General features: G+C 37.7%; 59 protein-coding genes, 1 long non-coding RNA gene, 4 other non-coding genes and 3 pseudogenes across 110 annotated transcripts; 29 read left to right on the top strand and 38 right to left on the bottom strand.

Moving 5' to 3' along the window:
* Window positions 1-2,008: 2,008 nt before the first annotated feature.
* Window positions 2,009-3,306, bottom strand: LOC135628375 (F-box/LRR-repeat protein At3g48880-like). Its single transcript, XM_065134999.1, has 2 exons — window positions 2,978-3,306; window positions 2,009-2,876 (listed from the first exon to the last, which is right to left on the bottom strand). The coding sequence occupies exons 1-2, from the start codon at window positions 3,304-3,306 to the stop codon at window positions 2,009-2,011; spliced, it is 1,197 nt and encodes a 398-aa protein (XP_064991071.1).
* A 2,165-nt stretch (window positions 3,307-5,471) lies between these two features.
* Window positions 5,472-23,752, bottom strand: LOC135628710 (uncharacterized). Of its 8 annotated transcripts, none has more exons than XM_065135559.1 (10): window positions 22,988-23,752; window positions 22,812-22,905; window positions 22,615-22,723; window positions 22,457-22,538; window positions 9,572-9,633; window positions 8,954-9,098; window positions 8,513-8,687; window positions 6,925-7,260; window positions 6,663-6,837; window positions 5,472-6,576 (listed from the first exon to the last, which is right to left on the bottom strand). In XM_065135559.1, exon 10 carries the CDS (start codon window positions 6,567-6,569, stop codon window positions 5,670-5,672), a length of 900 nt encoding a protein of 299 aa, XP_064991631.1. In that variant the 5' UTR covers window positions 6,570-6,576; window positions 6,663-6,837; window positions 6,925-7,260; window positions 8,513-8,687; window positions 8,954-9,098; window positions 9,572-9,633; window positions 22,457-22,538; window positions 22,615-22,723; window positions 22,812-22,905; window positions 22,988-23,752; the 3' UTR covers window positions 5,472-5,669. The 8 variants fall into 8 exon arrangements, with proteins under 8 accessions (XP_064991631.1, XP_064991632.1, XP_064991627.1 ...); XM_065135560.1 differs by having other exon boundaries at window positions 6,695-6,837; XM_065135555.1 differs by having other exon boundaries at window positions 5,472-6,837; window positions 22,988-23,081; window positions 23,305-23,752.
* Window positions 23,753-24,445: 693 nt separating this feature from the next.
* On the bottom strand, window positions 24,446-31,012 carry LOC103983058 (cysteine protease ATG4B). Of its 2 annotated transcripts, XM_009400208.3 has the most exons (9): window positions 30,704-31,012; window positions 29,573-30,038; window positions 29,339-29,424; window positions 29,191-29,241; window positions 28,668-29,053; window positions 27,177-27,315; window positions 25,149-25,204; window positions 24,959-25,029; window positions 24,446-24,863 (listed from the first exon to the last, which is right to left on the bottom strand). In XM_009400208.3, exons 2-9 carry the CDS (start codon window positions 30,033-30,035, stop codon window positions 24,637-24,639), a joined length of 1,479 nt encoding a protein of 492 aa, XP_009398483.2. In that variant the 5' UTR covers window positions 30,036-30,038; window positions 30,704-31,012; the 3' UTR covers window positions 24,446-24,636. The 2 variants fall into 2 exon arrangements, 1 of the variants encoding a protein (XP_009398483.2); XR_001978478.2 differs by lacking the exons at window positions 24,446-24,863; window positions 24,959-25,029 and having other exon boundaries at window positions 27,177-27,296.
* Window positions 31,013-34,924: 3,912 nt separating this feature from the next.
* Window positions 34,925-50,550, top strand: LOC135629559 (ABC transporter F family member 3-like). Its single transcript, XM_065137094.1, has 18 exons — window positions 34,925-35,203; window positions 36,943-37,158; window positions 37,425-37,617; window positions 39,337-39,545; window positions 39,651-39,809; window positions 40,676-40,804; window positions 40,876-40,977; window positions 41,104-41,250; window positions 41,967-42,029; window positions 42,268-42,314; window positions 42,427-42,486; window positions 44,950-45,032; window positions 45,979-46,073; window positions 48,213-48,299; window positions 49,236-49,323; window positions 49,531-49,616; window positions 50,051-50,113; window positions 50,178-50,550. The coding sequence occupies exons 1-18, from the start codon at window positions 35,000-35,002 to the stop codon at window positions 50,304-50,306; spliced, it is 2,160 nt and encodes a 719-aa protein (XP_064993166.1). The 5' UTR covers window positions 34,925-34,999; the 3' UTR covers window positions 50,307-50,550.
* Window positions 50,551-51,243: 693 nt separating this feature from the next.
* Window positions 51,244-53,908, top strand: LOC135628511 (uncharacterized). Its single transcript, XR_010492883.1, has 2 exons — window positions 51,244-53,552; window positions 53,632-53,908. It is a non-coding gene; the product is annotated as an uncharacterized LOC135628511 (long non-coding RNA).
* Window positions 53,909-58,665: 4,757 nt separating this feature from the next.
* LOC135628373 (F-box/LRR-repeat protein At3g48880-like) lies at window positions 58,666-59,421 on the bottom strand. The gene is made up of 2 exons (XM_065134997.1): window positions 59,324-59,421; window positions 58,666-59,242 (listed from the first exon to the last, which is right to left on the bottom strand). Exons 1-2 carry the CDS (start codon window positions 59,419-59,421, stop codon window positions 58,666-58,668), a joined length of 675 nt encoding a protein of 224 aa, XP_064991069.1.
* Window positions 59,422-68,595: 9,174 nt separating this feature from the next.
* Window positions 68,596-71,333, top strand: LOC103983085 (catalase isozyme A). Its single transcript, XM_009400246.3, has 8 exons — window positions 68,596-68,779; window positions 69,182-69,278; window positions 69,351-69,628; window positions 69,709-70,485; window positions 70,577-70,666; window positions 70,752-70,819; window positions 70,911-71,004; window positions 71,089-71,333. Exons 1-8 carry the CDS (start codon window positions 68,765-68,767, stop codon window positions 71,146-71,148), a joined length of 1,479 nt encoding a protein of 492 aa, XP_009398521.2. The 5' UTR covers window positions 68,596-68,764; the 3' UTR covers window positions 71,149-71,333.
* A 182-nt stretch (window positions 71,334-71,515) lies between these two features.
* On the bottom strand, window positions 71,516-75,494 carry LOC103989140 (splicing factor-like protein 1). The gene is made up of 2 exons (XM_009407912.3): window positions 75,338-75,494; window positions 71,516-74,278 (listed from the first exon to the last, which is right to left on the bottom strand). The coding sequence occupies exon 2, from the start codon at window positions 74,221-74,223 to the stop codon at window positions 71,986-71,988; it is 2,238 nt and encodes a 745-aa protein (XP_009406187.3). The 5' UTR covers window positions 74,224-74,278; window positions 75,338-75,494; the 3' UTR covers window positions 71,516-71,985.
* A 291-nt stretch (window positions 75,495-75,785) lies between these two features.
* LOC135584095 (putative threonine aspartase) lies at window positions 75,786-86,416 on the top strand. Of its 3 annotated transcripts, none has more exons than XM_065137387.1 (11): window positions 75,786-75,979; window positions 76,614-76,664; window positions 77,633-77,750; window positions 77,892-77,976; window positions 78,974-79,055; window positions 79,204-79,342; window positions 80,846-81,015; window positions 82,568-82,731; window positions 83,798-83,918; window positions 83,988-84,092; window positions 86,025-86,416. In XM_065137387.1, the coding sequence occupies exons 1-11, from the start codon at window positions 75,836-75,838 to the stop codon at window positions 86,106-86,108; spliced, it is 1,263 nt and encodes a 420-aa protein (XP_064993459.1). In that variant the 5' UTR covers window positions 75,786-75,835; the 3' UTR covers window positions 86,109-86,416. The 3 variants fall into 3 exon arrangements, with proteins under 3 accessions (XP_064993459.1, XP_064993460.1, XP_064993461.1); XM_065137388.1 differs by lacking the exon at window positions 86,025-86,416 and adding an exon at window positions 84,297-84,605; XM_065137389.1 differs by having other exon boundaries at window positions 75,841-75,979; window positions 77,655-77,750.
* Window positions 86,417-86,591: 175 nt separating this feature from the next.
* Window positions 86,592-99,186, bottom strand: LOC135629632 (uncharacterized). Its single transcript, XM_065137307.1, has 14 exons — window positions 98,756-99,186; window positions 97,440-98,220; window positions 97,242-97,365; window positions 96,735-96,852; window positions 96,444-96,542; window positions 96,065-96,358; window positions 95,865-95,972; window positions 94,510-94,581; window positions 94,330-94,416; window positions 89,841-89,912; window positions 89,661-89,750; window positions 88,534-88,641; window positions 88,320-88,388; window positions 86,592-86,858 (listed from the first exon to the last, which is right to left on the bottom strand). Exons 1-14 carry the CDS (start codon window positions 98,969-98,971, stop codon window positions 86,787-86,789), a joined length of 2,310 nt encoding a protein of 769 aa, XP_064993379.1. The 5' UTR covers window positions 98,972-99,186; the 3' UTR covers window positions 86,592-86,786.
* Window positions 99,187-99,476: 290 nt separating this feature from the next.
* LOC135584092 (V-type proton ATPase subunit F) lies at window positions 99,477-104,272 on the bottom strand. Its single transcript, XM_065135354.1, has 6 exons — window positions 104,161-104,272; window positions 103,846-104,008; window positions 103,033-103,118; window positions 102,036-102,117; window positions 100,137-100,219; window positions 99,477-99,879 (listed from the first exon to the last, which is right to left on the bottom strand). The coding sequence occupies exons 3-6, from the start codon at window positions 103,093-103,095 to the stop codon at window positions 99,715-99,717; spliced, it is 393 nt and encodes a 130-aa protein (XP_064991426.1). The 5' UTR covers window positions 103,096-103,118; window positions 103,846-104,008; window positions 104,161-104,272; the 3' UTR covers window positions 99,477-99,714.
* Window positions 104,273-104,822: 550 nt separating this feature from the next.
* Window positions 104,823-109,030, bottom strand: LOC135628752 (pre-mRNA cleavage factor Im 25 kDa subunit 2-like). The gene is made up of 7 exons (XM_065135640.1): window positions 108,747-109,030; window positions 107,884-107,929; window positions 106,568-106,661; window positions 106,421-106,494; window positions 105,727-105,813; window positions 105,523-105,633; window positions 104,823-105,140 (listed from the first exon to the last, which is right to left on the bottom strand). The coding sequence occupies exons 1-7, from the start codon at window positions 108,863-108,865 to the stop codon at window positions 105,069-105,071; spliced, it is 603 nt and encodes a 200-aa protein (XP_064991712.1). The 5' UTR covers window positions 108,866-109,030; the 3' UTR covers window positions 104,823-105,068.
* Window positions 109,031-113,440: 4,410 nt separating this feature from the next.
* Window positions 113,441-115,457, top strand: LOC135628372 (MYB-like transcription factor EOBII). The gene is made up of 4 exons (XM_065134996.1): window positions 113,441-113,449; window positions 114,067-114,262; window positions 114,337-114,466; window positions 114,757-115,457. The coding sequence occupies exons 1-4, from the start codon at window positions 113,441-113,443 to the stop codon at window positions 115,289-115,291; spliced, it is 870 nt and encodes a 289-aa protein (XP_064991068.1). The 3' UTR covers window positions 115,292-115,457.
* Window positions 115,458-116,155: 698 nt separating this feature from the next.
* LOC108953017 (uncharacterized) lies at window positions 116,156-117,144 on the top strand. Its single transcript, XM_018826862.2, has 2 exons — window positions 116,156-116,424; window positions 116,493-117,144. The coding sequence occupies exons 1-2, from the start codon at window positions 116,170-116,172 to the stop codon at window positions 116,883-116,885; spliced, it is 648 nt and encodes a 215-aa protein (XP_018682407.2). The 5' UTR covers window positions 116,156-116,169; the 3' UTR covers window positions 116,886-117,144.
* Window positions 117,145-117,712: 568 nt separating this feature from the next.
* LOC135628332 (protein REPRESSOR OF VERNALIZATION 1-like) lies at window positions 117,713-125,949 on the bottom strand. Its single transcript, XM_065134942.1, has 8 exons — window positions 125,478-125,949; window positions 125,327-125,389; window positions 122,803-123,558; window positions 122,054-122,188; window positions 119,694-119,777; window positions 119,199-119,258; window positions 118,858-118,947; window positions 117,713-118,197 (listed from the first exon to the last, which is right to left on the bottom strand). The coding sequence occupies exons 1-8, from the start codon at window positions 125,844-125,846 to the stop codon at window positions 117,910-117,912; spliced, it is 1,845 nt and encodes a 614-aa protein (XP_064991014.1). The 5' UTR covers window positions 125,847-125,949; the 3' UTR covers window positions 117,713-117,909.
* Window positions 125,950-131,003: 5,054 nt separating this feature from the next.
* Window positions 131,004-133,533, top strand: LOC135628473 (5-amino-6-(5-phospho-D-ribitylamino)uracil phosphatase, chloroplastic-like). 2 transcript variants are annotated; one of them, XM_065135139.1, is made up of 3 exons: window positions 131,004-131,210; window positions 131,549-131,681; window positions 132,149-133,533. In XM_065135139.1, the coding sequence occupies exon 3, from the start codon at window positions 132,165-132,167 to the stop codon at window positions 133,320-133,322; it is 1,158 nt and encodes a 385-aa protein (XP_064991211.1). In that variant the 5' UTR covers window positions 131,004-131,210; window positions 131,549-131,681; window positions 132,149-132,164; the 3' UTR covers window positions 133,323-133,533. The 2 variants fall into 2 exon arrangements, with proteins under 2 accessions (XP_064991211.1, XP_064991212.1); XM_065135140.1 differs by lacking the exon at window positions 131,004-131,210 and having other exon boundaries at window positions 131,401-131,681; window positions 132,030-133,533.
* Window positions 133,534-139,987: 6,454 nt separating this feature from the next.
* LOC135584074 (beta-amylase 2, chloroplastic-like) lies at window positions 139,988-149,744 on the top strand. 3 transcript variants are annotated; one of them, XM_065135767.1, is made up of 10 exons: window positions 139,988-141,227; window positions 141,781-142,077; window positions 142,163-142,240; window positions 142,354-142,557; window positions 143,713-143,907; window positions 144,543-144,707; window positions 144,926-145,186; window positions 145,732-145,950; window positions 147,745-147,964; window positions 148,506-148,597. In XM_065135767.1, exons 1-10 carry the CDS (start codon window positions 140,778-140,780, stop codon window positions 148,532-148,534), a joined length of 2,118 nt encoding a protein of 705 aa, XP_064991839.1. In that variant the 5' UTR covers window positions 139,988-140,777; the 3' UTR covers window positions 148,535-148,597. The 3 variants fall into 3 exon arrangements, with proteins under 3 accessions (XP_064991839.1, XP_064991840.1, XP_064991841.1); XM_065135768.1 differs by lacking the exon at window positions 148,506-148,597 and adding an exon at window positions 149,322-149,744 and having other exon boundaries at window positions 139,989-141,227; XM_065135769.1 differs by lacking the exon at window positions 139,988-141,227 and adding an exon at window positions 141,462-141,684.
* Window positions 149,745-150,205: 461 nt separating this feature from the next.
* LOC103983173 (uncharacterized) lies at window positions 150,206-156,157 on the bottom strand. Its single transcript, XM_009400367.3, has 5 exons — window positions 155,204-156,157; window positions 152,772-152,830; window positions 152,089-152,217; window positions 150,878-151,013; window positions 150,206-150,764 (listed from the first exon to the last, which is right to left on the bottom strand). Exons 1-5 carry the CDS (start codon window positions 155,906-155,908, stop codon window positions 150,447-150,449), a joined length of 1,347 nt encoding a protein of 448 aa, XP_009398642.2. The 5' UTR covers window positions 155,909-156,157; the 3' UTR covers window positions 150,206-150,446.
* A 2,715-nt stretch (window positions 156,158-158,872) lies between these two features.
* On the bottom strand, window positions 158,873-163,659 carry LOC135629429 (signal peptide peptidase-like 1). 3 transcript variants are annotated; one of them, XM_065136757.1, is made up of 5 exons: window positions 163,354-163,659; window positions 163,123-163,190; window positions 162,175-163,019; window positions 159,289-159,489; window positions 158,873-159,144 (listed from the first exon to the last, which is right to left on the bottom strand). In XM_065136757.1, exons 3-5 carry the CDS (start codon window positions 162,973-162,975, stop codon window positions 159,028-159,030), a joined length of 1,119 nt encoding a protein of 372 aa, XP_064992829.1. In that variant the 5' UTR covers window positions 162,976-163,019; window positions 163,123-163,190; window positions 163,354-163,659; the 3' UTR covers window positions 158,873-159,027. The 3 variants fall into 3 exon arrangements, with proteins under 3 accessions (XP_064992829.1, XP_064992830.1, XP_064992828.1); XM_065136758.1 differs by lacking the exon at window positions 163,123-163,190; XM_065136756.1 differs by having other exon boundaries at window positions 162,175-163,132; window positions 163,354-163,658.
* Window positions 163,660-166,348: 2,689 nt separating this feature from the next.
* LOC108952913 (uncharacterized) lies at window positions 166,349-168,436 on the top strand (annotated as a pseudogene).
* Window positions 168,437-170,224: 1,788 nt separating this feature from the next.
* On the top strand, window positions 170,225-177,759 carry LOC103989149 (U-box domain-containing protein 33-like). Of its 2 annotated transcripts, XM_009407922.3 has the most exons (10): window positions 170,225-170,643; window positions 171,244-171,368; window positions 171,591-171,712; window positions 171,842-171,946; window positions 173,009-173,118; window positions 173,206-173,456; window positions 174,012-174,152; window positions 175,541-176,071; window positions 176,191-176,931; window positions 177,412-177,759. In XM_009407922.3, exons 1-9 carry the CDS (start codon window positions 170,361-170,363, stop codon window positions 176,896-176,898), a joined length of 2,376 nt encoding a protein of 791 aa, XP_009406197.2. In that variant the 5' UTR covers window positions 170,225-170,360; the 3' UTR covers window positions 176,899-176,931; window positions 177,412-177,759. The 2 variants fall into 2 exon arrangements, with proteins under 2 accessions (XP_009406197.2, XP_018681348.2); XM_018825803.2 differs by having other exon boundaries at window positions 173,009-173,456.
* A 696-nt stretch (window positions 177,760-178,455) lies between these two features.
* Window positions 178,456-183,778, top strand: LOC135628221 (V-type proton ATPase subunit D-like). The gene is made up of 3 exons (XM_065134787.1): window positions 178,456-178,596; window positions 178,685-179,557; window positions 183,444-183,778. Exon 2 carries the CDS (start codon window positions 178,740-178,742, stop codon window positions 179,529-179,531), a length of 792 nt encoding a protein of 263 aa, XP_064990859.1. The 5' UTR covers window positions 178,456-178,596; window positions 178,685-178,739; the 3' UTR covers window positions 179,532-179,557; window positions 183,444-183,778.
* A 1,135-nt stretch (window positions 183,779-184,913) lies between these two features.
* On the top strand, window positions 184,914-192,183 carry LOC135629508 (uncharacterized). 3 transcript variants are annotated; one of them, XM_065136966.1, is made up of 10 exons: window positions 184,914-186,113; window positions 187,681-187,805; window positions 189,105-189,734; window positions 189,832-190,135; window positions 190,583-190,751; window positions 190,993-191,095; window positions 191,191-191,439; window positions 191,550-191,747; window positions 191,852-191,903; window positions 192,036-192,183. In XM_065136966.1, the coding sequence occupies exons 1-7, from the start codon at window positions 185,112-185,114 to the stop codon at window positions 191,306-191,308; spliced, it is 2,451 nt and encodes an 816-aa protein (XP_064993038.1). In that variant the 5' UTR covers window positions 184,914-185,111; the 3' UTR covers window positions 191,309-191,439; window positions 191,550-191,747; window positions 191,852-191,903; window positions 192,036-192,183. The 3 variants fall into 3 exon arrangements, with proteins under 3 accessions (XP_064993038.1, XP_064993037.1, XP_064993039.1); XM_065136965.1 differs by having other exon boundaries at window positions 191,852-192,183; XM_065136967.1 differs by having other exon boundaries at window positions 184,916-186,113; window positions 190,586-190,751; window positions 191,852-192,183.
* On the bottom strand, window positions 192,116-193,238 carry LOC135629509 (RING-H2 finger protein ATL57-like). The gene is made up of 2 exons (XM_065136968.1): window positions 192,416-193,238; window positions 192,116-192,284 (listed from the first exon to the last, which is right to left on the bottom strand). Exon 1 carries the CDS (start codon window positions 193,114-193,116, stop codon window positions 192,451-192,453), a length of 666 nt encoding a protein of 221 aa, XP_064993040.1. The 5' UTR covers window positions 193,117-193,238; the 3' UTR covers window positions 192,116-192,284; window positions 192,416-192,450.
* A 2,725-nt stretch (window positions 193,239-195,963) lies between these two features.
* LOC135628755 (uncharacterized) lies at window positions 195,964-196,730 on the top strand. Its single transcript, XM_065135645.1, has one exon. The coding sequence runs from the start codon at window positions 195,980-195,982 to the stop codon at window positions 196,649-196,651; it is 672 nt and encodes a 223-aa protein (XP_064991717.1). The 5' UTR covers window positions 195,964-195,979; the 3' UTR covers window positions 196,652-196,730.
* A 225-nt stretch (window positions 196,731-196,955) lies between these two features.
* Window positions 196,956-203,265, bottom strand: LOC103983258 (serine/arginine-rich SC35-like splicing factor SCL30). 5 transcript variants are annotated; one of them, XM_018829600.2, is made up of 9 exons: window positions 203,057-203,257; window positions 202,706-202,891; window positions 201,075-201,224; window positions 200,848-200,925; window positions 199,834-199,998; window positions 199,698-199,738; window positions 198,064-198,136; window positions 197,812-197,994; window positions 196,996-197,370 (listed from the first exon to the last, which is right to left on the bottom strand). In XM_018829600.2, the coding sequence occupies exons 3-9, from the start codon at window positions 201,215-201,217 to the stop codon at window positions 197,247-197,249; spliced, it is 807 nt and encodes a 268-aa protein (XP_018685145.2). In that variant the 5' UTR covers window positions 201,218-201,224; window positions 202,706-202,891; window positions 203,057-203,257; the 3' UTR covers window positions 196,996-197,246. The 5 variants fall into 5 exon arrangements, with proteins under 5 accessions (XP_064991715.1, XP_064991716.1, XP_018685145.2 ...); XM_018829602.2 differs by having other exon boundaries at window positions 202,706-202,823; XM_065135643.1 differs by lacking the exon at window positions 202,706-202,891 and having other exon boundaries at window positions 196,956-197,367; window positions 203,057-203,264.
* A 1,175-nt stretch (window positions 203,266-204,440) lies between these two features.
* LOC103983277 (oxysterol-binding protein-related protein 3A) lies at window positions 204,441-213,959 on the bottom strand. Its single transcript, XM_009400505.3, has 11 exons — window positions 213,752-213,959; window positions 213,543-213,665; window positions 211,654-211,747; window positions 210,380-210,496; window positions 208,346-208,418; window positions 208,144-208,262; window positions 207,809-207,930; window positions 207,432-207,608; window positions 206,889-207,033; window positions 205,068-205,246; window positions 204,441-204,862 (listed from the first exon to the last, which is right to left on the bottom strand). The coding sequence occupies exons 2-11, from the start codon at window positions 213,653-213,655 to the stop codon at window positions 204,616-204,618; spliced, it is 1,386 nt and encodes a 461-aa protein (XP_009398780.2). The 5' UTR covers window positions 213,656-213,665; window positions 213,752-213,959; the 3' UTR covers window positions 204,441-204,615.
* Window positions 213,960-224,997: 11,038 nt separating this feature from the next.
* On the bottom strand, window positions 224,998-229,508 carry LOC135628129 (CASP-like protein 5B3). Its single transcript, XM_065134603.1, has 3 exons — window positions 229,089-229,508; window positions 227,041-227,173; window positions 224,998-225,296 (listed from the first exon to the last, which is right to left on the bottom strand). The coding sequence occupies exons 1-3, from the start codon at window positions 229,217-229,219 to the stop codon at window positions 225,096-225,098; spliced, it is 465 nt and encodes a 154-aa protein (XP_064990675.1). The 5' UTR covers window positions 229,220-229,508; the 3' UTR covers window positions 224,998-225,095.
* Window positions 229,509-230,902: 1,394 nt separating this feature from the next.
* LOC103983296 (PRA1 family protein A1) lies at window positions 230,903-236,127 on the bottom strand. Of its 2 annotated transcripts, none has more exons than XM_009400527.3 (8): window positions 235,735-236,126; window positions 235,394-235,434; window positions 235,194-235,272; window positions 232,999-233,085; window positions 232,820-232,908; window positions 232,654-232,725; window positions 232,433-232,560; window positions 230,903-231,114 (listed from the first exon to the last, which is right to left on the bottom strand). In XM_009400527.3, the coding sequence occupies exons 1-7, from the start codon at window positions 235,890-235,892 to the stop codon at window positions 232,457-232,459; spliced, it is 630 nt and encodes a 209-aa protein (XP_009398802.1). In that variant the 5' UTR covers window positions 235,893-236,126; the 3' UTR covers window positions 230,903-231,114; window positions 232,433-232,456. The 2 variants fall into 2 exon arrangements, with proteins under 2 accessions (XP_009398802.1, XP_018685071.1); XM_018829526.2 differs by lacking the exon at window positions 230,903-231,114 and adding an exon at window positions 231,222-231,524 and having other exon boundaries at window positions 235,735-236,127.
* Window positions 236,128-238,952: 2,825 nt separating this feature from the next.
* LOC135630084 (U5 spliceosomal RNA) lies at window positions 238,953-239,070 on the top strand. Its single transcript, XR_010493610.1, has one exon. It is a non-coding gene; the product is annotated as a U5 spliceosomal RNA (small nuclear RNA).
* A 4,351-nt stretch (window positions 239,071-243,421) lies between these two features.
* LOC103983307 (tubulin beta-2 chain-like) lies at window positions 243,422-245,420 on the bottom strand. The gene is made up of 3 exons (XM_009400536.3): window positions 244,786-245,420; window positions 244,431-244,700; window positions 243,422-244,336 (listed from the first exon to the last, which is right to left on the bottom strand). Exons 1-3 carry the CDS (start codon window positions 245,177-245,179, stop codon window positions 243,657-243,659), a joined length of 1,344 nt encoding a protein of 447 aa, XP_009398811.2. The 5' UTR covers window positions 245,180-245,420; the 3' UTR covers window positions 243,422-243,656.
* Window positions 245,421-247,495: 2,075 nt separating this feature from the next.
* Window positions 247,496-247,589, bottom strand: LOC135630106 (small nucleolar RNA snoR27). The gene has a single exon (XR_010493631.1). It is a non-coding gene; the product is annotated as a small nucleolar RNA snoR27 (small nucleolar RNA).
* Window positions 247,590-247,982: 393 nt separating this feature from the next.
* On the bottom strand, window positions 247,983-248,073 carry LOC135630105 (small nucleolar RNA snoR26). The gene has a single exon (XR_010493630.1). It is a non-coding gene; the product is annotated as a small nucleolar RNA snoR26 (small nucleolar RNA).
* A 240-nt stretch (window positions 248,074-248,313) lies between these two features.
* Window positions 248,314-248,407, bottom strand: LOC135630107 (small nucleolar RNA snoR27). Its single transcript, XR_010493632.1, has one exon. It is a non-coding gene; the product is annotated as a small nucleolar RNA snoR27 (small nucleolar RNA).
* A 2,696-nt stretch (window positions 248,408-251,103) lies between these two features.
* Window positions 251,104-254,997, bottom strand: LOC103983319 (calmodulin-binding receptor-like cytoplasmic kinase 1). The gene is made up of 6 exons (XM_065136146.1): window positions 254,525-254,997; window positions 253,420-253,649; window positions 253,072-253,240; window positions 252,832-252,921; window positions 251,742-252,040; window positions 251,104-251,649 (listed from the first exon to the last, which is right to left on the bottom strand). The coding sequence occupies exons 1-6, from the start codon at window positions 254,826-254,828 to the stop codon at window positions 251,425-251,427; spliced, it is 1,317 nt and encodes a 438-aa protein (XP_064992218.1). The 5' UTR covers window positions 254,829-254,997; the 3' UTR covers window positions 251,104-251,424.
* A 1,774-nt stretch (window positions 254,998-256,771) lies between these two features.
* Window positions 256,772-259,532, top strand: LOC135629004 (sedoheptulose-1,7-bisphosphatase, chloroplastic-like). The gene is made up of 8 exons (XM_065136082.1): window positions 256,772-256,965; window positions 257,057-257,176; window positions 257,257-257,442; window positions 257,555-257,636; window positions 258,428-258,649; window positions 258,726-258,826; window positions 258,897-258,968; window positions 259,052-259,532. Exons 1-8 carry the CDS (start codon window positions 256,849-256,851, stop codon window positions 259,334-259,336), a joined length of 1,185 nt encoding a protein of 394 aa, XP_064992154.1. The 5' UTR covers window positions 256,772-256,848; the 3' UTR covers window positions 259,337-259,532.
* Window positions 259,533-259,686: 154 nt separating this feature from the next.
* LOC103983341 (protein OCTOPUS) lies at window positions 259,687-264,356 on the bottom strand. 3 transcript variants are annotated; one of them, XM_009400566.3, is made up of 3 exons: window positions 262,361-264,356; window positions 260,189-260,575; window positions 259,687-260,110 (listed from the first exon to the last, which is right to left on the bottom strand). In XM_009400566.3, the coding sequence occupies exon 1, from the start codon at window positions 264,176-264,178 to the stop codon at window positions 262,382-262,384; it is 1,797 nt and encodes a 598-aa protein (XP_009398841.2). In that variant the 5' UTR covers window positions 264,179-264,356; the 3' UTR covers window positions 259,687-260,110; window positions 260,189-260,575; window positions 262,361-262,381. The 3 variants fall into 3 exon arrangements, with proteins under 3 accessions (XP_009398841.2, XP_064992153.1, XP_009398849.2); XM_065136081.1 differs by having other exon boundaries at window positions 259,687-260,018; XM_009400574.3 differs by having other exon boundaries at window positions 262,435-264,356.
* Window positions 264,357-265,835: 1,479 nt separating this feature from the next.
* On the bottom strand, window positions 265,836-272,796 carry LOC103983358 (uncharacterized). Its single transcript, XM_009400583.3, has 5 exons — window positions 272,331-272,796; window positions 271,808-271,923; window positions 267,880-268,123; window positions 266,409-267,578; window positions 265,836-266,306 (listed from the first exon to the last, which is right to left on the bottom strand). The coding sequence occupies exons 1-5, from the start codon at window positions 272,655-272,657 to the stop codon at window positions 266,097-266,099; spliced, it is 2,067 nt and encodes a 688-aa protein (XP_009398858.2). The 5' UTR covers window positions 272,658-272,796; the 3' UTR covers window positions 265,836-266,096.
* A 5,944-nt stretch (window positions 272,797-278,740) lies between these two features.
* Window positions 278,741-281,488, bottom strand: LOC103989155 (alanine--glyoxylate aminotransferase 2 homolog 3, mitochondrial-like; annotated as a pseudogene).
* Window positions 281,489-283,045: 1,557 nt separating this feature from the next.
* LOC103983379 (non-specific lipid-transfer protein 1) lies at window positions 283,046-284,294 on the bottom strand. The gene is made up of 2 exons (XM_009400602.3): window positions 283,879-284,294; window positions 283,046-283,275 (listed from the first exon to the last, which is right to left on the bottom strand). The coding sequence occupies exons 1-2, from the start codon at window positions 284,220-284,222 to the stop codon at window positions 283,266-283,268; spliced, it is 354 nt and encodes a 117-aa protein (XP_009398877.2). The 5' UTR covers window positions 284,223-284,294; the 3' UTR covers window positions 283,046-283,265.
* Window positions 284,295-291,553: 7,259 nt separating this feature from the next.
* On the bottom strand, window positions 291,554-301,680 carry LOC135629513 (U-box domain-containing protein 62-like). Of its 9 annotated transcripts, XR_010493254.1 has the most exons (10): window positions 301,064-301,680; window positions 300,694-300,970; window positions 298,993-299,074; window positions 297,537-297,594; window positions 293,376-293,464; window positions 293,169-293,264; window positions 293,017-293,087; window positions 292,083-292,220; window positions 291,959-292,003; window positions 291,554-291,864 (listed from the first exon to the last, which is right to left on the bottom strand). XR_010493254.1 is itself a non-coding variant. In XM_065136990.1 (9 exons), coding segments are annotated over exons 1-8 (1,116 nt in total). In that variant the 5' UTR covers window positions 301,506-301,680; the 3' UTR covers window positions 291,554-292,220; window positions 292,838-292,876. The 9 variants fall into 9 exon arrangements, 5 of the variants coding, with proteins under 5 accessions (XP_064993062.1, XP_064993059.1, XP_064993060.1 ...); XR_010493255.1 differs by having other exon boundaries at window positions 291,554-292,003; window positions 292,083-292,233; XR_010493256.1 differs by lacking the exon at window positions 291,959-292,003 and having other exon boundaries at window positions 291,554-291,922; window positions 292,083-292,233.
* Window positions 301,681-303,994: 2,314 nt separating this feature from the next.
* LOC103983418 (metallothionein-like protein type 2) lies at window positions 303,995-304,791 on the top strand. The gene is made up of 3 exons (XM_009400636.3): window positions 303,995-304,142; window positions 304,291-304,368; window positions 304,490-304,791. The coding sequence occupies exons 1-3, from the start codon at window positions 304,090-304,092 to the stop codon at window positions 304,581-304,583; spliced, it is 225 nt and encodes a 74-aa protein (XP_009398911.2). The 5' UTR covers window positions 303,995-304,089; the 3' UTR covers window positions 304,584-304,791.
* Window positions 304,792-306,305: 1,514 nt separating this feature from the next.
* On the bottom strand, window positions 306,306-307,094 carry LOC103983430 (metallothionein-like protein 2A). The gene is made up of 3 exons (XM_009400647.3): window positions 306,940-307,094; window positions 306,709-306,786; window positions 306,306-306,620 (listed from the first exon to the last, which is right to left on the bottom strand). Exons 1-3 carry the CDS (start codon window positions 306,993-306,995, stop codon window positions 306,530-306,532), a joined length of 225 nt encoding a protein of 74 aa, XP_009398922.2. The 5' UTR covers window positions 306,996-307,094; the 3' UTR covers window positions 306,306-306,529.
* A 980-nt stretch (window positions 307,095-308,074) lies between these two features.
* On the bottom strand, window positions 308,075-312,556 carry LOC103983441 (small ribosomal subunit protein uS8-like; annotated as a pseudogene).
* Window positions 312,557-314,651: 2,095 nt separating this feature from the next.
* LOC135629448 (probable WRKY transcription factor 3) lies at window positions 314,652-317,279 on the top strand. 2 transcript variants are annotated; one of them, XM_065136812.1, is made up of 6 exons: window positions 314,652-315,122; window positions 315,257-315,568; window positions 315,653-315,757; window positions 315,838-316,409; window positions 316,482-316,646; window positions 316,741-317,279. In XM_065136812.1, the coding sequence occupies exons 2-6, from the start codon at window positions 315,362-315,364 to the stop codon at window positions 316,925-316,927; spliced, it is 1,236 nt and encodes a 411-aa protein (XP_064992884.1). In that variant the 5' UTR covers window positions 314,652-315,122; window positions 315,257-315,361; the 3' UTR covers window positions 316,928-317,279. The 2 variants fall into 2 exon arrangements, with proteins under 2 accessions (XP_064992884.1, XP_064992882.1); XM_065136810.1 differs by having other exon boundaries at window positions 314,653-315,122; window positions 315,254-315,568.
* A 736-nt stretch (window positions 317,280-318,015) lies between these two features.
* On the bottom strand, window positions 318,016-324,237 carry LOC135629447 (transcription factor GAMYB-like). 2 transcript variants are annotated; one of them, XM_065136808.1, is made up of 4 exons: window positions 324,063-324,237; window positions 322,967-323,342; window positions 318,674-319,676; window positions 318,016-318,542 (listed from the first exon to the last, which is right to left on the bottom strand). In XM_065136808.1, exons 2-4 carry the CDS (start codon window positions 323,330-323,332, stop codon window positions 318,241-318,243), a joined length of 1,671 nt encoding a protein of 556 aa, XP_064992880.1. In that variant the 5' UTR covers window positions 323,333-323,342; window positions 324,063-324,237; the 3' UTR covers window positions 318,016-318,240. The 2 variants fall into 2 exon arrangements, with proteins under 2 accessions (XP_064992880.1, XP_064992881.1); XM_065136809.1 differs by having other exon boundaries at window positions 318,016-318,533; window positions 324,063-324,236.
* A 5,770-nt stretch (window positions 324,238-330,007) lies between these two features.
* Window positions 330,008-338,692, bottom strand: LOC103983491 (protein ALTERED PHOSPHATE STARVATION RESPONSE 1). Its single transcript, XM_009400707.3, has 4 exons — window positions 337,647-338,692; window positions 335,224-335,396; window positions 333,317-333,540; window positions 330,008-330,950 (listed from the first exon to the last, which is right to left on the bottom strand). The coding sequence occupies exons 1-4, from the start codon at window positions 338,626-338,628 to the stop codon at window positions 330,146-330,148; spliced, it is 2,184 nt and encodes a 727-aa protein (XP_009398982.2). The 5' UTR covers window positions 338,629-338,692; the 3' UTR covers window positions 330,008-330,145.
* Window positions 338,693-342,497: 3,805 nt separating this feature from the next.
* LOC135628801 (pentatricopeptide repeat-containing protein At4g02820, mitochondrial-like) lies at window positions 342,498-346,654 on the top strand. 2 transcript variants are annotated; one of them, XM_065135712.1, is made up of 3 exons: window positions 342,748-342,884; window positions 345,003-345,113; window positions 345,226-346,654. In XM_065135712.1, the coding sequence occupies exons 2-3, from the start codon at window positions 345,039-345,041 to the stop codon at window positions 346,480-346,482; spliced, it is 1,332 nt and encodes a 443-aa protein (XP_064991784.1). In that variant the 5' UTR covers window positions 342,748-342,884; window positions 345,003-345,038; the 3' UTR covers window positions 346,483-346,654. The 2 variants fall into 2 exon arrangements, with proteins under 2 accessions (XP_064991783.1, XP_064991784.1); XM_065135711.1 differs by lacking the exon at window positions 345,003-345,113 and having other exon boundaries at window positions 342,498-342,884.
* A 1,642-nt stretch (window positions 346,655-348,296) lies between these two features.
* LOC103983507 (protein LNK2) lies at window positions 348,297-356,223 on the bottom strand. Of its 2 annotated transcripts, none has more exons than XM_009400717.3 (11): window positions 355,987-356,223; window positions 352,454-352,838; window positions 352,252-352,372; window positions 352,076-352,181; window positions 351,854-351,949; window positions 351,707-351,772; window positions 350,870-351,598; window positions 350,619-350,776; window positions 348,882-349,021; window positions 348,658-348,735; window positions 348,297-348,550 (listed from the first exon to the last, which is right to left on the bottom strand). In XM_009400717.3, exons 1-10 carry the CDS (start codon window positions 356,011-356,013, stop codon window positions 348,659-348,661), a joined length of 1,905 nt encoding a protein of 634 aa, XP_009398992.2. In that variant the 5' UTR covers window positions 356,014-356,223; the 3' UTR covers window positions 348,297-348,550; window position 348,658. The 2 variants fall into 2 exon arrangements, with proteins under 2 accessions (XP_009398992.2, XP_009398993.2); XM_009400718.3 differs by having other exon boundaries at window positions 350,870-351,589.
* A 1,414-nt stretch (window positions 356,224-357,637) lies between these two features.
* LOC103983516 (probable magnesium transporter NIPA6) lies at window positions 357,638-364,699 on the bottom strand. The gene is made up of 9 exons (XM_009400728.3): window positions 364,362-364,699; window positions 364,214-364,270; window positions 363,772-363,862; window positions 363,509-363,669; window positions 363,273-363,400; window positions 363,020-363,157; window positions 360,213-360,305; window positions 358,439-358,556; window positions 357,638-358,337 (listed from the first exon to the last, which is right to left on the bottom strand). The coding sequence occupies exons 1-9, from the start codon at window positions 364,489-364,491 to the stop codon at window positions 358,207-358,209; spliced, it is 1,047 nt and encodes a 348-aa protein (XP_009399003.1). The 5' UTR covers window positions 364,492-364,699; the 3' UTR covers window positions 357,638-358,206.
* A 540-nt stretch (window positions 364,700-365,239) lies between these two features.
* Window positions 365,240-367,890, top strand: LOC103983532 (wound-induced basic protein). Its single transcript, XM_009400758.3, has 2 exons — window positions 365,240-365,384; window positions 367,521-367,890. The coding sequence occupies exons 1-2, from the start codon at window positions 365,311-365,313 to the stop codon at window positions 367,591-367,593; spliced, it is 147 nt and encodes a 48-aa protein (XP_009399033.1). The 5' UTR covers window positions 365,240-365,310; the 3' UTR covers window positions 367,594-367,890.
* Window positions 367,891-369,798: 1,908 nt separating this feature from the next.
* LOC135628821 (probable UDP-N-acetylglucosamine--peptide N-acetylglucosaminyltransferase SEC) lies at window positions 369,799-386,171 on the top strand. The gene is made up of 28 exons (XM_065135747.1): window positions 369,799-370,246; window positions 370,512-370,657; window positions 370,784-370,882; window positions 371,036-371,086; window positions 372,441-372,557; window positions 372,636-372,692; window positions 376,185-376,304; window positions 376,811-376,873; window positions 376,965-377,043; window positions 378,354-378,463; window positions 378,568-378,621; window positions 378,706-378,773; window positions 378,860-378,962; window positions 379,113-379,315; window positions 379,418-379,514; window positions 380,466-380,537; window positions 380,631-380,707; window positions 380,820-380,936; window positions 381,010-381,094; window positions 381,169-381,336; window positions 382,882-382,992; window positions 383,091-383,177; window positions 383,259-383,386; window positions 383,560-383,642; window positions 384,613-384,718; window positions 384,810-384,956; window positions 385,041-385,161; window positions 385,369-386,171. Exons 1-28 carry the CDS (start codon window positions 370,033-370,035, stop codon window positions 385,480-385,482), a joined length of 2,997 nt encoding a protein of 998 aa, XP_064991819.1. The 5' UTR covers window positions 369,799-370,032; the 3' UTR covers window positions 385,483-386,171.
* An 858-nt stretch (window positions 386,172-387,029) lies between these two features.
* On the bottom strand, window positions 387,030-387,549 carry LOC103983548 (putative lipid-transfer protein DIR1). The gene has a single exon (XM_009400782.3). The coding sequence runs from the start codon at window positions 387,485-387,487 to the stop codon at window positions 387,176-387,178; it is 312 nt and encodes a 103-aa protein (XP_009399057.1). The 5' UTR covers window positions 387,488-387,549; the 3' UTR covers window positions 387,030-387,175.
* Window positions 387,550-390,144: 2,595 nt separating this feature from the next.
* LOC135628474 (small heat shock protein, chloroplastic-like) lies at window positions 390,145-391,067 on the top strand. Its single transcript, XM_065135141.1, has 2 exons — window positions 390,145-390,403; window positions 390,492-391,067. The coding sequence occupies exons 1-2, from the start codon at window positions 390,205-390,207 to the stop codon at window positions 390,950-390,952; spliced, it is 660 nt and encodes a 219-aa protein (XP_064991213.1). The 5' UTR covers window positions 390,145-390,204; the 3' UTR covers window positions 390,953-391,067.
* A 1,311-nt stretch (window positions 391,068-392,378) lies between these two features.
* On the bottom strand, window positions 392,379-395,124 carry LOC135628475 (protein VERNALIZATION 3-like). 2 transcript variants are annotated; one of them, XM_065135143.1, is made up of 5 exons: window positions 394,832-395,124; window positions 394,384-394,445; window positions 393,995-394,035; window positions 392,721-392,873; window positions 392,379-392,631 (listed from the first exon to the last, which is right to left on the bottom strand). In XM_065135143.1, exons 1-4 carry the CDS (start codon window positions 395,027-395,029, stop codon window positions 392,764-392,766), a joined length of 411 nt encoding a protein of 136 aa, XP_064991215.1. In that variant the 5' UTR covers window positions 395,030-395,124; the 3' UTR covers window positions 392,379-392,631; window positions 392,721-392,763. The 2 variants fall into 2 exon arrangements, with proteins under 2 accessions (XP_064991215.1, XP_064991214.1); XM_065135142.1 differs by having other exon boundaries at window positions 392,379-392,873.
* Window positions 395,125-398,646: 3,522 nt separating this feature from the next.
* On the top strand, window positions 398,647-399,760 carry LOC135628683 (uncharacterized). The gene has a single exon (XM_065135494.1). The coding sequence runs from the start codon at window positions 398,752-398,754 to the stop codon at window positions 399,616-399,618; it is 867 nt and encodes a 288-aa protein (XP_064991566.1). The 5' UTR covers window positions 398,647-398,751; the 3' UTR covers window positions 399,619-399,760.
* A 621-nt stretch (window positions 399,761-400,381) lies between these two features.
* Window positions 400,382-409,564, top strand: LOC135628233 (peptidyl-prolyl cis-trans isomerase CYP71). Of its 2 annotated transcripts, XM_065134806.1 has the most exons (14): window positions 400,382-400,622; window positions 400,727-400,812; window positions 402,629-402,717; window positions 403,004-403,243; window positions 403,345-403,466; window positions 403,687-403,762; window positions 404,120-404,227; window positions 404,308-404,484; window positions 404,946-405,163; window positions 405,475-405,607; window positions 405,844-406,067; window positions 408,664-408,817; window positions 408,898-409,007; window positions 409,185-409,564. In XM_065134806.1, the coding sequence occupies exons 1-13, from the start codon at window positions 400,453-400,455 to the stop codon at window positions 408,979-408,981; spliced, it is 1,881 nt and encodes a 626-aa protein (XP_064990878.1). In that variant the 5' UTR covers window positions 400,382-400,452; the 3' UTR covers window positions 408,982-409,007; window positions 409,185-409,564. The 2 variants fall into 2 exon arrangements, with proteins under 2 accessions (XP_064990878.1, XP_064990879.1); XM_065134807.1 differs by lacking the exon at window positions 400,382-400,622 and having other exon boundaries at window positions 400,770-400,812; window positions 402,996-403,243.
* Window positions 409,565-410,430: 866 nt separating this feature from the next.
* Window positions 410,431-416,537, top strand: LOC135629483 (monodehydroascorbate reductase 3, cytosolic). Its single transcript, XM_065136915.1, has 10 exons — window positions 410,431-410,526; window positions 410,825-410,896; window positions 413,400-413,451; window positions 413,842-413,922; window positions 414,402-414,520; window positions 414,623-414,842; window positions 415,062-415,180; window positions 415,275-415,400; window positions 415,767-415,907; window positions 416,048-416,537. Exons 1-10 carry the CDS (start codon window positions 410,476-410,478, stop codon window positions 416,369-416,371), a joined length of 1,305 nt encoding a protein of 434 aa, XP_064992987.1. The 5' UTR covers window positions 410,431-410,475; the 3' UTR covers window positions 416,372-416,537.
* Window positions 416,538-417,219: 682 nt separating this feature from the next.
* Window positions 417,220-420,924, top strand: LOC135629541 (nuclear pore complex protein NUP50B-like). 3 transcript variants are annotated; one of them, XM_065137052.1, is made up of 2 exons: window positions 417,220-417,378; window positions 419,299-420,924. In XM_065137052.1, the coding sequence occupies exon 2, from the start codon at window positions 419,348-419,350 to the stop codon at window positions 420,722-420,724; it is 1,377 nt and encodes a 458-aa protein (XP_064993124.1). In that variant the 5' UTR covers window positions 417,220-417,378; window positions 419,299-419,347; the 3' UTR covers window positions 420,725-420,924. The 3 variants fall into 3 exon arrangements, with proteins under 3 accessions (XP_064993124.1, XP_064993126.1, XP_064993125.1); XM_065137054.1 differs by having other exon boundaries at window positions 417,239-417,378; window positions 419,324-420,924; XM_065137053.1 differs by having other exon boundaries at window positions 417,241-417,378; window positions 419,306-420,924.
* Window positions 420,925-435,466: 14,542 nt separating this feature from the next.
* Window positions 435,467-436,655, bottom strand: LOC135628685 (momilactone A synthase-like). Its single transcript, XM_065135496.1, has 2 exons — window positions 436,505-436,655; window positions 435,467-436,430 (listed from the first exon to the last, which is right to left on the bottom strand). Exons 1-2 carry the CDS (start codon window positions 436,540-436,542, stop codon window positions 435,671-435,673), a joined length of 798 nt encoding a protein of 265 aa, XP_064991568.1. The 5' UTR covers window positions 436,543-436,655; the 3' UTR covers window positions 435,467-435,670.
* A 10,389-nt stretch (window positions 436,656-447,044) lies between these two features.
* LOC135628495 (fructose-1,6-bisphosphatase, cytosolic-like) lies at window positions 447,045-449,573 on the top strand. The gene is made up of 12 exons (XM_065135176.1): window positions 447,045-447,271; window positions 447,352-447,399; window positions 447,482-447,556; window positions 447,637-447,698; window positions 447,778-447,844; window positions 447,943-448,056; window positions 448,142-448,228; window positions 448,305-448,375; window positions 448,456-448,521; window positions 448,593-448,679; window positions 448,958-449,033; window positions 449,147-449,573. Exons 1-12 carry the CDS (start codon window positions 447,113-447,115, stop codon window positions 449,258-449,260), a joined length of 1,026 nt encoding a protein of 341 aa, XP_064991248.1. The 5' UTR covers window positions 447,045-447,112; the 3' UTR covers window positions 449,261-449,573.
* A 152-nt stretch (window positions 449,574-449,725) lies between these two features.
* Window positions 449,726-450,658, top strand: LOC135628496 (uncharacterized). The gene has a single exon (XM_065135177.1). The coding sequence runs from the start codon at window positions 449,929-449,931 to the stop codon at window positions 450,571-450,573; it is 645 nt and encodes a 214-aa protein (XP_064991249.1). The 5' UTR covers window positions 449,726-449,928; the 3' UTR covers window positions 450,574-450,658.
* A 670-nt stretch (window positions 450,659-451,328) lies between these two features.
* LOC135628766 (small ribosomal subunit protein eS10z-like) lies at window positions 451,329-453,930 on the top strand. The gene is made up of 5 exons (XM_065135663.1): window positions 451,329-451,389; window positions 451,490-451,538; window positions 451,623-451,905; window positions 451,995-452,133; window positions 453,660-453,930. The coding sequence occupies exons 1-5, from the start codon at window positions 451,387-451,389 to the stop codon at window positions 453,735-453,737; spliced, it is 552 nt and encodes a 183-aa protein (XP_064991735.1). The 5' UTR covers window positions 451,329-451,386; the 3' UTR covers window positions 453,738-453,930.
* A 3,460-nt stretch (window positions 453,931-457,390) lies between these two features.
* On the top strand, window positions 457,391-458,621 carry LOC135628815 (photosystem II 22 kDa protein, chloroplastic-like). Its single transcript, XM_065135740.1, has 4 exons — window positions 457,391-457,651; window positions 457,746-457,859; window positions 457,927-458,170; window positions 458,281-458,621. Exons 1-4 carry the CDS (start codon window positions 457,433-457,435, stop codon window positions 458,523-458,525), a joined length of 822 nt encoding a protein of 273 aa, XP_064991812.1. The 5' UTR covers window positions 457,391-457,432; the 3' UTR covers window positions 458,526-458,621.
* Window positions 458,622-459,080: 459 nt separating this feature from the next.
* LOC135628814 (protein disulfide-isomerase-like) lies at window positions 459,081-470,001 on the bottom strand. The gene is made up of 11 exons (XM_065135738.1): window positions 469,715-470,001; window positions 468,882-468,912; window positions 468,493-468,777; window positions 468,219-468,407; window positions 467,930-468,055; window positions 466,553-466,690; window positions 466,339-466,458; window positions 465,506-465,623; window positions 463,196-463,308; window positions 460,820-461,019; window positions 459,081-459,352 (listed from the first exon to the last, which is right to left on the bottom strand). The coding sequence occupies exons 1-10, from the start codon at window positions 469,921-469,923 to the stop codon at window positions 460,825-460,827; spliced, it is 1,524 nt and encodes a 507-aa protein (XP_064991810.1). The 5' UTR covers window positions 469,924-470,001; the 3' UTR covers window positions 459,081-459,352; window positions 460,820-460,824.
* A 1,042-nt stretch (window positions 470,002-471,043) lies between these two features.
* Window positions 471,044-480,203, bottom strand: LOC135628464 (GDP-mannose transporter GONST1-like). 3 transcript variants are annotated; one of them, XM_065135113.1, is made up of 10 exons: window positions 480,020-480,203; window positions 478,427-478,609; window positions 476,900-477,131; window positions 476,683-476,822; window positions 475,363-475,492; window positions 474,878-474,976; window positions 473,905-474,059; window positions 472,495-472,611; window positions 471,509-471,606; window positions 471,044-471,417 (listed from the first exon to the last, which is right to left on the bottom strand). In XM_065135113.1, the coding sequence occupies exons 1-10, from the start codon at window positions 480,028-480,030 to the stop codon at window positions 471,359-471,361; spliced, it is 1,224 nt and encodes a 407-aa protein (XP_064991185.1). In that variant the 5' UTR covers window positions 480,031-480,203; the 3' UTR covers window positions 471,044-471,358. The 3 variants fall into 3 exon arrangements, with proteins under 3 accessions (XP_064991185.1, XP_064991187.1, XP_064991186.1); XM_065135115.1 differs by having other exon boundaries at window positions 478,427-478,595; XM_065135114.1 differs by lacking the exon at window positions 478,427-478,609.
* An 8,453-nt stretch (window positions 480,204-488,656) lies between these two features.
* Window positions 488,657-496,909, bottom strand: LOC135584009 (1-phosphatidylinositol-3-phosphate 5-kinase FAB1A-like). 4 transcript variants are annotated; one of them, XM_065135733.1, is made up of 13 exons: window positions 496,779-496,909; window positions 495,643-495,908; window positions 495,499-495,532; window positions 494,376-495,059; window positions 494,135-494,279; window positions 493,722-494,066; window positions 492,259-493,065; window positions 491,834-492,159; window positions 491,609-491,735; window positions 491,325-491,492; window positions 489,722-491,212; window positions 489,378-489,638; window positions 488,657-489,290 (listed from the first exon to the last, which is right to left on the bottom strand). In XM_065135733.1, exons 2-13 carry the CDS (start codon window positions 495,785-495,787, stop codon window positions 488,958-488,960), a joined length of 4,866 nt encoding a protein of 1,621 aa, XP_064991805.1. In that variant the 5' UTR covers window positions 495,788-495,908; window positions 496,779-496,909; the 3' UTR covers window positions 488,657-488,957. The 4 variants fall into 4 exon arrangements, with proteins under 4 accessions (XP_064991805.1, XP_064991804.1, XP_064991806.1 ...); XM_065135732.1 differs by having other exon boundaries at window positions 496,711-496,882; XM_065135734.1 differs by having other exon boundaries at window positions 496,758-496,879.
* Window positions 496,910-497,317: the final 408 nt, after the last annotated feature.

Below are 497,317 nucleotides of genomic sequence, written 5' to 3'. Positions count from 1 at the left end.
TTGATGTTGCTTGTCTCGTTTTAGAAATTAGACGATAGAAATTTTGTATCTAAATCTTACGTCCTTTATTTTACATCTAATTTCAGTATCGTTCATATAATCATTGGATTAAGAAAGGAATTATATCGTTTAGATGATATATCGATATCACATGTCAAACAAATTTTCTTTCGTATCTCTAGTCAGTATAGCATGCTCGGTAGGTATCGATTGGTTTCTACTTATCCAATTTTGATTGGTTTCTACCTATATGCATTTCACACAAATAAGTGATTTATTTATTTTTATCCTAAGCAATGAATATAATGCTTAGGGTTACGTTGGGGTTTAGGGTTTTTATGGAAACCTACAAATGGGCTTTGGTCTTGGGTGTTTTAGATATACTTTTTATGTTAACCAAGTGCATCTTGTGTAGTGTAAAGCGATGCGTTGATAGTATCAGTGCTTCAATAATTTATTTAATTAGGTGAACTTATCATCCCAATAATTTATTTAATAGTATCAATGTCATAAGCACAAAAGCAACTTGTGTATATTTGTGTTGTGTGTTTTGACATAAATACTTATATTGTGTACATTTGTGGTGGTAAGGACTTTTAGACAATTCTAAGTCGAAGAGTGATTATGAATGTCTTTTCTTTTCTTTTTTTTGCTTGCTTGCAAGAAATGGAGGGTGCTTTGGTCAAAATTGAGTCGACCAAAATTGACTCCACCTATGTTGATTGATCAAAATTGACTTAACTTGAGCTAGTCGATCAAAATTTACTCAAATTGAGTAGACCTCGTTTGATCAGTTCAAATTGATTTGACTTGAACTAAATATTTAAAATTGATCTGAACCGTACTGTTCTGACAAATTAATCTGATGTTAGCTAATCAATCATAAGTCATCTAAGGTTGATCCAATAAGAGGAGATATTTCAGCAGTATTAGAGAATGAGATCAAGAGTTAGAACATGACGACTCTATCAAGTCTAAGAAAAGTTTGAAAAGTGCATATCAAAATCTTGAAAAAGGAAGGATAAAAAAATTGATGATGTGAAGATTAAATGATCAGAAGAAAATTATGAAGATAATAATTTACTGAATCAGAAGGAGTTCTGACCGGTATGATTCATCGTCAGTTCAAAATTAAGCTTAAATTGTTAGACACATATAGTAAGTATTAAGTATTGCGACGAATGAAGATTAAGATATGAAATATCCATTGGAACCTTTATTGAATATCTAATAAATTTTTGAATTACTTAAAAATCATCAAAAAAGAAAAAAATTAATATCTTTTTAAACCATCAGCATTTCATTATGTTTGTCTAAGATATAAAAAAAATATTTAAATTATTTGATACATCTTAGAATATCTCATTTGTATATGATATCCGCGACGAAACAATCGATACATCTTAGAATATCTTAAAACATCCTATCTTACGTGAACAATTGTAAAAACAATAAACACATGTCTTGATGACATTAACACAAAATCCCAAAAAAGTTTGACCTAATATGTTCAAATTTGATAATCAAATTGACGAAATATAAAGGTCATTGGAATATTCAAAACATAGACAAGGGACATATTTTTCCTAAGATGCAAAACATCTATATTTTATATCCTATATCTCACTTCGGTTGGAAGGTGAAAACTTCGGTTGAAAGGCGAAAGATGTCCGTGTAAAGTCTCATTAACAGTGACAATAATAAATTATTAATCGTGACAATAAAAAAAAAAAAAAAAAAAATAATAATAATAATAATAACAGTGACAATAATAAATTATGAATCGAGAGATCGGACTAAGACTGAAATTAAACAGTTTTCATAGTTTTTTATAAGATCAATAGCAGCAACAATCCAGTACAAATACAATACTTGCAATAAATAGATTACCCACGTAGAAATCCCTCTACACATTTTAGCTTTAAAAAGGGGTATGGAATTACTATTCTTTTGACACCAGCAAAACAAATTGATCACTACTACTTCTTCTTCTTCTTATATATACAACTCATGGTAGGTACTGGCAAATGAAATCTCTTCTTCTTCTTCTTCGTGCATCAAAAGAGTTGTTGGCAAAAGGAAATAAAGTCTCGTTGTTGCTCGCCGTAGTAACATCACAAGTATTATCATCATCATCATAATCATAATAGTAATAATCTTTATCATCATAATCAAAATAATAATCATCGTCGTCGTCATGGTCATCTTGTTGTATATCATCACCATCATCATCATCATCATCATCATCATCTTCTTCTTCTTCTTCTTCTTCTTCTTCAACATCATCAGCGTCATCATCATCATCATGAGCCTCTTTGCCCAAGTCTAGAGAGACCACCTCATCGTGCCACCAGAATCCATTCTCGTGCCTCAGGCGACGATCCATCATCCTCCTGCAGCCACCACACGATACATAGTTCTCACAGTACCAGAAGCTACTCAACATGGAAGAAGCCTTTTCGAGCACAAATTTGCCTGCCATCTCCTCAAACCCTTTCGCTAGTGGCATGACTTCCGATCCCACCTCGAGTTGCACCAGCGCATGCGACAGATTAAGCACTTCAAGATGGTCCATGCTTCCCAGAATCATCTCGATTGCTACCATGGACGTCCTGCAACACCGCAAGCTCAAGACCTTCAAGCCGGGTAGATACAATGCAACTGTCATGCCAAATCTCCTGGGAAAGCAGCCTATGACCTTCAACTCAGAGAAGCTCTTGCAGGACACACTCATCGTCTTCATCATACGTAGCGAACAAGCGTTCCCAGGCATGGTCAACGACTCCAAATCTCTGCAGTTCTTCATGGCATTGCACATTCCATTCTTGCTGATGACTTCCCAACGTGGCACGACCAGCCTTTTAAGACGAGGGCATCTGCACAAACCAACAAATCATGTAAATGAAGGAATATATATGTCTATAGATGACCATCAGATTATGGATCGAGACACAGAAGAGAGACCAATATTTTTTACCCTCGAGCAATGAGGTTGAAGTGTTCATCCTTGACGTGCAGGTGGGGATGAAGTATAATGCACCGGATGTTTACATGACCATAAATCTCCATACTCCTCAGTGCTTGTGACAGCCTAAGATTTGTGTCTACCCAGACAAGGTTGGACCGTAGAGACCGGAGATCGACCATTCTCCAGACTGATGAATCCCGACAAGCCTTTCGCCATGAGTGACAGACTCGGCCTACCGCACCCCGATCGATTGGATTTAGTTCTTTAACTATCTCTAAAAGGATATCCATGGACAAAACCCCCCATGCTTTTGGTTCAGAGGCAATGATGTGTGTCATTGTCCTGGTTTCAGCTGCATTGAAAAGCATATTAGACAACAATTTGGTAAGTCAATGATATATATATATATATATAAGCTTATTTTCTATGTTAAATTCATCTCTATCACACACATTAATCGTTAAGTCAATACATGAAATATTCTCAAGACAGAAAATAGTCGTATCAAAGTAGAAGAACTATATAAACCTAAGAGATATCTAATATATGAGGAATGCTTTTGATGATTTATCGACAGCGAGAAACTAGTATCTGATTAAAAATTATAAAAAAATTAAATCATCAAATTAAGAAATCAAAATAAACATGAAAAAAATTATAAAAGTCATATAAATTTTACCGGATCTACGGGCATAACCAAAAGGAACCTTCGGATAGATCATCAAAAATGAACCCTGGAAGTATATCAGTTTGCCTATCCTCTCTTATTTATATGGAAGAATAGAGGAGGTAAAAAAAAGATGAAGTTACTTGTCTTTCTCTCCATGTCCAATTCTCTCTCTTAATATGATTGTAAATAGTAACAACAAATCATATATGTCATAAAGGAGATTTACCAAATCTTGCCATACCTCGTATGAGTCCATATTTTTTTAATTTATTTTCTCTAGAACATTAAATTCATCATTAACTTGGATCCATAAATAACCTTCATGTTTTGATACGATTGAAAAGAAATCCTACTATGGAAAGACTTTTAAATAATAAAAAAAATTTTAAAAAAATCTAGTACCTCATGTATATATAATTTTTGATAAGAGGTGTAAGCATAAAAACCATCCTTATACTATTATTATGTGAAAGATTTTAATGTCAAAACCTGAAATCAAATAACAATAGATCAATTTTACGACATGTACTTTTCGATGTCATTCTGAAAGTTTTTATTTGATCTACAGACACATCATCGTCGGATCTAAAAATTATAATAATGCTGATCTATAAAAAGAACTAAACTCATCTTTTACGAGTGAATGACTAGAGACGGGCAATAGATGAGAGAAACCAAAACTTCTACGGCAAGCGAAGGGCCTGTTCGAAGATGTTCTTGATGTGGAGTCAGATAATTTGCTCGCAAGAGAAGCTCCATCTTCGTGCCTACCGGAACTTAATCACTCTCCATGGGCAGCGGTGATCATCTGTTTGATTCTTGACACGGTTCCATCTGGTTCTTGGCCGGAGTGGAGTGCATGAATTGCTTTTTGAGCTCCTCCAAAGATAGTCGAATGCCTCGAAGCCTTTGATCATCATCCGAGGTTCTGCAGCCTGTGCTGCGTGAATGCTGGACCTAACAACAAGGATAATTTCTGTGCCTGGAAAACACAAGTGCTTTGTGGGCAACCTGTTTGTTCCCCCTACATTTTTTGGTCGGCAAACAAATTTGGTTGCGTTGCAAGCACCAATTAATAGGCAGCTCGCTTCCAATTCTTGTAAGGCACCAATTAATTCTTTTCCTCTTGTAATGCTAAAATCATGCCTCATCTTCTCTCTCTGCCGGTAGCCGATTCACACTGTACGTCGCCTTGTCTTTGATACCGCAGTCGACTTACTGTCGTACCAACGTTGCGAGACTATGAGAAAGACGATGCATCTAGTGAACTTAGATCCAACGGTTAAACATTTCAACTATATATAATTTATATCTTCGTCATCGTCGACATCATTGCATTGGTTTCTTGATGATGATGATGATGCCGACGTTCTTGATATCCTAGAGCCGGTGCTAGTGACAGGTTCTTGTGTTGGTGGCGATTGGAGTGTTGGGATGAGACGAGTAGCCCGTCAAGTACTGTATCGGCGAGGTAGGTCGTCGGTCCGAGGACAAGGCCAAAACCCGACAGCAGCGTCAACGGAGCTGGTTTCTCGGGTGGGGGAGCTCATGTCTACCTCGTCGGGCTTGGGAGGAGACCAGGAACCTATCGGTAATGGTGGAGCTCATTTCTTGCACTGGGGAGCCCATGTCCATAGCAGCTAAGACTGGTGGAACATCACCGAGGAGAGCCAGAAAGAGAGGAGCGGAGGGCAAAGAGAAGGGGAGAGTGAGGGAGGAAAGCCATAAGGGATATAATAAAGATAATGATAATAATAATAATAATAATAATAATAATAATAATAATAATATAAATAATAATAATAATAACAATAATAAATTATTAATCAGCAATAGTCATGCACAAATACAATACTTGCAATAAATAGAATAGGCACGTAGAAATCCTTAAGTATTTTACACCGAGTGACTTAAAACATTAGTTTTAAAAGGGGAATGAAATTATTATTATTTTGACACTAGGGAAATAAATTGATCGCTGCTGCTTCTTCTTCTCGCATCACAAGAGCTGTTGGCGGAAGGAAATAAAGTCTAATTGCTCTTTGGCAGAAGGAAATCATCATCATCATCATCATCATCATCATCATAATCATCATCATCATCATCATCATCATCATCATTATAATCATCATCATCATCATCATCATCATCATCATCATCATCATCATCATCATTGACATCATCATCATCGTTGTCATCATCATCATCGTTGTCATCATCATTATCATCGTTGTCATCATCATCATCATTGACATCATCATCATCGTTGTCATCGTCGTCGTCATCGTCATCGTCATCGTCATCATCATCATCGTCGTCGTCTTCATTTGTGTCATCCACAACATCATCATCGTCATCATCAACATCATCCTCGTCGTCGTCGTCTTCATTTGTGTCATCTACAACATCATCATCATCATCATCATCATCATCATCCTCGTCGTCGTCTTCATTTGTGTCATCTACAACATCATCATCATCATCATCATCATAGTCATCATCATTGTCGTCTTCTTCGTCATCACTAACATAATCATAATCATTATCATCATCATCATCATCAGCATGATCATCATCATCGAGGTCTTCATCATCACCACGATAATAATCATAAACACCATCGTCAACATTATGGTGAGTGTCTTTGCGCAAGTCTAAAGAGACCACCTCATCGTGTCGCCAAAATCCATTGTCATGCCCCAAGCCACCATCCATCATCGTCTTGCATTCACTACATGATACATAGTCCTGACAGTACAAGAAGCTCCTCAATGTGGAAGCCGTTTCGAGCAGAAATTTGCATGTCATCTCCTTAAACCCTTTTGCTATTGGCATGACTTCTGATCCCACCTCGAGTTGCACCAGGGCATGCGATAGATTAAGCACCTCGAGATGGTTAATGCCTCCCAATATCATCTCGATAGCTACCATGGATGTCCTGCAACACCGCAAGCTCAATACCTTCAACCCAGGTAGATATAATGTAGCTCTTATGCCGAATCTCTTGGGAAAGCAGCCTATGACCTTTAACTCAGAGAAGCTCTTACAGGACATACTCATCATCTTCATTATATGTAGTGAAGTGTTCCCGGGCACGATCATCGATTCCAAATCTCTGAAGTTCTTTATGGCATTGCACATTGCATTTTTATTCATGACTTCCCAACGTAGCACGACAAGTCTTTTAAGATGAGGACATCTGTACAAACCAACAAATTATGTAAATGAATATATATAGATGACCATCAGATTACCAATCAAGACACAGAAGAAACCAATATTTTACCCTTGAGCAATGAGGTTCAAGTGTTCATCCTTGATAAGCAATTGGGGATGAAATATAATGCACCTGATGTTTACACGACCATAAGTCACCATATTCCTCAGTGCTTGTGACAACCTAATCCTTGTGTTTACCCATATAGAGTTGGATCGTAGAGACCCGAGATCGACTATTCTCCAAAGTGATGAATCCAAATAAGTCATTCGCCATAAGTGACAGACTCGGGCTACCGCACCATGATCGATTGGATTTAGTTCTTTAAAAATCTGTAGAAGGAGATTGATGGGCAAATCCTCCCATTTCATTTTTCCTGGTTTAAGGTGCAATCAAAAAGTGATGCTGTGAAAGATGAAATAGGAAAAGCATATTAGACAACAGTTAGGTGTGTTGATCAAAAGAATATCAATGCTTGTAGTAGAGTAAATATATGGTTCACATAAATATTTTAGCTCATTTTCCATGTTAAATTATTGATCATTGTTAATCCATCTAAAAACCTAGTCAAAATATTCTTTTAATTCATCTCCTTTCATATTACAGACATTATATGAAATATTCTAAAGACACAAATAGTCATATCACAGTAGAAGAACCATTTAAACCTAAGAGATATCTAATATGTGAGAAATACTTCCAATTGCAGTAAGAAACTAATATATGGTTAAAAAAAAAATAAAATCATTAGATTAAGAAATCAGAATAAACATGCAAAAAAATATTCTAAAATAAATTTAATTTTACCGGATCCACAGAGACCACCAAAAGATAACCCTGGAGGCATGTCAGTTTGTCTCTCTCTCTCATTTATAAGGGAGAATAGAGGAGCTAGAGGAGATAAAAGTCAAACTAGTCTTCCTCTCCATGTCTGATTCACTATCTTACTATGATTGCAAATATTAAAGATAAATCACATATGCTATAAATGAGATTTACCAAATCTTCACATACCTTTTATGAGTCCATATTCTCCACATTTATTTTCTTTGGAACATTAAATTTATCATTGATTTGATACTACTTTGAATCCATAAATAACTTCCATGTTATGAAGGGGATGAAAAGAAATCCTACTATGGAAAGGCTTTTACGTGAAAAAAAAGTAGTTTGATTGTTCTATAGATTCCTCGTGTATTTCTAATTTTTTATAAGGGGAGGATAAAATACTTGAAGTGCTCTTAACTCTTGGATTTCTCTTTTATTGATCTAGTGAGAATAAGAAAAAAGAAAATTCTCTGTTAGAAAAAAATAAACTAAAATTCTTAATGATTTATATGAGAAGACATAATTTGTTTCACATGATATGTGATGAAGAACTAGACTTTTACAGAAAGCGACAAACTATATAAATATTGTATCAGCTTTTATTCTGCAACTTTTATGAATTTCGTATCTTCTTTATTCAAAAATGGTGATTTTAATGGGCCTGGGATGTATTAATTGTTGAAACACATATTAAAAGGCCAAAATGAGAAGACTTAATTGCCCAATCTGGACAACATCCAAGTACAGAAAAAGCTTATCTAAGTTCTGATGATTAAATAAACAGCCTGATAAAGTGCTTCACAAAACGAGAGTATTGTAACTGTCTAACCTGGTCAATATCTGACCTCAGTTCCTTCATGTCTCCCTTGAATTATTATACACATTCTCAACTAAAGACGCAAAATTATTCATCTTCAACAGGATCAAAATCTTTGATCTTCACATCAGCATCATCTTCACCAAACTGGATGCAGTTGTCGATGCATGATAGCACATACTGTATGCTGCATTAAGAGAACAATGTAAGGTCGTAAGTGATACTCTTCAAATGTTGAAGGTATATGCATGACTTATCTATCCACTTTGGCCATGGGCAAGAGTAGCTGCCCATGGGATACAAATATAATTGGTAACCTTGGAAAGCATAGATGCAAGAAATAAAAAGATCATTTTCCTTGATTAGTAAAGTTTAAATATATGATCATTTTCCAAATGATACGGATGGTTATTAAGCAGCAAAAGAACCTGCAAGACAGTCATAAAGAAGAACCTCAAATATCAATTATGGATGGATAAAACCGCAACATGTCTCAACGAGATTAGCCATGCCCCCTTGGTAGTCATAATCAAGTAGGTCAGTGCATGAAGTCGATGACGAGGGCCAATGATAGAACAACGACAGATGCAATATCTTCCTGCAATTACAAGAATCTACTTTGGTGATTTTTTGTTTGATCCAAGATCACACAAACAGACACACAGACACACAAAAAACATACAAAACAAAAGAAAATCCATCTCTTCTTTTTTTCTTTCATCATGGTGTCTTTATTTTTGTAAATTAAAATCTAAGGACCATGAGACCAAATATCAACCATGAAGAACCAGTTGCATTTGCATGTTTGAAAGGTAGTCTGGTCTATACATATATTTACACCAAACGAAGGATACAGAAGTACAGAAAAGAATCTCCTTATAGAATAATTCCTGAGTTTTCTATTTAATTCAATTTGCATGTATGTCTGCTTGTCTGTCTATATTTGTGATGAAGCAAAATATAGTTATATACTTACTGATTTGGAACCAATGAAAATTGAATAAAACATCAATCATAAGAAACTATTTAAATAGCCTCAAGGCACAAGGTCTTTCCTAGGATGTGGGTTACCTGCTCTCCTTCTCAAGTCGAGTGGTATAAACTAGAAAGTTGACCATGCTAAAATCATCAACCTAAACATAGAACAAAGATTACAACAATCAATTGCATGATTAATAGCATAACTAGTGTAAACTGAAGTAACAATTTCAGTACCAAAGTAGACATTATAAGTTTGTTTCTACCATGAGAGCTAGCAACTAGTTATTATAATAAAAAAAATAGATATAATACAAGTCATAGGTTTTTCAAACACTCTTCATGGCTCAGAATTCAGTCTATAGCCAAGGACTGATGTATCAAGTCACTGCAAAGTCTTCTATCAAACAAGCTGCATCATTTTCTCTTAATGTGGTTATTAGCAAGAAGCAATACATCTCAGAAAGATAAGCTGATCATTATCAGCTCAACATGAATGTTTGATCCTCATATATATATATATGTATATATATATATATATATATATATATATATGTATATATATATATATGTATATATATATATATATATATATATGTATATATATATATATGTATATATGTATACATATATATATATATATAAATATATATATATATGTATATATGTATACATGTATATATGTATACATGTATACATATATATATATATGTATATATACATGTATACATATACATGTATACATGTATACATATATATATATATATAAATATATATATATATATATACATAGATATATATATATATATATTTATATATATATATGTATACATGTATACATATATATGTATAAACATGTATATATATGTATACATATATATGTATACATATATATATTTATATATATATATATACAAGGGATTTACCATCAAATACACACAAACACAATATCAACTTAACCAATCCTAGAGTGAGCCACCCAGCTGGATGTAGATTGTCTTAATTTGTCATGTGAACATCCAAACATGATGGATTGTCTTGCCATAGGTTTGAACATGTTTGCAGCTTTTGACAATCTTTCACCAACTTAAGAAATCAACAGAGTTACTATAAACTGGGCCCTGTTCTTTTTTTTTTTCTCGCAATAGAAAATAGAAGTAAATGTCATAAGAAAATTTAACTGAAAGCAGCCCCATCACATATGGAGGAGTTATATGCAAAATAACTATATATGCTCAAAATAACTGAAAGCATTATTAAGCTTTGCAAACTGCAGTGTCATATTGTCACGGACAAACTTCTAAACAAGGTGTTTGATGTAATGCTTATATATGTCCGTGTCTTTTGGGATGTTCATGCCTTGTACAGCATGTAAAGGGGCGGCCGAAGGCTTAATAGTCCCATTTTAGTTGGGTTGGTGGCCTCTTTAGGCTTGTAAATAAAGGTTGTGTCATGTAGACACATGCGAGAGATTTTCGATCTGTAATGGACCATTTTACCCTTTTGTCACGAACGGTCGTCGCGCACCCGCAACAACTCCGTTCAACGAACCGTTCGTCGCTCACACCCGCATGCACAGCTGCTTGACAGCATGTTTTCTCATGGTTTTGGGTCATTTTGCTTGTAAATATGTAAGTTCGAACAAGCTGCAGCGTTGCAAAGCGACCGTTCACCGAACCGAGCAAAACAGCCCCAAAACAGCCCAAAACAGCTCCGTTTTCGCGTGCCGCGGGAGGTGAGCGGAGAGCTGCCTCCGCTCACCAAAATGTTAGCCATCTCAGACCCCAGGAACCCCCCGGGTGGCACATGGCTGGATGGGGCTTCGGTTATATACCGGGCGTTGAACACTCTTTCGCAAGTTCGCACGTGACCTTTACGGGAACTTGGTTTTGCGCCCGGGACCAGGTGAGCGGCTGTTTGTGGGCTTGCAGCTGTTCGTTCATCCTTGAAAGCCTTGTTTTTCTCCCTCTCCCTCTTTTCTCTTGTGCACACAAGGTGTTCGACGAATTGCTTGTAAAGCTTCCCTTTTCGCGAGACTTCGGGACTTGTCCGTTGCTCGTTCTTTCGAACTAACTTCTTTCTCTTTTACAGGTCCTTCGGGACCTGCGAGAGGTTACAAAGTGGGCTGATCCTTGCGGAGCAAGATCGCAAGGGCGAAGCGCGACTTAGGCAACGCAAGCTAAGTTCGCGTCTTTGCCACAAGGGTGACTCGCGACTTAGGCAACGCAAGCTAAGTTCGCGTCGTTGGCCGCAAGGGTGCCTCACGCCTTAGGCAATTCCAGCTAAGGTCGTGACATTGTGGTATCAGAGCGGGCAAGCTCTTCGATCGAACAGCGAACGAACTTCGTAACTTCGCCATGGCAAAGCATCGTGACGAATCAAGCAAGACGGGGCAAGCCGGACCCTTGCCCCAAGCAGCCGCAGGTGGGCTGCATGTGCACACTCGCTCTCATGCTGTTGGAGCCGCTCACGAGGATCGCGGCAGCGAACAGGATGAGCGAGAAGTTGGCAACTCTCCGCGAGCGGAGGAAGCGTAATCTGATGCGCTAACTGGGAAAAAGAGTCATAAGGAGAGACTCACGACGGCGAAAACCCGCCTGGATGTTCTGGAAGCGAGCATGGAGGAACTCTACCATGGCCAACAAAGACTTGTTGGGGTAGAGAGCTCGCAAGAGGAAGCGGAGTCCCGGATCGACAAGGTCGAGGCCCTAGTCGACCGATTGTCCGATGACACCAAGGACTCCGTGCAGCACTTACAGGATGTTGTGGCGGAACTCACTGCAAAGGTGGCCATGCTCACAAGAACGCTAAATGCGGGAGGAGGCAACACCCGTGCTGCACCGCCACAAAATTTGAGGGCACCTGAGCCTCATGGATATGGAGGGGCCAGAGATGCCAAAGAGCTCGAGAACTTTCTGTTTGACATGGAGCAATACTTCCGAGCTACGAGGCCCGATTCTGAAGATACCAAAGTTTCTATAGCAACAATGTATCTGAACGGAGATGTGAAACTTTGGTGGCGAACTCGTTGGGAGGAGATCCAACAAGGTCGGTGTCGAGTCGACACATGGGAGGACTTGAAGCGGGAGTTGAGAACTCAGTTCCTACCGGAGAACACAGAGTTCGTCGCAAGAAGGAAGTTGAGACAACTCCGCCAAAGTACCACCATCCGAGACTATGTGAAGCAGTTTTCTGCACTAATGCTGGACATACAGGACATGTCCGAGAAGGACAAGTTGTTCAGCTTCCTTGATGGTTTGAAACCATGGGCTCAACAGGAGCTGAATCGAAGGAATGTTACCGACGTGGTCAGGGCAATTGCAGCTGCAGAAAGGCTCACCGACTTTGTTTCCTCTGAAGACCCAGCGAGAAGGAAACAATCTTCAAGCAATCGCCGTCCAAAACATTCTCGAGGGAAGGAGCTCGGGGGCGAACAGAAGAAGAAGAGCTCCCACAAAGGGCCAAACCCGAAAGGCAAGGCCTCAAAACCTAGAGGATGCTTCTTGTGCGGAGTACCGCACATGGTCAGGGAGTGCCCACAAAAACAGGCACTCAATGCTTTAACGGCTTCCATACACCCCCCTCGATCGGACAAGGGCAAAGTTGTTGCTCTTAGTTCGAGCAGTTCAGAATCCAGCAGCGACGACGAGGAGTCGCAAGGACCCCGAATGGGAGCAATGCGTTTGTTGAACACTATGCGGGGTCAAGTGGGGGAGAACATGAAGACAAAGGCACAAAAAGCAGGAAGTAGTGAACTGATGTACGTGGACATCAAGCTGAATGGCCAAACGACCCGTGCAATGGTGGACACGGGCGCTACCCACAACTTCATAGTCGATCGTGAAGCACAGCGACTTGGGTTGACATTGGAGAAGAGCCCAAGCCGAATGAAAGCGGTGAACTCGGAGGCCAGGCGAATCTCCGGGTTGGCGAAGGGAGTTCCCATCAAAATCGGAACATAGAGCGGGAACACCAACATGATGGCCGTGCCACTGGACGACTTCCAAGTGATTCTTGGAATGGAGTTTATGCACGCGGCGAAGTTGGTGCCGATGCCGTTCTTGAATTCCCTATGTATGATGGGAGGCGATGACCCGCGTGGTTCCCGTCTCTCGGAGAGGAACCAAGGAGCCCCAACACATTTCGGCATTACAATTGAAGAAAGGGGTGAGAAAGGGCGAACTGACATTCGTGGCTGCTATGAAGCTAGAGCCACTCAATGAAGAGGCCATTCAAGAACCTGCTGTGGTGGCGAACGTCCTGAAGGAGTTCAAAGACGTTATGCCACCCGAGTTGCCGAAGACTCTTCCACCACGCAGAGGCGTGGATCACAGTATCGAGCTGGAGCCAGGAGTGAAGCCTCCAGCGAGACCACCCTACCGCATGCCCCCGCTAGAGTTGGCAGAACTCAGGAAGCAGTTAGGTGAACTGCTAAGCGGTGGTCTCATCCGCAGCTCAAAAGCACCTTTCGGAGCTCCAGTTCTCTTCCAGAAGAAACAAGATGGGAGCCTCCGATTATGCGTCGACTACCGAGCCCTCAACAAAGTAACAGTGAAGAACAAGTATCCCATCCCGCTCATTGCGGACTTGTTCGATCAATTGGGCAAGGCGAAGTATTTCTCAAAACTCGACCTTCGGTCGGGATATTGGCAGGTGCGCATTGCTAAAGGCGACGAAGCAAAGACTACTTGTGTGACCAGATATAGAGCGTTTGAGTTCTTGGTGATGCCTTTCGGCTTAACCAACGCTCCGGCCACATTCTGTACTCTCATGAACCAGCTATTCAAGGAGTATTTGGATAAGTTCGTGGTCGTCTACTTGGACGATATCGTCGTCTACAGCCAAACGCTCGAGGAGCACGTCAAGCACCTTCGGACGATTTTCAAGGTTCTCAGGGAGAACACTTTGTTCGTAAAAAGGGAGAAATGCTACTTTGCTCAAACTGAGATCCTATTCTTGGGGCATCGAATCGGTGATGGCTCCATTCGGATGGATAAGTCGAAGGTGCAAGCAGTTGCGGAATGGCGAACTCCAAAGAAGGTGCCAGAGTTGAGATCCTTCCTTGGTTTCGTCAACTACTATCGACGCTTCATTGCGGGATATTCGAAGCGAGCAACCCCACTGACGGAGTTGCTGAAGAAGGAGCAGCCTTGGAAGTGGTCTGACAAATATGAGATAGCATTCCAAGATCTGAAGGCTGCTGTTCTGGAAGAACCAGTGCTCAAATTGCCAAACTATGGAGAGCCCTTTGAAGTCCATACAGATGCTTCGGACTTTGCTATTGGTGGAGTACTCATGCAAGAAGGTCATCCGGTGGCCTACGAGAGCTGCAAACTCAACGAGACCGAGAGGCGGTATCCAGTGCATGAGAAGGAGATGACAGCGGTGATCCACTGCCTACGAGTTTGGCGACACTACCTCCTCGGGTCGCGATTTGTGCTGAGGACAGACAACATCGCCCTGAGCTATTTCCAAACTCAGAAGAAGCTCTCCCTAAAGCAGGCATGGTGGCAGGACTTCCTGGCTGAATTTGATATGGCAATGGAGTACAAGCCCGGGAAGGCGAATGTCGTGGCCGATGCGCTGAGTCGGAAAGTGGAATGCGTGAATGTTGCACAACTGGAGGGCAGAGGCCAAGCAAGTCAGTTACACTCCAACTTCCTTTCCCGAATCAGAGATGGACTGTATAGTGATCCCCAAGCAGTTATCCTGATGCAGCTCATCAAAGAAGGCAAGGCACGACGATTTTGGGTCCAGGAGGGACTTGTTTACACAAAAGGGAATAGGGTTTATGTTCCCCGAGTGGACAATTTAAGGCGTGAACTCTTAAAAGAGTGTCACGATTCCCTTTGGGCTGGACATCCCGGCATTCACAGAACGTTGGCTCTCGTAGAGAGGGCCTTCTACTGGCCAAAGATGGGGATTGATGTGGAGGAGTATGTTCGAACATGCCTTACTTGCCAACAAGACAAGGTGGAGCAGCGGAAGCCGGTGGGACTTTTGGAGCCGTTGCCCGTACCAGAAAGGTCATGGGAGAGCATTTCCTTAGACTTCATATCAAGCTTGCCGCCTGTAGGGGGACTTGGATCGATACTTGTGGTGGTCGATCGGTTTTCAAAGTATGCAACTTTCATTGCTGCTCCCCTACACTGTTCAGCTGAAGAGGCGGCCAGACTGATGATGAAGGGTGTAGTGAAGTATTGGGGAGTCCCACACAATATCGTTAGTGATCGAGACGCTCGGTTCCTGGGACGATTCTGGACCGAGCTATTCAAATTGTTGGGGTCAAAGTTATACTTCTCTACAAGCCTCCACCCCCAGACGGATGGCCAGACTGAAAGAATAAATTCGCTCTTAGAGCAGTATCTTCGGCACTACGTGAGTGCCAATCAACGAGATTGGGTGAAGCTGTTGGACATCGCCCAATTCTCCTACAACTTGCAGCGGAGCTCTGCATCCAACAAGAGCCCCTTCGAAATTATCACAGGATAACAACCGTCGACTCCGCACACTATGGCAATTGGGTATACTGGGAGTAGTCCATCAGCCTATCATTTCGCAAAGGAGTGGCATCGAAATGCAGATATTGCGCGGGCTTACTTGGAGAAGGCGACAAAACGGATGAAGAAGTGGGCAGACTTGGGAAGGCGACCACAAGAGTTCAAAGTTGGCGATTTGGTGTTGGTAAAGCTCCAACCAGCATCACTCCAATTCTTCGGGAAAAGAGTCCACAAAGGATTGATGCGTAAGTATGAAGGGCCCTTCCCAATTATCAGCAGGGTAGGCAATGTTTCTTACAAGTTGCAGCTGCCGGCGTGGTTCAAAATTCACAACGTTCTTCACGCCAGCAACCTGAAGGCCTACCATTCGGATCCGCAAGATGCTTCTCGAAGTGTTCTAACTCGGTTACCTCCCATCACAGCCTCCTACAAGAAGCGAGTGGAAACCATTCTGGCGGATCGCAAGATAAAGCTACCCAACGGAGCGGAGCAGACAGAGTACTTGGTGAAGTGGCGAAAGCTTCCCCGAACTGAAGCCAGTTGGGAGCCTGAAGACGCCCTGCGACATGAAGAAGAAGTCATCAACAACTACCAACAAGCGTCGACGAGGGCGTCGACAGTTTAAGTGGGGGAGAATGTCACGAATGGTCGTCGCGCACCCGCAACAACTCCGTTCAACGAACCGTTCGTCGCTCACACCCGCATGCACAGCTGCTTGACAGCATGTTTTCTCATGGTTTTGGGTCATTTTGCTTGTAAATATGTAAGTTCGAACAAGCTGCAGCGCTGCAAAGCGACCGTTCACCGAACCGAGCAAAACAGCCCCAAAACAGCCCAAAACAGCTCTGTTTTCGCGTGCCGCGAGAGGTGAGCGGAGAGCTACCTCCGCTCACCAAAATGTCAGCCATCTCAGACCCTAGGAACCCCCCGGGTGGCACATGGCTGGATGGGGCTTCGGTTATATACCGGGCGTTGAACACTCTTTCGCAAGTTCGCACGTGACCTTTACGGGAACTTGGTTTTGCGCCCGGGACCAGGTGAGCGGCTGTTTGTGGGCTTGCAGCTGTTCGTTCATCCTTGAAAGCCTTGTTTTTCTCCCTCTCCCTCTTTCCTCTTGTGCACACAAGGTGTTCGACGAATTGCTTGTAAAGCTTCCCTTTTCGCGAGACTTCGGGACTTGTCCGTTGCTCGTTCTTTCGAACTAACTTCTTTCTCTTTTACAGGTCCTTCGGGACCTGCGAGAGGTTACAAAGTGGGCTGATCCTTGCGGAGCAAGATCGCAAGGGCGAAGCGCGACTTAGGCAACGCAAGCTAAGTTCGCGTCTTTGCCACAAGGGTGACTCGCGACTTAGGCAACGCAAGCTAAGTTCGCGTCGTTGGCCGCAAGGGTGCCTCACGCCTTAGGCAATTCCAGCTAAGGTCGTGACACTTTGTTGTGCCACTGTTCAGAGCTTGTAAAGTCTGTTTGTAATTTGCATTGTCTATGAAGTGTTTTTCGGAGATGTTTGCTTGTGGATCCCGATTGAGACGTTCTCTCTAGCCCGTTCTCTCTTTTGTTGGTCCTAAGGGACAATGGAAGACTTCGGGGAGGCTAACCTTTGCGGACGGACACGCAAGGGTGCCGCACGACTTAGGCAAAACCAACTAAGTCCGTGACAGATGGTATCAGAGCGGGACAAGCACTCATAGAAACACTTAGCATGCAAACGTGGGGGACCTAGCGGGGATGCGTTGAGGGCAATCAACACACGCGCGACCGTTTGGGGGAAAACGGGTATGGAGATGTAGGGAAAAGGAGTCGCTCAGAGGAGCGGGCATCCGAGATTGGCATTCAGAGGAATGGCCAACCCTTCGCGCAAGAGGCACCACGAGAACAGGCAAGCTTGGAAGAATGTGGAGCGCAAAAAGGTTGGGATGGCTGAGTTTGAGCTACGGCTCAACGTTGACAACTATACTTGATGGTGCTCAAGCCAAGCGAGGCGCTTGGTAAAGGACGAGACCATCCAAGGTGGAATGAGTTGCTCAACGACCAAAAGAGTTATGCAAAGCTCATAGAGATGAGGGGAATTGCTAACTCAAAGAATTTGGTACTCATGCATGGGCTTGTATGCGGACGATGGAATGTTCGTGGCCATCCCAAGGCGACCGAAACTCGGTGCCAAGGAGCATTGAAACTTTCTCTTCGGCATGTGAATGATACGTCCGTAGGAGGCTGAAGTGTGCAACGAGTTCAGCATGTTGCTAGGCCTTGAGGGGTGCAGTGGGGACTGTATTGACGGGGAGTCGCAATCTAGCAAGTGCGTTTGAGGCAGAACAATGCACAGTTTGTTCAGTAGATCGGAGTAGTCCAAGGGGATGGTGGTCTCCGAAACGAAGAGAGATGTTGCTTCAACGAGATAGTTATCCAGGAGGGGTAAGTCCCGGCTCTCCAAAGGGAGAATCATGTGAGACGGACCTCACATGTTGAGGAGTACCTCAACAAACAACAACTCCACGAAGCTCGATGGACCGAGCAAGCAGCGAGGAGTCGTCGCATGATCTCGTTTGAGAGATTGCATTGGTGGATGCATTGCGAGATCAAGTGGGGGAGCGACCCAAAGCAACTTAAATGAAGGCACACTTGGAGTCGATATGGAGATCGGACTCAAGGGAGGGCTGACCCGTGGAATGGTGGGCGCGAGGGCCACCATCAACTCAATGTGAAAACGAAGAGCGGAGCAACTTGGGTGTAACTTGGCGAAGTACTCAAGCCGCATGAAGGGAGCCAGCATAGAAGTTGGAACGTGGAGCAGAGGCACAGTGCTTTCCTTAGACAGAGGTCAAGGACATGAACTCTTGCAGAGGCATGGGTCCTTCATTCTGACGGAGCGGACTCATCTTGCATGGTGCCAAAGACGAAGGGAGCTTCGGGGCACATGCACCTTATCTCGGAGAAGCATTTGATAGAGGAACTAAGGCGACTCAATTTGCGGAGGCGAAGTTGGGTACAGAAGGCCTTAGCACGGGGCAAGAGGACGCAGAGGCGGGTACTCTTGAAGAATATGCCACAGTGTTGCCATTCGAGTTGCTATGAAGGAAGCGGTGCGCAGCAGAGATTGTGCTGGTAGGGGCAGAGGCCCAGGATCCAGACAATGGTGCACAAATTACAGTGAAGTCGGTGGACTTCGGGAGCTACTAGGCGACGGACTGTCCTAGAGTGGTGCTTCATCTAAGTGTGACCCAAGAGTGGGTGGATGAAGGTCGATTGCTAAAGGAGCGAACAAAATCGAAGGTGGAGACCCTGCGATGTATTGGCAGAGGCCACACATGGAGGGTTCACAATTTGAGTTTATTCCACAAGGATCAGAATGCAATGGAGATGTCACTAGGAGGCGACATAGTGCAGCGGATCGTGGTGGAACAGTTCGTGGGAATGCGATACACACGACTTAGTCCCGGGAGGGACTAGATCATATGGAGGTATGATCGGGAGCTACTGAGAGCTCCACTTCGGTGAACAACACGACGGCAAGAAGGGCTATGGATTCAATGAGTGAAGGCCATGGTACCGCAGAGGCAGGTCTTTCGTACGTGCATCGAATTTTGCATCAGATGAAAACCTTGGTCATCAGCATATGGGGGCTGGGTTCCACCAAGGGAAAAGTTCGAATGCAAGTACCAGTGAGTTCCATGGGAGGAACTTGATCATGCAGAGGTATGATCGAAGCAGCTGGAGAGTTGGACTGCTCCAGAGCTCATATTCGCTTAAGGGAGCCCGGCAAGTTAGAGGACAAGGCCGAGTAAGCGAACGTTGCTACCAAGGAAGCTAAGGAGAACAGAATCGGTGCAAACCCTACAACGTGATGGCAGAGGCCATGCATGGGAGTTGCAGTCTGTCTTTCCATCGACCAAACTGACTGCTTGGAGAACACAAAGGTGTTGAAGCAGGGGGTCGAAAGGGGCGAGGAAGCGACGACGAGTCCAGAGGGACTTAGCTACCCAAAACCAAGCATCAGTTAGAATGGAGGTGGACTCGGAGGAGTGCCACAGAGGCATATCTACTGATTGTGAAAAAAAGGGATGCAGATGCGAGGCGACGGATAGTAGGGTCATGGGCATGGCAGCGCCATGGTACCGCAGAGGCGGGACTTCCGTGAAAGTCATTGATCCATTGCTCTCATGGAGGGAGAGCGCTTGGTCGTGAAAGGGGCCGAGGAGGTGGAGCATGCAGAGGCAATCTCCAAGTACCGAGACAAGGCTGAAGGGCAGAGGCCGAGGAACTTCGTAAGACCGGTGTCAATGTGCTTCTCATCAAGATAGCCGAAAGTGAAGGACTTCGGGTCATGCAAGAGTGCATAACCAAGGAACGAAGCAGGCAGTACGCGGTGCTGTACCTTTGCTACTCAGTGGAGTAGGCGGCAGGGTTGATGGAGAAGACGGTACAATCCCAGAGGCGACCAAACCTATGAGCGAATTACTCCAAGTTGGGGTGAAAACTTCCTGCATTCCAGAAGTTCGATGGCATTGAGAAGGTGAATCACAGTAGCTAACTCAACGCAAGGAGTGCAAACACTTCAAGTGCTTCAGAAGTGTGAGCAAAGAGCAGGCGAAGGCCAGTAACCAGCTCGATGCATGAAGTACAACCTCGAGGAGGCGGGCGAAGTCAAGTAACCTTTGCCTTCTCAACTCTTAAGAGAATGGGCGAAACCGAGTACCCCAATTCTCTTATCTATCCAGCAGAGGAGCTCTGCATAAGTTCAAAGACCCTTCGACGATAATGGAAGACAATAGTTGTCAAATCCTCACCAACGGTGATCAGTGCTACTGAGAGTAGATTGTCCGCTTCATTTCCTAACGAAATGTCAATCGAAAGAGGAAGTGATGCGAACCTACTTGGATGTGACAACTAAGTGAAAGAAGAGTCAATGAGCAAATTTTGTGGAGGAAGGACCCAAAACTTCAGAAGTTTGCGAGACAATGCTCATTAAAGCTCCAACAAGCATCCACCCAGTTCAAGCAGCATGAGGAATTTGAGAGACTGGCGCAGTAAGGATGGTCTTTTCCTTCATCTGGGGGATCCGCAGGAATCAACAAGGATCAACACAACTCAGCCAACCCCACACCAGAGTCAGAGTCATTGGTGAGTTGAAGCAGCATGGCGGATCAAAGGTTCGACTACTCAAACACAGCAGCGGAGAGCAGCAAGGAGCCAAGAGGCGCATTATAGCTGGAGCAGAAGATTGAAGACTCAGCAAAGGCGAGGAGTTGCAGTGTCGACAAAGGCTTCAACGAGGACGTCGAAGGAATAAGTGGGGGAGAATATCACGGACAAACTTCTAAACAAAGTGTTTGATGTAATACTTATGTATGTCCGTGTCTTTTGGCATGTTCATGCCTTGTACAGCATGTAAAGGGGCGACCGAAGGCTTAATAGTCCCATTTTAGTTGGGTTGGTGGCCTCTTTAGGCTTGTAAATAAAGGTTGTGTCATGTAGACACGTGCGAGAGATTTTCGGTCTGTAATGGACCATTTTACCCTTTGTTGTGCCACTGTTCAGAGCTTGTAAAGTCTGTTTGTAATTTGCATTGTCTATGAAGTGTTTTTCGGAGATGTTTGCTTGTGGATCCCGATTGAGACGTTCTCTCTAGCCCGTTCTCTCTTTTGTTGGTCCTAAGGGACAATGGGAGACTTCGGGGAGGCTGACCTTTGCGGACGGACACGCAAGGGTGCTGCACGACTTAGGCAAAACCAGCTAAGTCCGTGACAATATGCTGATTCAACTCCGACAGCAGAATCCTTGCCTCTGGATTTAAGTAACTAGAATCAAATGATCAAGGATTTAAGTCACTCGACTCATGTAGCAAGAGGACTCTACAAACAGTAACAAGCACCAAAGGAAATTCAGAAAGTGCAACAACTTGGAAATATAGCTGATAGATGACAAATCAAGGACAAGTTCTTCAGTTGGAATATGGGGAAGCTATGGACTTGCTATTGTAAAGGAGTCCATAATATGAAAGTTGAGGTTTTTTTTGTCAACTGCTCCATACTTTCTCGTCACTCATTAAGCACATGATTCAGATGTCTCACCAGCCAGTCACTATTTTCCGTAGTTGAGATCATGACCCCCAAAATGTGCTTCGATCCTCAATAGACTTCAACAAGCAGAAAGCTTGATGAAATACAATGAAAGATGAATTACATATACTGTCACAGAGAAGTCTAAACCGGGTTACCAGGATTTGTTTTTCCAAACGAAATGTCTGGACAATGTCCTGATAATCTTTGATCCTTTTAATGTTTGCAGATAGTCATGCTTACCAGACATTATTCCATCTTCCACTAAAATATTCAACATAGTTCTCTACTATTCCAAATTTCCAACGAACTATTATCATTCAATTATAGTCGTTCAGGTTATGAATTCCAATTTTGAGATGCTTTGAATAAAATAAGGGCACACATCACTAGAAGAAAAGAAAATGAAGTAAAACCATACTTCTTGCAATAAATGAGCCCCCCATTTTGGCCCAAGCCAAGTTTCTCCATGAGGTCATCCAGACATATGAGCTCTCTGATATCTGCAATAAGACAACAATGCATCACAAACAATCAGTTAAGCTAAAGAACATAAAGAAGCAATAGAGGAACACACACCCACAGCGGCAGGATAGTCGAAATGTTCAGCCGCTGGATCTAGGTTCACTATATGCACAGTCCTTCTCGTAGTCTCGCAATGTTGGTACAAGCTAGAGCAGTAAGTCGACTGCCGAATAAAAGAAAAGGCAAAGGAATCAACGATCGACGGAGAAGACGTGCATGATTTGAGCACAGAAAATAAAAGAATTCATTACCTTGCGGATTCCGGCAGGTCGGATCACCGGATGTGCATAACCCATCGTTGATGTTTACAATCAACGACTTCTTGTGATCTGGATGTTGCCTTTGCTGCGGCGGCGAATAGTACCAAATCAGTGGAATAGGAAAAAAATGAGGCTCAGGAAAACGGGGAAGCCCATGCTTGCATTACCGGCTAATGATTGCGAGGGTTGAAGAACGATGATGGGTTTCCAGGTAAGTTCTCGTTGTCGTGATGAATAGATGGATCGCAGGCCAAACCGTTTCTACCAACATCAGAAACCTATCTTTAATGTATCAGAAGGAAGAAGAACCCAAAACAACAAAAAGCGAAAGATCGGAGAGGAAGGAAGAGAAAGCCACATATCGTTCGGAAATTCAAGCTGAGCATCCAACTTTCAAAAAAATCTCAGAGCATTCCAACTTAACATTTAAAAATTCTCGCCCTTATTATGTGAAAAATAATTTTGCCCTTTGCCCCCACCAAACCTGCCTCCGTCTTGCACCGCCCTTGCGCCGCCTCCACCACCACCTCCCCTCCCCTCCCCTCTGTCCTGTCTGACCAATCGTTGTCTTCGTAGACCTGCCCCTGCCCGCCTCGCCCTCGCACGAGGAAGAAGGGGGCGCGGAGGCGATGGCAGCCCTCGCCGTCCCCGCCCGCAACACTTGCACGAAGATCGTCGTCACCTCCGCCAACCCCATTAGCCCCTCTCGGACCCGTCGTCGCCTCCGCGCCCCTCCTTCCTCAAGCAAGGGCCTCCAGCGCGAGGCGCGCAGGGGAGGATCCGGCGGGGTCCTCTCCTTCCTCGCGTGAGGGCTGCGGACGATGACGCTAGCCGCCTGTGCAGCAAGCCAGGACGACGAGGGTGATGCGGCGGAGGCGACGGCAGGTCAAACGAGGCAGAGGGGAGGGGTGGCGGTGGCGGGTACGGGGGGGGGGCCGAGGGTTAATTTATTATTTACTAAAAGAAAGGGGACGTTCTAACAAAATTTTTAGGCTTTTTTCGAGAATTCTCCTAAAATATTATGCTTTCTTTTCTATATAGTCCTTTAAATCTTTAATTTTAAATATGACTCCTTCAATCCTTATTCTTCATACCAAAAGGCCCTCGGTTTAAATGTGATAAGTATTCTTCTCATATTCCACTGTATATTTATATTATGATATTATAATAATATTTTTTATTTAACTATATTTAAAATATTTTCTAAATAAGCTTCAAAATGTGATTAGTAAATAAAATGAAAAGTGATAAAATAAAAAATACCAAGATTCAGGGTTAATATTTTTTGTATAAGATAAATTATGAAGACAAGATTCGAGACCTTCAATTTCGTGCCGCAAGAAGATGAGGGCTTTGTCGCTCTCTTATTGGGTTCGGATGCAAACAGGACCCTCCACCACCCCTAAAGGTGAAGAATTGTCGCTCCACTTTTGCTCCAGGCAGGGTTTAAGCAAAGGAGAACTCCCAATTGGTAGAACTATTGGCCCGCACAAGGTACTCAAACACCATGAAAGATGGGTTAGGGATCGTCGTCACTCAAATTACAAACCCGGATCCCTTCCAACACACCCAACAAGCAACAGCCGAACACAAACACTAATAACAGACGGCAAGAATGCAACAAGGAACAGAAAATAACTCTTTTACTTGTACAATACCAATCCAAATATATTACAAAGAATGTATGAAGGATATGAAATCCAACATAGTGCAGATCAGATTCTTCGACCAAATAATTATCGCACTAAGTTGATGAGTGCAGGGAGATGACATGAGCTATCATTGACCAAACATAGCTTCAAACACGCATAGCGCTTTATAAGATTTGCCATTCATCTTCACCGGGTTGGGCATCATCATCACCAAAGTTCTCCACATCAAAGGTGTTATCCATCATGCAGTTGCGAGAATTGCCTACATTATCTCCATCACAATAAGGAACTGCTTTTGAAGGTTGAGGAAACTGGGTCACGGTAAAAAGTGGTGCTCCATTGGACTTGTCCCCAAGCTGAGAAGCACGGGAGCAGAAATCTTCGAAATCATCTGCAACGGTTAAACAAAATCAAGCGGGCGAAAGCTTATGGATGCATAGAATTCTTATTTGAAAAGAAAAAATAATCTATCAAATACCAGCTGACCTTTATCTCGGCAATGGAATCCGATGGCCAAAGAAGGATCTATCAGGTCAAATGGCACATGTCGGACAGTTCTGGAACCGTTAATCACCAGATGGCAAGGGAGAAGAAATGGTTAGAGAAGACAGCCACTTGTGATGGAAAAAACACTATAGATACTAATGTGGTCAAAGTGTAGGTTGACACAACTTACCTGCAGTGATACGAAATATAATCGGCTTCTGAGCTATCACTCTTGAGATCGACAGCCTGTTTCATACATTGTCAATAACTCAGTGGCTCCAAAAGGCTTGTATGTGAAGAATTTGCCATTGTAGATAAGAGAACAGAAAACATGAAAGTGCATATGTCATTATCTGAAAGCCAGGTAGACCATCGTGAAAGAAGGAATTAATATTTGGCCTTTTTTGGGCTGCTAGGTTTATGTTTGCAGACTTGCAGTAGTTTTGGACTGAGCTTGTTTCAACCAAAACAGGCAGCAAGAAGGTGGAAGGGGGAAAGGACTGATATAAATGTGTTATATGTGAACTAATTGTGCATATTTTATTCATACAGAAAAAGTAGAATATTTATTGTTCCTAACATGATAACAACGAACCCTGTCATTCTCTGAAAGCCAAGACCATGGCAAAAGGAGGAATTGATATGTATGTATGTATGTATGCATGTATATCGGGTTTGCATCCCTTTTCTTCCCTGACAATGCCTACTATTCCATATGACCTTATTGCATACTCTCTTTTGGGCTTCAAATAAAGCTTGATGACCTTAAGGAAACTGATTCTTACGAGTGAACCTAACCAAATTGAATCTTCTCTTGCTGAGGTTTTGTTTCCCACTGGCACATTCCACTTGGCAGATTGCACGGATAGAATGGCCAGAGAGTGGTCCGAAAGGCCCATGGGAAGGAATTTGACTGATGCTTCAGGAAATCACTGCATCCACTTGAGATTACCCATAATACGATAAAGCTTGCAGTTATGGACTGAGTTTTATGTTTCAACCAAAAGCAGCAGCAAAAAGGTGGAAAGGGGAAAGAGGTCACAAAAATGTATATAAATGAACCAGTTGTGAATATTTTCTTCATACAGAAAAGAAATAGGTGATCTAATTGTTCGTAATATAATATGTCAATTTTTTGCATACTCGATGAGTATAACAAAACTAGACATAAGAACCACAGTTGGAATTGGCATAAGGCACAGTAGTTGAGCATTACAAAGCTTTGAAAATCTACCTACATCTTAGGTTAATACCACCAGCAGAACAAATTATAAATTCCCATAAGTAATTCAACTTCAGATAATAGAAAAAACAAAATTCTATAACCTCTTTCCCTTGTGCCTAGGTCTACATCAAGAGCTTCCAAGTTTTTTGTTCCTTTTTTCATAAGGAGTTAAATTTGCGCATATTTTAGAGATCATATTCAAGGTGACATTGAAAAGAACATAGAACACATAGGACATCTAAGATGTGGGATGATATAGAATGATAAGAACGAAAAAATTGGAAAGATATTATCCTCCCTAAAGTCAATAGTTATTCAGTATGAGCTTCCTTATCATTCAATTGATTTTCTTTCGACTTTAAAATTGTACATTTGTTCTTTCATATGCTGTGCTCATTCTAAGAATATAAACTAAGAGTTGATCCATAGCAAGTATTGCCATTCTGATCAGCATGTTATGGTCCGATTGTCTTGTAACACCCATATAATGTGGTCTGGAACATGTTGTGGTATGTTGGCATGTTCCTTGCTGACCAATGCAAAAGGTGTATATATGATTTCTAGACCAATTACAATATAAAAACAGGGGAATGTCGACTGGCATGACATGGTAACGTTCCATTTCAAAAAATTATTGGCATGCCCCCTATTCAACAACGTAGCAATCCTTGATACAAAGTAACTTTACAAGACATCGGAGCAAGGTGTATATTTTGATGTTCATTATCATGTACATTTAATATAAAATGTTATTTACTATAACTAGAAAGGTGTACACAATGATGCAAGTTTCAAAAACTTTTAACAAGATAAACTCAATCTTCTAAACAAAATAAAGTGGTCAACTAGTTATACCAGTGGCACAGATCAATACATCAAATATAATAACAATAAAATACAGCAATCATTTGGAAGTGACCAATTACATAGAAGCACAAACAAATGACAATTTCTAAACAAATACAGTTCTTGTTCTATATTTGACAAGCATACCTGTTGGACTTCATGAGGATCCAGATACAGTGCCTTGTCTTCCTGTACCCCAACAATGTAAGTTGAGGCACCAGGTTTTCCACCTAAAATGCCCAGACTTTGTGGGAATGAAAATGTCTCCTGTAGCAATGGGATGTATCTAAAATGATGTGGCACCATAAGTACCAGATAAGGGAATACCATAGAAAAGAAACAAAGCAGGAAAATGTCATGCAAATGACAAATTTTTATGAATTTCATCATATAAAACTGATACTTTATAGAAGATTGAAAAAGTTAAAACACTCATTTGCTAGTGATTTACCAAATATAGACCTCAAGTACAACCTTGTGAAATAAGGTTTCAGGAAATATAACTAAAGTTTGAAAAAATCAAGTAATTCACAAATTTTAGAAGTCCAATCACATATCAGAGGACCACTGCTTATAAAGCAAAAACATTAAGGCACCTATTTCTTAGTGATCATAATAAGTAAACATTAAAAACAAAAATTAGTATTAAAAAAGTTTCTTTAGCTTACAATATTTCAGTCTATGAACATTTAGTTTCTTATTCTTATTTAAACTGCCAACAACAGTTCTTCACTGTATGAGTGCGTGTGCAATTAAAATATAGTACAAGCTTACTCTCATATGAAGATTATTCTAATCAACTGATGAGGTATCACTGAACTAAACCTGCTATCTACTACTACAATACATAACTACTATACTGAAAATTTTTGTTTTATAGTTAAGCTAAAAAAGATATCAAGCAAATCTGAATTGATTATACACCAAAGGAGCCAACAGGCAAAAAAATGTGTAGCTTGCAGAAAAAAAAATGATTTGATCTATTCTTGCAACTATGCAACAATCTAATACCCACATTATTTCCACCACTTTATTTCCTGGAGTCCGTAGTAACAAAATTTTGCTACAATTTCCATAGGAGAGAGATAGAGACAGAGAGAGAAGGATAAAGAGATGTGGAAGACATTTCATCCTCTTGATGTCATCTTAGTATGCCAGGGCCAGTATCCAATGATGGACAATGCTTAGGCATCAGAACTTCTTGCTCAAGCCACCAACATTACTCGACCCCTTAGGATTTCCTGAAGTAAGCATGCTGACACAACATAACATGGGTACTACCTTGAGTATGCATCTCTATATGAAAACAAATAGAAAAACCTCATGCTTCAACATACTATCGTAACTAATTAGTTCCCAAGCCCATTTGATATAGAAACGTGATAGCTCCTTTTTGCATAAATTAACAAAGTTACCTCTTCTGGGTTTTAAGTCAGTAAAAGACCTATCATGTTTAGTAGTCTTTGTTAGTTGCTGACATCTTAGAAAGATACACAAGCTATAAGAACTACAAGGTACTAATAGCATGTTATGAAAGAATGAACCTTTTACTTCAAACTTAAAGTTCACCATAATAATGTTAAAGGAAATGGGAAGTCATGACTTCATTAAGATGTCTTTAGAAGGACAATCATTTACCTGGGATTGATTCTTTCTAAACCAAGAACCAATGGAACTAACAAGAGAATAGGTGCCCATGCATGTAGAGCCATATTAAAAGATGAACAGAGTCTTGCAACTACATCAGTGCAGACAACAGGAGCTCCACCTTGTTCCCCATCTTCATCACCAGAAACGATATACACAACCATGGGCAAGCTTTCTTTGCCTTTATGAAGGTTAGCTTGCTCCCTATTGGCACGTGTGATGGTTTCCCATGTCCGGCACATGGCATAAGGACCCAACCATGATCCAGCGGCCAAGCCATAATGCCTTCCAGCTCGGAGCAGATTGTGCACAGAAAAAGCACATGCCTCCGAGTCACCAAAAAGTTGTAATATCTCGATATATTTGGGATCATATGGCTGCATAACCAACAGGGGACCATCATAAGCAATCCTACATTGCAAGTTAAAAAAGCTTCCATCACTCTCTCTATACAAACTTAAGCATTTTCCACGGAAGAAATTTTTTGTCGGCCGACAGTAATCATTCATGTCACCTTCTGAGAGGGCTTCCTCCAAGATCTCCCCAGATGATGAGAAAGCAATGCCTGTTTGAAATTTTAACAAACAAGAAAATTTCATTTGATTAATCCTTCAAGCACAATTTTAGGTCTAGATTGATATTTTGACAGGTTACACAGATACCTGGGCGACAAGCATCTGACTGCTTCTTATCATGCAGCCCCAGTTGACATCACTTGTAAATTTTGTGTCACCAATGGGTTCAAAACCTGTGGAAAATCCACTACTCAGGGCCTAGCTTCTATGTTTCATTATCTGCTAACTTTTGTATAAACAAATAAGAGAATTCTATACTGAAAGCAAGGGTAATGTTAGACAGCTGGTGATACAAAAGACAGAAACCTTCTGCGAACAAACCTTTCCTGTATGTGATCCAAATTCTCGATGAGAAGTCCTCTAAAAATTCAGCATAGCTATTACCAGGATCTTCACCACCAGACGACTCCTCTGCTGATGCATTATAACACTTCCCAAGAAGCCAAATTTCACTGGTTGAGCTCAGTGCTTCCATTCTAGTAGTTCCCAGTATATGCTCCTGAAGCCTCCTAATTGGGCCACTAATCATGACATTTGAAACTGCTGTACTCAAGCCATAGCTTGTGGGTTTGGTCGCTTTACAGTCATCAGAAGAAGACTCCATGCGTGTTTCAAACATAGCCAAAGTGGATGAAAGAAAACTTGCCAAAATAGAAGCCTTTGAAGACTTTGTGTCAGCAGACTTTTCTTCTGACACAACGGCTATGGGGTCTTTGTCTCTTGAATCATCTGAGTTTCCTGCAGGGTTTTCTGAATCTAAGGCTCTCTCAGGCAAGTCCCTCATTACCTAGACAAGCAAGTAAATATCATAAACAAATCGCTTAAAAGGAATTATCTAATTGAAACATTGAAACTCCAAGTGAAAAAGCTGAAAGGAAGCTCAAAGCCCCATCATTTTCTGATGGCATTGACCAAAGTTGTATATAGAGTTGCCCTCAATTTATAAAAATAATAAAATAATAATAGCATCGTACATATGTGCACTTGTATACCACAAACTATATTAAAAGTACCTGTCTTAGAAATTCACAAACATGCACTTCCTTCTAGTTAATCCAAATTTTCCTGGCTAAAATATCCCGAATCATGCAAACAAAAAAAGAAGTTTCCTGTGCACAACGGACTGCACCAAGACAAAATTTCCTCGAAATAACCACCACAAAATCATAACCTGTATTCATGGTTATCTAAATCGTAGTGCTTGAAATAAATTCGTCGTTTTCTGTTGTCTTGAGGTTTCATTTTATGACGAAATCGGGTTACACGACACCAGTCACAGCAAAATTGAACATGTCGATTCTAATAGAGGAAAAACTAAACAAAAATTTCCTAATGACAGATGACACATAGAAATTGCCAAACTTGGAACCGTGCCAAAGAAGAAAAATTCGATCTTGTTCGCCTCCAACAAAATACAAATCCGAACTTTCTCGAAGAATTGGGAGCAGATACCAGAAGAATAGTTGGAATTCGTCGGGCGGCGAGGTCAGAAGCCTTCTGAAAGAGATCTTCTTCCTCACCAGGTCGACCCAAATCCACAGGTGATCTCAGTCCCCGATTCGATTGACAGATACAACGCCAAAGAATCCCCAAATCGACAAGATTGCTGCTTTCTCCTCGGCGCGCGATCTACCTCCGATCACAGAAAGCAAGGATTGAGCGATTTCGCGGTTCCTTTCGAAGAACGGGTTTCGTGCGGGAGGAAGAAGAGAGCAGTATCGTTGAAGGCGCATCCAAATTGCGATGGGAAGGAAAAGAAGTCCAGACCCGCAAGTATGCCATCGTAACGGGGAATAATAGACGATTTATCTCCGTATCGTCTCGGAAACCGATACGAAACGTTATAAATGCTCGTAACGTATGCGACGGAGACGCGGACGAGCATAAACCGGAATGTTTATGATTGTGATGGATCGTTATCAGCCGTTGAAATCGTTTTGATGATTATTGCGAAAAGGACGGTCACCATTGGAATAGAAGAAGAGTTGTTGGGTGAACCAAATGATTGGCACGGCAATAGACGTAATGCGAGTTGTCATCGAGAAGCATTCCATTTACAATTCTTAGTCAAAATCAATAGCAAAAGTATGCCATTTTATAGACATTCAATTACGCGTGACATATTATTTTTGTAATTTAAGATCCCACCGAATCTTATTTGATTGACAAATATAAATGGAATAAATTGTTAAAACCCTTAAAGGACACGTAATCTATTTATAGATTTTTTTGTTTATAAACAAAATGAATACTAAAAACTTGTTTATAAACAAATTTTTGTTTGTAAACGAAAAAAAGTCTAAAACGATAGTTTGGATATATATATATATATATATATATATATATATATATATATATATATATATATATATATATATATATTGTTAATAAGTATGTGAGAGAATATCTTTAGTTCGCATGAGTGTTTCATAGATATAGAAAGAGAGTAAGAAAAGATTAAAGAATTTTTTGGGATTTGAGTTTTTCATTTATAGAAATATTTGTTTGTAACGAAATAAACCCCAAAATTATAGTTTGGTTATCTATATAAATCTTATGTATGGTTTGTCTCTGATGAGTAAGTACACGAGAGAATAACTTTCAGTTTTTTTTGTAGAGAGAGTATGAGAAAAGATTAAAAAAAAATTTGGGATTTGTGTACTTATAAAAGGGGATGTGTGATTGATTAGGTTAAAATTAATTTAAATGTATTTGTGATTTGATCTCCTATAATAAATGATTTAATTTTTTTCATGAATTTATATCCGAAGTGTCAATCTATGCAAATATTATGTTAATATTTTTTATTTATGTTATATCATTTATTCTTTGGTTTTCTCTTGTGACTAAGCTTTATATTTCAAAAAAAATTATATCTTATCAAATGTTAAGAATTTAATCACAATTTTTTATTATCCATAGTCGATGTCTTTTATCAGTTAAGGTGTTAAACATTTCTAACACCTTTGTCTCTCTTAATTATGAGTTTAAGTTTGTTGTCTCCTTAGAGCATGCAATACAAAGACTTCAAAATATTTCTTGATAAAAAAAAAATATTTTTAAAATAAAAAACTTTTAATATCAAGTTTTTGATAGATCATGAGTATTGTTGACTGATAAGTCAGCACGATTGGTTTACTATCAAAGGTTATGTTCTCCTCCGTGCCAATATGGGAGTGTTGACATGATAAACCGACGTACGAGGGCAAGGTGATTCACGTGGGGCCGATTTGTCTTTGGAGTGGTGAGATCGAGTAGAGGAATTAGGATTTGCTCAATTGTGATGTCCTCTCTTTTGCATGGATGAGTTATCCTCTGGTCAAAGGGTTATCTCATGGTTACGAGGCTACGTTCTGGTAGTGGAGTCATCTCCTTACCATCGGTGGTTCTGCACAATAGATCTGCGTCGTAGGTTTCTCGGCTTGACCCATTTGACACGTAAATCAGCGAAAAACGAAGGGGGAAGAAGACAACATTATCAACTATGTAAATGAGAGAGTAAAGAGGCTATTGCTTACTTAGCCTCCCTCCTCCTGGCATTTGCTCGAGGGTATTTTTTATATCTCTCCGGGGATCGACCATTTGTAGGTTGTTAGCATCCATCGATATTTCAGGTGGGCGATTTGTTTATAATAAGATGATTGTTCTAATCTCGTATTATGCAAGACTGTCTACTCACTTTAAGGTGTCGCTTCGTGTGATTTTCAAGCCGATATGGATTCTGCTTTGTGTCGTTTCATGATGTAATCGTCTCTGAATCGAACTATATCATTTCGTACTATTTTGAGACATGTGCATGGCTTCGGTTGAAGTAGTACCACGTGTGATCTAAGGTGAGTGCTAGTTTGATGGTACCAGAATATCCTCTATCAAACGTATTTTTTAAATAAGTTTAAGATGTATCTTCTCGATAATAAAAAAAATATAAGATATATTTTAAATCTAGAAAACTTTTAATATTGAGTTTTTATTCGATGATAGTCTCATAATTGATTTTTACTTGGAGATTTTTTTTATCGCATCAATGAAAATACCTTTCATGGGTTTAAGTTTGTTATCTCCCTCAAACGTAAAAAAAAACTTCGATATATCTTCTCGATAAAAAAAAACTGTTTTTTAAACTAAATTTTTTTTTAATATTGAGTTTTTAATTCAAATACCCCCGTAATTGATTTTTAGCCACCTCCTTTGTTTCCCCCTTCGTCTTCTAACAGAACTGCCACCACCCCGTCCTCCACCAGGCGTCCCCTTTGCCTTCCAGTGCCACTCCACCCAACCCCTTCTCACTGACGGCAAGTGGCCCTTCCTCCTCACCGCCGCTGCTCTCCAGGTCGCCTGCTCATGGGGCCTCCGCCCTTCCAACCACAACTGCAGCCTCGGCGTCGCCAGCCCGGCCCTCCGCCGCTTCCCTTTCCTCATCGCCTGCCGTGCGCTACCCTGCACCGCTCCATGATCCTCGTGGACGGAGATTTTCAATCCCTCTTCCTCGCGATCAAAGAAGGAGGCGACACTGTCCCAAGCGAGGAGCGCTTCAATCCCTCTTCCTCGCCCTTCGAAAATGGCGAGGAGGAAGCCCCCTCTGCCGCCAGTGAGAAGGGGTGGGGTGGCGGCAACACTATATGGCGAAGGGGGCGGCGGTGATGCTGGAAGGTGGGGTGGCGACGACGGCGCTGGAAGGTCGAGGGGGGAGCCGGACAAGGCGGCGATGATGCTGGCGACAGTAGCAAGGAGGGGCGACGGTAGTGGGTGCGGCGTCGCTCGCGGTGGTAGTAGGTGGCGGAGGCGATGGACAGAGGCGGTCGTCGACGCCACTCGCGGTGGATGGCTAGTGGAGAGGTATTTTCATCTATTCAACGAAAAAAAAAGTCTCCAGATAAAAATTAATTAGGGGTGTCATCAGATAAAATATTTAAAAATAAATTTAATTTATATATTATATTTTTAAATCAATTTAAAATTTTAAATTAAAATATTTTTTATTATATGCAACAGTACACTAATTAATTCAGATATCTCAATAAAAATAATTAAAATTAATTATGATTAAAATAAGCTAATTTGAATTTATTGAGAAGAAGATCTTAACATTATAAGGGGCATATATACTACATTAAAAATTCCAAGAAAAATATAATGCTTATGTAAATCATAAAAAATCTCATATATACATGGGTATTTGTTGGAATGACGATTTCAACCAGAGATCATGCTGCACCAACTCATCTATCTCGATCAACCAAGTTTAACTCGTACTATAATGAATTTTTATCAAATTTAAAAACTATTGATATATATTAATTAATATAATTAAAGATGGCGAGTCGATACTTTTTTACTCTGTTAGAGTTCGAGTCAGACGGGAATTGACGGAAGCTTCGTATATTAGATTTATTTTATTTATTTATAATATTATATTATTATAATTTATTCATGTCGAGTCTTAGTTCAAGAAAAAACATAGACCATTGATTTCTGTAGCGGTCGGGTGTAACAGTGGGTCGGACCGCTTTCCGTTGTAACTCTTATGCTTACATTGTCATTACCCAATAATGCAATCCACAGTCTCGGGCTCGGTCTATACAACGCAAGAAAGTGAAGTGCATGGGCTCGACCCGAGGCGCTCCGGACCGCCATTCTTGGGCCCTATTTAAACCCACGAGTAATGGAGGCACCGTTACGGTCGCCTCATAGTGTAACCTCGGTTGGGGCCGATAGAGGAAAGGAAGCCAAGCGAAGCGAGAGGTGGCGATGGCGGAAGTGGCGAGCAGGGTGGTGCACGAGGTGCTGGGGCGGAGGGTGGAGGACGTGGACGCGCCCATAATCAACTACATCATCAACGTCCTCGCTGACGACGACTTCGACTTCGGGGCCGACGGTGACGGCGCCTTTGATGCTGTTGGCGAGCTCCTCGTCGACTCAGGATGCGTACAGGACTATGCCGAGTGCCGATCTGTAAGTCTCTGCCAGCTATCGTTGAAGAAATTCCGTCTAACCCGCTACAGAGATTTGTGGCGGAATTTTGAATAGCTTCCGAGTTCGTAAATCGATCATCATCCAATTCTTTGAAAGAAACAGGAATCGTGATTTGCTGCTACTTTAGATTGTGTGGACATTTGGGTTTGTTTTTGCGGAGATCCATTTTCTTTATTGTATCGGGTTCATGGGGTCTTATTGCAAGGAATCTTTGATAGTTCTGGTGGTTATTCAGATTATTAGTGGTAGATTTGATCAGATTATTCTGCCCTGTCGCTTATGATCGCAAAACCCATAATATCCATGCTACTGGATCGTCAATGGCACAAAGTTAACAGAATGAACATGGTCTTACTCTTTTGGATGAATATTGGCAGAAGATGGTTTGATGACCTTCTGTCTTTCGTCAGATAAGAATGTGACACATCTTGAATATCACTATATATTATATATATCTATTTTCATCTCATGAAGATGGCTAATTGGCCCATATTTGACAACTATTATCTTAGATTTGAGTTGAAGTTTCTGATAATTACATTGAGATGGAGTAGAGTTAGATTTGGCTTAAAGTTCAACCCATTTTTAGTTTAGGTTCGTCCATGGAATACTGAGCCAAATAGATACATAAAGCCTTTTTTTGACCACCATCCACTTGGAAGGAGATGCTTGTAAGGTTGTGAATTACCATTTTTGTGCAAAAGGTTCTTGAACTCTTGCTTATAAAGAAGGCTGTAAATTTGGTTTCTTTTCGATAAAGCAACGAGCAAAATGTTCTCATTAGACATGGCCTTATGGACCAAGGTATTATTTAATAAAGTCTCTAACAGTATCCGAACGTTCCGTGTTGTTCCATTTATATCTCACCAGAACAAGGGTATTTTATGGGAACTTCTAGAGTAGTTGTAGTTATCATCTTCTTCATTATGCTTAAGTTTGCAATCCTGGAATTCTAAGGTTGATAAAGAACTTCCAATTAGTTTACAGAGTGACTAAAGCTGCCTATTACTTGCGTTTATTTATTTAATCTTCATTTTAACAATGTCTTATCTTACACTGAAGTTTGACATCCATGATTTCTCTGTAAGTCTACTTTTGGAGTTCACCCAAAATACTGAAAAAATATAATTGCCAAAAGAATCAAAGAAATCGGAAGCATGATTTAGAAGTGAAGGACATGAGTTTCACCATAACTTTATTGTGATTTGAAATAATGATTGAGATATAGGGTTTGTCATGTTTGATGATAATGTTCTAACTGTCTTATGGAAAGTATGAATTACTTAATATGAGATTTGAGTCATGAATTTCAATGATTCTGCTGACAACTTTAGGTTTTAATCTCCGCGTTTATACTGTCATGCAATTGGGAATTTTTTTTCTCAATATTAGTATAACTGAATAAAAAGGATAAGCAAGAATAGTAACTAGGAATTCTATTTAGTTTCTTTTCTTGGGCTGCACTTTGAACTTAACACTGTCGATCCCTCATTTATGAGTTTTTGCCAGAACATAAATCCATAGTTTTATCCATAGACATAAGCAAACTGTTGTTTATGCTTTCACTAAAAGAAAAACCCTAGTTATTCAGTTATTATGGACGAGATGGTTCTGATAATAAAACTCTGTACTGAGAGCTTATACTCTCAAGAGTATGAATGATGAATTTTGCTTTTACCTTGGTGACATGTCTTTGATTGTTCATTCTGAAAATACAGGTTTGCAGCAAGCTTTCAGAAAGATTTGGAAAACATGGTTTGGTGAAACCTAAACTGGCTGTTCGAAGTTTAGCAACACCTTTGCGAATGAATGATGGGATGGATGCAGATGAAACACCAAAGAAACAGCAGGAAGTGCTTGATGGTCCAATGCTATCTGAACGTGATAAAGCGAAGCTAGAAAGGAAAAAGAGGAAGGAGGAGCGACAAAGAGAGGTAAAAGTTCAATTAGCTTGTCTTGATATCCTTAGGATAAGTAAAGTTGCATTGATCATTATTTTGTCTTGCTACTTGTAGCATTTGATTCTGTATTCCATGTCTGAAGTAGCTTGATCATATATCAAAGTAAGCTAGTTTATCAACTTTGCCACCTGGATTCCGGCAGCTTCTACTCACCATGCACTTATTTAGTTAGGTTTATTTGATTAAATACTCAGATTGTCAATTTTTCTTGTGCTGATCAATAATTTGTTGTTCCTCAGGCTCAATACCAAGTGCATTTGGCTGAAATGGAGGCTGTAAAAGCTGGGATGCCAGTTGTGCTTGTAAATCATGATGGAAGCAATAATGGTCCAGCTGTCAGGGACATCCACATGGAGAACTTTACAGTTTCAGTCGGTGGTCGGGATCTCATTCAAGATGCTTCAGTGACCCTCACATTTGGAAGGCACTATGGTTAGTTCCTGATCATGATGAGATTTAATTTTTTAAGTTTAAACTTTTGGTCTAAACTATAATCGTGCAGTGAGCAAAATATGGTCAGGTGTACCTATATTGGCAAGTCCACTTTCTTAGGAAAGTTGAATCACCCATGTTGACTTTCATCTTTGCATTTTGTTATGGATGAAAACTTCCCTGTATTCATCTCTGAAATATTACATTCATTTTCTTTAAAAAAACTTGCAGCATTAAACCTAAGTTGCTGTAATGTTGGTTCATTTGAGTGTGACCTGTTGCTGGTATCATCAAATGCTAGTGAAAAAAGAACCGACGTCTCTTATGTATTCTTGGCATATTGACGGAAAGATGAAAATCCTATTTCCTAATTAACTCATCATTGCTGTTCATAGTTGAAGTCTCAACCAAAGTAATATGTGACTTGTATCTCAGTGAATAATGACTAGTTTGCAATTATGTTGGATTTATACTTGGATATGTCTAGGACCTATGCTAGTGTTCTTTCTTTCCAGGAAGTCAAATTTATCTGGTTAGTGTTGTGATGAAAAGGAATTAAAGAATAAGACAACATAATATAACACGGCTATGACATGCGCAATATGTAAAGAAACACAATATATTATAGGTCTTGTATGCTCACATATATTGATGTACTCAGTATGTGTTATGAATGTTTGACTAGAGAAAGACTGCTTGAAGGTTTCGTTGCCATCTCTATGAGTTACATTATCATATCAGACACTTGTCTTCTCTTCTTTTTTCACCTTGCCTTTAGTTCTTCTTTCTGTATATTTTGTCTTGTTCAGTGAGATTGCCCCTGAGAGGTAAGGATCAACAATGTAGATCTTCTAGTTTTGTTGAATTACTGTGTTTGTAATATTGGGATTGGTGAAGAGGATTGCCATAAGGATCTTGGAAGGGAAGCATTGGTTCTAGTGTTAAAAGAGTGGAACACTTGGGATTACTTATCTTTAGTAATTTGTATCAGGCTGATAGCTAACTTGCTTGATGTTATCAACATGGGGACATCTTTTGACAGGATTCTTTGTGCATTAGACAATGTGACTGTAGGTTGCACTAATAATTTGTCAAATATTTTCAAAATAAAATGGAGAAAAAGTGTACATTTACATATCTAAAGTAGCCATGCAAGTATACTTTTATTTCAAAGGGGATCTTAATCAAATTTTTGGATACATGATTTTGGTGTACTTGTTGTGTCTAAATGGAAAGAGTTGCTGATCATTAATATACTGAGTTTAACAGTAGAGCTGCTGATGATTGGTGTATTTGAGTTTAACAAAATTCTGTAAGTGAGGTTGAGAATATTGGAAAATTTCAGGGTTGAAGAGTTTCTCACAATTATCGCCTGGCCCCTTTTCCATCTTTTTGTCATATATGTTCAGCATTTCCCAAATTTATATGAGGCGACCAATAATATACCTAAGGTACAGGTACGACTGTTACATTTATTCTGAAGATAAAGAATTCCATACTTGTTATTTAATTTTAAACTGAATGTTGAAATTGTACTTTGTTGTTAGTTAGTTTTAAACTGAAGATAAGGAATTACATTTATTCTGAAGATAAGGAATTCCATACTTGTCATATATGTTCGGTTACCTTTGCTTTTGTGATATCATGTGTATGTAAGGATCATATGATTGAGATTAATTGTTTCACATGATTATTTTTTTCATGCTTTTCCTGAATCAGGTCTTGTTGGGAGAAATGGTACTGGGAAAACATCTTTTCTGAGACATATGGCCATGCATGCTATTGATGGTATTCCTAAAAACTGTCAAATATTACATGTGGAACAAGAAGTTGCTGGAGATGATACAACAGCTCTGCAATGTGTCCTAAACTCCGATGTTGAGAGGATGAGGCTCTTGGAAGAAGAAGCTCATTTACTTTCTCAGCAGGTTATTGCTGTTCTATTCGCTTTCTCTGCTTTTCAACTGTATTTTCAGTTTTTTTGCTGATTTCTTACTCTATTACTAATTTGGTATAATTACTATTCCCTGAAGAGAGAACTAGAATATGAGGAAGAAACAGGAAAGAGTAATGGTAAAGTTAATGGCGGGATGAATAAAGATGCAATTTCAAAGAGGCTTGAGGAGGTATACAAAAGGCTTGAGTTCATTGATGCAGATTCTGCAGAGTCACGTGGCTCATCAATTCTGGCGGTCAGTCCTAAAACCTATCCAATTATTGGTTACTAAACAAGTTTTCTTTTTTATATTGAACTAAAATTTATTTCTGCTACATCTGTTTTGTGATGAAACGACGTTATTTCTTAGGTTTATTGGAAGCAGTTTTTGTTTTAATGCCAAGAAGGATCCTTTGTTAGATTATAAGTTGCTATAACCTGCATTACTCAGATAACAAGTTGCTGGATCCTGTAACCTTTCTTGAGTAGGAAGATATAATCAAGGAATAAGATACAGGAATTTGTAGACTGATTTTCCTTGTATATTTGAGTTTTTGGAGTTGAATTAATACAATCCATTATTTAAAAGAAAAACCTGTCCCATTGGTTAGCCAATTGGTAGCAACATTTTCTCCTCTAATGTGATGCTTGGGCCCGGTCCCTGGCACTTGGTGCAACTGGACCCCACCTAGTCCACTCTCAGCTGCCTGGTTTCTTCTGCCAAAAAGAAAGAAACACCTATTTAGAAATTTGGGGACCAAGTGATCTTTCATGGCTCTTGATCCATTAGCCTCTTAAAAAACTTCTACTTGCATGAGAGAAACCCCATTAACATGCTGGTTGTGGCCAATATGATCCTTCTATTCTAAAAAAAATGTCACAGGGATATGCTTCACGCACTGCAAAATGTTAATATGGTTATGAATTTATGTTGACATCCATGAAATTTTCCATAACTGCTGCTACATGTGCTACTTACTATATCCATAGCCAATCTTTGAAAAGAAAGAAGGATTAAGTATTTAAGTCTATTTATTATTTTGTTTGATTATCCACAGCTTTCTTCTAATTGTTCATATTAATGACAGCTGCATATGATTGCATGTTCATGAATGTTTTCAGGGTCTTAGTTTCACTCCCGAGATGCAGAAAAGGCCTACAAAAGCATTTTCTGGTGGATGGCGTATGCGTATAGCTCTAGCACGTGCACTATTTATTGAGCCTGATCTTCTATTGCTTGATGAACCTACGGTAATTTATTATGGTTGTATACCTTTTCTTTATTCTTCATGGTTGAATTTAATGAAGATGTGACTCTGCAGAATCATCTTGATCTTCATGCTGTATTGTGGTTGGAATCCTACCTAGTGAAGTGGCCAAAGACGTTTATTGTAGTTTCTCATGCAAGAGAGTTTTTGAATACGGTAGCTATCTATTCACGTTCTCAAAAAAAAAAAAAGTTCCATAAAGTTGTTTGTGTTCTGCAAAATCTTGTATGAAGAGGGGAAATCATATTCTTATCCCGTAATGACCAAGTTAACATATTGCAGGTAGTTACAGATATTTTACACTTACATGGAAAAAAGCTTACTGCTTACAAAGGGGACTATGATACGTTTGAGAGGACAAAAGCTGAGCAGCTCCAAAACCAACAAAAGGCCTTCGAATCAAGTGAGAAGGCTAGAGCACACATGCAGGTGTGCCTTTTTCCATGCAAATTGTTATTTCTATGGCAGTGCAGATCCTCTAGAGACTTATTCATGATTTACTATTTAAGTTATTAGAGTTTGGTGTTCTAATAACAACCTTTCAGGCTACACGAAACAACTGTCTGATATGTGGGTTTCCTTGTGTTAGCCATTTGTCGTTTGTGATGGCTTGGAAGAAACGATATGAAAACACCGAAAATTGTTATGATGTTAGACCAGGAACTATTTTGGGGATGAATTTTAGCTGCATTATTTTCAGCCTTTTTTGAAATGATTCAGCAGTAAAATCAAATCTTGCCTCATGATAGCAAAAGAAAATTTTTGTATTGTTTTGCAGTTATCAAGATGTGAATAACTCTAAAATTATGGCAAAGAAATGCTTGACTTGTGTATAAGATGCATCTGGATCATTATTAATTGAAAATACCATATTCTGTTTAATAGCCTTTTTTTTATAGTTGTTTTTGTCAATATAGCTTTCATATGAATTAAAGCAGACTAAAAAAGATGATCCCAAGCTGCATACATTTTGAACTAATATATTCTTTTATGTATGAACCTATTGCATGATTTTTTTTTTCATAGAACAGTATGATTTTTTTTTTCTCTGTAAATCAGACTATTTTGAAATTAAACATTGATAATTGTTATAATTTTTTTTCTTGCAAATGATTCATAATATAAATTTATCTTTCTTTATGCAGGCTTTTATTGATAAGTTCCGGTACAATGCCAAGCGGGCATCTCTTGTTCAGTCAAGAATCAAGGTGCTTATCGACACATTCCATTAGGATATCAAAACTTTGATAACTTTAAGTCTAAAATTATTGTAACTTCTGTCAGACGTGTGTTAGAAGATGATTGCGATCCTCAAATGCTGTTTCAATTGCCTTTGTCATCTAATATGTGGATTTTGTTCATCCTAGTATGAAGTGTTTTTTAATTTTTAGTCATTTGCTACCTCTGCAATGCTATTACTGATGATTGAAATTGTAAATTATCCAGGCACTTGACCGAATGGGTACTGTAGATGCAGTTATTAATGATCCAGAGTATTGCCTCTTTTCATAATAAAGATGATTTATTTGCACACTGACATAATCTTTTTTGCTTATTCAAGTTACTTATATATTACTTAAGCTGAAATTTTCTATTCTTTTTCAGCTACAAATTTGATTTCCCAACTCCCGATGATAGACCAGGGCCTCCAATCATAAGTTTCAGGTATTATTTTGTATATGAACGATGATTATCATCTTCTTTATGCATGGAGGGAGTAACACTTATAATCTATACATTTCCATTATGAAGTAATAATGTCTTCTGTTGAAGTCTTTGGCTTTCATATGCTTAACGGTATTATGCGAAAAATCAGTTAGTCTAGGTACCCAATTAGTGTGTTTCTTTTATAATTTAGCTAACCCTTTTGTAATATGGCCCCTATTTACTGTTTTTAGTTTGCTCTGAGCCTGCTATTCCTCCTCATCTTATTGTCTAGGATTACCATGTAAAACAGTTTCTTTGTCAAAATTTGACAAATGGGAGAAACTACTACTTTATTAGTGTAGGGGTAGGTGAAGTAATAGAAAAAATGTTTTGACATAAGAATTTAAATCTCAGTCCAATAGTGGTTTTGGTAACGCGCCAGGCTGAGAGGATATCGATATACCAACCCGTAACACTTGGATTTGAGCTATATCAATTATTTAGTAAAATAATTTTATAATAATGAGCAAGGTTTGACTTACCGGTCCTAGCTGGTGTGCCAGCTGGTCAGCGGCACAACACATGCCACTCCGTACTGGTATATCGACATATGGTATGTCGGTGCATACTGATGTTTCGACGAGGAAGAAAAAGAGGTCGAAGAGGAAAGTCCAGTAGAGGAATAGAAGAGGAAGAAGGAGAAAGGAAGAAGGAAGAAGAAGAAGAAAGAAAAGGAGGAGAAGAAGTGCAGCGATACCTGGGAAGCAGCGGTAGCAGCGGCAGCATTGAAGGGAAGCAGTAGCATTACCGCGACGAAGTGGCGGTGTCGCTGCAGCATTGCAGCGGTGAAGAGGTAGCGTCGCTACAGCATCGCAGTGGCGAAGAGACAGCATCGTTGCAGCATCGCCATGGTGAATCAGCAAAGAGGTAGCGTCGCTGCAGCGGTAAAGCGGCGAAGAGGCAATGTCACAGCTTCGTATGCGAGAAGAGCCCTAATTTATTTATTTTTTAACATTGAAATGGATTGGGGTTACCACTTTTTGTTTTTTTTATTATTTTAATGCAGACTGCCCGAAACGGGGTGGTTTGCTTATTGGTCCACACCCGGACCGGTACATACCTCTAAAACCATACTATTTCGGGCGGTACAACCAGTGATTGCAAAAGGCGCTCGGGCGCTCGCCTAGGCGCTCGGGCGAGGCGAGGCGAGGCCCGAGCGCCTCGCTAATGTCCCAGGCGGCGCGCTTCAAACAGGCACCGCCTAGGCGCTCGCCCGAGCCCAGGCGCTGGGCGCTTCGGGCGAGCGCCTCGGTAAACCAAGGCGACCGAACCAGAATTTTAGGTCTGGTTCGACCCTGGTTCGGTTGTTAGTTGGTTCAATCGAACCAACTAAACCAATATAACCCCAACCCTAACTCTAACCCTAACCCAACACTAACCTGCTGCCGCTGCCGCTCTCGATCCCGATCCCGATCGCGATCTCGTCGCTCGCTGCCGCTGCTCGCGCCTCCCGCGAGCCCTCTCGCTGCTCGCGCCTCCTGCGAGCTCTCCCGCTGCTCGCGCCTCCCGCGAGCCCTCCCGCTGCTCGCGTCTCCTGCGAGCCCTCCCGCGAGCCTTCCCGCTGTTCGCGCCTCCCTCGAGCCCTCCCGCTGCTTGCGCCTCCCGCGAGCCCTCTCGCCTCCTGCGAGCCCTCCCGCGAGCCTTCCCGCTGCTCGCGCCTCCCTCAAGGCCTCCCGCTGCTCGCGCCTTCCGCTCCCTTTCCCTTTCCCGCTGCTGCCACTGTCGCCGCTCGCCGCTCGCCGCTGCTGCTGCTGCCGCCACTCGCCGTTGCTGCTGCCGCCGCTCCCCGTTGCTGCTGCCGCCGCTCGCCGCTGCTTCCTCGTTTCTCCATTAGGCTCAATATACTCTTAATATTAAGTTTATTTGAATTTTGAAATGATTAATTTTCTGTTAATAGATTAATAATATATTATTTTGATTTTAATGTTATTAATTTTTATTTATTTAAAATTATTAATTATATTATATATTTTTATATTTTAGCGCCTCGCTTCGCTCGGGCGAGCGCCTGGGCAAGCGCCTAGCGCCTCGGGCGTTTGTGGACCTTGGCGCCTTTTGGCGCCTAGCACTTTTTAAATCACTGGGTACAACAATCCCTGATAATGAGTCATATTATACTGATATTGAGCTATATGTTACCATACTAGCACTTGGTTGGACTTGTAAATACTCGTCCGTGCCAACTAGAATGGCACTAGAATGCTCGAGATTTGAAATCTTGGTTTAAGGTATATGACATTTTTGTTCTTATCATTTGTTTCTGTTCTATTAGTAGTTATGATTTTTTTATAAAATATAATTGTTTTATCAGTGTTTGCTTTCTACATTGGTTTTTTTTATTACCAAAACTTTGAACTATGTTTTTCCAACTTTATGATCTGAGTTTTATCGAGAAGTTTACAATCTTGTATGTGGTTGCAGTGATGTATCATTTGGTTATCCAGGAGGGCCTCTTTTGTTTAAGAATTTGAATTTTGGAATTGATCTTGACAGCCGCATAGCAAGTAAGAACTTACTCATTATGATTCTGATGTGCAGCCAAAATATATACTTAGATCTCTTTAATAAAATTATTACTTCTCTGTTGTTGGTATGTTTCTCTATTATTGTGAAGGTATAGTTTATCATGACTATTTGTATGATGTGAACTTGCATTAGGTCTCAGGGAGGTGAAAATGACAGCTTTGTAGCTGTTTGTTGATGGTCATTTTCTTGTCAAAGCTATAATAAATCTCATTGTCTTATTTTATATGAATATTATTTTCATATGGTGTCATGGTCTAAATTATCATGACAGTTCTTCAACTTTGGATGTTGTTCTGAATTAGTTCTTAGATTATATTTTTTCTGTGAAAAGGGATACTTGAACTATTGATCCATAGAAATCATATCCTTCATTTTTTTATTGACAATGTTACTGATGGAAAGATGAGTTATATTCACAATGAGCTTAATTTTTTGCCAACATCGCTTAAAAAATGCACATGGCATCCATGTGATATCAATCACTAGTTTAATGCTTAAACTAATCTGAAAACCTAAGTTTATGATCTTAATTCCAAAATCTTCAATGTTTGATTTTAATTTTTCCATTGATCTATTGCTGACTGTACACTATTTGGATGGTTAATTCCAAGTCAGAAAAAATACAAAGTTACTTGTGACTTCACAAGTGACTGAAGGATTTGATTGCTATGGTACTAATAGTACCAGGACCACTTAAAACAAGAACCAATTTGATGTGGCACCCAAACAATGAAGGATTTATCTAGATAAGTTAGCCTGTCAATGCCATTTTACTTTGCTTCTTGGTAGTTTGGTTCATATTACTTCTAGTCAATATGTCTTGTATTTATAAAATAGAAATTTTGTTTATTGTTGGAATTTTTTCTATTACTTCCTGTCAGTTTATTTTCTTTTCCCCTAACAAGATATCTTAATTGAATTCAGTGGTTGGTCCAAATGGTATTGGCAAGTCAACCATACTCAAATTAATATCCGGAGAACTTCAACCAACTTCCGGAACAATGTTTCGTTCTGCAAAGGTACTGTGCTATTCAATCCCTTGATTATATTGTCTTTCCAGGTGGAGCTCTCTTTTTAATTTATTTTTGCGGGATCATAGTGGAGCTCTGGTGGGAATCTGAACTAAACATATTCCTACTATGGTTTTCTTCCCTGGATACATATGCAAAGTGCATTTGATTGATGTGGATTGAGCATTTGATATAGGAAATTTCTTGATTTTAAGTGCTTCTGCCTTACCAAGTATTTAATTTCCATGATGTATTGTTGTGCTGAATTGTGGTTGTAAGAAGAAAAAAAAACAACCAAGGGAAGGGGAGGGAAAAATGATAGATAAAGAAAAACTGCACCACCTTTGATCTGGCTTATTTATGGACAAACTTTTGTACAATCAAATACATTTGTTTTCACTACATTAAGAGAAGGCAAAATGGACAAAAAGCAGATACTGCAATTGAGTTTGACCAAATTTTCTGGTTTGTTTTGAACCTTCAGGTTTCTATAACAAAATATAAATGAAAAATAGTGGAAAATCTCGGTTCTTCCCTGGCTTTGTTGATCTGGTGTTACACAATCCACATATACATTGAGTAGCCATGTCCTCTTTGTTGCAGCTGGATGAATAGAAATGTGTTGGGCTTTTTGGAGGTCACTAGAGTTGTGATGGTGTGTATAAGATATTTGCTTTGCCCTCAATTAATGTCGTCTTTTGTGCACTTTGGTCAGGACACCTCTTGACCCTTTGACAAAGGAAATGACAGTGTGGACACCCTTTGACAAAGGAAATGACAGTAAGAACACGAGATCAACAAAAGCTTGGTAGAGAAAATGTGTCTCAGATAAAAAAGGAAGAGAGAGAGAGTCCAAAATAAAACAGTGACGGGGAAAGGAATAAGGTGGGAAGGTTTCTAGGAATTCTGGGTAATGGGAGACAATTTGATGGTTGTACTCTCTTTGCATGCAATTTATTAATTGAGGAATAGAAAAGGATGTTCAAAATTGTGATATATTTTTTTTGTGTGTGACAGATTGGTAATGGGAGGAATAAAGAGGCAGATGTGCCATGTGACTTGCCAGTATGACTATAGGATCTGAGTGGAATATTATTGAGAACATCATATGGTTTATTAAAATTTAAATAATAGACGAGGTTGCTTAATTCTAACCATGCTATCGTGGGTCATGAAGACTCTTACAATGTACAACTGATGCTTATGTCCTGCTTTGACAAAAGCTTGTGAAACTAGCTGGCTATAGATTTGTTTTTTTTCCATAGTTTGTCTTTATTTATTATTTGGCTTATCAACCCTTCAGTTACTGATGGTCTGGAATAGGGCATATGTTTTTTTTTGGTGTGCCAATGCAAAACTTAGCATCATTTTGCATCATCATTTTAAAGTTCCTACATAAAATATGTTAATCAGAATTTGTAAGTATAAAGGTAAGTTAGTGTTAAAAAATAACTTTGATTTGTGGTTATGTTTCTGCTTGGTAGAAATTTCTGTTCTTTTTTTATAATCTGCTGCGGCTTGCCACCTTGTGGTCCCAAACTAGAGTGATGGTGGAGATAAGCTATGGGACAGTGGCAAAATTAAATGTGCTTGAACAAAATTTTAACCTAGGGTGTAGGGTCGGTAATTAAGAAGACCTGAATTGTATGATGGTAAGGGTAGGTTTCCATGGCTATCTGAATAACACGATGCAAAAGGTAGGTTTCCGTGGCAAATGCCAGTGTGCAGATATCAGTACACACTTTTTATACGTTAATTTGAGTGTAATCAAGGGTTTTGCTATTAGGGGTTTCAACGTGGTTGCTATAGGGTTTTGCCATATATAAAAACAGAAATTTGTACAACATGGCTTCTTATTGCATTATTCAATTTCTTCTTACTCTCCCTTGCTTTCTGATGATTGGGTGGCTTCCATGCTGAGGAGAGGCATGCAAAACATAGCAATCAATATGCATTTCTTTCTGTGGGTGTGAGCCCTTGAGCTGTTTATTTCTTTGTGCTTCAGTTGGCAACCTGATATTGAGGTTGACTCGTCTCTAATTTGCATTAGGATTGTATTATATGTGAGCAATTGAATATCTATCTCTATTTGTGCAAATTATGATGTTCTTGGACCATTGCTTTGACAATTTAAATTTGTTTCCACAGGTTCGCATGGCTGTATTTAGTCAGCACCACGTAGATGGGCTTGACTTATCTTCAAATCCCTTACTCTACATGATGCGATGCTATCCGGTAAGGACTACTCGTAATTTGTCTTGGCTTGTTGCTTCATATAAAAAAACATACTGACCAACAACCAACCTTGAAATGGACCCAGACACAAGGACTGCAAAATGATCTTGATGAAATGGAATCTTTTGTTTTAGTTCCTCTACTAGATACCATCAGGTGCCATGGGTATCTTACTTGGGATTTTGGATTTCTTAAGGAACCTTTAGTGTTTCATGAAAAGTGTCATAAGTATCTTAAGAATATTAGAGTTACATAGTATTGCATCAACTTGTGAAACAACTTATTTTTTCTCTAGATTTGTGCGAAAAACTTCGACCATTAGACTTAAGAAAGCTTATATAGTTCTTAGCTTTAAATGCTTTTTTGATTGCTGAAGCTATGTTTTCTGTGTTTTACATGTTAAGTCAGATTGCATGATGATATCATGATGCTGGCCTTTTGGATTTTATAGATCTTTGTTAAAATGGATATACAACTGTACATTGTTATAGTTTTAACTAGAGGGAATGGTTAGTGGAACAGCAAAGAGCTTCTAGTTGGTGGTTAAAAATAGTTGGACAATTGAGTGACAAACTGGAACATCTGTGATCTACAGATGTATGACTATCCAATTGAAGTAATGTCAAAGCTATTTTCGCTGGTTTGATGGGCAAATTGAGTGACAAGTCCATTTACCTCTCAATGCATAAGAGGTACTTGATATTGAGTGTTTAAGTTTGTTTTAGATTGTGCAAAACTGTGGTTTTTTGGGCGCTTTCTGAAGCACAATTCAACTTGATGCTGATTATTGACTTGGAAACTCTCTGATAGGTATTTAAAACCCAGAGTCTTGGAACGATTAGTAGACAAACTATTGATTACACTATAGATGTGAACATTCACTGCCTTCAATTGGTGTATTGCCATATTTGTAATTGGTATTTTCATACATTGCAGGGAGTACCTGAACAGAAACTTAGGGCTCATTTGGGTTCGTTTGGCGTGACTGGCAATCTTGCACTTCAGCCAATGTACACACTATCAGGTAACTGTTAAACTGGTTTTGTCTATTGATGAAACTTGGCAAATTGTTGGTCAGTTGTCTTAAAATATGCTGCTTTATGATTTTTTACTGTGTTCATGCCTATTGTGTTTCTGGATTTCTAAGAACTTACTGAATCTACTCAAATTCAGGCTTATTTAACTATATTGTCCACAGTTTTGAGCTCCAAATTCTTCCCCTTTTATTCAGGTGGTCAGAAGAGCAGGGTGGCATTTGCAAAGATCACTTTCAAGAAGCCACATATAGTTCTGCTTGATGAGCCATCCAACCATCTAGTAAGTAGATCAGAGTAAAGAGTAGTAGTTTCATACCTTCCTTCATGTTATACATTTAGTATTTAGTATTTCATTTATGACAAATGCAGAACATCAGGACCACCGGATTAAATAAATACTAGATGTTTAAAAATATTAACTTTAGTATATTCCTGAATAATCTGACCTATATATATTTTTGTATTGCAAAACCTTCCCTACCTCTTGGTGCTGTGAACATTCTGACTCTCCATCTTTCTTACCTATGGTCCTGAAACATTGTGCTTTTTTGTAACCACCACCTTTATCTTGTATCAATTCATGGAAAACGTACTATTCCATTAGGCCGAAGATTAAACTGTGGCACATGTTTGATTCCATCCTTGATTGATGTGTTGCAAGCTTACATTACAAGGAATTGGTCATTGCTGTGACATGTAATTGATGTTTTCCAGGACTTGGATGCGGTTGAAGCACTCATCCAGGGTCTTGTGATCTTCCAAGGAGGGGTTCTAATGGTATAATATCTTGCCACAACCTTCTAAATAGTTAGTTCAATAGTAGATGACGTGTTTTGTGCAGGTGAGTCATGATGAACATTTGATATCTGGGAGTGTGGGCGAGCTGTGGGTGGTTGCGGAGGGCAGGGTGGCACCTTTCTCGGGGACATTCCAGGATTACAAGAAGAAGCTCAAGGCTTCTGGAATTTAGGTCATTAACCAACTAAATGTGCCATCCCGTAGCCCATAAAGTAAAATTGTTTTTTCCCATAAATTTTGTTGTTTCACATAGGACATCCGATGTATTGTGATTTTGGGCTGTGTCGAAGATTCTTGTGAACAATATAAAATGTTTGGTTTACAAAAATGTTTGAAGTAAACCAAATCAGTTAACATTAAAAGAAACATACTGCATCAAATCAATATTAGTTTATATATTTTAGGGCATTATATTACGTGTTATGTTAATTTATATACTTATTATATTAATAAAGATAAATTTTATCAGAAATTATATATTTCTGAACTTAATTCTTTTACTTGTTATTTCACTGTCTGATTCGGTTTAATTGGATGGGTTTTCTTAAGGGTGATTTCCTTGAAAGTCATTTTTAGGGTTTTTTTTGGTTGATGCCTTCTATTTTAATTTTTTTATATGATATTTATTTTTTTAATATTTTAAATGTTTTTCGATAGAGGCATATGATTATGCGACTAGGGATATTTAGAATATTAAAAAAAAGACACTAAATGTGATAACTAAAAAGAAATTTGTTATTAGGAACCCTCTCGTTGCTATTGATATTCCTTTATTATTGGTAATAATTTTTAAAATAATAAAAATATAAATATACTATTTTAACTTTAAATTTTATTTTTATTAATAATAAATATATAAAAATCTACTTCTCCCCCCTTTGCCTCCCCTACTCATAAGTGTATTTCGTTCATTTTGTATAGTGATATTTTTAGGATATTAAAAATTTTTAAAATAAATTTATAAATAGTAAAAGTAAAGAAAAATTACCAATAGATTTTTACAACTAAAAATAGGACATTCAGAAATCAACTTTTCAAATCAAACCAGAGAGAGGAAATAAATGCATCAATTTGGTCGTTTTCCCGGTTTGGTCGGTTTATTCGCACAACTCGTAAGAACTCTTGAGTCGGTCGCCATTGCCCGCACGCATCCATTTGCTTGACCGACCGACCGACCGCAGGCCAAGACATGATACAGCGGCCAAAACACCCTCTCGTGTCCTTCTCCCAATTAAAACTCTGCCGGCCTTCTGTTTCCTGTGTGTCTTTCTTCTAGGGTTCCGCTCTTAAGAGACGAAACGGAAATAAGTCTTCAATTCTCTACTCCTCGATCTCGGTCTCACCTATGGCGATGGAGAGCTCGAGCTTCCTGTCCTGCGACAAGCTGGACCGCGTTGTGAATTGGGTCGGGGCGAGCGTCTCCTCAGCGTTCTTCGCCTCCCTCGAGCGCTGCTCATGCATCACTCTCAGCACCACCGACAACGACGACGAGGTGGAGGAGGAGGCTAAGGACCGCCCTCTGATGCTCACCAAGCCGGTTGCCATCGACGGCCCCGACGACGCCACCTCCCCTGCTGTTTCCACCAACCCTAGCGTCGTTGACAAGCTGCCCCCTGTCTAGTTCCTGATCCTTGCATCATCGGTGCACCATTCGGTAATCGAAACTAGTTACTACGCTTCCTGCTTGCATGCTCGGACGAAATTAGCGACCTGTAGTTATCAACTTGTATGAGGTAAGGGGATGGTGTGAATATATAGTTATGTGTTTATATACAAGTTTGAATCTTGCATTAGTTTTAAGTTTCTCAAGGTGTGCGATGTTATGTTATGTATTCTTCTATGGTTGGACACAACAGATTTGAAGTATATGAAATCTGTACGTAATGCTTGTGGTCTTTATATATCAATTGAGTATCAACTATGCATGCTATTTTGTGTTGCCATAAATTCTTTGTAATCCTTCTCTACTTATCAGTATACTACACTGGGATGTCCGGTTTTTAAGTGTAAGGATAAGAGGTTTTATCCGTGGGTTTTTGCATAATAACCTGCTCTCAGTGGCCAACCTGATCGCTGCTGTTGTCGTTCTTTTTCTACCATGTATGCGGTGAAGGAAGAATATTGAGGTAATTCGAGTGTTTTGGTTTATCTCTTCACCTAGTTGTATCCCGTTAGGGCAGGTGGGTATAAGAAAAATCTGTCGAGTGTGAAGTTATTGGTTTTTACCTCTGGAATCTTGCATATTATGTCTTGGATCATTGAATGCATAGCTAGTTAATGTTTTCTATAGTGTCGATTAACTAATGACATTTCTATTTTGATTTCCATGATCTTTTTCCAATCAATATCTAGTTATTACCAAGTTGCAGCGGGATACAGGGGTTTTTTTTTCGTTTGTGAAACTGCTCTCAGTAGATAATCTGATCACTGCTATTAACACTCGTTTTCTAGTATGCTTGCAGTGGAAGCAAAATGATGAAGTTATGCAGTAATGTTCATTCATTTCATGGTTCAAACCAAAAAAAGCAACACTGTTGCTATTAGAATTTTGACCAAAAAGTGAATAATTTGTTATTTTTATTTTCCAATGTGACTTGGACGTTTTGCCTGAGAGATTGATTCTGGAGCTAACATTTCCTAGAATCAACCTATGCATATTTAAATGCTAAATTTCTGACTCTAGGCATTGTAACAACTAAGATACTTTGTGCCACGTATTCTTGTGTGTTTCTTTGGGGCTGAGCTTGATATCAATTAGTCTTTTGATGAATGACCAAGCAGAGTTTACATGAGAGCTACAATGGCTTTTGTAATCGGCTATTGGCAAGAAACTCTAATGGGTTAATTAGAATCTTGTAGGGCCATACATTATTTATTCAACAACCAATAGTTGTCATGTCAATAAAACAAAAAAAAAAACTATAGAGAGAACTGAATCTTACAAAATGTAGATGATATTAGCTTCCGATATTAAACTTCTAATGCGTACCAAATATTCTATAAATGAGTTTCAGAAGGGTTAGGCACAAATATAAAATTGATATACATATTTCATTGGCAATACAATGTTTTCTATCTATTGTCAAATTGAAGTTGCAGTCAATTTTATTTGCTCAAGTTCATTCTTTTCGAAGTTCCATGTCACAGTGGGTTTGACATTTTCAAGGCAATTATTCAGACCAATCTCAAATTATGGTTCAACAGTTTTTAGTCTGTTTCAACTAAAGTGGGTTTGAAACCTCATGTTATTTTACTAAGAACATCAAGAGCCCACACCGAGGTTAGTTATCGACTCTGATTATACATTTTGCAATGTCCCATGTGAATTTGGCTTATGTTTTTGTTACCAGTGCAGAATATAATTACAATGAGCCAATTTTTGGAGCACAGGTTTGTTGGTGTTCAGCTGAAATAATTTGTGAGCAATTAAATATTTAAGCAGAAAATAGAAGATGTTAATATTGGATTCTATTTGGTCTAATTATAATTTTGTGTAGGAATCTGGCAATGCTTTTTTACTCAGATATCATTGGTATTTCATTCATGGAGGGCATATTTAATTGTGCAACAAGTTCTTTTTATAGCAGATGCTCAACTATTTATGTTGAACTGCAGTTAGTTTCTCTCTGATGCCAACAGGATCTCTCTCTACCTATTTGCCCAATACTTTTAGCTAAGTTATGTGGGAAGAGAATCTATGTTATTGATGAAATGCAGTTAAACATTTTATTGTCAAACATGCATGAAGCAACAGATATAGGAGCATTAATTTCAGCTATATGCTCCCAACTTTATATGCTTTTTGCTAAATTTTAGGTCAGTTAATTCGATGTTTGATGATGATTTTTTGCATAAAAAATTTCAGCCTTTTCAGGGAGGTCAGGGGTGGAATATAATGCACTGATGTGTCTGTCCATGACAACAAGCCACCACATTCCTTTGGTCCTTGTGAGATGACCTAAACCCAGTGTTCACCCTTGCGAAATTGGAGCATAGAAACTCAGGCTATCAGTTCTTTAAATATCTTGAAAAGGATATCAATAGGCAAAATCCCTTGCTATCAATATGTACAGAATAAAATAAAAAAAATAAAAAACCTTAAATAATACTAATTTAATAAAATAAAATAAAATAAAATTATCAATAATATGCATCTCTTCTTGATCACATTGGGTGCTTTGGATTTTTTTTATCCTGATGCATCAATTGTAAGAAGAATATTTTTATCAAGTCACTTGCTGTCAATATGGGCCGAATAAAAAGGAAGACAAAAAAAACTTAAATATCAATCATTTAAAAATAATAAATAAAATAAAAAACCTTAAATATCAATAATATTGCATTCCCTCTTTGGATGGTTTTTTTTTTTTTTTTTTTGAGTAGATGTATGATGAACGCTTTGGCCAAGTCAATCATGTAAGACACTTGTAATAATTATTGTCTTAATGGATGCATCAGTTATCTTTTTGTCACACAGCCGATGTCAAATGCTTAGGAGGCATTTTGTCTCGACAGATGCATGCAAGAGGGATATTATAACTATATATCAAGCACTTACTATATTTATTTGATCTTGCACAAAAGGGATATTTTGAATTGCGTCAGTGATATTGGGAATAAAGAGACATCTTATATATTTATGTTGTTGATAAGTGAATATATGGTGGAGTGGTAAAGGATCATCTCTATATTGGACAACAGGGCTGAAAAAAACACCCCTCTTTAGGCATAAGCAACTCTCTTATTCTACTAAAGTGTCTTCTTAAAAAGAAAAACCTTCAAAATAGGGTGCATGCCCTATTTGTTCTAGTGAATGGAGGTCAGGCCTAGATTGGCCTCATGCCTCATCTTGTTCCTATCTACGTTCATTTCACATTCAAATTAGGATTCGTTTAGTGCACCTCTCCAACCTTACTATCAACGATCAGATTGTAAATGGTAAACACGGTATTTGATTTTAAATTCTTGCTATCCACCGTCAAAGACTTTAACAATTATGCCAATTAACATCTCCTAAGCTATAATATGAGGATTTTTGTCATAAACAAAAGGGGTAAATGTTTATGTACTCTCATACTAGTAATTCATCATCGATACATGTGTCATGCATTTGTTTGATCCCCGATATTATGTGTCTAATTATTACATTTACACACACATTTGCCTCTCATACACAATTCAGAGTGAAATACGTTATCGTCTATATATATATAATGAATAGGGATGATGGTAAAATGCGACAATATAAATTTATAATGAACATCACCAACGACCTTTAGCGGAGAGAGCCTCTTGCAAGATCCATCAATAGTCAGCATGGTTCGGAAGGAAGAAGTGAAGCTAGGCATGGTCATTGATTCCAATTCTCCCCCGTTATTTATGGAGTCACTCATTGCAGTTATACTAATAGAACTGCATGACGAGTCTTTTAAGCTAAGAGCATGTGTGTACATATAACCATCAAATCATAAGAGAATAAGGTAGAGAAGAAGAAGTTTACCCTCGACCGATAATGTTCATGTGCTCATCGTTCATAGGTAAGTTGGGATGGAAGGCAATGCACAAGATGTTTCCATGACCATTGGCGACCATAGTACTCAATGCTTGTGACGACCTAAGCTCTGTGTCCACCCTTATAAGGTCGGACCATAGAATCAGGAGATCGATCGTTCTCCAGAGTGATGAATCCAAAGAAGCCAGTCGCCATGAGTGAGAAACTTGAGCTATAGTACATCGATCGATCAGATTCAGGGTTTCAAATATCTCTAAAAGAATATCAATGGGTATACAGCCCCATCCTGCTAGTTCAGGAGCAATGTTGCCTGTCATGTTCTTAGTTTATGGTACAGCCAAAGAAGATGACACCGGAGAAAGAATAAATATATCATCAAGAGAATGTTAATGCTTTTGGAAGAGTTAAGCCTTATTGCCTTAATAAAGTGAATGAGGATATGGATGCCTTATTTAATTTCTTGGTCTTTCACATTAAGATGCCTTATTTATATCACATCTCTTAAACATTGCAGGCAAATTTTTTTTTTGTCATAATTTATATCATATTTAAGAAATATTTTACATGGGATTGGGTATTAATGCAATCTAAAAACTTAATTTTTCATGTTATGGACCAAATCCAATACATATATGATGACCCTATCAATTCTTAACAATATTAGGTTATTTTTAATTATTTCTCAATGTTAATTTAATTATGTATATTTCTGTTTTATACTCAAGCCAAGGATTATCATACCATCTAAAATGGTATGAAAGGAGCGGTACATACCGATCCAAACATACACTAATAAGTGGCCCATCCCTATTTTGAACAGCCCGATCCAACTTAAGAAAATAAGAAAAAACTTAAAATAGTAGTGAGGCTCATGCAACTTGATATTAAAAATAAAATAAAAGTAAGCTATTCAACGTTGTTGCCACCATCATTCGGGATGCTATTGTTGTTGTGTTTCTTCTGCTTCGTTACACTTTCATCTATTCTCCTTTACTATTTCTTTCTTTTTTTTTCTTCTCTATGGCTTTTTTTTTTCTTTTTTTTTATTTTTTCTCTTCCTCGATCTTTCTTCCTCCACTCGCCCTTCCTCTTATCCTTATTTCTCTTCTTCTTCAAAATATCAATATGTACCATTGTATCGAAATATGATTTACCGGTATTAACCAATATACTAGTCTAATCAAATCATCAAAATGGGTTTGATACTCGAAACAATGATCGCTGCTCAAAACTATGAAAAGTTTTATATATTTCAATAAAATTACAAATTATATTATTTTTTCTTAGACAAAAAAAACTATATAAATTATTATCCTTTTGTAGAGGATATATAATTCATACACAAAAGTTGGCATGTCTATTGACATAAGAAAAATTAATCACATTTACATATCCTTCCTACGTGTATTCCTTATCAGCAATTGCAGGATTGAAGGGATGTATATCTTGTGTTTGAGTAAGTTGGCATAAGTGATATCTCTCACTTTTTGCTCTCAAGAGTACTCTTTCTAAGATAGCATGACTCTTTCTAAGGTATTAAAAAACAATACATCTAAAATCTTATTAAAACTAAATCATTAGCTCAAAATACATAAGCTCAAATAAATAATAGTATTAAATCATCTGTTTAAGACTTAATCCACTCTCGAATTGAATCGAATTATTACAATATCCTTCAGCATCAAGGCTCTAAACTCTGAGTAATCTTGTCATTATACGGGTGGTTTAATTATAGAACCTAAAAATAAAAGCAGATTAAACAATAAAATCTCCGGCAATAGATGGATGGATTAGTCCAGTTTAAGAGTTGCTTGACGTCTTCTTCTTCTTCTTCTTCTCATTTCACTGCTTATAAATGTTTGCAGTGATTAATGCAGTCGCATCAACTAATGAATGAACACCTTCGAGCTGTAGAGATCTCTCAATATATATATATATATATATAATATCTATTCACGCATGTGTGTATTTATTAAGATCAATTATATTTTTATTTTTTGTTATAAAGAATAAGTAATGAAAATGAAATTGAAGTCAACATCTTACTATATAGTCAAAAATTTTATTAGGTAAACTAATTGACATCTTAAAAATTAGGTTTCGAACTCTTAATTTCGATGATAACGGAAAATATCATACATACGTGGGTCAAACATACTATCATTATATCAATATTTTAGGTGTATCATTGTATCGAATGGATTTGATACATCATTATTAGAAAAATATTTTATGTTAAAAAATTATTAAATGATATTTTAAACTTTTGATCGATATAAAATGGATCTATTATATCATCATTAGACTAATATCTTAAGTATACAAAATTACTTTTTTATGATACATATAATTAAGATTCTGACATATTAAAACTTTACAAATAATGCAACCTTACATAAATCTAAATGTCAACATCTAATTAGGAAGGTAGAAATGGTCAGATAATAACTTTTAGATGGTGATATGGGGGGAGGAATCTAAAATGTGTAGGTTTTAGAAGGCGATGGGGAGACACATTTGTCGTTGCTCATTCGTTTTCCATTGTTTGGTTGATTAGAATGATGAGATTAGTTCTTGGAAGTTTCTTCATTATTTTTCCACCCTTCCTCTTGTAAGCATTGGGAAACATTTGGCCTCCGAATACTAAGATCAATAGGAATCCCATTCGTTTTCTATCCATACTTTTCTCAAATCGTTTAAATCTTTGAGAAAAAATAATATTAAATCAAATTTTATGATTAATGATTATTGTCAGGTTAATATTGTTGGAAAGAATAAGAAGAATTATTAAAGAAACTTCATTGAAAAAGCTTGAATGCATTAATATTTCCTTCTCATATTTATACAGATTATGAGAGAGAATTTTTCTCAATACAATAGATTTTCATCAATAGAATAAAGAAATTTTCGAGAAAATCTTATTTACTATCAAATATAATAATGCATTGATCAAAGAAAATATCAGAAAATATAATATATATCATGTGAGACATCAATTCAATTCGATCCAAAACTCAAACTATATATCATCGGACTCTCTCAAATTCAAAGGGGCCACCTCATCCGGCCTCCACCAACCATCACTGTGCCTCGTGCGACCTTGCATCATCCTCCTGCATTCATTGCATGATGCGTAGTCCTCGCAGTAGAAGAAGCTACTCAACCTGAAAGCTTTCTCAAGAATCAACATGCCTACTGGGTTGTCGAACAATTTCATCAGTGGTACGGGATTCATACGCTCATCAAGATGCAATAGTACGTGTGACAGATTAAGCACCTCGAGATGAAGATGCATGTCCATTATTGTCAGTAGACCTCCCAAGGGCACCAAGCAACATTGCAAGCTCAACACCTTCAGCTCGAAGGGGAAGTTTCCAAAAGGCGATGATAGAAATCCATCATGAACGACACCGACGACCTTTAGCTGAGAGAGCCTCTCGCAAGATCCATCAATGGTCAGCATGGTTCGGAAGGAAGGAGTAAGGCTAGGCATGGTTATCGATTCCAATTCTCCCCAGTTATTTATGGCATCACTCATTGCAGTTACGCTGATGGAATCCCAACACGGCATGACGAGCCTTTTAAGATGAGGGCATCTATATACGAATAACCCATCAGATTATAAGGGAATAATAAGGTAGAGAAGAAGAAGATGCTAATATGAATGTGTAATTTACCCTCGACTGATGATGTTCAAGTGCTCATCCTTTGTAGGTAAGTTGGGATGGAACACAATGCTGGTGATGTTTCCATGACCATAAGCTACTATAGCCATCAGTGCTTGACAACCTGAGCTCAGTGTCCACCCTTATAAGAAGGTCGGACCATAGAATCCGGAGATCGATCGTTCTCCAGAGTGATGAATCGAAACAAGTCATTTGCCATGAGTAAGAAACTTGAGCTACCGTACACCGATCGATCATATTCAGGGTTTCAAATATCTCCAAAAGAATGTCAACGCGTAAACAGTCCCATCTTGCTTGTTCATGAATAATAGTATTGTCTGTCATGTTCTTAGTTTATAGTGCAGCCAAAAAAGAGACACTAGAAAAGAAAGAGAAAGTACATCATCAAGAAAATGTTAATGCTTTTGGAAGAGTGATGCTACGAGTCACCAAACAAGAAAAAATCGGTCATGATATGTGAATAAGGATATGGATGCTCCGATATCACTTGTTTGAGGATATAAACCCAATAATAAAAAGAGGAGAAAAGAAAAAAATTCATATGTCAATAATATGTAAGAAGAACAATTGAAAAAATAGAGTAAAAGAAAATATTTACTAAAGAACTTGAAAGTATATTGTTTTATCGTATCAAATTTTATCAACCTAAATACGACCGAGATTAGACATATGTTACATGACTCTTTTCGTACTTAAGAATGTGAAATATTTTTTTTATATCACACATGAATTGTTGTAATCCATCTAAAAAAAATTTAAGTCAATATATCAAAGTTCATGAGATATCATATTTATGAGAAATCCTTCCGATTATCTATTAGTCATGAAAAATCTGATTAAAAAAATAAAAGAAAAAAATTCAATCCCCACCATGAGGGACCAAAATAAACATGTAAAAAAATCTAATAGAATAAATAGAATTTAACCTTATCCACCAAAAAAAAATTTTAACCTTTTGTTCGTGGAAGATTTTTTTTTTCTCTCTCTCTCTCTCTAATTTATAAACATGGCCAACAGGATACTGTGGAGGACATCAAGTTGGATTCATCTTCCTCAACACTATAAAGCGATTTCTTTTTACCAATTCTTAACAAAGTCCAAATTGTCTGAATCTTTTGTCCTTGCAACGCTAAATTTATTAGCAATTTGATATTACGTTGTTGCCATAAAGAATAGTAACATTCATATCATTATAAGTTTTAAAGGATACTAATGTTAGAGCTCAACTAATAGCCATAGTAACCAGCAATTGATGAATATTAATTACAATAAATATCTGTAATTTTTTTGTTATTTTTTGCACAAAGGCATACATATGAAAAATCACTGACTTCATAGGAATACAAGTTAGAGAAGGATATACAAAAATGTCTCTAAAAACACTGTTTAGAGATAAATTTGTAAGATGAATGTTATCAATTTGATGTGTCTCTCTAAATTTATACCTCTTGGAAAATTTTTAATTGATTTCTTGGTTTTTGGCATTAAGATGCCCTCTTTACATCACGCAGTGCTTGCAATATTTTGTAGCCATAAATTGTATTATATTTAAGAAATATTTTACATGGGATTGGATATTAATGCAATCCAATAACTTAATTTGGACCAAATCCAATACATATGTGATCCTTTCAATTCTTAACAATATTAGATTATTACTAATTATCTCTCAATTTTAATCTAATTATGTATATTTCTTTTGTATACTCAAGTATCGTACCGTCTAAAACGATATGAAACGAACGGTATATATTCATCTGAATGTAACTGATATGTGGATCATCATCATTTTGGATAGCCCGATTCAACTTAGAAAAAAAAAAAAAAAATTTAAAATAACAATGAGACTCATCCAACTCAATATTAAAAAAAAACCTAAAATAGAAGCAAGCCCTCTTCTTGCATTTAAAGCTGTTGCCCTTTGGTGATGCCACTACCACCACATTCCTTCAAGATACTAATGTCATCGTATTCCTTCTTCTTCCTACTTGCACTCCCACCTATTCCCCTCTCTCTTCCTTTTTTCTCTCCTTCACCACTCTCTTTTCGTTTCTTCCATCTTAATCTTCTTCTTCCTCGTTCTTTCTTCTTCCTATTCCTCCACCCACCATCCCTCTTATCCATTCTTTTCTTGTTCTCTTCAAAATATCAATATATACTATTATATCGATACATGGTACATCAATATTGACCGATATATTGGTCTAATGAGATCATCGAAACGAGTCCAATACTTGAAACGATGATCCTTGCTTAAAACTATAAAAAGTTTCATATTTTATAATAAAATAATAAATTATATATATTTTTAGACAAGAAAATTTGTATAAATTATTATCCTTTTCTAGAGGTTAGATAATTCATACACAAAAGCTGGCATTTCCATTCACATGACAAAAATTAATTACATTTACATCTTTCCTAGTTTTATTCCTTATCAACAATTGCATGATTGAAGTGATATATATCTTGTCTTCGAGTAAGTCGTTAGTATCCAAAACAACATATTTAAGTGGCATCGCTCTCTTTTTTTACTCTCAACGATACTTTTCCAAAGATAACATGACTCTTGGGTTGATTCACATTTCAAATGAACTTCGTAATGCGAACCCCAACTAAATTATCTTATTATTTTTCTAAAAATAATTTATTACTTAAAGAGAATCATTGGATGTCATGGGTATTAAAAATTAATAATCAATATATAATAGAAAAAAGCTTGGCATTGCCAGCTCCCTCCAATCGCCAACAGGGATCTACCCTACTTATTCTTACTTTCTAAAGTGGGCACATAAGACATATTCTATATTGATACCATAGCTAAAGAAATCATGCCCCATATTAATGATTGACAATATGCCCTAATTTCCCTAGTCACCTCATGGCTGACATCTCAGTAGAAGCTATGCCTTCGCATTAATGATTGACAACATGGCTAAGCTTCACCAGTCTTCCCTTTCGGATAGCTGATAGAGGGATCATTCCCTATCTAATCTAAAGCGGTAAGAAAGTGGATGCAAAAATGTCCCAACGGTCTACCCAAGATGCCAGAGGACACACATAAGTTAGTCGCCCTCATTAATGCCTCCACCATAGGTAAGAGAGGCTTAGTAACACATGTCCAAACCGCTCGATGCCTAGGTATAAAAACTAAGCCTTAGATCAAGATGAGTAGGTACAGGCAAAAATCCTCTATTCTCTCATTTACACTGCTCATACTATTGTCTTTATCTCTCTTTGTCTTTCGTTAACTTAAGCATCGGAGGGATCGAACCGGGACACCTCCAGCGTAAACTAGTTGTGTAGGATCCTTGCACCATCTAAAGACATGACCAAGAGATGGCTCAACAACTAGGAGAATCCAGCTCTCCAACCCAGCTTCCCTATACCAACGTCAAGTCGCTCCCAACGAATCACCTCTCTAATGGGCTCTTTATACATCAGCTTACTATATTAGCTCCTCTAATCAGTAACGAGGAGTTATTAAGAAGGACATGTGCGTTTGATAATAAATCAATCGGATTGACTCACCAGTCGATGATCTTTATGTACCAACAACATCTAAAATATTACTAAGACTAAATATTCAAAATTAACAGTAGTCTTACATCCATCGATCGATCTTTTGTAAATCTATTTAAGACTTAATCCACTCTCGATAGGGAATTAAGTTGAATTATTACAATACCCTTCAGAATCAAGGCTCTAAATTCTGAGTAATCCAGTCATTGTATGGATGGTTTAATTATAGAACCTAAAAATAAAAGCAGATTAAACAACGAAGTCTCCGGCAATAGATTAGAGGATGGATTAGCTCAGTTTAAGAGTTCCTTGTGGATTTGTAATGAATTGTCTTCTTCTTCGTCTCATTTCATTGCTTATAAATGTTTGCAGTACTGATTAATGCAGTCGCATCAGCTAACGACTGAACACCTTCTCGCTGTATAGATCTCTCAATCAAAGGGAAGTGAAGGGATGGGATGGGACATAAAGTTAATGCAGGACAGCTAATTTGAGATGATCTATCGGTGATTCCCTCAAGACCGAGAATTAGTAAACGATATCTTAAACTTGCCTTTTGTGTTATCATGAGTTGGATCTTCGAGAAGTGACAAGTGAATTGTCATAAAGACAGTCGGAGTACATGTCGCAAAGTGATGATTCAAACTTACAACCTCAACAAAAAAAATAATATATATATATATATATATATATATATATATATATATATATATCATTCTTAATGACTTACTCCACTGGTCATTTAAATATTCTTTTATTATGATGAATGTATGTATCGAAATATTTAAGCACATATGTTGGTTTTAATAATATCTATTCACACACATGTGTATTTATTAAGATCAATTATAGTATTTTTTATTATTATAAAAGATAAATAATGAAAATGAAATCTGATGTTAATATATTATTAGATAGTCAAAGTTTTTATTAACTAAACTAATTGACATCTTGAAAATTTTTCAAATGAGGTTTTAAACTTTTACTATTATATCAATATTTTAGGTGTACCAATATATCAAGTGGGTGGGTTTGATACATCATTATTAGAAAAATATTTTATGTTAAAAAAATTATTAAATAATAATTTAAACTTTTGATCGCTATAAAATGAATCTAATATATCATCATTAAATTAACATTTTAAATATAAAAATTACTCGTATATGATACAAATAGTTAAGATTTGGACATATTTAAACTTTATAAATAACACAATCTTACATGAATCTAAATGTCATCATCAATAATTAGGAAGGTAGAAATGGTCAGATGATAGCTTTTAGATGGCGATGGGGAGACATTTGTAGTTGCCATTCGTTTTCCATTATTTGGTTGATTAGAATGATGGCATTAGTTCTTGGAAGCTTCTCCCTTGTTTTTCCACCCTAACTCTTGTAGCCATTGGGAAACGTTTGGCCTCGGGATACTAAGATCTACAGAAATCGATCTCCATCCATACTTTTCTCACCATTGATCTTTTCACTCTCTATACAATCCCATCACAGTTGACTCGTCGCAACGTAATTATTAATTCTAAGACATGTTATTATTGGGTTCTTTTAATCCTTAATAATATGAAATAAAATTTAATTTAATTTTTATTATTATGAGTTTAAAGTTTATTAATGTGTGGATTTGGTCGTCAATCAATTTCTCTTTATTCTAATCTTTTTATCTTATGGATAGTTTACTCATCCGTGTCTATATATATATATATATGTTGATCAAAGATTAATACGATCTAAAAATTAAAAGGTTAAGTCGTGTCCTCCTTAAGCACAAGATGTGCAAACCGAAGAAGACTCAAATGAAACTGCTGTCCACATCTGGATCGAGACAGAATAGACAATAGCATGCAACGACCAAGGAGCAAATGCCGCTCTAATTTTCCATGCACTGCATTAGATTTGGATAGGTGCATACGTTCGTCTGCAACACCAATGAGGGAAGAAGAAAGGTGAAAGAGACTCGAGAGTGAACTCACTCGCCAATAGCAACGAACTCGTGATTGACCAACAATAACAGATACGAAGATAAGGATGAGATTATTGCACTTGACCATCTTCCGAAGAGGATATCCCCTACACGTTTGATGCGAATAATTTTTTTAATTAAAATTTTTTATTACGTCAAATATCATACATATGATGTTTACATATGATTCGAATGAATTCGAGACCTATCACTTGTGTAATAATATATTAATCAATTCAAATATTTTAAAAAATTAATATGAATGAGGATGTAATCAAATCAGATAAACATATAATTTTAATAATTAAAAGTTTTACGTACTTTAAATCAGTAATTTAATAAGATAGATAGAATAACTAATAAAGATATTGTTAATAGAATGTAGATTGTATGATTAAAATGAAAATGATCATCAAGAATTTTGTGTTATCAACATATAACTATAAGCCTTATTAATTTTATAAGACAGTTTATTTAGGTAAACAAGCGAAACCTATAGGGCCCAAAAATTTCATAAATTTTGAGAATTTTTGTTAGCTAATCATAAACATAGTTGAGATAATAAAACTTATTATTACTGTTATTCGTTTTATAACAAAGAAAAAAAATTTGTATGATCAGATTTTTCGACTTTGAAGCGAAGATGAGTCGGATACATCACATCAAATCAGGCTAATATTTCTTGAAGATTAATTTATGATGTCTGAGTGAGTCTTTCGTTAGGTCACTAGAAAAATATCTGCCCCATGCATTATGATTCTCATAATTTATTTGCTGCAAAATGTTAGGTTGGTCCATACAAGTGGAGGTTGGTGTCATGCTACATGATTCCACTGTGCATGATGTCTACGTTGTTGTCGAGCTTCCACGGATCAGAACTAGATCATGATTTCCCCAAAATATCTCATAGCGAATTAGGGATTGTGTGGCTCATCTTTATTGTTCTGATGTAAGGATCTCAGGATCACAAGAAAAAATTGCAAGAAGAAATTATATGTTATATAAATTTTTTGCCATTTGGAGAATCCTGATTTAATTTTAATATAAGAAAAAGGGTTTAAATGGGCTTCTAAGAATACTATCAAATTACATATTACTTGTATTATTAAGATTTCTTATATTTATAAAAATAAATTATTTAATCTAGTTATTTATTTTTTTACTATATAAAATTATCCTTTTAACTATGTATATGGATTTTAATGTTTTAAGTATAAGGATTTTACTATAAATTTTAAAAATATAAAAATTAATGAATTATGTAAGATAATATATAATTAATCTGTTTGATGAATTATCATGATGATGTGATGGAAGATTCCTCCTTTATTTTATGGAATACACAGTGAAAGTTAAGCTATCATGCTTTTGAAAAGTCATTGGAAACGCCAAAAGTTGGTTCTTGCAAGATGGATGGTTGCTTGATTTCTTGGAAGAAAAAAAGACGCACATCTCGAGACGCATACTTGGCGTTGTGTGGTTTGAGGAGAGTGATTTAGCTTATCTACTCTTGTCAGAGAACGAAAGCCGGAGAATTGTCCTTATCATTTGATCTCCGCACGCCAAGGTAGATTTTGACGAAATCTACCACGGTAAAGGAACATGCATTACGTGTAACATCTCAACACTCTGTCCTCCTCCGATATGCCACCGCTGAACCCCAATAATTGAGATGGCACATTACCGACAACGCAATCTGGTGGCGATAAGAGAAAGATACGCGAGGGCCCCACTTGGGCTCACGAGACACTATACAGCTTGCTTGATTGGTTGTGTAGATTGGCTTTATCATTTATTATTTATTTATTTAGGAAATAAAAGTTAAACTTATGTATAATCCAAATATCAACACAATCTATGCAATCTATCAATGATAAATGGGATGTAATATTATCACGTAAGATTTTTTAAGAGTTGGATAAATTTGTTTTTCGAATGTGATATTTAGTTTCAGTGATTAATCGAAAAGATTAAATTTTATTGGTTCTCCCTCTTTCTTTTTAATTTCGATAAAAAAAGTAGATCTTAATATCCTATCAGAATGACTTAAAAAGATTGAAACCTGAAAACAATGATATTAAAATTTGAATGAGTCTATTATCGTTAAGGTAAAAAGTTTAATCAATTATTTCATCGGATCAGATCGTATTAGAGCGTATGTACACAATACTAAAGTTTGATCTTTAACAAATCCTTAAGAATATAAGAGTATTATAGCGTTTCGATTTAATCTTATTTATCAAGTAGGAGAAGACTTGGATGAACTTATAATAATTAAATAAATTTATTATCATTAACTTGCATATAATGAGATCATGACATACCACCCAACTAAAATTAAATCTTTTTTATTTTAAATTATGATATTTTTAATACATCCTTCGAAATTTCAAAATCTCATTCGATATATTTTTTTATAATATTAATTAATTTAATTAATGAGAAATTAATAATTTATCATAAGATCTTACTTTTCCTCATTTATTTTTTAAAAAAATTATCTAAAAGAAAATCGAATAGCAACGATGACAAGCTGTCTTATTTCTGGTGGGTGTGAGATCAAATCAAGCTCAGTCCCTACCACTATTTCTAGAAACAATGGTCGTATTTTTATTCTAATAATAAATTACTTTTTGCTCGTCCCATTTCTAGAAAATGATCTTAGAAACAGTGGTAGGGCGTTGAAAATTTCAACATCCAGTCCATGTTCCCTGCATTCATACGTCAACAACAATTCTCTCCTTGTCCTCACCTCCCAGTAACTTCGCTGTCAACATTTGGAGCCACAGGAGGACTCCACCCACGGCACTGCAATGCATGCTGACGAGTGGAACGACGATGCATTCTCTCTCTATCTTATCCTTTGTAGGGCTGCTGGACCTGTGTCAGACACACTGCTCGTTCCTATCTTTATGGGGCTTCAGATCACCGATCACACTATTTATGGCGACTGTCTACTTGTTCGGTTTAATAACTTCATATTTTTTGTTAATATATGTGATTATATTCGTTTTATTGTTAGTAACATTAGACCTTTTTTTCCCGTTTATTCTTGTTGTGGAAACAGCCTCGAGCCGTGGCCTCAGGGCTAATGCGGCTCGGTTCAGATCCGGACGATGGGGTTCTCCCTGGGGCGTGCCTCGAGCCCGCGGGGTCGGTTCGATGCGATGGTCCGATCGGGACGGGGTCGCCGTGTCCTCCGGGCGGGAACTCCTCGTCCGTGCATCCGGTGGGGGCCCTCGGCTTCGCACCTGTACAGGCCGGAGCGCTCGGCCCGACCACTCCGACGATCAAGTTAGAAGATGTGAAGGAGGTTTCATGAGAAGAAGTGTTTGTACTGTCACTCCCCCTTTTTTCTATGATGAAAGAGAGGATATTTATAGGGAAACTTACTGCTGTTTGATGTGCCCGCAGAGGCAGGCTGATAGCGTCTGACATGGACGCTGGCGTGGCGTGAAGAACCGTGCCTGAGTAGGCGTTAATGTGCCTCGGTCGGTGTTCCGGTTCGATTGACTGAGCGCAGTTACACCGATCGAGGCATGAGGAGTCGGTTGACGTCGACCGAGTTTTATCATAATTACTATCCTCATCAATTCTCATCCATAATATTTTCTAAACATCTCTGCTTCTGTCTCTCTCTCTCTCTAAGCCCACCTTCAACTCTTCTTAACCACCGTTGCCTCTCGTCGGATGGGAATTGTAGGATTCTAATTAAAAGTACGATTGGAGGGGAAAGATCGAACTCCTGATAAGTCTGGATCGACATCACCGGTTGTGTCCCAGCTGCGCTGGCAAGACCCAGGCGAGTGGTCTGACCGGGGAGGTGAGGAGAAGCAACTCTCTCTCTATTTAAGAGACCTTGGAGAGGGGGTGGGAGCAGCAATAAGCACCCCCAAACTGCTCTCTCGTACTTCCCTCTCCTCCTCAGAGGTCATGGATCCTTACAAGGTATGAACCTCTCTTCCTTCGCTCCTGCAGCCATTCGCAGTCCGTGGCAGCACTTCTCTGCTCATACGTATTAACTCATGTTGCACGTAGTTATCGGTAGATCTCATGTGATGGTGTAGCGCAGCTGTATCCACCGAGGCAGGATGTTGCTCCGATCCTGCAGCTCGTTGGTCCAAACAGGGGCCCCACAATCACACTGAAAGCAGATAGCCGGAGCGGATTGTGGGTCCCTCTTGTTTGAACCAATGGCTGCACCATCCATGTAGCTCGCTGCGCCGGTGGAGACAGCTAAGCCGTACCCTCGGGAGGAAATCTGCCGGAGATCTAACGCGATATCGAAACGCTTTAAGTATGTATATGTATTCCGAACTCTGATTTATATTCTCTTTTTATTGTTTACAGTTCCGTCCCTCGAGCTCCTTCGACACCAACTTTACCACCACCAACGCTGGTGCGCCCGTATGGAACGATGACCAGGCCCTCACCGTGGGATCCAGAGGTATGGGAATGGTGTCGAAGAGAAAGCCATCCTTAGTCATGTGAGCTGCTGAAAGCTTATCGTTGCTCTCAGGACCCATCCTCCTTGAGGACTACCATCTGGTCGAAAAGATCGCTCACTTCGCCCGGGAGCGCATACCGGAGCGCGTCGTCCATGCCCGAGGCGCGAGCGCCAAGGGCTTCTTCGAGTGCACTCATGATGTCACTCACCTCACCTGCGCCGACTTCCTCCGGGCGCCCGGCGTCCAGACGCCGATCATCCTCCGCTTCTCCACCGTCATCCACGAGCGTGGCAGCCCTGAAACCATCAGAGACCCCCGCGGGTTCGCCGTCAAGTTCTACACCCGAGAGGTACCTACTGTGATCCACCCTTGCGCCGAAGTACTCGTGCTCGTCTCCCCAAGGTCTCACCGCTTGTCTCATGGCGTCAGGGAAACTGGGATCTGCTGGGGAACAACTTCCCCGTGTTCTTCATCCGCGACGGCATCAAGTTCCCGGACGTGATCCACGCCTTCAAGCCAAACCCCAAGTCCCACGTCCAGGAGTACTGGAGGGTGTTCGACTTCCTCTCGCACCACCCCGAGAGCCTCCACACCTTCTTCTTCCTCTTCGACGACGTGGGCGTCCCGTCCGACTACCGCCACATGGAAGGCTTCGGCGTCAACACCTACACCTTCGTCAGCAAGGAAGGGAAGGTCAACTACGTGAAGTTCCACTGGAAGCCCACGTGTGGAGTCAAGTGCTTGCTGGAAGACGAAGCGATCGTGGTGGGCGGCAAGAACCACAGCCACGCCACCCAGGATCTGTACGACTCCATTGCCGCCGGAAACTACCCGGAGTGGAAGCTCTTCGTTCAAGTCATGGATCCGGATACCGAGGACCGTTACGACTTCGACCCGCTCGATGACACCAAGACATGGCCCGAAGACCTTCTGCCGCTGCAGCCGGTGGGAAGGCTGGTCTTGAACCGCAACATCGACAACTTCTTCTCGGAGAACGAGCAGCTAGCGTTCGGCCCGGGTCTGGTGGTGCCCGGCATCTACTACTCCGACGACAAGATGCTTCAGTGCAGGGTGTTCGCCTATGGCGACACGCAGCGGTATCGGCTCGGCCCGAACTACCTGACGCTCCCGGTGAACGCGCCCAAGTGCGCTCACCACAACAATCACTACGATGGACTGATGAACGTCATGCACAGGGACGAGGAGGTAATCTATATGTTCCGAGCTAGCAAGCAATCACTAGTTCTTGTTTCTGAATCTTGCCTCTGATGATCTACCACTGGATCTGTTTCTCAAGGTCGATTACTTCCCTTCAAGGCATGCTTCCCTCCGTCATGCAGAGAGATTCCCCATTCCAAATCGTGTCGTCACTGGCAAGCGTGAGAAGGTGAGATTCTTGTGGGATTAATCCTCTTATAAATCCACATCAAATGTTTCATGTTTCTGATGAAGTGCTCCTTCGATAAGCGCAGAATGTGATTCCCAAGCAAAACGATTTCAAGCAACCCGGAGAGCGTTACCGTTCCTGGGCACCTGATAGGTATCGCCTTTGTTATTCTCTGTTCAATCTTTACGTCGAAGATCTTTTTGTTCTGCTTGGCGTTTCAACGAGAGAGACATCTGCTCCTCAGGCAAGAGCGTTTCGTCCGCCGTTGGGCCGAGCAATTAGCACACCCAAAGGTCAGCTATGAGCTCCGCAGCATCTGGATCTCGTTCCTGTCGAAGGTAAAGCTCCTCTTTCTCTCTACCTGATAGAACGCTGATTAGAGTTAGTGTGCTGATCGTGGGCTTGTGGGGGAATGGTTGCAGTGCGACACATCGCTGGGACAGAAGGTGGCGAATCGCCTCAACATGAGAGCAAACATCTGATAAGGAGTATGCATGTAAAAGCCTGCAGTATATGCGTACACAGAGTCGTTCCGATCTGGTTGTTTATGTCGTAAATAAACCATGTCAAGTCCGCGGCATGTTATCATCTAAATGGGACGTTTAAGTACTCGGTTCTCTTTGTAATCATAAAGGAAACAGATGATAAATATATGTATCTTTGCCCTCGTGCTTTTCTTGCCGCATCCTGCGACCAAATTGAATTTATCTGTAGGCCAAAATTGATAGTCCAAGCAAATCGTTGCAACCTCCCCTACCTTACAGCAATGATCCTTTAAACCACATTTTAATAGTAAAAACTAATGCTACCGGTGCACTAATATAAAGCTGAGTAGATCACCGATTCCAAGTTTAATATTGAGACTCAGAGGAGTTGATGGCTCAGAAAGCAGCAAAAGATGCTCAACACATCAAAAGAGTTTGTCGTTCAGAAGACTTCAGTTTGAACGACCAAGCGTCAATCATGTCAGAGAAGAGCATATGGTCGAGTGAGAGGAAAGAGATACAGATTTGGTCTTCGTGTTGGTACTGGTGTCCACCAGGACAGTACCAGGAAACACAAACACTAGGGTATTGCCTCTCTGGTTCCGTGGGCATGAGAAAAAGAAAAAGAGCTCAAACACTTCTACAACTCTGCTCCCGAAGATCGAATAGGATTACGGGGGCCTCGCTCGCCGTGAAAGAGTGAAAAAAGTAGGCCCTCTAAACCTACTAACATGGCTAATAAGCATCATCTTCATGCAAAAATTCCATTGCTAATTTCTGTACATATCCTATAACAGAGCACAAACGGTAGCAGACATTGTGCTGCCATTGGCTTCAAGGTGGAGGCATTTGATGAGCAAACGATGCTCGATAGCTATCATGGGTCTGAGTTGGATGAACATACTTTGATGGCAGTCTGTAATGATATCTCGAGCAGTACGACTGATCCTGGAATTCAATGTTGTTCGGATAACCAGGAAACTGCTCAGGCTCCTTGAATGATGTGACAGCATCTGGAATCAAAGGGGGTACCGAATTTTGATTTGAGGCACCAAAAAAGAATGGAGGTCCACGGATAAAACCAGCATGCGAGATAAAGCTGCTATTCTTAGGAATAGAAGCACGAGTCTCGGAAATCATAGATCCTGGATGACCTGGCCAGGTCATAACACCGGGTTTTCCTTGAGAAATGGCTGTAGTTGGATAAGGTGGTAGCTTGTTGCAGTTGTTGAGCAACCATGGAAAAGTGCAAGTCTTGGATGCAGATGAAGGCTGATTTGCGACCTGAACTGATAGCATCTTTCCCTCGATCCTGCACCCATTCATGCTTGCCGCAGCCTCAGCAGCAAAGGCGGGATCCCTGTACTTAACAAAACCATATCCTTTGCTTAAACCTGTGGTCTTGTCTCTGATCACTATAGCTTCGGAGATGCATCCGAAGGGCGAAAAGAGTTCCAGTAGCTTGTCATCATTCACGGATAGGGGAAGATAGCACACGTATAGTTTAGCTTCATCAATCTCTTTTAAAGGTTTGTTGTTGGATGATGCTGGAGCATGGAATTGTTGATTGGACATCAGGCTTGATATGGAACTAGCAAGTGGTGGATAGTTGAAGGGACCAACTCCACTACTTCCCAACTGTACAAAGAATTTATCACTCTTGCCGATTCCAGTGTTTGATGCAATCAAAGGACAAGCAACGCTCTGATGAAATGCTATTCCACAGATGTCGCATGAAGTACTGGATCTTGGTGTTGTCTTCTGGACTTCACTTGAATCTTTGCCAAGTTTTCCATTCAACACAGCAAGCTCCCTCAGCTGAGCTCGCTTGTGTTCGTTCATTTCTTCTTCCACGGGAACCAGCAGTTTTTCCACCATTTGCACTGCAGAATCAAGAGAATTCTGAGTATCTGCCTTAATGTAGACATGCAAGTCATCATCTTCAGATGACTCGCATCTGGAATCTTTATATGTCAGGACTCTTCCTTTTCTAATAGAACCTTTACCTCGCAGTGATATCTTGGCGCCTGTTTCCATCTCCATTCTCTTTTGTGTGTTTCCACGAGGACCAATTATAAGGCCAATAAAATTGTAACTGGGATATTCTTTTACTGGAATATAAAGCTTCTTGGACAGCTTTGGGGGCTTGATATCAGGAGGATCAAAAGTGGGGTTCCTCTTAATCAGCTCTAAAATGATCTTTTGCCGATGCTTTATGAGTCTGGTACGGAGTCTGGCCACTCTTGAATTTATCTGGATATCCGACTCATGTACCTTTGGTTGGTCATCAACAAGTACGTGAGCACTCAGCATCCGATTTACCTCAAAGAGCTGCGAGTTCAATTTCTCTGTTACCGGATCAACAGAAGTGCCACCTACAGGAATCTTGTCAAAATCTGGAAGCTTTAAAGGACCTAACAATTTCAATTTGGCATCATTATTAACCGATCTGGTTTTCCTCTTTTTAGTAGCCAGATCGATATCAACTTCTACCTTGTAAGTTTCAGGCTCCATATTGCTTCTACTGCGTTTTCTCTTACCAGAACTTCCAGTATTTTCCTTGTCTGCAATGTTTTCATCACAACTCGAGCTCCTAGCTTTGTCCTTGAAGATCACGCCGGTCGCATAAGAATATATCTCTAGCTTGGAGTCATCCTGCTTCTGCCTCTTTTGCATATTGCCTTGGGATTCATCAGCTGACCTTCTTTTCTTATCTGAACTGGATGGTTTAGAGCCCAATTCACATTCTTCGTCGTCACCATTGGAAGATGACTGACTTCTGAATCCTTCTGATACATCTTCCTGATAGTGCACTCCAATTGATTCCTCATCTAGCACTTGTTCCTGTGGATCTTCTTCGGTAGGCTCTGTCCAATATAGTCCTTCAATAACTTCTCTCTCAGATAGTTTAGCCTCTCCATCAGGATCTTCTTCTTCAGCAATTTCTTCACCATTGGATTCTTCTTCATAGTTGCTCTCTCGAGTACCACATTCTGGCTCGCTTTGGTTTTTGTGTTCACAATTAGGAGTCTCTTTGTCATAATCAGTTTCAATGTGCAAGTTACAATCCATTGTATTTTTCGGCTTTCCAATACTTATGCTGGTTCCAGATATCGCAGCTGGTTTCCTATCAAACAAGCACATCACAATGAATATGACTCATTCACTATGCAACAACAACTCAATTCACTATGAAGACCAAATTAGATTCACCGAGAATAGATATCAGAGTTCATGGATCGATGCACCATATGAATCAATCAATTATGATGATTATTGTAAACAATGTGTGACTTACTGCTTCTAAACATCTAAGTTTGGCCAATTTACAACAATTACACCACTCACCATTCTCCAAATTCTTGGCTGAGTTGATGAAAGCTTAACATTTTGTGTCAACATCTCTAATACGAAAGAAAGATATCCAACTGAATGGTGTTTGACATCGAATCAAGTGCAAATACATCAACATTCAGAAGTAAAAAAAGAAAAAAGAAAACAACTTATAGAACTACAAATCCGCCAAAATTTAATTCGAGTCAGAACATTTCGTATACATGTTCTCTTACTTGGTCTAATTTCTTTCCAAGAAACTATAAATGAACGTGCATGCCTGGATAGATAACTGAGAACTGTGAGGTGAAAACCAATAATTATTTGAGATTAGCTGATTGTGGTGTATCCTGTTATTGGTTTTCATCTTGCAGTTCTCAAACCAAGAACGGGATACACCACAATCAGCTAATCTCAAATAATTCTTGGTTTTCGCCTCACGGTTCTCAGTTATTTATCCGTATACGCCACAAAAAAGACGAAAAATTCTTCGCTGACACGTTCATTTACAGTTTCTTGGAAAGAAATTAGACAAAGTAAGAGAAGGAGTATAAGAAAGATTGCATCTTTTGTGTCCAAGAAGCCAAACATTGAAATTCCCAAGAAGACAAACAGCGAAACAGGAAAATTCGGGGTTTATATTTCCAAATTTCGGCAAATCTAACAACATAAAATATCAATATAACTGAACGCAAGAACTACAGATGTGAAAACAACAATTATTATCCGGCGAAGGTATATTCAAGAAAGCATAAACAAGTGATCAGAAAAGGGCGAACGAGATCTTCAATCGGTCCAATAAACCCTAGAAATCAAGGGAGCAGCAGAAAGAAACAAGCGCGCCGCGTCAAACCTTTGGAGAATCGACAGGAAAAGAAGATTGAAGCCTCGGATATTCGATCGAAGAGTCGCGGAGCTGAGGAAGACGAGGACAATTGCGAAACCTTGACGTGATTAGCGATTACCACGCAATGCCTTCTTCTGAGAAGGCAACCGATTCGCATTGATATCTGTTTTGGAGGATTATCGAGTGTTCAATTTTCATTATTTTGAAAAAAATGTGGCATTATTCCTAAATCATTTTTTATTGGGAGATATTCACATAGATCCGGATCCTATAAGGACTCTTACAGGTGATAGTTATCGGATTCGGATCATATAAAGAGATGCACACGGATGCATATCAAGGTCGGCTTGGAAACTTCGTCTTGTATTGTACTTGTTGGACAGCTTCTATACGAAACGTATACAACGTATAAAAAGACAAGACGTATGGGGAGTATTTTCCCCCTCTTGTCCACGAACATAAGATTCTATTCTCTCCTTCCTCCGCAGGGGCGAGCGACGAAAAATGGCGGGCGAGGGCGAAGGAAACCCTAATCGGTTCTTCGTGGCGGTCCATGTGGGCGCTGGCTTCCACTCACCAGCCAACGAGAAGGCCTACAGGGGAGCCATGAAGCGCGCCTGCCATGCCGCCGCCGCCGTTCTTCGCAAGGTAGTCTTCGACCGGTCCCACGGAGTTTGTTCTCTTTTCCTGGGGTTTGCGTCTTTTTCACTTCTAGGTTCTTGGTTCCGGGATTTGCTTCGCGATGGTGTCGATCGATGATCCTTGAGGAAGGTGGTGATAGCTGATCGATTGAACCAACGACTAGCGCTATACATGTTATTGTCACTAATAAATTGGGCCTTCCGTTTTTATCTAGAAGACAATATTGAAAGAAAACTCTAACGCCACATTAGACTTTTCATTATGGTCCTGAAGCTGTTCAAATCTCTCTCTTTGGTCCGTCAGATCCTTTTACAGGACTATTGGATTGTAGGTGTATGTTCTGTTTTGTTTTGGTATCCCATTCATTTGGACATAGGTTGTGTATGTCTTCACTAGGGTTTCACAGCCTTCGTGTGTTACATGATTATACTCCAATGATCGAATATATACTCTGGTGATGGATTATTAGGTGATCACGAAACTAGTATTTCTTTTATTCTCATTTTGTGCTAGGTAATAATTATCTACCTCTGAAGCTATTTCTTGGTATGTAATGCTTCTTGTATTGTGGTGAAGCACTTGGTAATGTGTTGTGCACTAGTTATTCATTGTATTAGCTGATGTTTTCTATTGTTTCTAGGGTGATGGTGGATGTTTAGATGCTGTTTCAGCTGCTATTCAAGTGTTGGAGGTCTGTAATCACTTTCTTGTTTTCTTTTTTTGGCTTAATAGTAATGGGTTTATTTAAGCCAGGTTTTAGCCAAAAGATCAATATGAATTATCTTGTTAACATAGAATATGCCTGCTGCCAACAAGCATTTTCTCATATCTCATGGCAGCTAAACAATGTATTTGCTATCTTTTTTTAAAGGAAAATTATAATAATATCTGTTATTGCTAGAGGTGCTAGTAAAATTATTTGGGTTAGAGTCACTAGATATGGAATTATGGGATAGCATTAACAATTACGAGTGCAGAAAGTACATAATCTGGGTCCTCGGAAAGTGTTCATCATGTTAGTGTGAGAAGAAGATAGAAAAATAGACAACCTGGAAATTTTTAGTCATGCTACGACAAATAAGAATATAGAGAGGAAGAGTTTGGACTGTTTGCTTCTTGATTGAATATTAAGCGATCTACAAGATTGGCACATCACCTGCATCACTTCTGTAACATACTTTTTGGGTAGTGCATGGTGATCAAGTTTTCATGAAGTTAATGAAATTAATATGTTTTTTTGTTTTTCTGGTTCTTGGACCTTTTTGTTCGATATGAAGAAATATTTTATAAGCATCTTTGGCCCATGTTGTGGGCAAAGATTGGACAACAAACAACTATCCTAATGTTATTGTATTAGGAGTATTCAGTTTAAGGCCAAATATATTTGTAAAGTCAAAGACAGGGGATAGAGTGATGATATGAGATAAAATGAAACTAATGATATATTAGGAATAGCGCTTGCGGGTGCTGTTGATATCTTTTGCATGTATCTTGTGCTATGAAATATTGGTGCTTCTTACTGGACAATTCTAGTCCATTTCTTGGAATAGATGAGATGCAGACCAGTAATAAAGACTCCAGGTTATTTTGCTACTACACTGGAGGGATGAGATACTTGCATGCTTGTTATATAAATATAATGTGTATATATTTCCATAGGATGATCCGACCACAAATGCAGGCCGGGGTTCAAATTTGACAGAGAAAGGTCATGTAGAATGTGATGCAAGTATCATGGATGGTTCTGGAGCATTTGGAGCAGTTGGAGCTGTAAGAGGTATTTCTAATGGATACTCATCTGTAGCCAGACACCAAATATAGGTTATTGGTATTTACATCATATTTATGGGACGTAAATTTCAGATTTTGTTGTGCAACATAACTATGAGGTACTGAACCTTTTATTCTCATAGACCAGGTGTACGAAATGCCATTCAAATTGCCACTTGCTTGGCTAAAGAACAGACAACTGGGTTGTCCTTGCTTGGTCGAATACCTCCAATGTAATATGTGACTTCTTTCGACAAAACTGAAATACATATTTCTCAGTAGATTTTGTATTTCATGGTCATCCTTAATGTTTTGGAAGTGCCTGTTTATTTCATGATTTTCTAACCAAACAAATCTAACAACTTAATTTCACAAACAAATATGAAGCTTTTGTGCCAGGATTAGTGTTAATAGTGTATATTATGTAGTTATGGCCTCTGCAGAAATTTGAACTTATTGATCTGTCTATTGTTGTGTTACCTGGAAAACATATAAATTTGGACAGTTGAGTTTTTGTTTAAATTAGACCTTTCTAAGGTTGATCCTTTTTTTCAGTTGAATATTCGACACTTTTCTGTGCTAATCTAGGATTTTATACTGAATAGACAGTCTGCAATAGAAACAGAACCTGTTTTTTCTATCTTTCTTAAACTGTTAATATCTTTAATTAACAATCACTAAGTCCTTATTTACATGCAACTGTGCATTTTTTTATTTTTCTTTAAAACATGTTATTTAGTCATGCTATTTCTTATACATAACTAGAATTTGTTGAGAAAGAATCCAGCACACATTGATGTCAAACTATGGTCATCTTTAAGTGTTGACAAAAGCCGTGATTGCTCATTCGATATGAATTTTATTTGTTCAACTTGCAATGGAAAAGACAGATTGTGTTGCATTGGTGGATTCATACCTTGTGTCCATTCCATCTGTTTTTAAACTGATCCATTAAGTTAGATGGCTTTACAATTTTACCGGACCTATTCGGATCTTGATTTTGAGTTTTCCTAAAACAGCTACACGTGAGTCAACAAATGTTCAGATTTTTATGCAAAATTGTTGGTGCTCAGATGTGGTTGGACCGCATGATATATGACATTGTTCTATACCACTACTTTATCTGTGATGAAATATATTTTTTGCTTTTTATTAAGTTTAATTTTCTTTCTATCTCTCTACTGTACTTGAAGTGCTATCATCTTCTTTTTTTTTCTTTTTGTTCTCCAGGTTCTTGGTTGGTGAAGGAGCACGTGAATGGGGAAAGTCAAAGGGCTTAACCATACCTTCAAGTATTTTAGAAGAAGATTCTGTAATATCTTCTTCTTCTATTTGTCTTTCCATTTTTTCCATTCTGTTAATGGCAAAATTTTATTGTGTTTAACTTATTTCTTGATTGAAGTGTTGTTGCATTTTTTTCTGTTGGGCTTACCTGCTAGTTCCTTGTTGATTCTGAACAGTGGCTGGTGACAGAAAAGGCAAAGTCACAGTGGATGAAGTACAAAGCAATGCTTGCCGATGCCAAGAAAAAGAGTGAATGCTCTACGGAAGTGCCTACCTTAGCATGTAGGACTGCATCATTGCCTACAGACACAGAAGGTGGTTTTTGAAATCTTACTAGCTGCATACCTAACAATTTCAAAATATTAGCTGCATAGTATATAAGTTAGATGACATTTGACTTTTACAATATTTTACAGGCTAGTAAAATGTTATATATCTTCAAGTTTCTTTCCTACTAAATGTTCTTGTAACACATTTGTCAGTCAATTTGACTTAGTTGAAGATCCTAGTAAGCTTAGCTAGTATGGACTGATAGATCACCACAGGTTTCTGGACCTTCACCACTGGCCCTTTGCATTAAAAAAAAAAGATTTGGTTGAAGAATAAGAAATCTTTTATATTTGTGTTTTTCATTAACCATTTGGGTGTACCATGTATAGATTCTACACTATTTGTGTTGGACAGTGTAGAGAAGTAAGATACCATATGACATCCTTATTTTATATATATAAGCAACACCAACTTTTGGTACTTAATTCTGACTTCTTGAACATCTTTCTATAAATAAGCTATTGTAACTAAGTACTCTGTCATTGTTGCATTAGTTAAATTTATAATTTATTGTTTGTGGTTGAATATAGCTGACCCTGAACAGTAGGGATATTACAGCTTCTTGTTGTTTGTGGCTAAATTGCTTGTCTCTTGTTATCATTTTAGAATTAAATTAAGAATATTAACCCTTTTTTATTAACTAATAGGCCAAAATTAACATTTTAGTTAGTCACTAGTGAATAGTAGTTGAATACTGTTTTGTAATTTCATTTTATTTCTAAATCTTATTAGCATTAATTGTAATCAGACTTTGCTTTGCTTTAATGAGCATGTGCCTTTCCTTGCACTTAGCTCCACGAGAACTCTTAAGTGTTCTATTGCAACTTGAATCTTACATGGTTGGCAATCATACCACCTGGTAATGCTAGGTATTAATATATTCTTATTAGCTTTTTAAGATATTAATTTAATATCATTAGAGGATTGATAAAGGTATAATATAAGACTTATATAGAAATAGCAGTTATTTCCCATGATGGTTAGCTTTAGAGCACAATTCAAATTTGAGAAGGCACAATAAATTTTTTGATAGGACTTTATTCATTTGATTGCTTAACTATGCCATCAGTAAAAGTTTGTTCTGGAGTTCTAGCTGAGGCATATATTGGTGAGAATGAGATTTATCTTCGGTCCAAGATGTTAGTTAGAAAATGTTATAGTTTAGGTTTGTCCAACCAAGGAACAACATGTCAACATTCCCCAAGCTAGGGGAAGTGGGATGAAAATTGAAATTATATGTTCTGCACCATCCTAAAGTCAACCAATAGGAAACAATCCACAATTACTAGATCTATTTGGTATCATCCTACCACTTTGCCTATTCTTGTTTAGACACACAGACATGAATAATTGTCCTTATAAGTGTATTCCTTTTACTCTAGATAGTCATGGTTTGTGCCGGTTGTTTGATTGTTTCTTTTCTGTGCATATTTGGTTACATAAAACTATAGCAGAACTAACACCAAGTTTAATTTACCTTATGAACAGTGGATGAATCACAATCTTCAATAGTTGGGCAAAATAAGGAATTGGATGGTCATTCATTTATGAAAAACAATGACAAAGAGGATTTTGTTATGGATACAGTGGGGGCTGTATGTATTGACAGCAATGGACATGTAGCATCAGGGGCATCTAGTGGTGGCATTGCATTAAAGGTAGTGATTGTGGTTTAATAATTTATTTTTAAGTTCTCTGTCTCTTATGAACTGTTCCAACAAGATTTTGATCTTGAACAAAAGTTTACTTCTTTTATATATTTTATCTATTTCATGATAGGACATAGGGGATGCACATCACACAACAATTTTGAATAAGAGAGATATCAAGAAATGACATATCTATTTACTCAGTCAATAACCAAGCTGGATCTGGTGTTTTATGTTCAATCTGCCTTTTCTTGAGTCCTGCAGATTAGATCAAAAAATTTATTGAATGATGCATTCAATCCCATAAATGAATTAAAAAAAAAGGTTTGTTTTACATCCTCTTTTTCTACAAGAACAATGAATATTTTTATCTAAGGATGAAAAGAAAGATGGATTTGGTTGATACAACTAAATAGACACAACACACATTTCACCTGTACTTTCTAACGGGTGGGATCTATAAGAGTTCTGGATGTAAAATCGAATGCCAGCTCTCTTAACTTGACAGTAGTTTCTGGATCTAAACTCTGTCAGCAACTTTATCTGAAAATTTGATTCTGAACGTGAATGTTAATCAGGTTGGTGTATAACATGATCCTATGGCAGCTTTCTTCTCAAAGTTAATTTTTCTTACAGAAATTCTTCTGCTTTTCAATGTTAATCCTGTTCTTTCTATTTTTTTATACTCATTCATTTGACTTCCTTTATGACGTGATACCTATTCCATTGGTCTTTTTATGTAGAAGTTAACTCTCTGGTGCAAATCAACCAACTGTAAACCACACCTAATGGTGGTCCATTTTCTATAATCTTTAATTCCATGATAGAATGATGGATACTATGGATTTATCCATTTAAATATATTCGTTCTGGCAATTATGATTAACAATGCAAGTTTGCCCTGTGACCTATTTGTATCAGTTATGGCCAAGCTTTTTATATCTACCTATAATGTTCTTATGTGTTGTGGACTAGGACTTTAAATGGCTGCTTACTTTATATTTGGAACATGGAATGCTACCCTTACTATGGCTACTAGAACATATTACAGTTTAGGCAAGTTATTCTCTCGATTTTAGTGCCTATTATCCTTTTTTCAGTTTGTGATGATTACTTTGTCTTTAACATATTAATATGGTGTCAGTGTTAATACAGTTATTTGCATAGTGGAAGGCTAATGATTTCTGCTTGACAGTTGAAAGCGATGGAGTAAAACGATTGTAACATTGACACTTACCAGATGTGATTATTACTAAATTGCATAAAATTAGTATGTTCCTGATAATAGTTTCTTTTTATTGCACATAAGAAGATGCTATGCTGGAAGATTGTGTTATATGCTAAATCCAACCCACTCATGCCTTTGATTTCCATAGCCATAATCTTTTAAGTGCTTGATTCTGATTAAAAGCTAGTAACAAATTTTTTTTTGATATTTTAGCTTATATTACTAAATAATCTGCTTGGACTGGAATTGTGTCTGTTGTAATGCATGACTATAATATACTCTATTTGCTTCTAGTTGATCCCACACATGTTAAAATATTAGACGGGCTTTTAGGTTGATGGGCGGGTTGGATTGGCAGCAATGTATGGTTCAGGATGCTGGGCTTCAGTGAAAGATCCCTTTGGCTCTCCATTTGTTGTTGGATGCTGTGCAACTGGTGTTGGAGAGTGTTTGATTAAAGGGTTTGCAGCACGTGAATGTTGTGTGTCATCATCATTGTATGTTCTATGACTTAATGCCATTTGTTATGTCATATTAAGATTAGATATATATGTCTAATGTGTAAGTTTGTTTTAATGGGCAGTATCGTTTTTGTCATTATTACAAAATTTCATTTTCAATGATCAGAAATTTATCAAGTTTATTGTGCTTCATTGATGAACATGTTTATAATGCTTTCACTGGTGAACATGTCAGCGTTTTGATCTTCTGCTAGGTTTCCTAGATGATATACTTGTGTATTCTCCACACATGTATTAAAACTTTCCTATAGGATGTACATGCATTGATGCATTTGGATCGTGACTTTAGAGGGGTACCCTTATGGCTATTTAGGTGAACTATTACCTGTATCTATACTCCTGTAATGCAGGAAAAAGTAGTCAGTGATATGAACAGTTTGTGGTTTTGTTTCTGTGAGGTCTCTCTTTGGACCGCACATGACTGGATCTAGTTTAAGTATGAGTATGCATTTTTCTCTTAAACAGATAGGTGATAACTCTCTTATAAATGTTTGGATTTAAGGCCTATAGACTTTAATTTCCTTATTTCACCTGTCCTCCACTTCAGTAAAATCTTAAGTAGAAAATCCAAGTCACCTTTAAAAATTGAAGTGAGATCTCTGGAGTATGCATGCAAGTGAAATTCGCCCTCATAAGTCGAGTGAGTTCTGTTGCCCATTTGAGGTGGCTAACTGGCAGTGTCATTAAGCAGCCCAACAGACTCGGGTAAATATAATTCTTATTGCTTATTATGATTATATTTGATTATTTGTAGATGCTATATGCATTTCAGTTATTAGTTTGAATAAAGTGGAAAATTCAAGTCACCCTTAAAGTTTATGTGAGATCTGTGGAGGATTCAAGTGAGATTCAATCTCATAAGTCTACTGAGTTGTATCACCTATCTGAGGTGGTTAACTGAGTGTCATTAATCATCCGACAGACTGGGGTACCATAAATCTCATCACTTATTATGGTTATATTTGTAGGTGTTATATATGCATTTAAGTAATTGTTTATTGTATTTTAATGCTCACAGTATCGGTGTCTGTCCTATGTTTAGGTCACAGTCAGGTCCTGTATCTGCCTGTATGAAAATTCTCCATTCTCTTATCCACAGTAGCAGTAAAAAATCCCATGATACAGGTGGTGGTGTGTTGCTACTGCAGGCTGATACTGTGAAGGTGTGTATCCAATTATATTGTCTTTCTTTATCACATTATATGGCAAGATCCATGATTTTTTTTCTGCAGATTGCAGAAAATTTATCTTCTTTGAAAGCAGTCGAGGTTGTAGCTGCCTATTCGTCATCATCCTTTGGGGTAGGCTATTTTGGAAGCTTCATGGATCATCCAAAGGTATCCATCCCAGTTTAGTCCAGTATCTGTTTGAAATGTTGTCTATACTGTCTTAGAACTTTGTAATTGGAAATTTGTTTTGATTAGCTTGTCATATTTGAGGCTTTCAGAATCAAACTCGAATTATTTTCACGGATACTTCTATTTAATTTTTAAACATTCACCTTTTCCTGGGTTAAAATTATTATTGGCTATCTGAATCAGGGAGGACAGCACATGGTTTTGAGTACCTTGGTGTATCGTCTGGTATATTGGGTATGCTAAGGTCTGAGTTAGGTCAAGGACACTGGTTTATCATGGCTACACTTCAAGTTCTAATAGACATTTGATGTGTTATTATTATTTGTGGTTCAGTCCAAGCAGTCTGGCACCGTATCAATTGCCAATCTGATTTGGGTCTGGTAGGGTTACTAGTTCCTTTTTCTTAAACCTTTGGACAATGTATTAGAAAAATAATTGTGGTCTCTGTACAACATTTTAGTTTCTGACCTGGCAGATAAAACATTGATCTTATGCCTTTTCTTTTCAGAAGCATATTGAAATTTGACAATATGCGGCAGAGAATTCTTTGAGCTTCTTTTGCTTTCTTTCATTCAGTATCTGTATCTAACCCTTTTGGGAGGCAGATTTAAATTTTGGATCATATGAATACCAAGTTATATTGGAATTTCCCTGTAATTTGTAAAACTTAATTATAAATCTGCTCTGTCTCTTGATCTTAATAAGGTTCATTCAATTTTGATGGTAGGTGAGAACAAATTATCTAGAGATTTTTTATTAAGACTGAAACCAGCTTTCATCTTCTTTAATTAATGGATCAACTGTCATCTTTGTCCATCAAATAGCTAAAGGTAGTGATCCATGTAGTTGACCCAAATAGTAGTGCATTATGGCCTTTTTTTTTAATGGCAGACCATGGTTTAAAATATTGGACGCGTCATCCTGAATGGTGTTTACTTGTCCAAAAAAGCATTGATAATGGACCATACAACATGCTACTGCCCTTTATTGTTTCCTCCAATTATAATGGGGATCCAGGTTGGCACACATCTTGATGTCTGAGGCATCATACCAGTCTGAATTGGTGTCAGACTTGTATGTTATGTACATTGTGGCAAACTATTTATTACATATACAAATTTCAGAAATACTATCTGTTTTTCTCTGGAACTATGCTTTTGTTTAGTTCAATTTCTACATAATGTTATTTATCTGAGCAAGGGTTTTGATTATTGTGTGATTAGATTTACTGTCTTGATTTTATTTTCATTTTTGTACATAGTTCCCATCTATCTTTCCATCTTATATTAATTTGGAAGCTAATAGATTATCAAAAGAAAAAAAAGATAGCTAGTACCAGTTGTTCATGCATCATCTTGTTTGTCTATCTACTTGTCAGAGAGGATGACTGCAAAAATGCAGCCAAAAGAGAGTAGAATAATTAATATTGTGACATTTTTGTTTTCGAAGGCTTATAATTTGTCGGGAAAAAAAAAAACTTTCTTGTCTTAGTTGTAATAATTCAATGGTATCATAAGATTGCAAATATTGTGCTTCTTGCTGAAGCAAATTGACTGTAGGTGATGCTATTTGACTACAAAAGGATGCTATTTCTCTTTTCACGGAAAATGCTTTTCTGTCATGTTCCGAGGCTCACATATGACATTACTTAAAGAAATGGTTTAGTAGGAGAGTGCTGGGTAAAAACGGTCATCATCAGCTCAGTATGAGAATGCAATTTATTGCATTGTTTCGCAATGTGATGTTTTTAGGTGTTTGTCAATTTGTTTTGTGGAGCATAAAATGCATCGTTGATTAGCTTTTCTGGATTAACAACGAGAGATATGGTTTGATTGAAGGGAGTAGAACAAACGGAATGAGATAGATAGCTGTCTGTCTTCTGATATATTTGTTGTCTTGTGATTCTTATAGGTGTCAGTACTTAGAGCTGCGGAACCACGTGACAGCAGCAAAGTCAGCCAATTTGCAACACGAATTAATTTTGATGCTTTATGATGGAAGTCGCATGGCATGGTCTGCTACATGTTAGGTCATGATATTTTCAGCAACGAATCCCTGCCCAGCCAGATTCTCTAATTCGTCCAAGATAGGAAGAACAAGTCTGAACGAGATGATTGGTGTTTTGTCGGCCCTGATGTGTGTCATCATCGCGCTCTATCATTTGTGCTTTTCTTATTTGTTGTCTGGTACTACAAGTAGAGCGCAGCTGTCTTTGTGAATGCTGAGAAGAGGATGGTAATGCTTTTGGATTAACGGTGACATTCTGATTTTAAGATTAATATTATTCACAGCACATGACTTTATCCGAAGGTTTCGTGTGATGCTATATATATATATACTATATAAAGTGTATAGATGCTAGTGGTTGCAGGGCTTCCGTACACCGAACCTCTAGGATTTTTATTTATGCCTTTTTCTTTTCAAATATTCGTTGCAAAATTTCCATATGTAATTTGGATGTACAACATGTTCTAAATCTCAAAATAAGAAGGGTCAGTCGAAATGTTATTGGGAGGAAACTTACAGAAACAACATTTACTCTCATCTGTGTTAAAGAATTAATCTCTAGGTTGACTATCTACCAAGACCTATAACAATGCAGCACTTGCGACATTTGAAATGCATGTCGGATGTAGACTTTTACCACGAGAGCTATTGCTCGCCAAACTCCGACTAAACCCTATTAATACATGTTAATATCGCAGCTTTCATCTGTTCCTTGTCCAAGGATGATTCCACCACAACCTGCACAAGGAGAGCAAGGAAAAATCATCTGCAAGAACTAAATGAAACATATGGAAAGTTTGTTACACCGACGTTGAAGAGATGTCTGTTCCGTGGAACAAACGAATGAATGAGTGGGAACATCGGCAATTGAGAAATTATGTTCACACATCCGACTATTTCAACAGCATGGATCAAGAAACTTCCTAAGGTATGTCTATTGTCTCCAAATCTAATATGACTACCTTCATTCAATAAGCCAGCTAGTACTTACTAGCTGCTAAAAAAGTTGAATTGATTGTGTACTCCACAATAATTAAGTTTGCCCTCGTCTTTGAGAGCAGAAGACAACTAAGAGCAGTTGCCATTATTTCTGGGACACTCGAGAGAACCAAGAATGTCTAAGAATCAGTCTACATCGAGAAGCCTAAATGATAGTAAAACCAAGAATGTCTAAGAAACAGTCTACATCCAGAAGCCTAAATGATAGTCAACCAAAAAAAGGATAATCTTCATAGCGAAACATTTTTTGTCCCTACAAAAGATGCATGTTGTGCACACACAACAAGGCACAAGATTCCATAACTCAAAAACAATAAGAAGCTGTGAGTTCCAATAGCCTTGTCTATTGCCATCTCACTAGACAGAAGGGAAAACAAAACAAGTCCAAGGCTTTGAGACATCAAACTTAAGTCTTCTTAGGATGCTAAATATTTTTAATATAGGCTGTGAGCTCAACAGACAAATTATGAAACAAACCAACAAATAAATAACACTTTTAGACATAAATTACTGGAGACTGAGTACCAGGTGAGATGGCAAGAAAAAGGGATCCATACTCAGATAGTTAAAAAGTAGCTCTGAGTTGCAGACTTTTTTTTTTTTTTTGGTAAGTATGAGTTGTTGCAGACTTATAACAAAGGATTGTCTTATTGATTGGTACTAGATGGCACTTGCTGAACATTGCCACTCATGTTGACACAAGGCTGTTCCAATTTTTAGCTTGTGCTTGCCAACACCTTATTGTACCATAATATTCCAGAAAGATAAATAACATCGACCTAATGCCACAAATCTTCGATGTTGACAACCACACGTGGCAGCCAGGATCTGTCTTTTAGAAGGCATTATTTGATTCTTGCAAGTTGTACAGAGAAAGAGACCAGACAATGTCATCAACTAGACAGGCAACTTGATATGACTATTTGAAACACTAACAGATCAAAAAATGATTTTCATGCTTCCTGGAGAAGTTTAAGATGATTCTTTTTAGCTGAAGCAGATGAAGAAATCAAATTTATTTTCCAAATTTCCTTAATTAGTCACAGCTAAGAGATTTGGCATTGGAAGGGGAAAATTGGTCTTTGTTAAGAGAGTGAAATTTCCAATTTAAAGTTATCAACTGTTAAAGTGAGAACATCTGGGCATTTTAGTAATTTGTGCTTTATCGAAACAGTTATATCCACTCAGAAAAAGTCATACCTCTTGGACCATGTTCTCATAACGAGCAAGCAACTTGTACTTGTTGTCAAACATAGAAGCCATATACACCTGAATATAGAAAATTTTGAACACCAAATTGAGCAATTTTTACTTGAAAAGTGCAGCATATATGGAATACAAGTTACCAATTAGTTATAACATGAAAACGAAAAGCATCTTAATGAATACAGGAAAAACAACTGTGCTCATTAACCTGAAATGTTGGAGCTAAACCCGGGCTTATAAAGAAACGACCTTTAGAAACACCACTAATTCCATCAATTTTCTGCAGCTCTTGGATGAGTGAGTCCACATCAGCCCACTGATAGGAAAAGTTTAAACACTTTGTCAGAATACTGTGAGGCCATGATCTGTAAAGCTAAGTTGGTGCCACTGTAACAAAAGACCTTTCTTCACAATATCTATAATCATTTACTATTATCTAGAATTGCTTTTGGATCATTCAAGGCATCTCAGGGATACTGGTAAGATATATCACAACATGATGTCATGATGTACCTAGAGTTGAAACAACTGATGAACAATATGATAATATAATTGGAGACTCGAAAACAAAGAGAGTACTGAACTAGGATCACAAAGGTGGAAAAGTCCATAATGCTTAGTCATTATTATTGTATTCTCATAATTGGTACAAAAGTATCACAATGATCAAATTCAAGGTTTAAAAAACTGGCAGTGGTGTCTATACCAAACTTGTTTGAACCGGTAACCACGTGACCCGAAAAAAAGCTAAAAGAAAAAATCAAACATGTCGAAACGGGACCTGCACCACATCATATGCAGTTTGGACCATAAGCTACTAGCCATATCACCTATTACATTAGGGGTATTTTAAACCAAGGATCTGACAGCTAGGGGGTCTTTTTGCACATTAAGGTCACTGATAAACAGAAGGAAAAAAAGCTACAAATCTTGATTTAGGATCCAGAGAGGATATATTTTGTCATCGGCCTAAGGTTCCAAGGACTTGTATTATTTTGTAGACATGTTCTCAGAAAAGAGAAGTTTATCAACAGAAAGGTTTCCTATTTCCTAACTTACATGCACTAAAAGTATTGAACATGAATGGTAGCAACAAAGCTTCTAAGATCAACTATTTAAAGTGGGATTCATGTAGCCCACAATTTTGCTTTACTATCATCACTTCAGTTATTTGTCTTCATTTTTAATCCTTTAAACAAAAGAAAATTCATTATTGGTCAATACAACTTTAAATTCAACTATTTAAAGTTAAATTACTAATGCTGTAAGTGCATTTATACAAAAATGAAATATTTAAAACATAGAACGAGTAATTAAGTTGAAAAAGGTTAACACCTCAGCATCAGATTGTGTCGCTTCTAGTCTTCCACCCAAAGATGCATGATCTCCAACAACAGACTCCAAGGCCTCTATTAATGGGTCTGGCTGAAAGTAAATTCATGACCACAGGTCGAAGCATTATGTTCAGACTTATCTTACTCCATGAAACTCACGATAAATAGTATGTCAGAATACCATTATATCTTTCAATGATAACATGATCCGTTCAAGAGTATAATCCAGTTGATGAACTTTTGCCTCGACAATCTGAAACAAGAAAATAAGCTCATGAACTTCGAGAGCTTCAAAGAAAATGGAGAATGCAACATGGTATCAAGAATTAAAAAGGAAAGACTGCTAGCAAAACATGACACCTGCTTTAGTTATAGTAAGAATAGGCTTTGGAAACATCTCCAGAAAGTATCAGTCAACAAGTACCGGTGCATACCATACACACCTACTAGTATGAATTTGATATGGTCATCCATGTCTGAAGCAAGCGCAAAAATTCTTATTTTATTAATTGATGAAACATAGAAAATGTATACAAAAAGATCATATCCTCTTCTAAAATCAGGGTACTGATCTATCATTTAATATCCCCATGATTTATCCACTAGGGAGACTAGAAAACAAAGCTTCATCAAATGCTTGTTCAATCCATGCCAGACACATATTATCGCACCAAGGCTACTTATCAGATTGGCAGGTACATGCCCAAATCTTCATTTGCTGCATCTGTTCTTTAAACATCTATTTAAGACATCTTTATGATACCTATGGAAACTACTACGTTTTGTGGAGTTCTGCTTTCCTTCATTAAGGTTGACAGACGTGTAAATTATGTAGTTTGTTGTGATCCAAGCTCAAATCACATAGTGCTTCCCACTAAAAGGGCACACAAAAGTTGCTTTTCTAAACCAGAGCAACAACTTATATGCTAAGTCACCTCACTTCCTCTGTCATTGATGGACGGCTCCGAAGGTCTAGCTTTCATGCGCAATTCCCTCCACCGTCGCTGCTTCCATGTGCAGCTCCTTCCACCATTGAGAGAGAGGACCGCAGCTTCCTCTGCCACCAACAAACACATCTAAAGCTTCTTCCACCCACAACATCATCATCTGAAGCTTTCTCCATCGCTGCTGCTATCGTCCGCAACTTCCTCCGCCGCCATTGTTGTCGTTTGCAGCTTCCTCCATCGCCACCGTTGTTGTCCGAAAGTTCCTCCATCATCGCCACCCTCTCCTTCCCCACTTTTTTTTCCCTCTAACTACTATTAATAATGGATTAAATATTGTTAACAATATATTGTTAACTATTATTACCATATAATAGTCCATATTTAGATTTTAGCATTGCTAATCTCTATTTATTTAGAATTGTTATTAGGGTTTCAAGATTAATAGCAAATGTACAAAACGATTCAGAAGATTCATCATAAAATTCAAGAAAGGATCCTACTTGGAAATACAATTATCTAAAGGATCCCAAAGATCCTAATACAATTACTTGTATCTTCTATGATAAAACTACTAGAGCTGATATTTTTTATGCAAAGCAGCATCAAGTAAGGAACTTCAAGAATGTATCAGTATGCAAGAAGTGTCCACCTAATGTAAAAGAAGAGTTGTTGGCTTATCTGACTGAAAAAAGATGCAATGGAATAAATCTTCTAGGAATTTATCCGAGGATAATGCTCAACATATTAGAGATGATGAAGAAGAAGATTATTCAGAAAGTGTCAATGCTAGTGGGAAAATAGTATATGATAGGAAAGAAAAAGAAGTTATGATTGTTAAGAAGGGTAAAAAGAGACCGATGGACTTATATATGTATCAAGGATCATAGTAACAACAAGGTCAAGCAAGAGCAAAACTAAGACAAACAAATATAAGTGATGCTTGTGATAAGGAAATAAGGGGAAAAGCGATATAACACATTGCTCGCTTCTTCTATCAGACTGGCCTTCCCCTCAGTATTTGTTGTTTGGATAATTTTAAACCGATGATTAAAACTATTGGAAGATATGATGGCGGATTAAAACCTCCAAGTTATTATGAGTTGCTAGTTCCATTACTGAAAAAAGAATTAGATTATACAAATGACTTATTAAAAGATCACAAAGAATCATGAGTAAAGCATGGTTATTCTATTGTATCATATGCTTGAATCGACAGAAGACATAGGAGTATAATTAATTTTATGGTCAATTGTTCTTTAGGAATCATGTCTGTGAAGTCAATAAATGCATAATCTTTTATGAAATTTGGAGAAAAAATATGAGTTAATTGATAAGTTTGTGGAAGAAATTGATGAACAATATATCGTCCAAATTATAACCGACAATGGAAATAACTATGTGTTAGCCAATAAGATTTATCTTTTAAATTTTTTAATTTTTAATTACCATGTCTCCAATTTGAATGGAAAAACTATGTGACTTCTAAGTCTTATCAAATTATTATCCTTTGTCTTAGGTAAATTACTTAGAGCAAAAAGACAACACATATATTAAATTTCATGTACGACACATTGCATTGATTTAATGTTAGAGAAGATATTAGAAAGATCTCTAACATCAAGAAGACTTTAGAAAGGACAATCTTTGTCGTTGGATTTCTCTATAATTATATTGGGGCTTTAAATATGATGAGAGAATTCACAGATAAAAGGAATTTGTGACATATAGTGTCACCCGATTTGTTACTTCCTTTTTGACATTACAGAGCGTGCACTGTAAAAAATATAACGTAAGAAACATATTTACCTTGGAGAAATGGATGACAAGTAAATGGACAATAAAAGCGAAAGGCAAAAGGGTTGGTGATATCATCTTAATATCGTCCTTTTTGAATCTTATAGTTTATACATTAAAGGTAATGGACTCTCTTGCTCGAGTCCTTTGGTTGGCAATTAATGAAAAGAATCATGCAATATGATATATTTATGAGGTTATGGATAAAGTAAAGAAAACAATTCAAAAGTCTTTTGATGAAAATGAAGAAAAGTATAAGAACATATTTACAATCATTAACGAAAGATGAAATTGTTAACTTCATCGTCCATTACATGCAGCAAGATATTATTTGAATCCAGAATTCTTTTATAAGAACACGTTCATTGAGTATGATGCAGAAGTTGTAATTGGGTTATATAAGTGCATTGTAAGATTGGCTCCAAACCTTGAGGTATAAGATAAAATCATATATGAATTATCTTTATAAGAGAATGTTAATGGTCTTTTTGGAATTCCAATGGTAATTCGATATAGAACAATTAAATCCCTAGGTATTTATAAATTTATATAATTAATTTCATATATAGTATATTATTGTTAATAATAAAGTAAATTTTACAACTGAATAGTAGAGTATATTTAGAAAATTCACCCCGAACTTGCAGCAATTGACTATTAAAATTCTTAGTTTGACTTGTAATGTCGTATGTTGTAAATGAAACTGAAGTGTCTTTTAACATGTAAGGATCACATAATATTTTTATTGTAATTAATTTATTTTTTTTAGATAGATATATTAATATATTTTTAAATTATATGATATGACAGATTCACACAAAGAGAAAAAATTGGTTAGAGCATCAATAATTGCATGATCTGGTTTATATAAAAAGTATAATAAAGCATAGAAGGCTCGTTATGATTTATGAAATGATATTGATCTAATCTCATTATAAGACATTGATGATTTAAATGAGTGATTGGTGAGGAAAATAGGTGCGAACTTGCAAGATGCCGAAGATGAACTTATATTTGCAGATGGACGGCTTGGCATGGGGAGATGTGATAAGAGTCTCAAGTGTTGGAGAATTACAAACATATATAAAACAAATGACGAAAGCAAAAATGAGTGCAAAAGCCTCAAGTTCATCTCCTGCCATTGTTGAAGAGGAAACATATTTTGATGAAGATGGACAAGAGGAAAAGAAAGATGATAATATGGTTAAGAATGATGATGTTGATTATGACGATGATTGACTTTGATGTAAAGCTTTATTGTTTTGAATCTTTTAACATTTTTATTATTAGAAGATGGATAATGTGACTTTGTACTTTAAATCTTTTCAACTTAATGTCATATTTTTATTTATATAATCGTATTTATTAATTATATTATATATTTTTTATATTTTAATATTTTAGAATGCCTCATTTCGCTCGAACGGGCGCATAAGCCTAGGCGCTTGCCTAGCGACTCAGCATTTTAGGACCTTGGCACCTTTTGGTGCGTAATATTTTTTAAATCACTGATATGTACCATGACTTGTTTATCCTTGAATTAATACACTATTGTGTATTTAAGCAAACCTACATATATTTAGTTCAATGCTGAATAAAATCACCAATATCCACTTTTTCAGATGAATATAATTTCTACATTGTTTTTTAAGTAACATGTATGTTACATCTAGACAAAGGGTTGTTTGACAAATGGTTGTTTTCTTAGGTTAGCTCATTCGATAGTAGGAGACTTTTTACTTAAATAAGCATGAACACCACCTTCTAGAATTTTGCACTATCATGGTAGGCTTAATTAATTCCAAGTCAAAATCTGTGATCAAGAGCACAGTCAAATGGCTTCCTAGTCTGGGTTAACAACCATTTATCATCAAAAGGTTTTCCCACAACCTCCCAAGGAAAGTAATTACAAAATTACTTATTTTATACCTGCCCAACTTTAAAGTACGATGATGGATCCAAAGTTGCATCCCATGGAACTTCTGACTGGTGAATAAGTGCAGTTACTCCTTCAACCTATTAATTAATAATCAGGAATAATCAGCTTCTCATGTCCTACCAGAAACTACTGGACTATGGTTAAACAAAAGAATCATGAACAATGATTACCTCCACAAATATGCCAAAGTATGTAATTTTCTTGATAGAGCATTTCACAACATCCCCAATACTAAGTCTAGCCTGCACAAAGACTCATAGAGAATAGATTATCAATACCAAACTCGAGTCAAATTTGAAGATGAACAAGTGGAGTTAGTATAATATAATTCATGATCTGTTCAACCAAGAAAAGACAAAGCATTAAAACAAATGTCTTCTGAGACATAATCATGAAACAAAGCAGAAGTGAATATCAAGAGTCCATTTATAAACATAAGAACATGGAACCTACTTACTGGTAAAGAAAGCTAAACCATCAAACACTTTCATAAAAATAGTAAACAAAGGATCCTATTGGCATTGACTCTTAAAAGCAGAAAGAAAAGGATTAATTCATGATGTTCAACATAATAAGTCGAGTTTTATCATGTCTTGACATTTAGAGATGAACCTAAAATGCTGGTTAGTTTAGCCAATCTTTATATATAATTCCTACTGGATTAGACAATATATATGCATGTATGTGTGTGATATATAATATATCACTGAGATTTGTCATCTTTACAGCCATGAATTCATGATATCCAAGTAAAACCATAGGTAATGGTGACAAAATAACTAGAATGTTTATCTTCTTATTTTAATTTTATCAAGTAGATCAGGACACTGACCACATGTACAAAGGTTGAACAGTTTGCTGGGCTGAATATATCAAAAGCCCAAAACTACATTTGCCAGGGGAACTTGGAATTAGGCCTAAGTAACGAAGTATTAGAAAGCAAGAGAAACCAAAACAGTGACTTGAACAGAGGAGAACTCACAAAACTAAGCTTTATTACAGCTTATCATCTTGTGGATATTTAGAAAGACCTAGGTTACCAAAATAAACGACCAAAAGAATTATTTATAGGAAAAACCATGAGACACCATCTTGGTAAGTGATTTTTTGCAATCTCAAAAAAATCTCATAACAATCTAAAATGATCCTGCCTTTGGACTGATCCCAATCCCTTTGCCCAAATAATGATAATATATAATTTCTTTTCACCTTTGCCCTCATCCTATACTGTGATATGCTGTGCTGGTAGTTGGTTGTTGGTACCTGGTATCCATTCTTTAAATCCTTTGGTTCACAATATGCCTCACATTTCAGGCCTATAAAATTATGAATAGGTTCTCTCCTAGCATGAGTTTAGCAAGCACAAGATCAACCCTGATAATAGAAACAATGTTTTGGACTAGTTTGTGAGCTGGAATCTGGAAAGCTTTGATCCAGGTTCCCAGACAACTAAATTTGCTCCATGCTTCTTAACCAAAGAGAAACTACAAATAAGTAGCAATTGATTTATCACGTAGTTACATACCATAAGACTTCTCTTTTTCTCAACCACCTCTTCCTTTTCTTTTGGCCTCCCAGAGAACATTAACTTTCTGGAGTTTTTATCAGCCAGAATCACAGAAACTTTAAGTCTCTGCAATTTCAGATGTAAACCATTGCAATAAAAAAATTACAACAATGAATTAAATGGACTAAAATCTGATGAATTAAGCATGTTCTTCAAACCTGACCAATGAATGATGATAGAAATTTGTTTTTTTCTTGGTCATATGTCTCATAAAGATCTTCGAATTTCACTTTTGTTGGTGACACTTCACTGTTCTGATTTTCTTTTCCTGATGTAGACTCTAGTCCAAGATCCTTACTTCTAGCATCATAGCTTCCTAGAATGCTCAGATTCTGCCTGTATAAGGAGGGATCCACCCCTTTTTTTCTTAACCATGACTCAAATGCTAAGAATTTCCATTTGGCACCAAGATTTCGGTAAGGTAAGAAACCTATCAAAGACCCAAATGATACCTGATAATAAAAACGATAAAAATTAGAAAAGTATTTTGGGAACAAATTAAAGATATATGAATTCACAAAGACTAGGCAAACTCACAACAAAACCTCTGCTGCTACAACTAATCAGTTCCACTTCAGCTTTCTCTCCTGTATGCAGCAGATGCCCTGCCCTTTTCCAGTCACTTTCTTCAATTTCCTGCAATTTCCTATCTCCAAAATCTAAGCCAACTCTTTTACACAAGTTTCAAAGGAGTTTGTACATCAAACTTCTTTCCATCAACTATTGTAGCTTCATCAGATCACATTTATTAATGTGATCTTTTCTTAACCAAAAGTATGCAAGGATGCTTTAGTCAAAATGAAGAAAAATCATTGTGCAACAATTTACCTCTTGATCTGCTGATATAACAGGCTCAGTTCCAGAAGTGGAAACATGGCCATCATGCTGCAAAACAATCTTCTCCTCTCTAAATGGACGGGACGTTTCTTTTAATGGCGAGTCCAGCCTAAAGATTGTTAAATTCACAGTTAACAAATATATGGATTTGCAATAAGACAAAAGAAAACAAAAAAAAACTTTATCCAAAAAATTCAAGTACTCAGAAGTGTATCTGTAGCTTATATGACTGTAAATAGATGATCATTGCACGTCCATATATGACACCAGCCAAAAAAATGTAAAATCATGCATGAAGGCACAAGGAAATAATGTTTCATAAAATTCAAATAAAGTTACATAGGCCAATGAGAGTACCAAGTGGGATACTGTCATGACAGAGATACCAATTTGGATAGAACAGCATACAAGACACTATCCATGATAATACGACAAAAAGCATGTCAGAAGCCTGTCATGATTGAAATGGACAACAGAAAGTTCAAGTCAGTGAACCACCTCTGAGGCTTTCCTAGCAGGGCAGCTTGCATAGAAATAGCATCGGCAGAGTCATTGTCCAAACGTGTAGATGAAGCTTCAGCCACATTAGCTTCAGCAGCACTTTGATTAGGTGGCTGCAATCCTTGAAAAGTTGAATGCAATATAAATATTCATAACTTAATACAGAGCACATGAGTAGGCAAGCTAGCATATTACCTGCAACCACACCATCATCAAGATTGGATGAATCTGAAATGTCAGCATCCTTGTCATCTAAACGTCCTTCAATAACATCATTTTCCAGTGGCATACTGGAGCTTGAAGATGCATCCAAGCCGGTTACTTGAAGTTCATCCAAGTTTGCTGCTGTTGTTACCAAGTCTGTATTATTCATTGACATATTTCCCTCATGTAAGATCTTCACATCCTTATCTGGGGCCCTCATTTCAGTGAGACTTGACTGAGAAGAATTCCCAGAAGGCACACTCTCTTGTTCAGAACCTAAGGGTACTTTAACAACTTCCGGCTTCTTTAGAAGGGATACATTACTTATGTTTTCACTAGTATTTTTTCTCATTTTCAAGACTAGGTTTGGTTTAAATTTTAATTTTGAATTCATTTCAATATCATCATCTTGAGTGATAGAGGGCTTTCGCAAAGAAATGTTGGGATCTGTGCTTCTGTCTTCAGTATCTCCTAGGATTTGGTTTGGCTGTGACTGAATTGATGTGGGTTTTTCAGGGGGTCTCATTTCAATAGCTCTTATTCCTCTATTCATGGTTGGACGGGAAAGATTTACTTGTCCTTCCACTGTAACATTTCGGGCATTCTTCTTGTTTGATGTATCTTCCTTTTTTGATGAAACAGAAGGTGGTTGCTTCACTCTCATGTCTTCTGGAACATTGATCATGTAATCATCTAGCTTACCTTTATTTCTTCTAAATGATTTTTCAACTTCAAGATAAGAGACATCAGGGTTTGACTTTCTTGCCATTATCTGCAGGCAGGTGCACAAGTTTCATTTATCTCAAGCAAAAAGGAAAAAGGAAAATTGCAATAAAATAAAGAAACATTCAAGCATTCAAACATAAAACCTTTGTCTAGGAAAGGTAAATGAAAAGGAAATAATAATATGGAACAAAGAAATCATCACCTAACAGAAAGGAAAGATGACTAAAAAATATATCAAGATGCAAAAACAATGATGCGCAATTTCTTCCCACTTTCACTTTCAAAAGCCAAAAACTATTTGCTTGTTTTTTTTTCCCTGCGCACATAAATTCCTTCAATGGGTTCACTACTAAACACTACAAATAACGTTATTCAGTCAATATTCTGAATTCCTTTTGATCATGAGTCATGATTTACAAGTGATAACTCGCTCCTAGGCAAAAGGTTTTCCCTATAGCATCCAAGAAAACAAACCAAATAAGTACTGTATTACCCTACAAGATTCCCTAACCGTTTTCTATGCTACCCCAAGCAAGATTGAAGAACGAACGGCACCACCTATATGTTGATCGATTTTCTACCTTAGCTAGGGTAAGCTTAGGGTCCTCGCCGAGAAGGCGCCCAAACTTGAGCTCCATTTGGTCCCACTTGTCGAGCTCCGGCCCGTCTTTAGATGAGGTGCGGAAGACGGGGAGGAGGCCGGGGCGGCGCCCGACGCTCCTCCGCCGAGGAGGGAAAGGGAAAGGGAGGAAAAAACCGCCGCCAATAACGCTGGAGACAGTGCGGGCGGCTTCCATCTTGACGGGCGACGTTGCGAGAAGTCGATGCCGCGGAGCCCAGGGCAGGGGTCCCCTGCGCTGCTCCTCACGCCAAGGTAGCTACCGTCATCGCATCGCGTCGCGTAGAAGAAGGGTTCGTGCGCCGAGGGAAGACGATGCGCGCGCGATAAGGAGCGTGAGATGGGATGGAGTGGAAGAAGAGACCAGGATTTTATCCGATGCCATGAGCTATATTTACGAATAAGGCCCCCCCAGCGATACACAATGTCATATGGTTGGTGGAATTTCTATATCTTCGTTGATGTTTTTATCTAATTCATTTTTTTTGTTACGAATAAAATCATTCCTATAAGTCAAAACCTTTTCGATAAATTTATTTTTCTTTTTTCTGCTATTCTTATTTTTTTTTATTCTGATAAAAAAGATCAATGAATACGCAAGTCGAAGAACAATGAACATCTTCCGTTGCAGCCAACATGTCTCACCACCAGGCCAGAGTATTTAGTAGTTACAAATGTCCACATAAATTAATATACTATGGAATTCTGATTATTTATCGAGGTCTTTTATACATCAATCCGCTCATGTCTAAGTTGACATCATATATTCGAGACAATACAGTTATAGTGATGCTTCCAAAAGTCAATAGAGTAATTGTTCCTCCGAAATGAACGGAAGCTTATACACATTAAAACAAAGAACAAAAACGACAGGCCATTGAGAAGTACAGATCGATTAGTTGCGTGGTTCAAGCAAACATTTCAGCGCCTTCCTGAGGCAACTGATTCTGCAGAGAAAAGGTACCTCACTCGAGATAGAACCGAATCATGAGCAGGGTCATACGGATGATCCTTGGAAGGAATCTCCAAGATCGCAGGCACAGGCTTGTTGTAGCTATCAACTAGAAACCGTATCATGCTTGCAATCTGAATGGGGCAATAAAGTGCATGTCAATTAGTAGTCAATAAACAGTGAACATTTTTACTATGTGTCCACAAACATTTTTCCCTTTTAACAGAGAACAGAGATAACCATGTGACAGAATTATATATATATATATACATATGTATATATATATATATATATATATATATATATGTTGCCCAAAGGCCTAGAATAGACTAATAGCAATATTTAAGCACATATGAACAAACCAAAGAAAGGAACCATTCAAATCACTTACGTATTGGCTAATCAGCACAACAGCAATATCCTCCCTTGCGGTGAACTCTTTGAATGCATCTTCTATAGCTTTTACTGTTGTTTCTGGTTGAATAACAATAAACACACGAGCATTACTTTAAGAAAGAATCGAAGAAATAGGGATATCAACTATAAAATGGAGAGTTAAACAATACAAAAATTATAAGAGCCAAGAAGAAAAATAATCATTTACTTACCTTAGAATGCAAAACGAAATAAAGAATTAAGTATTAGGAAAAAAAGGACTAATTCAGTTATCCAAGAAGAAACACTCACAAATTTGATAGAGAAAAATAATTTCATCCTAGCAATGGCCAAGAAAATTAACATCTGAGACAAAAACATCAAGATGCCAAGAAGAAAACTGACAAAGATTATACTATCTAGTATCTACTAAGTCAGATAAGTATAGCATGCTCGCTCAGACACTCTTCCACAACAAATCCAGAACTTGTAATTTGTACAAGTCAGCAACATTATCATCCATTAAACAATCAGGTACGCAATATGCCCAGCAATAACAATGTATAATGATCATTTCTGATGCCAGTGGCATTCTGCAAGTGCTGTTGATTCAAACTGTGTATCTCGTGACAAACAACATATGGTAATTACAGAAACAAACAGTATATTTGTGGTCAATAAATGAATCATTCCTATGTTTAGTTATACCATATGCACTACATATCTACAATGCACTGACAGCGTATGGTACATTTTTATTATTTTCTATTGACACATCGAAAGTTAAACATGTAAGTATGTAACCGACAAGCCTTTTACGACTATTTAGAATTACCTTCATCAGTCACTTGCGACTAATAATCCAGGACATTATCTGTAATTGTTCCAAATGAAACAAATCAAAATTAATTTTTGATGCCCCTTTTTATTTTTTCCCGACTCAAGTGAAAAATCAATGCTTCTCATCTGCTAAAAGAATAGATCCCGGATCTTGTTCCACAAGCCCTGCATACTGGTAAATGTTCCACCATTGTGTTCTTAATTGTCATGGATACCACTTGTTTAGAATAAAATTCTCAACACATTGTCACATCATATTCAATGTCATCAACTTCTGGTAGCCTTTTAATAAGTCACTTATGGCATTAATACTTGCATAACAGATGAATCTGTTCATCACATGACACCTTAGGCATCTTCATTCACCTTATCATAAAACTCTACCGCTCATCAAACTGAAACAACTCTCTAAAAAGTATGTTTGTGTTCAGCTGATTGATACGATATCACCCACGAAGTCCTTGGAATACAGACCAGAGACAATATCCATCACCATGTCAATTTATACTTGTACGGTGTCAACGAGCCAATTACACATAAAACTTGAACCAAACCAAGTCCCAAAGTCTCGGCTACAGTTCAATTTTTTAGGTAGTCTTATCATTAAGGGCCTGATTAAGAGAAGCCAAAAACTTGGCTGGATGGGCCCATGTTGATGTTTGTAAGGGTCCCCACAAGCCTAAAGATGTGAAGACAAGGGAGCTAGAACCAGGATTAGCTCATTCTCGAGTATGAAATGCCAGGCAGAAAGAAATTTAGTTCATGGGACGGCTTTGTCCTACCATGTTTGTCATTTTGTTTTTGGATTGGTAAAATATCCCCTAATATAGAGTATGGACAGCATGTTTTAAGACTCTTTTAGTTTTTTTTTACAACCAAAGATCAACTAGCTATATTCAACTATTCATAAAGTGCTTTTTATAGAGTCTTAAATCAAAAAATGGTTACTAATAAAAATATGACCATACGAAAAAGTCATCTGAAGTACAAATTCTAGCATTACAGTGTTCCATATAGTCATAAAAAAAAAAATGACCAGAAAAGCAAATCTAATCTACTGAATTCATAAACATACTTGAGTCCACGATAAGGTAATTTGTCTTTCTTCGTAAATCAACATTGCCAACTCCAGCCAGCAAAAAGCCAGTAACAGTGTCCTTGTACCACAAAGCATCTGATTAGCTTTATATTTGCAAACGTGTATAAAATATATAGTATTACGAAGGATTTAAATCTCAGTCCAGTACTGATCTTGGTAATATTACTGGACAGTATACAATCCTGTATAATACTAGTAGATCAGGAAGTGTGCTGCCATGTTCCACCCAGGATCGCCCGAAAATCAAAATAAAATAACGACCAGTACCGAACCATATAGTCCAATACTGGTCAGCTATTTGACACCATGGTACCATGAACAGTTTGTATGATGATTACAAATAAATTAGCAACTTGTCATCCTTTTAACACCATCATCTAATTCTGCATGGAAGATATTACCAAGTGAAATCATACATTTACCAGAGATGGGGCTTACTGACTGGTTCAAGCAAGGAAATAATAGACAAAACTTGGATCTTGTGAATGTTAAGACCTTAGAACTTGAAAGAAAAGCAATAAACATGACTATAATGGCCCACTTCTAAGCATGGTGTGATCAACTTGGAAAATTTAAACGCATTAATATGATAAAAATGCATGCCTCATTCTATGGCATACCGAAGAAACCTTCTCTTTTTTACTTTGTAGTACAAGACAACAAACCTATGATGCTCAGAAGTCAGAAATAAACTGTCTGAATGCACTCATGCTAATACATTTCAAAATTTTCAAGATGAATATATAGGAAAAATTATTCAAAACTAAGTTCAATAACTTGGTTCCCAATCTGCAATTCGTCTCTGTCAACAAGTAACTAGATGTTTTGGAATCCTACTAACTAATCTTAGCCATCCCCTTTCTGAATTTCACAATTAATTGTCTTCATTTTCTCATTTAAAAACATCAAAATAATATGGCATTAGCAAAGTGTTGCGTCTCATATATTTACCAAACAACAAAACTATGTTTACCTCATCAGCAATCATAGCTATAAGGGCAGAGTTCTTGGTCGGGATCTGAGCTCTCCCTGCCATCACAAGCAACTCCTAGTGAAGACCTGCCCGATATTAGAAACAACAAAGGATCAGTAATCAAGGAGCTTCTTAACGAGTAATAAAACTTATAGCCAACAATTATCAATCGATTACACCTCTAACCAATATAAAAAATAAAATGCTTGGAATTGAGATAGAAATCAAATCTAACAATCTACTATCTAGTATCAGATTTTTGGAATCAAAGTCAAATCTCCAGAGCAACTATCCTATACATCGAACGAAGAGGAACTATTGAAAAGAATTAAATCGCATCCATATAAAATTTTTTGGCTCCTTTTCAGGAATCCATCAAATTTATATAACTGACGAACTTTCAAACACACAATTCGCATCACAACCAACAAAAAGCCTACCAAATTATGATGGGTGAATACGAACCAAACCACCCTGCGAAACCCTAAGCAACAAAACTTACAACTATTCAGAGTGATCTTGAAATTAAATAAAAAAAGACGTCATCTACTTTTAATCAATCGCTAATAATACAAGATCGTGCCCAGACTTCGCCAGATGGGACGATCGCGGCCCAACTCAGATCCGGATCCGAATCAGCGGGTTCCGATCTTGTTTCCACGAAGCGCTTGGCTACGATCAGCCGGAAATTAGACCCGAGAGATCCTACGGATTCCCTCCAGCGATCACGCGTGTAAAAGGAAGAAGAAGAAGAAGAAGAGAAGAGAAAGGCAGGAAGACGACGGGGAGAGGAAAGATGGAGAAGAACATTACCCGCGCCGCCGACCCCTACAGCAGAACGCTGCTCTTTGGTTGCCGCCTCTCCTGTTGGCCGTTCGTTGGCGGTGCCGGGACGACGAATTCTGAAGGAGAGGAGGGAGAGGGAACGCAAAAGCGGCACGTTGTCTTCTTTTACTTTCTCAGCACGGGTTTGTTTCTGGGGCGAATTACGGTTAAAAATTCTTGTTACTTTTTAAAAAATTTTCGAATAACGCTTTAACTTAAAAAAACATTAAACAGAATCTTTTTTTTTTCTAAAAATGAATATTCTGTCTATGTCGCTCGTCGCTCTTTCGGAGGGGTGCCCACCTCCACCGTCGCCCGTTGTCGTCCATCATCCACCCGTCATCCATGAGGGAAGGGAAGGGAAGGGAAGGGAAGGGGGAGACGACGAGGAAGGAGGAGAAGACAAGACGAAGGGCGATCGGGAATCAAAACCGAACCAATAGTTTCTGATTGACTAAATATGAAAAATAGAAAATTAAAATATAAATTGATGGTATGATGAAGTGGTTAATACTCCAAACATGAAGTGTAATGACATGGGTTTGAATCTCATCTCGAGGAGATAATTTTTTTATCAATTGAAACCGATAAATTGAATCAAAACTGAATGAATATTAACCGCTGGTTCCAATTATGAAATCGGAACCACCGAAATCACCGAAATATATAAAATCGAAATCGATGGTTCTGAAATCATGATCACCTGTTGACAATCCCAGAAGTCTAGCCTAAGTAATCACTAACTCAAGTAAAACACGACGATTGACAGAGTGAAGACCAAATTTACTCAAAATGAGACAACTGCGATACAAACCAAGGCAAGCACAATCATCCACCCCCCGGTAGTATGACCAGAAATCCATAATCTGAACATGGAATATGGCTGTCTCTGATTCATTAAGATCATTGCATACTTGTTTTTGAGATAAGCACCAGGATCATGATCAAGCAGCTCCATTCCAACATGTACAATTTTCTCAGCATTCAAATAAAACCTCAGGACATCAATACAGAAAACATGAGTTAGAAGTTAATTATAGACGAGTGGTGTTTCGTGTTCATATGAGTAAATGTCAAATATACATGATGATTCAGAGTCTTATGTAAAGGGCAGGCTCGGGATGGATTCACTTCAGAATTTTGCGACTGCATTAACGTCAATTTGACTCCATTGCTGAAGAATTATGTTTCATAATTTGTTCGCATCAGCTTCATGAGGAGACCATGTTGAACTGGAATCTCGACAACTGTTGTGGGATGGTCGAGATAACAGGACCATATCTCTGCATGAATTTCAAAAGTAATGTTTATACAGATTCATGTTTAACAAATTCAAATTACTAATAACAAAACAAAAGCAAATATGACTGAGATTTTCCACCATGTAGAAGAAAAAAACATTAATAAAACAAAAGGTTACGATCTGAAGATCACAACTTGGGACTGGTAACTGTGTTGGTTTAAGTTAGTAGCTCAGAATCATATGATTCTTGAAGGAAATAACACTAAAAAGCTAACATAACAAAATGTACAAACATACAATCATATGTAGGAATTTAAAGATTTCATAATGGACAACAATGAGTCTGTAAATGCCAAAATGCCAGCTTTTAACCACTTCTCCCAAACCCACACAATTTAAACTGCAAATGGAACTGCTGGTACCTGAACATTGTCATAGAGTTCAAATAAGGGAACAGCAAGCAACTTCAAATTTTTTGGAACAGCAAAATATTCTCTTTCTGACAGATGAACGAGGAAAAGCTTCTTACACTCCTGTGTCAGAAAATTATTTTAGAAAAACAGAAAGAGAAAGTGATCATCATCTAAAATTATCATTTGATCTTTTTAGACTATAAAGCAACTGACCTTGGGCTTGGTAATATGAGGAGGACAATATGGATACATAACAGTTTCAAAATTGGGTCTCCACCAAATGGCAACACACTCACCAATCTGCAAGTTAGTATAAAATAGGACCTGGATCACACCCGTTTCATCATATGGTACATAATCAAATGTGTACTTCAGAATGATTCAACAACAATAAAGATAATGTAATGGAAGGGGTAATCTCATCACAATTATATTGGTCGAAAGATATGAAACAATTCGAAGCATTGGAGTATGGATTTCCAAAAAGCTTTATGATTCAGATCACATAAAATATCAGAGATGATACTACAATATAAATATATATTAACAAATGGACAAGGCAAGTGGAACTATATAAACATATCACAAAAGATGTACAAATAATTGTCCAACATGTTTCATTTTTTCAGAGATAAATGAGATGATGCACTGTAACTATATAAACATCTCTAACAATATGGAATAAGTTGAGATCGGTGCAAGGTAGAGGTCAAAACATACAGCAGATCACATGGTGTATTTTCCTGCATCCTTCTTTCCTGTTGCTATGATTAGGTATGTAGGGTAATGCTACGCAATAAATTGTGCAAATTTGCTCATATTTTAAAACTATTTCAAGCATATAACACATTAAGTACAGAAAGTAGCAAGCAATGGACATAAAAAGAAGCTAAATCCAGTGAAATACCTGCCAGTTCGGTTGAAATGAAGGTGAATTTGCAGCAAGTTTGCTACAAAGCTTTCGCCTCAGACCTTCAATCTCTGTCAATTTAGCCAGACACACAAGTGAATAAGCTGATGGATTCAAATCATTTTCAGATACACAAGAACATACCGTTCTCTCCAGGCTTTAAACGTCCACCAGGGAGCTTACAAAATGTATTTCCTATTTGCAGTAACAATATATGGGGATGATTGTGCTCCTGAACCTGCATGATTGTAATTTGACAACTAAGAAAAATTGGAGTTTAGGCAACTTCCTTTATATCGATGATGACCACAGTTACATCCAAACCTATTACCAATAAGTTGGCCAGATTCAAGATTATCGGTGGGAGTGCAGATCTAGAATCTTTCAGGTTGGTGTCAGATTGGTTTTGAGGGAGTTAAAGCTTATAGATGTCAATGTGTTCATTAAAGATCTAACCTGACTTTTTATGTTATTTAATATCTTAGTAATTAACATTACCATCTTGTGGTGGATTGGGAAAGCTTTTTGTGGGACAAGATAGGACTATTTTTAAAAATCACATACTCTGTGATCAATGAGTTAAAAATACTGGTGAAGTAAATTCCTAGAATAGAAAAAACTTCATTCTATAGACTACCACAAAGGTCAAACCACTACTATGCTAGTAGCTGCAACACTAGTTCAGTACTAGTGTAAGATTCTCATTTCTGGAAAGAATTTTTTTTATTAATGTCAACGTTCTAAAAATGTTTCTCACAAAAGCATAGGTAAAATCAGCAATGGACAACAAAATTCAATAGAAAAGCAGGGACGCAAGTGAAACATAAAGAACAAAATCATTTGCCTGCATCATTCAGATCCATGGATTCTCTTATCAATGTGGTGTCAGCAAGAGAGTAAAATCAACGTCAAACTCAATAAAACATGTTTAAAATAGAATTGTGTTCAGGGGCTGAAAATGACCTTCGTGCATTCTTAAAGCCTTCAACCTTGTAAGGAATTTGTAACATGAATTTACTAATTCCATTTGAGATTGTAACTCTAACTACCAATTGGCTACAAAAATAGCTTCATATAATTTAGATCTAAGTAGATACTGAAATGACATCTACTCGACTTAATTCATTTTTGCACCTAAAACAGATGCCCAAAGATGGAAGAAGTTTGATGGCTATGATAGTTGTGGCATTATTTTTTAATTATCAAATGTTCAATAGGCATATCATCATCAAAAGAAGGGAGATCAGGATTCCAGGAGCTGAATTCAGAATCCAAAAATTCTTTACAGATACAGGTATCATAGTCTTTACTCTTAACACAAGCTACTATCCGAGCATCATGGGATCTCGGGCATTCAGCTTAGTTATCAAACAAAGTAAATAAACGATAAAAACTATTGTCCTGGGGAATTTTTTTTTAAATGTTAACAATAAGTAAATGTGCTACGTGTGGATTGTTACCAGTAGAATACCCTCAACACTTGTCCGCATTCCTTCCTTCATATAGCTGAACACAAAAGGAAGGAAAAGAAAAACAAGCCAATCAAGATATAAGTTGTAATAAACTCTCATAAATAAGAAGCAGAAATGTGTAGATCAGATTGAGAAAAACCAACACATGGAAGCCTTTCACCAGAGCAAACTTTAAAATTCTCTAAAAGAAACATACAACATCAGATGCATCAAAATTCATCAGAAGCATTGGCTCCTTTACTAATGAATAGTTTCAAGGAAAAAAGTCATCAATCAGTACTTGAGGCACTCGATTGAGATTTGGAAAAACCAAAGCTTGCAGATTGTGGAATGTCACTACAAGAGGTTCGCACTGTAGGTCTTAACAAGTTCAATCATAAATTTCCCCTTCATCTTCGCCACCTTCGTTGCTGTTCTGTATACAACCCAGATTAGAATGACTTCAAATAACTAAGCACCGGATGCATCAAGCGATGTCCCCAACAAGAGACGAAACCAACTCCAACTCCAAACAACTTCAAAGTACCAAGCGTAATGTCAAGATAAAACCGAAAAGAAGGCGGTTACTATTTCCTCACACAAAACAGGCGTTTTTGGCCGCGATCATCATCTCAAAGCACTCAAAGCAACTACACATATAATCGGTCAAGATCCAATCTTTATCAATCATCAAACTGGGAAAATAAGTCATTATCGAGGGAACAGGAACAACAGAAAAGCCTCGAATAAAGGGGAAAAACTCTTTTTGATGAGGGTTTCACCCATCGACGACGATACGTGGATAAAAGAATAGGAGTTAAAACAAGAGATATCGGAACCTAGGATTTCCGAGGTGAAGACGGAGGACTTACTTGACCTTCATCCGGGCCAAGCGATCAGCGACGGACGTGTCCTTCTCCATCTTCGCCTCCTTCGTGCCGAACGTGTAGTTCGATAGTGGGTACATGTTCACCACCGATGAGTTTACCATCTCTCTCTCTCCTCTCCTCTCCTCTCCTCTTCTCCCCTCCCCTTTTCTCCCTCCTCGCCTCCGCTGGGTCTCTCAGGTGATCGGCCGCCGGCAGCGTCTGAAAGAATCCGATAAATTGCAGCGTAATAGGTAACACGTCCCTGTTGAGTTCAACTTGGATCCATTCGGAGTTGATGTGCTTCTTCCACATGCCACTAACATGATGATCATGATATGCATATAAAGACAAAAATATCCCTGTCATCCTCTTGTATCTCCATCCGAATCCAATATACACTTGATCGAACCAGACCCAAACCCTATATATATATATATATATATATATATATATAATTTGATGGAAGCTAATGATTAGGATATAACAAATTAAAACTATTTTCTAAGCTATTAGAAAATAGCTTAACTTAATTCGGATGAGTTAACTTAGAGGACTAATAATATCTCATCCTTTGTTTACAATGATTAAGTCCTAACCATCTAGATAAGAATTTTTTTTATATCTAAAATATTAAAATGAATAATATGTAGTTCGTGTTGACTTGATAAATAAGCTAATTGATTTGAATGAGATTGATTGTGGTGAATGATTTTATACTCGCATATCGTACTAAAATGACTTACACTCCGATGCTTATCGATTTAAAATAATATTGATAATTAACAAAGAACAACATCGATCAATGCATAAAAATATAAGTATGTAATTTTCTTGTTTATTCCCTTGATTGTATGTAATTTACCATGATCATTACTTAGTTAAGGAATAAAACAAATTGATTTGTTCTTCTCTAAGCACATTGTTTAATTAGAGAACAACGTTTCTACCCTATGCAACTCTAAACAAGTTAATAGGCTCTCGTTACATATGCAATATTATAGGCCAAGCTTTAGATTAAGCAATTATGGGTTTATTATGAATAAACATGTTTTTTTAGAGCTAATTATATATTATACTTTGTAATTAGCTATTTTTATCATACCGATTCCTATACTTTTAAAATTATATTAAATTTTTTATATTTATAAAAATAAAATATTTAATCATATTTTTTCTCGCGTCATTGATTCTGTTGATGAAAATACTACACGTGCTTATGATAAACCAAAGTGAAATAGAGTCAACATATCCTTAGTGTTAAACCTTACAATATTTTCATCAATATAATCAACAATATAAGAAAAAAATATGATTAAATGTTTCACTTTAATACGTATAAGGATCTAAATATAATTTTTAAAAATATAAGAATTATGTTATTTATGGTATTGAGATTATTTATTTATTTTCATAAATTAATCACACTAGAAATGCTTTTCACACCTCTCAACGATGAGTGTGGTGTTATAGTCAAGCTAATGCATATGGTTCTTTTTTCACCACATGACATTTATTAGTTAATTAGATTTTATTTTCTTTTATTAGTTGCGAGAATAATGTCATGGATAATGAATATATAGTTAATTAATCATGAATTTCTTAGTATTAAGAGTCATGTATAATAATCCAAAATAAAAAAAGGAGCTTCAAATTAAGATTAACTCCTACCCGAAAACCTACAAATGAAAAAACTAACAAAAAATAATAAGTCTTTTCAATAATTTAATAACTATATATATATATATATATATATATATATATTTGTATTCAATCGATTTTATATTAACTTAATTAGTATAAAATAACTAGAAATCATCTCAGCTTTGATTTTTGTGTGATCGAGTAACATAAATCAATCCCATAAATTTTACACCTAAAGTGTTAGTCTGATCATGTTATACTTAACTTATTTGAATAGCTAATAGGATAGTGTTATATCTCACCCATATACCTTAGGTCGAGCTCAGAATTATAACTAAGACATTATAGTATTTGACTTATTTTTCTCAGAAATTCTCAATCTATAATTTTTAATATATAAAATATTAATATGATGATATCATATCATATCTTACTCATTTATCCTATATTATTAAGTGTTTGAATCCTCATTTACAATGTCTTACTTATAAAAAGAATATAAATCATTCCCAACACTGAAACATTAAACTATAGCTTGATATGTCTCCTCATTTACTGCACTATCTCAATCTCACCCAATGCTTTCTTTAAGGGTTCATGTCACTCTCAACTTGATTAAGTACTGCTAAACTTGATTATCACCCACTTCAAGGGTAAAAGAATTAAAGGAAAATAAAAATCCTCACCAACTTCAAGAATCCTTTCTTAAGGCATCAATTTGTACTTAATGATAGAGGTCGTAAAAAAAATTATATTTATATTTTTTATTTTCTAAATATCAATCTCTAAATAACAATGCCGACCTTCTTACGAAGAATAAGAAATCTCTTATTGTCGTAATCTCATGGATTATTTTATTTCTTTAATAATCTAAAATTTTTTTAGTATTTTAACTTGTGGTATGAAAAAGAATCTTCAAAAAGTATTCAAACTTGAGAATATTTTAACATATAGTACCAACAAGAATCTTGAAAAGTATCTAAACTTAAATATATCATGAAAAAAAGTGAGAAAGACGAATAATTTAATTAAGATTTAGATCACAAAACAAAACTAAAAGTAAGTAGAGAGGAGAGAGAGACAATATAAAAAGAAGTACATGGCAAGATTTCTTATAAGAGCCAATGGATGCTTCCATTCATACCTAAGTCAAATTAGTGGTTCAAACTTGCATTTATATTCTTCTTTTAATGATAAAAGATAGTAATTCTTGTACTTTGAAGGACAAGAATTTTTTATAAGCTTGTACGGCCCTAATTATATTTACATGCAAGTTGGTTGCATGTCATTCATTACAAACAACATGGTAAAGAAGGGCTTTGAGAAAAGATACCAAGTTCTACTCTACCCTCTATGCGGTCAAGCAGATAAAAGACTTCAAAAAGAACTCTTAAATGGATTTGTATTTTCTTCCCAAGAGAATAAAACCTAAATTACTTTTAAGAATTTTACATAAAACATCTCATGCTCTTCAGGTTAGTCTTGACTCCGTATAATAAATATACATTTGCTAGTTATCCTTTCTAGTATATTTTTCAATTAATCCTCTACTTACTGCAAGATAAGAAGCGAAGCTTGTAAATTCTATTTCAAAACTATGCCCAAAGAGTATATTAATACATAGCTAACGGGGGTATAAAACTCCTTGTCATTCATTACGAGAGGAGAAGATAAGTCTAATTTTTTTTGTAAATCGATAATACTATAGATCTTTAATCCAAGGATGGTGTACTTACGGATCAGATAATGATTTTCTAAGCAACATTGAAATATATGATTATTTGATTTTAAAATTTGATATTAAAATTCTTTCATTAAATAATAACATATTATGATTTTCATACTTACCGTCTTTTTAATATATCTTCAATTAATCCTTTACTTATTGTAAGATAAAAAAAATTGTAAATTCTATTTCAAAATTAGCATAGTAATTCATAGGTGACACCAAATGGATAGACACAAGATACTTCATTCAATGATTTAAATTTTTAAATAAAATAATAAGATTCAAAATGATATGAGGAGAGTGACTCAATTCAATTTATATACATGCAGTTTTGAGTTTGAATAATTTGCTATCTTAAGAAAAAAAACATAAAGAGAAAAAAAAAAACACAAAATTTGAGAGCCTCTCTTTGCCCAGGCAAGTAAGTACATATGTAAATAAACAATATGTATTAAGAAATGAGAATATAAATGTGTAGATAATGTCTTATTCATAGGTTTATACTTTTGGAAGCAATTGCATTGACCAAAATTTAAAATGGTTGTCGTAGTGAAAGGTCATGTCAATTGATTCCAATTCCGTGTTAGGTGGAATCATCTACCACCCACATGTGTCGAATATATATATATATATATATATATATATATATATATATATATATATATATATATATATATATATATATATATACACTGAAATTTGAGAGACTGCTGCATGAACTCTATCCACTTTCTTCTGTAGATAAATTGTAGAAGATTTTGCTTGACACTTCAATTATTTTCATATTCTTTGAGTCAGAATTTTGGTAGAACAAGAAATTCTTATAGAAAAAGAGTCATCGTAAAAAAAAAAAATCTGATAATTAAGGTTTGATTCTTATTTAAATATCTAATATATCTTTAAGTCTTAATAGAGTAGAGCAAGATATGAGAAATATTTTTGGTATTGCTAAATATTATTCTAAGTTATCTAGAGATGACGAGAGAAAATATATAAGTTCTTTAGAACCGACTCAAAGGTAGTGTATTAATATCACATGATAAAAATTTGAACTTTTTAACAAATATAAATAAAAATTATCAAACCATGTTAACTTTAGATTCCTCAATTTCTTTTAATTTTGAAAACCCTTCTCTTTCTTCCCCCAACACATCCACTGTAAACATTTCATTTTTAAGTGAACACATCGTCCTCTTGGTCAATCAGCAGTCCCCAGTTGCAGCTTGAGCACCCTTCTTAGCCCATGATTGCTACAATCATACAATTTACCTCTTAGTTAGCTGTTGTAGCATTTAAAGTGTCCAAAGAAGTGATCATCAAATAAGGGATGGTGCATGTTGGTCCTTTTCTTTACACAATCATACAATTTACCACAGCTTGTGTCTCTCCAATGCCATTCTTACCACTCCTTTGACAAAGAGAGAAAGAGACAAAACCTTGTAAAAAACATTATTCCAAAGCCTTCAACTCTTTTTTGTTTAACGTGGTTACCAAACTATCCATGTACTTCCACAATAATTGAAGAAGAATTCCAAAGAGAGAGAGAGATAAAGAAAGAACAACTCTCCTACTATCCTCATCATTGGTTTTGAGAGACCAAACAGCTCATTCTTTGTGTCGGAGAAAGCAGGCCGACCGTGATTGGAACAAGCATCCCAGTGCCAGCAAATTATAATTAGAGGATAACTGCAGCTCAGGCACTGCATTTTTATGATGCATTAATGATAGTTTCTTTCATGAAGAAGAAACATGCAGCAAACCAACCTGGAAGAGAGAGAGAGAGAGAGAGAGAGACAGAGAAAGAAACAGTGGGTGCATCAAAAGGTTCTCTCGTAGTTTAATCGCATGTGCTGCCACATCCTTTTATTGTATGCACAAACCATAAACAAATCGAGGTACGCGTCAGAAGTCCCTTTAAGTATCAGTACATGTTCTTGTCCATCATCTCACCAGGTCAGAGAGTTTTTGAAGCACCGCGTAAGGGCTGCAGGCTTTGCGAGGCGAGGCAAAGGCACGGGGTGTAGGACCTGCGAGAAGCCAAAGATGAACTATAAGAAAGGCCTGTGGTCGCCTGACGAGGATCGAAGACTGAGAGACTACATCCTCAAGCATGGTCTCAGCTGCTGGAGTGCAGTTCCTGGCAGCGCCGGTAAACCCCTAGCAGCCGTGTCAACTGCTGCAACCTTTTCCCTGCTTGCATATGACAACTTGCTTGATCCATAGGCCTGCAACGAAATGGGAAGAGCTGCAGACTGAGGTGGATCAATTACCTGCGGCCAGGCTTGAAGCGTGGGAACTTTTCTCCAGAAGAGGAGGAAACAGTCATCAACCTTCAAGCCAAGTTGGGGAACAGGTGAGTGTTCGATGCATTTTGTCAGTGACATATGCTTCTGCCGATGTGAATCTGTTTAGATTAAGTAGGAGATTATCTGATGAAGAAAGGCAGTGAGTTACCAAAGGAAGCAAAAAAAAAGAAAAGAACAGTATGTTGCTAACAAAGAATTCCTCAGACCGAACCTTATGATGCTTTAACTCTTCCAGAACTGTTTGATTAGTTCTGAAACGAGTCCTTCTTTTCTTGGACTTGTTTCTGTAGTTCCTGCAGGAGACCCAAATGAAGTGCTCATGAGTTTGATCTTTCAGGTGGTCACAAATAGCAATGCATCTCCCTGGAAGAACTGATAATGAAGTCAAGAACTACTGGAATTCATATCTCAAAAAGAGAGTTACCAAGGCTCAGAATTCAGATCCTCATGCCTCTGCAACCTCCTCCTCGGACTGCACCAACCAAGGTCCGGTCAAACATGAAGAAGAACCAAACAGCCAGATGATTTCACCTGCAACGCATGTGGACATTGGAGGTTTCTCTCCAAAGTTGACTGCTTTAAATGGCTTGCCTAGGGTTCTGTTTGGAGGTTGTCTCCAGGCTAATGGTGGTGATAGCTTGCATGACCGGGGGGAGGTGACGACCAACCCATGGCACAACACCAATCCACATGGAGAGGCGTCTGGGCAAGCTACTGATGGCACCACAAATGGATATGCTGGTGCTTGCATGAATGGGGAGATGCAAGCACAACCCGAAGCTTTGCTCCAGAATCAAGAAAATGGATTCTTTGATATCTTATTCACTGGCTTGGTCTATGATGGAATGGACTTCTGTGACAGGGAGTTTTAGTTAGGGTTGGGAGGTGGGAGGAATACTATGGTTTGTGTAACATCTGCAATAATTCCAATTTGTTCTTGTGCAGTCCCTGTTGTTCATTTTGTCACATACTGATGCAATGTATTGTCCACATACCAAAAGTCTGGCTAATTTTTTTTGGCAGAGTGTAAGGGATAATAATGTATGGTTCTATTTAATCATACCATATGGATTTAACAGAAAATAATTTTATCATGATTTTTATATCATTGAACCTAAAAGTGAAAGTGATAAGGAATATAAAATTAGTTAGTCATCATTCGACACGCCAATGTCATAACACGCCAATAGCTTTATATCTACGAAGATAGCTCGAGTCAATTATCGAGTTGTCGAGCTATCTCTCGGAAAAATATTTGTAAGAATATTTTCAGAAAATCGGATCGATTATGAATTGACTGCTTATCGAATATTCGTAGGAATATTTATAATAGATCAAAAGTTACTTCGAGTCAATTACAAATGGACTCCCCTCTAGAATATTTATAAAGGATTGATTTGAAAAATCTTCCTTAATTTTGGTCTTTGTGCAAGAACAAGACAGGAAGAGACTCCTCTATCTTATATGGCTCTTTGCATACGGATCAGATCATACCGTTTTCATACTGATGTCAATAATATTTTTTTCTAATATAAATTTTTTTTATCCTAATCGATAAATAAAAACATCCAAATAAAAATAATTATGAGGAATATCACTTTTATATTTGGATGGATCTGATACGGATTAATATTCAAGTGTAAAGGTCATTGGAGTCCTTTGCTGTGTGGTCTCGCGACAGCTATAAATAACTTTCCTACAGAGTTTGGACACTCTCCTTTCTCTGTTCCCGCTCGCCAAGCCGGCAGCGATGAAACCCGGCCTTCTTCAAACCCCGAGACGAACTCCGAGCCCGGCGAGCCATGGGGGGCGACCCAAGGAAATCCCTCCTCCTTCGAAGCACAACCCGAAGGTTCTCCCGAGAGCCTTAATCCCTTCCTTGCTCCCCGATCTCCTATGCCCGAGCTCCGACTTCTCCGCCGTTCTGGAGGATGTCCCTCTCGAATCCCACGATCTGATCGAGTCGTCGCCAGAGGCGAGTAGCACCGTCGAAGATCCAGCGGAGGTGAGTTCGAAACCCTAGTTGCTTTCGAAGATTTCATGCGCGCCGATCTCTCTGCTTCCCGTACGCAGAGGACTCCGGTCCCGCCATCTCCATTACCTGTAGCACTGGAGCACGGATTACAAGAATCCATCGAGATCGACGTGAAGAAGGCAACGGAGGAGGAGAAGGTAGCTATGGTGGATCGGCTACGAGAGGCAATGCTCGAGGTGAGGAAGTCGACGGACGTGAGCGCTGGATCCAAGAAGCTTCTGGCTGCTCTGGTGGAGGTGGCGATGGGAGACACGGGCGGTGATCCGCGTGAGGAAAATGGACGTTGGGATTCGGCATTCTGGGCAAAGGTACGGATCGGGATCCTTGGTTTCCTGATTCTGCTGGTGGCGCTGATGGACCTCCTGGCGATCTCGACGGTCCCGATCGGTGGCGAAGGAAGGGATTTCTCCGGCCTGCCTCCTCCTACTTGAAGGGAATCTCTACCATATCATCCGTGGAAGTACTCTGTTGCTCGCGGAGGAGGCGACGGGTAGTGATGTTGCGATGGTAATGGAGTGGGCTCGATCCATTACGTTGACGTGACAGCTAATAAGGCTCGCTATTAGAACCAATTAATGACAGAATTAGGGAGTGAGTGCTTGCACTTACGTTGTGCTTTGCGAAGCCTGTAAATGGAGACGCATGACAAACACAACTGAGAATTAAGTGTTAAGGGTGAACTTGGATGGTTGGCGCTGGAACTCGATCAAAACATTGCTTTACTTGTCTTGAACTATTCTTAAAACCCTCTTTAGTAACATCTATCAATCGTCTACGTGAATCAGGAAAACAAATTAAAGCATGCCATTTCTCTTCTGAGTGGTGACAGCCACTTGAGAAGAGAATATGATGGGGTCAGGTTTCATTTGGATTTGGCCTTGTAACTAAATTTAGCTGAATGATTTATCTTTTGACCAAATAACTAAGTTTTGCATGCGCAGCATTAAAATTCATCATGTCAGAAGCATATTTAAGCCAACAATAACAGAGATTATAATTGTCCCTTTAATATGAAATATTTAAGCCAACAAGCATATTTATCTTTCAATTACAATATTTTCTTCATTTGTTGTTATAATTGTACTTTTAATATGAAATATTTTGGCTTATTTCCTTCATTTATATATTTTTTATTCATAGATCTTGATGGTACTTTTGACAAATAGATAAAAGTGATAGCTTTAATGATTTTCTTGCAACTTTTGTCAGATCCAAAAATAAATAAAAAAAGGGCTCTCCATCTGAGGACTGCCTATAATGAAACAACCAGCGAAATTGACGGCGTTGATCATTTGATATATTAGTGAAAACAAAGATAGCCGAACAAGATAACAATAAATCCTATTAATTTAATTAACAGAAAACTTTACAAAAAATCCTACCAACCATCGATGAAACTTTGACCTTTGAACAAAAAACGAAAACGTAACTTAGCACTAGAGTTCCTCCTATAGTCTACTCACGGTGACCTGCAGGGGCAGAAGCATCTTCAGTCTTTGATCTGTTGAATGATCTCTGGGTTTCGAGCACAGGCATATAAGCTGCAGTAGACTTCTGAAATAGATCGGTGGCCGGCTTTTCAGATTCCCGGGGGCTCACCAATGACTTCTCGACAGCATCAAATTTGGCAGTGGCCCAAGGGGCAGCACCCACATTTCCAGCTACACTTGGAGCATCAATGGTGAGTGATGAGATGGCATCTCGAGATGCATACCACGTATACCCACAGGCAATACACTCCAGCTGGTTCATTTTAGCATAAGAGATTAGAACACCACATTTCACAACTAGAATATGCATATAAAACAAGAGTTCAGGAACATGACTTATGCTTAGTATGACGGTGTCAGTGAACTCGGTAAACCTTTGGCACCCAAACCACAACAGAGGTGAAGCTTATAGCTTATTACCATGAACTAAAATCCTCTTAACTCAAAAGTCTGCTGGGTGAACAATTTCTGACACTTCCCTCAGTGACATTTCAGTAGTTATATAACAAACTAGACATGCGGTTTTAAGGTGTTTTTCTGTGTCTTACTACTCAAAACACTTCTTCAGGATTTGCTTTCACAGTGTCTAACTACCGCAAACAGTTTCGCATCAATTACTTTACCACGGAGTTTACTATCATAACAAACTTAGATATTCCATCCCTTAAACATCAGCATCAAGTATATTGTAGACTCATCAAATGACATATTCTTATCATTCTTAACTCTAAAGAAACAAAGATCAACCAAAATATTTCATGCTGGCTATCAACCTATATAAGCAAATTATTCAGCAGCCTAAATTTTATTTTTGGATCAAAATGATTGCTGGTTCGCCTAGTTTACTTCGAGTACAAGTCAAAAGCAGAAAGAACAACCCAAGTAAAAACAGATACAATATATGCTCACCGACCTGATATCGATCCCCGTGACCACCAGCTTGAATAATGTCTGCAACACCTACTTTCTTCTCAGTGCATCTTGAACATCGTGCATCAGTCATCTGGTGGGGCAAATGAAGTAAGCACATATTGAACAAATAGAAGGAATGGTTCTTTTACCAACTCATGGCCCAAGGGCTACTTGTGGTACCTCAACTGTTAATAATAGCCCATAACCTCACATTAACTTGAATCGGAAATCTTTTATTATGCTATATACATATCTCTTCTGATATAGATCAATTTTGTATCAGCATCATCACTGATCACTTTGCATGCCAAAGAGATAGAAAGAGAGAGAATAAAGTTTTACCTGCAGCTGTTTTGACTCTTCAGGTTCTTTTGGTGCTTTTTCTTGTGCAGTCAAACCATCCTGAAATGCTCAAGAATCAGTCGGTTAACGAACTTCACATACATGGACCACAATAACAAGACCAACGGCTGGTGGAAAAAGCAAGACAATTGACCAGCAAATATTTAATAGATATAAATTCTTCAATTTCACTAATGGACATTAAATTCCACTCCATGCTTTACAGATGCATCATGTTGATCTAATGGAACAATTTCATCATTCTTTGTTAAGAAAAATCACTAACGATTTTGCCTCGACAAAATTAATAATTGGTTGCCATATATATAAATGTTCAAACATGCAAACTTCACATGAAAAATGTATACATACTCAATCTAAGCCTTCATCGGCCTAAAAGGCACAAGTGATACTTAGAAATAGGAATATTGCATAGGCAGAAGAATATCAACTACCAAAGAAATCTAAAACAACTGTCTGGAATAGGAGACAGACCTTTAGCTCATTGGGAGACATGGATAAAACCGTCACAGGGTCCAACTCTTTATTCAGCAAACGTCTAGCTAATACAGCACCATTCTGCACAATCAGATTAGGATGTATAAACCTATTTCTCAAACCAAAGATTACAACAACCTATCAGAATTCACATTGCACAAAATCATAGAAAAAATAGAATTTAAAATTAAATAGCAGAAAAAAATCCAACATTATACATCATAAGCAAGAAAAAAAAAATACACACATAGAGAAAAAAAAAAAGATAATGATACAAAATTAACTAAATAATACTCCTGACGAGTGATGTAAAGTATGTGTAATCAGGTCAAGTGCCTTCTTAACAATTTTCATCAATTCAAGAGTCTGAATATTGTTATACTTCAGTAACATGCACCAAGCTTGGATCATGACATCTTAATATAAAGTCCACCAAGAATGGGTTGACTTCTGCAAATCAACCTGAAACCATCTGAAATTATGAGAAGTTGCTTTAAATACATCAAATTTCAGTTTGGTACTAGCAAACACCAATTCTGATGAAATGTTTGGCAACTTCACTTCAAACAAGACCAAAAACTATGACCACCTCTAAATTGTACTCCCTTCTGGTTAATTCAATAGCAGGGTAATTCTTTCTTCAAACTCGCAGGTAAATTGATGTTCGGTGCATACAAAAATTAAAGGTCCAATTATAATTGTAAAGAAAATAAGTGACAAAATAGGAAGATGGGGGATATAGAAAAAGGATAAAAGCAGAAAGAAAAAAGTGACAGAGAGAAGAAAAGTAATGAAATAGAAGAAAGATTGAAATGTCTAATAGCTTTAGCTCTTCACAATTGGTCTCTCCTTAAATTATTCTAAGCAATTACAGATCAAGCAAAATTAAGTCTTGGATAAACAGGCACAGAATACTTCAATGTGACACCAAAAGAATAGAAAGGCAGGCAGAAATATGAAACTCCTATCTTCTCTCTCTTCTAATTCAAATGATATGCCTTCATCTTTTACTGTAGCCAGGAGTCCTAGGTCTTCTAAAATTTTTCAAAGCACTTTGAAGCTTTAAATGACTACATGAACTGGTAAATATATGGTCTGACATAAACTCATTATATGTGTCTAAAACCTCCTATTATAATGTAAGCATTCAACGCTAAAAATATCATAAACATTTGTCCAGGTTGACAAGAGTCACAAGACCATCAATATCATTCTAATGTAACTCAATGACTCGCTTCTGTAAGCTTTAAAGAAAAAAAGAAAATTGAAGGCAGCTGCAGGAACATACTTGAACCTGCTTCTTTGATGAATATGAATGATATTTCAAGATGAAAGAGGTAAGTCTAAATTTTGTAGTTCTAGAATGTTATATTATGAAAAAAAGAAAATTAAATTGGAAGCAAGTTATATAAGAGGAATGTCTAATGTTTTCTCATATTACCAATTCCCATGTCATGTTGCCTGATTCAGGCTCTTCCTTGATTTTTAATACTAAAACTAAAAAAATGGTTATGCAAGAGTTAAAAAGGAAATCAAATGAGGGTGTGCCTTTAATACAACACTAAGGTTTCTCCTTTAAAGCTTGGATGACTAGGGTATGACACACAAAAGCAATATCTTGATTTGTAAGAGAAAGAATGTGTTCATTGATTCTCACCCAAAATCTTGCATTTACGAGAGCGTCATGCATTGTATTCGACCTTTTTTACACGAAGAAAATCAAATGTTGTATCACATCTAGCTTTTTTTATAAGATCAAGTTCACCTCTTTTCATATCAGCTAGCTATAAAAGGATGTAACAAAAAATGTAATTAAATGACAACTGTGACAGAACAGCAATTGCTCAAATACAATATGTAAATGTGTAATAATTTCCAAACTACATAGCATACTACTGTTTAGTACAGTATAACATAGAAGGTTCTAGAAATCAGCTAGTCCAAAATGAAACTAGCCATAGGTGCCCTAGGTCCCCTACAATACTGCGGGGACATGATCTGTTTTCAAGCTCAAGATATTGTTACGCATTTTTCTAATTATTTATTCTTTTCCATCTCATTTGCAACTGAAACCTCACTTCTGATTGCCCGGTCCAATTAATCTCAACCCCAAACTTCTAAATCTTAACAATTGAATAGCTCCAAGAAAAGCAACATAAACAAGGTACCATTACACAAAAACTTATTTGACAAATTAAAACCACTTCTACAAACTAAATGGACCCAAAGCAACAAAAACACATTATTTGTTATGCTATTATGCCATAGCATATCAGCTATGCAGCATATCTTCAATACTTTTGTAACATCAGGACAATAGTAAAAGCAACAGCAAAATAAGATGAGACTTTCTATACCTTCAGATTGAAATCTAACTGTCTCATTTTCTGATTATATTTCTGGAAATCAGAACCAAGGGTCTCGTGCGTAGCTCTCTCAAGAGCAGTTATAGCCTGGACAGCTGCATCTGGCCAACAAATGCTTTCACCAGCCTACAAAACAATAATTAGATAAGAGGAAAACTGAATTAGAAACTTTTTATTAGAAAACCTCGACAATATAGTGTTATGCATGACTCTAGTTTCAGAAAAAAAATGGAAATAACTCAAAAATCCAGAAAAAAAGAACAACAGCAATAACATCAACAAGCCATAATGTTTCAATTATTTTGGGTTGGCTAAATGCATCGTTTGCCAGCATTGCACAAAACAGCATAATGACAAAAATAGGAGATTACAATATTTGTGAAATATGTGATAAATCGAAATGTCATGTTATGTATTTGACAGAAAAGGTACCATTCCTATGTACAACCTTTACGACCAACAGCAAAGGATACATGACTACAATATATTCATATATTGGAGTTCTATACTACAGTAACAGTTCAACTGTTTATCATAAATCTCAAAAATTAATCTAACTGTTGATTATGATAACTTTAACATAATGTCATAATTGTAAAAAAAATCTCAAACTTAACTAAATATATAATATTACTAATGGAACCTTCCACAAAATCTATACATGATGATCAACCATATATCAAAAATGCGAGTTATGCTTATCAAAAGAACTAGGATTAGCAGAAACTAAGAACACTTACATCAGGGATGTTTTCTTTGGGTTCTGTAGAAGTTCCTGTTTCATTGTTACCATTCATGTTTTTATCCAAATTAACAGAAGCTTCCATTTTCTTATCATCAGACGACACAGAATCTTTTGAGACACATGCTACTTTGATTCCTTGTAAAAGTTTGTCCAACCACCTATCACGATATGAATCACCGGTCAATGCTTTGAATTTTGCTAAAATGGTTTTGTACTCTGAATCATAACTTGTACAACTTCCTGGTGTCTCTGCTTTCATCTGATGTTCAATTTTTGTTGCATCATCAGATTTTGAGACATCAATAGGGTTCACACCCTTCCTTCTGAGACACCGTCTATTTGCTGACTGATCAGAATTATCAGGAGGCACTTCTTCAGATTCAATATCTTGGAGTTCTCCTAAACGTTCTCGTGTCTTCTGAACAAGAAGATCTATCTCATGTTGTTTTGTGTCCTCGTAATCTTTGTCAGTTAACTTCCAAAGCTTTTTCTCAACAGTGTCATAAACATTTTGCACAATAAAACCTGGAAACTGTTGACGAAGTGGCAGCTTCTTGCTTAAGGGAACAAAATGGACAACACACTTGTGCATCACTGATTCAGCCGGCACTTCATCAAGGTGGAAACTGTAAAAGAGTTGTCTGGTATCCCGTGCTTCCCAGTTTCCACCTCCCTTTTTCTCCGCTTCTTCAGGACGGTAAAACCATTGCCCCGTAACCCACACATTACCATCTACATCTTGTGTAATGTCCTGCTACATAATACTATCAGTTAAAAGAAAATTAAAGTTGACTACCATGACCTCAACCAAAAGATTCTCAGGTAACTTGAGAAGGAAAAAAAAAATGCAGAACTGACAACAATATAACAGATGCAGGCTGATGCTTTTCGATTAAAAAAAGAGGATTCGTGTATAACAGTAAAATACACTTCATCTTGTGTGTGTGTCTCCGAGTTGTGATCAAATGGTGCTGCCATATACACGACAAAAGAGTCAAATCCAGAAAACCAACAGTACCACTCCGACCTAGCAGTTATAGGTGTATTAGGTGTACATGACCCCAAAAAACAATCCAGTGATACAACATAGCCAGAATCAAGAACATGATGACAAAAATGAATTGTAAGTGCCTCGATAACAATTAACAACTAGCACAGCGCTTTCCCAAAATAAAAACAATGCAGATCACATTTGGCAAATTAAAGGAAAACTGGAACCTAGTGCACAAGGATCCTACTAATGTGGAGTCTAGGAAAAATCAATATATGCATTATTACCTCTGTAAGCAAAGAGATTATTACTATGACTCAAACACTAGTCATGTGGAAAAAAGAGCAGCCTTCACAAGATGCCAAGACTCAACCTCTGTGACAAACTAAAAGGTTCTTTACATTTTTTTAACAACCATTTGAGTTGCCCTTTTTTTCTATTTTTAGAATAAAAGGGTGTCAACATAATCCCAAAAAGGAACTTTAATATTATGAAACCCTGGTTAGCGTCAGCATTTAATCAAGATTTAACATTTTCTTCCATCTTTATAAAATATTGAAAGAAAGGACACAAAGAGATGCAAATAGAAGACACAAAAGGCATACTGATGAAGACAATTTACACAACATTCAGGAATCATGCTTGTAAAAAGTACTATTTTATTACTTTACCCAAATGATTTGGTTACCATCTCTTCTCGAGTGTCTTTTTTCTTTAACATAAGAACATATACTTCAAGGGATAAAGAAGAAGGGTAAGGGGATGAAAAAAGGAAGAGATTAAAGAGAATTTCAAAAGGCGTATTGTTGAATAGCAATCAATACATAAGCCAATGAGTTGCAATCATCATATCTATAAATGGCTAGATTAAAAAGAATCCAATTAGGGACCAAGACTACAATCATATCTATTAACTAATTACTAGGGTTGTTTCCCTGCCCTTGACCAATATTCCAGGGGATTTGGTCGGTCACCAAGAGAGAAGAATGGTCCATCCAAGGGCTAACCACACCTTGCCTTGAGCGGCACAAGTTGGTTGGCTCCTCTTCAGACTCCAAAATGATCTCCAACAATAATCCTCTCCTCTCCTTTGTTTCCATCTTCTTTTATTGTATCGAATACTAATAAATTTACAGTAAGACAATTATCTATTTTAGTAAATAAAACTTGGTGCTCAACCATTCTATTTCCAAGTTTGTCCAAGAAAAAAAAAAAAGAGGCCGTGGCATATCAGATAACAAGAAGAAAAAAGAAGTGCCAGATAACAGCACTTGGTAGAAAGAGGTTAAAAAGATCCATATGTAAGTTACACCAGAGTCGATTTTAATATCTTAACATTGCAGGCAAAAATTACAAATAATGCAATAACAAACGGCAATCACTGAGACTTTTCATCGTAGCCCTACAAGTAGGAGAATGCCTGGATTCAATTCTCAATTTCTCATGTGTTAGGATTTGTGTTTCCACATATAATCTCACTTCACATAGTGATTCATTCAGCTTCAAAACCAAAAAAAGTATAAATCACCTTGATGATGGCGACATAAGGCTTTGTCTTGTTATCTTCGGGTGTTAGCAAAACAGGATCCTCCTGCATGCGGTATCAAAGAACCCCAATCTATAATTAGGAACAACAAAACCGAGGCCTCGCAAATAGATGAAATAATCGAAAAGCTTACGAGCTCGAAGACGTTGCCATCGTACTCAAAAGAGGAGTAATGCGTCTTCTTCCTACGCCCCTTCCCGGAAACCCTAACCACGTCCCCAATCGGCTTCGCATCCTCCTGGACCTCCACCGCCGCCGCCTCCTCCTCCTCTTCCTCGTCCTCCCTTTCTTCGACGCGGCCTTTGCCCCCTCTGCTGCTACGGCCGCCGACGCCGCCCTTCTTTGACTGGCTGCTGCTCTGGCCCTCCTCCTCGTCTTCCTCGTCCACTCGGAGCTTCTTCTTCCTCTTGCTCTTCCGGTCGCCGTCCCGGTCCGCATCTTCTCGGCGCCGTGGCTCTTCCTCGTCGTCGTCTGAGACCTGCGCGACCCGGCGCTTCCCCATTCCGATGACCGCTACTGAACGGGAAACGTGAGCTTTGGGCGGGGAACCGGCGATGTGGGGAAAGGGGCGATTAAAGGGAAAAGGCCCAAATGTTACAAATATTACGTACATACAAGTCGCAAGCTTTTTTTTATTTGGTAACCGTACCTGAATTCGACGTGGTAAAGTTTCTGCACCTCACACCTGCAACCACACGGACGATACTGCATCTGCGACGACCCTTATGGGTGAACGAGTGGGCCTTCGTTCGAGTGTCCCTTAAGCGTGAAAAGTATCACGAACTCGGGCGGTGCACGAGTTGACTGAACCGGCGCGAGTCGGTGACCATGATTCACGAAAATGCCACTGGGCAGTACCCTTCTGTCTAAATACAAAGAAGGAACATGGTCCAAATAAGAATGATTTAACTAATAAGCCTTTAATATGCCCATGCTCCTATTATTATGTTGAATTTATCATCAAACAGAAATAGATTTTTAGCTGACCTGACGTTTTTTTTTTATCTTATAGTATCCAAAATCCGAATATTAGATGTGAACTGAAATATATCAAGTTAAACTCTTCGAATAGTTGCCTAGGGAGACCTCTGATTCCCTCTTATATATATATATATATATATATATATATATATATATATATATATAGGGAGCTTCCTGAACTTTAAATATTTTTAAATTATCTCTTTCCATATATATATATATATATATATATATATATATATATATATATATATATATATATATATATATATAATTTAATACTAATACTAATAATTTTTTTTCACTCCTTCCTAACCTTTTTTTTTTCTCTCTTTTTCTCTCTTCTTGTTTTTCTTCTCCTCCTCTCTTACTTCTCTTCCCAGTCGTTGGAAGTGACGTAAAATAATAGAAAAACTAAATGGTAAAATAAGATGATCTAAAAATAAAAAACGAGGAGGCAAGAAATATTTTTTATATTTTATTTATATGATTATTTTTTAGAATAATATAGATTTTATAATAACTCAAAAACATCACCTTTTCGATTAGTAAGATTGACCCATAAGAGATTATATTCCTAGCCTGGACAAAGTACCCAGAGTATTATCTTATAGGAATTTATAAAATACTATAAATATGGCCTCTTCTTTGGCGATTTGAAAATACCAAATATATCATCTTTCGGACAATTATAGAATGTTTGGATCAATATTTTAAATATTCTATTTTTAATACATAAAAAATATAATATTAACTATTTTCTTTTATTCATATGTTAGTAAAAATTAATGATATAAATGTTCAATCCATAATGTGTATTACATTTTTAAAGTTATATATTCTATAATAACTTAGAAGACATCATTTTTTGGATTAGTTATATTAACGCAAAGGATGTCATGAATATGACTTTTGCAAATTGTTTAGAGTATCCTCTTAGCATTGTAAAATATTCAGAAAATGATATTTTTCAGGATGATTTGAAAAAGCCTAGAATATATCATCTTTTGAATGAGGAGTGTTGGCAACAGGCGAGGGCTGTAGGGAAGAAAAAAAAAAAGGAAAGAAGAGGATAAAAATGAAAATAAAAGTGTTGTGAATAATAAATTATTATTTTATTGTTTTAAAAAATAAATGGTAAAGGAGTTATGAATAATAAAAAGAGGTTTAAATAGTAACCACTTAAGATAAGGCTTATTCAATGCTCAAGTTAATCAAAAAATTTAAAGTGAGTTTAAATTTAATAATATCTATTTATACATGTTTCTTTATCCATATTTTATTGGGGAGAACATTCTCTAGATCAGACCTATTCAAAGGATCAAACCGTTAAGATTTGATGCTGATGTGGTTATGAGCTCATCTCTATCGTGTTTTTTCTTGTATGGCGCAATGTTTCGAAGTTACTAATTCCACATGTATAGCTTAAATCCAAGAGAAAAATATGTTAAATCTTGTATATTTGTTGTTATTATCATGTGCTTCAATCTTTTACATAGAATTCCCAAATATCTTACTATCCACCATCAAACTTCTTACTAATTAAGCCGATTGATATTTTTAAAATTTATTGAATGATATTTTAAATTCTTAACCTTTGTACATCACTATCAAATATATTTCTTATACTTATCAAGAGGCCTCTATCTTCTTATTCATTTTTTAAGAAATCATCACTTGATTCTCATAACATTTTGTTCATATAAGATAAAGTTTGAGCAATTTAAGTTTTTTTTTTTAAATAAATGATTAAGATGGGATTCGAGTCTAAGATTTTAAGATGATTAATTAAAAAAATCCATAATTGTACCATGATTTTATGTTATTGTACCACGTAATATTTTTGGGACAAATGCGACCACCGATAAGTATCGGTAGTTCCATTAAAATCCCAATATTCACAACGTTTTCGGCGAATGCCACATATATTAAGTCCACAGTGTTACCTCATCTCGTTGCAATCATGTACCGCAGTACCAGCAGCAAGTCTGCAACGCAGCTTAAAGGTCTTCACTCCTATAACTGCAAGCATAACGGAAGAGGAAAGCCTTAGTCCGAAACTACTTAGTGCTTCCGTTATGGAGACTGATCCAAGAAAGAAGAAAACGGAAACATGTACATCGTAGACTAGACAAGAGTACAGCATAAGAAAGTAGAGGAAGTATGTACGTACATCATACGGTGGAGACGACGTGTTAGGTTACCTTCAACTTCAAGTAGGGGAAGGCAGGCCGCAGAAATCGGATCAACACCGCCGAGCTCCGTGAGCGGCACCAGCACGATCAGGAAACGAACGATCACGATCCGTACTCTCGGCCAGAAGTGTCGAATCCTGCCGTCCATTTTCGTCACACGGATCATCGCCAACATCCCCGATCCCCAACTCACTCGCAACCGTCGGCTCCCTCACGTCGAGAAGAGCCTCTCGTAGCCGATCCACCAAATTGATTGGTCTCCTCCTCCTCCTCCTCCTGTGCCGCTGCCTTCTTCAGGAGATCTCGTCGGATCTGTGTTATCCGTGTTCCTCCACCTCAAGGAAGCGGCAAGGGCGGCGAGATCGGAGTTCTCTGCTTAGCATTGAATAACCGAACAAAGATTATGATCTCGATCTCACAACCGGTGGATCTTCGACGATGCTACTTGCCTCCGGCGAGGAATGGATCAGATCTTGAGAATCGGTGGGAATCATCTTCCCCAGAACGGCTGAGAAGACAAAGCTCAATCACTTCGGGACGAACAGCGAGAGAAGGGAAAGAGGAGACCGGGTGAAGCAAGGAATCGCTTAGAGGACGAGAAGTTTCCTTGGGCCGCCCCCATGGCTCGCTGGGCTCGGAGTTCATCTCGGGGTTTTGGGGACGGAGGGCTTCATCTCTTACGCTGGGTGGGCGGGAAAAGAGCGGGAGTCTCCAAACTGATAGAAGAACCTCGTCCAGGCTATTTATAGCCGCTTGTGCACCACATCAACTGCCAGTGACGGTATGTGTTCATCAGTACTGAAGTCATCTGTTTTATTACCAATAGGTTGGTTAGTTCATCTGACCTTGTAAATTCTACATCCACTTCTTCTTTAGATAGGAGGAGCTTTCTGATAAAACTATTTAGTCTCTTATTAATTAAGATGTACGGAAATCAAAGACTCATAATTTCATGTGATCTCCCTTGTCTTCGTAGATACTTTTTGAAACTTATATATTTCGAAAAGATAAAATCATATAAGTACGTCCAAAATCATAACTACTCAAAGGAACCATTTATTCAGCATTATTTTAGCTATGCAACTCCTACTAAATCATAATCATATTTCTATTTCGAAAAGATGTATGACATACTGCATAAGAATTATTTGGTCAAACAATTATATATTATATCAAAAAGGATTTGGATCCCAATGCAGCATTTATGACAACATCACGTCTCAGTCATATTGATCGTAAAGTCACACCTTAATGCAAACTTCATGGAAGTCCCTTGTTTTCTGTTTACTAAAATTAGGGTTCCTTGGTATGTCCCTCTGAAGAATAAATCTATAATAAACTTCTTCTTCTTCTTTAGATAGGAATATTAGTAAATCTTTGGTCTAATGACCTTACTAGTTTCATTCTTCTCATGATATGAGGAGCTTTCTGATAAGACCATTTAGTCTTATATTAGTTAAGATTTATGAAAACCAAAAACTCATAATTTTATCGAATCTTTCTTATTTTTTTTAAGTTTACATATTTCAAAAGGACAAAATCGTATAAGTACGCCCATCATCCAAAATGGATAGCTAATCAAAGGAACTATTTATTTAGCATCATTTTACCTACGCAACTCTTGCTAAATCATAATCATATTCCTTTCTCGGAAAGACGTATGACACACCACATAAGAATTACTTGATTAAATAATTAGATATTATATCAAAAAGGATTTGGATCCATTTATGACAACAAACTTCATGACCATGCAAGTCCCTTGTTTTCTATTTACTAAAATTAGGGTTTGTTGGTATGTCCCTCAAGAATAGACCTATAATAAACTTAAATTCTTTCTTCAGTATTGTTGTTGCATTATCTTGTTTAGTCCCTCGTACTACAATATCATCAGTTCTTGTATTTGTGATGTTTTTCACATGCTCAATGTTGAATGTTTTCTTCCTCAAATGCAAATAGTATTTAAGAGCATGATAGAGTTATCATTTCTAATAAACGAGATGAAAGAAATATATTTATTCATGAAAGGAAATATAAATTGTATGAGGATAAGATGAGGTATAGATATATGCTTGCAGTCTAAAGATGTTAAGCAATTATTATTTGTGGTCTGATAAGAGAGAGAACGACCTAAGTAGAAACAAATACTTATAATCTCAATTGATCTCATATAGTTGGGACAGGAACTGAAGGTAGTAAGTCCTTATAATGTCAAGCTCCCAAATGTATTCTTCTCGTTGGAATGCATGTACTACATCTGTTAAGGTGTTTTGAGATGGCAGCATGATTTGCCATTGTGAAACGCGTGCAGGAATCAAACACCCAAAAGTGTTGAATGGCTGGCGTTGCAGCTCTTCGGTCATTGAGCAGTTCATGCCGACACGCTTCCTCATACGCTAGTCGCCGCGGAGGACCAACCATATGCTCATCATGACTGAGACTCGATCCAAAAGCTTCTCTGGTTCTCAGGACGTTTGGACCTGTGCAATGATGCGAGCTGTGTCCGTGGTTGAGATCGGAGCACGGACGCTGAAGTGAGACCACAACGATGTGAAGTCGAATCTGGCGACTGAAGCAGCCAAGAGAGAGTATGAATCTGTTCCTCCGTCTTATCATTTCTCTCTCAGCGAAGAGTTGTGTTCTTGCCTTCAATGTCCGAATGAACCTAACAGGTTCATCAACACTACAAGGTTGGTTGTCTATTGCCATGCATGTATGAAAGTTCCAATCCAGCTAAACCAGTAAATAAATAAATAAATATATATATATATATATATTTTATATAGGGAGACAATTTGTATTTAATATGATTATTATCTTATCAATTACATATTTATTTTTTTGCCAAAAACATAGAATTTTCTATGTTTCGTAGAACCTAACGAATGAGCAGCACGTTGCAAAGCTGCAACTCTCACAAAAGCTGATGAGATACCACACCGTCTCACACCTTGTCTTTCCGGACGCGTGTCCGTTCGCGTCAGCCGCGACGACCGACGCAGCAGTGTGACTTCCCACGTGCGTGCAGGAGCCGAATAATAACTCGAGGACGGCACGGAAGTACCCGATATCCGCTTCCTACTTCTTCGGCTCTTCTCCGCGGTGATCGTCCCCCGCTCGCCGGCGTCCGACCCTCATCGAAGTTCCCGGTCCCTCTTCAGGTAATCTCCTTCTCCTCATCGTTCCATTCGGATCGAATAAGTAGATCGGAAGAATCGAGGATCTGCTTTCGTTTCTGTTGCACAATTGCTTGATGTTCTTGGGGGCGATTTACATTTACTTTCGGGGATTGTCTTGCTGTAATTCCCAAATTGCTTTCTGGATTTTTATTATATATCGTTAGTTTTGCTGTTATCCAAAATTCCCTTATTGTTCCATTTTTCTTCTTTTTATCTTTTCGTTATTTCGGCAAACCGTGTGCTTTGATTTGATAGTTTATTGAGAAAGAAGGCCAATATAGGAATTTAAGATATATCGAAGTATTTGAAGCATAAAGAAATTTCTTGCAGATTATTTCGGATCAGAGTTTGGTTTCGGCCCTAAAAGTTGCTTGGCTTTTAGTCCCAAAAGCTGCTTGTTTTTTTCTGGACTATTTGGAGCAAAAGGGTTAATCTCGCTACATTTGCAGAATCCAATTTTTCACAATGGTTGATACCATCGGCGTGAGCACATCCCTTGTCGGTCACCACCTGTTCGACCGAAGGCCCTTTCCCAAAGAAGTTAACTTTAAGCGGCGGATCGACTTCTGCAGCCTGCTCGTCACAGAATTTATGGGGCAGCGGTTGTCGATCGGCCCTTCTATTTCCATTGCGACTCCCAGGCAACGATGCAACCGGTTAATTGGTTCGACCATCAGGTCGTTGGCGATGGAGCTGACAAAGGAAAAGAACCCTTCAAAAGAAGACTGGCGGAGGATTGCTCATGATCTCGATTACACAACTGATGCAACAGGCCTAAGCCCTGGTAGATTGTGGCCTCCTGCGAACAAGGCTGATGACCCGATGATTCACAACCCGCTGCTCCGTCAAAAAAGAATGGGTTGTGGGTGGTTCACTGTGATCCTTGAATTGGAAGGAGTGATTGTGGAAGATGACCCTGAGTTGGAGAAGCAAGCCTGGGTGGTGTTATCTCGAGAAGAGGGAAGATCGCCACCCCTGGCCTTTGTTTTGAAGAGAATTGAAGGAATGAAGAACGAGCAAGCAATCTCTGAGGTTCTTTGCTGGTCACGAGACTCTACGGAGCTTAGACGATTGGCCTCACGGAAGGAGGAAATACATCAAAGCCTAAGAAATGGTGGATGCTATCAGCTCCGATGTGGGTCTCGGGAGTTCATGACTACTCTTGCAAATCACAAGATTCCACTAGCTGTGGTGTCCACACGACCGTGGAAGATTCTCCAGGAGGCAATTGAGGCTGTCGGTGTGCGAAGCTTCTTTGAAGTGATGGTGGCAGCGGAGGATGTGTATAGAGGAAAACCTGATCCGGAGATGTTTGTTTATGCTGCACAGCTCCTTAATTTTATACCGGAGCGGTGCATCGTGTTTGGAAATTCAAATTCAACTGTGGAGGCAGCGCATGATGCCCGTATGAAGTGTGTGGCAGTTGCAAGTAAACACCCGGTTTATGAACTCCGTGCGGCTGACCTTTTGGTGAGGCGCCTGGATGAGATATCAGTAGTCGACCTAAAGAACCTTTCTGACATTGATTCTCCGGAGTTTGCATCAGAACCAGAGGTGGAGATGGAAGAGGAAGATGATCCATCTCCATCGTCTTCGGTGGGCGTTGATGATTTCTTCTGGTAAAGTCATTCGTATGTACAGCTTATTGTTTTCCGTTCCTGCGACTTGCAAGTACATGATCCTGACATAAAGCAGGAAACTGGGGTCTTGTCTCTTAACTTTATAAGCTAAATATCATGTCAGTGCTTCCTTTAGACAATGTACATACTAAAGCAAATAAGGAAGATAAATCGGTTGCTGGGTGGCCTTCATTTGGGTTCACCGTTTGCTGAAATATATGGTATTTTGAGACTTGCAATACTGGATTATTAAAAGATGATCAATATTTTGTCACGAATAAATCTATATAAATTATGTTTGATGTGATATTGTGTATGTTGATATATATATTTTTTTGTTCATGTTTTTGTATAGTATATTGAGGGTTTGTAATAGGCACAGTTTCATTTTGATTACCTTTATGGTCGTCTTGGTCATGTAATTTTAGGTTACGTGCGGTCATCGTGCACATTTTGAGTTTTTTTAACTTCGTTGGTGCGAAGTATCATCCAGCATAACATCTTCGAGTTACCCCGATGACACATGACTGGATGAGCCTTAGGGTGGTGTCCAGGGTTGGTTCGTTGCATTGTTCCGTAGCAATATAATGTAGGCACTTGTGGGAATTTTTGGCCTCGGTGGATCACCTTGGACTCTTTTTATCGTATAATCGTTCGAAGCTGATAAAGTATATGTTTATAATTTACATTGCCTATGAAGTATTTGTTAAAATATCTACTTATGGGATCCTGAGTTAAATGTTTCTTTTAACATGTCTTCTCTTTTACAAGTTCTTAATAGACCATAAAAGGTTTTAGAGAGATTGATCTTTTCCAAACGGACATACAAGCATGTTGTACGACTTAGGTTAAAATCAATTAAGTTCGTGATAAATAGTATCAGAGCTGGATAAGCATACTTAAAAACACTTGGCATGCAAATATAAGGGGCATAACGGGATTAAATTACGTGCAGTTAGCATATGTGATCATTTGAGGAAAACGAATATAGAGACGTAGGAAAAAGAATCGCTTAAAAGAACGGGCATATGAGATTAACATTCATGAATGTGTTGGGAAACTCGGGACGACATCATATGCGCAGCGGAATAACAAAAATAAAAATCTCATATTTTCACAGAAAATATTTTCTTGTCATCGCGCGAAGATTGATATGTAAAAACTTGTAAAACAAAAAAACCGTGCAGGGATGTGTTTTACCTAGGGAGATCGTATGTCCTTGAAACCCTACAAATCCGAGGGAGAGGATGAAGGAGGTCAACTATCCTCCTCTCTAGCGGTGATCCATACGACAGGGGTTACGAAGACACTTCTTAAATCATTGCACAAACCTTCTCTTCACGCGCACCATGGGAACCAACAAAATTCAACATAACTCGATTGACCCCACACTTGAGTTAGAGTTCGTGACGAGTTGAAGTAAACAATGACAAATCAAAGTTTGACTACTCAATGATATTAACGGAGAGCAGTTGGAAGCTAAGGGAGGTGAGTTGTAGCTAAGGCAGAAGATTGAAGATTCAATAAATGTGAAAAAATGCAGCATTTGTAAAGACATCGATGAGGACGTCAATAGAATAAGTGGAGAAGAATGTCATAGATAAATCTACACAGAGGGTATTCAATATAATGTTTGTGTATATCTGTGTCCTTCGATTTCATCCTTTACACAGCATATAGAGGGCTTGTAGTAATCTTGAGTAGTCTTGATAATCTCATTTTTGTTAGTTTTTGTGGGCATCTTAATCATGTAAACACACATTGTGTGTAATTGTCAAGCAGATGTAAACTTGCCCAAAAATTGACTATCTAAGCATCTATTTAGGGGGTTTCTAACTCCGTAAAGTGAAACAAAGTATCAGCCAATACAACAATCTAGAGATACTTAGGCGACACATGTTGGATGAGCCTTTGAGATACTGTCTAGGGCTGGTCAATTGTTTTATTCTGCAATAGTATCATGTGGATAGGATTTTTGATTATGGTGAACTACCTTGGACCATTACTTCATCACATTGAGAGTTTGTAAACTCTATATTTATAATTTACATTGTCTATCAATTACTTGTTGAAATATTTACTTGTAAGATTTTAAATTAAATATTTTTTTAATTCATCTTCTCTTTGATACGAAGTTAACTCTTTGCATATGAATATAATTTAGAGAATGTACATAGTTGCCCCCGAGTATCGAAGGGCAGCATAATTAGGAATAGGTGTGGATTTCTTCGTTGCATTGTTGATGTTGCTGCTATGGTAGCGGTCAAATTTGTCCATGTTCAACAAAATAAGAAGTTTGTCCAAGAACCATAGTTCCTACAATTAAACCCAGTACTAATGAATGAGTCATCCTGGTTAAGTATAATTTTGTGCTGTCATTCCTTTTTCTTTTTTCCCCTATTAATTGCTGCTTTCCCCAGTGGTTGGCAGTGCAAATTGAATTTGGTAGTATGACACTTTTCTTGATGATCGATGAGAAAGGGTAAAGTGGTATCTGAATCATTAAAAGTGTGTTGTCTTTATTTTCCTGGATAAGACAGGTTGCTGAGCACACAAGGAACCCTTAGCAGCGTGGATAATACGGAAGTCCATATAAGAGATTTTATTTGTCTTCTGGTGGGCCTAAACCATATTCATTTTGCCACGTGTTTGCCTACCATTTTTTTTTCTTTTTATGCTGAGGTCTTTTATGTAAAAGCTCATACAATTTTTTTTTCAACTAATAATGAATATATAATCAGGTATATATCCTATGACGTTAATACTATACAAGACGCACGGGATAAGAAAACTTAGACAATCGAACACCCACGTTCGCATGAGTCTAAGAAACAACTCAGGTCGTTACCAAATTATCTCGCTTGTGAAATATTCATGCAAGGCGCACGGGATAAAAAAAACTTAGACAATCGAACACGCACGTCGACATGAGTCTAAGAAACAACTCAGGTCATTACCAAATTATCTCGTTTGCGAAATATTCATAGGAATATTTTTGAAAGTTCAAAGTAGCTCGGTCAGAACTATCTATCTTTCCTGTAAAATATTTACACGAATATTCTCGAAAACCCAGGGATAGCTCAAGTCAATTATGAATTATCTCTGTTGTAGAATATTTTCGAAAGCTTAGGGGATAACTCGGTTGGTTATAAACCATCTCTCCTATAAAATTTTTATCAGATATTTATTTTTTTTAAGATTAAATATAAAAACACACCATCAACTTCGGAGTATGGGAAAAAGAAAAAAAAAAAAGATCTCAATACTAACTTAAGTGTCATCCTAACAAGAATGTTAATGATATTTTTCCCTCACACTAACAAACACAATCATTTCATCCAACGTTTTAGCACATCAAATCTCGTTCCCTTTCTTCTTTATATATATATATATATATATATATATATATAAGTGAAATCTTTTTCCTTTGGTTTTGACATGCTTAGAAGATAGGGCGAAAAGACAGATCACTAATTAGCTAATAAATGATATGTTTTCCTTTGGGATATAAACATGAAGTTTGTAGAAGATGTGAAGAGATAAATAATTAGCTAATGAATTGTGTTATTCCTGTGAACAAAATTGCCCATTAAATAATTCTCAGATGACTGGAGATTCATACAATAACAATGTAGTAATTGATTGTTCTTTAATGCTAAATGACTGTTAATTAGGCCAATGATGTTTGGTAGGAACTACATCTAATGTATCAGAAGTTTTAGCTCGTAGAGACTACCATGCAATTACTAATTATGCGAAGCAGATTCCTTTGTTTGTCTTTGAGATTTCTATTCTGATATCTACTTCCTATTCCATAGCTGGTGCAATAAGATTGCATCTACGATGATCATGTAACTTTTCGTGAATTGATCCTCATTGATATACTTACACTTTCCCCTTTGACATTTCGATTCAATCAAATTTCGTCTTCACCACTCACTTTTGTCAAAAAAAAAATCCTATAAATATTACTTTAGAAATAGATTAAACTCTGTGTAAAGGGTTTGAAGAGCGTATTTTTTTTAACGATCATTTTTTTTATTTTATATTTTCTCTAAGAAAATATAAAAAAGAGTTTAAAAGAGACATGTGTTAGAAACGAAGAGGCTCTGATACCATATTAGAAAATCTTATAAAAAAAATAAAAAAAAGTATCGAGGAGAATAGAAAATCTTTCAAAAAAAAAAAAAGATTGAATATATATAGATGTTGGAGTATAAATCAAACTTTGTACAAGATTTTTGGTTTAAGAGTCTTAGTTAAACTAGGAATCCTTACCATAGTTGAAGTTAAAATTTGGAGTCTCTCCTCTATAAATAAAGAGCTCCTGCATGCTTTAGGCATACAATTTGGGTGGAAAGATTAAGTAGAGCTTATGCTTACATATCTAGAGTTTGAATGAAAGATTTGAAGTTTTATGTTCAATAAGATTTTTTGATTTTTGAAGTATTTTTATATTCATCTAGAGCATATACTTAAATACTCTTATATGATTTGTTAATGCCCACCACCCTTACTAGAGATTTTCTATTATGATATTAAAGTTTTTTTATTTCTAACATGGTATCAAAGCTTTGATTAGATCCTCTTAGAGAGAGAAATAGAATTATAGAGAGAGAAATAACACTATTTAAAGAGAAATAAAACTATAGAGAGAGAAATATGACCATTTTAGAGAGAGAAATCTTGATGTTAGAGAGAGTCATAGAGAAAGAAAATTAGAAGAGAGAGAAAATATAATGAGAGAGAAAATTGGAGGAGAGAAAATTCTTAAGAGAGAAAAATTACTAGATCACTATAACATTGATTAATTGGCAGAGAAAGACCAACATATTGTCAATTTGAGTTCTTAAAAAAAAAATTGAAAGCATGGATGATGATTTATTTTGAATATTATCACCTGATTTAATGGGAAAAATATTAAAGATAAAAAATATGATAAAAATTTTTCTTGGGTCAGAATGTTTAAAAGCAATTATCTTGAATAGTTTTAAAGATGTGATAAGCAATAGAGATTTGAAGTTATTCTTTGAAGAATAGAATGAAAAGTTTATTTTTAACTAAGAAGAAAATAAAAAAGCATTGAAACTTTTCTCTCAATCAATACTAGATGAAAGTATTATTTCATGAATCTCTAAAACATGAAAAGAAACTTGGTTGATATTAGAAGATATTTATAAAAGAGGTATATATCCTTTCATGAAGATAAATTAGAAAAATTATATAACATAGAATTTGAAGACAATGAAAATATCTCAATTAAAGATATTAGGATTAAACAAGATTTAGACTACGACTTAGATAATATTAATTTTCTTATACTAGATGATTTTAATTTAATTGGAAACATAAAAGTGGTTTTACCTCCATATATAAAAGATTTTACTCAGCTAGTAATTAAAGATTTAGAAGACTGTTATCAACATTGATATGAATATCATCATTATTAAAGATGAAGTTATAAAGTTAAATCAATATTATAATTATGTTGATCACGATTTCGAGATTTGCTCAAGAAATCTAATAAAATTGATTTTAGACAAATCAAAATTTTACAATTGATCAAGATAGATAAGATAGATCAAGCACATAAATAAATGGCTATTTGATTGTATGATTCATAATTCAAATATTTCAGAAAACACTACACACAACAATAATATCAAAAGGAGATTATATCAAGCCTCAAGGTTTTTCATAATATTTTGTATAAAATTTAATTTAGGAGAGAATGTTAAAGTATAAATCAAACTTTGTGATTAGATATGATTTTTAGTTTATGAGTTTTTATTATAGTTAAAGTTAAAGTCTTAAGTTTATTCTCTATAAATAAGGAGCTTATTATACTTTAGGCATACAATTTAAGAGGAGAGATAGTCGAGCAGAGGCTTAGAGATATAAAGTGTGAGAGATTGTAAATTTTATGTTTAATAAAAAATTTTAATTTTAAAAATATATTTTTTAATATTTCTTGATTTCTATATCTTTACTAAAATTTTATAGTATGGTATTAGAGATTTTCTAACAATATGGTGATGAAGTTGATTTCCATCTACTCAAAGTAAGAACTGTTCAGCTAACATAGGAAGATACTTAAAATAAATTTGAGAATAACTTTTGATCATCTCGTCAAATTGGAAAGTAAGAATTAGTGTAAACATTCATCCATATCGATGATAAAATTGATTTTGATCATAGTCGGAGTAAGAATTGTCGAGCTAATTTCGAGGAAGATAATTACAATAAATCAGTGTAAATATTTTATTAGAACGCTCATGGGTTGTCCATCATGTTTATTAGAAATTTTATAGGGTATTAGAGATTTCCTAATAATCTCAGTAATAAAATCATTTAATCCTACATTAGTTGAAGAGTATGAGAACGCTCGTAAGTTTATCAGGTCTCTTTTACTATCAAATATGTCTTTTGAAATTCACATGCTTCGAAAAAATAAAACGGTACGGGTACATTCATCGTCCAAAGTAAATAATTCAAATATATTATTAGAGATTTTCTAATAATTCTAAATTAATGATGAAAACTCTCGAGCTAATTCTGAAGAAAATAATTAGAATAAATATGAGCATAACTTTGATCATTCTAAACATTTTGGGCTATCCATTTAACACACACTATCACAACACGGAGGGAAGTTTTGCAAGGGTGGGGGGCGTTAAGTGCAAAAGAAGCTACCACGAAAGTCGCGCTCAAGCGTGCCTCACTGCCGCTGGCCCTCATGCCATCGGCGCGCTATCATCCATGCCATCTGCGTTACCACACGTGTCGCTGTCGGAGCCGTCGGATCCTCAGCCCCTCGCGACTCATGCGAAGGCGTCCGTGCCAATCATAAACCCAAACACGCGGCCGCACACGAGCGAAACCCTAGTTTCCCCCCATACCGCCCTCCCACGGTACCCCCCGCCTCCGGCCGCCGCCGGCACCCGTCTGCCCGCCGCCGACGCTGCCCGAGGCCCCGCTGGCGGAGCGTGTCGAGGGATCGCCCGCGGCCCGCGATCATCCGAGCCCAATCGCTAGAGGACGCCGGAGCCGCCTCGGAGCTCCGCCGGGGAAATCTGGTCTCGTCCTCTGCCGGAGTGGAGGAGGACCTCCAGCAGAAGGATCCGGTAGTGGGGAACGAGCTCTCAACACCTCCGATTCGTCTCCCTCTCACCGATTCGATGTATCAAGAAAAAGACTGTCTTTTCTGATTTGTTCCGCTGAATTTCGTCACTTTGGCTTGGTTAACCGAGATCCAGTCGCAAGAGTCCGCAGAAGAACTCAAATCCACGTGGGAGATGGCGAAATATTTTGGCAAATTCGCTCTTTTTGATTTCGTGGTACGGTTGTGCCCATGTTGTCCAAGCTTAGATCCGCCCAAAATGTAAGGGGCGTCGTTTGCTAGATCTTTGAAGCTCAGGGAAGGAGCAGAAGCAGATAAAGATAGTAAATTTAGCAAGAGATGGCGCAAGCGATGGAGAAGTTGGGAGGGACGAGCGAGGAGGAAGAGGAGGAGGGGATGGACATGGACGTGAAGGAAGAGGATGACGAGGACGAGGACGGAAGGATCCGGGCGATGGTGGCCGGAGCCGTGGAGATCAGCGGCGGCGGCCGGTACTTCCTCGCCTTGCCGGACCTGCCGCAGGAGTCTGGGGACCGGGCGGACGCTCCTGCGTCGGCGTCGGGATCGGGATCGGGATCACGGCGGAGCAGGCCGGCGGAGGAGAAGGAGCGTACCAAGCTGCGGGAGCGGCACCGGCGCGCGATCACCGGCCGGATCCTTGCGGGCCTCCGCCGCCACGGCAACTACAACCTCCGCGTCCGCGCCGACATCAACGAGGTCATCGCCGCCCTCGCCCGCGAGGCCGGCTGGGTCGTCCTCCCCGACGGCACCACCTTCCCTGCTTCCCAGGTCTCCTGTCTCTCTCTCTCTCTCCTCCTCCCCCTCTTTTGCTTTTGTTTTCTGTTTTCGTTTTCGTTTCTTTGCCCCCTTTTTTTTTCCCATCTGTTTATGAGAAGTAAACGCGAGGAAGAGAATTCTGGGGATGCTTATTGGTGGCTTTTGGTCATTTGGCGTTTCTTGACGTCTTACTTTGCCTATAAACCCCATCCACCACATCACATGCACTCTCGCTTCCTTCCATGTGCCACCCAAGCGATCCATTACACCACACGCCACCCCCCTCGAAGCTCTCCACATGCTCATAGTGAAGCATATGCTTGCTGCCATTTCTCCGCCAGTAACATAGGAATCAAGAAAAGAGTATCAAACAGTGATCTTGATGGATCTACGCTTTGGCAAAACAGTAACCTTTCCGTGCCAATTGCGGCTCGACAGTCATCTGTGTCTCGCAATTCCACTTCCCAAAGTAGTCGATGATACTATAATTATTTCTCTTCTTGAGATGGGAGACATGCCGACGTTACTTCCGCCCATGGGCTTATTCTGCGCCGCCGTCTTGCAGGTCGGGAGGCCCGCCGCCGCCGCCGCCGCCGCCGTCGCCATCCCAGCTACGCCCACTGCCACAGCCGCCCCGCCGTCCCCTACTCCGCCCTTCAGGGGCATCGCCCCCGCCGGCGCCCTCCGCACGCTGGACCACCCCTCTGGCCGTCTTAAGGGCGTCTTCACCCCTCCCATCTCCGCCTACGACGGCCACTGCCGCAGCGTCGTCCCCGTGGCAGGAGCCAGCCGAGCTGGAGAAAAGGTCGCCGACAGCTCCCCTCTTATCGGCAGCAGCACCGACTCCGGCAACGACAAGCAGGTAGCAAAACTTGTTCTTGGCCCTGTTATTGACTTGGCATTCGTCGATTTTGCTGCATTTACTGATCGTAGTGTTTGGAATGTAGTTGATGGATCTAATCCCCAGTTTGCCGGAGCGGGACTTTGCAGGCTCCCCTTATGTCCCGGTTTATGTTATGCTTCCTGTATGTTCTTGTAGCTGTGATTTTTATCTGATTAGATAAGATTACTACGACTTTTTAACTTAATCCTAGTGATTTTTTTTTTGCATATTTGTTTTTGTCTATTGTGATGATAGCTGGGTGTAGTCAATACGTATTGTGAGCTGGTTGATCCAGACGGTCTAATGGAGCAGCTGAAGAAATTGAAATCCATAGGGGTCGATGGTGTGATGGTAGACTGCTGGTGGGGGATAGTTGAGGCCCATCTCCCGCAGCAGTACAATTGGAAGGGTTACATGCACCTTTTCCAGATTGTGCGAGATACAAAGCTCAAGTTGCAGGTAAACTTTTTTGTTTTCTTGTTATTTCATTTGCAGAGTTATGGACTCTCAGTGCATGGCTATTAATTTTTTGGCAAAACAAATGCTGTTACTCTTGGCCAAAACTTTTGTAGTTTAATGCAACATGTGATTGCTTCATTTGTTTATCGCCTCTCACATGAGCATCTGAGAGAATCTGTCTATGTATGCAACTGTGCATTCTAGTGAAGTTGGAGATAGAAGGTGGACACTTTTGCTGGTCTTTTCCACTAGCTATGATGAAGATTCCATTACTAGAACTACAATTTTGTTATGGTACCTAACTAGACAACTTTTGTTATAGATTTATATAATATGTGCAAATGTGCAATACATATACTCTCTTAATAAGCTCCAGGTGAGGTTCAAGCTGAAATTTGTATGGTGTCTTAGGCTAAAGATCTGGTAATTGTTCAGCAATGGGCCCTCATCTTCAACAGGCATGACCTGTAAAACTCCATCTGTTTTATCAGACATGAGAACCAAACTGGTCTGCCAAATTGTGAACCTTAATTTCCAGTAGTGGCAGAGCTATCTTGGAGTTTCTGTATGTAAACAAATGTTGATTATTCTTTTGCTAACCTCTCAAAAAGATATTAGCCCCCTGTAATTCATACAAAGATTTTGTGAAGTATATGATTTGTAAGATCAGGGGACTTCTTAAATCTGACCTAAAGTTTCTCTCTTCCATCTTAAATATGCTTCTACTATGTTGAACAGTACAATATGTTCTTACATTGGAGATGTACTTATAACCTTGTACTTGTAGAGCTACATATAGAGGCTTTTCTTTGAAAATGGAAGGAACTGATTGTCTAAGCATGTTTTCTAGGCTAAATTTAAATGTGGCTTAAATGTTGAGGTGGGTTATTTGGGGTGACAATATTGGGTAATTAAGACAAGCTGTGGCTGGTAAGGATTATTTTTAGGACTTCTTCTGGTTAACCTGAATACTGATTAATTATCATATCAGTTCGATAGCAACTTGTGTTTATATATTTACTTAATCTTAATTGTCTCTAATTTCTTGATTTTCCCTTTTACACCAAAAGTTTGTAGCATCCATATACTCTTTGCAGATAATGCAAACCTCCTGGTGTGTTTGATCTGATAATTAGATTCTTTTGTTCTTTCAAGGTTGTCATGTCATTTCATGAATGTGGAGGTAAGGTTGGAGATGATATGTGTATTCCTCTGCCTCAATGGGTGGCAGAAATTGGCAGAAGCAATCCAAACATTTATTTCACAGATTCAGAAGGAAGATGCAACCCAGAATGTCTTTCTTGGGGTGTGGACAAGGAAAGAGTCTTACTAGGCCGAACAGCACTTGAGGTATTCATCTTCAAAATGAACATCATTGTGTGTTCTCTATATTAGTTAAGAGAACTAAGAGAATTTATTGACTCTTAGAAGTACTGGTAGGCCAAACCTGTGCCAGCATTATCTTTGTACTTTGTTTTCATTCATCATATATGGATATATCCATTCTTCCTTTTGTATTATCATAAGAAGGTTTTAGTTTGTATATGGTCCAGAAGGGGAAAAGTTTCAAAGACTAACCATAGTCTCTATTTTCACTACAATTTAAATTCAAGAATACATAATCAATGGAAGGATTTTTGGTTATGCACAGAGGATAAAGTGTTTTGACCTTTGATGTTTCTTGCATAACTAGAAAGAATGGGACTCGGGAAAATGAACTAAAATATAAAAGATGTGTGGAAATTTCATTGGATTTTTTTTATGGTAAGTCAAAGTTAAATATGCTTAGTTGCTATTTATTTTTTATAGTTAAATGAGCTTTGCACACTAAAGTAATGGCTGACTTGTATTTCACTTTATTCTGAATTTATTTTGGTTTATTCACAGGTCCTTTTTTTGGATGGACAGAGGTCACTCTTTTATAATATGCCAAATGACTGAAGTTTGGACATTAATCTTTTAATTCTTATTAAAATTTCTTGTAGGTCTATTTTGACTTCATGAGGAGCTTCAGGGTAGAATTTGATGAATTCTTTGAGGATGGTACTATCTGTGAGATTGAGATTGGGTTAGGTCCTTATGGAGAGTTACGTTACCCATCTTATCCTGTGAGGCATGGATGGAGATATCCTGGCATCGGAGAATTTCAGGTAGGCACTATCCCAATTTTTCTCCTCCCTTAAGTTGTACAATGAATCTTCTGACAGCTGCAGGTAATTACAGAGAGTTGAATTTTTGTTCTCTTCCCATTGTTGTCTCAACTTTCATGTCAATATACTTTGCACTCCTGTTTGTTACTGTTTAAGCCACTAAACATCTTTAATGTGGATCATCTCTGATATTTATTGATGATAGTTCTCTTTTCCAGTGTTATGATTCGTTCTCGCAGAAAAGTTTGAAAAAAGCAGCAGACGCTAGGGGCCACTCTGTATGGGCAAGAGGACCACATAATGCAGGTTCCTATAACTCCCAACCTCATGAAACCGGATTCTTATGTGATGGAGGAGAATATAATAGTCAATATGGTAGATTCTTTCTTGGTTGGTACTCGCAAGTGTTGGTGGAACATGGTGACAGTGTATTATTTCTGGCTAAATTGGCCTTTGATGGCTCATCCATTTCTGTTAAGGTCAGTTTCGATTGTTGGTTTATGAAAAAAATGCTTTCTCATTTGTCCTTCATAAACATATATAGAAAGCAACTTTACTTGTAATGGCATTAGCTTTTTTAATGATTAAACCAACAAGTAACTGCTTCACATATTCATGTGGCCTTGGCTGGAAAGATTTTACTTTGAATTCTAGGTTTCTTTCCTAACCTAGGAAAGTTTGTCTAGATGTCTGGACTAAACAATTTTGTTAAGTGAACCTGGTGTTTGTAAAGATGGGTTAGTCTCAAGAAAAATGCTTGTCCTCAACGTCTTCATTGTTTACTTGCAGCTACTTTGTTTCTTGATAAAACAGAGAACCATGTAGTTTTTCCTGGATTCCGTAGAATTTAGTTTATTTTCATTAATCCATGTTAATATAATTTGTTTCATTACTTAATGTCATGGTCTTATCCAATATGTTGGAGTTTCATGTTTGTATCTGTGCAGTTCTTGTTTATCTATTTTGAAGAAATAACCTTGTTTCTAATTCATTAGTTTAATATTACCTTTTCTGATTGAAACAGATATCTGGTATCCACTGGTGGTATAAAACAGCGAGTCATGCTGCTGAATTGACTGCTGGTTTTTACAACCCATGTAATCGTGATGGCTATGCTCCAATAGCATCAATGTTAAAGAAGCATGGTGCAGCTTTGAACTTCACTTGTACTGAATTGCACACATTGGATCACTACGAGGACTTTCCAGAGGCAATGGCGGATCCTGAAGGTTTGGTCTGGCAGGTAGAAAGTCCCAAAGGCTAACATTTATAGTTTCTTTCAAAGCATATTTGTCCCCCATGAGCAGCACATGTTAATATTTGGTTTTAATATGTTTATGATCTAGGACAGCAATCCTTGTGAGAAAACTAAACATGTAGAAACTTTTTTTTTTTTTTGGCAAATGCTACATCTTGGTACGAAGAATGACTTGGTCTCAAGTGTATATAGAACCAAGATTCTGGTTACTGCTTATTTTCTTATCTACATGTTTATTCCTCATTATTGTATTCAAATGACCACTTCAAATCCTTCACCTCCTAAAATATTCATTAGTTGGGACAGTTAATTCAACAATTTAAAGCTTGCCATTTCACTTTAAGTCTTTCCCTTTCTATCTGCATGCATCTTCCTGGTAATCATGTTAAAAGTCTAACCTAAGGGTTCTCATAAATTTTGAGAATTATAGTGCTTCTGATCCAATTAACATTCACTTGTGCTCATAATTTGTATAACCAAGTACATGTACGGGAGGCACACACAACAAGAGTTTGTCATATTGCCATACTCCTAACACCATTGATATTTGACATCAGCATATCAGACAAACAACATAGCCCATTGGTTTCTGTAAGCATAACATGCTCAATGATTTACTTTTGAGTTCTTTGATCAATTCATCCTTTATCCAAATCACAAGGATTATCTAGGGCATAGAGGTAGGGTTAGACAAGGGGAATTAGTGCTCTTGGAATTGAAAGTGGCATTATCTAGGGCGCCGACTGGAGGTAGAGAATGAAGTGATTATTTTATGATTGACAGTGAATATCACAGGGAGGAGCAAAGTGACATGAAGGAAGCCACCGATGGTTGCTGCCGTTGGCTTTGGGAAGAATGCATGGAGATACGATAGTTTCTTTTCCATAGGGTCTTCAATTGACCCAAATGAAATGTATTTGAATAATTAATATATGATATCACTATTCTTTGGATGTTTTAACTTGCTTCAGGTTTTGAGTGGCTTCTTTAGGAGTGTCTCTAAATCTGCTGTCATATATACACAGCAGTGATTGTATTGTTTATATGAAACTTTTGGGAACAATAGAGATATAGACAATAGTCTTGACTCATGAGCTAGTGATGGTATCTAAGGGTTCTTGCATGATGTATAGTATTAAAATCAGCTTATCTTCTTTTTTTGTAATTTACATGGCACTGTAATTTCATAGAATAAAATACTACAAAAGAACTCTAATTTAGAATAAATAATTAATATTCAGTTACCTCTGTTGTTTCAAACTTGTTCTCAGTTGTAGGCATCTGACTTGCATTACATGGATTTAGATCATGTCTCGGTCTTGTGTATGGTCTCTTGTATCACATTTTTAACTAGTGGTGTGTTATTAGTATGCATATGCATGCTGGTATGGTGTTGTACTACCCATTGACATACATTGTCTCTCTACTAATTTGTTGCTACAAGTTGCATGGACAATGGTATACCTGTTGTGGCTAGGGAAATGCTTTTTGCTTCTATGACAGAGACAACGAAAATGAACTCAGTTAAGATAGATAAAATGAGCTCTGATGTAGGATACGTAATTAAATTCTTGATTCTGTTGTCTTGAACTATCCTCCTTATTGGCGTCTGACTTCCATTTCATGGCTTTACTTAACTTATCCTTCTTGTCTACTCTTCATAATCACTGCTAAAGCTGGGGATGTGGAACTATTGTCAAAGTTCTGTTATTGCATGCGTATTAATTATATTCTGTACTACTCACATTGACTTGTTACTGACTTTGTTGCTACTGTCAGGTACTGAATGCTGCCTGGGATGTTGGTATACCTGTGGCAAGCGAAAATGCTCTCCCCTGCTATGACAGAGACAGTTACAATAAGATATTGGAAAGTGCCAAGCCACTGAATGATCCTGATGGACGGCACTTATCATCTTTCACCTTTCTTAGGCTAAGCCCAGTTCTCATGCAAAACCACAACTTATTAGAGTTCGAGCGCTTTGTCAAACAAATGCATGGTAAACACATAGCAACTTTTTTATACTGTATTTGGAGAATTTTTACAAATAAACAAGTATCTTTTCTGGAAGTCTAAATCATTCCAACTCTGATGATAGTTTTTCTAAAGAAGTTTCCTATGCCCCTGTTGGGTGCCTAATCTGTATAATGCATCATGGTCGATCATGCTTTGATCCCAAGTATAAAATTTTATGCTGCATGTGCCTTATTTCATAACTAGATAAAACTAGTGTTTTAAAGCTCTTTTAGTCTTCACATTGCCCATCAAATTCTTTACCTATAAACCTGCTACAACTAGCTATCGGATGCATTATATAAAATATTTTGTAATGGTCCATGAATCAAATTTGGCAAATAGACTAATATTTATCACTTTTTCTTTCTTATGTGCCTTAGAGACAATACTTCTCTCATACAGAAATGAAATCTTCCCATGATAATTAAGATACGATATAGGAATTGGATGTGTGGAAAATTTTCATTTTCATTCGTCTTATGCTTTACAAATTGCATTATCATATCCATTTTTCAAAATCTTAGATTTGGATTGTCTTGAAGAGTTGTCTTGAGGCTGTGTTTTGGAACCCTCAGTCACCCTGCCAAAAAACGAAAAAAACCCACCCCCGCCCACCTATCCACCCAAAAAGGTAAGAAAAGAAAGATACAGAACAACACTCTTCTTTCCCCTCACATGGAGTTAGGATTCTCATGGATATGATGTTTATTTATATATTTCTATGAATCATGAGGTTACTGTAAATAGCTAGTTTATATTTCTTATTACTAAATTTGTTGATCTCTTATTTTATTTCATGAAATATTTCTTTTGGTAAGGAGTCCTGAACTATTTGCTTAAGGACTATCGTCTAGGATAACGGTTAGTTCTAAGAGGAGGATACCAAAAGAGATTAGGTTGGTAACGAAGGATGTGGAAAAAAAAGAAAACAAAAAGAAAAAATCTAAAGCCATTAGATTGTTAGGGAGATATTAAATGCTAGAGAATAAATCAAAACTTGGACAGCTGATTGAGGAGTGTGGAGATCATATGGCACTTCTGAATTATGTGTAGAGAATGAAGTGCCACAAGAAAAATTCGTGAAGTGGTTTGCGCTAATAGGGCAAAAGTCTTTTTAAGTCTTTTACACACTTCTAACCTGGATGGTGCTCACTAGCAAAATCCTCTGATTGAAGAGAAGATGTTTGTGCTCTCTTTTCATAACCCATAAGACTTAATTGCAACTATGATGTTCGTTATAAAAGTTGGCTAATGGAATCTATTGAAGCGGAAGTTATCTTTAATCATTTGTTCATCCACATTCGTATTTGTTGTGTAACATTGCTATTATTCTCATGCAGGCGAGAGTGTTCCAATGTGTAGATGACGAGGGGGTTGAAGCCCTAACTTGTTATCAGCTTCATCCCTCCCCGAAGGTAATATACTTCTTGACAGATGTAGGACACCTTTGTTCATTCGCTGTAGTAGCTTAAGGAGACTCTTTCCAGATCATGAAAATAATTTTTATAAGCAATGTCATGATGGAGCCATATTGCAATTCCTTTGATATCTATGAAAGAGGTGCTGTATTTACTTGGAAGGAAATGGGGAGCTCCAGTTCTGTAAATTCATTGTATGTCTTAATTTCCAGGAAATGTCAACAAAGTCTTACGAGTCCACAACTTCATCCTGCAATCTAACCTAGTTAAACTGGTGACTCTCTGGGGTCATCTTTGTTCATACTCAATGAAACAAGCATATATAATTGATTCCGAAAGATGTTAGATTCTTGTTGCACAAAAGTTTAATTCTTCTTTGTTTATAAATCCAACCTTCTTTTAAGTGCATTAAGAGATTCTGAGCAGGCCATTTTGTGATTACCTGTTTCTTTGGTTTCGCCTGTTGATTTATGATGATTTCATCATATTAAAGTTAATGAATCAAGAACATTTGACCTATGGATTACTGGTTGGAAGTGTTGGTTGGTGCAGCGATTAATCTGTAGTTTCTAAGGTGACTTTCTCTAAGAAGCTAAATGTTTCAGTCAAACTTGTGATGAGTTAGTGCAAGAATAGGCTCTTAATGCATGCGTTACATTCTTCATTTTGGGCAAAGAATGTGCAACATGAGAAGCAAATTACTTCAATCACACAGTAATCATGGCTAACTCTTCTTATCTGGTCGTAGTTCAACTTTTGTGGGAACCAAAAGTTTTCCTTCAACCCCCAAAAATGAGTTGAAGAAATAGTCGGAAGATGAGTTGCATTAAGCATCAATGTTATTACACATCAACTGAAATAATATTGAACCAACAGAAAGCTTGAGACATCATCTTTTATCTTCTTTTACTCACTCATACATGCATCAAGAATATGAAAAATAGATGACTTATTGACAGCAAAGAAAAAGAGAAACAAAGATGTCCAAAAGTTGTTGAGCACATGAACAACTGGCAAATGCCAACCTTGTGTTGACAAAAAGAAGTATCAACCGTTTGATGTCGATTTGCGAAGCACCATGTGTCCGGATTCATCCTTCTCAAAAATTCGCTCGATCAGCTCATTCCAACTCATCCTTTGCCGGCTCCTGGTAGAGGAGGCCTGCGAATCATCATCTTCCGCCTCACTAGTTTTCTCATCAAATGTGCCATAGGCTGTTGGCGAAAAGGCGTCTGGAACAGACAATGTAACGGCCCTTCTTAGGGCTGCCTTGTGCTCCTCTCTGTGTTCTTTGGCTAGTGTTTCCTGCCTCTCCATCCTCTGCTTTGCTGGAATCTCCATGGTCTGTTCCTTATGAAATATCATCTGCATTTGATATATTAGGGTTTGTAGCATGGTTGATTCAATTGAAATCTGACAAACACGTTATGGAACACTCCGATAAAAAGAGTGCAAGGACATGAATGAACAGAACTTACATCTAAGGCCCTCTGCGCTTCTTTCTCTATCCAAATTATAGCATGATCAGATGTGGCATTGCAGGAAAGAACGATATGCTCGAATCTCCCATCGACTGGTACTGCTGTTCGAACAACTGGTGGATATCTTCCAAACCTTTATCAAATTGAGAAGCATAATGTCAAGCTATATTATTGTACCATAACTCTGTCTAATAACATCATCATCAGATTATTAACTTCTTTAATCGTGAAATTGTAAATCTTAGCACCTATATGCTTAGGCATTAATCATACTTAATCGATGATGGATGTTCCTCTTTCTGCCATCTCAATGACAAGGATATAATTGTTATAATGCAATTAAAACATAATAAATATTAATCCAGTGACTCACAAAGAGACACTGATATTAATTATGAAAACCAACACGGACCGAAAAAGGTTCTTGATCATATCTTTCTTTAGTTAACAGATATTAATCCAGTGACTCAAAGAGATACTAAATAGAAAAGAAAAAATTGGAAAAAAAATAGAAAAGAAAAACTAAGGAAAACATGGATGGGACAGATACAACAGACTAGTCAGATGGATATGGTGTACAATAAAATCACAGGAGGTTCTCAAATTATGCAAGCTGATACACAAGTGGCTGGCAATGGGATGGATATGCTAAATCACAACTCTATCTGGATATGATACAGCTAATTCCATATAAAGCTATCATGCAAGCGCCTGTTCAACAATGAAGTAAAATAGATATGGTCCAGAACAAATAACCGATGCAGATAAAATAAAGGCAAGAGAATGGTAGTATACTAACTGAAGCATAGGACTGAGAAATAATGTTTTCTTAGACTGGCTGCTTACTAGTAATGAAGAGAAAATTTGAGTGTGTGTATATATACACACACACACACACATTGTAAATAAACAGAGTGCCACTCACGAGAATGATAATAAAAATAAAGGTGGCAAAGTTCAAGAGACTGAATGCCAAAAGAATTAACTGAAGTACTGATGCCATGTTACATATGGATGTCAAAAGATATTGTTAATGATGCATAATAATGCTGATTCCCAAGTTAAGATATCAGTTGCTAGTTCTGTTTACAAAAACAAAATAAAGTTTTTAAACACTAAAAGAGGCGAAAAACACATATTTGTTCTGCTTAGATGGCCAGTGTCAAATTCAATATAAGATGACCAGCAATCTTTATAAAAAACCGCACCTGAATGGTTTTCTTTCAACAATGTGATAAAGCCGACCAGGTGCATAAAGCCTTCTTGGATCTCTTAACTTCACGTCTTCAGGAATACATGTGTCCCTCATGCATCTTAGGCATAGCAGACAAGGCAAGCTGTTGATGAAAAGACCATACAGTCTATCTTAAATAAATTTAACTCCATAAGTCCTATAAATAATCTCATAAGAACAGAACAAAACTTGAAAACCAGAACAAACTCTACTTAGCAATCAATCACAACTTTTCTGCAGTCGACACCATTAACTAAATTAAATGGTAATTTGTATGTAACTAATCTAAGCTGTCATACATGTTTAAAGAAATTTTAACTAATTGTAATTTGTATGTAACTATGTATCAATCTTCAGATAAACCTATCTTTGGCTTAACACTGGGCTAATCTACAGAATAAATAATAATGAAATGCAAACCTGAAAAGAGTAAGGAATTCTCAAGTCCAAAAGATGAACAACAAGCTTTAAATACTAGTTCTTCAATGTTTTACCAAACTTTTCATCATACAAGTAGTTTTGGAGATACCATAAAGCTGCTTGGTGAAGTATTAAGAAAAACAGTGAACAATGTTTTATAGGTGTTTCTAGAGATATTGTTTGATAAATAAGAGTATTAAGAAAAACTGACTAGAGACACTACTGCATTGCATTTACCAGAAGAGAGACTTGAAAATGTCTTCCAATGGAGTAGCTGTTCTAGGTAAGAAATCATCCTGACATCAGAACACTCATAGTCAAGGTTGATATATAGAGAAAAGTGAATGAGGACTATATATCCAGGAAAAAATTTCAATATCCATAAAAATTTCTACACTAAAGAGATCAACAAAGTACCAAAAAGCAGCATGCAAGAAACTAGTTAAGCCAATACAAGTTATATAATAAAAATGTGATGTCATTAATTATATTTTTCTTTGGTTCAAAACTAGATCATATCACTTAGCCCAACAACTAAAGGGACTCTAACCAGCAAAACAAGATCTCATTTTGGGTGCCTCCAACTGTGACTATCAACCTAAAATATTATTGCCATTACAAACCTAAAACGAAAATTATTCAAGGGTAAGCAACAAATTAGACAATGTTATTCAATTAATTTTAATTTTGAAACTAATGCCATAATGGTCTAAGTCATAGACTCATGCTAGTACCAATTTATCAATTTTTTTTCTTTAATGAATTTATCAAATGCTTGAAATCATAAAAGAAGCAATCTTCCCACTATCGTGCAGGTTTATAAAAGTCAACATCCCCATGGAAGCAGAAATGATCTTGCCATATTTATCAAACTACACAATTCAACAGCAATGTTGCCAACGAGACAACTTTTTTCGAGATGGCCACAAAGATTAAGCTTCTTGAAAAATTTACCATGGCCAGTCATGACACTCCAGTCACAACACTATTTTTTAAGCCATGCGTTAGTCACAAGGCTTTAAGATGCTATGCAAATTTGGTGTCTCTTAACTTGTCCAGAACTAGTGGGTTTCCATAAATTAATGTAATTTTCTTAGACTGAACTTGTGCCCTAATGTCTCAACAAAAGCTCAATAACTTACAACCATCAAGTAGTTCTTCATGATGTTGTATAACTTATCTCAAAGAAACATTTCTGAAAATCATAAGCTAGTACATATAGTGGTAGTGAAACTTAGAAGTAAAGCACATCTTGTGGTCAAATTTAATAACTTACATCTTGGTAATTATTTTATCCTATGGAACTCCTCCTGAATTAGTTGGAACAGAGATATGCACATTTTTCTTGTAATATGTTAAAAATGCAACAATTATCATCATGGACAATTAAAATGTGAGTGATTCATCCGAATACAGGATATCCATGATCTTCACAATGATGCTAAAGTCCTTAGCAATCAGAGCATGGATTATGACCAAAAGTACAGGATCAAATATGTGAAGGACATTAATTCTTGCACGAAAAGTCGAACAACCATGCAGTGGTATCTGTTGAATAAAGCATACTATCGGTATGACCGTAAGTGCTATACTGCAGGAGAGTAAAGAAGGAAACACTTAAAATAATAAAAAAGACAACATTTAAAATTCTATAATTCTTTGAAAACTTGGTAGCTTGCCTTCTTGGTATCACCTTAGGAACTTTCTGTTGCTGCTTACCTTGAGGGTTCAGCAAAGGACAGTCGTATACTTATGCATAATGCAGCAATGCATAAATTTACTGAAAGAAAGCTCACCACACATGAGTGAAACCAGATGTCTAGTAATAGCCTAAATATCTAATAGTGAGAACCTAAATGAAGATTTTAACAGTAAAATGATTTGCATTCTACAGTATAGCTCATATGTTAATTTACTCTACAAAAGATCCAAAATAGTCAAAATGTTCGTTACGAATAAGTTACTAGAAAACTTTCATAATTTATATTTTGGTTTTTAAGTATTTCCGATTATTTTAAATGACTTCAAGATCAAAATAAATCTCTTTTGTTGGATATCAAGAGATATATCAGGAATTTGAGCTAAGAATTGTCAACTTCAAGCTAAACTAGTATCTTCACATATGATGGTTTTAGAAACATTGAGAATGGTGTCATGGAATTCATCCATCTTTTCAGATGATATAAAATCATTAATCCTTTAAGCATTATTTGATTTGTTTATTTCTCTCTTTCTATTTAAAGGAGTTTTCTCTTAGATACAATGTCTGTTGTAGTAAATCTACATGGAAATACAACATAAACAGATGATTGTTCATATACACAAGGAGAAGTCACATATTGTTGGTCCATCATTCAATAAATTCCATGAGACTAATAATGTACCATGACAAAATTCAAAAGTCATTCAACCGGATTTTGCAACAAAAATAGAATTGACATGGAGTTTGTCACTATCCACTGCAAGAGTTGATTAAGTCATGTGGAGTCCATCAGCAAGTTAAGTAGTATCCAAATGGATGCATGCTGTGAGAAAAGAAAAAGATGATCTTAACAGGCTAGAAAAAAAGTAAAAATATTTTCAGTGACACTTTATCAAACCAAATAAAAGAAGAGAACATTCAACAACAAGAATTGAGGGCATAAAAATTACAGCAGAAGAGTTCTTGCCTGAAGTACAACAGAGTTAATTATATCTGCATATCTGACAGCCAGGTTTAACGACATACACCTTGCGGGCGCAATCGCAAAGCACCTAATCCTCTTCCTCTCCACATTTCCCAACTTGTCTCTGTTTTGGACGACCACCATGGCTAACATTGCGGCCACTCCCGACCCCAGAGAATGCCCCGCAAAAGTAAGCGTGTAGTTTGAATGCTTCTCCACCAGTTCTCTCAGGATATCACACTCGGCGTCCAATACCCACCCCGCCGCCTTCAGCAGGCCATTGTGCACATACCCTCCATCGAACTTCCTCTTCCCCAGGCTATTATCCAACAGGACGGCGTAGTCGCTCTCCTTGGCCAAGTTTAGGCCTCTCACTGCGACGACTATGTCGCAATGATCGTGATCGAGGTAGATCAGGTAAGGCGGTGCGCGGCGGTGAGTGTCCCGATACGACTTCTTGCGCACCACCCATCGGGGGTTCACGGCCTCCAGTCCCGGCAGCGCGTGGCGGGGGTTGTCGAGGTCGTCCTCGTAGTTGGCGAGGATGTAGCGGCAGAGGCGGGGCACGGGCTCGAACTCGTCGGCAGAGGCGAGGCCCCAGGTCTCGCTGTCGTGGCCAGCGCTGTGGAGGCAGCGCTTCCACGCCCAGCGGGCGCACGCCAGGCAGTAGACGCACTCGAGGAGGGGGATGCCGCAGACGATCGACATCGGCGGGAGTGCCTACCTACCGAGCATCGCCGTCGTCGCGGCAGCAATTTCCCGATAAAGGTGAGATTTTGACCCGGTAACACTGATAAAGGCAGGATCTTTCCGACGTGGGATGGATTTGGATTCGACTGGGGATCAAAAAAGATGAGATTTGGAACTTCTGCAGGGGTCAAAGTTTGGATCTTGGAACTGGAGAGAGAGAGAGAGAGAGAGAGAGAGGAAGGGAGCACAATTCCGTGGCGAAGCAACGAAGAAAACTAGTACGATTTCGTGTCTTCTAGGGGTAAATTTATGAAAATGCCCCTATATTTCGTTTATTTCCTACTTGAGGCATCCAACGCATTATTTTCATTCAATGACCCTATAATCCCTTGTTTAACAGAAACACCATCTCTTATAAACCGGTTTATTATATATATTATCTCTTATAATTAATTGTATTTAGTATCTCAATCCTTATATTTTTTAAAATTGTATTATGATTTTTATATTTATAAATATTAAATATTTAATCTCATTTTTCTTCCATCATGAAAATACTGTATATGTTGAATGATAGATCAAAGTTGATAGAGTCGTGCTCAATGGTAAGTCCTACGATATTTTCATTAATAAAGTCAATGATACGAAGAGAAATAAGATTAAATATTATATTTTTATAAATATAATAATTATAATATAATTTTAAAAATATAAGAATCAAAATACTAAAATAACTAATGAATATTCGATCGAATTTCATACGAGAAATTAAAAATTTCGGAATGCTTTAAAAACGAAGATTGATAATATTAAACGATAAGAGTTGAGATATAAAATAGATTATATAGTGTGAATTTTATCTTTTTTTAATCCAAATTCATTAAGAGATACTAAACTAATTTTGAGTATAGTATATTTTTAAAAAATAATTTTTATTTAGTTCTCACATAAACTTGAACATGAATTCTATCAACTATGTAATATAATAATAGATTTTAATAGTAAAAAAATATAAAATCTTTATTCATAGATTTGAATAGTCAAGGAATAGCCAAACACAAATTCAGCGGATTGAATAGATCCAAATATCAATTAAGAAAAGAAGGCATGTGTTTCATGAAAGTTAGGATTTGTGTCTTCATGCAATGATTGAAAGATCCATTTTCTCACTACACAACCAGCAATCAATCAGATGCCTGCACTTGTGGTCCAATCTCGTTAATTTTCAAAAAAGACAAAAAGAAAGAGTTGAGATGATGGGTGTTGTCACTTAAAAATTGTATTTACGAACATATTTCGCTTGTGGATTAAGGATCTAATACATATTTTAAATATGAATTAATATTTTTTAAAAAATCATATTTAATTAGGATGCTATATTAAACATGTTCGAATGATGATACTACTTTATAGTTAGCATCAGCATTTCAATATTTGCATGACATTAATATAGTTTTTAAAATTTAAAAATATATTATGAAATTATCTAAATCACAAGATTTCCACTATATAATAGAAACACTAACCCTCATTTTCTCATCAATTCTCTCTATTTTTGTATCATTATTTTTGTCACAAATCTAAGATTTTATTTATTTATTTTTAAAAATTAATTTATATGGTTATAATTTATATTTATTATACATTTGGACCATACCAATTTTTTTTAAAGATCATATACATTCATTTATCTATTAATGTAAATAAATAAATATTTATATGTTTTTGAAAAATATATTTTAAATATTAAAAAGTTAAATTTATCACATAATATCCAATAATTTTTAAAATATTAATTTATCAAACAATGCTTATGTCAATTTATATTTAAAATACAAAATTTATCTATTATTTGTAAAACACTTCAACTATTTTATCAACATATATTAAAAATATAAATATATTCCCAAACGATCAAATGATTGAAGTCAAAGTTCTACTACTGATGTGACAAGTAAACATCACTTCTGATCAATTTGATCTTAGGAATTATTGATGCATAGTTGTCATGAAATCACATCAAGTATGAATTATTAGGACAACTTGATCAATCATACTGTCAATTAATTTGGCATAATAAGATGAGCTTTCTTTCTTCTAACTAGTGATCACAGTATCAGATTTCCAGTGCCATAACACAGAAACAAAAGAGGGGGGAAAAGTCAAATTCCAAACCCCAGAAGTCAAGTCAGATGATATAATGTTAAAAGATATGATGTAGAACATGATCACAAGGAAGAGAATTTTTTTCTTTATGATAATAAAGCAAGAAAAGGATATAAAAACGACTTAATAATAATACTAGAAAATGATAATATAAAGAGACAATTAGATGAAGATCTCGTTATATCATGAACAATAAAACTATATAATTAGATGATAAAACTATAAAACCATAAAATTTTATAAATCATATAAAATTATATGATCTTGGAAAGAAATTTTCAATAAATTGATTCGTTCATTATAATTCTTTTCTCTTTTTTTCAGACCCCAAGTGCATAAAAATATAAATATAAATATAAATATAATTACATCAAAACAAATAACCTTTTATTTTTCACCTTGAATAGTTTAGAAAACTGAATTGACAAAAAGCACGTCATAAGGCCTATGACATGAAATATCTGTAAGCTAATCAAACTTATTCAAATAAAAGATAAATTAAAATGGTAGAAAAAAAGACAACAGGAAAATATTAGCATGAGATAGCAAATGAAAGAAGAAAGATGGAACTGTGCCTTGCTGTGGCCTGTCTACATCAATGTCTCATCCATGCCAAAGTGCATGAGGAACCAACTGGAGTCCTCCGTGACAAAAGAACAACCAGTTTCTTCATATATGGAGCATGCTTCTTATGCACCTACTCTAACCACTTCAAATTACAAGTCAGTTTGCAGTTGTAACTCAATTCTATATCACAAGATTATCAAATATAAGGAATATAAAATGAATGATGCAGCAATTAGAAGAGAAAGAAGAGGTCACTAACTACGAGCTAATTCATTTCTGTAACCAGAAAACTTGGCAGAAATATACTGGAATTTCATAAACAGCTTTCAAGCATAAGCATTGCTTTTTTGTTGTGCTAAATTAAATTACAGAAGTTTGGCAATATGAAAAGGACCTAATTGGATTTAGACCTCCATTGAGTGAGCCTTTTCGCTTGAAACTGGGCAAGCTCCATCCCACAGCTCTCTTAGTTCATTTCTTCTCCAAGAAAGGAAAATAACAGGTCCTAAGGTAGATGGCACCTGCAGTAACACCGCTTAGTAAGAATGCAAGTAATCTATGTGATCTGACAGTCATTCCTTTTGATTGATCAGAATTCAGAAAATGAACATTTAATTTGCACTAGAATTTGATCCAATGTGACTTGGTATGAAGTTCAAACTTACCAGATAAAGAAGAGCGGGTTGAGGTGATTGAGTCAAAATCCCAGCAGCCAAGGCACTAATCAAGCCAATTGCATATCCAGAGAGTGAACACCACAGATATTTGTTCTCTTTTGAGGAGGATTTTTCTGAGGGGATACCCATATCTCTAGTCTTCCTATGGTCAAAACAGAGGACCAAAGCTACAAGCATGCCAGGAATAGCCTACAGTAACAACAAACAGTGATAGGTGATGTCACAGGCATTGCAATCATCATTTTCAACTAATATGATTCACTAGCTCAATTTTGAGAAGGTGGAATGATTTGATATCTAAGTAATACAAGGTTAGCATGGTGACAAAGATTATTTTGCAAGCATACAAATGTTACATATATGGCAATGACTATGAGCTGCAGAGCTCTTCTGCATCAAAGTGATTGACAATGATTATTTGCTTTGGACAAAGGAGAAGGTGATTTAGGTTCTTCATAAGCTACAAATATGGTGTTACAATCTTAAGTTAAACAAACATTACCTTTTCCTGTAACAAAGGAAAGATTGGTCATTAGCTCATTCCAACAGTTAGATGCAGAAAATTAAAGACAATCTTGCTTATGAAAGTCACACCATTCATCATCAATCATTTCATGTTCCTACACAAAGTTTGTGTGTTTCTAAGAATAAATTCCAACATATAATGGCCTTAATCCTGGATAAACTGTCACAAAGAAATTTTTCTCTATATACTTGCATGCATTTCATTTACCATCTTCAGAACCACCTCCACTTTACCACCTTCTGCGCCCCCCATATAATGCTGTAGATGGTAACGGAAGAAAAAACAGTCATCAAATGTAGAGGAAATCAAGCCCTAGAGCTCATAAAAAGAGAGGGGGAAGATAAAGTGTGGTCTGTAAAGATATTAAGGTTTGTGAATATCCGGGTCATCTAAAATTCCTAGAGGGGAAATGTGTTAGTAAATAAAAGAAGACCAATAAAGTGATTCTGTTTAAAACCTGTGTTTCAGTTAGAATGTTGGTAGAATTACATGCTATTATTTCCAACAAGAAGATTGCATGGGATTTGAACCAAAGTAGATGCTGTAACATCAAAATCCAGAACCATGATCACACCACATACTTGGTAAAGAAAATGTCCTTCTCTACATAAAAGTAGCAACAATGATCATGGCCAATTTTTAGATCCAAAACTCAAGAAGTTTCTGAAAGCATGACTTGAAATGTTAACTGAAATTCAAAGCAGAAAGGCATGTAGAGTGCATAAATATGTTTACTACATTAAAGAATCGAGGCAATAGCAACCATGCACGAAACAGAGGGTCGCCAGTCTACTATTGTACCTTATGTCATCAATCATCATATACCACCACTCTCTCGCTAAGTTAGACTATAAAGGAAAAACCATGGCTAGGGATACACAATGTACAGGCACACAATCATCTATTGTATCATCAGCTGATGTCCCCATAAGTGCTTGTTGGCATGCACGAGCATGGTAATCCATGATTACATCAACAAATAGGGCCCAAAAATCAACTGATTGCATGCAATAAGTAGGTTGATAACCCCATGAATCACAAGAAACATGATAATGACATTGTCCAGCTGTTCCTACAATATCATTGTTTTGCTAAAGCTTACTTGTCATATAATTCGCTCATCTGACAATTTCTAATTTTCAGTTGATAAAGAAAATGAGGTGTCAAACCTCTCCAACCTGCAGCTATTTTTCATAAATAAACATAAGAATAATGTGACGCAAGATTGATTAAGAAATGGCCTGCAGCATAATAGGGCCTCATATTAGTAAAGTACTAGGACCTAGCAAAGATAAATCTGATAATTTCTCATCAGAAATAAGATAATAGCAATTCAATATCAAGAAGATGCTCCAAGTATATAGTAGGTACATGATAGTAGCATGAAGATATCAGATTTAACAGAGAAGACATGTGAAGTAGGGCGAGAAAAGGTTAGGAGAAAGAATATAGAAGAAAAGCTTCCACAATTGACTTGTAAAGTTTCTTCAAACAAAACACATATAAACTATTGCCTTCAAACGCAACATATTGGACAACACGCCTGAGTCTAAAACATATATATTCAGACAGATAATTCCACTGTCTAGCTGACAACACCCTTAAGGAAAGAAATGGGTGTTTCAGATTTTAATACCAACAAGTTCATGACAAACATTTCTTAGCCCAGTAAAACACCTGTTCCTGATTTATCTAATAACTTTGTGCAATACTCAATAGTGAAAATCTATGTGCCGAACCCCAAATAGTTAGGACGTTATGACTTATTGTTGCTGTTATGAGATACAACCTAGGCTTTGACTGAAACAATTAGGTTTTTGGTCTGGTCTCATTTGCATTCAAGCCTTCTTCACTTTGAGTCCTCCTTTATATCAAGCAACTGATTCTCATTCCATGAGTCATCATCATCATTTTCTCGAAAAGCAGATAACTTACCTACTCCATGGCAATTGAGCCATCATTTTTGCTTTCAATGATTTCAAAAAGCGCAGACATCCAGTCTGCTATCTCAAGATTATTCGACTTTCATCAACCAATCCTGAAATGCCAAACTTGCTTGCAGCACTTATCCAATATCTGATTTTAGAGTTGAACAACCCTATGGGAGGATTGAAACAATTCTACTGCAACCCTAAATCACCTGAAGGTTCAGCATTATAAGGTTTTTTCTTTTCCAAGTCTTAATTTCAGATGCACAATGTCAATGATTACAACATTTGATATTCGTTAAGAAAAAATTAAAGAAGACAACCATGAATGTTTGATGTGACTGGAATATCATTTTAAATATAGAATGATATAAATTGAAGACTCAGCTGCCATCAAATTGCAAGCAAATTGTAGCATACCATGTCTCCTAGTCCCAGCATCATGTACTCCCCACCACTGGCTCCAGTAATTACCTGACCGCCCATCAAATTTCTTGGGAAGATGAGCTTGACAGGTAGCTCCAACTTCTTTGTAATTAGCTGTAATCCTGGAAGGCTCAAGCTGGTTGCCACCTTGTGAACTGGGTTAGATGCCTTCTGTGTTGCAACTGAGACCATAACATTTGCTCCAAAGAATCTCTCCGAGAAGAAGACCCAGAAAATATCATAGAGAAACAAGCAAACGAGAAGCAATGCGCAGATTTTGATATTAGGTAGTCGCACATGGCTGACAAAAGCTATACATATGCAAATCCCCAGGATGTTGTTCAGAATCCAATGCCCAGTAACTAGCCAAGCTGCCACAGTTCCTATGCAAATCAACAGCAAAATTCCTTGCGTCCGAGTGAATGACTTGGAACAGCACCTAGAAACCAGAGGGTCCATTAAACCAAACCGTGATCTGATGTAGGCCATGTATGGTGAGAGACAGAAGTAGAGAGCAGATGCTGAAGCGACAGCAGTGAAGGCGGTTATAAGTTGGGATACTGATGAGAAGAGATAGAACATCAAAAGAAGGCTACAAGAACTAGCAAGGGGGATCATAAGTGCCTGGGACCGGTCTAATGTGATCGATGCCTCTGAAAAATCCAGGTTCCTTTCCATTTCCCTGCCATGATCCAGAGCTCGTGAAGCCGAAGAAAAAGTCACAAAGATTGCAGTTATGACGAGAGTGAGGGATGCTGGTTCAAGCAAGTAAGCAAGCTTCCATAGGGCCTCCATAAGAGAAACAGTGCCACAAGATCCCCTCTTTATCCGCTTTCACACTAAAGAGACATCAACCGAACATCTAAGAATCAGTGACTAAGAGTAGAAAGCTCTATCTCATGTTTTCAGGTACAAATACTCCAAATTACTTGGTGGGTACACCTGAAAGAACCTGGACAGATCAAGTAGCGCCGCTGTTATGCTACAAGCACCGTTGCATCAGATTGAAACTTTATTCCCACATTCAGCCATTCATTATATGAGAATCGAAGAATTCACGGAAAATTAAGACAGTCTTCATCATGATTCATGCATCTTAATGAAGGAAAAAAAACAAGAAAGACAACGAGATACCATTTTAGATGGAATTGAGAGGGATCCAGCAGAACTCACCTGTAGATCTGCGAAAGAAGTAATCGGTCGCCTCCTCTTCCACGAAAACAAGACGATCCAAGAGGGACCGCGGAGACGAGGAACGAAGATAAGATGTTAGGGTTTGTGAACGAGATAGGAGTTCTAGGGCACCGAACGGATTTGGACTCCGATCGATCAGGTTTGGAAGCGCTTCCGCCTCGGAAGAGGTCTCGCGAGGCGGAGTCGCGATGACCAATTACTGAATTGGGATTGACTTGGCATCGGGGACGGACGAGTTACCGACATGCCTACCCGACTGTGCCCGCCCCACTACGCGACATTTCCCTTTTTCTTTCTTTATTTGGTGCTTTCAGGTCTTAAAATTACTCTACTTGGGAGTACTCGCAGGTGTGCAAATATAAACCAGGAAACTGTGCCATGACGCTGTACGGGATCAAATACTCGTCAGTAAGTGAAATCAGATTTTTAATGAAGAACAATAAACTATATAACTTCATGGATCGTCAATTTCTTTCCAAAGAATGGGATTCGATTGAGGTTTTATGTTGAGATTAGATCTGACATATCATGATTGAATCAATATTTTACGGGTTAAAATTTATTGAATGCAGTTCTTAATCCGTAATCTTTTATTAAATGATCTAATATATCATCATTCAATCAATATTTTAGATATAAAATTTATCAAATATAATTTCGAACCCTCAAGAATTCTTGCTAATAAGTATACTGTGGAGCTCAATGGAATGAATCGGCTTCAAGTCCATACTCTGATTATTTTAAATAAACCAAAAATAAAATAAAGATAAGATACAAACTCCAATATCATAGAAACACTTGTGAATAATGAGCAGTTGCTCTTCGAACGAAATATAAACAAATAATTTAACCTAATTTTAAAATATAATATAATTAAATATACAAAATTTGATTTCACTGTATCTAATAAACAATTGAGATTAAAAGAAGAAACATGTGTCTACTTAGTGTCAGCTGTGTTGTCTTAAATCCTTGACTACTTGATAATGTTCTTGGCACTCCAGCTATACATCAAGTACTCTTTTCTTGTTTTTGGGCGCTACGACACAAGAGAAACTCCATGAACTCTACCGAGAAATCATTATTAGTAGCCACTGTTTATACGTCGATCAATAAGAGAAGTAATTATGAGCAGTTAACTGCATATTATGGGTGCAGTAGTCGGTGGGGAATTTCATCAAACAGGTAATAAGCAAACCTTGGAGGAAGACACGGGAGCAATCTAAGAGGAGATCCGAGGGGATGGAGGAGGCTTCTTCAAAGAGCAGGATGACTTGAACGCTTCGATCTGCGCTTGGCACTTGACGTAGTCCCCTTTGTTCTCCTCCAAGCATTTCTTCAGTGCTTCGACGTCACAGGGAGACGGCTTCTTTCCACTACTTTGAGCCTTCCCATCCATGCTGTGGTCCATAAAAGACCAATCCAAGAGCTTCAACTCTTTCCTGCATCAGCATCCATGCGTTACATGCTCTGCTTTGGAAGCTACAAATACACGAAAAGATGCCTGGTTCTTAGAATCCATACCGAGTTACGTGGAACCGCCTGCAACGCCTTCGTCGTACGCGGTGGAGTCGACGGAAGCGTTGGGTTGTGCGTGGCGGGAGCGCTTAACAGGGCGAGGGCGCATCTCACAACACGGGGTTAATTACAGTAATCACACGGGGCTAATTGTTGATTTCCTAACATTATCAATTGTCTCGACGAAAAATATAATACGTGACATAAAAATGATGAGTAAAAAGATAATTTTATTATGTTTCCAATCATTTTATCGATTAAAAGATAATTTATTAAAAATAAAAACAAGGGTTAAAATTATTTTTTCATCACTTTTATATCGATCTGATATTATGTATTATATTTTTCATTAATACATAACATTAAAGCAAATGAGATTATTTATTTCACTTTCACAACTATAGAAATCTAGATATATCAATGAATTTAATGATATAAATTTAGGTTAAAACGCTTGGTTGGAGGGTTAAAATTATGTTAAATAATTTTTATTTTTTTTATTATTAATAGAGAAAACATGAAAATATTTTTAATGTATTAACAAGTGATTTTTTGAAAAAAAAAAAAAAAACTTTTAAGTTTAGAAATTTTTCACGAATTACCCCAATCTTAAAATTTTTTATTTCTTTTCAAAATAATCGTCTACCCTTGTTGACCACCACCCTTCACCCGTTGGTCATCTCTCTCTATCTCCCTAACCACTTTCTTCTAGTCGCTTGTGCCTTTACAGTCACGTAGGTTGACCTTGCCAACTACCCCCAAACCCCACCCCTTCCCTTGATCACTTATGCCTTTGCTCATGTGAGGGTAGGCCTTATTGGTCGCCCCGCTTCTCTCTTAGTCACTTTGTGTCTCTATGTATGGGCTGATCTTATTGGTTGTCTCCCTCCCATCTCTTGGTTGCCTGTGCCTCTACGCATAGGTTGGTTTCAACTATTGCCCTCTTTTGCGCATGCAAACTAGTCTCATTGGCTTTCCCTCATCCTTTCTCTTAGTCGCTTGCACCTTAACGCATGGGTTAACCTTATTGGTTAATCTCTCTCCTCTCCTTGGTTGTTTGTCCATTCTTGCACTAGTTAACCTCGTCACTTGCTCCCCCTCTCTTCCCTTAGTTGTCTACATCTTTACGTGTGGAGTTGGCCTCGTCGATTGTATTCCTTCCCGTGTATGATGACTTTGGGATTCGATAAGGGTGTAGGGGTGGTGACGGAGATACAACATAGGGAGAAAAAGATAATAATTGTTTTGATAAAGGAACACATAAAATAATTATTTCATGATTTTTTTTAATGCTATTTGGGAATTTCAAAGTGTTGGAGCGCTTCTCAGAAAATTTTTATACTTATGGATTTTTTCATGAAAATTCACTCTTAAATAAACTATTTTATTTGGGATTATTCGAGTTAAGTGTTTTGATCGAATAATATGAATGTATTCTAATTCTGTTACGGTTGTTTTTAGACCTTCTTTGACGTACATGCGGGTTGGCCCTCCTCCGCATTTCCTCTCTGGGGCTCTTCGGATCTGCGAGAACCTCATCCGCCTTCCGTCACTGCTCTCTGCCTTAGGAGCGCGCCGGCCGCAGGTCGCCGCTCTCCGTCTCCCGTAACGCACTGACTTCTGGCTCGAACTGCCCGAGTTGCATTTGGGCACAAACAGGAATTGGGATAACCCCGAGTTGATCGACAGCGCCTTCGATGCCGTAATCGAACAGGACTTGGGGGCTTCTATGTAGATGCATAAGATAAGGGTTTGATCTCGTCTCCTCCATGCTTCATTCGATTTTCCTGGGTCTTGTAGTCGAAACCAAGGTTCAAAGTCGATGGGCAGCGAATCCAAAGCCAAAGCGCCACCTAAAGTCGTGAAGCTTGACAAGCCGCTGAAATTAGTAAGAAGCCTTTGATCTCTCCTTCGTTTTTGGTTGATTACTCAATTTTTTGAATCACCTGTCGTTATTTTCTGTGTCTAGATGCTTGATTTCTCTGAACTTTCTAATTAATTTGGTAAATGTTGGCACCTTTTAGTGGATAATCCATCACCATCTTCAATGAAATCTTTTGGAATGACTAATTGGAATTCTGCAGCATATTGGTGTATGAAGTTTGCCATACTGCTTATAATGGTAATTGATGACAGTAAGTGGTGGAGCCAAAACTTGTTATCTGCTAAGTAATAAAAAAGTTCTTAGTAGTTGTGCCATGAGAAGCTATAGGAACTCTTGATGGTCGGAACCTCTTAAGAAGGTCCTTACATTTAGGTGCACTTGAGCTTAAAGTGAATAACCTTCCTGCAATATTAAGCATTGTTTTTGACAGAATCGAAAATTAGAGTTACTTAGTCCTCGGTACTAAATAATTCATTGTTGCTATTGTAGAAGTCTAGGACTGCTTCTATTGCCTCATAAGATAATCATTTGGATAATCTTGCAATAGAAACACCTAACATTAATTTTGTGGCGATGTATCATATCCACTTACTACTGGTTAAGGGATTAAAACCTCATCTAACAAATATTATACCTAAAATATTAGTCTGGTAGTGATGTACCAGGCCCACTTACTAAAGATTGAGAATTTGTAACCTCATTCGATAAACTAGCTTACTTGGTAAAGATTTTTGATTGTTGATAATAAAGTCCAACGATCAAATCAAATCTTATCTTCATTGCCTGCGCTTGGTAGAAAGAAAAAGATCTTTATGGTCCATAAACTTGTGTCCTCTTATTTGTGTGGTGTTATGGACTTGCATTTGAACTGTGCAGCTCATCTCATCTATCTTTGGACTTGTCTTGGATTTCTGTCAGTCTTTCAAACTGAGAGGATGAGTTGTAAAGCCAGTATGGCTTGGAGATTGTTATAAAACACAATATGCATTAGAAACCATATTGCTGCATTGAACAATTTAAATATCATGTTTTAATGAAAGCATGGTTTTCAGGCTGAAGCTTGGGTTAATAATATGAGCACATCAGCAACTAACGAGCAGAGTGAATTGGAATTTGAGGGTCAACCTTCAAGGCATCTACTATGTTATATGCATATGAGATTATCTTATTTTAGACAATATATTCTTTGGGGCCTCAATATTTGGTTGATTAATGCTCGTATAGGTTGGTTCTGGGAGCTAAAGTCACACCAAAAATGAAAGTGGCAGTTTCAAGTGATCCAGTTGAACATAAATTGCTTGGGAAGTTGAACTCAAAGAAGAAACTGTCTTATGATAACATAGAGAAAGCTAGCCCAGTCAGAGAATGCAGCAAGCGATGATGATGAGAATGAACCAGAGAGCAGAACAAGTGCTTTCGTGAAGAAGAAACTAATGCCTCCAACAACATATTTGCAGTGTACCAAGAAGAGAAAATGACTTTGTAATATTGTCAGGTTTAAATTGCGTAGTGAGGTGCATTTTATTTGATCGCAAATTAATTATCATTATAGTTTTTTTTTCCCTTCACATTTTGAATCTTAGAAATTCTCTCTGGAAATTATCTTGCATTTCTGGACATCTCTTTTTCTTTTTTTGCTTGATCAGTCAAATTATCTTTTATCTACAATGTTTCACTTCATTACCTTGGTTTATGATCCTTCTTCTTGAACTTGATCGGCAGTGTTTATCGACTATTATGATCTTACCTAAATTTTTACATCTGAGAAAGTTGATCCAGGCTAGGTCAATCCAATATCCAGTGTTTCAAATTGAGTGCTTTATCTACCATATGATGTCAAATCTTTGCAAGCATGAATTATACATGAGGACATATATAAGTAACCACAACTGCATGTAATATCATGAATAGGTTACAAGAGAGACATCAAGAATCAAAACATGATGATTGTATACTAAACTTGCTATAAATTAAAATTGAAGGTTGAAAATTTTATAAAGAATAAACTTACTTACCGAAGTTTGAGGATTGACTTATTAAATATTGAGGATGTAAAATATCTGATAAATCTTAAAAGTTATCAACTACTTAGTTGATAAAACATTTTGACCCTTGATAAGCAGCAGGGTCTTGGAATCAAATATATCACTTATCCTTTTATCCTTTGGAGCTCAAAAAGACAACCAGCAACACAACATATAAACAATTAATGGTCAATGCCTACTATAGCTTAAAATTGCCCAACATATAATGCCTCTTTTTTTTTTTTGGTCAAAGCATAAATAAATAAAAAAAATTCTGATCAAACACTTTTATATAAATTGAGTGCTTAGCTTCTAAATGGTTGAGAACTGTGATACATTGCTGACCCATTTTAAATATTATCTTATCAGGTCAATGGTGCAGGTGCATGTATCTGGTCTTATTAACACACTGCTGCATAATTTATAGGTCCTCGAACGGTAGCAGGAGATGCACAACTTTGTTCCTACTCTTCTTCTTCTAATAGCATTAGAAAGTGACTCTAAATTTTCTTTTGTGGGTTTTATAATTGAGGTCTAAAGGCTATGGAATAAATCAGACGTAAGGACACAAGAAGGGTCTGAGATGAATAGAAGTTACAGTACAAGAATTTGATACTGTATACAGGTTTAGGGTCCCTGCCAAGTTCAGTGTACGTATATACTCCCAATTTGAAACTTATTCTCATGAAAGTGCCATGCATGAAGTGCTGTTGGAAATATACTAATATGGCCACTATTAAAAGCAGCAAAATACATGCCATTAAAATTATAAACTGCCTTTGTTCTTGTACTAATTGTTAGAACACAAATAATTTATATACCCGTTGAATGTGTTCGTGTCTCAGATATATAGAAATGATAAAATTGAGTAAACTTAAATTATTAATAGTATATTTATCAAATCTTTATATATTTATATATATATTTTTTATCACTTTCGATATAGAATTAAACTTGAGAGTATTACAAATCTTCTCCGCTTACACATAGAACATAACCCAATAGTAATTCTATGTTATGATAGGCTCTAGCTCTATCTATGCTAGATCCTTGCTACTCGAGGCATTTATTATATCTAACATTAGAATAATTTTAATATTATTTGTCATGTTCTAGTTTGATTAGATAGTTAACTCATTAACTTGGTTCATTTGTTTGATATACTTATGTTTAAATCAATGGTTCATACCCCCATAGAACAATTTAAATTTTATCGCATTAACTTTGAAGTGTTACAAAAGAGGTATTTTTTTTCACTAAAATCATTTATTGACAATTATGTCTAAAAATAATTAATTTATCATCAGACGAATGTCAAATGGAGGATGTAAATATTGTATCAAAATTAAAATTTATAAGGATATATATATATATATATATATATATATATATATATATTTATATTTAAATTGTGAAGGCAGTCTGAAGTTTGTGGTCTCCCTCTACCTGGCGCGAAGGGAGCTGCGAAGGTCTTCCGCGGGGGAAGAAAAGGAGCAGAGAAGGAAGCGGTACTAAAAGCTTCGACCTTCGCGACCTCGCCGGCTCCTGATTTTCAACCGATGGACATGAAGTCGAGCGTGAGTTCTGTGGACAGTTCCAGCTTCTTCTCCACAGGGAGCAGCCGGAGTAGCCTCAGGGAGATCGAGGAGGACCCGCAGACGCCGGAGACCGCGCCCTCGAAGAAGGAGGGGGAAAACGGCGAGGACGACAAGATTCACGTTGCGGTCGAAAAGGACTTTAAGCTGAGCAAGGCTAACCTTGTCTGGGTGCTCAAGAACACCCCCAGGACGAAGAAGATCGTCATCGTCCACGTCCATGTCCCCGCCCAAATGATCCCCATGTGTAAGCTCGTCGCCATTTACCCCTTATCTGCAGCCCTTTTGTGTTTCTCATCCCTTAGTGGAAGTGATTTGTGAGTCACTGAATGACGGAGATACGAGTTACTTTCATTTCTTTTTTCTTTAAATATATATTGGCGTTCAATCCCACCGAAATATAGTGAAAGATTGTTTCTTTTTGTTTTGTTTTTTTAGTGCAGTAGAAGGAACGAGAATTTTAGGGTCCGCTATTGTTTCCGTTTGATTCGATAAGAAGCCATGTTTGGTAATGATTTCTAGCTTATTTGGAAGGTGTTAGGAAAATGAAATAAAAGAGAATAAAAGCAATCAAGAAAACTAATTTCTTTACACCAACTTCTCTCAATGAAGGTTTGGTTTGATAATTTACAGTAGTATAAGTGCATGTACCTAGTATTCAACATAGATGACCTGAGATTCTCTAATTGAGCAATGTATGTAGTTCTTTGATGCAATAATGGGGTTTTTTCAAGTCTACATGACAATTTCATGCGTTAATGAGAAATTGGATTCATCTTTTACTTGCTTTATCATAATGGACCCTGTTATGGTGTAACACTAATCATTGATGTCAACATTATTCCAGTGGGAGCATGGTTTCCGGCAGATCAATTGAAGTCACAGGAGGTAAGTGCATATCGGCAGATTGAGAAGGCAAAGATGGAAAAAGCAGTGAATGAATATGTTAAAAGATGTTCGATCATAAAGGAGGTCAATCTTTCTGCTTCCCAATGTCACCTTTATCTCTTTATCCTTTTGTTTTGCTCTTTTCTTACTTAGAATTTTACTACCACCAAGAGTTGTGAGCATTTGTTCAATTGATCAAATCAACTAAATTAACTCATCCTATAATTGTCTGGATTAATTGTTAATGAACAAACAAAAATGAGATTCTAATGATGGTATAACTCATCTAAAAGACAACTTTCACAGGTGCAAGCTGAAAAGCTAGTGATCGAGGCAGATGATGTCTGTCAAGGGCTAGTACAACTCATTGCTCAGCATAAGATTACCAACCTTGTTATGGGAGCAGCAGCAGACAAAAAATTTTCGAAGTATACAAATTATATCTATGTAAATTATGGCATCATAAAAACAGAGAAAAATAGACTCCTCTTTAGATTTCTGCTGAGCTCCACTGGCACTTTTTATAATTCCAAGTTGATTTGAGGTTTCAATGACAGGAAAATGAAGGAGCCAATGTCAAAGAAAGCACTCCTTGTGCAAGAGCAGGCTGATCCATCATGTAATCTCTGGTTTGTTTGCAAAGGGAACCTGATTTGCACAAGGTATACCCAAAGTTCTATAAAAGCATCTCAATATTTGGATCATTGTTGGTGTATCTGCTGAGTTGTTTAATAGATTTTTAATATATCATCCGCTAATAAAACAGATTGAATGTTAGACCATACTGATTCACACTGTATAAACAAATCAAGAACTGCACCTTTGTAACCAAATACGAATATGCTTAGTATAAACCTGCTGGCCTTGAGATTCACATTGTTGATTACTATTTAGAATGAATATGATCAGAGGAATAAATCTGGTGAAGTCATTGCATTGTCTTGAGTCCTGCTCTCATCCCCTTTACAGAAAAAAGAATCCCCTAATTTAGATATATTTGTTCAATTATTCATCTCACATCTCTTCATCTACAATGTTTTCTAACTTATGTGTAATTTGATTGCTCAATAGTATGCATTATTTCTTTTGAAATGAAATATATTTTTAGATGTAATAAGTGATACTTCCTCATATTCTCGAGTTACTTATAAGGTGTCTGTAACTTCAACTTGAAATATCTTTTTATTTCTTATTATATGACTAACTTTTTGTGAGCTTTAAGATGACAATCCATATTATTCCTGCACAACTACCACTTAGTGATTACGTTCTTTTCTTTTGTTTTTTCTATAAAACTGGAGGTTATTCCCTAGTGATCCTTACAAGAGATTGATCATAACCAATTATTGTCATTTGAAGTTAGTTCTAATTTGCTGATTCAATTGTATTCCCTTGTTCCTTCTTCTAAAACTTGATATCCTTTTATCCATAATTTTAAAATTTACTCTTCTTTAAGCAAACATGATTTTATGAATTCGTGATACATCATGTGTTTATTATTATTAGTCAAGCTTAGCTCTATATTGCTAATTCAGTGGCATCCCTGGCTCTTTTTCTAAAACTAAATATCCTTTTTAGCCACAATTCTAAAATCTGCTTTTCTTTTTAGGCAACCTTGTCCTGTATTGCTTCAGGTCTTAAAATTGAAGTGTTGCAGTTTGAATTTTAGTTATTTTTTTTTAATTTTTTAATTTCTTATTGTTTGGAGATTCTACCATCAACAGGGAAGCTAGTCCCACTGGAACTGGTAAAATGCAGACAACCAGAGTCATCCCAAGAGCTGTAACTGCACAATCTGAAAGATCGAATTCAAAAAACCCACCTAGTTTCCTGGGTCAGTTATTTAATTTCTTCCCAAACACTTCACAAGAAAAATTCAGGCATCAGTCAGTATCTGCTACTTCTGGTTTGTCAATGCCAGATTTATCTCATGGAGGCTCTGGTGAGTCAAGTTCAGGGAGCAGAGAGGGGATTGTCATTGATCTTTGGGATGGGATTTCAAGGAGTTCTCAGAGTTCAGCATACTCGATGCATTCAGTGAATGATGAGGTGCTGAGCAGCACAAGTTCAATGCAAGTTGTAAGGGATGAGATAAATGGAGGAACATTGGTTTTGCCATCTTCGCATGATTCTGAAGATAGCCATCAATCTTCGACTCTAAATCATAATATGGTGGGTAGAATTTATTATTTTTTTCCTTTTCTTTTACCTATGAAAATTGAGGAAGATTTGATAACTTAGATGATGATGACGACAACAACAACAACAAAGCCGTAAGTCTCAACTATTTGGCGTTGGCTACATGGATCTTTTTTTTTGACAACTTAGACATAAATCGTTATTTCAGACTTTTTTTTTGGCTGCATGGAATGATGGGATGAATGTATACAGATCTCTATCTTTTTTTGCTTTTTGAAGACAATCTTTGGATGACATCCTATACCAAATTCTGATATTAGATCAGGATAGACATTGTTTATTGAGTTAGAAGTTCCAATGGATGCTCCACAACAAATATGCCTTTGTATTTTTCTTTTCTAACTAAAATATGATATTCTTTAAACCTGAAGATTAACTGTCTGTTTTAGTATAGGATAACTCTTTGTACTGCCAACTGCAGTTATAAGCTATGATCAAAACAAAGCTGGTGGAGTCCTTACCGGTATATTCAGACTTAAGGAGAAGCATTTAAAAGGTTATATACAATTCCTCTCTTTTTTTCCCCAGGAAGATGCTGGCTTAGATGATGAATTGTACAAAGATCTGCAGCATGCTGTCAAAGAGGCCAATAACTTAACTCGTGAAGCTTATGAAGAGGCTCTTAGGCGTCGAAAAGCTGAAAGAGATTTGCATGATGCTGCTCAAAAGGTAAGACCTTATTGCATGTTTGTCTATTTGATATGGTTTCTTGGTTTAACAATTTTTTATTATTGTATATCACACTAACCTAGTTATGTGGCAGACTGAGTTAAATCAGCACAATTACCATAGTAATTAAACCAAACTGCAATAGACAACTTTTTCCTACAATGAATTTTGAAGTTGGAATACACATTAGTGGGTAAGCCTAGAAGCCATGAAATAGTTGCTCCATTGTAACTTGGATGTCAAGAATTTTTAAGTCACTAAAACAATTTTGCCACAAGGCATAAACCTTAAATTTTGTATTGGTAGGAGCTTCATGCTCTGTGCAACCCTTTCTAAGAATTAGTTAATCCAGTAATGATTGTCATACCATTTAATGCAGATGGTTCCAATCTTTGATCCATCTACTTAAGTAAATGCCCATTTCTATTATTTATCTGCTTTCACCTTAGTTTGGGGTGGGAATGTTGGCATCTTTTTCCTTCAGATGAATACTGCTCATGGTCCTTTCTTTTTTTCTTGACTCTTCTATTTTTTATAGTAATTCAAATAGTTAATTATTGATTGCATACGTCTAGATAGTTCAGTTGCAATCACAAGAATAGATTTTCCTTACCTGCCTGGTAATGGTTTTAGTTTGTGGAAATCTTTAATTTTTCAAAAAATTTCTTGGCTAGGAATTCTGAACCAACCATAGAGGGTTTAAGTAGGTGAACAATCCATCATAAAATTCTATCATCTTTTGTGGTGCCATAAGTGATCCATGGCAATGCAGAAAGTCTTTCTTGATGACGTTGAAGAGAGAAAAAGAACTACTTGGCAAAGTATCTAGTTAGAGAATATGTACATTTATTAGGTTTTGGAGATCCACACATAGGCACTTGTGGTGGGCAGTTCACGAGCATATTTTCGGCATCAGAGTACAAATCTTGTGCACATTTAATAAAAGTGACAAAGTGTGCTATAATCATTTTGATTCTTTTTTCTTTTTTTTTTCTGGTTGGGATGTATGTAAAAGAGTGCGTTAATATGGTTGATATCTACTTAAGTTTTGTCACTTTTTCTAGTATTTGTCCTACTTGGTAGTTGCTGATCCATTTTTTAGTCAGCTTACTGTTGTTTTCCTTTGAAAGCTCATTAATATGATTGAGAGAAAAAGAACTACACGGTAAAGTATCTTGTCAAATCAGTATATTTGCAAGGTTTTGATGTTTCATACAGAGGCTTTTAGATGTGTGTGAATATTTTGGAACATATTCAGTATTAAGAAAAATATATCTATGAGCATATAAATATTTGTTTAGGTGTATGTCTATGAGTATATAAATGAAAGAGGACCATGATTTTTTTCTTGTCATGTCAGTGATGCAGTTTATTATACTTCCCTATAGGTGAAAACAGCTGAAGATTTATATACCACAGAGAAGAAGCAGAGGAAAGAAATAGAGGAAAGGCTTTCTAAAGAAAAGAGAGAAATGGAAGAGCTTAGGAAACAACAGAATGAGATGTTTGAAGCACTCCAAAAGGCAGACAAGCATAAAGTCACATTGGAACAACAAGTTATTGATTCCAACCGCATCATCAGGGACCTAGAAAATAAACTATCAGATGCTCATTATCTCCTCATTTCTCTTCAAAGTGAGTATGTTGAATTGCGGAGGGAGCGAGATGATGCAGTTAAAAAAGCTGAAGAGTTGCATCAGAAGTTAGAAGAGATGGCTACGAGCATTCAAGGTGAAGAGAGTTTCTTTGAGTTCTCCTACTCAGAGTTGGAGAAAGCAACTAACAGCTTTGATGATTCATTAAAGATCGGAGAAGGTGGATATGGAAGTGTATATAAGGGAACACTTGGCCAGAAGACAGTGGCCATAAAGAAGTTGAATTCTGAAGGCATGCAAGGACAAAAGGAGTTTCATAAAGAGGTAAATATTAGCATGTATCAGATAATATGAAGTTATTTACTTTGTCTTATCAAAAATTCTTGGACAAGATTGATCTTTTTGTTCTATACTTTATGCCTCTCATTACTTTTCCGACACAGATAAATGTTCTCAGTAAGCTGAGGCATCCAAACCTTGTCAACCTCATTGGAACATGTGTAGAAGCCTGGGCTCTGGTTTATGCTTTTTTTCCCAATGGAAGCTTGGAAGATCGACTAACTTGCAAGGACAATACACCTCCTCTCACTTGGCAAATCCGCATCAGAGTCGCTGCTGAGATCTGCTCCGCTCTGAACTTCCTCCACTCTAACAAGCATCTCAGTGTAGTCCATGGAGATCTTAAGCCTGCTAACATTCTCCTTGATGCAAATTTTGTTAGCAAGCTTGGTGACTTTGGCATCTGTCGTCTTGTCCAGTCCAACAACAATACCACTCTCTATCGCTGCACTCATGCCATGGGAACTTTTGTGTACATGGATCCTGAATTCCTTGCTTCTGGAGAAATCACACCACTCTCAGATATTTATTCCTTTGGCATCATTCTTCTACGCCTTTTGACAGGGAGATCTCCATTTGGAATTAACAGAGCAGTTCAACAAGCATTAAATAAGGGATGCTTGTCTGATATACTAGATGCTTCAGCAGGAAACTGGCCTTATGCGGAGGCCAAGCAGCTGGCATGCTTGGGTTTGAGGTGCTGTGAGATCACAAGAAGAAGCCGTCCAGATGCTGGAGAGGCCTGGAATTTGCTTGAGCCCTTGGTGAAGTCTGTATCATTACCGGAGTTGTCATTGAAGTCATCACCATAGTTGCATTCTTCCTCCATCTATCAAATACACTAGGTAAATTGCGGTACCTAATACACTGTCTGCAATTTTATCTTCCTAGTTTTCGTGGCAGTATTAATATAGCACTCGTACTAACGCCTGTTAGCCTTTTCAGATTCAAAGTTCTTCAGAATCTTCTTCTAAAATCTTCCTTTTTCAACAAAAACTCTAAGCCCCTTGTCTTAGTCATAAACTCCTTTGTTCACTGACCCAATTATTTGCTATCGTGAATTGTTCTCCAATACTTGTCTCTGAACTAGTATTACCCCTTGACTCTGCTATAGTGGACTCATTACTCATCTGCAGTAATTGTCATCTTGTAGCGCTGTTGAATTTTCTTTCTGGAAGTTTCATGACAGTTGCAAAACACATCATCCACCATCAACTTGTTCTAATTAGATAGATTTGGTTTGTCGTCTTCGTTTGCATGGCAGCAATTAGTGCTTATTGCAACTTATTACATTTTTTTTTCCATATATGTGTATGAAATTGCAGGAGAATATGAGAGGCTTGTGGGACAAATAGTTGGATAACATGCAAAGAGGATTGAAACTGATGTGCTTGCAATGGCATAACAACATGTATCGTGGGCTTCACTGTTTCAAGATTATTCTCGACAATGGCTTTGGAGCAAGCGAGTTGGCTTTTCTCCATTGTGTTCATCTTTCTTTCTCTAAAATGTGGTTTATTATGTAATTGCTGTTAATGAGCATGCATCTGATTTGTGATCAATACTATCACGAACAAATTGTATGTTTGTGCATCTGTATCTTGAGATGCACATAAATATTGTAGTGTTGAATTGAAACCAAAATAACATACAGAGCACTTACGTTTTTGCAAATTGCTGAAGCATTTTTCTCCATTGTTCTTCCTTCTCTCTCTCTCTCTCTCTCTATCTCTATCTCTCTCTCTCTCTATCTCTCTCTCTCTCTCTCGTGTGTGTGTGTGTGTATTTATATATACTGCATTATATAATTTAGTTTTAGATGCTCTATCTAAGAAATGTCTATTAACTTTTTGTGGTTGATCATATCAGTATAATGCATAACAATCATTACTTTCAGCCAAGGAACTCAAGGCAAGAAATTTAGAAGTTTTAGTATGATGATTTAGTTTCATATTAAATGTAAAAAAAATGAATGAACTAATAAGGATTTGATGTTTAATTATTTTTTATTTTTAATTTAAATTTAATAAAATTAATGAATCAATCATCTCGTGAAACCATTCGATAAGGGATGGGAATGCGCCGCACGTGACGCTGGTTTGGGTTCGGGCTCATCGCCATCGCACATGGCTCGGCTGGGTCCGATCAACGCCCACGTGTGTCACGCTTCCAGCTCTCGTCATATCGAGCGGGGATCAGGTGTTGAGTTCGCTCCTAACCGCACGCATCGAAACCCAATCGGATCGTTCCGCTTTCGGTGCGGTGTCACGCTGACGGTTGAGATGCAACGTGGCAAATCTTGCAGACGGTCAACATGACGCCCTCAAACTAACTTGTGCGAGGATGCAACATATGATCCGGATCCCAATTTCCTTTCCTCTTCGTGCTCGCGATCGGACTCTTTTTGCCTCCCGGAAGCGCGACCGAGGAAGGGAGATCCAAGGAGGAGAAAAGGGACGGACTTGAGATTCAGGCTTCTCAGATCGCAATCATTGGAAGTCGATCTCCTGGTATTGATCAACATCACCGATGTTTCTGCTGATTCTTTTGGATCTAAGAAAGTTATGACATTGAAATTTTCCTTTGAATCGCTTGCAGAGGATAGACTCTTGATCCTCTGTCTTGGAAGAACCCTAGGCAAAGGGGAGGAAGGATGTCCGGCCAAGGTCAGCGCTTGACTGTGGTCCCGACGGTGACGATGCTCGGGGTGATGAAGGCCCGGCTCGTTGGCGCCACCCGAGGCCACGCCCTTCTCAAGAAGAAGAGTGACGCCCTCACGGTGCAATTCCGCACTATCCTGAAGAAGATCGTCTCCACTAAGGAGTCCATGGGCGAGATCATGCGCAACTCTTCCTTCGCCCTCACGGAGGCCAAGTACGTCGCCGGTGACAATATCAAGCATGTGGTGCTCGAGTCCGTCAAATCCGCATCCCTCCGCGTCCGGTCGCGGCAGGAGAATGTTGCTGGCGTCAAGCTGCCACGCTTCGAGCACTTCGTGGACCATGGGGCCGGGGATGTCAAGTCTGACCTAACTGGTCTGGCACGCGGTGGCCAACAGGTTCAGGCTTGTCGTACTGCATATGTGAAGGCAATTGAGGTCCTTGTTGAGCTTGCTTCCCTTCAGACCTCATTCCTTACGCTCGACGAGGCCATTAAAACTACTAACAGGAGGGTCAATGCACTTGAGAATGTTGTCAAGCCACGTCTTGAGAACACCATTAACTACATTAAAGGGGAGCTTGATGAACTTGAGCGAGAGGATTTCTTCCGTCTTAAGAAGATCCAGGGGTATAAGAAGCGGGAGATTGAGAGGCAGCAACAGGCTGCAAAGAATTTTGTGGACGAGCAGTATGCAGATATCTCACTGAAGAGGGGAATGTCAATCAATTCAGCTCATAACTTGCTCGTTGTTGGAGCTGAGAAGGATGCTGATATAATCTTTTGATGCCATAGACATTTTCGCATACTTTGGTTAGTGTCATGAACTGCTATTTCAGTTAATATTTCTAATTTCCTCTTATGTTTAGCTATCTATCTTTTGCATAACAAGTTTATATTGCGATATTTCTTTGGTGGTCTGCCAATAACTTTTGGGTTGACGTTGTTAGCAATTTACATAGAATGCAGTTATCTTCATAAATATAGATCTGGACAGTTTTACATACATCCTTCTACCTTTTTCAGTGAACCTGGGTTACATCATTCTGTAGCCAAGAGGCATCACTTGAAAAATTGAAGACATGAAAGAGCACATCAAAGAGGCCCTTAATCATCTCTTAGATATGGTAAACGAAATATGGTCACATTGACCTGAGCATGACGCTCTTGGCTTGCTCATTGCTACAAAAAATTGTAAGAGAGAGAAGTTTGAATGTCATTCCTTTGTCAAAACACTAAACATTGCCTGATGTTGCTTTCTTGGTCAAAACTGAAATTCATGCATGAAACCATATAGTGTCAACAAGAATGATTAAGATGAAGCAGTGAGCATGTCATATGGTCCTCTTATAAATTAACACAATGTCAAAAAGACTACTGAATTTTTGTGGATAATCGAGGATGGAGTATATTTTTTTATATTCTATCATGGAGAATGTGAGAATTAAGCACAACACCAAAGATACTACTGAATTTTTTATAGATATTGGGGAAGTTTGAAGGACATGGTTCTCTGTTGAATCATGATGTCCGAATGATGAATGTTTCAAATTTGAAATATATATCATAGTAGGTTACTGTTCATTATTCTGCTTAACTGAATGGCAAATTGTGATTATCAAACAAATATAATCGGATTAATAGGTTCAGTATTAGATGATTTAGACTTAGAGGATAATAAAGAGCATAAAGGTCGGACCTAAAATTTGATTCATGGAGGAAACATAGGGATGAATGGCTTATCTATGTATAGTTTCACATCATTTGCTAAATAGATGTTCAGGTCAAACATGACTTTCTGGTAAGTGCAATTTTCATTAAGGATAACCATGTGTTGGAGCATCATATTGTCACTAATGTATGACAGCAGAAAAATTACAGTTGTAACTATTCATAAGGCATCGATTCTCTCTAAGCATATAAAACAAATATTATTTGATCTCATTTAAAATCATTTGTGGAATTAGGTCAGACAAAAATCACTCTTTTCAAGTTGCACCTACTTTGGCTTGCCTGTTCCAAGGATCAGATGTTGGATAATTATATAGTTCAGATAAATCTAACAAGTTTCATTGTTGGAACTTGAAAGAGCTTGTAAATTCAAGTTATATTTTCAGTTATTAGGAAGCAAAAGAGATTGAGTAAAAAAGAATCTTGTTTTTACTCTTTTAGGTTCTTTGAGAACTTCTCACTTAACAAAATTAAATAGCAATGGATCTCAAGTAATTGAGAACAAAAGTCTACTTGTTTTAATTTGAAGGATGTGAGGTTTTCATGTTTGTACAAACCAAGATCCTTTAACTTTAAAACAACATTTTAAATTTCAATAATTCTCCAACCCAAGGCATTAGCAGGATGTGAGGTTTTCTTTTTTGATGGTTGGGAGTGGTGAGGAGGGTTGTGTTTTATAAGAAGCAGTTACATGTGCTTATTTGTTTTGGATCCGAAGAGGTTTTTGATCTCAATGGTGTCAAGTAGGGTGGTCACGAGTCTTCTTTCTTGGTAAATGTTTACCGGTATTTTCTTTCCTTTCATACCAAACAATTAGTTGTAAATGTTTCCATGAAAATAGTAGAAGCAGGTGCTAGCAAAGTGTGTTATGTCTCTGTTTTCATGCTTTTGCTTTCAGAAAGGAAAGAGGAATTTAATTGTGTTATATCCTTGTGGATCCCGAGTCTTCCAATGCAGGGGTACACTGTATATCAAGTTTTTATCTTCCAGAGTGGGTTGTCCGAAATTACTTTTACCTTCATGCTTGTTGGTTGATCATGTAGAATATGCCAGTATTAAGATGTGAACTATGATAAGCTTAGTTCACTCGTTTAGGCATATTACAACTCTGGTTGCAGGCCCCTCTTTTGGCAAAGCTGATGCTAATTACTCCAGCAGGAATTATTTGCACACTGTCCTTTTTTAATTTTTCGAATTATAAACCATGATAAATAAATATGTAGCAAGAATGTATAAATCATTTTAAGTTTGTGATCTTGGTTCAATGAGCAGCAGCATGTTAAGTAACTGGATAAGTTTTTAGAGCTCATAGTAATGGTTTTCATGAGATTTAAATATCTAGACTTCAAACTTGAAGCATATGAAGACAACTACATTCTCATTCTATGAATTGGCTGACTGCTGTAGCAAGGCCTTTTGCAACAATCATGTATCAGATATGTATATGGTTGTTCCCCTTTTCCAAATTATCAGTTGTGTAGCTAATTAATAGATATGTACTTTAGAATTTAAAGGACATTGATTAGTGACTCTGGGCATTTTTAATATTTTTTTTCTTAGTTGATTGCTCAGCACCAACTCATCGGTCTTGTATTAAACCATAAGGATGGAATGGTCTCGTGCAAATGTTGACTCCTTTGAACCAAGAAATGCTGAATGAACTGTTCGAACCTCATGTATGTAAAGATTGCACCTAGGTTGCTGGTAGAATTTGCATTTTGAAAATTAAATATTTTTTCTACGAACTTAGAGAAAACAATGTTTAGTACAGCATTAACCATGGTGCTGTCACTAGCCATGAATAACTGAAATGAGAAGACTGTTTTTTAGGTTATCCAATGAAGAGAGTGCAGCATACTTTCTAGGATGCAAGACACTGATACTTAAGAGTCTAATGTCAATTCCATCAAGTCAGCCTGGTCTTCTCTGCTTGAATTTTTTGTATATATATGAAGATTATCTAAAAAGCACTTTCTAGGGTGCAAGACATTGATATCAAGGCTCTAATACCAATTTCATTAAGTCAGCTTAGGCATTTCTGCTTGACTTTTTTGTATTTATATAGTTGATGAATGCTATTAATGAAGATGTAATAACTATTAGCATTTAGATGTCTGTGAATATGATCTAGTTATTAGCTTTTGAATTTAGTAGTATCTCATTATCTCTAATCTTCCAATATAATGGACGCTAAAGTAACCCATTTGTAGGAATAACATCCTCTAGTATTCCTTTTTTGTAGTAGCTTTGCTTATTTGATTGGTTGTTGTGGTTTACACAAACAAGGAAATTAATCTAATTGTCTTCTACTTTCCTTTCCTGTTCCACATTGAAGTTTAGATTTAAAATGTTACTTTTTTGTTACATGTTTTATATACTTCCATAAGGTCTTAGGAAGTTGTGAAATTCTAATTGTCTGTTCTGTCCATTAACCTTTAGCAAGCATATATCTTCAATAACGTAGTAGTTAATCCTGTCATTTTTAATTCCAATATAGTTCCATTCATCTGAATCTTAAAATGTATGGTCATTTTAGCGAGGATTAGTAGAACAAAATCATTATCAGTGAAGTGGGCAGATGAGGATGTTTAGATTGCTGCCCTGTGGAATCGACTGTCAGGCATGTTGAAGGAAGAATTTGCAATTCTTCCACTAAGAAACTGCTGGAGATTGCATAAGTAGACAATTTGTGCCTCCTTAATGACAAAGTTTGTCAAGTCAGGAGGCACAACACAAGCAATTGAAAAGAACTTGAATTATCCTGCCAACAATATTGAAATTTAAGAACACAAGTTAACCAGGATCTACTTTCGGATTTTTCACATCAGTCGGTCACACTTGCATGCTTATTCTCCCAATTGGAGTTGCCACGTTCATTTATCTTGGCTCAGTTTTTTTGTATGACAGTATACTTCAAATCATTCAATCAAGTAATCTGATGCAATTTTCTTTTGCATTTTATTTGCAGCGTCTAATTGTGAACCGAGAAGGTGGTTGAGAGCAGTGGTTTCGATGGAGGCCTCCCTCTACAATTTACGGCTGGCGTAAGGTCCTCTTAAGTAAGATGGGTGTGAATTCATTACAATAACCATCTACATTCAACATTCGAGGAACTCATCAAATATGATAATAAATCATTGTACTTTCTCGACCTATGTTTGATTTACCATACTTCTTTGCTAAAGTTTGCAGAAATTGTTCTTGCAAAGGTTGTTTTTGTTCTTTGCTCAGTTCATGTTGTTCAATTTGAAGCTTACTTTTCCATAATGGACATTGCCTAAATGACTCCTTTTCACTCTTCTACTTTCATTGTTGCTGCTTAGATTGCTCTTAGGTCATGTTAAATCAAAGAAATCTTAATCATTTAAAGAAGCATTCGTCACTCGTCACCTATTCTTAAGATTATGTTGCCTAATTTTCTCTATCGGAGGGTATTTTTTTCTCGATGAAAAATATTTTTTGATTGTGACATAATTTGATAATTAGATTTGACCAGCTGTTTATTCTTGCAATATTTTGATTCTCCTTCTGTTTAATTCATAATATCAATTAAAAGGTAATTATAGAAGCATTGTCATTTTCAATAATAATCATTATGAATATACTGTATCTCAATCAAAATCTAGTTTTAACAAAACTCAAAATGATTCAATCGAGCTGATAGAATCACAAGATGAAGAAAGAATTAGATTCGTTGAATATCTCGCCTCAAAAAAAAATAAAATAGGAGATAAAAAGAGAGGACAACACTAATGGAAGAAGGTAAAGATGATGAGTGGTTTATCTTGGATGAATTAAAATCGTATATATATATAATGGATTCAATTGACTCCGATCATTGTCACATAAACTCTTTTGTCATCATACTCACTTGGTTGATTGATCATCAAGTATCAAAAACCTTGAATTAAACGAATGGATCCCATGATTATACGTGTATGGTTTGTACAAAGCTTGTGCTACGGACTTCTTGATTGGTTTTCATCCACTTATATGGCACTGCCTCATCTCATTGGTTAGAGTACTCCGTGACATGCCATGCCAACCAAACATTTCATTAGCCTCTATTTCCATTATCATTTCATTATATACTCACCTTCAATTCACACAGTGGTGTGACAGTCGCCACCCGTTTCTGCATTACCCATTCCGTCTCACCTCTCCACCTTCCCTACATTTTGCCACGTCAGCCAACTGGCGAGAGGAAACAGACTAGCACACGTGGCTTCCCGCCGTGTCTCGTCCAGTTATATACCGTGGCAGCCATCAACCCTCGGCTACTCTCACCCACCACCATTTCATGATGAGACGCCCACCCTGCATTGACCGTGAACAAGTCACCACGCGTCGAACGATGCGGTGCGTGATCAAGCCAACGCGGAGTACCAATATCAAATCGTCACACAGAGCTTAATCGAATAAAGGTACAAAGATACACACATCTTATAAGGTTTCTTCGTGATCGTCCTGTTCTTCCCCCCTCCCTCTCTCACGCCATTAGAAACCCTCGTCGCCTGTTTCGATGATTACCGTCTAGGGTCTGGTCCTTGTAATTTTTCTTGTTTTCTTGTCGGCAACGGCGGGATTGGACTCCCACCTCCTGGAGGAGATTGTCCTGGAACGCCGCGACGGATGCATGGCCGCCGCCGCCGCCGTCGCTTCTTCGTCATCCTCCTCCTGTTACGACGAGCAGCTGGACCGCCGCCGTCGCTGCTCCGACCACGAGGGCGACGAGCTGGCAGAGTCCTCCGCGGCCTCGCGCCGGCACTCCCGGATCCTCAGCCGCTGGGCCGCTCGCCAGGCTGAGGAGATGATCACAACCATCGAGCGGAGAAACCGCGAGACGGAGCTGATGGCGCTCGCCGGTCTCCACACCGTCTCCGCGCTCGATTCCTCCTTCCTCCGGGAGTCAGGGCGGTCCACCTCGTCATCGCCGGTGGAGAGGCCGGCGGCCGCCCGCGCGTCGGCCATCCTCCAGATGTGGCGGGAGCTGGAGCACGTGACGGCCTCCGCAAGGGGGCGTAGGAGCAGCACGGCAGAGTCCGTGCAGGGCGACCGGAGCCGTGCCGAGGGCCGTCGAATAGATGGCAGTTCGGTGGCTGCGAGCGAGAGCGACTACAACGATTACGACCAGTGGTCTCACGGGGATGTTGATTTATCGCGACGGTCAGGTGAGGAGGAGGACAATCAGAGGTCGAGCAGGGAGCAATCTCCTGGGCTCGGGGATAGCGAGAGGGGAGTGAGGCAGATTGTTCGTGGATGGATGACTGAGAGCGGAGTATCGGACACCGAATCAAGAATCTCACCGAGGAATGACACCCAGAGGGCAGAGTGGCTTGGGGAGATTGAGAGGGAGAGAGTGAGGCTGGTGAGGCAGTGGGTACAGATGGCCAGCCAACAGCATAGAGACGCTCGGGTTAGCAGGAGGGAGAGCGAGAGGATGAGGGAACGTGATGGATCAATCATGGATCATGAAGATGGCCAGCCCCAGCATGTCCACAGAGAGTTACTGAGGTTACGAGGGCGGCAAGCTCACCTTGAGCTGATCATGAGGATGGTGACGGAGAGGCAGAGGGAGCTTCAGAGATTGTCACAACAGCATGCAGTCTCGGAGTTCGCCCATCATAATCGAATTCAAGTGAGCAGCCGAAATTGCTGGCCACCATAAAGGATTTTCTGTAGCTTTAGCAGATACATGAAGCTGAATTCACCTCTTTTTCACTGGAAATTTACTCAGTTATTCTTAACGTTTACTTTTAATCCTCTTATGGTGTTGGGTATCCAAGGTCAGATAATAGGATTCCATGCATGACTTCATTTACTGTTCAAAAGTAAAAATTTCAGACATAATGCAATTAACTTCCTTATAGAATTTGCACTAATTATAGCAAATGTTTGGTAGATGGCCTAGAGAAGGATGTGAACAAGGCATTATGATCATAAGAGCAATTCATGTTGAAACTATGATATACAAAGCAGTGATGTCTATCTTGCCAATTTAGGTGTGATGTTATATTCGTAGATAATACTTTGGAGTTTGAAGTACTTTATGCCTTTGTTTTTTTCTTACTTGACTTCATCAAGGTCACAAGTTTCATCTGATTCATTTCACCTCTGTTAGAGATCTATTTTTTCTTGCATAGTGTTTGTTAGTTTTAATTCAATTCATCTAATGAAGTCTAAGAAGTTACTAATAACAAAAAATATCCTGCAGTTGCTATTTTGTGCCTTCATCATTATATGTACTCCAGGTAAAACAACATCTATCCAAGCTTTGAAGTTTTATGTACTTCGGAGGCAAGTCAATTGTGACGCAATAAAAGCATGAATGAAATCGATGGTATAAAAGAAAAATAAGAAGAATGTTCTTGCTGTATTAGGGTCTGCATATATTCTTTTTGGCATGTTGTGTAAATTTTTTCAAGGCACTCTTTATTTCCTTTTATTACTCAAAACTCAAGTGTAGCACATATGTTTCCAGTTTCCCATCTTCCCTCAATGTTGATGGTATTCTGTATAGGACCTCTTGTTCTAGTTTGGCAAATCTGTTTCTGATTTCTAGGATTTTTTTTTTAAATTTTCAATACAGCTTACAAGGGGCATGTAACTTCTAGGCTGTTCAGACATCAATGAAAAATATACTCACAATTTCCATCTAAGATTACCACATAGCTTGGCATGTTCCCCATGGCCTACACTGGTACCAACTTCTTTGTACACTTCCAGCCTTTATTTTACAGAGTAACTGTTTCCTACACATTCTGCCCTCTGCTAATGCCTTGAGCAATTAACAATTCAGACAAAGACGGTCTCTTCTTCTTCATGGATGGATTTTAACCATGGGCAACTTTTTTCTGATGGGGCTTAAACACTAAAAGAAAGTGAAAATCATTTCAAACTAGAAGGGGAAGATTATTTTTAGTGGATGTTTGAATTAGAAAGAATAATTCATGTGGTGGAGCTTAATTTTTCATCTATTACAGTCAATTTTAAACCCTTTTGGAAATGTTCCTAATCATTTCTTCCCTCTCATCTGTGTTACTTCTAGCATTTTTTGTGTTTAACTTCTTTAACTTTACTTAGGTGAATTATTTTTCAAGAAAAATGTAGTTGCATTTGTTCAATGTCATTTGATGAATGACAAATACTTTTTAATGACAATCGTATGGAAGTCTTGCAATCTGTTTTTTCTTTATTCCCTCCAGTCACTACTCAGAGGTAGATTCTTGAGAGACAGAAGACCAAGTGAGGATGACGAAGAGAGGCCACTTTCAGCAGCGGCAAGAGAAATTGTTCAGCTCAGACAACATCGTCGCGTATCTGGTCTAAGGTATGTGTTATTTTACCTGTTGAATGACAATTATTTTGATGCCACAGTGAATAGAGGACTGTTTTCTTGTCCATTTGTTTATTCTTTCTGTACTAAATAGCTTTTCCTCGAATATTACTTGTATACACGAAAATAACTGTAGGTATGCTGGTGACAACACACTAAAATAGAATAGGTGGAGTAAGCTAAGTAAAAAAAATGCAATGGCTGCCTTCTTTAAAGCACAGAAATATGATGTATCTAGAAGAGTTGTCATTGAAGGTGTGACTATTTGACTCGAATTGTATATCTAATATGTGCATGAGAGGAACCATTGAACTTAATAGTTGAGACCTCTGATATAAGTAAAAAAAAAAAAATGTGACTTTCAATGTGAATTTTCTTTACATTGTTTGAATCTTATTCCAATAATTTTCATCTATCAAATGTGAATGGTACTATTATTGAAATGTGTATCATTTACAGAACCAACCTACATGGAGGAGGGTGTCAGGGTTTTTTGCCTTGCCATATTAATCAAGAGTACATGTTAGTGTTGTATGAAAGGATGGAGGTTTCATGATTTAATGTTTTGTAGTGTCCAATTGATTGTAGTGCTCATGGATTGAGATGCTGAACTAGCCTCTAGGCAAATGGAAGTAAGCTCATACAGGATTATCTGCAGATACTAGGACAAAAGGCCATTTAGTCTGCAATAGTTACAATCATCACTTGTATATAATTTATTAGGCAAAAAAGTCTCAATCGCCTTTACTAAACTTCATCAAAGTGAATGGAAACTTTGACATCTTGAAATTAAAAATTAAATCTTTCCCTTTACAACTTCTGTTCCAAAAATTTAACAACACAAGCTATTTCTGAATCAGGTATCTGGTGAGAGAGCATACAGATGGATCTAGAGAGAGAACTATATATCAGTGGCAGGGATTTTGTATTATTTTCTTGCAAAGAAAACATAACATCTTATATTATTTTCTTACTTGATTGTCATCTTTTATCTGAATTTCTCATTGAGATCCTGACCCCTGAAATTTGTAATATTATTATTGATTTTACAATGGACCACATGTTCTAAAATCCAAGTTAGAGCCAGATTACAATTTACAATATATGAACAAATCTATAAGGCCACAAATCTAATATTGCACAAATCTAATATTTTTATTATTGAGTTCTGTTTTTATGTATCTTCTGAACTAAACAAATTTTAAACAATTCTTTTGTGAATGTTTCACACTTGTTAGAGATATCTATCTTGAATTGTGAAAATAGTAAAAGATAATAATTTTTTGTGTCTAGCGAGGGTTTTCGATTCAGATTGGAGAACATTGTCCGTGGTCAAGCAAACAACCATAATGATTTTTTGGCTAGTCAGAGCATGGGTAATGTTGGAACTGATCATTCTCAAGAAGGCATTGCCCTGGAACTATCTAATGATGATGAGGATCAGAACCAATCTAGTATTGAGACCATCAGTGTTCACCAAGTGATTGAGACACATGCAACAACTGAATTGGAGAGTGAAATCACCAATAATACTATCGATGTGGAGGAATCTGTTACTCAGGTAGCTGGTTTACAGGAAGAAGCAGCCCAAGAGAGAGGAGATCAGGAACCAAGTAACGATGATGCTTTCAGTGATTGGCATGCAGAAGCTGGAGAAGAATTTGATAGAAACTGGCATGAAAATATAGTAGAAGACTGGCCACAGGAAACATCAGAAAACAGAGATGGAGAAGATGCCCATCTCCCTGGATTGCACGAGGAATGGCGTGAGGATGAATCACATGATACTGAAGAGACCTGGCATAATGAACAATCTGATGGCTTAAGAGATTCAAGATCAAGACCAGGTAGAAGACTTGATGGATTTATTCTGCGTGATGATGGAAATGTGTATAGTATGGAACTCAGGGAACTACTAAGCAGGTAGATTTTTTTGTCTTAAATGTTTGAGCTTCATTTCATGCTAATGCTGTTTTTCTACTTGGTTATGATTTGCTAAGTAAGTTTTGCTACTTTGCAGGAGAAGTGTTTCTAATCTTCTTCATAGTGGATTTCGTGAAAGTCTAGACCGACTGGTACAGTCCTATGTTGAACGGCAAGGCAGAACTCCCGACGGCTGGGATCTGCAAAGACCTTTGCCTATTCCAAATCCACCAGAAGAAGATCAAGATGACGAAGGGGATAATCTTGATGAGGATATTCAGGATGCTGTAGTCAGACCTCAAAGTGCGTTTCCACCTCCACCATTGCCACCTCAACAACCTATATGGCACTCGGGCCTACATCACAACTGGGCCAGACAAAACATGCATCGACCAGAAACTGTGAGCTATCTTGCTCGTAATGTTTAGATTCATCAACCAAATTTCATTTTCATTCAAATTCCATTTATGTCAAAAGATGAAGCTTGATACATGGGCTTGTTTAAAAGTAACTTTAGAAATCATTGTGCTTTTTACTAGATTGTCTTTTCTTTTCTTTATTTAAGTATAGAATCTCCCTAGACCCTCCCCATATTAGAAATCCTACGGTTGTGTACATTGTTCCACCCCGCATTGGCAGGAGCCTTGTGCACTAGGTATATCTTTTTTCTTATAGAATCTCTTGAGATCGGCAACCATATAATTTGTCAGCACACCATTATTTTCTGTAGCTATTGAACTGTTTGCTAATTGTCTTTTCATTGTATCTTAAAGTACTTTGTTTTGTTTTTTCATGTATTTGGGCTTTGATTGTCCACACATTTTTACTCTTATTCTTTATATTGATAGCAGCAGTGGGATGCTATCAATGATTTGAGGGCTGACATGGCTAGACTACAAGAAGGGATGAATAACATGCAGAGAATGTTGGAGGCTTGCATGGACATGCAACTAGAGTTGCAGCGTTCAGTCAGACAGGAAGTTTCTGCTGCTTTGAATCGTGCTGTTGGAAGACAAGGTCAGTGTCACTTTTTAATTGAAAATATTGTTTGCATTTTTAACTGCCAACTCTTTAGTCAGTTGCTTCAAGAAGTTAGTCAGAGCTGATATATTTCTTTTTCCAAGTACCAAATTCAGGCCATTATTGTGAAAATACAGTCTCTTCTTTTAGCATTTGTTTAATAGTTTGTACTGGTTTAAATGAGAGTTTTTTTGGTGCATTTCTGATGGGTTGAGGATTGAAATGAGTCTGTTTACAGGTGTGAATGAGGAGTCATCTGATGATGGATCCAAATGGAGTCAAGTGAGGAAGGGCACCTGCTGTATCTGCTGTGATAGTCACATAGATTCCCTTCTGTACAGGTCTGTGTGCAATTTTTTGAGTAGATGCACGATAAGGAACACAAAATAAATGCATCTCAATTTGCTACTTATCAGGCTTTTTTTCTTTTTGTCAGATGCGGGCACATGTGCACTTGTTTGAAATGTGCCAACGAATTAGTTCGAAGTGGAGGCAAGTGTCCATTGTGCCGTGCACCCATCATCGAGGCAGTCCGAGCCTATTCAGTACTGTAAACCACAGGAAACTGATCGTCAGACAAAAAAAAAGAAAAGACTGAGTTGCTGACGACCTGAGTATTTTGAATGTCAACTGGCAGCAATCTGACAATTCCATCCTTTTTTGTGCCTTGAGGTTTGTGGGAGAGGTAAAATGTTTCAAGTGGAATCTATGTTCAGTGCACTCTGATATAATTCTTAATTTTACCTGTGATGACTGTAATAACTAATGCTTGTTTCCGATTCCTTTTGTTTGCAGTAGGGGAAGCTGTCATCGAGCAGGCTAACATGACCAGCAATTCTTGTGATTTATCTAACCTTTCTTTTATTCCTTTGATATATCATGATCTGGAAATAGTTGGGTCAACGACTTTGGAACCGGAAATCCTCCAATAAAAGCTGGGAGGGCAGAATCATCTCTGGGCCACAGCCCTGACAAGGTTGCAGAATGTGTAATGTAAGAGGCTTAATTTGTCCTGCTCTTAAGTGCAGTTGAAATGTATGACGAATTGTTTCAATGCTGAGATCAACTGACTCTTTTCGTCGCGTGGTCTCCTTCAGGCCCATCTCTTCATACGTACGGAAGACGGTCGTCCATGGCCGACATTCCCAGGTATAAACTTCATCTCGTCGTCGATGGCCGACATATCCTACTACTATGGACCATGCGCTGGTGTGCAATACCCTCCCATTAGTATATTGTGGTTGGCGTCGGCTAATAAATTGCCGATGGAACACTTCACAGGTTCTCACAAATATCCTGTGAGAAGAGGACTGCAGGTGGCCCACCGCGACGATTGTGGTGGCGAGGAATGTTTCTTCACCTGAACTGAACTTGATGATGATGAAACTGATGAATGATAATGATTACAAACATGATGATGTTTATCATAGCTGTTTTGTCTTGACCCAAAGGTTTAGAAATAACTAGTCCACATCGGCCGTAAATTGCACACGTTGCAGAGTGCGGGTGATTTGCTTCCGATAGCAACGCCTGCAAATGATGATTGATTCTGCTGTCATCGGAAGATGTTTAGAAGACCACCAGCACCGCCAAAGCAGCAGAAACAACTGCACTGCAAGACAGAAAGATCGTTGCTTTTGAAGCGCACACGTGTCACGCACCTTACATGGTCTGCCAACACACGGACTTCTCTCCGTCACGAGCTGCAGGTGCGCCGCAGGTACACCTCTGCCTTCTTATCCTTCTCCGCTCCCTGATCTCCCCTCCAGCGGCAGCTGCAGCTCCTCTTTCCTAAACCTGCCTCCTTTGCTGCCGCTCCTTCTGCCTCCAACCCGAGGACACTGGAGGTCGAGCAGGAGGCGAACACGTCGGAGCAGCGGCAGATCGGGCACGACCCACGGGACACCAGCCACGCATCGATGCAGCTCGGGTGGAACACGTGGCCGCACCGGGGGATCACCTTCACCCACTCCTTCTCCTCGAACTCGCCGAGGCAGACCACGCACCCTTCCTTCCCTACCCCCTCTCCCGCGCCGACGTAGCGCAGAACCGGCAGAGCGAGTACCGCGGAGGGGTCGAGGCCGCAGGCGGCCTCGAAGCGACTTCCCCTCTGCCGGCGGGCCGCCTGCTGACGCGCGCGCCAGCGACGGGCTTCGGAGCGGCGGAGGCCGGAGACGAAGCGGTGGGCGTAGACGGAGAAGAAGCCGAAGAAGAAGACTGCGAGGAGGATTATGAGCGCCGTCACTGCCATGGAATTTGAGGACGAGTAGAGCTGGGCGGCGGCTTTTCCCGGTACTGCCGGGAGAGGTGGTGGGGTGGGGCTGCCGCCGTTCGGAAGCAGTCTGCGGTTGCCGGGTTTCATGGCTGGGGTTTTTGGGTTTCGTCTGGGTTGATCTTGCTGCTTTGGGTGGTCAATATTGCCTATATATACACATACACGTAAAGGGATAAGGGCGGGGGGGCGATGCCTGTTTTGGTTGGCATTCGTAGAGAACGGAGATAGAGACACCGGCAACAGCAGCAGCAGGTTTTCGAGGTAGGGCAGATACCCGAGTGTGAGAGAGAGATGTGACGCCGTTGATGGATGCATTTCCATTGGTCGGTTTTGGAAGCCACGAAGCCCATCATGTACGCAAGAGATGAGCTCAGCCGAGCGATCATGAATCGGAGCCCACCCCCCCAGCTGCGATATATTCCTCCATTTAGCTTTGAAAATGAAGTTGGGAAGTACGTGCATAGGGTTGATTGTACTCGAATGTGTCCACAGTGAAATTTCTAGTTACGCATGTTTAGTATATGATAAATGACGTAAGCATGATGTCAAGCACCTCCTTTACGGGCCGAATCGAACGGCCCAACCGCATGCCCTCATAACTCTGACACGGGTTAGAAAAGCAAAAGAAACATCCAAATTGGATTCGAATTTGGATTTAGGTGGATGGCTATGATTGGTTGTTTCTCCTCTGGCCACTGCATGCGTGGCAATTTATTTGAACCCAGTGAATTCCTTACCTTGGTCGGGTGACGCACGGCATTTACCAGCGTACACAGCATCCAATGCGGGTTGTTCTACCGCCCGGGTCCCACAGCACCACCCACCCCCGTCTACATGCTCCTTAACCCAAGAAGGTATCCTATGATAAAGGGGTTTAGTCCCCTCGGGTGCCAATACCGCGTCTTAGGTTCCTCTACCTCTCATCCTACCCACGCTTCCTCCTTTTGACCGGTAAGATGATCGTTCGCTGGTGACAGCATCCAACCCCATCACATTGCCCTCTGTTGCAGAGCGAATCGAAGATAAGATACCTTCCAAAGGGCCCCCCCATGCAGCAAAAGTAAAAAGGTGAGGAGATCATCTTGGAACTAAGCATCCCCAGAAGAACCTGTAACGTAAAAAGTACTGTATGAATATGAGAGAGAGAGAGAGAGAGAGAGAAGGGAAAAGAAGACAATATATATATACATATATGGTTGTGTTACTCGTACCGATCAGATGAGCAAGAGGCCAAGGAACGACTCTTCTCCGACACCCTACCTTCTCTTGCAAGCCTCCTGCTTGCTAACAAAGATGTCAGCTTCGCCGGAGCTAACCAGTGCGGCGACGTTGAGGCCCGTCGAGACAGTAAGATCAGAAGAGGGTGGTGGTGATCATGGCGATGAAGAGGAGTGCCGAACTCCGACGTCGGAGGAGAGTAAGCTACCGTCGTTTCCCTTGAACTGCCCGCCTGCGCCGAGGAAGCGCAGGAGGGTCGCCGTCTGCAGGCGGCGGCGGCCGCGGTGGCAGCCACAGGTAGAGCTCATCGTGGTGGGAGCCAAAGAAATGGAGCAGTTGTTTCAGCGGAGAGATGAGCCACCACCGCGACGTGCCAAGAGGCAAAGGCGTCACACCCCGGACGACGACATGTGAGATCGAGGTGCAGTCAGTCAGTCAGATCTGATAGGGTTTACAGTTGCGTGGGTTAGTTTCTTACATGTAAAGGTTGATAGGGGTTGGTTGGTAGATCGCTTGTGGTCGATCCAAAGTGAAGGTGGTGAAGTCCTTATCTGTCTTCTCGTCCTTGTGTTTAATTTCCTTGTCTTTTTATCCCACCTTACCACATATAATAGATTGGATTGGAGAATCATACACAACAATTTTTACAGTCTCTTCTAATGGTAGCTTGGAATCAATCGAGTGACAACAAAATATAGAGTGAGATTTCCTGTAACTCAGTAGGTGTGGACGGCTGCAGTTGGTGAGATCGAGTCTCTTATAATAAATGTATCGCGTCATATTCACGTGCACCGGTTAGCTCCAAATCAAAGCAGCCAAGAAGAGATAGAAACAACACATATTATATATACATTACCATTAAAATTGACTTATAAAAATATGATTATCGATTCTAACTTAAATGAGATTATAATTTTAAGCTGTTCAACTGAGATCCCGAACTAACTTTTTATCATATGGGACAACCAGAAACAACCTTAACACTTGTTGTGTTGGAAATATGTGTCGGCGATAGGTGTAGCGTTTCGTAAAGATGAGGGTAGATTAACTCGTGTTGTTTGGAGATGGAACAAAACAGGAGGGGTTAATAAAGCAGGTGCTTCATGTTCCTCCCGGTTAGACCAGCGGGCCCAAAGGTGCCTGTTGCCTGTTGCTGCTGCGACAACACCACTCGCGGACGTACGTGAGGCTTCATGGAGACGAAAGCCGCCGGCATCCGAGATCGCATCGCAGTTCAAGCTTATCCCTCACGAGTTGGGATACAGCTGCTGCTCGCTAATAAAGCGCGTGGTCTACGGGCGAATCGAGTGGGGGCTTTACGTTAAAGGTCGGAGGCTGGGGGCTTAAGCAGTGCTTTAGTAGACCCACGCCGGTCTCCTCCTCTATGTGCTATCACCCCTTCGCATCCGGTGATTACACTCCACCACCACCAGCCGAACGATCCCACGGTGCCATCCCAAAGAGAGAAAATTAAAACCATTATCTTCATACGATTAGATATAATGTATATATATATATATATATATAGTGCTTCCAAGTCACAGGTCAATGAAGTTAATATATTCATCCATAGGTGTGGTTCCTCTCCTGTGATCTCACAGGATAAAGTATTTTATTTTACTTAAATGTAAACTACTGTTTCACAACCAATAAACATGAAGTACAAGGGATTAAGTTGGTTTGATCAATTGCCTATTTGGTTGCTTTTCGACCCTAAAAACGAAGTTTCAACATGGAGGAGCAGGAGAAGAATAAGAGAAAGAAACAAAGGAATCTAAATCCGCAGCATCAATCTCCAAATCCGAAGTCAAACACAGACCTCCGTTTCAAGCCGAGCAGGGACGTCAAAGGAATCCGATTCGGCGGCCAGGTGGTGGTGAAGGCCTTCGCCGTGCGGCGGGCCTCCCCGCTCGAGCTGCCGCGGCTCCTCAATGCGCCGCCGCGCGAGCTGAGCCCTCGCCGGAGCCACCCTTTCCCCTCCACGACCACGTACGTGCCCACCAACTTCACCGTCCTGGCGCAGCGCGCATGGCGCACCCTCACGCTCGGGCTCGGCGCGCACAAGTCCAAGCTCGTGGTCTTCATTTTCGAGTCCGAGGCCATGAAGTCCGCCGTCGACCGGGTGTGGCCGGCCGTGATCCCGCTGGGGAACGTGAACAAGCAGCTGGTCCGAGGGCTCGCCGGTTGCGAGTTGGCGAGGTTCAAGCTCCGTAAAGGGAGCCTGACGTTCTACGTGTTTGCGGTCCGGCGACCAGGAGTTGGAGGGTTTGGCTGCGTCGACGATCTAAGAAGGATTCTTGAGGCGATTGCGGCTCTCAAGGACTTCGTCGACCTCGCTACGGTGCTCGCTTTGCCGACCCACCCACGTATCACCTCCTTCGACGCGGTTGCCATGGCGACGTGAGGGATTTGTTTTCTGTGATGATACATATACGATCGCTTGTATAAATAGTATGTTCAACGTATGGATACTTTTGTGATTCTACTTGGTGCTGAACTCCACCACCTATGGTTGATCAACAATTTAACTGATCCATAACTACAAAGACCCTTTCACAATTCAATTCTAGAATGGATTACGTATTGAAAGGAAACTTATTTCTGCACAGCCTGCTCAAAAACCCTCTTTCAAGAAATAGACTAAAACAGCATGATGAACACAGATAGATCCAATCATGGTGGTTCAAACAGTATATAAGCAGCACAAATAAAGCAAGCCTCAGAAAATTATCTGCACTATGGAACAGATGAAAGAAATCTGATGCTGGCAAGCATTTTCTTCGACCATCAGCTAGCAGAACAAGAGAATCATAAGTACTTATTCATATGTCCAAATTAAGTTAGCTATAAAAACTCATCACTTATGTCCTGTCCTCTTTAAAACACTCGAGTCGACTGTAACTCAGCAAACTAAGAGAGTTGATCATCTGCTTAACATGAAAGAAACATAGCACGTCATGATCATTCACTGTTGCACCTGAAAGAAAAATGCATACCTCTCATTCACTGCTGCGTCTGGGGCTCAAATCAGCAGATCTTGATCGCGATCCTGGCAGCGAAGCTGACGAGTGCCTTGGTGATCTCCAATGGGACTGTGATCCCTCAGCATCATGCGGAGGCCTACTGTACATGCACCACAATAATACCATATAATGACCAACTGCATTTATAACTATGCCAAAGCAAATGTCTTGGATGTTTCAGTGTGAATGCTTTTTGTGTGTAGCATGATGTTATAATAGTCCATTTTAAAGAACTAAATAAATAATGCATGATAAGCTTTAATACGAGCTATACTCGATCATCAGAATCATGGTAACCATGGGCCATAATAAATAGACAAACAGAGGTCTGGATCACATCTTATGACACATCTATAGAGTCAGATAGTCACACCATCATGTACCATATACACCTTACGAATTTGAGAGAACATATATTGTTTAGGAACTATGAAGAGGATGCTCTGCATAGGGAGCTGAAGCAAGAAAATTTGGAGAATGCCAACATTTCTAACGATCAATAAAAAAACATAATAGTATAAAGGTGCATCATTTAACTTACTTATCATGATGATTAACATCTTCATTTCGATTAGCATCACTGTAGCTTGGAGAATGTGATCTATGATTTACATCCTCATTGTGCTCCTTTGAATGATTTCTGGGAGATCTTGCATGACTAGATTGCTTTTTTCGTGGGGAAGAAGCGTGGTCACTGCAGGACTTCGGTGCAGGAGAGTAAGATCTGTTTAACAGTGATCCACATATTTAAACTGACAAGACTGATAAGCATAGAAAAGTCGCCAAAGCTTACCGCGAGCGGTGTCTGGACCTTGAAGAATAACGGGGAGACGGTGAGGGTGACCTTGAACAAGAACGTAAGCGTCCTGTAAGAATCGCTATCAAATATGAAATTTCGGCACAAATATTGCCTTATGTCGCTTAAAAGAAATATCTTCTTTGTTTCTGTAGAAAATATTATCTCCAAATTATAATGAAATAATTGCATCCATGCAGAACTACCATGAAAAGAACCAATGTTCAAGAACATATGTTTCAGTTACCAATCCTTGAGCCACAAAACAAATCCTCCAGAATTCAAGATCATCAATAGTTACTACATTCTTCTTAAGCTTAAGAACGAGTCATCCAAAGAGAATCCTTTACCAATCCTTTGCAAGTACATAATTATCTTAAACATATCAATCATTTTTTAATTTTCCAATCACCTAGAAGAACAAAAGAAATATCTTATTTTTGCATCAAAAACTTCTGATATCTAGTGGATCTCTCAATAGGATTCGAATCAGATGAAGTTCCAACTTCTGTCAGAGAATAAACGAATGAATTGATCTTGTAGGATTCCCAAAAAAAATTTCGATTGCTTCTTGAAGCAAATGATTATTCAGCGAACTCTGTGAAAACAAAAAATACAGAAACACAACGCCAGTCTCTACTTCAAAAGAATACAGACTAACACTAAAATTTTTCAGAACCACTAGAAACCATGAGGAAGATATAAGAGAACTCATCTAAATTGGAAACCTTAGAATGGGTGTAAGGCCCCACCTCCGCTTACACAAAAAAAAGAATAGGCGCAGAAAAAGAAGACAGGAGTCCAGATATGGTATATTCTATTTGTTTGGTCATTGAGAGCAAAAGATTAAGTGGGATAACAGGCAAAAGCATTCTAGCAATTGTCAAGCCCTGTACAGTTAACAGTGACAAGCAAACAAAGAAAAAATATATCAAAGAAGAAGGATTGCTGGTGGTCAAATGTTAGACACTTTGATCAAGTCATTTTTTTCAATACCAGCCTAAGATATACCGTGACCTGTTCTTCTTCGTACTTTTACATCATTTCCAGATGAAGAAAGCCAATTACAAGACCATGATTCTATATTTCACTTGGACCAATAAGGCAGCATGTATTAATCCTTTGCCCTATCAGGTTGGTGGCGTGGACCAGGGCACGTGCCTCACAATACCATGTATACTTAGATTTAAGAAAATGCTCCATGGCACATGCTGGCATACCATGTGTTTTTACGTCGGCACATACTAAACCCGTACTGGTCCAACTGGTGACTGGCATAGGTCCAGCACCAGAAACATCAAACCATGAACAAGGCAACAAAAGAAGTTTGATGTGTGTGTCTTATAAGTAAATCCAAAACAAGAAAGAAAGATGTAGTATTGGTTTTTAAAGACAGCTTATTTATTTGAATGTTGGATTTAACATAAAAATGTTATATTTCAGTTTGAACAGAAACAAAAACATAGCTTTCCACTGCAAGAATCAATTACGAGCATAACATAATACCTAAAATCACCATGACAATGCATAATCAATAAACAAACACAAGTACAATCGCATGTGATAACTACCACTTCAAAAATGCTAGTGTAAGAGAAATTCATATAGTAAATATTGCCACAAGGGAATACCATAATAAGAAGAATGCCGGCGATCATTACCGGAGGGCCCTCTGGTAAAAGGTGGAGAATTGCAAGGGCATTTTAGTTTCATGCTATACCATGATCAGAAGATTTAAAACAGGAAACATGAAGGTTCTTGCAGTACCTAACTCTAGCTCTTTTACACATGTCTTCAGGCCTTTTTCGTGATTCAGCAGCAAGAACTACAGTTATCTCCCTTCCTCCAAGTAGTTGTCTATTCATGTGATATTGAGCTTCTGAAGCATCATACGGGTCAACAAACTCCACAAATGCAAAACCACGGGGCTCCCTGCATCACAAGTATCAAATATTATGAAAACAAACAAGAAAATGAGCAACTTATTTTATCCAAAGCAGTAGGAAAAGGTTGGAAGTCCACTGTTCTTGCTAAGTTTACCATCATCGAGACACCACTTAACAGGTCTTCTATAGTTCTTGAAGGAGCAAAGACAATGACAACTAACACTCCATCAAAAGGGTACTTGTGTCACAAAAGCATTTAGCAATGCAGGCTCTAATATCTTCACATATCTTCTACAATCACTTCCATCAGTTGCATGTGTCAAATTCTTCAGTTATCTTCTCAAGAAACCCACTTCAAAAGGTCAGCATTATATCTTTACTTCACAATAAATTTGATGAGGAACTATGTTTTCCCTTCAAACACGAACCTCTTGATTCGAACAAGACTAATCCTCAACAAAATGACCTAATGCAATGATATAGAGTGTTCTTCAACAAATGCAGGGCTTGTATTTACTTCAAACCAAAACACTCCTGAGAACCATTTAAAGAATTAACTCATATTGAAAGCAAAATAGACAAGTAGAAGCACATCATGGCAAAGAAAAGGGAGAATATTATTCATAAGTAGAAGCTCAAAATTGAAGTAATAATTTGAGTGTACAACAAAAATCTAACCAACATATTAGGATTAAGTGGTTGATCAGGCAATTATAATTAAACAGTAAAAGCCTACAGTATCTACCAACAGCATTCAACAAATGAAAGTTTTGAAAAATCTATACAATGTATATGAAAGAGGTCATCTTACCCATAGCTCGTGTCATAATCAACAACAGGCAAGATAACATAATGAACACAATTATACTAGCAGCAATAGCACAAAAAGTCTCACCCCATATAGTAGTCTTTTGGAAGATAAACATCTCGTACAGGACCAAATCTTTCAAACGGAACTCGAAGATCCTCAGGTCTGCAAGTCAATGAAAAAATCTAAGATAATCACCAACTATCCATCAGAACATTTATTTGTAACAACAAATGCACTCTCCTTGAAGAAATGGACAGGCTAGCTAAAACTGACATTGACAAAGCCTGAAAATCCTGAAGAGAAACCATTACCGAAAATTCAGGGGAATATTTCGAACCAAAAGGCTCCCAGTACTCTGCTCCTTCCCACCATATCCTCTCCTAGGTGGATTTCGCCCTCTACCACCATAGCCCCTCCTAGGAGGACTATAATAAGGTGGACTGTACCTCCTCATAAAAAACCTGAAATAGTAGATTGGCAAAACTTATTATCCAACATTGAGAGTCAATGATGATGGCCAGAAATCAAGAGCATAACAGAAACAGCCTATATAAAAGAGCAATAATGAAAATATCAAGGTAACAATAAGATTAATACATTCATGGTGTCAAGCAAGTATCATAGTCTTCTAGAATCCCTCACACTTTTCACATGATTCATACTTTATCTTTGAACGACATTCAAACCACTATGTTATTTGTTTGTCAAAGAAGTGGTATTGATGGTGCTTCAATTAGTTGCCAGTGTATGCTCCATGTTTCTTGAGTTGAAAACATATGAAGAAGAGCTAGATGCTACACTTATACTACCATCCAAATTAACCAAAGGTCAACGGCATTTACTAAAGATTCTAAAGAAATTATAATGGTCATTCAACACAAGAATATAAACAGAAGTGGTAATGTTTGTTGAAGTATCAAAGTCACTAACGCCGTCTAATATAGTGGGAAATTATAATGTTTGACATTTCGTATATGGAGCCTAATTAATTCAAAGTCACTAACGCCGTCTAATATAGTGGGAAGTGGAACTTGTTAAAGAAGATAATAGTAAAATTGGGTCCAATTTTTGGAGTCGCAGTGGGCCAACCAACCCATGCCACATGGGGCTTGGCCAGACCTTGGATATGGCACATCCCCCTAGGATTGGCTGACCAAGCTCATGATGCCCAAGGGGAGCCTCAATCAGGGGCACTGCAGCAGCTCAAATAGTGTTAAAATGAAGGAAAGAGTGATTTATGAGAGTTTTTGTTCATGAGGGTATTGGAGACTGCAATGTGCATTCTGAGGGCTTCTATTCATGTGAATTCTTACATCATAGCTCAAGAATGTTGCTTGGGTTTCTACCATTGGATGATGACCACATGGAGCAGAAACTGAAGCTGTCTCAATATGGTTGTGTAAATTAGTCAAGATTCATGTGATTGAGGATATATCAATGCATATAATTGAGATATCTACCCTCTTATTTTTCTATCTTATCATATCATTCACTTGAAGTATGGACATGGTCCTCCATTTAAGTATCCACTTCCAAAATAATCCAAGTCATGGCTGTGTTTGATGCATTTTGAAGTGCCTTTCAAGTGCTGTATTATCATATATACCTAAAATCCGACAGCTTCCTCCCTCAATTAAATTTCATCTTCGTTCGTTCTAGTTCACCAAAAAGATGAACAGTAACTTATGTTCACTTTTAAGTAATCAAAAGAAACCAACAAGAAGACTTCAGGTGTCTGTCAAATTTTCAGATCTCGACTAAGTCAACGACCTTCTGCTGACAGAAGATGCTAGACCCCAACCAATGCCACCGAAACAACCATTGTTGTTAAAGATCAATGAAAGTCATGTTCCCTAAAGGCGTCCCTAAGCATACCTTAATGAACATCCAAAACGAACACTGAAAAAGAAAATAATTTCCGTGCAACGCGGCAGGCACTAACCCGTATAAAATCACTGTTTTTTTCCTCTCGATCGTATGGGTAAGCCTACCCTCCAACGTTGAGTTGCCAAAGAGATCAGCAAGCCTCACAAAAAACAAATTTTGGCCAAAAAGAGATCCTGCATTTCCCGGATAAGCATAAAGACGGGGAATGGAACCTTGTTACAGACAATTACACCCCCATCGGCTTCTCGAGCAGTCATTTCCAAGCAAAAATAACAAAAAAAAAAGGACCTTAGAACATCGTAATCCCGAAAACAAGAAGAGATCAAAACTAAAACCAGGGCCCCTGAGAACCTTATGCTAGCTTTGGGCATAAAAGGAAGTAAAAAAAAAAAAAAAGATGGCATACCTCCGACTCGACAGGAAAACTGACGGAATCGACGGTGAACCTCAGGGAGGAGCAAAAATCTCTGAAATCTGGGTGAGAGAAGGGGGCAAATGTAAGCCGTCGAACAAGGGGGGGCGACCGGCGACCGATCTCCGTAAAGTGAAAACCCAATCCCTAAGTACGAGGCCGCGCGCGTGATTTCTGTCCAGATTTAGTCGATCTCCTGCCTGCCATGGAGAGGCCGCGGACCCCACATATGGGGCATTATCTGTCAAATCAAATGTCTGGTAAATGAAACGGGTGACGCCACACCGCCTCAATCCACAGCAGATGACAGAGAGGATGTCATACAAACAGGTAAGTTTGCCCGCCGGTAGGATTTGGCGGAATCAGCAGCGTTTGAAATATTGCAGGATTTGAACAATGGAATCGCAACTTGTACTCATATTTTGTTACATAAATAAAAAGAAATGGAATTTTACTCTTGCAAGAATTCAGAATAAATTTAAAGTCATACCTGATATGGAGAAAATATGTCACTAACGTCATGCCTAATCTCAACTGGAATCTCTCCCGATAAGTAATTTTCTTTTCTTTTCTTTTTTGGGCTTAAATGATTTATATAGATTATTTTTTTAACTTGAACTGTATCATTTTGCATGTCTCAGAATGTATATATATATATATATATATATATATATATATATACCTGAACGAAGCACAACGACTTAGTTAGACTCGGGCCACGTCGGTTCACCTCGAGTCAGCTTGGCGCCACGGTGTCGAGCATTATCTCTATGTCAGCCAAAAAGAGTCAAGTCGGTTCTGCCAATCTAAATCGATAGGACTACTAGATATGATCTCATTGGAATGAAGCTGGAGTACCCACTGATGTCGACCAACCGAACAATCAACCTGACCAACGAAAGAAAGACTTCCATGATAATTGTAATTATTGCATGATCTGAGTACAGTTTCGATTTCAGAATTTAAAAAACTAAATATATGAAAAAAAAATTCAATCATTATGATTCCCATTTAAATGAATTTTCTATTCAAATTCTGATGATAAACCAAATGAACAGTCCCGAGTGGAGTCTGGATAAGCAGTTTCAATCTCAAAGAAATTGGACATTTGGACCATTTAATTGTACATGAATCAAACAGGAACCAGTACCCACCTAATTGAAAAGCCAAAAGGAGCATCATGAGGAATGAACACACACCACCTCATGCATCAAACTTGCTCGGAGAATCATGTGGACCAAAATTCAGCAATAATTTACCTTCTACAAGGATAATTTCCTTTTTCTCTGGCAGTTGTTAGAGTTTCTACACAATTGATGAGCAAATAAGAAACCAAAAGGTTTTGAGGCAGGAAAAATGGGACGTCTTCAACAGAGAATAGTCGACAGATCAGCATACTATTTATTCTATGAAAATTACACATCCTGATGTAAAAAAGCAGCTAATAATACATTGAAATTTTTAGCATTTTACATCAACAACATGGATTACCCTTTTGTCTCTTTAAGTTGGCACATGGATGAAAAACTGAGCTAGAACCCAATTTTGATACTTCATTCAGCAGACAAATCGCTGTACTGCCATGGGTTGAATTCAATAGTTTTGATGTCAACCTCTTCAATGGAATCAGAGTCATCAACTTTGGCCCTATGTTCAGCATATTTACCGTTGTATTCATATATTTCCAAGTCCCCCCAAGGTGTTGGAGTAATTTCACTACTCAAGTTGAACCATCGTGGAGTGAATTTGTGCCCATTGGCTTCTCTGATTCTTTTTTCTTCTCTCTGCTTCTCCTCCAGACTGTGAAACCAAACATGCATTATGCTAAATGTAAATCATGCTTGAAGTGACAGTTCTGATTGTATTAAACAACAAACTTCAGACTTTGTTATGGCCAATTCTTTCTTGATTACTAAGTACATGCCACATGCAATTCACTTCAATATGTAATCTTTTAGGTCTTAATAATAATCAAGGAGAATATGTAACAAAGAGTATGCAGTACCTGCCCTTTTCTGCACCAGACTTGGACATGTCACCTTTCTCAAGTGCATATCTGTCAGGGCGCAATCGAGAATCTGATGCCAATAGATTCTTAGGAGCTGTCTCAAAGCTGTTAATCTTATGGGCAAAATATGTGTATTGGTACTTGTCATTCACAGGAGTAGCAGCAACTCTCCAGACCTGAATTAAAGCATATGAAGGGTGATACAAATAACAGAGCTACTTGGGCAAAAGGCAGAAGTCACTACAACTAGGCAAGATGTACCATAGTGAATAGCTAAAGCAACTGAAGCAATTAAAGTATTTCATTCGTTATTTCAAGAAAAAGTTATAAATGATGAGACCATGACCTCTCATTTCCGGTTATTATTTCGACCTGAATAGTTGGTGAAACGGAACAAAGAAAAGTCAATTACTATGATCGATATACAGATCAAACTTCTAATAGTTTTTAAACACAGATATATGTTACATGATGTTAAAATACTATCTAATTATGGATGGTTTGCAAGAAATCCACAAATACTATACAAGAAATTTTAATGGAAAAAAGGAACATAGAAATTTCATAAATGAAACTCAACAATAGTAGTTTCCTAATTCAGACCTAGCAGCATGAGATAGTATGTAAAAATAAATTAGGCTCCTCCAACCCAGATCCAGCACTGTTTGTCCTTGATGAGTACTTTCTAATTCTATACAGTGGTCATGGAGGCTTCTATCCAATCTACGTCTTCCTTGAAGAAATATTTCACCATATTTTTCTAACACCGACTACTTAATTGACATTTTGTGTCCCTTTGTTAGTGTCCATCTTCAGTAGCCTGTGAAACATGCATCTTGAAGTACCTGCCACCTGGTACTATCTCCTGATGCAGAATATGTTGTGCACCTTCTCTTTGTTTAGTCAACTATAAAATACATTAATATTCCAAGAAATGCAAAAACTGGATAGCTTTTCAGTAACTATCAGATGTTAAAAGTCATTTATGGTGATCCATCTCAAAATAGGGGCACCTTGAACTCTAGATAACAAATATTTGGGCAGGCATTTGCATTCCAAATCTTTCAAGGTACTGAAAAAAAGATATAAAAATCTAATTTCCAGAGAATTAAGTTTTGCCCAAATCAGAATTCTATACAAAATGTTATAGTTAAAACAAGGCAGAGAGGTCAGAATTCTCAAAAATTTCGGATTAACAAATTTATAGTTCAAATGAGAATGATATCATTAGCAAGTGTTCTAACCCATCCTACACAAATTTATATCCTTGATTTCTTCTTGATTATGAGTACTCTGTAAAGTTTTGCTCTTGCTACTAGTACCAACCTCATTTGAGCTACAAATTTACTAATTTAGAATTTTTTAGAATTCTGACCAATCTGTCTTGTTTTAACTATAACATTTTATATAGAATTCTGATTTGGGCAAAGCTTAATTCTTTGGAAACTAAACTCTTATATCTTTCTTTCAGTACCTTATTTGAAAGATTTGAAATGCAAGTGCATGCCCAAATGTTTGTTTCCTTTGATCATTTGGATTCTACAAAACAGAGAATATTTTCTAACCTCTCTATACGAACCACAGAAAAAAAATTATGATTAATCTTTTAGAACCATTTCGAATTACAAAATTTTAAATGCTTCTAGGGTATATTGTTTGACATAACACGTCCATGTGAAGCTACAAAAGGTAATCAACACTCAACAGAATGCCATGGACTGAGCACAGCATGCAAGGACAAGTTAAAGATGATCTGTGAGGTAAACCAGTAACTAGAGTAAAGAATTTCAACAAACAGGAATGAGAAACACGGCATACCTCTTTCAATTCAGTGCCAGAAAGAGGCTCTCCTTCCTTATCACATGGTTGACAACTCATTGATTCATTCCATTTTCCAGTGATCAATATTTTAGGCTCTTCTGCTGCATCATATACATATCCATCTACTTCGTATCGACCAGCACTGACACAATTGACCACCATCAATAAGATATGATGTGAAATGTAAAACATATGGACAAAAAAAGAAAAAGCAAGGGGACTTAATATAACAAATATATTTTTAAGAAAAGAGATCTAAACATGTACAATGTATTACATGAAACAAGTGCATGAATTGATGTTAGCAAAACTTGCTTTCCATTACCATCTATTGACCAAACAGAGAATTAGAAAGGTAAATTAGATTCAATATGATGGTAGATTGAGTCAAAGGATAGATTAAAGACTGCCACACATAGCTCCATAAACATTCCAAAAGGATATCCCAGTTGACAACAAATTCTCTATCAACTATTCATCAAATTTTAACTTCATCCAATATCAGTCTATTTATGATGCAATCGAAGTAAGAAGCCATACCCGAACCAGCCGCACGGTTGAAAATACAACACTACTTTGTCTCCGGTTGTCAAATTTGTCATGATCATCTCCCCAGGTGAGTCAACCCATGTTCGCCCAAATATAAGGTTATTAACCTTTGTGGGAGGAGGAACCAAATCTACGACTACACCAGATTTCTTTAGGGTCACTCTCGTCCTGCATTTCAATGATATTAAACATATTAGCAAATGTTATATGCAAACATCATTACTAGAGCTCTCTGCACTGGACAATAGTTTTGTATGTACAGGTCAACATCTCCTACATGTTAAAAAAATCTGGAACAAACGACACTGACCGATTTTCAAACACAAATACTGGTAGAATAGTATTAAATATCAATGTACATATCTCACCTTCCAACAGGATACACTTCTACAGAATTTCCTAAAAACTTGGTCTTTAATTTAGAAGTAATGTCATAAATAAAATGCTCATTCTCAGCATGAGCTGCACTCATAGGAGGATGATGGCTTACCTGAAACAGTACACAAATCTTGATCAAGTATGTCATTCACAGAATTCCTCAGAAAAGAGAAAAACATCAAGTATATTGTAGCAAAAAAGCATGATCAGAAGGACAAATAGGTGATTTAGCATGTGTTTCAATGTCCTATTGACTTTTTTAACAAATCAAACACAACTACACAGGTACCACCACAGAACTGGTGGCAAGGAAAAGTTAATAGACCTGCTCCGCAATAAATGTAATGCCGCCGTGATTGGCCATTTCATATGTTTCACCGAGGATGGGATTAAAAGGCTTCCATGTTCGCTGATAAGCATAGTAAACAGATATCGCCCAAGAAGCTGCATCATATAGTCAGTTTCAGAAATCATTTTTACCGAACACTCACTGCATATACTAACCAAAAGTAGAAATATACACTTACAAGTATAGACCAACCGCATATAAGGATCTTCACAATCATCTGCCATATCTAACAAGTAAGAGTACTCCATTAACTGTGACAACAACCATAAGGATGAGAAAAACTTTATACAAGATAAGCAGAATGATAGAAAGAGGCTAAGTGCAACTGACAGATGGGAAAATAATAAACAAAAGAGTAGCCCTTTCAATTATAATATATATAGAACAACAACAAGCCATAATGTCCCAACAATAGCAAAAAGCCCTTGGTTAGATATTTACCAAAAAACACTCTACTAGTCATATTTATACAGATAATTGTGTGAATGTACATTCTTTTCTCATGTAAAAGAATAAAGAAAGTCAATAAAGCTGATAAACTTGACAAATAAAAGAAAAGGAAACGAGAGCAGTACATCAAAAGCACAGAAAAGAGAGAGATAAACATTGGATCGGTAAATATTGCTAGGTCCATACCAATCTGGGTGGTATTTTGAATCATGGTCTTATATATACCAAGGATTGCAAAACCACCTGGACCAGTATGTCAACAGCTCGAACCGAGTGACTGTTGGGACATGGACCACCCCAAACCAGGTGGTTCAAGGATGGTATGAGGTTTACCACCCAGTAAGTCCCGTGAATCAGGCTTACCGCCCGATTTCTCCCGTTACCTGACCTGTACTAGATGATAAGTCCACATAATGGTTACCAAAGCCAAGAGATTCATTGAGATCACTTTGGCTCCATCAAAGTGGCTAAACAATCTTCTTTCTCAGAATCCTCTCTCACCCACTCCAATGTCATTCAAATTTCTCTCAAAACTCTCTCAAAAGTTAGTCTATACTTCAAGGGGAGGACTAATTTCTCGAGAAGGTTGAAGTTGCACATTCGGTCTAATTTCTCACCAAAATTAGATAAATTCAGACCTAATTTATAAGCTTAACTCCTCAAATTTCATGCAATTAGATTACAATTGATGTCATAACTTTCAATCTTAGCCTAAATCTCTTCTGTTTATACCTGATTTAGGCTAATTTTAGCCTAGATCTTTTACATTAATACCCAATTTGGAGCTTGATCTACAACGATCAAGCCCTGATCCTTGCTGATCTAAGCTAAATCCATGAGGATAAAGGTTTGATCCTTGTGGATCTACACTTGATCTTCATGGATCGAGGTGTTAGTGTAACATCAAATAACTCTCAATTTGTCTATCCTTAACTTTTAGTGTGAGGTATTAGTGTAACATGCTTCATGCTGGTAGCCTGGTACAGCCCTAAAACTGCAACAAAAAAGGTTAGTCAAGATAGTTTTGATTCATAAATAAAGAGAACACAACTATAATTATTATGAACATGACAAGAACCCTGTTTCTATCTCTTCATATATATTTCATGGTGAGTTGTGATTGCTGCTGATACAAATAAATACATACTTTTTTTCTTTAACAAATCTCACTCAGTAGCATGCTCTCCAAATGTATAAAAATAAAACAATGACGACAACCAAGGAGTTTCTTGTAAAGGATAAAAGAGTTGTACTATATTTTTTCTGGACTGACAAGGCATGTGCTCCCCACTCTCTCTACATTTGTCCTCCCATTACTTTTCCCACCTAAATTAATGTTAATTTTGTAACCATCTGGAAAATTAACATCCTTGTCAAACATAACAATGCTATCTTCCTTAATTGGATGGACATACACGGAGTCATTAAATATCACTTAGCAGGTGCATATAGAAAGCCAGTTAAAGCTACAACATTGAGGTTTTGAAACATTGGCTTGCTTCTCTTCATGAGACTAGTGGCTAAAGACGATATCAAAACATAAATTATGATATAATCAATAAATATGAATTGTGTAAGCCTAAAGCAAAAGTTGAAATAGTTTTTTCTTGGTAAAGCCCTCCCCACACTCTCTCTCTCTTTCTCCTCTCAATCTTTCTTTAGTCTAACTTGGCAGTTACCTCCTTCCATTAAAGAAAGAAGGCACTTGACAAGAGGCATCTATTATAACACACACATATTGATTATCCTATTAAACACATACCTCTGCCATTTTCTGAAGCATTGTCATTGGTTCAAAAATGATGACCGGGAGCGTCACCATCGATGTAACATCTGATCCTATATACTTGTGCATCATCTTCCAGTAACCATCTCGGTCCTGTAAACAAAAATATATGAGATCAATGTACTTATCAGGTACCATATAGGGTAGGTAAAGTGAGGAGGAAACAATCAGTTATGAAGTTGATGTTGTTGCTTCTTTAACAGGATCAGAGCTAATCAAAGAAAAAGTGGGTAACAAGAAGGTATTCTATTAAAAGTCAAATATAATTATCTATCAAGCAAATGAAGGTAAAGTCACAAAAGGTAATGGTAAATTATGTTAAGAAACAATTAAAAAAATTCATGTATTCATCCCTTGCTGATGATTTCTTATCTACAACAGGAAAGGCCATGGATTGAAAGTTCATCCAGACAGAAAGAGTGAGACATCATTATGATAAAAAAGTAACTATTACATTTTCTTATTGGACCACGAAACAGGCAAAAGTCAAAATGGAAAATAGTTTAGGACTTGTAACAGAGCTTCACTTGCACTTTATTCCAAATGAGATGTAATCTTGGAAAACTAACCGAGTGACTGTCTTCCATAAAGAGTTCAGATGAATATCCAATAGAAACTAGCGAAATAGAAAGACATACAATAATGCTAGTGCACCATAAATCATCAGCAAGGATGTAATGATCAGCTGGTTTATGGCTTGTATGTTATGAATGGTTGTCGCTCTAAAACCATATTTACTACAATTTGAGCCCAAAATTGTTTGGGCTCCATCCTCAAATAAGTACTCAAATATTAGGGTGGTTTGTAAGTCAGATACTAATCAAAGCCTCACATATAGCAAATGTGAGACTGATCAGACTGGGGTATTACACAAAAATCTTGCTAGAGGAATGTAAGAAAAAGAATTATCTAGAAATCTAGTTCATAATCCTTATGCCAGATTTGACATCTTTAGTGTAAAACCCTACCTCGACTTCCTCGGTTTATACTCAGTTTACATAGTTTGAGAAAGAACAACATATCATATCTAAAAGTACAGTAAATAATAATAGCCTACAAAAGAATGAGTCACAACCATCAGGAAAATAAAAAAAGCAACACAGAAACAAAAGTAAGCAAATCAAGCTATCAATAAATCAGTCATAGGAGAGAGATTTCATGTAAGATAAACAACTATTCATGAAGTCTGCAGGAAATTGAATACATATGATTCTAGGATAGTACAAAATAGTAATGGTCAAAAGTACCACCTCTTGCTTCCATCTTCCTCGTTGAGCTTCAGCCTCAGCATCATCTGTGCCTCCTTCTGGGTTTATCACTTCTAGTCCTTCATAGCCCAATAGCCTGACATATTAACGATTAATGGAGTTATGTCATATATTATTCATTAAATAAAGTTGAATACGATGACGAGCCCTTTTCCAGTAAAAAGAAAATCAAAGTATAGCTCATTTTGATCATTTACTGATTCATGGCAAACCAAAAAGAACCAGAAAATGTTTCAAAGTACAAAGAATTCAAACCATTGTACAACTCTTCTGGTGAAGATAATAAAAGGCAGTGTCAAAACTCTTCATCAAAAGATTATGAGTGCACTACAGTCCAGGTTTTCAACAATCCTTGGCCTTTTCTTTTTTTGGTGAAATGAACAACAACGTAGAATAATATGAAATTAAGATGTTAAAATGGCAGCATATCAAGAACGAGTCATAACTGAAAACAGCACCCTCAAGTAGGTAAAGGCAAACATAATTTTCATAGACACCTTTGACCTTTATAAGAAGTCCACTCTAATAAAAAATAACAAAGGATTTAAACACCTATAGGACCATCTCATACTAACTGGTATTTTCCTAACCGACCAAATATTGGTACCAAAGCATATAACTCAAAAGCAGTATTATACCATTCATTTGATTTTTTTTATCATTTATTCAATGATACCGAGTGGCATAGGTGGTGTGGCACTAGTGGTGGTATATTGCTATCATACGGGTCCGATGGATTACCAAAACCAATATTTAAATCCTTGATAACAACTATATATATAATTGCAAGTAAGCAACCCTAAAAATACCAAATATTTTGTATGGTAATGAGTAAGTAACTTATGCCATGCTAGAAAAGCCAACTCTACATTATTAATAAATGAAAGACATATTTACAGTGATTGTTATCAAACATGCATATACTGGAAACCAAGATTTCCATGAAAAGAAAAACTCCAATTCCCATGTCAACCCCAGGACATTTTTGTCCCTATAAGTTTATTTTGAGTTTATAATATATCATTTAAAAGTGCATCATTCCTATAGAATAATAATATCATTTAGATTTCTTATGCATCACAACCTGACAATAACCATAGGACTAGAGAAACAAAAAACATTCTTTTTTCAGACAGAACCATAGGCATAGAGAATAATAGCATATCATCTAATAAGATATGTCATAGACGTTTATACTAGCTGCACAAGCACAATAAAGCCTCATCCATCCAGGTCTAATTCCATCAGACATGTCCTATTCCTTTAATCTTTTCTACAGCACATGTAAACAAAATTTTAAGCAATTTCCTACAAAATAACCATTTTACATTAAGACGCATAATTTACATAAAAACTATAAAATTTTGGTCCAGTGAAAAAATCAGGAAACAGAAAGGTGAAGTAAACACATAAGTACGGCATGAGCCATAAGCAAGTCCCTGCATTATCATGTCATACATTGACATGTTAAAGAAAGTCTACTAAAAAATATATCTGAGATATTATGTAGGAGGGAAAAGAATTGCTGCAATAAAAACACCAATTAATTATGATACTATAAATCGAGATAGGAGAAATAAAAAAATGCTACCAGTCTGAAGATGAAAGAAAGAGAAAGCGAGGTATGCATTTGCAGGATCTAAAAGTTCGTAGATAATTCTGTCCACAGCTAACGGAAAAACGAAGAAACCATTCTTCCATCGAGCAAATTATCAATGGAAAGTTTGTATCCGGTTTATGTTCCGGCACCGAAACAAGCAGAATAAGAACAAAGGAAAGATAGAGCAAGGCTTCTCTCTCAGAATCATCCAAGAATCCTATTCGAAAGAGAAACAAGAAAGAAAAATGATAGATCGGCCGCTCCTCCGTACCCATTAACAGACTTCTGCATCGCACTGCCCCAATTCCGAACGCTTGAAGCGATCGCTGAAAAGAAACCGCCGCCAGCAGCACTAGAAGCCGGCTTCTGATCTCCGGAATCCATCTCCGAAACCCTAGCAAGTCGAAGAAGATCACCAAAAAATCGACAAAAAGAAAAAGAGTATAGATCAAGAGAAGGTTGGAGATACGAATTGCGAACCTCGAACCAAAGAACCCTAAATATTTGGTGAGTAATCGGTATCGAATTCGGAGATTGAAACGGAGACGGTGGTGGAAATGAGAGGAAAGAGGGGCTAAATAAATTGGGCGATTTTACATGTCTATCCCTCATGAAGTCACAAATCGCAATCATCTCCCAAAGAACATGATGAGGCGCTTCCGGTTTCGCATTTAAGCGTTCACTTTAGTCCATACATATCTGTAAATAAATATATATATATATATATATATATATATATATTCTAAATGCTTTTAAACGTAATAACTAAAAAATAAATAGATAGGAGAAAAAATTAAGATACAATAAGAAAAAATTAGAACTAAAATTAATTAAAGCTAATTCCAAGGGATACAACACATTGATTGATATATTGGTTGAATACATGTACTTTTAATATTGGAGTAATGCCCAACGATATCATGAAATTATTCTCATGAATTATCTCCTCAGTTATTTTTAATAATAATTTTGGGAATATAGTTATATTTTAATATGTATTTAGAGAAAGAGATTTGAGTAAATATGTATTTATTGAATACTTTAGGTGTTTGATAAACGATATATAAAAATTATATTTTAAATATACATTAACGTAAGTATTGTTTAGTAAAATTATATTTCAAAAGTCTACTGAATAAAGTTTACCTTTCTAACATTTTAATATTTATTCAAAAGTGAATACGTATTTCATATATATATAATGTATTAAAAAAACTTTATATGCTCTAAATATATATCAAATACAAAATATACTTATATAAATAAATAAATAATAACCTTTGAAAATAAATAAATAAAATTTCAACTTATAGATGATATAAATAATATTGGTTTCTCAATAAATTATGTTGATAGTTTGTAATTTTAGAATGTATCATAAGGTATCTTAAAATTTTTAAAAAATATATTAAATATCTTATAAATACTCGAATACTAATGCTACCATAATGTCATGAACAAAGTTTGATGTTTGATGTAATACTTATGTCCGTATCTTTTTGTTTGTTGATGCTTTGCATAGCATATAAAGGAACGGTTGAAGGCTTAACAACCCCGTTTTAGTTGGGTTTGATAGTCTTCTTAAACTTGTAAATAAAGGTGTAGACAATTGTGAGAGATATTCGATTTGTAGTTGACCATTTTGACCCTTTATTGTGTGTGACCGTTATAAAGTTTGTTTATAATTTACTTTGTGTATGAAGTGTTTCTTGGAATGTTTACTTGTGGATCCTGAGTGAGATGCTTTCTCTAATTCATTTTCTCATTTGTAGGTCCTAAGGGACCATGGGAGGTTTCGGAGAGACTGATCTTTTTCAACGGATATTCAAGGGTGTTGCACGACTTAGGCAAAACCAGCTAAGTCTTTGACAGTAAGATAACATTAACATTTAAGCATTTGAAATATAACATCTAAACTAAATGTGATTTGAACAAAATTTATTAGATACTAATTCACATTTGAAATATGCATTATATCCTCAACGCACATTTCACATGTGTTCTTGAATCGTATCTATAAGCTCTTAATAGATAACCTCATATATGTTAAGCTAAGAAAAACTCTTTGAACCCACTGAATTATACATCATTTTTCTTACAAGACATTCGTTTATGCATCAAATGAGCCTTTATCAAGCATGTCTTTTGTGGAGTTCTTATAGCATGCATCGCTAGACTTAATCAGCTTTCAACACCAAGCTTACGATAAGCCATAACGAAAACCAACTATGCTTCAAAATTTTGACATATTGCAATAAATAAAATTGAGTTTTTGTTCGAGGCTCTTATCAGCTAGAACAATATATTTTCTCTTTTAATAAAAATATTAATTATAATACCACCATTATAATAAGTTAGCAAAAGATACTTCATATCTTTTGCGAATCCAATGGTAAAGGCTTTCGAATTCTTCTCAAATTTAAATTTGATTGTTCTTTTGTCGAATAATGACTTATATTTCAGTGGTAACCCACCCAATAAGTCTTCAATTAAGTGACTTCAAATCTTTTGATTTTGTCCATATATTAATCCTTTTGGGAATGTCTGATAGAAAATTAATATTTTTAAATTAAAATAAATTTAAACTCATATTTATTGATGATATTTTAATAATTACTCGAGAAAAATGTCTTGGCCACCTATTGTACTTTCATTAACCTTCGTATTAACATAATTAAGTTTAAATTTTTCTTTCCCAACAAATATGATTCCATTACTAAATATCGTATTTGGAATCTTTAATGAAATCTTTTGAGGCTCTTATATCTTCTACAATACAATTTTCTCTCTAAAGCATCATTTAGAGAGAATATTTTCAAAAATTATATCTCCAACAATCTTTTATAAACGTTGGATTTTTTTTAATCATTAAGTACTTCAGGAATATTAAACAATTATATAAAAAATCTCAAGTTATTCCGTTGTGATTGTATTAGGAGGTAAAGTTTTATTATATATATATATATATATATATATATATATATATATATATATATATATATATATAGAGAGAGAGAGAGAGAGAGAGAGAGAGAGAGAGAGAGAGAGAGAGAGATTGATTTTGATTGAGGACATTCATAATATGATATATTACATTTGGCCAAAAAAAATAAACCAATCCTTTTTATTTGAAAGGGCATAGAATTTCCCATTGGTGGATATAAAGATCTATCAAATGCAACACCAAATCTTGAAACAACTCGTTAAAAAATTAGTGGTTCATTGTTGTTTGATCAATCTTTAGATTAGTAGAATTAAGTCTAAAAGCAACTTAATATAACTTTTTAATTTTTAAAATGATACTAATTTAAACTTGTAATCTGATAAATACTTCTTTTAATTTTGAAGCACGTTGAGTTATTATGCATTCACGATGTTAATTCTCCATTCACAGTAGTAGAATTTTGTGCTATTCATGATGGATTATTATTATTATAAGAGTAGTTGTTGATGCTAGAAAAGTAAGGCACTATCTTAATGTAAAAATAATAATAAGATTCCAAGATTTTCTACATCAACTATTAATTATATCCAAATTTTATGAACAAATTATTTTTTGGTGAGATATTTATTTGTAATAAATAAAAATAAATAACTCACCCAACAACCTAAATTATTATATTAGAAATATCTAACATATTGATCTAACAGTTAAGTGCTAGTGACTGAGAATTTAATTTTTTATATTTAAAATATTAATCTCTTATCTCATTAATCCTTAGGCAGAAGGAAAATTATATTGGGATTAAGTTGCAATTCCATACCTTTCAGGGGCGAATATGCAATAATACAACTGCAAGTCCTTCCTTCTCATGGGCAGTAATGTAAATTTAGGTGGCGAGGAGAACAACGACAACGGCGCTTTCGAACCCGACGCGTCCGCGAGCGAGCGAGGCGGCGGCGATATTTCGTACTACTACGCGTAGGGATTGCAGGAATGTGGACCCCTTTATTATTCCTACCGTCAAGTTCAAAATCTCGACGGTTGATGAGATCACAGCCGTCGATTTATTGCTCGTACAGTGGATCGTTAGTGATGGACGTCATCAAATTATGTTCTCGTTATCTTAGCGGCGAAGGCTGGCGGAGTATCCATTTTACGAAGGGATGTCAACATCCAGCTTGGAAGAAGGAAGAAGAAGAAGAAGAATTGTTGTGTGGGGTAGATTAACGTAAAGTTGGCGTCGCCACCGATTCACAGCCTGGAACAAATCAGCCGCCCGCCCGAGAATCCAATGTTACAGGGGACAACCAAGAGGATGGATGCAGATGGAAGGAATTGAATAGGGGAGAGTGGTGGTGGCACAGGCGTCGCGCCATCTTCTTTGTAGCTGGAGGTCGGCGGCCATTGGCTGGTGGAGGACGGCATGTGGTCGTGGTCAGCGCCGCCGCTTCACGTTCCAGCTTTTATGGGCCCACCGGTGCGGGGTCGGAGATTAAAGGTGTCTTGAATGCTAATCATCTTAGTTTAAATAACATGGAATTAGGATGACTTGTAAGCTGTCCTCTTTAGACGTCGATTCTAGAATGGACGGCTTTGGTTCTTAGCTTTTAGAAATCAAAATCGAATCACACGGTCGGTTTCGATTTGGATTTTGAAATTGACGAGTCTTTCTTTACTTCTTATTTTTTTATTAAAAATAATTTAAAATATCAAATATATATAATTTTATTTTTAAATTTTGTTCATACTACTACTTTGAAAAGTTGATATGTTTCGATATATGTAAGGAGTCTAATGATAAAAAAATTGATATAAAATTGATAAAATTATCATCACGATCATTGTTTCGATCGAAAAGTCAAACAAATATTCGTTGTCTTTATGGATAATCTTTTATTTTTATTTTTCATTCAATTGATAATATATACTTGAGCATCATTTGATTCGGGGCTCATACTCAAACGAGTTTAATCTATCTATTCTAATTTTGATTCGATTTAAAATCAATAAACCGTTAAATCAGTCTCTCGGGTCTATATAAATAGAAGTATAGTCTTTATGAATAGTAAAATAACAAAAAAAATTAATTATCATTTATCGAAAATAGGATTGATAATAGAGTCAAGTCATCACTCATGATTTCATAAGATCCGTACTATTTTCTCAATCTAAATCAAGGAGAAGGTTTTACATGAAGGATTTCTTCTTCGTTTAATTTGATAAACAGTAGGGGCCCCCACAAAATTGTGGTAAAGCGACTATAACTAGATTTATTTTATTGATATTTTATTTTATGAATAAAGTCTTCTATTTCTCGAGTTTATTTAATTCTATCATTAATTTTTTTATATTCTCTTTTTCGATCTCAATTTTGAACATCACCTTCGTCCGTGGTTTGTGATATGATCGAAAATTAAGTCAACGTCTTGATGAGCCCCACGGAAGCTTTTGGGATACCTGTAGATGGAGCCTTCGGCTATGATTTGGGTTGAGCTTTTGGATTTGGAGTTTATGTTAACTCAAGAAAGATCGGTCTTTCTTATATTTAATTCGAATTCTTCTTCATGGATATAAATAAGGTGGCCGCATGAGGAAAATCTTATATTCATTATATTTCTTGAGTTTGTGATTTTTTTTATTAATAGTTTGGGCTTTTTTTTTTCTTTTTTGTTATCTAGCGTTATTGAGTTTTTGTTTGATTCAAAAAAATGATGTAGTTGATGTTTTCAATTATATAACATTGGATTAAGGTCCATTTTAGCTCATTTGATTTTCAACATACACATCTTAACTTCTTATAGTTTACTTAAAATAACTATTATAATTTTAAAAACGTAATATATAAGCTCATCCCGTAAATCTGAGCTAACAGATATTGCTTCCATGGTATGCTGATTCATAATAAATTATTAATATAATAACAATAATTTAAGTATTTTTAAAAAAACTAAGATTATCATCAATAGTGGGAAATGGCATCATCGTGGAAGCGACCACCAGTAGAAACACTCATAGCAGGGTGTTATACGCATACAACATCTCTCGCGATGACGACGAGCTCAAGAGCTTCCAGTCCTGCTTTAGGTAGATGTTTGTTGACTAGTCTGACGCTAGGTATGTAGTGGTCTTTTGGTCCCTTTTCCTCTTCCTTGGCGTCTTCATCCCCACCACCTCCCACTGTTGAATCTCGGATTTTGATGATGAAGTCAATTGTCATTTGTTGTCTAATCTATGTGTTGAGATAAGTGTGCAGGATTAACTACGATGAAAGATAGACAAGCAGTAGGAGTTGCGCCGGAGTCAAGTTCATGATCACGTTGGGAGTTCGAGAGTTCGACGGAAGTATGGACGGTCGTCGGAGGTTCTGCGGGAACAGATCCGAGAAGTCCAGAAGCTTGCCAAGCGAAGCTCGTCGGAACTCGCCAAGTGGATCGTCGCAAAGTCCAGGAGTTTGCCGGAAGTCCGCAGAAGCATCACCGAGGGTTCATCGGATGATCGACGGAAGTTCGTCGGAAACTCGCCGGAAGAAGCGATTGACGCACCGAAGCAAAGCTGCAGAAATTGTCTTAGATTTAATCGTAGTTAGCACGGTGATTAAGTTAGAAATGGGAGGTGATCCCATTAGCTTAATCCTGGGGCAATTGGGCCCCTGAAGAACTCAAGTTGGGTCGAATGGTTCAACCCATTCGAACCCAAGAAGCTGTGGGAGGTGCAACCGCCCAGGCAGGGAGGTGCCACCGCCCAGGCTAAGTCTCCCAGCGAGACTGGGAGGTGCAACCGCTCCAGCCAGGCGGTGCAACCGCCCAGGGCTCAGTCTCCAAGCGAGACTGGGCGGTGCAACCTCCTCTGTCAAGCGGTAGCACCGCCTGAGCTTAAGTTTCGAGCTCTGCCTGGTGATGCAATCACCGAGCTCAGTCTTCGAGCTCTGGAAGAGAAGTACGACCTCTCTGGCCAGGAGATGCACAGCCTAAGCTCAGTCTTCGAGCTCTGGCAGAGAGGTGCAACCACCTCTGGCAGAGAGGTGCAACCACCTCTGGCAGAAAGGGGCGATCACCTCTGGCAGAGAAGAGAAACTTCTCTGGTCAGGAGATGCACCGCCTGAGCTCGGTCTTCGAGCTCTGGCAGGAAGGTGCAACCACCCCTGACAGAGAAGGTGGAACCGTCCGAGCTCAGTCTTCGAGCTCTGCCAGGCGGTGCCACCTCTCCAGTCGAGAGGTGCAACCGCCTGAGCTCAGACTTCGAGCTCTGCCAGGCGGTGCCACCTCTCCAGTCAAGAGGTGCAACCGCCTGATCCCGGAATTCCGGGATTTGATCGTTTTGAGCTCGAAATTTGAATTGGGTTGGGGCCTATAAATACCCCACCCATTCAGCACTGAAAAGATACAGACCTACACCGAAATCTTGATCTTTTCTGTGATTCTAAGAGCTCAAAAGTGTTGTAAAGCCTTTAAGTCTCCTCCTTCTGTTCTTCAAGTTTTCAGTTGTAAAGTGAGGAGAGAAAGGTCTGTAAAGGTTGTCTCCTGAGCCTGTCAAAAGGAGAGAAACTGTAAAAGGGCAGTTTGGCCTTCGCCCATTGAAGGAAGGCCCCTAGTTGACGTCGGCAACCTCGTCGGTGGAGGAAGCCAAAAGTGGAGTAGGTCAAGGCTGACCGAACCACTCTAAATCTCTGGTTTACGTTTATTTTTGAGCACTTTATCATTACTGCAAACCTCCTCCATTACTACTGCTCTCTGCGCTTTCACGAACAAGTTCTAAGTGCTGTTCTTCCGAATCTGCATTCAGACGTAAATTCGTATTTTCGTACATTACAGTTTACGTTTACGTTTGATTCTGCAGAACTGTCTTCCGTGCTTTTACGAAAGAGTTTCCTTGCAGTTTACACTTACATTTTGATCCTATTGATAACTGCAAACTGTCCTCTACAATTTTACGAACGAGTTTCAACATTTAGACGTAAAACTGCATTTAGATAAGTGTCATTTAGACGTCAATTGTCATTTGTTGTCTAATCTATGTGTTGAGATAAGTGTGCAGGATTAACTACGATGAAAGATAGACAAGCAGCAGGAGTTGCGCCGGAGTCAAGTTCATGATCACGTTGGGAGTTCGAGAGTTCGACGGAAGTACGGACGGTCGTCGGAGGTTCTGCGGGAACAGATCCGAGAAGTCCAGAAGCTTGCCAAGCGAAGCTCGTCGGAACTCGCCAAGTGGATCGTCGCAAAGTCCAGGAGTTTGCCGGAAGTCCGCAGAAGCATCACTGAGGGTTCATCGGATGATCGACGGAAGTTCGCCGGAAACTCGCCGGAAGAAGCGATTGACGCACCGAAGCAAAGCTGCAGAAATTGTCTTAGATTTAATCGTAGTTAGCACGGTGATTAAGTTAGAAATGGGAGGTGATCCCATTAGCTTAATCCTGGGGCAATTGGGCCCCTGAAGAACTCAAGTTGGGTCGAATGGTTCAACCCATTCGAACCCAAGAAGCTGTGGGAGGTGCAACCGCCCAGGCAGGGAGGTGCCACCGCCCAGGCTAAGTCTCCCAGCGAGACTGGGAGGTGCAACCGCTCCAGCCAGGCGGTGCAACCGCCCAGGGCTCAGTCTCCAAGCGAGACTGGGCGGTGCAACCTCCTCTGTCAAGCGGTAGCACCGCCTGAGCTCAAGTTTCGAGCTCTGCCTGGTGATGCAATCACCGAGCTCAGTCTTCGAGCTCTGGAAGAGAAGTACGACCTCTCTGGCCAGGAGATGCACAGCCTAAGCTCAGTCTTCGAGCTCTGGCAGAGAGGTGCAACCACCTCTGGCAGAGAGGTGCAACCACCTCTGGCAGAAAGGGGCGATCACCTCTGGCAGAGAAGAGAAACTTCTCTGGTCAGGAGATGCACCGCCTGAGCTCGGTCTTCGAGCTCTGGCAGGAAGGTGCAACCACCCCTGACAGAGAAGGTGGAACCGTCCGAGCTCAGTCTTCGAGCTCTGCCAGGCGGTGCCACCTCTCCAGTCGAGAGGTGCAACCGCCTGAGCTCAGACTTCGAGCTCTGCCAGGCGGTGCCACCTCTCCAGTCAAGAGGTGCAACCGCCTGATCCCGGAATTCCGGGATTTGATCGTTTTGAGCTCGAAATTTGAATTGGGTTGGGGCCTATAAATACCCCACCCATTCAGCACTGAAAAGATACAGACCTACACCGAAATCTTGATCTTTTCTGTGATTCTAAGAGCTCAAAAGTGTTGTAAAGCCTTTAAGTCTCCTCCTTCTGTTCTTCAAGTTTTCAGTTGTAAAGTGAGGAGAGAAAGGTCTGTAAAGGTTGTCTCCTGAGCCTGTCAAAAGGAGAGAAACTGTAAAAGGGCAGTTTGGCCTTCGCCCATTGAAGGAAGGCCCCTAGTTGACGTCGGCAACCTCGTCGGTGGAGGAAGCCAAAAGTGGAGTAGGTCAAGGCTGACCGAACCACTCTAAATCTCTGGTTTGCGTTTATTTTTGAGCACTTTATCATTACTGCAAACCTCCTCCATTACTACTGCTCTCTGCGCTTTCACGAACAAGTTCTAAGTGCTGTTCTTCCGAATCTGCATTCAGACGTAAATTCGTATTTTCGTACATTACAGTTTACGTTTACGTTTGATTCTGCAGAACTGTCTTCCGTGCTTTTACGAAAGAGTTTCCTTGCAGTTTACACTTACATTTTGATCCTATTGATAACTGCAAACTGTCCTCTACAATTTTACGAATGAGTTTCAACATTTAGACGTAAAACTGCATTTAGACGTAAATCGGTTTTCCTCTCACAATCATCAGTTCTCAGTTCACGTTTACGTCTTGATTTCAACTGCATACTGCCTTCTGCGAGTATACAAACGAGTTTCAAAGTTTAGACGTAAATCTGCGTCTAGACGTAAAACAGCGTTTAGACGAAAATCTGAGTTTAGACGTAAATCTGCGTTTAGACGTAAAACTGCGTTTAGACGTAAATCTGCGTTTAGACGTAAAACTGCGTTTAGACGTAAATCTGAGTTTAGACGTAAACTGCGCTTAGACGTAAAACTGCGCTTAGACGCAAACTGTGTTTAGACGCAAACTGCGCTTAGACGCAAACTGTGTTTAGACGCAAACTGCGCTTAGACGCAATCTGCGCTTAGACGCAAACTGCACTTAGATACAAACTGAGAATTAGCTTTTGCATCATAATAGTTTTTTTATTGAACGAACGCAGCTTTTGGTTTTTAATCGCTGTAAGATTTCCGCTGCACTAATTCACCCCCCCCCTCTTAGTGCTCTCGATCCTAACACCCACTTCATCCTCTCCTACACCCCCACTAGTCGCGCATACAATATGGTGGTCTAGCTCTCCTTTACCTCCACCTCCGACCTCTCCTACTTTTGTCTCTTCGCATGGGAGATGACTTACAAGATATGGTGAAACTCGTCGAGATCAAAGCGAGTGTCGTTTGCGATGGCAGGCAACGCTGTGGTGGCATGCACCCTGGAGTTGGCGAGTGTCATCTAGTAGATCTAACTCGTCAACTCTAGGGCACATGCCACCACGTCGCCCACCACGGTGCTACCATCGTGAACGACACCCGCTCTGATCTCGACGAGTACTACTATACCTTGTAAGCCACCTCCCCCGCGAAACATGACATCACGAAGACAGAGAGTAGACGAAAGGAGCATTTGAGCTGGTCTATATAGCCCTCTTGCACCCGTTCGCTCTCCTCAACCAGCTTGTCGAGGAAGAGGAAGCGACAAAGGCCATAGCGATGGATGAAGGCGGAGAGGCAGAAGTAGGAGAGGCCAAAGGCGGAAGTGAGGGAGAGTTTGACCATCACATCATAGGCGCACGGGTGAGGGTGCAGGAGAGGACGAAGTGGGAGGCGATAGGGACAAAGATGCCCAAGAGGAGAAAGAGGGACCAAGAGATCACTGCGTGCCTAACATCAGATTGGTCAACACACATCCACCTGAGGCAGGACCAAAAGCTCTTGAGCTCGTCGTCAACATAAAAGAGGATGCGGGCATACGACGCCCTACTAGGCGGTAGCGGCTTAGTGCTGCTACTGGTGGTTGCTTCCACGATGACATCTCCTCTTGCCATTCATGACGATCTCAATTTTTTTTTTAAAAAAATAAATTATAAATATCATTATATTAATAATTTGTTGTGAATCAGCATACCAAATAAATATACTCTAACGTCTGCTAATTTAGACTTGACGAAAAAGACTTATATGCTATGTCTTTGAAAATGTAAGAATTATTTTAAACAAAAGTAAATCGTAATGACTTAAAAAGCACATGGCTAAAATCATAGGAGCTAAAATAGTCCTTAACCCTATAACATTTAATTGAAACTTCTATTTACTTAGCGTGGCTATGCTCATATTATGGAACGGATTGTTTGATCAGGAATCAATAATCTACAATGATTATTAGTACCAAAATATTTTATACTTAAAATAAGACAATAGCAGTTTTTTCCAGTGAAGTGTGTCATGTATCATTAATCTCTTACCCTACCACTTTTAAACTCTAACCTTACTAATTCAAGAATAACTTGATGTATCAAAACACAGCTGTAAAACCATAATCCAGGGGAAGAAGAACAGCAAATTGCAGGATCACGATATTTCTAAGTAATTGCAAGCTGATTTAACGCTAAGACCATGGCAACCAAATGTTTAATTGAAGGTTCAAAAATATTATGTTCGAGCCAAGATGAGCAACCACATACCGATTTGAAAGATACCATTATTATGTCAAAACATTCTTCACTAATTGTATCCAAAATTCATGCTACGTGCAAAGGCGATATTCAAATTACAATAATTTTTTTTGTTTCTTTACAGAGACTGATGCTACAAGAAAAAAAGAAAAAAAATACAATGTACATGTAAACTTAAGCAGATGTCAAGATCCAAAACATGACTAGGGAAGATGTTGCAACTAACAGCCATGTGATGAATGCCATGGTAGTGGAAATTTGGTATCTGCCACATGAGAACTGAGGATATGCTTTGCAGAAATCTGTGTCCCTCACGAACAAAACCGTCACACCTGCCGACGAGCATGCCGCCGCAAGTGACAGAGCTGCGGTTACCTGTATTAGCTTACAAATGTTAGTTTGAGTGCCACATAAGCTAAAGGGAATGCTGCTGAAAATTTCTCAATAGGATGGTAGCATTCGATAATTGTGGAGAAGGCATACATTCTTTTTTTTTTATTCATCAATATTTCTTAATTTCACAAGCCTTAAAAGTCATAATCTCTCTGTCTTGATCTCTCATGTTATAAGATCTATACATAAATACTATGCTCTAACCTAAGTTAATAGGACTCCTTATTCTATTAGGACTCAAAACTGATTTCTTATCTAAATATATATATTTTTTGATTTAGTTTCCAACATCATTCCTAAATTAAACTTTTGGAAAAATAATAATATGAAAATCTAGAAAACTCAATGTCATATCTACAGTTGTAGTCACCACATGCAATGATTTATTGGAAACTTTGAAAGCTGTGTTATAAGGTTCACAGTAACTATCCATGTTTAATAAACTTCTTACCTAAATATAGAGTTGAATTTAATTTCCAACAAATGCCTCATGCTTTCATGTGTGAGTTATTCCAAACTTATGTAGCATTACTTCTTGCTAAAAAATATATATATGTTTCTAATTGCAAATGGTTTTGTTGTACTAGTATTCATTTATTAGTTCTCCAACTTAATCAGCTCACTTAATTTGTTTCCACCATAAACAGCTTTTTGAGTTAAACTTTGTGATATGTCATTATTTTCAAGCTCTATGCAAGGTTCATGCTTCTATACCACAGACACACCAAAAACGTCACTTTATTCAGATTGGGTCAACTGGTCCATTGTAATGCTACAGTATTAACAGAAGCTATCAGGCAGCACTACATCAATTGCTCACAAGATTTTCAATCTTGAGTAGCATACTCATCATCTGAACGTAGGAGTACTTCATGAAAGATGTCAAAATAAAAGTCACTGAGTACTCTAAACTTTCAACATTGCAAGAAAAAACTATGACATTTTGGCACTGAGCAGAATTTCAAACAAAGCCACTACTGGACCTCTCTATCAAATGTTACAAACAAAAAGTCTTTAGACAATGGTTCAAACAAGCATAAATGTAACATGACAAACCTTTAAGTAGTTATCCAGGAGACTACTTTGAAGTCCAAAATACTTCTATCAAATACATGAAAGCAGCCATTTCAATATTGGAAAATCAATGTTGTTGGGTAGCAAACTGGCCTTATGAGGATACAAGTATGAAGCATTTTCAGGAGCAGAATTATAAAAGCAGTGAGATAAGTCATATTGATTTTTTGTTACCATGATCATAAGAAGTGTTGTAGTAGAAGATTAAAGATATACTGATTTTAGCTTTGGAAATTGTCTCATGATATTGATTAAAGGTCCATTATAGTAATGTATGATAACAGGTCCACTAAACACAAACGCATATGGATATATGTAAGGTAAGATACTTGAGCTTAAATCCTACCAGGATGACTGATTCATTTGAATTGACAAGGTTAAGGCCTCAATCCATCTGATAGGTTTCTAGCTCAAACACAGACACATACATGTAGTACAAAACACATACACACACAAACATGTAGTACATGTATATGTATATCTGTATGTATAGATATATGTAAACAGAAAATGAGATGACAAACAAGTCCATCAATGAATATTTATGTATAACTTTAATCATGATAACACATTATGATAGATAGACTTCCAAGAAAGCCACCTAAATGCACACAGTTACTGATAATCAAGTTAAAAATAAGAACATACTTACCCAATCACCCACCACGAACAAACTTACTAGCAAAGGGTTGTGCAAATCTCTTTTCACCTTTAGAGCATAGATATCAAGGCATGCAAGACCCAAACTCCATAGAGCTTGTAGTCCCATAGAAGCAATCAAGTAGCTGAATGAAAAATAGCATCGTCAAGATGTATATATATGAAGAAAACAACTTCGGCAGTATCTGATGTTTCAAACAAGAGTTCAAAAGAATATTCTCAAAATATTATATTTGAAATGCATTTGTCACATCTTAAAATATCGTTCAACATAGTGACATAGAGCTATTGAACTTTATTACTTTTAATCCCATGCTGATAAATTTAGCTATGTTAATAAAACAGAAATAAAGAAAATGCTTATCATAGTGTGAAATGTCAGTACCATTTACTCTTGAATCCACATAGTGTCAATTCAAGAGTTTGAGGTTCTGAATAATCTCATCAACCAAAGAAAATGTCAACTAGTAAGAAGATCTGGATGTAAAAGACGGCCCTTTATTTTATGCTCTAAAATGTTCTTTTACTCGTACTATCAATGATGATGTATCTATAAACGGCTTAGGCATGATTTGACAATAGTGTAGTGATTCGTATTATATCAACAGGTTCTGGAATCAAAATAGAATATATAAATTGGAAAAAATAGGGAACCACCGACAGAGGTTCATTGGTGAATGACAAATCCTTCAACAAAACACGTGATAAAACCTAAAGACCGACATCAAGAATAAATAACTACAAGTTACGCAATAGACCAATAAACAGGAATGAGGACTTCCACATTATGTGGTTCAAATAGTCCAAGAAATTGAAAACAGAGAATGACAAGCAGGTGTCTTTAAATGATTTCTAATCTGAATATCTATGTATACTGCATATCATTTCATGGTGTTCAAGCAGCTACATTGATTGATGGTCGTTAACATGCCTGTGGAACTCAAGATGTCTGAGAAAAGAAAATGCTGATTATGTTACCATCTTGGGCATCAAATTATTGAATGTTACAACCAAGTATACCAATAAAAGAGATGGAGCATCAACTAATTAACTACCACAGAATCATCAAATTAGACAATTTGATAGTAGGTTTCACATGAACCTTGCAGACTTCGATTTATGTGCTTGAACATGGATATCCACTTACCTCTTTGAAGTGCTCTGCTCTTGTTAGTCCAACCATGACGAATCAGAACGATAATGTTGAAGTACCAGCAATGATAAGGGTCAATGCTAATTACCAAGCAATAAATGAGAACAACATTCTCATAAATACTCTTGAGATGACTGATGGGAAGTACCAGAAATGAAAAGAGTCGATGATAACTACCAAGCGATAAATGAGAAACAACACTTCCATAAATTCTGTAATTATTTTGCTTGTAATAATCTCCCAAGACTCACTCCCATGATCTCTGTTGTGGACCTTCCGTTGGAAAGTAGCACCCAATGAAAATAATCACATTAGCAATCAAGGGTTTTCATAGAAGTGTCATATAAATATAAATCAAAGTCATCTGAGTTGCTCCCAGTTATCTATTTCAATTTTTGAGTAACAACTCCCAAACATCGATCAATGTACCTAGATACAGTAAAAGCCAATCATCATCTCCTAGAATATCAACAGGCAGCACATCCCAACTAATTCAGAGACCTTAGTGATAAAGATTCAAATTGGAATCAAACAAATTCTACCACACAGATGAGGAACACCATCGTTCTGAAAACATCAAATGTTCTGTTTTCTTTCAGAACAATTCTTACAGGCCAATCATATCTAAAACTTCCAGTCATCACCTCTCAGAATTTATCTCAATATCTGCGCTGCGCATGTGTGCTAAGAACTTAATAAAACAGTAGTGCCAACATAAGATCATAAACACAAAATGTTATCTAAAGCAGTTAGGCATATACCAAATCAAAGAGCCCGACAACGACAGAATTAAGGAAAACCGACTCAGATCACTCAAATTGAGAACAAAGGGAACAACAAATGACACTTCCTTAGCTCGAAATAAGAAAGAGCTCAGCAATCAGTACCAGAAAGCGGTGTAATTGGAGAAGCCGAAGGCGGAGAGCATCACCCCGATGGAAGCCCCGGCGAAAACCCACTGCCCAGTCCTCAGCAGCAGCCCGCTCCACGTCCCCGGGCTCCCAAAGACCACCTTCATCTCCGCCTCACAGAACCCTAGCCAGTCCGATCCAGAATGGCTTCCTGGTGCTGGATCTCCCAACAGAATTCCCGCCTTTCTCGGCCAATAGCAGCGAATTCAAGACCCGAACTGGCAATTTCTAGATCGAAGGGGTGAAATTATTGGATAAGGATCTCCCAAAACGAGGAGCGATGGAGGAGAGGGAGAATTCAATTCCCACGCCGAAAGGAGGAGGGGCATTTGGTTGAGAGGCCTCTTTCTATTATTCTACGCTTGATTGGTTTACCGGACAACCATTAAGCAACAGAAGTGTTTTTTTGGTGTGTGCGTGCGCGTCACGGCTCCCACGTCCAGCCTTTGCTTGGATAATGACGTGTGTTTGGCGAGGTTTCCTTTTTAATGTGGTGGAAAATGTACATCATCTTTATTTAAACCAAATTATATATGATCTAATATATTTTTAATTTAAAATTATATATATATAAGATAAGTGATAAAAGTTAAATTTAAGCTCGGGACCTTATAATAAATTGTCAATATTTTATATCTTCAAAAACAATTGATATATTTAATTTGGATCTTTAATTCGATATCAATTATTCAAAAGAAATTATATTACCTTATGATATCAATGATTTTATATTTATTTTGATATGTTCAATTTTGATCCTGAATTTGATATGGCGAAAAATATCTAATCAAAACGTAACAAAGTCGCTGTGAATTAAGTTTAGCATATACATTCATGTAAAATCCAATCTCTCTTTGAACGCCAATTATAATATATATATATATATATATATTATATCTAAAATATTATTGGCAAATAGATTAGTTTTAGACTTTGAAATAATAAACATAACATAAACTCCTTTTCCTTGGAACGGACAACAAGAGATCAAATGGCCAATTAAATTCGACGGGAAGAACAAGAGTTTGAAGAATCGCAGCATTGGAATATTCCAACGATTCTTTCCATTTTAATGGATTTTTCTTTACTTGCCTCCTTGTTCGACGGAGCCGAGGTGCACCAAGTAGATTTGTAGGCTGGCACTGGGCCAATCAAATGTTTATATATATACACATACACACATTCTTCTAAAGTTTGCACACAGAGAGAGAGAGAGAGAGAGAGAGAGAGAGAGTCCACTTGTGTTGTAGGATAATTAAAAAGGATTTTTTTTTACATATCTATTCTTCTAAAGTATACAAATCGTGTGTTAAACCCTATAAATATTAGTATAAAATATATATTCCTTCAAATATTTAAATCTTCTAGAAGTAATTATCAGCGGCGAACTTCCACTGCATGATTAAATCTTGGAAGAGAATCATTTTTTTTAAGAGACATTAAATATTAGAAGACCATTGAAGAGTTACAGTGACATAATTACATCATATAGAAGGGTTGGAGCAGAGCAATTGGACAGTCTGCTGGATGTTAACAAGTACGCAGCTAAGAAAGACCTACAAATCTAATGAGCTATTCATTGACTGAATCCAAGACCTGAAATCAAGATTGAAATTATTATAGCTCAATACTATTGATTTCAGAAAGCCAGAGATAAAATCCTGCTTGCTATTCATGCAAGACATGTTCTTCCCAGGTAAAGCAGCAATTAGTGACAGCCGATGCATTCGTCAAGAATGCCACAACTAAATGAATGACAAGGAAGGATCAACTGATGGCTTGATATCATCTCAGCGTTTGAAAGAGACTTCATTTAAATAATACAAATTCGAACAATGAGGTACATTATAATGAAGATAGATTACTGTTTACATATCTAGAATTCTTTCATTAGTGGGATCTGAAAAGATTCGAGAGAAACGAAGGCATTAAAATCTTACAAGTTTCGGCATACTATCATCCATCAAAGAAAGATGCCTTCCACTACTTTGATTGCCAAACCCTGCAACAATTAAAATAATATTCATCTTGATATACACAAGAAAATAGCTTAAAAATCATCATCACTACAAAACTAGCGCAGAAATAGCTGCAGCCACATGGCCACCATTATATTAACTCTGTTCTTTCTCATTCCAGGTAAAATTATACATAATGAAAGAAGCATGAAGCATATCAGAAGGATACGAGTAGATAAAAAGGGATACAAGGCATCAAAAATTGTGTTATAATGTTAATTCACCAAACACATGCCTGGGATGAATTAAAATTATGACTCAATCTCTAAATTATGGTCTTCTCACTTCATAACCAATACAAGGCAAACTCAATTCAGATATGGCATGGTTGATCTTCATGTAGATCCAGCATGAACAGACATCAATCCCATCCCAAATCCAAAATGCAATTTTCCTGTCATGTGTATTTTGTTAAGATCATTTTGGAAAGAAAATACACCAATCGTGGTACTGTTTCTTACCAAAAATTTCAGATTTTTCTGTTTTTCTCTGACCAAATCAAAGCTTTATACCAACCAAATTTCTTTATTGTCCTAGTTGGCTTTCTAGAGAAAAAGTATTTCCAAAATAATTAATAGAATACCAGCTTTAAAAAAGCTTCAAAGAGATTGCAATGGACATTGACAAATGATTCAGTTCTGATTACCAAATTGCAAAGTGCAAAGAAAATCTTCATGAACTTTTGAATTTTTATAATCAATGAAGTTGGCTTTCTTGAGAAAAAGTATTTCCAAAATAATTATAGAATACCAGCTTAAAAAAAGCTTCAAAGAGATTGCGATGGACATTGACAAATGATTCAGTCCTGATTACCAAATTGTAAATTGCAAAAAAAATCTTCATGAACTTTTGAATTTTTGTAATCAACAACTTTATATTCATATTTAACTAAATACATGAAGTCCTATTACACATTTTCTTAGATATGAAGATAGAGTACTTAGCATCATCGTTGGATGTCCCATTGTAGATCCATATTTAAGACACGAAGCCCTTTTACACATTTCCTAAGCATATCAGTAGAAGATCCAGCATCATTGTGTGTGTGTGTATACACACACACGCACTTGTGCCAGCCAGAACTTTCTTATAGTATTACGCAGAAATGTTAGCAAATTGGAATACAGCATGGCTAGCAACCAGTTCTAAAATATTTCATGAAATGTAAATTCCAATATGAAAAAATGCATTGACTTGGAAATTAACTTCAATTGATATAGCATATGTAAAATTTTCATTCCATTTTGAAAAAAACATTAACTGTTGAAAGAATACAAGACACTAAACTTGTAAACCACTCACATGAACTAATCTCCACAAGACTGGTTACAGCTCACTATAATTGCGCCATACTGCACGGAACTCCTCGCGGAATGTGTTAAGACGTGCTTTTAAATTAGGTGTTCGGAAGCTTGCATGAAGCAGTATTGCTGAAGGTACAACACCATAAGATTTTATCAAAATTCAGAACATTCAAGATTACAACATAAGCAAAACTGAAATTGATTTGTTTTTTCTTATACCAAGTAGTCCAATGACAAGTGCCCAAAGAATTGTGAGGAGGTTGCAGGAGGTCAACCAGAGGATGCAACTAGCTGTAACAAGAGCTTGTTTCATTAGTTGACAATGAAACAAGCAACAGTATTCAAAGAACATATGAAGTCAATGAAAAAATATCTAGGATAACACCTGCTGAGAATATTAAGACAAACACCCAGCGACGACATCCACATATATGAATTGCCCTTTTTGCAGATGACCGTGCACGAAGAACAGGCCTAGATGTACAGATTCAAATGCCATACATAGACTTGGTTAATTGATAAACAGAAAGTAAGAATCACTCCGAAACTTAAGAAAAGACTCACGTCATAGGTGGCCTCAACTTTGCAGCCAGATGTGGAGAGAACTGCCTAACAGTCCTTGTCACTTTCTCATTGAAACAAACTGCAAAGCTGTAAATTCAGATCATAAGCAGATATTTAGTATCACAAAGGTCAGTCAGCTTCATCCTGAATGTAGCTAACAGAGAAAGGGCATTGCAATTACTGTGAAATCAATTGGTGCAGCTCATATTAAATATATCAAGTAATAACATAAGCTCAACAAAATTGTGATTGATGGATTACTCTTAACCAATGAATGAAGGAATAACCCATTGGATACAATTAAGTTAGCTATACAAATATAGTAGTGCCACATGCACTATACGCAGAAGATCATTCCCCACCTAAATTAGTTCACAAAATTGTAAGACTAGGTTAAATTCAGAGTTCTTACCCTGGAATTAAATTGCACCAATTCCAGTTTAAAACCCTCTTGGTAGGACAGTTTTAGCAAAATGTGGAAGAATTACTTCAACTAAAAAAAAGTGACTTGAACAACGATAACTCATTTGTAGTGTCAATTGGATTATAATAATTGATCTCAGGTCAAATCCAATAATAGATTCGGAAAAAAAGTAACATATGTGAAAAAATTGTGTGACCTTGGTTTCTTTGTCTGGATTTGGAAAATGTACAAGTTCAAGGGTTATTTTATAAATCCAATATGTTTTAAAATAAAAAAAAGGATTATCTGATGTAATGTCTTCTTGGGGTTAAGGTTTCGGTCTTGCCCTGCCAACGGGCTTAAACATTAGCCATGTTGACATGCTAGCTACAACCCTAAGGTACTAGTTCCAACATAATGCAGATTGCAGAGGTGAGCAAGTGGCCTATCTGTTATCTGAGCCAGATCACCGGAGTGAAGTGTAACATTATCTATGAGTTGGTCTAACCTATACCACTGTGTTTAATTTTTGTCATAGTCAATACCTAAGACCTATTTTTAATAATTTGTATCTATGAGTAGTATACTTTTGGTACTATGCTCTCTGATATCTTTTGAAATTTGTAATCCTAAAAGAAACAGTATGTGATATTTTGATGATCATATATGTTCAATATTCCATAGAGTAATATAAGGTTTTGTTCAATAGTTAGATCACTTTATTCTGAAAAATCTGTTATTGTGATATATAAAAATATTTTAAATTAATTTTTTTTGGTCCACTTTCTTCGATACAAATAACATTTTGCAGTATGTGTTAAACTGTAACCTGAATATTCTAGTATTATGTGTATTCAATAAGATTCATGCCTAACCCATGCTAATGACTAGTTTAATTAGTGGGTATATACTCATTCTGTCATCTTTCAAAATTTCCAGATCCAGAGCTTGGTGTGACTTGCAAGATTCAAGGGTGGTATTGTTCTTGATACTTGATTTAGTCAAATAGTTTAGTTTACCTTATTAGTATGCTTGGTGTACTAGGTTGCTTTCCATGCCCTGCATATCTATAGGATGTGTTCTTGATGCCATACAACATTTCTTCATGCACTTGATTTCAAGAGGGACATTAAAAATTAAATTCTTATTAAGATCTTAATAAGAGAAATAGATAGGGAATGCCTTGGTAATTTGACTCTAATCCCAAAAGATTTGACATGACATATCTTGATAACTCAAAATTTCTATTTATTTTGCATAAAAGACAATAAGAAAACACATGATACTTCAACACTCAATTCATTCAATGTCATTCCCCAGAAATAAATAGGAAATTCATCAATAATTTGTCGCTAACCCCTTTGTGCACTTTATTTCCTACCTACTTGTACATGAACATGGAAAAGAACATCTAACGTGTTCCGCAAATTCATTAAATTTTCTTTTTTTTAGTTGAGTGTTGTCAATCGAATCAGGAAATTCAAGTGATATACCATTAACACTGTAAACCTGTCCCATGAACCAACAATGATAACATAAAAATGGCTAATTAGTTACTCTTCAGTAGGCCATATTATAAACAGTCAAACTGTTCCCTAACTCTCTTGTTTCTGCAGCAATCAACCAAAAACAAAAATAATTCAAACACTAGGAAGGAATACAAGTTTTCTAATATTCATAGCATCAACAGCATCAGACACATGAATCAGAAATAACAAATTTTCACTCGGCAAATAGCACCTTAATAATATTTACTGATCAGGATTTTTTCTAGAAACAGGAATCTGCTTACCTATCATTTAGGAAAGCAATGCTTAGGCCTGTCAGAAAAGCAGCAATAATTGCAAGAGGTTTCCTAAGAAATCCCAACCCTGCGGTCAAGCCAAAAAAATGAGAACAATATAATTATTAGAAAAACAAAGTATAAAAAAGACTTAAAGCAAATATAATACATCAATATATCACAATTGACTGCATCAGAAGCTTTCTTACCTAGGACGAAGATGATCAAAAGGAAGTAATTTGTGCGGTAGCTGCAAAAAGAACAAATTAAACAGAAACAAGTACCATCATCCTCTATAATAACACGAAAATTCATATTCAAAAGATGAGACGATTTGTTACATAATGCAAGGGCCTCCAGAAGGACAGAATGAAGGATGGAGAAGAAAGCAAATACTATGTCTTTTCTAATTCAAGTATATCCAAATTGCAATCGGGTACAAGACATAAGCATCTATGGAAACTAAAGAAACTCTATCACAAGGGATCCAATTCATCGTATGAACTCAACAAGAAAGGGGAGATCGACCGTGAAACGGCTGAGATCTTACTAGTACAGGTTGCACTTGAGGCGGCTGTTCCATTTCGAGTAGGATCGGGGGAGGGTGAAGCGGGAGAAGAACTCGGAGACAGGGCGGGGCGGCGAGGACCAGTCCACCTCTCGGAGGGCGTCGATCAGATCCTCCGTCGTGACGTTGCCCCAATCCATCGTTCGACGACTTACAGGACGACGCCTGTGGTTCGATCGGAACCCTAGAAAACCGACCCAGGGAAGGCAAAAAGCAGAAGGAGAAGGATCGATCTCGGGGACGACGAGGTTTTGGGTAACGATTTTTCCTCCCCGAGAGAGAGAGAGAGAGAGAGAAAGAGGAGAGGAGAGGAGAGGAAATTGATTGTTCGGGGAATTTGGTTTATGGAAAGGAGTCGGCTCGGCGTGTCGGCTTTTGCGTTTGCGGTAGTCAGGTGGCTTTGGGCCTTCGTCCACCGGTCACATTATTTATGACAATTTACGAAGATTACCCTCGTTATAATATATATATATATATATATATATATATATATATATATATATATACATGTATGTATATATATGCATATATATATACATACATGTATATATATATACATACATGTATATATATATATATAAGTAACCTTATAAATATTAAGTGGGTGAATTTAAAAAAAAAATCTTATATTGGATAAATTCATATACAACATTTTTTGTTGTGTGAAATAGATAATTATTCCCTTCGCCCTCACTAGACGCACTTCCGTCTGCATCACCCTTGTGTTACCTCTCCTTTCTTTTATTCCATCTGAACTATTATCACCTTTGTGGATCACATCGGCCCATGTCAGATCCGATTCTGCCTGTCTCACCCTCGCATGAGAAAGGAAAAGATGTGGATGCGACAACAACCTTTGTCATCCTCACTTGTAGCCATCGCACGAGGGTCATCATTGCCTCCGCAAACCCATCTTTATTCCCCCTCCTTCCTCACATAAGGGCCACAAGTGAACACGACAAAAGCAAGGACAATGGCCCTTGCACCCCTTCGTCCCTTTGCAAGGGTTATAAATGATAATAAATAATAATAAGGATGATAAGGATGAGACGATAGATTCGATGGTGGCCAGATAAAATTATTATTTATAAAAAATACTTTATGAAAATTTTAGAAAGTTGAGATGCTTTATAAGAATTTCTTAAAGATATTTTTTTTTTCAAGAATTTGCTCATCCTCTCTCTTTATATATATATATATATATATATATATATATATATATATATATATATATATATATATATATATATATATATATATATATATATATATATATATATATAGCGATCAATTTATTAGAGGAGTGTTTAAAATATTAATATAATTATTGAAGATATTTGCTTGTTAAGGAGGTATAACATGTAGATGATTTAGTGACACATCATATTCAATTGAGTTCCATGTTAGTCCTATAAGTCGATCAAGCATCACACTCATATCAGTGTGACTCGATACAACCTTAAGCACCCGATCGCCCCAACACATCAATTGAGCTTCTCACATGTGCTATTTAAGTAAACCATCTGAGTAGTAACTATAATGTCTACTAATTTAATGAGTCTCCCCAAAACTAATTAATGATTAGTAATTTCTAATGAACTACACCACTGACTCTCAAAGGTGTTGGCTAAGCGCCTTATCAAAGACTCAATTATAAAAAGTTCCCTACTTATGATTCTCAAGTTGTATCATATATATGGAATGCTCCTATTTACACCCTAACTTAAGCAGAAAAATAAATCATAAACAAAATTTTCAGTATATCTTGTTGAATAACCTCGATTCTAGGGCTTGTGACATACATGCATGCATTTATACATGCATAACTATTAATTATAATTAATAATAGTGAATTTAAGTGAAATTATAAATATTTTAAAAATACTATAATATGCACTTAATAATTTTCACTATCATGACTAATTGAAGGAAATTTGATGTCAATCTGATTTTTAATATTTCTATTTCAGCAGTCAACCAAAGAAGATAATTTTGCAATAGCATATATGCCAAGTATCCAAGTTTAAAAATGATGAATATAATAAACTAAATTATAGAGAGGACAAAATGCCAAAATTTCTTACTTGAGAGAGATAAATTAAAAAAGTCATCAAGGTAAGAATAAAATCTCTTCTCATTGGAGTATGGTATTTTCCATATTCCAGAAAAATTATAGTAATCATCTTTAATTTTTTATAATACTTTTAACTTAAATTCTCCAAAAAAAAACTTTTAATTTTTAAAAAATATTACAAGGTACTCCTATTTTCAAAAGTTTTGGTAGAACATTTGTTAGATGATTTTGCTTCTATCTTTGTCATACTAACTGTCAGTCTTACCCTTGGCCCCACTTACGCCTCCACTCTTGGTCACTTCAGTGTGTTTTATTCTTATTGTTCGCTCACAACCCTCATCCTCTCTAACTGTGTTAGCTTCTACCTTTTCCCCCACTAACCCTCATGTTGCGTCAGCCATCATCTCCGTCCCACACTATCACCCTTACCTCCTCTTCTCTTGTTTGGTAACATGCCTCGATCTAGGCTTGATGTGATGGTGTCATTGATAAAGAGGACATTCAAGCTTCCTTTTTCTAGTTATTATGTTCGCGACAATCAAATAGGGCGGAGGAAGACCATCGAGAACTGCCTTCGCACCTAGTCGCCTATGCCTCTACAAGTATGCCATTGGCTGCCACCATGTGTGGGTCCCTGGTCACCTCCTCACGCGACCCTCTCACCCTCTGTGCATAGTCGCTTCCACCTTGCATCGTCATCCTAGCTTTTCTTCTCTCTTTCTCTATCATCATCATCATCATCTTGAACTATAATCCCTTTCACCTAGGATAATAAGATAGAGATGAGGAGCAGTGAGGGGCATACGAAGGTTGTTAGAGGTATAGTCGGAATGAATGGGGATGAAGGCACATATATAAAATCATCTTTTATGAAAGAAAAGATGCTACACTAGAATTTTTTAAAATTAAGATTTTTTAGAATTTACTCAGAATATAATATGTAAAAAAATTTTGGGAGTTTGGGTTTGCAGATGAGTGGGAATGATATGCTGATTTGGTGCACGGATGAGTGCGCAAGTAAGAAGAAGAGGCAAGAAGTACTTTAGTCCCACATGGCTTGAGTACGCCCGTAGATGGAGCCAATATGGTATATGAAGAGGCTGGCCTCGCATTAGAGAAGTCACGCAGCTGCGTGGTGAGCACAAAGCGAACTATTCTTTCGCCTTTTACTAAAGAATACCGTGTGCTCGCCATATAAAGCAGCATACGCCAATTTTTAGAGGGCTCTTCTCCCGTTAAAGGGGGCCCTAACAACTCAATAGCCAATATTTGTTTCTCTCTTAGTGGGAGGGTACAGTCACCCATGAGTGAGGGTTGCGGCAAATTTTAAATTTATGTCCATTAAAGTTTTGTTTTTTTTTTAATTTTTAAAATAATCTATAAAATAATATGAAAAATTCTTTTACATGGAAAATTTTCTCAAAGTTTTAATAACCCCAAATAGGACAACCTGCCATATCTGCTCATGGGAAATTTAGATAATATTATGAGTAAAATATGTTTTATGTATAAAACTGATCAAATGAGGAGCAGGAAGTAGAAGAGGATCCAATAATTGATGATATTTAATTAAGCATTTAATACCTTTAGAAATATTATATGTATGGAAACTTAGGATCTAATAAGCCACCATCACTAGTGCAATCGTCTCCGTCGATACCCATGAGCAGATATGGCAGGTTTCCCATCGAGGTTTCCTCACCCAACATAATATCGATATCTCAAAAGCACTTGACTTATTGAACCATCCATCGAGGAGTTATTTTACTTCCTAATCATGAAATTGGACTATACCACTACTCTACCATGCCCGAATTCAAGACTTAATCGACGGATTCAACTGAAGATTCCTTATAGATCCAACTACGATAGATAAATCGACATTTGGTGGAAATACGATAAGATTTCCAACAATCTAAAAGAAATGACATAATATCTATAAAAAAAATAATGAATTGAATAACAAGAAAAAGAGTCATGTACTTTTGAAAAAAAAATTATTTGATCACTTATTGACTTAAAAATATCAAAAATAATATAAAACATGTTAGAACATGATATTATAGTTGTGGAGAAGTCTAAGTAGATTTGGGGATAATCAAAGATATTCAAACTTGAGTTACATAATAGATTCATCGTAAGAATTTTCTATTTTACTAATTAATGATCCAAAAAATAAGAAAAAATATAATAACTGTTAGAAATATGTTATTATAATTTTGAAAAGGTTTAAACAGGTTTGGGGATAATTAAAAATATTTATACTTGAGTCTAAATCATACATTCAATGTATGAATCCTCTATTTTGCCAATTAATAACCCAAAAATAATAATATAATAACGATTAGAAACATGTTATTATAGTTTGAAGAAGCTTAGTTAGGTTTGGGGATCATAGATTCAATGTAGGAATCTCTTATTTCATCAATTAATGACTCAAAATTTTAAAAAAATATATAAGATACCAAATATTTTAGAATTACAGTATGATAGTTTTGAGAAGTTTGGATAGCTTTAGAGATAATTTTTCTATTTACACTTATGTTACACTAGGGTTACGCTTCGATCACACTCGAGTTACACTCGATCACATATTTGATTTTGGTTTAATTAGTTATGCATATTACTTGATTAGAATATAAGGGTGCTAAACTCTCTAATATATTTTGTGATATATTAATGTTTGGATTTATCTTTTTTTTAATCATAAACTTTGGATATAATGTCATATTTATAACATATAATTTTGCTAGTGTATAAAGAATGATGTCATTATGTAGATCATTTTGACTTGGTGAAAGGAAGACAGAAGTCAATAAAACATATAATATATATCATAACTTAAAGAATTATATTGATTATTATTAAGCTATATACAACTAATTGAATTTTCTTTTTAGGTTTAAAGTTGAATAAGTGTAAGAAGCTTCAAAAACTCATTCCTCCTTCGCTCCCTCCTTCATCACTTCTTTCTTCACTATCCTATCATTCTTTAGCTATCACTAAACTCCCTTCACAATCCATAGTCAATAGTTATTGTTATATCAATCATTTTAGATATTTCTATTATGAATCTAGTTTTATGAGTCAAGCTCACTTAATTTTCATTTCCCATTAGGTTTGTTATCATCATATTCGTAGGAGGACATCTTTTCATCATCCAGATGATATTCCTAGCATCGCTACCTATCAATCTACTTTGTATAGTATTTTAGATTATTGGATCAAGGAATTTACTTTTATGTTTAGTGGTGTCCTAATCAAGTTTAGCCCTAATGATATTGCTCTAATTTTAAGGGTCCCCATTAGGAACTTATGATGTTGAAAGTATGATTTTGAGTTAAAAACCACCTTCTATAGCTAATGTAGATAATAAAAAACTAATTAAACGTAGGCTTAAAAAAAAAAAAAAGAAATCGTATTGCTTTATAGTTTAGAACATTGACTTATACAAGTGATAAATTTTGTTTGACTATCAATTGTGACCTAATTACTGACACGTTGAGCACTTTCTAAGAATTTTATTATTGAGTCTTAATTCTATCTTGTCTTCTTCCTTCTACCTAGTTGTTTTATATTTTTGGGAGGTAAGATATTCTTATCATTAGGTGTTTTAATCCAAAACTACTTGATTTTTTATTGAGAAGTTGGTGTCATTGTAAGTCTTCTTTAAATATTCTGTAAAAAATAATCATCATAATAATTATATAGATTAGAATTCAAAAACCCAATAACAGCTATTGTAGGAGAGAATGAAATATCAAATATATTAAAACATTGACATGAATAGTTCCTCTATTCCAAGTCTGGTTTGATTATCTCGATAGACATTTGGACTTCAAAAATATTACTTAAGTGAGGGTGAACGATATAAAATCTCACCTTATCTTTTCACTTTGATATTTATTCTTTCTTTGGAGGTGTCAATGTATTAATAATAACATTTTTGCAAAGCTCTTTTAAACTCTAAAACATCTTTAATTACCTACAAAACATGAAGGACTCGGTATTATATATCACAATAAATCTTTATATTTTATATTGTAATATAAATAGTAGCAAATTATTACCTGTCTAATATATATAGGTCATAAGTTCATCTTCATCTAGATATGAAGTTAATGCATTAAGGTTAAAGTCATCTTCTTATGTAACATTATCCTCTAAGAGGTTTTAATTGAAATTGATCAACTCACCAATAATTTTATATGCATCAAATGTTTTGCTCCTTTTTTTAACTTCTTCTCTATTCTCTGCTCATTTTTTTACTTCAAAATTAATAATATTAAACTACAAATATGTAACCACTTAACACTATATATTTTTTATGCTTATAACGATGATTGCTAAACAATAAGCCAATGCAATTATACTATAAATATTTCACAAATACTATGTTAAGTCCTACGGCGATTCAATTTCTGTGCAAAAGACTACATGTCAATACGATAATAAATTATTAATCATTAAGGCTACACTTAACTAATGGCTATGATAATGATAAATACTAAGAAGGTCAATGTAATTTTGTTCATGTGTCCTGTTGGGAACGATGATTGACCCCTTCCTCTCTCGATAATGGTTTGTTGGTAGGGCTCGACAAAGATGATGATGGTGAGGAATTCTTGGCTAACGATGATGATACCACCAGATTTGATAACGACGATGCCACTAGGACTTGATAGTGATGGTGCTATCATCAATGCCTAATGCTTATTAGTAGGAACCCCATCCCAATAAATAGGGCTTGCGAAGGATAAAAATGATGACGAAAATGATACGATGATGTTATCGCCCACCACTAGTAACAAGGTTCACTATTGTTGAACCATTGTTATTACATTGATAGAATAAGGGCAACAGGATGATTTGAAAAAAATAGAAAGACTATTAGGCCATAAAAAAATATTTAATACTAGAGTTATACAAAATCTGTCTAGTTCAATAAATTTAATCCAATTCAGTCCATCACGCCGATTCAAGCTAGAAAATCAAATCAACCTAAGGTCAAAGGACGCCTTTGGTAAAAATAAAAAATAAGGATATTTTAAATTATCGAGGGCATTTTGATCCTACTATGCAAAAAAAAAGGATGCCCTTGCTAAAAATAAAAAAAGGTGTCAATTAGGGTTTTTTTAGGGATAAATTACCCAATTATTATTATAAGTTGATTAAAAATTAAAATTTTGATATAATAATAATAATACTAATAATAATAATAAATATTTCTTCTAAATAAAATTATAATGATTTGACCATCAAGGATCAATATTAGTAAATAAGAGACAACATTGCCTATGTTCATGATCAAAGTCATTGTAACTAAGACAACATCGAGCATGGATGAGAGAGCCTCATCTATAATTAGAAAAAATTATAAATAATTTCCTCATGTTATCTAAATTTTCCTACAATTTCCTTCAATTCCTATTTTGACCTTCGGTGCCTATTTCAAATCTCGCCTATGTTCTGATTACAGCCAAATAATTTATTATTCTTACCATGTTAAAATATTTTTGGTCATTCGAGTCTGAGCCAATCTAATCAAATACACAGTCTGATGGTCGAGAGTCAAAACTGAAGACGACCCATTCGTATGGCAATGCCAATATAAATTTTAGATAATAATTAGGAGTCAAAACCAGCTTATAGGAAGGTCTTCCCTATCACCTATATAACTATGGCTTCCTAAACCTGAAAAGAAGAAACTAACTACTCCTAGAATTTTGCTTGCTTCTAATTATACCCATCAAGTACGACTGAGGAACCAATTCAACATGACTGGCAACCGGAAGTTGCAGTGGGTTAACACCCCATGGCAGCATCAGCATCAGGCTTCCTCCTCCTCTTCCTCTTCCTCTTCCTCGTAATCCTCCTCCACATCCGCCGTCGCGTCCTGATACTGCTGATACTCCGCCACCAGGTCGTTCATATTGCTCTCCGCCTCCGTGAACTCCATCTCGTCCATCCCTTCCCCTGTGTACCAGTGCAAGAAGGCCTTCCGCCTGAACATGGCCGTGAACTGCTCGCTCACCCGCCGGAACATCTCCTGGATCGACGTAGAGTTCCCGATGAACGTCGACGCCATTTTGAGGCCCGTCGGCGGGATGTCGCACACCGTCGACTTCACGTTGTTGGGGATCCACTCCACGAAGTAGGACGAGTTCTTGTTCTGCACGTTGATCATCTGCTCGTCCACCTCCTTGGTGCTCATCTTGCCGCGGAACATGGCCGAGGCCGTGAGGTACCGCCCGTGGCGAGGGTCGGCGGCGCACATCATGTTCTTGGCGTCCCACATCTGCTGGGTCAGCTCCGGCACCGTCAGGGCGCGGTACTGTTGCGAGCCGCGCGAGGTCAGGGGGGCGAAGCCCACCATGAAAAAGTGGAGGCGGGGGAAGGGGATGAGGTTGACGGCCAGCTTCCGGAGGTCTGAATTGAGTTGCCCTGGGAACCTCAGGCAGCACGTCACCCCCGACATGGTTGCAGAGATCAAGTGGTTCAAGTCACCAACTTCTCGCAGAAATAACCAAAGAAATCGTCAGTATCATCCGACAGTAGAATAGCAGTTGCGTGGCAGCGGGGGGAGGGGGAGAAGACTCATTACAGCTGGGAGTGGTGAGCTTGAGGGTTCTGAAGCAGATGTCGTAGAGAGCTTCGTTGTCAAGAACCATGCATTCATCGGCGTTCTCGACGAGCTGGTGCACGGAGAGCGTGGCGTTGTAAGGTTCCACGACCGTGTCGGAGACCTTTGGCGAGGGGAAGACGGAGAAGGTGAGCATCATCCGGTCAGGGTACTCCTCCCTGATCTTGGATATCAGCAGCGTCCCCATACCCGACCCCGTCCCTCCACCCAACGAATGACAAACCTGGAACCCTGCCCCGAGTAGAACAATTGATCAAACAGGTGCTCTCCAGAACAGATAGCACCCGGAGTTTGTCGGAGAACAAAGAACAAATACCTTGGAGACAATCACAGTTCTCGGCCTCCTTGCGGACGACGTCAAGGACGGAGTCAATGAGCTCGGCGCCCTCGGTATAGTGGCCCTTGGCCCAGTTGTTGCCGGCGCCGGACTGGCCGAAAACGAAGTTGTCGGGGCGGAAGATCTGACCGTAGTGGCCGGACCGGACGCTGTCCATGGTGCCGGGCTCGAGGTCCATGAGCACGGCGCGAGGGACGAAGCGGCCGCAGCTGGCCTCGTTGTAGTACACGTTCACCCTCTCCAGCTGCAGTTCCGAGTCGCCGCAGTAGCGGCCAGTGGCGTCGATCCCGTGCTCCGCGCACACCACCTCCCAGAACTTGGCCCCAATCTGGTTGCCGCATTGGCCCCCCTGGACGTGAAGAATCTCCCTCATCTTCTTATCTCGCTCCTCTTTTCTCTCTCGCTTTTCTTCGTTGCCGAAACCAACCAAGCGAACGATTTGACGCTGTAGCGGTGATGCGGGAAGGCAAAGAAGCGAATGGGCATTTCACATATATAGAGGAAGAGGAGGAGGAACCAGAGGGTGGAGGGGTAACGGCTAGTTATGGGGGGTCGTTATGGAAGAGTTGTCGCCGAACTGCAACGGCTACTATTCAAACGGAGAGGAAAGCAAGGGTCGGTGATGGGGATTTCAAATTTCAAACGGCCAAGTAGCAGCTTGCAGGCGACAAGACGAGGGAGCGGGTTTCTCATGCTTGGCTACTGCTCCATAGAGAGCCTCTTTATAATAATAATAAATATTAATTATTTATTAGTATGTTTAATAATAATATTTTTATTATTATTATTTTAATTTCTTCTTATTAAGAGTATTTAAATTAAATAAAAAAATCAAACTGGACCTGAACCAAACTAACAGTATGTCAATCCAATCACATCAAAATCCTAATTTGATTCGATTAACTGAATCAATTCATCGAATCAAATCTTAAATTACATAAAATTAATATATATTTTAAATTGCAAAATTTTAAAATTAATTAAGTATATCTCAAGTAATTTTAATTCGAAATACCTTAAACTAAACTATTTTTTAATTTGACCCGACACTTTACAATTCCAATGATTTGAACGCGCCCTTACTCCTTCCTTCTCCATCAGGAATGGAGTAATCTTATTGGATAACTTTAATTCTTCGCGTCAATAGCGAGGGAAAGATACGATTTATTATTTACGTAATTGAATGAAATTGGTGTTTAAGGCCGACTAAAGAAAGATATGCAGTTTGATTTTGACTCCACTTGTGTCCATGCACCAGATCAATTAAAAATCTGTGATATTTGTGTTACCAGTCGAGATTAATTAAGGAAGGAAGGTCAAAATTAAAAAAAGAGACTATTCGACAATATATTGAGTACCATTATAACATCAAAATTCTAGTTTTTAGATTACTTGGGAGACGATAGAAATTTTGGAGTGTCGAAGGTTACTGACTTATTCTGACCACAGCACTTGCATGCATTGAGAGAATACTGCAAGCAATTACTTCTTAGGAGGCGAAAAAGGCTGACTACAAATTAACATTATATAGAAAAAAAAATACAAAGTCGAACTGTCTGACTCTGCATTACATTTACCAACGCATTACATTCATGTGCATGCAACCAAGGAAAACCAACATCAATCATCTTTGAAAGATGAACTGATGGTTAACTCATCAGGGATAACTGCAATTTTCAATTGTTTAGTGAAGTAATGTAACCCTTCAATTGTATAGCAAACATATCATAACAGCTGACAACAGGAATGCAATACTTCATGAGCAATGACATTATTATTATTATTTTTTTTGTTTTACAAGAGCTAATAAGGCAAAATTACAACCGCACACACAAACCATCCATTAGAAAGGATGGATAAATTTCTTGAAAAATATTCCTTTTTTTTAAAATCGAAAGTCCACATTTTATTTTACTCTTTTTTTTTCCAAACAGTATTTTTTATTTAAAAAATATTCAAACTGCCCTAAAAAGTTTTCCCTTGTAGTATTTTTAACCTATTACAATGTTTTAACCACCTCAACAAAAATATTGTAAAACCTACTTATGAACATTATGAATTATCTAAACACTACAATAATTTAAACATTGGCAAAAAAACAAGCAAAAAAGTTTGACAAATAAACTTTTTGAGGAATATTTTAACTAATTTTTTTAAATTAAAAAAATATTATAAAAAAATAAAAGAGAGGATTATCTTTTGAAAAACACCCAAAATATAAATATTTTTTAGAAAAATGCCCCAAAAGAAAACCATTGTAACATGATATCTACAACTAAAATAAATAATTAAAAAAATCCAAAATATTCCTAAATGAGACATAAAAAATGCATGGTTCAAAAAATAAGAGTAATAACCATGGAAAGAAAAAAAAAACATTTAAGATCCACATACTGCCAGAGTTCAACTCATAGCCAATGAACAATAATGTTCTCAACAAATGAACAGAAGCCCTTCCATGACTCATTTCATAGGAAACCTTAGAAGTGACTTTATTTCATTATATTCCATCTAGATCCCAATCATATTCGTTTAAAATCCCTCTGATGTCATTGACTATCCACTGAAATAAGAGATGCCATTTATAATCGATAAATTGCAATGGAAAAGAAAAAAAAACAACTCTGGTGAGCAAAATAAGGCCATAAAGAACTTTGTGCTTAAATGTTTTACAAAGAACAGAAACAATATTAATCTCAGTGTATCACAGTCATCTTCAATTCCTTGAAAGGAGTTGCAGAAAGATAACGCAGATTATGTACAAATCACATCACTGATCAAATATTCAATCAAGCAATCTGACAAATACCTAAGAAGATCACAACATGGAGCTCTTGAATAAGGGCCTCAAAAACTACAGGCTATCTCTAATTCAAGCAAGCAAAATCATCCAAGTTCTTAGTTTTCTTTTAATTATTTAAATACAAAAAGTAAAATCTAATAACATTTTGCTTTTCTTTTAAAACTGGTACTAAATTCCCTGCAAGCATTGACAAAAACCCACCAAATCATAGTGAGGGGCATATCAACACCACTGCCATTACAAACACTAGATCCTCAAATAAGTCCATTTAAATTGAAAAGGATCATGATCCTTCACAGAAACAAAACAACACTATTTTTAACACCAAGAAATAGTGAAAACATCAAATTAAGGAGCTATAGAGAGAGTTGAATGGCATCTCAGACAAAAATTCCCCAAACTTTCTTCATGGGACGTCAAAGTGCAAGGATAACAAAAGAGTTTTTTTACATCAACGATGCCGTCTCTCTAGCAATCAAAGAAACGATAAATTTATTTGGTACCCAAATAAAAAATAAACAAACACAACCGTAATAGATCGAACAAATTGAGTCGGGGAAGCGAACAGCTAAAAATTCTAAATCAGGAATCCAATATTTACCAAGAACAAGAAATAATATGAAATGAAGGAAACACGCTTAACTAACTGAGGAAAGCCATAAGGAAATGCATCATGAAGAATCCCGCAAAAACATAGTAAGTTGATCTGATCTCAGTACACTATAGCCATCTTCACCACCCAAAACGAGCGAGTTACAGAAAGATAACGCAGATTTATGTTCGCATCACTGATCGAAAGACCAACCGTGAACCAGCAGAGTGATAAAAAAGATCAACCCACAGCGGGCAAAAGATCGACATCAGGGGGCAGAAAGGAAACAAGAAGAGATTGCTGATTGGGCGGCGGTGGAATGAGCCGGAAGGGGGAGAACCCTAAGATTTTATAGACGCCGGCTAAGGAGGCTTGCTTGCGATGGAACCCTAATTCCCGATTGGTTTCCAATTTCGTGATCCACAGTGGGTGAAGCATGTTAGGGATTCACCTGGCCGTGGACGCGACGCCCAAATCAGGTTAAACCCAATCACGAGGAGCGAGCTTGACTCGAACCCCAATCTCGATCACGATCGGGTCCAATTGATCTGTATGAAGTTGTTCAACAGTGGAACTCATTTAAAAAGTATATTGGGCGATTTTCCTATAAAATATTTATATTTTGATTTTTTTTAGAAGCATCTTTTTTATTTTTATTAAATAGTAACTTTAATTTAAAAATACTCCTCAAAAAAATTTTCCTCATTTTTTACTAATTTTAATATATATATATATATATATATTATTTTTTAATAGCATTTTCAATGTTTCATTGTGGTGTTAAAAATACTATAAATATAAGTAATATCATATTATGTCTTCTTGATTGTCATTATACCATATCTTTAGTTTTGTAATTAGTTTAGTTTAGATTGAGAATCTATTTAAATCATTTATAATGTTTCGAGTAGGTCTTATAGTATTTTTATTATGGTATTCTAAATATTACAAGCTAAAAATAATATACCATGCCAAAACACAATAAGAGGTAATTTTGAAAGGGAATTTAAGTATTTGCTTAATTAGAGATACTATTTAAAAAATAAAATAAGAGATATTGATCTAAAATATGAGTATTTTTTAGGAAAATCATCCAAGTATATTGTACCAATTTTATTATTAAATGACAACAATAGAGAAATTGATTTAAACTGTATTTGGGCTCATTTTCAAGCTCAAGTAAATAAATAAATGGTCAGCTCAAATTTTGGTACGAGTGAAAATAGTGACTATTATATTTATCTTGTGAAATTTCGAACCCCTTGTATAAAAGAAAACATATTCACGGCCATTCCTTCTCATTTCTTTAACTTAGAGCTGAAGTCATGCATGGTTTGATTTGGTCATACACAAATGGGGATGGTGCTAAATCACGTATTCTTATTCTCTTGCTTGAGTCATATGATGGACTTGGAGGAGATAATTAAGAGTGACGGTGACGATGGACTTGCTTATTGGATTAGTAACCAAAAATTTGGTCACATAGTTTGATTGAGTCTCACGTTACGTCATAAGAGGATAAATTGGCTCGTAAGTAAATAAATATTAATATCAGACTTTTAAAGGTCTAATAGATGTGTTATTATTAATTTAGATTTAAATATTTTAAGCTATTGAAGTCAACGGATTAATTATCTTATCATATTTAATCATGACAATTAATATCATAACATATCTAGTATTAAGATATAAAAAATATTAGGACATTAAGAAAAAATTAATTAGAAAATAACTATGTACCTTCCAAAGCTAATTATAAATTGTAATGGTTAGACCTTTTCAGCATCCTCATTCTTATATTTAAAAAAAAATTATATTAGAATCTCTATAGTTATTTATGTAAGTGAATATTTAACTTCATTTATCATGACGTTATCGATTTTATCAACAAAAACATAAAAATAATAGGTAAAAAGGAAATTTTAATATTTCAATTAGTAATGACGGATGACATCGATTGAGGAGAAAGAGCGACGATAAAAGGCGAGAGCCACTTTATATATGTGTTAGAGCAATTGTCGAATGATCTTTTTGTCGCTCTGCATATGTGTTAGCGTTGACATAATTATTGAGTGGCACATTGACATAGTTGCCGAGTAGCCCTTTTACCGCTCTACATCGACATCGACATCGACTTAGTTGTCGAGTGATGACAAAAAGATCGCTCGACATATGTATTGATCGAGTAGCCCTTTTATCGCTCGGTAATTGTATTAACACTAACGCAGATGTAGAGCGACAAAAGGGCCACTCAACAACTACGTTGATGTGTCACTTGGCAATTACGTTCGCGCCGATGCAGATGCAAAGTGGCCCTCACCTCTTGTTGTAGCTCTCCCTTTTCATCCACAACAGCTACTCACGACTCAACGACGTCGTCGTCCGCCACTATTAGTGTCATCCGTCGCCACCAATTGAAATATTAAAATTAATTTTTTACCCCTTGTTTTCATGACTTCGCTAATAAAATCGATAATGTTCAAATAAATGAAGCTAGATATTTTACTTTCATAACTATATAAGAACTTTGATATAATTATTTTTTTTAAGTCTAGAGATCGAAATACTAAAGGGATCCATTTATATAGAGTATGATATAATTAGCCAATATTTTTTTTATGACCCTATCCACCAATAGTCACCGTTAGGTCAAGCTTCATATGCATCATGTGTTTTAACTTGGTCTGGGTCTCATATGCATTGTGAGACCTAAGAGAACTAGCTTAATATTATAATGCAATCTACGAACATTTTCACCATATATATGGTGATAATATACTTCTTGCTCTTGTACCTATAAACAATCTTAAAAAATATAAATCCTATGGAAATATGAGAATTACTGTGACTAATTTCTTAGATTCACAATGTAGACCTAAACATAATTATTCCCTAAGAAATGTATTGCTACTAAATCAAATCTTGCTATTTACACTCCCAACTTCATTACATAGACACATTCATAAATCCTTTTCCAATTACCCACCAACAAAAATAATCCCCCATAACTGAATTGAATCGATAACATGGACATGACTGTTTCTTTTCTTGCTTTCCTTTCAATCCCAATTTGGCTTCATACACACACATACACATACATACACAATGCAGTAGTGCACACTGTACCATCAAATATACTCTGCCTACTTACCATACGACAGATGGCATCGTGTTGCTCCTGTAATTGCGATAGTATCGAACTCCTGGTGGCCGTCGACATCTATCACCGTGTCGTCGACGACGACTGCAGCATCCTCTGGGAGTCCCTCCTGATCCCCCACAGCACCTCCGCGCACTCCCTCATCGACGGCCGCGACCTCCTATCCTTCTCCATGCACCGCTCCGCCAGCCCCAGCACCCTCTGCGTCGCGCCCACCGCCGCTGGGCTCCGCCGCAACCGCGGGTCCATCGCCATCACCGCGTCACCTTCCTTGAACCTCCGTATCGCCTGCTCTGATCCAATGTCATCGCGCCGCACGCGACACAGAAAAAGAGGAAGGGAAGAAGTGGATGTGCTGTGCCGCACGGGCGTGTACGTACCCATCGCGTGGTGACGCGTTCCCTGTTGTCGCGGTTGCGCTCGATGGGGCGCCTTCCCGTGACGATCTCCACGAGGAGGACGCCGAAGGAGTACACGTCGCTCTTCTCCGTGAGCTGGTAGGTCCGGAGGTACTCCGGGTCGAGGTACCCCGCCGTGCCCTTGATCTGGGTGGAGACGTGCGTCGCCTCCGGATCCTCCGCCGCCAGCCGCGCGAACCCGAAATCCGCCACCTTTGCCCGGAGCTTGTCCGTCAGCAGGATGTTGGAGGCCTTGATGTCTCTGTGGATGATTGGGTGATCTGTCAGGCCAAAGAAATCAAGAGAGTGAACTTTATCTGCATTAATCACAATGCATCAAGGTATTATACTACTTGAAGGTGAGTCCCAGTTTCATTAGGTATTTGGTACGAGCAATTTGGATATGCTAATTGTTGAAATTTTAGAATGCTTTCAATGAAGTTTAGTCTGAAAACAAAACTGGATTTCTAATATCTTCTCAATAATTATCTTAGGAATGTAAATTACTTGTATCTAGAAGATGATTAATCAGATGTCTTACATGCATCATGAATGTGCTTGTGTACATATTTTTATATCATGTTCATAATGAACATTTGGGAACATTATCTATGATATAGTTTGATTAGAGACTCTGTGCTGGTAACATATCACTGTATGCCCTATTATTGGTTCAGCAATTTTTTACAGATTTTTAGGGTTTATTTCTTTGAATCGGTATTTAACTCTGTTTCCGATCAATCATCTTTATAGTTAGTTACAGGATAAGCAGCAATTTCATATATATATACATGCCAAGCTAATAGTTCCCAATATTACTCCTATGCAAGGTTGATGTCCTAGTGGAAGTGATGATAAGATTACAAGATGGAGGTTGATATCACTGATATTGAAGTTAAATTTGATGCAGTGTTCTCTTTCAATTGTGTGCAGAAGTTATTTAACATGTTCTACTCCAAATCTTCCTTCCCTGAATGGTTGATTTTTTGTTTCCTTTAAAAATTAGAGGCATATATTTTGGAGGCTTTGAATTTTGAATCTATGATATCAAAACTGAAGCTCAAGGAATAACCTGCATATGTGTGCAGATAGGCAACAGCATGAGCTACATCAATGGCAATGTTGAGCCGTTGTCCGATCTCTAGACCATTTCCACGTGTTCCTGCATTGCATTAGTTTTCTTTCAAATTTCCATTCATAAAATTGGTCTCAAGTGTCAGAGACTGTAAGAATCTTTATCCAGTACTTTTATGATCTCAAAAGGATTACTGAATCAATTTTGTTTTAAGGTGTATGAAAATAAATTACCTACCATCCAAGTGTTCCCGTAGATTGCCATTGCTAACATACTCAACCAGAATTAGACGTTCATTATCAGTCTCCAGACATCCAAGAAATCGCACTAAGTTCAAATGCTCTACCTTCGACAGAGTTTCGATTTCACTCTTGAATTCTACGCTTAAGTGCACATCATACATATTCTGCCATATTAATCAGTCAGTTTTAGTCATTTAGAAGTATAAAGAACTTCCGTACACATCCTGTATTAAGCATAACTATTCCTTGAGGGTAAGGAAAGCAACAACAGAGAAGAGTGAACCGAGTCATTGCTGCTACTAATGTGTATCTTAGCCAATAGAGTAAGTAAATGGCTACTCACCTTTCTGGCTCGTTTTACTGCAATTAGAGTTCCATCCTTGAGTTTCCCCTTGTATATCGCCCCAAAGCCTCCTTGCCCAATTCTATTTTCTGATGCAAAATTTGAAGTGGCTTTGTTGATCTCTTCTATGGAGAACCTTATTGTTTCATGCTGTGTTTCCTTTTTGCTGTAAGAACCATGGGTTCTGAATCTATAATTGCTCCCGCTACTCATAGTTGACATCTTTGAACCTGCATCGCATCAGATTTAGATAAATATTTTAGCTCTAATGCTTCATCAAAGGAAATACCATGAAACCAAATAAGGAGCTTAAATTTTGAAGGATGATATATTAGTTTCACTTCTCTGTATCAGTATTTGATTGAGACAGTATCCTCTAGATTTCTGACAGAACATACAGAATTTAGGATAAGATGTGAGTGATCTAGGCTCGAGCGTTTTTATAATGTCCTTAGATGGATTTTGCTTGCTTGACAAAAAGAAAAAGTAATCTAAGGGGATGTAATAAAGAAAATGAATAAGATCAAAAAATTTATGATACTGAGAAGATTTAAGATGGAGGGTACAGTATGCTGGCAGGCACACAGAATTTATTCATGCAAAAGTGGTTCTTGTAGTATGCATATATAGATGTTGCTTCAGTTTTAACAGTTTCCTGGAGATATCAGATGGGTATTACGAATTATTTGATGGTAAATTGTTTGTAAACTTCAGGATCGAATTTTTGAAAAATTAATAGAAGCTAAGAGATGGCTCAGTAATCTTATGAATACTTTGCTTTTCTTTAACCTATATATTTTCATTTATTAGTGTCATCCTTTGTTTGTTTTATAATTTTACTTTTCAGTATTTGTTTGGCTGCTACAAATCTGCAAAGAGAATCAATTTGTATGACCATAAGTGGGAAATCCATCCCTTTTATTTCTCCATGTAAACTAAAAGTAACAAACTGGTAAATTCACATATTGCAACTTTCAATCTTCAGCCTCCAATTTGTTTGGAAATTTTGTCTTCTTGTTTGATAAAATTGCATGGGAACAAAAATTTCGGCATTCAAATAAAGAAAGTTAAAGAGTCTATCAGTTAGGGATGAAACAGGGCATACTCGAAGTAGTGGAAAAATCGGAGACATCCCTCGAGCCATCTTCATGTTCTGCTCCTTCACAAGTTGCATGGCGATGAGGGATGAAGCAAGTGACAAATCCTGCGGCAAATTCCTGAGCTTTAACTCTGAACGAGTTTGAACTCCGGAGCGTTGTCTGACTGAGAGAATGAGTGAGAGAAATGGAGCGAGCACTGCCATATGATGAAGCCTGTGAGATATCAGGATCTCGTGGGAGCCTGTGACTGATGTCAGAGTCCTCTTTCTCATCGCCAAAGCCGCTGGTATAATGATCTGATTTCTGCATACGGGAAGCTGGAGATTAAGTTCTGTTGCTACACTCCTTTTCCTGATTTCCCTTCCGGTTGCTAATGCTGTTTGAAGACTTTTTCAAGGTTGCGGTGGTATATATCCAGGGAAGGTAGTCTGCCAGGAGATGCAGGCAGAGCAAGTCAATGAAATTATTTTTGAATATCATGCTTCAGACATTGTCCAGCATCAAGCTGCTGGGTCAAACATGGGTGAATTGTTCGTGCCAACAGCAATGCAGCACAGCTGGATGGTTCTCATCTTTTCTTTCATTTGAAGAACATAATAGGATTGGTTCTGATCAAGCCATTTACTGGTCCTCCAACCTACAAGATGAATTGTTCAACTTGGTTGCCTTCATCAATTTGAGGAATCTGGTATACCCACTCTGCAAACTTCTACTTGCTGAGTTTTCTGGAGACCATATCAGATGATAAAATTATTATTCGTGTTTGAACAGGTCATAGTCTTTGCCCTTGCTTCTTTCAAGGATTATCATCTTCTTCATTGCAAAATCGGAGTTGACATGTGTGGGCAGATTTGTTGCTCTTCCTTTTAAACAAATAGATCATGATATTTCAAAGTCAACTATGAGAGATTGCCAATGAATGCTGGAAGCTGTAGGAATATCTGTTGCGGTAGCTGATTCCAAGACAAATCTATTGATTGGTTCTGCTAAGCAAGTGCTGCTGTCCCCAAAGCAACCAACTGCTCCGCTTACAGAATAGATAAAGATTACATGAATAGCTTTATGGTAGCTGTGGCTTCATTTCCTTCACGAAATCGTTTCCAACTTGTCCTTAAGTTCACCTTTTTTGTGAACCGAAGGAGAAGCTTTAGATTATTTTGGTGGAGTTGAATCATACCAAGGTGAAGAAAGCTACCCAGCTTTGAGAGGTAAGAAATGAAGAACATGTTTTTGCACATTCTGTGCACTGTTGAATGCCGAGAAGTATACACAGTGATGTATTGCTATCGAGAAAAAAAAAATTCTGTCATATTTGGGTAAAGTTAAATAGAAATATGTGAAATTGATGTTTGAAATCCATTTTATGACAGTACTCTGACAATTGTTATTGTCACAACTCAACCTTTTTTCATCTGGTCAGGACTCTTTGTGTGATAACTAGGAAATTGACATGTATATTTAAGAACTACTTAGTTGGCTGTCTGCAAATCTATTTTTCAGCAAGTTGCAAGTGTCATATGATTAAATTACTTTGTTCCCTATGATTTGAAATGTTAAATATCACACTCGTAAATTGCGTTGCAATTGACAAGTGGCTGTTGATAGGGTAAGGAACAAAGGGGTGATGACGTGGCCAAAGCAGCCACATCACTTGTGGAGGCAAACAAATGAAGGGTCAAATCCAGGAGGCGGAGGAGAGGATTGAGGATGAGCGTGAAGAGATAAAGAAGAGGACGGATCGAGGATGAGTACGATAATGAAGGCGGTGGATGAGGGTGGCAATGGAGGCGATGGATGAGGATGTGACGACGATAACAAATAAGGGCGAGAGTGGAGGTGACAAACGAGGAGCAGCACGACGAGGTGAATATCAAAGTAATTTTATCTTTTGAGAAATAAAAACATTATGTGAGAATAAGATAAAAAAGGAATGTATTTTGAAAAAATAAATTTTTATTTTTATTTTTGAAAAATATCCAAACATATTAAGAGCAATTTAATATTTTAATAATTAGATAATTTAACCAGTGAATCGAATCAAAAATGTCTCGTTAACTATGCCACGTAGACGTCAGTATCCAACAATAAAAACTTCGAGGCAGATAAGATCCGATGTGGCTGCTGACTTTGACGCACCAGAGATTTGGAATCTTAAAGCACCGGGCGCTCCACCGCCACCACACGCCACAACGAATGATGAGCATTTGCCGCACCACAGACTACTTATCTCCTCCCCGCCACTCCCTCTCGTCTTCAATCATCCGATGCCCGCTTGAGCCTAATCCACCCTTCGTGGTGAGCGGCTTCCCCTACGTACGAGCTCGACGAAATGGAGACGGGAGCAGCGACCTGCGCACGCGGCGTCATCGCCCACAGCGTGCTGTATCAGTCGCGCTTGGCCGTGCCATCCTCTGCTCCCTCCCTCCCGCGGTCTCACAGGCACAGCGTACGAACGCTCGCCCGCCTGCTTTTTGACTGCACGCCACGATCTCCTTTAGTAGTAGTACTTCACCTCTGCTTCTGCCTTCTTCTCGCAGGGCCTCAAGTCGAGCTCCATCTTCGGCGAGACCCTCAGACTGACGTCGCCCAAGTCGAGAGCTTGCAGGGCAGTAGGCAGTTCGTCCCTCACCACCAAGTGTGAGATAGGGGATAGCTTGGTAACCTCTACGGAATGAGAAAGATAGATCATTACTTGCTCCAAAACCGAAGGCACTAAACTCATGTATTGGAATCGTAGGAGGAGTTCTTGACCAAGGCAACACCGGATAAGAACCTGATAAGGTTGCTGATGGCCATGGGGGAGGCTCTGAGGACCATCTCCTTCAAGGTGAGGACTGCATCATGTGGTGGGACTGCCTGCGTCAACTCCTTCGGCGACGAGCAGCTAGCCGTGGATCTGCTCGCCAACAACCTTCTTTTCGAGGTAAGTCAAGGCAGTCGATTCAAGAAGAGACACTGTCATGCTTTATCCTCCAATATCATCATCAACATAAGGATCAATATGATTTGTTGATCTCGTGTACCTCTCACTTCAGGCTTTGCAATACTCGCATGTTTGCAAGTACGCGTGCTCCGAAGAAGTCCCCGAGTTGCAAGATATGGGAGGACCAGTGGAAGGTAAATATGACTGATGATTCTCTTCTGTTCTTTGATTTATCTTCCCACACGCTATAGCAATGTGAAGATGCTGAACTCAAACAGCATGATTCATGTGTCTTAGTGCACTAATAATATGAAACAAAAGAGCAACACACCCAAAGGCTCCAATCAGTGCGGGTGTGGGGGTCAACGAGAATGAAGAGAAACAGTACAGTGCAACACCGACACATATGCCTCACCTACCTCTTCTATCTCCTTCGGCGTAGTATTGCTCTAGCTCACCTGCCTCCTCTTCCTCCTCCCTCGTTGTTAGTGAAGCAGATGCCTCATCTGCATTCTCATTCTCCTCTAGCGCCAAAGCAGATATAGAGCAACACTAGAGGAGGCAGAGCAACGCGACATCAACGCAAATGTCTCACCTCCCTCCTCTTCCTTCTCAAGCACTAATACAAATGCCTCACTACTCTGCCTCCTCTTCCTCTTCATCATTCATGTTCAGATCGATATCGACAAGGTCGACCATCACATCGTTCTCATCCACTACCACCATTGAAATTATATTTTTTGTATTATTCATGCCCATGCTGTCATGTACTGTATCTTTCGTCAATAAAACCAACGACGTCAGGGTAAATGAAGTTAGATATTTTACTTTCATAATTATAAAAAAATTAATATTAATTTTTTAAATTTAAAAATCGAAAGGATAAAAAGATCAAATGACTCTAAAAAAAAAAAACTTTGTGAGGCGCAAAAATAAAACAAAGGACACAATCTAATCAAACCTGTCTGCTACCTGTGGAACTCAGGTGGGTTCAGTGTGGCCTTCGATCCCCTCGACGGCTCCAGCATCGTCGACACCAACTTCACAGTGGGCACCATCTTCGGCGTATGGCCCGGCGACAAGCTCACCGGCGTGACCGGCAGAGACCAAGTCGCCGCCGCAATGGGCATCTACGGACCTCGCACCACCTACATCATTGCTCTCAAAGACTGCCCTGGAACCCATGAATTCCTTCTCCTCGATGAAGGTTGGTTCTCCTCCGCCTCAATCTCCCTTGTACTAATGCCCAACAGATTACATCTCACTTTGCACCACGGCTTCAGGGAAGTGGCAGCACGTGAAGGACACGACATCGATCGGTGAAGGCAAGATCTTCTCTCCAGGCAACCTTAGAGCTACCTTCGACAACCCTGACTATGATAAGGTCATCATCGCTTTTGCTTCTCTGAGATCGTGTAAGAACAGTGTTGAACTCGAAGTATGTGTGCCTGCAGTTGATCAACTACTACGTGAGGGAGAAGTACACGCTGCGGTACACCGGAGGAATGGTGCCTGATGTCAACCAGGTAATGTGATGCACACCGAAACCACAAGAAGGGCTCAAGATATTACCGAGGCATATGATCAAGCACCTTGTGTGCATGTGTAGATCATCGTGAAGGAGAAGGGCATCTTCACCAACGTGACGTCTCCGAGTTCCAAGGCCAAGCTGAGGCTGCTGTTCGAGGTGGCGCCTCTCGGGTTCCTCATCGAGAAAGCAGGAGGGTACAGCAGCGACGGCACCCGGTCGGTGCTGGACAAGGTGATCGAGAACCTGGACGACCGAACTCAAGTGGCTTATGGGTCCAAGAATGAGATCATCCGATTCGAAGAGACTCTTTATGGCTCTTCGAGGCTCAACAAGGCAGGTGCGCCTGTTGGAGCTGCTGCCTAACTCTCTCTCATCAACAGCACTGCCTTCACCATCAATCTACACAAATCGAGTCACAAGTCTGATTCATGAGTTGAAAAGAACAAGAGATGACAGACTTCATATCAATTCTATTCTTTTTCATGTCATCTTCTACTTGTTTGGAACATTTTCTTTTGAGCTATGAAAGAGAAAAGAAAAAATGCAAGTATTATGGCAATTAATTGTTTATAGTCTTATTCCTCATCTTTTTTCTGATATTTTTCCTAACTTGAACCAATCCAGACCACTCGACAGCTTATGGACTTGAAAGAAGATTTTTAAGTGGCAATATGGAACTGTGACTAATTACATCAAATTATAAATGCAAAGAGTGAGTTAAGAGCAAAGTTTATTGATCATGTCCTGTTTATTCAACCCAAGAAAACAAGATTACTTACCACAACACATACAAGTCCAATTCCTATCTAACACCATGTAGTTGACACAACAATTAGATTTTACATCCCAACAGCTTTCATGTTTTGGTGCAACATTTCATAACAGATTTAGACAGAAGAAAGTAAGCAGTGACATCTCAGATTGCATCTTTAACTCCAACCTCTCAGATCTGGTTTTTCTTGATGGGACTCAACCCCAGTACAAATTAAAATGGAAACATTTTCAGCCGGATGCAACGAGAAAATCCTCAACTCCTGCGTCCAATCTGAATATTCAAGTACACACGATAGACAATGAGTGCACTATACATGTAATTTCTGAATATTCAACAACAGATTCTCTTCTAGATGGCATCATCTGCGGTGACAAAAAAATGTAGACATGATCAAATGATGTTAACTCAATACTTTCGGCAATGATAAAAATGAGTCTGACCTTTAAGATGAAAAATTAGGCAGATTTCTGACATCTGACAACAGAAGGTTATTTGCTTCGGACGTACTGGTAAAGATATGTCCTGTGACATAAATGCCAACATAGAGGATTGATGCTCCATTATTCTGAGACCTCGAGAATCTTCAAAGGTAATCCATTCTACTAAAATCAGCAGTATCAGGCATCCAAACCATTTCACATTCTGACTTTATATATCTAGTCCAACATTTGGATGAGTAACCATGACTGGAACACAAATTGCTGAATAGAAGATGCAGACAACCATGATATATGTAGGTTTTTCATATAATCTTTATGTGTTTAGTCATGGTAGATAACACAACCTGAAGACCTAAGCATAACTGGACTGAAGTTTTGTGATCTCACCTGAAAGCATAAATTAGTAAGTTAATTTGCAGGAAAAAAAACATCAATACCTAAAATTTTTAGCTTGAAATGAATAGCTGGACAAGAAAATGGGGTGTACAATAATCAAGTTTGCTTTCAAGTGTGTATTTGAAGTTATTCTCTGATTAAGTGCAAGACAATAAATTAAACTTATGCCTTAAGCTTGAGAGAGAATATGAGAGTTCATTTATTTTTAACCTTCAATCAGAAAACTAATGTCATAAATGAAAAGAAAAAGTTATTTGAACATTTTGCTCGAATAGGTTACCCATTGGTACATCATTTAATTGAAGAAGTATATCCATTTGACCTAATGTAATAAATCCAAAAATAGAATAATTTGGTACAATACTACAAACCAATCTCTATATGTCACAAATTTCTGTTGTTCCTGAAACTTGTCCTGCTATTCCTCATTTTCTTTTCCGATGGAAGGGCCCCTGACAGATCAAGTTTTATGATCTGAACTAAGAAAGTGGAGTCTCTGTAGAACATGAAGGATCAAAAGTTGTCAGCTTATCATAGTCGCAGTCTACATAATGCACTCTGATTTGCTGAGCTCTCAAAGCCAGCAATTGTAGTGACATATAACTGGATGGCACCTAGACCTTTTAGGATATAACATAAGCTCATACCAAAGATATAAAGGAAACAGAAGAAGGTGACTGTCGACTGATGTTGCAAGGCAATTTTAAGTTAGGAAGCTAGGTTTTAAAGACTTGATATTGCGAGTACAACAGTTGATCAAATGACATTATAAGTTACTAAATGACAGATGGTTACTACAGAGAATTTAAGTTTCCCAACCCACTTTCTTGATTGTTTTGAATGATACGTGCATTCATCAGAATAGCTAACTATTATATTGAAGGAAAAGGAAGATCTGGCTTCATATAACAAATAGGAATGTTGGGAAAGATAGAAAATAGTGATTGCTATGGACAACATTAATGTTAAAACACTTTACATGTCATAATTAAATTGATATGATAAAACACTTTACATGTCAACATTAATGATATGATTAATGTTAAAACACTTTACATTAATGTTAAAACACTTTACATGTCATATACATGTAATTTGTATATGATATATAGTGAAAAAAAATTATACAACTGTTATTCCTAATATATAATGGTCTTCATAAAGGAAGATAACAGCATTTTCTTGATACAATGTCAAAATGGGTTGTTTTGGATGTTCTTTTTTAAATTGATGTTATTGCATGTATATAAAATAATGGACCCTCCAAAGTCAACATAATAGCTGTTGTGACAACCATGATGACCATTATTGCAATGTTTGCAAGTGTGGCTAGTTTGTAATGAATAGCACCTTCTACCAAATGCAATGAAATAATGGTGACCGAAAAGGTATTACAACAGCCTCCTCTATGAGAATTTAAAGCGTAATATATTTTCTAATAACTGCTATAATCATCAGAAATTTATCACTAGCTCCTCTGCGAAGTTTATCAGTACCAGTAAGAAGATGATAGATTTGTCAAAAGGCAACTGTTTAGCAGTTAAAACTCCCAACTGTATAAATACTAAGATTAATATAAGAAAAAAATGACCACGTTTATTAAAATTTCTGGTGTTACTTATCCTCTGCAATCTGATATCAGTTTGCAGTTGTGCAACTGATGAGGAGAGACAGGAACTACTGTTTTTTTTATAGAGCTTAAAAAATTGGGCAATCGATGACAAGTATCACATGCACTAACAAAATAAAAAAATGAAGTTAATGAAGAACTAGTACCTTGTGGAGCAAATTACTAGCTCAATACAATCCTAGCATGTTCCTTATAAAATAGTGTGAATTAATAACCCTACCCTTCCCTGACCCTTCATGCTTCCGGCTGTTCCGCACTGGTGTCAAGTAAAACCGCAGCATACCATTGTCAACACAGTTCGGAGAGTACCTAGCACTTCGATTCCTCTCCAGCACAAGCTCCTCCCTCCTTTTGTTACTGTGCCTGTTACTCTCCAGACTGCTCCGGCTCACACCCCCATAGCCAAAACTACCACTAAAAGATCTCCTGAAGCCTACACTGCTGTTGCTCTGTAAAATTCTGCCATTATAACCCGGATGAGACCTTAGTGTCGGCCAGGACTCAGATAAGGATCTCTCCGCCATGTCTGCCCTACCTCTGGTGCTGCTTCTTCTTCGCTGTATAAGCCCCCAAATGTTCCATGCTTTGCTCCATTTCCTGGGCTTCTTTGTGGCAGAACCCTCATGAAGGTCTCCAGAAGGTGCATCTAATCTCCCAAAACACTCATTCCTGAGAGACTTTGAGCTCAAATCTCTTAATTCCCGGTCTTCAAGTACATTGGCATGGTGGAAATGGTAAAACTCGGCGCTACCAGCAGGGGAGACTCGCGCAATGGAAACAGGCTTCACCTCAAAAGGCTGCTCTCGGATGGAGTTGGAATTGGACCGGTCAAGGCTTCGCCGGCGACGGCTGGATGAGGAGTCCAAATAGTAGTCCCGAGTTTGTGCAGACCCGCCAGGGGCGACAGCATCCTCCTCCACGGGGATCAGGCTATCCGGTCGGAGGATCGCAGCGGCGGTGGCGTCTTCAACGACGGCAAACATGGGAGGCAGCCGAGCGAACCCTGATCGGCCTCCGGTCAAGTAGCCGTCCCACGAGGCCCTCGACTCGTCCAACGAGAATCTCGGGTCGTCTAAGGACATCCGACCAGTGTCTAGGGAGAACCTCGGGTCGGTGTCACAGGATCTCCGGCTAAACGCGTCCACGGCCGCCTCCGACTGCGTGTCGCGTAGCCGATGGGAGGATTTGGGCGGCTTCTCAGCCGGCGTAGCTGCCGCGGCAGCTATGCCGCCTTGCTTCTTGTCCTTGTGCTTCCTCCGCCACTTCTGAAGCTTCTTGCTCAATCCGGAGGCGGCGAGCCAGAAGCTGTCGGCGATATTCTTGGGGTCTTTGTGAGGAGGCTTCTTCGCTTGAAACTCGTGGTCTATGTGGTCCTTCATCGGCTTCACCTCTGTCTCCTCAAGCCGCTCCCCCCGGTCCATCTCCAATGACGATCCCACATGGATCATGGGATCCGCCGCCCTGATCTCATCCGCGTCGTCCTCCTCACCGAAGGTTTTGAGCGGAGGGGCCGCACCAGAGGAAGAAGGAGCGAACCAGAGGTTCCGGAACTGGGCCTCGGTCCCTCCGCCCTCCACCGATGCAGATGCCGAGGGAGCCAAGGGCTGATGGCCGCGATCCAATTCGTCCTCGCAGAAGAGGGACCAGAGGGTGTAGCGGCCGCGGGCGTCGCAGGACTTCCGCTCGGTCTCGAAGCCGGAGGCGCAACGAGCGGAGGAGAACGATTTGCAGCGGCGGAGTTCGGGGCGGAGGAAGGAGGGGGGATTGGAGGCGGAGGCCCTGGGGAAGACGGACCTGAAGGCGGAGACGGAAGACGTGGAGAGGCAGCCAGGGGTAACGTCGAGGCTGGCGAGGCGCTCACGAAGGCAGGAAGCGCAGAAGCCCGTGACGGTCTGGTCGGGGTGGAGGTCGCAGGTGGAGACCGAAAGGTAGAATGGCGGCGGCGCTACGATCTCGAGAGCCATGGAATGCGGTTGCGGCGGTGCCTCCTCTCACTCTCTACTTAGCAAGTTAGACGATCAATCATTTCATCGAACAGCATATGCTCAATGATGAAGAAGTGAAGCGTGGCGTGCGTAAGAGACAAAAGGATTTAGATGATGAGAGCGTGAAGCCAAAAGGGAGGGGGGGTGGCGTGTGTGGGAATCAAAGAAGGGTATAGTTATGATTATGGGCTAAAATAAAAGAAAGAAAAGAAATCGGATGGGAGCAAAAACAAAAGTAATCGAGCCTCGTCCGTGCACTTTGGGACTATCTATTTATTTAATTGTTTGATTACTTTCTTTTCCTATTTAATCAGATTTCATTCGTCCACGAAAACATCTAACGATCGGATCTGATAATACTATTGGCTTATTTTCTCTTTAGCATCTCCATCTTTAAATTTAAAAAACTTATATTAAAATTTTTATAGTTATAAAGGTAAAATATCTAATTTTATTTATCTTAATATCGTAAATCAAAAACACGAAAACGATTGACAAACAGATAATTTTAATATTTTAATTATATTTTTATTTAAGACGAATTGATAATACCGTTGGAGCCATTGTAACGGATGAAGAGAGAGTACAACGATTAAAGATGAGATAAAGAAGAAGAAGAAAGAGGATGATACAAATATCGAGTAATTATATGAGGTAATTTGAAATTAAGTCTCTAAAAATGATCTAGTTTCTATCATCTTAATTTATTTATATTATATTTTAATAATTTATATTTATTTTTTATGTTTAAAATATAAAGTTTATGTTATTATTTATTAACATCATGTTAATAATAAATTTACGATGGTTATTTAGCCTGATTCAAACTCGATTTACTTTAGGAGGAGTTTTAGTCTCGCCCAAAGTGCTTGAGGTCGTCAAAGGTGATGCAGATTTACATTTGAGCTTTAGTCAAATGGGTTTCTCGATATGATCTCTCCCATGTTCAAATATTACACCTATCACTCAAATTACTTGATTCATCAATTCAATCGACGACCCACTGGTTCTAGACTTAGGTAGGAAATTACTAAAATTAAAAAAAAAACTATGGTAGGAAATAAGGGATATGTCATACAAATTTTAATACCTAAAGCCTATCCTTTTCTTTACATCCATAAAAAAAGACAACTTTGGTTAACAGCTATTAATCGTGGTTACTAATATCTAACCTAAATTGAAAATATAAATAGTATCTAAAAGAACATTAATGTTTTAAGATGGAATCTTAAAGAATATTAATGCTAACAGTTCTAATAATGGAACATCGCTGTTCTAATAATGGAACAACAGTCGGTTGATGGAGATTGGTTAAATAATAAAGACGTATATTTATGTTTCTATTTCAGCGTTGCATATATAGAAGACGACACAGCTTATCAACACAAAACAACAAAACGCATTTATCTTTTTGACATGATATGTAGTGATATAGCAATTTATTTCTCTGTGTTCTTCTGTATGTTTCTCTACATTTTGGTAAGCGGAAAGAGTAGAGTAGATCATTAATCGTTACCGGCAGAACCCAAGTGTAAGAACAAAACAAAATAGTGTTATGGTTAACTCGACTGCAAGCAAGCCCTACTGAGCTTTTCCAGCGGTGTATATCACCATGGAGGAGTTCAACAAAAGAACATTGTCGAAAAGTAGACTACCAGCTACTTTTAATTGAACTACAAATAGTTTCCAAGAACAACAATAGCTGCACAAGTAATGCGTCCCATTTGTTAAAATTTGCTCACATAAGCCACTTCTCACGGCCTAGAAAAGAAAATAGCTGCACAAGTAATACATCTAGTGCACTGCATGCTCTACATCTAGCCCTTGTAAATTCTACACATGCTCACATATCCTTCAAGTCAGATTACCAAGTGATCTACTCCATTCTTCCAAAAGGTCAACCCTCTTTCAGGTCATCATAGTCATCACTGCAGTTATCCTCCTCTGGGTTGCAGTTCATGGTATGGTAAAGTTCATGAACAACCCCTTCTCCCAAGGAACATAAACCTATGCAAGATAAGTCTGATGAGACATTATCTGCATCCACTGTACCACCACAGAGTAGCTGACTGCTGGTAGCAACTACAGCAGAATGGTTGTTCACCATCTGAGACAAAACATATTAACAATTCAGTACCAACAACAAAAATAATGACACAAACTAATAAAATTGTCACAAGTGAGGACAAGAATTATTGCATTAACTCACCTTGGCACAAGAAAAACTTTCATCCAAATTGTTGAAAACAGCAGGCAGAACATTCAACTGTGGGCTTGATGCTGTGGGTGATGACGCCATAAGCATCTTAAGTGTTTCTCTGGCATTCTTTTCTATTGCTGACTCTACCTTTGGTATTAGAGGACTTACAAGGCCTGGAAGCAGAGGTGAGAGGACCGAAGATATAGCAGGTCCGGCACTGACAAGATAACCCGGACCAGAAGAACAAAAATCAATTACTGGAATGTGGACGATGGGATCTGATATAAAAGGCGTAAACATTGGAATTTGTTGCGAGCATGGCAAGGTAAGTGATGACACAGAAAATGATGCAGGAACTAATGCATCAGGGAGAAGAGTTGGAAGTGTCATGGCTCCAAGCTCAGAAACATCAATAGGTAGCTTAGCTGGCACAGATGCAACTGTGGGTGCAGCAGCAGGCAACAATGAAGATAGAGGTGGCAGAGGAATGTGTTCGGAGATGGATGACAGATGTGAAGAGGTTGCTTTATACTGCAGTGAAGATGGGCAAGGGGGACACCAGCAGTAGTAAGGAGAAAACAAGGAACTTGATCTGGTTGTCTGTGATGGAGAAAGGTGAATCGACATGGGATTGAATGAAGGGAGAGAAGGTAAGGATGGTATTTCAGGCAAACCACAGGAACGAATCGAACTTGGTTCGATGTTCCTTGAATTGTCATCCACGCATTTACTGGTACATGGAGCACTAACTGTACATGAAACAGAAACTGACGCCACTGGTTCAGATCTTTTTGTCAATGTGCTTGGATGGAAATCTCCATGCTGTTTTAATTCCTCCCTAGATCCACTTCTTGTAGATGTTACTGTTCTTTGCATTTCATCCTTGAAAATACTTAATCTTGGGTTCAGACCACCTTGACAGACAGAATGCACCTGTCCTAAATGCACTTCTACAGTGCGTGAACGTGATTGGGAAACTGCAGATGCGAACTGACAATCAGTTTCATCAGGAGTTGAACCACCATGTAAACCATGTGATGAAGCAGCTGAATTAGCTTCTGCAGTGTTTGCGCACCCAAGAAGATATGTCCCAAGATGAGTTGCAAATGAATCAAGGCGTGACTCAGAGATTCCAGTAAGACGGGATAAGGAGGGCTTCCTTTGTAGTAGATCTTTCATCTGTTGCATACATAAGATAATCAATAGAATATTAAGAATTTTCTGAAAACAAAGGCCTACGTCTGCATGTACTTGATTATCTGCCTGTAACCCAGTGAGTAAAAACATCACTATACTCAAAGGATGTTTAAGGTTTGATCCACTGATAAAGCACCATGGCCCTACCTGAGTGGTGGATTTAAAAAAAACATTGGAAATAGCAATCATACATATACAAGCAACCTTAATGCTTGTTCATGACAGGCTTATCCTAGAGCATGATCCAATTATTGCAAAAATTAGGTAAGAACAGAAAAATCACCTTAGCAAGCAACTCGAGGCCATGGACCTTTGACTTCTCGGAACACCAATAGTACAAGACTCGAGGTCCTGGGAGCTTTAGCAAGAAGGAACGTCCAGAAGTATCTGCTGATATTTCCTCAAGAATCGCATCAAAGCTATCAAAGTCATTGCTCAAAACAGCCAAACTCTCGGCACAGCCGTTGTCCCCAATGAATGAAATGTGCATATTAGATGAAGGCAAAAGATTGAGATTCAATTGTCCCCTACACAATGAGAAGACAAGGGTTAAAACAAAATATCAAGAAACATTCAACGAAAACAGAAAAATAATGCAACTAAAAGGGAAAAAAATTTACTGAAGGTGATACTTGACCATAAACTACTATAATCTAACACCAGTTATGCCAAACCAAAAGCAAGCATTTAAAGCAAGATAATATAAAAAACAAATTTTAGATTATTCAAATATCTATATAAATTTGTGCATCTTAGCAAATGAGTGTAAAAGGTTAAGCAAAGTAATTCCTTAGGCACATGGCCACAGAAGTCAGATAGTACAGACACTGATTTAAGCCATATGGAGTTGACATCAGGAACTAGCTCATTGCTATAAGAGAAGAAGGGCAGTATGGTGATATCAAAGTCTGCTTCTAATTCCCAAACCAACCTTGAAGGGCATAGAGTTTCAAATGTGACCAAGACAAACAAAGGGCATTGAAGTGATTTCATGATCCATTTGTACTCTCCATTCTAGTGCTCAGTCAGGTTCTCTAAGTAGAATATTATTTTCATTAAGGTAACACGTGTTTGAAAATCCCTCCAGGTTAGATATTTTTCTAGAAGAAAATTACTTTCAATTTAGACAAATTATGTCAAAAATTTTCAATTTAGACAACATTCACAATTTAGCAAGGATAGGTTGAAGGCTTCCATTGTTGAACTTCAGAGAAAGACAAAAAAACAAAAGTTTATGAATGAGAAAACTAGTTTTTCAAGCATTAAAAAGAATCAAGGCTTCAACAAGCAAAATGGAGTTATCCAAGTAGAACTTTATAGACACTAGTTAGAGCTTAAAGCACATGCAGGAATAAAAAAACGATGACACAAAGCAGCATTTTTAAATCTGAAAGTAAACTTCATATGGAATAGAAGAGCATAACATGTAGAATTGTCACAAGTAGATGATGGTGTCATACTAATATCTCACAGTGGGTACAAAAAATCATACTAGTCAAGGACACAGAAAAAGGAAGTGAAAAACTTTATTTTTTCAAAAATATATACTAGCAAAATAAACAGATGAAGTGTAAAAGATTCAGTCGCTAATTATTAGACCATTTAAACATTAATGTCATGTTATTAAAACAAAAAAATGCTTTTTCAAAGGAAAATTCAATGTTTCATAAAAAGACAAGTGAATTTAATACAATTTTAAATGGAAGAAGCAATTTAAATATTTGCTTCTGCATGTAATGGCATGACAGAAAGACCAATAATGTAAAGCAGAAATTGAACATCTTGGCCAGTTTTCTGTAAGCAAGTAATATCATGTTCTCTTGAAATGTAAGATCAGAAGTGGGATGAACATCAGAGGATGCCTAGCCTCTCCTCAAAATGTAAAATTTTACACTAATACTATTCCAACTTAGCATCAAATGACCAAATTTCTAACTAGGAGCAAAATATGACGAACCAAAATCACAAAATAGAAGTAACATCTTTTTTGCATAGTGCATTCACAGAGAAGATTAATAATAAAAATCTATAAAGAATCCCATTAAGGCAAGGAATTAGACAATTTGAATTGGCTAACATAGTGCATAAAGCAACTTTTAAGCAGTGAATAATTCATAACAATGATAAAATATTCATTATCATAGGATATTCATTATAGATCATAATCCTATAAAACTCTGCTAAAAGACAAACATATAAAAATAATAGCAAATATGTGCTCCGATAATAAAGGATCCTATTGCTGGAATCCAACTGGGATAGGATAATGATCGTACAAATTCAATATACCATAAGTCTATGTAAGAAACTACCTTCTTTTGCTCATAAATCAGAGATCTTAACAGAACATCACAAACGCCCACTTTACCTACAAATCAAAAGACATTCTTTACTTGGAATGATGAACAATGCCATCACTAATAAGCTGAGACATAGAATCCTGCAATCATTCATAAACAACTACAAATACCGTATATTTTCCAGCCAGTTGAAATGGGTACAACTTAAAATCAAGATACAATGTGTTAACCAACTCTCATATCCCAAGTAGTAGAACAGCTCAGAGGTTAAATCCACAGTACTACATAAAGAAAAAAAACCAAAGCAGGAGTATGATAAATCATCTTCAATGTGTCATTAATTGAACAATTCATTGAACCTAACAACATAGCACCAAACTCCAGCGTGCTACAACGTCACAATATACCTACCATCAATATATCATGTTATCAAAAGCTAAGCAGATCTCAATTCCCTCACATCTCTTTTCTCAGCTATCTCACATCTAAAACTTTATCTTAACCCTTCTTGTTATATATTTTTAAGATCAGATGCATCAAATAAATGTGTGGTTGATGAATACAAGAAGATGAATATGAATAAGAACTTGTAAGTCATCATGAGAAAAAAGTGTTGAATGAGATTACTCCTTATCATATATCACAAGTTTACAAATAAGAGAAATTAGTCAGTACCTAACTGCATTAATTTTCTTGAAATATCAACTTTAAGTATTCCTTAGAATTGTATATCATAGCTCCCAAAGACTATCATTCTACATAATTTCGTTAGTCATGCTATATCATAAAAGTTCCAGAAGTCATGCATGCTGATTTAGAAGTAATGTCGATTTGAAAGAAAAAAAACAAGATATTTTTCTTTTCCTTAGGTTCCTAAACTATAACCAAATATATGATGATTACAAACTTCAGCAGCAGGGACAATATGTTAACTTCACCTGTTCTAAGGATGTTAGGATATTGGCTCAAAATAATCAATTACTCTTTCTTTTATTTTTGAAACAATCAATATGAACCCGAGTTGAAAAACAAAATAGTAACACAAGTTGAAAGGGTGTTCTTGAGCCTTTTTTCCCCTTCTTTTTCAATTTTCTCTTCATTTTTCCTGGTTCATGAATGTACGCTTTAAATTGTGATTTTTTTTGCCTGGCCATTATGTATTTGCAATGCATCTATCCTACAGGCTGCAGAAAACATCAACTGTGGTCTAAAACAATCACATCTCAAATTGTTGCAAATTTCAGTGCTCTACATTGAACTAACAGCAAACTTTGTGGATTTTTTTTTTCCACTAGAATATGAGAAGTGTATCTTCAAACTTTAAGATACATATTGCCTGAATACATCTTGTTTAGCTCCAAGATCATGGAAAAGAACACGAGATACCCTCCACATTCAAGCTATATTCTAGAGAGTACAATGCTAAAAAAGGTATTATGATGTTTTACTAATAATGCAATGAAAACAGGAACTGACCTGCATTGATATTGAACCACTGCAAGAAAGGGGAGAACTGTCATAGACTCAATAATTTATTGGAGAACTTATTTTCTTGCCTCTTACATTAAAAATCATCCGTATATGCAATCTGTTTCAGGTGACATATATGCAATTTGTTTCAGGCAACATGTTTTATATCTAATTTACAGCAACAAGTCTTTCCTACGTAGATATTTATAAAAATAAACCAACCGGTTAAAGAACAAAAACAAAATATGGGTGCATGTCACATTAAGCAAATAAAATTTTGGGCCAACATAATAGATTAATTCATAGATCGACAGTAAAAGAAAAAGAGTACCAGGGAAAAAAATGACCATATCCAGCCACTTAAACCAATCAATGTAGATATATAGTAACCCGATCACTCTATAAGCACATTAAATAATCAGTATCAAGTTTATAAATTACCTTGTAGCAGTCGGGCATAAGATGTTCCCTAGCTTCTTGACTTTCCCTACACGAACAGAAACAAGAGGAACACACAGGCACCTTGCCAACATCCCTACTTCCGATGCTTCAAAATGCTGGCCATATTTAGGAACAATAAACAACTAAGTTAAAAATAAAATAAATGAGAAGGGTAGGAAAGATAATAAAGCAAAATTTGACCAAGCATAACATATCACCATCTAGCTTCCACATTTTTATACAATAAGAAAGCATACAAATCATAAAATGCAACTAATTAGTTGTGTTAATTCAACAAGTATTAGACTTCAGATCTCTACGGGCATGGCTTAGCAGGCGAAAATTTTCTGAACTAGAATTCGAGTTGCTACACCTAGACATATAGTCTTTGAAGAAGTAAATTTTGACTATGATCGCGGAAATGAAAAAGGATAGCAATTAGGCGAAAGCCACATATTGCATAGTAAATCCATCTTACGAGCAATAAAAAACACAAGAAACGGGGAGGAGGAAAAACGAGAACCTGGCTCAGCTGCGCTAGCAGCTTGTCCTCGGAGGGGCCGCTGGAGACGTTGAGCTTGAGCAGAGGCTTCGACCTCTCGTCCGCACGGCAGGCGCCAAGAACCTGCAGATCCAACGCCTGCAGCCACGGCAGCACCCGGTCGTCCTCGGCGCCGCCGCTTGCCTCGTGGGAGAGATCGTCGTCCGATTCGCCACGGAGGTTCTCTCTCAGCCTTTCAGCGACGCCGCCGCCGTGGGTGGATTCGGATCCGTTGTTCGCCCTAAATCCTTCGCCAGCGTCTCCATCCGACGACCGATCCGAGCCCTCCTCTTTTCTCGGAGGCACCATCGCTGGCCTTCGATCGACGAAACGAAACCCTTTGCTTCCTTCTCCTTGTCGCTCCCTTAAGCAGAGATCGACGAGATGTGGGCGGCGGATGAGCGGTTAGAGAAGAGATAGCAAGATTGGTAAAATGGTCGATTGGAGGATGGAGAAGGGGGAGGATATATATATATATAGGGGGAGGGCGGATTTGAGGCGGTGTTATGAATCGGAGTTTTATGGGGAGTTCCGGTCCGCGCGCGTCATCCGCCACTGCCTGCAGAAGATGAGAGGTAGGGTGGGGTCAATGACGTGGCGTCGTGTTGGATCGCGAGCCACACGACGCCACCGAACCATCCGCCAAAAAGGTCGCCGCAACAGAGCGTACAACAATTCACCTACCGATCTTTTGATTGGGCAACAAGTGGGTTGGACCAATGTGTGGGACCCAATAATTTCGGCTGCTCATGAGACAGGTAAAAGACGAACAGGTGCGGTAGATAAAGATGGAAATTAAATGGAGTTTCGTAGGGACAGAATACAAGTTTATTCACATTTATACCCTCCACAAATCATGGAACTCTCTGAGTGATTTCAGCTTTTTTTTTTAATGATTATTATTTTTCTCAAATCAAACCCGTTATTTTCTTATGGTGGAAATGAAGTCGGTCTGAATCTGTTATTCAATCAATCTCGTCTAATGCTAACTTGATTCAATTGTAGTATTTTGAAATAAAATTATAGGACTTTAATCCAGTAATAAAAATGATTATATTTTTAATCAATAATGCTCTCTACTTTTCAAGCTAATGCTATGTTTTAAGGTAAAGGGTAATTAAAACTACGATGTCTCAATCAACGAAGTATTCATGATTGATAATTCTAATATTATTAATATAAATTTTGGGCAGTTCTCAGTTCTTTCTTTATATTCATGGGCATTATTTGTTAGCGTATAAGAAGAATGTTACGATGCAAATTATATATAATATGGATGATAATAGAGCATATTTTAGTATCACCCATGTTGATCCAGACAAGCAGACACGATGACGTGGAACTTCAAGTACGATATGACGCGAAACACACACATGGATTATAACCGTTTGTCACCCCCTCCATACGAACGACATCATCACAGTACAACCGTCCCGGAAAACTCAAGGCGGCACCACGCGGCGCCGATTTGTGTTAGTCGATCGGCGCTCGCACAAAAACTCAAGCCCATTGCCCGAGGAGCCGATCGTAGTTAATTGACCCTGTACAACCAACTCATCCTCGTATGTATAAAAGCTAACCCTCCTTAATCAAGAGGGGGAGGACTTTTCGCACATTCAACTCACTCTTATTCCACTCAACGGTAACTTAAACTTCAGAGGGGTCGAGTCGGGAAATCCCCCTCCCGACATCGACCTGTGTGTAAAGGCTGGCAACAAAGAAGCAAGCAACATGACTCATAGCTCAACCCGACCTGACACGCATTTTTGCTTCCCAAGTTTTCACGTGGGCGACCTTGCACATCTGGGATCGGATCGAGCCGTGCTAACTTCTCGACCATAGCGTAAAGGTTCATCAATATTTTAGCGCTAAAAGGAGAGTCCGATGTCGCAAGAGTGCCCCTAACCGAGTAACCCGAGAGAGTACCTTGGAGAAGAGCCACCCCCGACTTACTTGACCTTCGAGTTTGGAGGGCAACTCTAACTTCCTTCGAGCCTAGAAGGGAATACCTCGACTGCGACCCTGAGCCACTATTGGCGACTTTTCAATGATCTTGGGATGTCACCTCCTGAGACCATCTTGGGGCAGCCTGCTGTCTCAGCCATGGCATTCCTCAACCTCACCCACCAGGTGCAAGCGTTAGCTGGGATGATGCAAACCATCACACCCCTCATATCCCGACTAGCTTAGCAAACGGTTCTACCCCCACGGCTGTCACCCATGATCCAACTTACGCTCATCCTTTTATACCTTGCAATGTCACCCCGGTCGACCAGTCACCTCTGGCTCCAAATGCCCATCCCCTAATCGGGAAGCAATCGGGACACTTGAGGCCAATGACAGAGCGCAACGTCCCTGTGCCCAGACGCGTTGCCTCGACCTTCCCCGAAGTCAACACCCTATCGTTGGACTTGGCAGACGACTCGTTCTAAGCTCAATTGCAGTTATTGAATCGGTGTCTGGATGAGGTTCAAAAGGAATTCCATAAATCCACGGAGCTCAAGGGAAGTACCTTGGTTGGGTCCCCCTTTGCCCAAGAAATTCAAGACAAGCCTATCCCCCTCAACTTCTGCCTCCCGACGCTGGAGGTCTATGATGGCAGCTACGATCCAGTGGAGCATGTTGCCACCTTCCGGGCCCAGATGGCCCAATACGGCCCTTCCGATACCCTGATGTGTTGAGCATTTTCTACCACCCTCCGAGGCCTGGCTTAGATGTGGTACAACCAATTGAGGTCGTCCTTGGTCTCGTCTTTTGATCATCTTGCAAGGGAACTCAAGCTTCACTTCTTAGCCAGCGTGCAACCTAAACCATCCACGACCATACTCCTCGGGCTAAGGCGGAAGGAGGATGAATCCCTCTCCCTCTTCATCGCCTGCTTTGCTACTGAGATCCGAGGGATTCCATATGCCCACTCCTCTTTGGTTATGTAGGCATTCTTGATGGGCCTATGCCCTTCAAGGTTCTTTTGGTCGTTGGTCGAGAGACCACCGGTGACCATTCCTGAGATCCTCCAATGGGCCAACTAGTATGTTACTACAGAGACACTAGTGGCAAGAAAGTGCGAGAAGTGGCACAAGAGGCCCCGCCAAGAGCTACCCATGTGAGCAGATCAGGGAAAGAAGAATGTCCGCCACGACGAGGCCCGAAGAAGATGAACCCAAGATGTGCAAATCAAAAGAAAAAAAAGAGAGGTGTTACCTAAGATGTTCAATCAATATCCGAGTAGTTGCTCAGCCAAACATGGGCCTAAGTAGTATTGCTCGGCCAAACCAATGCTTGAGCTACGTTGCTCGGCCAGTCCAGTCCCTAGTGCCCGAGCAGTTCTGCTCGGCCAGTCATGGGCAAGTTACTGTTTGAGTAGCTATTCGACCAAACATTGGCCTGAGTAGTGTTGCTCAGCCAAGCCAATACCCGAGCTATATTGCTCGGCCACTCTAGTCCCTAGTGCTCGAGCAGTGCTGCTCGGCCAGTCATATGTAATCAGTTGCTACTCCGTTCATTCTATATTCGAGCAGTTGCTCGACCAAACATGGGCCCAAGTAGTGTTGCTCGGCCAAGCCAATACCCAAGCTACATTGCTCGGCCAGTCTAATCCCTAGTGCCCGAGCAGTGTTGCTCGGCCAATCATGTGTAATCAGTCGCTGCTCTGTTCATTCAATGTACGAGAAGCTGCTCAGCCAAACATGGGCCCGAGTAGTGTTGCTCGACCAAGCTAATGCTCGATCTATGTTGCTCGGCCAATCCAGTCCCTAGTGCCCGAGCGGTGTTGCTCGACCAATCATGTGCAATTAGTCGTTGCTCAGTTCAGTCAATATCCGAGCAACTGCTCGGCCAAACACAAAGCTGAATAGTGTTGCTCGACCAAGCCAATACTCGAGATACATTGTTCGGTCAATCCAGTCCCCGGTGCTTGAGCAGTGTTACTTGGCCAGTCATGGGCAATCAGTCACTGCTCAGTTCATTCAATGTCCAAGTAGTTGCTCGGCCAAACATGGGCCCAAGTAGTGCTGCTCGACCAAGCCAATGCTCGAGACACCCCTCGCGGCTAATCCAACGCTCGAGCCATGCCTCGCGGCCAATCTAATGTTTAAGTCACGTCTCGGCCAGTCCAATGCATGAGCCACGCCTCACAGTCAGTCCAATGTTCGAGTCATGTCTCAGCCAGTCCAATGCATGAGCCACGCCTCGCGGTCAGTCCAATGTTTAAGTCACGTCTCAGCCAATATAATGTTTGAGTCACGTCTTAACTAATCCAATGCTTGAGCCTTGCCTCGCAGTTGGTCCAATTTCAGAACCATGCCTCGCGGTCAATTCGATGCCCGAGCCACCCCTTACGGCCAGTCCAATCTCCGAGTCATATCTCGACCAATCTTGTGCCCGAGTAGTGTAGCTCGACCAGTCCAACGCCCGAGTAGGGTTGCTTGGCCAGCCCAATGAGTTATGTCGCTCGACCAATCCAGCTCCTGAATAGAAGCTCCCGATCAACCGACATTCGAACCACCAATCCCAACATGATAGCCAACCCAACTAGCAAAAGGCACCAAGCCATGCCCTAAGCCCCACCACAAGGAATCTGAGGCACACCTCTTTGGGGCCGGAAAGAGTGATAGAGCATATTTTGGTATCACCCACATGGACCAAGGCAAGCAGACATGACGATGTAGATGTGGAACTTCAAGTCTGATGTGGCACGCAACACACACATGGCAGGCAACTGCTTGCTACCCCCTCCGTACGAACGACATAATCACGGTACAGCCATCCCGGAAAGCTCGGAGCAATGCCGCATGGCGCCGATCCATGCAGGTCAGTCAGCGCTCACACAAAAGCTCAAGTCGGCCATCCAAGGAGCCGATCGCAGTTAATTGACCTCGTACGACCAGCTCATCCTTGCATGTATAAAAGCTAACCCTCCTTAATCAGGAGGGGACGGACTTTTTGCACATTAAACTAACTATTATTCCACTCAATGTCTTACTTCGGAGGGGTCAAGTCAGGAAATCCCCTTCTTGACCTTGACCTGTGTGCAGGGGCTGACGACAAAGAAGCAAGCAACAAGACTCATAGCTTAACCTGACCCGACATGTATTTCCGCTTCTCGAGTCTCCGCGTTGACGATCTTGCACATCCGGGATCGAACCGAGCCGTGTTGACTCCTCAGCCACGTCGTAAAGGTTCACCAACAGATGAAACCAATCTAAGGTGCTAACATATTTCAACCTAATCTTAGAGATGTTATGCAAAACAGAATCACAGCATTCATCGGTGGCCATGTTTGTGAAGCTTGCCAGTCGTTTCAGGCCAAATCATAACAGAGACGGAGCCCAAGCGAGCATAAGAAAAGGAACAACACACCTCTCCCCGAAGCGCACAGGAACAGTTCATGGCAGGGAGAGTGTGTGACCATATATGTAGTAGTAACAGATGAAGACGACGTGCATGGGCAGTAATATCATTTCTTAGCGAAGAGGCCTCCGAAGCCGCCGGACTTCTTCTTGTTGGGAACCGAGACGGAGGTGGTGGTCGACTTCCTGGACCCGGTGGTGCGGCCGCGGCCGTAGCTCTCCTCCACCTTCCTGAGGATGGGATCAGTCTCCAGCAGCTGGTCCTCCTTCTGCAGCCCTCCCAGTATCCAGTCCAGCAGACCTTTCTCCTCTCCGCTGGTCCCTGCGCCCTTCGCCGCCGCCGTCGCCGCGAACACCCGCCCGCCGGCGGCTGCCGGGCCCATTGCCAAGGTCATCGCCGCCATCTCTTTCTCTTCTTCCGCTCACTACTCTCCTCCACCTCTCACCACCTACACATATACATGGGATTAATCCCGGGATGTTGTGGGATATGGGTCATCCACAGCCGTCTTATCCGAAGAAGGGAGGGTTTGAATCGCTTTATAATCTGTGGTCACAGCAAAGCCATTCTCGTCAGCCTGAGCACAAGATTGAGGTGTAGCGTTGGCCAAGTTGCCGATACTTCGTCCTCCACTGTGCCTTTGCGGCTGTAGCAGCAGGAAATAAATGCTCGGTACTTTACAGTCTTGGGTTTGCCAGAGGTTCGGCACCAGTTGCTCGTTCATGAGCCCAATGACCGAGCTCGATCTTAAAAAAAGAAAACCAATGTTAGGTTTATTAATAATAAATCAAGACTTCTAAAACTTAGATCAGAACGTATATAATGCCAATTTATGCTTAGAAATAAAGTTTAGAAAATAGGCAGAAATCAATGACAACATCTAATGCTGTTCATGCGGTCACTGCATCTTTATTTACTGAACTGAGAGCACAACGAAGACGCTGCTACTACACGCACGGATTCAGGAAGTGAGGGAGAGAGAAAACGAGGTAATGTCTCCTTGTCGGAACGCAGCTGCTGTTATTACATTTATGGTCGCCACTTCAGAGCTTCGACAATGCAGCGTCCATCACACGCACGAAGAAATCTGCAGCAAACAAGAGATGCCATTGGAATCATCCGAATGATATATTGGTTGGGATTCAAATGCTGCAGCAGAAGAATGGCATACCAGAATCATCCTTGGAGAAGCAGAGAGGAGGAGTTTTCCTGAGAACATTGTCATAGAAGCCACCCTGCCCAACCAGCACACCCATGTCCGCTTCATCAAGCATGCAACAGCTCATCATCAGAGAACCATTTGTTGACAGCGGGGAAAGAAACAAGAACTCATCTGCAACTGAAAGCTTACCTTTCATCATCTCCATGGCACGCAGGACTTGAGCTTTGGCAGGAGTCTTTTGTCGGCGGTCGGTGACCAACTCAACTCCAAGCATCAGACCTCTACCCCTCACATCTCCAATGACTACAACAGTCAAAGCAAGCAACAGAGAAGATGATCATTTAGTCACTATAACCAAAAGGTTAAGCTGCTTCGATTTAACACGTTTCTGCACGTCATCTGCAAACAGTAATCGGGCGATGCAAAACTGGAAATTGGTGTTGCTGTGGTGCGACTCCTGGAATAATGATGAGAAGAAGACCTTGTCATCAACTTGATACTAAAAGAAGAGACTACATCTTGTGTTATTCTCTCTTCTCTCTGTTCTCTTTCCTTGGATTCATACATATATAGAACTATGACAAGCACGAGTTACTGTGATGCTTTTGTTTGAGTTGAGTGCCTTTGAGGTGATCTTTCAAGTAAGATCCCACAAGCGATGCTTTTCTTAAAGCTTTTCATTCTCCAGCGCTCTGAGGACAGCATGACCACCAGCCATGGACACAGGATTGCCACCGAAGGTGCTAAAGTAGCTTCGGCGAGCGAAGACTCGGGCAATCTCAGGAATTGTGACCACTGCACCGATGAGGATCCCGTTTCCAATTCCCTGTATAGGATGCACTAAAAACCACTCGACTATAAATGAAACGTAGCACAAAAGGATGCCTGATGTGAACTTGTAACCTTACCAAGAATGTCAGTAATCTTGCAATGACGATGGTGGCTATAGTTAACATATGTAGTGTTGGGTTGATAGTCCATATTCAGCCCATGTGGGTTAGGGCAGTTCACAGTCTACACCCCCTCTTAACCTAACCCTAATTAAGATTAGGGGGTGTGGTGACTATGTTTTAGAAGCAGAAAAAGACTATAAAAAGACAGCAACGAGGCAGATCTGGTGAGCCACGGGTTTTCCACGTATATCTTGGTGTTCTGTTTGATTGTGTTTCTATTTAATTCCGCTGCGTATTATGGTCTTCTAGTATTTATTCATATACAAAGGTTATTCCTCTTTATATCCCCATGATGTAGCTCAAGGTTTAAAGTAGTAGATTAAATCTTTACATAGTATATGTAGTATTCTTTTAACCATATGAGACTATCTTCTTAGTTTCTATTTTTATTCATATTTTTAATATTTTTTCCTATTCATCTCTGTTTATCTATATTTTCAACATCTTTTCACTGTTCATGTATGGGAACACTATGAGGGATTAACTCATCCACTTCTACTCAAGTCAATCACAATTTGACTAGCCTTTTTTTATTGATTTTTTAATTTATTTAGATCAAATTTTGTTCACCTAAATACTGTGTCAGTGATATTATAATGATGAATCTAAATCAATTTGGTCAGGATTAGCACATTAGTAATCTTGTAATGATGAATTTGAATCGATTTGATTAGGGTTAACATATATTATGTCACCAATAATTTCAACCCAAAAGTTTAAGCCTTTATGTTATGGGTCATTCAATCTTTAATCATATAGAATTATCTTCTCAATCTATCTATTTTTATCTCATTCACGAATCTTCAAAAAAGAACACTCATGGGAGAGGAGGCCATGAACAAGGAGTTAAACGATGTCTGGCACAATGACATGGGCTTCGAACCCCCAGAAATGGCTTCTTGTGCGTGCAAATCCCGCTCGTACCTCGTCGGCAATGCACAGCCCGCCAGCTTCCCTTAAGGTGTTGTACACCGCAGGCGAGTATTCCGATGCCAATTCCACCTACTCCTTCTCATCCAAGAAAGAGATCCTAACACCAGTACAAAACAGGTGAAAGATGATATCCAACACAGCATGAACACTCAACGTTGGTTACATTATGTGTGAGGGATATATCCATCAAGAATTGCATACTTGGAACGATTCCGAAATGAAACCCGCCACTCGCTCGCAAGTCCTGAAGTTTATGATTTCTTTGGCATATTTTTCTCCGTCTGACCCAAAAATTTCTACTTTTACACCTGTTGGAGAATCTTATTCCGTTGTCGAGGTTTCAGTACGATTTGGTCCAATTCCGAATGTGTATAGTCATCTATGCGGATGCTTGAATAGGAGAGGTCGACGTCGGATCGGATCCAAGCTTCGTCTCCCGAGTGCGATCTCTCCCTTAAGGGATTATTGTTTCTTCTCCATGGAGTTTTTGCATAAAGGCCTAAGCAAGGGGGAGGGGTGATTTTCCGACTCAACCCCTTCGAAACCTTAGTTAGTATTGAGCAAGATTAAGGTAAGTTGAAGTTTTCGAAGTTTCCTCTTGACGCTAGTTAGGAGGTCGACTTTTATACTAACAAATGAAGGTCGGACATACATGGTCTAACAGTCGACTTCTCAGGTGGTTGGCTCATATCTTTCGTGTCGGTGTCGATCAACCTGTATGGATCTGTGCTATACGATGTCATTCTGAGCTTTCTGGAATTGCTCTGTACTATGCAACGTTGTCTTGTATGACCTCGCACAGCATGAAGCATACGACTATCCCATTCGAGTTCGAGGTATCACATAAGCGTAGCACACCATGTCAACCATGAGGCTTCTCATTGGCACAAACGTGGTTGCTTATCGTTGCTACATAAGTAGTACCAGAATATATCAAATCAACACACATTAAGAATAATATTAATTTATTTTTAAAATAATTTTATATATCGATCTTGTTAGTACATGAGTTGGTTGGAGCCATCTTCGAGTCCTACAAAAATACATTAGCAACATGTTCGATAAGACCTCTCAAATAATTAAATTAGTGTCTGATTAAAGGATATGATCAAATATCAAAATTAACAAGTATATTCAGTCAGAAGTCGATGCACTTTGGAGTCTTTAATAGTGTGAGAAATGATTATTAGATTGAGGTTATGGTAAATATATCATGAATGATTATCAATGGATTATGACATCGTATACCGAATTGTTAGAGTTACAATTATGGAGTAACAAATTTTCTGATTTAACATTCTTTTTAACGTTGTGTAGTTGACTTAATGGGGTTGAGTCGACATTCGACAATATGTCACCAATCTTTTATGATCGAATCTTATCTCATGTGTCTATCAAATGGATGTGATGTGTTGATGACCACATACATGTCATGCCCCCATATCAAACCTCGAGAAAATTCAGATCAAATAAAGGTCAACGTGCAATGTTACAACTCGAAGATCCTAAAGACATTTCACTTTAGGGAGAAGGTTAAACCGAAGAGGGATTGCTCCGATGAATGTGACAATGATCCAGAGACCTTTGCCTTAGCCTTTATCCAAGAGGAAAAAGGCCCTCATATCATTCTTCCAAAAGGACAATCAAATCTTTAGATATTTTTTTGTACCCTGTATTTTGTTTTGGTGAATAGACAGACCATATCTAAAATTGAACATATCTGATATCTACAATTTTTTGTACATGTCTTTTGGTTCAATTTTGATATTGCAAATCAGATCCAATCAATCCTTTGTCATTCTTTTATCCCTATCCCAATTGTTGGCGACTATCTATTGATATTCCCATATGGTTCTGAATCTGAAGTCGGTTTAGTTTCTAATAGTGAACACCACATTCCTGACATCAATCACTTTTCCCTTCTTCCTATCATAGCTTGTTTTTTCTTCCAAAACAAAGTGTTTCTATGGGTCGATTGGATCCATGCTATCAAAGCAAAACATACAGCAGCATATTGAATATAAAGCCTCCACATCGTTGTTGATAGAGGAAAACTCTAAAGCTGCATGCATGATACTTGCCTGGCCTCTTTTTGGTGTCGATTTTGGAAGTGGAGAAGCAGTGATCTTTTGGTTTGGAATTTGCGTTCTTATTGATGTTTCATTGATGTACTCTCTTCTGGTTTGATTCTGGTCGATGTAATAAAACATTTACTGCTGAATAAGCTTGGATTTCGATCAATCCATCTTAGATTAAATGAAGATTGCAAATACTATTGGATTTAGCAAGCACATAAGAAGTTTACGAGGAAACGAAAGGTGTATGGTATTGATGGATGACATAACACCACTGTTACAGAGTCCACTCCACAACACCAGTGAAGCCACAGAACAACAACACACAAGGGAAACGCTGCGGTGGTCACGACGAGTGCTCACCACACTGAGAGCACAGTGGGTGGCAGCTCCAACCTTATTGTATGTAAAGCTCAGTATCGATCCATTTTCTCCAAAGAGAGCCTCACTTCACCCTGAACAAGAAGAACATGTGTAAGATAAAGAGTAAGAAGAACATGGAAGAAGACAGAGATCTTAAGTGTGATTGCTATATGAGAGTCAAGCGATGGAGAAACTTAAGTGAAAGACACTGTCAGAGTCAAATCATTTAAAGAGGGGGCTTTCTCTTTCTAGATATTATGCTGTTCTCCTGACTAATTCTAAGGGAAGAGCAAAATACTGAAAGATGAGTATTATTTGGTCAAAATATTCTACTCACATCTTCTGTAGAAGAAGATGACTGTCAAGGGAGATCAAGCTAGTATGACTAAAAACTCTTTTCTCTTGTATTTTATCGGTTTTGCTCTTCGGAAGTCATACTTGTTTCTCTCATTATTCTACTTGAGATTAGAAATCTTTGCAAGTTTAATCTTTTACCACTCATTTTAAGTTGATTATGAGCAATCTTTTGACTATATATGTGTAGTTGCATGTAGTATATAATGCCAAACAGCTAGTGAGGTATGAAAAGCAGCAAGAATTTGATTTGATCCTCCTGCATCAGACGCCAAGTTTAGCCCTGAAACAAAGACAGAAGGTGAGGAGGAAGCCAAAGCAGCACTAGCGCAGAGACTCACTTGGAGCAGTCGACGGAGGTGCTGATGGGGTAGGGGACGCTGACGCCGCACTTGCCCGGGATGCCGGCAACAGTACCGGACTGGATGCCCTTGAGACCGGCAACCGTGGACTTGAGGCAGCTGCAAGCGGTCTGGCGGTCCGGCGTGGTCTTGGCGGCGTTGTTGAGACTCCTCACCCCGCTGCAGCACGAACTGGTGAGCGAACCCTGCCCGCGGGCGTAGGGGATGCACGACTGCAGGAAGGACACCACCTGCCCGCAGGTGAGCGCCTCCGTGGCACGTGGCGCCGCCGCGACGAGGACGACGGCCAGCGCGAGCACCACAAGAGCACCGGAGCGCGCCATTACCAAATGCAAACACTAGGACAGACACACCTACGAGGAAGATTGGGTGAACTGCTGTGTGGAGGAATGGCCGCCGTGGGTGGGTTTATATAGAGTCTTGAGGGTGGGGGTTTGTGTGCAGTGAGAGTGGTTGGGAGTTGAGTTCATCGCATGCAGATCTACAGGGATTAAAACAAAGTGCAGTGCATGTACCACATTCTGACATCGAGGAGATGGACTGTGTTAAATTGCATGCACAGCAAGCTGTGTCACTTGCAATATCTTTCTGGTTTCCAAGGTTTAGATCCTGCAAGCTGCAAACATTATGACAGCATAAATGATGCGCAGTCACTGTTCATGTTTCACATGCAAGATAGACAGTAAGGTGGTGACTCTCTCACATGAGTGTCAGATGATTTAGTTGAATAGTGGTTCACAGTTGCTGTCATTGACATCTTAAGGAGAAAACTCAAGGTAGGACTGATGTCATTACCATAGACATGATTGCAAATCACATGATTTGGAAGTATCATGCTTGAAATATTATGTTTAGTGAATGTTAGGCTAAGAGAGGATTCTAAATAGAGATACTTCAAACAAACATTAGCAGCTATATTTTCATACGAAGATGACAAAAGAAAGTTAAACAAACAGTGATCAATTCAATGACATTAAGAAAGCAACAAAGGAGTAGATTTTTTGCTGTCATAATATTGCATTCTCAATCAGTTTGAAACAGCTAATGGTGTAACTATGTAAATAATCTTAACACACATACAACATTAATAACACTTAATTCAAGTAGTTGATGTGTCAAACTCTTAAAATGTCTTAGATTTAGAGCAGGGTATGGTCTTCAATTAAAGCTGCAGCTATGAATTTATTATCAGCATGCTAAAACCATTCAGAGCACTATCCATTGCTAATTAAAATTCATATTTTCCTATAATTTCAACAAAAGAAAATCAATCACTTGTCATTCTTTTATGAGAAAATTCTCTCATAAATTCTCAAAAATAAAATCAATCTTCTCTCATAGCGGATTTTTGACACTCTTATTTCTTTTATTACCACTTTAGACATCATTTTCTTCTATTATTTTTATGAGGATATTGATAGCTTATCTGCTAAAAACTTTGTCGGATCAAAATTTGCCTTGCTATTTTATCGTGTAAAAAAAATCGAAACATAGATGACGATGAATTAGATGCATTAAGATGCGTGAAAATTAGGACTGTCGGTGTTGAGCATGTCAAATCCCATTGTCGAAACCAATAGTAATGCATTCATTAGGATTACAGAAGACGTGTGCGTTGGGCTCCCTTTGCAGCGGTAGAGAGAGTGAATGCATAACGAGTGGAGAAGCGTTGCATCTAACCCGAGACGAAGGAATTAAATGGAGAGAGAGAGAGAGAGAGAGAGAGGTGCAACGTATCCCCGCCACCTGTACGCGCCCGTTCCATAAATGCGCCGGGCCAGACCGCGTTACCAAGGACGGGACCTGCATGGCACCACGTGGGACCCACCCGCGTCTTAACAGTGAGGAGGTCACATGGTGGAGACCGCGCGGGCCCCGCCGTCCAGGACGCGATCAGCGCCGTTAAACCACGTGAGATGTGTGGTTCAGCCAATCCGACCCATCGAGAAGGTGGGTCGCAGAGGTACACGTTGGGTCCATCTTGGTCCGGCGACCGCTCACCGATCCCATTCTGCTGCTCTATTGCGAAACCGAACCATTAAAAAGGTGGGGCCCAGAGGTAACCTTGCGGGTGTACTACCGCTCACCGATCCCATATATATATATATATATATATATATATATAGAAGTGGAATTGCAAACACAATAAAAGAGACCAAAAACATGAATTCATAATTTCATGAACTGAAGCGAACCATCTGGACCGTTTGATCATCGTTATTTCGTCATAAAGGGAGATATCCTTAAGTATATTTGATCTTATCAAATTGAAGTTGTTATCATAAAATATTAAAAATACAATAATAGAATTCAATGATATATGTTGTTATCAGAAAATAAAATAATTGCTAGGGAAGACTTTGGGCCAAAAGTGATGGAACATATTGACTTCCATGATTTCAGTAGGTTTTGGGAGATCAGAAGCTTTTCTAAGTACTTTCGCTCGCGTTTAGTATGTATAGTATGTATAGCTCCTGTTTACTATGGGCTCGATCATTAACATATACAAGATAATGTAATAAGGTTCTATCTTAAAATCTGGTCCATAAAGGATGTTGAGAGGGCAGGTAGATTTCATCCACCATTAATTTATGGCCATGCATATGAATTAATGTGATAGGGACATCTGAATGCCATGTATCTCAAGTCAAGCCACAAGCAATTAATTGTTACAATGGGTGGGGTAGTCGAATCGTACAATGATGTGACATGAAATTACTCGATCAAAAATAAATGTTCCAAAAGATGTGAGACCCAAATTTGTCGATCAAAATTTGTAAGATTACGCACAAAACTATTGTTGTTGTTATCGATGTGTGACCGACCATTGCGTGACTTTCATCATCAGCTGGAATGGAAGCTTTCATTTCGAATTTTGTAATATGTTATCCTCACATTGCTGAGAATTCTTTTTTACTCGCTTGATTGCGTAATTAAATTCCTGTTTTGTTCGAAAATTAATGTTAATAAAACATGCTTAAATCTCTAGATTTACTGGCTGTATTTATTTAGAGTTGTGTTCCTTTTTGTAAGATTTTGATTATTTGATTCGGATTCAATTGAGATCATTATTTATGTTTGTCGGACTTTAAGATTATTTGATTATTTGTCCCAATAAAACTCTTTCAAAATTTAAGTTAGTGTGTTATATAAAGAATTCAGTGAGTACCAAATCTACATAGATACAAAGTTAATAAAAATATTCAAAGAGTTGCAAGTGTATGGTATTGTACTAAACTATTATAATTGAGGTTATGGTTAAATGTTAAAAATGATTACACTCTTACTCGGTATATTTTGACTGTCTGGACACGTCATCATTAACACCGCACGTCAAATCGGAGCCCTACGTCACTTGTCTCGTCCCAAGAGCTCGTACCAAGAAGATATGCCACACGTCCCGTCTTGGGAGCTCGGGGTGGTGCTATCTGATGCCACTCTGTGCGTCCCGGAACGACGGTCGGTCAGAAGGGTCGTCCCATCTCTCGGGGGTCAGCAACAGTGATGTCGAATTGACGCACCATCAACCTTCACGCCACATTATAAAACCCTTAGTTGGCTTCCGGTCATGAGGAGGCAAGAAAAAAGAAGGAAAAAAGCAATCCCTCTCGTTACTAACTTGCTCGTCGGAGGGGTCACGATCGGGTACCACTCGATGGAGGCCATTTTTGCATAAGGGTGACCACTCATCGACGGTGAGGGACTCGACATGGGAGCGCGATCCGCCTAGCACCAAGGAGTCGCCAATCAACCCCGATCCCAACCATCGCCAACCAACACTCCTTCCTGAGAGTTCGGGTATCTCATCATCCAAGTCACCCTGTAGAAAGTTCCCGACATCGGCCCATGGATCTAGTCGTGTTGACTCATCAGCCATGGCATATCTGTTGTCTAACACTTCGATCATAAAAGCAATCATGTATCGCCCAAACTCGAAAGGTGTGGGTCAATGACTAATTGAGTTAGCTTCGTATTTTGATGATGTGATTAATTCTTCCGAGTTAGCCTCTTACTTGGCATTACGTAAATTGACATATTGATTGAATGAGGTTGATGTGTCAACTAGGTGATGGTAATGTGTCAACGAAACGATAGTGACATGTTGGCTCGTAAATGATAAGGTATCGATTAGGTCATGATATATCGATCATATGGGGATGAACTATCGACAACCATATTATAATTTTGGTATCTTACTTTAAGAAACATAGTTTGATTAGTAAATAGTTTTTGAAGTAATATAATTTGAACTTTTGGAACAAACTTTTTAGCAGTATTACAATGACGTTATGAAGGTGGTTTATCAAGTTGCTATCAATTATTTGAATTGCTTTCTCAAATGCTTTCTTTCATTTTTTTCAATTGTTTCTCCAATATATATATATATATATATATATATATATATATATATATATATATTGATCATTATTATCATAGTTTCTAATTTCATCTAGATAGATTCATATTAATCAGTGTATATGATTCTGACCATGAACTAGTTTGCAATTCATTGTCATTTTGGATGGTCTTCTTACAAGAAAAGCTATATTCGCCTCCTTTCACCTCTTCCTCCATCATGAGCCTTCGAGAAGCTATCTTCTAGAAGCTCATGTATTTTTTTTTCGTCTATTGCCTCCACATTCACAACCTTCTATCTCATTCTCATCACTTTGACTATCTCTTCTATTGTCTCATTGTCAAAAACTTAATTAAATTTATCTAAATCGATAGATACATTTGCGATATCGTGTGAGGGGTCAACCTAAGTGCCACCTATTAGTTTCTAAATCAAGTGACGAACAAGTCAATATCTAAAACAAAAATACAGTACATAAGCAATTCAATAAACATTTGAAAGACAAGACGAATAAAAGAACAAGAGTCACGTAACTGTGGGTGTCGGATTGCTCGGCAAGTCTACGCATGCTCTATAACCAAGATTAAGAGTTCCAAACCGATAGCCAATTCTATTTCAAAGTTCTATCCGACCTTGTATCACCCAAGGAGTTCTACAGGTTTGAGATAGCTCACTCTTTAGCTATATCATTGGCTTGAATAAATCAATCAAAGAGACAAACAAAAAAGAAGAAGTTGTTTTGGCCTGTTTTGGCTCTGTTCAACGAGTCATCGTTGTGCAACCTTGGAGACTATCTTGGCTTACAAAAGCTAAGGAAAAATATATGAAAACTAAGCAAAACACAGACCAAACAATTGTATAACAATATAAAAGTGATTAACGGAAGAACAATCTCTTCAAGTTATTGAAGGCGTACATCGACCATCCGTAACATCAACTTTCACATCCTTTTCTTTCCTTCTCTTTCTTCTTCCTTTCGTATCATAGGAATAATCATACGTGACAACATCAATGCTTTGACTGATTCTATACCAACCCAACATGGATAGACATATATTGGGCTAATTATATATTACTGTATATAGTTATATCTCTTTAACATCTCGATCTCTAAACTTAAAAAATTTATATTAGAATCCCTATAGTTATGAAAGCGAAATATCTAACTCTATTTCTCATAACATCGTTGGTTTCACCGATGAAAGTATGAAAATAATGGACAAAAAGATAATTTAACTGTTCCAATTATATTTTCGATGATGACGAACGATAACGTCGTTGGGAGCCACGACAACTACATTGGTGTCGATGAAGATGCATAGTGGTTAAAGAGCGAAGGTCTACTATGAGCTGGACATAATCTTCTTTTATTGAGCTTGTGACGTATCCATCCATGATGCCAACTTCCTCATGGCTCGCCGTGTCCGCTAGGTCACTTGTGCCACTTGCACTCCCTCGACACTGGTTGTCGCATCTCTAGTGTAGGTCCCCGATGGCTCCACCCCCTTTATGCTTCCCATGACTCTGATCCTACTACTTTCACTTGTTACTCCATAACCTTCTCGTCCTCTAGATCTTATCTCTCCACCTTTGAGTCCATGGTGGTGCCTCAGGCAAAGAAGCCTACAAATCCTCAACAAACGACCACGAAGCAACGACGCAGGGTGGTTGAGGAGAGGGTGGAGGCTGTCTTACTTGGCTGGAGCCAAAGGATGGGTTTCAGAGTGGATGATGATGTGTGGAAGCGGCGGCTTGCATGGTTGGCTCACACTAGGAAACAACTACGACCTTGCCACTATGGGTGGCCCTCACTACCGCATTGTAGTTCGCCATCAAGTCACAGGAGCAGGATGCAACAATGGAAAGGGGTAGTTGGGCGGCGCTCCAACAACTAGAGGCATGCTCTAGAGTGCCTGTGAGGCTAATTGTCATCGCCATATCGCAGATCACCCAAGTCACCGAGTACGAACCTGTAGTGGTCGCTTTGTGGCCGCCACCTCGCGTTGCCACTTTGTGGCCGTCCACTGAGGATTTACAAGCTTCTTTGCCTAAGGCACGCCGTGGTCTTGAAGGTGGAGAGGCAGGACCTAGAGGGTGAGAAGGCCATGGAGTACAAAGGAGACGTAGTAGGATTAGGATTGCAAGAAGCGTAAAGGGCCGGACCCGCTACGGACCTGCATTGGAGATGTGACAACCAACGTCGGGGGAGTGGCAAGCGGTATAGGTGACTTGGCGAGCCATTAGGAAGTTGGTGTTGTGGACAAACGCTTCGCAGGCCCAATAAAAGAAGGTCGCATCTGGCTTGTAGCAAACTGTCACATTTTTACCGCTCTGCATTTGTGTTAATGCCGATGCAGATGCGAAGCGAGGTTGCTCTGCATTTGTCTTAACGCCAACACAGTTGTTGTGGTCCCTAGTGGCGTTATCGTCCATAACGTAATTGGAACATTGAACTTATATTTTTACCTATCGTTTTCATGCTTCTATCGATAAAAAGGATGTTAGAAAAAATAGAGATAGATGTTTCACATTTATAACTATAAGAATTTTAATATAAATTTTTTAAATTTAAGAAACGTAATACTAATGAGATCTAACTATATGGGATATTATATAATTAGCCCACGGATTACATTCCTTGATTAACATTTGAAGTTTGATTAACATTTGAAGTTTAATATTATATAATTAGCCCACATTCATGTACCATTATCATGAACATCCATTCAGGAAACGCACATTAACCACTTTTAACTGTGATTAACATTAATATATTTTTAAAATTAAAAATATATTTAATGTTTTAACATCATAATTAATACTTCAAGGTTATTGGTAGCATCAAAATTTTAACTAACTAAATGTAGCTAGCAGAATTAAGCTATAATGGCATGCAATTTTTTGGTAGGAATATCTATATACACACCACTTGAACTTAAAGAGGATAAGTGCAAAAATCAATAGCTTTTAGGGACACATGCAATTTACATGAAATAAATTTTGCAGATGTACATCACCCTATATTAGAAAGGCAAATGCTTGCAGATATCCACAATTAAACAACTTAAAATAGGTACATACTTGCTGGATTTAACAGATATCCACAATTATGATGTCAAATCTGCTTATGGGAGGCTACCATACTACGAGGCATATACTCTCAATTGCATATTAGAAAGGATAAGCATAAACAAGTTTCTATATTTGCTTCTTATAAGCTCAAATTGAGGTTGATACAACAAGTCTATGATCTTCACCGTACAAAACTCATAAACTAAGAAAATGTGCCACCCAAACTCGAGGAATAACCAACACATGAGTTCATTGAAATTACAACGTTACAACCCACCAAATACAAGATGGTTGTAGGGCGGTAGAAATAGAAATTCCAACAGATCACAGAACTTCATACATTTACATTCCAAAGTACACAATTCTCTTGGTATAACAGCTTCTTGAGCCACTGCAGTGTTGGCGAATCATGTATTCTTGTCTCACGTTAAAATGTAGCTACAAAAAGATTCATGAGCAGCGATGCAGTAAAACCCATCATAGAGATGCTTCTGACCAAATTGGATGATGTCTACCCAATTGCAGAACTCAATCACCTAATCAGTCAGATACATAATATGTGAGCTTGTTGAAAAGGCTTCCTGTGGGATTCCTCTGGCAGAAATAATTACATGAGTTATGGAGCCCAACCTCAGAAAACACTTGCTAAGCCTGCAAGAAAGCTTATCCAGTGTACTGGAGTACACCATACAAAATATTTTATATTCAATATAGTTGACCAGCAAAATCAGAAAAATACTTCTCTCTGAAGCACCTTATAGCCTTTTACAGCCAGTTTGGGGTCTGAGCTTTGTCCGAGATAATATGGGGATCTTGATCATCCACAAGCTTTTCTAATGACCGATACTGCAATTTGACACTCTCAGCATTGTCCAATGTCTTCACGACATACCTGTATATGACAACTTAAATGGGTATCAATTTCACCCATCATTGTAAGCACTTAATTATTTGAAGTAGGCACTCTCACCAGTAACTGAAGAAAAGAAAAAAGATCCTTGGATCATTTGTAAAAAAAGGCTTGTGCCATGAATTGATTATTGTACCTTTTATTTTCTAAGTCAGAATTAATACTCCCCGGAAGGGGCTATACTAGCACTCTACAATCAAAGTTAATAATTATAGTCACTTAAATTATTATCAAGCATTTGAAGAGTCTAATCAGTTTGTTCAAGTCTATGATAAGCATGTCCATTGAAGAGTTACAATTCATATTATATGTAAATTATTTCGTGCATATCCTTTTAGATGAACTAAATGTTCACCACCAATCAACATAATACACACTAAAAAAAGGATGAAGATTAACTCAGATCAGAATTTCATGTATTCTAACAAAGGAAAACATGAGAAGAGCAAAAGGCTTAGCTTTCACATTTGTGTAGCTAGTGTAAACCAGTTTTCACCAGAAACTCATGATTAGTCTTGCTTCCTAGGAAAGGTTTCAAAATATGTGACAAATCCTAAAATTTCTAAAACTCAGAATAGCAACAAAGAAAAGCCTAACACCTATGTGTAGGTCGTCTTCTGAGTATCCTCCTCTCTCCCTCTATCAGCAACATGGTTTTGATCAGCATGAAAAACAGTTATAGATCATTATCATTTGATAGTCACCAGAAAGATAATCATAGATCACAAATAATATATTATGATCTACAAAAACAAAGATAACTTCTAAGATAACTGACCATCCATTCAAGCACTGCGTTGTCACAACTGCTATACGACCAACAAACCTTTGTGGAGTCCTCTTGTTCCCCTGAAGAAATTCCTTTTACGTCAAAAATATGAAAATAATGGAGCCCGACAAACCAACTCATGAAACTCCTCATCATCTCACCTTGATAATAACCTTGTCAGATACAGCAAATGGAAATTGAACACCTTTACCACGAGAAAGATCCATGGAAAAAGAATCATTGTGATTGCACTTTTCCTTCATAATCAATAGAAGAAAATATCTTAAAAGGAGGACAGAACATCACGCTATGTGAAATACAATCTAAATCATATAAGATGCACCACTGTACCAAACAAAAATGCCCACCTGCTCCAACCTCTCTCTTTTTCTCTTGGTTGCTTTAAACAAATGCAATTCATCTTCCCTGCGGAATGCCTGAACAGTGGCACGAAGAGCTGAGAAGTGAAATAAGAAATGAGATAGAATGTTGCACGAATTAGCAAGAAGCAAACACAATGTGCACATATTGAACTGCATCTAATCAAATCTAGAAACAAACACCAATATGAAGAAATTACTGGCAGTACTCTGTCAGGAAAAATGTTACAGATACCCTTGTAATTGTTCAGTGAGCTCACCAACAATTCTAGCACATAATATAAATCTGTATGCAATAAATATTTTGGTTGGAATGCACACAAAAGCAGGAAACATCCAAGACCTCAATTTTGGGAAAAAGAAACAATCACATAAGCAGTGGATCACCAATATCTGTTCATATTTACAATGGAAAGTTCTGTAGCTGAAACAAGTACCCATGAGATTTAAGATCAAGTGAACCTGCCATATCTGGTGTGAATGAACTGAATTATCAAATAACTTCTTGGCTTATTGTTTTCTATGTATTAATCCTAATGTAGCTCATCTGTTAAGCCCATATCAGCGATGAACACTAGCAGGTTGGAAGGTTTTCTATCTTTCAAGAGAGATTAAAAAACACTCATCCCTAGGTATGTAGAAAGTTGGACTTTGGATTACACTGATTTCTTCATTATAACAAGAAGAAAGTACATTACAGTGAATAAACTTTTAGAAAAAATAACTTACCACCTTAGTTTCATTTTAGTTCCTAACTACTCTTTTCCATAGTAACTCAACAGTTTCTTCATGCTACACTTGTTATTGTAATGTTTGCTTAGTTGTGTTCTCAACAGTTTCTTCATGCTACACTTGTTATTGTAATGTTTGCTTAGTTGTGTTCTTATACAAAGAGAAAGTGGTTACAAATGCAAATATACTGCAGTAACCAAACAAAATTTACCACTTTTAAAAGTTCCCCCTCTGCACTAGCATTGGCTTACTCTTTTCTAATAAATAATTTCGTTAATTTCTGCCATCCATAATCTGTTACTCGTTAAAGCAGATGTCTGGCATGAACAAAGGGGCACAAATAGTTATTAGATAACCACAGTGGTGCCAATAGCTTAAATTTGTCCTAGAAAATGCAAAACATTTTATTGATATTAAAAGGAAAGGTAAGTATGACAAAGTGTTTCATAAACACAATAGAAAGAACAAGAAAACTTTAAGCTGCACTGTTGAGGGTTGGCTACACAAATCCTTTCTGACCACCTACTAACTTTTAAAGATACATGTTCATATTTAGACGGGTTGGACAAGATTTTGTGGGTACAGACTGAGTGGAATACAACTTTCCAACAATCTCACCAAGTATGGTATCAATTGCATAGGTTTCCCAATAAAAATAATGAAGTGTCGCATAAGTTGCCCATGAAATTTTGTGGAACAAATGTTCAACAAGGCATATGGTCCACCTGCAATACAGCATAAATTATTTGTCTTATTTCCATTTAAGAATAATGGAAAATAAATGAAGTGCTGCATCAGTTGACCATGAAATTTCCTGGTATGGTCCACCGACAATTTGGCATGAATTGTTTGTTTAATTTTCATTTAAGGACAATGTGTATCAGAGCTCTATCTTCTGTTAATGTATATCAACTAAGGTTTTTAATATCAGAAATGGTATACTTACTGGAACCTTATTGGACCAATTCACACTGATGGTACAAGATGCCTCCTCGGTACACCAATAGGAAATATACTCAAAAAGTGTTTCATATATATTGGTCCAGATGGTCAGATGGTACACTGGTACTATAACAGAGTGGTAGGATATGATTGATATCTTGTGGTATTGAAAAACACACCATAAAAAAACAAAAATTTGTGGATCAATTTCTGTAGGTATTCGAAAAATCCAATTACTCTTTTGCAGGATGAAATTAACCAAGTTATAGCAGTCGTATGAAATTACACTCAAACAAGCCCCAGAAAATGGTAAGCTCGGTAAAAGATATGCTTATGAAAATTAATAATATTAGCTATTATAAGCCTAATTTTCAGCCACCAATTGTTCATATTGAAAAGGTCAATAGATATGTGACATAATGGTGCCTTCTACAAACATTAGCCAAATAATCTAGGGCCTAAAGAAAGTTAACTCTTCAGTTTTATTCTCAAGTAATCTTCCACAAAGCTTAAAAGTACTCCCTTGTCAGGAAGGAAATTGCTCAAGTTACAAATACAAAAGAAAATAAGATTGAAAGCCAAAGTTCAGTCATACGAAGGTTCCTTGTGCATGAATCAAGTGAAGAAATAATGAAATATACAGGAGTTACGATGCAAAAATTCAACTGACAAAAGACCCTTCCGTTGGTCAGAAATCATCTTCTCTAGTTCCAGCCATAGTTTAGAACATTCTGCACAAATTTGCACAAGTCACTTTTCCAGGCCACAGAGCACTTGAATGGATCCGTTTATAGGTCCCACTGTGTAGACCACGTGAAACAAAGATCAAACTAGATGAGTGAAGACCCAATCAAGTCCCTGTTAGCCTACCTGCCTGGGGATTTCCTAGTACCATTAAGAGACCTTTGGAATCATAGTAGGAGAAGGAGCTTACACTTTTCCTAGTGTAATTAGCAAAACTAATCCAACATATACTAAAACTAGCTCTAGTTGTTTTAAAGAAATAATCCTAGTTGGTTTAAAATAGGAGAGGGACAAGGAAGTGTTTATACATGACATCGTTAGTCCCTAGAATCAATGACAGTTGATATCTCAATGCTACCTCTCTATATTTCTTAAGAGACCTTCTCTGTCTCTCATCTATCCTTCTCTAATTTCGCTTGAAGGGATCTTTCTTCCCTTGACGAAAAAAGATCGTCCATAGGAGGAAAATCCTACGAATTAGTGATAAAATTATTATCCTTAAATTGATAATGTCAAAACCAGATATGATACTAAAGCTAGCTCAAAATACTAGTCCCAGATAGTGATTTAAAAAGCGCTAGGCGCCAAAAGGCACCAAGGTCCAAAAACGCCTGAGGCGCTAGGCGCTCGCTCGAGCGAAGCGAGACGCTAAAATATAAAAATATATAATATAATTAATAAATATAATTATTTAAATAAAAATATGATATTAAATTAAAAATATTACAATATCACAATATCACATTAACAAAAAATCTCAAAATTCAAAACAATACCAATAATTTCAAATAAATAAAAATTAGCAAGATTAAAATCAAAATAATATATTATTAATCTAATAAATAAAAAATATTGTTATTAGTATACAGTTAACAGTGGGAGCGACGAGCGGTGATAGTGGCTGTGGCAGCGACAACGGGAGCGAAGGTGGCGAGCGACGATAGTGGCAGTGGTAGTAGCGAGCAGCGGGAGCGACGACAACGGTAGCAGCGAACAACGAGAGTGGCGACAACGGTAGCAGCGAGCAACGACAGTGGCAGCGGCAGCGACGAGCGGGGTTAGGGTTGGGAAGTCGCGAGAGGAAGGCTGATATCGGTGCTTTAGTTGGTTCAATCGAACCAACTAAAGCACCGAAGACCGAACCAGACCTAAAACGCTGGTTTGGTCGCCTGGTTTAACCCGGGCGCTCGCCCGAAGCGCACAACGCCTCTTTGAAGTGCACTACCTGGAAATGAAGCAAGACGCTCGGGCCTCACCTCGCCTTGTTCAAGCGCCTAGGCAAGCGCCTATTGAAATCACTGGTCCCAAGTTCCATGTTCCATCTATTGTTGGTTACATTTAGTAAAGTTCAATTGAGTTGAAACTTGTGCATTAATGGCTTATCAAGGTGGGTTGTACCGACCGAATTCTAACATTCGAATTGTAACTATGGCCATAATTAATTCCGGCTTCATATTAAATTTAATAAATATATGATATAGAAAAGTTGCACTAACAGTGGAAACAGAAACAGGAAACAATGTCATATATTGTTACAGATGCAAGTAATGATTGACAAATTGTACATATGCCCCATGCAAATTGCAACAACATATAAAGGAAATATGTGACATGTGAGTATAGCTCAAAATAAAAAAAAACATGAACGCAATAAATATGTGACAAAAGCATAAGAATCAGCATTTCCTTTGGTTAATATTTCTTAATATAAAGCATCAATTAGAATCTTACTCAAGTTTGGTCGGACAGAGTATTCTGATATAGGATGAGTACATGTGTAACAAGCTTTCTGCATATAGAATCAAGGAAAAAGCTTTTAAGATAATAATCATTTTTCACAAACAACTAACATGAACTTTATAGTATTAGCTTATAATAGGACCAAAATGATGCAGAGTACTCTCTTATTATCACATTAAACATTACACAAAATCTGCAAAAGTAGCTAGGTAAAGTATCAAATTGTGGTGCTCAACTAATTAGATAATTAAAAATAAATAAATAAATTGCCAAAAATTGTCTTTAACAGTTTCAAAAACCTTTGGTACAGCATAAAATAATTTAAGATTCACTATGCACATGAATGCCCAATCTCTTCCCATTGCCAACTCAGACACAAAAGTTGAAATATCAAAGATCCACAAAGAAAGTATTTGTATTCCTATACTATTAAGATAGTTTAGGAAGGATACTAGTTATTCTAGATTACGAGTAGAATTCAGTATTTTAAGGACAAAATTCTCAAGACACCAATAGTTCAAGTCTTCAAGAATTCAGGAACATAATTTTAAAAAATAGTAATGATTTAGTTTAATGGCAGGATTCAGTTTTTTGTGCAAATTTCTCGGAAATGGAGTTATATCAAAATGTTTTCCAGCTGTTTACAAATCACAGAAAGAGCTACCAACAACATCATGCCATAATGGCGCCATTTAGTTTTGCAAAAGGCAATATCAATAATTAAATTAAGAGCTCTTAAATCTTTATTTATATTTTATAGTTTCTAGTATAGTCTTCTTAAGTCTCCCTCTTACCTCTCGCAACACCACTAGTACTAATGTGTCACCTCTTCTAACTACAACATCTATTGACCTCCGTAACGCATTAACACATGTCCATACCATCATGGTTGATACATTAGGCTCACAGGCACATCAAAATCGACAACGTGCCTAGGTGTGTTTCAGGCCAAACGCAAGGTGCACGCATCAGGTTCTTAGGCACATTAGGGTTTGTTGGCGCATCAAGTCTGACCGTGTGCTAAGGTGTATTTTGAGTTTTAGTAGGTTTAGCAAGTGGCAAGTTGGGCTAGGCTCGAGCACGCAAGTGGGCATTAGGTTCACATGTGCATCGAATCAGGGATGAGCCCGACCATTGAGGCCTATGCATGGATGACGGAGCTTGCATCAAACCATTCAAGCTTGGGATGGCCCAAGGGAGCATTGAGAAATATAAGTTTTGTGAATGAGGAAACATCTAGGCCTTCAGGAATATTGAAGGAATGTCCTTCTAGTAACAAATGTATGGATCACAACCTAAATTTGGTCAAATTATCTAGGCCCAACCATTAAGACAAATACGAAAAGAAACCAGCTTGCTGAAAAATGGAAAAAAAAAAACACATTTTCTCCACAAACAAACAGTTATGGTGGAAGTATATACAACGATAAAGTGACCCTGAACTTACCATTTTATAAACATGTTGCATTCCACTACTTCCAAAAGAATGCCCACATGACAGTATCATTGCATCATCCATGAGAGTACCCCTACAGGCAGCAGAAAAAATAAATAAATAAAACAAAAGGTAGCAACCATTCTTGGCAGCGTACACATTTGCTAGCTGATGCACAATAAATTACTCATGACAACATTACAATATTTTTAGCATATGCCTAAATACTTAAACAGAAGGTTTTCTAAAAGGTCCTTTGGTACAGTACATCTAGAAATAAAGTAACACTTCTTCTGTGTAAGGGTGACAACACAAAAAACCATGCCTATATTTTTCTTAATATCTAGATATGTTAGTCAAATTGCCAAAAGATATTAATATAGACCACCAACTTTATCGAATCATGCAGTGAACACAAGAAAAATTCACAGCAGAAACCCAAATGGATCTGATAAGGCTGGTGAGTTCTAGTTGAATTTAAGGAGGCAAAGTGAACTGTTGGCGAGTGAAGTTTTAATAAGCTTTTATTCTTTTTGATAAGTCTGGTGAAAGAATTCTAGTGAGATCTGAGAAGAAAAAATGAATCAATGGCTGGTGAAGTTCTATTCATCTGTTATGCCTTTTAATAGAATAGAGAGAAGAAACAAAAAAAGGAGTGTTGTCTAGATAACATATCTACCATGCCAACCATGCTGCCCCACACCACGTTACAAAGGCAGCATATATAGGTGACAATGTCCAAGATATACTGGCTGGCAAAGCCCCATGTTGCAGGAGGTCCCAGGCATATAACATGTTGGGAAGTGAATACATGATCTAGTCTATTTCACCAATTAATCACGCAAATTACTGAATTAACTAACAATCGAATTATGGCTAGACTGCACAGTATGCAGTTCAAGGACCAAACTGAACTCATTTTATCGTAATTAATACATGATTGTTCCATTGATGGAATCTAAAGTATCTCTCGTATTGCAATGTGGGGTCACTTAGATTTATTACAAAAGCACTGGCAGGGTCTTCAGTTAACTATAATGTATAAAAGCGCTTCTTAGATGGGCCGAATCACTCTGAATTTTTCAGGATTGATGCGGTCTCTCACATACCTTATTTGTCTGTCTACGTACATAGGCCCCACTCACCCAATCTATGAAAGATGACATCAACCTTAACAATTTTCAGGGGTAGTTTGGTCCACCTATATAGCATAGTCCATCATCGAAAAAAAAAAAGAGTCAAATTTAAGCACTGCCACAATCAAAATAGTTAATGTAGCTTTATGTTTCAACTCCTAAATAAAAACGGCCATGTGTCAATGTCAATTTTTTTTTTATAATTTTCTATGAGCTTTTGTTAAGGGTTTAATGGCCAATAAGGAGCTTAAATTAATGAATTAAAAAAATATGGTGATTTGCTCATTGTGAGGCTCAATTTTCCATTAGTTTCTTGGTTTCGTTGGCCAGTGAGTTATAAACAAGTTTTAATAAGTTTGTCCAGTGTAACCTTTGGTCAGCAAGTTTATATAAACCAAAAAGCAACAAACAATTTGAAAAAGAGCAAAAATCACGATTTGGGAGTAAGCCCATAGACTAGCTGATTATCGTAGCAGAACAATAAAAACACTTTCAAGAACAGAGGCATTAGGAACAAAACCAAGAAACTAATGGAAAATTGAGATTTGACAAAAAGAGAAAGAAACTGTAGACTCACGTTATAGGATCTGATAGCTGTGTCCTCAAAGTCTCCCAGTACCCAGCAGCTAATCCGACCTCCCTTCTTCCATTGAACCCACAACCATTCTCCCCTCTGACCTCCTTATGATGAGAGGACTCATCTGCCCCATGTAAAACATGAGTGAAATATGGCTCAGGTTCCATGACCACAACAGCATTCTCGCAGCCATCCATCCGGCCCTCCTGGTATTGTTGCTCCACCAAGCCCCCTCTCCCTCCAAGTCCATCCTTCAGCAAGACTCCTCTACTAGATCCTAGACACCAACTCATCCACAATTAAGAATGGGAACATAACACGAAGATTTGATTAAAAAAAAAAAAGGTGGGGATTTTCTTTTGAGCTTTACCAAAAGATGAGTGATGCTCCTGCGAAATGGCCCGCTCATCGCAGATCTTCTCCGAGCTACTCTGTACACTACCGCTACTATTGTAGTTAACCTTATTGTTACCTTCTTCCAAGGACACCAAGCCATCTCCGTCATCAACATCCTCGTCGTCATCATCGCCATCTTCCTCGTCGTCCTCTTCATCCTCGCCGTGGGGCCCGTCGCCGCTATGCGACCCGCCGTCCACCAAGCCGCCCCAGCTCTGACCCGGCGGAGGGGGGCGGTGTAGGTCACGGTAAAATCGAGCGTCGCGCTCGCCGGAGAAAATCTTATCGCCGTCTACGCCGGGGAACCCGGCAGGCCTCACGGTCCGCTGACCCGACGGCTCCCCGTCGCCGCGGGAGAAAGGGAAGGACTCGCCCTGGAAGACCATCCCGGAGGCGATGCCGTTCTCAGACGCCATGGGGGGTGGGAAACCCTAGCTACAGCACATCGGATCCCATCAAGAATCCAACGAAAAATCGCGCCCTGGGAGAGGATTTGGGATCGGGAACGAGCGTTTAGGGGAAGAACCGAACATTGCAGCGGATTGGATGAAGGGTTGTTCCACTGTTGGGGATCGAAAGCGGCGGCAGTCGTCGTCATAGGTGCCTTAATATTCGCACAAAAAGATCATGACCGTTTATGAGGGAGAATTATTTACACTTATTTTTCGGTATTTCGATAGGTGAATGGCCGGTTCAGGGAGCGCGTAAACACGCATTTTGAACCGGTTCATCCCATAAACCTAATTCGAACCGATTTAATTGGAAAAACTCACGATTCTTTCTTCCAAAACTAAGAAGAGAATATTAAACTATTGTAGAGAGGAGAAGATCTCCATGTCAAAAAGATCAACAATCAAATATAAATCGCAAAGTGGATATAAGATTTAAGAGATTTGATATTTTTACCTTCGTCAATCAAGAAGATCGAATTATTCATTTACATATAACCCTAACCCTAACCTTAACTAGAGGTTAATATTTGTTATATAATTTTTCACTTTATAAAATAAAACTCGATAGGACGCAATATTTATAGAATAAATAAATCATAATTTTTAAAATATTCTTGTTATAGTTTATTTCTTAATGTCAAGTAGTCTGAATCTAATTAGATTTCTAAAAATACTCGACTAATCTAATTTGAGATTTTTTTCTTTTTTTTTAAAGGGTAAGTGGCGAATATGTTAAGATCTTTATCAGCTAAACTAGTTGATGCCGTCGTTTGAGACAATTTATACTTAGATGTAATATTGATTTCTAAATTATTTTTCAAGTATCATAAGCTGGATGACATGGAATAAATGTTATAGGTATAAATATCCTCAGCAGACGTGGATGCCTCATCCAATTTGGTATGCAAAAGCTCTATAGTTTTGACACAAGAAGAAGATGATTAAGTTTGGTGATGTATACATATATCTGTATATATTGATTTGGTGGAAAACTTTGGGTTTTGAGTTTGGTGATGATGATAATGAAACAGCAGATGGGAAGGGAATGACATCCTGAAGATTCCCAATTAAATAGAGATGCTACTAATTGATAGAAGATAAGATTTTCCTAACTATATGAGGAAATTTCTCTATTCTGTTTAGGAAAATCCTCTATTCTGTTAGGGAAATCCTCCCTCCTAATTTGTATAAATAGGAGAAGGAACTTAATATATTCAAGCTAAAGCTATTTCATTTCTATAATAAAGCTTCTTCAATTATTGTTCTTATCTTTCTATCATGGTATCAGAGTCGCTTGCTTAGAGCAAGCTCTCTTCTTGCTGCCAATTCATCATTGGTGTTGCCACTCTGCGCCAACGTCCGTTCCCTTCCGCTACGGCATCTTTAGTGCTGCTCATCAGCACTGCCCCACCTTTCTTCCTCGTTGTAGCTATTTTCCTTCCTCTTCTGCTACAGCTTCCTCCTCTGTTGCAGTTTCCTCTTTTACTGTAGTAGCATTACTGTAATATTGCTGTAGATTTCTTCTCTAACCGTTGCAGCCGACCACGACCAACGTCGTTGAGAAAAGCGAAGCTTCACTCTTGCCTTCGGCCAGTGACCAACGTCGCTAAGAAAAGTGAAGCTTCACCCTTCGGCTAGCGACCAATGCCGTTGCATTCCTAAGAGGCTCCGTGGTCAATCCTCATCTTCCTCACCGCGGTAGTCTTCGCTGATCTGTTAACATTCGGCAGACTTAAGGAGAATGAAGGGAACGCCTGTGCCATCACAGCAACAGCAATCGCAATAACAACAGCAGCGATCTACACTTATCTTACTCATGAAGCCTCTCATTTGTAAACAATTCTTTGCATCGATCCAACATTAGTATCATTGTCAGGAGCACCATCTTGCGGGGGCATGATAGAAGATAAGATTTTCCTAACTATATGAGGAAATTTCTCTATTCTGTTGAGAAAAATCCTCTATTCTGTTAGGGAAATCCTCCCTCCTAATTTGTATAAATAGGAGAAGGAACATGTTAATAGATTCAAGCTATTTCATTTCTATAATAAAGCTTCTTCAATTATTGTTCTTATCTTCTATTATTTCTATCACTAATAACTTAGACCGCTAATGCATACACATTACTTGTAAGATTACTTGTAAGGGTCCATTCAATACTGATTTCATATATTCCACTTGTCGTGTAAGAAAACTAATCCAAGAAAACAATGTTATCCCATTATATTCAACACAATTCGTATGCAAAGCCACAAGATTTTCTAACATTATCTAACGAGCAATTGCCACAGATTATGTAAAGTCAACTGGATTGCTTATTCCGGGATCGAGTTTGAGGTAGAAAACTAAGACTTCCAAGCTTACATCCTGAATCTTGTGCCATTTCCACAACATGTTTGCCATGGAAACGATGAGATCATTATTCTGTGGATACCATGTCATTGTTCGCCGAGCGCTCTATAAATAGCAGCGTTGGCCGAGACATTCTTCGTGCTCATATCTTAGTCGATCCAACACGTTCTTCACAGTCAAGAAGAGAAGGAGAAAGATGTCTTGCGGAGGAAACTGCACCTGTGGTTCCAGCTGCAACTGCGGTGGAGGGTACTCGTCGACTGGAACTTGCTATATATGTTCTCTTTTTCTTGGCTCTTTCTTTGGTTCATTTCAGCCATGACAAGTAGCAGAAGATTGTGGTCTTGATAATTTCTTATGTGTAAATGACTACTATTGTTTCTTGTTCTGGGAGTAGATGCAAGATGTATCCTGACCTGGAAGAGAAGAAGACCACTATGGCGACCGTGATCCTTGGGGTTGCACCTGAGAAGGGGTATGTTAACTGACTTGTACTCTATCAGTACTCTTTACTCGTGGATGAGCTTGAGAGAAGAAGAAAAAGGCAAAGCTCCCCCTATAAGGAATCATTCACCAAGATTGTCTGAACTGTGCAGCCACTTTGAAGGGTTTGAGATGGCTACTGTGAGTACTGAGAATGGAGGATGCAAGTGTGGTGGTGGCTGCAACTGTGATCCCTGCAACTGCTAAGTGATCCAAGGAAGGGGATGGCTTGTCAAACAATAACGAAGTCCTACAATGACAGTGTGTGGGTATGCATGGAGTGTTACCTGTGTGATGTGTCTGAGTGCTACAAATAAAGGCCATGGTGACTTCTATGTGTGGCCATTTGGAAGGTCTTCTTGTACTTGCATTCCTACTATATATGGTGTTTATCTTTGCAGGTTATTACTAGACATGTCTTCCTCTCAATCTTACTTGGAATTAGATCCTAACACAACCAAAATAATCTTCTTATGGGCTCAGATCAATGAACATTCTTCTTGGAAAGTTGAGAAGACATGGTTTTGTATCAGATATATGATACCTTGCAATAAGCAGCATAGGAAGTAACATACATCAGAACAATTCAAATAATAATGCATATACTCTAGTAAGGTTAAGGCAAGATCACAAATGAAACATGTATCACAATCATCTCTTGTTTGTGTTTATATCCACATGAAAATAAATTTGTAAATCAAGGGCGAGCTTGAAAAATTCTATATATAATTTTCTTTCCCGTTAAAATCAAATTTCTATAAATTCGGACTCCTCGAGTAAACAATATTGGACAAAGCTATTCACCATTTTATTTTCATTAATGTGATACCAGGACTTTTTAGGTCAAAATGTTGGTTAATTAGATCTACTTATTTGATGCTTCCACTTTAAGATGGAAGAGGATTAGGACCACCATCCTGTCTTTATTGGTTCCAATTTTGGCTCTAAAAGCCATATGGAAAGATCTTTTTCATGGTTAGTGCTTCTTTGATCAGTAAGTGCATGCACTATGTAGATTAATTGATTGGTGGAGAGACAATGATGTTAAACTCAGCTCAGTTGACTTGTCATACATGAACTGATGCATCAGTGGTCTTTCAAGCACATGGTGGAACAAAATAATTAGATTGATCAGATAGATTTAGCTACTGCTTTTGATCTTCCACTGGTTTTAATCCATCCACCTCTAGGGTGGAAAGGCCCCAGCAGAGCCATAGGACTAACCTATTCATCGGATCGACAAGGTTGGATCATTCGTTCTTTGATTCGATCGAATTCATTTGAATTTCTCTTTTATTTCTTTAGGTGAAAATTCTGATAGTTGAAGCTGCTGTTAAATCACACTCAAAATAAAGCTCATTAATTATTGAGCTGTTAGCTGCACCATCATTTTCATCATTGTCCCTTTTCAAGTCCTCCATTTAAGCTTCCATCTTCATTGACATTTTGATATACAAAGCTATTTTAATTGTATCAGCCTTGATTTGGTACCAAATTATTATCATATTTGTTTGGTGGTTCTTCTCTTTTGATGATTCAAAAGTCATGTATTTATAATTGGGCTTCTTTTTCGAATGAACTGATTATCTTTATTATTCTTTTTATTTTGTTATTCAGAATCACAAAAAAAAAAGTGGTGAAGGCATGAAAGAGGGTTTTCAAACCCAAGATTTCTACCAACTAAATTAATATTAACCTCTAAAAAATCAATATAAGAATTTAAACCCTCAGTAAATTAATCAATTCGGATACCTTTGTTTTTTGGGTGACTCTACTGGAAATCCAATTCATTTTGTTGTAGCTTTTCTACATGAATTTAGATTTATTTATTTGTTTGTTTTATAGATCATCTCAGACCAACAGCAAAAAAGTTCGATTGTTAAGTCAACATTGAAATCGAATTATAAAAATAGTAATGGTATTGGAACCTTCACACAAGCAATCAACATAGTTCATAACCATCACATATAAGTACAGGTAGAACATTCAACAGCCATGGGAGCAACTGATACAGGGAGATCATTTCATGTAATATATGCCACTATGGCCTTTGTTTTATTGCACTCAGACCTAAGAAGACATCACACAGGTAAAACACCACACCCACACATCACAGTCCACCTAGGGTTTTATTCTTTGATGAGACATCACACTTAGCAGTTGCAGGGGTTGCAGGAGCAGCTAGATCCACACTTGCAACCTTCATTCTCTGATGCAGCAGCCATCTCTGGTCCTTCGACGTGTCTGCAATGTTCAACCGATCTCACTATCTCATGGCAAATGAAACAAACAAGATGTATCCAAAAGAAACTATCATGTTATGCCAACATACTCCTTCTCAGGTGCAACCCCAAGGATCATGGTCTCAGAGTTGACCATCTTCTCGTCCAAATCAGCGTACTTCTTGCACCTACACCAAAGGAAGACACAAAAGATGATGCTCCTTGTGAAAACCCTTTGAATCATACCGACTGTAACACACAGTAAGATCTTCGAAAGAAGAGGAAGAACATGGTGAGCAAGAACAGGAATTCTGTGACGCGGAGATAGAGAGTTGTAATACCCTCCGCCGCAGCTGCAGCCGGATCCACAATTGCAGTTTCCTCCACAGGAAGACATCTTTCTTCTCCTCCTCTTGAGATGCTACGAAGAATATTAACTGCGAAGATGTATTGCACACCATCCATCATGTCAAATGCCACTATATATAGAGAAAGGGAAAGAAGGCTCGGCCAAGAATGATGCAGTATCCACCGTCCTCACGAAACCTGCCATTGTGATTGTCAACTTCCTCTCCCCCACGTAATCATAATAATAATAATAATAATAATAATAATAATAACATCGCAGTCTTCTCATCAGCCATGTCTAGAATTATAATTTTATAGTGCACGTATTTAGGTGATGTGTGAGACCAAATAATGTCTCCCATTTTATTTATATATTTTGTGATGCAAGCCCGCATCACAATAGCTTTCTGGATAAGCACGGCATTGACTTTGTATATGTTGGTGAGAATCCTTTGTGTTTTGTGGTTTGGTTGTCGACTTTTGATTTGGTACGATAGGATAACATTGTTTTTTTGGATCAATTGTTTTCTTATATGGCAGTCGCCAGCTACGAATATAAATAAATGCATCCGATTTGACGTTAATTATTATTATGTGACTATCGTTGATGCCTACTCTTCTCTAGCGTTAAAACCTAATGTTCAGACAAATGACTATAATACATTTCTATTAGATTCAACTATACGCGTAGCATAAGTTGAGCTCTTGTTTCTTAAGCTGATGGGACCAAAACGCCGGGTTAATAAAGATGCCTTGGTTGCCAATAACAAGGCAGAGGAAACCCTGCAGTTGAGAGAGCCTCGGGAGTGGATGCTTAAGTAACGAAATGGATCATGTCTCATTCATTCTAACAGTAAATTAAATCGTGAAGCCGGCAAAACGTAACATCATTTATATTTCTAGAGGTTAAGAAAAGACGATGCAATCAATAAAATAAAAAGATAATGAAGATTTTAACTGCAGTATACAAAGTTCCACATAAAAAGATAATGAAGATGAGTTGTGAGAATGCCTGCAGGCCATTTAGTTTCTCTTGGCCAACTCATCTTCTTATCAGTATGGAGGTGAATACCATCTGCTTCGATGCACCGACAAACACATCACATCCGGTTTTCACAAACAAACAACTTTAAGGGTCGATCACTAAATTTAACAGATACCACTGGTTCTACCAAAATTTCTCAAATGTTACTCAAAAACATCCCTCCAAGGGGGAAAAAAATCACGTTTAGTAGAAAAAAACCAAGCACTTACCAACATTCTTTCTCCTTGCTTCTTCGTGGTCCATTATGCCAGCAGATGTGGTCAGAACAATATAACCAAACTGCAGAAAGAAGCACTGTTATTCTTCATCTGATATGGCAGAACACTAAAGAGCCAATTGTAGCAAAATTCTCAGCTGGTTGAGTGTTAGAAACGAAAACCAACTTACCTGACGTGATGAGAGCAGTCTGGCGGTCCAAGGCTCAATTTCTTTGATGCCAACATCAGAGCGTGGGCTAATAACACCACATTTGTTCAATCTCCCGTTCAACTAGACCACAATCTTACCAGCTCTGTGATCATCCACGTATTCAAATGCACCGATATAACCTATAAAACATCACATTTGGACAAATTAGCAAGACCTAAACCTTGTCATATAAAAGACAAACAGATTGTGAATTAACCATGCTTCTGCATGACAAGGAACTTGATTATAACTTTCGATGATGGTCGAATCATGACCTGCTGCTTCCCATGCTTCTCAGCATTGTACATGCTCTTGAGAGCATCATTCAAGACACTGACTCTCACCATCCTTATCAAGCCTGCAAAAAAGCAAAACAACAGTAGATAATTGAGTTTGAAACTCACAATACAGCTACAAAATCTCCAATGACCAAACACAATAAGATGAGCTGTTGTAGTTTGCTATTATCATTCAGCTAAAACTACAGAAGCAGCAGAGATATAAATTCAAATATGGAGAGTCACAGAGTAACTTAAAGCTTGTGGTTAAAAAGTATATCACAGTGCATGAAGACCCTAAAGACGATATTGATCAAAACTGGTTATGAGGAACTTCAAAAAAAATCAGAACATGCATACACAGAAGGCATGCGTGCTTGGATAAAAAAATTAGTCCATTAAAATATGCAATGTAATCCAGACAAATATTACAAAGAACACCAGGTTTAAAAAAAGACAGTAGCTTTTAGTCCTAAATATATCTCAATAGTAGCTGTAAAGTCAAATGATGCTGTGCCCAAACATCATGCAAAAGCAACTTCACCTTTCAAAGATTACTCATACTAGCAAGCTAATAATGATCATCAAATTAATCATAAAGGATTGACCGTCTAAGACAGACAACTACATCATAGTGAAGATTTGACCATAACCCTCGAACTCTCAGCCTGACCAAAAATTCCCCCCAGAGCTAATAATTAATCATCAACGATGTAAAAATCAGGCAAGAAATCACTCGGAAACTAACATAACAGGCTAGTTAGCAGATAGAGAGATCTAACTGACTGTATTTTAAGCTCAAGTAAAAACAAGCAGACCTTCAAAATTCCACCAAACTTGTTAACAATCTAGGACAAGGGAAAACAAGTGTGGCATGTGAAGTGAATAGCATGTTGATAGCACAAATTCTAGCTAGCAGCTCTCATAACTGATGAGACATTATGAAGAAACATATTTCAGCACAAAGATTTAAATACCTACCAACCAGGTATTTACTAGTCCAACCAAATGCTGTTCTTGAAATGCATAGATTGACAATATTTCATATGTTTTATTTTATTTTTGTAGTTTTCCGTTAACGACAATGGGTGGTACAAGTCAGCATTCCATTTGATATACCAATGCCATGTTGGTCCAATAGATTACCTAAACCGATATCAGACCGATATTTAATCCTTGATACAAAATGATACTTACCTAACCAGATATTTAACAAAGACAGGCAGCTCAAAAATCAAAGTCAAATGGAAACAATTTAATAAACAATGTAGTATCAATCTTGCCTTTGGTAAAATTATTTAAAATAAGAAAGGAACTAAGCCTTTCATACCAAGCTCTAGGAGCTTATTTCAAGCCATAGAGAGCCTTAGTCAATTTGAATACATGATTAGGAAGAAGAGAATTTTCAAATCCGGGAGGTTGTTCGACATATACTTCTTCGGAAATAAAACCATTCAAGAAGGCACTTTTGACATCCATTTGAAATAGTTTAAAATTATTACTACTAGCATAAGTAAGGAGCATCCTTATGAAGCTAGTTCCACAAGTCAAATTCCAACTTCACACTAGCAAAGGCTGATCTTTGTCCAGGCTAATTATTACAAACTGGGGAGCTTCAAAAATAAAGTACTGCACATTCCCATATTAGTTCTATACAACAGGTTCTAAATGCCACCCAACGCATTTGTCAATTATTGGTTAAGAATAGCCAACAAAAAAGACAAAAGCTAAGAATGTTACATGTTTCCCTAGAAGTGTTACAGTGTGGCTGTAAAAGAAGATGATGGCACATCATCCAATCCAGATGGCATTATGATAAATAAATAAATATCAACGAAATTTCGATAATTATTATCACTATGAAAGCTTCTTACAGAGTCCAAGAATAGCTATCAATTACTGCACATTAATCCTAGTGAACATTTGCTTTTTTTTATAAAAATAACAAGAGAAATAATGCAAAATCCTAGAGGAAAAATTGCAGATGTTCAGTGAAACCTACCAGCTAAAAATATGATGCAAGAGATGCTATCAATTGATGTTTTCTTGTTGATATTGTTCAATAATTCTACATTTCATACTTGATACATCGAACCTAAATAATTGAGTTTCTTCCAATCCTTGTGTCAATAACATTAGCATAATAATCATGAAAAATCAAGGAAAAAAAGCAAAGTTGGAGAGAAGTGGAAGTGCAACTCATGCTATAATCTAATATAGCAAACCTCACCAGTCTAAAATAATAAACTAAAACAACAAGTAACAAAATCAAGACTATAAATATAGATATTAAGCCAAAAAGAGAATGAAATAAGATGGAGTTCAGAGAGTGTAGATCGGAGTAAGAAGACAAAGAAGCATCATCACATAGAAAAAAGGAAGGCAGATAGGCCAAAGGACCTACAGAATGTTATTTCTTTGATTTAAAAACACATCAAATCATTTATAAATAAAAGGAAAAATAATTAATAATTTAAAATTGTTATTTTTGGCATCTGAATAGTCATTCATCACATTAATATTCTTGTTCAGTATGGTGAATAATTATTTTAATAAAATGAATAATTTTAACTATAAAATATTTTTGATTACTTTTACTGTTATCTTTTTATAAAGTTTTTGATATTTTACATTTTGATTTTATTTCTGTTAGAAAATCAATTAATTAACATATAAAAGGATTTATTTATATTATTTTCTTACATTTTTGTGATTTATTATCTTTTTCTCTCATACAGATTCGTGTCCTGCCAATCTTGATTTTGTCATCCATAGCTAATCCCAATTTTGATACCAATCTTGCAAAATATAAAGTGAAACAGATCATCTCCTCCTCTATAGAAAGGCTACGATTGATTTAATTTTAAAATCAAATTAAACTAAAATTTTATAATAAGGTTATTCCACCACTTACATCACACACTTGGTATAACATATTGTTTGCAAACAAGAACTTTCAACCTGTAAACATGACTGACCTCATGGTTTCCTACTGAAGATTCACTTTCAGGGGACACATTTATTTGCTGTACGGCAGACGATCAACGAATCAAACCTTGGACAATATGAAACTCATGACACAGCACAATAACATAAATCAAGAAACGCCGAGGAATATGCACATCACAAGCTGCAAAAGCATTTTGTTAGATTTCAACATCATTTTGTTACAAAGAAACCGCACCCAAGGATGTATTCATTCCCAACAACATGCGTGTTAGCATTGAATTCCCATAACAATTCATGTGCATACTGACAGCACCAAGCTACATTAGAAAAGGAAGAAGCCAGTGCACGAGGCTCCCATCAATGCAGAGTCTCCTCTGGAGGGTTGATATATGCAGTATTACCCCATATACAGAGGGAATATTTCCATTAAGCACCAAGCTTATGACACACAAAAATAAAATTCGATAGACACTGAATTAATAGCAAACAACATAAGCAAACATACACATCAATATTTAATGGACAAGTGAGACCACAATCACACTGAAACAATTAAAAGACAAATATGCCAAGACGACAGAAATCGCATTTATGAGCATCAAAGCTTTGGTTACGTTATCACATTAGCACATTACAAGCTCGTACAAGGTGAAATAGAATCTTCCATGAGCAACTCCGTTGATCCACAATGTTAGATAACAAGGAAGGAGCAAACAACTTCTTTCATCAACAGTAAGAACTGGTAAATTTTCGTGAACGAATTAAAGACAGGTCAAACCAACATAGCCGACCGAAAGAGATCGCACGGAAGAGGCGGAGGGAAAGAGATCGCATCTGAGTCGACGAGGCGGGAAAACCCTAAATCTCTGAGAGAGGAGACGGACGCGACTTGAAAAGGCTTCGGGATCGATTCCAAGAGACCAGATTCGGAGTTTCTAAGGCCGTCAGATTCCGATCAAACGACGCTACGGCCGTGAGGAGCATGAGCCTTCGTTCTTTCCCTAGTCTTTGTTCTCCAATGGTCTGCGAAACAGGATACAGCGTGAATCCATAATTCCAATAAGGACACGTATCTCCGTTTTGTTTGTTATATTCACTTTCATTTCTTATATATATATATATATATATATATATATATATATATATATATATATATATATATATATATATATATATATATATATATATATATATATATATATATATATCCCAATTATGTTTTACAAAAGCCAATAAATATTTTGTATTCTTTAAAAATAACTATTTTCTTTTCCATAGAATAAAAATAAACTTTAACTATTACAGCAAATATTAAACTCTGTAAATGCTTTGTTTTATGTGAAATAAACTCATTCATCCTCAACATTTTTAAGGACAATTACTATCAAACTTAATCAGTGGTGATGTTTCGATTATATATTATTCATCCATATTTTAAAATAAAATTCTATTAAATCCCTATATCTCTCCTACTATTAATGCTAAACATCTCAGTTCTTCCAACGATAATATCTCTTTAGAACATGTTTATACCATTTTAGATGATTTTTTATTGAGATAAAATCTAATTTTTTTATAAAAACAAAATATATGTTTTTTAATCTTTCCATCTAAAATTGATTATCTTAACAACATAAACTTTTCTCTATATACTGTTCCTAATAGTCCAATAAAACATAAGTGATCTGAAAATTATGTTAGATATGTTTAATATAACTTTTCTCTCTTCTTTAATCGTTTTACTCTTCGCAAGTGAAATTATCTTATTATCGGTGCAGTCCTGGGAAGGCATGCCGAGGTGCAGAATGACTCCGAGGAAGAAGAATATTTTAGGTGATAATGTTTGGAATCAATGACAACCATATGCTCGTTAATTATGATGGATGGATGGATGCATGAACCAAGCTTTCTTTGATCATCTAATATTCGCTGTGTTTCCATTCTTTAATCATCAACACTTGCACTGTACGGAGCAGAACAAAAGAATAGGAAGGGCCAAAGTGGAGGGGAAGCAATTACTTCAAAATAGATCCATGATTTCAGTAACAAAAGAAATACACAAAACAAAACTTGTCATGACAATCGAACACTTTAATCATTCACTATTATTGACGACGGAATGATGGCAAATCCCATTATCAGTTCAGCTCTTTCTTTTCTTTTTGCTGATTTGATCCTAACAACACATATAATATATATATATATATATATATATATATATATATATATATATATCAAATTACAGATTTAGTAGGATACAAATTTTTATTTATATATTTCTTTTGTTAATTTGACAAGTAAATAATATATTTTTTATTATTATACATCAAAGTCTCATTGGCCAGTAAAGATTGATTGATACATAACACAATAGATTCAAGCCAATAAATAAGTAATAAGATCGACATAGATTGAAAGTTAAAAAATCAATGTTTAATAGTAGAAAGTATTTTGACTATTATGTCGAAAGTATAAAATCGTAAAGGATTTAACGAATGACTTGGATCCATTAATGATATGGACATTATCAAGTTTGATACAAAATAATTTAAATTTGAGTTTTAATTTGAACTTTCAGGTAGAGAGTTGTAGTAGGAGTAATATCATATAGTTTAGCCTTCCCTTTTATCATTTGCTTTATGATCCAGAATTCGAATCTGGAGTGGCACGTGCCAGCAGACACCGCCATCCACCTGCCAGTCCACGCGACCGAAAAATACGGTGTCCTACTTTACCCGCGGGCACAACGCCGTCACTCGTCCTTAGCGTACGCGATTATGGGCCCCACCTTTAGGTGTAGGCCAGCTGCCGCTGCTCCTCTGCGCCTTCTTCTTCTTCCTCGCCTGTCACGAGCTGCTTCCTCCACCAAACTTTCTCACCTAACTCCGTGGCGGCCGTGGTCCATTTACATCGATGTCCCCGTCTGTCCCCATGGAGAATCCAAGCTCGATCTAGTCCCTCGGGCCACCGTCTCTTTTTACTCTCTCTCTCTCTCTCTCTCTCTCTAAAAGATGGCGTCAAAAAGCTCCTTTTAACTGCGACCAGTACGTGTAGAAGTTCTACGGAGAAAGATGACGGGGAACATGGATGGCCCGCCTGACGCTCCTATCAGAAATGATGTCGTGCCCAATCTGCTACCTTCAATGTTACTTCTCTTGTTTCAAACCTAACGGTCTTCTTCCTCGCTTGATCGTCCCAAAGTCTTTCATGCAGATAGATCTACAGGACTCGTCGCTTGTCTCTTTCTCCACCTGTTTCTCTCGTCGGCGGTCTTCCACCCCCGCCACCACTACCAGTCTCCGCCCCCTCCCCCTCCCACTTTATACCCCCTCACTCCTCCCTCTTCACTCCTTTTCTGCGTCCCTTTTCTCCATTGCAAAGCAGTCGACATGTGTTTTGGTCGTCTCCTGCTCTCCGACCCTTTCTGCAACTCCTCAGTTCTCTTTGTCGTCTTAAAGCTCTGAGGCTGCTGTCTCTTAAGCTCTCCGAGGAAAAGGTCTGAGAACCGCGTTCCAGATCACTCTTGTTTTATCTGCTTGACGTTCCATTCTCCTTCCTTTCTTGCTGGAGCAACATACGTTAGATATGTATCTGTTCCTTCTGATGTTGGCTTTCCCATACATGCAGCAGTACGCCATCAGCTCTCGCGTTGCGGAAGTCTGTTGGTGGACGGATTCCACTGGCTTACCGAAGCTAAATGGTGTTCGGCGTTGTCGATTAGTTGATCGGCGGAAGATGCAAGATGCAAAGAAGATTGAGATTGCCAAACCTGTGGCGTCGAGACCTTTCGCCAGTTTCAGGCCACTTCCTGAGCTCCTCGCGAGAGCGACCAGTTCCTCTCCGACGCCTTCTTCTGCTGAGAGAACAGTCGCCATCAAGCCGAGGACTATGAGATTCAAATCCTCGTCGTACGATTCTGCAGCTGAAGCTGTTCCACCGCCTGTGAGTTCAATCAAGATTATGTAGTTTCCATGGTTTCTGTGTGCATGCCTTTTCTCCCTCTGTGATCAGTGAAATCTCCTGCAGGATGATGCATCCGAGAAGAGATCCGTGGCAACCATGAGATCAGATTCCTTGTCAAGCTTCATCTACAAACCTACTGCAAAGCTTGTTTCAAGAACCCTTAATCTGGTCAGCGTGCTTTTCCTTGCCTATGAGTCAAATGGTGCGATCTCCTTAGATATTAACTCCACTCTGCTTATTTCGAACAGGGAAACTTCGATCAAGTTCTTGACCAAGTAAAAACATCAAACAGCCGACCTCAGAATTCAGCATCAGCTTCACAATCTGAACCGAACCAGGCATATGATCCTTCCAAGTCAGTGACGGCCGGCGAGCTTGATACGAGGAACCAGCAATCGGCAGATCGGCCGTCTTATGACGGCTACAACTGGAGAAAATATGGACAGAAGCAAGTAAAAGGAAGTGAGTACCCGAGAAGCTACTACAAGTGCACACATCCCACTTGCCCTGTAAAGAAGAAGGTGGAGAGGTCACTTGACGGGCAGATAGCTGAGATCGTGTACAAGGGCGAGCACAACCACCCCAAGCCTCAGCCTCCCAAGCGACCCTCGTCAGGTTCACAGGTCGCCGATGAGCATGGAAGAGAGACTGGTAATTCCCCATGGAGTAATTCTCTGGATAACCACGATGGAGTGATTCCCACCTATCATTTTTCCCACGATCATGTTCTCGCTACCGCTGATGATTCAAGCACTCGAGTTGTCAAGGTTGGAGGCAGAGCAGCTGCTGTGGATCATGACAAGCTTGATTGCAAGAGAAGGTACGCATGCATAACCTTCACGAAAGTACTGTGGAAAACTGTTGTGATGCATGAACTCTTTAAGCATCTCAGGAAGAACGACGACCGAGCGAGTGGAGGGAACAGCGTTGGAGATGGTGCTGCAGAGCCCCACTCCGTGATGCAAGCCTCCTCCTCCGTGGGATCTGACATCTCTGGGGATGGCTATCACTGGAGAAAGTATGGACAAAAGGTGGTGAAGGGCAATACTTTTCCAAGGTACCTCTGTCTCTCTCTGACAATGCCATGAACATTGTCAGAACATCTTCTCTCTGGAACATGGCCCGATGGAATAACGAACCTGTTGTTGCAGAAGCTACTACAGATGCACCAACCCGAAGTGTCCCGTGCGCAAGTATGTGGAGAGGTCGTCAGAGGATTCGGCACATCTCGTCACAACGTACGAGGGAAGGCACAACCATGAGATGCCAGTAAGAAGAGCGAGCCGTGCTGCTTCTGACCCTGAGACAGCAGCAGCTCCTGATGGCCTCCAATTGTAACTTCAACACCTGAAGGGAAAGGAAGAACCGAGTACGATTCAAATCTTGGGATCACTTACATGGTCACAGGCACTTCAATCGATTACCTTCGGTCCTCTTCAATTGTTCATTTCACTCCTGCAATCCATGACTGGTTTACAGAGTTAGCAGATCTTTATAGGATCCAAATAGGGCTCACATAGGTGTCTTGCTCAATGTTTGTAGTTCATTGTTCAGATTCTGTGGGGGATATGTCCCTTAATGTTGCTTGAATATTTATTTGTGATGGATTCTGATTACAAATTTTGGGTCATTTGTATAAAGGTCATTCATCTTTGTATCACATAAGATATTATAATATTACCGACAATAATTCCGTTGTTGGCGAGACAAAAACTCGCAAATTCACCATTTAGAAGATTGTCAAAAAAACCACCATTGTAAGAAAAACCACAACCGCAATAAACTACTTACGAGTCTGACTCCCATGATACGGTGATGGCGCTATCAAAAAATTCAAGTCTTCACATCTCTACAAGATAGTATTAGAAACCAAAGATTCGATTACATATTCAGCATGTAACATATTTTTTCAATTTTTACGACAATAATTTATAGAAGAAATAATTCAATGTGACCCAAGGAAGATGAAAAACATCCTTGATGACAAGATGTAATAAAAACATGAAAGGATGAATAAACAAACCTCAATATGCGAATGACAGTGATCCCAAGGAGAGTAGCACAAATTGAATGATCATCATCTGTCTTTGTATCACGTACAATATAATGAATAGGTTATAACTCTGTTGCAGTTATTTGTGATGTATAATTAACGAAAGACAAATTCACGGGTTTACGATATTGTCGAACCCATTGTACGAAAAGCCACAACCTAAATAAACTGCTTACAAGTCATATCGTAGTATCAAAATATTACCAACATATCGATAAATTTAAGCAACATGAAAACTAGGGCAAAATTTAGACCGACAAGTCATAAGAAACAGAATGCAAGCCAATTTGAAACAAACCAGAATTCTCATGACCCAATAATCCTCAGCAAAGAAAGACAACATGAAACCTAAACCATCAACGAGACACCCTAATGACTACCAAATCACAGACCATGTCTTCATTAAATTATAACAAAAGGCTTTCTTGCAGCAACAAATCATCTGATCTAACAAGCAACGTGTTCCTTGATCAGTCATGCTAACAAGTTTCAATTCTGTAAATCTCCTCCCTGGCGATTCTTCCAGGAAGAAAGACTCCTAAATGTGAATAATCATAAACAAAGTCCGAAACATGTGCTGCAGAATACCTCAAGGAAGTTAAGGCATTTGACATGCACTCGGCATATTATTCCATGGATCAGAGTCGAGCCCAAATCCTTGCACAAGCATAGATGGTGGTTCAGAAGGTAGATGTTTATACTCGTTGCACAAATCTTGACCCAAAAGTATTGCTATCGCATCATTGAAGACAGACTGATCTTTTGCACTTTGAGAACCATCATCAAGCCAAACTGATCCAAGTAAAGCATCAGGCCTGCAGGGTGATATGCCTTTATCCACAACATTAGGGCTGGAAACATGTTCGGCAGTCACCAAGATATTGTCTGAAGCTGCAGAGACTGATGAAAATAAATTTTCTAGATGATCAAAGAAAGAAAAACATGAGCAATAACTTTCTTTACTAATACAACAAGAATATGGAAAAGAAAAGAGTAAAGAGAAGATTAATGACGTTGTGAAGTATACTTACTTGAAGGAGCCATTGAATGTGGAAACTCGTCTAATGAACTGCCACTGATGGGAGGGGTGTACTCGTTGAAGACAGAAGAAGCAGAACGACCCAAGGGAGATATTGGATCATTGTATTCTTCCAACTTCTCAGAGATACTTACCCCTGAACATTCTGCCACATTACCGGGTGTAATAGTAGAACTGGAGCTCTTGTCAGATGGTTTTTTCTTTGCAGAGCCTAGTGTCTGTGCCTCATGAAGCAATGCTTCCAAGAGACCACTATTTCGTGGTGAAATGCATTCAGATTGCAACGAAACTGTTGTTGGGGGAGACTCAATATATGTATCAGCTGCCTCAAGAGGTGTTGATGAACATGCAAGCCAACTATTACCATCAGTTTCTGTATATTGGAGTGAAGGGAGCTCCAACTTCACAGTCCCATCAATGGGACTAGAAGCAGAGAAGGTGCCATTTAGAAGGGCATGGCTGCCAGGAACTGCACTTTCCAAAGGTGTCAGGCTCTCGCCACTGGGATCAGGGTCGTATGGATAACCTAGTCCAAAAGTCTGTTTTATCTTTCCTGAAGGCTTGAACCAAAAATGTTCGTACGTGGGAAGCCCATCCGAGTCAGTGCCATGTAAGTCTGGAATTAAATTTTCGGAGTCTCTAAGACGCTTGACACAACTCATTGGATTTGTGAAGGGATAGTGAAGGGATCCAATCCTTTGATTTAGCATGTTACTAGCTGCTATATCCGGAAATGGTGGTGCATAGGATAAAGACCCATAATTAGCATTAAAGTTCTCAAATGTAATATCAGGAATGTCAAAGTTGCTTCCCTGCATAAGCTCATTAGGCTGTTTATCGCTGTAACTGTACTCATTCACATTCTTGCTTTGCTGATTTTCATCAGAAACTTGAAAGTTTATATTAGGAGGGTAAAGAGGCAAACCAGCACGCTGGCGCCTTTTTATTCGTGTATTCCAATAGTTCTTTATCTCATTGTCAGTGCGCCCAGGTAACTGAAAAAAATTGAAATGAATTACAGAATCATAAAAGGAACAAAAAAAAGGTAAACTTGATCGCAAAAACTATTATAGGAAAAATAAAAATGCCGAAAACAATGTACGGTATATTGGTTAAACTAGAACAAGTATTCAAAGTAGCAATATATAGAATTTAGTTATAAATTAGTTGTTAGAGAATCCTATTTAAAAGAAACCCAACATGTAGACAAAAGATTATGCATCTTATGTAAAAACAATTATGACCAGGTTACCAAATTAATCTGCTCTTACGACAATCCAACTCAACATCCCCATGGTGGACACATACTTGTAAAAAAACCAATAAATGAAGCCCAACAAAAGGGGGGAGCGGATTAATGGTCATCAAGAAATCCACATGCGAAGCAACCCTCTTTATTATTCTTGTCCATGCCCGACCACTACGTGGAAGGATCATCTGTCCAGCACCTAGGGGATCCCATGTGGTGGGACACAAGTGAAGCTAACTCAAAATATGGTGTGGTACATATGCATTCAAAACATGATTGGTCATGTACCATAGCAAGAGCGTGTATTGAGTTCTTGAAAAATGCAACAATATACTAGCATCTGCAGGATCCTTCAGCTTAGCTGGCTGTCAAGCAATCATTGCAGACATAGAAAGTTTTGGGACCATTTGTTATTGTCTTGAGTATGATACCATCGTTTTGGCTTTTAAAAAAATAACAGTGGCCTATTAACTTGGTCAACTGCTAGAGAACTTACCACAGATCTCAATGGGCTACACTTGGAGACATTATAGTCAATCTAGTTGAAACTGTGAAACCAAAATTTATCCAATGACTGAAAAGATCCCAACAGAGATATTTCGTCAAAACCAGATGACTCTATCCAGTCTATCCTCATCCAACTAGAATATTAAAAAATCCACCAAAATCTAATATGGGTAAGAAATCTATCAGGACTTAGTGTTCCAAACCCAGACTCCCAGAGTAGTTGCATTTACTGGATTGGACAGAGATCAGTGATCCAATGAACCATAGCGACCACCTTAGTTATCAAGGACTAGAATGATTAAAAAAAGTGACAATACATGGTTGCTAATTCGTACATCCCTACTGCAATTCTTTTGGAAGTATATTGTACTAAGGACTCGTATTTGTACCCTATTCTTATGCTAATTACTCTCGTCTCTTCCATCATAATCGGTCTATTTCTCCTTGAATCTTTCTTTGTCCAATCTCTCTTTTCACAATTCTTTTACCATTTTTCTTCTCAATCTCTAATTTTTAGCATTCTTTTATTTTGTTCTTACGACATTTTTCTTTGCTTTGTGCATAAACTTCATTTACAAAAAGGGAATTACTAAATTTTACATTATAACTGAAAAAACAGCCCAAGTTAGAGTTGACATTTGGAATCTTGTTGACTATTGTGATCCTTATTCACATAATTCTAAAAGTGAGTTACCAATTTAAAAAATTTGGTAGAATCATGTCAATTGTTGTGATTCTTCTTCATATAATCATCATCTATGTTTTAGTTTATGTGCTTGCAATGTCATATTTATTGATATCAAAAAATATGAGTGCTCCTATGAAGCAACGTCTACCAACCACTCAATGTAACACTATGGGTGAAAGGTCAATTAATCATATCATAAACACCTCTAGTGTTGAAAGAAGAGAAGGAAAGGCTAGTATACAATATTTGATTAATTGATTATAAAGTACCATCAATATACAAAGACAAGCAGACCTGGACAACAATACTAAGACACCGAGTAGATCTATGACCGACAAAACTGATGCTACCTACAGATTGATACAAGAAAGGACATACTAACCGACATGTAGCATATTTAGCTCGCAACTCTAAGAAATGCGGTCACAAGTATATAGGTGGCAGGGAAATAGGTAGACCATTCTTTGAAACTAACTTGACTGGGTGTTCAATACAATCACAAAGGACGGAGTAGGAGTTTATGTTACAGACACATGAATCCTCTTGTTTTCAGAAACTAATATATAGAACACCTCAAAATCAGTGTATGAGAAAGTTGAAAGTCAAGACTGGCAAGCTTATATTTGGATTAAGTAGGATTTAATCACTTATTATCAATCACTGCAGCTAGCATACACATCATATCCATGACTATCACAATCAAGAGCATGATTTCTGATATTAAAGTCCCATAAGTACAAGATTACCATATGTATGTGAACAAGATGTGTTGGATCATCACATATGATTTTGAAGAAATAGTGTAATGTACCAAAGTTCTACTTGTAGTGAGAGTATCCATGCTAGTCTCATACTGGCAATTTATGTGCTGTAGAATATCTCAGGGCACAACTGTACTAATGAGCATGTGCCAAGTACAATTGCCAGACTTTGGCACACCCCTGAAAAGGTGTCGCACAGTAGCTGGAACAGGGAAGCACCGTCACATGACAGGTTTATCATCGACTTCATGGGACACTATGTAACATATAGCCATCAACCTATACCCACTAATGCCAATGATAGAAGATCAAGACATGCTTTACTAACTTTGCATAATAAATATAATATACTTTATTCTTAGAGATGGTCTTGTAGCGATTTGCATAATTGTGGATCCTTTAATTCCAAGAAAAACCAGAATATTTGCTATTCTAAACCTCAAAAATGATTGTGTTCGGTGGAACATTTCCAGTTTTAGCTAAAGGATTACCCATGGAACCAACTCTACTGCCATTAATAGTTTGAAGCATTTCCATATAAGGGTTATTCATAAATTACATATATGTCAGCAAGAAATTAACATGACTAGTTCCATGACTAAATCCATGATTGAAGCAAATGTTATGCTGCTCTACTGATCAGTTTACCTTGCAAAAGACCAAAAGAACTCCGTAGCAAGAGCAGAAAGTAGGAATGAGAATGCAATATGGCTTTACATGGACATTAAATTTTATCGCCTATTGAAAGCATGAGTCGTATATGGTCAGATGCTGTGGGTCAAGAAAATCATCTGCAAAATATAACAAGCTAGAAATTTCTCAGAGATGATGTTAAATAGCAAGCAAGATGGCAATTGAAACAACATAAAGAAAACTAAGATTATATTTGGTCTTTGCTATGTTTTTCCCAATGTTAGTGTTTCATATAGTGCCTGTTTCAGCAAGAAAAAGTAGAACTGCATTAAAATAAGGTTATGGGAAGGGAATTTATCAGGAGAACATTTAAGAAAAAGGTTTTCCTCAGCCAAAGCATAAACTGTGAAGAGACCATGTCATATCAAAAAGAATCTATAGACTCACATGTGCAGCCATCCGAGCCCACTTGTTACCCATCTTAGCATGGAGTTCGATGATCAACTGCTCCTCTTCTGGTGTAAAAGCACCTTTCTTCAAATTCGGCCTCAGGTGATTTGCCCACCGTAGACGACAGCTTTTGCCACATCGAGAGAGCCCCGTGTGCTTCTGAACAGCATTCCAGTTTCCCTCTCCATGTTTCTTGACATAATCAATCAGAATTGCATCCTCTGCGGACGTCCAGGGTCCCTTCTTCAAAACCTGATTTCCTCCATTCAATGATCCCCCGCTGCTATCTTCTTCAATCGATGTGGAGTCAATCTCGTCCTTGGGTACCATTCTCCTGTCACTCTCATGTGGCATACCATTCATTACCCAGAACCTAAATTCACAAAAATCTTATAAAATCAGCAACAATATAAATAAAAGGACACAAAGGGTGAACAATAAAAAGAAAACAAAAAAACTCAAAATCCCCATGATAAATTCAAACACGGTGAATCAAAACCATCAAAGAGAGCGCTTATTTAACTGCTAACTGAAACCTAATTGGCATCTCAGAAATCAGAAGAGTAGAAAAGTAGACGGAACCACACAGATTATTAAATTAACATGCGAATATTCTAGAATCAAACCTTATAGAAATGACAACAAGATTTAGATCCTAGCAAGCATAACCATCAAAAAGGGGGGTTAGTACAAATAACCTATCCTCAACCAAAACATCTCAGACTGAGCTGCATCGCTAATTACTAATCACTCACGAAGTTGCGCCTATCGACAGAAAGAAAACAAGCTGAAACCCGACCTAATCGACTCCCCAATGGCACAGAATTCAGAAAGACAGTGCGCCTCCCCAAGAAAATTTGGGAAACGGAAATTCAACCTGACAGCAAGCAGATCGGAAAACCCTTACAGAACATTCACCTAAAAAAGAAGAAGAAGAAGAAGAAGAAGAAGAAATCGGCCAAAAAGCTCCGTCAAATGCGTGAGAAAGAGAGGGAGCCGGAGGAGCACTCCGAATTCCAAACTCGGAACCCCAATTCTCCAGGGATCCGAAGAATTCGCGCCTAGGAGGAGGAGAGAAGGAGTGGCGACTCACCCAAATCCGCCCGAGATGTGTGAGTGAGAGATGCAATCGAACAGATCTGATCTCTCTCTCTCTCTCTCTCCGACGCGCACCCAGCTTCTCTTCTGGGAAGACGAAAAAGAGGGTCACGGGGGCATGGGATTGGACCCGATCAAAGCTCACTCAGCTCACCCTCGCTGGCTTGGGGTGTTAGGATATATAATTGGGGTTGAGACAAATTATGTTAGGATATTTGTATTGGCATCCCTCTCAGTTTACTATTCACTGTCTCTTTTTTTTATTAATATTTTTTAAAAAAATAAAAATAAAAAATATATATTATTTTATTATTTATAATTCCAGTAATTTCTTTTTTTTTTTTTCATTATAGCCATATTCCTGATATCATTGTCAATCATCGTCCCTCACTTCGTGCTGATGTCGATGCTCCCTCGCACTCATCATTTCATCTAACATAATCCTTTGATGTAGAGGTCGATGCTCCCTCGCACTCATCATTGTCAATCATCGTCCCTCACTTCGTGCTGATGTCGATGCTCCCTCGCACTCATCATTTTTCTTTTTTTTTTTTTTCGTTCTTCTCCCTTTTCTCCTTTTTCCTCGACCTCTACATCAAAGGATTATGTTAGATGAAATGATGAGTGCGAGGGAGCATCGACATCAGCACAAAGTGAGGGACGATGATTGACAATGATATCAGGAATATGGCTATGATGAAAAAAAAAAAAAGAAATTACTGGAATTATAAATAATAAAAATAATATATATTTTTTTATTTTATTTTTTAAAAAAATATTAATAAGAAAAAGAGACAGTGAATAGTAAACTGAGAGGGATGCCAATACAAATATCCTAACATAATTTGTCTCAACCCTAATTACATATCCTAACACCCCAAGCCAGCGAGTGTGAGCTAATTTATACATATTATTTTTTTAAAAAAATAAAATTAAAATAAATAAAAATAGATTATAAATAATAATTTTTTATATTTATAATATTATTTTTAAAACTTTTAATATTTTAAAAATTTTATGTAAATAAATAAAAATATTTTTTGTTTTAATTTTTCACCGTTCAACAATAATCCTCGATTGATATCTCCTCTCATTCTTTTATCCTAACTTTAGCCACTAAGGATGGTTCACTCTATGATTTGTACTAATATATAAATCGATTATTGGTACGTACGTGTCAAGACATATCGATGTACGATACAGTGAGACGTATCGATATATTGGTATGTATCATTCGTACCAATCTCCTATCAAATCGATACGTATTGCTCATTCAAGATTATTTGCTATAGTACGATAACGCTAAAAGAGACCTAAGGTAGGTTGATAGTCATGGTTTAGTCTCTTTCAATCCCGTCATTAGCTGTGTTATAGAAACATTTTTGTTCTCTTGGGAAGGCAGAAGAGAGAGAGAATAGGAGAGGAGGGGGATGGAAGGGGATTGAGGTTGTGGACCATAAGAGAAAAAAAAAAAAAAAAAGGCAAGATAGATAATAAGGGATTGTAAATAATAAAATTATATTTTATTAGTGATTAAGGGGTTATCAATAATAACAAAATTATCAATAATAAACTGGGGATGCCAATAGCAAGCTTTATTAAGTTGAAGCTTACTATTCATAGTATGTATTTTATTATTGACAACCTCCTTATTATTGATAACTCTTTATGAGTAATAAAATATTATTTTATTATTTATAATTATAATATTATTGTCACTTGTTGCTCACTGTCACCATCGCTCGACACTATCTTACCCTACTCGTCACCTTTTTTTTTTCTATGACCATTTCAATTAGTATACTCTTCATTTGAAAGAGTGAGTAAATGCATGTAGGATACATACGTTGATATTATCATATTAAAAATAGTGAATAATCTTTCTTCTAAGATGAGAAAATGTGTGTAGAAGGCAATTTTCTAGTCTCCTTTGGATCATCTAAAGGTGAATCCAAAAAGATATCTTCTCTTGTTGTTTTTAATATAATGTAAATTGATATGATACTCATAAATACATAAACATATTACGATCTGATGTAATCCCGATCGAGTTCTATATATATCTTGGACATACATTTCAATGAAAAGAGAAAGGAAATGGTTGTCCATGATGGTTTATTATTATTATATTCTGTTATTTTTTTAATGTTTTTGAGTATTTTTCTCATGGGTAGTATGTATGGTGCAGAATTTACCCCATTTTTATTTGTTGATAGTTTTTTTATTTTGTATTTTCATCATATAAAATTTAAAAATATTTTTGGTTATATATTATTTCATGAAGGGAAAAGTAACCTAAAACAACCCTATTCTCGTGTATCACAGGTTAATTTTGGGTTGACAATCTTATCTTACAAAACGTTTAACACTTTGGAACCTATTGGGTGGCACAGGAATATCTTCGGTGTGCCTTTTTTTATTCAACGAAAGTATTATGTGAATATTAGATGTGCATCTATTTTTGGAACCTCCATTTATTTACAGTGTATTTTCGAGAGTCTTTCGTTCCTAATAAAAACTGATTATTTTATGTTATTTATGATTTAAGTTATCTTACTTTTTTTACTAACAATGATATTTTGAATGTTCTTATTTCTAACATTTTTTTTACTATGCAAGTCAAAATCGAGGTTGACAAACAGATATTGCTCGGGTGTCACACATCTTAAGTAATCCCAGTTATCCCAGTTATACGAGATAAGAATCGAGATTCAAATATAAATATAAATATTGATCATAATTTAATAATTTTATTTTTTAAAAATTTTATTAATATTCAACCTCATATATGTCGATCCCAACTAATTTGATTTTTTTTTTTTTTGCTTTTGTTAAATAGGAACTATCATAGAGGATGAGAAATAATACGGAAGCACACAATTAATCGATATTAATAATCATTCTTCCGATACTAGAATCTCTCTCTTTCTTTCTCTTTCTTCACCCATCACAAGTTAGGGACCACCATGAAACCCTCAAATTGTCTTCTAAATGCATCGCCCTTTCATGTTCTACCCAATAACACCACTTGTGGTGCACTTCAACATCTTGAAGTCATCCCATCTAAAGCGACTCGCTAATGCGAGCAAGCCACATCGATCATCACTAGGCAAAAAAGAAGTGTGGCCGCTACATGCTCTCTTGTTAGGTATATTCCTCGGTTAAGCTTTCTCTTTCTCTTTACTTCGATCATGATCTCAAGAATAGTTATGTCTCGGAAGAAGAACAGCTTGGTACTTCAGGCACTTGATCGACCATGTGAATTATCTTCATAATTTAAATATTATTCACGAAACAACTGAAATAATATAAATATTAATCGATTTGAGATTAAATCCTGTCTTCAATATTTATCCTTTAAAAAAATAAAATTTACATGTGAAATATCAATATCACCCCCAACCCAGTGAGGCTCCCATCACCATCAGTGACATGACCTCTTCTCTTATCATTTAGGTTTTTTGTGATGATACATATCTCTCTCTCTCTCTCTCTTATCATTTAGGTTTTTTTCTTCTCTCTCCCTTCGTTCCTTTTATTTCTCCATACGTCTCTGCTTCCACTTTGCAAAACCTAAATTTAGTCTTCTATGTTTTAATTCCATGCGAGCAATTTCATACGCTTTATGATTCTTATTTTTCTTATCATAACGATGTGCCTTCGTCATGGAGTGGTGTCAACCTCAATAGACCAATTAAAATGGGCAAAGGAAGAGGATTGGAGAGGAAAGTAACATCGTGAGCTTATCATAACCATATGAAGCCCTTTCTATCGGATCATTAGGGATTCTAGCATGGTTCAAGTCTATCGACTCGGGTATGATAATAATATACTATCGACTCGAGACGACTTTCATTGAAGGTCTCAGCTAGCTTAGTTAGTAAAGATATTAACAGTTTATCCTAAGATCATAGGTTTGAATCTCATCTTCGCCGATTACCTTTTACAAAAAATAAAAAAATATTTTACATCATACTACTTACCACAACATCTTGCTAATCGATATTTGTAACAAGCGGAAAGATTAATGCATGCACTGAAAGCAGCTAATTTGGCATAAAATTAAAAGAATGGGTTATGATCGTTTGATTTATGACAATAATGATATTGAAGATAATCTTGCAATATAAAGAGAGATTTTATATCCATTGATTTGTGTAAATCTCGTGATATATAATATTGAATATTCTTTAATTATTTTTTTATCTTAAAGATAAGATTGAGACGCATTTAGTCTAAATTTAATTAAGGAAATTAGTCCTGTAAGCACAAAAATATTTATACCCTCAAAACTAATCCAAATTAGTCAGAACAAACAAAAAAATCAATGTCTTATAATAAGCGTCAGAGTCATATCCATCCTCAAAGATTCGTCCAAACCAAATAATTGCTCGTCGAAGATCAATAATAATTATCATCGTCTTTTCAACATCTCTTCAACGTGCAAAACATATATTGTCTCCTCATTTCCTTGGAAGAAAAAGATAACGATGGTTAAGAAGCCAACCACCATTGCCCTTGGAGCATTTCTACAACGTGTAAACGCATATGTTGACCTCATTTCCATGGGAGAAAACAAGCCCGTCATTGTCGTATGATGTGATGCCACAGGAACGCTGTTTCATAGAAGCATACCACATCGCCATGAGAACTTCGTGGGAACGCCAAATCGCATCCGCGAAATGGGAAGAAGCCTTCCCGGAAGCCCGGCATTTCGTCGAACAGGATGGCTCGCCTGGCCCTCCCCATCAAGCTCTTCGTCCGATGGCTGCTGCCCTTCTCCGGCGGCACAGCTTCGATCGGCTCCTCGGACTGTGCGATTTGCCTTTGCAGGATGGAGCGTGGTGAGGAGACGCGAGAGCTCAGATGCCGACATCCGTTCCACAAGTCCTGCCTCGACAAGTGGCTGGAGCAACCGGGGAGGTGTTGTCCGGTTTGTCGGGAGGATGCTGGTGCAGGTGAGAAGGCGTCAGAGAGCAGGAAAAGTGCTGAGCTGCGGGATGGTGGCGTCATCGTCTTCTTTCCCTGGGAGGAGGAGGACTTCCGCAGTGATGCGTGGTGGATAAGGTAGGGTGTGGTCGGAGTACGTTTGGGTACGAGCAGTGTGTGTGTGTATCTTAGAATTATGGGTTGCTGAGCAGTTGTGGAACTTGACGTGACGGATTCAGATTCCTCAGAGTTATTTCAGGTGCTTAAGCCTTGGAATCTGTAGCCTTCTTCATCATGTTAACGTGTGGGAATTATGAAGCTTACGAAGCTGTTATGACTTCTTCTTCGTCTTCTTGCTTGTGATACTTACGAAGCTCATGGAGCTGTAATCAGTCATGAAGGCTTGAGCTCACGAGTATATGATGCCTTCTTCAGATTCTTCTTCATCTACTGCTACTTTAGATTCTTCTTCCTCTTCTACTCCTTGAGACTTTGTTTCTTCTTTTTCTTCTTCAGAATCATTGCCTTGGAATTGTTGTTTGTGTTGTTGGAATTATAATTTGAGCTCATCAGATCTCATCTCCTTCATCTCTTCTTCGTACTATTATCCTCTTGTCTTCTACCTCTTTTTTCATCGACAATTATTTGAATGAAGACAAACAATTACTGTTGTTGCAATTATTGCTATTGTTATTGCCACGATTACAAGTTTCTTGGACAAAGTTTTAATACAGTTCTTCAATCATGAGAAAAGAGTTACACAACAATCAGCAGAGAGAAGATTACAGATCATATATATATATATATATATATATATATATATATATATATATATATATATATATATATATATATATATATATATATATATACCATTCAATTTGTACAAAAATACGAACACCTGTAGACCACCCCTCGATTTCGATGACTTTGGACATCGTTTCTGCTTTAACCGAAGAAGGTAGACAGCTGCCGCAGTTACTCTCTAATCACCCATCCACAAACAAGAAATGAACAAGAATTTAATGTCACGCTCACGGTTACTTACAAACAAGAATTGAACACAAAATATCACAATACATATCTCTGATGAAATGGATATAAACAAAAAACAAAACACGTAAAAAAAAAATCGCAATACACAACTCCCTAATCGTTCACCAGGCTTTGTGATTCTCTGATGGAACTCAGTCTCTTGTACATCTCTGCACACGAGCTGGCAAAATCTAACATGGCCCGGAAGAGCTCCGGTAGGTGTGTTTTGAGGCTGGTTAGTGACTTGTCCCTCACGATCTTGCATTGCTTCCTATATGATTCTTCCGACGCCCTCAGCTTACTCTCTGCATTGTCCACAACTGCCTTCTTCTCCGACACTAGATCCTGTTGTGTTGCTCCTTCGACTGTCTCGGGATTAACCTCATCAGAGGATGTTGCTGTGATCCTCTCCGTGTACTTGTGATGCCACACGTCAAACTCATGTTTCTTCCGCTCACAATCCCTGTGGGCATCGTCCCACTTCAACTTCAAGTTTAGCTCTTCGACTTGACACAGCATGATGGCCTGCACTGCTCCTGAGAAGGTACTTAGGCTGCTCTTGGCCCGATCAACTGGAAGATTCTCTAACTGGTCATGCCATGCATGCAGCAGGGTCTTGATCAGAGGATCGGCTTGCTCCGGTGGAGATGATGCGTCCTTTCTGCTGCTGCGCTCAATTGGAACAACGTTCAAATTCAACCACCTGTTTAGGGCTTTGATATAGTCTTTCTGATTACTCATGAGTTTGTCGAACTGTGAATCCCACTCTCCAACCATTTTCCAAAGCTGAACAGTTCGATTATGATGTTGTTTACTTGTCTCCCTGGGAGCAAGTGGAATGTCAAGACCTCTGATTTCCTTTATTATCTTAAGCTGGCTGCCATGATGGAAGCGCATGGTCTCCCACATCTTAGCCATCCTGACAAAGAGGCAACATTATATTGATTTGGCACATGAGAAACATTTGAAGTCAAGCTCCAGATACGACTAAAGAAACATGTCATGCTTTGTGTACATCAATCTAACATGACTACGAGGCAGCACTTTTCACAAAAAGATGATCTCTCGCTGTGTTTCTGTGAGAACATTGTGATGCAACTAAAGTAGTCTATGCAGCATTAAATGACCCAAAATCACCAGACCCAAAACCGTGTGTGTATTTTCTCTTTATTGAAACGACAAAGATGAACAAAATATCACATCTCAAAAACAACAGATAATATGGTATAAAGTCCATTTCTCATTTTTTTTTAAACCAAAATATGCCAGCGGCAATGCCATGTCATGACCTAGTCAAACATATGAACCCAAAATGTTACTATTGTTGTAGCTAAAACCATGGTCAAAACATAACTCATGCTTAAGCCAGAAACTTTGCCAGGCTCCCAGTGTAGGCTTCTTCGTGAATTACCCATCTTTGAACATCTACATCATATGACTCTGAACTTAGGATAACATAGCAGGGTCAGCCATTGGAAGTGTAAAGGAAACTTCGTATTTGTTCTATATGAAATTATTCATATTTTTCCTTTCTATGAAATAATGCCATATCGAAAGAAGAAAATAAAGTGAAGATACTAGATAGCTCAATTACTTCCAGTTATATGATGTGAATGAAAACAGGAATATGATTTTAACCGACAGATATAGAAAAAAAAATTCTAGCAGCCCATATCTTTGTATATTACAAGTAACTTTAAAGCAGGAGAAGATACATAAGGAATAAAGCATCGAGATAGATAAACAAAGAGCCCATTGACTTCCAACAAGAGGGAAGGAAGCATAGACAACCAGCAAAATCATAACATTTTACTTGTGTTAGCTACCAAAGGGAGAAACTTAAGAATCTTATATGGCTAGTTCTAACGGTGAATTTGAATAAGTGTTTTCTAAGTTGTCAAGATCAGTTACGTCTATAGTAATCCAATTTAAACATATTTAACTAGAATACTACAACCTCAGAAATTTTATTGGTAACTGCAGAATGAAAGAAGTGGTATGAAGCAGGCAATTTTCTAAGATGCTATGGCTAATTTAACATATATACACCAAAATGATTCAAAAGCTCTTAATCTGATGGAAAACAACACCAATGTGTTGCTTGTATGGAACACACTAAAAATTGAATTGCATAGTACTAAGAAATGGTAGGGATCTCATAAGTACCTTGAGAACAACATGTGATTATTACCTAATAATGGGAGAAATGTAAATAACATTCGACTTGCATGGTCCAATATGTAAGTCATGGAGAAGAACAATAAGAACACATGATAAACATGCTTAGGACCAATTATGAAGAAATATTCTTATTATGGGAGCAAGAGAAGTTTCTCTTATTATTTAAGCTTCCAGAAATTATACGTACTTTGATAGATTTCCTTCATGAATAATATTTTCATCAATATCTTCATCATATTGAAAATTTGATCCAAGAATCAAGATATCTAAAATTTTGACTTATTGATATTTTTTCCAATCAAACTTAACTATATTGTATTACTAAGATTGCATCTCATATATCTAGTCTTAGCTCTACTTAATTTAAAATATTTAATTTTCAATTATTTGTCTCCATAACTCAACTTTAGAATTAATTTTATTTGAACTTTTATCAACTAAAATAATATTATCTCTAATAAAATACCTCTATTTTGTATATAGTAAGTTCATCCATTATCAACGTGATTCCCTATTGCAAGTTTGTGTCTCTTTGGGCTCAGTGAGAGAATTGGTGAAACAAATATAAGCTCACCTTGCCGGATTAGTGACCGAGTCTATTTATATAGCAAGACACAAAGTAAACATATTGCAGAACAAATGGTTGAAGAATAAATATGTTGCAAAATGAACAAAGGACAAAAAATAAGTACATCAAAGGCATAAACATGAATGGAGCAGATTATGTCTACAGCTGATTTAGATACCAGGGAGGTGAACACTACAAAATGAGATATACAATATTACTTTCATTAATGGGATTTTGAAATTTTATCTGGAATGATCCCAAAGAAAATGGGGACTGCTTCATGTATAATTGAGACTAGATCTAAATATGGTTGTCATACTAATGGGTGTCCAGCTTAACAAAACAAAACAGGGAAGAAAGATCACAAATAAGCATGTGATGGGTAAGGGATAAAAATTGTTCATCATGCTTAGGATAATAAGATCATAATAATTACTGGAAAAATCCTATACATCAAGCAGATTACAGAACAACACACAATCAAGCAGACCACAAAACATTACATGATGAGCATGTCCCATGGGAGAGCAACTTACCCATTAACAAGTTCTTTTAGCCTTGGATATAGTTGATCATCACGAAGACGGTTAATTTCTGAAACTGTTGAATCCATGGACTGCATATCAACTATGTATCTCGTATGCAGATGGCTTACAACTGATTTGATTTTTTCCAATGCCATCGAATTTGCCCCATGTTTCTTTTGCTTATTCAGCAAAGCTAGCTTTTTTTGATAATCAATTTTCATAAGTTCACCAGCCTGTATCAAGAGTTCAATTGATTATGAGATTCAACAATAAACAAAACTAAAAAAGGATTTACAGCAAATTATATTACTTTCTATAAATGTGGTTTGGAAATTGTTTCTTTATAAAAACTTAAGTAACATAGGAACAGGTCAGAAGGAAAATGGTGTACAACAGGTTCAGAGGACCAACGGGCCTCCATTTTTTTATTTCAGTTTTGAGCTCCGAGGAGCTTGGTGCCAGTTGTACTTGCATTTTGAGCTAATATAGAAGTTTTCTTTTTCAAAAAAAGGAAAATGGTGTTAATGAATCCTGAAGCACACTCTCAAAACTAAAAATAAATTGGTAACTTGTCTATCTTGATGATGCAAACAAGCATATGTCATTAACAAGCTGAAACATAAGAATCATCAGAATATAATGTTACAAGCCAAAACAAAATCTTATTTGGGATTTTATAAAAGTATTACAATGATAATTCCATCAATCACGAGTTTATAAACATAAATAGAAATTTTAAAGTCGAGTCAATAAGTGGCAATCCATATTATGAGTGTTAAAATGTAATCAAAGACTAGCATTCTTTGTCACTTGGAAAATCAAACATGAAGGAAATAGCAAATCTAAAACGCTGGTATACCTAGAAAAACTATAATAAAATCATCAGAAATGTCACTTGAAAGATAAGATAAAGGAATCATTGCAAGTTGGAGGCAGTAATAGGCTAAGTGAAGTTTCTTACGGTGGTTCTTTTATGTCAATAAGATGATTTTTTTCATTTTTGATAGATGTCACAATTGTTGTGTTTTGTTTTCTCTTTCTTCTACTCACTCCCTTTCTATTAGTATCTCTCTCCCCTCCTCTGCCTCGTCCACTGCACTGCCTAAACATCACCTTCTCCCCACTCCACTGGTGCTACTATCTTCTCCTACCACTATGCCTCCACCTCCACCTCATCTTCCGCCTTAACATCCTCTTCTTCTTCCTTCCCTCATTTCTCTTTCTCTCTCTTCCTCTCTAGTGCGAGTAATCTGGCCACCTGCCAGTACACTTGACTTAGATTTTAATCCATGGTGCGGAAGCTCAACTTTTAACTTCTGTGTTGCCACAGAATAGTCTTTGTCAGGTTCTGGATGACGTTTTCTGACAGAGGAAAACAACAATTTCAATCCCAATGATCAATTATAGTGCGAAAATTCAATTTTGTAACTTTTGTGTTATCACATAACACTGACACGTGTGTTAATCCTACAAGGCTATAAGTCAAGCAACAGTCTAATGTCAGCTTATTTAATTTATAAAAGCAAATATAAAAAGGTTTCTTATTATGAAATTTTGTTATAATATTATGATAATTATATTATGATTAACCAAAATTAATCAATAAAATGCATAAAATTGACTATCATGGTTAGAGAATCTAAGTTCACAATCCTACGCATCAAGAATTGGCTTATATACTTTAATGAACTAGTTTAATGCTTTAAATTAAGGCGAGAAATGAAGAATAAAAGCCAAACAAAAGGGAATGTCCTTGCTAGCTACATTTAATAAAGATTTGTTGTGAACTTCAACTAGAAAAGTGAAGGTCTATTGTAAAGCTGGAAATCATCCAGCACAAGCTGCAAGAGCAATAGCATCCAACAAAATCCAAAAAAAAAACTTTAAAAAGAAGCAAATATGTACAGCAGGTTTACCTTAACTTCATCATAAAGCTTTTTCTCCCATGCAAGCATCTTATCCAGAATGGCTGCATGAGTTTCCCATTCATCATTATCAAAATCATCCTTAACAACATCTTGAGACAGGCCTTTTATTGAACGATTCCATGTAATAACTCGCATGAGTATTGCTGAATGATCAATGTGTCCTGAATATAGAATGACTGAATGAGTAAAAATTATCACACGAATGCTAAATGGTAAATGACTCAATGCCTACTCAGGAACAAGTGCCATCAATGACCAGATATTTGGAATGGGCTGACTAAAACAACTCATTTCATATGTGAAGTCAACATAAAGCATTATGAACAAAGAAATGTACAAGAGGAATATAATGCACTAAGTGTAGCTAAAGGTAACATGAACTCCATAAGAACTGCAAACAAAAATTAACACTAGCATGATAATTGGCTGTGTGCAACACAAACAATTCCAATTATAATATTCTAGAATCATCAAGTATTGTCATTAGTCATTACTCATGTTTAAGATACATGCAGCATGAGAAATATGGTATGTGTCCGGCAATGATCCCACCCAACATGCAGGAGAAGTTTATCTATGACAAGGCTCTCTTCTACAGCCTCCTCAAAAACACCATGCTGTCAAATGGCACCTCTTCAAGGACATCCTCTGCAATTGGCTGGAGTATATGTTTACATCACAAATGCACTACCATCTACCATCATCTAGTTCCCAATGATTAATCTTCCATTTCTTGATGATTATTGAGGACCAAGGAAAGAAAAATGGGTGATGATGATGCATACTTATATTCTTATTAGTTCATCATATCAAGATTTGATTATATGTCCTGTACTAGTTTCAACGGCCGTGTATACTATTGAAGAAAAATTCATTTATTTATTGAAGTCCCAGTTACACTCCCTTTCCATTTTTTTTTTGTAGACCCTTAAGTACGAGCAAAAAGGAAAAGAACAAAATTTTGGAAAGAATATAATTTAAAAAATGCATCAATACAAATCAACCATTTATTCTTTCCTTCTTCAGGGAAGATAATTTTTCAGATTCTTTTGAAAGATAATCTTCCTTTGTAATAATATATCTTGGCTTCCATATTAATAGAATGATGTAATATTCCTGTGATGGAATTCTCAATTAAGATTTGTGATCTTCAATCAAATGAAATTTTAGTTTCTGCCATTTTTCCTCATTGTCTTCTTTTATATTCTCTTTGAGCAATCCACAAAGCTAAAGTTAAAAAAAAGGGTAAGAGGTATTGTCATGTGGCAACTTATGTTTTTTTTTTTTTTTACAAAAAACCTCGTCTAAAATATTAAAAAGATTCCCATGAAAAGAAAAAATTAACTAGAGTAAATTAAATAAACTTATTCAATTAAAGTCCAATCCAGATTGACCATGAACCCAAAAGGATTTTGGGTGGCCTGTCTTCTTTTTACAGGTAGGATAGACACAGGAAGTTTTTTGAACTCCATCACCAGAATTCATTTTGGTTCCCTTCTTCCTAGGGTCTTTGTAAGAAGGACATTAGCAGCTGTTATTTTGATAGAATAGCCCAAGTTATTTTGGCATCCTAGAAAACCCTAGTTAAACTCCTAATTTAAATTATAAGACTCAAAAAACTATGAGAATCACCATAAAACTTCTTAATGTTCTTAAAAATGCATGCAAATTTATTTTAGCTGCATTATAAAACCAAACAACCTACAAAAGCTTCCTACCTTAAAACAATGACGGTTTAGACATCAACACAGATTATGCATTATTATAATATACAAGTAAGCAACTTGAGGAGAAAAAAAATTAAATGTTCAATAGGTTGCATCCGAGTTATCAACACAACTAACTATTATTGAGGCTTCCTTTATATGATCTTCCATTTCTCCTTTCTTATTATACAAGGATTTGTGATTCTTAAGCAAAAGGGTGAATAGCAAATGACAATGATTCATGGTACACGATAACCAGGCTTCAAAACGTAGTTACTCTATAAGTACATTCAAAGTGAGAAGAAAGACCAAAATGTGTTCTTGTTGAAAGGCAAAGTAGAAAAATGGCACAGACAGAAGCAAGAAACAATAATTCAAGACAGTTAGTTGCCAAGGATTAATTTCGTCCAATGTTTTGACTTTCTGCGATATATTTTTTAAATGTCTAAAAATGTTCAACAGTAAGCAACTATCCTGAAAATGGGGCACAACGATGAACGTTTAAGACATACTTAATCATATATGAGAAAGATAGAGGTTTGGAGTAAATTGCAAAATTGTGTGGATGATAAAGTTCTACAAGCTCATGTTAGAGAATTCATTTTTTTGTCAAAGTAACCTCAAAGAGAAGAAACAGGATCAATCTCACCAGGCAGATATCAATAAATTAAAAATAGCAAAATTCAAAAGGTCAGAGAGGCTTGCCTCTGTTGTCGGCAAAATTCGAGTGATAATGCATCCGAGTGGCCTCGAGCATCTTCGAAACCTCGTGAGCGCTCTCCGATGCCTTCAGGAAATGGTCATCCAGCTCATTCAAAATCTGAATCAGATTGACACTAGGAGCCGGAGTTTTGCTCCTCTTCGTTTCAGATGCTCCAGCAGACGCAGCATGCTGGTGGTCCGCTGAACCGCCATGCTTAACCTTCTTGACTTGCTTTGACGGTGGCGGAGGAGAAGGTTCATCGACAACCTTTGTAGGCGTCGCTTGTGTTTCATCACCAGGAGCTCCATCGGTTCTCACAGGAGATGGAGGCGCCCTTTTCTCCTGCTCTTTCTCTATCGTCTCCCTCCATGTGGTCTCTTCCGGCTGGCTAAGGTTGGGCGGTATCATGTGATCGTTTGACCCAAAAATATAGGCCCAGGTTTCGGAGGAGGGCGGCGGAGCCGGCGGAGCGGGTTGAGGTTGAGGCTGAGGCTGAGGCGGCGGAGCAGGGGAGGAGCTCCTGGCAGCGGAATGATCGTCATCGGCGTGTTCCGCTTCATCCTCCTCTCGGATCGAGGCATCGGCGGGGATTTTGCCGAGGGATTTCTTCTTGGATTTGGAGATCGCGAAGTCAGCGGGCATGCTGGCGGAGCGCTGGATGGGGGCGGCAGGGGAGGTGGATGAGTCGGAAGGGGGAGGAGGGGGAGGCGGAGGGAGTGATGGCTTCATCCCAACGGCGACGGAGGAGGAGGACGAGGAGGAAGAAGCGGCTGCGGCGGAGGCATGAGACTGACCGTGGTCATGGAGCTCGCTCTGGCCGAACTCGGAGAGTGCAGCACCGGTGTTCTTGAGGGCGACAGCGTAGGCGGCCTGGGCGGCTGCGAAGGCGTTGCGGGATGCGACGGCGTCCCGCATGAACAGCTTCCGATTCTTACACCGCACCACCGACTCCTCGTTCTCGATCTTCGACTGCGCGCACCCCATCGCGGTCTCTCCGCCGCTGCCGAGCGCCCCAACGCGGTGGTTGTGTTGGCTTTTCCTTCACGATTAAGAGAGAGATATATAAATCTTTTCTTCTGCCCTTACGAAATCGGATCCTCTCCAACCATTCTATTTACAAGACTCATCATTCGTCGTTCCTGTCAGCGCTCCGATGTGAGATCACGTAAACGGTCAGAGTATGTTGGTCTGGAAATTACTGATACTAGTATGGTTGGAGAGGATCCACGGATGGTCAGTTGGAAGAGGGCGACTGGGGAATAGAAAGCCCGGAAGATATGTACAGTCCAACGAAGTAGGTGGTCATTCCACGTACGCATACTGCTGTAATTGGAACAAGCAATTAAATAAAACATGATTTGATCATCTGATCGATCGAAGTGCGTTTCCTAATTTAATTATATATATTTATAATTATTAAATAATATATATATATATATACACTAAATGATTTTATATTAATTTTATAAGATCTTCATTTTTTTACTCCTTAATCATTGTGTATTAAATATTGTGTTGAATCTCAGATTTTGATGATAAAATCAATTGATAATATTTATGATTTAATCTATATTTTGAATGACGTACAATGCTTCGGGAGAGACAATTAAAGTATGAAAAATTATACTAAGCCGGATAAAAATATATTAGAAGATTGGACGTCGAGCCGAATGATCGGTCGACACGTATTGACAGAAGGCTTCAGGTCATAAGTTCGGGCATTAGGCCAAGAAAAGCGGATATTACGTCAAGGAAATCGAAGTTGCGGAGGTCAACTGGTCGATTGGACAATAAGTCGCAAGAGAGGACGATGCATCAAACAATTGGACGAAACGTCGATGAACCAATGACGTGTCGAATAACATCTAATAAGCTTAGCATTAATTGTCTAAATTGAAATAGATTTTGTATGCAGGATTAATTATGATAGCAAGACATAAAGCAAAATGAAAACTGATAGTGGATATCGGTGGCTTCAACGGAGGAGGAATCAGGAGTGGATGTAGGTCATAACGATCGAACCGCTATAAAAATATGATTTGTATTTCTTTTGAGTAATTTACTTTAACTACAAACTGTTTTCTCATTAATTGTTTTACATCTTATGAAATCGGTTTTATCGTATAAAGATTTTATGAAATCGATATTTTTACTATTATACTAATTTACCCCTCTAATGCCAACTCATTCTTAACAACATGAACTCACTACGACTCTGTCATATACAAAGGTTAATGATTTAAAATTTTTTTGATGTCAATTAATTTAATTGGTAAAGATCGATAGCAAAATTAACAGTATAAAACTTTAATTGTTGGTAATCCCAAAAGTTTTGTCGGTTAAACGTGTGAAAAATGATAAAGATTTTGCTTAGATCGTAAGTGATCCCAAAAGTTTGAAGCTTTTAGAAAGGGATTGATGGAAATTAATATTCTATCTCACGTGAAAATTAGATTAAGCTCGATATGTGAATCTGATCTCGAATCACGGTGTAATCAACTAGTGAGAAAGACAAATCACATGATTCAAACTCACAATTCTTTAAAGAAATTTAATCGATAAAGTTTGGAGATTTGATCCAATTTGAGATATTTAAGCTGGTTTATACGTGCAACCGAATCCAAACACGTAAGTGAATACCATATAAATAAAAGGAAATTATGAATGAATGACCATAAAGTGTGAGCAACTAAGAGGTTAAAGGTTCAAAGCAGATTCTCGTTGTCTGACTCCGTGTCAACATGGAATCAATGGACAACCTGTTCCGTGCTTATCTCTCTCTCATACTCTCAAAGCTTGAAGAAAGAGAGAGAGAGAGAGAGAGAGAGAGAGAGAGGGAGAGAGAGGGAGGAGGAGGAATGCACCCAAAGGATCTTTTAAATTTGGGTTTTAGGGCCACTATACTGTGAGAATGTGACTTGTGCTGAAGGCAATTATGCATATTTGTATCAGATATAATTGTGTCATGTCAAATTTAAAGGATATCGTCAAGTTCTAACATATGAGAGATAACATGAGATGCTAATGTGTCAGCCACATTAAGGCACTAGTAACAGGGTGTCGAGATTTGATCATGTAATTATTCCTATATCATTTGCCCCCACTTTGTGCCTCGAAGTATAATAGAATCAAGACACGATGGAATTTCTGCTTGAGTGTTAACATAAAAAATGATTATTCAACAATAGTCATTATAAGGAGTATGTTAAGTTGTTACAACTATGTTATCATCGAAAGAAATGCTTTCGATTTTTTTTCAGTGGCATTGTTGTCTGAGATGAGCGAATTAGGTCATTTTATCCTCGAATGATATTTTAAGTCATTTTGATCATATTGTTATCAAGTGTAGTACTTTAGATCGTTGTCAATCGTACTGTTGTTGAAAGAAGCACTTCAAGTTATTTTCGATCGTGATATCATCGAAATGAGTGATTCGGGTCATTTCCATAGCGTTATCATCAAATGAAGTGTTCCGGCTTATTTCAACTACACTGTCATCGAAAGGAGTGTTTTAGATAATTTTGATTGCACTATTATCAAATGGAGTGTTTTTAACTATTTCAATCATACTATCATGGGCTACATGATAGTTCGTTTGATGAGTTTTATCTTAACTTTCTAAAAGCTGTCATTTTCAAAGTTACATCAATTATTATTTGAAACTCATATGTGATTATCTCAATGAGCTCAATGTGTTGATATATTGAACCATATAAGATTAAGAAATATCATAATAATAGCCCTGCATAATTCTCGATATTGCCACATCATCGATCCAATCAAATTAACAAGAATCTTGGACCATTTGGCCCTTATATATAGCAAACTAGACTCATTCGCTTGCTTCATGCTTTTGGAGTATTCAACATTTTAGATTTTTTTGAAAAACCCTTCATTCTTCTCCTCGATGATTGGGGTTTAAAAAGATCGTTGATTTTGAATCGGAAGGATATGGTATTGTCATGCATGCGGTTGTAACGTCCGAGAGATGACACAACGTGCTGATATATTGATCATATAGTATCAAAATATCGATCATATGATATCGAGACATAAATCATATAACATCAAAAGTATCACCTATATAGTGCAATTAAGAGATTAATGTTGGGATGAGAGAAATACAAGCCTTGTTGGAAGTCTTGGGATATGCCCCACAAAAAAGAAGCAATACAAGCCATCAAAATATTATTTTTTAAATGAAGTATTATTATTATTATTATTCTTAAATTTTAAATTACCTTTTCCACTACCTCCATCATTTAAAACCAATTCCACCATCACCCCATCACCAATGGAGATTTTTGCCTGTTATTTATCTGATATTTTTTAAATTTATCGATCTCTTCATTAATTACTCGATATCTTTACAAGTTGCATTACAGTGTAAATATTTTGAATCTTCGATCCTTAATACACGCTGGATTACGGTGTCAATTTGACTCTGTTAGATATCATTGATCGTATTGTTCTGACTCAATTAAGTTATTTCCATGTAGATATGTGACTCGAGAATGCCATGTGGTCTGGGTTGACTCAGCGATGAGTCAACCCAGACCACAAGACTCGACAATTGACGGTTCGATCGGCGCCAATCTTCGTGCAAACATTGCCGGGGTTTAGCTTTAGGGCAGGTAATACCGCAGCAGGGACCCATACATCCAGCTCGGTCATCAACCCAGACCACAAGGCTCGACAATTAACGGTTCGATCGACGCCAATCTTCGTGCAAACATTGCCCGGGTTTAACTTTAGAGTAATACGGCAGCAGGGACCCATTCATCCAGCTCGGTCGTCAAGCCAGACCACAACGCTCGACAATTGACGGTTCGATCAACGCCAATCTTCGTGCAAACATTGCGAGGGTTTAGCTTTTCAGGTAACCGCCCACGCCGGCATCGTCGAACGAAAGGTCGAGTCCTCGAGACATGCTGTCGGCCCGACGCTTGCGTCTCCTTCTGGGCTCCGCTTACGCGCCGGCGCGGTCCACCTCTTCGCTGCCCGACGCCCTCGTCCCCCGAGCGGCAGCCGGCGCGGGGACGACGCCGGGAAGGAGAGGCGGCAGCGGCGGCTGCCGGGACACTCTCGGAAGGCGGCTCCTCAGCCTTATCTACCCGAAGCGCAGCGCCGTGGTGGTCCTCCGCAAGTGGGCGGAGGAGGACAAGCCCATCCAGAAGTACCAACTCAACCGCGTCGTCCGAGAGCTACGCAAGTACAAGCGCTACAAGCACGCCCTCGAGGTATGTCCCGTCCCACCTTTGCCTCTCCTCCTCAATTGCTTCTTCACCATCGATTCCCACTGGTAATGCTATGCTCGTGTTTAGATCGTTTAGAACCCTGTCAATTGTATGATCATGCACATTGAATAGGATTGAGAGTTTCATAAGGTCTCCCTCACATCTAAGAGGAGCTTACAGGTAGTTTAAGGCTAATGACAATTTGACCTATGCTAACTTCTACCGTAATAAAATATTTAACCATTATCTGGACCTTTTTGGAGTGGTGGTGATCTTTTGTGTAATTGGTGCGTGATAGATGCTTGGGAATAATTGAGGGTTTACTTAAGATGGATAAACAAATAGATTTTGTAAGTAAAAGTTTTAAGTATCATGGATTTACTATTTAATAGGATGGAAAGATTGATGAGAACATTGTTCACATAGTAGCAAACAGGTTGATTGAAGAGAAGGGGCGCATTGAAGCTTTTTTTGTCGCCATCCTCTGCCCCTTAGATCAAAGAGAAATTTTAATAAGATGGTTATAGGGCCAGCTATGTCTTATGGACCAGAATTTTGGACCATTTAAAAATATATACATAAAAGATTAGTGTACATGAGATGAGAATGTTGTGGCTGATGCATGAGGTTACTAGAAAAGATATTTAAAGCAAATTTTCGTTTACAAACAGTTTGGTGTATCCCCGATCGATGATAAAATGAAGAGACTGTCTAAGATGGTTTGGACATATTTAAAGAAGACTCACAAGTGTCGTGGTTAGATAAAGTGAACTAATTAGGATTAATGATAAAAGATATCTGAATTCTCTTGTTGTGACTGTTTGGAATCTCTAACTAAAGAGAACTCTCATGTTGGTTATGGATAACTTTAGCCTCAGCTTAGTACATAATGTCCTTTTGCAATTATAGTTGTTGTTAGGCTTTTTTTTATGAATAAATGATCCTTAATTGAGAAATCGTATTATTATGCTGAGATTTGTTTATCTTTTTTGTGAACCTATGTACCTTAACCATGTATATTATGAGAAATTGTTTAGTGTCATCCTATAAATATGATACAGAGAAGGTGACAGAGTAGAACATATTTGAAGACAAGATTGGTTTTCACATTTTTTTTTTCCTAAGGTATATTTTAGCTTGAGTAATAATGTTAAGCTTAAATTGCAGTCTTCTAACCATTTATGCCATTATTAAAGAAAACCTATTGAGGCAAGTAGTAATCATATTGAAACTGATATACTTATGTATAACAATATTCAGGTTTCAAGTTATGGAAACGTGCAGTAAAGAGAAGTCAGGCCTTTTCTTGCTTTCATGACCAATATGGACCGGTCCAACAGAACCCTTAGTCCTTGTCAAGGATTGAAATTTTGTATCATACCGAAGTTTCGTGCTTTGCTCATATGGTATGGTATGAGTATACCGAGCGGTACGCTAGAGTGTGCTGAACGGTATGCTTAAAAAATATTAAAATTAATTTTAATATTAAATAAATTATATATATATATATATATATGTATATATATATAATCACAGAAATATAAAATAGCTAACGATGGTGTGCTTAAAACAATATTAAATGTATAAAAAATATATAACTTAGCAGCGCCTGAACCCTAGGCGAATAGCTGGCAACGAGGGATGACAGCGGGCATCGTAGTGAAGGAGCGGAAGAAGAATAATCTTCTTCAGTGTCGAGAGAACGATGGCAGCGGGCGTAGAAGTGCTGCGGCGTCGAGGGAGCGATGGCAACGAGTGCCGCAGCAAAGAAGAAGACGACAAAGAAGGAGGAGGAGGAGGCGACGTTGGGTATTATTTCTCGAACCTTGCCCCTCTTTCTCCCTCTTCTTCGAACGCCTCTTCTTCCTCGCCTCGCCTCGCTGCAATCGGTTTGATACCGCTCGGTAGCAGGCGGCCCGCGTGCCGGTCAACTGGCGGACCGGTATGTACTGCCTGGTTTGGGCGGTATCATCCGGTATTGCAAACCTTGGTCCTTGCTTTCATGAACTATGTGTTCACAGATGTATCACAACTTGAACATCTTCAGTATTTAATACCTCAGCATTTGTTTGCTTTTATCACATGCTCTTTTATTGACTTTTTCTTGTACTTTATTTCCAGAGTACCAATCTGCCATCATATTATTTTTGATATCTAATGCTATCATCAGTTGGAGATTTAGCTTCTTTTAAGATCGTCAGTCATATTCACTTGTCTGTGACCTGGAAACCTGTAGGTCTTCTGGCTTCAATTATGTTTCTTTTTTTACTAGTTGATCAATTATTTGCATGTTGGTTATGTGACATATTGCTTTGCGGACATTGCTTTTCATTGACTAATGCAGATATGTGAATGGATGACCACTCAATCACACATCAAGCTGCTTCCTGGAGATTATGCTGTCCACTTAGACTTAGTTGCAAAGGTTTGTGGTCTGGCTAGCGCACAGAAGTTCTTTGAAGACCTACCAGTTAGGATGAAGGGCCCATCTACCTGCACTGCCCTTCTTCATACTTATGTGCAGTGCAAGTTGACTGATAAGGCTGAGTCTCTGATGGAAGAAATGTCAGCTCAAGGTTTGCTCAGATGCTCTCTTCCATATAACCATATGCTGACACTGTACATATCAAACGGGGAGCTGAATAAGATTCCAGATTTGTTGAGAGACCTGAAAAGGAATGCATCGCCTGATGAAATCACCTATAACCTATGGTTAAGTGTTTTTGCCAAGAAAAATGATGTGATTGGAGCAGAAAAGGTTCTCCATCAGATGGGGAAGGATAATGTGACTGCTGATTGGGTCACTTACAGCATATTAGCCAACATGTACATCAAAGCAGCATGTCATGATAAAGCAAAAGAAGCCTTGGTCGAGATGGAGAAAAGGGTCTTCAAAAAAGACCGAGTTGCATATTGCTCTCTCATCAGTCTTCATGCAGGCCTATTGGACAAAGACAATGTTTACAGAATGTGGAATAAACTGAAAGCCACATTCAGGAAGATGAGCGACATGGAATTTAAGTGCATGCTCTCATCTTTAACAAAATTGGGTGATATTGAAGAAGCTGAGAGCATCTACAAAGAGTGGGAGTCAGTATCCGGTACACAAGATTCGAGGCTTCCAAACATCCTCCTTGCTTTCTATGTCAAGAATGATATGATGGAGAAGGCAGAGAAGTTTCTTATGCATATAGTTGAAACAGGAGTAAAGCCTAGCTACACTACATGGGAGCTGTTAGCCTCGGGTAACTTGCACAAGAACAGGATGGACAAAGTGTTGGATTGCTTGAAGAAAGCTTTATCAACCTTGGAGAAATGGGACCCCAATGTTGGACTAGTTAAAGCAGTGTTTACCGAGCTTGAAGCAATGGGTAATGTGGAAGACGCGGAGAATTTCTTGGTAATTCTTCGTGACGCAGGGTACGTGACAACCGAGATCTACAATTCGTTGCTTAGAACGTATGTGAAAGCTGGTAAGATGCCTTTGATAGTTGCAGAACGCATGAAGAAAGATAATGTCAAAATGGACGAGGAGACTCTTCATTTGCTGACGGTTACGCGCAAATTTTGCATAAGTGAAGTTTCACCATTGATTTCTTGATAAGTTCTTTAATTCGGAAAAAGTTGTAGCACCAAGTATATGATTATGACAGGCATTGCAAATCATCTGTGACATACTGTAATATGTGCAAGAGTGATCATCATTTCAGAACCGTCGGACCCTTGGGCTCCTATACCAGAATTGAAACCATTGGATTTTGATTCTGATTCAATCCATCGGTTTTTATTAACAAAAAAGTAAAATATTTCATTAAGATTTGAATCTAGATTATTAATTTTTAAAGTTTTTTTACTCTTTTTATATTTAATTGATTTGTAACAATTGATTTCGGAACCAAATCGTGTGGTCTCGTGTCTGGTTCGATCGATTTGGAACTGTCGATATGCTGACCCTGTTCGATTTCAGTTTTGGACCAATTCGATTCTAACTCAATTAAATGGTGATCAGCCCTAGATATTTGCTCTAGGAAGAATAAGTGAAAAGGGAAATGCATGCAACGTTAAAGCGGAACATATGAGAAAAGATTACATATTATTCTTTATAGTTAGATATCTTTAGTATCTTGGTATCTATATTTAAAAAAATTATATTAAAATATTTATAATTATTAAAGTAAAATATTTAATTTTATTTTTCGTAATATTATCGATTTTTTTTATGAAAGATACAACATGTGATAGCACCTGTGTGAATGAGACGAAAACGATCGACAAGAAGATAATTTCAATGGTGGTGGTGGTAGGCTAATTATATATTACTCATTGTAGTAAGATCTCTTTAACATCCCGATCCTTAAACTTAAAGAATTTATACTAAAATCACCATAGTTATGAAAGTGAAACATTTAACCTCGTTTACCCTAACGTCGATCCTACCGATGGAAGATATAGCACGTGATAGTAAATGATATAAAAATAGTAGGCAAAAAGGTAATTTCAATGATGGTGGCGAATGATGGTATCATGAGTGATTGTTATGATGGTGCTCAGTCTTGTCGATGTCGATTTGAATATCGACGACGAGGAGAAAGAGGAGACAGAGTGGTGAGGCATGTACTTTGATACTAGAAGAGGAAGTGAAGGGAGGTGAGTCATCTACGTTGGCGCCGCACCGCTTTGCCTCATCTTCCTCCTTTGACGTCGCTCTGCATCTGTATCGACGCGAGAGGAGGAAGAGGAGACAAGTGAAGCATCTATATCACCGATGATGAGAACGGAGGAGGAAAAGGAGCCAAGTGTGGTAGAACGATACGACGTCATTCATGTAGGTGCTTTCACATGCTATATCTTCTGCTAGTAAAGCTAATGACATTAGGATAACCAAGACTAAGAGTTTCCTTTTCATAACTATAGAAATTTCAATATAAAATTTTGAAGTCTAAAGACCGAGATACTAAAGAAATCTAATTATAAGTGATAATCTATAATTAACTTACTGTCATCGTTAAAATTATCTTTTTGCCCATTATTTTTGTGCCACTCATGCACCTGATATCTGATATTACGTGCTATATCTTTCATTGGCAAAACTAATAACGTTAGAATAAATCTGATTAAATATTTTATTTTCATAATTATAAGAATTTCAAGATAAATTTTTTAAACGTAAAGATCTAAATATTAAGGAGATTGAAACACTAGATTCATAATTATAAGAATCTAGTGTTGGACCAATTCAGTTTTAATTTGAATTAAACGATGAACAGCCCTAGATATATGTAAAGCGGATCTATGAGAAAAAGAAACACCATCTCGATCATTTAGTGTGATTAACATATTCCAGGAGAAGGAAAAGGTTATCAATAACGTCTCACGAGAAGTCAGATTTAAGTTGTTAGTTTAGAAGGAATCATCTACCAGCAGCAGCCATTATTGAAGATGACAGATTAGATACACAAGTACATTAGTAGCAATCTGACACGACAATTTGCGACGAACATTCAAGGTTGGACTTTGATGCTCCATTTTAGTTATCTGGAAACAACACAATGGAGATCGAGAAACCAAATTCATTGAAGTAGTTCACAATTAAACAAGGAACTCCAAAAGCACATCCTGATATGTTTGAATGGTTCTGACCATTCATCCGCCGCCATTCTACTGATTCACTACGGAAAGAGAAAAAAGTGCTCATCATCAGAAACAAGTTCCACAGGCAAGAAAAAGCGATGATTGCGAATGCAATTGGTAAGAACTTCAACTTAATGAATCTTACTTTAGGCTGAAGGTTGCATTTCCATTTCTCCAGTGTTCCCAGGATAATCTTCTTGAGCGTGTATAGATGCGTTTGGAACTGAGCCAAAAATCACAGCATGTAGTAGTTAATCATTTTCTGTGTTTCTAAGAAGAAAGAAGTTTATCTCTCTCTAATAAAAGCATCAAAAAGAAAATATGGAAGGAGTAACCATCCTTTTGTGCCGAGTTAGAATAACACATTACCAGGGTCATATGCAACAGGTGACTGTGGTAGTTCCTCTTTGACAGGTCTTGTGAATAGTTCTGAAGGCTTAAAAAGCAGGTGAGCCACAGTCCGGTCAATGGGATTTGTATGTGTTTCTGCCTCCGACAACACTGAACTTCTGCTAAGAATAGAAACTGAATTAGCATGAGTTATATTTGGGCATGTGCATGCGCATGAGAGAGAGATTTGCAACTAATGCGATCAATGCAATAAACGTGCAAGAATGAAGTTCAACACATTTGACCAAAATTTACCATAAGGTAAGATGAGGAAATGATAAGCATAAGAGTACCATACAACAGAAATCCTAGGCAGGAAGTGACTAAATATATGAAAGTTGAGAAAAAAACCCAAGAGTGAACAATGGTTGGAGCTTTATTTTTGGAAAATCTAGAGGGTACCTGATTTATTAAACAAGTAGCAGCCATACTGCTTCTCCCCAGTATGCCTTAGGACCTCTTTTTTAACAATAAGGCATGTGTTACCTCAAGATGATGATGATTCTTGCTATAACACAATTCTATCATTGAGTATCCATTTACTACGTTTGTGTACTCTCTTCTATTATGTAATCCACGACTTCTAATATGAACACCAATCCAGGTCCATATCATTTTATTAAGTGTAATGAAAACAAGATTGATATCATTTTTATTTTTTAAAGATCAATCCATGTCACTCGAGAACAATCATCAATGGAAGAAACAAACTAATGAACTCAAGCAATGTATGAGATTCATGCGAGAACCCGAACATCAATATGAATAAATGTAAAAGAATGAGGTAATTTTTTGTTGCCCAATGAAAGGGAAGCAAGTTGGTGTTTGGCCAATTGACAAACATCATCACAATGAATTAATAAAGAAAATATGTTTTTTTTATAAAAAAGGTGGATATCCAAAAAGTAAATTTTGGACCTTTTTATTTGTTTTAAAGATGAGATGATGGTAAACGAGTACTATCAATACTATTGCTTAATTCAAGATAGTAGGCATGTTCTTTTTCTTAGCATGTCCAACCATTCTCCTTGTAACTCAATTTTAGAAAATACAAGGGGATGGAGAAAAGGTTATCTTGCACATTAAATCTTTATAAATTTGATGGATTAATATAAGACTTATAGAGAGGTTAAGCACATGCAATACAGATTTGAAGAAAATGAAGGGTATAAACACAATTGTGCTTTGATATGCTACAATGGCTAAATTGCCATTGGCTATAGAATATAAAGTGCGGAAATCCACAACAACATTTTTTAAGGCATTTAGAGAATGAGATATAAAATACATACCTAACTGGGCCAGAGAATAAGAGGCACTAAACTTGTCTAACAAAGTAAAGAAACTACAAAGCTTGAGAAGGAGGTTTTACCATAATTGATTTAGGAGAAAAAAGGCGTAAGATTACTCGTGGAAAATTACAATATCATTGTAAAGAAATCAAACTTTGAGAAGGAACTACCAATTAGAGAAGATACTAAGAATAGGATAAAAAAACATATAAAGAATAAACCTAGGTTGTGAACATCCATGAGATTATAAGTTAGTAGATGGTAATTTCTTTGAAGGAACAAGTAAAAGTATTTAAAGTTTGATAAAGAAGTGTTAGCTTGTATATTAATGGCTAAAAAGAACTGACTTTCAAGAAAGCTAATACAAATACAGATTACCAATCATGAAAAAACATTAGACTAAGCCCTATTTAGGTAAACTCACCTACATAGCCTCTTTGTCTCATCATCTGCAGGAAGCTCTTCTTCATCCCTACTATTTTTGTTCGAACTACTTGTGTCACTAGCACTTTGTCTTTCCATAGCACTTCGTGCTAGACGAAACAAACTATCTCGAATACAAAGCCGGATTCTAATGTCCAACTGGGTAAAGAAGACAAATATTTTTGCATTAGATCAAATTGCTTGGATCTTAAAGCAAATGAGAAAAAAATACTACATGAAAGAGAATCCTGCCTGCCCGAGAGCATCTTGAAGCTGATAATATATCATTTCTTCTAGAGAGTGATCCTCATTTATGGTGGAGACCCTCCAGGACTCTTCTTGATCAAATAGTATGTTCTGTTCTGGTGACGTAAGCTTATTTGCACTACCATCGACTGCAGATGAGGTAGTCATAGATTCCTGAGTCTGTTTCCTAGATGAGCACACTTGGGGAACCAATGAATCAATAGCGGTATTTGGATGAGCAAATTGTTGCTGTTGCTGCTGAATGGCAAGCATTGCCTGTATTTGCTGACGCCTTCTCAGCTTTTCTATCTTTTCTTGGGGCGTCATTTTCGGTTGTCTTGAAGCCATATCAGATGGGCTATCTAATGCGTTTGAACTCTTTGGGAAATACATTAAAGGCTTATGACCAAAAGAAAGTGGTTTTTCTTGGTTCCTTTTCATATAAACATGTTGGAAAGGATATGCTGCATATCCATCGCCACAAAACATAAACAGATTTGGGGAGTCTAGCTGTCCATTGTTAGCAGGAGCTCTGACTTGCCTTTGTACTGTTGTCTGAAAAGTGTTTGTTGGAGTTTCAGAGCAGGTACTCATGGTAGAGCTTGGAAGTTGCGGGCTTTCGTTTGTGTTGCAGGACCATGTGGCACTAATGTTTTTTAAGTGTTTAGTCTTCTCTTTTTCTTCAGCTTTTTTATCTGACATCAGAGGTCTCTTTTGGCTATTAGACTGCAAATGCTAATAGTGAGAACATGTCATGTTGAAAGCACTAACCATGTCCACATGAAATGTTGAACTACAGATGTAAAATGGAAATATTCTTAGAGGAAGTCAAGAAAAAATTACCTTATCTGAAAACAGATTTTGTGCTTCACAGTATTTGCTTCCAGTTCTGAGAGTACTATCTGCTGTCTGTTGAAGTAGATAAGATATGTAGCCAACTGGAATACCTGCTAAGGAATTTAAAGAACAATCAAATCTTCATATATGTACCTTATCTTCTGGAATTTCTTTCCCAGAAGAAAGTTCATCAAGATGCAAAGAGGAAGGATCCAGGCCAAAATGTTGGTCCTTGCTTAATGGCATATCCTGTTGTCATAATAAATCAGGGTCAATTTTCCATCTTTCTAAAGTAAGAAGCCATAACAAAAACACAAATTGTAAGCTATTGATAAGTTTGCTTTAGTGATTTGTTAAAACAAGAGACAAACTTACGGGCAGAGGAATTGACTGTATAGTGCTATTAACCACATCAGAAGATGCTGACAGAAACTCTGCTGCATTGCTAACCATTTCATGTCCAAATATGGAGTCATTTCCACTGCACGCAAGGATAAGAATGACATTTTTTGTTGATAAACTAAATGAGTAAACATGGTTAAAGGAGATACCTGAATATTTTGTCAAGATCTTCAATATCTCCAATATGAGCCCAGTCACAATCAAGGTAACTCTCATTATCTTTCTCATCTTTGTCATTACCAAACATTTCAGATGGACCATCTAGCTGCACTGTACATGCTCAAAAAATAAATTTTATTTCATCATGTCACATTCATGTGACAGAACACCACTAGAGTGACACGGATTTACCTCTCATTTTGTCAAGGTTTGTTGCTTCACTGATATCAAGCATCAGATGTGTTCCCAAAGACCCTCTATTACGAGGATCATTGTATTCTCTATCAAGTGCAGTGCTTAAAGAAGGCAAATCAGGCCATGAATCTGCATCAAGTTGTGCAGCAGAAAGTTCTTCATTTGTAATAAAAGTAGAATTATTGTCCTGATTACTCTCCAGAAAATTATTTTTAGATCCTGAACTCTGTTCATTGGACCTTAAGCCAATGCTTGCTTCTTCATTTCTCTGTTTCCTGCCATAATTCCCCAAAATAGATAATGTACTCTCTTCAGCACCCTTAGGAAAAGGGACAATATCATCCTCATTCTCAGGAAATTCAGCCCATATTGACTCCCCTACCTAAAAATTCCCAATAAGAAAAGCAAAAGTCAGCATACAGATGTTGTTAGATTAAAAAAGAAATGGATACTGAAACACATGAATATTTTTTTCAGTTTAAATTTAACAGAAGTCAAGCAAATGAATTTCTTCTTATATGGTTAAAATGACATGCACAAAGATCTGACTGCTTTGTTAGGAGATTGTAGGCTAAGATGCAATTCTTGCCTCAATTTAGAAGTGATACATCCAAAAGTTTTGCTGACAACACTAGATTATAAAGGGAACATTAAATCATATTAAACTATCCAAAAGTACAGAGATGAGGTTTGACAAATTATTTGGACTGTAACAAGAGTCTCTGCTTATGACATAAAAGATAATAGTGAAACTAGATATGTAGCACTAGGTTAAGGAAAAATATTACATATAAGGCATCAGAAACATAATACATACAAAGAAGAAAGAAAACGAAACATCTTTAAGGACGAAAGCCCATAAGCTTGAATTCTTCAGATTTTTAAACAAAATATGGATAATTATTTTGCCTATTACAAATGTAAGTCTTTCACTCTTACTCATGGCCCTGGTGAAGGTGATCATTTTAGAGATGGCCTAATAATTCTCCTTTTCCACAGAATTTTATTTTTGGGGGGAGGTGGGTGGGAGGCGGCAGTGGGAGGAAGGGGGGAACAACAAAATTATCAGTGAGGTTGCATATGATACAAAAATGTCCTGGCTGATATTCTTATTGGACTGAGTGTTCAGTGATATAGTATTTCTTTTCCTTCTTAGAGTATATTTTTTCTTATTATTTTCTATTTTCTTTTTCTTGGTTTCGGTCTTTCTATGTTCAAAACTTCAATGATACTAAGTTTCCATTCTTAGGAGGATAAATTTGGCCTTAATTTAGTGGTACCTTCCACTGAGTGTATCTTTGGCTTGATTATCATTATCAATAAGTTGTAGATTCAATAGGTCCAGGAGGTGGACTCTAAAAGATGAAATGATTTTGATAGGCCATAATCCCCTGACATGATGCTTTGTCAAAGGTTATACATTCACTAAAGCATGCATGCTGGATTAAGATATAGACCCATGAGTGTCGAAGTACAACATCAGATATAGTTTGAACTTTGAACTTTGAAGCATGGAAAACCAAATTACTGGCCCATTACCAAGAGAGACATGTCTACGAATTGAAGATGCAAATTTAAAGGACAAAATATGTTCAGAGTAGTAGAGAAACAATTTTTACACAATAACTTGATCATAATTATTTAAGACAAAAATAATACGATTCTCAGATGCGGCAAATTCTGTTTACCATAATAGTCCTATCTCAGGATTTTTTACAATCATGATAACCATAGTAAGTATTTCAACTGGAAGATTTGCCATGGAAGAAGGGAGCATGTCTCCCCTTGCAAAACAATTCGTGGATAAAAACCACTTTGTAGAACCTAATTAACAAATTAAAAATATCAATAAAAGCTAACCACATCCAAAGTTATTATTGAAGCTTAGCTTGATGATCATAAGCTCAGCTTAGTTATTTGAAACAACTAATAGCTTTATATGCTTTTACAAACCAATGTGAGACACTTTTTCATTTCAAGAATGTTGATTACATGAGGTGTAATAAGATCAACCTAGAACATAATATAGCAAGATTACTGGTCAAAACATCTAGCATCTAGTCCAACAAACATCCAATACATGAACATATAGCCGAGCAGATCAATGTAGCATTGTCCCAGAGTTAATTCAAATAAAATGATGAAATAGTCAGATAAAGTTATGTCCTAGACATCCAAGAAGAAGACTGAAAAAGAACAAATCTCAGACTCCTCATCTCAGTCCATAGAAAAGACACATCTTTGTTCAGGGGATGCTCCTCCAAAATTAGACAATTTGGAATTTTCATGGAATATAATTTTGCCTATCAATAGAAGTTAGGTTAGTGATTTTACATGCCAAAACAAAACTTAAAAATTCAACAAAAGGTTCTACTTGATATACCATAATAGCATAAGGGTTAGACATGGTTACGTTACTTGTCGTGATGATATAGCATGGTTGTACCCGTTAGCACTACTATACTTCTACTAGATGTATATTCTTACTACACTTACGTATATTTGAAAATTCTGATATGTAATCTTAATTATTTTTATATTTGTGAACATATATTCAGATTTTACGTTCCTTTGAAAAAATATTTTTGCCATATGTATTATTTAATAAGTTTATAATCTATAGAGTATATAAAGTCTATGTTATGATCTTTTTGTTAAAAAACACTAAGAAAGATTAGATGTTCTTGTGTATTCCAAAGAAAGGTACTGAATGCAAAAAATAAAATATTAAAAGTTTTGAGCAAAATTTTGATTTTGTATCTAATTTTGCTAGTAGCAAGCCTTGATGTTTACTAAGTCGTGGTTTGTTCATATGTTTATGTCTTGATTTTTCAATTCAAAGAATAACTCCTAATATGAATATATTTGGGAAAACAATTATATATTTTTAGGATTTTTCCAAATGAGATTTGTTCTGCATAAATGTTACTTGTATTGAAATGTTATGAAACCTTGAAGATGTAATGGAATTTATTGAATATGCTATGGATGTATTGTTGGTTAATTGACTATGTTTTCAAAGCGTATAACTGAATATATATATATATATATATATATATATATATATATATATATATATATATATATATATATATATATATATATATATATATATATATATATATATATATATATATATATATATGTTTATTTGTTTACCCAAGCATGTTTTTTTCACTTCGTCTTCACATTTTATCTGCTTCTGGCTGCCACATAATCATCTAACCATGACCCGGTTTCCAACTACAAGAAGCAGATCTAGAGTTATTTAAAACCCTAAGAACAGCTGCAAAACTCATCTACAAGCACATACTACATTAAGAGTTCAAGAAATGCTAAAAGTTGATGTTTTTCTCGTTTCCAGAAGAAAAAAGTTATCAATCCAGCAATATGTTCGATTTGAAGTGGATTATTAAACGAGTCGATTTGGCTCCACGATCCAATTTCAAGAAGCCATATTCAAAATTAGAACAAAAAAGCAAGCTAGCACAAAAGGGAAGAGAAAAGGAAAGGGGAAAGTCGTGAGGGACCTGATGCTGGTCGTCCCAATCAAACATCCTCCGAGAAGCAAGAAATCTCAAACCCCAAACCCAAACTTTCCGATAGCTCGAAATCCGACGCTAACATCGCAGATCCACCGGATCCGTCGCCGAGGAACCGAACCAAAGGGCCGCCGCCGCCGTTCTACTCCTCTTCTTTCGACTTCCCACGGTGAGCGGGGTGCTGTAGGACTCACGGCGGTCTGTTTGTTCTGACCGACCACGGGTAGCTTAGTGTTGGGTTGGTGCAGCGCCACGTGTCCCTCCGCATCTCCGCTTGTGGCTGAGCGGCGTCGATCAAATGCTCCCTCCCCATTGGCCAGCGCCGTGTTTGATCATCATTTCCTACCGGATTTGGGTTTCATTTCACGGAGGCTACACACACACACACACACATACATATATACCCAACCCCTCCTAAATAATATATATCATATAAAATATTTTAACCCTCATATATGTCACTGCCGTTGGCTTTAAAAATACTTAAAATATCCTGTTATTAAAATATTAAGTATAAAGAGGGAAAATAAAGAAATTAATTTATGGAAATATATATAATAATAGTTTCGAAGGGCAAAAAAAATTGAAGTTTCTTCAATAAACGAAAATAAACTATAACTAGTGATATTTAAATAATATTTTGGATTTTGTAGGAAAGTATATGCTAAACTTAAATTTAGTGGGATAAATATAACAAATACTAATTGTATATTTATATGCATTTGTTTCTGAAGGAAAGTATTATTATCTACTGGTTATGGGGCAATATGGTTATCAATTGGCTAAGCTTTCAACTTGTGGTCGGAATCGGATGGGCTGTCTATATCGCGGTTTGGCCTCACGAGCTGCGTTCTCATCTTCTTATAATATAATATAATATTATATTATAATATATATATATATATATATATATATATATATATATAATTTTATGTGATATTATATTTCGGATTAGACCATTTACATTCATTGGCTAATTCTTGGATTCTAATCGAACTCACTATTTAATCTTAATCGAACTTGTGAATTCACATTACTACTAAAATTTAAAACATATATCATCTCATAGATCAATTTTTCCAATCTTTTAATATATTTTTCATATTGTAAAATTATAGAGAAAAGATCAGTTTCATCAAATATTTGCATTGTGATAATAATAAATAGTGATATCAGATGTAGATGTTGATAGGACACAGTTTGATCTATAAACGACCTAAAACGAAGGATTTACATACAAATACCACTATTTTATTTTGTGCTTGATAAAAGTGTTATTTTTAAATAACTTGTATATTGGCACCTTGCAATATTCATAAAATTATATTCAGTGATTTGTCAAACATCAGAGAAATTTCATGTTAATCAAATTAATTATGCTTTATGAGTGCAAATTTTGATGGCATAACAAGTTAAAGATATAAGTGACGGAAGATTTTAGTGGATGAAAAACCCCATTCAACAACAAAGAGACTGTTTGATCTGCAAATTGTTCTACTTAGACAAATAGAAGCTTGAAGACTGAGCAGAATAGGAATATGGCATATCAGCTCAATCTAGTAGTTTTACATTCATACTACTGGAGCACTTCTAAATAGCAGCCAACAGACCTAAAGGATTGCCAATTCACAAACAAGAATTATTAATTAACCTTGTACTGCAACACAAATTTCCATTACAATTGTTTTAATAGTTCATAGCTAAGAGACCATCTGAAATTGTCGCATTCAGTTAGGGTATCACCTTAACTTGCAGACAGAATAACTTCTTGATTTTTGTACAAATTTAACAATGCATAAGCATGCGTGATGAGCTACATTGTTCTTCACAAATTCTGCAGACAGATTATTTTTGCACTCACATTTTCACAGTCATCACACAAATCCCTGTATTCACAGAAAGAATCTATACTTATATCAAACATGTGCATGGTGGCTGGGCAGGATCACCATCAATCTGGCAAGCTCTGGGCCGTTTTTTAGAATTCATTAGAAAGTGCAGCTGCATTCCAGATCCATGATTTCTTCTGGCACCAGTAATGAACACAAAAGGTGTTTAAAAGCCTCAAAACGGCACTCACAGATAGCACCAAGGTCGGACACTCTGCAGTGGGATGTCGATTTGTGTTAAAAATAATTTATATTATGATTTCAGCAGAGGGATCTTGACATTCCAAATAATGTTCGGACAGACTCATCTCCTTATTTGCTAGTAGAGCCCCTGCCTTCTTAAGCATGCATCTTCTGGATATGCCGCATCCTCCACAACATGCTTCAGCATTTCCCCATTTCCAGAACAAAGTCGAGTGGTTAAGGTTGGGGATAATGGAGCATATAGACCTGCATGAACTCTCAAGTTATTTGAATTTTGCAGCAAACAATGGTTTCATAGCAAAAATCATAGATAAATATTTGCGAGACAAGTAAACTATATTGCGCACTTCTCGAGGCATTCCTATCAAAATCTTTTGTCACGTGCAATAAAATAGTCCCAGAGAGAACAACAACGAAGCCACAAATCTCAGATATGATGCTTCCAAGACCTTGTCCATCCCAATCCTGCAAATATTCATTAATTTCATGAGATGCTTTTAACACCAAATTTGACCCACTCAAGGAAAATACTGCTTAGACAAACCAAAAGTTCTGGCAAGTTTTTATATTCAGAAAGCTTAGGTTTGAGCTGGCTTCAAAAATTTTTGCTTTTAAGTTTCAGCAAATATTGACACACACTACTTAGCAGCAAGACAAGGGTAGAAATCTTAGCTACCAAACGGTGCCCTAGCAGCCATTTTAGCAACTGAAATTTTAGCCTATACACAGTGTACTGGCCTGGTGAGGCCCAAAAGGGTCAGCTTTGACTAGGAATCCTTTTGACCAGATAATCATATAGCTTAGGTAGGTTACCTTATTATTAGAATATAAATTTTGAGAGCTCTAGAATCCTCTTTTGTAAGAATTCTATAAGTTAACAAGATTAGCTTTTCTTGGCATATACATACAAAAACTTTAAAGGCCTGAAGAACACGCTTGGAAGCTTATTATGTAATTTTGTTTGTTAAACGTTTCCCTTCTTTCCTCTTGTTCTCTACTGGAAGGCTCTTTCTCCTCTTCAAATTGAAGAGAACTCGATAGTTTGATCTTGTCATGTAGTTTTGTTTCTTCCTTTATAGATTCCTCATCTTGGGAGTCATTTTCTATCTCATCTCCATGCATATCTTGAGCTCCACATGCATTCCAAAAGCAAAATGATGTGTATGTCTTTCCTCAAAAAATAGAATCAACCTTAAAACTATGTTTTAAATTTGATCCAGTATTGCCTCTTACCTCCTCTTGGATTCCTTCTTGACCATAGCCATATGGAAACCTCTTAGGCGCTATTAGACTATTGTTCCCCTACCCTCTTCCATTGGTAAAATTTGGAACTCATGGAAGGTGGATTGCTTCCTCCAAAATGGCAAAGTTTTGCCGATGGTTTAATTTCAAACAAATTTTAATGATGTTCATCAGCGTTAAATGGTACATATCTGATTATTGTCACTCGTAGATCGGAGAATTGTAGTTATTTCCATTTCATTTTTTTCCTTTTTATGTTTGCTTTCTATATCTGTACTTGTTTCATCTTCTTAATGAAACAAAATAGCAGAATTGTTGCTTTGATGGAAAAAAAAAGAAGCAAATGTACAAGTTCAGAGTCAGAGAGAACTTGATTTGGATTTTATTAATAATTTACATCATATTCTCCATTTGTTCTTCAAAAAATAATTTGTAGTATGAAAAAATCGGCTATATCCTCCTATCAATTTTAAAGATAGTTTATGGTATCTTTTTTATAAACATAATTAATGCCATAACTGATCTGCCTCCAATAAGTCTTTCAAACTTCTTTCCATTCTTTTCATAATGATGTCCCAATTATTTGTTATCTGCTGGCCAATATCTTTTTCTTTCAAATATAATTATTTGTTAAAATTTAGAGCAATCATTCATAGTCAATAAGCTTACTTGAACAATCACATTTTTTAATGTGTATTACAAGCGTCAAGTTGCTGGTGCAAAGTTATTGTGAAACAAAAGGCTAACAACAAAGATCTGCAGATTCCAAAGGTGAAACCAACACAAGCTAGCCACTATTTGGTTTGGCTACTGTCAAGACCTAATAGAATAATTACTGTTATAAGAAGAGAGATATTCACTGTCTAGTTATAAGCATACCTTGAACATTATAACACTTGCTACAATTGTAAGTGTAGTAAACATCACATAGTATATTGGAGACACAATGGCTGTATTGAAGGTATCAAGAGCCTGAAAAATATAAAAGAAAACCAACTCAACATGAACAGCACATAAAATTTGAAAATGTTAAGTATAATATACTTGAAAGAAATAGTAGTAGTGTTAGGTTCCACAAGTGAGATATCATCTACATAATAGAACAATGAGATAACCACTGCCAATTTTTATGAAAGAAGAGACAAGAAAAGAGGAGAAAATTCCAAGAAAATGTAGGGGCATCAGAATCTCAGTCAAGTCATGAAGATATGAACATGGTGTTCTGTAGATTTTTTTTGTTCTTTGCAGATCTTTCAAAGTGGTAAGTAGCCATTTTGCAGCATAAGCAACATATACAGTTAAAAACACAATGCTTAGACAATAATATTCATACCATTAACAATTTTGATTTTTTTGTATCTCATCTATCTCTTTTAGGCTTAAGAATGAATGCTTTTCCATAATATAAGATGATGCAGGTTGTAGATTCTTAAAAATTAAAATCTTGGACAAAATGAACAAATGGTTCAAATAAATCATAAGGCACTTTACATCTCTATTTGTCATTGTCAATCAATACTATTTTAACTTTTTAAGCATATCTTAGACATATCTTCTCCTCGGCCATTGTATCTTTGTCAAAATATTCCTGTAATTTTCTTTTATAAATCGTTACAGTAGTTAATACCAATCACTCTGACAATAGCTAAGTGTTTTCTCATTAAACAGTCTCATTGAATGTAGTCAAAGCATAGAAGTTAACATGAAAATAAACACACATATCACGTCTAGTGTAATGAATCCATAGCAAGACATTAAGAGACTTATCTCAGTTTTTAACAAATCCAGAATAGTTTAGTTTCTCCCAGTCGAATATTCCCATTACCAGTAAGTTGCAACAGCATTACAAAGTAGAAATAATCCCTCGAATAAAGTCAAAGTTCGTATGTTGGATATTGTCATTTGCATGTTGCTTATGCCTCAGTGTCTTTCTTTCTAGGGGGATTTCTCTAGAAAATACCCACATTTAGGGTATTTCGCAATCGGTACCCCTCTTTTGTTTTTTCCCAAATAATACCCTAATTTGAAAATTCTTTAGTATACCCCTCGAAATTTTCTTGGCAAATATTCTCACCCATTTTTTCACCAATTGTAGACTGTTATAGTGTTTTCATTTGGCTCGTTTACAGGGTTTTTCAATAGTATTTAATATTTATAGTGTTTTTATTAAGGTATTGAAAACACTGTAAATGCTCTTGAAAAAAACTGTAAGTGACATTATATTGTGTCTCTCTTGTTGGTATTGCTCATAGACCATTATGGCACCATATATTTAGGCTTGTAGCTGGTTTGGTTGAGGTTGGGAGTCCATTTGAATCATTTACAGTATTTTTTAGTAGATTTTACAATGTTTTTATTGTGGTGGCTAAAACACTATAACAAATCAATTTTTGATTTTTATTTTGGTGATGTTATTTCTAAACTATTACAAATACCTATTTGAATAATAGTATGATAATGATATATCAAATGATTTCTAGTGTATTTTGATTCCATTTGGTTTATTTATAGTGTTTTCAAGTAGGTTTACAGTGTTTTTGTTGTGGTGGTTAAAACACTATAATAGGCCAAAAAACACTGTAACAGGTTAAGAAACTATAACAGGCAAAAAAAATTTGAAGAGGCAGTTTGTGTATTTTTCAAATTAGGGGGAAAAACAAAATGGGGGGTACCGATTGGGACATACCCAAAATGTGGGTGTTTTCTAAAGAAATCACCCTTCTTTGAAAAAACATACTCTTGAATCCTAATACCTCCAATTTCCTCAACAACCAACATAAAACTTCTTACTGCTGATATGATTTTATCAGAGGTAAATTTGGTGAACAACATACTTCCAACTAAATCAACAAAATCTACCACACATAATCATCAATATGTCATCCAAATACAATGGTATGGATGGTTGCAATGGCAAGAAATTCATTAGGAACCTCTTCAAAAGAGAGCCAAAGGATACAGAATTAAATAATATATCCATGAACTTCATAAGGCCAATCCTTTTTCCATCTTTAGATATACATGAAGAGAGAAGCAATGGATTAACGATCATTCTGACTGTCATAAGCATAAGATTGTCAACATAAAAAAATCTTAGAAACACAACAATGAATTCATTCTGCGCAACAGTGCTGCAAATCAATAGTAGGAACAATATGCTATCTAGTCATGTAAAACTACAGTAGGATTCAGCACATTGCTTGTGCTGTCTATTCCCAGAAGGCCAGTGCTGCAAATCAATAATAGGAACAATATGCTATCTAGTCATGTAAAACTACAGTAGGATTCAGCACATTGATTGTGCTGTCTATTCCCAGAAGGCCAGAACATTCATTTAATTAACAAATGGAACCTATGCCTCAATTAAACAGTTCAGCAAAAAGATTATGAATACTTTATGTGATATGTAGAGTAATATGCCTACATATATGATATTTAGGATTTAACCAAAATATTTTTTTATAAACAAACATTCTTTTGAGCTGTAAAATTAACAAAATGAGATATGAAGGCTGTTCCTCAACTAAATGGTTCAGCAAATAGATGATGAATATTTTAGGTAATATGTAGACTATTGCACCCACATATGATCTTTAGGAACAAAACAAAATTCTGATAAACAAACATTCAACATCATTCTTGAGCTGTAATATCAACAAATGAGATGCAAAGAAAACCATGCTAACCTTGTTAAGATAATTCATTTGCGTTATCACACATGTGACCACTACCAGCATAAAATACCATGTCTGTGGATAAATTAACTGATTCGTGCCCTCAAAAGTCAACTTCAAAGATGTCCCTAGTGCTTTAACACTCATTACCTGTAATTTAGCTAAGTATTGAGTTCCAAATAACAGAAAACTCTATCAACACAGTCCATTCAAATTTTATCATTGCTAGCATGAGCTGAAGCATGATAGATGAAAGAAACATTACCGAGAGGGAGCCCATCAAAGAGCAAATGCCAGTGAAGATCAAGACATTTGAGTTTCCATATAGTGGAGCAAAATGGAAAACAAGAACGAAGACTATGACAATAACTGAAGCCACGTACAGTAAGAATGCTGAAGAATAACCAAGTCAACAATAACATGATAAGTAGGTGGTCATTCTAATAGATGTACACCAAGAGGGAAGGGAAGAAGCAAAAATATATATAAACTCAGGCATACCAGTTTGAGTTGCCATATTCCATATCTCTTGGACCGAGGTAATTGCTCTCTCTTGTGGTGCATGAATGACAATTACAACTGAACCAGCAATGCACATAACACAGCCCAAAATCCCAAGAGCATGCAATTTCTCTTGTAAAATAAAGTGAGCTAGAACAGCACTACAAATATATTTGACATGCTATCAGGACCAAAGAAGATATGGAAAGATGATCCTCTCTCCATAGGTCAAGTAAATTCAATAGATACAAACAGAGAGTTACCTAACAATTATGCTTAGAGCACCCAATGGAGTGACAAGGACTGCAGGGGCGAATGCATAAGCTACAAAATTGGCCACCTCTCCAACAATCACTGAGAATTAGAAATCGTACCTTTAACAACATAACATGCTACAGTAATAACTCATAAGAACAATCACAGAGAAATAAAAATCTTATCTTTAAACAGCATAATATGCTTTAGTAATTAGTCACAAGTCACAAGAAGGAATATAACCTACATCTAACTTCTTCATGTGAGATTGCTTTATCTCATGAGAAAAGATAGATAACCATAGTGAAACCCCAAGCCGAACACACAACTTGGCATCCACCAACAAGCCAATACCAAAACAAAAGAATTGAATCCCTGTATTTTCATTTAGAATAAAGATAGACCAACTAAGAATTGCATAGACAGAGAGGAAGGCAAAAAGGGGCTTACTTGTGATCATACCAGTCCACCAGAGGGGCTCCAAGAGGTAGGAGTATCCACCAACCCCTACGTTTTATGGGTCGAATACCATCTACTAGTATCAGTGTTGAAAGAAACAATTATCAACAAGAGGAAGAAGAGTTGATGATGAGCTGACCTGCTCGGACTCCAGAAGCAGCAGCCGCCCTTCTGAGGCCCTTCTTCTTGATGATGAAACTGGCTCCGATGAATCCGCTGGATAGCAGAGCCAGCACGAATCCCTTCAGATTGTCCGTGGAGGATCCCATCTTACCACAAAATCTACCCTCTCGCTCTATAGACCGGAAACCAAAATCTCCAAGATTGCCTTTTTTTTCTCTATTTACACGCCTCGTTTCCGGCTGACATGTTCCTCAAACGGATTGGAGAAAGAAAGAGGAATTGATCGATGGGGTTTTACCAGTCAGACGGAAGATTTGGATCCAATCAGCAGACAACAAGAACGGAAGAGACGAGAATAAGACGCAGGGCCAAAATCGCCATTTTGTTCGGAGAAAACTCCAAGCAATTATTGCAGTTGGAGCCTTTCGGTTCCTCTACGACCTTAAACTTCTCTCCCGCTTACAGTTGCGGGACCCAAATATGAAATCAAATCACAATCGCGGTGCAGAAGTGGGCCTCGTATTACCAATTTGTTTAAGAAACTGGTTGTTCATCGCGTCCCCCGCACTGAAGTCTCACCTGTACAGTTACGTCTCATGTGTACCGAATCCCTACAGCCCAAAATTGGACGAGTCTCTTCCCGTGTCAGGCTTTTATAGAGAACAGGATCGATCCATATCCCAATTAGTCTCTTGTAATCCAGCTAATTATGCGATTGTATTCCCAGCAAGAAATATTATTGATGTTGAGAGTATAATTTATATTGATAAGAATGAAATGACGATCTTAATTCAGCAACGATTTGTGTAGGCCCATGGAGGCCCAATTATCCCAAACCGACTTTCTCACGTGCAATTCACGTGGTTTACAGCCGTATACATTTGTTTTTAGACACCGCCCTTGCAGAGTTTCTTCTCGTCTCTGTAACGGCGGGCCGGCAGGAGAGAAACCCTAACCCTAGCGACATGATCTACGACGTCAATTCACCTCTTTTCCGTTCCTTCCTCAGCCAGAAGGGCGGAAGCTCCGGCGACAAGCGGTACGATTCTTCCCTTCCCTCTCGGTACCTCTGCTCGGTTCCCTACTTGTTCTTTGGTTGTCAATGAGCCCTGTTGGGTTGACTTCCGATTCTTCCATGTATCGTCATGGTTCTTGTTTGAACACGGTTTCGTCGATCGATGGGTGAAAGCTTGTATTTTTGATGTGAAAAGTTTTGATGTTTTGCTGCTTGAGCAATCTTGGATTTGTTGCAGCGATGACAGGGTAGTCGAGAACTTTAGAATCTTGTCTTGATTAGGTTTGTGACTATTTAAGGGAATAAAGTGTTATTCTATAGTAATTCATGGACTTTATGCTTCTGAAGAAGGGGTTTATGTTCTCCTAAAGCAGAACTAAGACAACAGATTCACTCCTGATGTGTCTCAATTTCGAGATGGAGGTTTCTTGTCAAATAGTTGGAATTAACATAAGTGAGAAATTTGCCTTCTTTTTTCCAAAGAAAAGGTAAAAGAAACAGTTAGCAATAGCGAATAGAAGACAACGATAAAGGCAAAGTTCAAACAGTTAGTTCAAGAGAACCTTTGCGTCATAGCTTGATAATAGGTTAAGTCTCAAGATCAATTAAACTATAGAAACCTCTTCGTTTTTTTTTTTTCCCTTCCGTGGAGAAGGTAATCGAAAAGGAGCTTGAAGCATCGAATAAAAAATTATGTGGGACTGGGTTTGTGTTGTATTATCCATCAGTCTGTTATCAGTCTAGTGTGAAACTTTGTGGTTTCTTGTGTGAACCTTGATCTACGTGACTTTGAGCCAAATGTTCACAATTTAGGAATCAGAAAACTGCTCGGTAGTTGTGAGACTTGTTATATTCACTATTCGATGAATTGATTATCAATCAACCCAATGAGATTTCTTGGGCTATGACAGAATTAAAAGAAATGACTAAGTTGCATTAAATTTTCGTATCATCATTGGCATACAATTATAGTGTGAATAGACTGTGGAACAATAATATTTGATTTAGATATCCTCTTATATTTAGCATAAAATGGTTAAATTGGCAAATGCATTCTGGGTACACAGGGTTAGAGAATCAACCAGTTTTGCTAATAAAAAAAAATTCGGCATAGTGTCTGTTAATGAATCAGTGTGCTGTATGTGGAAGCTATTCTAAGACTATCATAGATAACATGTGAAGTAATAAGAACATAAAATAGTAAAGATGCCTCTCTTCTGTGATAGTTTTCTTCTCATGAGTAATACAATTGACAATGACACTACGTGGTTATGAGCTTGGTTAGTCCTTTTTTGCTTTTTTATTTCTCTTTGAGGAAAAATGATTATATTTTATTAAGAGCTTTACTGTTTGAGTGGGGAAATGTCATCTAAACTATTTACATTTTCTCAGCCAGAGGACAAAAAAAAATGCTACATACATTTAATACAATCAAATGTTCATTGGGAAGTCAGTATGGGAAAACGGTTTTAAGTGCAATTAGAGATAAGGAGGTTGGCAAGTTCATGTAGAATGCCGCCTTCCCTGCTAGAAAATTAGTATGTCTTTTCATTATATTTCTTTCATAAAAATGGTTACTATACTGAATTGCAGTTAAGCTTTAATAAAAGTCTTACGTTGTGGTAGCTTACACTTGGTGATCCTAGATAGGAAATGGAACTTACAAAGGGGAACTTACAGATTCCTAGTGTCTTGCTTGATGTTGTGATTCAATTCTAAGGACTTGCAAGTGGTTGTTTGGGATGATTCTCTAGCAGTGTAGAATATAGAATAGAAGTGTTCTTTTCTTTTTTTTGTCCTTTTTATGATCTGGTAGATCTGCATCAAAGTACCACTGACTTAAACAGCACTCTGGATTGTATGAGATCTCATTGTAATACCGCTGCTTGTAAGTTCTTGTAAATGAAAAAAATGCTAGAAGTACTTTGTGTTTTTTATATATATTAATAATTGCATACTAAGGTACAGAGACTGTAACCATCTGATCTTCAAAGATCATTCTAAGTAGACCTCGCCTCATAAAGGTTGTTGCATGTTGATTTAGGTTTATAAATTTACCCAAACGACTAGTCTTCTGTTCCTATTACTGTAAGTTTTCTGCATGTCAAATTTTCTTGTTTCCTTTCAAATGATGGAATACATTTGTTTTGCCTAAAATAGGAAATCTGAAGAGCAGAAACCAAAGGAGCACAAACCTAAGGCAAATGAGAACAAGCCCGTGATGACAGAATGATCAGATAGCAGTTCATCATGAGGATACATTTTGGAATGCTCACTGAAATTGTGATACGTAACAAGTTACATCACCTCAGATGGTTTGATGATCTTAAAAAGTTTGAACTCTTGATTGAATGCTTGTTTTGCTGAATGACTGAACCTTTGTTAAATGATACATATGCATCAAAGCTTAGCTTTGGGTGCTTTTCCTTATATTTGTGAAAGATTAATTAAAATTGTTATCGCTTTGTGGTGGTTGTAGCTGATGTATGGGTATATTTATTTGGATATTATTTGCTAGTGTTTTGTTGCCTCTGTGTTGTTTTTTTTCTCTCAAACAAAGACATTTTTGGAGTAATTAGAAAAATATATAGAAGATTTAGAAGTAAATTAGGGTTTGTTTAATTGGTTCAAGTAAATGGCATGTCTTTGGTATACCCAAGACATTTTTGGAGTGACTAGAAAAATAACTAGAAGATTTACAACTTAATTAGGGTTTGTTGAATTGTTTCAAGTGAAAGACATGCCTTTGGTATACCCTTATTAATCTCAAAAGTAGAAATAGAAATCCATATATGATTATCTAGAAAATATTAGAAAAAGATGGAACCCAATTCAAAATCCTCTTTTGGAGTCCATCGAGATCATGTCTAAATTAAGGCTCTCTTTGCTAAATGTCTATCTTCTTGTGCAGAGAAGCAAGCACACTTCTTTGAAGAACAAGGTGACAACAATGGTCTTGTCGTTGCTTCTCAAGTTAGTTAATTTGAAGAACAAGGCGATACCAGTCGTATAGCGGATCACAAGTCATATTTGATGACTAATGAAAGTTAATTTACATTCTGTTTGAAGGACTAAATAAAGAATGTGAGGGGGTCTAATGAAACTTCTAAACTGTTTTATTTCACTTATATAACTATTTAGTCTAACCCTACATGTGATGCATTCATCAATAATAATTAATTCAAGTGCCCAAACTTACTCAAAGTGTTTGTGCTCAACAAAAAATTTGCCATAATGGATCTATTATTCGAGGTTTAAGATCATCCATCCATCTTACATACGATGATAACATAAAATGTGAAATTGATCGATAATATTTTATTTTTATAAATCTTTAACAGGATCTATGATTTTTCTTTTTTTATATCTTTAAACCAATTTATTAGACATTATCTATATATTTATTACATTCCTGACAGATTCTTTTTCACATATGGGATCAGTGATAAACACAACAATGCTCATCTGCCTGGTTGAAGGTAAATGAACCATATTACCAATGCATAATTCTCACTGTATATGGACTTTAGTAGCATTTACTTCAGCTTGTTCTCCATAGGGCTTTGTAATACTGATCATAGATGTATATTAATTGGCAATTAAGAAAGAAAGGTCTTAGTTATCATTGAAAGCAATAATAACAACACCTATTTTGGTGTTTGCTCATCGACAAGTGTGGATTCACGTTAAGAGAACTCAACATCCAACATTTGTCTAAATCTTAAATAAAAATGAACTTTTGAATTGGGCAATCAATACGAGTTATTGTCATTAAAGGCCACAATACATCAGTCTTTGGTGATCATATTTTTTGTCGAATTATGTTTGATAAGACGTATCACCAACATTTATCTTAATTAGCATAATTCACCAACCAAAGTTTATATTTCAAAACATGAGGAAACATTTTTTTCTGATATTGAAAACAGTGCAAGAGCTTGAGATTATATTAGCACACATAAATTTTGACAGGGGGTATTAACATATATTATTTTAAATTTAGAAAATAGCATATTTGCTCCTCAAACTTAAAATATATATTCCCAAATATTTAAATCTTTCATATATATATATATATATATATATATATATATATCTAATAAAGTCAACTTAATAACTGTTAATCCTTGTTGTTATTAAATAAAAAATATCAAATATCATTTATTGGGTATTAATATCAATTTGAAATTTAACACAAGTCAGCCATAATTTTTTAGCTTTAAAGGATCCACTTACTAAAATAAAATAAATAAATAAATACGGTGAGTCAAGGGCAAACTCCTCCATCTCCACAGGCGATCTCAACCCTTCTTCAATTACGCTCCGGTGAATCACAGCGGCCCAAATGGACGGCAGATCATGTACGCGCATAACATTGCTAATGCGATCAACCTGAAGCTTAGAACGCCTCGGTGTTCACCCTTTTTAGCTGCCGACGGGAATTGAAGGCGAGGGGAAGGAACGAGGAAGGGGAAAGCAGCGGTAAAACCGAAGCCACAGCGGAACACGAGAGCGAAGAATCTGGCGCTCGGGTGGTCCAAATCTGCCGGAATCCGATCGAACCTTCCCTTCTTCGATCCTCCCAGGGATCCGATCGATCGCGGATCCCGTCGCTGGGCGTCTCCCTCCCTCGATCTTACGGTGGATTCTAGGGTTCGTGCCGGCGCCGATCATGCTCTCGCTGCAGGCCGACGCGCGGCAGCACCAGCCCCAGCAGCCGCAGCCGCCGCAGCTGCAGCAGCAGCAGCAGCCGCTGTTCGGGGCGAACGTGGCCGGCGGGTTAGGATTCCACCCAGCGGGGTCCGATGTGGAGGAAATACCCTTCGCCCTGCAGTTGCTTGATGGCTCCGCGGACATCAAGCCCTTGATTGCTAAGCCGACTGAAGGTTCCTTTGCGTTCTTTTGTGTTTGTTTTGTGGATTCCATGTTTCGTGCTGTTTCTTGCTGTGGGAATACGTGATGTATGATGCCAAAAGAATGGCCTTTTATTTGGATAAGTGAGGGTTCTTTTCTAAGTGGAACTAGCAGAAGAGTTTGAATTCTTGTTTAAGAAAAGATCTTTCTTTTTTTTAAAGGTTTCCTTCTGGGGTGTTGGATTATTGTCTCTTACCGAATTGGTTCTTTTTGTGATGATACATTCGAATGGTTTAGGTGATGAAGACATGCACTTGGCCCTTGCTCACCAGAATTACAAAGCTGGAAACTATAATCAAGCATTGGATCACAGCAATGCCATTTATAGGAAAAACCCCAAAAGAACAGACAATCTCCTCCTCCTTGGTGCTATTTACTATCAGGTCATACATTGTTTTACTTTATATGTTCCTATATCTTTTACATCATGATCTAATTTGTTTTGGAGTTATTACCTTATCTTTGAACATTGCAGTCTCTGACTTCTATTTATGTTTCTGGCATTTCAGTTACATGATTTTGACATGTGTATTGCAAAGAACCAAGAGGCTCTTGCAATTGATCCACATTTTGCAGAGTGTTATGGTAACATGGCAAATGCTTGGAAGGTAAGAAATCGGTATTGGTTAAGAAGACACATTCTTGACGTTTAGTGAGGTTTGTTTGTCTATGTTGCATTAGCTATATGAACTTTGTTGATCCTAATCTATGACATGGTAAATTATTTCCAAATAATTATAACTCAGATGTTCTTGGTACAGGAAAAGGGTGACATTGATCTTGCTATACAACTTTATCAAGCTGCCATCAAGGTAGTTATACTTACTGTGCATCTGTCTAACAGACTTCTACCTTTGTACTTATCTATTTGTTTTCTCATTCTATGCTTGTTTTACCTACGATACTCTATTCCTAATATTTTCTACTTTAAAATGTAAGTTGGGGATTCATTAGGTTGCAAATTTTCTTCTTCGAGAGGCTACCGTTGCAATATTGACATTGTAACAGATTCTGATGGTAAACTTAGGATTTCTTAGTGATTCTTCCTCTTGCTTCTACTTGTTAGGTTTTTATTTCTTCTGCTTTCTTTTCTATGCAATTTTCATTTCACTTGGTTTATAAAGGAGATTACATAGTTTCCTTGGCAGGTGGTGTTAACTACACCTTACCGTCAGTGATTAGACTATGATCTTTGTCACTCAAACTTAGACTTTGTTACTGAAGATGCTTGGTTTAAGTTAGCCATTATATGATAGTCTACTGTCATTGACCCTATGTACCTATTTATCACTCTTTATTTCCTATGAAGCAAAGTCCATTAACATGTTTATAGGTGGCTATCTTTTGAAATGGTTGCATAAGTAATTCTAACACACTATGACTTAAAAGCTTGCTGGACATAAAACTGCTTTATTTAATCTTCATGTATGGTCATCTACCTGTCTGATTGGATCCATGGCTATGTCAGGCATAATGAAAGGATTTGATTCCTTTTCCGATTCGAAGTCAACTCATTCTATCTGGAAACCAAATTAACTACCTTTAAATCTTTCAATAATATGTCTATATCTGGTTTTTTGTTATCTTAAGTTCCAATCTCTATGGCTATTGTTAGATAGATTATATGCAGCTACCGATCAAGAGATATTCATTCCTTGATATGGCATAAGAGTCCCTTTTAGGGATAGTTAAGTGCATATGTTGTGAAAGGGGAATAACTAACATAGTCAAATTTTTGTAGTGAAAATTAGGCACAGAATTCCATTTGGCAGCTGGCCTATCTATATCTTTTGTAGTATCGAATGGTTGTCTACTTCTTTTCCTGTCATATTCCTAATTGTATAAGTTTTCTGAGTCTGCTATGAAAACATATTTGTTGCTATTTTGAACCTGTCAGACCGATGGTTCATATTTATGTTAAGCAATTTCACTTTTTTACTGCTGTACTTGAAGGTTTATTGCAGAATGATATAATCTTAGTTATTTCAACACACTAAAGGTCTATGCTATAGGCGATTGGCTATCTTCCAACAACTTGAAAAAACTTTTCAACTACAAAGATTTAAAAACTTATTGTTCTTTGGTCCATTAATTGATCGTCTTTTGTTCATGTTTCTTTAGTTAAACTTGCTTTTTTACTCTTTTACTCTGAATTTTCATTTGCAGCTCCGGCCGAACTTTTCTGATGCATGGTCAAATTTAGCTAGTGCATACACCAGAATAGGTAGACTGACCGATGCAGCTCAATGTTGTCGGAACGCCCTTGCACTAAATCCTCGTTTGGTAAATGATATTTCTAAGTTTCTGTTTTTTTAATCTTACATTAAATAATGTGGACATGTACTAATTTTTAAAAGTTAGGTTGATGCTCATAGCAATCTTGGGAATCTGATGAAGGCACAAGGCTTAATCCAAGATGTAAGTTACTATAAAATATAAATAACATGTTTTACTTATTTGTCCTCTAAGTGTTTTCTTGCTCTTTTAGAAATTATATTATGCTTATGAAGTAGCAAATTTCCCGAATAGTTTTTTGGAGATGGCAACCAAACTTCCATGTATTTTGCATTGCACCATATGCTGGCTATGGGCAGTTTTTTTGTCTATTGGTCCTAGTGCTAGTTGTTCAAAGGAAGAACATCTGTTTTCTGAATTCATTTAGGAATGCTCAAATAATGAGTGATGATATTAGTTTAAAGGCTTATGTGCTAGGCGAGTGCTTAGGAAATCATAGCATAAAATTTTCACATATGTGTACATTAAATAATTGGAAACATTTCTAATAATTCTAAAGCTCTCAAAAAATTTGATGACAGATACGCAGTTCTCCTGATTTAACAGAGATCACATAAGATGGACTTTTTAACATCCACTGTTGCATGGTGGATATGCCAATGATAGTCCTAAGACCTGTTGAGTGTTTGTTTCTATATCTCTTTTACATGTGTTTTGATGGAAGATACTACTTAAAATGCTAATATAAATAGAAGAAGAAAACAAAAGAAAAAGCATATTGTAACATTTAAGATACAATGACAAAAAACAGCATAACAAAAAAATATTTAACAAGCAAACATATGTATTATTCTTATTGTTTATTATATAAGTACATAAAACAATTTACATTTTCTTGTAACTTTTGGAAAAAAAATGTATTCTTAATTTCATTTTTTAGTATTCTCCTATTACTCTTTATCCATGATTATTTGTGAAAGAAACCAGTTGAAAAGCTGGCGATTGGGGACTTTGTAGCTTGGTAAGCTCCATCTAGGTGTTCATGTTGTTATTTGGCCTGAAACCTGAAAGCTCTAGACTTCTAGGCGGCGGAGATGGCTAAATGGCTTGGGCCATGTACCTAGGAAGCCCATTTATTACTGATGAGAACATTGGTTTATGGGGTAAATTAAGTACGTAAATTAAGTACCATTTCTGAGCTAACTATTCAAGGATGAAGAGCCATCTTGACCTTAATTGCAAATATTTGATTTGTGTTTCTCTAAGTAGTTTGACTTGTGTGACATCTTGTCCTATTATGAGAAAAAGTTGGCATGTCAAAAAGAATCATAAATATTCAGAAGTCACTCAATAGCGGTCATTTGATTGGTAAGATAGGGTGACTTCAGTTAAGTGTTCCTTCGACATGTGCCTAGTTGCCTTGGTGATGTTCACGGAAGACACACCTTATGTCACGATTGGATTTCATTCACAAACCAAGACAATCAGATAAGTCACTGTATCATATATTCTGCCACGATTTTCATGATTGGGAATACGAGTAACTAACAAATGGACAATTATCGTTCCCCGTGTATCAATGAGAAGGTAAGAATAAACTGATCTCGTGACATTGCTTCTTTGTTGTCCCTTTTTCTATCTTCTGTTTTTTTTTACTCTTTTGTATTATATTATGCTAAATTTTAATTTGTTTACCCAACCCGCTGACTTTGTGTTATTTATAGGGACTGTTTTGTTGTTTTAATTATCTGTATTTTTAGTTATGCTTTTTTTTTGTTGCAGTACTGCTGTTATCTTTTTATGTATTGGTGACTGTATTGGTGCATTCTTCTTTCAAGATGTGAATATCATCTTCAGTTTCATGCATTTTGCAATGAAAACAAGTTATAGCATTTGAGCTCATAAGCAAAAATTATGATTTGGTTACTTGCATGTCATTTTTTGATCATATTCTTATTAATTATTATTCCCAGTGAGTTTTCCATTAAAAAGGTTCTTGCCATAGACACGGGCTCCAGCTTTAAGAGACTTTAGCCCTTTAATGCATCTCAAGCCCTTGATAACTTTGGTCCGTGCTTGACCTGGATCCAATAAGATCAGTGATTTTCGATTGAATTGTGTCTAATTGATTGAATCCATTTAAGCCATAGTGGATTTAGTTGATTACAACAACTAAAATACTCATGATGGTTACTGAACTAAATTAGTTTCTTGATTGATCTAGAGTGCTGCCTGCTTCATAAAATGGTGGTATTTTAGCCATTACAATTTTAATGTACCTTCAACCTCCAAAAGAAGAGTAAATATTCAAAGAATATCCCTTGTCACTATATCTGTCAATTATAAAGGATTTGGTTTATGTTCCTTGATACAAGTCATCAGGTTATATATAAGGATTTGGCTGTGGTTTTTTGAAAATAAAAATTCGTTTTTTATATTCCTTGTAACTAATTTGATGAGGTTCCTTACTGATCCATCTATGATTTCGAACAACACCAAGTTAAACGTCTTCTTTGAACTTTCCTTGCTTTGCCCATGGGTGAGGCAGGTAATTTGAATGGAGAGGCTTCTGCTAGACAAATTAGTGGCTCCCTCTCTTCTTCCTTTACTTTTCAGTTGCTTGCTTTAATCACGTTTAGTGAGGCACAAAACAGGTAAAAAGGCAGTTTCCTAATTAAAACTTATGCAACAAGTCTTTATTTCCTGTAAACTTGAAATCCTTTCAAATGCTCTCTTGAAAAAGGCATTAAATTTATGAAACAACAAATCCGAACGACCTAATAGATGGTGGCTTTCTTTTGCTAAACTACACTTAGAATAAAACCCGCAATAGGGTTCTTATTGGGCCATTTAGACAACATAACCAATAAAGCAATATTTATATAAGAACACCTGAAGATAACATAACTAAACTAGAACCTCTAAACCCGATATGCTTGAATGTTAGATTCCAATGTGGCTGTGGAACATTTGCATGGGACTATGATTCTGAAAATATAGAGGAAACATTGGCATTCTATAGAAACAAATTAATGCTATATGGAACTTTCTATGAACACAAATCTTTAATGGTGGAGGCTAAAAACAATTGGTATGTTCATGTTTGTGTGCTCCTGGTACCTTCATGATTTATATTTGGGTGCATAATGGTTCATATTAAAGCATATAAAAGATTCTTATAATATAGAAATGCAAAATAAATTAAAAAAGATAAATGCATGTGATGGCTGAATCTTATACTTATGGAATGATATTTCAACTCTAAGATGTTCTGCAAGTGATACATTGTAAGAAATTTAGAAATGTGTAATCAACTAAAATTGTCTTATCGTTGACATGTTCATAATTTTATAAATAATATACTAGTAGAATTGATTGCAACAAGGAAGTGACATTGTTCACTGCATAATTGTATGGCCACCAACATAGGCATATGCAGCTGCATAGATTGTTTGTCAGCTTAATGGGCAGAAGTCATGTCACACTGGTATCTTTGTGGTTGTAAGATTCAAAGACCATGATATCTATGCTATAATCCCATCCATATACTAGTTATGAAAATAAAAACCTAAAAGTTCTTGATTAATTAAACTTTTTCTTTGTTGTATTATGATGTTAAATCATCTTTGTTCCTGCGGTTTTTACATGATGCATATTTCTTTTTTCTTGCTACAGGCTTATAATTGCTATGTGGAGGCCTTACGAATACAACCTACATTTGCAATTGCTTGGTCCAACCTTGCTGGGCTTTTTATGGAGTCGGGAGATCTTAACAGGGCGCTTCTGTACTACAAGGTGGATAACCTATCCAGTTTTCAATTGATGTCATTTAAAATTTTTTAAATTCTACCTAGTATGGATTTACAACAATAAAAAACAACAACTAAAGGAACCAGTAATAGCCTTGGACCAGATGGTAGGCCCAGTCGAGGCTTACTGTATGGTGAGTCCTGTACTGCACCTGGACAAAGGGCGGTCCCTGTCTGGATCACATTTGCACAGATAAACACCAACCAACACATACCAATTTGTGATGTGCTGAATAATGAATGCTCATAATACATATTTTTAGAGATGTGAACCTGTAATTGGTAATTTGACTTCAGTAATACAGTAGCACTCAGTGGTGTATGAGAAACATCAAACTTTCCTTGACCTTTGAAGTTTTCCTGTTTATCTTAAATCTATGCTGACAACTTGCTAATTTGTTTTATCATTTTATTCTTGTATTATGTGAATGAAAGCAATACTGACAGATTGTTGTATATATCTAGACTTCTTATAGTTCTGTTCATTTTCAGGAAGCAGTTAAACTTAAGCCAGCATTTGCAGATGCTTACTTGAATTTAGGGAATGTGTACAAGGTAAGATTTCCTAAATTGTCTACAAAATATCTATGCAACTGTTGGAGCTAGTTTCTGGTGCAAAATGGATCCTTCTTTTGGCTTTTTCCAGGCACTGCGAATGCCGCAAGAGGCCATCATGTGCTATCAGCATGCTATACAGGCACGTCCAAGTTGCACAATGGCGTATGGTTAGTATTGTTCTTAAGCTCCAAAATATATTTGGTTGCGTTATGTTTTGTTTATTTGCTGTCATTTAGTACTTTATTCTTCTGTTCATTTGCTTGTGGCATGATTGTTTGCAGTGGAAATTAGGAAAATATATTTTCACTGAGATAAGAGATTAGAAAGGAAAAGTAGATTCTTATGTTTGTTGCAAAGGGATTTGTGGATAATTTTCAGTTTATTAGGATGAAAGAAGATTAAAAGCCATTTCTCATGTTGAATAGAGAAGTTTTCAAATACCAGTCCATTAGTGGTCTGAGTAATCGATTGGATGGGTATGTTAAGAACATACCAGGTGGTATGCCAATCTATGACGTCTGGTATCTTTAAAAAAGAATAATAACTTAAGTATCAGCCAGCACCAACCTATATGGTTCAGTATTTGCCCTTGGTTGGACCAGTAAATACCAGTTGGTATGTATAGTTCTGACATTATTTGAATCTTGAAGAGAGAATATTGCCAATCGATCTTTTCCTTTTTTTCCAAATCTTATGTGATGGAAAAATTGTTTTCACTGTGGAACAAACAATTGAAGAAATATTCTTCATGGGAAAAATAAATAGTAGTCCTTGAGATTTCTGGTAAGTTATTCTTTTGTTCATCAGTTGGTAATCTCTTAATTAATATCTGAACTATATGGTTCAAGTTGAGGTTATGCTGGTTATCAAGGTGATCTGATCTGCTGGGGGTGTGCATCAACAAGGAGATATAATAATAGCTTTGTGTGTTCCTAGTATTGCTACATGAGAGCTTCTTCAATCCTTGTTTTGGCAAGGGGATTTTGGATGATTTTGGCCACTGATCTTTTACTTGAACTTTTTTATGGGGTGAACTTCTCGTCCCTGCTTCACTTTTTCTAGAACTTTTTGTTATTGGAAAATTTAATGAGTGATTTCTCTCCTGATGGTACTTATTTTTTTCAACTTGTGGTGATTTGGATAAAGACTTTATGTTTTACTCATCTAGAGTTAGGCCAAGCTATTCCTCATACAGGCACTTAGCACTTTATGTAATAATGTGCCAAGAGCATGGCAACTTAGCAATAAGCTAGATAGAGTTCGTTTTAGTTGTAGTTTTAGCTGACCATACATATTATTACACTAGGGCATTCCGTGCAACAGAAAACTGTTTTTTATTGATGCCAGACACAGATGCATCACACAGAGGTCCATTGAAATATGATGATGATATCATAGTATGTTGTATAATATTTCCTCAATTTGTATGGTGTGGCACTAGATCTCTTCTAAATTTAAGTGGATATACTGGGTGCAGGGAGTCTTGCTGGCATCTATTATGAACAAGGTCGCCTTGATTTGGCAATTCTACATTATAAGGAAGCTATCAATTGTGATTCAACTTTCATTGAAGCTTATAATAATCTGGTATAGTGACGGTCTTTTGTGTTATGATGCTATTTTTATTATAAAAAAATTATATATTTTCCAAAGTAATATGATGTGCTTAACTTTGTCACTGCAACTCAAAGGGAAATGCTCTCAAAGATGCTGGACGAGTGGAAGAGGCTATCAGCTGCTACAGGGTAACTATTATTTTTAAATGCTTGATTTTTATTTTAGTATTGTTTTTTCCTTATCATCTGAGATTGTCTGTATCATGTTCAAAGTCATGCCTTGCTTTCCAACCTAATCACCCACAAGCTTTGACAAACCTTGGCAATATTTACATGGAGTGGTAAGCTCGACGAAATGTTTGATTAATATTGTTATTTGGATAATTATATTATTCTTCCCTAAAAGATATCTCTCTTGTCATATCAGCAACATGATGAGCTATGCTGCTTCGTGCTATAAGGCAACTTTATCAGTTACAACAGGGCTATCTGCTCCTTTCAGCAATTTAGCTATAATTTACAAGCAACAGGTTGCTACATTTATGTTCTTCCTGTTTTCAATTACTTCATATTTTCTGATGCTTTCTAATGGAAGGACTCAAAAGTCTCTCACCTTCTCATTTTAAATATTAGCTTCCCTGCTAGTTCTCAAATTAATGATGCATCTCTGTGTACTACAGGGAAATTATGCAGATGCTATAGCCTGCTACAACGAAGTTCTTCGCATTGATCCTTCAGCTGCTGATGGGCTTGTTAATAGGGGAAATACATTTAAGGAGATTGGTAGAGTTACTGAAGCAATTCAGGATTATGTACGAGCTGTGAGTATCAGACCAAATATGGCCGAAGCCCATGCAAATTTGGCTTCAGCTTATAAAGACAGGTTTATTTATTTTTAATCTTTGAATTTATCCTCATGTTTGATTATGTTGCATCCTTACATTATCTACACGTACTGATTCTCTTGGGAATGAAATATTTGCAGTGGACTTGTGGAATTAGCTATTAAAAGTTATAGACAGGCATTGATGCTACGTCCAGATTTTCCTGAAGCAACTTGTAATCTTCTACATACTTTACAGGTAAAAACTGCAGGCTTTTAAGCATCATATATCTTTCTGTGCTTATTTGTGCCTTGTTTTGTCTGTTTGTTTTGTTCCTGAGAAAATATTTTGGTGACTTTTTTTTACTCGTTTATCATTTTCTTTCTAATTTGTCTGTATTATCCCTGGAAAATGATTTAGTTGAAAATATTCGTCTGTATACATGTAGCATATTGAAATTAAGTATATGCTATTGTTTGTCATAGTATGTCATCAGTGGTCCATCTTGCTCCAACCCAGCTTCAGTTGAAACTATGCAACTTTTCTTGTGCAACTTCTATGTTGTTAGTTCAGTTTAAATCAAGGTTCTGAATACTGTATCGTACCGTTGTACCAAGTTTTGCTCGATATGGCATACCGAGTGGTATGGTTAAAATACATATCAAACCCTTCGAAAATACTTGAAAAACAGAAAAAGAAAAAGTTAGGATAGGGTTTTTAATTTAGAAACAAATATACATTTACTATAGTTTTAGTAAACCTAATGTAAATTACGTAAGAATAGTGTCACATCTTTTTTGGGCTTTAAAGAGTAGCCTTGTGCAAGAGAGTGAGAGAGTTCAAGGGAGTGAGAGAGTGAGACAGTGAAATGGATTGAAATAGAAGAGAGGAAAGGGTTTAAAAACTCTTGAGGAGAGCTCCAATGGTCAAATTGACCGTTCAAGTACTGTTACAGCTGGTAACGGTTGGTTTCGACTGTTACCTTCCGATACAATCTCGTATCGTCCAATGTGGGGCTATATCATTGATACCGCCCAGTAGCAGGCGGTCCACGTACCGATCTGCTAGTGGACCGGGCGGTACGGTTTTAAAAACATTGGTTTAAAGTATACACAGATATTATGGAGCAAATATATTTTGTTAAGGTGAATTTTTTTATCCTCATCTTTTGTCGCTCCTTAATTTTTTTCTCTTATTTTCATTTTACAGTGTGTGTGTGACTGGGATGACAGGGAGAAGAGGTTTGCAGAAGTTGAGGCCATCATTAGAAGGCAGATAAAGGTATCCAATTAGAATAGTTTTATTTTATTTATTTATCTGTTAATTGCAAATCTGTAAGAGTTGGAAAGGCTCTAATACTATTTATACATTCAGATGTCAGTTCTTCCAAGTGTGCAACCATTTCATGCTATTGCATACCCAATTGATCCTATGCTTGCACTAGAGATAAGGTGACTATCAATTGAATGTAATAATAACTTTTCTACCTTCTTTGCTTAAGGTGCTGTTCTTCAAATAACATATTTCCTGAAGTTGATTCTTATTTTTTTTATTTCCTTGTAGCCGAAAGTATGCAGCACACTGCTCTTTAATTGCTTCACGTTATGTGCTTCCAGCATTCACTCATCCACCTCGTGTACCTGTCAAGTCTGAGGGTAAAAATGGGAGACTAAGGTTGGGGTAGGTACCACCGTATCATCTGTGCATGCAGTACCCATGTTTATTTACTCATCAAGTCTTGACAACTTTGCAGATATGTGAGCAGTGATTTCGGTAATCACCCACTGTCGCATCTTATGGGCTCAGTGTTTGGGATGCACAATCGAGAGAATGTGGAGGTTCATTTGCCTTTTTGAACTTTTCTGGTATTTTTCTTCATTTTGTATCTCCTTACTAAACATGCTTTGTCCAGGTATTTTGTTATGCATTGAGTCAAAACGATGGGACTGAGTGGAGGCAGCGGATCCAGTCTGAAGCAGAACATTTCATTGATGTCTGTTCAATGTCATCTGACATGATTGCTCGAAAGATCAATGAAGATAAGATACACATCCTAGTTAATCTTAATGGTTACACCAAGGTATATGCTTATACATTTTGGTTAATGGCTTTGGACATTACTCATGTATGTTATCATTGGGCATTCACAAAAAAATTTATATATTGTAAATTTGCTACAAAGCCTACAAAAGTGATCTGCTTGGGGGTCAGGTTCAACGATCCGTTAACGATACCATATCGGATGGAAGTTTTGACGGAGGGGAGAACTATTGCAGAAATACCAAGCATAAAACCAAAAGAAAATAACCTTTATTACTAGTAAAGTTAAAATGCTAACAACAATATTTAAAACAACGGAATTACAAGCGTGATAGAAAGCTTATGGGTGTGTGAAAATGCAGGTTGTCTTTGGGTAGCACGTCGGTGTTCTCGGCAAGTTGTGGTTGTTGTCGGTCCTCGGTCTCCTCTCTTCACTGTTGGAACTTCTCTTGAGGGTTGGACAGCAGGCAGTAGGCATTGAGGACTTCTTGCAGCAGCTAGACAAAGCTTTGGGGCGAAGCTTTGGGCTGCTGGAACGCGAGGAGGAAGGCTGCGGCCGAAAGAAGTTGGCTGTTGCGGCGCAGAATTCTTCCCTCTCTTCTCTTTGTTGCTCTTCATTGCTTTGAGATTGCAAAATTAGGGCCAACTGGCTCCTTGCTGAGGGCTTCCTTGGTTTCTTCTTTATGGGGGCGCACCCCTTGTTTTATAGGGTGAGGGGTGCCCTAAGTCCTTAAGGCTTAAGGACTTTCCTTGTGGGGCACAACAATTAGGATTCTCTTTCTTAGGGTCTTCTTTTTGGGACGCAGCACTTAGAATTCTCTTGTCGGGTTGTTGTACCATTCTTGCTTGGTGGCTGCCCCTATTTGTATGAGGGCTGCCCTTATCCGTGTCCTATTAGGAATTGGATTGTGGTGAGAAGGCTGTTGTTTCTTGGGCTTGGGCTTTGCTTGTTCGAACAGGGCTGAATAGTGTTGAGATTGTCCCTAGTCAAAAAGACAAATACAATATAGTAAACATGATGGTAATTAAATGAATTTTTATCAAAAACCCCCACTAGAAAATAAAAAAGAAAGGATAAATTTGTTGCAATTCTTGAGTGATGGCAAATAGGGAGCAGTTGAGGTCCAAAATAGTCATCTTGGGTGTGGAAAGGGACATCACATGGAGGTTGACCCCCATCTGGGCTGGGAAGCAGTAAAGACGGTGGTGATGTCAGGTTGTTGCTGTGGATATGATGGTGGATGGAAAATGACTTGGTTGTTGCTTTCATTGTGGTTGATGCTGTTGTAGACAGCTGACAATCAGTGGAGTGAGAGAGCAGAGAGGCTTTCAGTGCTGCGAGAGGAAAGTTAGTCATGAATAGGGCACATAAAAGAATGGGGAACAGGTCTTGAAATGTTAGTTCATACAAGCTTATATCTAAATTTTAGAAGGGCAATTTGTATGAAGGGAATATGCTAGAGTCTAATCCAGCTAATTCATCAAGCAACCCATCTGCACTTATGGATCACTCAACATCATTTTTAGTCTTACGATTAAGTGCATTATGTCATCTGATTTGTGTTAACATAATGTGATTATTTAGGGTGCAAGGAATGAAATTTTCGCAATGCAACCAGCACCGATCCAGGTTTCTTACATGGGTTTTCCAGGGACCACAGGTGCAAGTTACATTGACTACTTAGTCACTGATGAGGTACAACAGATACTTTCTTCCAACCTTTCCTAATCTAACTACTTATTCTACTTCATGATGTGTTACTATGTTATATCCTTATTTCTTTTTTCTTGCAGTTTGTTTCTCCTACACATTTGTCACAAATATACTCGGAGAAGCTAGTCCATCTTCCTCATTGTTATTTTGTGAATGACTATAAACAGGTTAAGTTTCAAATCCATCTGTCTAATGCTTTATGTTAGTTAAGCCTGTTAATTATGCTCTGTATAAATCTTACATAACAGAAAAATCGTGATGTTCTGAATCCTGTATGTCGGCATAAGCGAGCAGATTATGGTTTACCAGAAGATAAATTTATTTTCGCATGTTTCAACCAACTGTACAAGATGGACCCAGATATATTCAATACCTGGTACTTTTATCACATGTGGTTAATCTTCCGTTTGTTGGTTCTTTAGGATTAAAGTTGTGTTTGATTGTCATTAATCTATCATGGTGTCTTCTTGTTTGCATCTTTGCACTGCACAATATTCTTTCTATTTATGCTCCAAGGTTGTGTTTCCTGCTGACCATTTAATTGAATAGGTGCAATATTCTCAAGCGTGTTCCAAATAGCGCACTGTGGCTGCTGAGATTTCCGGCAGCTGGTGAGACAAGGCTGCGTGCATGTGAGTATCTTCATTATATAGTTTGTTGTAAGGGTGCATCTCCTGTAGATTAGATTAGATTATAACTATTTTCACTAACTCCAGCATAAGTTCTGAAATTGTTCACCCCAACCCTATACAGACCTATATCAACCTAATACCTTTCAACTTTTAGATCCACCAACCTGAATTTTGTGAACTCATGTCGATGACTGTTAATCAGTCATGTTGCCTCAGATATGGTCATTTTTTCTGTGTCAATGCAATTTGAAGAATATAGATATTGATCCTAGACATCTTTATTCCGTAATGGGAGTTATATCGACTAAATGAAATAATTGAATGAAATATCAATCTTTCACTCTTATTAAGTTTGGTTTACTTGAATCATTGGGCCTATTTGTCATTTCCTGTGACATATACACCTGTAAGAAGCCACAGAGGAATTTAAAGAGCTGGAGGCATCAATGGTCTTGGATGCCTTGCTGTTTGAGCTAAAAGGAATGATTATGTATATATATATATATATATATATATATATATATATATATATATATATATATATATATATATATATATATATACCCAGGTTACTTTTGGTTGGTAATATGCTTAATGAGGACTTGTCAGGTGGGTATACTACCTAGCCAACCCAACTTGTTATTCATCTTGGGCTAATATAATGGTCAGTTTTACTGACATCGAAGCCTAGATGATCTCTTGATAGATCTTTCAGGTTACTTTTGGTTGGTAATATGCTTAATGAGGACTTGTCAGGTGGGTATACTACCTAGCCAACCCATCGTGTTATTCATCTTGGGCTAATATAATGATCAGTTTTACTGACATCGAAGCCTAGATGATCTCTTGATAGATCTTTATTAGAGATACAGACGAAAGACATTGACATTTATGCAAGGACACCCTTTCACACACATGCATATGCCTATGTACATGTACTTCTAGTTGTTACACAGATTTGCATGTGCAGATGCTGCTGCTCAGGGAGTGAAGCCTGATCAAATCATATTCACGGATGTTGCTGTGAAGAATGAACACATAAGGCGCAGTGCTTTAGCTGACCTATTCCTTGACACGTCTGTATTCTTCTTTTATATTTTTCTGCTATACGTCCACTTGTAAGTGTAGTTTTGCCATTGTTTTTAAGATACATTTCTAATTGTGCAGGCCTCTTTGTAATGGTCACACAACTGGCACAGATGTGTTATGGGCTGGTTTGCCAATAATAACACTTCCTTTAGAGAAAATGGCTACCAGGGTGGCTGGTTCCCTGTGTCTAGCCACTGGACTTGGTGATGAGATGATTGTAAATAGGTGATTATTCTTAGTCCTAGCTTGCTTGTTTTTAAAGATAACAATTGATTATAATATCATTATTTGGTTTTTTTTTCTTATTAGCTTGAAAGAATATGAAGAAAGGGCCGTAACTTTGGCAGAAAATCCTTCAAAGCTTCAGGCACTTACGAATAGGCTAAAGGCTGTAAGGATGACCTGCCCACTGTTTGACACCAAGAGATGGGTAAGTTAAATGCCAGTCAGTCTTCTTTTTTTCTTTCCATTTTCATTATTTTTCCTTCTGCCAGGAAGAATCTTTCTACTTCCAGTGGTCTATGTTTATGCTCAACCACAATGACGGCCGTATATAACAGAGATACATGCATTTTAAGTGCACACATCTTGCTGAAGGGTTGTTATTTGTAAGTTCTACTAATCAAAACTGTTGCAGGTTCTTAATCTGGAGAGGGCATACTTCAAGATGTGGTACTTGTACTGCTCTGGTAATCATCCGCAGCCATTCAAAGTGATGGAAAACGATAACGAGTTTCCATATGACAGATGAGGAACAGGAGGCTACCTTGATAGAACTCATAATGCCGCCACAATATACACAAGGCATTGATTCAACAAATCATGCTCTAGAATTTATTAATATACCCCATGGTAATACAGCTAGCAGATTGCATTATGAAGAGGCAGGTTTGCTATTTGGGGAGGCCCATTATATTTCGTGAAAAGATATCCTGGTGTGTTTGTAGACCTAGATTTCTTGCTGTGGTTTTAGTGAAGCATATATATATATATATATATATATATATATATATATATATATATATATATATATATATATATATATATATATATATATATGTATGTATTTAGTCTACAATCTGACCGTAACTTAAAGATGTGTACGCAATGTATCCTGAGATTAGGCAAATAGCCCCCTCCTGAGTTTCATGACGAAACAATTAATCGAGATCCTTTATTGATATTGCACATGACGCTGTTCAGTTGTGCTTAGGGTGATCTATCATCATTTAGTTGCATTACCACTTGGTTGAAATAGTCAAACCTGAACTTGAAAACATAATGCTGGGGCTGTAGCTGGAGCTGGAGCTGGAGCCACCCCTTCCTCCAATGGGCAGGTTTATTGTCAGATGTATGAAGAGCCTGCAACCCAACCCAGATGACCATTGTGACTTTAGGGCAATGTATACTGAAGCTATTGGAATCTCTAATGTAGATGAGGTATGATATGATCGACTTTTCTTGTTTGATTACGAGTTCGGTGTTTACATGCTTAGTATCTCACATCATCTTGATCTGCTCAAAAAGAAAAAATCCAGGACAGTGGAGATTAACCTCCTATCCCCGTGTTCCATCCACCCCCGGAAATCACCTGTCCTGGAAGCTCATCTGACAGAATTAGGGATCCGTGGGGGGCTAGCAAGCAGGTACGGGCATTGTGTCAAACGTCTTATTTCTGCTCATGCTTAATTGTCTTCTGGTAGGGCTTTCCAGGAGGAGGCAATAAGTGTGGAGGTGCATTGGACGGATCTCAGCTCAAAAAAGTACTTACTCTTTAATGGGCCTTCTTCTTCTCCACCACCCCCTACTATGTCATATTCCTAGCCAAGTAGCGTCCAATCTATCCAAAGTGCTTGAGGTGGGTGATATGAACTCTTTCATGTTTTTGCCAAATGTGAGAACAAAATTACCAATCTTTAATGCCAAAACAAATTAACATTATTTAATTTAAAAAAACAAATTTTAATCATTTAAAAATATGTATTTTAAAAATAGTCTCGAAATAAGCCATAAGTCTACAAGTCAGTTTTTGGTATAACCCGTTTATGGTATCAAAGCTTATACTCTTTAACATTAGATTACACTCTAAAAAAGAGTTGGTTTTGTTACACTATATTTTTTGTCCATCCAGTTTCACATTCTTTTTACCATACTTTGAGTGATTGCATCAACACGAATGGTTGCAAAGCTATTTCGTTTTATGACTGAGCAACTTCTTTAAATTAGTCGTTTGGTTATGATTCATTTTATGCATTTATTCGACCGGTACGTACTCATAACCTGATCAGCAACATGTAGTTCTCAGGCGAAGGAAGAAAAGATGCACTTCTACGACGGTGACATGGTACACAAGACGAACACATTCCAAGCCCTGAAGACGATAACCCTAAACACCACAGACCTAAAAGAAGCACCAAGCAAAGCAATGGGGTTGCAGCATCTCATCAGCACTGCTGGGGAGCAGCCATGCTGCACTTGGCCGGGAGTTGCATGGCGCGCTTGGGGTCGATGCCGATGTACGGCAGCAGGACGGAGTTCTTGTAGGAGCAGAGGCAGGGCAGGTCGGCTTGCTTGAGCGCCGCGCAGCAGGCGTCGCTGGGCTGCTCCGCCGGCTTCACCGTGCTGATGCACGGCCTGCATGCGTCCAGCCCCTCCTGGCTCATCTTGCACAAGCTCTGGGCCGCCACCTCCATGGTGCACGCCACCGCCAGGACCACCGCCATGGCCAACGCCACGCTCCTAAGCTTCCACTCCATCGCTGTCACTCTCTCTCTCTCTCTCTCTCTCTCTCTGGTTCTGATAGCTCACTGGGAGAGGCATCGGTGCCCATACATATAGCGGTGGGATACGGAGCCCGTGACCCGGGGTTGTCCGGATTGGACGGTCACGGGGACGCTTTGAAGGCCACGAGATAATGGTGGGGTGCTTCGTACTGGTGTTCCCTTAGTGGATAAACTTATCGCTGCTTTGTTTGCTTGCAGATTTGTGTTGAGTATAACCAACAGACTGCATGTGTAGAGGAATCCACGTGAAGAAGACGGCAGAAAGAAGAAAGCAAATGGTTTGGTTTGTGATGTCTGCCAAATATGAACAAAGCTTCCGACTATTGTATACACAGTGAACGCTTAGGTTGCATGCCATTGGATCTACATTGTGGTTTAAAAGATTCCAAGTGACATATGCTTAGTATATTCCATAAGCTCATCCCCTGTAGACCATGCTCATTGGACGTTATATCTATACAAAAATGGAATTCATGAGCAATTTGAAAGACAAATTATAGAACTAAAAATAATAAAATAATAAATAACATCAATTTTTAAGTCACCAAATCTCAAATATATCTACAAGTGTTCTCAAGCTTAAACATAGCCACTAATAATTTTTATTTTTATCATATGGCTTGTCATTAATGAATTACTGTATTTTGATAATTTAATATATGTTAACTAACCAAAACAATACAAACTCATTAGGTAAATTAATTTGAATAATTTCTTCACAAATAAGTACCCAAAAGAGACACATGGATCAAAAGGGATGAATTTTTGAAAAAGTTCTGTTTGTGATTTTCTCATAAGGTGCCGTTAGTTTTTATTTTTTTATTTATTGTCTCTTTCCTCTAATATTTTAAATATACGTTATTGTCGCTCGTCACCTTTGTCCCGTCATAACTATATCTACTATGCTGCAAGGCCTTATCGCTTCTATATGATCGGTGTAAAAAGAAAAGAAGAGAAGAACAGTCTAAAAGTGAAGAGGAGAAGGCAACGGTAGTAATGACGTCTCGCGATAGGGTGGAGGCAAACACACAAAGGTGATAGTGTGAGTGTGAGGGTAGAAATAGTAGTGTGGAAGAGGTGGGGCCTCGCAGTAGGGAAAGACAACGGGACGAAGGCGACGGGTAGCGAATGACGACAATGGACGTTTAAGTTATTAGAAAAAATATAGACACCAAATGAGAAAGAGCTTACTATTGAGAGCCCCTTCTTATTTTTTTACAACCTCTTAAAAAATTAACAAAATAATATTATTATATTCATAGCCTCTCTAATTATACTTTTACCCTTTTTTTATATTCTCTGTAGCGCTCGCTTGTGCACCTTACTACTATCGACTCTTCCCATCAGTCATTACTGTTGATCGTCGCTCCTAGCCTACCCCCATAATTCTATGTTGTCGATCGTCACCCCTAGCTTATCCCCTATTGTTTCTTACCATCGACTCCCCCCATCGTTAATTGTCGTTGATCACAGTCATAATCCGCCCTCTATTGTCTCATGCTATTGTTTACATTATTATCGTATGTCCCTATTGCTTGTTGTTACTGATCATTGCTCACGTCCTACCCCCCCACCACTCCTTATCATCGATTGTTGCTCCTAGCTTGCTCCTCATCGCTCTTTACTAGTTGCCTACATTGTTGCTACTTACTCTCATAGCTCGCTAGTATTGATTATTGCCCACAAAGTGCCCGACACTACTTTTTGTCGTCGATTATCACTCCTATCTTGTTCTCGTACATATTCTGGACTCCCCCTATCACTCATCGCCCCTAGCCTACACTCTTTGTTGTCGATTCTCCCCCTTTATCATCGTCGATCTCATCCGATGTCGGATTATAAATAATAAAAATAAAATTATATAATAATCTTCAATAAGAAACTTGAAAAGGTATCGAGAAAAGACAAAAAAGATAGTATTATACAAAAATGAAAGTAATAGTTACTTTATTAATTATTACTTGAAAGCGAAGCATCTTTCAAAAAGATAGTAGGAACAAATTACTTATTTAATAATTTATTTATTTTCATGCAACGATAAATACTATAGATATGGATTTGATCATAATTCGATTTGAATCAAAATCGAAGAAGGTCAACGGTTCGGTGGATACTAGTTGAACCATAATGAAGTTCTAGCGGTTCGGTTCTTAGAATCTTCCAGAACCAAAACTAAAATTGAGGATTTCAATTCGATTCCAAACGTGTAAAAAAATAAAAAAACATAAATGATTAAATTCCCTTAATATGTCTCTTTCAATAACTCAAAGAAACGACAACTAAGAGAGATATTTTTTCTAAATAATAATAATAATAAATTAAAATAGACCGTATCAGTTCGAAATCGGAATAAAAAACGATTCCGATTCCAAATTCGAAAGAAGGGAAGCTACCGGTTCAGGGCTAGATCGACCGCTCCTTGTTTGACCCGGTTCAGGAACGGGTGGCTCTATCGACCGCTGACAAGGATGGGTCCCACATCTCAAATCGACAGTGGACCCAACTCACTGTGGGTCCAGGTTCCGGCGTGATCTAGAAAGCGTCAGAAGACACGGGAATCAAAGCGAGCACATCTCCGGAAACATCCGGAGCAGTCCTCCACTCCCTTTTTAAGTGCCCGTCATCCTCAACCTGTTTCGTCTGTTCTCCGAATCCCATCTCTCGATCGAGTCACCAACAGTGGCAAGAAGATGTCACTGGCTCTCTCCAGCTTCGGCCCCTCCTCAGTCCTCCTCTCGACCAGGAGAGGTACGATCAACTGCGGGAGGTGGCACATCACGGCCATGGGTGCTCAGAGCAGAGACAACTTGGATCACATGCAGAGAGCCAGCAAGCCACAACAAAGCCAACCCCTGCTCAAAAGGAGAGCAGCTCCATCTTCCCCTATCGGTAAGCTCGCAAAGCCAATTAGTCTGAGACACCAATGCATGTACGGCTGCTAAGCAATCACTTGGGCATATGTGAGCTGTTTCTTCAGGGCTTTGGGACAGGTTCCCCACGGCGAGGACAATCCAGCAGATGATGGACACGATGGAGAGAGTCATGGAGGATCCTCTCGCTTACGGCGGTGCTTCCCTGCCTTCCCTGAGCGGCGAGGACAGCGTGGGAAGCTACAGAAGGCGGAGGACGCCGTGGGAGATCAAGGAAGGAGCGGGGGAGTACAGGATGAGGTTCGATATGCCGGGCATGACCAGGAAGGACGTCAAGGTGTGGGTGGAGGAGAGGATGCTGGTCATCGAGGCCGAGAAGCTACCGGCGAAGGAAGGAGAAGCCGAGGAATGGTCAGCCACGAGCTATGGGAGATACAGCAGTAGGATTGCATTGCCGGACAATGTGCTGGTGGAGCAGATCAAGGCAGAGGTGAAGGATGGCGTGCTGTATATTACCATACCAAAGGCTTCGACTTCCACAAAGGTGTTGGATATTGATGTGCGGTAATCATATGTCAAGCTGAGAGCTGAAAGGTGTCTCCTCTGCTCTGTAAATGATAGAAATTGAGACTCAATGTACTGTGACTACACCATGCAGTAACTATGTGACATAACACACAACACATTGTTAATCTCTGTCAACTCTCCTCTCAACCCCATACGGCCAAACCTCTCACTCTCTCTTAAATTACCCTCTCATATTAAGAGGACATACGATTGGATACATTGAAACCATATAGCTTAATTATTTATTATATAGCAAAGAAAAACATACTAAAGACTCCAAATGGAATCTTCAAGATTGAGGCATCATAAATAAGGAAAAAGAAACTATGACAAATTTATCTAACAAAAGTTCAATTAGATGTAGATTGGAGAGTCTTCAAGCTTCCATCTATGATAGCCTGCATGCATAGTTGAGAACTCCCTTTGCTCAAGAAATTGTTAACCCCTTCCTTAGAACCTTTCATCAGAAGAAAAATTACATGAGTCCCTTAAAAATCACTCAAAACATTTTATACATGGAATATATATATATATATATATATATATATATATATATATATATATATATATATATTATTCTTGCTTGAATCTTAAATTCAAAATAAGCTAATCTCATCTACATACATCTTAGTAGTGTCAAAACCCAGCTATAAAGTATCACATCACATGCAACATATTGTTCTTTATTTACTTAACGAAACTCTTAATTGCTTCATCGACAAACCTAAAAGACACTCTTCACATGGATCCAACACGTCGATGATCGCCTTCACCTGACACTAAATATGGATGGATGCATGAATCATGACCTAGATGATGGAGTTCTTAGTGTGTTATTTACTACCTTCTTCCTCCACAACCAGTCTCTCGTTGGCAATTAAAGAAGGTAGCAGCAGCAGGGAGTCCAAGGTTATGGAAGGCAGAGAAGTCTCTCGTGCTGAAGTTTTGACGCCACCCAGGCGCATGCACAGTCTGCTGGACTTGCTGACGGAAGAGGACAAGTGCGATACGGTGAATCCCGGCTTGTGGCCGTGGGCTTTCATAGCTCACTATCTCGTTTCCTGAAACAACGTTCCCGGTTTCTTGTCAGATTTTATGCATTCAACTTCACATGCACCTTTAGGGAATTGAATCCATTGATGGAGGAGGATGTTGATCCACTTCTGAGTTCTCCACAGCCAATTCAATCCCGGGAATCCTTCTCCCAGTAGCACATGGCAGAGAACCAAGATTTCATATACTATATCACAATATTTAATGACATGCGTCAAAGGATGATTACAATTATACAGGCATCATGACCCAGTGAACTGATCCCGGGAATTCCCCTCCCAGTATCAGATGTATATATATGTGTATATCTCAGATGTTAGCTACTGAGAGGACCAAAATTTCATATCCAATAGTATACAGTAGTTTCACTAATATGATAGAGAAAGTTAACACAGTCATATATTTCCATGCATGGAAGAATTTGGTGATGCAATTGTGTATATATGTTGCTATGAGAGGCAAAATATAGAAAAATTCAATTTGCAGATAACATGAGTGACTAAGTTTCCTAACATCACTATGATCTAGTTTGCATGAGAAGAGAGAACATTCGCATATATATATATATGTATCAACAGCCATCTCAAGTGCATTTGAAGTGTCTCCTCGACGTGCCTGCATGCCTGCCTGTATATAATATTGCTGCTTCATCTTAGTCAAAAGAACATTTAGGTGTGTGAGTGCTTGATGGAAAGATCATGAAAATAGAGGCCGACCATGGTTCTCTTGTGGGCCCGCACAAACCACAAAGGCGTCAAGTCAAGCGTTGATCACCGGGAGCTGGTGGGGGGGGGGAGGATAACAGCCGTCCATCGAGCTCGATTTCCGGTCGGAGCCTTGCCACGCCGACTGACGCAGGGAAGTGGGGCCTGCAGGAGAAAAGAAAGAACACTTGTTGGAGGTGGGGCCATCACCCGCCCTTCTCTCTTGTCCACTACGTAGTAGTAGCAGCAGCAGCAGTATATCGATGCCATTTGAGTCGACGTACTCGTGCATGCGTGCAGAGAGCTTGACCAGGCTTTCTAAGAAGCACTGTAGCTTGCACAACAGTACACGAGTACGTGTGCAGCATACGTATTTGTGCTACCACTTGTAGGAAGAAGAATGAGGCGCAATCTCCTCTTTGTAAAGGAGCATGGCAACCTCATTTCTTTCTCCAGTTATGCATGTATATATGCTCCAAGTATCCAATATATTCATATATATATATTGCACATCATGTTTGCTGCAAATGGATTGAACACACATGACATATGCATCTCCTCCTGCAGAACTATGGAGCACTGAAAGGGGTAAACACAAACCCATTTGCTTCAAACATCATGTGTTCTTCTGGCCTACATAAATAACACAGGACAGTATTATCCACTTATTCCTGAACAAGAATGAGAATATTTGTGTAGGCCAAATGTTTTTTTTTCTTGGATTCACATAAGCATATTATTTAATTTGCTCGAACATAAAAGCAAATGGAACATAGAAACCACTTTCTAGATAGTTCAAATTTCTGAATAACTGAAGCATACATGTTGTCATAAGAAATTGTGGTAGAACTCCACATTGTAGGTAAAATTGATGAGTTATATTTCTCCAATAATTAATTAGGATTAGAAAAGAAATAGTTGATATTAGCTAAGAGAATTCTGGTATGGTCAATTCATGTATTATGTTTCTTTTATTTTTCCCTTTAGTCTGAAGAAACCTGTGCAGAATCAACAATGACATGACAAATTCTAGATGTTAGCAATTATGCCAGTTTGGTCTTATTGCCAAAGTAACTTAATGACTCAAATAGTGTTTGGTTCCAATTTACTTACAGAATTTTGTATAGTTTATATGTTACTGTCCTTATCATTATTTTGGGGTGATTAGAAAATAAGAGTGGAGGACTATACATATAAAAAACACATCAAAAACCAAATTTATGTCATTTGAGAATGTCATAGTACTGTGCATTTAGGAAGAGATTATTAGAGTAAGTTTTACCCACCATGACTTGCATCAAGAGTTTCTGGGATGTCTGTCACCAACCTAACAAGTATTACCAAGAGACCAATGAGTTACTTGATTGAGAAGAACTTTGTTTTGGTGGATTGATAGACATGCCTAAGATAATAAGAATGGGTTAATATAAAACTAGATTTTAGTAATTTAATATAAAACTAGATTTCTTGTCCACTAGCTTCTTAAACTAGAGAGATGAAATAAAGAAGGTAGTCTTGGTAAAAATATTTTGTGGGGATTATATTTCTCTGTTTCAATATATAAACATCATTTATCAGTACATTTTTCTTGCAAAAATTAAATCAAACAAAAATCATATATATATATATATATATATATATGATATTATTTTTGGATAAATAATTTTTAGCTTACCAGTGCAGATACTCTCTATCAGTTGGATTGTTTGGACTTGGTGCATCAGGATCCACCATCACCTTATGTCAACAAATTAAGATTGTCCAGTGTCAAAAACCTTATCAAGTCAAAAGTAAGATAGTAGAATCATAAAGATCCAAAATAATAACAATTAGTCAGTTGATATCTATATGGTTAATTGCAGATTAAAGTATTATTTCTTTTTCAACTTAATATCTAATACGAAAATAGCGTTAGCAAATTAGTAGTAAACCTGCTTAAGTAATCATTTTTAACAATATATCTTATAATTTACAGCCGATATCGATAATCCTATTCATTAATCGATTTACTGGTTTATGTATGCAGGCTTTGATATGTGGTTAAGAGGCTGCAGGCATGTGTTCCAAGTTGACACAGCAACAAGACCATGAAAACACTCGTCTAGCTATGACATCGAACTTACAAGTGTATAGAGCTTCCTTGGATCATTCCCTTCAATTTGAACCTGTGGCTTATCCGCCACAGCCGATTGCCTTAGCCTACTCCCATTCGAGATTTCCCTATTGTTGTACATAATTCTCATAGTAGCAGATCTAGTGAAAGGGTCCAACACATCCCCAACAATCTGCCCTAACACCAAAGGATCCCTTCCTCGTGACATTGGCTGCCTGCTAGTGCGCTGTAAAAGAGAAGAAACTATGTATGGATGGATGCACAAACACAAAGAACAGGAATAGGAAGAAATGGCAATTCAAATTAGGTGTTGTGGTGGGAATTCAAAGACGAGGGAGCACAATCATTTATACTGCAGCTGGAGGCATCCACTTTATCTGCACGATTGTTGGAATCTACTTTATCTTGTTCTTCTTTCTAGATAGGTGCAGCATCCCCCCACCTTTCAGCCTTTGAGTCAACACACAGCCAAAGCTGGTGACAGATTTCTGATTATATATATATATATATATATATATATATATATATATATATATATATATATATAAAAGGATGCTATAACTTGCAGGGAGAGCATGCACAGAGAGCTTTGAGCCATCACCTTCCCTGAATGGCGCCCGGCCAGGTAGAGACACGGGCCGACGTTGCTCATCTGCCGCAGCGAATCGGAGGTGCCAAGTCACGGCCAGCCCGGGCTGGCGAGCACTATGTGGGACGAAGATTCCACGCTCATCAACATCACGGAAAAGAAGTGTGGAGGAGAGCGATCAGTATGCACTGCTTTTTTCTGAGATCCTCGAGTTATCTGCTGCTGCACTTGCTTGTACATGATGCACGGCCATCAATCCTACTTTATAGAGTGTCGAAGGGATCAGATCGGACATCTCTTCCGATTCTGAGCTTCTTGGTAGGTCAGTCATCAGGCGAGCACCTGAGTCACCCTCTCAATCAATTTCGTACTTCTGCACATATGATCCGGAATGGAATCGGATTGATAGAAGCATCGTCGATAATCACTCTCACCATTAGGGTTAGGATCCTCTGCACCTATCGAAGCATTTGGACGTGGGATAGCTTCCAAGCTACAGAAGCATATCGGTGCCAGTAAAGCAAGGCAACACAAGAGGGAAGTGACGAGGGGAGTGACGATGTCGAAGAGGTGGCACCAAAATAATTGGGAGAGAAATCCATACACGCGAAGACAAAGTGCAGGAAGAATATCTGTCGCGAATCCTTTTATCACAATCAAATGTGAGGTGAGGATGCCGCCATTTCTACGTCCAACGCATGACTTTGTTCTAACCTGCATGCCCTCCTCCATATGAATGTGACGGTTCCTTTCTTCCATCTTTTGCTTTATCTTCTCGAGATAAAAGTGCTACTTCTTTCTCACTTTGTTGCATGGAACAGCCACTGTTTTCTTCTTGTCCTTTTTTATGCCAAGGGAATAAAGGGTCTTTTTCTTAGTAAAAGAAAAATAAATTACAAATATTGTAATAAAAGAAGGGGAAGAAAAAGAATGATCCTAAAAGTGTGAAGAGGACAATAGCCAAATTACGAAAAAAGAAAAAGGTAAGTGAGTCGATGATGGAGAATAAGAGAGGATGTCAACAGAAAAAAAAATAGAAAACAAAAAATAATAGAGTTGAAAGTGTTGAAGACATATATTATATTATATTGGTTATTAAATTATTTATGCATTACCAATAATTTCAAATTTTCACAAGGCTTCCTCTTTTTTTCCACTTGATTTTGTAGTATCACACTTCTAAGATGGATCAAACTTCCGAGGTACAAAATTATCTTTATCAGTTTCCATCTCTACTTTACTTTTGGGATTGGAAGATTATACTTGATTATTATATTGTAATTGTCAATTTTTCAACTCCAGAAAAAAAATAAAATCATACAACCAACCCCAAATAGTCAAGATAATTATAAATCCAAGATCCATTACTATTCCATTGAACACAATATTAACTTGCATATGGGACTCTCCATATATAATACATCAGCAGATTGAGGTCAGTAATCTCCTGTTTATGTTGCATTTACAGGGAGATGGGCAACTTATTCATAACTCGAGAGATACAAGAGGCATTTACCAGGAAGGTACACATCCATGAGAATCTTAATTCTGTTTCTCAAAACAGCCTTCGGCTGTAGACGGAAAAAGATAAGCGGTGTTGTCTTTAGAGATTAATGATGAAATCAGGCTAGAATAAGCTCGAGCTGACTGTGATTTGGCTTGATCAACAATAGGCTTATGCAACAGGAGGGCATTTATCATTAGCTTGCTCCCAGCAGCTTGACTTTGGACTGTGAAGGGAGCCTGTATAACAGGTGGGTGCGGCAAGTAGCTGGATCTAGCATTCAGAGGTTCTATCTGCTGCTCCAGACTCTCCTTGTCTGCCTTTAGCCTCTGTTTCTCATCGCGAAGCTCATTCTTCTCAGCCTGAATAGCACCAAACTTCAATGCATCAACAAGTTGAAAGTTCTCTCGTGCTGTAAAGAGAAATTTGAAGTAAACAACAGAGTGGATTGAAAGTATGACCAACTAATTGAATGATGAGGCAAATCAAAACAAAAGGCATTTCTTTGGGACGTATGAACCAATTAATACCTATGGTGTAAAAGAATATTTACCATTTCCATGTCAAACAAATTCTTTCTTTTGATTTCCAAATAAATGTTCATGTCTTGCCTCAACTGGAACATTCTCTTTTTTCTTACTGCTTGGTAAAGCAGCTTTTGCTAAAACTCAACTGATTTCTTCAAACTTGCTTCAGGCATGAAACAACCAGAAGAAAAGTTAATTCCCCCCATTCAGCTCTATGTCTTAAGACGAAAACCATGCCATCATTCAATTATTGGCACCATTTTCTTGGTGGCACTCTTGCGAGAACCCTGATCACCCTTTTCTTTCCCTAATGTATTTATTCCGACCTTCCGACCTCGAACTAAACTAAGGATGCTCCCGTGTTTAAATTTTTTTATAATAAATGAGTCATAAAAGAAGACAATATAAACTTTATTTAGTTTACAATGGAGCGAGCCATTGGTAACACTCTTTTGTAATGTCATATAGATCCTATATCATTTAATCTCGTATAAAAAAATCATCTAATGTAAGTGAATTTTTGGAATGACATTGAATCTTGATGAATCCATTATTAGATACAAAGCATATTTGGTAGCTAAAAGATTTTACCAAAGATCATTGACTTTATAGAAGCATTCAATCTTGTTATCAAATATATGATAATTCAATTTATCCTGAATTTGGCTATCACTTAACGTTTGACAACTGTTATATCTTTTTTCTAGGGGACTTAAGTTATTGATGACTTAATATAGTGCTTTTTTTATCCTTAACATCCTATGTAAATTCTGAAAAGTTATATATAATTTCACTAAGCTCTACGAGCATTCACTGTATATGCTAATTTCAAATCTGATAACTCTTTATATATACAGTAATAAAAAAAACTATTTTATATATTTATTAGTTTGTGTGAATGAAATTATGGTTATAGGCAATAACTTTATTGATATCAATCACTTTCTTAAACAATTGTTGGATCGATTCTCTGTTACATGTTTAAGGCCACTTGATTATTGGATGTAAAGGTTGTATTTACATTTACTAGTCTTTTCATTTTTTTTAATATATTCAATATTTTGAAAGGTAGAATGCTAAAGAAGTTATCATCTTTCTTCAACTAAATCCCTCAAACCAATCCTGCTATAAATTCTATACAATATAAATAAATAGAATACAAAAACTATTTCCACCATAATCCTTCATATATCTCATACTAAGTAGAGTTGAAAGAGTCATCAAAGTGAAGGATATAGGAAACAACTGCATGATAATATACTTCTGGGAGGAGTCATATCGCCAACTCTTTGCTGCTTCTTCCTCCGACGATGAGAGACTTCGTCCCATGCCTCGGCCATCACGCCGTCAGGGTCGCCGGATCCGCATGCTCCGGGAGCAGCATCTCCTCGGAACGGCCGCCACAGAGCACCGTCTCCTGCTGCTACAGAGCCGCTCTGTCCACCGATAATGAGTTGCTCATCAAGGTCACCTGGCACAAGAACAACGGCGATACGTCGGTCTTGGTCGTGATCGAAGAGAACCCCGGTTCTGGTGTCTCGGATCCCCGCGGAACCACCGGCCAGCTCTTGATGAGGAAGAAGGGAAGCCAGCCCTTCGCCATCGGGAACTCCGAGTTTGCTCTCCACTGGGACATCTCCGCCGCGACGTATGGCGCAGGAGCTGAGCCCACGCGGGACTTCTACCTCGTCATGATGGCCGACAAGGTGTTCGTGCTATTGCTAGGTGATATGTGGAGAGAATTCATCAAGAAGTTCGAAGACAAGGTGTTGGTCGCCGCGTCCTCCATGTACAGCAGGAGGGAGCAAGTGTTCGGCGCCACGCTCTACTCCACCAAGGCTCAGTTTCGCGACGGCGGCAAGGATCACGAGATCATGGTAAGATGCAAGGGAGACGAGACCGACGCCGAGCTCTACGTCTGCGTCGACAGGAAGAGGCTGCTCCATGTGAAGCGCGTGATGTGGAACTTCCGCGGGAATCAGACCATATTGGTGGACGGATCAGCGATCGACGTGCTGTGGGACGTGCACGACTGGTGGTTCCGCGGGTCACCAAGCGGCGCCACCTTCATGTTCCGGGCGAGGAGCGCGCTCGCGAGCAGGCCGTGGTCGGAGGAGGAGTTGGCGAAGAGGGCGTCTCAGTTCACTCTGTTGATCCAAGCTTTCAAGAGCAAGTGAAGCTGGCGACTGTTTTGATCACTGGCTTCTTCCTTGTTTCATCGACATCCAACCTAGTGCGGAGTTCTAATTGCAGGCAAGTGTTCGATTCTGGACAAAGTACTCATCATTGAAGCCTGTCACAAAACTGGTGACTAGACCTATTGTCTCTCTCTCTCTCTCTCTCTCTCTCTCTCTCTCTCTCTCTCTCTCTCTATATATATATATATATATATATATATATATATATATATATATTAATGTGACGATTAACTAGCTATTTTTACCCTCTTGTCATGATTAATTCTTTATTTGTCTTGGAATTTTGGTGATCAATTTTGTGATTATTGGACTGCCCAAACTGTTACAATATTAGATGGATGATGTCAGAATCCCTCTTTAGCTGGCATGAAATATAAATTTAAGAGTATAGAGTGCAACTTTTATTTAATTCATTCTTTGATTAATAATCCAATTACAATATATTCTCTCATTTCCATAGGCTCCCTAAGTATACGAAGGAAAAAAAGTATTAGTTCAGTCTTCGAAGCAGATTACGTAATATATTTACTTTAATAAAATAATCCTCTAAATAATATATTTCCATCTTTAATATTATTTAATAATGAATAAACATCTTTATTGAATGAAATATTTAATCTCATCACGGCGTACCCGTGGACTTTTGTGGTCGCATCGGGCCTTTATATGGAGAATTAACGGTCCAGCCCGGCCCGATCTAAATCTCGGCTCTCCTCCTCAAAAGCCGAAACCCCATAACCGGAACCCTAAATCTTGGTTTTCTCTGCGTCTCTTCCCTCAGACCCGTCTTCTCTATTGATCTCGCTCTGGACGATGGAGGAGCGCGGGAACGGGAATCCCTCGTCCGACCCGCCACCACCAACGCCGGCGGAGGACGGAGAGGAGGAGACGATGATAGGGCCCGGGCCCGCCCTTCGCGCGCGATCCAAGCGCCCTCTCCAGTTCGAGCATGCCTATCTCGACGTCCTTCCTTGCGCCCACATGTAATAATCGGTTCTCTTACGAGATCTTAGTTTTAGCTTCAGGTCATAGTGTCATCGCTCTCTGCCTGTGGTCTTCCCCTGACGCGAGGCATGGCATTCTGCAGGTACGAGAAAAGTTACATGCACAGAGATGTCGTCACGCACGTGGCCGTGTCGACTGCCGATTTCTTTATCACTGGAAGCGTTGATGGTGCTCCCTCTCTCTCACTGTTCCTTTCTGTGTGACTTGTTCTTGCGTTTGATTTTTCTTTTTAGCTTAGTGCGGTTTGCGAGGAATCTGTTTATTCTAGGCTTTTGATCATGTCCCGTCAAGGTTGTTAAATGAAACTAAATCTTACGCTGTTTACTAGTTGCATACTGTTGGTTAATTTTGCATCACTATCTTGTTCATGATGGTAATTGTTCTCTTTTGGCACTAGACAATGGTTGAGGTATATTTGAAAGGCTGCATTATGCATCAAATTTTGTATTCTTTATCATGTTTAACCTGATTAGAAGAATTCACTTCTAAATGTATTAGATAGCTGTGCCATGATCAGATATGAAAACCGTGCTTCTTGTTGGGCATCTCCGTTGCGGTTTGCTTTCCTATGGTTTCTCTATTTTGTGTTAATATGAATTAAGGCAATGCTGATGCACATATAGCTGCTCCTATTTCTAATGCCTGTATGTTCTTGCTCCTTGGAGATATAATGATTCTTAATTTTATTGGACTGTGCTTTGATTCTCTTCCCACTGCTTTATTGCTGACAATGACATTGAGCAGTTGTAGGAGTTAGAACATGCTGACAGATATTGTAGTTTTGAATTTTGACTAACCTATTAAACAATACTATTGAACTAATTAGTAGCCATCTGTTAACTGCACTTGTTTTGATGTCACAAGCAGACCCAGTAGACTCATTGGTCCATTAACTTAAATGAAATGGAACTTAAAAGTACATGCCCCAAAATGCTTAGAGTAGCAGGCCAGTTTAGTCGTAGTTCTTCCCTGTTTTCCTTTGATGTCTTTGTCGAGGCCAATATGTATTGACCAAAATGTCTTTTCTGTGGTTTCTTTGTGGATCTGAACCTAGGAAACCCCATATTGGTGTGTATCAGGTAACTCCCATCTTAACATGTATTAGCCCATTCTGTAGGACCCATAGATTTGCTCTATAACCAATTGGTACGGATCGATTAGATAGGTTCATTGGGCCCAACAACATGGAGAAAGCAGACCTTAAACCATGCAGCCAAGAATGCTTCAGCCCAAGTTATTAGTTGTATACTAGTTTAGTTTTGTATATCAATTTAACTCAATTATCTATACATTAGGCTATTCTAGCTAGGGTTCCAAATTTAACACTTTTAACAATTTGTGGGGTAATGAGGTCAATAAGCAGGCTGTCATTTGATGAAGCACATGTTGGTCATTGCCTCAGACTCAGTGGTCCCTGAGGTATTGTTTGCTCTGGAAGGACCCAGCATGTTTTTATCCTTCTGAGATGATCCCCAAAGGGCACCTTAAAGAGAGGAGGCTTGGAGAGGCTCTTATAAGATATTGGCTCTCCAACTTCCTAACCAATGTGGGAATAATGTGGCATCATAAGGGTAGGTCTAGAAAGGCTTGTGGCTTATCAATTGGGGGTCTTGATGATGCCATATTAGTCCCACATTGTTTATATAGTTGGAGCGCCAAGGCCTTAATAAGAGCCTCCAAGCTTCCTCTCCTTGAGGCACATTGTGGGCCCAATATTGAAGGACATAACTGTGTGGGCCATGACCTGAAGGGGATAATACATTGCAAGTCTGAGCTGATGACCAACATGTGCTTCATCATATATGGTGATTGAGTATAATGTTATATTATATTTTAGATAACATGACTTTTCCATGTAAACAATCTTCCGAAATCAGATTAAATGGGCAGTTTTTGGTCACTTTATTTATCTTTATGCTCTAGTTTTGTGCCTTCGTTGCAGTTTATTGATGTCATCTTCTTCCATGATGTTCATTTCTTGCAGGGCACTTAAAATTTTGGAAGAAGAAACCTCTAGGAATTGAGTTTGCTAAACATTTCAGATCTCACCTTGGCCCTATAGAAGACTTGGCTGTGAGTACTTTCCTAGTGATTATAATCTTCCTTGCCAGGACTAGTTCATAATATGATAGGTGTTTGATCTTATGCTTAGCTAAGATAACTTGCCAGGACTAGTTCATTATATGATAGGTGTTTGCCAGGACTAGTAGTTGTTTTTTGAATATGTTGATGTTCTTGTCCTTGCTAAATGTTTCAAAGTTAAAAAAATGTGTTCTTTACAGTTAATCTTTGAAGTTTTACAGTTAAAAACATGTGTTAGTTTAGCTGCTGTTGATCATGGTGTTGTTCAGTAATGCAGGTCAGTGTTGATGGCTTATTGTGTTGTACAATCTCTAATGACCGGTCTGTAAAGATTTATGATGTTGTTAACTATGACATGATGTTTATGATGCGTCTCCCATTTGTTCCCGGTGCGGTTGAATGGGTCTACAGGCAGGGGGATGTCAAAGCTAAGCTTGCAATTAGTGACCGACATTCAGCTTTTGTTGGCATATATGATGTGCGCGCTGGTTCAAATGAACCAATCATCTCAAAGGAGGTTGATGTGGTTATTCTTTTTTATTTGAAGCCTTAAAGCAAAATCAGTCTGTTTTCAACACTTGTTGTTGCGTATATTGTCTAATTTTCTTTCTTTTGCAGATTCACATGGGCCCCATACGAGTAATGAAGTACAACCACATACATGATGTTGTGATATCAGCTGATGCCAAAGGTGTCATTGAATACTGGTGTCCGGATAATCTCCAGTTTCCAGAAAATGGGTTGGTACTATTTCTTGTACTATTGTAGCATTATAAAAAAAAATAGATAATTCTTACCTTAGATAAATAGTCATTGTTATTTGATTGCACATGTTTGTCCACATAAATATGAATGATCAAACTTCATGAGCTAATTTTCTAATGAGCAGGCTGATTTGAGGAATTCATACATTAGAAAATGAGTATTGAATAATTATATGTTTTCCTTGTTTTTGTGCAGTGTGAGTTTCAAGTACAAAACTGACACGAACCTATTTGACATTGCTAAGTGCAAGACAACTGTATCAGCAATTGAGGTACTGTACTCATTTACATCGTTGCTTTTCTCTTTCTTTTTATCCTTCTCTTCGGCTTTTTTTAAGTTCATTTTGTGTAGCAACTTGTGTGTGGCAACTTAGGACTCTTATCTCTAGTTATTACCAGGTGTACTGTCATGCATGTCTTTTTATGTAAGTTCACTGTATAGCAGAAAAAAATAATGGTTGATAATTTGTCCAATTTTGAAGATAACTTTGTTGCGTTGTGTGTTTTCTTTTCTAATGCCTGTTACCTCAATATTTTGGCAGTTCATACTGTTTAAATTCCAAAGGGGACAACAAACAAAATGATTTTTAGTAAATTGTTTAATTTTTTTATGGTTTTTGTTTGTTTAGGTAAGCCCAAATGGTAGTCAGTTTGCTATAACATCTCCAGATCGCCGGATCCGTGTTTTTTGGTTCAAAACGGGTAAACTAAGACGTGTATATGATGAGTCTCTTGAGGTAACACATTCCTGTCTGAAAGCTGTCATTGAATATGATTCATTGTCAGGATCCTGGAATTTGTTATAATTGCTGATCAGGTGGCCCAAGATCTGCAAAGAAGTGATGCTCCTTTATATCGCCTTGAGGCTATTGATTTTGGGCGAAGAATGGCTGTTGAGAAGGAAATAGAGAAGACAGAAAATGCTCCACAACCAAATGCTATCTTTGACGAGAGCTCTAACTTTCTTATTTATGCTACTCTCTTGGGTATAAAAGTAAGCCTTGCTTTTTTGCCTGTGCTGACAACTTGAACAATTCTACCATGCTTTGATTTCTATTTTTGTGAAACTTGCGCTCATAGTTCGTGTAGCATTTTATACATGGATTGCATTCTAAAGTTACTTTGGAAGTCCCATCCTTCTATTTTTCTCATTTCTTTTCTTTGATACATGAACCTGTATGTTCAAGTTAATTTGTTGCATATCTTTAAATTGCATATTTACTGGCTATATTTTTGCATTTCACATTACCTATGAAGTAGTAGAAGCTTAGAAGTTGTGGTGACTGTCTTGATTGTATTCTCTTTGTAGTTTAAAGTTTAAACTATGCAAACATTTAATGTACTGGTTGCAAATCTATATTAAATGCTGTGGAAAGACATAAATAGCGAAATTCCCACAATAGTTTGTTCCATATCACTCTAATTTAATGTTTTTAATTTTCTTTCCTACTACAGATTGTTAATTTGCATACAAATAAAGTTGCACGGATACTTGGAAAAGTGGAGAACAATGATAGATTTTTAAGAATTGCTTTGTACCAAGGTGACAAGAGTAACAAAAAGGTTAGGAAGATTCCTGCAGCAGCTGCAAATGCTAATGAGAGCAAAGAGCCCTTGACGGATCCTACACTTCTTTGCTGTGCTTTTAAGAAGCATAGAATTTATTTGTTCAGGTATATGGTTCAATATGCAGTCAATTTTCTTGCCTCCTAATATCACTCATAGATCATGGTAGGTTGAACTGGAATTGATCATGAATTAACCTTATCTAATCGTGTTCTTTGCAACTAAATGGTTGTTGACAACTAGTTATGATGCAATTTTTTGTCATAATATTCTCTGTATTAGAGTGTTTCTTGTGTTGATTATAACATCATATCACATTGCATATGTTAAGCATACAATTTGTCATTATCAATGGTGTAATCACCTGGTTTAAGTTGCTTTTGCATTGTTTTGAACATTCTTGTTTTGCTGTGAATAGCCGTAGAGAACCTGAAGAACCTGAAGATGCAACAAAGGGACGGGATGTTTTTAATGAAAAACCACCTCCTGAAGAGCTTTTAGCTGTATCGGACCTAGGAAAAGCTGTCACATCATCCCTTCCTGATAATGTGGTAGTGTTTTTTGTTTTCCAATAGGATGCTTTGTATTTTATTATGCCATAAAACCTCTTTGTACCATTTGTCATTGGTTCATTTGATTTTCATATTTCAGTTGTTTGCTTTCATTTAGTGTTTTAATTTGTTGCTGAATTTAGGAAGGAAACAATATTAATTTGGTTTGCACGAATATGGTGAAGAAATGATTATGACCTCGATTAATCTCCTGAATGGGTTCATTGTATTGTCAGGTGCTGCACACATCACTTGGTGATATTCACTTGAGATTGTATCCTGAAGAGTGCCCAAAAACTGTGGAGAATTTCACAACTCATTGTAAAAATGGTTATTATGATAATCTCATCTTCCATCGTGTAATAAAAGGATTCATGATACAGACAGGGGATCCCTTGGGTGATGGCACTGGTGGACAATCTATATGGGGAAGGGAATTTGAAGATGAGTTTCATAAAAGGTGCACTTCCATCCAAACCTACTGGCAAATTTGTTTCATAAAATTTGTTTTTGTATGGACTTTCTATTTTAGTTTCCAGTGCAATAGATATGTCATTTAAGCTTTATTGTTCCCTTATACTGTAGTATCTACTAACTTGCTATTTCAAAATCCGGTGCAATGGTACTAGACAACCCTGCAGTCGATATATGCTTCCTAATAATAACTTCTCTCTCTCTCTCTCTCTCTCTCTCTCTCTCTCTCTCTCTCTCGTGCGCGCATGCGCACTTTGCAGCTTCAATCACAATTGATTATCCTGCTTGAAAATGTATGTACATATCTATCTGGACATGCTTAAACCAACTTTGGATGATTCACCTTGCTTGGTTTTACCTTCTTTCTTCAGAATCCAATAATTTCATTTTTGGCCTTACATCTAATCTGTATGGTATCACTTCTAATCTAAACAGTTACAGGGCATTAGTTCCTCATGTGGGCAATCACTTGCAATGTATCTTCTTTAAGCTTTCCTAGTTGCATAGGAGATCTATGTGATAGAAGTTTCTTGGTCTGCAGTTTTTGACAATTTATTCATTTCTTCCCCTGGTATTTGTGAGGTTGCACTTTTTATATTCAATTTAGGTGTTTTGATATCTTCTAAAGTTTCTCTTCTGGTTTTAGTTTTACTGCTCCTACAAGAAGCTGTAATTACAACCACTTGAGGTCGCTAGATGGATCCATTCTCATAAGATATGACGATGTTCTGTGCTAGTTTTCAACTGCTTAGCACAGTTCTTCTTGTTTTCATTTTCAGTAGTTAATGCAAAAATTACATGAGTGTGGAATGATATACTGTGAGTACTCTACTGCAAAAATCATTTACAGAAAGCAGAAAGCAAGAGAAGAATAGAGTTAGTCGGAGAGAGGTAGAGGAATCCTCAAGAAGGATAGAATATTACTTCACTAAAATTATGTAAAGACCAGCTTTCTTAACCTTATAAGCTCCTACATAATTAAATTAATCATTTTCCTAAAGTAACTATTATATTAGAATATAGCCTCATTGCTTTCTAGCAAGGCCACTTTTTCCCGTGTAGTTTTGAGTCCTTTGGGTCTCTCAGTTTGAAAAAATAGAGGTCGGCCGTCGGCATGTTTTAGGCAGTGAAGGTACTTTCTCTAGGTATCCCAAACTAACTATACTTTAACCAGTGATAATCTTTACCAACTCAAAAGAGAACTGCGCTTCTTTAACAGTACTCTTGGTTGATGAAAGGCTACTGTAGGCTTATGGTAAGGTTTGTGAACTTGGGTGACTAGAATTAGAGTCACAGAAATATTCTTTACTTGTAGGGGAAAGACCATGTTACATTAATCTTCCCAAGACCTACAGTGGCTGGAGTCTCATGCACTGGGCTACCTTATTTTCTTTATACAAAGGATGGCATTTGATTGATGAGCATAGAGTACAGATACATTAGATAAGAAAGAATCATCACAATCTAGGCAAAACAAGATATCACTGAGTTTGGGACAGTTAGTTGATATACTTTTTTTGTGTCAACATTTCATATTGGTCATTCTGTGTTGTTCAATTCAAAATTGTGCAGTTTAAAATGTGCCTAGAGAAAAAATTTTGTTGTAAAAACAAGACCTGGTATGAATCTAGAATTAGGAAACATCAAGGTGTTAGAAAGCACTTTGCAGTAGAAAACTCAAGTTTCTGGTTTAGTAGTCCTAAGTTATCTTATTGCACACTGTAGTACCATGAACGGTCACCATATGGAATTCATCAGTTTTACAAATATGACCTGTAAATGAGACAAAAATTAGATTCTAGGGAGTATTTACTTTACACAATGAAAAAGATGTTTTAATTTAGTGATCGAGTACTGATTCAACTTAGGGTTAACTCATGGTTATCTTTTTTTCTCCAAAAAAAAGGTTTTTCTTGTTACAATGTGTATGTGATTTTCTTTGATAAAATCAGTTCGGAAAATTAACTTGCATGTTACCAAGCTAGGTAGTAAAAATTCTATTTTCAAATAATTATTATGCATAGAATTGAGAATAAGTTTTGACAACCATTGGAAGACATTTTTCAGCATTAGGGTACTGATTAATCATAGTTTTAAACCTTGACCATTATTTCCTAAATATATTTATGATTAGTATAGTTTTAAATTTTAGAGCCTGAATATGCCAAAGGACATTGTTCTTGTTGGAGTCGTATATACTTGCACATCAAGCAAAATTTCAACTCTGATGATAATTCTGACTTTACTATATTGACGATTGAGGAATTGTTAATCTGAGGGCATCATTGTCTCCATTCAATAGGAGTGAACTTTGGACAGGAGTTGATGTAGGCTTATATTGTTTCATTGAAGAAATGCAATCAAGAGCTTGATATATATATATATATATATATATATATATATATATATATATATATATATATATATATATATATATATATATATATATATATATTATTAGAGTTGTTAAAAAAAAATCCAGTGCCTCCGATTTGGACAATACACTTAAATTAGTTCTTACAATAAATTCTTGACTATTATAATGCATCTGATTGGTGTTATTGTTATCTGCATGCTTGCAGCTTACGACATGACAGACCTTTCACATTATCAATGGCAAATGCTGGGCCAAATACCAATGGTTCTCAGTTCTTTATTACCACAGTGGCTACCCCATGGTTGGATAATAAGCATACTGTTTTTGGCAGAGTTGTCAAGGGGATGGACGTTGTTCAGGTACAATAGCTTGCAAACTTTGTTGTTATCAGGTTATTAGTTACATATTGACTTTCTTCCCTCTGATGGTATTTGAGCAGGGAATAGAGAAGGTTAAGACAGATAAGAGTGACAAGCCTTATCAGGACGTGAAGATATTGAATGTTACAGTTCCTAAATTGTAGATTTTGAACTGTTCATTGTAGCAAGGGTATGTTCATTTGATGCATGAAATCACGACTTAAAATATCAAACCTTTACCAACTGTTATTTGTTGGCCTGATCCCAATATATGCCTGTACCTTGTGTCCTGACTACACTGTTAGTAATTCCTACACCTTAAATTATGACTACACTGAAGTGTATCATGTTTTTATCTTGATTGTAGGAAATCGGTGATAAAGTGGACGACGCACTAAAGGAAAGATTCTACTGCTGTCCTGTTGGTCCGCTTGGACGATCTGGATGTCATTTATATTTGATGTTGTTTATTAAGTTGGAATTAAATTGGCTTTCTTTAACTGTACAAGTGGAGAGCCTTATTAAAGCTCTCAAGCTCGTTAAATGCAGTGAGTGCTACCCATTTTTGTTACTCCACTGGTTTTAGGTACAAAAGATTCCGCTGACGAATAGTAAAACTATTTGGCTGCTGTGGATGTAAAGGCTAAGTGCTGGTTTCTGTTGTTGATAATTTAACGTCTGTTGTTTCTGCAACTTGAAGTTGTAAGTTATGCTGCTTGTGATTAACATGTTAATTTGTGACTTTCATGCTACTGTTTGGTAATTAACGTGTCTGTTATTTAGAAAGGAACCTACCCATCAAGGTGATCATCTCCCTCCTATATTTTCATCTTAGTGATTCAGTCTCTCCTCAATTCTCAAAGCAATTGATGAACATGTTGATATTTAAGACCTGGTAACGTTGTATGTTGATATCTTAGGGCCAATGTGTGTTGACACAACATAATTTAGATTTCAAAGAATTGATCGTGCTAAATGTGAGATTTCTTTTCCTTGGAAACACAAGTGGAAGATAGGAATTTTTTAATTGCCCCCAATAACCTCGGTTTATTACTCTTAAAACACTCAGAGTTGCCATGTACTGAACTGAACCGTGTTCAGAAGTAAATGACATAATTTCTAGTGATTTGACCAAAGTTTGACCCACTGTCACGGCAAGCATTATGATCTATTAGACACCACTCCCTGGATTTATCAAGATGGATCTAAAGCTTGGAACGCATGTGAAGTGAATAATTTTCGTTGCATCGGTTGGGCCTGTGGCTCACATTTAGTAAAGCCATCGAGGCCTGGATAACAAGTCTGTCATTTTACTATTTCGCACCGGCAAGCCCATATGTTATTTCTAACGAAAGAATCTCGGAGCGTTCACACAGGGACCTCTGAATGAACGGGCGCGATCTGTGATCGCGAAATCCTTCACTAATCAGAGGGCGTCCGTGATTGCGGGCCGCGACCGTCGCAACGACAGTCCATATTGGGGCAGGCTGTCGTGGCGAGGGCGTGGTTTGTTAGCGATAAGCGTACCAGGATCCGCCACGTGTCTCGAAGCAACTGTGGCGTTCCCCGACCAATCCTTGCGGCCCCTCCCCTATAAATTGAAGCCAATTAATCGGCAGCCTCTGTCAACAGCTAGTTCTTCACCCCTTACAGAAATCATGGCGGAGAAGCACTTCAAGTACGTGATCCTCGGCGGCGGCGTCGCAGCGGTGAGTCTCTGATCGCCTTTTCCCTGGTCTTCCCTCTTCTTCACACTCCTTTTCCAGTTTGGGTCCGTAGAATTTCCCAGATCCTTTTGATCTGGCTGGGAATAGTGATGTTTTTCGTTTAAGTTTCTCTCCACGTACTCTAAATATATGATCGGGTACTACAATAATCTTCCATTATCAGAGATACTAACGATTCAGTGTGTGATGATAGCTGCTGTCATTGCATTCTTCATCCTTTGCATTTTCCCCAATTGCAGTTGTTGCAACAATATCAGGGTTTTTCACTTTGATTTTGCAGGGATATGCGGCTAGAGAGTTTGCGAAGCATGGCCTCAATCCAGGAGAATTGGCAATCATATCAAAAGAGGCGGTGTTGTGCTCTACCTTTTGATAAATTTCTCTTCACACTTTTTCAATAAATTATTGGCTTTTTTGGTGTTACAGTCGACAAATTGAGATGTTGTTGTATCCATACTAGCACTCCTTCTTTCTAGGTTGTAGACTTATAGTCGTGGTAAATTTTTACGGACGGAGTGGATAACACTACTATGTGTGGTTTCACTGACTCAACGTAAATTTGTTCAGAAACAAAAAAAGATACATATGCATGACATTGATGCCTGTTGCTTTCTTTGCTTCTGATATCTAAATCTTTTATTGATATATATCTAAGGGGTGAAAAGCAAATCAAACTCCCAATTCTGAACAAAATCATTAGAAAATTGAAATCTTCTACAACCTAAATGTCAGTCGTCATAGACATGAATTAAACATATTCTTCCCCACAAAAGGGAAAATGACTTATCAGGATCACTGGGAGTGGATAGCATATCTCAATCTTGCCTTTTATCACAAACAGAGACCGAGTCTGGTTGTAGGACTTGGTTGTGGTCTCAACCTTTTGAGCCCTAGGGAAGGTAGAGATGAAAAGAGGAGAATGTGTAAATGGTGAGTTGCTATGGTTGGGAATTGATCCTTTCTTTCGAGATTTGGGTGTAAAATATTATTATAGGAGCAGGAATCGGGGTGTGATGCAGTTGGGGATGGTCAACACTAATGGTGATTTGAAGGGAGGAAAAGGTGATCTTTTATGGCACGATGGAGATAAGGCTATTTCTCTTTAGGAGGAGTGCCTCAAATCCTTCATCTGCTTCATGGAATTTAGGAGGGTCAGGGATTAGACAACCCTATGATTTTCCTGTTTCATATGTTACTTGATAACTACACCTTTTTTTTCTCTTACTATGTATTTTCATGAGTATCTTAGGTTATAACTAGCGTATAACTTTCAAGACTAGTGATCATTTTGGCATCCCAATCTGATTGTCATTGAGATCAGTCCAAGTAATAAGCAACTTGCTTGGGTTCAATGAGTTCTCTTCATTCTAACCTGAGTTCTGCATTTTTGAGCCTGACTCAGCTGAGTTTTTAAGCAATTGCCCCAGTTACGACTGAAGTTCACACTTAATTCTTTGGATATCTCTAGCTATTTGCATTGATAAGCAGCATGTTTATAGTGTGTTCTACTGAATTTGTGGGTGAACCAATTGAACCACCAGTCCAACCAGTGATCAGTGAATGGAAACTTGACCAGGTCATTGATAGCTTCAGTTCTAATAATTATGCTGAGCCTTTGGCATATCTTATTTTGCTTTACTTCAAATATATAGTAGCATTTTGTTGAACATATGAGGTATTCCATTTGTCTTCCTAGTCATAATGGTGTTGTTGTGGGTTCAGATATTGTTGAAAATTTTATAATTCAAATGAGATATTGTGCTTTTTATAGAACAAAGTTTGTGGTATGGTGGTAATTGGCCACAATCTAATTGTTTTGAGATTGTCTATTGAAACATTTCGTAAAGAAGGTTTTTTCCCTAGATTTTGAACTATAGTCACTGAGCCAGCGACTGAAAAACAACATCTATTTGAGAAAAACTAAGTGGATTCTGAAAAGAAGCCCTTGCTTGAGATGGAAAACAATGTTTAATCATTACCATAGAAATAAGCTTGTTCTTTCTTTTCAAATTTTGAAGAGCAGTTGCACTAAACCATCACAATCCTTTGTTTCCTAGAAATTCTGCCTTCTTGTGAAGTTCTCCCCAAAAGATAGATTATCTAAAATATTCAGCAACAACAATAATAACAACAACAAAACTGTAAGTCTCAATTCTTTGGGGTTGGTTACATAGATCTTTTGTCACCATTGAGATATATAAATTGTAAGTCAAGATAATTAAATCTTTATTTATAGATTCAAAATCCTTTTAGGTCTTCCTTTTTCTCTTCTCATGCCACTATCATTATGATTTTATCTCTTTTGACTATTGTATCCAGAGGTCTCCTAATGATGTGCCCATATCATCCTAAATGATTTTCTCTCATCTTATTCTCTATCAAAGCGATATACAGTTGTTCATGAATAAAATTATTATTTTTCCTATCTTTCCTAGTAATTCCACCACATCGATATAATTAATGGATACACCTCTTGAATATTTAGCAACCCTTCTACCAAATCTTCTCTTGACCAAATTATCTTTTGTAAGGACTCTATCATGATCTACTGGTCATCGAAAGGTTATAATCTCTAGAGGTCTACGAATCATGAATTTTTTAAGATTCTCCTCATATTGATGCTATTCCTTATCTCAGCATATCTTAGCACACCAAGAAATAGAACCTGTAAGTTCTCTTATTGCTGAAAGCAGCCAACTTACGTCGCTGTTAAATATCGTGAATGTCACTGCTAGTAAATCATTTCTGTTATAACCATGGCATTGTTGATTATTTCTTATATCTACTATTTTTATCACATTCCTTGAAGCACATTTCTTTGGCACATTGATTCTTAACAAGATAGTATCTTTCAGGTGGCTCCTTATGAACGACCAGCACTTAGCAAGGGATACCTCTTCCCTCAGGGTAGGTCAAAAGTTGTCATTATTAGTTGATTATGATGTTTTTTATTGGTTTTCCAATAGATGTGTGTTTCCTTATGGTATCTCCTATTAAGTTTTTCTAATATTCAAAACCTGATGCCTTTTTTTAATCAGTTTTTGTGAATCAATACCTCCTCAACTGGGTAATGTACCAATTGACTTTTCCATTATTTAATTGGTGTATCTGCAAAAAGCTGTATTTGCATCAGTAGACTCGTGCAACCTGAGTCATAATCCCTGTATGTTGCACACACGACAAGTTGCATGCATCTTTAATTGATCCATTGAAATGCTTTCTTCATCGATGGACCTGCAGAAAAGCATCTACTTTTGTTATCTTTATTTATTTCAATTATATATTCTGAATTCACAGGCGCTGCAAGGCTCCCAGGCTTTCATGTTTGTGTAGGGAGTGGGGGAGAAAGACTACTTCCAGAGTGGTATTCAGAAAACGGTCAGTATTCATAATAAATACTTTTTTGTGGTATTTTGGTGTGCAGCACATGGAAACATGTGTCACATTGGAATCAGAATTGGCATTAAAATGGAAACTTTTGTGAAATCGGAATAAGACTATCCTCTCACATTGATTGTTTTGCATACTGTGAGATTGGAATTGGAATGACTTGAGTCTTTTACATTGTTGGTTTACAAATTTCAGAATTAGAATCAAAATTTAAACTGGTTACAATAATTATATATATTAATTTGCTGTAATTTTATTTATAGTATATATTTTTTATTTATTTTTATTTCATGTTATTTTATAATGTAAATGGTTCTCATATCATTTTTACTATGTATCTACTTTTTATATTATACTTTTATATATACATTAAATTGTATTCTTGTGTTTTTATGTATTACTCTGTGTTATCCTTTATATATTTCATATATTTAAATGTTATTTTACACATCTGTTTGTGGCTACAGGAATAGAACTGATTCTCAGCACTGAAATCGTAAAAGCAGATTTGGCTTCCAAGACTCTAACCAGTGCAGCTGGTGCAACCTTCACATATGATATTCTGATTATTGCCACTGGTTCTACTGTAAGTCAGTTGGATGAACTTAGCCAACCTTACAATATCTGGATCACATTGAGTTTAAAAGTGATCCAACTTAATGTTGTTTTTCACATGCCTTATATGCAGGTTATAAATCTCTCTGATTTTGGTACTCCTGGAGCAAATGCTAACAACATATTTTATCTAAGGGAAATCGATGATGCTGATAAGCTTGTGGCAGCAATAGAGACAAAGAAGAATGGAAAAGTTGTCATTGTTGGAGGAGGATACATTGGTCTTGAACTTAGTGCTGTTATGAAAATGAACAACTTCGATGTCACTATGGTGTACCCTGAGCCCTGGTGCAGTATGTTCCTTATAACCTACATCATATATTTTTTTGTTATTTGAACAAAATAAGATTTATAGAAACTAAGTATATGCTTAAAGGTAGTAATATTTGATCAACTTAGGCTTACCTTCTCATCGAATTTCAGACTGTTAATCCTGAGAGATCCGTTTCATATACATGGAGTTAGATTCTTGAATACAATAAAGTCCTAACATAGTTTATTTTTTCTTGCAGTGCCTAGGCTTTTTACTTCAGACATTGCTGCTTTCTATGAAGGTTATTATGCAAATAAGGGAGTAAAAATAGATAAAGGGACACTTGTTGTTGGATTTGATTCTGATGCCAATGGAGATGTAAGTTTTAAAGCACTATTGATACCCTACAGACAACATTCAAGGTTACATTTTTCTTCTCAGGCATTAGTTGATTAGTAGTTTCAATTATCAGGTAACATCAGTGAAGTTGAAAGATGGAAGAGTACTTGAAGCAGACATTGTAGTAGTTGGTGTTGGTGGTAGACCCCTTACAAAACTGTTCAAAGCCCAAGTCGAAGAGGAGAAAGGTGGAATCAAGGTTAAGTCAACTTTGTTGTCCCCTTTAAATATCACAGGAATAGGTGTTGTCATTATTTGCAATTGACCTTAACCATCTAGCTTTGTTCTGACTATTTAGCATACTGAATATTCACCTACCAGTTTCAATTTGCAACTGAATACTTACAACTTGATACTTTCTGAGTATCTTTATCATGCCCTTTTCATCTTCCGGTTGTGCATTGGAAAACATGTTATTTTGCATTTTTCTTCATATCCTGAGTTTAAGATATTGTTTGCACTTTGTGCCTCTAAATTTCAATTGTAATCTACCTGCATGTGTATTTGTCTTTGTATTTATGATAAATTTTATTCAAAAAGTTCTACAATATTCTTTGTGTTGCAGACTGATGGGTTCTTCCAAACAAGTGTTCCTGGGGTGTATGCTGTGGGAGACGTAGCTACCTTCCCCATGAAACTATACAACGATATAAGGAGAGTCGAGCATGTCGATCATGCCAGAAAATCAGCAGAGCAGGCTGTCAAGGTTACTAGTAATCTTGTCGATTCCACTTTTTTTTTTTTTTTCTCCTTTTCTCTTTAGAGAATGTTTTACACGCCTGCACTTAGTATCTATCGCTCATAAGCTGGATGGTCTTTGAGCCTTTTCTTTTAAACTTGAATCAGGCAATCAAGGCAAGTGAGGAAGGTAAAGTAATCGATGAATATGATTATCTTCCTTACTTCTATTCCCGCTCTTTTGATCTGTCATGGCAATTCTATGGAGACAATGTGGGAGAAACAGTTATGTTCGGTGACAACGACCCTGCATCAGCTAAACCAAAATTTGGCTCCTACTGGATCAAAGATGGAAAGCTGCTGGGGGCTTTCCTGGAAGGTGGATCACCAGATGAGACCAAGACAATAGCCAAGTTAGCAAGGCTGCAGCCCCAAGTCACAGACCTCGAACAACTTGCAAAGGAAGGCCTCTCGTTTGCTTCCAAGATTTGAGTTGATAAAATTGTTCCATCAGCTTATAGATGGCCTTTGTTAACCTCAGAAGGTAACTGATGTTTCCTTCATGAGGTTGAATATTAATGAACTCGATTGGTCTGACGTACTCGATTGCATTACATTTATGTATGAATGTTATGACCATGGCATTAGATTTTCTTTATTCGTCTGCAGATAATTATGCTACGTTATGACAACATAACTGGCAAGACTTAATTATTGGATTACTCATTAGGACTCGACCAAGGTTTGAGCGTGAGAAGATCATATGGGTCCTGACCTGACCATAATTCAGGCTCTTCCAAATTGTCCCAACATTTCGTAGAAAACCCTCTAACGATTACTCCTCGATCATTTAACTGTACAAACAATCATTGGATCAATAAAAAAAAATTTGGCAAAGTTCAAACAAAGTAGATGTGTTACCATTCAAATATTATATGACATGATGGTAAATCATAATTTTCCATTGAAATCAGATAATTGGAAGGAATCTTTCTATAGCACCAATAAATTGTTTGTTGTTCTATTTGGCTTGTGCGATTCCGGTGTTTGTGTGTTACGATAACACGGTACGTTCATGCATCCGTTTTCCTCGAGTCCTATAACAACCGCAAGAAGCCAAGTAAAACCAACCACCAAATGTCACATATGTCATCATCGGGTAAGAAGGTATCTATTTTTTGGATTTATCTTCCAATGCTACATAGTTAGCCGAACCCATAAACAGAGATAAGACGAAACCATTAGGGTTTTGGGTTGTGTGTGTGCGCGTGAGCAGGCCGGCCCAAATTACACAGGGGACAGTAGGAGAACTCTTTATAAGCTCCCATGCGCCGTTGGGTAATCATCGACGGTCAGGATAAGCTAGGGCAAAACCACGCGTATCCGTGTTCATCGCTGATTTGGGGAGGAGGGCATCACCTGCCCTCGTCTCAGTCGCTCCGGGAGGGGGGAAGAACGCGAAATCCGTCATCCACCCAACTCAGTAGCGATTCTCGAGGGTACTATGCCTTCCTCCTTTCTCTCGTCTTCCTGATTTCACGGTCTTGTGATTAATTTCCCCTTGTTTTCTTTCCCTGATCTCGGAAGCGAACCCTAGTCTTGATGTGTCGAGGGGCGAACTCACGATCTGGATTGGGATCTTACATGAGGCACTTTCTTTAGGGCTTTAGCTTGTAATATTGAGGTTTGATATATAGGATTTTACTTTTGATCAATTCCACGAGCAAAGATCGCATTTCCGTAGTTAGGTCTTTTCTCCACTTGCATAGTTGTGTAGATGTTCACATAAAGAGTCGATGTTGTACTGCTGGCTTGTTCGCTTGTTGACGGATGGTGGCTAGTGGCTGTGTGCTGCCTTGCGGTTATAATGGATACATGTTTATCATCTGAAGAATATTTTTATCTTTTGTGCGCACTTCAGTAGCGGATTTGTCTGCTAAGCCGCTGTATATTAGACCAGAGAAAGGCCATTTTAGGATTATATGTGTGATATTCTCGTCACTCCTTTTACCATGAACGAATGATTTTGATTAGACATGGAGGCCAATGGAAATAGTAGTTGAAGGGATATGAAGATTGATTGATACTTGAATCTATGATCTAGAGTAGTCGTTTTTAGTGTTCTTATTTTTGTTGGCATGATTAAATATTAATGCATAAGAGAGGGCAAACTTTTGTTCCATGGGAGGGTTGTTATTTTGCAACCTAAATGACCGCGTAGCACAAGACTACGCATGTTGGACATCCCAGCTTTCGTGCTAAGCCACTGTATTTTACTTGATCACTGCATAGACATAAGAAAGGCCACTTGAGGATTATTTGTGTGATACTGCTCTCTTGGCACTTTTTTTCCGCTCTGAATGAGTTATGTTAGACCTGTGAGTAACCTATTATCTGTTTTCTCGTAAAAGGAATGAATTTTTTGTCTGTCAATTATGCTTTATGACATGCATTATTTGCCTATATGACTGCTGTAGCAAGATTTCTTGTTTCGTGGATTCTTAGTAGAGTATGATTAAGGTATTGAAATCGAATTAAAATTTGTGCACAATTTTAGTTGTTTTAAGTTATGAATCCAGTTGATGTTCTTCTGTTTCCGTTTTTCATTTCTCCATGAAGGCTTACATAATAACTTTTTCAAAGTAGTTTGGAAGTTATATTGTTCATACGTTGTTAATCTAGTTAGTGATTAGCGACCATATGCATCTTTGGTTGCATTTCTGGATAGACCATTTGCAAATTGCAACGTTTGCTGGAATAGTATAGTGGGCATTTATTTATTCGAAGGCAGGGACTGAAATATCTTCTTTTGCTTTTCCCCAATTGAAGAAAATGACTTGTGTGGTGTTAAGATTCTGGGATTCATTATGAAGTTTGAACCAACTAGTGAGGAAGAACAGATTACAAGACCTTATGAACAAAGAAGAGTTTGCTTCATCATCTTCTCTGTTATTGCAATAGCCTTTTAGAGGAGGCTGATGTTGGGATAAAACACTTACTGATCATCTTGCTATTACATGGTTTAGAAATAAAATGTCTTGAAATTACATCATCTTCTAAGCCCCTAGACATTTCACAAAGTTTTCAATACAAGTCTATTTATTGGGTCTCATGCATCATACTGTTCATGAAGATTGCTTTCCTATTCAGTTGAGTGAAACCTAAATTCTAGCCTTCTAGTTCGTTTCCTGATAATGGTAATCAGGTATGTCTTTTTTGATTTCATGAGAGACTACTACGTTTTCATTCTTTCATATAGTCATTGCTAGAATTTATTTCTAATATGATGGTATATGTGCACTATGTCTTTTGCTTTTTTAGCTGCTGCATTTAATCATCATTTGCCAAAAATTGTAGAAAATGTTCTGTTGTTATATCACTTCAGGAACAATAATATTTTCCTTTGTTACTAATTTAAGTTTTCAGGTTTCGTTGGGAAGTCAGAGTGTCAAGCTTAGGTTTGTTCAAATGGGGGATGCAGAAAGTGCCTTACCTGCATCCAAGAAGAGGGTCGCTGGAAGACAACTATCAAAGGATGACCCTGATCCTGATGAAGATGCTCCTGAGGCAGAGATGGGTACTTTCAAAAAAGCCAGTGAGGAAGTAATGGCTACTAGAAGAATACTGAAGGTTCGGCGCAATCAGCCACCAACAGCTGCTGCTTCAAATCCTTTTGCTGGAATTCGTTTAGTGGCTCCAGTGGACTCCAGTACGGAAGCAACTAATGCAGTTGAGCAACCTGAAACTGGTGGTTGTACAAAACCTGTAGGAGAACAAAATGATACTAATGAGGACAGCTTAATTACTGATGCGGGTAAAGGAAGTGAAATTAGTGATTCTATTAACGAAATTGAGAAAACGAAAGAGAGTAGCGAGAAATTGGATGTGAAACCTGAACCATCATCAGCACCAGGTGATGATAAGGTGAAAAATGATGAAATCGAAGAGAAACACCAACCTGTGGACACCAGTAAAGATGCCAAAGAAGGTGGGGTAAAAAATGATAGTGGAGGTATAGATGAAACAAATGGGGTTGACCTCAAAGAAACTGAGAAGGAAGCTAAAGAAACGACAGAAGAAGCTGGAGATAAAACTGAGAATGAAGAAAAGGAAAGTGAGAAAGAAGTGGAGGAAAATGATCAAAAAGATCCTGCTGAACCTGATGCACCTCTGAATTCATTTCAGCAATTATCAAGTAGCCAAAATGCCTTTTCAGGGCTTGCAGGAACTGGATTCTCAACTTCTTCTTTTGCCTTTGGAAGCTTTGCCAAGGAAGGATCCAAGTTTGGAACAAGTTTTGCATCTCCTTTTGCATTCAAGAGTGAAAGTTCATTATTTTCCTTCGGTACCGGGAGTGCTAATAATGGGGACTCTTCCTTGCCAGCGCTGGGGGCTGCACCAGATGCCTCTAAGAGTGTGAAACTCTCGGAGGTGCCTGTTGAGACAGGCGAAGAGAACGAGAGAGCAGTTTTTACTGCTGATGCCATAATGTACGAGTATTTGGACGGAGGGTGGAAGGAGAGGGGCAAGGGAGAGCTTAAGATAAATATCTCAGCATCAGATGTGGAAAAAGCAAGGCTTGTTATGCGATCCAAGGGTAATTATAGGCTGATCTTGAATGCAAACCTTTACCCAGACATGTCCCTCACCGACATGGACAAGAGAGGCATTACTTTTGCTTGCATTAATAGCACTGGAGAAGGAAAGGATGGCCTGACTACTGTTGCTCTCAAGTTCAAGGACAGCAGCATTGTGCAAGAGTTTCGTGAATCAGTTGTGGCACATAAAGGCCAGAAAGCGCCTATTTCGGAACCTAACGAATCATCCAAGGAGTCTGATGATTGATTTGGTAAATCTGCCATATTGGTTCAAACTTTCTGAATGAACATGGTAACGGCTCAATCTCTCTTTTGATATTTCCGTTAATGGTCTCGCTTAAACATGATTTCTTAAGCTGTTTGAGTTGTAAACTTTTGGCCATTCACAAGTGTCAACTTGTTTTGTTAATTTTAGTATTATGAGCAAACACCTCAACGTTTTACGAACTCTACGAGACACAGAAACTCACAATTTCCATTACATCATATCTGCAAGTTATCTGCTGGTTCATTCGAACGTTACGCCATGCCGTTTTCCACTGGTTGTCACATAACATCAAAACTTGATTCCTCTTCTGAAATACTTTGTTATCAATTTAAGAGCTCAGCTTGCTTCTTTAACATAGAGAAACAGGTTTGAGTCTTCCTGGAGTTGCCTTGTCTAGGAATTGATTTGTTGGCTCTTTAACCAGCCACGATTGCATATATGGTAAAGATTAGGAATTCTCTGTAGGATTTATTTCTTAATATACAGAATATGAGTCAGATGTCTGAGAAACAATTCTTTGTAGGCTTTTAGGTAGGCATTGACATAAAATGAACAAATGATCTCAATGTTTAGACTTTGATATAGGGGTGTCTTCTATAACAATCAGTGGTCAGATTTCTTTTATCTTTTTTTATAATGTCAACTAGAATCCTTCTTAACCTTCTGATGCCCCCAACTGTGTATTGACCTCCCACCCCTCTTGCTAATCCGTCATGAATAAGCTAATCATCATCATTATCATCATAAAAAAAAGCACTTTTTTTTGCCTGTTAATGTTAATCGCCCTATCATGGCTGGTGAAATAAAATTCTTAAGGAGTGTCTTTTTTTTATTTGAAAAAAAATCGGAAAAGAACAGTTAAAAACTTTTTTTTCTGGTTTTTCTAACAAACAATTATGGGAAAAGTTTTCCATGGGAAACAATTTCCCCTGGAATTTTCCTCAATCAAACGCACTTGAAAAAAATAAGTATGTGAGCATCACTAAGCAGAAAATAATCAAACGCATAATTTGATCAAAGAACATTATAGAGATAAGAAGAAGCAAAGTCTATGTCTAGCTTTCAATATCAACGAACGAGATGTTGTAGCAAGTGTCATCTGAAGTAATTAGGAGATTAAAAATAAAAATCAATAAATTAAAGGTGATTTTTACGTTATTAAATGGGTTAGGCAGATTTCAGTAAATTAATTACCTTTAGAATAGATTTCGTGACGTGTGTATTAGATGCTGCTGCCTAAACATAAGAGCACCACAGTAACCATGACATAGATATACGAAGATGAGATACCGATAGAGATTCTATTCTATTCTATTCTATTCTATTCGAGCGAGTGTATTGCATAATTATTTATTAATTAAATATTAGGTGAAATAAAGAGGGACAGATGCATGATTGGAACTCGTGACCTTATAAGTATGTAAAAAGATGGAAGGTAATAACTGCACAAGAAGAAGAAGAAGAAGACGACGCCCTCAAGATCGCTCAATTGGTACACACCCCTTCTCTTACGTGATTAGCATCGGAAGAGTTGGTTCTGTTGGTGTAAACAATTTTTTTAGCCGTGGCCTTGGGGCCGACGCGGCTTGGTTCGGGTCCGAATGTTGGGGGATCTGACGCGGTGCTCCTTGGGACAGTTGGGGTGACCGGTCGCGGTGGTCCGGAGGGGACGTGGCGTGGGAGGTGAAGCCTTGGCGCGGCGTCAGGAAGGTATGACCTCGCCCTTGTTCCTGCACACAGGTCGGGTCGGGAGCTCGACCCGACCCCTCCGACGATCAAGTTAGGAGAAGTGGTAGGGAGCTGTCCTCTTTCCCCCCCCTACTTGTTTAGAGTGCAAGGGTATTTATAGGGAAGCTTACCGTTACCTAATGTTCCCGCCTGTGTGAGGCAGGGTCGTACCTCTGATGGCGTCTGACACCGTTATTGACGTTGTGTGGAGAACCGGATCGTCGCAGGGTATGGGCGAGGGTCGGTAGTCGTCCTGCCCTGCCATGGTCAGGCGTGCGGGGTTGGAAGTCGTTGCCTGATAGCGGGTGACGTCAGTGCGAGTCAAGTCAGCGTTATTGCTTTCCTCATCGGGCAGAGTGGCGCCCAGGTGGGGCCGTCATCATGACACGTCATGCCGTCATTATTTCCCCTATCAGGTTCCATGAATCCCATGCCACATATCTCAGGTACGTAATGGAAGACTAATGTTCATACTGAACTCGTACCAGCAGCCAAATAAGTTACATATCGGATGTAGAATGCAAACTTATCACTGAAACAGTACATGAAAAAGGTAAAATCTTCATCAGCAGGTAATACTTGGCTTCCAAACCAGAAACAAAAACAAATACAGGAGCAGAGAAAACACTGTAGCCTCATTTTCCATCTCCATCACAAGGATCCTCAGCTGATGTCTGTCTGTCTCTCTATGTTTGCTTTAGCTTCTTGGTAACCAAGAATGCCACCCCTGCGGCAGCGATGACCACGCCCGATATCATGAGAACGGACATCAGTCTGCTGCCGAGATCGCTCTTCTCAGCCTCCGCTGCTGCTCCTGATCTCGGCCTCGCCTCAGCCTCCTCCTTCCCACATACACTATGTCAGAGAAGAAGAAGAACAAGGATTCGAGTGTATTAGAGTACGTAACAGTACCACCTTGCACTGCTTGGCGGTTGAGACGTCGGTGGAGATGGGATCGACGGGGAATTCGTCAGGCTTCTCGCGGTTCAGCTCCTGTGCGGGGTTGGCCGGAGGGAAAGCTCGATCGTCGCCGGCCTTCGCCTTCGTGCTTGCCATCGGTCTTCTCTCTCTCTCTCCACCTTCCGCGAGTGGTATTGCGCTTGGGTTGCGTTCTGAGATTGCTCCTCGCTTTCTCCTACCAAGTGGGGGAAGAGAGAGAGAGAGAGAGAGAGACCGCAGACAACGGCGTAATGAACGGAAGAACGAAACAGTCGGACTTCCTCGTTTCCTCCACCACTCTCATAAAAAAACAAAGGCTTTATATATATATATATATATATATATATATATATATATATATATATATATGAAATTTATAAAAAAAGTATGATGTGACCATGGCTTAAATTAATTATATAATGATATATATTTCTTTGTTATTAAGTGCAAGAAAGAGAGAGATTTTTATTATCATTAGTAGTTAGATCATTCCGATTGGTAAACTAAAAAAATTTATATTGAGATTTTTATAATTATAAAAATAAAATAATTAATCTTATTTATCATAATATTATCGATTTTACTGATGGATGATGCAGTATGCGATAACATATGTAAAATTGATAAGAAAATGATGGGCAAGAAGGTAATTTTAATATTTTAATTATATATATTTTTCTTAGTGATGGTGGCGAACGATGGCATCGCTGGAGGCCATGGGTAGCTATTGTAGTTGTGATTAGTAAGAATGATGCAATGGCCGACAAGAGCGATGTGGGAATGTTCGTAGAGACAAGTCGAGCATAGTTCTAGAGGTGAAGCTGAGAGACTTTATGACTTCTTGTAATGTGAGGAGGAAGAGGACGACATAGATATCGATGCTCTACATCTGTGTCGGCTTCGACACAAACACAAAGTGTCGGCAACTGCGTTATCCTCTTTTGTCTCTCCTTTTGTCTTACCTCTCATCATCACTCTCCCTCCTTTTTCTCTTCCTCCCTCTTCTTCTCCCCTTCCTCGATCCCTCATCCTTCTTCTCCTTTTTGTCGCTCTACATTTGTGTCAACACTGATGCAGATGTCGAGCGGCTGTTTCAATGCTCTGGATCTACGTCGATACTAACGCAGATACCGAGCGATGTCGATGCAATATATCGACATCTGCGTTGTCTTCTTCCTCCTCTCTCTTTACCTTATCTCTCGTCATCGCTTCCTCTCATCTTTATTTTTCTCCTCCTCCTCTCCTCATAAGAAGCCATAGAAGTTCCTTAACTCCACCTCTAGGATTCCACCTTGCTTGTCTCTAAGGACATCCCCATATCATTCTCACTAATCGTTGCATCGTTCTCAATGATCATAACAACAACAACCACCTACGACCCCAACAATGATGTCGCGTACCACTAGTACTAAGAAGAATGAAAATGTAACTAGGATATTAAAATTATCTTTTTTTCCATCATATTCTTGTCATTCTTACACATGTTGTCATGTGTTGCTGCATCTTCCGTCGGTAAAACCAATAGTGTTAGGGTAAATAGGGTTAATTATTTTATTTTTATAATTATAAAAATTATAATATTAATTTTTTAAAGTATAGAGAGCAAGATATTTAACTATAAGGAGTAATATATAATTATCTTTTGTTATTTGATATCTTTTTGCGATATCGGTAAAGTAGAGTCTATTATTTGAGTATATAGAGACAAATATGAAAAATACTGATTTAAGAGAATATAAATATGTAATGTTTGTGAAGGTATGTAAATTTTCAATATATATATGTAATATTTGTGAAGATATATAAATTTTCAATTGTGGTTTCAAATGTTATGATACTAATGATGAAGATTAATTTCAATGATAAATTACAAGTTGTTGAGTTTTACAAGAATATGTACCGATAAAAGATTTGACATGTCGAAATCCAAATATCATGTCGTTATCATTCCAACACATATTCAATGTCTCATTAATTGGACTCATCAATCATTAATTTCAATGAACTATAATGTTTGATGGTTTAGACAACTCTTTTCCTCGTAGTAACATCCGATGAGACTATGCAACCATTCTCATGATTCAATCATGATAGTTATTAGAGTATCCTAATAAAAGATTTGATTGGAAAACTATAATTTCATAATTATTTTCCAGACTCGTAAGTATCGGAGTAGCTTTTCTCACACACGCTCCTCAATTTAGATTATACAGAATCCTCTACTGAATCTAATCATCTCCCGAAACCAAACTTATAACATGTTGAAACTCAAATTATCCGTCATAATCTATTTTAATATTATAATACTATACCGTCGTAAGAGAACGAATGATGTGGATCTTGCACCATTGACACAAAGCTCAAACATTTGGATTGAGGTCGGGAAACCCCAATCACTCTGCACTGCTTTTTCTAGCATTGAGAACTTCAACTACAGCTTGCATGACTCGGGAGGCCTCAAAGATACAAAACAAGCCAAGAACGTCGACTCGTATGTGAAGCTCTCTCTCTCTCTCTCTCTATCTCTCGCACTCATGCTTCGAGGTTTCCGCCTCCCCAACATGAAAACTTGGATTCGACGACGGACGGTCAAAAGGCATTTGAAAGAATTTTCTCTAGTCTGATGTGTACATCCTAAAAGGTGACGTTGAAATCACTGTGTACATCCTAACAGAGGACATTGGTGTCATGCCGATACACAGTGCTCCTCTCTCTTCTTCCCTCATCCTCGACACCCACTTTATTTCCTTGGTCCCGTCATCTCCCTCCCACTACTTCCTTTCATGCACTCTCGAGTTTTAAGGTCACCTTCTCATCTCCCTTTTGTCATCTATGTCAGAAGAAGGATAGAGAAAGAAATTACATAATAAGTTGATTTACATTAATATATCCTTCTTCTATTTATATATAGGTTAGGAGGAAAATTTTTTTTTAACAGATTAGAGGATTTCTAGATTTCCTCATATAGTTAGGAAAATCTTATCTGCTGTCATGCCCCACAAGATGATGCTCCTATCAAGGATATCAATCTTGGATCGATATAATGCAAAAAAAATTGACGAGCGAGAGGCTTTGTGAGTGAGTCGGCTAACTGATCAGCCGAATGGACATGAAAAACTCATAGTTGACAGCATACAACTTGATCTCACACAAAATGGAAGTTGATAGCAATATGTTTCATATGAGAGTGGAACACCGGATTAGCGCACAGATAGGTAGCTCCGACATTATCACAATATATTATAGGAGTGGAGTTGATGTTGAGTTCCTTGAGCAGATTTGTGACTCAATTGAGTTCAGCAGTGGCAATGGCGATAGCACGGTATTCAACTTCAGTTGTAGATCGTGCAATTGTCTTTTGCTTCTTAGAACTCCAATTGATTGGATTAGCACCAAGGAAGACAATATACCCCGATGTGGATGTTCTATCATCAAAGTTGCCTGCCCAATCAGCATCGGTAAAGGCATGAAGCTAAAGTGGAGAGTGTTTACGAAGAAAGAGACCATGATTGAGGGTCCCCTTAAGATATCGTAAGATTTGTTTGATCGCAGACCAATGCATAGTAGACGGCCTCTGCATAAACTGTGATAATTTGTTGATTGCAAATGAGATGTCAGGATGGGTAAGAACTAAGTACTATAGGGAACCAATGACTTATTGGTATTGAGTGGGTTCCGTAGTATGACTTCAATCAGATAATTTGAGAGAGCCACTAGCAGATAGAGGAGTTGTAACCACATTTGCATCCTGCATGTTTGCTTTGGATAATAAATCTTGAATGTACTTTCATTGTGACAGAAAGAGATCGGAAGATGTGAATGTAGCCTATACACCCAGAAAGTAGTTCAGGGGTCCTAGATCTTTGAGCGAGAATCGATCTGCCAACTGTTTGATGAACGCTTGAATTTTTACGGGGTTGTTGCTTGTGATAATAATGTCATCCACATATACCAGAATATATATTGTGTCGCTATGGTGTTGTCATAAAAATAACGAGGAATCATATTTGGAGTTAAGAAAGCTAATTGAAGTAAAAAAAGAGCCAAGTTCAGTGTACCAAGCTCTTGGAGCCTGACGAAGTCCATAAATAGCTTTTCGAAGTTTGTAGACATGCCTTGGATACTGAAGAAGAGTGAAACCAGGAGGTTGTTGCATAAAAATATCTTCAGTTAGAGTCCCATATAAAAAGGTATTATTAACATCCAATTGGCGTAAATGCCAACCCTTAGTGGTGGTCAGACTCAGGATAAGTTTGAATGTAGTGGGATTAACAACATGACTAAATATTTCAGTGAAATCAACTATAAATCTTTGATGAAACCCTTTGGCGACGAGGCATGCCTTATAACGGGCAATAGAGCCATCGGGGTTCCGCTTAACTCGAAAAACCCACTTACACCCGATAATGTTTTGTGTATGATGAAAGGGTACTAGATCCCATATTGAGTTATGGAGGAGGGCATTATATTCCTCACACATGGTGATACGCCAATGTAGAGATTTTTGGGCTTGAGTGAAGGTAGTGGGTTCAACGGTGGTGGATGAGGAATCCATGATAGCATGAAGATCAAGGACCTGACACAATTTGAAAATACCACTCTTAGAGCATGTGTTCATAAAATGGTTGGAGACTATGGGACCGTGAGGTTGTGTTGTTGGAAGAAGTGGTTGAGAGTCATTGACAAAAGTCGGGTCAGGTGGAGGTACGTTAGGGTCACTTAGCCAAGGAGATAAAGATAACGATTGTGATCCTGAACCAAGTACCCCAATAGTCGGAGAAGAAAGAAGTGGAGTAGGAATGGAGGGAATGGGCAATTGCTAAACCGGAGAAGTGGAATAGTGCGGATCACGAGAGGAGGAACTAGACGATGTCATGGGAGGCTCATCCGGTTGGATCAGAGATATACTCCAATGAAGAATGGTTAATGAAGTGTTTTGCATGGTAGGAGAGGTATGGTTTTGAAAAGGAAAGACAGACTCAACAAAAATAACGTGACGTGAGATAAAAATTTTGTGAGTGTAGAGATTATAATAGCGGAAAGCACTATGTTCAAGAGAGTAACCTATAAAAATGCAAGGATTAGATCGTGATGTTAACTTATGAGAGGCATAGGGATGCAACCATGGATAACATAGTGTGTTAAAGGGGGATTGGTATTGTAGGACTGGCGTAAGCATTCTATTAATAAGGTAGACGGCAGTTTGAAAGGTTGTTGTCCAAAAGTTTAAAGGCATGGAGGCCTGATGGAGAAGTGTAAACCCAGTTTCTATTATATGTCAATGTTTGCATTCGGCGGAGATAACAAGTTGAGGAGTATGCGGGGGAGACTTGAGATGTTGGATACCACAAACTGAGAGATAAGATGCCAGGGCTTGATATTCACCGCCACCATCAAAGTAAACCGTTTTGATGGTAGACTGAAAGTGGTTTTTGACCAACTTTCGAAAAGTGGGAAAGATGATCGAAACGTCAAATTTATGGTGAAGAGGATATAATCATGTGTACCTAGTGAAGTGATCTACAAAAATGATATAAAATCTGAATTTATCAAAAGACAGGATTGGGGCAAGGCCCCAAACATCTGTATAAATAATTTTAAATGGTTTAGAGGTAGAAATGAAAGATAAGCCAAAGGGTTATCGATGAATTTTATTATTAAGACATGCATCACAATGCGTTATAGAACTATGCGATTTAAAAATAGGAAGAGAGAAACAAGAAAGTAATTTCTGCAGAATAAGAGATGAGGGATGACCAAGACGATAATGCCACATATCGATTGGAGCCGCAACGGAAGAATGAATAGCGGGCTGGGTTGTTTGTGGAACTGACGGTCATTCGTAAATGTTGCCTCTATTCAGGCTCTGGAACAAGGATGCCCCTATGCTCAAGTCCTTAACAAGAAAGGAATCAGGAAAGAATTCAATTGAAGTATTGTTATTTTTGCAAAATTGAGAAACAGAAATGAGGTTGTGTTTAATATTAGGGGCACATAAAACATCATCGAGTGTAAATGTGATAGTATCAGAAGTAAGCGTTGTGGAACCAATATAAGTTATAGGAAGGCCTTTACCGTCACCGATGATGATATCTTCATCGCCACCATAGGGATTGTGGAGAGATAAATTCTGAAGATCAGAGGTGATGTGATGGGAGGCGCTAGAGTCCACAATCTAGTTGGGCTGGCTAGTCGTCGGAGTAGTGAGGATATTTGTCTGAGGCCAGTGTGACGGAGCAGGAAGGCGGGATCGAGACCGACAAACTTTAGCGGAGTGTCTGATTTTATCACACAGCCGGCAGACGACCCGTCGTTGTTAGCTTGAAGGGGCAGGATGCCAAGGCGGATGAGTATTAGAGTTGCTACTTTGCGAGAAGTTATGATTAGGAGGATAAGGGGGGTGTTGCATGGGACCCATAGTATCAAGAATACCTTTGGTGATGTTTGGAGGGTATCGAGTGTTCTTCCTCTTAGACTTATGACTGACTTGAGCTGTGATAGATGGTCCGGGCAGTTTGTCCGCACGCTTCAAATACATCTCATAGTCAATCAACTTGTCATAGAGTTCTTCAAAGGAGACTAGCGAGTCACATGCCCGAATTGCAGTCGTCAATTCCTTGTAGTCATCTCCAAGACCATTTAGGATATGGATGATGATCTCCTTGTCACATAGGGAATGACATATCAAAGCCAAGTCATCAATGATAACTTTGATATTTTATAGATAATCAGTGATAAGTACTTCCCTCTTGTTTAGTCATCATCAGCTTGGATAGAAGACTGAGCTTGCGAGTATGCGAATGATTCACCAAGGTTGTTTGCAATTTAGACCACATATCGGCAATAGTCACACATGCAGAAATCAATGGACCGACAGATCCAGCAATTGAGGCTTGAATAGCTTGAAGGATGAGATGATCTTGATGTAGCCACAATTTGTGAGCTGGATTAGGTACTGGATTAGGTTCTCCGGGGATGTTGAGCATGGTTGGCAGAAAACTGAAAGATCCGTCAATGTAGCCTAGCAAGTCGTATCCAAATAAGAGATTAGAAAATTAAGCTCGCTAGGACGCATATTTGCCACCCTTTGATAACTTGAAAGGGATTAGCGTGTCTTTCTTTCTTTCTTTCTTTTTTTCTTTTTTTTTTTACAATAGAACTTCACGGAAGATGGAGGAAATGAGTGAGAAGAGTAGCTGCTACTACAGCTGCTACAGATCTCTGTGGCAGCTGAAGCTGCTGCAGATCACTGCTGCTGCTATAGCTACTACAGATTGCTACAACTACAGTTGTTGTGGTTGCTACAACTGCAAAAGCTGTTGCAGCTACTGAAGACTGCTGCAGATGAGGAAGCACAGGAGGAAGCTGCAGCGATGTTGTGGCTGCGGCTACGGCTATGACTGAGGTTGCGGCGGAAGCTGCTGCGGATGAGGAAGCTGCAACGATGCTGCATCGATTCTAAAGAAATATGCAGCGATTAGGCATATAGTGGAAGAGCTCTGTCGGCCTCAATGTAGAGGGAAGCGGTAATGAAACCTGCTGCGATAGAGGAAGCAAGATGCAGCGGCTGCGGTAGAGGGAAGCGGCTACTGCTGCTTCTGTAGAGGGAAGAGATAACAGAGAGATTTCCTCAACTGCATGAGGCAATCTCTTTGCTCAGTTAAAGAAATATTATCTTTCACCATGTATAAATAGACTTCATATGATACTAATTGCAAGTGCTTTTCTTTACTATCTCATTTTTCTTCATGGTATCAGAGCTGACAGGACCTTCGATCGATTCTGCGGCAGAAATCGAAAGCGTCGTCTCCTCGGCAATGGGCTTCAGATCAGAAGCAGCGATGTCGACAGCGAATCCTGCGCGGGCCGCGATGGAGCAGACGTAGGGCAAGGCTGTCTGGGTGTCGGTGGCCGTCGGAGAAGTGCTGGGGGGGGGGGGGGTGCAGATCAGCCTAAGATCTGGAAAGGGGGGACTGCCACAAACGAGGAGAAATTTGGCAGTGGTGTGATAGGGGTGCTGCAATAGCAGCGATGGCTCCTCACAATTTCTGCTCTGATACCATGAAGAAATGAGATAATGAAGAAAAGCATTTGCAATTAGTATCATATGAAGTCTATTTATACATGATGAAAGATAAGATTTCTTTAACCGAGCAGAGAGATTGTGTCATGTAGTTGAGGAAATCTCATTTGCTATGCAGTTGAGGAAATCTCTCTGTTATCAGAGGAAATCTCATCTGCTATGCAGTCATGGCGCCCTCAACACACAAATCAACGAAGAGTTGTCTACCAATTATGTGATAAAGTTGGTCACTCTGCAAAGGTCAGTCGATCTCGACCCCGACTTCCTGCACAATCACATTGGCTTCAGGCAAATCTCACGACTACTCCAAACACTACTGATCATAATTGGATCGTGGACTCTGGCGCATCTCACCACATTACCTCTGATCTACAGAACTTGTCGATCCACAACAACTACAATGGACATGACGACATCATCATCGGTGATGGTAAAGGACTTCTTATTACTCATACTAGTTCCACAATGCTTAATTCACCTATCACAACTTCTGCACTCGATGATGTTTTGTGTGCACCTCACATTAAACACAATCTTATTTTTGTTTCTTAATTTTGCAAACAAAATAATACCTCTATTGAATTCTTTCCTAACTCTTTTCTTGTCAAGGATTTGAACACGGGGGCATCCTTTGTCCAAGGTCAGAGTAAGGACAATGTTTATGAATGGTCGTCTGTTCCACAACTCAAACAGCCCACTGTTTACTCCTCAGTGGCAACTCCAATCGATGTGTGGCAACGTCGTCTCGGTCAACCCTCCCTCTCTATCTAAAATAAATTACTTTCTCGTTGTTCTCTTTCTACTCCTACAAATAATAGCTTTTATTGTGATGCTTGTCTCAATAATAAAAGTCATAGACTCCCTTTTGGTTCTTCCTCCATATTATGTTCTACACTATTTGAAATTATTTATACTGATATTTGGGGTCCTGCTCCCGTCACTTCCTTTGACAAGTTTAGATTTTATGTCATTTTTGTAGACTATTTTACTAAGTACACATGGATTTATCCTCTCCGTCATAAGTCAGAAGTTTCAATAGTTTTTACCAACTTTAAAAAGCTGGTCGAAAACTTCTTTCAGTCTACAATTAAAACAGTCTACTCTGATGGTGGGGGTGAATATTAAGCTCTCACATCCTACCTTTCAACCTGTGGTATCCAACACCTTAAGTCACCCTCACACACTCCTCGACTAGTTGGCTCTACTGAACGCAAACATCGACATATTGTAGAAACTAGTCTCATGCTTCTACATCAAGCCTCCATGCCAGCAACCTTTTGGTACGTAGCCTTTCAAACTGCTGTCTATCTTATTAATTGTCTGCCCACTCCAGTTCTCCAATAATAGTCTCCATTTGAAAAACTATTTTCTAAATCCCCAAACCTTCAAAAACTCAAAATATTTGGTTGTTTATATTATCTGTGGCTATGTCCCTATGCCCCACATAAGATAGCGCCAAGATCTAAACCTTGCATCTTCATAGAATATTCTCTTGAACATAATGTCTTTCGATGCTACGAACCAAAAACTCAAAAAGTCTTTATTTCACGTCATGTTGTTTTTGTGGAGTCTGCCTTTCCATTTCAAAACCACGAGTCTCCTATCATGCCGGCCACTCTAACAAATATACATAACTGGAGTATACCATCGATCCCCTCAAACGAAACTCTTCCCACACCATCCAGTCCTTTTCTTAAAGATCCACACTCCTTTGTTCTCCCGGTTCAACAGCTTCCCACTCCCTCCATTCCTTCTCATCTTCCTTCTTCACAAGCCTCCCATACTACTGACGTAATATCCTTAGAATCACAACAACCTTCTTTACTTAGTACCACTGATGTATCTTAACCTATCCCGACCCCTGTCGATGCCTCTCCACCACTCATACCAATAACACAACTTCCAGTTCCTAGACATCCAATGACAACATGCTCAAAAAGAGGTATCTTTAAACTATGTCAGGTTCTCGACCTACATGCTATCACCAAATCCTCTTCCGAGACCAGTGAACCCACAACAATTACTCAAACCCAAAAATCTCCTCACTGGCGTAAAGCCATGTGTGAAGAATATGATGCTCTTCTCCATAACTCCACATAGACTCTTGTACCTTTTCATCCTACACAAAACATCATCGGGTGTAAATGGGTCTTCCGAATTAAGCGGAACCTCGACGGGTCTGTTGCTCGATATAAAGCACAATTAGTAGCCAAATGGTTTCATCAACGACCTGGAGTTAACTTCACAGAGACTTTTTGTCCTGTAGTTAAACCCATAATAATTCGGCTTATTCTAAGTTTGGCTATCTCTAGAGGCTGGCACTTACGACAATTGGACGTTAACAATGCCTTTTTACAGGGGACTCTAACTGAAGATGTCTTTATGCAACAACCCCTTGGCTTTGTTCATCACCAGTATCCGAGACATGTCTGCAAATTACAAAAAGTTATTTATGGACTCCGTCAAGCTCCAAGAGCTTGGTATACTGAACTTGGATCGTTTGTGATATCAATTGGCTTCATCAACTCCAAGTCTGATACCTCTTTATTCCTACGACAACAACATGGAAATACAATATATCTATCTTCTAGTATATGTAGATGATATTATTGTTACAAGTAATGATCCCTTGGAGATTCAGATATTTTTAAAGCAATTGGCTGCTCGATTCTCCCTAAAAGATTTAGGACCCTTGAGCTACTTTCTAGGAATGGAAGCAACATTTACATCCTCAGGTCTCCTCCTCTCACAGAGAAAGTATATTCAAGACTTATTATCAAAGACAAATATGCAGGATGCGAAAGAAGTTGATACTCCTCTCTCTACTAGTGAATCACTCAAATTATGTGATGGCAGCCCTACCACGGACTCAACTCAATACCGATAAGTACTTGGCTCCTTACTGTACTTGGCTCTCACCCGTCCAGATATCTCATTTGCAGTCAATAAATTATCTCAATACATGCACCAGCCTTCTGCTATGCATTGGTCTGCGGTTAAACAAATTTTACGGTATCTTAAAGGAACCCTTAATCATGATCTCTTTCTCTGCAAAACCACTCAATTTCATCTCCATACCATTGCTGATGCTGATTGGGCGGGAAACTTTGATGATAGAACCTCCGCGTCAGGGTATGTCGTCTTTGTTGGGTCTAATCCAATCAGTTGGGGTTCTAAAAAGTAAAAGACAGTGGCCCAGTCTACAACTGAAGCTGAATATCGTGCTATTACTACCGCCGCTGCTGAACTCAATTGGGTCATAAATCTCCTCAAGGAACTCAAAGTCAGCTCTACCCATACTCCTATAATATATTGTGACAATGTTGAAGCTACCTACTTATGTGTCAATCCAGTGTTCCACTCACGCGTGAAACACATTGCCATCGACTTTCACTTCGTGCGAGATCAAGTTGTCAGACATCAACTTCGTGTCTCTCATGTCCATACGACTAATCAACTAGCAGACTCACTCACGAAGCCTCTAGCCCGCAAACTATTTTTGTTGCATTGGTCCAAGATCGGTATACTTGACAGAAGCTCGATCTTGCGGGGGCATGATAATAGAGAGATTTCCTCAACTGCATAGCAAATGAGATTTCCTCAACTCCATGAGGCAATCATTTCTTCAGGAAGCGACGACTGCTGCAGGGCGGGAAGCGGGAAGATGTCGCAGTGTCCTTGGGATTTTAGAGGCTGCGACAGCAAATGAGGAAGACGTAGCAGCAGCCGTTAAGCAAAGAAGGCACCGCCGTTGCGTCTACTGTTCACCGATGGAGAGGAGGAAAGCGAGCAATAGGCCGGCGAAGAAGAGGAGGAGTGGATGAGCATAGCCAAGACTCCGCTTGAAGCAGCGTGCTGCTGCGGCGGCCCCAGATGGAACATGGAACATGGGGTGTTCTTGTGCTTTGCAACCCGTAGGTAAAATGTCTGATACGTTTAGTCGATACTCATACGACATCCTTGGAATTATTATCACCTAATCAAAATATTTTATTTTTGATGCATTATGATATGCTCAAATCACTGTCTGATAAGAAACACAGATGCGATGTGGGTTATTACTGCAATAGATCTAATCAAAAATACTTTTCATGATATGCTGAAATCATTGTGTGATAGGCAATAGTATGGTTACTGCGATAGAAAAGGTCCCATCGTTATGCGGTGGATGAGTGCTACTGCAGGGATTTGGTGACGCTGAGGCCTCCGTCCACCGTCAGGTTGAGGCCGCTCACGTACCTGGACTCGTCGCTGGCCAGGTAGAGCACCGCCTCCGCCACGTCCGCCGCCTTCAGCCTCACCCCCTTGAGGTTGCCCATCGCCTCCATCGCCGCCTCCATCTCCTCCGTGGTCAACTGCATCCCCGCCATCGCCAGCGGCGTCGCCACCCCGTACGGCGACACGCAATTGGCCCGCACCCCGAACCGCCCCAGCTCCGCCGCGGCGCTCCGCATCAGCCCCACCACCGCGTGCTTCGAGCACGTGTACGCCGCCGACGCCACCCCGCCCACCGCTGACACCAGGCTCGCCGTCGACACGATGCTGCCGGCGCGCGCCGGCACCATGACCCGCGCCGCGTGCTTCGTCCCCAGGAACGCCCCCAGCGCGTTGGTGGCCATCACCCGCTCGAATGCCGCCCTGTCGCTGGCGAGGAAGCCGTTGACGGGCGGGTCCATGACGCCCGCGTTGTTGAACATGACGTCCAGCTTCCCGTAGAGGGCGACGGCGGTGTCGACCGCGCGCTCCACGTCGGCCTCGTCTGTGACGTCGCAGTGGACGTAGGAGGCGGGGCCGAGGGCGGCACAGAGGGCGCGGCCCTTGTCGTCCTGGATGTCCGCGACGATGACTCGGGCGCCGTGCCGTGCGAACAGCTTGGCCGTGCACTCGCCGATGCCGCTGGCCCCGCCGGTGATCAACGCCACTTTGCCTTCAAGCCTGAGGAACAATAACAAGAAGCAGATGTATTATGCTGCTAATTCCAATGAAAAGATCCCATCACAAACAAACACCTTCGTGCCACCGATGAGAGAATGGAAGCGCTTCCCATGTCCTCAGATTTCGGCTTGCCGTTTGACCCAAGTTAGTTGTGATCGACGCAAATGAGCATAAGGAGAAGTTTGCATATATTAATCGTTTGGTCTCCTCCCTTAAAAACGTCGACGCTCCTCTTTTTTTGGTTGTTCGTTTCGTTTGGCACATTTCTTCCATATTTACCATTATAAAATGAGGTCTATAACATATATATATATATATATATATATATATATATATATATATATATATATATATATATATATATATATATATATATATATATATATATATATATATATATATATATATATATATATATATATATATATATATATATATATATATATATATATATATATATATATATATATATATATATATATATATAATATAATATAATATACTGCAAAACTTTGGGAACATATTGATATTTTATGTTATTTAATTTCTGTCACGTTGAAAATTCTTTAACAATAATACTGGTATTATATGTATATATATCCCTCCAAATTGGATTATATATATATATATATATATATATATATATATATGTATATATAAGATTTAGATATTTATATGGATATAGAGAGATTTCCATTAAAAAAAAACTCCATTTTTTATTTTTTTCCCCAAAAAGTGTCCCATGTTTTCCTTTTTTTCAAATAGTTCTCCTGTTTCGATAATATCTAAAATACCTCTCACTAATCCCATTGGTTTTTTTTTTCATCATTTATAGCCATCGTAAAGAAAAAATTATAAAGCTTACTTGAAATCATTAATAAATGAACTTAAATTCAATCCAACCAACTCAAAACCTAAAAATTTGATTTTGTAATGGTCTATGATAACCAAATATATCACTTATATAATGTTTTTAATATTTTAATCAAAACAATAGAATGTTATTGGAAAATATTATAAGTGAGTCAAATAAATCAAAACAGATTATAAACTATTTAATATATTATACTAGGACAGATATCTATAATATATAATAGTTTAAGAACAACATCACTCACATAGGGATAAAAAGTTATGCTATTATAGTGTTTTGGTCATTATAATAAAAATATTATAAAACCTACTTGAAAACATTATAAATGACCTAAACAAACTCATAACTTCAACTAAACCAATTAGAAAAATAAATAATATAATATTATAATATATGGGTGTCCAAATCGAACTTTGATTTTTTTTTATTCAATCAATAAGATAGTTCAAATAAGAATCAATTTAAACCTACCTAACCAAATCGATTCAAAACTAGTTAATACGGTTCAATTAACTGATTAATCAAATTATAATTTTAAGTAATTTAAATATATATTAAATAAATCGGTTCAATTCAATTGGACTGAATCATAATCTTAGTACAATTGGGTCGATACGATAAGATTTATGAAATTGTGCCCATATCCTTTGTAAAATTGAGTCTTTAGACTAGTTAAAATAATCAGTTTGAATTGGTTAATGACTTAGGATAATAAATTCAGTCAAATTGATATTTTTTAAATTAAAATCAGTTCAATTCGATTGTTAACCAAACAAAAAAAAGACTACCCCTAATCAAAACCATAGTTTGATTTTACGATTCAATTTGAACACCTCTATTATAATGGTTTACAAGCAATCACAACAAAAAAAAACATAACATGTTATCTCTTATAATATTTTTTAAATAATTTTATAGTATTAAATATTTAATAAAATATTATAATATTATTAAAAAACTATAAATGAGTAAAATAAAAATACTATAACGATCACAAACTTATGAAAAATTGATTAAAAAAAGTATTATTGAGGTTAGTAAAGGATATTTTGGGTATTATGCGAATTAGATACCACCATTTGAAAAAAAAAATCAAAATAGGAGATGTCTTTTGTAAAAAAATAAAAAAATATTTTGAGGAAAAATCGCCCATGGATGGATATATATATATATATATATATATATATATATATATATATATATATATATACTTCTCTCGGCGGGCCCCAACAGTAGCTGGCTCAGTATCGGGTGCCACCGCTGCATGAATTGACCGCAATCGACCGTCTTCGTCGCGATCAGGAGAGTTATTGCAGATTCCAATTGGCGAGCATCTGTGGGACCCACGGGTCCTACCCTCGGGCTCCCAGTCATATATCAGCGCGTCGCCTTGCTTTGGTGGCTGAGAAGTGATCATGTGGACGAGTTTGTCTGATGGGAGACAAGTCAAATAGATGTGGCCATTAGAAAAGGACTCGAAGTCAAACATCGGTTGCAGTCCTCTCCACTTATCGTAACAGTGACGATGTCTTGAAGCATTTGACCCACAAAAATCGGATCGGGCAATTTATCGAAAAAAAAGGTCTTTAATGGGTTTTTTTGGAATGCGACCTCTATATTTTATTTTTATCGAGAAATATTTTTTTTAAAAAATCTTAATAATATCTTGAAATTAAATTATTTTAAACCCAATCAACCCGTGGGCTGATTCGACTCAATCGGTGTCTTAGTATAGAATCGAATCAAATCCTTTCGGATATGATCGAATCTCTTATATTCAACCCACACTCAAGTTATATTCAAATTATACTCACGACATCTATTAAAAATATATTTATTTTTACATAAATTTATTTTAAATTTATCATAAATAAAAAGTTAATATAATTTATCATAAAGAAACCAAAGAGCTTCCTCCTCCTCCCACTCCGCGTATTAACCCCCACCGTTGTTGCTATGACTATCCACTACTCGCTGCTATCGATTACTAGCCTCAGCTTACGACATGCCGTTGATCTTCCATTGACGTTATCATCGTAAGTTTTGTTGGCTGCGGAAGAGGAAGAATTCGTTATCGTCGATCAACGACCCTAGCTTGCCTGCTTATCGTCAATCTTCCATTGACGCTATCGTTGACTCTGCTAGCTGCAGAAGAGGAGGAATCCATCATCATGGATCACCAGCCATAGCATGCTCACTTGTCACTAATCTTTTGCTAACGTCGTCGTCTGCTCTACTAGCTATAAAAAAGAAGGGAATCGCTATCGTTGATCGTTGGCCCTAAACTGCTTATCTATCGTGGATCTTCTACTGACATCACTATCACCAACTCTATTGCCTACGAGAAAAAGAAGATGATGATGAGGAGGAAGATTGAAAAGAAAAGGACAAGGAATAAGAGGATGATATTTTGGTACATTTACAAACAGATAATCAATTTAGATAGATTAAAAATTATTAAAATGAGATTATAAATAGTAAAATAAGGGTTGTAAATAGTAATATCCTTAGTAAAAACTAAATACAGAGACATCATCAATGTTTTATTATTCTAATAATAATTCTAAGTCCAATTTGGAACGCGGTGGGAGTAGAGCACACGTTGGAAGACTTAGATCCAATCAAATTATCGTATTGTCTATTATGATTCTTGAGTCAACCAATTTAAATCAGATTTGGACATTCACGAGTTTGATACAGTTTGGATCTGTACGACATTAAGCAAATATTTAAAATAATAAAAGAATTATTACACTAAATAATGTATATCACACTCACATGTGGACCGCGATCATTCATACCCTAACACACTAATCAATCGAATGTCTCAGTAAAAACCACATTAACGACACACTATAATGAAGCAAATGATGGCAAATTTGGTGATTGGGAAGAAGACACCTTCCACAATGTGCAATTAATTGGCATGTGGAATATAAGTCGGCCATGGGCGCATCTCACTGGTTATAATTTAGGTTATTCATATTTTGTGACAAAGATATTGAATTGGATGTCCATTAATCCTAAAAACTAGATTAGATTTGACAGTGGAACCCAAAGCTAAATGTATGGTGCAAGTTGAATAGAGAAAAAATATTATATAAATATTAATTAAATATCATATGAGATGAAGTGAGCTATTTATAGGTTTTGGACATAATTTGATATGATGATAAATATTTTGATCACATTATCATAAATCTTAAAGTTAAGTTATTTACAACAAAAAAATCATTATATTTAAAGTCTAACATAATTTCTTGTTGGGTCCAGCCTTAGGCTTGGATAATTTGGCTAAAATTAAAAAAAGGAGAGAGAATGTGAGGAAATTAGATCAGAAATTGCAGCGTGCGGCGGCTAGAAAAGAGGAGAGAGAAATAGAGAAAGAAAGTAAAATTTTCTGAGTTTTCTACTTGACGATCGGTGGCCAAACGTTGTCAGTTTTGACCCAAATTTTATGTGGAGAATCCTTGCAGCAAACTCTATAATCCTAATGGTGTTGATCTACAGTTTACCCTCTCTAGAGATCCACCTATGTGATGAAGATATGTTATTCTTGAGCCAAGATCTATGTTCTTGATGTTATTCTGATCCTCTAGTTATTCTAAAGAAGACCTACTGTAAACCTGTTATCAGTATTATTGATAGTGGAAGTTTGAGGTGGACTACGGTCCCGTGGTTTTTTCCACATTGGGTTTTCCACGTTAAAAGATTTGATCTCACTGTGTGATTGATTTTTGCTCTGCTATTTATGCTGTGCTGGTTAATATTTTCATTTGAATACCAAGTTAGTATTTTGATGAGGAACCCATTTTGATACACAAAGAGGGAAAAGAATATTCCGCTTTAACAGGTTTCTTCCCAACAAGTGATATCAGAGCGTCAGGTTATTTGGTGCTAGTTTTCTTGTGTGATTGAAATGGAGCATTCAGATGGTATATTTAAATTGAACTCATCAAATTATTCCACTTGGAGGCATCTGATTGAAGATTTGCTCTATTGCAAAGATTTGTATAAGCCTATCAAGGTTAAAAATAAACCTTCTACTATGGACGATGAAGAATGAGAAGTTCAACATAGAAAAGCTATTGCCTATATTAAAAGATGGATGGATATAAACTTGCATGAGCATATTTCAGATGAAACCAGAGCTGATGTTGTTTGGCAAAGATTAGAAAACCTCTTTGCGAAAAAGACAGTGGGAAATAGAATTTCTCTCCTCAGAAGGCTTGTAAATTTGAAGTATAAAGATGGTAGTAACATTGTTGAGCACATAAGCCTATTTCAGAGTCTTGCAAATAAGTTGGTTGCTATGAAAATGAATATAGATGATGAGATGCAGGGATTATTATTTCTCAGCTATTTACCAGAAAGTTGGGAAACGTATGTGGTGACTATTTGTAACTCCACGCCAGAGGGGACTATAACCATAGATATGGTTAAAGACAGTTTGCTAAATGAAGATGCCAGAAGGAAAGAACAGGATGAATCTTCTTCTGGTGCATTTGTTACTGAAAAACAAGAAAGACGTGGAAGAAGTCATAGCAGAAATCCATATGGTTATAGAGGAAGATCCAAGTCTAGAAGAGATATCAAATGTTTTCATTGTAATAGGCCAAGTCACATGAAGAAAGAGTGTAGGTTTTGGAAGCGAGAACAAAATGAAATGAAGAAAAATGAGAAAAAGACCAATACAGTTGCTGCTGAAGGTAATATCACTATTGTTTGTGATGAAGGTTGTGTTAGCCTTGTAGCTCAAGACAATAGCTGGGTAATTGACTCTGGTGCTTCATTTCATGTCACTTCTCATGGTGATTTCTTTAGATCTTACATTGCTGGTGATTTTGGTAATGTCAGAATGGGAAACAATGGTACATCTTAAGATTATGGGTATTGGAGATATTTGCTTGGAGACCAGTATTGGGAGCAAATTGATACTCAAAGATGTAAGGCATGTTCCAGATATTCGTCTTAACTTGATATCTACAGGTAGACTTGATGATGAGGGCTTTGCACATTATATCGGTGAAAGTAAATGGAAACTCACTAAAGGTTCTCTAATTATGGCAAAAGTAAAGAAGATTAATTCTTTTTATGTCATGGAAGCTAAGCTACACAAAGGAGAGATTAATGCAATTCGAAAAGGTGAAAGTATAGATCTTTAGCATAAGAGGCTTGGACATATCAGCGAGAAGGGACTTCAAACTCTTGCTAGAAAGCAGTTCTTACCAGAGTTGCAAGGTACATCTCTTAAATCTTGTGATCATTGCTTAGCTGGAAAAACACAGAGTTGCATTTCAGACATATCCATCATCTAGAAGATCAGATGTTATTGATTTAGTTCATACTGATGTTTGTACTATGCAAACTAGAACTCTTGGAGGTGCTCTTTATTTTGTTACTTTTATTGATGACCATTCTAGAAAAGTGTGGGCTTTTGCTTTGAAATATAAAGACCAGGTACTCAATGCTTTCAAGGAGTTTCATGTTAGTGTTGAAAGAGAAACTTGTAGGAAGTTAAAGCGTGTTCGATCAGATAATGGTGGCGAGTACAGGGGTCCTTTTGAGAATTATTGCAGGTTTCATGGTATCAGGCTTGAGAAAACAGTTCCTAAAACTCCTCAGCAGAACGGTGTGGCAGAAAGGATGAACAGAACCATTGAAGAAAGGATTAGGTGTATGCTTTCTCACGCCAAGTTACCGAAGTCATTTTGGGGGGAGGCTATGAGAACTACAATTGACCTAATAAATCTTTCTCCATCAGTTCCTCTGTAAGGTGATGTTCCAAAGAGAGTATGGAGAGGAAAAGATATATCTTATAATCATTTGAGAGTCTTTGGGTGTAAAACATTTGTTCATATTTCTAAAGATGAGAGGTCCAAGCTTGATAGTAAAACAAAAGCATGTATCTTCTTGGGATATGGTCATGAAGAGTTTGGGTACAGATTATGGGATCCAATGAACAAGAAGATTGTTAGAAGCAGAGATGTTGTGTTTCTTGAAGACCAATTGTTTGATGATGGTGATAATGTTGAGAAGCCAGAAACCTCTGTTTATATTCCTTGGAGTTTGGGTCCAGTTCCTTCACCTGTAGTTCATGATGATCATGAGGGAGATGAACAAGAAGATTGTGGTGAGAATACTAGTGATGATACATCTATAGTTGATGATGCTGAACCAACTGAACAGGCACCTCCACCACTAGTTGAGATTCCATTGAGAAGATCCACTAGAGAGCGACAACCCTCTACCAGATATCCTTCACATGAGTATGTTATGCTTACTGACGGGGGAGAGCCAGAAACTTACCAAGAAACTATTCTACATGAGAATAAGAGTGAGTGGGTTAAAGCCATGCAAGAAGAGATGAGATCCTTGCTTGAGAACTGCACCTATGACTTGGTAAAGTTGCCTAAAGAGAAGAAAGCTCTCAAGAATAAGTGAGTTTACAAATTGAAGACTGAAAGCAATAGCTCACAACAGAGATACAAGGCATGACTAGTTGTGAAAGGATTCGGTCAGAAGAAAGGTATTGACTTTGAAGAAATATTTTCTCCGGTTGTAAAAATGTCATCTATCCGAGTTGTTCTTGGTTTGGCTGCCCGCTTGAATTTAGAAGTTGAGCAACTTAATGTAAAAACAGCATTTCTTCATGGTGACTTAGAAGAAGAAATTTACATGGAGCAACCAGAAGGTTTCAAAGTCAAGGGAAAAGAAAATATGGTGTGTAAGCTTAATAAAAGCTTATATGGACTCAAACATGCACCTAGACAATGGTACAAGAAGTTTGATTCCTTTATGATGAGCCAAGGGTATGATAGAACCACATCTGATCATTGTGTGTTTATGAAGAAATTTTCAGATGATGATTTTATTATTTTACTGCTATATGTTGATGATATGCTGATTGTTGGCCATGATGTTGGAAAAATTGGAAAGCTTAAAAGAGAGCTAAGTAAGTCTTTTGCCATGAAAGACTTGGGATCGGTGAAACAAATACTTGGCATGAAGATTCTTCGTGATAGGAAGAAAAAGAAGATTTGATTATCTCAGGAGACTTATATTGAAAAGGTTCTTGAAAGATTCAACATGAGTAAAGCTAAAGCAGTTTGTTCTCCACTTGCATCTACAGTAGGCAGTTTGATGTATGCTATGGTTTGTACTAGGCTAGATATAGCTCATGCAGTTGGAGTTGTTAGTCGATTTCTCTCAAATCCTGGAAAGGAACATTGGGCAGCAGTGAAATGGATATTAAGATATCTAAGAGGTACTTCCAGGTTGTGTTTATGTTTTGGCAGTGATGAACCTGTGTTAGAAGGTTACACAGATGTAGACATGGCAGGTGATACTGATTCCAGGAAGTCCACTTCGGGATTCTTGATGACATTTGCAGGGGGAGCAGTCTCTTGGCAGTCTAAGTTACAGAAGTGTGTTGCTCTATCAACCACAAAAGCAGAATACATAATAGTTACTGAAGCCTGTAAGGAAACTTTATGGATGAAAAAGTTTCTACAGGAATTGGGCTTGAAACAGGAAGTGTATACTATTTACTGTGACAATCAGAGCGCCATTCACCTCTCCAAGAATTCAACATACCATTCTAGATCCAAGCATATTGATGTGAGATATCACTGGATTCGTGATGTGCTTGAGTTGAAAGAATTATAGTTGGAAAAGGTGCATACCAATGAGAATGGTTCAGATATGTTGACAAAGTATTTGCCTAAGGAGAAGCTTGAAGCATGTAGGTGAAAAGCGGGCTTGGTACAACCCACCATATGAGTTGGAGGGGGAGAATTGTTGGGTCCAGAAAGTAAGGTTTTCTGAGTTTTCTGCTTGACGATCGGTGGTCAAACATTGTCAGTTTTGGCCCAAATTTTATATGGAGAATCCTTGCAGCAAACTCTATAATCCTAACGGTGTTGATCTACAGATTAACTCTCTAGAGATCCACCTATGTGATGAAGATATGTTATTCTTGAGCCAAGATCTATGTTCTTGATGTTATTCTGATCCTCTAGCTATTCTAGAGAAGACATATTGTAAACCTGTTATCAGTATTATTGATAGTAGAAGTTTGAGGTGGACTACGGTCCCGTGATTTTTCCCACATTGGGTTTTTCACGTTAAAAGATTTGGTCTCACTGTGTGATTGATTTTTGCTCTACTATTTATGTTGTGCTGGTTAATATTTTCATTTGAATACTAAGTTAGTATTTTGATGAGGAACCCATTTTGATACACAAAGAGGGAAAAGAATATTCCGGTTTCTTCTCAACATTTCTCACATAGCTGGATCAGACTTGTCGTAGAAGTGTGATATTATATAAATGTTGATTATATATATATATATATATATATATATATATATATATATATATATATATATATATATATATAAGAAAAACATTGACAACATAAATTACTATATAAAACTAAAACTAAATATTAAGTGGTCTAAGATTGGCATTTAAATAAGATAAACATATACAAGGACAACATAATACTAAAAAAATAAAAATATATTGAAAGAGATTATCTTAGGGTTGAGAATTATAAATTAGATAATCATAAGTTTAATTCAAATTGGTCAAGCTTAGTACACATAAACATCAATTCAACATAAAATCTCAAGTTTAATAAGATGTAGGTCATCTAACTCTTTCATTTCAATACTTAATAATATATATCCTCTTAGCTCTCTTTTAATATTCATCTCACTTAATAATTTTCATTTTTATTTGGAAGGGTATATCATAGTATAATTTGACATATATATATTTTATTTTAATTGATTAATAATGAAGATAATATTATTACGATTCAACATATGGTCACACAGAGTGAACCCTGATCATCAATGTAGCAACATAAGTATTGATACATTGTAAAATTTAACAAGAATATTTCGCTCATACCCTCGTTGGCTAAGCCTATCATAAATGTATATTAAACCATCATAATAAAAGTTAATTATTTTTTACTTGAATTTCAAATTTTTTACCTTGAAATTAACAATAGTATTGAAGGGACATTGTTAAACACCACACTTAACTTCAATCTTCATGCAAATCAACTATCCAACTTACGTCTATGCCTCTCGACCAACCCTATCAAACTTTTTTATGTATATAAATCCGAATTAACTCGATTTAGACATAATTGATATCTTTCCCCATAAACTACTAATATTTTTATAATTTTTTTTGACTCGTTTATTTTTTAAATGTTTGTTTACATACCATATTAAGAATTATAAATTAGACGATGATCAGGATTAGACATCAACAAATTTGACTATGTAACATGTTGTATGTTACTCGTAGCAAATTTGACTCCAGACTCGATCATTCATATAAAAAGGTTCGATAGCTTCCAACAGGATCGACATGCATCACACCATGTGGGTTGTGGATCATCAAGTGTTGGCGTAAAGTGATTCTGATTTCCAACCAATCGAAAGAGTTGTCGTGGCATCTGATGCTTGCAACCCAATTAAGATCGTTTCAATGCTGGTATCTGATTCCATCACCAGTAAAACAAGTGTTGCGTATAAATGGACCATCTATACATCTACTTGCTGTAAGTGGCCCACTTGTAAGCATTTCACTCTCTCCACTAAATTCACTTGCGTGCCGCATGTGGACATGCAACGTTTTGTCATCCGCAGATGCCACCATCTCTTCCTCCGCCTCTCTTTCCCCTCCTCTCTCTCTCTATATATACTGTTACAGTGTAAGCTGCAGCAGTAGCTGAGGTTCCAACACATCAAGCCTCGTCCCTCGTGTCTCTCTACGAGCTTAGGACGATGGATCACGCGGCCGACGCGCACCGGACGGACTTGATGACGATCACCAGGCACGTGCTGAACGAACAGTCGAAGCACCCCGAGTCGAAGGGCGACTTCACCATCCTCCTCTCCCACATCGTCCTCGGCTGCAAGTTCGTCTGCTCCGCCGTCAACAAGGTCCTCCTCTTCCTCTTCCCCTCCACCATTGCGTCTCCTATTGCTATCTCCACTTCGATTCCACCTTGTTGTTCTCACAGGCTGGCCTCGCCAAACTCATAGGACTCGCAGGAGAGACGAACGTCCAGGCAAGCATTCCTCTCCCCATAGCAAAAAATCAAACTTCCTGACCTGAAGAGACGTCCGTTCACTCTGCTTTCGTTGATTCAGGGTGAAGAACAGAAGAAGCTAGACGTGCTCTCCAACCAAGTCTTCGTCAAGGCTTTGATCAGCAGCGGTCGCACAGTAAGTCCTTACGGCATCTGATTTTGTGCACGTATAGCACCGTTCTTAAAGCATGTTCGGCTAATCATCTTCTCCCACAGTGTGTTCTTGTGTCAGAAGAGGATGAGGAAGCCACCTTCGTGGATCCATCATTGCGTGGAAAGTTCGTAAATTTTGCGACATGCTAAATCTCATCCTCAAATCTTAATGATGTGCAGCGTTTCCCCCAATCGGACGTGCAGGTACTGCGTCGTCTTCGATCCCCTGGACGGTTCCTCTAACATTGACTGTGGCGTCTCCATTGGAACGGTATGAGTCCTCTGTTTCCATGAATTTTATCGCCCTCAAAACTCTATTCTCTGTTTGCCTTCGTACCGATTCGGACATTTAGACCTATTTTTGGACAGATTTTTGGCATTTACATGGTTAAAGATAAGGATAATGTGAGCCTTGATGATGTGTTGCAACCAGGGAAGCATATGGTAGCAGCTGGCTACTGCATGTACGGCAGTTCTTGCACTGTGAGTTCACTTAAGTTCCTCTCTATTATCATTTCTTTCTCCTGCTCAGAAGATACTCATCTCGATCTCTGCATGATGCATGCAGCTTGTGTTAAGCACCGGGAACGGTGTCAATGGTTTCACTCTCGATCCATCTCTTGGAGAGTTCATACTCACCCATCCGGACATTAAGGTTGTGCTTGAGGTTGATCCTCTAAAAGCTCAGTGGGATGGGCTGTCCTTATGCAGCATTGTGCCCTTCATTGCAGATACCCAAGAGAGGCAAATTGTACTCAGTGAATGAAGGAAATGCCAAGAACTGGGATACTCCTACAGCAAAGTGTGTATGATCCAACCTCAGCTGAATTCCCTTGTTAGGTTTTCCGAGCTGAATTCTCTTCATCACTCATTGGTCCTTAGGTTTGTGGAGAAATGCAAGTTCCCAAAGGATGGTTCATCACCAAAATCTCTGAGATACATTGGAAGGTACGTACTGCGCAAACCTCTCAGTTTTCCTGTGTTCTTAGGCTTTGATTAGTGTATTGCTCATCTGACAGTATGGTTGCTGATGTCCATCGAACACTGCTGTATGGAGGCATCTTTTTGTACCCTGCAGATAAGCAAAGTCCTAATGGAAAACTACGGTATACACAACCTCATTATTCGAGTAAAATCAATTTCACGGTTCGATGTGAATCGGAATCAAACCGGGTCGGAATCGAAACCGAACCAGCCTAGCGGTTTGCCAATTTCAAATCGAACTGCAAATGGACTTGGATGGTTCGATTACGATTCCTGATTTTTAGAATCCAGAATTGACAGTTCATGATTTAGAAAAACACTTAATGATTTTATTTTATTTTAAATTATGATTTTCCGGTTCCCTATATGTTACCAGAGGTTCTTCTGCTTTGTACAACAGCGTTCTGTATGAGGTCTTTCCAATGTCATTCTTGATGGAACAAGCAGGAGGTCAAGCTTTCACAGGAGAACAACGGGTATTCTGCATCAATCCCTGTTCTCTATGCTTCAACACAAGCTGCAGAGGAAACCTTGCAGATTTATCATGATTGGCAAACGTGATATGATCCATGAATCATTTACTTTGCAGGCCCTTGATTTGGTTCCCACCGAGATTCATCAGAGGTCTCCAGTATTTCTTGGCAGCTATGATGATGTTGAGGAAATTAAAGCTCTCTATGCTGCCGAAGAGAAGAAAGCATGATCAACACACATCAAACTCCATCATGCTTGTATTCCCTGCTCATAGTCCTCTCACACAGAACTATGGTGTTGAACTTGTATTCCCTGTATACAAGATGCTCTTCTCCCACAAAAATGGTGTCTCCACTATTGATCCTGAGATGCTTAGGATGTGTATGTGCTTAGAAGCGTGTATCGGTTGCCTCACCTGGGCAGCATCCCTGCTTTCAACGTGATGATTGAGAGATCGCACAGATATCTGAAACTTCTCGCTGTAAATGTACGTGTAGCTGAGGTATATTTCAAGGACCAGAAGATAAAGAAGCATTACATGACTTCTATGATTCTCACACAAGCTGCTGCTGCTGCTCCTGGTGATGACCACATTGCTACGTTTGGCTGGGAGTTCTTCGTCAACACTCGAAGTGTTGATTCCTTTACAGTTTCTTGCGCCTTGTGGTCTTCACTTTAACTGCGCTCGGGAGAGTTGCGAGAGTTCTCACCGCTGGAAGAAGACGAAGGAAACTTGTCTACCTTAAGACAGCTTCTGCAGCCATTCACGTGGCCGCTGTCTTCTACTGTGAACATGTGTTTCTCGCATCTCCAACTTGTTTCTTCATCCTGCCATTGGATGTTGATCCGACGTTCAATGATCAACCATCGTTATACGACGGACGAGGTAAGCACTACATGAAGTATTTAGCATGTCATCGCTGGCATCGAGGAGAGCGGGAGGGGATGGCGGCAGAGGTGGCGTGCGCCTGCGCAGGGGAAACGGAAGCGGAGGAGGCGAGGGCGGTGGTTGGAGAGGCGGCCACAATTCGGGCGCTGAACACCGCCGTGGAGCTCCACTTGGAGAAGACCATGGAGAAGAAACGGGCGGTGGACGCGCAGAAAAAGGAGATGTGGCGCCTCTTCCAGCTCTTCTTCCTCTTCCTGGCGGTGTTGTTCGCGGCCCAGCTGGGGGCGCCGCAGGACCGCCTCCAGTGTCGCCACTGCTGGGTCCCCATCGCCCTCCTCGCCCTCGGCCACCTCGCCTTCTCCGCCGCCGCCGCCCAGACCCTTCGCTGCATCCACGGCTGCAAGTACCAGCGCCGCTGCCACAAGCTCACCCTCGCCCTCGCCACCGACCGCCTCAAGCTCCTCACGACCCGCTGCTCCGCCGCCGCGGGCCCTGCGCCGGCGCTGCTTCCGGGGGAGTTGGAGATCCACTACCAGAAGCCGCCGGAGAGCTACCAGCGCAAGTTCAACAGGAGCTGGGCTGTACACGTCGGCTTCCTGATATGTACCTTCGGGTTCATGGTCTCCTGTACCGTAGTCGTCCTCTGCTTCTAGAATAGGTTCTACTCTTCGAGAAGCTTCTGGAAGGCTCTAGATGGGATCTCCTAGTTTATGGATTAAATTTTTTCTCTATTTCTTTTCTAGGCATAAATATTTCAGCACTGTTAATTTCATTTGTTCTTTATTTTATCATGCTGTAGAGACATGTAAATTTGTGCAAAAATAAGAAAATATTTTGGAAAAAAATAGATTATGTATATTTTTTATTAGTTTTGCACGAAATAATAATTAAATAAAAATATTACGTTTGTTAGTCCATAATCATATAACTTCAAATTTCTTGAGACGTACTTTTGTCCAATAATTATAAGGTGAGGTTCAAATATGATTAAATTATTCAATTTTTTCCTAAAAATTGAGGATTTTTTCTTAACAAATCATCCAATTTATTTCAGTTGGTTAGTAAATTATTTGTATAAGTGGTCATTCTCATGTTCTAAGCCCACATGCGAGCATAATCTATGTCACTTGATATAATAATTTTTTTTTTATTTTTTTTTAAAATTATCTAATTTATTTTTAGATAAAAATTATTATTCAAAATATTCGAAAAAGTGAAACTATTTTATATATATATATATATATATATATAAAATAATAATAATAATAATAATAAAACCTAATATTTTCGATATTTCTATAGCCTTAACAAATCAATTTGGGCCGTAATATGGGCCATCGTTCGGCCCAACCCAGCCCATCAACGCCACTATAAGAAGAGGGAAAAAACTAGGGTTTGCTTTGCGCTTCCCTTGGTCGGCTCTCCCACGAGACTCCTGCGAAGGCTGCGATCTCTCCCTCATTACCATGGTGAGAAACGCTACGATCTCGAACCTCTTGTGCTGTTCGCGTTCGTCTTCCCTCGGTCTCAATTGCTTCTTCCCTAATCTCCCTTGCGCCTCTATCTCAGATCATCCCCAAGAAGAACCGCCATGAGATCTGCAAGTACCTCTTTCAGGGTGCGCCTCTAGGGTTTCTAATGCTTAATGGGATTTTCTTTTACTCTCTTGGATTTGACTTGATGCTTTTCTTTGTGGGTGCAGAGGGGGTGCTCTTCGCGAAGAAGGATTACAACCTCGCCAAGCACCCAGAGATCGACGTGCCCAATCTGCAGGTGATCAAGCTGATGCAGAGCTTCAAGTCGAGGGAGTACGTGAGGGAGACCTTCGCGTGGCAGCACTACTACTGGTACCTGACCAACGATGGGATTGAGTACCTTAGAACTTACCTTAACCTTCCTTCGGAGATAGTCCCCGCAACCCTGAAGAAGTCCGCGAGGCCACCGGCTCGCCCGTTTGGCTCCGGCCCTCCTGGCGACCGCCCCAGGTGCGGCTATAGTTTCTCCGATCCGTTGCTCCATTTCTGCTCTTCCCTCGTGAAGAGATTGGATTCACTTTAGTGTGTTGTTTTGGCAGGGGGCCACCCCGATTCGAGGGAGATAGACCGAGATTTGGGGATAGGGATGGATATAGGGGAGGTCCTCGTCCTGGGGGTCCTCCAGGTGATGCTGGTGACAAGGGCGGTGCACCACCTGAATTCCAGCCATCTTTCAGGGTATGCATCACCTCAGTTTTGATATCCATATCCATTAGCCTTTATTTTTTTTATCAAAATTAGTAAAGAAAGCATTTATGGCGAAACTTGATTGAGATCAAATTTTGGGCACTTTCTTGTTGCTAATGCATTGATGGCATAGACTGCTTTTGAGAATTGTGTGATCTGGTCACAGAGAATTGTTACTTTATTTCTTACTTAGATATAAGCATTCTTTGGCCATACTGACTAATTGTATTCTGTAGGGTGGATTGCTAGAGTTGAAAGAAAAAATTATTTAGTGTTAAATATTTCAGTAGTATCATACTATCATAGACATCCATATGACAGATGGTGGAACTATCTGGTCTCCAAAATGGGCAAGTGAAGGAAGATATGTAAATGTTTAAGATTTTAAAATTTATAAGTCTAAATTCTTGCTCATTTGGAATTTCATATGGGGCGCCAGAAGGTTCAGAAGTATATCCATGATTATAATCATAATGCCAATTTGCAGCTTCTTCCTGCCTTCATTGTTAATTCATAAATTTCAACTGTGGAATGTCGTATGGTTTATTTATGTTTTTCAAAAAGAAAGTTATTGGTACTATAAGTGAGTTTTTAAGTTGGAGTTGATTGCTGTGCAGAAAGATAAGCCATATTCTTACTGCAAATAGTCCTGTTCAATAATTTTTGCTTCTTTTTATGTGCCATGGATTTTGACTTCTATCTCACAATATACAACAATAACATACATAACCATATATATATGTGTGTGTGTGTGTGTGTGTGTGTGGTTTGTTTTGTTTTATTGGTCTATATACATGTATGTATATATATTTATATGTATGTATGCATATATATCTATATATATGTATATGTATGTAACGTATGTATATATGTGTGTATATATATGTATATATATACATATGTATATATACATATATATATACACACACATACATATACATACATATATATATATATATACATATATACATATATATATATTAGAAGAACTTGCATCCATTACTTTTTTGGATCCAAAGGAAAAGTGATCAATACAGTCCTTTTGTATCTCATAACAGTCATTCGAGACACATTGAGCTGGTTAAACTTATTCAGGAGGCTTTTCATTTGATGGTGTTCGATATTATTTTGTGTCATATTTTTTTCTGTACTATCTTAGACAAATTATCAAGCATGCTGTTGCTTATAATTCTTATGTTGCTTATAATTCTTAATTAGGTACTCATTATAATTTTTTTCCACGTGACCACAGGAATGAAATATTTTAATATTTTTAATGTGTTTGTTGTAATGTTTAGTTATCACCTAAATTCAATGATGTTCTCATGTGTCTTGTAAAGGTTATCTGAAATGAGAGTATTTTTGCAATGTTTAGTTATGACCCAATTCAGTGATGTTCTTCTGTGCCTTATAAAGGTTATTTGAAATGAGAGTATTTTCATGGTTTTCCTGATTGTGGTTCTGCAATTAAATCTGCATGGAGTGGTATATCCATCCTAACTTTTGAAATCGTGCAGGGCACTGGTGGTAGACCTGGATTTGGCCGCGGAGGTGGAGGATATGGAACTGGCCCTGCGTCTGCTTCTTTTCAGTAGATTGTGGCTCTACCCTTCTTCAGAAGCTTCCCTATTATATGAAATTAAGCATTTAGATGAATCATTTTTTGCTTTTGAATCAGATTCATTGTTGGCTTTGTTAGAATTTGTAAAACTTGCTGATTAGATGCATAATTCTTATAGAAACAGTGACATGTCTTTAAATTCCATGGTCTGTTTGCTTTGGGTTGAAGCTTCTTTGTTCTCCAATTATAGCAGCATTATTTTCCATTTTATGTTATAATTTTTGACTAAGGATTTTTCTAGATCTATGTTCATTTGAAATTTAAAATCTAACTTTAGGCATGCAGAATCAGGTTTTTTACATTCTCGGCCCCCTTTCTTTCAAACAATGGATATCTTTGTTCAGTTTTCATACATTGCGTGAAAAAATGTTGATATATTTTGTAGATGTGTGACATGTTGAAGTGATTAGATGGGTGGGTTTGAACCTGTCACCAATGGACAACGTAGAGAAGTATGGAAATTGGAAATTTAATGTTTTCAGTATTTTTTTTAATTTTGTTTTTTGCTTATCCTTAACCTATGTTTGTCATGTTGTCTATCGGCATTTTATGAGTTTATTAGTGGACATCTCAATCTGAATTATAAATAAACAAGATAAGCTTCATAGTGTGGTATGTTTTTAGTTCGTTAAGCTGTGGTAGTTTCAGTTAGCCATCAAATAAGGACGTGCTATAAGTGTTGTATTCGTCTGCGGATTAAACAAGCAATTTAATCCGCGTCCTTTTGATATGAATCCTGGCTCATCATCGAGCAACCAAGCTCTTGAATACGGCACAGCTACAGACTTGGAACTTCATAAATCATGCCTTTAGAAGCGAGAAAAAAGAAGGTTCACCGAGGTGGAGAGTTTCTGGGCGGTGAAAAATGGGTGTCCTATGATTTGAATAAAGCTTTCTCCCGAGCGATAATTCATTCAGTGGAAACATGATTCGTGATTGGTTTCAGTTTTATCCATATAAGTAGGAAGAAAATACTTATTATGGAGATTTTTTTCTTTGATGCAAACGATAAGTGAGCGCTAAATTAGGTGCTAGTTATCAAGATCTTTGCTGCTACGTATAGCTAGTTGATTAGGTGCAAGAAACATTGAAGTGGTTATAGACAGAATGAACTCCCCAGGGCTGTGTTCGGGATAATATATTCTTGCTAACTATCCCGACCCAATTAAAGACGAATGTTAGACACACTTATGGATGCAAGTAAGAAAAAAAAAAAAAAAAAAAAACCCCTAAACTTTCACTTTTTCTAATAGGACGATCCTTATTTATTTATCTTAGCACAGCCTTTACCTCATCCATAATTGCCTTTACCCCTCCTCCATTACTTCAACCCTCGCCCACTGCCTCAACCCTTAGCTTCGTACTTCGCCATCCTCACCCTCACCTCATCGCCTTAAGCGATCTCTCGACAAGCCTCTTAGGTGGGGTGGAACACTTGATAGTGCTGACTAGGGGTGTTCAAATTAAACTAAAAAATTACATCGAACCTGAACCAAACCGACTCACTGATGGTTTAGTTAATTGATTCGAATTGAATCGATTTTAATTTAAAAGATATCAATCTTATTGAATTCACTACCCTAAGCCTAATTGAAATTGATTAATCAAATGGACCAAAATGCTTAATTTTAGTGGGATCAATTTTATAGATATTATCATTTCATCCAATTAGATCAAGATTCTAGTTCAATTCAATTAACTTGAATCGATTTATTAAAAAAAAATATGTTTATATTACTTAAAATTATAAATCAATTAATCGATTAATTGGTCTTAAATCGATTCAGTTAGGTAAATCGAAATCGATTCCAATTCAAACTACCTTACTTTATTCAAACCGAATCAAAATAATAATCTGGTTCAACTCGACCCTTCACAGTTTGGTTTAAACCAATTTGAATACCCTTAGTGCTACATTAGGATTCGAGGATGTTACGGCCTTGGTTAGGTTAGGTCTCGAATCTCCACAACGTACAACGACCACTTCCTAATACCCTAGTAGTTCATCGACTTCCCATCTCTTCCGCTGTTGTAGTTGATGCTGCATCCCTCACCAATGGCAAAAGCTTCATTGGCGTTAGTCGCCCTCTTAAGAGATCGTCCACCTCAACCATCGTGATAACAATGACGAACAAGAGGCGAAGACGATAAGACAAGAGTGAAGGCAATAGATGAGGGCATGACGAATGCGACGATCGAGGGGTGGAGGTGACAAATGAGAGGGCGCGATCGAAACGACAGACAAAGGGTGATGGTAGCAATCAAAAGAATGAAAGTCAAGAGTGATATCATTTTTTTTGAAAAAAATAAGAGATATTCTATGAGAATAAAAAAAAAAGGAGATACTCTGTCGGGAAAAAGAAAACAAGTTTTTAGAAATTTTAGAAGACAACAACGATTTCAAGATACAAGGTCAAAGCTTAGTAGTGCTGGAAGATAACCAAGTAGAAATCATCCTTAGGAAAAAGAACCAATTCAAGATTAGAAACCGCAAACAATATTTAAGATTTGGAACAATGGAATCTATCAAAGTCGTTCAAGCACATAAGCTGTGAGTAGTACTAGTTAAGCACATCTCCTGCTAACACATTCCGACAGCTGAATCACAATAAGCTTAAAAGCAGAAGCCAAACATTTAATCATCCTCATTATTGGCAGGTCATCAGCCATGGGTTATAAATATGAAAGAAGTGCCATTCAGCGAAGTCAAATAAAAAACGCCAATGTAAAGCATTCCAACGAACGGGGAAACCAGATCAGGTCGGAGAAGAGATACCTGACACCGGCATCCCGATCGAGCCCTCTCGCCACCCCCGCAGAGAGCCCACCGAGGCCACATGCCAGCCCTAACGAGAGGTGGGTGCAGCCTTCGAGAAGGTAGTACGAGGTGGCCTTAGGGTCTACAATATTATTGCTAAACATAACGGCGATGGCCACCGCCCGCGTCCCGAGCACTCCGGCCAAGACGACGCGCACGATCGACTTCTCCCGAGCTCCGGTCGTCGTATCACGCCCATCAAGTTCGACCCGCACGCCGCCCCCGATGCCCCCACAAGGAGACGAAACCGAACCATCAAAGCCATATTCCGGATCGCGGGAGCCCTGGGATTCGATCGAAGGGAGGATTACAGGAGAAGACGAAGGCCACGGCGGCCCCGAAGAATCCGCAGAAGGTTGACATGGCCGGCTGAGTTACAATTTGAAATCCCTGATTTCTTGGGAGGCGACGGAGGAGGACAGAGCGAAGAGTTGGTTGCGTTTTCTTTTATTACATATGTAAATAGTTATATTATAATATTAATTTTATTATAATATAAAAAAAATTAAAATTTATTTGAGAAAGAATCCGAGTGACTGCTACCATGAAATGAAATGAACATGACGGGCTCTTCATTGCTACTATGAAACTGGACAACGAAAGATCGCCACAAAATGTCGTCTTCTTCATGCTGCCGTGGACTCCCCTGTACGCGTGGAGTTGTCTCAGATCACAAGCTTTGAGGGGTGAGCTTGAGGAGCTCCAAAGCCACAGAAAGAGGAGTGACGACGTGGTCTCTTCGTTGCCTTGAGATCTCACGTGAAATATCGTCTCTACTTGATCTATATATATGGCACTCACTCTGTGTTTGAAGGCAAGCAGAAACCAAGTGCACCGTACGAGACAGAGCCATGGCTCAATCCGTGCTATTGGCCAGCACTGGAGGCCGATCGTTGAGCTCCACCATGGAGCCATTGCTCCAGGCACAGATTCACCGGCTCCGACCGACGCGGTTCTCCGACCTCCTCCTTCCTCGGACTCCTCGCAGACACCTGCCTTCCACTTCTTCTTCTTCCTTCTTCCCAACTCTCGCTTTGTTCAAGGCTAAAACCAAAGCTCCTCCAGCGAAGGTCTGCGACTTGACGTCACATTAGACCTTTTAATGGGACTAGTTGTTGAGGAGGATCTCCGCACTGATCACGGTTGTTGATGCTGTTGCCGCAGGTGGAGACGAAGAAGCCGAAGGTTGAGGATGGCATCTTTGGCACCTCCGGGGGGATTGGGTTCACCAAGCAGAACGAGCTCTTCGTTGGCCGCGTCGCCATGCTGGGGTTTGCAGTGAGTAGTCTGCGTCTTCTCCCTTCTCATTCCAACCTCTCGTACTCAAACTCGATCATATCCGCAGGCTTCTCTGCTAGGAGAAGGCATCACAGGGAAAGGAATCCTAGCACAACTGAACCTGGAAACCGGCATACCGATCTACGAGGCCGAGCCGCTCCTCCTCTTCTTCATCCTCTTCACCCTCCTCGGAGCAATAGGAGCGCTCGGTGACCGAGGACAGTTTGTCGATGATTCTCCCACCGGGCTCGGGAAGGCTGTCATCCCCCCGGGGAAGGGCTTCCGAGCTGCTCTGGGACTCGAGGAAGGAGGTAAAGTAAACCACAAGCTCTCAGCTCCGCCTTCTTCCATCTTCTTCTTCCGTTGTCAAGACAACACTTGGATTCAGCTACTGATTTGTGATCCGTGTCCTATCTCGAAGGGCCCCTCTTCGGATTCACGAAAGCGAACGAGCTCTTTGTTGGAAGATTAGCGCAGCTGGGCATTGCGTTCTCCATTATCGGGGAAATAATCACAGGAAAGGGTGCATTGGCACAGCTAAACATCGAGACCGGAGTGCCGGTCAGTGAACTCGAACCGCTGGTACTATTCAACGTTGCCTTCTTCTTCTTCGCTGCATTGAATCCAGGAACTGGGAAATTTGTGACCGACGAAGTCGAAGAATGATGAAAGCAAATTAGGATGCAGCGCGAATTCTTCTTGTTCATTTGTGTAGTCAATAGTTATTGTAGTTCAGTGATCCGAAATGCTTGGGATGGTCAACACTCTTGTCCAGGCTCCACTCCACTTAACATCTCATTCAATGAGAAAGAAGAGGAAGATGGCCACAATCACGATCCGACAGAATAACACATCTATTAATTTAATGAACTAGACCTATTGATCCAAATTATTTAAATCAAGTTGATGATAATAAACTCATCAAACCCTATAAATCAATCCAAAATTTTATCTACTTCTGATATTAAATTCAATCAAGGTGTTCAGATAAAGATAATAATAATAAAAAAAAGACCTTTCTTTTGATGGCCATTTTAAATATTCGATAAAAATAACTTTTTACGCCAAAAAAAGGATCAAAGTGGCATGCATGTAGTAAAAACGTAAAACTTGAAGCCCTTCAATGTAAATTAATGTAGTCATGTCCCACATTAGGCCATCGCAACACAACACCACCAAGATCTCAGAAGCAACAGGTGAGCAAGAAAGCAACAGTTGATGTGTCAGCAAAATGATAGATTGGTAAGTTCAGCGACTGAGAAATTCTCAACAAGTTTGATGCTTACTGCCATAAAACATGAAATTACATCATCCTCTAAATATAGAACAGTTCTCTAACCATACTTACTGCCATAAAACCCAAAATCAGGCATAAAGAAATGCCTTTTATTACTAGGCTATTTGGATTAAGGCATAGTAGCATAGTTTCTGCTGATCTTGTAGCTCCATGAAACAGTTGTCTTCCTCTCCCTCTACAGCTAACAAGATGACTCCTGCAGTTAGAAGAACCATCAGCATGCGTTCCCGATGGCATTGTCAATAATAGCCAAGCAACTAATCTAGCAAATACAATATCATAGCACTTGGTTACGGTTCTTTGGTTCGTCCAAAGGGGAGGTTGAATTCATACAAAACCACTACCAACAATTCAAACCACTAACAAAATCAGAGTACAGAACGACGAATGTTCTAAGAGAGCATTACAGAAATAAAAGTTTGCCAACCAGGTCTTTTTTTTTTTCATTTATCTAAACCACAAGTCATTTCGTGTATCCCTGTTCCCGTGAGGTGATTCCTGCAGCTTTAGTGGAGTAAATGTGTCATTCTAATGTGTCTATCCAAGTCCTAAAAATTTTGACCAGTCCAAGAATCCATGTTTGGATTAAGAATCGGAGCCCCCATTCAACTATAGCTCAGAATTATTCATTTGCTTCCCATCTAACCCACCATTGAAACAAATTCTGAATTCATATATAATCATAGATACAAAATTAAACAAAATTTAAAGAGTGGTAATATATTATATATTTAATCTGATCAGGCCAAAAAATGGAACAAATGAAGGCTGATGATACATTATAATTCATCCAATCCGGTCATTAGTCAAGTTATCAGACTGATATGTTAAATCATGATCTGCAAAAATCAGATTGTATGTGTATGTTATATGATTAAAATAAGAATTTCAAAGTACACTGATATTTCATGATAGGGTGTTGGCAATATTCCAAGAAGCCCATCATCAACTCTGTATAAATTTCCAACAGCTGTTTCACCCCCGACATTAGATATTTTCATCATCATAAACATTGGACTGATTCACCCTCTAGCCTAATCCCACTACAACTTATCCAAAACTTAATACCAAACTTTGGTATCTGAAAAGGTACTAAGTAGCAAAAACTTTTGTTAACATCACCTATATTCAAGGATTAAGAGAATCAGTCAAGCATACCTGTCCTGATGTCATGGTACTGGCAAATCATTACAAAGCCAGGAAAGCATGAAATCATGCTGACTATGCAGGTCAATACACACTCTACGCCAGTCTCCATGGGTTGATGCAGAACTGCATATGATTTTTGAACAAAGGCATGGCTTATTTTGTCGATGAGTTGACCTACAAGCTACGGGCTTTTCCTTCTGCCAATTTCCAAGCTATAACCTTAACAAGACAAAATGGTGTGACCTGATTCTAATTTATTCCACAACCTTAACCTTATAATTCAATGACCTATATTGAAGAAACAAAATCCTGAATGCCCAGAAAATTCCACAGCTTTAGCTAGAAATCAACATATCATAGCAGAAAGAAATATATCTGGCTTTTATGCGGCATAAAGTATAATGGTAGATCCAAAGTTAGAAAAGCTAAAGTGTCTTACAATAAGAAAACACAAGTCAACCAATTTCAGTAATATTATGCCAAATACGATGGAAAATTAGGTCCCAGAACACACCGTGATTAAAGTTCATCTTTTGCAGAATGAGGTGAGTCAGGCTGACTGGTTGCATCACTATTTGTTTTCACAAAGTTAATGATAGCCTCTGCTGTCCTGTCTCCATCATACTGTGAAAGCTTGCCACTTGCAGATGAAAAGTAGAGTGTTGGGTAACCCTGAACATCAAATTCATTTGTAACATCGTTTGCTGTTGCGTCCTACATGTCGATGACAAAGAGAAAGAAAGGAGTTAAAAATGTTTCAGTTACTGCACTTATCAGAAACACATCACAGTGAGAAATAAGAATAGGCAAACAGAACTACATGTAAAGAATCTGATAAGTGGAAACAATAGCATTATGTAAGCATAAACACTAGGAGCAAAATATCCCAACTTGAAATTATTTTTTAACTTAAACGATATGTAGGAAACAGACAATTAAAAATTCAAGACAATAGACCAGAGGCCGGAGACGAGGTGAGGGAAGGACCATGGTTCCATCAACAAAAAGTTGGTGCAAACATGGATGGCCCAAGTCCTTCATACCAGGTGAGTGAAAAATGCAAGGGTGTTGGGAGGTTTCAACATAAAAAATACAGCGGTGCTACAGAAAAACGTTACATATTTATGGCTGCATGGAATTGCAAAGTAATTTAGTATATATGAATTAACAAGCAACCCATATACATGATCAAAACATCACCAATTGATTTTTATTTCAAAAAAATCCCTCCTAATCCAGTGGATTAAATTCTGATTCTATACCACAATACCTGTTAAAGAAATCTGATTTATATTAGAAAAACAATAACAAGTTCGAGCTACCCAGGTTGTGAATCCAATTAACTGAGATGTGCAGTAAAGGTAGGTTTCCACATTTATGGATGATGTCACGAGGAAGTCTAGGACTTGTTGGGATGTGGGGAAGTATTGGAAGTGTGGAAAAGTCAAAATTCGGCAGCCACCAGCTACAAAAGTCAAAACCCCAAAACTCATGCTATATTATCTATGCGATGCTGGATATCATATCAGTTTTTTTATTTCTTAAATGACTAAAAGTTCAGCACAGAGGAAAAAAATCAGCTCTTTGAAAAAAGAAGGCTACGCAATAAAGAATTCCTTACTTTATTGAAAAGGTAAGATAGATCAAATTATCAAGTTTTGAAATATTAATTCATTGTCCTCATCTTTTCCATTCTTCATTTCTTTCTTATTTGCATCTGTTTCGTCATTTACTAATATGTTGTCTGTTGTCTCTCTGCTATTTTCTTCTTTTTTTTTCACCATCCATGTTACCGTATGAAGCTTAAGCTAATGAGCCAAATATTTTTTGACTGTTTAGTAATGATATTATATCTAATTGTAGATTTGCTAATTTTAAAATTATTTAATATGTTACTAAGCTTTTGTCCCTTGCTTCAACAGTGCATGCAATCAGTCTAGCACCCAACACTTAAAACTCCAAGAGACCTTAGCACAATAATATGTCTTGAAACCAAGGTTCGTCGTATCATACCGTACCGGTGTTTCAACCCGGGCTCAGTACAGTATGGTACTGGTGCACCGGGCGGTACATCAGGGCATACCAAGCGGTACATCCTAGTGTATCGAATAATTTTATATTTTTATATTGTAGTAGTGCTACAGTAAAATACTATAGTACTGTAGCGATACGAGACGGTTCATGTACCGGTAACCTGTCGGACGATACGTACCACCCGGTATGGGCGGTACGCTTCAGTATGACAGACCTTGCTTGAAACTTTAAACTGCATTATCCTCGCAATTCTAGATCTTTTTATCCTAAAATCCATTCAGATATATGTCAATAATATATTAATACTGTAGTACTGTAGCGATACGAGACGGTCCATGTACCGGTAACCTGTCGGACGGTATGTACCACCCGGTATGGGCGATACGCTTCAGTATGACAGACCTTGCTTGAAACTTTAAACTGCATTATCCTCGCAATTCTAGATCTTTTTATCCTAAAATCCATTCAGATATATGTCAATAATATATTAATATCCTTGTCATATATTTGTTGCCCCTCATGCAATGAAACATATCCTAATGCTCACTGGGGTAAGACTGTTTATTGAAAACCTTGGTTAGGCTACCACATTGAAGTTAGTTCAAATTCTAATTCATTATGACAATGTAACCTATTGATTGTGGATCGTAACACTGTCTAGTCACCATGATGTTTCATATGAGAACCAAAAATAAGGATACGAAAAATATATAAATAATGAAGATTTGTAAGTAGTTGTCATGTCACACATAATTGGAAGGAACTTAAGAAGTAGGCATTGCACTAACTATCAAAACAATATCTTTAAAAGAAAGCACAATATCCCAAATCAGAAGCATAATATAAATAAGGTTACCATCTTTGCAATGATCACATCTGCATTATTTTCAAATGAGATGGCCACTTCATCTAAAATAGGTGCTAGTTTCTTGCAATGCCCACACCAAGGTGCATAAAATTCAAGCAGAACTGCAAGACAAATAATATCAGGGATTAAGAAAACATCAGAAATTGTGCAAAGAATCATAATAAACATCTGATTTAAAGAGTTTATGAATTAATTATAAATCATATTGTTCAGTTCAAGGGTGGGCGTCGTAGAGGCAAACATTTTTTGTGACATATCTTTTGATAAAAATAAAGTTTATTTTATAAAATAGCATCTTCCTAAACAACTATAGCATATGATACTCTGTAAATAGCAGCTTCAACAAAATTTGTCTAATTGAAAGACACAAGGCTATATAACACACTTCAAGTAGCTCTATGTTTGCTTAATCTAAAAACATGATCCAATGGCTTAGATATATATTCTAGCATAGTGAATTAAAATGTTTGGGACCAATATATATATATATATATACACACGTGTGTGTGTGTGTGTGTCTTATTCTTCTTCCACAAAACAAATCATGTATGTGTATCGGTCACACCAAAAGAAATTATTCCCTAAAGATATGGACTTAAATGGGACATGTTCTTCAGGGAAATGAAACCTGATCAAATTTAAAGGTCTTTTATGAAGAAAGGTTATAATACATCTAGAAATCATATCCAGGTGTGCAAAATCATGACCTTATATAGCAATAAGATGCCTTATTTTAATCAAATACGTTATTCATTCTATGAAAAGGACATCTACAAATCAAAGGACATAAAAAGCAAAGGCCTCCAAATGTTCATTTTGTTGCCCTTGTGAGTGCGATAATTTTGTCCATAAAAATATTTTTTGAATAATGTAACCTTTTTAACCTGCCATTTCCCCTCTATCCTCTCCTCTTTCATTCCTCTTCAATCCCTCTCAAATTCCCACCCAAATTACAGTATCCACCCAAATAGCAGATTTCTCAAAATTAGTCAATCTCAACAAATTAAATCCTCAATCTTGAGGTCCGAACCAAGGTTTCTCCAAAAATAGGTAAACCCGAACCTTATCTTTCAATTTAATCACTTTTTAGTTCGTTGCAAGAAGTACAGGAATAGATTTCTTATCTTGTACCCAAACCTTGTCTTTCAAATTTAATAACTTCCTAGTTTGTTAGGAATATATTTCTTATCTCGTAAAACAATTATTTCACGAGTCTCGATTAGGATCTAGGTGTTTTCTTTAATGGATTGAGACTAGATCCATAAGGATCATCTTGAAACTTGCAGATTGAAACAAGATCTGAAAGAATCAAGACTTGAATCATGCAAATCTATGCTAGATCCATGAGGATCATGACTTGAGCCTAGATCTACAAGGATCAGATCTTCGTGGATCTAGATTAGATCAGCAAAAATCTAAGCAGCATCCATGTGGAGCTAACTTCAATCCATGAAAATCTAGCCTATGTCCATTTAGACCTAGTCCAGACTTCAAATCCACATGGATTAAGCCTTGATTTTGGAGGATCTAACTTAGATATACAAAAGTGAAGCCTAAATCTGCAAGATTCAAGTCATGATCCATGCATATCTATGCTAGATCTGAATGAATCTAGGCTATATATAAATGGACCTATGCTTGACTTTTACCAAAGTAGTCTAGATATGCATGGATCTAGGCTAGATTTTCACATATCTAATTGTTCCTTGCAGATCTAAGCTACGTCTGCATGAATCTAAGCTACATTTTTTGCCAATCTATGCTAGACCATGAAGCATCTTGTGGTAAAATTATTATGACTATGTTAAAATTTGAAGCAAGCACCTTATGGTAAAATTATTATAACTATGTGAAAATTTTTCAAGGACTATACTCCATAATTACAACTTCAAAAATCTTCAATCAATTCACTAATTTTCCTTACTAATAACTGTGTCCAACATCGATCTAAGAAGTATCTAAATCTTGAGGCCAGCCAATTAAGACAACAAATTCAAACTTAATAAGTTACCAGTTCTGCAGGTCATAAATAATTACAACCATAATATGTTACTTGGTAATCTAATATGACAACCTTCTGACCTCAGTCACTTTCCCAAAATCATCCACCACAAATTATAGCAACTACTTTTGCAAGGAAAATAGAAGCTTCACCAATGGTTCTATGATTCTAGAATCAGTTAGAAAATATGCAACAAAAGAATTTTTAACATCAAATAGCTAGGCCAACTAAATTATAAATCAACAAGTCCAACAATTCAAGCTAATTAAAGGTGTGAGTTTAGGATAAGAACGAACCATTCTTTCCAGAGCCAAAAACTACTTCTTGGAGAGTATCAGCCACCACAATTTTGACAGGCTCACTGTTAACTTCAGGTATTGGCTCTGATTTTCTGTAAGGCTTTAAGTTACCATCCTGCATACATGCAGCAAAATCAAATGTCATCGTTGGATAGTCAAAACATTTCAAATAGTCTAGTCCCTAAAATTTCATTCAGGTGGCAATTTTGTTATTGTATCCGGAAACAGAATCATAACTTATCGTATAACCAAAATCCCCTACCTTGTTATCAACTTACATGACGTTTGGTTCTTGGATTTGGAAACCGGAAAGGAATGGTAGTGAGTGATTATTGAATGGTAGTGAGTGATTATCATTCCTAGTTTTTGTTTGAACAAATGGGATTTGAAATTTCATTTTTGAAGGATTCTAAATTATCTTTTGAGGGGATTTGACATCCCATAAAAACTTTATACACAATACTTTTGTTCATTATTACCTTCAGATATATCATATGTTTAAACGTAACTATAATATTAAAAAAATATATACTCTCATGGGAAAATTCAATATTCTTGTTGTACCCTATTTTAATCTTGATCAGCACTAGGGTTTATGAAACAGACATATTGTCATTTCAGCTCTAATTCCAAGGTGCATGAACCACACATATAACTGCATACTTGCATCATGGTTATGACACTACTACACATAAAGATGTCAACCTCTACGAGCATGGACAACCTAGATAAAAGACGAGATCTACAATGGTAAAATGATATTAGAAGATGCTGAGTTCACCCATGTATCATTGCAAATATCAAGCAAAAAAGGACAATCTGTAACATACTATGTAGTCCTTCACCCATGTAGCAATCTGATCAGGGCTGACTTTTGGTTGAAGATACTTCTTGCCATCATTTTCTTGAATGATAATGAGAGGCACCTGTTCTTCCTTTAGGCCGAAATACTGTTGAGTTTATATCATGTGGAAGACATAATTAATAGGAATAATAAGGAGATGCCAAAAGAAGATAAAGACAAAAATGTCCACCAGAACAAACCTGGAAGGCACCTTGACTGGCATCAAGGTCACCAATTAAGAAGTTTATGTTTTTCCCCTTGTAATTCTCAGCAGTCTCATGTAACTTAGACTTGAATGCATCAAAATTTTCACCACTGAAGTTCATAAAAAGCATAGCCTATGGATTGTGATATACCAATAGAAGTAAGAAAATATCCACAGGAGAAAATAATGTTAAAATTTTTGAGCTACAATATCCAACAAAGAAGGAATCTGAATACATGAATAAAGCAACATACTACAGTTAAGTGCTTTCTAAAAGAACATTGAAAAAACACCCCCTCAGTCAGAAAATGTGAATTCTCCAACTGCATCTAGATGGTTAACGGTGACAACTATTATAGAGAATTATAAGCAACTACCTCTAACTATCAGAGAGAATCTGATGGAACACTGCTGTCACATTGAAGAAAAATAACAAATACTAAATAAGCATGTTATGCAGCATAGGGATCATAGTTATCACAACTTCAACATAGGCAAATAGAAAAAAAGCCCTGTACTTCCAAACAGAAAAACCAAGAAACACACCCACAGTTGTGGAGTTGGCTGCAATTTCCACATGCATGCGGGAACAATTTAACTGCAGTAGCATGCCCATAGGACTTATGGATGTAAAATTTCACAATACACAAATATTCAACACTATTTTTATACATCTACAATGACAAAGATGCCAGGAAAATCAAGAACCAAAATGAATTAGGAAAAAAGAACATGATATGCAATATTTAATATACCATTATCATCCTAATGCTTTTAATTTTTCTTCATCAATATAATATGTTTATTGCTTGCATAGGGCAGGAATATGGTTGTTCAAAGTATCATTTTGAATGTTTCTTGAATCAAGCTTCAAAAAACTAGTCGGATCGGTACATACCAACCAGTATTTACCATTCTGACTAGGAATTGATACGCAGACCAGACAATTTCACACAGTTCAAAACTGGTCTTTTTTATTTTAAAAAAAAATCTAGATAGCCTATTGACATCTCCTGGCTGTCAAACTGGTCTTTTTCAAATTCTTTTAACTATTTTTAAGCTGGACAGCCTGTCAGAAGTGCTGCTGTTGACAGCCAAAACAGCTTCCAAGAGGACTATTGACTGTCAACAATAGTCCTCTTCTCTCCACTGCCCCTGACCTTCTTCTCTCCTCCACTCCTTTTCTCCCTCTCTCTTTGGTCCGTGCTGATTGGTATGCTAGTGTACCATGTGCCAGTGTTGGTATTTACCAGTCCCATACCGATGCAACCAAAGACAGGTATGGTCTGAGACAGGAACTTGAATCCTTGGTATGAATACAGGTAGTAAAAATGGAGTAAATGAGAAGAACAAATACAAATCTGCTTCTTACTTTGCTATTAGGACTGTTAAAGAACTTTATAAGGAAAGGGTGATTGCTTGGATCCTTGTCAAAAGTAGCGACAACCGGAATACTTGCAGATTCGATAAACTTCTCCAGAGCATCAACATCAAAATCCTGCAAGGGATGCCAGAAGTTACTGTATCAGCACAAATGAATTTTACACAGTAGGGCAATTAAAAGACAATGATCATATTGACTAGGACTTATTATGTAAACACATACTTGAGTTCTCAACAGCAGTCAGATAAAAAAATCATAACTGGGTTTCCAAAATCACCTTAAAATCAACAAAAAGTTCGTCAAATGGCTTAAACAGCCTAACTACTGGTAGTTTTACTGTTGGATCCCCACGTGGAAGTAGTTTGGCCTCTGATGTATGACCAAAATCATATTCTGACCTTAACTTCTCAGCAACCTTCATGTAATTTTCAAATTCTTCCCCAGAAAATTCTTGAAATATACCAACCTATAAGATGGTAACCAGTTTGAGAGACAGCAAGTATGGCAGAGATACAAAAGAGAAAATGGAACAAAATAAATGGATGTCTTACAATAAAGATCTTATCAACAATTAGGTTACTAGCATCCTCTGAGGATTTAATTACAGCAGATGCAGGACCAGCTTGTTTCTTCAAGTATTCAATTATTCCATCAGCCTCCCGAGGACCTTTATACTCTTGGATGATATCCCCTCCATTCCTGAAAATCTTGAGTGTAGGGAAGCCCTTGACTTCATATTTTGATGCAAGTTCTTTGTTTACATCTTCGTTTGCATCAACCTTAGCTAAAACAACTGGAGGATCATTTTTACTCAATACTGATGCGGCCTTCTCGAACTACATGCACAAAACAAAGAACAATCAGGAAAATTATGATTGTTTATTTTTTGTGTTAAATTAGTTAAAAGAAATTGCCCTCAGTTATGTTGTGGAAACTATACCTCAGGAGCGAGCCTCTTACAATGACCACACCTATCAAGAAAAACATAAAAATATTTCCAGATCAGGAAAGAAAACAGAGAAAAGCTAAAGATAACTATGTATATGTCATGTGTGAACTACAAATAGCAGGTAAGCTTTGAAATTAATATATTAAACTGTCCTGATCCATGTTTACGGCAAAATGGCTGGAGAAAATGTATTTGAACCTTAAGTTGGTAACTCTTTCTACTCTCGGAAACCATACAATCTCAGTTTGCACCAGTCAGGGCAACCACTTACTTGACTAACTCTGTCAAGTTATGGAATACCAAGCAAGTCCTTGCAACAGAAGCACATCAGTGAACACAGGACAGGTAGATATAACAAATGCTTATTCGGCACAGCATATGGTGCTATGAATTTTGAGATCTAAAATATTAACAGATTGATCTCAGAACCAAGAAGCGGAAAGTAATAATCCCGATCTGATCCACGTCAAAAGGAACGGCTACACAAATTAGATCTCTGAGACAACTACCAGGAGTTGTAAAACATATGTCAATCGTCAAATCCTTGTTAAAAAAAGAAATAATCTCCTAATAGCACAGCCCATGCACGATGTAGCATCAAGAACGGCCAAAGTCAACCACTTCGTAGCCGCCGCACCTCCACAATTGGACACATGGATGGAGGCGGAAAGAGAAGTTCCATGACCAGGAAAGATAAATCAAGCATCTCAAGGGATCGCGGATCTGCTTTGAGGGATCCAAGCTCAAGAAAACTCGTGACCATGTCCTACAACAGATCCACTGTGCTACGAGCGGTGACAAGAGAGGGGAAGCGACGGGATTACCATGGAGCGTAGAACTCGACGACGATGAAGGGGTGTTTGGCGACGGTGTCGTAGAAGTTGGAGTGGTCAAGGGTGAGGACGAACGAGGGCTCGGACTCAGCCGCCGCTGCCGCCTCCTCTTCCTCCTCCGCTAGGGCAGGCGAGAGGAGGGAGGGGAAGACGAGGAGGGCAAGGCACGCCGCCGAGATCCAAACCCTGGAAGTGGCCATGGAAGAGAGACGGAAGACTATGGACTTTCTCGCCCTCCCAATTAAATATATAATGTGGTCGAGTGATTCATGTGGTAGAGATTACGAAGAAAAAAACGCGACCGTTGTATAAGAATGAAGCCCGTGCTCACCCACGAGTCCACGGGATCCGGTGTCTCCCACAAAACACGAAAGTTTTGGCAACAAGATAAGACAGAACTGTGTATCTATAAATATATAAGACACGTGCTCACCCACGAGTCCACGGGATTCGGTGTCTCGTACAAAACACGACAGTGCTTGGCAAAAAGATATATATATATATATATATATATATATATATATATATCATGGATTAAAAGAAAGGGTAGTGAGACAGTTCTACAAGTTGATATCTCTTTAATATTCTTTTACAAAGATAAGAGCTTTATGGAAGATACTTTGAATCGAGACGATTACAACAACTACTCTGTTCTTGATTATGAAGTGTTTTAGAACTTAAAATAACTCAACCTTGCCAAGCTGCTGCCCAAATGGATGAATTGTCATGGAGTTTCCATGTGGAGTAGAGAGCCACAGGTAGGATTTGGAACAAAAACATCAAATACCATCCAAGAAATAAAATTTGTGGATGCAGGTTTTTAGTTAATCTTGAATAGCGCCAGAACATCATCTGCATAAAATTTGTCAAAATGGCTACTTGTATCAAACAGTTGTCAAATCCAACTAATAAATTCTTCACTATATCTTCAATGTGCATCATCACGAGGATGCTTAAAATATGGGGAAACAGATTTCAAAACCTGCTGCTTTCTTCTCCTCATATTTAGCTTAACAATCAGCATTTCAGAACAATGGTGAATAGGAACCTCAACTGATGACTATATCCATCATGACCTACAGAACAATCTTACTAGCTACTCAGTAGACATTGTGGAACATGATATGACGCATGCTTTGTAAGCATATGCTAAATGTACATGCGCATGTAAATTTAGTTTGCCAACAGGGAATCCTTATCACATAAAAACAGTGGACCTACTTTGTACTCGGTTGAACCTGCTTGTTCTTGAGATGGACGGTAGGCAGTCTTTGGCTACACTGGTTTGTGTCTATGAAGCACTAATCCTGCTCTACCTGCTGAATCAAAAAATTAATCATTGATCCAACATGCCTCTGTATTGGACCGACAATAAGTGTTCCTGATACAATATGTAAAATGACAAGATAGTCGTCAAACATCTTCTCCTTTATGAAGAAGAATCATTTACATGTCAAGAATGTCGCATGAAGGCTTGATGAGTGTTTGTTATCATAACTTGTATGATTAATTTGTTCACTCTCCTTAATAATGTCTTCACTCTGTTATGATGGGTTGCATTTCCACTACATCAATCATCCAGCATAAGTCTTTCTCAGACTGAAGGTGTGTTCATGTAAAGCATCTTTCTCTGCATCAGGATTGAGATCGCTCCTGCAATTTTGCTTTAGCAAAGAATACACCTGCTAAGAGGCCTGCCGAAGCAGTTTTAAACATAACCATTAAATAAGCACATAGATGTATACACTCAAACCAAAGCATAGTTGCAAAATAAAGGAAACCTACCAAAGAGAATACTCAAGGAATTCTCCAAGCTGGTTGGGACTTTAAAAAGAAGGATCCCAGCAATTGAAAGAGGAATCTTATTAAGCGACCCTACAAGGCTGTAAAAGCCACACATTGATTGATAAGTTTTGCTCAGCATATTTGAAATTTTGTACAAATATCACCATAATGTTAATTGTTAATTTTCAGAAAAGAAATGGCCAAATCCAGTCCTTAAATACCTACAAACAAATTGTATGCAGAAAAAAAATCATGGCTCATTCAAGTGATGTAGCAACACAACCATTTCAATACTATCATTTTACATGTGATGCAATTGTCTTTTATAGCCAATTTACCAACATTTCTAGGTATTCGCGTTTGTCTAGGATGTTAGATTTTACAATGGACATGAGCGGTTAGAGAAATGTTATTCCTATTTCCTAGTAAGCAACTTGCACATTGTTTGATTTGGGGCCTTCAGATAGAACTCACTCCTACTTAGCAACCACAGAATGTGTGACTTGAGATTATGATACGTGATGGCATTTACCTTTGAAATACACAAACCAGCTTTAGATAATGGCTGATGTGTTGATAGGTGTACTTGGAACTTGTTCTCCATCTTCTATATTGCCCTTATGCTAAAAACAGAGCAATAGTAGACTGATAAAACAAGCTCAAGAATAGCTTTAGACTGGATTCGATGAAATTTACTAATCATTGGGCAGAATTAGTAGTCTTCTTGGCAACTCAAGTTCTAGCACAACAGTATGCTTCCAAGAATCATCATAATAAGAAAGCTAAAATGGAAGAACATGCTGCTGATAGCACATTTCATCTGAATCTTCTATCAAATAGGCAAAAATACAAAGGTGAAGGCCAAAATATTCTTATGCTAGTCCATTGAATATGCAGAGATTCATTATGGTGGCTAAGCATGGACTTAATGGAAAACAGGAGAAAGTGCAATAGAATTTATTTGACAACTAAAAAATTGTTCATACCTGTATGTGGTTGCACCTGTCTGATGAAGGAACCACAGTGAAGTGAAGCTGATAGCAAGACCCAAAAAACCACTTGAAGTTATCACCAACCAAAACATAGGCATCTTCAAAAGTGGCCTGCAAAGTCACTAGCGAAATCATAAGCCCATCAAGATAGAAACAACAATATTGCTTCCTTTCCAAACAATCATGAAAGAGAGAGAACAATATTATCTTCTGATGAAATTGTCAAAGTGCTACAAAGTCATTTAAGGTTATAAATAAATGAAGCAGTGAAAAGAGCAGAGAAGGAAAGATAATCTACCCCCAAAGTCACATATCTAGCTCCATTCAGAAAAGGACTTTACATTTAATGAGTATCATGGAATGTTTCTTACAATTAGAGCATTATAGGGATCACTTACTTTTCATTACAACAATTTTAAAAACTTGAATGGATTGTGAAACAGCTCAAAGTTCTTCCGAGTTAAAATTTCCACTAACTCGATCCATTTCCACTACTTTTTACAATCAATAATTTAGAACTTTTTGATCTAACATAAATTTGCAAGCAAAATGATTTACATTGTAACACCGGACACAATCATTTTCCTACCTTCTGCATATTTGTGCATTTGTCACCAAGACCTCACTGCTGAGGTAGAGTACGTGTCCCTGATGTAGCTAACCAGTCTCCAAAACAATGTGACAGTGTAGGCGGTGCCAACACTTGTCCAATGACAGCATTTGGAAAAGTATATAATACTAATAAGCATGAGGGAAGAAGAAAGAAAAAACAAAGAAGAAAACAAAAAGAAAGAACCACTTGGTCGATCTCCAAAAGACTGATATGTAATGAGCCAATGAGAGTGTCCAGCAGGTTGTATCCACTTATCTGATACATTGGGTGTCTCTGTTGCCTGTGGCAGTTGACAACTCAACTATAGTTGCAGTTGCAATCATGGTAAAATTGCAATTCAACAGATAGAGGGCACAAAGGGAAAGGGGTAAAGTACATAGAAATGACAATATCACCCCATTCTTCTGATTTGGTATATCACCTCTATTTTTCCTATTAACAGAGGAGTACTGTTACTCAAATTAATATATTCAACTGCCAGTTAATGTGCTGATATGTATACTTAAAACAACTGTTTTTGGCTGTCGTTCCCTCATTGGAATGGTAAATTTCAGCCAAAACGACAGGTTACCACCAATAAATCATCATTGATATTGATGGTGAGTAGACCTTTAAATTTAAACGAAGTGCCATTAATAAAGATTCGGTATTTGTTTTCCAATGTTTTGAACAAACAGCATAAAATTGTAAAAAGAAATCATGTTCGAGAAATAAGAGTGGAAGCAGCATATGTTAAAATTACTGCTGAAGATGATGTAAACGTTAGAAATCAAGTTGAATAGATTACTCACGTTTTATAAAGGTAGTCAACTTCATTGAAAGCAAATATAAGAAGAAGTCCCAAAGGCAGAGAAAGGGTATTATTGAGCAAAACCATTGAAAACTCATTCAACTTCCCAGATTTAGTGACTTGCTTTGCAGTGTCCATGACTCGTCTTAGTGTTAACTGAGATATAGAAGGACATTTGTCAGCCATACTTATCAAGAAAGATTTGTAAGACTGCAGTAGACTTTTCAACTTTTATTTTTATAAATAGAGCCAACAAGTTACATAGGTCAGCATTAATAAACTGATACCAACATAAGTCAAACAAAATGCATAATTACCCTCCACATAGGTATCCAAATATTTTTTTTCAAATAAGCATGAATATGCCTTGTGATACATGAGTCTTATGCAGGCTTTCTACATAACAAGGAGTATGAGTGTTGATTAGAAGCTTTCCACATTTCAAGGACTCAAGGAGTCTACTAATCCCTTAATGTGCATTCAAATGGCCCCAACATCAGGGTCATTTGAGTTCCATCGAGGGCAATGTCTCTAGTCAAACAAAGATATCTAATATCCCTCATTGTTTCCATTATTATCTTTTAAGGCCTCTCCCTCCTTGCAACAACTGTATGAATTCACTCACCCAACTTAATTACTGCATTGTAGGTCTCCTTAGAATAGGTCCAAAGCACCTTAAGTAGTTTTCTTTCACTTTATCCTTGATTGCAACTGTCTTCACTTTTCAGTGTCCAAAATTGAAATATAATTCTTATTTTATCTTTCTATAAGCCCAACCATTCATCTAAATATCCCAATTCCAAACAAAATTGTGAAGTCTTAGGCTGAAAAAAATATGTATGAGGAAGGATTTTTGCCACTATAAGTCCGTCATGCTTATACACAAAGATGTCATTTCATGTGTGATCTTTCACATATAGAACAAATACTGATTTTTTCATGTGATGAGAAAAGAAAGCATGTAAGGAACTGACCGAATAAGATGCTGTCAGAAAACAATTTAAGGTCTGCCATATATAGCCAATTGCATGAAAGGAGAGATCAGTCATCCCTCCTGAAAATGCGGAAATTATCTGTAAAGAAGACAATATGTTAAACATCAGGGAATTAAATTTTAATCAATGTCCTTCAGAACAGATTAAAGATCAACCTCGTAATTTTCAGGAAATGAAATACCTAGAACTATTTTATATGAATGATCGTGATGCTAATTAGCTAAATGAAAATGTTGAACAGCAGCCAGAATGATCTAGTAATTTGCACTTAACCATTGTTTGCAATATTTATGTATTAGATTCCAAAGAACAATGTGTGCAATGAAAATATTCCTTTATTCTATATTTCGTTTGACACAGTTGCCAAAGAACACTTGTCCAATCAGATGTATACACTATTTATTGATGCTACCAAATCAAGGAACTACATATATGCTGAATTTTCTATATTTCATACGGAATACCATTAGGAATAGGGCTGTCCAAACTCTCTTGTCGTGATGCTTCATGAAGAGGTATGTTTCCCCTAGAGCAGTAATGACATTGGTGACATTCTTGAGAACTGTTACCATTGCAACATTGATATATTTTAAGCTGCAAATATAACAAGCACTCCTTCAGCAACATTAGATAAATAGAAATATCCACTAATAGGAGAGTAGGATTTCATACATATATATACGATGAAATTGTGGTTTAAAACTATGAAAATAACAAATCTCAACAGTATATATTTCAAGTATTTGAACAAAGATACAACACTAATGAAATACATGCAATGAGGGTGTATACCAGATTTGAGGACCACCAAACAACAGAGATAAGAACTAAATGAGAATACTTCCAGCTGATAAAGGCAGAAAAAAAAGCATCAAATATGTTCCATAAAAAATAAAAGGAGAAACAAAGTAGTCCATGAAAACTTGCAGTGGTCATAATTTCATATTATTTCACTTTGTTGACACTTCGAAAATCCAGCATTTCATGGCAACTGAATGTTGTTCAAAAAATCCAGGACAAATAGTTTGATTGAACCATAAATTTGCTCTCAAATCATAAAACATAGAAATGTGAGATCTTCTGTGGACACCTTTGTATGAGTGCATATAAGAAAGTTTAAGATGGGAAAGGATGACAATGAACAGAATTTCCAATAAGTCATGGCCCTCTGTGTTTACTATCTCAAGATGGCAAGATAGCGAAACAAAACACCGACTTGCACAATGCCAGTAACTGCTAACAGACAAATGAAACTTGATGTCAAGAATAGGTGATCCATGCAAAAACAAAAACTGACTCACAAAACTATGCTGGTACCACAGTTGATCTGCCTTGTATCACAATTTTGATATTAAGAAAATGATTTGTGCTGCAAGAACTTCTTATTAGCTCTAAATACATAAAATTAAAAAGCAGATAAGCATTCACACGTGCCCTTGCAGTCTACAGTGTAGATTGACCATAAACAAAAAGAATATCATTGGTTATTCTTTTTCCTTCTCTCGAGTACAAATGCAAGTAATTCAAAGTTTCAAACAAAAGAGGTGTAAGGAAACATGAAGTATGCTATCACATATAATTAGAGAGGTCCTCAAATTTCTATCAGACTACAAGCATATGAAAGTACAAAGGTTGATTTTATTGGCATTTCCTCACTGAAATTAGCATTCTACTTAAATCACTGAACCATTTGATTTCACTGTAAAATAATAGAATTGACTAAATATTGCAATCATCCAAGAGGAGAACGATAAAAAAATCTGTCTTATAGAAATTTGTCATACCTAAACATGCTTGTGATGAGCATCCCAACAAATATAACATTAACTGGAAACCATACTTTAACTAATTTCCATGTGAGTGGTTCTGTTGATATTACACCACATATCCTCAAGATGGAGACTACAAGAACTGAAACAAGATTCTGCAAACAAAGAAAAGGCATCAAACTACATATACGGTGTTTAGAAGCACAAAACAAAACATAGATTGCTAATGCACCTGGTAAACCATTAATGATATTCCAGCATTAAAATCATAGCCTGAGAGCACAAACTTGTTAACAAGTATCATGCTGCATGATGATATGCAGTATGCAAGACCAGATAGAAGAGATTGATTATGTAACTTTATAGGTCGGTAGCAGCGTAAAGTCTTAACTCTGTCTTTTTCAACTTTACCATCTTCCAAGTCCATCTCATCATCACAGAAAGATTTTGCACCAGATAAAGACCTATAGATGAAAATAAGGTGTTTTAGAAAGACAGAGAAATTTAGCAGACTTATCATATAGATTAATGGATACAATCACAAAAAGAGAGAGAGGCAACTTAACATATGCTAAATGAAATGAGACAAAACAGGCAAAGTTGTTCTACAGTTGCCAAACTGATTCATAGCTATATGTACAAATGTTGAAAAGGCTTCAAAGGGAACTATACAATAAACCCGGTGAAAATTAGACTTTCTTTGTCTGTATTAATATAATAAAATTATTCATCCTCTATATTTCAGATGCATTTGGAATAAAAGAATCAATCTCATGCGAACTAGACATGTTAAATGAGAAATAAACAAGTTGCATATGACTCAAAGTATGGATCCACTTACAAAGATTTGAGCATTAATAGATAAAAATACTAGGACTAAAAAGGACAATGCAATATAGGTACTATATTACCAGCTTATGCTTTTATTAATTTGTGATGCTTGTTTCTAAAGTTTAACTGTGATAAAGTACAATATTAATCAACTAGGAAGCTGCGACGATGAGATTCAAAGTGATATAATTAAATACAACAAAATCCAACACTTCTAATGTGAACCCTACAGTAATCAACCATGAAGTAGAATTTTTCTTATCTAACATGATAAACAACCCATCCTCTATATTCTAGATACACTCAAAATAGAAGACCCTATCTCAAACAAAGTAGACAAGCAACATAACAAAAAAAACAAGTTGCAAATGACAAAAAATATGAATCCAGTTACAAAGACTGGAGCCTAAGTAGATCACAGAACTAGGAATGTAGTAAAGGAATAAATTTTTTTATTACTTCCTCGTACTCAGGTTGTGATTTTAGTACTTTGAGACACTCAGTTCAACTAAAGTTTAAACTGCAATAAGAACGATTATTAATCAACTGTGAAGATGAGATTCAGCAGTTGTCAAGCTGATTGAATTAGATGTAATGATAAATCAAATCTTCTGTTTTATATAAATCCAACACTTTCAAGTTGCAAGCAATTAACGGTATGGTAAAACATCTGAGACATGGAGCATATCAAGAAGAGGAAACCAGAAAAAAGGAAGTCGTACATACAATATAAGATACTATGACATAGATGAAAAGAAATGTTGAAGGATAAAATTATGAAAGGACATGAAGATGTCTGCTAGCTTGGTTGGTAGGCTTAGATGGTTGATAGCAAGATCTTGGAATCAAATCCCATCTTTGTAACTTACTCTTGCCAAACAGAATGCAAAAAGAAAAAAATTATGAGAGGACATCAAGCCTACCCTACCGGCTTACAACATCTCTTCTTCCACTGGTTACAAGATTTGTTACTGGACTTAGATCTCCATTCTGCTCACGGCTAATCAAAACAGTTCTTTCACCATTTAAAATCAAATTACTTGCATCTTCAGAATCAAGTCTTCCAAGAAGTCGATCGGGAGAGTTCAGAGGAATACCTAAAGGAACACCTCTGGGATTAAAAGGATAGGCATTAGAATATAAGATAACTTTTGCAATTCATTTATTGAAGCAAAAAGTTTGCAGTAAAGAATTATAATCCGACATGGAAAAATTTGTAAAACAATTTTTCCAAAGAAAAAGAAGCACATCTATAAAGAAACTTTCCATGTACAGAAATTTCAGTATTTATTCAGTATCACAGTTTATTTTGAATTTAATAGTCCCATTATAAATAGGAACGGGATAGAGCTAAGTGAGAACTGGATTGAGAGAGTTATTTCGTCATTAAGACTAAAGTCCAGGAAGTTACATTTGTTGTTTGGATTAGATTTTTTGGGATTATGACTTTACGTCTTACTCATAAGTTTGTTTATTTTAGTTAGGATTAGAAACAGTTCATGCTTTCAGAGTTGAATCCGAAAAGAGCTCCCACACAATGGGAGATTTCAGACCATACAGCAGTTACAACACTAGTATCTATTTCATCAATCATAAGATTCACCCTGTAGATTTCAACCAAAAATTCCAAGTACTTAGACTCGTAAGCTAAGCTAAGCATCAAGAAACCTATTAAACATCCAAATGATTCTCAAAATAATTCTTCATCACCATGACAAATTGCACCAAATGATCAAGAGAACATTTAATATCCTGTACAATTCTTCAAGAATCTCATGACTTTTAAATTACAATTGAAGGTTCCACGATCATTGAACATTCAGAACCCAGTTAAACACAATGACATATTCAGAAAACTTTGAAAATGTGAAGAATAGATAGGCTCAACCGTATCATTAAAGGGCATCTAATAGTATCGTCCTCTATATGTTGGGGAGTCATAAAATCCAGATTTAATGCCCTCAGCCAACTAATAATTCTTTGCAAAACTAAAGGCATCAATATTGAATTACATGATAAATTTTTCCCACGCTAAAAATAACACCAACCAAATTCAAGACTAGAAACACCATGTAAAGATAGGGGAATAAGAAGCTGACCTAAGCATAAGTTCTGTAAGTGCTATATTTTGGTTGCAAAAAACTAAAAATTTTAGCCAATTACAATTTTCAAAACTGACTGATTGCAATTGACTAATTCGGAAGAACTGAGACAATGTCATCATCCACTTACTACTTCGACATAAGCGAGACAACGAGCTGACGCACAACAAAATATCTGAAAACCCAAAATAGCAACACAGAACTAGTCTCCGTCCCGTGCGATTGCTCAGCAATCTTGGACTCCGCTTACTATCCCCAACCAAACAATACAAGCCAAAACCTTGACATGCAAGATGTAAACCCCTCACTATCAACCCAAAACAGTCGACAAATAGAAGCAGATTCCCTGCCATCAGACATTTCCAGAACCCAGGTCAAAGGCTCGACCTACTCAGCAAGAGGTCGGGGCCAATGCTTACCTGGAGCCCATCAGCTGCGGATAACGATCGAAAGATACCGTGAATCCGCGTCGAGGGCACACGAATCAACACTCGATCGAGGACTTTCGACAGCCCCCTTCCTCTAATAAACGAGCCAAAGAGAGGGCCGAAGGGGAAGAACAACAGATGGGGGGAGAGAGAGAGAGGGGGAGAGAGAGAGGGAGGGGTGGGGTGGGGGAAGATGAGGACCGAATCGCCCCTTATAAGAAGAAAGTATCAAAAAGTTTGTCGCGATCCTTACAACGACGAAGAACATAACATTTTCAAACCTATCAAAAGGAGGAGCAACCGTCGTACCCGCAGTCTACCACCCTTCATGTGATTGATCCATACAAGGGTCCCATCCGGGTCCACTGTGGTGCAGCGTTACCTTAGTTATGGGTACGTCGGCTGCGAGTTCAAAGGAGGATAGGAACAGTATTATACCGGTTCGAGTCAACATTCCGGTTTAGAATGGTTGAATGACGGGATAAGATTCCGCGACTTACTGGTGGCGGTGTGCGCCGGCGCTGACTTCGAACTGAAGAAAAACTTTACTCCTTGTAAGATTGTTTTTGGAAGGTGAATAGAGAGATGCCACGTGTCCATTTTATGTTATTTGTGGAATATTTTACGGTGAAAGAAGGAAATTTTGTCCATAAATTACTATTTAGTGAGAGAAAAAAAAAGTCAAATTTTGGCAAGACAAAATTAGGTTTTGAAAAGAATATCTCGATCATTAAGTCATCACTGTCATCAATCCTTCATTATAAGTATGAAAAAAGAGGTCATGTAAATGAATCTAAATAGTTCGGACGATACGACTCTTTGTTATTGTTGAATGATTATTTTAATATTTATGTTACTATGCCACATCCATAAGCAAACTAATGCCATTAGCACTCCACATACTTGTTTTTATTTTGTTTTTAATTGGAATTCTAATGCCTAATCAAAGTTTAATTTATTTCCAACACAAAAATAAGATTAATATCTTTTTGTCAAGTTCATCACTTAAGATTGTTGTGCATGATTAAATCGAATCCTTCATGCATGCATGGGAATAGAGATTATGGGAAGCACATAAGGATGCATTTGTTTGTAAAAGATTCAGGTGTGTATATATATATATATATATATATATATACCTTCCTCGATTTAATCGAAACATATATCACGTAAGGTTATTATGCAAAGGCATGAGGCAATTAATATCTTTATTTTGGGTTTTAGTTCTGATCTTTTCATATGAATAAATGAGCATGATGTAATTTTTGTCTTCGCAATATGTAAATAAATAATTCTTTTTATTTTTTATTTAAAAATTATAAACACTTAAGTAATCATGCAAGACGGTCCAAAGAAAATTTAAATGTTATGTATAAAATTTATTTATTTTACACACATAATAAATAATTAAAAGATTCTCGAGATTATAAGATTATGAACCTTTATGCGAGTTAATATTAATAAGAGCTCAATAATAGTCAAAGAAAATTATTTTCATTATGAACTACACAAACATATTTGCATTATTTTATGTTTATATATGAATTTATACCCATTAAAATTAAATTTAGAGGAATAATTATGAAAGAAATATGCTTAAAATACCCATTGCATTATTTTCGTAAAGAACTACTTAATATTTTTATCATCATAAGATAAAGAGTTTGTGTGAATGCTGAAGAATGGCTATTGTACTATTTGAAACCCTACGAAACGAGTGATACATAATGGTTTAGACATGGGTCGATGCATGTACCATTCTGTTTCAAGTGATCCCATCTATATTTATAAAAATAATAAAATAATAAAAATAATAGAAATTAAGGTTTCGTCGTCATCGTCACTACTTCACTATCATTGTGTTCTTTGTTCTTCCATGATACACTCCTCCTTTTTTTTTTTTTTTTTTTATCGTTTCTTCTTCTTCTTTCCTCCTTTGTAGTATGTTTCTCTATTGTCCCTTTCTCTTCTCTCTCTCTTTTTCTTTTTCTCCGAAAAAATCGACACATATCGGTGTACCACATGGTACATCAATCTTGATCGATATATCATTGATATTTGAAACGTATTAATATTAATAAAATTTTAATGATAGTCAAACGATATTACTATCAAAATTATTTAGCATTTTACAAGACCCAAAATAAATTGGTCTCCTACAGTAATACAATATTTATAACGATAGATAAATAAGATGCTTCTCTAAACTATGATGTCCCCACAGTAATACATACAGCTTATGTTCCGATAGTAATATAATATTTTTAGAGAGATAAGATAGTTCTGTATGATGCGGTCTCAATATTCGGGCTTGGCGTGCCGCTTGTACCACTCTTGTGCCTCCATAGAATAGTTGTCATGCAGGCTGTGTGATAGATACTAACAAGTGATGAAGTTGTGATCTTACATTCGTATGCTAAATTAATGGTCTACTTGGAAATCATTGACAATATGCATGAGCCAAGGAAATGTCCCTTCTGCCTTTACCAATTCGAACACAGCAAAAGCAAGCATCTTCATATCTGAACACAGAAAAAGCTTGACATTCATCAGCCAAAAACACAATTCTCCTGCTTTTTGACACCTGAATATATATTCGATAAACTAAATCAAAATTTTGATCTATAAAATTGAGTCACCTCAAAGTTTGAATCGATTAAGAGTTTAAGATTAAAAAAAATTGATCGAGCTAATATTCTTTAAATCAAAATTGGTTCGATTTGATTCAAACCAATTAATCAAATGAAAAAAAATACCTTCGATCCGAACCATTTATAACCTTTAAAATCAAATCATTGATAAATCAATTCAAATCAAATAATTAATTCTATTCCGGTTCGATTTTCCAGTCCGGTTTGAACACTCTTACTCCGCTATAAAACTCAGGCTAAGGGGAGACAAAGCACAAAGAGCTGCAGAATGCCAGAAGAGAGTGAGCTTGACAGAGATGATTCCTTCAAGAGGCCTGGATCCGTTCCTTTCAACTGGGAGATCCAACCGGGTGTTTCCCAAGCACATAAATAGCACGTCGCAGCACCGCCGGTGCCCGCCGCAACAGCTCAGCTCCCCTCCTGCCATGCTCAGCCCCTCCCAGTCCCCATCTCCGCCCTCCTCTCTCCGCTGCTCCGCTCTTCCATCCATCAAGCACTGGCATGCAAAGCTTTCAGCGCTGCTGCGTTGCCGCCCCATGTCCAACCATCACTCCGCCGTGTCTTCCCTTCCGTCAGCAGTCCACGAGAATTGTTAAGATTGAGCATTCAACCATGTCCTAAACAAAGACAGAATCATCTGTCATATATTTGCCACCAAAAACTATTCTTATCATCAAAGTAGCTAATGCGCAGAGATGACTGCAAAAGAAAGAAGAGCTCGTTACTTCAGTGGTGGCTCATTATGAGCTGAAAACTCGGAGGATTATGAGCTGTTCAAGTATTTTTTATAGCCATAAAAGCAGAGGTTTAACCTTAAATTGCATCACCGGAAAGCACATAAGTAAACCCGAAAAGAACGTACCGAAAAAGAATAGCAGGAGACATACATTAAACAAATGCACTCTTCAAATAGTTCATTAACAAATTTAATTTGGATGAGGATATTGGAGTTTGACCTGGCACAATGTTGAACATTAAGAGTTCTGGATGAACAGGATGAGAGTAGTAGTTACCCCCCTCCCATGCACTTTTCCAAGGTCGACCTTCCGCATACAATAACCTGCATGCTTCCACATAAGATTAATGTGTAGTAGCTGACACTAATATACCCAAAATTTCTTACATCAGCATGAAAGATCTAACCATAAATACTGTTTGCTCAGTAGCTCATAGATTCTGAGAACATAATTATTTTTGACAGCAATCTCACATGGTACAAAGATGGCTATTCTAGCCTAATACAGGTGAGATTTTTGTGGTAACCCTCTTGATGTTCCATCAGAAAAAAAGAATTTGATATGGTTTGATCAGCTTCAGTTAGTATCATATCCACAACATAAACTACTCAACAAGATGATTCCAGTTACCCTTTTGAACAAGATCAACAATTACATGGAGAGGAGATTGACACAGAAGAATTTACCAAACCATCATATTTGATACATACCAATTGTATTAGCAGATTGATATCACAACTTCAAAGCTTTTTAACAATGGACTCTTCTCGCCTGAGTCGTTGATGTATCCACCATCTCCCACCAAACTCTGCTCGTCCAAAATATCAAACAAGCAGCACTCATCAGCAAAAGCAGGCCAGAATGGTAAACATCAGTGCTGCCTTTTGGAGGATTGTCCCCAAAGACGGAAAACTCCAGTTCTCTATCTTTACACAGTTATGCCTGGTAGCAGATGTCTTCCTGGAATGTACACTTGAAATCTGGTTATCATACATATTAAGAAGTATAAAATGGAAATCAACGTAAAGAATTAGGCCACCTGGAACTCCATATTTGCTCATCAGTATGCAATGGTCATCTACAACATGTTCTAAAACATCAAAAAAATTGAATTATAAAAAGAAATGCAATCCAACACAAAAGCCAAACCAATTGTAAAATACTAAAATAGAAACCTGATGTAGACACCATTATAACCAATCCACGAGTAATTATTTACTATGTATCAAGACACACAGAAACAAAAGCTTCGTCCAAATTTTCTCCTTTATATACATAAGTTTCACAAGCCACAAATCAAGACATGATTCTGAAATCTTCTACATGGAGAACACTGACGTCACTGAATCTATGAGCAGTGAAGCTGCAGCATGCACAATTTGGCTAAGTAATATGACATAGGACCTGCAAGTAACCATTATGCCTGCTTGGTGAACATCTTGAGATAAGCAGCCAAGTAAAAAGAAGCAGAAAATTAAATAAACATAACAAACCATTTGAGCAAAATGCAGAGCACTTGCAATAACAGAGAACAAAGGAAAAGTTCCACAGAAAAGATAATGGCTCTTGAGCCTCACGCTTCAATAGCCTATTTGATTCCAATTTTATACAATCAGGACACACGATTACAAAAGCCAACTGACGAGAGATAATGGAGTGGACTCAGGTAAGTTGTTGAACTTCAACTGTGAACTGCATTAATTCATAAGAGGTGGTAGATGACAAGGATATGTATGAAAAGCAAGGAGTGGTATCAAGCAAATGGAACTCAACTGCCAAGTTCACACCAGAATGTGCAGTAGTAGGAAAGAGTAATCTGCAAAAGGAGATGTTTAATTTCAATATAGTGCATGTTACTAAAAGGAGAATTTCAATCTAAGCATAATAATGACATAGATAACAGAATTGACACCATCATATGTGAGAAACAAAAACAAGGATAATATTATGCACAGATCCAGCAACTGCTAATATAATTCAATAGTGAAAGATTGATGAGCCACATAATTAAGTCCAGATAAAGTTCCAGATGATCAAGTTCTAGCAGCACACTAAGATGTCTAAAAAATCGAATAGCTAGTAAAAGAACACTGATTAAACGTATCCTTCCGATTATTCCTTGCTAGTAAACAGTAGACCTTGTGGTATTTAAATTCAAGGTTTGAAATATCATACCGTACAGGCGTTTCGACATTCGCTCGGTACGGTACGATACAGTATACCGAGCGGTATACCGTTCGGTATAAATATAAATATTTTTTTTTCCTTCTCCGGGCAACGTCACCGAGGCGACGTGACGTCGCCTTTAAAAAAAAAATTTATATATATATATATATTATTTTTTTTTTCTTCTTCGAGCAATGTTGTTGAGGCGACGCAACATCGCCTTAAAATAAATATTATATATATATATATATATATATATATATATATATATATATATATATATATATATATATATATATATATATATATTGTCCGGTAACGGGCGATCCGTGTACTGGTCAGCTGACGGACCGGTATGTACCGATCGGTACAAAAGGCATTATTCGAAACTGCATACCTTGCTTAAATTACATATGCATCTACTAGGACAGGAAGCAGATTGTATGATTATAAGTATCTTTTATTTGTGGCACAACTAATGAAGAGATTGCATAATTATATAAATCTTTTATTTGTGTTAAAACTAGAACAACTGTGGGTATATCGAATGAATATTGAAAGAGAATATTGTGAGGTTCCTCGTTAGGTACCCGGGAAGCGTGAGTTTTAGTCACAAAAATAATGTATCTACTTGCAGGAGGAAGACCACATACACTAGCCCTCTTTAGATCCCATGTTGTCTTGGTTCTCATGCCTAGCCAACTGTTTTAACATTGTACACGAAGGCACTTAATTATGTGCATTAAAATAAATCATCAGACTTACATGTTTATACCCAAGAATCAATGCTCAAAGCACAGGCAATCAGTATGCACTAACACCATCAATGCCTGCGAGCTAATTTTCTTCAAGATCTGCAGAGAATTTGACTATCGAAACATTTTTATTGAAGCTTTTCTATAGAATTAGTTTACCTCTTTACATTTTCGGATTTCAATATAGTCAACCCAAAACTTATGAGACAAGGCAACAAAAAAGGTAAGATGGATTAAAAATCATGATAAAAGATTTGAGCAGGCAAATTATTATGAAGGAGACTAGTCAGGAACAAAAGGAATCCACCAAAGAAGACCCTTCCATTTCTATCCAGAAGGAAAGAGGGTCAGGCCAAAATAGATGGAAAGGTAGATATAGTTGATACATCTATATACACGACATGCTTTTCTCCATATTCTAATATCAACAAAATATGATTTCTTCTTCACCATCAACATGTCAAACTATAATCATCCATCACAAGTTTCTCCTTAAACTCTATCACAGAATCCTTCCAGAAAGACATACAAATAGGTCCAACATGCTATATATTTGTTTTCACTCCAAACTTATAGAGGTCATATCAGATTCATACTTAAGTATGGCCTTTATATTCTTTGTACTCTATCTCAAGTAGGTCACATGCTTCTGATAATAAAGGTCACCTTTTAGAATATCTTGAACCATAAGAGCATGTTCTGCCAAAATTCAAATTTGTATTTTTCAGCCCTTACAAACATCTTATTGAAGATCCATGTCTCAAATGTCTTGGAAAATTTTAAACACAAACCAACTAAATATGGATTAACTTGCTATTTACAACTATAGAAAATCCATATGTTATAATAAAATTACTTGACCTCTAATGGATATATTTCCTTTTCTAATCCCAGTATATAGTGTTATAGAAGGATGCCTATTGGTTAGTGATAATACTATGCCTGTGTGTTGTTATATGGTGCCCCATGATAACAATATCAGCTGCACATCCAGGAAACATACTTTCAAAAAAAAAAAATTGAACATTAAAGAATATCTAATGATTGTATTTCTTAGAACGCAAAAGACAGTGCAACAACTTTGGACACCTTCTTGTGGTAATTTTATCAAAAAACGAGGAAATTGATAATCTTTTTAGCTTCATGAGAGAGGAAACAAGCATTCATAATTCACGTTTTTGACATGAATCTAGTTCAACAAATTGTGCATGAGAAATGTCTTCATTGCAATAGAAAACTCTACATATATAGATCACCAGAAGGAAATACAAATGAATGAAAATTCAGGAACATGACGGCACTGAATTCACTGACAAAGATGTCAGTTATTGTATGAAATGCCAAAATTATTAACATAGAATATCAGAGAAAACAGCATGGTGTAATCCAACTACCTAAAGTCTGATCAACTGGATGACTTAGTGAAATCAGCTCCAAGAAGCAAAATCTATTGAACTCACCACAACCTAGAGCAGCACGACAATTTGGCAAGTCTATCCACTTCATTCCCATAAGCACACTACCAAAATAACACTGATCATATCTTGTCTTTGATAATCTTAAGATATATAAGCAAAAGGAACAACAAAAAGACAAGAATAATGGAACCTGATGTGTTAATTTCATTTCCATCAATCTACAAGAAGAGCAAGCATGCCATGATGATTAAGGACACCGATTGGTAGGTTCCTTCATATACTGGTGGAAAAAATCAGCAGTAGGTTTTACAAACCTGCATAACCCAAACAAAAAAACAAACATGAACCCATATATACTAGTGGAAAATCAGCAACCAGTAAGAAAATCACCTTGATAAAAGAAAATCATAATTCATGGTTTTGTGCACAAGCAGTATGATAAGATGCATGGGCTCACAAAGTATTTAAAACTACAAGGCCATGCAACAGATTCTAATATTTACCAGTTAGATATTTGTAGAATTTATCAATATAAATAAAATGAAAATAATAAAATCCAGTAACTCCAACGGTACTTACTTCTGGAGTAACATTAGAGACAACTGGAGCAACGATCTGAACAGGAGAAAAGGAATAAATGTTGTTTTCTTTTTCACTGTACCAAGTGTCAACACAATGTATCCAGAAATTATTTCATGCCAATAAATTCAGAAGCACTAAAGTGGCACAGACCAGACAATGAAACTGTCACACCCCTCATGCAGAAAGAAAAAAATCCAAATTTCTGTCTGTCTAAATGGTGTTTGCTCATATAATTTAGCAACATGAAAAAAAATCTGGTACCAACTCAGCAATGATAAATATTTTACAGATATTGAAGAATATGAAACAAGATTGATAGTTAAACAGAAATTCCCACTTTTATTCAACCATATAAACACAAAGAACACAAACATAAAGAATCGAACACATTTTGGATCTCTTTGTAACCACCCTGAAGAAATAAACTTTAGACATTTTGGAGTATACAATGTGGCCCAACCTACCCCAGAAATTTGCTAAAAAGTCGCAAATCTTGGGGAGGCGAGCAACATCTATATACAATAATTAGAAAGGCAGAAGTACAGTAACAAATCAGAAAAAGATTCAAGATTTCAAATGACGTGGGCATAGCAGGAACTTTGATCCAGGCAGATAACTGGTCATGACTTCTCTGAGAGATCCGCATTGTGTACTTTAGCTGAATTTCTCTTGCCATCAGAGCAAATAATGCATGAGGGTGAACGGTGCTCATGTTTCCAGCAATGAGGAACTGACAAAAAATATCTGGTCATAAACTTCCTAAACCTTTTCTTGTACTCCCTCGGAGAAATAACGGTTGGCAATTCATTCTTAGGAACAATTGAAGCCTTCGCCCAAGTCTCAAGCTGCTTGTCCCAGGTATACTGCCTCAAATAATCAATAATGCCAAAAACAAGCTCTTTCCGGTCATCATCCACTCCAACAAGCAAAGAATAGTCCATGACATTAATAGACTGCAAATTTAACAGTATATATTAAAGTCAATGTCTACTAAATTCAAGTAGCATATTTTAGATATAAATAGTTGGCTGTAAACTTACAGTCAGAAAAGATGTATCGTTCCAAATGGCACGTTGCAGAAGGAGTTTAGTATCCCCACCAACATATATGGGAGATTTATGCATGTCTTCCACAAAGTTCTGATCCAAAAGAACCTTTTCACCATACTTGGCATCTGAAATGTATCGATCAAAGACAGCACCCTTGAGATCATATGTTCGAGAAATTTTATGTCCATATAGAAGATTTTCCATCACCATAACATCAATTTTGGTTTCCTTGCCACTTTTGCTTTTCCGAACCTGCGTGTAAAAGACTTTGCTTAAACCAGAAATAACACTATAAAAATGTGCAGTTATAAATAAAAAAGAAGAATTTATAAAACCTGATATACTCCCAAGATTTTAGCAAGACAAGTTTGGCTCCCTGTGTCTAAAGAGTGAAAAACATGCTTAAAATAATCAGGGCCAAATTTTAAGAAGGAGTCGAGCTCTGTCTTCTTGATTTGTTTAATGATGAACCTTTCATCCAATGACTTTGCAAAAAATACTTTACTCTTTCCTCCTTGTGCATCCCACTTCTTGCAACGGCTTAAGGAAGAGATGTAGGCAAGTTCAGAAGGACAACATTTCTTTCTTATATCATAGAAATGCTTTGCATATATACAAATTACTGAAAAAATACTTTTTCCAGAAACCTTCCCTCTCCCCACAATGACTTCAGGATGCAAATTTACTGATTGTAGCTGTAAATCAACAGATGATGAACCATCAATACTCGAAGTTGATGACTCGTCCAATGAAAGTGAGGAGGCACTATATAGCAAGTTGATCCTTTCAGATTCTGAAGCTCCAGTAGAAGACATACATGCAGAAGCCCCATAACTATCACAAGTGAAGCTAAAAGATCTATCTGTCTCCCCTGCTTCGCTTTCAGCCCTGTCTAACAAGCCTTGGAAATTTTCAGATATGGCTAGCGCACATGCAATTATGCTAGATATCTCATTCTCAGAAGCAGACAGGACATTCCCACCTGGACCAACTGCAAAGTGCAACAAGTCCACTTCACTAATAGATGTCTGGTGTATTGGAGAAATGTGAGATGGAACATAGGTATTAATAAATTCAAACTTCCGTAATGAACCTCCATAGAGGTCCTTTTTGCATATCTCTCTCAAATCAGAAAACGAAGTCCAGATCAACTCTTCTGGACCTTCTGACTTTGCATAAACGTCATCTGAAATATTTGGAAATTCATTTGACAAGGATGTAGGAGGTGGTGTTTCACTTTCAGCAATTGTCTCAGCATTTTTAAGCTCAAGGTCAGTTGCCTTCCCAACATGTGGCACTTCTGCAATCTGTATGGAGTGGTCAATTAGTATATCACCAGAAGGAGATACACATATTTCCTGACGGTTCTGATCATCTTCAGGGGACAAAATAGGATTATGTGGTATACAAGGGTCTTGTTCAAGGAGAGATACTGCATGCTCCTCGATCCCTGATTGATCAAAATACTGTCTTGTTGAGTGTTCCGCATCAACAAATCCAACATCAAGAAGCTTATAGAAGTTATTGCTTGTACAAGCAGAAGCTTCAGTTGATTCTGTATCAAGATCAATCTGCATGTCTTGTATACAATGGCTGCCACTAGGAGAGAGTTGTTCATTAACGTGACTATGCACTTTAGGAATTTCGTCAGCTACACATTCATCATTTCCTAGTTTGAATTCTGTATGCTGCAGAAGGCAATCCAACCGACGGTCCCAAACATATAACTCAAGAAGGAGCTCCTGGCCAAGCCACTTTAAACCGAGAATCTCATGAAGAGAAACCTCCATTTGTTTATTATGATCTAATGCCTTCAGCAGAGAGGTCTGGTGGGACAGAAAAGGTTAAGAAAATTTAGATTACTTTACCTTTGTGTTTAATCGGTGACAACAAAATCATGCTTGAAAAGGTTAAAAAAATATTAAAAAACATAATTACCTCAAATTCAAACATTTCCTGTATCAGCATCTCTTCAATTTCAGAAAACGGTTTAAGTGAACCAGAGAGCTCAATACATTGTTTACCCAGAGGGCCATAATATATAGGCTTCAAGTTCTGCAATGAGTCTGAAACCTCAGAGAAAAATGCACGTCCTTGAAAAAGAACCTTAAATAGAAAAAAAATCAATGTCAAGAAGAATAAACATACTTTGCAAGATGTTATTAGATAAGGAGAGCTGTTCGATAGAAAAAAGAGGCATAATTAAACTAAAGGCTACATACAGTTTCCATTTCTCTCTTAAGCCATTCTTGTTCTTTTGGATTATGGAACTGCAAGACTGCTGGTGGCTTACAAGCAGCATAGATCTTAACTGATGAATAAACAAACATTGCTACCTTGGAGCCTAATCTGCAATTTTTTTGTCAAAATACCATATAGATGATATCATATCCAACAAACAAAAATTACATAACTTTTGCATAAAAGCAACAAAATGATGGACTCACCCAAAAAATCGAAGGAAATCCCTGTGCAAAGAATGTCCACATTCAGATAGCCTATTACCCGAAGAATGGCCTGAAAAGCTGAGTTCTAAAAGCTTCCCAAATGAAAGATTACATGCCGATTTAGACAAGACAACCCTCCGTGTGGACATCTTGTTTCCATTCTTACATCTCAAACAACGGGTCCACATCCAAATTTTTCCTTCGACTTCACCTGGCAACTGTGACCCTTGAGGAAGTTGTCTAACATGCACGCTTAGATTCCCATTTTGGTGGGTGTAACAGTACACGTGTGCCTCTGGTGGTTCACTACAAGAAGAGCAACTGTTCTGCAACAAATGTATAAACTTCCATCAATTAGAATTCTGTTCAAGATAAATAAATAGTACTTAATCTTAACAAAATTATCAGATAAAATGAGAAAACACCTGGTTAAGCAAGATATCTCTCAGAAATCGTCCAAGTGATATGTCAAAGTACCCATAATATTTTATACGAGAAAGATGGCTCTGATCACAAAGGGTGCCTTTTTTTGTGCACTGTTTAGAAAGCAAAACTATGATGCTCTGGGGATCTAATACACTCTCAACGACATCTTTGTGTTTTATGTTAACAATCTCACAACCATCAGCATCAACAGCTTCAGTTAAATCTCTAACTGGCTCAGTCTTTTGATAATTAAAGATTCCATCATCTATTTTTTCTTCACTAATTATCGAATTTGCTGCATTTTCATGATCAGATGCTTCCAATGAAGCAAGATCAATACTTTTACCATCATAAGTTTTATTATTGATGTCTAACCCTAGTGAAACAAACTCAGAAATGAGAGATGGAGAATTGTTTCCTTCGAATGTTTCGCAAGTAGCAGAGAGAGGCGATAGCAATGATATGTCACCACTGCTGGATTTGTCAGAAAACATACACTCATAGTCAGAATTCAATGACATCAACCTATGATCAAATCTACCCAAGGATCCATTGCAAACAGGAACATCTTGTGTATGTTCTGAGGCCAGAGTAGACAGGCAACATTCAAGATTATCCATGTAAAGCAAAGGCATGGTCCTCAAGGGTGCAATTCCTTCCCTGCTATCATTCTTATTGGAAAAAAAAACCCTCAGGTCCACAAGGAATGAAGTTTCAAGAATCAAATGGTATGCTGCAAAGACTGCATACTGAACTACACGCTTAATCTTCTTCAGTTCGTCACTCTGAGCCCCTTTCAGCAATATCTGCAAAAAAGAAAGTATGATCAGATTCAGAACTATATATAAAATATAGTTCTTCATATTCAATTATATTCTGCCATGCATCATATGAATGTCCCTGGAACTGCCATGTTCCTTATGTTTCATATAAATTATTATGGTTAATAATAAGCAACAATTATAACATTGTGAGCCACACATTAAAAGAAGGCTACAGATACAGAAGGAAGCATATACACTTAGTATCGGTATGCACCATTTAGTTTCTCCTCAGTTAGTTGTCTTGCCTGTAAACTTCATTATAATTCCTAATCATCATGATATTGAAAGGATAAACTAAACTAATTAAAGGAACTGATGTCATTAACATGCTAAGGGATTTGAAACCACAATGCAAAAGTTGATGTACAGCATGGAGCTAATTTAGTCACTTAAAAACGACATGATTTTCCAAAGTTTGAAACAAGAGTACAAGCGCTTGTCAAACTGATAAATGGCATACATAATAATTAGAATGGAGCAACATATTTGAAGAGCACACGTTTAACCATCTTTTCCCACAAATGATCACACACAAAAAGAAAGAACATCATGAACAAAAGTCAACAAATTACATGTCCTATAGCATATGAGGAAAATGAATGCAATAGTCAAATAACCCCAAAGAAAATCATACTCACAGTACAACCCAGAGGTTTCTGGAAGCCCACTAGAAACATTAAGGTCTTGCTTGACCTCTTACCACCACCACCAGTACTGTTATATTCCTCCATAAATCTTTCAATACGAAATAAATCACATTGTGGCAGGATCAGATTTGTTGGAAAGTTGGAACAAGAAATGATAGGAGAACCTGTACAGAGAGAAACCTTTTCCAAACGGTGGATCTTCATATCAGAAACCACAGTTATTCCTTTCTCTAAAAGAGAATCCTGTATGTCACGAGAAATATTTCTCTCTACCAGAACCACATTGGGATGGCAAGCCTCTATCATATCAGTGATGACCTTCAAATGGTTCTTTTCCTGATTTCAGAAATAAAAATGATGATCAATAAATTCTAAACACAACATCCATATGATAATAAACTTACTTGTTCCATTGACTCGAAAGATGATAAGCCAACTGCAGAGTGAACAAGGACGCCCTGAAGCAGTAGGATTCTAGGATTTTTAAACTTGGTTGGCATGTGCTTATGAGCAGCATTCTTCTTGAAAACTAAACCCTTGATCAGTTCACTGCAACCAAAATTTCCAGTTCTAAAAAGAAGTATAATTTAACAGACAAAAAAAATTACAAACATGGCTTCAACTCATATGCCATCTCCATTTTACCTTTCATGCCGACTACCAGATGCGATGCATTTCACCTTCACATAGGACCCAGGATCCATTGCCCTGCCTTCAGCTGCATCAAGCTTAACAAGCAAGGCGGCTTTCCATGATAAGGAAGCAACAATGTCTAACCAACTCTGACCAGCTTCTAGGCTAGAAAAATCAATTCCCTCGGATGCCAAAAAACGACTTACAAGAAACTTGAACTGTCCATTCATTGCTTCCAACATTGCCTTTTGCCGTTTTTCCTTAAAGCCTTGACTGATCTTTTGATTTTCATCTAAACTACTCAAAAGATTTGACTGATTCCACTCTAGGCAATTATAATCATCATCTTCATCATTATCAGCAATGCTGGGTGTGTCATCTTCCATGTCTTCTGGTTCAGGTGGTATCCAGATGTCAGGATCAGCTTCAAAATCAGGTAACAGTGGCAGAATGTCATTGAAGTCCTGCTCTTCTGCTATATGTGAGTTAAAAACAACAGTTTTGGCTCCAGCATCATCCAAGATTTCATTGCTTAATTTAATTTTCTCTTCGTTATTGTCTATTGAACTGGACGATAGCTTCTTTTCAGTTGAAATGTGAGGTCCAAAGCCAGCTACATTGGCCCTAGAATCAGAAGAATCATTAACCATATTTCTTTGAGTAACATCAGCATCTAGAACACTATATCCGTCCCCCCTGCGAATGAAAGTTAATGAATATCAGTGCGTCAACTGCAACCACATGCACTAGTGAAAAAATGAAAATAGAATTGATACTTGTGATTATTACAATCTGCCAACAGCAAATAATCTGTTGAGTTCACATGTAAAGAGAAGGATGTAGCAAAAATCAAGAAAGAAACTATTGAGTTGTAATATATTAAATAGCATGCTTTGAAAAATTTTGTCTTCAAAGCATACTAAAAAAGGGTGTATCCCGTGCATGAGGCTCCCGCATTGATGAGAGCCTCGTGCATTGGGTACGCCCCTTTTTAGTATGCTTTGAAGACAAAATTTTTCAAATTGATAAATAAGAATTCTATAGGCGCACTGAACCTATCATACAAATTAAAACATATCATGTCCCAGAATAAGCTAGTGTCTTAACAAACAAGGTGCCAACGGTGCCCATATACCTGCATTGCAAATTCAAACCAGCCTGGATATCACCTGTAAAAAGACAAAGTGATAAGGAATGAAAGCAAAAATTGTTGGATGCTCCCAATAGACATAATGATAAGCTACAGTAGAAACAAAATAATAAATAGAAAAAAAATTACCAAAGCTTGAAGAACTTGCATAGCTTGATATGGGACTAAGCGGAGTGACATAAGGACCTGAACCATTCTTAGTTAAGGCTTTTTCACCATACTTCTCCGGACAGGACTCACAATGCTCAGGGTTCGGGGGGCAGGAAGTATCCATCTTTTCATAGCAAATTCTAAACTCACTACCTAGAGTTGTTTGTTATGAACCACATGACCGGCACATTGAATTCATCTGATCTCAGAGAGATAAGATTCCAGTGCCTCACATCTCTCACAATCTGTGTCATGGAAGAAAAGATGACCATCATTACGGTACTGGTAAATCACAATCTTGACACGGTCAAACTAAAAGTTTTAAACAGATTAATCGCAATAAATCCCAAAAAAAACCAAAATCACATAATTTTTTGTCATAATAACCACCAGACATCCAAACTTTCCAAAGAAAACCGAGGGTACTGCAAGTAAGAAATAAAGTAGAAAAGTAATTGAAAACATAACACAACAAACACCGCAGACTCTCCAACAATCAAGATCTAAACATTGACCAGGCTTAGGAGTCAAATCTTGAAACAGAACCGCCAAATTCAATCAATTTTTTCCTAAAGCCAAACTCAGAACGAAATAACTCATTTAAGGAAACCGAATGCAACAGAATTTTATCATTAATTATCTAAGTAAAATTTCACTGAAAATTAACTAAAAACACAGAGTCAGAAAAAACTTTCGATTTTACAAAATCAAATATATCATAAGTCTGTTAAAAGATGCAATTTCATTCTATCATTCATTATCTAAGTAATATTTCACTGAAAATTACTAAAAACACAGAGTCAGAAAAAACTTTCGATTTTACAAAATCAAATATGTCATGACTCTGTTAAAAGATGCAATTTCATAAATTCAAGTGTTAGTCTCAGGTTCTGATCCAAAAACCAACGAACCCAAATTCAAAGAGAATTTAGAAATCCAATTATCCTTTTGAGATCGGCCTAGCTCACCAGTTTCCCGTCATATACACATGTTAGAAAAAACAACAGCAAAAGGACAAGAAAACTAGATAAAAATAGCGTCGCTTACGGATTGGAGAAATGGCAAGTCCCAAAAACCAAACCTCGTACACTCACACTCGATCTGTGATGTCGTACCGAGAACGAAGGGAGCGAAAAGGCAACAGACCGTCGGATCTCAACGGCGTCGACCTCTCCACAAGGAACACAGAGCGAGACAGACGAGAAGATGAAGAAAGAAGAAGACATAAGAAAAAGAGAAAATAAATAGGAATGCAGAGGACAGCTTCGTCCAGTGGAACCCCCTCTTCGAATCATATTTTAGTATTTTTCTTACGAATACCTACAGCTCGTACCCACCGCCACAGGCTCGGGGTGCCAATGGAGGCATCGTCGGGACCCACGGTGGGGCCCGAAATACACCGTCACGACAAGCTTCAGCGGGTAATGGCGTCGGCAGACAAACGGGTATCGATCTTTGATTTTAAGGGAACCGCGATTCCGGAGCACCTTGACACCCAAGAATCGGGGAAGCAGCTCGTGAAGTCTGCTCAGCCAATTCCTCTATCTAAATTTTTATTGGCTTTTTACGCGGTAAGAACTTCAAATTGCTTAAATATTAATTATTTAGGGAATAAAAATCGATGTTGGACGAGCCAACATCAACCCGTCGCGAT

This window comes from Musa acuminata, chromosome BXJ3-1, assembly GCF_036884655.1.
Source record: "Musa acuminata AAA Group cultivar baxijiao chromosome BXJ3-1, Cavendish_Baxijiao_AAA, whole genome shotgun sequence".
NCBI lineage: Eukaryota > Viridiplantae > Streptophyta > Magnoliopsida > Zingiberales > Musaceae > Musa > Musa acuminata.
The sequence above is the reverse complement of the archived record's forward strand: the minus strand, read 5'-3'. Positions and strand labels throughout refer to the sequence as shown.

What these genes read in the sequence shown, in the direction of transcription:
- LOC135629508 (XM_065136966.1), top strand. Translation starts at nt 185,112, where the DNA reads ATGGCCGCCGCCGCCGCCGTCGCTTCTTCGTCATCCTCCTCCTGTTAC. An exon ending in CGTCGCGTATCTGGTCTAAG is followed by an intron (nt 187,806 to 189,104) that starts GTATGTGTTATT and finishes TTTTGTGTCTAG; the next exon opens with CGAGGGTTTTCGATTCAGAT. An exon ending in CTCAGGGAACTACTAAGCAG is followed by an intron (nt 189,735 to 189,831) that starts GTAGATTTTTTT and finishes GCTACTTTGCAG; the next exon opens with GAGAAGTGTTTCTAATCTTC.
- LOC103983319 (XM_065136146.1), bottom strand. Translation starts at nt 254,828, where the DNA reads ATGCAGAAATCAGATCATTATACCAGCGGCTTTGGCGATGAGAAAGAG. An exon ending in CGATTTTTCCACTACTTCGA is followed by an intron (nt 253,650 to 254,524) that starts GTATGCCCTGTT and finishes GATGCGATGCAG; the next exon opens with GTTCAAAGATGTCAACTATG. An exon ending in TCTACGGGAACACTTGGATG is followed by an intron (nt 252,922 to 253,071) that starts GTAGGTAATTTA and finishes AATGCAATGCAG; the next exon opens with GAACACGTGGAAATGGTCTA.
- LOC135628473 (XM_065135139.1), top strand. Translation starts at nt 132,165, where the DNA reads ATGGTTGATACCATCGGCGTGAGCACATCCCTTGTCGGTCACCACCTG.
- LOC135584074 (XM_065135767.1), top strand. Translation starts at nt 140,778, where the DNA reads ATGGCGCAAGCGATGGAGAAGTTGGGAGGGACGAGCGAGGAGGAAGAG. An exon ending in GCTCATCCATTTCTGTTAAG is followed by an intron (nt 145,187 to 145,731) that starts GTCAGTTTCGAT and finishes TGATTGAAACAG; the next exon opens with ATATCTGGTATCCACTGGTG. An exon ending in CTGAAGGTTTGGTCTGGCAG is followed by an intron (nt 145,951 to 147,744) that starts GTAGAAAGTCCC and finishes TGCTACTGTCAG; the next exon opens with GTACTGAATGCTGCCTGGGA.
- LOC135628233 (XM_065134806.1), top strand. Translation starts at nt 400,453, where the DNA reads ATGGAGGAGCGCGGGAACGGGAATCCCTCGTCCGACCCGCCACCACCA. An exon ending in GTCCTTCCTTGCGCCCACAT is followed by an intron (nt 400,623 to 400,726) that starts GTAATAATCGGT and finishes GGCATTCTGCAG; the next exon opens with GTACGAGAAAAGTTACATGC. An exon ending in GAAGATGAGTTTCATAAAAG is followed by an intron (nt 406,068 to 408,663) that starts GTGCACTTCCAT and finishes GCATGCTTGCAG; the next exon opens with CTTACGACATGACAGACCTT.
- LOC135628496 (XM_065135177.1), top strand. Translation starts at nt 449,929, where the DNA reads ATGAAGTATTTAGCATGTCATCGCTGGCATCGAGGAGAGCGGGAGGGG.
- LOC135628685 (XM_065135496.1), bottom strand. Translation starts at nt 436,542, where the DNA reads ATGGGAAGCGCTTCCATTCTCTCATCGGTGGCACGAAG. An exon ending in CTCTCATCGGTGGCACGAAG is followed by an intron (nt 436,431 to 436,504) that starts GTGTTTGTTTGT and finishes ATTGTTCCTCAG; the next exon opens with GCTTGAAGGCAAAGTGGCGT.
- LOC135628129 (XM_065134603.1), bottom strand. Translation starts at nt 229,219, where the DNA reads ATGAAGGTGGTCTTTGGGAGCCCGGGGACGTGGAGCGGGCTGCTGCTG. An exon ending in TCCAATTACACCGCTTTCTG is followed by an intron (nt 227,174 to 229,088) that starts GTACTGATTGCT and finishes TTTTTCATTCAG; the next exon opens with CTACTTGATTGCTTCTATGG. An exon ending in TGTTCGTGGTGGGTGATTGG is followed by an intron (nt 225,297 to 227,040) that starts GTAAGTATGTTC and finishes AAGCTAATACAG; the next exon opens with GTAACCGCAGCTCTGTCACT.
- LOC103983307 (XM_009400536.3), bottom strand. Translation starts at nt 245,179, where the DNA reads ATGAGGGAGATTCTTCACGTCCAGGGGGGCCAATGCGGCAACCAGATT. An exon ending in GAACTGTGATTGTCTCCAAG is followed by an intron (nt 244,701 to 244,785) that starts GTATTTGTTCTT and finishes TACTCGGGGCAG; the next exon opens with GGTTCCAGGTTTGTCATTCG. An exon ending in CAAGCTCACCACTCCCAGCT is followed by an intron (nt 244,337 to 244,430) that starts GTAATGAGTCTT and finishes TTCTGCGAGAAG; the next exon opens with TTGGTGACTTGAACCACTTG.
- LOC103983516 (XM_009400728.3), bottom strand. Translation starts at nt 364,491, where the DNA reads ATGGGATCCTCCACGGACAATCTGAAGGGATTCGTGCTGGCTCTGCTA. An exon ending in GTGGACTGGTATGATCACAA is followed by an intron (nt 363,863 to 364,213) that starts GTAAGCCCCTTT and finishes TCTAATTCTCAG; the next exon opens with TGATTGTTGGAGAGGTGGCC. An exon ending in GAATATGGCAACTCAAACTG is followed by an intron (nt 363,401 to 363,508) that starts GTATGCCTGAGT and finishes GTTATTCTTCAG; the next exon opens with CATTCTTACTGTACGTGGCT.
- LOC103983277 (XM_009400505.3), bottom strand. Translation starts at nt 213,655, where the DNA reads ATGGATTCCGGAGATCAGAAGCCGGCTTCTAGTGCTGCTGGCGGCGGT. An exon ending in TTACATTTATTGCGGAGCAG is followed by an intron (nt 207,931 to 208,143) that starts GTCTATTAACTT and finishes GTACTGTTTCAG; the next exon opens with GTAAGCCATCATCCTCCTAT. An exon ending in CAACCGTGCGGCTGGTTCGG is followed by an intron (nt 207,034 to 207,431) that starts GTATGGCTTCTT and finishes CAATTGTGTCAG; the next exon opens with TGCTGGTCGATACGAAGTAG.
- LOC135629447 (XM_065136808.1), bottom strand. Translation starts at nt 323,332, where the DNA reads ATGAATGGTATGCCACATGAGAGTGACAGGAGAATGGTACCCAAGGAC. An exon ending in GGGCTCGGATGGCTGCACAT is followed by an intron (nt 319,677 to 322,966) that starts GTGAGTCTATAG and finishes AATTTTTTTCAG; the next exon opens with TTACCTGGGCGCACTGACAA. An exon ending in ACATTCAATGGCTCCTTCAA is followed by an intron (nt 318,543 to 318,673) that starts GTAAGTATACTT and finishes TATTTTCATCAG; the next exon opens with TCTCTGCAGCTTCAGACAAT.
- LOC135629483 (XM_065136915.1), top strand. Translation starts at nt 410,476, where the DNA reads ATGGCGGAGAAGCACTTCAAGTACGTGATCCTCGGCGGCGGCGTCGCA. An exon ending in GGGATACCTCTTCCCTCAGG is followed by an intron (nt 413,452 to 413,841) that starts GTAGGTCAAAAG and finishes CTGAATTCACAG; the next exon opens with GCGCTGCAAGGCTCCCAGGC. An exon ending in CAGCAGAGCAGGCTGTCAAG is followed by an intron (nt 415,908 to 416,047) that starts GTTACTAGTAAT and finishes AACTTGAATCAG; the next exon opens with GCAATCAAGGCAAGTGAGGA.
- LOC103983085 (XM_009400246.3), top strand. An exon ending in TCATGCACAGGGACGAGGAG is followed by an intron (nt 70,486 to 70,576) that starts GTAATCTATATG and finishes CTGTTTCTCAAG; the next exon opens with GTCGATTACTTCCCTTCAAG. An exon ending in CGTTCCTGGGCACCTGATAG is followed by an intron (nt 70,820 to 70,910) that starts GTATCGCCTTTG and finishes TCTGCTCCTCAG; the next exon opens with GCAAGAGCGTTTCGTCCGCC.
- LOC103983341 (XM_009400566.3), bottom strand. Translation starts at nt 264,178, where the DNA reads ATGGCTCTCGAGATCGTAGCGCCGCCGCCATTCTACCTTTCGGTCTCC.
- LOC135628495 (XM_065135176.1), top strand. Translation starts at nt 447,113, where the DNA reads ATGGATCACGCGGCCGACGCGCACCGGACGGACTTGATGACGATCACC. An exon ending in TCTGCTCCGCCGTCAACAAG is followed by an intron (nt 447,272 to 447,351) that starts GTCCTCCTCTTC and finishes TTGTTCTCACAG; the next exon opens with GCTGGCCTCGCCAAACTCAT. An exon ending in CAGGAGAGACGAACGTCCAG is followed by an intron (nt 447,400 to 447,481) that starts GCAAGCATTCCT and finishes TCGTTGATTCAG; the next exon opens with GGTGAAGAACAGAAGAAGCT.
- LOC135628375 (XM_065134999.1), bottom strand. Translation starts at nt 3,306, where the DNA reads ATGACACACATCATTGCCTCTGAACCAAAAGCATGGGGGGTTTTGTCC. An exon ending in TTCAACCTCATTGCTCGAGG is followed by an intron (nt 2,877 to 2,977) that starts GTAAAAAATATT and finishes TGGTTTGTGCAG; the next exon opens with ATGCCCTCGTCTTAAAAGGC.
- LOC135628475 (XM_065135142.1), bottom strand. Translation starts at nt 395,029, where the DNA reads ATGTCACGAGGAAGGGATCCTTTGGTGTTAGGGCAGATTGTTGGGGAT. An exon ending in CAAGGAAGCTCTATACACTT is followed by an intron (nt 394,446 to 394,831) that starts GTAAGTTCGATG and finishes TGTTGACATAAG; the next exon opens with GTGATGGTGGATCCTGATGC. An exon ending in AACTCTTGATGCAAGTCATG is followed by an intron (nt 392,874 to 393,994) that starts GTGGGTAAAACT and finishes TTTCTCCTGCAG; the next exon opens with GCCCCACTTCCCTGCGTCAG.
- LOC135629513 (XM_065136986.1), bottom strand. Translation starts at nt 301,505, where the DNA reads ATGGCGTCTGAGAACGGCATCGCCTCCGGGATGGTCTTCCAGGGCGAG. An exon ending in CAGCTATCAGATCCTATAAC is followed by an intron (nt 299,075 to 300,693) that starts GTGAGTCTACAG and finishes TGCTGCCTGTAG; the next exon opens with GGGTACTCTCATGGATGATG. An exon ending in ACGCAGTGCTTGAATGGATG is followed by an intron (nt 292,221 to 293,016) that starts GTCAGTTATCTT and finishes TGTCATATACAG; the next exon opens with GTATGTCGTGAAGACATTGG.
- LOC135628752 (XM_065135640.1), bottom strand. Translation starts at nt 108,865, where the DNA reads ATGGTAAACTCATCGGTGGTGAACATGTACCCACTATCGAACTACACG. An exon ending in GTGTTGAGGGTATTCTACTG is followed by an intron (nt 106,662 to 107,883) that starts GTAACAATCCAC and finishes ACAATCATGCAG; the next exon opens with GTTCAGGAGCACAATCATCC. An exon ending in TTTAAAGCCTGGAGAGAACG is followed by an intron (nt 106,495 to 106,567) that starts GTATGTTCTTGT and finishes CTAAATTGACAG; the next exon opens with AGATTGAAGGTCTGAGGCGA.
- LOC135629509 (XM_065136968.1), bottom strand. Translation starts at nt 193,116, where the DNA reads ATGAAACCCGGCAACCGCAGACTGCTTCCGAACGGCGGCAGCCCCACC.
- LOC103983548 (XM_009400782.3), bottom strand. Translation starts at nt 387,487, where the DNA reads ATGGAGTGGAAGCTTAGGAGCGTGGCGTTGGCCATGGCGGTGGTCCTG.
- LOC135628683 (XM_065135494.1), top strand. Translation starts at nt 398,752, where the DNA reads ATGAGAGACTTCGTCCCATGCCTCGGCCATCACGCCGTCAGGGTCGCC.
- LOC135629004 (XM_065136082.1), top strand. Translation starts at nt 256,849, where the DNA reads ATGGAGACGGGAGCAGCGACCTGCGCACGCGGCGTCATCGCCCACAGC. An exon ending in ACAACCCTGACTATGATAAG is followed by an intron (nt 258,827 to 258,896) that starts GTCATCATCGCT and finishes GTGTGCCTGCAG; the next exon opens with TTGATCAACTACTACGTGAG. An exon ending in TGGTGCCTGATGTCAACCAG is followed by an intron (nt 258,969 to 259,051) that starts GTAATGTGATGC and finishes GTGCATGTGTAG; the next exon opens with ATCATCGTGAAGGAGAAGGG.
- LOC103983418 (XM_009400636.3), top strand. Translation starts at nt 304,090, where the DNA reads ATGTCTTGCGGAGGAAACTGCACCTGTGGTTCCAGCTGCAACTGCGGT. An exon ending in AGCTGCAACTGCGGTGGAGG is followed by an intron (nt 304,143 to 304,290) that starts GTACTCGTCGAC and finishes TTCTGGGAGTAG; the next exon opens with ATGCAAGATGTATCCTGACC. An exon ending in GGGGTTGCACCTGAGAAGGG is followed by an intron (nt 304,369 to 304,489) that starts GTATGTTAACTG and finishes TGAACTGTGCAG; the next exon opens with CCACTTTGAAGGGTTTGAGA.
- LOC135584092 (XM_065135354.1), bottom strand. Translation starts at nt 103,095, where the DNA reads ATGGCAGGGAGAGCTCAGATCCCGACCAAGAACTCTGCCCTTATAGCT. An exon ending in TAGCTATGATTGCTGATGAG is followed by an intron (nt 102,118 to 103,032) that starts GTAAACATAGTT and finishes TTGTGGTACAAG; the next exon opens with GACACTGTTACTGGCTTTTT. An exon ending in TTGTGCTGATTAGCCAATAC is followed by an intron (nt 99,880 to 100,136) that starts GTAAGTGATTTG and finishes TGCCCCATTCAG; the next exon opens with ATTGCAAGCATGATACGGTT.
- LOC135629559 (XM_065137094.1), top strand. Translation starts at nt 35,000, where the DNA reads ATGGCGGAAGTGGCGAGCAGGGTGGTGCACGAGGTGCTGGGGCGGAGG. An exon ending in CCTCCAATCATAAGTTTCAG is followed by an intron (nt 42,487 to 44,949) that starts GTATTATTTTGT and finishes ATGTGGTTGCAG; the next exon opens with TGATGTATCATTTGGTTATC. An exon ending in ATGAGCCATCCAACCATCTA is followed by an intron (nt 49,617 to 50,050) that starts GTAAGTAGATCA and finishes GATGTTTTCCAG; the next exon opens with GACTTGGATGCGGTTGAAGC.
- LOC135628815 (XM_065135740.1), top strand. Translation starts at nt 457,433, where the DNA reads ATGGCTCAATCCGTGCTATTGGCCAGCACTGGAGGCCGATCGTTGAGC. An exon ending in TCGCCATGCTGGGGTTTGCA is followed by an intron (nt 457,860 to 457,926) that starts GTGAGTAGTCTG and finishes TCATATCCGCAG; the next exon opens with GCTTCTCTGCTAGGAGAAGG. An exon ending in TCTGGGACTCGAGGAAGGAG is followed by an intron (nt 458,171 to 458,280) that starts GTAAAGTAAACC and finishes CCTATCTCGAAG; the next exon opens with GGCCCCTCTTCGGATTCACG.
- LOC103983258 (XM_018829600.2), bottom strand. Translation starts at nt 201,217, where the DNA reads ATGAGGAGGTACAGTCCACCTTATTATAGTCCTCCTAGGAGGGGCTAT. An exon ending in AATATTCCCCTGAATTTTCG is followed by an intron (nt 200,926 to 201,074) that starts GTAATGGTTTCT and finishes ATTGACTTGCAG; the next exon opens with ACCTGAGGATCTTCGAGTTC. An exon ending in CCGGCATTCTTCTTATTATG is followed by an intron (nt 198,137 to 199,697) that starts GTATTCCCTTGT and finishes CGATTCTTACAG; the next exon opens with GACGCTTACGTTCTTGTTCA.
- LOC135629429 (XM_065136757.1), bottom strand. Translation starts at nt 162,975, where the DNA reads ATGGAGGCCCTATGGAAGCTTGCTTACTTGCTTGAACCAGCATCCCTC. An exon ending in TGCTGGGACTAGGAGACATG is followed by an intron (nt 159,490 to 162,174) that starts GTATGCTACAAT and finishes TTGTTACTGTAG; the next exon opens with GCTATTCCTGGCATGCTTGT. An exon ending in AACCCGCTCTTCTTTATCTG is followed by an intron (nt 159,145 to 159,288) that starts GTAAGTTTGAAC and finishes GTGTTACTGCAG; the next exon opens with GTGCCATCTACCTTAGGACC.
- LOC135629448 (XM_065136812.1), top strand. Translation starts at nt 315,362, where the DNA reads ATGCAAGATGCAAAGAAGATTGAGATTGCCAAACCTGTGGCGTCGAGA. An exon ending in CTGAAGCTGTTCCACCGCCT is followed by an intron (nt 315,569 to 315,652) that starts GTGAGTTCAATC and finishes AATCTCCTGCAG; the next exon opens with GATGATGCATCCGAGAAGAG. An exon ending in AAGCTTGATTGCAAGAGAAG is followed by an intron (nt 316,410 to 316,481) that starts GTACGCATGCAT and finishes TAAGCATCTCAG; the next exon opens with GAAGAACGACGACCGAGCGA.
- LOC103989140 (XM_009407912.3), bottom strand. Translation starts at nt 74,223, where the DNA reads ATGGATTGTAACTTGCACATTGAAACTGATTATGACAAAGAGACTCCT.
- LOC103983173 (XM_009400367.3), bottom strand. Translation starts at nt 155,908, where the DNA reads ATGTCGATCGTCTGCGGCATCCCCCTCCTCGAGTGCGTCTACTGCCTG. An exon ending in ATTTTCAAGTCTCTCTTCTG is followed by an intron (nt 152,218 to 152,771) that starts GTAAATGCAATG and finishes TTTCATCAACAG; the next exon opens with CTTGCCTTGTCTGCTATGCC. An exon ending in AAGCGCAGAGGGCCTTAGAT is followed by an intron (nt 150,765 to 150,877) that starts GTAAGTTCTGTT and finishes TATCAAATGCAG; the next exon opens with ATGATATTTCATAAGGAACA.
- LOC103983532 (XM_009400758.3), top strand. Translation starts at nt 365,311, where the DNA reads ATGATCTACGACGTCAATTCACCTCTTTTCCGTTCCTTCCTCAGCCAG. An exon ending in GGAAGCTCCGGCGACAAGCG is followed by an intron (nt 365,385 to 367,520) that starts GTACGATTCTTC and finishes TGCCTAAAATAG; the next exon opens with GAAATCTGAAGAGCAGAAAC.
- LOC103983296 (XM_018829526.2), bottom strand. Translation starts at nt 235,892, where the DNA reads ATGGATTGGGGCAACGTCACGACGGAGGATCTGATCGACGCCCTCCGA. An exon ending in AAGTTGAGGCCACCTATGAC is followed by an intron (nt 232,909 to 232,998) that starts GTGAGTCTTTTC and finishes CTGTACATCTAG; the next exon opens with GCCTGTTCTTCGTGCACGGT. An exon ending in ACTTGTCATTGGACTACTTG is followed by an intron (nt 232,561 to 232,653) that starts GTATAAGAAAAA and finishes TTGTACCTTCAG; the next exon opens with CAATACTGCTTCATGCAAGC.
- LOC135628372 (XM_065134996.1), top strand. An exon ending in TGCAGTTCCTGGCAGCGCCG is followed by an intron (nt 114,263 to 114,336) that starts GTAAACCCCTAG and finishes CTTGATCCATAG; the next exon opens with GCCTGCAACGAAATGGGAAG. An exon ending in CAAGCCAAGTTGGGGAACAG is followed by an intron (nt 114,467 to 114,756) that starts GTGAGTGTTCGA and finishes TTGATCTTTCAG; the next exon opens with GTGGTCACAAATAGCAATGC.
- LOC135628373 (XM_065134997.1), bottom strand. Translation starts at nt 59,421, where the DNA reads ATGGCTATAGTAGCTTATGGTCATGGAAACATCACCAGCATTGTGTTC. An exon ending in TTGAACATCATCAGTCGAGG is followed by an intron (nt 59,243 to 59,323) that starts GTAAATTACACA and finishes ATTCGTATATAG; the next exon opens with ATGCCCTCATCTTAAAAGGC.
- LOC103983430 (XM_009400647.3), bottom strand. Translation starts at nt 306,995, where the DNA reads ATGTCTTCCTGTGGAGGAAACTGCAATTGTGGATCCGGCTGCAGCTGC. An exon ending in GGCTGCAGCTGCGGCGGAGG is followed by an intron (nt 306,787 to 306,939) that starts GTATTACAACTC and finishes CCTTTGGTGTAG; the next exon opens with GTGCAAGAAGTACGCTGATT. An exon ending in GGGGTTGCACCTGAGAAGGA is followed by an intron (nt 306,621 to 306,708) that starts GTATGTTGGCAT and finishes TGAACATTGCAG; the next exon opens with ACACGTCGAAGGACCAGAGA.
- LOC135628221 (XM_065134787.1), top strand. Translation starts at nt 178,740, where the DNA reads ATGTCCGGCCAAGGTCAGCGCTTGACTGTGGTCCCGACGGTGACGATG.
- LOC135628474 (XM_065135141.1), top strand. Translation starts at nt 390,205, where the DNA reads ATGTCACTGGCTCTCTCCAGCTTCGGCCCCTCCTCAGTCCTCCTCTCG. An exon ending in AGCTCCATCTTCCCCTATCG is followed by an intron (nt 390,404 to 390,491) that starts GTAAGCTCGCAA and finishes CTGTTTCTTCAG; the next exon opens with GGCTTTGGGACAGGTTCCCC.
- LOC135629632 (XM_065137307.1), bottom strand. Translation starts at nt 98,971, where the DNA reads ATGGAAGCCGCCCGCACTGTCTCCAGCGTTATTGGCGGCGGTTTTTTC. An exon ending in AGAAAAAGAGAAGTCTTATG is followed by an intron (nt 94,582 to 95,864) that starts GTATGTAACTAC and finishes GTCTTTGTGCAG; the next exon opens with GCTAGACTTAGTATTGGGGA. An exon ending in TATCATTGAAAGATATAATG is followed by an intron (nt 89,751 to 89,840) that starts GTATTCTGACAT and finishes ATTTACTTTCAG; the next exon opens with CCAGACCCATTAATAGAGGC.
- LOC135628814 (XM_065135738.1), bottom strand. Translation starts at nt 469,923, where the DNA reads ATGGCCACTTCCAGGGTTTGGATCTCGGCGGCGTGCCTTGCCCTCCTC. An exon ending in GTCGAGTTCTACGCTCCATG is followed by an intron (nt 468,913 to 469,714) that starts GTAATCCCGTCG and finishes TTTTCTTGATAG; the next exon opens with GTGTGGTCATTGTAAGAGGC. An exon ending in TTTTGGCTCTGGAAAGAATG is followed by an intron (nt 463,309 to 465,505) that starts GTTCGTTCTTAT and finishes TTTGTCTTGCAG; the next exon opens with TTCTGCTTGAATTTTATGCA.
- LOC103983358 (XM_009400583.3), bottom strand. Translation starts at nt 272,657, where the DNA reads ATGGTGCCTCCGAGAAAAGAGGAGGGCTCGGATCGGTCGTCGGATGGA. An exon ending in TGCTAGCGCAGCTGAGCCAG is followed by an intron (nt 271,924 to 272,330) that starts GTTCTCGTTTTT and finishes AAATATGGCCAG; the next exon opens with CATTTTGAAGCATCGGAAGT. An exon ending in AAAGTTTTTCTTGTGCCAAG is followed by an intron (nt 266,307 to 266,408) that starts GTGAGTTAATGC and finishes GTTTTGTCTCAG; the next exon opens with ATGGTGAACAACCATTCTGC.
- LOC135584095 (XM_065137387.1), top strand. Translation starts at nt 75,836, where the DNA reads ATGGCGGGCGAGGGCGAAGGAAACCCTAATCGGTTCTTCGTGGCGGTC. An exon ending in AGCAGTTGGAGCTGTAAGAG is followed by an intron (nt 77,751 to 77,891) that starts GTATTTCTAATG and finishes CTCATAGACCAG; the next exon opens with GTGTACGAAATGCCATTCAA. An exon ending in TGTTGTGTGTCATCATCATT is followed by an intron (nt 82,732 to 83,797) that starts GTATGTTCTATG and finishes TCCTATGTTTAG; the next exon opens with GTCACAGTCAGGTCCTGTAT.
- LOC135628821 (XM_065135747.1), top strand. Translation starts at nt 370,033, where the DNA reads ATGCTCTCGCTGCAGGCCGACGCGCGGCAGCACCAGCCCCAGCAGCCG. An exon ending in ATCTTCTACATACTTTACAG is followed by an intron (nt 379,515 to 380,465) that starts GTAAAAACTGCA and finishes TTCATTTTACAG; the next exon opens with TGTGTGTGTGACTGGGATGA. An exon ending in TGAGACAAGGCTGCGTGCAT is followed by an intron (nt 383,643 to 384,612) that starts GTGAGTATCTTC and finishes TTGCATGTGCAG; the next exon opens with ATGCTGCTGCTCAGGGAGTG.
- LOC103983058 (XM_009400208.3), bottom strand. Translation starts at nt 30,035, where the DNA reads ATGAGGGACTTGCCTGAGAGAGCCTTAGATTCAGAAAACCCTGCAGGA. An exon ending in TTGGATCACATACAGGAAAG is followed by an intron (nt 29,425 to 29,572) that starts GTTTGTTCGCAG and finishes GATTTTCCACAG; the next exon opens with GTTTTGAACCCATTGGTGAC. An exon ending in ATCCTCATGAAGTCCAACAG is followed by an intron (nt 25,205 to 27,176) that starts GTATGCTTGTCA and finishes TGTATGAAACAG; the next exon opens with GCTGTCGATCTCAAGAGTGA.
- LOC103983507 (XM_009400717.3), bottom strand. Translation starts at nt 356,013, where the DNA reads ATGTTTGATTGGGACGACCAGCATCAG. An exon ending in ATTGGGACGACCAGCATCAG is followed by an intron (nt 352,839 to 355,986) that starts GTCCCTCACGAC and finishes GGGAATTTTTAG; the next exon opens with GTAGGGGAGTCAATATGGGC. An exon ending in TACAGTCAATTCCTCTGCCC is followed by an intron (nt 351,950 to 352,075) that starts GTAAGTTTGTCT and finishes TTATGACAACAG; the next exon opens with GATATGCCATTAAGCAAGGA.
- LOC135628766 (XM_065135663.1), top strand. An exon ending in CTGCAAGTACCTCTTTCAGG is followed by an intron (nt 451,539 to 451,622) that starts GTGCGCCTCTAG and finishes TTGTGGGTGCAG; the next exon opens with AGGGGGTGCTCTTCGCGAAG. An exon ending in CCTCCTGGCGACCGCCCCAG is followed by an intron (nt 451,906 to 451,994) that starts GTGCGGCTATAG and finishes TTGTTTTGGCAG; the next exon opens with GGGGCCACCCCGATTCGAGG.
- LOC103989149 (XM_018825803.2), top strand. Translation starts at nt 170,361, where the DNA reads ATGGACATGAAGTCGAGCGTGAGTTCTGTGGACAGTTCCAGCTTCTTC. An exon ending in CGCCCAAATGATCCCCATGT is followed by an intron (nt 170,644 to 171,243) that starts GTAAGCTCGTCG and finishes ACATTATTCCAG; the next exon opens with TGGGAGCATGGTTTCCGGCA. An exon ending in AAAAGGAGTTTCATAAAGAG is followed by an intron (nt 176,072 to 176,190) that starts GTAAATATTAGC and finishes TTTCCGACACAG; the next exon opens with ATAAATGTTCTCAGTAAGCT.
- LOC108953017 (XM_018826862.2), top strand. Translation starts at nt 116,170, where the DNA reads ATGAAACCCGGCCTTCTTCAAACCCCGAGACGAACTCCGAGCCCGGCG. An exon ending in CCGTCGAAGATCCAGCGGAG is followed by an intron (nt 116,425 to 116,492) that starts GTGAGTTCGAAA and finishes TCCCGTACGCAG; the next exon opens with AGGACTCCGGTCCCGCCATC.
- LOC135628755 (XM_065135645.1), top strand. Translation starts at nt 195,980, where the DNA reads ATGGAGGAGCAGGAGAAGAATAAGAGAAAGAAACAAAGGAATCTAAAT.
- LOC135584009 (XM_065135733.1), bottom strand. Translation starts at nt 495,787, where the DNA reads ATGGATACTTCCTGCCCCCCGAACCCTGAGCATTGTGAGTCCTGTCCG. An exon ending in TGCAAGTTCTTCAAGCTTTG is followed by an intron (nt 495,533 to 495,642) that starts GTAATTTTTTTT and finishes GTCTTTTTACAG; the next exon opens with GTGATATCCAGGCTGGTTTG. An exon ending in AGAAACCTCTGGGTTGTACT is followed by an intron (nt 493,066 to 493,721) that starts GTGAGTATGATT and finishes TCTTTTTTGCAG; the next exon opens with ATATTGCTGAAAGGGGCTCA.
- LOC135628332 (XM_065134942.1), bottom strand. Translation starts at nt 125,846, where the DNA reads ATGGGGAAGCGCCGGGTCGCGCAGGTCTCAGACGACGACGAGGAAGAG. An exon ending in CTTATGTCGCCATCATCAAG is followed by an intron (nt 123,559 to 125,326) that starts GTGATTTATACT and finishes ATTATGTAGCAG; the next exon opens with GACATTACACAAGATGTAGA. An exon ending in GTCACGGGGATCGATATCAG is followed by an intron (nt 118,198 to 118,857) that starts GTCGGTGAGCAT and finishes AAAATGAACCAG; the next exon opens with CTGGAGTGTATTGCCTGTGG.
- LOC103983491 (XM_009400707.3), bottom strand. Translation starts at nt 338,628, where the DNA reads ATGGGGTGCGCGCAGTCGAAGATCGAGAACGAGGAGTCGGTGGTGCGG. An exon ending in GAATTTTGCCGACAACAGAG is followed by an intron (nt 335,397 to 337,646) that starts GCAAGCCTCTCT and finishes TTCTATATTCAG; the next exon opens with GACACATTGATCATTCAGCA. An exon ending in CTAAAAGAACTTGTTAATGG is followed by an intron (nt 330,951 to 333,316) that starts GTAAGTTGCTCT and finishes CCTCTTTGTCAG; the next exon opens with GATGGCTAAGATGTGGGAGA.
- LOC103983379 (XM_009400602.3), bottom strand. Translation starts at nt 284,222, where the DNA reads ATGGCGCGCTCCGGTGCTCTTGTGGTGCTCGCGCTGGCCGTCGTCCTC.
- LOC135628801 (XM_065135711.1), top strand. Translation starts at nt 342,573, where the DNA reads ATGCTGTCGGCCCGACGCTTGCGTCTCCTTCTGGGCTCCGCTTACGCG. An exon ending in GCTACAAGCACGCCCTCGAG is followed by an intron (nt 342,885 to 345,225) that starts GTATGTCCCGTC and finishes TGACTAATGCAG; the next exon opens with ATATGTGAATGGATGACCAC.
- LOC135628464 (XM_065135113.1), bottom strand. An exon ending in GTTGACTACCTTTATAAAAC is followed by an intron (nt 472,612 to 473,904) that starts GTGAGTAATCTA and finishes GTGACTTTGCAG; the next exon opens with GCCACTTTTGAAGATGCCTA. An exon ending in TTCCTTGAGTATTCTCTTTG is followed by an intron (nt 471,418 to 471,508) that starts GTAGGTTTCCTT and finishes CTGCTTCGGCAG; the next exon opens with GCCTCTTAGCAGGTGTATTC.
- LOC135629541 (XM_065137052.1), top strand. Translation starts at nt 419,348, where the DNA reads ATGGGGGATGCAGAAAGTGCCTTACCTGCATCCAAGAAGAGGGTCGCT.
- LOC135628710 (XM_065135554.1), bottom strand. Translation starts at nt 7,226, where the DNA reads ATGAAATGGGAGGATTTGCCCATCAATCTCCTTCTACAGATTTTTAAA. An exon ending in TTGAACCTCATTGCTCAAGG is followed by an intron (nt 6,838 to 6,924) that starts GTAAAATATTGG and finishes TGGTTTGTACAG; the next exon opens with ATGTCCTCATCTTAAAAGAC.